The sequence below is a fragment of the Podarcis liolepis genome, assembly GCF_965112155.1.
Source record: "Podarcis liolepis genome assembly, chromosome: 5".
Taxonomy (NCBI): domain Eukaryota; kingdom Metazoa; phylum Chordata; class Lepidosauria; order Squamata; family Lacertidae; genus Podarcis; species Podarcis liolepis.
In genome coordinates this window covers 88,554,390-89,131,105 of record NC_139556.1, presented here as the reverse complement: position 1 = coordinate 89,131,105, position 576,716 = coordinate 88,554,390, and the positions used below count along the sequence as shown (strand labels likewise).

The following is a 576,716-nucleotide window of genomic DNA, read 5'->3' as shown; positions in this document are numbered from 1 at the left end:
AGCCGGTTGTGGTGACATAACAATCAGTTATGCAGTCAACAGTTCCTCCCACCCTTCGCACAGCACAACAGAAGATGATGGTTCTGAAGTCTGCTCCTGACAGATGAGACAGAACTGGAATAAATCAGGGATGTACACAGGATTCAGTTTGGGCCCTGATGGATACAGCCCACATGTGTTTGAGGTGCCCCATTTATTTCAGGGTTCGTGAGAAGTCCACTTACATCATTCCAACCTACTGGGTCATCAAAAAGTGGCTCTCTCTTTTTATTTATTCTTTTGACAGAAGCGACTAAAATCTGCAGAAATGGCTAGCCCTCCAAAGTGGGTAATGCCTTCCTGCACACCTTCTCAAGTTCAATGATGATGATTTTTTTTAAGAGAAACATATATAACTTTTCTATTTTGGGACGGAATTGGGTGGAATTTGCAAGCCAGGTCAGCTGGTCTGTGAGCATAAAGGTAAAGGTAAAGGGACCCCTGACCATTAGGTCCAGTTGTGACTGACTCTGGGGTTGCGGTGCTCATCTAGCTTTATTGGCCGGGGGAGCCAGTGTACAGCTTCCGGGTCATGTAGCCAGCATGACTAAGCTGCTTCTGGCGAACCAGAGCAGCGCACGGAAACACCATTTACCTTCCCGCTGGAGTGGTACCTATTTATCTACTTGCACTTTGACGTGCTTTTGAATTGCTAGGTTGGCAGGAGCAGGGACCGAGCAACGGGAGCTCAGCCCGTCACGGGTATTTGAACCACCGACCTTCTGATTGGCAAGTCCTAGACTCTGTGGTTTAACCCACAGCGCCACCTGCATAAATCTCATCAAATTTGAGATAGATAGTTTTAGCTGCAAGGGCAGTCGTTACTATAACAAACAGAGTGGGTAAAAATGGAATGACTAAGGGTTTATCCACACTTAGGTTTCACCCCGTTATTTCTGGGCACAGGTCCACATTTTCAAGTTCCATGTCCCAACACTCTTTTGCTTTTTTGGCCCCAGAGTTTTCCCCACAAAGACTTGTTCTTTAAAGCTGAAGCACAACAAATGGCATTTTGGGTTTGCCGTGGGTTGCTGTTTGCTCTGAATCAGCTTGAAGAGTGGGGTTGGGTTTTTTGGCAAGGGAAGCTCCAGAGCAAAAAGAAAAAGAAAGAGTGCTCAGACACAGAGCTTTAAGGTGAAGACCTTGCCTGGACGGCATGTTTGCCCTTTGTGTTTTGTTGGTGACGTTTATGTATAAGGGGTTTATGCCTGCAAAGAAAAGGTATGATAAACTGTTAGGTGTGCTGGTTAAATTTGGGCGTGTTTTTCCTGCAGCTGCAACTGATTAAGCATATAAGAGTGAGTCAGCAAGTGTAAAGCAAGTTTGCTCATGGCCAGAGCCTGGTCTATGTTGGAACGCTACAAGGAGACTCTGTGCTGCTGGAAGAAGAAGAAGAGTTTGGATTTGATATCCCACTTTATCACTACCCTAAGGAGTCTCAAAGCGGCCAACAATCTCCTTTCCCTTCCTGCCCCACAACAAACACTCTGTGAGGTGAGTGGGGCTGAGAGACTTCAGAGAAGTGTGACTAGCCCAAGGTCACCCAGCAGCTGCATGTGGAGGAGCGGGGAAGCGAACCCGGTTCCCCAGATTACGAGTCTACCGCTCTTAACCACTAAACCACACTGGCTCTCATGTAACCTATAAGCTGCGGAACTGCTTTATACTGTCAGCAAAGGGACTGACCCTACCTAGAACTGTCTGGTGCTTTTCTGTTCCACTGGCACACTCTGCTGGCATGCTGAATGGGCATTCTGCACATACTCCCCTAGAATAAACATACTACAGCAGCAACCTGATGTGTAGCACTAGCAGCGGGATAACGCAGTTAATCATTCGGGCACAGAATTCCAGCTTTCTCTGACCTTTATCCAAAGGGCTAAGTTGTTTATATAGCCTCTTGCTTCCCTCTTATCAAAGGAAGCAAGCTGAGACATGACTCAGCAACGAAACACCCAGCTGATGCTTCACACGTTCCGCCTATAGGTACCAAAGTGGGTTGCACATGAAAAGCGGTCCACAGCAATCATGTTCTTCCCATACAATGAGAATCCTAAAGCAAGAGATGTGGCGGAATGTGGAAGGGCCAGCCTAAGTGTGAAGCATCATGATGCCATTGCTTCAGGCAGCAGGTTGCAGATGGAGCAATGTTATCTTGCTTCCAGATCCAGCCTTCATCATAAAACTGCAAAGCTGTCTGTTTAGGCTGCAGGCTACCGAGGGAGATAGTTCTTTCCTGCCTTCATTCCCTGTCTCCGTGCTTCAGTTTAAAAACACTGTCCAGAGCAGGAGTAGGGGGGTCACTGCAGGTTCAACTGAGACCAAGTAGTACTCAAAATGGCAAGCGCAAGCTGTTGAACCGGAACTCGGCACATCTTATTTATTTTATTTAGAGAGATTTAAAGGTAAAGGGACCCTTTACCATTAGGTCCAGTTGTGACCAACTCTGGGGTTGTGGCACTCATCTTGCTTTACTGGCTGAGGGAGCCGGCATACCGCTTCCGGGTCATGTAGCCAGCATGACCTAGCCGCTTCTGGAGAACCAGAGCAGTGCACGGAAACACTGTTTACCTTCCCACCAGAGCGGTACCTATTTATCTACTTGCACTCTGATATGCTTTTGAACTGCTAGGTTGGCAGGAGCAGGGTCCAAGCAACGGGAGCTCACCCTGTCACAGGGATTTGAACTGCCGACCTTCTGATCGGCAAGTCCTAGGCTCTGTGGTTTAACCCACAGGCGCCACCCACGTCCCTTAGAGAGATTTAAAGGTAAAGGGACCCCTGACCATTAGATCCAGTCGTGACCGACTCTGGGGTTGCAGCGCTCATCTCGCTTTATTGGCCGAGGGAGCCGGCATACAGCTTCCGGGTCATGTGGCCAGCATGACTAAGCCGCTACTGGCGAACCAGAACAGTGCACAGAAATGCCGTTTACCTTCCCGCCAGAGTGGTACCTATTTATCTACCTTCTGATTGGCAAGTCCTAGGCTCTGCGGTTTAGCCCTCAGCGCCACCCGCGTCCCTTAGAGAGATTTACGCACCGCTTAATCAAAGGGCCCTCAAAGCAGTGCACATGATAAAACTGGGGATAAAACACAGCTAAAATCTACAAAGCTGTTTTTTTTATATAAAAGTATGCATAGAATAACCATCGTTAAATCACAAATAAAATCAGCAAGACTTTTAAAATGAATATAGGAAATAAATTATGTGTCTGGGTTGTTGGCATCCATCTGTCTTGAGAGAGAACGGTGTGTGCCTCTGGGGGTGAAGTCAAACCACTGCATTTGCAGCACTGATGTGACCTCCCCAGCGCACAAGACAGTATGGAGCCCCAGATGGCAAGAATCCCCCTCTTAGCCTCTCTGATGTGGTCCAAAGAAAAGCAGAGCAATACGTTTGCCACCAGCCAGGAAATGCCAGAAGGAAGAGTTGCATAGAAAGCACCATCCAGTCGTCTTAGGGACTCCACTCTGGATTTGTGTAGGGTTTGCTCCTTAACTTTTTCTTCTCCCAAAGGTCTCCCACAAGGCAGTGGAGGTTTGGGATCAGGGTTTTCCTTCTCCTAGATAGGCTACCTTCCCATCTGGGTAGGCTTGTGGAAACAATAACTCCTCAGCTAGCAGCAATCGTCCTTAGCTAGCAAGACCGATGGTCAGGGATGATGGGAATTGTAAGCAGCTGGAGACACAAGTTTGGGCTGGGTGTAATAAATAATAATAATAATAATAATAATAATAATAATAATAATAATAATAATTTATTATTTATACCCTGCCCATCTGGCTGGTTTTCCCCAGCCACTCTGGGCGGCTTCCAACAGAATATTAAAATACAACAATCTATTAAACATTAAAAGCTTCCCTAAACAAGGCTGCCTTCAGATGTCTTCTAAAAGTCTGGTACAGTGGTACCTCAGGCTACAGACACTTCAGGTTACATATGCTTCAGGTTACAGACTCCGCTAACCCAGAAATAGTACCTCAGGTTAAGAACTTTGCTTCAGGATGAGAACAGAAATTGTGCTCCGGCGGTGCACTGGCAGCAGGAGGCCCCATTAGCTAAAGTGGTGCTTCAGGTTAAGAACAGTTTCAGGTTAAGAACGGACCTCCAGAACAAATTAAGTACTTAAACTGAGGTACCACTGTAGTTGTTTTTCTCTTTGACAGCTGGTGGGAGGGCGTTCCACAGGGCAGGTGCCACTACTGAGAAGGCCCTCTGCCTGGTTCCCTGTAACTTGGCTTCTTGTACTACAAAGCACAGCACAGACAAAGCCCCTGGCCACTTTTAATTGGCCCAGGGGCAATGTTGTGCCTTGGGCCTGTGGTCTCAAGTCTTCTGGGTGCGTAGAAATGCACCTGCCTCCAAGGAACATCTTAAGCAAACAGGCTGGTTGAGATGGGCAAAAGCAGTCCTTCAGATACTGGAGTATGATGGAACACCCAAACCTCTGGGAAACGCTGGTGATGATGGAGTTGTTTAAGCCATGCTAGTTTGACAAGGCAGACAGGGCTACATGAAAGCTGTATGTGTATGTGTGCGCAAGTCCTATCCTTATACATAACAGTAAACGGTATTAAAATTGATTCATATATTCAGCCAGTCTGTTGTGACCACACAGAGCGCAGGAGGGAATCCACGCTCCACCAGGTTGATGTCAGAGTGATATATTAATTTTACCTTTTTAAAAAAAGAAAAGGAGCCGAACAATGGGCTTTGCAGTAGGAATTCTGTGCCCATGCATCTCAGAAATGAGGCGATGGGGTAGCTTGGCGTACAATTAATAGCAGACTCCAAGCTATCTTGTGCTCACTCTATTGGGCGATTTGCATTTCTGAGAAAGTGGAGCTGCCTATGAATAAACATGAATGACAACGATTTGCAACTATGTGAGTGTGAGCGTGTATGTGTGGCATTCATATAAGACACCTGGTTGAAGTCCACATCTGCGTATATAGAGATGCTCTTTTGAATTGTTTTAAAAGCTGTTCATGATGCATGAGGTTACAGGGAATGATACGCATTTCAACACTCCACTTATTAATATAATTATTGGTTTGATCTCGATGAAGATGCATGGCATCTGCAAAAATTATCATTTCGTGTCCTTCTTTTCCCCTATTTTTTTTTTCCTTTTCCTTTTTCTTAAACCGAACCCTCTGGTGAATGATATATCTCAGGAAAATGTATTTATTCAGAACTTCATTCTGATTTAATAGAAAAATGGTTCTTGCCATGGCAATGTGGAATGCACATTTTTCTCCCCGCGCTGACTTTCAGCCGGAAGCGCTGGCTTCTTTTCTGTCGGCATTCTCTTTCTTATCAGGAAAACTTGCTCAAGATTAATTTTCCCAGCTTGCCTTCCTTTTAAACTGGCTGTTTTTCAATGCCAGTTAAAAGACAGCGTTTTGATAAATTCCCCATTGCTATGGCGCACAAGCTGAATGAAGGCGCCTGCATCAGTCTATCCCACATGAGGAAAACAACAGAAGGCGCATAAAGGACCCCTACGTATGACTGCATGTAAGCATTATGTGTGAACTTTGTCAGATGAGGCAGGCTATCCCAATTTTCTTAAGAAGGGAGCAGAGGTGGGCAAAAGACAACATTTCACACATAATGCCCCCGGTCTAAAGACACTTGTGGCATGGACCAATGGTACCAAATAGTATGGGAAACAGCCCTACTAGAAAAATTAACCAATAAACTGAAACTGACACGGGGACAAACAGAAGAAGACGCCTTTATGGCTCCCCTTTATCACATACACAGCCCAACAAGACAATGACAAAAATCCACCAACAGCATACAAATCAGTATGGCTGACCTGATCCAAAACACCCACCTACCCCACTGACACACGAAAACAAAGATCACCACAGCCAACCACAAACAAACAACCACACCCTAGGCCAACCCCAACCTCTCTCACCACCAAAGGAACACAAGTGATTAGCAGAGGACCTGCACAAGCAACACTGACACCAAACCCTACATAAAACGTAATAGAAACATCGCCACCAAACCCCACCCCCACCCATCTCCCACCCCCTCCACCCCTTCTTTTTTCTCCCCCTAATGTCTCAACAAATGAAACAGATTTGTAAAAATGTTACATGGAAAAAAATACGAGAGACATTACACATACTTCTGTAAAACAAGAAAATCTTTAATTAAAAAATGAAAGGAAAAAAATAAAGACACTTGTGGCGAGATCCTCCCTTTTAAACCATGCAAGAACTGCACGCACGAGCCAATGCAGACAGACCACCTAGGGTTTTAAAAATAAAGTTGGGTTTATAGTAGCAGAGTTAGAAGAAGATGGAGGTACCCGGTCTCACCACCTGTTCTGTCTCCCACCACCCATCCTGTGACGTTAACTAGCACTGAAAGTTTACATGCATTTACATGGATGGCGTTGGGATTCTAAACCTACATGGTAGAAGCTAGTTTCTCATGGATACGTCATGCAGGAGACAGAGAGGGATGGCTGGAGCTTGGGAGTTTTTCTGGAAAACACAAAATGTATTTTCCCCTGTCTTACCTGTTGGTCACAACCCTGCCCTCTGCTGCCTAGAGGCATGCAAGGTTGCTTACACCCAATAGTCCGAGCCAGCCCTAATTTTTTCCCCAGACCGGTGCCCTCCAGATGTTAATAATAAATAATAATAATAATATTAATAATAATAATTTATACCCTGCCCTCCCCTGCCTGAGCCGGGCTCAGGGCAGCTAACACCAGTAAAATTGCAGTAAAAACATAATGGGGGGCGGGGACAATTTAAAATACAGGTTAAAATGCAATTTAAAATGCAGCCTCATTTTAAAAGTAGCCCATAGATCAAAACCATAAGGGGAGGGAAACATAAGGGTCAGACTGAGTCCAAAGCAAAGGCCAGGTGGAACAGCTCTGTCTTGCAGGCCCTGCGGAAAAATGTCAAGTCCTGCCCTAGTCTCTTGTGACAGAGCGTTCCACCAAGTCGGGGCCAGTACTGAAAAGGCCCTGGCCCTAGTTGAGACCAATCTAACCACCTTGCGACTTGGGACCTCCAAAATGTTGTCATTTATGGACCTTAAGGTCCTCCGCGGGGCATACCAGGAGAGGCTGTCCCATAGGTACGTGGGTTCTAGGCCGCATTGGGCTTTAAAGGTCAAAAGGTAAAGGGACCCCTGACCATTAGGTCCAGTCGTAGCCGACTCTGGGGTTGCGGCGCTCATCTCGCTTTATTGGCCGAGGGAGCCGGCATACAGCTTCCGGGTCATGAGGCCAGCATGACTAAGCCGCTTCTGGCGAACCAGAGCAGAGCACGGAAACGCCGTTTATCTTTCCGCCAGAGCGGTACCTATTTATCTACTTGCACTTTGACATGCTTTCGAACTGCTAGGTTGGCAGGAGCAGGGGCCGGGCAACGGGAGCTCACCCCGTCACAGGGATTCGAACCGCTGACCTTCTGATCGGCAAGTCCTAGACTCTGTGGTTTAACCCACAGTGCCACCTGTGTCCCTTTTAAAGGTCAAAACCAGCACCTTAAACCTGACCCTGTACTCCACTGGGAGCCAGTACAGTTGGTAAAGCACTGGATGAATGTGATCCCGCAGCAAGGACCCCGTAAGGAGCCTTGCCGCAGCATTCTGCACCCACTGGAGCTTCTGGGTCAGCTTCAAGGGCAGCCCCGCGTAGAGCGAGTTACAATAATCAAGCCTGGAGGTGACTGTCGCATGGATCACAGTGGCCAGATCAGGGTGATCAGTTTTAGACTATGAACCACCTGGAGCTAACATGGCCAATGGTCAGCAATAATGGGAGACATAATCCAAAACATCTAAAGGGCAGGCATGTCTACTGTACAGATTTAAACTGGTTCCTAGCATGCCTGTTGCTCGTGGCCTTCTACAAAAGACACTTGGAAAATGTAGTTCTGCAACAGGACTAGGGATCTTTACCTGTGAATTCACTGTCTCCATCACACAATGGTTGCAAGTCCCAAGAATATTTGGAGAAAGCCAATACAGATGATTTCTGTCTTGTTTAAAATTATAATACGGAAGCTGTTGAACATATTCTCTGAACAATACTTCCTATGATTTATTAAACCAGTTTTGATATAATTTTAATGTGTGTTTTAGAGGAATCTTCTGGCTTGGATTTATTTTTGGCTCTTTTGTTAAGTTATTCAGTCCAGAAAGCTAGGTCAGTATAGTTGTCCACATCCTACAAAATGGGAAGAAATTCCCTTAGCCCATCATTTCCATCCTGGGACCCAAAGCAGTTTAGGTGAACACGACACTCCTGTTGTAGATGTGAATGCAAGGAGTTTGGCCATCTGTCTTGACACGGGGGTGCAGTCTCCAAGGACAAGGCCCACAGATAAAGTTTCCAAAGAAAAGTCACATGTACTATTTTCTGTTGTTTGGGCTCACTCTTGTTTTTGCTAAATTAGGCTCCGCAGCTCAGGCACCACTGCCTATCTGTAAAATGGAAATAGCAGAGACCTAGCTCACAGGATGTGCGTGAAATATGCCTTTCAAGGTAGAATTTTACATCTAAATAATAATGCCATCATTTCTGAAGGGAAAGTAATCCATTTAACAAAGAAATGTTGTGTATCTGCAAGCAGGCGGATGCCGCATTGTTTGACAGTCCATATCCTTTTATGTTTGCCTACAGGTTGGAATAATAGAAGACTTCTTATACCAATTAGAAGATAGTTTCTTAAAGACCAAAAAACTCAGAACAGCAAGGCGGCAGAAAATGAAAATGAAGCAGCTTCAAAGCAAACAGCCATGCTAGGCCTACTGGGGGAAGAGGCCCCATCCTGCACCAGAGATGGCAAGAGAGGACATTAATATAGCAGGAGTCTGACAGCTGGGACAACAAAGGCCGGCCTTCAAATTAATGAGGTGTCCTCTCCATAAGGCTCATCTTTTAGCAACAAGCTCCTGCACTTCATTAGTCTCATCTGACAGGAATAAAAACGTTCATGGGATGCTTGACTGGATTCTTATGCAGAATGGGCTTGTTTATCCAAACCTGGTGGGGAATTTGGATTGCTGCAACATCCCCTTGCATTAGGCATATAACGCAACCAGCCAGGTCTTGCGAGAGGTCTTTTGTAATCCAGATTTAAGCAAAGCACGGGAACGTAAGGAGGGGCTTTCCATGTGCGAGGTTTTGGGGGAGGACCTGCAGCTCAGTGGTAGAGGAACTGCTTTCCATTCCAAAGGGCCCAGGTTTAATACCTGGCATCTTCCAGCAGGGCTGGGAGACTGTGGCTGAGCCTATGCCCCGTGCTGCCCAGGGCAGGCACGCTCCCGAGGGGGGAGGGACACGGAGGGTGCCCTCCCAGGTGCGGGATAGCCACTCGGATGCACGGAGCGGAGCGCACGCCCTGCAGCCGGGGGCAGAGCGAGCCGCCCATGGCAGACATTTGGCACGCCGCACGCCCGTGACTCCCAAGCCTCCCCCCAGCTGTCAAAACGAAGGGCAAAGGGTGTGCTGGTCCCGTGGGTTACCCGAGAGGCGAGGTCCAAGTCCAGTCCCTGGTCAAAGGTGCAATGAGGAGGCAGTCCGTAGTAGCTGAAGCTGGGTGCAGGGCAGGGAGTCGGGTGAGGTCAGGAACAGGTTTGCAAAGAGAACTCACAGTTCTTGAACCACAGTTCAAGAAGGACACTGACAAACTGGAACGTGTCCAGAGGAGGGTAACCAAAATGGTCAAAGGCCTGGAAACGATGCCTTATGAGGAACAGCTAAGGGAGCTGGGCATGTTTAGCCTGGAGAAGAGGAGGTTAAGGGGTGATATGATAGCCATGTTCAAATATATAAAAGGATGTCATATAGAGGAGGGAGAAAGGTTGTTTTCTGCTGCTCCAGAGAAGCGGACATGGAGCAATGGATCCAAACTACAAGAAAGAAGATTCCACCTAAACATTAGAAAGAACTTCCTGACAGTAAGAGCTGTTCGACAGTGGAATTTGCTGCCAAGGAGTGTGGTGGAGTCTCCTACTTTGGAGGTCTTTAAGCAGAGGCTTGACAACCATATGTCAGGAGTGCTCTGATGGTGTTTCCTGCTTGGCAGGGGGTTGGACTCGATGGCCCTTGTGGTCTCTTCCAACTCTATGATTCTATGAACTCTCTCCCAAAAGAGAGCCTCAGTTTCCTTTATTTTTTAGGTAAAACTTGAAATTTAGTTGTTGCTGTTTTAAAAGAATATATTTAGAGACCCGCCATAACCCAAAGTGCTATCATTTACATAACTTGTGTGTGAACCCAGCACTTCTTTCAGGCTATTCACGTGTAGCTTCTTTCTTTTGCCATCAACTGCATCCCGATCAAGCTTTGGCTAGCATGGTTGGCTTCCTCCTCCAGATACCTGTGGTTTTGTCACCACCCACCCATGGAATATATTGCCTCCTAAAACCCAGCAAGGTTTTCGTAAGTCCCTAAATCAAAATGCATGCCGAAAAATAAAATAAAAGCCACACGAGCCCACCAGCACGATAACAGCTTGAATTATGCAACTGCGACTCAAAGAGATTGTGTGATGGAATCAAAAATTGATCAACTGTTTTCTGCATAATCCAAGGTGGTATGGACTCTGAGATGGGACACAATGGCGGAACAGGTAATTGTGCGGTGTGTTTTTTTTGGGGGGGGGTTCCTAACAGGCTGACACATGTTCCTTTCTGATGAAGGCATGCGAGGTAAATAGGAAGGCGGATGCCACAAGTGTCATTAAAAATTGCCTTCTAATTTTTTCCAGCTTGCTTAAAGCACCAGGTTCGGAAAAGAAAACTCTCTGGTGCTGGACCTCAAGGGTCTCATGGCACTTCCCTTGTCATGCAGCTGAAGAACAAAGTTGCCCAGGGCTGGCTGGAGACCTTTGGCCACCTGGAGCGCAAAGGGCAAGATGGAGCCCTCCTTCCAAATCTATGTATAAGATCCAACCAGTATTAGAGTCTCACTTAAACCATGGTGATAGGATAGCTTTCTCCACTGCATCCGAGGACAACAGGCTAGATCAGGCCTTATCCTCTAATGCAGAGAAAGCCAACATGGTGGCCTCCATACGTTATTGGACTACAACTCCCATTATCCATCAATGTTTGCCTTCCAAGTTGGACCTGACAGGAGCTGGAGAGCTACCCTTGCCCTAATGCCTTGCTGTTGCTCTCTGGTCCCCAGAATATGCTGCCCAATGCAGCCAGCGCCTCACTCTGTCTAATGGCAGAGCTGGCCCTGAACATCTCTTCCTAGGAATCCATACCCTCCAGCATTCCTCTGAAGAAAATAGGGACATCCTATTCCATACCCCCCAACATTTAGCCAATGAAAATAGAGACGTCCTAAAGAAAAGTGGGACATTCTGGGATCAAACCAGAAACTGGGGCAGCTTCTGTAAAACTGGGGGCTGTCCCTGGAAAATAGGGAGATTTGGAGGGTCTGGAGATCTGTGTGAAATTGCCCCAGTGCTGCCTTCAGGGTTGGCAAAAACATTTTTACCAGTCCCTTTAGCTGAACCAGCTGAAACATCCCAATTTTGATACATGGGATATTGGCAGGTATCCTGTACACTTAACCTAAAAGTAAACCCTATTGCATTCCAATAGGGTTTTTTCTGAGTAGGCCTGCAGAGGATTGTGCTGTTGGCTGATTTATTTGATGTCACCAGTGGAACCCTTTGCAAGACTTGCCTTATATGTATATTGACAACATGCCCAATAAATAGATGGGTGTGTGACCTCTTAAATACTTTGGACTGGTGCTCACTGGAACGTTTGCTTTTTCAAAATAAATAAACCGCACTCCAAAATAGTCCAGTAAGCAAAGGACCTGGCCTGTGCTCCATTCTACAAGTACTCAGGTCCCGTAAAATGTTGTTGTTGTTGTTTAGTCGTTTAGTCGTGTCTGACTCTTCGTGACCCCATGGACCAGAGCACGCCAGGCACTTCTGTCTTCCACCGCCTCCCATAGTTTAGTCAAATTCATGTTCGTAGCTTCAAGAACACTGTCCAACCATCTTGTCCTCTGTCGTCCCCTTCTCCTTGTGCCTTCCATCTTTCCCAACATCAGGGTCTTTTCCAGGGAGTCTTCTCTTCTCATGAGGTGGCCAAAGTATTGGAGCCTCAACTTCACGATCTGTCCTTCCAGTGAGCACTCAGGGCTCATTTCCTTCAGAATGGAGAGGTTTGATCTTCTTGCAGTCCATGGGACTCTCAAGAGTCTCCTCCAGCACCGTAAAATGTAGTGATTCCTAATACGGCTATTGCGGTAAAGTGGTTTCTCTACAGTGGGACACCGACACAATTCCTTGCCAAAGGTGTAAGGGGCCTTAAATATTGCTTCTGTTGGGGTGGAAGCTGACAGCCAGAGCCAATGGGTGCTGGCTGAGGTTGGGGGGAAGAGCCCCATTCACCCTATTGAACCAGCCCCCACTGAGGCCTCCCCAAAGCATGGAACCCGCATTGGGGCCTACTTTGCAACAAATCCTCACACAAACACTCCGAAGCAAAGTAGTGAGGGACCATATCTGGCAAAGATCCCTCTCCAGATACTTTGTAGAGCACCAAAAATAAACCAGAGGACAAAAAATTTTCCCCAAGACAACGGAAACAACTTTTTGAGGGCTTCCTATGGAAAATGCCTGGCCTCCTCGAATGTTGAAGAAACCAAGTGTGCGGCAAGATTAAATTATATAAAGGCAGTGGTGGGAAGGTGGTACCCACTGAGAAGTTAAATGATTTGCCTAAGGGCGACAGCGCGAGGCAGAGAAGGAAAAGAAACCCAGAGGATGAAAATACCACCATGCAGTAATTACAATCAAAGGACAAATTCAGAAATGCGCAGATCTGCCCTTGCTGTTCTTCAAGAATAGCACCTGGCAATCTCCTCTAGGCCATGGCCTTCTTTTAATCTTCTGACCAGCCGAGAATGGTGGGTCTGCATTCTTCCAGGTGCCCCTTTCTTTTTTTTTAAACATTTCTTTCTTTCTTTCTTTCTTTCTTTCTTTCTTTCTTTCTTTCTTTCTTTCTCTCTCTCTCTCTTTGCAACAATTATTGTCACAAAGAGCAGATTTAACAGCAAGCCTTTTTCTTGTTACAATCCATCACGAGGCAATGCCAAATCTGGGACGCCTTTGTGCCGCCTATGAGAGATGATAATAGAATGTATTACCCTGACCTTTTCCGTTTGCTTGGCAATGCTATCGGGGAGCCTTCCCTCTCTCTCTCTCTCCTCCCTTCTTAACCACCTCATTAACCTGGGAGGGGGGGAAAGGAGGAATGGACAGACAATTAGCCTGCAGAATATTAAAAAGGTTAACACTGAATGGCAACCCCCCCCAGTCTGCAAGTGTTGGAAATCTGGTATCGCGTTCTGCTTTCATAAGCCTCACACACCTAACTGAATAAACCTGGCGGGGAGGGAGGGAGGGCTTTGCTTTTGCACATGGCCAAAGATAGAGAGATTGATAAAAATAAAAAATAAGAAGAGTAGGTGGCTATTTCCATTCTAAAAGGTGAACGTTTCTCCCCAAGTCGTGGAGGGGCATGAGAAAGAAAAACGAGGGTCCCTGGATAAAATAGTCTTTGATTCCCGGTGACTAAGCAAAGTGTCTCACAGTTATGATCTACCTGGGCCTGAAATTAGACGTTTCGCATGTGGGAGGAAAAGATGAAAGGAAAAAAACTGTCTGGCACCCAAAGCTAGAAAAGGCTTGTCCTGCTTACGCCTCATTAAAATGAACAGGATCCAAGTTTGGTCGTGACTCACTCACTTTCAAGGGGACAAGAAACGCAACTGGCTTTCTGAGTTTGGGGCATAATTCGTGAGTCTTGAGATAGTCTACAGAGAAGGAGGGGAGGGTTTTCCCATGGCCCTCTAGATGTTGTTGGACTCCGACTCCCATCAGCCCATCGGCATGGCCAATGGTTAGAGACGATGGGATCCATAGTCCTTTCCCTTCCGATTCCTGAATTATAAGACCTGGAACTTGCTGAAACACCCAGGCCCGTCCCTCCCATACCTCTTCTGCTAATGCTGCAATATTGGTTCTCTCTTTTATTCATCACTGTGATACCAGCTCTCATTGATCTATTTACTGGCACATTCCCTGCATTAGTCTCGACACCTGCAGTTCTGGACGCTCACTTGTTCGGTTTGGCCAATCTCAGCGGCAGGCCGAGAGCATGCGGTGACTGGAAATCATTACAAACCTGATGCGGATTCAATCTCTTGACCTAGAAGTCAAGTTCTGAATTTCATTACCCAGTTAATTCTCTCGAGATCCATTTCCTAATTCAATTAGCCATCTCAACAGCACTCCTCCTCCTCCTCCCCCTGTTATCCCTACTGGCCGCCCGTATCTAGTACATGGCAAAACTCATGGACCTAGAACAAGGATGGAAAGTGCGTGAATGGCTGGCTAATGTGTTAGACTTAAGTTGGAAGTCATTATTATTTTATTTATATACTGCAGTGGCTCCCTGCTTGTGGAATGCTCTCCCCAGGGGAAGTTCGCCTGGCACCTTCATTATACAACTTTAGGCGCCAGGCAGAAACGTTCCTCTTTAACCAGGCCTTTGGCTGATTTGCCATCCAGTGCCCTTTTAAAGTGTGTTGCGGGGGGGGGGTGTCATTGGGTTGTCTTTGTTTTTAATATGTATTTTGTGGGGGTTTTTAAATATATTGTGATTTTATTATGTGAACCACCCTGAGATCTACAGGTATAGGGCAGTATACTACTAGTACTACTATTAGGGACACGGGTGACGTTGTGGTCTAAACCACTGAGCCTAGGGCTTGCCGACAGTTCGAATCCCCACGACGGGGTGAGCTCCCGTTGCTCGGTCCCAGCTCCTGCCAACCTAGCAGTTCGAAAGCATGCCAAAATGTGCAAGTAGATAAATAGGTACCACTCCGGCGGGAAGGTAAACAGCATTTCCGTGCACTGCTCTGGTTTTGCCAGAAGTGGCTCAGTCATGCTGGCCACATGCCCTGGAAAAACTGTCTGTGGACAAACATCAGCTCCCTCGGCCAGTAAAGCGAGATGAGCGCTGCAACGCCAGAGTTGTTCGCAACTGGACTTAACTGTCAGGGGTCCTTTACATTTCCTTTTTTATTATTATTACAAATGCCAAAACAGCTTCTAAGAGATCTATAAAAACAATTCACCATTAAAACACACAGTGGCATTAAAGCATCCCTAATTAAGGCAATGAAACAAAGAATCAAAAAGCATAACAATTAAAACCGCTTTCAAAGGTTGAAAGAACAAAACCAAAAGTCCAGTTTAGGGGGATGGTTGCCTAAACAGGTGTGTCTTCAGGAGCCGGCAGCATGCCAATGCTGATGGGGCTTCTCATATTTTGGCAGGGAGAGCCTTTCACAACACTGGTGCCACAATGAGAAAGCCTGCCCCCGAGTTACCATAAGCCGATAATCACCAGTCTGACAATCATACTGCCCTTAGTGACCAGTGAAATTGGTTGAATATGGGGCTTATCTGCACTTACCTTCCACCCGCTCTTTCTAGGCATGGTCCCCAATTTAAACCTCCTTCTATTTTTGCTCTGGAGCTTTCTTCAAGAAAACCCACTCTTTTGAGCTCCTTCAAAGCAAACAGCAATCCATGGAACCCCAAGTTGGTGTTGGCTCCGACTGAGCACTAAAGTGCAGGGTTTTGTGAGGAAATCTCTAAGGCAAGGTGCGGGGCAGGATACTCCGACATTGAGTTTTCTTTTTTTACTATTTATACCATCACAGGGTATAAGGTGAAATATACAGTAGATTTCCAGGCCTTGGCAACTGCTTACAGGCTTCATCAATGCTTTCACAGGCACTCAGGAGGGGAAGCATTATGAAGACCATCTGACATCTGTTTTTCCTCCTAACCACTCACGTATCTGGATCCATCTTGTAGACACTATGCCTTCTGGACATTCCCAAAGACAATTTGTGTCCTGTTCTCCAGGCGTTCCCAATTAAATTTCCACAGATCAGGCCGGCCCCATATTCTTTTGGAAAATTAAGAGATTTCACTTATATCAGAGCACAAGGTAGTCCTAATCAAACCTGAGGCTGCCTTGGGCTTGCCTCCCAAGCATAATGCCCCCTTTTTAATGAGCTCTGGATTTCGTCTGAGCAATGTTTTGAATATCATCACCAGCCATTTCTGTGAAGCGTTCTATCAAACATGGCTTCCCAACTCTTCGCAGGTTCCAGCACAGAGGGTGGGTGCTGACCGCCTCATAAAGAACTCCTACGCTTTCTTTAACAATGGAAAGCTGGAAAAAGTTAAAGTTAAAATATGCCGTTCTTGTTAAGGACCATTCTAGCGCTGGGAATGAATTAAATTGCGGAAATGGCCTCAAATCCTGGCGGGTGAACTGTCCCATTCTGTAGATGAAAGTTCAAGGCTTCATTGTCCTTCATGGGGATGCGGCAGAGATCCATGAGGGGAAATGGCACATGAGGGAACATGCCGAGCCATTGAGGCACCATTAGATACCTTTCTCTATTCTCGCCCACAGCGCTATCATTTCGCTTTAAAAAAAAAGTATGAAAAACCCCAACGCAGAATTTCATATTAGCCACCTAAGCTAAAATGGCCTACAGACATTTTACTTCATGGAGGGATCAGAACATTAGCTTTTCCATCATCAAAGAGAAGGGACACATTTTCAATTATACTAAAACATACAAAGTGATATTTCAAGGAAGGATGAGGAAAACAGGGCTCGATGTCATCCTCACCCAAAGCAATGACGTGGTGACAAGCCTGCTTGCTGTTTTCTTATGTTTTTCATACTTTTCGTTTCTAAAGTTATAAACTGCCTCAAACACCTTCAAACAGGCTTCTACAACAGAGTGCCCTCTGCCCCAGCCAGCATGGCCCAAGGGTCAGGGATGGCTAGAGACATGGTTCAGAATATACGAAGGGCACCATATTAGCGAAGGTAGCTTTAACAGGGGGCATAGGTAAAGGTAAAGGGACCGCTGACTGTTAGGTCCAGTCACAGACGACTCTGGGGTTGTGGCACTCATCTCACTTTACTGGCCGAGGGAGCCGGCATACAGCTTCCAGGTCATGTGGCCAGCATGACTAAGCCGCTTCTGGTGAACCAGAGCAGCACACGGAAACACCGTTTACCTTCCCGCCAGAGTGGTACCTATTTATCTACTTGCACTTTGACGTGCTTTCAAATTGCTAGGTGGGCAGGAGCAGGGACGGAGCAATGGGAGCTCACCCCATAGCGGGGATTCGAACCGCTGACCTTCTGATCGGCAAGCCCTAGGCTCCGTGTTTTAACCCACAGCGCTATAGAAATGCAAGAAACAGAATGTGCCATGGGTTGATTGATTCTCAAAAAAAATACCAGTTAAAATATTAACGATTAAGCTTCTCATCAGTTTGATGGGCAGGATGAGAACAAGATATTTGTTCCCCAAACCCTCGAACCCTATCTATCCTCTGCATTTTCAGCAAACTTGACACCAGATGCAAGGACAGAGCTCCAGCCACAACGTTTGGAACAAAGATGCTCCCTTTCCCCTTATTATCTCCATGCAACCAGCTTAGATGGCTTTATAAAAGGGATTAGGACAAATCCATCACTCATCAGGATGCCTATATGCAACCTCCAGGTGCAGTCAGCAGGATCCTGGGTACCAGTTTCTTGGGAACAGCAGCAGGATAGGACTATTGCCTTTATGTCCTGCTTGGGGGCTTCCTAGAAGCGTCCGATTGGCCACCCAACAGGATCCCAGACGAGATCAGCTTTTGGTCTGCTCCGGCAGGGCTTGTCTTATGTCCTTAATAGGCTGCCAGCCATTGCTCCCATAGCTGTGAACTGTTTTAAGTCCACAGCAGCACCAACAAAAAAATCAAATAATTAGACTGTTACCCATAGAGCTTTGCTAGCGTTCACAGCCTAGCAGAAACTTCTGATCTGAGAAGGTGCGAGCCTCCACTACTTTTTTAATTGGGAGCCTGATTCGTTCGCCGTTCCACTTGTAACACAGTGCAGTGCAGAGGAGAGAGAAAAGTGGGGGACCCAGGACTCTTTTGGAAATCAATTGTGCTCATGTTTACGTTCACCCCAGGCTGAGACGCTGCAGAAGTAACCGAAATATTATCTTTGCCATCGCAGAGCAGCAGAAAGCAATGGAGGCGCTTCCCATCCAATATAGTCAATAAATCACTTCCTCTTTAGGCAAAGAAAGGGAGTTTGCATATTTATAAGGACACTGATGCTGAGAGGTAGTTAGTATCTTCTCTGTCTCTCCCCCTCCCCGTCACTCCGAATGGCAACCAGCAGCAAGCAAGCTCCGTCATTTTGAAAAGGTGCACGAAACAAAACTCCCGAGCCGTATGATTTATATTCCACTCCACTCCAGTCTAGAAGACTCTATAACTAGGTTAATGCTGAGCATGCTATGCTTTCCGGATGAGGAAAAGGACAAGACAAGTGCACACAGCAGCTCGCCAGGACTTATAAGAGAACAAAAAAAAACAACCACCCCACAATATTCTGAAAAAGTAAGCTTTCCTTGGTTCTTCCGACTCAGCTCTGTACTAGGCAGAATAGGGCAATGATGGAGGGGCCTTTTAGCCTTCAATTCCTCAGGTTACGCAGGGAGAGAAATAGGGGCAGAGACGACTGGATTATATTATGGAATTTAGAGTCTTATCTACACCACAAAATTAAAACTTGAACAGGAAGGGAAATAAATTAGTAAAACACCTATACACATCTGTAGCATAGCGTATGCCCTGTTTGGATCAAGTGTAGCTCCGGTGATTTAAATTAAGCTGCTTGGGCTTTGTGTAGCTGGAGTAGCATTTACAATATTTCATACTTGCAGCTCCATATTCCCCTTGGTCTGTTCTCAAGGACAAACATCCTTTAGCTAAAGGGATCTAAGTGAAAGCCACTTCACATGTGATTGGAAGGCGTCAGCGAGGAATATGCTAGCAACTCTGGGGCTTTCTTTTCATGCTTGTGGAGTCTTGGGGAAATTTCATTCTACAACCAAAATAAATTATGGGTGATATCCAATGTTGGTCATTCTCAGCGTACAGCCACTGAAGTCAACAACCTTCTTTCGTCCACTTAAGTGGGTCCGTACCGAGTAAGACTTAGTTGGGTACCACTGTGTGTTGATCGTGCAAAATGAAGGATTATGCAGGCTGCCCAATCTAAACAAATACTTGTTTGACATCCTTTAGTTTTGATGCTTTTGAATTATGGTGCTGGAGGAGACTCTTGAGAGTCCCCTGGACTGAAAGAAGATCAAACCTATCCATTCTGAAGAAAATCAGCCCTGAGTGCTCACTGGAAGGACAGATCCTGAAGCTGAGACTCAATACTTTGGCCACCTCATGAGAAGAGAAGACTCCCTGAAAGACTCCCTGATGATGGGAAAGATGGAGGGCATAAGGAGAAGGGGACGACAGAGGACGAGATGGTTGGACAGTGTTCTCGAAGCTACCAGCATGAGTTTGACCAAACTGTGGGAGGCAGTGGAGGACAGGAGTGCCTGGCGTGCTCTGCTCCATGGGTTCACGAAGAGTTGGACACGACTAAACGACTAAACAACAACAACAAGTTTTGCTAGTTAGGAGTGGGAGGAGGACAATGAAATCTTAAGTGAGTCATCTTGCTAGCTTCCACGATTCCACTCGGCATCGCCCATACCCTTTCAGCCACACAAGCTAGAAACTTGCCTTTTTAAAACATTGAAGTCAAGATTCTCAGAAAGCTGGATTCTGTATCAAATGCTGCTTTTAGTGCTTTCCCCATGCATGTGATCCTGAGCACCAAATTAGTGCCACATGCTTTGTACACTGGGAGGCTTAAGCAGGAGTGAACAGACGAGCAAACTCTGACATTGATGGGAGACCAAAGCACAACAGATCATGCTTTTAGCCATTTTCCATTTCTGCTGGAATAGCGTTTCCAACTCAAGAGCGTCTCTTCCATCACAAGAGGACTCTCATTCATCAGCTTGTCATCGAGGTTCATATACCACTAAGTGTGCCATGTCACAAGAGCACGCATCCATCGCTTAGCACTTACCCCTTTAAAGCACCATGGAAGCAAACAAATATTCAATTTCCATATATTTGTTCAGCATAAACGGCCCTTGCAATGTGTGTTGTGCATGCTAAATTTAAATGAAGTGTTATTAAAGAAGCACATTTTGTTTATAACCACTGATCTCACATTCTCAACAGAGTAGATCAAGCTTGGAGGTCTGCCACCTCCTGCTTTGCAAATTAAGCTTCACCAACTCTGGAAGATTCCTAATACCAGGGTGGATCTACAGGCCTCTCTCACACATACACACAACACAGAGAGCAGAATATCGAGAGCATGCAGCTCTCTCCAGAGGGGAAAGCATGTGATAATTTGGAACAAATAACCTTTGGGCAAAAAAAATAATAATTAAATAGGTCACCCCAAATCACATGCATGTAATAGTCATGCTCAAACCCAGTGGGGCAGTTCTCTTTGAAATACTACCTAAACCTTCACATAAGGAAATACCTTCAATGAGAACCTTATGTTGTATCAGAACTATCTTTCATCGACCAAATGCATCCCTCATGAAAGTAAAAAACCCAGCCAAGAGGCGGCTAACAACCCCCTGCTTTTATAGGGGGAAGAGTTAAGAACAAGAAGTTTTAATTTGTTTTAGTCTGTTCTATTGTGGTTGCCATTTTCTGTACGTTTTAAATTATGGCTGTAAAATTATTTTAGTGATAATTCTATGGTGTGTATGTTTTGGGGGTTTTTTGCAAGCCGCTTTGTTTTCCCTACAATCGAGCGGAATATACATTTTATGAAACAAACAATCCCACCCTTTTCCTCATGAGACCAGAGTGCTCCATATAAGTGCTGCACTTCTCAGTCACAAGAGATTGTTGATTTTGGATCGAAGGAATCAGACCAAAGGTTCTTCCAGACTTATATTTTGTAAAAATAAAAAAAATTCCTTCTAGTAGCACCTTAAAGACCAACTAAGTTAGTTCTTGGTATGAGCTTTCGTGTGCATGCACACTTCTTCAGATACCAGTGTTTTATTTTGTAAACACTCTGTTTTGCGAGCCAGTGTAGAATAAATGTCTGTGATTCCCAGTTACATTTGTGCCTTTGTGAGAGGGAGGGGTAAGGAAAGGAAAGCCAGCTAGTCAATCACATGCAGCCCCCTTAGATAACAGTCTCAGGTATGGAGCTTTTAATTTTCCCACTGTCAGACAAGAGATGTTCAGTTTCTTATATCCACTACAGAGTTTCACTGCTGTAATTTTTGAGCAGGTCCAAAGCTAGTTAGCCTTGTAATCTCCAATGGACAAACCAGCAAGATCTGCAACAAACAGGAAAAGCAAGCACATCCACATATAATAAGCAACAGTCCAAACAAGTAGACCAGGAAAATGGAGTCCAAAAACTTCACAACCCGAAAGCCAATATTAAAAATAATTAATGCTAACAAAAATAAAAGCTATTGCAACAATTGTGCATTAAAACATGTGAAATAAGCCTGCATAGTAATATTATTAGATACTGTTGTTGCACTATATTGTATTTTGCACCAACTATTTCTTAACTTCTTTTCAGCTCCCATGGACTTGGTCTGTGGTTCTTGAGGAATTCTAAAATAACCTATTTAAAAACAGCATGGCTCCGGTGAAAGAATAGTACGCAAGGCAACGATAGGTTAGATAGACTAGCAGTTTTCTAAAGGCAGGAGCTGCCAAAAAGAAGAGGACCATTTGTTTCTTGGCTCCACAAAGTGGCACAAAAGTTTTAACTTCAAGCTTTACATTCTAACAATAGGTTGTGTGGTGCTGGGAGACAAGAAACGAAGTCTTATATAGCAGTAGTTTTTTGTGGGGTTTTTTTAAAAAAGAAACCTGCTAATGATGTGCAAACTGTGGCTTGTCCCACGATGAACAGTCTTCTTAATGCTGAAATAGTTTGCCCACCCACAGTCTGGCAGTGTAACAAATTCTGCTATTAAAATTGTCACCTTTTTAGGGTTAGGAACCCTCCTGATGAAATGGGTGAGATTTGTTGAAGGGTGGAATTAGTTACGACCTTAAAGGCAAACATCTTTCTCCCTATGTCAGCACTGTACTCTACTGTTCCAGTCACTCGGTTCTATTTAAAGTTCCTAGTGCTGTTTGAAGAGGCATATATTCTCACTGCAAGCTATTAAAGCATTTATGGACTATGATGATTAATCTGTGTTCTTTTCTGAACAGAGGTGGTGGAACAGTTGTGAGAGTACCTGTTGCTTATAAGTTATCCCCAGGAGTTAAGAGAGCTGCCCTTTGCTATGCGCTAAAAGGGCTCTTACACTGCAATTTCTTTTTCTTTTTCCTTTTCCTTGTTTATTAAGCATTTCAAGAGCTAAAGACAGAAGCAGAAAACTGAACTGGCTGGAAACGACTGGCTTGCACACCCCTTATGCAGAGGGCCTCCTTGGTAGTGGCACCCTCCCTGTGGAACGCCTTTTCACCAGATGTCAAGGAAATAAACAACTATCTGACTTTTAGAAGACATCAGAAGGCAGCCCTGTTTAGGGAAGTTTTTAATGTTTGATGTTTTACCGCATTATTATTATTATTATTATTATTATTATTATTATTATTATGTTGGGAGCCACCCAGAGTGGCTGGGAAAACCCAGTCAGATGGGTGGGATATAAATAATAATAATAATTTGAGGTGCTTTCAAACTGCTAGGCTGGCAGGATGTCTGGTGGTAGCAAGTACTTAAAAGGATATAATGGTCGGCTGAACAGAGGGGTACACTCTACTAACCAGGAACTGCCGTTCCTCAAACAGCACACGGTCCAAGTGGGCTGGGTGACGGCAATCCCAAGGTCTCACGGACTTTGCTTGTTTCTGTGCACTTTCAAGGCCCTAACCCTTCACATTTGGGCATTTTAGAATTGTGACATAGAAAAGCTTTGGCACTCACAATTACTGGGCAAGCACCCATAATGCCACAAAAGCTTTTCCATTCCCACCCAGTAGATTCTGCGTATTGTCATCTCTGCAGCGCTGTTGTCTCCAGACCCTCAGTCTTCTCTCTCTTTGAAGAAGGAATGGAGTTTAAGGGGCAATTCAACAGGGAGAGGATTTCATTGTTCAAAGTAAGTAGTAATAGACATGTCCTTGGTGAATTTTCCACTCTAAGAAATGCTCAGAAGCAGCTGAATAGGATGCACGTTGTTTGCGTTGCTAGGATATTGCAAAAAATTATTCAATGAACTTGGGAGGGTGGGATCTGCAGGGGTAAACATGAAAAATTAAAGATAAGCGACACAAACCACTCTATTTATTTACACAAGTTTCTGCCAGTATAGAATTGTAAAAGATACAAGTAGTAAAAAAAAAGTGGCACAGGTTACACTTATTAGTAGCAGTCAGTGGTTAAGAGAAAATGGGAAATTAGAAATCCCACCCACTCCAACCCCCATAAATGGACAGCAACAAACCAAGTTTATTGTATGCAGAAACTTAATTTTCAGAGGGAGTTTAGAAGTATAGCCTGAAAACTTGATATTTAAAAAGTTTAAGATGTGAGAAAATACCGTATAAAAAAAAAACCCTACAGAAAACAAGGTGAACATTTTTATATGAAAGCCTTTGAATAATAAAAAATAGCAGCTGTAGATATTGAAATCAGATCTACATTTTCATCTCCATATGAAATCTGTGCACAAAAACTAAGTATATTGAAAAATTGAAGTGTTTCACTTAAGTTTTAGATATAGCTTTTTTATATTAAAAAAAATGGTCCCCATTCAAAAATTATAAATACAATTTAGTTCAGTGATTTTTCTAGGGGCTTCCACTTCAGTAATTTTGCATTTTGTTGGGCAACAGTAAAACCTAGCAGCTAAAGAGCGTCAGACCAACAGACATGTGGGCCAACCATTTGCATATTTCCACTAAACCACCGCCACCGATGCACTTTCATCATGCTTGAAGTATAATTTAGGCTTTAAAAAAACAGATTTATACTTTAAACAGTAAGCAAGTGTTTCACTTTGGATATTGGTCTATGCAATGGTTAATTCAAACCGTCAGCCTCTAAACATACAAACACTATTTTAAAAGCGAAATCCGCAATCCTCAGCCAGTGCGGGCATCAGTGAGCAACTTCTGAATATCCGCAGGCAGGTCCAACATTGGTTTATTCATAACGTCACTGCGCAATGTTTACACTAAGCAGAATATTTCCATTATGCCAATAGGATGATTTGTGCAAAGGAATATGTTCTCTCCAAGCCAAGGTTGAGTTCTTCAGTTTTTTAGTAGGCACATCAGACAACTCTTGGTGATTAATTTAGTGTTATCTAAAACGCTTACTAATTCCCACTAAGTGCTAACTAAGTACCACCGTTCATGTCAGTAAATGGTCACTTCAAAAAGCTAGACCACTTTCCGTCAGTCAAAATTGTTAAGTTGCAACTCCATTTCCTGTCCATGTCATATTAAGTGAGTAGTTGACCGACTTAAAGTATGACTCCTCTTTTCAAACACTGATGGCAGGTTGATCAAGGACGGAGAGTGGATGCCCTGTTCAAAGAAAAGAAGAAATATTAAGTGTATACATCTCCCGTGGAAGAAATACTTCTAATGTGTGCCTGGGAAAGGAGGGGGGATTCAAGGGGATCACAAGGAAGCAGAGATCTTCCCCGCTTTAAAATCCAGGTTTGCAAAGTGTCAGCAAGTTAGGCGGGCATACGTCTTCAGAAACACTATTGAGAGGTTGTGTGTGTGTTGCATTTCTATTAAGCAGCAGCTTCTCCAACTCAGCCTTTCGACATGTAAGGTTTTCTAATGTAGCCAAGCCTCAAGAGAAATAAAGATGAGGCATTGCTTTCTACTTAAACGTATGCAAGAGCAGTTCTGCCCTCGCTGCATTTTCGTGCCTTCAAAGTGGCGTCTAAAAGAAGAGCAAGAAAGATAGAAAAACCCTCTCGGACTATTATAAGATCGCTATACATTTTACAACTCTATCACAATCACAATCATCCACAATCGCTATACAACTCAAAGGTTTTGTTTTTGTATAGGGCAAGCTTCAAGGTCATTTAAAAATACTGACAGCTTGCAGCAGGCAAAGTGTATTGTAATTGGTCCTAGAATATATTTAATAGGAGCTCCTAACCCCCCAAAAATAGTGCCCTGCACGTCACTTTAGCCAAATGACTTATCCGGTTATCTTAGTAATTCTGCTACACACCCATTGCAAGAGATTGAAGGAATGGACAGAACTTCCAAATGTCAAAGCTACCTTTTTCTCAAGTAAACAGCCACATAGTTTTGTTTTCTAAAAAAGCATATGTACCTTAAACTGCCAGAAAACATGGAAAGAAACCCAGAGCAAGATCAGTATCAGTGGTGACCATGCAAACACCATTAATTTGAATGAAGGAATTCAAGCATTTTGGGACAGAAGTGAAAGAGTGCTTAAGAGAGGCCCGGCACCTGGAAAATATTAGACTGTAGGCCTTATTTAAGGCCAGTCTCTTTGCCTCCGAGAAGTGCCCAACAAGGAGGTGGCAGAGCTCACTTTAGGCGGCCCTCTGGTCATCAGTCGCTTCCTCTCTGGTGGTGCTGATGACTGGGCAAGGACTGGGCAGGGAACAGGTCTTTAGGCTGTCAGAGCTGGAAGCAACTCTCCCTTCTACACCGTGGGAAGCAGCTATCAGAGGCCGAGGCCTAGAGCTCGGGGAGTTCCCATCAACGGAGTTGGAACGCTGCACACTAACAATGTGCTTAACTGGTTCACATAAACTGTACGTAGAAGCGCAGCGAGTAATCTAAAAACATTGCGGGAAGAGGGGAACGGAGAGTTAATCCACACATCGCATTCAGTCCAGATCTATCACGATCTCCCATTGTGCTTCTCCCCGTACCATTTTATTTTAGATTAAGGAAGAGCCTGGCCAGGCTGACAAGCCAAGGACAACGTACTAACTGCTTCCTTTGAGTCCTTCAGTCCAAGATGTGCTTGAACTAGATTTACCTTTCAGAGATTACGATGCTCCACCTGTATGACTAATCCCTCTGTTCTGTATTTCAGTAATTCATACCTTCCAAAACAAAAGTCTCTTTCAACCCAAGGACATTCTACTGCTGGGAAATGCCTGTTGTGTTGTAGAGTGGGAGAAGGAGGGGGGCACTAAAGCAATTCTGGCTCTAAGAAGAGATCCGCAGGTGTATGACACCACCTAGTTTAAGCCTTCAGACCGAGTTTATATATCAAAGTACATCCAAATTATAAAGCGCTCACTGTGCTTAAATTGCAAGAGTCGATTTTTTTTAAAATGGCACGATATGGCCTAGATCTCATCTTCAGTGGCTATCTCCATGTTTGCTCATTCATCTTCCATGAAAATACTTAGCAGTACGTGGAGTAAGTTGCATACTTCATTACAGCCATCATTGCAACAATAAATGCCGATATTACAAGTGAAGTGTCTATGAGTGGACCTAAAGCCAATAAAATTGACCAGTTTGGCAAAGGTCATCGGGTGAGCACATTGCAGAGACAAGGACTGAACTGGAGATTACTGGGCTTAAAGGTCAGTCTTAATCGGTCTCTATGCTACCCCTGCGATAGGAGTCATTAAATGATTTGGTCAACATTGCCATTTCAGGGATGACACAGGAACATGTTCAAAACCACCCAGCATATCCATCATGGCTGTATTGAGCCTTATCTCCCAGTTCAGAGACAGGTTCTGCCCAACAAATCGTCTGCACTTTTAGGAAAGAACTAGTTACTCATCTAACAATAGCCCCCTTTTCTTAACATCTACAGACCTAACATCTGCACCCTTTCCTCCACTGGGCAAAAAAAATCTTTTGGAGTCTGCAAAAATTCTATTCAAAGGCTTGCAGAACCCTCTGCTCTAAGAGGCTCACCCAGAATACCAACATCATAATATCAGTAAAAGTGGGTTGGGATCAGGTAAACTAAGTAGAGAACTGTGACATTTTATGGGTTTTGATGCAATGGAGCAGAGAAAAGAAATTTCCAGCTCACAACAGCTGGAGAACTATGTATGTTCTGGGAATGAGGTCTATCTATCCAGTTTAGAATGGTAGAGACTGCCTGGCAGGATGGCAGCACCAAATTGTGTTTTCAAGAGATATTGAGCATTCCCATTTCAAGTGCTGTTACGGTGCAAGGACACCCTCTTAAGGTTATTTCCCTTAAGGCCTTGATGTAGAAAAGGAAAACTTGGCCGTGCTTGTTGTGGTTAGCTGAACAGTTCATCAGAGGAGCAAGCAGCCCTGCCGTGGAGACAAGGCCAGCCACCCTTCATTGGCTTCATTCACCTAGCACCGCTAGACGCCATCACAAAACATTGAACGCAGCTCCTCCAAAGGGACTAACAGTCCAAATGTACATTTGTCTATATGATTCAAGAGCGTCTCTCCATCCCATGCTTTTGATTAATCTTTATAGCTGTAATATTTTTAACTACTCCTTGTCACTTTTCTTTTTTCTTTCTTTCTTCTTTTCTGGGAAGCCCCTTTTTGCCAGAACACATAACCACAAGACATTTAATAAGATCCAAATTCCCCTAAAGGAAGGCCATAGCTCAGTGTTCGAGAATCTGCTCAGGGTGCAGAAGGTTCTACGTTCAGACCCTGGCATCTCCAGATAGGGCTGGGACAGACCACATTTGAAACCCTAAAGAGCTGCTGCCAGCCAGTGTAGGCTATACTGAGCTAGATGGGCTCAATTGCCTGACTCAGTACAAGGCAGTTTCCCATGCACCCTAGCCCACAACCCAACTTTTATCTACCAAAAAGGAATTTCCTGCGCTCAGATTGTTCTCTCTTTCATGGCTGCAGAACCTCTGAGCACCTTCGTAGCTCAGTTTCTGAAACGTTTTGTTTTCTCAAATGTCTTTAATTGGTCACAAGAGAGCAGATTTTCTTCTGTAAGATACATTCCTCACTATCTCCTCCAGGCATGCTCACTTCTGCCTGACATTTAGAGTGGATTTCTCTACTACAATTGAGATCTTTTAATTACATTGACCACACAGGTGTTATGACTTCCGGAGAGAGATTAACAGACATGATTACAATAAGCTTCATTATTGAAATAAGAACAGTGCAGGAGCCAGCCTCCCCACTCGGGGCTTTTATATTATTCAAGACTTCTCTGGGAAAAGTCACTTACAGCTAGAGATGAAGTACTGGCAACGCGTCCTCCTAAGTAATTCTCACTAGCTGGGAAGAAAGTCCTTCCTTCGACGCTGCTGTGCGCCATCAATGCTCTCCGGAGCGCTCTCTTTGGTGTCTTGGAGAATGAGAATGCTCGTGTGACCTGCAGAGTTTTAAGAACCACGTTAAGTAAACTGTAGAAAAGACTACAGTGTTACCCTTATTTAAAATACGGGGAAATCGATTCCACATTTTTCAGTAAGGCTTCTTCTGCTGTTCTACGCGGATACATTTTGTTGCATTTTGCTTACCACTAGCCAAAGCAGCAAGGATTAAATATATTCGATATATTCGATAAGAACATAGCATCCCTGGTGGATCAGACCAGATTCCCATCTAGTCTAGCATCCTCTTTTCACAGTGGCCAGCCAGATGTGTCCAACACATCTGCAGTCCAACAGCGCTCACCCCACTTGTGATTCCCGGGAACTGGTACTCAGAGACATACTGCCCCTGGCAATATAGCCATGGAGGCTAATAATGCAGCCTTACCCTCCATGAATTTGCCTAATGTTCCTTTAAAGCCATCCAACCATCTTGTTCCCATTCATGCCTATTCCAGCCTCACACTTCATATCGCTACAGATTTGCTAGCCAAACAACATTATATTACTTTTTTTCCCCCTAACACAAACCAACCAAGATTCTTAATGCACTTAAAAGACTAACACATTTATTATGGTGTAAGTTTCTGTGGACTAGAGTTCGCTTCCTCAGATGCAGGATCAACATCTATATTGAGAGGAATGAGGGGGGAGGAATCATACATAGAGAAAGAGTCACACCCTAGATATAGAAAGGTGGGGAACTGTAGATAGTGGAATCAAATGCCAAATAGTGGAAGTGACATAAAAGGCCCCCGTTTTCACTGTCAAAAACAAAACCCCAAAACTAACAAGGCCCTACCCCCCTCAGATTTGTCACAATTTGTTTCAACATGAAAAAGTTATGATCTTTTTACTGGTGCCAAACTCTCAAACTCTGTGCTAGAATAGTAACACGTAAAAGACTGAGAGAAGACCACATACATCAGCTAAAAGCTCCTTACACAATTGAGGGCTACTGCACAATATACCTCTGGAAATATTTGTCAGTGGTTTACATTCATTCTCTCCTGATGTGCGGAGCATGTGCAAGTGTCACATTTAGGCTCAAATATTCCAGTGCAATAAAACTTGTCACCGGGAAGGGAACGGAATGGGTTTTGCCCCCAAATGAAAAACCTTGATGCGAGAAGATAGCTTCAGAATAGCATTTGTTTATTAGTTAAACCTTGTACCTTTTTGGATGTTTTTTTAATGGCCCGGGATGCCCTGCTGAGTGTGCTGTCCACATCCTTCGTGCTTACTTCAATGGAATCCGGATCAGTAGAATAAATGAGATCTTCCTGCAAAGGAAAGAAGGCTTGAGAACTTACTCGAAGGCGAAGCCACCGTGATTCACGTTTCAAAAATCAACAGCAGACTTCAAATTCTCAGACACCGTCCTCAGATTCTCACTACCAAAGACAAAACTTTCCAGATAGGAGTTGCAAACCTTCAGAACTCTACTGCTTAGCCAGCAGGTAGGAAAAACAAAGAGCAAAATTAAAGGCTTTACTGCCACCATGTGGAGCATGGAAGTCAGTGTACACATTGCTATGAAAAAGCGAAGTCCCTTTAGTCTGGAAAAGGGAAAGTTTGTGACTTCAACTGACAAGGTGGCAACCATTCCTAAGTCCAGTCTAACCTAGTGATGGGGATCCCTCAGCATTCAGAGTTTATGACAGCAGCTAAAATACACACCACTTCCTTTTTCAACAGCAGCACACTTTCAACCATGAAATGTTCCATGTTTTTTAAGAGGTCTTAAAAGATATAGTGGTACCTTGGTAGTCGAATGGCCTGGCTCCCGAACAAATCGGCTCCCGAATGCCATAAACCCGGAAGTGAGTGTTCGGGTTTGCAAACATTTTTTGGAAGCCAAACGTCTGACGCAGCTTCCAATTGAGTGCAGGAAGCTCCTGCAGCCAATCGGAAGCCGCGCCTTGGTTTTCGAACAGTTTTGGGAGTCAAACGGACTCCCTGAAAAGATTAAGTTTGAGAACCAAGGTACCACTGTATTTAGCTCTGCCAGGAAAAAGCCTATTCAAAGATAGCTCTTTCGTACATTTAGGAGTCAAATCCTAAGTACAGTCAGAAGAATCCGATATAATGGGGCTTTATATACTTGTACACGGTTTCAGCCTGACAACAACTGTGTTTTTCATACATAGGGCAATGCTGTGCTTTTAGCCCCATCCCCAACATCACACCAGGAAATCTGGGTGTCCTGACCACAGAGAACTCTTACACACAAGCAAGAACTTATGCATTGCTCCTTTTCAGACAACTGCAAAAAATGCAGTTGTTAAAGGAATCGGGCAAGGCTAAAAGCACAAACCAGTGAATAAGACATTGCCCTACACCAAAGCAGCAGACACATAGAACACTATATAAAACATGTCTTTCGTTGAATAAATTCCCTTGGAGCACTTGCAACCCTAAATCTGCTCCATTGAAATACAGAATGTTTAGAATTGGGGTGTGTTGTGAGTAATATGCAAACCAAACGGCACCTTATGATAGGTTTGTTCTCTGGAACCACTGAGTGACAGAGTCCCAGTGCCACGTTCTTTTACTTTTCTAAGCATAGACATGCACAACGGACATTAGGCAATCGTCTTTCCCTAGAAGAATGAATCAATCAAGTGATCACCAAAAGCCTAATGGTGCACATGCAGGATCTGCTGGAAATAAAATAATTGTTTAACACACACACATTCTGTCTTCTCCCAACAGACATCAAGGCAACCATCAACAACAAATTAAAAGAATGGTTGCTTTGCTCAAAGCTATTTGATTAAATTATTTTAATGGTACTTTTTATTTTGCTGTTTTAGAGTTTTTATAAAACAATAGAGAGACACAGTTAACGTTCACGGCCCAACAAACTTCCTGGAAAGGATGACTTACTATGCCATTTAATGTATGCTACCTCATACTAAACAGGTGGGCAGGCAAAGCAGATCTTCATATAACACTATTTATTAGGGGTGATTAATGGCAACAAAATTCACCTTGTATTGGCAGCGTCTGCAAGCAACCCAATCTGCTCTGAATTCACACTGAATAATTGGGATTCATTATTTCAGGTTTTCAAATCTGATCTGTTAGATCCCAAGTTCTGTTTCACACCCACTGACTATATGGGGAATCTAAAAACTGTTGTAGCCTTCCAAAAAAAACCCAACCCTTCACATAAGTGGGTGAAATTTGTAGGCAAGGGAGCCCCTTCAGAGTGCATTAAGCCTGCCAAATTTCAGGCAGAGCCATCCAGCGGTTTTTTGCGGAGACCCCTTAAATAAAAAAAATACCGTATTTTTCGCACCATAGGACACACTTTTTTACTCTTAAAAAGTAAGGGGAGATGTCTGTGCGTCCTATGGGGCGAATGTGTGGTCCCTGGAGCCAAATTGCCGGAGTGCAGCACGCTCTTGGACTGCTCTTTGGTGGTGGTGGAGGAGCTGCGCTCCTCTTCTGGCAGCCTCGGCTTCCCCCTGCAGCCCCGGGAAGCTTTGGAGCAACAGAGGGCTGTGCGCCCATCCCCCGTGCTCCTGGGCTGCTGAATGGGGGTTGGGGGTGCTGCTCTGCCAGCAGCCTGCCCTTCCCCTCAAGCTTTGGAGCAGTGGGCAGGCTGTTCGCTGAGAGAGGGGAGGAAGAGGACGGAGAGGTGGGGGACCAAGAAGCTGGGTGAAGGGAGATGAGGTACCATAGGTTGCCGTGAGTGGAGAGTGATGGTAGAGGGCAAAGGAGAGGGAGCAGTGAAGGGGAGAAATGGCAGACGTCACCTGAGGAGTTTGGGTGAAAGGGATGGAGAGGAGGAGGCTGGAAAAGGGGGCTGTGCTGCTTGGGGAGGGGGAGAAAAAAGTGGGGAGAAGGAAAGCCTCCCAAACCCACAGCTGAGAGGCTCTGCTCAGCTGTTTCTTGACTGTAATTCAAGTAAAGGGAATGTTTGCGAGCAGCAGGCTGAGAGAGGGGAGGAAGAGGACTGAGAGGAAAAAATGTGGCATTAGCAATGCTTTGGATGGAAACGAAGATGGTATTTTACATGAAGATAGCGAAGAAAGTGATGTCAGTGATTGTGAGCAACTGAACTTCATAAATTCTGACTCTAGCAGTGATGAGTTCTTGGGGTTCACAGAAGACTAGAAGAGTACTCAAACTTTAAAGTCTCTCTTCATTTGTTAATGACAGTGATGATGGTTCTTAATGCCATTGTTGAGTGCTGTTCACTTTACATGGCTGTAATATGATTCTGATATACCGGTTGTTTATTAAATACAGTAGCTTACACAACATTTGATTCAGAATATTTTTTCCTTGTTTTCCTCCTCTAAAAACTAGGTGTGCCCTATGGTCGGGTGCGTCCTATAGGGCGAAAAATACAGTACCTCTTAAGCTTTATTTTCTGCCAGAATTAGCTGCAAATTGCAGGCATCAATGCCCCTTCTGAGAGCATGAAGCCTGCCAAATCTCAGAAAAAATAGGTGCACAGGAGCAGACTTTCCCATTCTGGAGTGGGAAAATACAAATCATTTTTCTATTTTATTTTCTATTTTATTTTTTGTGGGAAATCAAGTTTGAAAGCTGCAGGGCATGATGAAGCTGCCCCTGGGTGGGAAACCAGAAGAAGTGCAGACAAGCAGGTTACTTGTTATGAAAAAGACTAACTGGGAAAGAAGCAGGCCGACACAATAGCCTAACTCCATATGCCCTGCTATCACAGCCAAAGCTCAGAGAAAGATGACCCACATGGTGAGGTTTATTTACTTCAACATCATTCCCCCCTCCCAATCACTGACTGGAGTGATTCAGAAAAAGAATTCACTTTGATTAAAAGCTTGGCCTGTCTAGCAAAACAAGATATCCCCGCACCCTACCCCACCCTTCCAAAGCTCTGGGCAGCTTGGTTTCATTTCTCAGAAAAGAAAAAAGGGCCCCTGTGCACCTATTTTTCTGAGATTTGTCAGGCTTCATCTTGTGGGGCGGGGGAGAGAAGGCCCGAAGTGAAATCAGCTTCCCTGATCCCCCACAATATAGCTTGTTAACAGCACGACCCAACTTGGAAACATGAAATCATGGGCCAAATCACTCCAGTTCACCTCCTTATTTGGAGTATGCACAGAGCTGCTACACACCCCTATTCAAGTGCAACAGTGCACTCCAAACACAGATGTGCTGCACCTGTTATGGCAATAACTCCAGGCAAGCATACCATGCAAACAAGAGCATTGTTGTTGTTCGTACGGCTTTGATCCTTACCTGGGAGTTAAGTGCCATTTAACTCAAAGGGGTCTTTTCTGAATCCAAACATGCTGAGTTGTGGCTCTGTGGACATCTCCATCAGGCACCTCCTGCCCCTGAACTGTGCCAGGGGGATGTTCTAGGAACAACTGTTTAATAACTGGTGCCCGAGTTTTGATTTTTATTTTCCTCTTCCCTCCCTACCCCTTTCCCCCTTTGTGCTGCATGTTTTTAGATTGTAAGCCTGCAAGTAGGGGCTGCTTTGTTCTGACTGTATGTAACCCACTTCGAGCACCTTTCTTGGCTGAAGAGTAGGGTAAAAATGCTGTAAATAAATTATAAATGCAGGCGACTCCCCATTTATGCAGGAGTTACGTTCTGAGGCTCTGCACATTTAAGCAAAGCCACATTTATTTGAAACACCATTGAAAAAGCCCGCAAACACCCTGTTCCTCTACATCCGGTTTCACACCCTCACTTGGCTCTATGATTGACTTGCATATACTGCTGTGCTCACTCATGCTGCTGACACCATTACTTTGCCCACTATGAGAACAGGATGAGCTTTAAGCTCACTGAGTACAGATAGAGTCTCCAAGAGATTACAGCCTTGATGAACTGGCAGCAAGCTCTTCTGAGAAGCTGTCCCGTCTTGCAGACCTTTGCCACAAGACATGCTACCAGTGGGCCTGTTAGTTCTGGCATAGCCATCTGACATAGATCTCTTAAACCTCTACACATTTAAAACAGATTCAAGGTACAACCCCCTCGTCAGCTCTGATATCAAGAACTTACAGCATCTGCTTTGCATATCGTGTTGGCTACGTGCCGGCACAGCATCTTCAGCCAGTTCTCCTTGGGAGGTTCCTCAGTCGTTATCTGGAAGCTGAACAACAAGTTGCTCTGCTCGGTCGGTGGTCGCACAACTAACGCAAATGCTTTGTGGCACTCTGCAAAAAACAGCAACAGATCAGTCAACAATCTTACCAACTCAGTATTAGAGGAAGAGGGGAGCGTGGACAACTGAGTATTGTCCTAGGTCAGAACAAGAACCGAAGTTTAGAAGCCTGAATATCAAAGAAGCGTGCAGGCCATCTCCACACAGAACTGACCCTTCATACGTTCATCTCAGCAGCGTCTCCCCATTTCAGCTGCCATGTGTGTGGGCTACAGAATGAAGTCTAAAAACACGTCCTGCACATTGCAATGGAGAACCAGTGCACAGGACTTCTAATACTTGAGAAAACACCACATGTTGGACATAAGGTGGGTCAGTTTTCCCGCCCATAGAAAACAAGGGGACGAAGTTCAACAAAGGTCTTTATGCAGTAGTAAAGGTGCAGGATGCTGTATTTAACCATTACAGGTCTGTCGTCACCAAAACAAGGCACAGCATCTTGGGGGACAGTGAAGTCTACAAAGCCGTGTGAGCAGAATAAAGATTCAGAAGATAAATATCCACATTCAGCCACAACAAAGAAGACACTGCACAAAATTTGGAAGCAAGAGGCGAATGGCATTGCCACACCTTCAGTGACAAAGGTCCAAACCTTTCAGCCTCACCATATAACCACAGTAGTGTATGATGCTTTTAAAAGACCCTGCGTTTTGCAGTTATTCCCTGGCTTTTAAGCACTGTTACTGCTCGGGCATGGGAGAATACCTAGTGAAATTATCCTACCTGGTATTGCTTGTATTCAGGATTTATTTCTTTCGACAACTCACGTAACATTTTAAATACAAATTGTTCTAATCTTCCTAAGGACCTTAGAGTGAGGGGAGGGTAAATCAAGGTATTTGAATGGTGTGGTAAACGTAGAACAAAATGAAATTTAGGGATCAGGAAAGAGCCAGAGCCTATTAGAACAACAATCAGCAGAAAAAGGAGGGGTCATTGAGGAGGACTGTGCTTCAAAATATTAAGACTGAGAACAATGTGGAAAAAGCCCCCTGTGTGATTACAGCAATAAGGAATGGTCAAATAAAACAAGATAAAGCTATACCAGTGACTGACTGGTCGAGAGAGGAGATTGTCAATATCAGGATTGGAAAATTGTGAAGTAATTTGTGAAGATAACAGAAAGATGGCCATTTAGCTCTTGAAATCCAAAACACGGGAAGTCCCATTGTAAATAATTAATTCGGATTATATAATTGGCTATATTGTTTTTTGTTTTTGAATGTGGAAATATTTGGTTTGATTTGATGTGATATTAATATGAAGGGTTTTTTAAAAAAAATGAAAATGAATTAAAAATATTTACAAAAAGAAAAAGGAAAAAGGAAAGAGCCATAGGATTTTGTGCATAACTTTCCACCGCCTGTGAACTAGAGTCGCCTCTCCACCTTATTTCCCTCTCCTTCAATCACAGCCAGGTCATGAAGGTTTGGCTTGGAGTGCAAGAGCGAGTGCCTGACCCAAGATCACCCACCAGCCTTCATGGCCTAACAGGGACTTGAACCAAGTTCTTCCTCTCGCTAGGCCAATACGCTCTCTACCAGGTGTGGGGAACTTTTGGCACTCCAAACGTTAAAAGACTACAGCTCCCATGAGTCTCAGCAAGCAGTATCAATCTGCGGGGATGACGGGAGCAGAAGTTCAGGAGAAAGGAGAGCCAGTGATTTCCCATACCTGCTCTATACCATGCTGGCTTTTTTACATGCTAAGTTAAAATGAACCTGGGAATGCTCTTAACCCCACTTTGCAACCCTGATTTAAAACAGCATTGTCGAGATGACGACAACAAGGCTCGTTCTTATCCAGGATGGCAACTGATAAGGTTTCATGTCAAACCCAGGCACAGTGGGTATTTGCAGATAGGGAAAGTGTACATAACCCTTAGCTTCCTCCTTAACTTCAGTTAGCTTTAGCTTTGTACCAGGCAGATCTGACCTTGATGCAGAACACTATTTCTTAAGTTACAGGAAGAGACTCTTTCCAGCACCCTAGAATGATGCTCTGCCACACATCATTGCAGAGTCTGCACATGCAGGAAATTAAGAAGATTACAATGCTATCTGCAGAAGGAAGTCACACTGATTTCAGTGAAACATGCAGGCATATAAATGATGGTCTAGAGAAAGTTACACAAGCCTGCTGAAGGATCTTAAGACAGAACTGTGGGTTTAACTCCTGTCTAAGTTTCAAGTGCCAGTCGTATCAATCTTTGTTCTTAAAGGGTTAATACGCCCACATGCGAAGCTTTATTTTTAGACAAAGCTTTCTGCCAAGGCACATGGAAACACTCGTTGAAGGGCTGTGAGCTCTGAAAGCCTTGAGTGATTTTCTCCAACTCCTGACATTTGACCGTCTTCTCTCACTGCTCCTTTTAATGGTTACTTCCAGCTCCCTGGCCCCCAGGTGAAACCTCTTTGGAAGGTATCTTGTTATTCAGCTGTGCCAAAACATATCAGCGTTTGAAGTCCATCACTCTGCATTATTAGTCTCAAAAATCCACATCCCACTGCCCATGTTCCTACCTTCTGTCTCTCGGATGTCTAGTACTTTCTTGATCTGAGACAGGGGCATGAGGATGATGTGCTTGAGACAGGCTGGGGGCCTGGTATGGCCATGAGGACTCTTGAAGCCACCAATGACTTTGTGCCGCTTCCTTGCAATCTGTTGGGGGGGAAAGAAAAGAAAAGAAGCATGAAAAGAACCAGCTCCTATATCCCCAGAAACATTTAAACTGAAAGTTCGGTGACAGCTTCTGAAAATCCTAAACAATTCCAACATACAGATTCATGCTTCTATTGCAAAACGTTCACTATTTTTCCCTGAGAGACAGTCAGTTTTTATGTTCACTTGAAAAACCACATGCTGAATTCTGCATTCTTCTTTTGTCTTGTACTTGTAAAATGCTCCAGAATTGCATATGGATAGTAAAGGTGTGTTGTACCAGGCACTTGTAAATAAAGGGTACTCGCTTCCACCCACAAGTAGATACATTTTGAATTAAGTCCCCTTAATTGTGAAAGGACCTTGCAAGCAAGTATATATGCTGCTGTGAAGCTATGAGCCCAGTTCAAGCACTGAACTGCACTATTGCACTATATGCTGTAAGCCACCCAGAGTGGCTGGGGAAACCCAGCCAGATGGGTGGAGTATAAATTCATAATAATAATAATAATAATAATAATAATAATAATAATAATAATAATAATGCAACTATGGTTTAATGTAAACAAGTTTATAGACAACAAATGAGGAGAGACCCCAACCGAAACAACTTTTTTGCAACAATTCCTTCCTCCAGGGAGGGAGACTTAATAAGAACAGATCATCAGCCTAAAATACAAAGGAACTGGGAGGAAGCAAAAGGCAACAATGAAGCCAAAAGTAAATGGAACACAAGCAAGCCAGGCAGCTCAAAGAATGTAGACCAGCTTCCAAATTAAGAGCAGCATCATTACATTAGCACATCTAGGCATGCCAAATATACAGTAGATCCAAAACCTGGGGAAATTTAAGGACTGCCTCCGTATGTCATATGTCTTCCTGGGAGGCCCTATTATTGCATCTCACATAGCTGGAGAATAAAGCATTGGCATTCCTGATATAGGCAGCCTGGCTGCAAAACTTTTTATCCTGAGACTATGTCTAGCTCTTTCACTTTTGAGTCCTCCAAGCTCATACTGTCTAGATGTTGGGTGTCTAAACCCCAGCTTTGGGTCCACCAATTTTGGCAACTGGGGGTGGGGAGTAGACATAGCACTGAGGTGGGTAGAGAGATTTAAAGCTCTCCATCAGAGTATTGGGTTAGGATGCAAAACACCCACAACTCAATCAACAGAGCAACCATTTCATGAGTGGGGCAAGGGTGACGGCTCCCATCTGATCTGCACAGCTGTGTGCCGTGTGTGCATACACAAGAGTATGGGGTAGCTACACCCACTAGAGCCATGCTGCCCCCAGAAAGCTGGCCAAAGGTGAATGTGGCTCTTCAGCACCCAAAAAAAGGGGGGTTAATCATCCCCAATACAGACACATACATCTCAGTTGGACACTATCTGTACCTGGCATCTGCTTGCTGATTTGCTAAACTTGTTGCTACTTTGTGTTTTTGAGATTTTATTGATATTGCCTTTTACTATAGTTAGCCTCCGTGAAGCTCCTTCTTAAAAAGCAGAAAAGGGCAAGACAAAAATATTTTTTACATGATAGCATATGGGCTAGACAGGGATTGACAAGACTGATTTTGTTTGACACAAAGGAAAAGCAGATTTAGAAAACTGGATTCTGCAACCAAACAACACAATATACACAGCCCAGCTACAATCTTGACAACTGCAGCTCCATGGGCCACAGTTGAAGTCTTTAAAGCCCTAGACGGCCTCGGCCCAGTATCATTCAGTCCGAACACTGAGGTCCGGCGCCCAGAGCCTTCTGGCGGTTTCCTCACTGCAAGAAGCAAAGTCACAGGGAACCAGGCAGAGGGCCTTCTCAGTAGTGGCTCCCGCCTTGTGGAACACCGTCCCATCAGATGTCAATGAGATAAACAACTATCTGATGTTTAGAAGACATCTGAAACAGCCCTGTTTGGGAAAGTTTTTAAATGACTGATGATTTAATGTATTTTTAATCTCCTGTTGGAAGCCGCCCAGAGTGGCTGGGGAAACACAGCCAGATGGGCGGGGTATAAGTAATAAATTGTTGTTGTTGTTGTTTAAACCCACTGGTCAAGGGCGAGGTTCAAGCTAATTTGTGGCTACTGAAGGCAGATTTTTAAGCAGAGTTCCACATCCCTGGTGCTGCAAATTGTAGAGACTACAATGAACTGTGTACTTTATGGCCTCCCCCATGCTAGACTCAAGCCTCTGAAACTTGATTAGTTTCTTTTCCCCTACCTCAGTATCTTTCCAACAGCAATTACAGGTTATACTGCTTGTGTGGACACTTTACGCACACATTTTGTATAGCTTAAGCAGAAGCAAAACAGACTTACCTGGCACAGCCATGTTATTTATTCACATTAAATATAAATAAGCCCCACGAGAACTTTGTGCGCCGCTGAGCCACTGTCTTGAGAACTTGAAACAAATGCCAGGATTCTAAGTGGCGCCAAGAGACCAACCGATTTTGATGAGCTACCACTAGAGTAACCAAGATGTATCAATCCCAAAGATGTGAAAAGCAATCTTCTTTTGCTTGCATCGCATCAAGTGGACATTAGGGATGGGAAGACAGCAGAGAAGGACGGCAAAAAGAAGGCTGCGAGGGAGATTTAAAGCAGCTCTCTTTTTCAGGTTAACAAGTACTCAGCTACAGAAATGAGACACTGGTTTAATCCAAATACGAAGGTACAAGAAGCCAACACTTGACAAAAGCACCGGCCAACTAGACTGGAGGAAACAATGAACCCAGCAATAGTTTCCTCAGTTGACACAGATTGTAATCTTACGTATGCTTACGTGGGAGTAATGCCCCATTGAACAAAGTGGATTGTATTTCTATGTAAATATGCATGGGATCATGCTGAGTTTTGTAAATAAGATGTCGGAGGTGCTGCTCCTACATGCAAGAGACCAATAAAACTGCCTTGGTTGCAATACTGCAATTTTAAAGAGCTCTGGATTAACTATGAGGGGAAGACCAGTCAGATGAGGTTGTAGTTCAAATCAAAGAATGGTAGAGTTAGAAGGGACCACACAGGTCGTGTAGTCCAACCCTCTGCAATGCAGGAATTTTTTGCCTAAGGTGGTGTTTGGACCCATGACCCTGAGATTAAGAATCTCATGCTCTACAGAGTTATTTCAGAGCTGCTACTACCACCACAAGTAAATGTACAGATGGCAATCAACTGATCAGCAACCTACCCCTGCCCAAATCTTTGATCTAAAAACTGGGGGAGGCTTGTTAACAACTTTCCACCTCCAGCATCTGCCAGAAGGACCCAAAATTGCAAGAGACATCAGCATTCCGAAGCCAGCAGATGCTCCTTAAAAAAGAAAGGGGTGACCAAGTATAGATTCAGGAGCAGAGCTTCAATGTCATGACTTGAGATGCAAGTTTATTCAACTTGTCTAATTTATACAGGTTACAAAATTCAGCCTCTTGCGGAAGAATTTTCTAGGGCACAGCTCTGGTCATAAGTCAATAACCCATACGATGCCTGCGTACTACATTTCTGCAAGAATTCATGTCGTGGGAGGAATTACTCAAAGGCCTCTCTGCTTGCTTCTCAGTGGCAGCATCTCTCCTGCAGCAAATATTTCACTACTAATAGTAAGACATGGCAGCAGAAAGTTGCTCTGTCTTCTCCACTAATCCCTGTATCGAGCTACCAACCATTAAGTCCGCAGAAATAAAGTGTTCCTTGTTGACAGTTTGTGCAGTGGTTCTTACCAACTGACTGAGTGGCACATATAGCGTAAAGCTTTCTGTCAAGACAAAAAAAAAAAGTGTTCCAGACGTCCTTCGTAGGTTGCAAGTATTTGGATTACTATTTATTCCTCTGGGTTGCAAGTCATTCCAGAATGTCACAGCCAAATGAATATCTATAGACTTACCTCCAGGCAGTCGTTAAAAAGGAACAGGGTGACCTGCTCCCCTCTGTCACAGAGGTCGTCACCAAGCGCAACTGTTTCCAGCCGCTGAATTAGACTTCGGTGAGATGACAAGAGATTGGCCTGTGGGGTATAGGAGAAGCTCATTTAAAAAACAGAACAGAATAGTTCAGGAAGGTGCTTTGTCACCAAGAAATAAAATTAAACAGAGCAGACTTTTAACCTAAAAGATCTGTATAACATTCAAAAACCTGCTGGACGGTAATATTTATGCTATTCTGCAGATTAGATTTCACAGCAGGTAACATTGCGGGTGGCGCGGTGGTCTAAACCACTGAGCCTAGGGCTTGCTGATCGGAAGGTCGGCAGTTCGAATCCCCACGACGAGGTGAGCTCCAGTTGCTCGGTCCCAGCTCCTGCCAACCTAGCAGTTCGAAAGCACGTCAAAGTGCAAGTAGATAAATAGGTACCGCTCTGGTGGGAAGGTAAATGGCGTTTCCATGCACTGCTCTGGCTTTGCCAGAAGTGGCTTAGTCATGCTGGCCACATGATCTGGAAAACTGTCTGCGGACAAACGTCGGCTCCCTCAGCCAGTAAAGTGAGATGAGCGCAGCAACCCCAGAGTCATTTGCAACTGGACTTAACTGTCAGGGGTCCTTTACCTTTTTTAACATTGCCTTACTGAACCCTTTCAAAAGCTCACATACAGGAATCCTCTCATTGCCCAACAACAGAATACTTCTCCAGTACATCAGCTTATTGTTTCTGTAACCCCACACATTTTTTTCTACAGCATTATTAGGGTCAGCAGATGCTTTCAAAAACTGTATCTGGAAATAAAGTTAATGATCAATTTCAAAATTACTCCAGTTTAGCATAAAAAATTAGTTGTTAATGGTACCACATTCCAAAAACATAGAACACACTCCTAACCTATTGGGGTATGTTAGGTTTCAGTGTTAACTCATTGGGAGATGTGGAAGCCTTGGAAGAAGGAGACAAGAAAGCAAAACAAAATGCATAGGAGATGTACTGAACTCATAATGGAAGGAATCCAAAGTACCCTGACAACCTAACGGGGTTGGGGAGCTCAACAGAATATTGCAAGCAAGAAATCCATGTTAGAAGTTTGCACTATGAAAACTACAGTTCTTGTACCAATATAAAGCCAGCCTGAAGCAGAATTAACCTCATAGGGTAAAACTTACTCCTAGGGTCCAATAAAGCCTTGCCGTGGTTTTTGAATACATACAGGAGTCTGCTGCAAGTTACAAAAACAGGAAAAATATTCTAGCACTCTTGAAGTGGCAGAACCAAAAAGGGTGGAATTTATGGTACAATCAAAATTCTAAATTAATTTTCTCTACCCTATTTTTAAGATGTTGTCGAGCATATAATCCAGTTCAATTAGGGGTTGGGCAGCTTCATTCTCCCATTCATCTCAATAAAAACCCTGAACATGTAGCAAGTTAAACATACTTTTTTTGAAAACCTGAAGCAGAGAGAGATGAAACAGCACAGGACAGCTGACCTCACAATTGTTGAGAAGCACGCAGAGCATGAAGCAGCTCAGGTTTGCTAGAGAAAAGCTGGACCAATATTTCAAACAAGCACTGGGGCCCACAGCAACCCCACTGGCCTGGGAGTGTTATGTGAGAAGACTCTCCAATTAACATTTATTCTTCTCCTCCTCCCCCTACCAAGAGGTCGTGTCTGTCTAACAAAAGGACTCCACCCCACACATCAGGCTCAGCTTCACTATTAACTTACCGGGCAGCCATCTACTTCATAGACAACATCAAAAATCTGCCTTTGGGCTTCCGTTTTCCTTTTATCTTCATTAATATGCCTGGGGAAAAGAGTAAAAAAAGACTTTTCAGTTGTTAGGGTTTAGGTCCAATACAGACAGGGCATCCAGGTATCTGCTTCATGGCACGTGAAGGTCAGATCCACCACTTTAAGTTATTGACATAAGCTTGTGCTCAGTGACTATTATGGGTGGGGAGTGTGAGTGTGTGCACACACAATCACACACACACACACACACCAAACATGTGTCTATACACACATCTACAGCTGAACAGCCTCTTCATCTGCAGAACGGCCACTTCGTTAAGTCAGCTACCCAGAAACCTAGATTACCACAGGAGAATTATGCTATATGCATACCAACACCATGCTAAAAATACAAAGCTAAACACAAACAAAAACACCACCTTTTATGAGAGTTCCGTTTTTAAAATCTGCCCGCATTAATTTCTCGCACAGACTTGGGAAATGTGAAAAGACTGCAACGAGCAGCCGTGTCAGCAGTTGAAGACTAAAGAGAAGTGTTTTCCACTTGAGGAAGGCCCAAAGGGGGCAGGGGTTCATCGAAACAGATTTGCTGAATTTTCCTCCCTTAAAGTGCTGCAAAGCTATGTACCAGGCAGCTGCTACAGTGCTGACCCTTCGCACTGACAGCAGTCATGGGAGTCTCCTGCAGTACAAGTAATTCCTACAGAATTCCTATCATTGCCATTTGAATTTTCACTGGCTTCGGTAGTAAGGGAAAGTATTCATAATATATCCCATAACCTTAAGGAAAAGTTATTGTAACAAGAAAAAGCACCAATTCCTTTCCACAAAAAGGTTCTGAAAAGTAACAGTTAACTTATTTTTGAAGTAAGACACATCTCATTACAAAGGTAAAGGTAAAGTACCCCTGACAGTTAAGTCCAGTCGCAGACGACTCTGGGGTTGCGGCGCTCATCTCGCTTTACAGGCCGAGGGAGCCGGCATTTGTCTGCAGACAGTTTTTCCGGGTCATGTGGCCAGCATTGCTAAACCGCTTCTGGCACAGCGTAACACCGAAACCAGAGCAGCGCACAGAAACATCATTTACCTTCCCACCGGAGCAGTACCTATTTATCTGCTTGCACTTTTTGGCGTGCTTTCAAACTGTAAGGTTGGCAGGAGCTGAGACCGAGCAACGGGAGCTCACCCCGTCACAGGGATTTGAACTGCCGACCTTCTGATCAGCAAGCCCAAGAGGCTCAGTAATGTAGACCACAGCGCCGCCCGCGTCCCTTTCTCATTACAAAACGATGTATCAAATGGATAGCAGTGCCAAAGCAGGGCCTCCCAGTTTTGAGGAGAATTAAACGCTCATAACTTTTTTTCCAATGAGTACTATTCAATGTGTGGCTTTTGAGATGGAACCCACAGTTCAGCTGGGAACCTAGCTACCTCATCACAACAGCAGCATTCCCACGGCTTTCTGTTTTCTCTTTTCTTTTTTGGCAACTGGAAAATACAGGCCGGCAATATACCACAGGATAAACCATACCATTGTTATATATTTCGCAGATTCATAGAATAGTAGAATTGCAGGAATTTCATTTGCTGATAGCTTCCCATGAGGCATGCCAAACGAATTTACAATATAAGAGCATAGAACAGTTACATATATAGTGGTACCTTGGTTTCTGAGCGTCTCAGAAACCAAACGTTTTGGCTTTCAAACGCCGAAAACCTGAAGTAAATGCTTCCGTTTTTGAATGTGCCTCAGAAGTTGAAGAGCTTCCACTGCGTTTTTTTCCATTTTCTCCATTGAAATCGCAGGCCGCCTCTGCAAGACCCTTTGCGCCTCAGTTTTTGAACGTTTCGGAAGCCAAACAGGCTTCCAGAACGGATTATGTTCGAAAACCAAGGTACCATTTTTATAAATACAACTTTTAAAAACTATATATAATGCATGCTGCCTCTTGAGCAGACAAGTATGGTAGGTAGGTAGGTAGGGAGAGAGAGATATGCAGAATACTTGTCTGCTGAATAGACAGTATGCCTTACTGCCAAGCTAGTCTACCATACTAACATCAGACCCAGAGAATATCTCCTAGTAACGAGTATCACCACTTACGTCATCACTTCCTTTAGCGACTCAATGGCTCTCTCTAGAGTTGCCTTGTCAGGATTGTCTTCTGCCGTATGTTTCTTAATGTCTACAACAGGGAAGTGCAAAAAGGGCAACTTTTTAAAATCATGCCAAGATAATGTTGACAAAGTTTGAGAATTTGGGGGGGGGGGAGGACACACTGGTTTTCAATCACCTTTTCACCCCATACAGCTGGAATTTCTTTTCTGTGGTTGCTGAAACTCTTATTTGCAAAACATGGATTTCTTGTCTTTTCTCACCTAGAAAGACTCTCAAACAGCTGAGCCACACCTATTTCAAGGCCTAATGTAAATTATGCAGGTTAGGCCTGTATGACTATACTTAACAGTAGGTGGCAAACGGATTTAAGAACTGCATATGTTTTAGTGACATAGATAAACTACAGAGTGTTTTTGGGGAATGGGAATTGTCAGTCACTGCCCAATTGCATTCCATTATTCCTCTTAACTGAAAGCATGTTTAAAGATCTCCGTAGTGTTAGAGCCTTAAACAAATTGATTGGAAAGTTTAAAACACAATAATGCTTAAGTATCCACCATCCCTAGAACAGTTCTGTCATGTACATTTGCAGAAAAGGGCATGGAGTCAGATGAAGCCCGTTTCAGTTACAGAGCATTTAGCTCTCCCAATTTGAAGCAACTAAAATAAGGCACCAGCTCACTTGCTCTACAAAAACAAGCGATGCAAAACCAGCCCTCACTTACCATTTAGAAGAAGGGCAACACTAGGCAGCCTCTGAACAGGTCGGATGAGGAGTTCTGCCAAACTCTGTCGACCACACTCTGGTTTAGCTTGATTTATCTATTGAGAGCAAAGTACCGACTCAATCCTTGCCATTGCTGTGAAATTCTTATTTTCTTTGCATGAGGGGTCAATGCCGGCTGTCTTTAAAGAGGTAGCAGTGCAATCGTTCCTCAGTAAACCTGCACCAGACTTAGAGGTTTGTAACAACTACCACCCAGTCACAAACATCCCCTTTCTAAGGAAGGTGTAGTGGCCAGAAGCTCTTGGACAAAATGCTTTATCTGCAGAGGTTTTCAGCTTTTTTGAGTCCACAGCTCCCCTGACCAACTACATTCTTTCTGCGGCTCCCCTGTGGGGAAATGCTCTGAGTCTCAAAAGCCCAGCTATGTTACCCCTTGCCTGCAGAGCCAGCAGCCCCTCGCCCCTTGTTGAACACCTTCCCTTGTGGACTATTCCTTCAGTCCTCTCTTGATTCATTGAGAGTCCTCCAAGCAGCCACCGTCGCCATCCCTGGTCTCTGAGCTGCCCCACCCCACACCCCAAAGAGAGGTGCCTCCTCACGCTGCCCCACAGAAGCCTGGAAAGAAGATGCCCCCACTGCATTCTCTGGATCCATTCCCAACCAAAATTCAGGCCTAGCTTCAGAATTGAGTCAGCCTTGGTTACCCTAACCAATGACCTTTATCAGGACAGGACTAGAGGGAATGTGATCCTGTTGTTTCTCTTTGATCTCTCAGCAGCACTCAGTACCATCGACCATATCAGCTGGATCAACTAAATGGGTTGGCAGTAGGAAATACGGCGATTCTACAGGGGTGTTTTCAGAAAATGACGCTAAGAAACTCAACCTTATAGCAATTGTTCTGTGGTGGTCTGCAGGCTTCCATCTTGCTCCCAAGACTACGGAATATCTCTATGAATCCATTGGGAACCGTGTGGAGTGTCTGACATGCCCTCAGTATGCTGATGACACCCAACTCTACTTTCTCTGTATATCCAAGTCGGAAAGGAAGGTGCAAGCCCTGGTTCTTAGACAAGTGGTGGGCTGGGTGAGGGCCAAGTTGAAGCTCCATCTTAATAAGATGGAGATCCTGTGGATAGTCAGGCCAAAGAATTGGGCAGGTTTTCTACTCTGGATGGAGCTGCCCTCCCTCCAAAACAAACAGATGTGCACTCTGGTGGTGCTCTTAGATCTATCATTGGCTGGAGGCACCAGTCAGATGGGCGGGGTACAAATCATGAATAAATAAGGGGAGGCCCTGCTCACCGTGATGCATTTGGACCAAGCTCACTATGTGGCAATGCCAAGGGCTCTCAATATGGAATTCCCTGCCTCCCTGCCCAGGCCAGGATACAGCTGGTGCCAACTCTGACTTCATTCATCTAGGCTATAGCTTGATAGGAAACTGGAATCTGTTTGATTACTATCTTGTGAACTGTTTGTTAGTGCTACTATTACTCGCTTACTTCGTTTTATAAAATGTAGTAGCACATATGTGACTTTTTAGGCAACCTGCTCTGGGTTTAATTTGGCAATGAAGAGGAGGTAAGCAATATTTTAAATGATTCAGCAAGTAGGAGTGAAAAACCTCTGCCAATCTACAGGTAAGATCCTAATCCACCTTCGGTCCACACCTGTTCTAAAGGCATTGAAGTCAGACGCTGCTAACTTATTACACAGAAGTCAAAAACATACTCCAAGTCAATACACAGATGAAATCCCTTCCATATATCTATATATCTATATATCTATATCTATCTATCTATCTATCTAACACACACACACACACACACACACACACACACAGAGTGGGGGAGCAAGGAAAAGGGGTTGAAAGGTAATTACCTTCAGGAAAGCATGAAACCTTGGCTTCTGTTTTTCGCACTTAGTAATCATTTCCTTGCTCATTTCAAAGAAGTTCACAAAAGGAGGGTATGTTTTCAGTAAGTCTTTTGACTGAAAGAATGCAGAACTTTCATTTACAACAAGCATAAAGCTGAAGTGGAAAAAGGTAATTTTAAAAATTGGTCCTTTACAGCAACCAGCTTAAATATACCATCATGCCCTGAAGTATTTTCAGTCACCACTAAACCAGCTAAGAGGCACTCCACAGCAGCCTTCCCCAACATCTCTGAGATCTACAGGTGTAGGGCAGTATACAAATGCAACAGTACAAGTGTGCAATGCAAAACTTTGCTCGATGTTACTAAAACAAGCTGTGTGTTTTAGCATTGCTTGAGGCTTCCCCCAATTCCTCCAAGACCAGGGGGTTCCTCCCCATGTGCTATGCGAGCACTCATGGTAATGCAGCTAGTGTTGAAGACTTACATATTTGAGTATGACATCACCAATGCTTTCGCTTTCAGTCCAGTTTATCATAAGGTCTTCAAGGTCCTCCTAGAAAATAAATGACATATCGCCTATTAAAAAAAAATTACAGTTTGTAAGATGGAAAGTTATATTAGCATCCTGAACTTGTGCATTTTTTTCTGTTCCCAAATAGCCTTTAATTTAAAGATACGTAATGAAGGTGCTTATATACACTGAGTGTAGATAAGCGACTTCGTTACATATATTTAGGCACCAGGCAAAAACATTTCTCTTCAACCAGGCATTCAGCAGATTAACATTCTATGGCTTTTTAAATGTGTGTGGGGGGGAGTGCTATTGGTTTGTTTTTCTTATGTATTTTTAATTCTCGTTTTGTTTCTTTCTGTTGTGAAGGGTACTATACAATTGTAATTAATGGTAACAATAACAATTTGATACCACATTTAGAAACAAGGGAAAATATAAGCACCCTTATTTTTGGTATTATGCCTGATGTGAGTCAGTTTCAGGGAATCTATTCATGAACTATTAAACTGAAGAGTGTAGAACAAATGCTAAACTTGCAACTTCAAATTCCATTTTCTGTCCTTAGTTGTTCCAGACATTCATGTTTTCCCAGGGTGGCACAAGCAAGTTAAAACTCAGGAGTAAAGCAACACAGATGAAAGATCTGCATTGTACAAGTCTTGAAGACAACCTTTATCTTGGTGTGTACATCAAGGATGTCAGGGATACTGCCAAATATGGTTTTAATTTCCTCTGGTGCAAGGATGGGGCCTCCAAGTTGTCCTTCCTTTTCCAAGGGGACTTGAAAGACCTGGAAAAAATGAAAACAGCAAATACATTTAATACCACAGAGTCATCTTAATTGGAAGGCTGCACTCAAGGCAGATTCATGCTCTTTGGAGTAGATAACAATTTCCCTAAAGCCACCTCTTGGCAATTATGCACCGGGCCAGGTTTACCGTGCCAAGATGCTGCCGCCTAGTAGTCACTCCCCTTACCCCCCTGCCCTAAACAATAAAAATGAAGGCTTTCCTACTACCCATATAAATTGATGTTGGTTCAGCTCTGTCTGCATTACCAACCCCCAAGTGGCACAGTTAGAGCAGTGGTTCTCAAAGGATGTGGCGCACCACAGAGGTGTGACAGGAGCATGGCAAGGGTGGCAGTAAGATTCAAGGACAATCAAAGAAACATTTAAACATTTCAGTATAGTATAGTATAGTATAGTATAGTATAGTATAGTATAGTATAGTATAGTATAGTATAGTATTTCTAAAACATTCTTATTTGCAAAATACAGATCAATATATTTTTCTAAATGAAAGTAAGAGCATCGATGATACCAAGGACAACCTAGTTGCGATCCAGAAACACTGTTCGAACAGAGTGCTGGAGAAGACGCATTTATAATTATATTTTGGAAATGATTCGTGTTCTAATGCAGCTGCATTGTTTCTGACTTTCTGGATTTCCAGTAACTGCATCAGCGCTAACATAACTTCTTGGCAGGCCATGTTCAGGCACAGACCTGTCACTCTTCAGCCCCTTCTCACAATGGCGCTCCAATAAAAACAGCCGCTGACTAGGCATGGTTGTCAGTTTAGACTTTAACATACAGCAGATGAGTGGGCCCAGCAAGCGGCGTAGGAGCACCTGCTGCTGAAGCACTGGTGAAGATGAGCAAGCATGAAACCGATCAGTCATCTGGATGGGAGAACTGAAGGATCCCCATGTAAAAAAAAAAAAGCCTATTTAAACCTCAGTCATATGTGCATGGTAGACATGTGCCAGGAAGCACAGGCAGGCCAAAGCTTCCTGGCGCATGACTGCCTCCACATCACATCCTTTGCAAACACACCTCTCCTTATCTGGCATGAGACACGCACAGCATACAGACAACATGGCTGCCGTGTAAGGTGCCCATCAGCCCTCAGAGGGCAGTTACTGCAATAGTAGTTGTAGCAGAGGCCCCTTATAATGGATCTTTTTGGAAACTGAGGTGCTACTGATTTGTAGCAAGTTTTCATCAGGTACAGGGGGGACCTATCGACTTGCCTGGATTATGGTTGTCAGGATATCAACATAGTTGCTCTCCGTCTGATACAGCTCCTTCGCAACCTGCCATCTCGCAGACTGCTTTGGCAGAAAAGGAGTCGAGTTTTTGGACGGCTTTGCACATGATTTTGGAGTTTCTGTAAAGGATGGAGACACAAGACGTAAAAATGATTTATTTGACTGTTTATTTGGGGGGGGGGTTGGTTTTTACAAGCAGGGAAACTACCATGGATTCTTAACAGGTGATCTATTTAAGACAACTGTTTCCATTAGATGTGTTAATCCATTTTAAATATGAAGATTTGAGTGCTCTTCCAACTTTTTAAACTCGCACAAAATAAAAACTTGCTTGAACAGGAAAAGCCCTTACTTTCTGTGCCACCATGCAAGGTGAAGTTCTATCTACCACTTTCTCTCTGTGCTACTATTATAAAATAGCCAATGCCCATTATTTTAGCAATATTAGGGAATATCCCCAGAACATTTTGATACCAGAAGTTTTTGTTTTTTTTTTTGTATTCTATTGTAGAAAATTGCCAAGGCTTTCAGGTGCAGAATTTATCAGGAATCTGAACAGCACCTCATTTTACCTCTTATGAGCACTGAAGCAGTACAAGCGAAACCAACATCTGAATTAAATTTAGACATTGGTTCAAGTCTTCCTATCCAACTATCACTGTCATTAACCAGTGTTCCATCATAAAAACGACACTCATCTTGTTCCTTGTTGCTTCTCTCACAACTCACTTCCTGCACTTCAGCACTGAAGTTGGTACAGCTGAAGCAACCTTATTTACATCAGTAAGATGTCTCCACCTCTACTCTTGCTGGGACAAATTTGGTTCACCTTGGAAGTCAGGTGCCACAAACGGATCCAATTTGTATTTTGAAATCGCCTTTAGTACACGACTCATGCCCCAAATTAAGTTCTGCATTACCTAAATGGTCACTGCAATCTAAAAAATTTAAGGAAATTTGCTCATCATCACCTTGTGATGTTCTCGGTACCTCTCTAACTGGATGATGTTCGCATAAGACAAGATCTTTCAAAATTGGAATGGAACGGAGGCTTACAGAAGTTTCCTTGCTTTCGACTGGGAAAATAATGAATTTCTGAAGATTCATTTGAGGTGCTTCATTAACTAGGCTTTCAGGTGGCTTACTGCTAGCTGCCTTGATGGTTTGTTGCAGATTTTCTAAGGAGTTTATGCAACATTTACGAGCAACGTTATCCAGAGGAATACATCTGGAAAGCCTGCATGATTTCCTCCTCATCCGACTAAGTCTATAGAAATGAGAGTTGCCCTTCTGTCTACCAATATCCACGTTCCTCAATTCTATCCTGCTCCCTGTATAGTATTGAGAAGGGAAAAATCAGTTACTCGTGTCAGTATTCAGAAGTGTTTTATTTTTGCCACAACTATTAAGTGACACAGAGCTGGTTTTGCCTTACCTCCATTAGTTATGCCCGATTCAGGAGTATTGGAAATATCAAGTAAGGATCCCATCGAAAGGGAATGCTCAGCTGATGGCCGCTTCCGAGGTGGGAAGGGAGACATGTCTGCCTCTCTGGTCAGCTGAGCAAGGGTCTCTCTTAAGCGACGTTTCTTCCGGTTGCTATTTGGAGTACTCAGTGAAAGTTGTGAGACAGACGTTTTCAGTTCAGGACTGTCTAACTGCAATGAAATATAAACATTCAGATAGGTAACTGTACTCCTGCTCTACAGCTCAGAACCACAGGAAGCTGTAAAATCCTGCTACTGAAATGAATTATTGGTTTCACTGTAAAGCTTACTATAGCCCTTCAGGAAGGCCTTGAAAACCCAATTATTTTCACTGGCTGATTCTTTAGTAATTATCTTCTACTATTATTGAATTCCTTTGAGGTGATGGTTTTTCTTGTGGGGAAAAAAGTGTTTTATTTTTTGGCTGGATGCGCATTTACTACTACTCAAATTTTCACAGGAGGCTTTGTATTCTATTCTATTTTGTTGTTAGAAATTGCACTTCAGTCTCTTATTGGTCTAGATCACATGACAGATTAAACCATGGTTTAATATGAACTATGGTTTAATGGGAACAAATAGCATGGTGGTGCACACTGCTCAAATGTTCCAGCACTGCTGCTCCCACAAACTAAACAACCCAGAATCTGGCTCATTACGCTGTCAAAACCTGTGCTTATGGTTTGTTTCTCTCCCAACAAACCATGAGTAGTAGCTAAGCTTTGTTCTTGGTTTACCTCTCATGGTTTGTTTAGGGGAAGGAAGCCACAAACTCTGGTTCAGATGACATGACAAGCACAACTCTGCCTTGTTTCGTCTCTGGCACAGCACCAGGGGAGGAGGAGTGCCACAAGAGCTTCTGAGCTGCGATCTGCTGCTTGTTCACATTAAACCATTGTTTGTATTAAACTATGGTTTGAGTCATTAAACCATTGTTTGTATTAAACTATGGTTTGAGTTGCCTTAATTGAGTTTTGCTCATAAAAGTGTCCATACGTGTTTTACATAAATACAGAAACAAAAAATGCTTTGACACGGTTAATGGAACTGAAGTGTTTAAATATCACCCAAAATTCCATCTTCTATTTCATTAATAAGCTAATACCAAGAATTGCCCAGTTTAAAGATCCCATTCTGGTTCTATAAATTGCTTTCAGTATTCTAGATTTCCTTCTATAGCAGCTCACCTTTTCAAAAAGGTACATGGATTCTCCAGCTTTGGCATCCATCTGAATGCTTCCCCAAAACCACTAGAGGGAGAAAAAACATTTTCTGTGATTTGCTCAAGCATATACAACAATCCATCATTGCCAACGTTAAAAATAGCTACTGAAAAGCAAAAGCCAAGGGGTTTAGGCTTAGGATGCATTTTAAGAATCCAGGATTTTCTATTAAAACTGACCTCTTGCTTTACAACGTAGAGGTTCTGTGATGGCTCAAATGGAAGGTCTTTTACAGTATTTTCTTCAACTACGAGATGAGTACACCTTTCATCACCAACAGGCAGGTATTGTCCACCTGAAGACAAAAGAGGGTTGCCAAGATTAATCTGTTCCTTCCTAAATTCTACACTTAATTTTCATTCCAACACACTACAGTAACACCAAGGGAGGCAGGAATCTTATTTCCCAGGGGAAAATGTGCAAAGTTATTCTCAAAGTATTATGTAAGGCGGGGGAGAGGAGACTTTCCTCTGTCCCTCACATGTAATCTGTCAGGGGACAGAGCTGGGGCACATCTCTTCTTGCCACTTGTCGTCAACATTTTCCCCTCCTTGCCACACACATGAAATTAGGAAGAGGACCACAGGTCCACCAAACCCTTATTTATTCAGAATAAGAGTTTAGAAAGGAAGATATAGAAGAAATCTGAGGCTCAATGCAAGCAGATGCAGATTTTAGAGAATGGAGAAGGGCATCACTAGTTGGTGCTACATACTGGCTAAGAGGATAAACATAAATGTCTCTACTTGAAATCTCACAAGTATGAACTCACTACATGGAACTTGCTTATTTCTTCTGTCTGTACTTTGAGAATAATACTGGCCTTTTTGAATGTTAGCGTAAGGGATATGAAGATATGGAGAGCTCTAAGAACTGTAGAGCACCTACAAACAACGCTAACCATACTTAGAATAGCATATTTAAAGGAGAGAGCACTAATTTCTTTCGCACAGCTTCAGATTTTTGTTATTATGCATGATGCAAAGCTGGCTCTCCACATTTTTACGTTCAGGAAGCTGTACATGAATTAAAGAAAAAGCACAAATCTGCACAAATGCAATTTGAGATACAGCTTAAGCATTTGACATTTCTTCTGTAACAAATTCTCGGCATTTAGACTTGCTTTAGATGGCGACGTCAACCTCTTTTAAGTGCAAATCAGTAGAAAAGCATGATTCCATAGACAGGTATAATAGAGGGGTATACAGTTCATTAAACAAGTCATCAACTACTGTAATACATTTACAAATATGAACACTAACACGTTCTCAGTAAAACAGAGCATCAAAATCTGTAGTATCAGCAATACAATAACATGCTGGCTATTTAATATGTGTGCCCCCCCCCAAAGTATCTTTTTACAGTGATAGTAGTGTTTTTGTCCAGGGCACAAGGAGGTTTAAAGCATTTTATGTACATAGACTCTTTTACTGCAATAGTTTTTTCACATTTACCTTGCATTTCTGTCATTTCTTCCATGCTCTTCTTTTCTTCGTCAGAGAATCCAAGAAAACTCAACATGCAGTCCTGAAATGGGGGAACTTTAAATTCTTTCCTGAATTCCTCAGCAGCAGCACAGAAGTCACTAAGGAGTGGAGGGGAAATGGGATGAGGGATTTAAACTTTGTTGCACCATGTTTTCCTATGCAGAAAATGGTTTCTTCTCACTGTCCTGCACGCAAGTGCAAATACCAATGCCACTTTGAACAATGTATACATACATGTCATTCCTTTTCTCCCAGGCCTTATAAATCCAGTCTGCTTTCATGATGGGTGTGCCTAGACTCACAGCTGCCTGCAAATCAGCAGAGAAAGAGGTTAACAGGTACAGTTCCTATGCAGACTGAAAAAGAGAATGCCCTTGCAAAGGCTTACTTAGTAAAGATCATAGGATTTCACAAAACACAAAAATCTATGCTTGATAAACAGAATGAACATTTGTGGGCTTTTTAATTTTTTTTTTAAATCTGTACTTTAACACTGGATGTTAGTGGAAGTGTGGCAAGCTCACAAAATTGAATCCATGGGTCCCTATTGAAACACAAAGTTCAAAGAACAAAGCAGGTGAAATCTGGCCTTTGGAGTCAAACATTGTAATAGTGAAACATGCACCCACATATTCATATTCCAACACCAAAACATGGTTTGGCAATACTCAGGCTTGCACATTCCTTCCTCCCACCTTTCTTTTGCATGAAGGCATTAGAAATTCCTGACTACTTTGCTTTCGTTTTCTCTCTCTGTTGAAGACACTGACGCAGAACAGTCATGTCTTTCTTTGTTCTGATCAACGCTGAATAAAAGCTTGTAAATAATGCTCTCCTGAGTGCGACTTCTGGCTGTGCATTATCTGCTGATAAGAGTGTGCATGAGCCCTGGAATGTGGCAAGGTATTTCCAGGAAACTCGTGTCGCTAATTGCTCATACTGCATGACTACGGGAGATCGATGGATCGTCCGGCAAACAGCTTGGGGCCATGATGGACTTTATCTCCCTGGCAGTATCCCAACAGTCAGATTCTGCTCCCATGTAATAGAAAAGCTTTATTTAATGGTAAGCTTTAATTACGTAAGTTGATTAGTATACATGCTCCTTCAGGAAATATTAAAACAATTGAATTGCTTCCTTGAGTCAAATAACAGGGGGAATGGAGCAGATCATTGATTCATCTAGCTCAGTATTGTATACACTGATTGGCATAGTCTCCCTAGGATTCTAGACTGGGTACATTCTAGACTGGGTACATAGTCCCACCTGGAGATGCCAGGGACTGAACCTGGGACATTCTTCATGCAAAGCAGATACTCTACCACTGAGCTACAGTCCTTCTGCAGGAGGGGGAAGCCAATGTAAATCAGATTTTCAATCAATGATTTATGTCTATCCACCCCAACATTTTGGAATGGAGACATATTATCCAGCCCTCAATAAATCCATCATATATACGAATATGGACAATTCATTATTTTACTAAGCCATAAACGGAGGATCAACTGTATTTCAAATGATTTAGATAAAATAGATGTTTGCTCATGGAAGACAGCTATGGTATACTTCACTGCATTCCTGTGGGAAACGTAGACACAAGTGAGATTTCATTTTAATATGGCCGGGTGCAACAAAACTGCTGTCCAGTTACAGTATTAAACATCTCCTGCCACTGGGTCGTAAGGTAGCTCCATAAGAAGAACTACTGTACTGCATTCTTAGATCTCCAGCTGACAGCACCAGGCTGCAAGTATAGGCTTTGCAACAGAATACTTATCTATATGAATTGTATCTTCAACTGCTTTGGAGTTGACATTTAAATGAAAAGTTATGCAACTTCAAAATGCCACTCTAATACACCTCCAAGACATCCTTCAAAATACTGAAATGCCTCTTAAAATAAAGATGCAGAATCAAAAACTTTAAATGCAAAATCCATTTACTCCTGCCCACAGCTTAGTGTACATACAGTACTTATCATCCCTTTGCATCATATGCCTGGTATATGCAAAAAAACCATATTCTGCACCCAAACTCTGAATAGAAAGGGAAATGAACATACTCTGAATTTGCCTCCTTGCGTAGAATTAGCCACCAAATGTGTAACTTTTGAATTGAAATCCCGTCGAATAATCCCTCCCATATGATGAGCCAAAGTCACCAGCTTCACCTAAGAACAAAATTGGGCTCCAGTTAGTTTTCTATTTATTTTTTAAACAAAATTCCTATTAGACCAAGGTAATATGCAGTCTGCAATTCAGTGTACAAAGCAACAGTACTTCCAGCCATTCTCCTTTCAGTTTATGTTGCAACATTTGGGTTGTAAAATGGTTACTTCTCTCTTTAAAGGCATTCCTGCACAGGAGGGTCAAGAGTTCGGAGGAAGGTTTGCTTAGGGGTGCTTTGCACAGGAGAGTCAAAAATTCACCCTATGAACCTGGCAATTAAGGGGAAGCAGAAGCAGATGTCCACTCTACTTCCAATTGGCTACAATGTTGTGAGGGTAACTGAAAAAACAGTATACAAGTTGCAACGGTCCGAAGCCTAGTTACTCACCCCATAAATGCCATACTACTCTACCACATGGAAGGAATAGGTTAAAATCCAAAACTTTAAAGGAATGTTTAGCTGCCAGAGGCAGAAAGAGAAGATAACTACTTGCTGACTGCAGTGAGTTAACTCGACTTATCAGCACTCACAGTATTACCCCACAAACATTTGGTACTTTTAACCAACTTGTGTCTCATAATTGTATTCCTGTCTTCCATATGGTGGTGTATATGACATGATGCCCATTCTGTTTATTTCAACTATATACAAAAATTTCCAAGCAGTGTGCATAAAAATCACAGAAAGCACATAACAAATAAAAATCAGCAGGTAAAATCAGAAAAAGCCCTTAAAATGCCTGCAGGAACAGATGCACATCATGTCTTCAAGTTGGACCAGTTGCCATCCCACAGCTGAATATCACTCAGTGCTGAGTGGAAGCTTGAATCCAGATGTCCCCATTTCATGTCCATCATACTATTCCATTTGTGACTTTAAAAAAAGACTTCTTTGCACATTCCTCAAGTGGTGCTGCTATAGCAGTCAGTACCAAGCTCCATGCGGATCTCCCACTACTTGTTCTCCACTCAATATTGCAGCCTCTTTAACTATTATTCCATGTAGGTGAACTATTCTAAGGGGCATGGAAAAAGGACAATCTTACCAATTCTTCTTTCTTTCTGAATCCTGTGAAGCATAACACAAGATTCAGCATACTGGCACAGTACAACGGGCGGCATGAGAAAGGCAGAGGCTGAAATAAAAGTAAACTGGTTAAGGCAGAGGCTGAAATAAAAGTAAACTGGTTAGTTGTCACAGAAGACGTGTGAAAATCATGCACTTGAAGAATAAACTGCCACCCATTCAGGAAACCTACAGCTCTATAGAAGTCACTTCCTGGTTGTTTCTTCCTATACTGTTCTTGTTAACATCTAAATGAAGAAGTCACATTTACAAGACAAAGGACGCTAAAGCTAAAGACTCCCTAGGGAGGAGGAGAGATTTGTGTGGGAAGAAGAAAACACAGTTACAGCAATGTAAGAAAAGGACCACAGACCTGATCAGAACCTCCTGTGTTAACATGTTTTGTTTAGTGTACATTTTCATTATGGATGTATTTTTTATTATGCCCTAATAAACCTGTTAGCCTCTAAGGTACCACAAGACTCTATTTTTTTTTCAAGTATTAGATGCACAATAGAAGTGTGCTTCATTCAAATGTTGCACTACAGATATCATGGTAAGGAGGAAAAATGAGTGAAAACAGATCTGTCAAAGGTTATGACTGTGATATTTAACACAGACATGGATCAAGAATCCAGTGTGTATCCCAAAGGACAAGTGAATAAAATACATTTTTAAACAGGCCCCAGTTTTAGGAGTTACAGGGGAAGCCACGATTGTATCCAAATATATGCGTGTCTAAAACAGAAGCTAGCCACCATTTCAAGATCTCTTACAATGTATATTCTTACCTCGCCTTTTCTGGCACAATGCAGTACTATTGGGGGCCCAAGGACTCTGCAGTCAGCTTTGTGCAAATCATTGAAAATGGGATCTTGAAAGTCTGCTATCACAAAAATGGTCTCAAATTCTGGCGAATCGGAATTCTTATACTCCTCCACTGAATCCGTCTTTATGTAGGGCACTTTAATTTCCTTCGATTGTTTACAAAAAAGTCAAGTATTATTTACAATAGTAAAGCTAACAAAAATGTTTTTCTGCCTATAAGTTGTATAGCAGGATTATTTCAATAAAAATAAGTATGGGTTAGAAACTGCCCATTAAATTTGAAGCTAGCTCAACAGAAACATGACTCCTTTTTTGCAGATAGAAGCAAAGAGTTTTAATAGTTAAATCAAATTTGAGTTCTAATTCATGAGCATGAGATACATCATCGTAACAATCACAGGTGTACATCAATTCAGAACCAATGCCAACACCCCAAAGTGTCAAAGCTTCGATTCAGCTAGCTCCATTGTGCACCATTCACTACTATTGTGCTTTTATATTATCCATATACCAAGTGATGAGATTGTTGATTTTGCCCACTTCTGTCCCAGTAGTGCCAAAGACTGCATGCAGATATGTACACGTAATTGCCCCAACATACCATATGGATAATACTTTTAATAAGTTTTTCTTCCGATTTACCAGAACTAGCTTCCTTTATCTTTATAACGGGAACTTCCATTATCTTAATGGTCTGCAGAAGAGGAGAACTTCAGTATGAGAACGAAATAATCCAAAGCCTCAACTACAAGTTTTCAATAACATGAGGGATCACATACCATTTTGGGATCATGGGCATTTAGAATTTTGAGAGCACCAGAAATCTTCAAGGGCACAAGTTCAGTCATGGGCATCATGTTGGGGGCCTGATAAATCTTACCTCCAAAGCTTTCAGAAGTTCTTCACATTTTGCAGCTTCTTTCGGTAGGACTACCCTAGTTTCAATCTGCGGCATTTCTTCTTTTGGGAGAGGTGAAAAAAGAACAAACAGTATCTAAACATATGATTGCAGAATTAAAGCGACCTATCTTCTCTCTCAACAAGGGAGAGGAAGTAGAAGAAGCTTATATTCCCAATAACATCCTTTTATACATGTAATTCAGCTATACAGGCGGCAACCGTTTAGCACCGGGGTTCTGTTTCTGGCCCCCTGGAGTGCCTTGAATGATGGTCAGGGGTGCTGTGGGCAACACTGGCCTCGGTCCTTCTTTCCTTTCCTTCCTTCCTCTGATGCCCTCTCACGTCTCTTCCTCCCAAAGGTTTGCACACCTGTTGCAGCAGCTCTAGCTACAAGCTCCCCAGGTGAATGGTGGCTCTGGGGCTGGCCAGGGGGTGCTGGTTGCCAGGAGCTGAGGCAGCCTTGGAGTAGGCAAGCAAGTAGGCAAGGGAGTCCAACCAGCCCTTGCTGTTGGGACGGACAGACAAGTGGGAGGCCAGGCAGGCATGCAGGCACCGCTCTGGCCTTTCTTGTACTGGCTGTGTGCAAGGTCTCCCTGGTACCTGAGTGCCCAGAGCTGAAGGGGAGCCTTTCCACCATGCAGGCTCGGCAGTGCCCGCTGCTGTCTCCCAAGGTAAGGTGCTGACCTCACGTTCACCTTTGGCCAGGTTCTGTTGGGCCACTAAGGCAGATAAGAGTCTCCTAGTGTCACTTTCTGAAAACAGCCCTGTAGAATCACCATATTTCCTACTGCTAACTCGCTTAGTTGATCCAGCCAATATGGTTAATGGTACTGTGATGCTGAGAGATCAAAGAGAAGCAACAGGATCACATTCTCTCTATCCCTGTCCTGATAAAGGTCATGGGTCAGGGTAACCAAGGCTGACTCAGTTCTGAAGCTAGGCCTGAATCTTGGTTGGGAATGGATCCAGATAATTCAGTAGGGGCATCCTCTTCCGATGCCCCAGTAGGGCAGTGTGAGGAGGCACTTCTCTTTCGGGCAGGGGGGCAGCTCAGAGACCAGGAGCGGCAGCAGTAGATGCCCAGGGGACTCCCAAGGAGAAGGCCGAGGGAACACTCCACAACAGATGGTGTTTGAAAAAGGGCGAGAGGCTGCCAGCTCGGAAGGTAAGGGGTGACATAACTGAGCTCCTGAGCCCCACAGGGGGGCCGCAGAAAGAATGTAGGGAGCCAGGGACTCACAAAGGTTCAAAACCTCTGGTCTAGAGTAAAGCCAACCACGTCTGGGCTCAGGTTTAATGCTAAGCTAAACCGTTGCTTAGTGCCAGGTAGTGCAGCAGAAGCAAGGCTTGGGGAGAAACACGTTAGTTTGTTCACGCCAAGCCACTGGTTTGGCTTAGCATTATGTGCAAAATGGCCCTTTAGAAATTATGGAACATCTTGCTATCCATTAAAGAATTCCCACAAGCTTATTCATTATATGCCAACAAGAATTTTTTTTTTGTAGGTTTGTGCACTTTTCAATAATATATTCACTATTTAGATCTGTGGTCTTGATATTTACCTATTATAAAGTTGCTATTGCTGCTGCTGTTTGTGTTCTACTTGCTTTTATTATTTTAATGAAGTTGACAGTTGCCTTGGGGATCCATTGTGAAGCCAAAGGCAAAACAGAAATACTTTAATTAGTAAATAAAAACAAAATAAGCCTACAGGAAAGAGTTTGCATTGTGCTTTAGCTAAGTATAACATAAATATTGCTATAAAAGCACACATTTGAATGCTCCCATCTGAAAAAACTAGAGGAATACAAAGAGAAGTATAACTACATTCATAGCTAGATTGCAAGAGTTTTAATAGCAAGTGACTTTTATCCACATTCTGAAATAAGAACCATTCATTCCATTACCTTCACCATCTGAAGCTGATCCCCTGAATAGGTTCTCCTTTGAAGATTCTGTAATTTTGGAGTCAAGAATGGAAGAATCTGCCAAGAGACTCCTCCCTGTATCAGACATGAGCGTACTGTTGTCAGCCATGGTCAAAAGGGTATTTCACTTCTACGGCTGCAAGGGAATCACCCAGTAAGTTATTATTATTTTTAAGGAAACACACCATTTAGGAAACTATTAGCAATCTATGTAAGGTTCCTAACCGTACTCCAAAAGCAACTCTGCAATTTGAATACCCGTACCAGAGCTTGTACCTACATTGTCAAAGCCTCACTTTTCCTCTTGCATTTACCAATTCCTGCTGCTTCCTGTTCTGTTTTGCCATTAAGATCTGCAGGGTCTAAACACTACAGGGAGAAAGGGGGGTTTTCTGGGTGGGTCAGTGGGTGAAGATACCTGGGCTATAAGATCATACTTCAAGATGTTTATGCAAAACATATTTTTCTATAACTATATGCGCTGTCCAAATGTTGCAAAATCTACTGGAGCCAAATGAGCAACTTTCTCAACATGCTGTTTATTTATAGTATTCATTTGTGCTCGTCTCTGTGTTCATGGAATTCTGGTGTCCATGACTCTCTGGTACAGCGGTACCTCAGTTTAAGAACAGTCCTGTTTACAAATGATTCAGTTTACAAACTCCACAAAACCTGAAGTAGTGTCCTGGTTTGCAAACTTTACCTCAGTCTAAAAATGGAATCCAAACAGTGGAAGGGAACTGGCAGCAGGAGGCCTCATTAGGGAAAGCGTGCCTCAGTTCAAGAACAGTTTCAGTTTAAGACCGGACTTCTGGAAGGGATTAAGTTCACTTGTGTGCCATGCTATGTAAAATGCTCATGCAAGTGTTACAAGTATCAGAGCAACTCCTGGCACATCAGCAGGGGAAGCTGACAGGTTACAGGACACTATCAAACCTATAGTTACGCAAATCCAACTAACAATAACACTCACAACGTAACTGGCTGTGTTTAACTATATGAATTCTTTATGCATCATATAAACATACCTCTTTTCACATTATCAAACTAAGTAGAAGCATTTTGAACAGGGAAAAAAATCTGAGGAATAGTAAGCCTCTCATTTTCTCTAAACTGTCAAGTCTCAAGGGAGGAGGCCTGTATTTCAAGCTTGTACCGAGTGTAGAGAAATTATGCTTCATTACATAAGATCTGACCTTTTATTTTGTATGATGAAGCCCAGACAACTGAAAGTCTGTCTTGTATGCCTTCCTGTCTGTCTTACTCCCTTTTAGTAACTTCAGAACAACTGCTGAAACATCTCTGCCCATTACTTAAGAAGACTCTACATAAACTTCAAGGTGTTGCATCTACAGCTTCTTCTGCAGCCACTCCATCAATGCTCATAGCCCTCTTTCTGATTTCTAACCTTTGCTTAACTTTCACCTTTCATATGCTACCTTTTATTATGCAACTGTACGCACAACTTCACAGCTGTTACAGGTGAGGCTGGAATGTGGTTTTTTTAACTACACTGTCATAAGAGAGTGAATGGCAAAACACACAGGAACACACAGCTAAGGCAAAATATGAGCAGATCAGATAAACTATACTCTGTGATAGTAGTGTGATGACAGGTGGAGCAGAAGGCGGAGGTGGAGCCAATTTCCAATGAACCACCTAGCTGGTTGCTGTGATTCTTGTGCAAATACTGGATCTTGATCTGAACCAGCAAGGCACTTTGAATTTGAATGCATACTGAAAACAGCTTAACACAGATTAGAATATTAGATAGGCTTGTAGTGTTCAGAACATTTAACATCTCAATAGACTACAATAAAAGGGGGAATCGACTATGCAAGACAAGTTAAGACCACCCCAGGTTTACAGTTGTCCCTGCATATCCTTTGTTAGCTCCAGAATAATTTCAGCACAGAACAGATGCAATCGTCTACACAAAGTAGGTGCTGCCCTGCCCAACACACCTAATTTTAGATGAGTGCAAATGCTTTGAGCAGTATTGTAATCTACAGTTTTCCTAAACACTGAGTGCTGAGGCAGATATCCAATCAAAGAGGAACAAGTGCACAACCAGCATGAATTGAAAGGTGTTGCATATGCTTTTTATTTCATTTTAAGATATGAGAACAAGAATAAGACAGCTCTTCAAATTATTAGAAATCAAAAAGAAAGCAAGAAGCAAGCACTAGGTGAGCCCAATACATAAGCTGTCCATGAACTTTGGGCTCACGTGGTCATTTCCCACAGTTGGGTCAGCGACCTGCTGCACTTGCAGTGCTGGTACGGGAAGGAATCATGTGAGGAAGCACATGACTGAAGATGCCAAGCATTAGTGTTGCAACATGGAGTCTCAATATGCAATCAATTTCCCCCCAGCAGTTACCAATGACTTATTCACTAGATCAGTGAACAATGGAACAAAGTGAGGCAGTACCCAACATGAAAAACCAGAGCTTCATGGGGATAGATGAAAATGCACACATGCTCCATCTCTGATCACTGATACTTCAGCTCATAAACCCTGCCCACCACATTCCAAAGTTTCAGGTCCTGCAACAACACATTTTATAGAAGATGGAATCAAGAATTTAAGCATGCATCTGAAATAAATCTAATCTGTTGTATCACATACAGACCCATGATTCCCACCCCCCAAATCTGTATTTTAAGTATCATTACTTCATCCTTACTCAAAACACATCTATAAATCAATAGTACTCCAGTGTGATGTTTTTCCATCTGACCTGTTTTATAACACCTATACACACAATAAAGCATGTGTTGACATTAGGTGACAACCATTACTAACAAACTGTAATTGTGGCACAGAGCAGGATTGCCAGATCTCTAAAGCAAAACTCAAAAGCAAGGTTACATTCAATATTACAAAGCAGTGATTTAAGGACTACCTCTTATTTTAGAACACCTTGTAAGAACAGAAGATAATCCCTTCTGAATCAAACCAAAGGCATATCTAGTCCAGCATCCTATTTGCCAGTAACCAACCAAATACTTCTGGAAAGCCTACAAGAAGGACATTAGCACAATAACCCTCTCCCACTGTTGTTCCCCAGTGACTGGCATTCAGAGGCATGGCTGCATTCAGATGTCATAGTAAACGCAGATCACTCTTGCTTCAGCAGGGGCAACAATCCACAGTACATGTCTTGGGATCATGATTCAAACAAAGCACAACAGGTAAGCCAAGAACAGACCTTGGCTTCAGATCCTGGTTTGCTTGGAGCTAAAGAAACTACTAATTCTGTTTCAGCCGCAACACTAAGCCAAGGATCTTGGTTTGTTGCTCCTGCTTGTCAGAAGGGACAGTTGATGCAGGAGTGATCTGCATGTTCACAGTAAATCATAGCTTAGCATGACATGCAAACACACCCACTAATAGCCTTATATAAATTTGTCTGTTCCCCTCTTAAAGTAATCTAATCTAGCTGTCATCACATCTGGTGGAAGCAAATTCTAAAGCTTGGCTGTGCACTGTGGAATACTTCATTTTGTCTGCTCTGCACTTCCCCCCCTTCAACTTCTTTTAATAAGATCAAATTCTGTATTACAAGAGAAAAACTTCCCTCTATCCACTTTCTCCACACGCTGCCTAATTCTATACACCTGTATGTCCCCCTGCCTGCTTTTCTTTTTTCTAAACTAAATAGCCCCAACTTTTCTCACAGGGCTGCTGTTCTGGCCTCTCTCCAATTCCCAGATGCTGGGGATAAATAGGGTACAGATATCACCATTATACCCTGCTGGTGAGTTCCACAAGGGCATATTGGATGTACTGGAAACAGTACTGGATTACACAGACCTTTGGACTGACCTAGCAAAATAATCTACACATTTGGACACCTTAGAAATTTTTAACATGCAACTAAAAATTTTAGATGTGATCAAGCACCTGGGGCAAACCAGAGCTTACCTTTGCCTAAATATTTTTTATTTTTTTATTTAACACCACCTATGAACATGGTCCTTTCCAATGTGCAGATCTGAAAGTTCCTTAGCCAAAATCCTTATAATCCAGAAACAGAAACAAGGGGAATAACAGGAGGAAACGGTGAGGATAGAGGCAGCAGTAAACAAGTGAAGTTTGTGACTGTTTCAGTTCCATGTACTTTGGCTTAGCTACAGCACAGCGTTGGACGTAAGGGTGAAACAGAAGCACAGGTGAAATGGCATTTGCGCTACACCTTACAAAGGGTAGCCAACATGGTGCCCTCTGGGAGTTTTGCACTACACTTCCCATCAACCCCAGTCAACATGGACATTGGTAAGGGACGATGGGAGTTGCTGTCCGCAACATCTAGACGGCACCACAATGCCTAAACCCTGCCTTTCCAGGTAGGTGCCAAGATGAAGTTTTCAAAACAAGAGGCACACACACACCCAAGACTTTCCTATACATATACAAAATAAGCTTCCATTTTCCTTAACAGACCCCTTATTATAATACACACACTAAGGCTCATCCATCTTTTCTTTTTTTCCATTCCCAGAGCTTAGGTCCTGAATGTAAAAAAATAAAATGCAAAAAAGGTGACACCTCTGAGCAAGTACAGAGTGCATTTATTTCACCCAGTCTCCATATGCCTGGGTTTGGAGTGGCGGGGACAGAAATGGAAAAGAGGGACTTCCAGGTAGACTCTAGAACAGATTTGCCTCTTAATTCTTCTTTTTTGGGGGTGGGGGCGTTACTAAAACCAAGCCCCCTTGGCTGCCCTTGCAACTGCGACCACCGCCGCCACTCGAGGCCTTCTTCCCATTTCTCAGCCAGCTCGCTTCCCCATCCCTCTCCACCTGCTACCGTTGCCCAACTCTCCCCTTCACGAGCCACACTCGCCCAACTCCCCCTTCTCAGTCGCCCCCCCCCCCATTCACTAACCCCCGGAGCCCCCGGCCTCCTCCCACAGGCTCCGCCCTCCTCCGCCTCACCCTCCAGGGCGACTCAAGGCCTCTCTCCGCTCAGAGGGAAGACGCCATTCCGGGACCTGCCGCGACGCACACACCAATTCAAAAAAGCGAGCGTCCGCTCCCTGCCCGCTTCCCATTGGCTGCCCTGACGCACCGGGGGGCGGGGTGGGGAGACGCTAAGCTCATGCTCCGGGATGCCGGCCTCCTATTGGCGCGTGGCTCCCTCAGGGGGCGGTGCGGGTGACGTCACAGGGGCTCAGCTCCTCACTTTCTGTTTGCCTCTCGCGCGCGTCTCCATGGTTCACCGGCTTGTTTCCGAACGTTGGGTTGGGCGCCGCCCACCTACAAGGCGGTTTTCTATTGGCCGAGCCGGGTCTCCGTACCCGGTTTACGCCTAAGCCCCGACGTGAAGGGGGGGGTGAGCTCGACTGAGGATTGGCTGATTTGGGGAAGAGTCGTCTCCGCCCCCTCACGCTCGTGCTCACTCTTTCAAACGGTTGTTAAATGGGCGGAGGGGGGCGAGAGCGAAGGGGCGCAGATATTGCCATGTCGCCACTGTTCCCCTAAAAGGTTCCCTTGCAGATAATAATAATAATAATAATAATAATAATAATAATAATAATAATAATAATAATAATAATAATAATGAATAAATATGAAGCGAACGTGTGCACATTTAAAAACAATTATTCTGACCACGCCTACTTTTCCCTCCCACGCGAGGATTCCTGGGAGTTGAAGTCTTAGGAGGAGAGGGGAAAGCAGACGCTAATCGATTCTTCCCTTAGAAATTAGATCCCCTTATTTCCACACACACACACACCTTATCCCTTGGAGAAAGGAAAAAGATCTGTTGCAATGGGAAAAATAATTCAACACAATTATTCAATATATTAATATTTAATATATTTAATATCAATATATTAATATTTAATAAGAATAATAGAATTTGTTGGTCGCTTTAACTTGTCCTGGACAACCCAAAGCACTTAACAATAAACCCCACACAGATGCATAAAAACCAAGAGAAAAGCAAAATGCATTAAACTGATCAAAGCATGATATATATTTTAGGATATATAGGTTCTGAAAGCACACAACAGCATGTTTATATGCTACAGTGGTGGTGCTGTTCTTTGCATTTTTTTTTTAAAAAAAGCTTATGCCAGATATGGACAAAGGCAGGGGAGCAGGGGATACCCAACTAACACATCAGAAGTGTTGGCCTGCTGAGCTTGCGTGCTAAACTGTGAAGAGTTGACAACAACCATACCGCCAGAGCAAAGGAGCTCGCCCTGCACACATACAAATGCCCCTGGTTTTTAAATATCTCTACAGTACTGGGCTCCCAGCACCATAACAAGGCAAGGAAACAAGATAAGGAAGCACCACATTCTGAAATGGCATGAATGGAACAAGGACTCCATAATCCTTCAGATGTGTCATCACATGGGCGGGCTGCGGAGCGATGGCCGACGAGATCAGCAAGCGGGGACACCATCTTTGGGAAGATCATCTGCAAAGAGATCCCCGTGAAGATCCTCTTTGAGTACGAGAAGTGCCTTGTGCTCCACAACATTTCCCCACAAGCTCCAACCCATTTCCTAGCGGTTCCCAAGAAGCCCATTGCTCTTGTTGCAGGAACTTATGTATAGGTTGGGGGTGGTGCCCCTCCAGCAGATTTCATGCACATGCAGCCCACTACCAAAACCAGCACAATCACTTTTGTGACTTTTGTGATTTGTCCCCACAAAACACTTCATCACAGTTTCTTCCTATCTATTCAAAGGGCCTTTGCTGCACGATACCTGTACCAAATGTAAGAATTCACTGATAAATGTATCTATGTACTGGCTCACTGGAAATTCATATAGACATGTGAGCTCAACTACTCAGCAGCCCCTCTGCCTGAGTGATAATCCCTGGCATCCTGATACCTGAGTGCCAGACAGGTAGCAATTCCAGAAATAACAAACCCAGATGAAGACAAAAGGGTGTGATTAACTTGGCTGGGAAACAGGGAAATGTAAAGATCTCTTCTGTTACACTTGATGGGTGTTTGGTGGAGGGTAAGGGGAACCATGGGGCAGGGTCCAGGATGCTCAGATTACTGCCACCAGACCTCCCCTTTCATGATGTAACCATGATGTCTTAGTGATGTAGTTTGGGGGGGGTGTAACATGGGGATTCGCAGCTAATAAAAGTTTGGGGGCTCTTTTGTTTGGGGCTTCCATCTTGTTCCACCTTGTGGCAGGTGGGAGTCCTGTCGCAACAGTCTTCAATAAAGACCAAGCCTACTGGCTGCTGTTTTGCTCTGGTATTCCTGTCCGGTGTCCTTGTTTTTTGTCCAAGGGAGCCCTCAGATTTCTCTGTTAACACTCTGTTATCTCAAGTGCAAGATTCTGATGAAGCTCTTATTGGACACTTAATTACTGTGGGCAAGAAATGTGCAACTGAATTGACGAGGGGATACCAAATGGTGGTGAATGAAAGGCCAGAAGATCGTCAGTCTGTCTACCAGGTGCATCTCCATGTCCTCAGTGGCTGTCAGATGGGTTGGCCTCCAGGTTAAGAAAGTGGGGAAGAAAGGACTCTATATGGGCTCTCAGGTACCCCCATAAGGGAAAAGGAGCAGTACAATAGAAGTTCGTGCAATCATTGTTCAATAAAGTAATAATAATAATAATAATAATAATAATAATAATAATAATAATAATTATTATTTATACCCCGCCCATCTGACTGGGCCTCCCCAGCCACTCTGGGCGGCTTCCATAGAAACCAAAAATACAGTAAAATATCACACGTTAAAAACTTCCCAGATGTCTTCTGAATGTCAGGTAGTTGTTTATGAATGTCAGGTAGTTGTTTATAAGCATGTTGGCTCATTAAAAAAAAGTGCCATCACACACTGTACACCAAGCACCTCTTTAAACTAAAGTGTCAGACCTCACATTATCGGTCTTGCAAAGGATGCCAGGAAGGTGTTATCTAAAATTTTTAATCACAATACTCCAGACAGAAACCCATCTCCAGAATGGAATGCCTGTGAGAACTAGACCTTACTTCTGAGTATACATGCATGTGACCGACTGTATCTCATTGGCATGAGCTTGTGAATCATATACAGGAAGCATGCATAGAAAATTGACTCAGTGTATTTACTCAGTTTCATCATGACCCACCCAAGGAATGTTTGCTCTCAGTGTGAGAGAAGCTCATTTCTTACTGGAAAGCTGCAGTTCCAGCTTTTTCTGCTAAGGTTTTTGATTTAACAGGGTTAGGCTTCTCTTCCACATTGCAGTGTCCACAAGGGGTTGCAACTGGAACATCAGTCTTAATGGCTGAACACCACTTGGAGCTCAACCCCAGGTCAATGGCACCCATTTGCCACTGGTCAGATTAAGACAGCAGGGGGCTATCTTGTAAGCCAACCCTAAATTAAAAATGATATGTTTTATGTTGTTAAAGCCGCAAAATATATCTGATAAGAAAGGAAGTACTGACTGTATTTCAGTTTTCCAAAAATAAATCTTTTTCTTGTTCAGATTTTTTAAATGGTCAAATTTCCCATGAAATTTACATTGCCAGAGCTGGCCCAATTTGGAGATCACCCACCTGGTTGTGCCCTAACCTTTCTGCACAGCAGCAGTCTTTGTGTTTTAACTATTCGTCTATTTGTATTATTTATTATACTGCTTAATATAATAAAAATCTGCAAATGGTTTACATCAAAACAATAGAAATATGACAATATTCAATAGGGTTTCCTAAAAACTAAATGAATTAACACATAGCAGGTAAGCTGCTTCTTCCAGCTTTAAGCCAAGGAGAAAATATGTTTTATACTGACTCAAGATTTACCAAGACAGATGTTGAGGTGAGGAAATCAGGAGATGTGAGGCCTGTATCACTGGAGGTGCAAACTGACCTCTACTCTGGCTGGCTGTATCCTCTCACTCCCCCATCTCAATGGCATCCTAAGGCTTTTAGCTCTGTCTTGTCAGCCACCATCTGTTAACGATCTTACACAATTAGACTCACATGATAGCTTCAAAGATTGCAGAGTCAACTTTATTAGCCCAAGATCAAAAGGTTCTGGGACAAATGCATGAAATTCCAGGATGATTCCATCATGCATTCCTATTCAGTACCTCTTGGGCAGACCACTGTATATTTAAGCAGGGGAGTTGATGCATTCCTCCCATCTCTGAATACCAAAGAGAACAAAACATGAGTGGCAGGTTTATATAAACCAACCATGTTTACATGAAATAAATCCCGCTAAGGCTGTGTACAATGACAAACCCAGACAGCATCTTAAAAAGCAGAGACATCACCTTGCCATCAAAGGTCCGTATAGTTAAAGCTATGGTTTTCCCAGTAGTGATGTATGGAAGTGAGAGCTGGACCGTAAAGAAGGCTGATCGCCGAAGAATTGATGCTTTTGAATTATGGTGCTGGAGGAGACTCTTGAGAGTCCCATGGACTGCAAGAAGATCAAATGATTTCCATTTTGAAGGAAATCAGCCCTGAGTGCTCACTGGAAGGACAGATTGTGAAGCTGAGGCTCCAATACTTTGGCCACCTCATGAGAAGAGAAGACTCCCTGGAAAAGACCCTGATGTTGGGAAAGATGGAGGGCACAAGGAGAAGGGGATGACAGAGGACGAGATGGTTGGACAGTGTTCTCGAAGCTACCAGCATGGGTCTGACCAAACTGTGGGAGGCAGTGAAAGACAGGAGTGCCTGGCGTGCTCTAGTCCATGGGGTCACGAAGAGTCGGACACGACGAAACAACAATAACAACAGGCTGTGTACATGCTATACAATTAAAGCTCACCCTTGCTGTCAGAATCCTGGGAACTGTAGTTTGCTATGAGTGAGGAAAGTTGATAGGAGACCCCCATCAAACTACAGTTCCCTGGATTCTTGGTTGAGACAGGACATGCTTTAAATGTGTGCTGTAAGTGAGGCTGCTTACATACACTACATTTAAGGCACATTTCCCTCCAAACAATCATGTGAACTGTAGTTTGCTAAGGGTTCCTGTGGCTCTGTGAGGGGTAAACTATAGTTCTCATGATTCTTTAGGAAGGGGGGAATGATATTTAAAAGTACGCTGTTTACAGAGCCTGAGCCTCATTTAACTCAGTGGGGATAACGTCTGAGAAAACGAGGATGAAGTAGAGTTCCTTTTACAGGGAAAATTCTCCAGGAAATGGTATCTACCTCTCAAAACACATTGTGCAAATATATCATCCTTCCACAATGAAAGGAAGTCAGCCAAGAGTCCTTGATTTTACCAAGGCAATATTTCATCATTTTAATATTTCATCACACTTACCCTCTTGAACATAAAACTAAGTTGGAAATTTGGGTAAGCTACACTTGACATACTGTGTATAATGACGTACCACTTGCTGCTTTTTGTAAGGGTAAGCTGAGGGGGGCAGCGAGGAGAAGAGAACACATAACCCTTTTTCTGCCAGCTGTTTTCCCACTCCAGAAGCACAAGCTCATAAGCCAGTCTCCCTGAGACCACTGGGTTTACTTTAAGGGAAAGTATGTATGAGATTGAAGCTTGTGACATCTTCATCGCTTCCATCCAGCTCTGAACTTCTTGTTCTGCTCCCGAGCTCCTGAGTCCATGACCCCCAAGCACTGTGTCTGCTGAGCTATTACTTGCCTGAACAAAGGTCTCTTTCTTACTTCCAAGTAAGAGCCTCTGTCTTCATGTCTTGGGCAGCAGCCAGGACAGCAAATGAGGACTGGAGGTCACTGGGGCTTGGACACTGCTATATTGCAGAAAAGCCTTAGACAATTCTTCTTCAGCTACAAAAAATCTTCAGTAGCGTAATATATTATGTGAATTTGCCCTCTGAGCCCATGCCCTTTTCCAGCTGTAAGCCACTGAAGATGGTTTTATAAGTCGAAACGTGTCTGGCATGTTATTTGAAACACACTCCTTGAAAAGCATTTGACAGATGCATTCAAGCAACAGAGCGATATATTTTAGGATACCGTACATCAGAGCTTTCCAAACAGAATGTCATGACATGTTAGTGTGTCACCTGCAGTGTGTGTGTCATGCAAAGGTGCTAAAAAGTACAGTTTTGGTGTGAAGTCAAGCCAAGCCATTCTTGCTTAAGTTAAAGAAACCATATGTCCTCTTTCCCCCCTTCTCTCTCTCTGTGTTTGTGTGAGAGAGGGGGGGAACCACGGCAAAAAAAGCATGATTTTTTTGGAGCCACAAAAATGGTAAATGACAACAATCTTGGAAATGTATGTTATTATCTTACAAATCATATATTTTCAAAAATACAAATATAACGTTTTCATGTGTTATGTTGTGTCCCCATACATTTCGTTATTACAATTCATGTATGTGTGTCCGTATCTCTAGTAAGGTGTTAGTTTAACCTCTGGTTTGCTAGTAAAACTGAATTATGGCGCCACAAAATGCTGCATCTCTAAGAAGTGTGTCACCAACAGGAAAAGTTTGTAAAGCTCTGCTGTGCGTTGATGTGATCTTATACAAAATATCTGCTTTTCAGCTTTGGTCACAAATGATTGCTGGATGTTATTATACACAGTACAGTGCTACCTTGGTTCTCAAACGCCTTGCTACTCAAACGCCATGGTTCCCAAACGCCGAAAACCTGCAAGTAAGTGTTCAGGTTTTCGAACATTTTTTGGAAGCCGAACGTCCAATGCAGTTATCAGCTATTGCTTCCAGGGCGCCTGCACCAATCAGAAGCTGCACCTTGGTTTTCGAACATTTCGGAAGTCAAACAGACTTCCAGAACAGATTAAGTTTGGTGCTTTTGTTTTTGCTATTTATTTTACTTTTTTGTTTTTGAGGCTTTTCCAGTTCATTTGTTTTTGTGACTGTGTGGAACCCAGTTCAGCTACTGATTGATTGATTGATTGATTGATTGATTGTGTGACTGCGGAAATGGATAAAAGCCCCCCATCCAAACAATGACTGTCATCAGTTCAGGTAAGGGAAAAAAATAATTTTTATTTTTATCATCTGCAGTACTGTCTTATGTATTTTATAGTACAGTACAGTGGTACCTCGGGCTACAGACGCTTCAGGTTACAGACTCCGCTAACCCAGAAATAGTACCTCGGGTTAAGAACTTTGCTTCAGGATGAGAACAGAAATCACACAGCAGCAGCGCAGCGGCAGTGGGAGGCCCCATTAGCTAAAGTGGTGCTTCAGGTTAAGAACAGTTTCAGGTTAAGAATGGACCTCCGGAACAAATGTAGTTCTTACCTCGAGGTACCACTGTGCATTGATTATTGCTTTCATTTTATGGATCAATGGTCTCATTATATAGTAAAATACATATTAAATTGCTTTTTTTTAGCGGTTGTTTTTAAAAGACTGGAACGGATTAATCCGTTTTGCATTACTTTCTATGGGAAAGCGCACCTTGGTTTTGGAACGCTTTGGCTTTGGAACAGACTTCCAGAACGGATTACGTTTGAGAACCAAGGTACCACTGTACTCTGTTGGCCATAGACTTAATTCTTTGTAAAGTTTTTAAATCCTTTTGCATTCATGTTATAAATACATGGTGTTCATTTAGTCCCTGGGGTGGTATTCAATGGACTTTTTGCTCAAGGATGAAGTGCAGGCAATTTCCTCTCTCTTCTCCCCAGATCTGGGGAAGAAAGGTAGGAGAGAACATTGAATTGCTACAGTAACAGACCATCCGCCTTAGCGCTGCTTGAACGCAACCCCTTGACTTTATTCCTTTGGCTCAAAAATGCCACCCACTCACACTCAGCACAGGCTCAGGTTGTCATGACCCCTCAGACTGATGAACAAACTCCTCCCTCCCTTCAGCTTCTACATTTCAGCCCTTGTCCATGTTGCATCAGTGTTAAAAGCCAGCAAGGAGCTCCTCCTGCCCAATCTGTCAAGCACCTTTCAATGTCCCTAAAAAGGGGCTTTTCAAAAATGATGATTTGAAAATAATTGCACTGAACACTCAGATAAAGTGCCAAAATAGAAAAACGGAAAATTAACAGGCTTTGCCTGATGTGGGAGGCATCTCTCTGCTTTGTAGATGGGGAAGTGGATTGTGTGGATGATTAACCTTAAAGTAAAATAAGGAGGATATGGGAAGCAGTAAATGAAATGTGAAGGCATAAAATTGACTGAACCTAATGTTTTTCAAATTTATTCGTTTTATTCCTCTTTTACACTCAGACTTTGTGAGTTGGAAAGGACGGTTTTTGCATTTACTGGCTCTTTTTATTGATAAACGCCCAGCAAGTTGTTTTACACTTACAGCATAAACGTAACCCAGGGTCTGGTATAAAAAATGTAGTCTGGGTCCAATTTCTGTTTTATATGCTAAATTATTGGGAGTCATTTCTTCTTATCATTCAGACTTTGGTTTCTGGCCTGTTTAGACTGCAAAACTGGAGCCAGCTGACGCAAAATGTTTTATAGTAGTTTCCAAAATTTCTCCAGTTCCGAGGGCAAATTTTGCTGTAATGCAATAAATCCATGATCAACCGGTCTCTTTCAGAGCTGTTATTATGCATGTATGACATTAGATCTGTTGGCATGTTAATGCTGTGAACCGCTCCATCCTATGCTCAGGTTGTAAAAGGTAAAGGGACCCCTGACCATTGGGTCCAGTCGCGGACGACTCTGGGGTTGCGGCGCTCATCTTGCCTTATTGGCCAAGGGAGCCAGCGTACAGCTTCCGGGTCATGTGGCCAGCATGACTAAGCCGCTTCTGGCGGAACCAGAGCAGCGCACGGAATCGCCATTTACCTTCCCACCGGAGCGGTACCTATTTATCTACTTGCACTTTGACGTGCTTTCGAACTGCTAGGTTGCAGGAGCTGGGACCGAACAACGGGAGCTCACCCCGTCTCGGGGATTCAAAGTGCCAACCTTCTGATTGGCAAGCCCTAGGCTCTGTGGTTTAACCCACAGCGCCACCCGCGTCCCTTCAGCTTGTATATATGTGTAAATAAAACCATATATCCTAAACAGATCCACAGCCTTCATTCCAAGGAAACCAAACACTGGGTTAAGCTCAGGCACCCCTGCAGTCTATCACCTTTCAGAATTTGGGGTACCACACAACAGTACAGTGGTACCTGGGGTTAAGTACTTAATTCGTTCGGAGGTCCGTTCTTAACCTGAAACTGTTCTTAACCTGAAGCACCACTTTAGCTAATGGGGCCTCTTGCTGCTGCTGCGTCGTCGGAGCACAATTTCTGTTCTCATCCTGAAGCAAAGTTCTTAACCTGAGGTACTATTTCTGGGTTAGTGGAGTCTGTAACCTGAAGCGGATGTAACCCGAGGTACCACTGTATCAATTGCTAAGTAGCAAGCAGTTAAGAGTATTAGAGACCCATGCTTAAAGCCGATTCTGCTACTTCTTTATGATTGCTTCACTTCTGCCAGGATTATTTTCCTTGTTTGTCTCATTTATAGCCACCATCTCTTTCAGTCAAGCTGCCTAGAGTCTTTGGTACTCATCTCGTCTGGCTTCTCATTGGCTGGATTACACATTTTCTCATTCACGCTCTGTACACCATCCATCTTCCAAAAGCAGGGATTTACCCCCCCCAAAAAAAATGCTTTTTATGCTGCATGGAGGCTACTGCCAAAGTAACAGGTTTAGCTCTCAGACCCGCTCTGTTTATCTAAGGAGGAATCTCGACATTTCTTTTCAGCAATCCTGACATTTCTTTCGAATGCGCAGTGGTAATTTATGTTCTGCTTACAGGCAGGTTCACACAAATGGTACTTACCAAAGTGGAGGGAAACACCAAATTATTGAAGAAAGCATATAACATTTTGCTATATGGAGAGACTTTAGATGAGATGGTAAAATCGGCAGAAATAAAAATGGGCTCAGGATGTTGGGCATAATATACAGTTGGCGGCATGGGAAAGATTATGGAAAACAAATTGAAAGTTTACAGATTGTATATTATTAAGAGAAAATTATTTGAAATGATATGTAGATGGTATATCACACAGGGGAAAAAATGCAAAAATGTACAAAGCAGGATCTAAGATATGTTGGAGATGCAAAGAGAAAGAGAAAGATGGTACTTTTTTCATGTATGGTGGGAATGAAAGAAGGTTAAAGAATATTGGGAAACGATATATAATGAATTGAAAAAAATGTTGAAAAAAAAGCTTTGTTTAAAAACCAGAATCTTTCCTGCTCAGAATTTTAGATCATGATATAAGAGAAGTAAACTGGAGACTGTTTATGTATGCAACTGCAGCAGCAAGAATTTTATTAGAACAAGTATGGAAAACAGAAAAAAAGCCAACAGAGGAAGAATGGCAAGTTAAGCTTATGGACTACGCGGAACTGGCTAAGCTGACAGAGAGGATACATGAGAGAGACAACATTGATTTCAAAAAGGAGTGGGAACCATTTATAAACTATATAAAAAGACAGTATAAAGATTTGGACTCATTGGCAGGTGTTGACTAAACTTTCACAACTATATAAGGGGTAAAACCAGCAGGATATAGAATTTGTTTAATAAATCAATACGGAAATATGGGGGAAGACAACGAGCGGGGAGGAGAGAAATATTGATATATAAATTGTTCAGTTAAGATTTGTAGAAAAATTGTTGTTATAATTTCAAAATTCTATAAAAAATATTTTTAAAAATAAAAATAAATAAGGCCTCCAACCCTAATCTGCAGGTTGCCATCTGATTAGGTTTTATTCTGATTCTGATTTGATTCTAGGATGTATTTTAATTGATTGCTTGGTTTTATCTTGATGTGTTATATAACTGATGTTAGCCACTCTGAGCACGGTTTTGGCCGGGGCGGGTGGGGTATATATAAATATTATTATTATTATTATTATTATTATTATTATTATTATTATTATTATTATGGAAACAAGTGCCATGAGACATAAGTGGGAAGAGAAAGAATAGTGAGAAGGACAAGTAACTTAAATCAGCTCCATTGGTCACAGTGCGGTGCTGATAATGCCAAGGTTGCAGGTTCAATCCCCATTATGGGACAGCTGCATATTCCTGCATTGCAAGGGGTTAGGCTAGATCCCTTCCAACTCCACAATTCTATAATTCTTTGATTCCTTCCCATGCATAGCTGTCAACTTATAGATTTGAAAATAAGGGACCAGCAGCCTCAAAAATAAGGGATCAGCAGCCCAAATAAGGGATTTTCCCAGCACAGGTATGTTCAACTTCTGAGCCCCTCCAAGCCAAAGGCAGAAAGCCCAGCCAGCAGCCAAACAAAGCCTCAAGCAGTGGTTCCCACAGCGCAGCAACCTGGCAAAGGGGATCTAGCAAGGAAAACCACCATCACCTCTCCGCTGGGAAGCGCTGAGCAAAGGCGAGTCCCCAGGCAACGCGGCCAGGCACAAAGCATGCAAGCTCCACCCCCCAGTCATTCTTAGACTCCTTATTGGGTGAGCAACGCAGCCAAGCAACACAGTTGGAGCCTCCCTCGTCCCTGGCTGGCAAGCAAAGAGGGAGAGCAGCTGCTTCCTTTGAAACCTGGGAAATTTAAGGGACATCATCAATAAGGGACAGCAGCGGGACATAGCGCTGGGATAAGGGACATTCCCGCCAAGTAAGGGACGGTTGACAGCTATGTTCCCATGATCACAGCTGTGCTTTTCAGTGGCAAAAAAGTGCAATATACCTAAAATGTATGTGGACTATGGGGGGGGGGAACCAAGTAGTCTCCATTGAATCTAATAAAATGTTGTGGGCATGTAGCCACGATCAAGCAAATTAGGTATGAAATCCAAAAGAGCAATGAATTAAGCAGTTGCTTCAGGCAACACATAAATTGGAGGTTCACATGAGAGCGCACCTCTCAGCACTGGCTCTCAGCCACCCCTAGGTGTCTCTCTGAGAAAATAAGCCCTACAACAATGAAAGCAATTTGAGACCAAGGGTACCTTGGATCTCAAACTTAATCCAAAACCAAGGCACGCTTTCCCATGGAAAGTAATGCAAAACGGATTAATCCGTTCCAGAATTTTGAAAACAACCCCTTAAAAAGCAATTTAACATGAATTTTACTATCTAACGAGACCATTGATCCATAAAATGAAAGCAATAATCAATGTGCTGTACTATAAAATAAATAAGACCGTATTGTAGAGGATAAAAATTAAAATTATTATTTTTTCTTACCTGCACTGATGATAGTCATTGTTTGTATGGGGGGCTTTTATCCATTTCCAATCAATTAATCAGTAGATGAACTGGGTTCCACACAGTCACAAAAACAAATGAACCCAAAAAGCCTCAAAAACAGAAGCGCAAAATAAATAGCAAAAACAAAAGCGCCAAACTTAATCCATTCTGAAAGTTTGTTTGACTTCCAAAATGTTCAAAAACCAAGGCACAGCTTCTGATTGGTGCAGGTGCCCCGGAAACAATAGCCAACAGCCGCATCAGACGTTCAGCTTTCGAAGAACATTTGAAAGCCGGAACACTTACTTCCAGGTTTTTTGTGTTTGGGAACCAAGGCGTTTGTTTGAGAACCAAGGTGCCACTGTACAGTATACGGAAATGCTGCAATTTTCACACATTTAACTTTATGCATTTGGCAAAAAAATAAATAAAAAGGGGACCGACATCTAGGAAAAAAGATTTGGGCAGTCCCACCCACCATTACACCCAATGAGTTTTGCCTACACACAATTTTGGCTTTAGGCACGATCCCTGGAACATAAGCTCTGCAGAATTTTATTAAATCTTATTAGATTTATATTTACTGTATGTCATGAACTGGCAGGACAATGGGAAGGAGGAAGAGGATCCGGGCAAGGGGTGTAGCTGAGACACGCCAGTGCAAGGTGGGGCTGAGGAAGGAGAGGTTGGTGTAGGAAGTACAGTGGTACCTCGGGTTACAGACGCTTCAGGTTACAGACGCTTCAGGTTACAGACTCCGCTAACCCAGAAATAGTACCTTGGGTTAAGAACTTTGCTTCAGGATGAGAACAGAAATAACGCAGCAGCGGCAGTGGGAGGCCCCATTAGCTAAAGTGGTGCTTCAGGTTAAGAACAGTTTCGGGTTAAGAACAGACCTCCAGAATGAATCAAGTTCTTATCCTGAGGTACTCTACGGGTGGCAGAGGATAGCAAGGGGATTGGGGGTCAGTGTACAGGAACCAGAGCATCACCAGAGGCAAAGGGGCCTCTGTCTCCAGAAACACAGTGGGCTCTGGGGTGTAGGGAGTAGTAGAAGGGGGGTTCTAGGAGGTTGAGGCAGGCAAGGGCCCACAGCCCAGCTCCCTAGCTGGCCAGGTGGGGCTCACCAACTCTGAGAAGAGGTGTGCGATTACTCAGCTGAATTAGGCTCAGAACAGGTGAGGGTCACATGCCTCATCAAGCTGAATGAAATATACTCAGAGTGTATATTTCATGCTCTTTATTCAGCTCATAGTGGTGAGGAGGAATGAATGGAAGTCCCCTCAAAGTATCTGCTTTACAGTATATACATTATTTACACAATGGGCTGCACATGATTGGCTAATTCTGGAATTCTACTGTAAGCCAATCAGGTTGTGGATTCACTTATATCTGGAGCATGATTGGGTGGTTCCTGCCAACCAATCATACTGCTGCATTGTTCTAGGACCAATCAGACTGCTGCATTCTGAATCCTATTGTTCTAGGACCAATCAGACTGCTGCAATTTGGATCCTATTGTTCTAGGACCAATCAGACTGCTACAGTTTGGATCCTATTCAACTCAGTACATAACACTGAAATAAAAAAAATTAAGGTCTTATATATATAATAAATGTTCATAAATGTACCAACCAAGCACATACATAGATATGTGGACCACAAGTCTGGAGCAGCACAGGAAGACCGTCCTGAAACCATTTTGACTCCCAAACTGACCAAATGTTTTCTCTGCAAGGAGGGAGGGGGTGAGGGAACCTCAAAGGAAATGCCAGACTACCAGGAAAGGCAATCAGATAATGCATTATCAGATAACCTGGCAGACAGGATAAACAACAACATTCAAATTTCTGTTGTAGACTGCCTTTTCTGTGATGCAGGTATGATGTTTGTGGGGGGTGGTCTTGGGCTACACCCCTTCTGAGATGTATGTATGATGTATGGAGAGGTGGTCTGGAGCTCCAGGGCAGGGAATTTAAAATGTATATAAGGGCAGGCACACCTTGGTTCTGGATCCTCTTCCTCTCTCCTGTGTGTGAGGGGAGCACCCTGTTGCAACAGTTCAATAAAAACCAGGCTTACTAGCTGCTTTGCTTCTCAATATTCTCTGGTCGGCCTCAGTTGTTTTCTCCTACCGATGGAGAACCTACAAAGGACTCTATAAAGGGCTCTTGTATACCCCATAAGGGAATAAGGGCAGATTTTGTTTATTACAGAGCCCAGGTGCATGCTGGTACAAAAGCCAAGCAGAGCTGAGATGCTGTGTCAGCTCAACTGCACTTGTTGATGGATCTTGACTTGGATATTCCTGGACCTTCACGGGACTGTGCTTTGGGTTTGACTCCACACTGAATCCTGACTGCTGGACTTCAGACTTGGCTATTTGGATTGACCCTGACCCTCATTTCCTGGACTTGGGACTTTGCTTGTGTGGATCACGCTGCCCCCCACTTTGAACTTGGCATACTGACTTGCTGCCAAGTAGGCCAGGGGTTCAGGACACTGTATAAATTTACTAAAGTAAATAAAAATAAATGAACTTCTATGTTCTGTTTTCAGACTGCAGAGCCCCATGATTCCACTGAGCAGGGCAATAAATAAATAAATTTGAAATGAAAAACATTTTGTACTAGCGCATCATGAGTAGAGTGTAGCCATCAGATTTTAATCTTTATCTGGCCTTCAAGCATTTGATCTTAATTCCCCCAACTGCACAACCTTCAGAGCTTGAGTTCTGGAAGTTGTCTTTGTTTGCTGTACACTTTGCTTGATTTCTGCTAGGCTTGCTCTGTCAGATGGAAACAGACTTTTCTCCGAGATTCCGAAAGAGCTGCAGAATTATAAAGCAAAGGAACAGGGAATGTAGAAATAATCCAGAGAATTCCCACATATTGCAACATCTGTGCAATTCAAGTGTCATCCAGGAAAGCTTTACGGTCACTGCCAAATACTTAAACACTCTGACTTACCAAGAGGAATGTTCTGAGACAGTGGTGCCATTGGGAAGGGCTTTGGGGCAGACATCCAAGGACCCAAATTCAGCTGGGCTGCCTGGTCACATATTGAAGTAAGCAAAAGAGGACATGTAAACCCCCACCCTCTGCAAAAAAACATTGCTATTATTATTATTATTTCATATACCACCCTTCATCTGAAAATTTTTGGGGGGTTCACAAGATAAGAATACAGGAAAGAAGCACAAAATAATAGTTAAAACAATAAAATACCCCTGACACATTTAAAAGCCAATAGAATATTAATCAGGAAAAAGCCTGGTTGAAGAGAAAGGTTTTCAGCTGCAATGCGCTCTACGTGGGGCTACCTTTGAAGGTGACCCGGAAACTGCAATTAATCCAGAATGCGGCAGCTAGACTGGTGACTGGGAGCGGCCGTCGAGACCACATAACACCAGTCCTGTGCGATCTGCATTGGCTCCCAGTTCGTTTCTAAGCACAATTCAAAGGGTTGGTGCTGACCTTTAAAGCTCTAAACAGCCTCGGCCCTGTATACCTGAAGGAGCATCTCCACCCCCATCGTTCAGCCCCGGACACTGAGATCCAGCACCGAGGGCCTTCTGGCGGTTCCCTCACTGCGAGAGGCCAAGTTACAGGGAACCAGGCAGAGGGCCTTCTCAGTAGTGGCACCTGCCCTCCCTTCAGATGTGAAGGAAATAAGCAGCTATCTTCTCTTTAAATGACATCTGAAGGCAGCCCTGTTTAGGGAAGTTTTTAATATTTAATGCTGTATTGTTTTTAGCACTCGATTGGAAGCCACCCAGAGTGGCTGGGGAAACTCAGCCAGATGGGCGGGGTATAAATAAATTATTATTATTATTATTATTATTATTATTATTATTATTATTATTATTTTCGCCTGGCACCTAAAGGTGCATAATGAAGGTGCCAGATGAACTTTCCTGGGGAGGGCATTCCACAAACGGGGAGCCTCCGTTCTCATGTTGACACCTTCTGGACCTGTTGTGGCCTCCTTGCCTCTTAGCACCCCTCAGTAATTCCCACCCCCAAAGGGTGCCATCACCCACTTTGGGAACCATCAATCAAGCCTGATGAAGAGCTCCAGAGGCTAGAAGCTTGCCCAATACTTTGTCACTTTGCCACACAGTTCTGAAGAGTTATTGGTAACTGGAGTGCTGGGGAATTCTGGGTGACCTCAGGCCCAGTACTGAACGCAGTTCTGAGAAATTAAAGGCGGCCTCTGGCCCAGAAGCCAAATGCAGGACTTTTGCCTGACTGAAATGTTCCTTGAACTGCGAACATGTTTGGGGGATGGATGGCTGAGTGTTTGTAGAAACTTCTGAATTCTCTGTCATTTCCATTGTGTTTCAGAGTGTTTTCGCCAGCTGTTCACATGAACATGGCTTAATTAGCACCAGAGTCATTTCTGTTTGTGTACATACCAGGGGTGGGAATATTTTTTACCCCATGCAAAGGTGTTCACACTTTGCTTGGAGCCAAGCTAGGAAGGACATCCCAGGGTGTGACGTTTGTTTGAGAAAAGAGCACATCAAATGATAGCATTTCACAACTGAGCATAGGATACATTTGCATTTTGGATGGAAGGTGAATATGCAGTTAAAACCCCCAACAATGCGGTGAATGCCAATCAAAATGACCAAATGGATGGAGTAACTCAGTTCCCACACTGGGAGCTTTCAAGTTTTGAGAAAAGGCGAGTAAGCGGCAGCACGATAAAAGTTTATAAAATTAGTCAGGGCATGAAGAAAGCGGGGAAAAGCTCCCCACCCCACCCCTCTCATAACACTGACCCAAATGAAGCCAAATGCCAGAAGATTCAGGACAGACAAGAGTAAGCATTTATACAAGCTCTGTCACAAGAGACTAGGGCTCTGTGGGACTTGACATCTTTCCGCAGAACCTGCAAGACAGAGCTGTTCCGCCTGGCCTTTGGTTTGGACTCAGTCTGACCCCTATGTTTCCCTCCCCTTATGGTTTTGACTTTTAAAATGAGGCTGCATTTTAAATTGCATTTTAACCAGGTTTTTTTTTCCTTTTCCTTTTTATGTTTTTACTGATTTTTTTTATATTAGCTGGCCTGAGCCTGGCTCTGGCTGGGGAGGGTGGGGTATAAATAAAATTTATTATTATTATTATTATTATTATTATTAAGCACTGCATTGTTGTAACCATGGAACTCCCACCCCATAGGAGCCAATTCCTAGGGGCAGAGGTCCCTTCAGCCCACCAGTAAAACACTTGAGGGGTCCTCTCCCCCCCCCCACCAGTTGATGGGCATTGCCATTCAGATGGTGTGTGTGCTGTGTCATGTGATTTTATTGAATATTTTATTGAGCTGGCACCCCTGTTCCCTCCCCAGGAGGCCGTGCTGTTCACCAACTTGGATGGCTTAAAGCAGTGCTTTTCTTCTAGGGGGGAAATGGTGCTGGTACTGCGTACCCTAGAGTACCCCCAGGAAAAAAAGCACTGACTTTAAGACAGGATTAGACAAATTCATGGAGGGCAAGACGATCAATGGCCAAAAGCCACAATGCTTCCATTCCTGCCAGAGGCATCATCCAGGGTGCAGGCTTCTCACGGGAGAACAGGATGCCGGACTGGAAGGGTAATGAATGGGCCCTGATCTAGCAAGGTTCTTCTTCTTGCTATGTCCTTTGTGCGAGCACAGCCTTCATTGTTTCCCTGGGACCTTAATTCTGGGCGAGTCAGAATGTTGTTGTTTAGTCATTTAGTCGTGCCCGACTCTTCGTGACCCCATGGACCAGAGCACGCCAGGCACTCCTGTCTTCCACTGCCTCCCGCAGTTTGGTCAAACTCATGTTTGTAGCTTCGAGAACACCATCCAACCATCTCGTCCTCTGTCGTCCCCTTCTCCTTGTGCCCTCCATCTTTCCCAACATCAGGGTCTTTTCCAGGGAGTCTTCTCATGAGGTGGCCAAAGCATTGGAGCCTCAGCTTCAGGATCTGTCCTTCCAGTGAGCACTCAGGGCTGATTTCCTTAAGAATGGATAGGCTTGATCTTCTTGCAGTCCATGGGACTCTCAAGAGTCTCCTCCAGCACCAGAATTCAAAAGCATCAATTCTTCGGCGATCAGCCTTCTTGATGGTCCAGCTCTCACTTCCATACATCACTACTGGGAAAACCATAGCTTTAACTATACGGACATTTGTTGGCAAGGTGATGTCTCTGATTTTTGACTTGGGCGACTCAGAATAAAGGATGGTTTTCCTCTCCTTTCCTTGCACCGCTTGCGCTCGGCCCCTAGGTGTCTCTGCGCGCGGCTCGGCGCCAGCAGCGCCCCAAATGAAAACAATCGCAAGGACACGAGGGCTCGCAGGGGACGGAAGAGTCTGGACTTCCTCTGCTGGCTCTCCCCTCTGATTGGCTTGTGAAGGTTATGAAACCCTTGAATGGGCGCTGCGAGCAAACTTTGCCGCAAAAAAGTCACCCCTTGGCGAAAGGAGCCGGAGAGGCGAGGCTGCGCGCTCGAGCATCCCCACCGCCCGTCACCATGAAGTCCGCCGCGGTGCTCTTGGCTGGGCTGCTGGCTCTGACTGCCTATTATGTCTACTTGCCGTTGCCCAGCACCGTCTCGGAGCCTTGGCGGCTGATGCTGCTGGATGCTTCGTTCAGGGTGGCTCAGCAATCGGTAAGGCGGGGGAACCCCCCGGCACCTCCTTTCTTCCCAAGCTAAACCCCTCTGTACCCCTTCCAGATCTCTCTCCCCCACCACCACCTGGGAAGATAACGGCAGGCGCCGCGCGGAGCGCATTGGCGATCGTCCCCGTCGGCTCTCCGCGATCGCTTGAAGCAGAAATATCCGCTTCAGGGTCTAGATAGGCGGGGATCTTCTGCCTCTTTTGGGGGGCGGCTTGAAAGCATCTCTCAAGCGGATGTCGGCGGCGATGCTCAGCTCGCGCCGCGGTGCTGCAGTGAGAGCCGCGGGGCGCGCACCTAGGCGTGTGTTTGCTGTGCGTAATGGAGAAATCGGCGCTTTCCTTCCGTTTCTTTCCTCCTGCGCCGGCGACGTTTCAGCGTATCTCTTTTCTAAAAATGGGGGTGGTGGGCGCTTCCTCCTCCCACCCACCCCCCTTTTGCACCAGGTTAGAGAAAAGGGAACCGCGGGGGACGGCCAGCCTTTAAAATACAGCAAAGCAGCCGTTTCAGCGCTGGGCAAACCGGGCTCTCTCGCCTGACGCAGCAGATCGCGCTTGGTGCGTTCCGCTTTTCCAGCCTTCCCTCTCGCGGTCCCGCCCCAGGCGCCCTTTTCCGATCCACTGCGGCTCATGACTCGTGGGAAGGGCATTGGAGGCGCTGCTCTGAACTGTTAATATTTATTACATTTGTAGACCGCCCTCGCTCCGAAGATTACAGGGCGGTGCGCAGCGTGAAAATACAAAACGTGAACGCAAAATACATAAGGAAACAAACAAAAGAAAAGCATTAACCCGCCCCAGTCTTCTTTCATGTAACCCAGGGCAGCAGAACTTGTGGCCCTCGGGAGAGGAAGGCCTTGAGAGCTTCTAAAGGTCCCGGGTTCAATCCCAGGCAGCTTCTGGTAGGGCTGGGACATACTGCCTGCCTGAAACCCTGGAGAGCAGCTGCCAGTCAGTGCAGACAATATGTGCTTTATTTTTCTTACATTTTTAAAATATCCAGTCTTTCCTTCAAGGGGCTTTAGGTGGTGTAGTTGTTCTCCCCTTCTCCATCTTATCCTCAACAACAACAACCCTGAGAGGTAGGTTAGGCTGAGAGTTGACGCCTGGCCCAAGGTCACCCGGGGAGCTTCACAGTCAAGTGGGAATTTGAATCTTAAGAACATCTGGGGTGGGCAAAGGGGCCCCCATCCTTGCTGTGGTTCCTCTAGGATGGGCATGTTTAGAAATGACCTCCTGATTGATAGGAATGGGGGACCCTTTCTGACATGCATGTGCATTTTCTAAAGGGGATTCAAGGACTCTTGCCTTGCTCAGCTGCAAAAAAAAATAATATTTATTCGTTGTATTCCTGAGTTGCCCCATAGCCTGGAGTCTCTGTGCAAAAAAAACAACCATGTATTAAAAACATTTTAAAAACCCAATGCCCAAATTGCAAAGAGTTCAAAACACCTAATTGGCACTATCATATCGCCCAGCCTTCTCCAATCTGATGCCCTCCAGGTTTTTGAGCTGCAATTCCTATCAGTCCCAGCCAGCATGTTCTTAAAAAATGCAAAAAGCTTGAGATAAGGAAGAGGCATTTGTCTGATGCTGGAAAAGACATTTACGCAAGTGCTATGCAAGCCTCTTTGGGGTGAATATTCTACAATTGCAGGGATAACAGGACAGTGCCAGAAATGCCCCCTCTCTTGTGTCTAGCCTCTACTTCAGCTTCAGGGTGTACGCAGAGTAGGGCTGTCTTACCCATAGGCGCTAGGGGTGCTGGGTGCTGGGCTGTCAGGGGCGCCAGGCCAAGAGTTCAGGGCCCGAGAGTTGAGTCCAGGGAAGAGCCCGCCAGTTGGTCGGATCACCACGGTGGGCTCTTCTGCTGCGGGTAGCTCTGCGCCGCAAGTTCAGGGGCAACCAAGCCAGAGAGACACTGAGGCAGCTGACCGGCTCTGCCCTCCTGCGTGCCTGGGACTGGGCAACTGGGGGGGCGCCGGGGGGGATCTTAGCACTCCGATGCCACATATGCTTAAGACAGCCCTGAAGCAGAGTATACACCTAGGGCAGCGTCTGTAAAGGTAAAGGGACCCCTGACCATTAGGTCCAGTCGTGACCGACTCTGGGGTTGCAGCGCTCATCTCGCCGGCATACAGCTTCTGGGTCATGTGGCCAGCATGACTAAGCCGCTTCTGGCAAACCAGAGCAGCACACAGAAACGCTGTTTACGTTCCCGCCGGAGCAGTACCTATTTATCTACTTGCACTTTAACGTGCTTTCGAACTGCTAGGTTGGCAGGAGCTGGGACCGAGCAACGGGAGCTCACCCTGTCGCGGGGATTTGAACCACCGACCTTCTGATCAGCAAGTCCTAGGCTCTGTGGTTTAACCCACAGTGCCACCAGCGTCCCTAGGGCAGCATCTGTAGATCTTCCTTATCACCTGGTTTCCCTATCTGAAACATATTTTCCTTCCAGACATACTCTAGTAAACTATGTTGGTTTGAGAAGCCTTCCTTCCATATGGCATTGCCATTTATTTGTTTATTTGAAATATTTCCCTGCGCTGCTGCCTAGCCCAAGCTCCCAGGTGACCCACAAACCCAGAAATCCAAGACAAAGCAATGAAACCCTTTGACAGATAACAAACACATTTTGCATCTCGCCTGGTCTGCTTGAAAAAAGGATGTCAGTTGGTGGTGTTCACGTTTAAAATATGTGCCCTTGGAATGCAAATCAACTTTTTGTCTGATACCTTTGTGGTTTTTAAGCTGTGCTCCAGGGAATGCTGGGGGGGGGGGGTCTGGAAGCTGATCAGAGATCCCTTGGTGCAAAGATGAGCAATGGCATAAGAGCTCTGCAACAGATTGCTTTCTCCGCCAGAACTAGACTTCCTGCTCATACGACAGGAAGGGGGAACCTGTGGCCTCACCACTCAAGGCCAACAGCTGTTCTGGCAAGGACTGATGGGAATTGGAGTCTCACAACATGCAGAGGGCCACAAGTGCCCAAGAATAGCATGGTTGTGTGTGTTTTAAAAGGTCACACACTCTGTTTACGTGATGCATTGTCTTGTATGAAATGAATGTATTTTCTAGCAAACTTTCCCCATGGCACAATCAGGCCAAGACTTAACTTCAGGGTTCCACTTAGCAATAGGGCACACACAAGCCCTACAATGCAGCCTTGCCATATTCATTTTATTTATTTAATGGAATTTGTAGATCACTTAATTGTAAAAAAAGTGGTTTACATGAAATTATTGATAAAAACCCAAAGTTAAAACAAGCTGGACCAAAACAAAACACAAAACCAAAATAAAACCAGCAGTTAATAAAATAAGATTTTAAAATACATGTCAACTTTACGTATCTGGGGAGATTTGCCTAAAGAAAAAAGGTCTTTAGCAGGTGCTGAAAATAGTACAGCAAAGGAACTTGTTTAATATCAAAGGAGCTGCCACACTGATGGATAAGTCCCTTGGAACTGCAGAATAAACATTTTGTGGCACTTGTAAAAGTGCCAGTTCTGCAAAGTGAAGTGGTCAATTAGGCATATATGAGGTAAGTTGATCCTTTTAAGTAAACTGGCTTCAAGTACTTAGCAATATGCATTGCCATTGAAACAAGACCTGCAGCCCGTAAGACTATAAAACGCATAGCCTAACATCACAGAACTGCACTACTGGGCTTCCAGAATCCTCTGCTAGACAGAGAGGTTGCTCTCCAGATGTACTGATGCAAAGACAGTTTCATGGAAAAAAATTAAAAATTTGTAAACCATTGAAATAACCAATGTTGAAGGGTGCATTCGACACCTTCCCTTACCCCGTCCCACCCTTAAACATTGTTGCAGGAGCAGAACTGGTTTGTAAACCTGAAAGGCAGAATTGTTTCCTGAAGTGCTTTCATTCCTTTGGTGAGGTGACCCAGGCTGCTTGACTAGCCTTCTCAATGGCTTAAACTAATAGAAAAAAACCATTCATACGGCATGAATAGAGTGTGCCTGCACCATGTGCAATTATTCCCTCCATTTCTGAAGTTATGGGGTGAGTGTGGATCATTATGTAGCCAAAATGGCAACACCCATGCCCAAGGAGGAGATTTCTTCAGGCTTGTGGGGGGCGGGGGGACTGCCAAGGGAGGAAGTGAGCCAGTGTGGTGTAGTGGTTAAGAGTGGTGGACTCGTAATCTGGGGAACCGGGTTCGCGTCTCCGCTCCTCCACATGCAGCTGCTGGGTGACCTTGTGCTAGTCACACTCCTTTGAAGTCTCCCAGCCCCACTCACCTCACAGAGTGTTTGTTGTGGGGGAGGAAGGGAAAGGAGACTGTTAGCTGCTTTGAGACTCCTTAGGGTAGTGATAAAGAGGGATATCAAATCCAAACTCTTCTTCTTCTTCTTCTTCTTCTTCTTCGTATAAATTAAAATGAATAAATATGAATTGGGGAGGGGGGAACCTGAGAGACTTTCCAGTGAGGACTGGCATGCTCAGTCGACATGGAAAACGGTTGAGAGCAGTGTTAGAAACTGAGATGTGAAAGCTAGGAGCTAAATGGCACCTTAAACCTAGGTTATGGGCACAGCAATGGAATGTCAAGGCACAGAGGGGGAGTGGGTGGCTCTGTGGGCTAAACCTCTTGGCTTGCCAATTGGAAGGTTGGTGGTTCGAATCCCCGTGACAGAGTGAGCTCCCGTTGCTCTGTCCCAGCTTCTGCCAACCTAGCAGTCCGAAAGCACACCAGTACAAGTAGATAAATAGGTACCACTGCGGCGGGAAGGTAAATGGCGTTTCTGTGCCCTCTGGCTTCCATCACGGTGCTCTGTTGTGCCAGAAGCGGTTTAGTCATGCTGGCCACATGACCCAGAAACCTGTCTGTGGACAAATGCCAGCTCCCTCAGCTGGAAAAGCGAGATGAACACTGCACTCCATAGTTGCCTTTGACTGGACTTAACCATCCAAGGGTCCTTTACCTAGGTGCAATTTTTTAAAAACAAGGATACAAAGCTGAAAATGAATGAACTGCAGCCAAAATATTATGTTCATTTTTCACCTGGTCTAGTACGTCCCCTGCCCATACCCCTGATATTCTTCAGAGGGTCTCTTCTCCAGTCTTCAAGAGAGGAGTGGGGAAGCAGAAAAAGGCCCTCCTTTCCTTCTACTCTGCAGCTTTAATGTGAAATCTTAGGTGCAGCACTTAGGCACCCAGGGCTCAGAATCTGCTCACGCTAATGAAATCCCCTGTTGCAAAATGTGCCTAGAACAATGAGGGTTTTGAACACTGGTTGGGAAAAAGAAAGGGGGGAATGAAATGGGGTGTCATGAAAAAGAGAGAGTCTGGTTGGCTGAATAGGATCACTCCCAAATGCAATATTTTGTTATAGGCACTGCTTCCATGCATTAATAGCCATTAATAGAGTTATCCTCCCGTGAATTTCTTGAGTCCTCTTATTAGCTACTGTAATCATGCTTTGTTTATCTGGTATGTACACTGTCATTTGCTTACTCTTCTGCGGTAAGAAAGAACTAGGGCAGGGGTGGAGAAAGCGTGGCCTTCCAGGTGTTGCTGAACTATAGTCCCCCTAAGCCCACCAAGCCTAGTCAATCACCAGGGATGATGGGAGTTCTAGTTCAGTAAGATCTGTAGGGCCAAAGGTTCCCTGGACCTAGGGAAAGGGCCATAGCTCAGTGGTAGTGGGAATGCTTTGCATACAATAGATCCCCGGTTCAGTCCACGGTCTCTCCAAGTGGGACTGGAGAGACTTCTGTAGGACTGGAGAGACTGGCTGCTGCCAGCCAGTGTAGAATATACTGAGGTGCATGGGCAAATGCTCTGACTTGGTGGAGGTGCATGCCGTGAACCATGCTTTTGTTGCACTACAAATTACTTAGGTCTGGTCTATAAATATCACAGAATGAGGCAGTAGAATGGACTGCTCCACTTTGGCCTGCAGGGGCAGAAGTCACATTTTAGAATGGACTCCTGGGTTGAAAGCTCGCTGGATACAGAAAACCAGCACAACAGGGCTGTAGCCTTTCTCAACCTTGGGTTCCCATATGTTTTTGGCCTACAACTCCCATCAACCCTAGCTAGCAAGGCCAGAGCTCAGGGATGATGGGAGTTGTAGTCCAACAACATCTGGGGACCCAAGGCTTAGGCCTTTTTTCTTAGGCTTTGCTTATGTTTTCTCTTCCTCTTTCTTTCTTTCTTTCTTTCTTTCTTTCTTTCTTTCTTTCTTTCTTTCTTTTCTATACTACCCTTCATCCAAAGATCACAGAGTGGCTTTCAATATAAAAGCACCAAAATACATATCATAATTCTGTGTTTCTCAAACATGCGTCTCCAGCTTTTGTTGGACTACAACTCCCATCATCTCTAGCTACCAGGACCAGTGGTTGGGCATGATGGGAGTTGTAGTCCCCCACCCCATGCAGGAAGCTCAGAATCAGGGCATGGTTCTGACCTATCCTGGGTCAGAATTTATTGACCTATCCTGACCTCATCTGGCTCGCCTCTTTGGTCCTAGAATTATACGGATCGCAGCATGCAAATTCTTAGCTGCATTGCCTTCCTAGGTCTCTGACAGCACAAGGCAATTGACTGAGACCAACCAGCAAGAGAAGTCTGGCTGAGGACCCCAAAAGTCCTTTTCGCTGCAGCGACTTTGCAAGGGCACCTGAAATTTGTTCTGTACCTGCAACTTAATTCCTTCCTGGGACACCTTGAGCCTGATGAGATCTACAACAATAAGCTGCGTCATCTTTGTTTAGGGAGGTAGCAGCCGTAATCTGCTTTGTTCTGGGATAAGCTGGTGCGGCAGGGGCTTGGGAGCACGTGGATCACCTTGCTTTTGGCTCAGGCGAATTATGTCTTGCATTTGCTATAATGGAGCGTGATGGAAGAGGGGTTAAGTCCATTAGGAGAACATCTGGGGATCGGTGGAAAGAGCGCAAGTCTTGCATGCGAAAGGTTCCAGATTCAACCTTTGCCATTTCCAAGTAGGGCTGGAGAGAAGCTGTCTGAAACCCTGGAGAGTCGCTCCCAGTTGATGTAACTGCCTCACTGAGGGATCGGGATCCAGATACTGTGCTCACGTACTGCTTGCCCTTATTTCCTTTGCTTTCCTCCCTCTGAAGGCTGTTCTACCCATTAGATTAGGGGTGGCAAACCTGTCTCAGCCTGAGCGCCACACTTCCTTCCAGGGCTGCATACCGCTGGTGAACAGGGACAGAGGCAGGTTATTTTGGACAATATATTGATATTATCGCCCAGCCCTATCTTGAATATCTCATTTGGAAGGTTTCCAAACCTCCTCCCCCAAACACCCCAAGATAAGACTTTGCAATTATCACCACTTTTGTTGTTAAAACAGCAAACCCTTAGATTACTGGGTGAAAGGGCAGTTTTATCATATGATATCTTTCTTGCTTTCGGATGAATATAAAAACACACACACAACCTTTTGCATAATTTGTATGGCTAGACAGTCAGCAGAGCTGGGTAATCTCTGCCCTCAGTCGAACCCCAAAGGGAGAAAGTATTGGGACAAAGGGGAGCAGGCTGCAAGCACATTCAGAAATAGGTGAAAGTTCAGTGGCCGCATTTAAAGAAATATAAAACCATCTGGCACTGTCCAAAGGCAAGAGGGAAAGGAGTCGACCTTGGCAGAACTACTATATCAGTTATTAGCAGGTTTTGCCATATGAAAGAGCAACATAATACAACAGGTTTGAAGTCCACATTGTGATATCTGTTTCATAGTTTTTGACCTGGCAATATATCACGAATCATGATGTGTGTTAGGGCTGGGTGATATATCGCCCTAAACCGGTTTCAAGTCCATATCATATTGGTTTCAAAAAAATTTGACCAGGCAATGTATTGTGAATCTCTCTGTGTGTGCTAGGCAAAAATCCCAATGTGGGGGAAACTGTGAAGCCAGCCAGTACCTCTACATAGCTCCATCCTTATTTCAGACATTGTGATATATTGATATACTGTGACATTTAGCTGGCGATATATAGCAATGTTGAAATCCAGATATCACCCAGCCCTAATTCTAGGTTGTTTGGAGTGAGCCCTTGGCATGGTGCAGACATCACACTAAGCAAAAAGAAAGCTCCACAGGTCTGCGAGCACACAGGCTCCCAGAGAGGAGCTCGCAGCTGCTTTCGCTCCTTCCTGATCCTTTTTGCTGCCATGCAAAGCTAAACTATGGTTTTGCATAGTGCAGAGGTGGGCAGCCTGTGGTACTCAGGCTAATAACATGTGGATAGAAAGTAGGGAAAGAAGTGGCAGAAATAACTGTAAAAGAAGTGCCCTGCTGACATCTTCTACCGGTCCACAATAGAAAGTGTCCTTTCATACTGCATCACGGTGTGGTATGCTGGTTTGACATCAGCTGATAGGAAGTGCCTACAGAGGGTGGTGAATACAGCACAAGATATTATAGGCTGTCCCATGAATCCACTGTATGACATTGAGGAAGAATGTTGCCTCAGGAGAGTGAGGATAAATCTCAGGGATGGTTCACACCCTGGCCGGCACTTTCTTGACCTCCTGCCCTCGGGTAGAAGATATTGAAGCATGATTAGTCGCACCAACAGGGTAAAGAACAGCTTCTATCCATGGGCTGTTAGGTTGCTGAATGAAAAGATAACAACAGGGCAACTGACTTTTGGGTTGGGTGGGTGTGCGTCAGTAAACGAGGGGAATTAAGACTAAGAGAGCTGAGTGGGGGGTGCTTGTGTAATCTCTCTGTATACAAGTTGTACAAGTGACAATAAAGTATTTCATTTATTTGGCTCTGGCCTTTGTAGCTCCCAACAGATTGTTGAAAGGGAATGTGATCTTTGGGGTTCCCTCCCCGTGATTTAGTGTTATGTGAATTATCTTTAGGTTCATTAAGTCTCCTCTCCCCCTCGAGTGGCGCCATGAGAAGATTAGAAGGTTTAACTTCCATTTTTACCTAACCATAGTTTAGCACTCTGTCTGAACCCAGATATGCTGTGGTTAGACGTAACTATGATTTGGGCCCTTCAGTTTTAGGGAAACAAGCCCACTTCAGTCTGTGGTTAATGAAGTTGCCTTGCTTTCAACAAACTGCAGTTGAGCTTAACCACAGTTTAGCATTTAGATGGAACGCTAAACTGTGGTTAGTTGAACATGGAAGTGAAAGTTTCCAAGGGGAGGCCCAAGGTTTGTTCATGTAATGCTTAGTCATAGTTTAGTGTTAAATTGGAACCCAACCCATTACCTTATATGAATAATATGGACATTGGACAAAAAATAGGTTTCTTTACTCATATACACAAGTTGCTAGTGCAGATAAATAATTCTAATTTAAATGTTGCACTGCGATCCTGTTCATTTGTATTTTGAAATTAGCCCCACCGTTTTCAGTGAAGCTTCCTTTCAAACTACCTATGCATAGATTGCAGTGTTAATTGATACCATTTTCTATGTCCTATAGAAATCCCTTCCCGGTGTGGCATATTAGGATTTTGCAAATCTGCTGTTGCTTTTTGCTACCAGTGGTGAAGGGATTGCAGTTTTTGTAATGGTGTCTCAAATTCACACTGGGGTTTTAGCAGAGCATTCAGGCAATTGCTTTGCTACATTTCTTTGTTGGTGACCTTGAGAGTGCCAAAGCGTTTGTGTGAATGGGCCCTATGTTAGAAGAGCGGTCATTTGGTTGTTCAGATGGACACCCATCGTGTGCTGCTTTTTGAAAAATGCCGCAGTTAGGCAGCCCTTTCACTTTAATACAACTAGGTTTACCTTATGACCCTTAATAAGACAAAGGTAAAATGGATGCAGGTGGCGCTGAGGTCTAAACCACTGAGCCTCTTGGGCTTGCCAATCAGAAGATTGGCAGTTCAAATCCCCATGATGGGGTGAGCTCCCGTTGCTCTGTCCCAGCTCCTGCCAACCTAGCAGTTCAAAAGCACACCAGGACAAGTAGAAAAATAGGTACCACTGTGGCAGGAAGGTGAACAGTGTTTCCGTGCAGACTGGTTTCCGTCACGGTGTCCTGTTGCTCCAGAAGCAGTTTAGTCATGCTGGCAACATGACCCGGAAAGCTGTCTGTGGACAAACGCCGTCTCCCTCAGCCTGAAAGTGAGGTGTGCGCTGCAACCCCATACTTGCCTTTGACTGGACTTAACCATCCAGGGGCCCTTTGCCTTTTACCTTATGACCCTTAGTTGTGGTTGGAGGAGTACTTTTTTAAAAAAAGTTTTGCAATTGATTCGTCACTGACATGTTACAAAATCTCTGCTAAAGGTTCACTTCTCTGTTCCTTTGACATGCCTACTTTAAAAGTCAACAACAAACCATTCAGGCACTCTGCCATATTTTTGCTCTCAGGCCTTCCTTGTATCGTTTTATTGTTTTAGCACTTTGGGCTGCGGGTTAGCTACCCCTGCTTTAGAGCAGGGATGGGAGGACTCTTTGGCCCTCCAGACATTGATGAAGCCAGCTGGGCTGATAGCAAGAGACTGGGAGTTGTAGTTCAGGGACAGCTGGAAGGTCGCAGGTTCCCTTTCCTGGCTTTACAGGCATTGGTAACCTGATCTCATGCTGAGGCAGGAAACATTAACCATGCAATCCTATACAATCAGCTCACAATTAAGTTTCAATGGGACTTACTCCCAGGAAAGCAAGAATAGGATTGCAGCCTTTGTGTTGATGGAGGAAGCAAATCCGCCAGCCAAAGAGGGTCATTTGAGCTTCTATTACTTTAGCAATCCTACTACTTTAGAACAAGTAGAAGGGTTCACACGTCAAGGCATGTTCTTTGGCAAAGTTAATGCTTACAGGGGTTCTTGCTTCCCTCCTTCTTTCAAACACCATCCCCCCCTTTTTCAGCTTTGTTTCTCGTTCTTCTCCTTCTAGTGCAATCTGGTTCATTTCCTGGGACTTGGCCATCATCTGAGAGCCCTGAACTTCTTGATTGGTGCCTTCGACCAGCTGAATCCACAGTCCTCGGAAGGAGTGAAGATAACAGATACTCAGTTTGACGGCGTGGAGGTCAGAGTGTACGAGCCACTGGCGAAAGGAGGGGCAAAGCTAAGGCGCAGTGTGGTCTACATCCACGGAGGAGGATGGGCCCTGGCAAGTGCAAGTATGTCTTCTGGGCGGCTGCCATGTGCTCTTTCCACTGCATCCTTCCACACACCTGTTTTGTGCTCTCTGGATAAGTTAACAGCAGTTTCCCTCAGGACCACTGAGTGGTTGATGTAAGGTGGAAACAATAGATGCAAAGAGTCCTAAGTTGCAGAGAAAGCAGCCTCGTGGCAATAAATGGCTGCCTTCAGGTGTCTTCTAAAAGTCAAATGGTTGGTTTTTTTCCTTGACATCCAATGGGAGGGCATTCCTCAGGGCGGGTGCCACTACCGAGAAGGCCCTCTGCCTGGTTCCCCGCAACCCCACTTCTCGTAGGGAAGGAACTGCCAGAAGGCCCTTGGAGCTGGACCTCAGTGTCCAGGGAGAACGATGGGGGTGGAGATGCTCCTTCAGATATACTGGGCTGAGGCGGTTTAGGGCTTTACAGGTCAGCACCAACACTTTGACTTGTGCTTGGAAACGTACTGGGAGCCAATGCAGGTCTCTCAGGACCGGTCTTATATGGTCTCGGCGGCCGCTCCCAATCACCAGTCTAGCTGCCGCGTTCTGGATCAGTTGTAATTTCCAGGTCACCTTCAAAGGTAGCCCCACGTAGAGTGTATTGCAGTAGTCCATTATCTCAAGGTTATAAGTGCAAACCGCATTCCTCTCTGACCATTGGTCATGCTGGCTAGAGGTGGGGTTGCCAAGCAACATACAGAAGTCCCTGCTGCTGATTTAAAGGATTCAATCTTGATATATGTGATAGCCCTGTAATTGTCCTAAGTGTTGATTAGTTTTAACACCTTAGGTGTTTAGTATATTCTTAATTTGCAATCTGCCCTATGACCATTGCATAAAGGGTGATTTGGACACGCCTCATGAAATAACTAGTTGTTTCTCTGATTCCAGGAGGAGGTTACTATAACAATCTTTGTTCAATTATGGCTGAATCTCTGGACGCTGTAGTCGTTTCAATCGAGTGAGTACAGCAAGCATGGGATGAGCTAGTACATCTTGGGTTTCTTTTCTTTTTTTAATTTTTTTATTAGGTAATTCAACAAAACATATTATCTTAAAACATATCATCCTTAATTCCCCCCCATTTCCTCTCTCCCATAAAATAACCCTGCCCCCGCCCCCCGACTTCCCTCAGTTCCAGTCTCTGGTTTCTTTATAAATGCTATTCTCTGCATGTTACAGAATTGTATAAGTCCTTAATTCATCTAAGTGATTAAGCTTGTGAGTGTTTATTCAAAGCCTGCCAAGGAGTCCAATTCACTTTGTTGCATCTTTAGATACTTTGTAAAAGGTTCCCATTCCTCTTTAAAGTCACAGTTCTCCTTGTCCCGTCGTTTATGTGTCAGTTTTGCCAGTTCTGCATAGTCCATCAGTTTCTCTTGCCATAATTCTTTAGTCGGGATTTCCTCAGACTTCCATCCTTGTGCTATTAAGACGCTCGCCGCTGTTGTCGCATACATGAAGATATTTTTCAACTTCTTTGGCAGGTCTTTTCCTACAATCCCTAACAGAAATGCTTCAGGGTTTTTTAACAAATGTTAGACGGAACATTTTCTTCAATTCATTGTAGTACATCTTGGGTTTCAATGCAATTTGGATGGGTTGGAAAGGCTTTGTGCTTAAGACTAGCAAGACACAGTAGTTGCTCATGTTGATGATGTTGGCAGGTGGAGAGGAGCAGCTGTTCTAGCTTCCTGGCAGGTGGGTTGCTGTTACTGCCCACCCAAAAATATACCAGCAAAGCCAATCCAGAAATCCTGCCATTGAGTTTTGACTGTGCCACCACTGGCCCCAAGTAAACAACAGCGAAACACCTTTCAGGAAACTACCATATTTTTTGCTCCATAAGACGCACTTTTCCCCTCCTAAAAAGTAAGGGGAAATGTGTGTGCGTCTTATGGAGCAAATGCAGGGGGGAGGCAGGCAGGAAAAGCACCCAAGAGCCGCACACAAGCTCCGGGCAGCTCTTGCGGGCTTTTCCCCAGGAGGGAGAAGGGACTGACGCAGCCAGTCAGTCCCTTCTCCCTCCTCGTAGAAAAGCCCACAGGAGCCGCGCGCCTGTGGGCTTTTGCAGGAGGTGGGGGTATTGGCATAGCTGCATGCAGCCTCTCCTGGCTGGAGAGGTTGTGCGCGGCTAAAGAGGAAGCCAAGACAGCCAGCAGGATCCATTCCGCTCGCTGTCCTGGCTTCTGCCATAGCCACGCGCAGCCCCTCTGGCCGGGAGAGGCTGCACATGGCTGTGGCTTCTTTAGCCCCGCGCAGCCTCTCTCGGCTAAAGAGGAAGCCAAGACAGTGAGCGGGATCCATCCCGCTTGCAGTCTTCTTTGCTCTTTGGGGCTGGGGGGGGAAAGATTTTTTTCCTTGATTTCCCCCACTAAAAACTAGATGTGCCTTATGGTCTGGTGCGCCTTATGGAGCGAAAAATACAGTAGCACAGCCACGTTGCCCTACCTGGGAAGCCACCTCTGCATTTAGGATAACATTGCAATTATACATGCATTCACGCTTATAGTTTTTAGTGAGGAATCCGACGCAGGAACCAGCCTTGCTGTCTCCCGATTTCCAAACACAAATCATTCATCATTGGTGATTACTCATGGCCGAGTCAGATGCTCTTCCAAACACAATATGTTGGCTCTGTGTTATTATGAACGTTTCTACTCAGAAGTTAAGTGCCACTGTGGGGCATACTGCCAATTCAGGTTAAGTGTGTCTGGAATTGCAGGCCGAGTGAAGGACCACATTAATTCACCTGGATCGTCAGTGCTTTACAGGTATAAAAAGCATGTGGTAGAAAATACATGATGTCTGCAAATGGTCCTGTGTTTAATCCCCAGCATAGCATACCTAGAGAAGCAAACATTGGTGTAGTGATCTGATTGTCAATGAAATACAGTGGTGCCCCGCAAGACGAATGCCTCGCAAGACGGAAAACCCGCTAGACGAAAGGGTTTTCCGTTTTGGAGGTGCTTCGCAAAACGAATCTCCTATGGGCTTGCTTCGCAAGATGACAATGTCTTGCGAGTTCCTGCTGGTTTTTTCCCTTCCCCCTCCTTTTCCTAAGCCGCTAAGCCGCTTATCAGCTGATCTGATCAGCAGATAAGCCGCTAATAGCGCTAATCCGCTAATCAGTCAATGGGCTTGCTTTGCAAGATGAAAAAAACGCTAGACGAAGAGAATCACAGAACGGATTCTTTTCGTCTTGCGAGGCACCACTGTAAAGAAAATCATGTATTTGGTTTGCATTTTGAAATATGTATATGTACCGTATTTTTCCATGTATAACATGCCCCCATGTATAAGTTGACCCCTGTTTGGGGGGACTCCAAATTAAGAAAATGGGGGGAGATTGCCCAAAGTTGTTGAGCTTTTTTGGGGGGTTGCTGAAAATCACTCACCCGCCTTACCAACACTGCCAATCACACGCGCCGCCAAAGCCACCAATCGCCCGCCCTATTGCTGCAGCGGCAGCCAATGAACAGCAGGCCTTTCCACAGCCTCCAATCACCCACCTAATTGACGCAGCAGCAGCAGCCAATCAACAGCAGACATGGCTGCAGCCACCAATCAACCGCCCAATCATCGCCAACAATCTCCAGCTCATTGCTGCAGACAGTCGCCCATCCCCCCTCTGCACTATCCATGTATAAGACGACACACAATTTTAAGCATTATTTTATAATACAAAAACATCGTCTTATACACGGAAAAATACGGTATGTATAAGTTGGCTAACGGTGTCTTTTAATGGTGCATCTATGTGCCTTCCGTATGGTAGGGATAGGATGTATATTTCTTTGTCGCGGTGGTTGAAATGACCATGATGGTCACGACAACAATAAACTTTGTTTGTTTATTTTTTAAAGATATTTATTAAAGATTTTACACATTAAATTCACCAAACACATATAAAACCATCACCCAAATCCAACAGACAAAGAAAAACAGAAAAAAGCAAAAAGATTAACATATAATAGAAGACATACAACAAAATCAAATATCCAAGAACCGTATTTTCTTAGCCTTTTGGACTTCCTCACATCTCCCATTCCTGCGTTCCCAATTATAAAATTATAAACAGCAATTTATCACCTTGTTTCAACTCCTATTTTGTAATTTTCAAATATTATGTCTCCGACTCTAAATATTTTTATCAAATACTTAAATGCTTAATTTAGACATAATGTTATTCCAAAATTTATCTTTTTCTCAAATCTCACTTATTCTCATATTTCTTTCAACTAAATTGCTGGTGCCGTGTTGTTTTCAGTCCTGCATCCTTCTTAACACTCATACAATTTACAATGTTTTTGTAGGTAGTCCTTAAACTTTTTCCAGTCCTCTTCCACTGCCTCTTCTCCCAAGTCTCGGATTCTGCCAGTCATTTCTGCCAATTCCATGTAGTCTATCAGTTGCGTCTGCCATTCTTCCACGGTGGGCAAATCTTGGGTCTTCCAATATTTTGCAATGAGTATTCTTGCTGCTGTTGTTGCATACATAAAGAAAGTTCGATCCTTCTTTAACAATAAACTTTGGAAACAGACTCTGGGTAGCAGGGATGAGACGGTGAAGAGCAGCTGCCAAGTCAGAGCAGGCAGGACTGGTCCAGATTGTGATCAAATGACCTTACATCTTCCTAGGTGATAGGGATACAGATACCTCTTCCTTGTTGTGTTGTTGCAACAGTTTCCCCCCGTTCAGGGGCAAGTTCCTCGCATTGTAGCTCAGCCTTCTGACCTGGTGCCCTCCAGCTGTTCCTGAATTCCCCCCATCTCTGCCCTTCGACCATGCTGCCTGGGGCTGGTGAGAGCTGCATTCCCAAACATCTGGAAGGGTCCAGGTCGACAGAGGTTCTGCTGTAGCTTATAGATTCCAAAAAGATGTACACCGGGCCATTGATTGGATGCAGTGCCAGATTTACGTATAAGCTAAACAAGCTATAGCTTAGGGCCCCACTCTCTTGGGGGCCCATCAAAAAAATAAAGGGGAAAAATGATGTACAGTGGTGCCTTGCAAGACTAAAAGAATCTGTTCTGAGAGTCTCTTCGTCTAGCGGTTTTTTTGTCTTGTGAAGCAAGCCCATTGACGGATTAGCGCTATTAGCGGCTATTAGCGGCTTATCGGATCAGCTGATAAGCGGCTTAGCAGCTTAGAAAAGGGGGGGAGGGGAAAAAACCCGCAGGAACTCGCAAGACATTGTCGTCTTGCAAAGCAAGCCCATAGGAGATTCGTTTTGCGAAGCACCTCCAAAACGGAAAACTCTTTCATCTAGCGAGTTTTCCGTCTTGCGAGGCATTCGTCTTGCGGGGCACCACTGTACATTTCCAAAATATAAGATAAAAAAACAAATAAAATAAAGCCTACATACAGCAACCGTGTTTGTGGTGTGTAGGCTCCTGTGATGTAAGTAATGGGCCCCGCCTGCTAGCCTGCTCCCTAAAATATCACTGGTTTGCTCATTTCTATATATAGGGTGCCTACATTCTGCATGGACTGGTTGCATGACAATATGTGCAAATGGCTTTAGATACCTATTAGGTCCACAAATTACCATATAGCATATATTCAACACAAAAAACAGTGACAATTTGTTGTTGACAAAGGACAGCTGGACATATAAAGGGCCCCATTGCCTTCAGTAGCTTAGGGCCTCATCAAATGTAAAATCCGGCCCTGATTGGATGTATTGTTCTACTAAAACCCATTTCCAAGGCATTAAAAGAGGCAGCCCCCATTTAATTGGGCAATACATTGGAAAAGTGTAAGGCCTTACAGAAACCGCAAGTGACATGCAGCGTCTTTGAAGGAGGAGTTTCCTCTTCTTTCACACACACAGAACAGGCTGCCTCTTCAGTGATGGCATCAGTTACAACATGCAAAGGAAGAAGGCCTTTTTTCCAAAACTGTTGCTAGGCAATTGTTTGAAGAACTGATGGCTGTTTACAACGCACTTGATCAATGGACTCGGCTTTAATAATTGGGTGACAATCCTAGTGCATACTTCAAGGAAGTTGCTTTTTTAAATAATAATAATAATAATAATAATAATAATAATAATAATAATAATAATAAAGCCAGGTGCAAATTGTTAGAAGTCCATAGGCAAGAAGCTATTACATTGCAGGGGAATAGGACAGCAATATCCTATCTTCGTGCGTTATCTTCTCAAGTAAAGTTGACAAGCAAGGTGGGAAATGTCGATTGTGTACAACATTGGTAGGCAAACTAAGGCCCAGGGGCCGGATCCGGCCCAATCGCCTTCTAAATCTGGCCCGCGGATGGTCCAGGAATCAGCGTGTTTTTACATGAGTAGAATGTGTGCTTTTATTTAAAATGCATCTCTGGGTTATTTATGGGGCCTGCCTGGTGTTTTTACTTGAGTAGAATGTGTGCTTTTATTTAAAATGCATATCTGGGTTATTGGTGGGGCATAGGAATTCGTTCATTTATTTTTTCAAAATATAGTCCGGCCCCCCACAATGTCTGAGGGATAGTGGACCGGCCCCTGGTGTTCAAGCTCCACCCCCAGTTGACATTCCAAAAACTATTCATGAATTGGAGGGCGATCTTCTGAAGTGGGGAATATCCTATACCTGTGGATGTTCTGTTTGTGCTTTACAATCCTAGAAAAATCAGGTGTCTTAAACTTTGTGGGGGGGGGGTCCTGCACACCTACAGGGTAACAAGAGGTGGGGCTAGTATGCTTATTCCCCTTGTGTGTTTACTTAATGTGGGTCAATAACTCCTAAAGAGGGCTTAAAAGAGATCCTCGGTTCTTTCTCAGTGTCCAGAATGTTATGGGAGGGGGAGCAGAACTGAGAATCAGAGGAAACTGTCATGTAAGCATTATAGCAGAACATAAAAGGTAAAGGTAAAGGTACCCCTGACCATTAGGTCCAGTTGCGGACAGCTCTGGGGTTGCGCGCTCATCTCGCTTTATTGGCCAAGGGAGCCGGCGTACAGCTTCTGGGTCATGTGGCCAGCATGACCAAGCCGCTTCTGGCAAACCAGAGCAGCGCACGGAAATGCCGTTTACTTTCCCACCGGAGCGGTACCTATTTATCTACTTGCACTTTGACGTGATTTCGAGCTGCTAGGTGGGCAGGGGCTGGGACCGAACAACGGGAGCTCAACCCCTCACGGGGATTCGAACTGCCAACCTTCTGATCGGCAAGTCTTTAGAAGCAATTGCAGATGTTGAATTTTAAAGCTCTGGGATAATAGTAAACAGAACAGAGTGCTGAAGTACTAGTGTTAACTTTTTTTAAAATGCCCCTTTTCCCAGTTATTCTTCTTCCCCCCAAAAAAACAACAACCCAGTAACTGATTATGCAAAAACATAAATATTCTAGTAATGGGGTCTCTCCCTCTCTTTTCTAATTTATTCTGTGATGCCATCACTCCCAGTGGAATCCAGTGGCAAAGTAAGAGCTGAACTATAATGATGTGTGATTCTTTCCTTGAAGAAACCCCACAAGGAGAACTAGTTGCCTGATTTGCTCCCTCAAGGATCTTTTGCACTCAGATGGTTCATTCATTATCTCCCCATATTTACTGTTGTTTTCAGACACAATATATAAATACACACATATCGTTAGTTATAAATGTATGTCTGCAAATGGTTGTTTGTTTGTTTTTTGTTTACCCAAACTCTTGATTATTATTATTTTATTTAACAAGGTTTATCGACGGCTTAATTAAAAAAAATCCCTAAGCAGTTTGCATAAAACGTACATAGCACATTCATAAGAAAATACCAATAACTTTTTCAGAATGGAAAGTATTCTGTTTATTTTTATCCAGCTCAGGGCACCAACTGCCCTCTAGTGGCCTTATGTGCAAATGACCAACTTTTTACATAAAGAGCCAACTTTTGTAAGAAAACAAATGACAGCTTTGAGCAAGCTGAAGCTATGTTACATCTGGAATTTTAAGCGTGGCCGCTGGGCTTTTGTTGCTGTCTATAGCTGCCACAGAGTGATATTTGTCAGGGCTGTAGCATGCACCCTCCTCCCATGTTCCTGATGAAAAAATAACACACACATACCAGGTAACACACTCTGGTGTGTTTTGGTTCAAACAAACAGGAGAGCATTTATTGATATAGAAACATGCGTGAATTGGCTCTCATATCACAGACATTAGGAGGCCATTGCAACGTGTGCAAGTGTTAACGAGGGCCAGGCGGGTGAGTGCAATCCTCCATAAAAAACAACTCTGGGCAATCTCCAAGCATTTTCTTATTTTTTATTCCCCCATGTCTTATACATGGGGGCGTCTTATACACAGAAAAGTACGGCATTTTGTGAGAACAGGATTCTGGACTGGCCGGTCCATGGGCCTGATCTTGCAGGGCTGTGTTCTTCTGTTCTTTTCGACCATGACAGATTTCGAATACGGTCCGAAGGTAGGCTGAGGCCTTTGCCTTGCCCAATGTGAGCGCCGAGTCCAGAACACTGCTCCCAACAGAAACTGCTTATTTCGTTGCAGGTACCGGCTCGTGCCAGACTTCCACTTTCCAGTGCAGTTCAATGACGTCCTCCAGGCTACGAAGCACTTTATGCTCCCCGAAGTCCTCGCGCGATATTCCGTGGATCCCAGCAGAGTTGCCATTTCGGGCGACAGCGCAGGAGGAAACCTGGCTGCTGCCGTATGCCAAGAGGTAACACAAGTTCTTTAGTGATCCTAAAATGTGGAGAACATGCTGGGGACCATTACTCAGCATAGAGCCACACTGCAGAATGTCCCAGTGCCAACCCCTGTTTTCTGCAGTTTCATAGATGTCAACTTACAGATTTGAAAATAAGGGACCAGCAGCCTCGAAAATAAGGGATCAGCAACCCAAATAAGGGATTTTCCCAGCACAGGTATGTTCAACTTCTGAGCCCCTCCGAGCCAAAGGCAGAAAGCCCAGCCAGCAGCCAATCGAAGCCTCAAGTGGTGGTTCCCACAGCGCAGCAACCCGGCAAAGGGGATGCAGCAAGGAAAACCACTGTCACTTTTCCGCTGGGAAGCGCTGAGCAAAGGCAAGTCCCCAGGCAACGCAGCCGATTTGATCGGCACAAGGCATGCAAGCTCCACCCCCCAGTCGTTCTTAGACTCCTTATTGGGTGAGCAACGCAGCCAAGCAACACAGTTGGAGCCTCCCTCCTCCCTGGCCGGCAAGCAAAGAGGGAGAGGAGCTGCTTCCTTTGAAACCCGGGAAATTTAAGGGACATCATCAATAAGGGACAGCAGCGGGACACGGCGCTGGGATAAGGGAGTTTCCTGCCAAATAAGGGACGGTTGACAGCTATGTGCAGTTTGCAGCACCAAGTAACCGCAGACTACAGAAAACGGGGATTGGAAGCAGGAGAAGCAAAGCATGGCTCTAACATGAGTTATGGTCCCAGCACGTTTTCCATACTTTATGAAGAACATGGGCAGCCAACTGGCAGCCTCCAGTTGGACCACAGCTCTCATCAGCCCTGACCATTGGTCATTCTATCTAGGGTTGATGGAACCTGCAGACCTATAAGAGCCAGTGTGGTGTAGTGGTTAAGAGCAGTGGACTCGTAATCTGAGGAACTGGGTTCGCGTCTCCGCTCCTCCACATGCAGCTGCTGGGTGACCTTGGGCTAGTCACACTTCTCTGAAGTCTCTCAGCCCCACTCACCTCACAGAGTGTTTGTTGTGGGGGAGAAAGGGACAGGAGATTGTTGACCGCTTTGAGACTCCTTTGGGTAGTGCTAAAGCGGGATATTAAATCTAAACTCTGTAACACCTAGAGTAAGATTACCAGATTTTTTTCAATGAATCCGAGGGCACACTTTTAAACTTCAATGGATTTTGTATGGGGACTGATTTGTAAATCCGGGGTAAATTTGGTAACCTTTGCCTAGAGCACCATATTGACTATCCCTGATTTACAGTTCACAGTGAAATCTTCCACTGCCAACGCCCTTCTTCTTGCCAAAGCAGTAGCCAATTGCGCCCCTGTTTCCAGCAGGAAATCATTGTGTGGGAAGATGGGATATGATGCAAGTTTAAGCAGGCGTCAGTCATTGGTTTGGACTGTAAGCCAACTTCCAGGTTAATAGCTAATGGAATAATTAATGGGAAAGTGGGACATGAATGTGTTTGAAGAGTAGAACTGAGTCTAAATTAAAGCCTTATTTATTAAATTTGTGTACCGACCTTCATCCGTCAATCTCAAGGTGGTTCATAACAGAAAACTACAATATGAAAAACATATTGCGATGGCCATTGGCTATAAACAATAAAACTTCTACGAAAAACACCTGGTGCCTAAAGGTATGTAATGAAGGCGTCAGGCGAGTCTCCCTGGGGAGAGCATGCCACAAATGGGGAACCACTGCAGAGAAGGCCCGTTCTCATGTTGCCACCCTCCAGACTTCTTGAGGAGGAGGCACATGAAGAAGGGCCTCAGAGGATGGTCTCAGGGTCCGGGTAGGTTCATATGGAGAGAGGGAGTCCTTGACATTAGTTCTTGAATGATAAAGTTGCTTAACTTCTGTGCTTCCTTTTGACACAAACAATCTGTAAACTGCAGGACTTCCAACTTCACCCATCTTGAGTGAGGTTAGTTAGTGAAGTTTCTTATACGCTGTTGCTGCTTCCTGTTGACAAGTGTGGGTGTAGGCCTTCTTCTCAAGCACTAAATCAGGGATGGGGGACCTGTAGCCTTCTGGATGTTGCTGAACTCCAACTCCCAGCATCCCTGGCCACTGGCCACTCTGGATGGGGGCTGATGGGAGTTGGAGTCCCATAACTGTATTTTAACCAATTGTTTGATTTTGTGTTTTTAATGTATTATATATTTGGTGTTAGCTGCCCTGAGCCCGGTGTTGGCTGGGGAGGATGACGTATAAATAATAATAATAATAATAATAATAATAATAATAATAATAATTATTATTATTATTATTATTATTATTATTATTATTATAACATTTGGAGGACAGGGCACTAAATGTTCCATTAAATCATTGCAATAGGTGTGATGATGCCACAGCACAAATGTTGCAAGTTTTCAAGTTCTCCAGAGCTCATCAGGGAAAGAGGTTACCAAGGTTGTAGAAAGGCAATAAACAAGTAATTAACCCACACCTTAGGTAGGTTTCTACATGTGGATTGAGTAAGATGCCAAACTCTCCTCACAGGGGCTTTGATAACTGAAATAAGAGGAGGATACTTTGAGCCGAGATCCTGTGAATGTTTTGCCTTGTCTAAGGTGATACTGACTTCAGGGTAAACAAATGCTAGATTGGGTTGCATGACTGTCGAGTCTTAGAGACTTTCCAGATCGCTTACAAGAGGCAATTAAGTCTTATTTGTGCTCCATCTCAGCATACGCACTCTTTTATGGGGGGGGGGTTAACAATATTTGTTTGCTGCAGTGAATAAACGCCCAAGTGTCTGAAAGATTAACACATTTTATTCTGTCATAAGCTTTGGCACCTCACTCTTCTCAGACACATGGACTTTGAGCTTCCATTATCATGTGTGTGTCTACAGTATATACCCATAGGAATAAGAGGAGGAGAGAATGTAAAGGTTGGAGGTAGGGATCTCAAGAGGATTTCAGTCCAGGTCGGATTTTGCCATGAACTGCTCCTCATTTGTTTTATCAAACCACCTCTGCACCAGGTAAAAGCACTTTTAAAAATGGTGCAGGAAGCAGCAATATGTCACTTCCTATGTACAGTGGTACCTCAGGTTACAGACGCTTCAGGTTACAGACACTTCAGGTTACAGACTCCTTTAACCCAGAAATAGTACCTTGGGTTAAGAACTTTACTTCAGAATGAGAACAGAAATTGCGCAGCGGCAGCAGCCGGAGGCCCCATTAGCTAAAGTGGTACCTCAGGTTAAGAACAGTTTCAGGTTAAGAACGGACCTCCAGAAAGAATTAAGTTCTTAACCCGAGGTACCACTGTAATTGGATACACAAAGGGATGCTCTATCTGCGACAAAATGGCCGCCCTTTTGAAGCTGTTCTAAGCAGATTTACAGAATTTAAATGTGGGGTGGGGAGATAGTAACCCCTCTGTTCACCTCGTAAATACTCCACTCATATTTTTTGGTGACTATTCTGATGTCCAGATTGGAGATGTCACCAGAATTATCTTCTAAAAACTGTGCAGGAACCAGATGGGAAATACTTTACTGCATCCAAGTATGGGACCGAGATAGACTGGGGTTGCATTGTCTCATGGGAAGTAAATGGCAACAGAATGGGAAAAGTACAGTCTGGAAGAGTTCAGTTGGAGGATTGTCACAGAGTACAATTTATTCCACAAAAGCTTGCACCACCAAAAACAACAACAACAGTCTTGATGGCTTAATGTTCTGTTCTCTGATGAGAGTGAAATTTACTTTTGAGGGCATCAAAGAAAATAAAGCAACCCATTTCTCATTGTGTTTACATATGTTACGTTGCGATAGTATTGCATGCAACATCTGAATCGTGCCCTGTTTGTCTGCCTTGCTTCCGCAGATGACTCAAGAGGAAAACGTAACCACCAGATTTAAACTGCAGGCTCTAATTTACCCAGTCCTTCAGCCGTTCGATTTCAACACCCCCTCGTACCAGCAGAACGAAGTCACGCCTGTCCTTCCCCGTTTTGTCATGGTGAAGTTCTGGTTAGACTACTTCAACGGAAATTACGACTTTGCCCATTCCATGGTGGTCAACAACCACACCGCCCTCGACGTGAGTGAGGCCAATGCCTTCAGAGAACACCTGGACTGGACTTTCCTCCTACCTTCGAGGTTCAGGAAGAACTACAAACCTGTCGCACACACGACGGGAAAGGCAGAAATAATCCGGGACATACCTGCCTTGCTAGATGTCCGTGCCGCTCCCTTGCTAGCTGAGAAGGAGGTGTTCCGCATCCAGCCAAAGACTTACATCCTGACTTGCGAGATAGATGTTCTGAGAGATGACGCACTCATGTATGCCAAACGGTTAGAGAAAGCAGGTGTGGCGGTGACTATCGACCATTTTGAAGACTGTTTTCACGGCTGCATGATCTTCACCGTTTGGCCTACCAATTTTTCTGCAGGATTCCAAACCAGGGACAGCTACATCAAGTGGCTTAGTCAAAACCTGTGAAGGAAAGTGTCCCCCTTCTTAAAAACTAAAAACTGTAACAGGTCCCCAAGTCACGTGTCCACCTTTGTATGCAATCTTGTGCCATCTGTTTTGAAGACTTCGTTGGAGAGTTTTCCGTTGCAGCAGAGTCGTGTGCCACCAATGACTTGTATGATTTGCTTGGACTGTACACTGCTGGGGGTTTTTTTTTGGGGGGGGGAGTCTTTGGGCAGTCTTGAACCCAGACCCTAAAGGCATTACAAGAGAGCTGGACCCAACCTGTAGCAGAATGTGGTGGTAGGTGAGGCTAACGCTTCAGATTGCAGGAGGAGGAATGCAAATTCTTCCATGTAGAAGCTCTCTTCAAGTGGAACATTGACATTGCAGTGTAACAAATTCTACCCTGGCCCTCTTCCTATTGAGCTTGTTTTCTGCTTGCAAGGAAGGGTTTGTCTGTCAGCTGTAAGGAAGAGCTAAAAAACATGGGTTTTCCCATCTGCAAGTCTAAAATGGTATATAGTCCGTTGCACCATTTATTTCTGCTGCCTATATAGGGTGTGTATCCAGCTAAACAGTTCTGCTAGCAAAAGCATTTTTGGCTGCTCGGCAGAATCTCCTGTCGCTCTTCTCCACCCTGTGTCCCCTAAATCTGCTCTGGAAAGTTGGTGGGGAAACCCCAGAACATATTTAGGGGGCATATTTAGTTAGAAGAGGGAGAGGCTATTCCAGCATGTAGCCTGAAGTGCTTTTACCAGTGGAAATGCTTCGTTGGGTTTCAGCCATAGAGACTAGGTCCAAGTTATGTTCAAATTGCTGGGTAATATCCTTACTTCCCAGCACCCTTAACAAACTACAGTGGCCAAGATTATCTGTGAGTGTTGAAGTGGTATAATAGTGCTTTTAAATGTATGGTGTGAACGTGGCCCAAATCAAAACAGGGATGTTACTCTTAAGCACCACTGTCACTCTCAAAGACTAGGAGAAGCAGCCTATCCATCAGACCTGATTTGTGACCCGGCAAGTGTAAAGCAGCCCACCCCACCCCCATTTATTGTTTCCTGCCAGCCTGCTTTTTGCCATTTTGGAGGCTTGGCAAGCCACCAGAGGCCCATGCTTAGCTTAATGGGTTGCAAGTGTTTCGGACCTGGTGTAAACAGAAGACAGCGAGGCTGGGTCCCATAGCTGCAATCTTATCCTACAACATTTAGATTGGTTGCATCCTGTGCTGGTTGGTGCAGGTAGCTTTGGGGACCAAAAGCTCCGCTTGGGATTTCGAGAGAGCGCCGTGGGCACCAGCTACAAAATGGCGACACAAAATGGCCGCCACATTTAAAAGCACAGGAAAAGAGAAAAGGAACATAGCTTGGAATGGATGAGCATTACCCATACATACACACACAGGCAATGGGGAAAATGGACCTACGTCAGCCGCTGCCATGTTTGCTCACAGAGACAAACTTTTTGCACCTCTCCTCTGTTCAGAGACGATGGGAGCATTGGTGTTCTGTGGAATGTGGGCATGTTTAAAGGGTTAGAAGAGGCCGAGCCAGTGCAGGGAAACAGTCTCTAGTGAATTGTGGATTTTGGAAGGGACATTTCCCAAGACCTTTGGAGGGTACCATAGGTGATATGGGTGGGCAGACACAGTCGTGACCCCTGGTGTGGACAGCACTGACACAGACAAGACTTCAGTACAAGACAGTTTCCTTTGATGATAGTCTTCAAGCCACTTTTTTGTGTGTCCTAACATCAATGCAAGAGGCTCCCTGGTAGGGCTAAGGAGCCTCTCCCAGTAAGCTCTACACTGGCTACGTACAGCTTCCTCCTTTCTGATCAGGTGTTGATCCTGGGGAGATAGGAGCCAACGAATAATGTATCTCGCTCTTCCTCTGTACCACGTCCTTCATCCTGTGTGCTAGTATTTAAATCGTTGATCGTGACTGGAGTGAACTCTTTCTTCATTTGCCTAATCTGCAGGACAAGCAGGCGCAGCTATTCAAGTTCCTCGCTAATGACAAGGGAGCATAAAATGGGCTCCCAAGGACTATATTCAATGCATACCATCAAATGGGCTTTATTCCACAAAAACTTGTGCCACCAAAAAACAGTCTTTAAGGTGCCCCATGGCTTGCCCCTGCAAAAAGCCAGGCAACTTACAGTAATTTTGCAGCTAAGACCGCAATACCTTATGCTCGGCGACCAATACTTATTTTCTTTAAAGAGGTGCCTGGCTATTGTCCATCTGTATTTGATGTACTTTCATCCACTCCTCCCCCCCTCAACCATTCAGAATTTGCCTACTACATGAATGCTAGCCACTCATACCACATAGGATATTACTACCAACTTTGAAAGGAATTACTATGCTGGCTGCTTTCAAAACAAAACACCTGTCACCAGTTTAGGTGCTGACCTTCTGTTGGTCTTTTAAAAAGGTCACATCTGCAGATGATACCTGGAACACACCTGAAATTGTTTCCATACATTGAATGATCAATACTGAATGACACATATTTTGATCTTTTTTTTAATCTGACTATTTCTCAGAGCAGTCTTTGTTCCCGAGTCTCACATCTCTGGTCTACAGGAGAGAAGTTGGGGTGTTTTTCAGAAGGCACTCGAACCCCTCCTGCAAAATAGTTGCTGCCTGGAGTTGCCCTAATGATTCAATCCTATACACACTTTCCTAAGAGTAAGTTCTGTTGAACTCAGTGGAGCTTGCTTCCCACTAGGCATAGTTAGGATTGGAATGTAAGGCATCTCATGCTAAGCTCTTGCAGCCAGTTTTAAATTTATCAACATATGAGTGCCTTTCACTCACTGAAGAGCACAGTACTCCGGCTTCTCTGGGTTGCACTGTTATGTCTGACCCAGTGGGTAATGGCAAAAGAAGCTTATTATTCAAAATGCAGCCTTATCTGCCTCAAAAATAGCTCAGGGAAACTGGTTATTTTTGAACTTTGGATGCAAGTGAAAAGGGAATAGCCTGGAATAAGTCATGCCAGCAGGTGGCGAACTTGAAAATAGCTCCCTGGGCTGCAATTTAATACAAAGTCTTCAGCTCTAGAAATAGATGACAGTTTTCCCTGGAAATACTGAGTTGTGCTCATCCTCAAAATACTTATTTTCCCACTACCACCAGCAGGGCAGCTGATCTAGAAATGTGACTGGTTGATTTTGAAATAGACATTCAAGAGTCAAAACAAAGGTGACACTAGAGATTCATCACCATATCTTCAGATTTTTGTCTTTTAAAATGGCTGAATGCACAGCCAGGAAATCTGCATCTATGAGGGTTAATGGTGCATTTAAACGTACCATATTTTTCACTCTATAAGACGCACCAGACCATAAGACGCACCTAGTTTTTGGAGGAGGAAAACAAGAAAAAAAAAATTCTGAATCTCAGAAGCCAGAACAGCAAGAGGGATTGCTGTGCAGTGAAAGCTGCAATCCCTCTTGCTGTTCTGGCTTCTGGGATAGCTGCGCAGCCTGCATTCGCTCCATAAGATGCACACACATTTCCCCTTACTTTTTAGGAGGGAAACAGTGAGTCTTCTAGAGCAAAAAATACGGTATATGTTGGTGCAGATAACATGCCAAAATGCATTATATATTAGGGGAATTTGCTTTGCCCAAGAAAGGCATATTGGGTAAAATTGCCTACCAGAATGTGTATTCATGAGAAATTTGCACTGAAATGCACTGAATTTTAACCAGGACTTTTTTTTTAGAAAGATACAGTCTGATGTGAAAATGTGGAGAACTGAACTAAAGGTTGGGAAAAAGGGAAACGGAGAAAATCCAAAACTGGCAGGGCTGTGCATGGCCCTCCTGGTTCAATTCAGGGCCTGATTTGGCACTTTGGGGTTTTGCACAGTGTTTATTAGGGCGCAGAAGCGCCCAATCTGCTTGCCTGCATCTCCTCCTCAAGACTGCTCACCCCTTTTGACAGCACCAGGTTGCGCTGGGAGGACCCAATCTGTCCTGAGGCTATTTCTCAATCCACTCCAGCTGAACCCTAGGTCAACCAAAATTGGCCCAATTTGGTTTGGTTTGGGATCCGGTATTTTGGCCCTAGAAATTGAGATTTCACCATCCCTGGTCTTGAACCCACATAACTAAACTGCTGACTTCCCTCAGATCCGGCAAATGACCCTGTCCCATTACCAGTATTGATTTAAGACTCGGCTGCTGGAGAGGAGGCAGTTGAATGGGAATCCTTGGAATAGTGAATTTGTGGTGGTTAGTTGATGTGATGTATATACACCAGGAAAGCACAGCCTGGTTTCTATGTTGTTATTTCTAACATGCTCAAAGTAACAGCAGCCATAACAACATTAGCCACAACAGCAATACATCATTCAAAAACCTAGTCAGAAAATCACAAAACTCAGCAATTGTGTCTTTTCAGAAAGTCAGAGCAGTGTTTCCCAACCTTTTTTGGGCAAAGGCACACTTGTTTCATGAAGAAAATCTCGAGGCACACCACCATTACAGCCCCGTGACGTCAGCGCGCAGCGTCACGCCGGGAGGGACATGAATTGCTAGCAAATTACATAATCACCTCCTTGAGGGCTGGCTCATCTTCTCCGAAGGCAGAACCCCATTAATTAACAGCACAGACTCACACCATAGCCAAGACGAGGGGGGAAAACCTCAGTCATGCACAGTCATGCACATGTGGGGGCTAAATGAGGACGAAGACCAGGCAGAGAGCAGGGTTCAAATCACCCCACCTGGCCAGGACAATCCCTGGGTGCTCCCTTGGGCCACTCGCCTGACCCACCTCGCAGGGCTGTTGTTGCGAGGATAACACGGGGAGAACCACGCGCGCCCCCGGAAGCTCCTTGGAGGAGAAAGCGGGCGATGAATGCAATGCACAAAATATATGAGAGGCGACCAGGTTTTGCAGGTGAGGGGCCCCCGCCAGCCTCCGCTTCCAACACCCGGCGCAACGACGCCAAAGTTTCCCCCCCGGGCTCGGCTCAGGGAGCAGCGCTGCTCCCCCCGGCTCTCTCTGCCGCCCACTGGGGACCCCCCTCACCTGCCATTTCCGGAGCGCCGGTGGAAGTTGCATGCATGCATGCAGGGCGCCGCGTTGCCATTGCATTGCACTGCACTCCATGCAATGCCTGTGGGAATGTTCTGGGGTGCAGGAGAGGATATATTGACTAATTATATCCTTGTCCAACTTGTGCTAACAAGTTCCCAAAATATCAGCAGAGTTTACAAACATTCCCCTTTAAGTTCGCAACGGTAACGTGTGCACAGGTTCGCTAGAAGCTCTATAATAATTACTCTGGTAATTTCCCCTTTGTTCCCTCTTAAAATACAAGACACAACACAGTCTTTATAAAAGTATAAAAGAGTTTACTCACGATCTGTTCACAATATGATCCCAGACGGCAGACAGGCTTAAAAAGTTACATATACTTAGAATCTATCTTGTTGCAAGATAGTCCTTATCTCCTCTCTTGGCTGGAGCCAAGAGAGCATCCTTACATGCTTCCTCATCGAAGGAAAAATGGCAGAGAGAGAGAGATGGCTGCCTGCCCTGTGCTTTTGTCATTACCTGCACAGGTGAGGCCACACCCACCTCTGGTCACATGCGGAGGAAGTCCGTCCCCAGGAAGTTTACCTGCTTGCTGGACAGACATCCCTCCCCATGTTCTAACATGTACACTCTAGGAATGTTGTCATTGACTGCTCCTGTGTTTACATCCCACAATGCCTGCACGCATGCATTGCCTTGCACGCCCGCCAAGGGGTCTCCCCGCGGTCCGATGCGTCCCCTCCAGCGCGGATGCAGCATTGCAAAAATAAAAAAACCCCGACACAGCCCTACCTGGGGGGCAGCCTCCGCCGCTCTGCCTCCGCGGGGATCCCCGGGCTCCATCCTGCCGCCCGATCTCCGCGGGGGCGCAGGCAGGCTGCGCGGGGTCTGCGCGGAAGAGCCCCTGCCCGCCCGGCCGCCGCCGCTGCGCTCATTCCATGGCCAGGGGAAGAGTGCTTCAAACAAAACGCCTGGCCCGCCAGGCCACGCTGGGAAACGTAGTTCGCGCACCCCGTGCGGGCGCGGAGCCCAAGGGCGAGGGGACTACGGATCCCGGCAGCCCCCGCGCCGGGGATGGAGGGGGAGAGGCCGGGTGCAGGGATGGAGGGACGGGTGGACGAGCGAGCGAGTGAGTGGCAGCCGCCAAGCCTTGGCCGAGAGCCAGGAAGGGCCTCCCCGGAGGAGGAGGAGGAGGGAGGCGCAGAGCGGGAGGGAGGGAGGGAACCCCAGGGGTCATCTAGTGACGGCGCCCCAATCGAAAATTTGACTTTAAAAAAAAAAAATCTTTCGAATTTTTAAATTTTTCCCGCGGCACACCAGGCAACATCTCGCGGCACACTAGTGTGCCGCGGAACAGTGGTTGGGAAACACTGAGTTAGAGTACTGTATCCGACTAGGAATTCGGAAACCAGGCTTCAAATCTGCCGCTTGGTCCGGAAACTCATGGTGTGTCTTTGGGCCAGCCAGTCACTGCCTCTCAGCCATGGTTCCCCCCCCCCAAAGAATCATGGGCACAGTAGTATGCTAAGGGTACTGGGAACTGTTAGGAGACCACTATTCCTCTCACAGAACTACAGTTCCCAGAGTTCTCTAGGAGGAAGGATTGGCTGCTAAACCAGTTTAAGTCTGTAGGGCAGTGCTGGCCCACTTATGAGGTGGGGTGAAGCACTCTCCACAGGCAGTGAAAGTGGAAGAGGCGATGTCCTACCCACGCCACCACTTGACAGCCCCAGGTTGTCCAGCACACCCCTGGGGTGGAGAAGATGAGCAGCAAGGGCTTGCAAAATGCCACCCTCTCGCCAAGTATGGCGTGTGGCATCTCCACGATGGCGCAAAGATGTATTCTTAATTGCTTGCATAAACGATGGAAAAGAAAAGTTCTCAGCAGCCATTTAAAAGTTGAAACAGAAGGCGTTTGCTTGAGTTGCAGAAGCTTTGGCAGACATGAAGCTAGGGTTGCCATATTTTAAAAAGTGACAATCCAGACACCAAAGTTGTTGAGCTTTTTCCTTTTTTTGCAAAATCACCCCAAAAAAGAGTTTTGGAGCTTTTTGAAAAGAAATTTGCCCCTCCAAAATGGGTTGCCACACGTCCAGGTTTTCCCAGACACGGGGAATTCCCCCCTGGACGCAATTTGCATGGCCAAATCCTGGACGTATGGCAGCCCCACATGGAGCTGAGCTTTATCCCTTAGCCCAGTGGTTCCCAATTAGCAAATTACTCAGGACCCCCTATTTTTCAAAAACCAAGCCACGGAGCCCCTACTTTCAAAAATATTGGTAACACTGTGGTAGTTACCTGTGCAAAGCAATTGTTGGAAGAAGATGTGGGGTAGGGCCTAATACGCAAAAGATTTTAGGTATACTAAATAAAAGACCAAGAAATTTGTGCTATTACCACACAAAAATGCCAAAGATTTAGTTGGGGGAAGAGAGAAATTTAATTCCCTGTGCAATTAACAAGATAAGTGAGTCCCCTAGCAGGGGATGATGCTGCAGACCCCCTGGGCGCATGCCGCGGACCCCCAGGGGTGTTCCGACCCCTAATTGGGAACCACTGCCTTAGCCAATTGTTCCAGATCAAAAGCACAGCTGCAGTAGGCCAGCCGAAAAGTTGGTAACCTAACTATTTGTTGTTGTTTAGTTGTTTAGTCGTGTCCGACTCTTCGTGACCCCATGGACCAGAGCACGCCAGGCACTCCTGTCTTCCACTGCCTCCTGCAGTTTCGTCAAACTCATGCTGGTAGCTTCGGGAACACTGTCCAACCATCTCGTCCTCTGTCGTCCCCTTCTCCTTATGCCCTCAATCTTTCCCAACATCAGGGTCTTTTCCAGGGAGTCTTCTCTTCTCATGAGGTGGCCAAAGTATTGGAGCCTCAGCTTCACGATCTGTCCTTCCAGTGAGCACTCAGGGCTGATTTCCTTCAGAATGGAGAGGTTTGATCTTCTTGCAGTCCATAGGGCTCTCAAGAGTCTCCTCCAGCACCATAATTCAAAAGCATCAATTCTTTGGCGATCAGCCTTTTTTATGGCCCAGCTCTCCTCATGGATCACTGCCTTGCCGTGGCGAAGGGGCTTGAATAACTCAGAGAAGCTATGAGCTATGCCGTGCAGGGCCACCCAAGATGGACAGGTCATAGTGGAGAGTTTTGACCAAACGTGATCCACCTGGAGCAGGAACCGGCAAGCCACTCCAGTATCCCTGCCAAGAAAACTCCACGGACAAAGACAACCTAACTATAGAGAGGGTGTTTATGCATCTTGACCTGCTTGCAGAAATGGTTTGTACAATGCAAGCAAGGCCTTTCGAAACTTTGTGTTTACAAATGTCTGTAAACAATGACCCTCCACGACTGCCTGAGTCTTGAATAACAAGCTTTGTGGGAAACATTTGTCACATCTGCACTATGTATTTAAAGCGGTATCGTACCACTTTAAGCAGTCTTCATGGCTTCCCTGCAAGAATCCTGGGAACTGCATTTGATTAAAGGTGCTGAGAGTTCTTTGGAGACTCCTATTTCCAGCACCGAGTTACAATTCTCAGGGCTCCACTTCACACAGCGCATAGTCAAACTAGGGAACTGACCCCCCCACCCCCAGAAGGCAATGATGGCCCCCAACTTGGATGGTTTTAAAAAAAAGGTTTAGGCAAATTCATGGAGGAGAGGGTTACCAGAAAACAGGCCATTATTTGTAACAGCCCCCCCCCCCACCAATTCTAAGGTGTCAAATCAATAGAATAAATGTTCAAAATACCTGAGAAATGGGAGCAGCTGGAAGGTGTGGCCAATAACTTTTGCCAGCTTTTTAAATTTTCCTTGGTGGAAGTCCTGTGGCCTTCGACAGCTGTGCAACAAGCAGAACTTCAGCTGCCAAAGTTCTCAGCTGACCTAAATTCTGCTGTTTGAACAAAACTGCTGAGCAAACCCTGCATACGCTGACGATAGGTTTCGATAAGTAAACAATGATGCCTTTGCTCAGAAGTCAAGCCGAGATGTTTTGCTGCCTGAAGGGTTTCTCAAACGATGTTCTCCAATAGGACCGTGACTTGGAATAGAAAAAATAATAATTGCTTCACAGTTCGGACACCAGTTCCTGCCTACCCCAGTCGTCTTGCTGCTGCCTGGAGCCAACCATAGATTTGCTTCATCTGGCTCAACCCTCTGTTCAAGTTCAGGGAATCCAGAGGCAGAGCATTGCCAACAGAGAGCTCTCCCACCCAGTGGTGACTGGTGGCACTGGTAAGGCAGAAAGCAGGGAGCCTGCCAGTAGGTGGCACCAGAGAGAACTAATTCAAGTTTTGTCCCCATTCGTTTCACCAAGGCAACACAAAGTTACAAAAGAAGGTGACAGGCAGTGTCACCTGCTAGAGCAGTGTTTCCCAACCGGGGGCCCAAGGATATTCACAGGGGGCCACAGGTGAAAAAATGGGGGGGGGGCACAGCTCAAGGCTCAGGGGCCACAGAGGGAAGTGAGAAGTGACGGGAGGGAGCAATTTTTAAAAATAAAAAATCCTGATTTGCCGGCTATCCGCTTGGCCAGTACCAAGCGGGTAAGGGGGTGGCCCACCAGGGCCTAACACTCCTTTTTTAAAAATAAAAAATTCAAAACCAAAAAAAATTACAAACATCAAATTCAAAATCATATTCATTTTCTAACATAAGCCTATTACATAGATTACCTAAATTAAAATATATCTAATTGCTCTGGGCTTCCCTTTTCTATATGTAAATACAACACAATTAATAAATTATATTATAAATGATATTATAGGTTCCCATATACCCCCCACTCCCCTTCACCCATGTGTGATCTCAGTATCTTACTTCTTCCATCTTGTTGTGTTGTTATAATTTAATAATTATTCAATTGATTCTATTATTATTTTCTTACTTACCCCTGCACTTTTTACACATTCTCTATTAATATTTCAATTCCGGAACCATATTTTTTCATGTATTCCTTCTCTCCATCCCAGTCTCTAATTATTCTCTGATTTGAGTGGCCTCTAATAATTGCCGTCAATTTTGCCATTTCCACAAACTTGCAGTTTGTTTTGCCGTTGTAATAGTGATGGGATTTTCTCCCCCTTCCAGTTTTTTGAACGCAATATTCTGGCAGCTGCTGTTGTGTAATGGAATACATTTTCCTTGTCTTTGGGGATGTCATTAGATATTAGGCAGGGGCTAACACTCCTTTTTGCTGCCTTTGGAGCACTCTGGTTTCTTTCCAGCAGGAGAAGGTGATGGCTGAGGCTCCTGCTTTGACCAATAGGGCCCACTACCCAGAACCCCCAGGTCAGCTAAGTGCAGGGTTGGGGTGGCAATGGGTAGGGCTGGGCAAGTCAGAGCTGCTTGTTGCTGCCGCCAGTGCTGGGCCTGGTGGCAGCCTGCAAGGCGCAGGGTGCAATCCACCCCAGTGCCTAGTGGGTCAGGGCCTTTGAATGTTGCCAAGGGGCGCAGGGCCCGTCGGCAGCCTTGGCCCTGCTCTGCAAGGCACGGGGTGAGATCCAGCCCAGCGCCTAGCCAAGCGGGGTCGTCTGGTGCTGCTGACTTGCATCTCGTAAATAACTGTCTGCTCAGAAGAAAGCCACACTGAGTTCAGTGGGCCTTACTCCCAGGTAAGGGTGTGTGGGGCTATAGTGTTTTATCTAGGCAGCCAGTGCTCCTCTTGATGACAAGATCTTTTTGCACCAGGTCAGTGAGGACCACTTTTTTTTAAAATTCTCCCCTATATACAGAGCTCACTCTGTGCCTTTTGGACTGCATCTGTAGGTTTTACCCCTCTGTGTCAAATAACTGGGGTCAAATAAGTGTTGTTTACTTTTTATAATACAGTGGTGCCCCGAAAGACGAATGCCTCGCAAGACGGAAAACTCGCTAGACGAAAGAGTTTTCCGTTTTGGAGGTGCTTCGCAAAACGAATCTCCTATGGGCTTGCTTCGCAAGACGAAAATGTCTTGCAAGTTCCTGCAGGTTTTTTTCCCTCCCCCCCCCTTTTTCTAAGCCGCTAAGCCGCTTATCAGCTGATCCGATAAGCTGATAAGCCGCTAAAAGCCGCTAATAGCGCTAATCCTCTAATCCGTCAATGGGCTTGCTTTGCAAGACAAAAAAACCGCTAGACGAAGAGAATCACAGAACGGATTCTTTTCGTCTTGCGAGGCACCACTGTACATGGAAGATGGATCTCCCTCGGGAGGTTCTGGACTCTCCTTCAAGCTTTTGTTGGGGGGGAAGAAACTCGGATTTGTATTGATTTTTACTTATTGGGGGGGGCAGCTGTCCCTCCTTACACCCCTAGGCTATGCCCTGAGGGGGGGCACAGGAAGCAAACAAGGTCAGAAGGGGGCCACAGTCGGAAAAAGGTTGGGAAACACTGTGCTAGAGAGGTTGTAAGTAGCAAAGCAGGCAAGTGGTTGGAGGTACTTTCTGGCTGGTGGGGCAATATTTTAGGACCCACCCTATTCTAGTTGTAAATGGTTTGCATTTGCATTCCTTATGATGAAAGACAGGTAAGAAATATGATACATAACCATAACATTTACTAAGGGGGAAAAGTCCCTCTAAGTTCAATGGGACTGTTTTCCAGATAGCTGTGTGTGTAGAATTGCCATATAAGACATATTATTACGTTAGTCAAAGATTATAACAGGCTTAACAACTCTTCTAACAAGAATGGTAGGTTTTCCCTGCAGACATGCTATTTCCTTAAAGCACCCAACAAATCAGTGGTTGTTTTTTTCTGGTGGCTCTCAAGGGTACACAGTACTGGCACCTTTTTCTGGAAGAAAAGTAATGCACAAAATTACATTTTTTTTAAAAATGCACAACAGCCGACATGTATTTTCTCCTTGGTCAAAGTGCATGGTGTCTACAGCTTGCAAAAAAAAAAAAACAGGAAAAGCAAGGTAAACATATCACTGCCAAATTACCAGCAGATAGCCTTCTGTGCTTTTGTGCCTTTATTTATTTTTTTTATAAAATTTTTATTGGTTTTACAGAGTTTTTTAAAAAACAAACAAACACTTAAAAAGACAAACATACACGTATAGTTTCAAACATATTTTCATAAACCTCTTTTCTTGGACTTCCCCATACCCCCCCTTTCTGCATCCCAATGTCCATAATCTCATAGCAACTCCCAATTGTTACTTTCCAACCTCTGTCATCTTAGTCCTCTTTGTATTCTGACCTTATATCACTGTACCCCTTTGTTTCTGGAAACCACAACATTTTAACATTCATTAAGTTTATAGTAGTCCTTAAGATAACTTTTAAATTTTCTCCATTCTTCTTCCACCGTCTCTTTTCGTTGGTCACGGATTCTGCCTGTCATCTCGGCCAATGTCATATAGTCCATCACTTTCATCTGCCATTCTTCCAGAGTGGGTAAATCTTGTGTCTTCCAATACTTTGCGATGAGTATTCTTGCTGCTGTTGTAGCGTACATAAAAAAAGTTCTATCCTTCTTTGTCACCAGTTGGCCGACAATGCCCAAGAGAAAGGCCTCTGGTTTTTTAGGAAAAGTACATTTAAGTACCTTTTTCATTTCATTATAGATCGTTTCCCAGAAGGCCTTAATCTTCGGGCATGTCCACCAAAGGTGGTAGAAGGTACCTTCAGTCTCTTTACACTTCCAACATTTGTTATCGGGCAAATGATAGATTTTTGCCAGCTTGACTGGGGTCATGTACCACCTATAAACCATTTTCATAATGTTTTCCTTTAAGGCATTACATGCCGTAAATTTAATGCCGGTGTTCCATAACCATTCCCAGTCAGCTGACATAATGTTATGTCCAACATCCTGTGCCCACTTAATCATAGCCGATTTAACCGTTTCATCCTGTGTACTCCATTTCAGCAACAAGTTATACATTCTAGATAAATTCTTAGTATTGGGTTCTAACAGTTCGGTTTCTAGTTTTGATTTTTCCACCTGGAAACCAATTTTCCTGTCCTGTTTGTAAAATTCCATTATTTGACGATATTGAAACCAATTTTGTACTTTATGTTTCAGTTTCTCATGACTTTGTAGTTTGAACTTATCTCCATCCTGTTCTAAAATTTCCCAATACTTCGGCCATCCGACCTCCATATTGAGTTTCTTCACAGCTTTAGCCTCCACTGGTGACACCCATCTAGGGGTTTTGTTTTCCAATAGATCTTTATATCTTATCCAAACATTAAATAATGCTTTTCTGACAATGTGATTTTTAAAGGCACTGTTAACTTTGTCATACCATAGATATGCATGCCAACCAAAAGCATTATTAAAACCTTCCAGATCCAAAATGTCCGTGTTCTCGAGGAGCATCCATTCTTTCAGCCAGCAGAAAGCTGCTGCCTCATAGTACAATTTTAAGTCCGGCAGGGCAAAACCCCCTCTTTCTTTAGCATCTGTCAATATTTTAAATTTAATTCTGGGCTTTTTGCCCTGCCAGACAAATTTCGAAATGTCTTTCTGCCACCTCTTGAAGCATTCCATCTTGTCAAGAATCTGCAAGGTCTGAAACAGAAATAGCATTCTAGGCAGTACATTCATTTTAATCACTGCGATTCGGCCTAACATTGACAATTTCAAATTTGACCATATTTCTAGATCTTTTTTAATTTCTGACCAACATTTTTCATAATTGTCCTTATACAAATTCACATTTTTAGATGTTAAGTAAACCCCTAGGTATTTCACCTTCTTGACCACTGTCAACCCTGTCTCCTCTTGGAATTTCTCCTTTTCCATATCTGTTAAATTTTTCCCTAAAACTTTGGTTTTTTGTTTATTCAACTTAAATCCAGCTACCTGGCCAAACTGTTGTATTATTTCTAAAACCTTTTTCGTACTAGTGTTTGGCTCTTGCAAAGTCAATACTAGGTCATCTGCAAACGCTCTTAACTTGTAATGTTTAGCTCCGACCTGCACTCCTTTAACCTGCTGGTCATTTCTTATCATGTTCAGCAACACCTCCAGAACTGAAATACTGTGCTTTTGTGCCTTTAACATAAGGTGGGCAAAGGCAAAAGAGGACGGGGCTATTGCACCTTTAATTGGTGTGTGGAAGAGCAGAGACTGCTGACATTTCCATTTCTGCACCATTATTAAAAGTTGCAGAGGTCTTGTTCTCTGTTTCTCACCTGCTGCAGCCCAAGTTGCAGAAATGAACAGGTGGAGCTTTTGAGGACATTGACCCAAAAACATGATTGCTGGCTAGTTTCTCCATATACAGAGGTCAGCTGAAGACTTGATAACCGACTATAAAAAGGGTGTTTACATGTCTGGATCTGGTTGCAGAAATGCTTTATGTAATGCAAGCAAGTTCTTTCAAAATGCCATGTTTACAAAGGGCTGTAAACAATGCCCAGGCACGAAGGCTTCAGAAACTGTAATCAAGGAAGCAGAGCGTTTAAAAACAAGCTTCATTGTAAATATAGCTTCATGTTTGGACTAAACTTTCTTAACCCTGGCAGAATTGCTTAGATCACGGGTGCACAGCCTCAGACCCAGAGGCAGGCTTCCAGCTTCTCTATCTGGCCCTAGACTAGAAATTGGGGTCATTATTTCCCCCATCCTGCCCAGGCCAAATTGGGTAGGTGGGGCCACCCAGCTGTCAATCCCCTGGCATCACAATGATGCCAGGTCAGCCTTTTTTGCCGATACGGTTTGAAACCATAACATGCGGGAAAATGTACAGCCCCACAAAGCACTTTTTGAAATACTTCACTTGGCTGATTGTCGGGTACCCTGAAGCCTAGTGCAAAGTGCTTCAGGGGACAGGGGCGTCTTGCCCATAGAGGCAAGTGGCGTGGGGTGCCAGGGTGCCAAGTTCTGGAGGGCGCCAGGGAAGAGGCGGTGGCTGGACGCGGTGCCTCCTGGAATCAGCTCCTCGCCCGCCTCTCTGAAGCAGCGCCGTGCCCAGAGCCTCTGCCTTTTCCCCACCGGAGGAGCCACCCTCCAGCCGCTGCCCGCCTCCTCCAGCCCCGCAAAGCTGCCAGCAGCACCATAAAAAGGTTGACAACTGACAACTCTGGGAAATGGGGGTGGGGGCGCTGGAGGGATTTTTGCAGCACAGCACCGGATATACTTAAGACGGCCCTGTCAGGGGACCCCACAATCAGCTGACAGTCGGGTCTTGCAGAGTGCTAGGAAAAGGGGCTTTGCAAGTCCTGGCAATAAGCTGATTGTGGGGACTTGTGAAGCACTTTGCCCAAGGCACCACTGCAAGTATCACTGATCAGCTGATTGACACCGTCTGCAAACCCTTTTCAACTGAGCCAAGGCTTGCCCCACATATAGGATGCCAGCTGTAGGCATGTGTGGCTTGACCAAAATGGCCAGGAGGTCCAATTGGAGAGGCCTGACAAGCCTATTTAGGTCCCATACCTGACTTAGACTGCACCCCCTGCCTACCCCACAAGCCTCTCTAGTCTTGCTCTGATTCCTCTTGCCTAGCTTGTCCCTGTGATAATGTCTCATGCCAGTCTGGGTGGAGAGATCTGTTCATGTAAATCTATTACTCTGCCCACTTTTCCTTCGGTCCTGTCTGTCACTGCCCTGCAGAAGGTTCTCTAGGAGGGAACGTGGCTCTTACTGCTAACGATTTCCTACCTTCAGCCCAGACCTTTTGAGGTGTCCAGCTTTCAAGTTCCAAAGCACAGGGACACCTTGGACTTGGAACGGTAAGGTTGCATTCTCTTTACGAGGTCAGATAAGGAAACTTGGCAAAGGCACTTTGTTTATAACTAGGCCTTTAGTTTTTGGCCGAGCGGTCAAAGTTGTTTGCTTGCAGAAGTGCTTGGGAAACTCCACCCATCAAGTTAGTGTTTATGTGCTTTCTGGTTCCACCTCTGAGGAACGGCGCACGGCACCAGTTTCTCTGAGAAAATAATACTCCCTTTCCTTCGAAGGCACCTTTTCTTTAAGCCCTCTTTTGTTTCTTTTGAGTCTTGCAGATCAAAACTTGCCTTGCACTGAAGCACATCATTTCCCATCAGTTGGATGTGTGCATATAGAACTAGGTCATCTGTTGATGTGACCTAATTTATTCAAGCTGTGAGTTCTTTGTGATCAGTTGCTGTTAACATCAGCACTTCACTGAGTGTTTATTTTGTAACTTGGGTCCAGACTGTAAGGATACAAAGGGTGGTCTCCTGCTGCTTTTTCACTAGGTGGGTATGAGGACCACTAATGGTGGTCTCCCTAATCCACAAACCACACTGCCCAAGTCTTTATCAACATGGTCTTCTCCAAATGTTGGACTCCATGACCATTGGCCATGCTGGATGGGGCTGGTCCTGCCCTGTGGAACTCCTTGCCTGTAGAGGTTTGGCACGAGCCATCCCTGCTCCCTCAGCTGTCGGGTCGTTAGAAAGACAAGGCCAGAGTTGGGAGTTGAGTTATGTGAGCTAGAAGCTGGACGCAAGACAGCTGGCTGGGCAGCTGAGAGACAGAGCCATGCCTGATTTCTGCTTGAATCCAAGGCTGTGGCTATGGGAGAAGCAAGATCCTTTTGGGGGGCTAATGCTGTGAACCCCTCCATCACAGGCTCAGGTTGTATCTGCATGAAAATAAACCATATATCATAAAGACACCACAGTCCTCAATCCGAGGAAACACAAACTCTGGGTAAGCACCTGGAACCGCTGGAATTTTGCACCTTTCAGAGATTGGCGTGTGTTATAGAAAAATCTAGGTCTTTTATATAGATATAGATATAGATATGTAATAAATGTTTATAAATGTAGCAAGCAAACACAAATATATACATCACATGTCCAAAACCCACAGGAAAAGTCCTAAAGCCATTTTGACTCTTTCAGTCACCTCAAATATTTCTCTACAGGTCGGAAGAAATGCAGAAACCTCCCTGTTGTCTCTGTCTGTCCTCACAAATCCTGCCACATTTAAGGTGTGAATAGGGTGATCCTGTGACCTGGCTCAGGAATTAAGTATTATCATTACAAAAGAATGTCCAGGCTCCCCAGGTAATCCAGTCAAGTGACCATTAACAGGTAACCTGGCAGGCAGGGTAAAAACAACACACTCAGATTTCTGTTGTAGACTGCCTTTTCTGTGACGTAGGTATGATGTATTTGGCGGGTGGTCTTGGACTGCACCCCTTCTGTGATGTATGTATGATGTTTCTGGGGGTAGTCTTGGACTCCAGGGCAGGCAATTTAAAATGTCTATATTAGGGTGGGCACACCTTTGTTCTGGGTCCTCCTCCTCTCTCCTGCGTGTGAGGGAACACCCTGTTGCAACAGTTAATAAAGATCAGGCTTACTAGCTGCTTTGCTTCTCAATATTCTCTGGTTGGTCTCTGTTTTTTTCTCCTACCAATAGAGAACCTACAAAAGAACTCTATATGGGCTCTTGGGTACCCCATAAGGGAAAAGGAGCAGTTTTTTTTACTTATATCAGCATGCAACACCAAATATAAAAAGACCCTCTCTCTGCTTTTATATGTGAAGAGGGTAAGCAAATTAACAAAATGCTTGTTGGCTATTTTCAATTTAGCTCTTTTGCAAGCATTCAGTACTCTCAGTTTTAAAAGTAAATTGCCATCCACAGCAAACAAAGAGGGCGTTGGTTTTTCCACCAATTGTTTCCCTGTGCAGCAAAACAATGCCAGCAGACTTAGGTTTCAGGTTCCCATAATCCTTCCATTAGTTTCACTTTTGCCTTGGCTGCATCGTGAGAGGTTTGGATGCCAAACACAGCTAGGAAAATAGTTAACACCCTTTTTTCTGCCAGTTGCCTTTCAAACTTTAGCTTACAAAGGATTTGAATGCTGCCAATGCTGGTTACCTTTAGCCTGTTTGTTTTGTGTTTTTTAAAATTTAGGGCAGGCAAAAAAAACCAACAACTTGCTGTGAACTTGTTAAGCGATGCTTTTCTGCCTAATTTGCCTAGACATGCCCACACATTTGTGACCATTCAAAGACTTTTCAGTGCAACTTGTTTACAGGGCTTTGAGCATAACCTACATTTTCAAGAACACAAAGGTGGCTGAGCCCAGAAGGACTTTTGGACTCACACAAACTCCCTTCCTGATTCCTTTCTGCCTTCCCCGTTTCCAGGCAAACCATCATTTCCCATTTTTTCCAGAACTCAAAGCTATCATTTGTGCCTGTCATGAAAACCCAGTTTGGAAACCATAGTTTGATCCAGATTTCCAACTGTGGTGAGTTTTTTTGGGGGGGAGGGGCAAAAGCTAACTACTATTTACTGGTTCAGATGAAACAGCAAACTATGGTTTGAATAGCTCAGTTGGTTAGAGCGTTGTGCTGATAACTTGCATATCTAAGTACTGATGCCATTTCCCCTGCACTGATTCCAGTGCAATCCACACACCTACTTTTCCGAGCACAATTCAAAGTGTTGGTGCTGACCTTTAAAGTCCTGAACGGCCTCGATCCAGTATACCTGAAGGAGCGTCTCTACCCCCATCGTTCTGCCCGGATACTGAGGTCCAGCGCCGAGGGCCTTCTGGCGGTTCCCTCGCTGCGAGAAGCAAAGCTACAGGGAACCAGGCAGAGGGCCTTCTCGGTAGTGGCACCCACCCTGTGGAACACCCTCCCACCAGATGTCAAAGAGAAAAACAACTACCAGACTTTTAGAAGACATCTGAAGGCAGCCCTGTTTAGGGAAGCTTTTAATGTTTAACAGACTATTGTATTTTAATATTTTGTTGGAAGCCGCCCAGAGTGGCTGGGGAAACCCAGCCGATGGGCAGGGTATAAATAAATTATTATTATTATTATTATTATTATTATTATTATTATTATTATTACTTTCTGAGGCAACTAGCCCTATCTTTCTTGAGGCACCAGTAGAGCTATGCTGGGTCGTAAAGGTTCAAGTTTAGTGTATTAATTTACAAGGCCCTTAATAATTTGGGTCCAAGATTTGTTGTTGTTTAGTCGTTTAGTCATTTTCGACTCTTCGTGACCCCATGGACCAGAGCACGCAAGGCACTCCTGTCTTCCACTGCCTCCCGCAGTTTGGTCAAACTCGAGAACACTGTCCAACCATCTCGTCCTCTGTCGTCCCCTTCTCCTTGTGCCCTCCATCTTTCCCAACATCAGGGTCTTTTCCAGGGAGTCGTCTCTTCTCATGAGGTGGCCAAAGTATTGTAGCCTCAGCTTCAGGACCTGTCCTTCCAGTGAGCACTCAGGGCTGATTTCCTTCAGAATGGATAGGTTTGATCTTCTTGAAGTCCATGGGACTCTCAAGAGTCTCCTCCAGCACCATAATTCAAAAGCATCAATTCTTCGGCGATCAGCCTTCTTTATGGTCCAGCTCTCTGAGAGCTGGGTCCAGGATACAGTCCCTTATATCCCTTCCTGATAACTAAGGTCATCAGAGGACGGTGTGTGTAGTATTGTGGGTCCAATTATGTGGCACTCCTTTTCTGTTGAGGCTCCATCTCTACTGAAATTCCAGTGCCTACTGAAGCCTTTTAAATATATATATATTGCAGCAGGCATTTTAGGTTTGATTGCATGGTTTTAGCCTCCTTTTATCTTTTTTACTGCATTTCTGCAAACCACTTAAGAGACTTTCATACCTTGAAGTAGATCACAGCGCTTCTTTACATATTAAAAAGCAACAACCCAAAACTCTTACCCCCAGCTTCTTTACACATAAAAAAGCCAAACCTCTACCCCCCAAGAAGGTGGGTTTGCTGAACCAAGCAGAGGCAGACAAAGACTGGCTTGAAGAACACATTCCTTTCTTAGTCAGATTGCTGGCTAATAGCCCTGGATCTTTGGTTGATATTTCAACTGTGAGAGCTAATGATTAGGAGATGGCCTCCTCAAGAATGAGGAAATCTCCCTGTTTTCAAATGAAATACTCCCCTGAGCTTGGAGTAGCACTGACCCAAGATATTTTGCTGCTGAGGAACAGGGCAAGATGGTGTCCTTTCCCCAATTCTGTGTACTGAAGCCAACCGGACTTGCAGATGAATATTACTTCAATGGTGGCAACAGGACAGCCTCCCCTAGGCTAGTTTAGGGGCAGCAGGGCAGGGTGTGTGGTGCCTCCAAAGAAAAGGCATGGTCAAGGGACTCTGGAAGAAGGGACACACATCTTCTGCCCTGAGGCCACCACCTCTCTCTGCATAATGGTAGGGCCAGGATTGACCCTATACCCATCCTTCAGAGGGGAGGGGTCAGATGTGTAATGAGAAACAGCACTGGGCAGTTTTGAAAGCCCAGAGGCAGGAAGAGATGTCAGTCAGCGAAAGGTGACTATTACATCACTTTAACGAGTTGTGCTTCTCCCAGAGGATCCTGGGAGGTGAAAGGTGATATAGAAAAAATAGGGGTGGTTGGCTTTTGCTGCCCAACTCCCCAAGGGACTGAGTCCCCTATGATTGGTCAGAGATGACTGGATGGAGACAGGATGCAGTGAAAACAAGCCAGATCTTTATTTTTCTGTTGCAACAGAGATCCCTCCCCTCCTTGCAAGGAGGCAAGAGAGACCCAGAACCAAGAAGAAACATCTCTTTTAAAGGTTTGCATTTTGGCAGGGAGAAGAAGCACATCCCCTCTATAACAAAGGACCCCTGGGTGGTTAAATCCAGTCAAAGGTGACTATAGAGTGTGGCACTCATTTCGCTTTTCAGGCCGAAGGAGCCAGTGTTTGTCCACAGACAGCTTTCCAGGTCATGTGGCCAACATGACTAAATGGCCATTGATGCACAGAGGATGAGTGCCAGAGTGCACGGAAACGCCGTTTACCTTCCCGCTGCAGCGGTATCTATTTATCTACTTGCGCTGGTGTGCTTTCGAACTGCTAGGTTGGCAGAAGCTGGGACAGAGCAATGGGAGCTCACCCCATCACATGTATTCGAATCGCCGACCTTCTGATCAGTAAGCCGAAGAAGCTCAGTGGTTTAGACCACAGCACCACCTGCGTCCCAGATGCTAGGAACTGTAGTTTGGTAAGGATCCTGAGAGTTGCTAGGAGACGCCAGTTCTCCTCACAGAGCTACAATTTCCAGAGTTCCCAGAGAAGAGGAATAATTGAATGTTAAACCACTCTGTGAGGGGAACAGGAGTCTCCTAACAACATGTCAGCAGCAGAGGCTGGAGCTATGTTACACAAACTCTCCACCCCCTCACAAGTATATAATAATAATAATAATTTATTATTTATACCCCACCCATCTGGCTGGGTTTCCCCAGCCAACCGAATATTAAAAACAATACAGTGTCAGACATTAAAAACTTCCCTAAACAGGGCCGCCTTCAGTTGTCTTTTAAAAGTAAAATAGTTATTTATTTCCTTGACATCTGGTTGGAGGGCGTTCCACAGGGCGGGTGCCACTACCCAGAAGGCCCTCTGCCTGGTTCCTTGTAACCCCACTTCTCGCAGTGAGGGAACCACCAGAAGGCCCTCATAGCTGGACCTCAGTGTCCAGGCAGAACGATAGGGGTGGACTTGTCTAAGGCCATGGAAGGAATCTATGTCAAGGGTAGAATTTGAACCTGGTTCCCCTTTAGACCAACTCAAAAAGCATCCACGCTAACTCTCATTAGAGAAAGACACTTCATATCTCATATTTTATGAGCATTGCCATTTTAAATATGCTGAAGACGCATGTCACACTGTCTTGCCCTGATCTTTGACACCTGAGGGGGTGTGTGGACCCACCCTATTATTGCACCTGTATTTTTGTTTAAAACTGTTATTAATACTGATGTAACCTGCCCAGGGACCTAAGTGTGAAAGGTGGGTAAGAAACAACAACAACATGCAGCAATCTTGAAGTTTCTTATGCATGCTTCTTGCTTCTGATATCAATAAAAATCTCTACAAAAAAGAGCCTCAGATTCTTTAAACAAGGCCCTCAGCCCCCTTTATAGGACCATTACCCTCCCAGGATACTCTGTTAACCGTGGTCATCCTTGAACAAAGGAACTTCAAAAGACAACTTGCCTAACTATAGACTGGTAAAACGATCACAGTTGCCTATTAGTGGTGATTCACGAACCTCAGGATGGCTACAACTCAGAACAACCACTTTATGTCTACAAAAGCTGACGCCATGATAAATTTATTAGTCTTTAAGGTGCCCCAAGACTCTTTGGACGTTTCCAGACTGCCACTGTCTTGGGGTGAGATTCAGTCACGAACGGGCAAATGCACAGTTAAAGTTGATTTGGCACTCTCGCTCAAGAAACCTGCTCCCCGCAATCCCCCCCCCCAAAAAATCCCAGACTTTTTGTAATAAGGGAAGAGGGGAAATGCGTTGGAAAGTGTGGGTTAACAATTGCTTGACCCACAAGCAAAGGATGAGGGGCATAGTTCAGTGGTAGAGCATCTACTTTCCATGCGGAGGATCCTAAATATAATTCCAGTATCTCCAGCTATCCTCAGTCTCTGCAGAGCTGCTGCCTACCAGTGTAAACAATACTGCCCTAGATGGACCAATGTTCTGACTCACTATAAGGCAGCTTTCTACCTTCCTAAATCAGAATGAAGTACGGTAAATAGCCAGTAAATAGCCAACTGGGATCAACCTCCCCACAAACTTTGTGGAAACTGATCAGGATGAATGCTCAATAAACAGGTTGTCCGCAAGCGACCTCTATTACTTTATCTTTTGTTTGTAGCCTCCGGTTTACACAAAGAATTTGTTGAATGTAGCCTCTGTTTGCTTGGGCTCTAAACTCGCAAGGAGGGAAACAAAGTTAAGATTAGAGTCATTCCAGTCTTTGGGGCTGTGGATATAAATAACTGACAATGCACAAGATAGTAAGTGATTCTGATTGCTCAGGACATGTCAACAAACTCATCCTCCACAATTTCAGCATTTGGTATGTTTCTAAACTTACACAAACGGGGTTTTTTGTGTGTGTGAGGTAGGGCATTTCTCCAGCTTTCTAATAGTTGTAGCGCGGGGAATAAGGCGTTTACACCAACTGCTTTCATTTCTTGGGCTTTAAAGCAGTGACTTATTTTTTCCTTCTTCGAAAGAGGTAGTCGAGTTAGTCTGTTGCAGCAAAAACAAATGTGCCTGCCAACTTTAGGATAACAGTTCATGCATCAAGATGAAGGGGAGACTGGTTCATCCAAGCCTGAGCTATGGTAAATCTGTTTGCCTCCTAGATGCCAGTGGAGTCTTTGATGTTCTTTTCTCCAAAGGTGCAAAGTGGACTCAGCAGGGAGCGGGGATGCACACCTCTTCAATTAAATGTCATAAAACATTGTCTACAGCTAATCTCAACCTCACACTTAAATGCGACATGAATGTTGATAAGTTTGTGGGCACATGCGCTAAACCCTGTCTGTGGTGCCTACCCCTTTACCTCAAATAATGAGACAAGAGACCAGAGTATGGGTTCAAATTGGCCACAACTTTATTGAGCTTCAGAAGTGGGAAACTTGGCACAGGCCTTGGCAGGTAACCCTCTCAGCCCACCTGGCTGAGGATATGCAGGCAGATGAGGTCCATTGAGAGGGGACTGTACTGGAAAGAAGAAAACCAAAAGAGGCTTGGACAACAGGGTCAGCCTCTTTTTTGACCTTAGCCCCAACCCCTGGCCAGCCAGCCATTGTCCTCCCTGGCCGAGGCTGGGTCAAAGGCCGGCCCAGGCAGGTGGGTGGCACCCGCACAGGTGAGCCCCGCTCGGTGCCTCAAACCCCGCCCACCTGTGGGGAAGGGAGGGTGGAAATTCCCTTAAACCACGACTCAGAAGCGCAGATTATTCGGTTCCATAAACTCTCTCCAGCATGACGACAACAGAGCTAAAATGGTTCAGATGTAAACCTCTTAGTTCATCAGTACCAGTATCATGGTAGTGAGAGCCAGTGTTGCATAGTGGTTAGAGTGTCAGACTAGGACCCAGGAGACCTGGGTTCAAATCCCCACTCGGCAGTGAAGCTCACTAGGTGACTTTGGCCTAGTCACTGCTTCTCAGCCTAACTCACAGGGTGGTTGTTGGGATTAAATGAGAAAGGGGGGAACCATATACTGTATACAGTGGAACCTTGTGTTACATACCGTCCTCCTTACGAACACTTCGGGTAATGAGCTCCGCTAACCCGGAAGTAGATGCCCCTTGTTGCGAACGTTGCGCCGGGATGCAAGTGGAAGTCGCGTGCCAGCGGTGCGGCAGCAGCGGGAGGTGCCATTAGGGAAAGCGCGCCTCATGTCTTTTGATTATATATATTGTGGTTTTTATGTTGATCTTTTCTAGGAACCGCCCTGAGACCTCCGGGTATAGGGCCGTATATAAATTCAACAAATGATGATGATGATGTTTGCATTTTCTATGTATGTCATATATGTTTTGATGCAACCCATCCTTTATCCTTTATGATCTGTTGCCATTAATGTTACCGTATTTTTTGCTCTATAAGACTCACTTTTTCTCTCCTAAAAAGTAAGGGGAAATGTGTGTGCGTCTTATGGAGTGAATGCAGGCTGCACAGCGATCCCTCTTGTTGTTCTGGCTTCTGAGATTCAGAATATTTTTTTTCTTGTTTTCCTCCTCCAAAAACTAGGTGCATCTTATGGTCTGGTGCGTCTTATAGAGCGAAAAATACGGTATATTTTTCTGTACTGGAAAATTTCTAACCAATATATGGTGTCGTATGCCCATTGGCCATCCAATCCAAAACATCAGAAAGGGGGGGGGGATGAGGTTGGGGAAGGCTGGTTGTGTGTGTTTAATGCATGTATTTAATAAATGTTGTGAGTCACGTAGAAGAAGCCGTTTGTAATCAGCTAAATAAGTAACATATGCTTGCGCTTTTATCCCTTCCTTATTCTAAGGAGCTCAAGGTGGCATGAAATCTTCTCAACACTCAGCAACCCTGTGAGGTAGGGTAAGCAGAGAGAGAGTGTCTGGTCTGAGACACACAGGGAGCTTTGCGGCTGATCTAGGATTTGAACCTCAATCTCTCTTTCTTTTTTATTTTATTTTTACTTTACAAGGTTGTTATTGTCCTTCACCAGATCTTAGCCTATTGCAGTACAGTGGTACCTCAGGTTACAGACGCTTCAGGTTACAGACACTTCAGGTTACAGACTCCGCTAACTCAGAAATAATACCTTGGGTTAAGAACTTCACTTCACGATGAGAACAGAAATTGTGCAGCGGCGCAGCAGCAGGAGGCCCCTTTTGCTAAAGTGGTGCTTCAGGTTAAGAACAGTTTCAGGTTAAGAACAGACCTCCGGAACGAATTAAATACGTAACCAGAGGTACCACTGTATTTGTAATAATGGATTCCAAATGTATCATTCAATATGTCCATAGCAAGTCTGTGTTTATATATGCAAGTCGTTCATATGTTGCAAGTTTGTATACTTGTTCAATCCAATCGTAGAAGGGAACTGCATTTTAATTTTTCCAGTTCATCAGTACAGTATTTGCGTTTTTTGCTGTGGTGAGGGCACGGAAAGTCCACTCCTATTGTCCTTTCGTAAGGTTCCATGTGCTGGGTATATAATTCAAGAGGATATTTTGCTCTGTAAATGTAAGGTTGTTCCGTACAGTTCTGTTGATGGTTTCAGTTACCTTCCGCCAAAAATCTTTCAATACAGGACAACGAAAAAACATATGTTTTAGAGAAGCATTAGCCCTATTGCATCTCCAACAGTTAGATACCTTAGATAGCCCTTTTTAAAACAAACGTAATGGGGTCCTGTATTTTCTAAATAAGCCTCAGTTTAAGATCCAGAGAGACCCTTGTTATAGCAGTTAATGGGTTTGAAGGCAGTTAATGGGTCTAAGGCAGGGATGGGGAACCTACAGCCTTCCAGCTGCTGCTGAACTATAGCATCAGAGCATCATAGAACTGTTGAGTCATCTAGTCCAACCCCCTTGCAATGCAGGAATCTCAACTAAAGCATCCATGACAGACAGCCATCCAACCTCTGCTTAAAAACCTCCAAAGAAGGCTGGACCATTGACTGTGGCGGATGGAGCTGATGGGAGCTGAAGAAGAAGAAGAGTTTGGATTTGATATCCCGCTTTATCACTACCCGAAGGAGTCTCAAAGCGGCTAACATTCTCCTTTCCCTTCCTCCCCCACAACAAACACTCTGAGAGGTGAGTGGGGCTGAGAGACTTCAAAGAAGTGTGACTGGCCCAAGGTCATCCAGCAGCTGCATGTGGAGGAGCGGAGATGCGAACCCGGTTCCCCAGATTACGAGACTACCGCTCTTAACCACTACACCACACTGGCCATAGGATTCCCCACTCCAATCTGAGGCTATACTTCTTAGATAGATCCCAAATATAAGGCTGCTTGATGCCACCCTTAAAAAGGTCTCAAATGGTGGTGTCAACTGGCCATAAATAAAGTACTGGGGCCTGCTCCTCTGCCTTTGAAGGAAGCTTGCTACACAGAAAGAAGCCGGTGAAAGAAAGTTTTTATATCAAGGAGCTGCTTCACATAACCAACCACATACTCCTTGCTGCACTTTTTAATGCCCATTCATGCTGCTGGGGCCAATTTAAAAGTTATCCATCCTAGTTCAAAGGGAGGTCACGGAAGCTCTCTCCCCGTTTTGTTCCATTCTCCCCACCTCTCTCCTCGCCCTTCATACTTCCCTTTTATTTTGCAAATGGGTATAGTCTCCTTAAGATGGCATCTGGAGGATAAAACATAGACATCTTTCAGCTCTAACTGCCTCGGGAAGCTCTGGAATTAGCAGCACGAGGAGGGAAATATTGTCAACACAATGATATTTTGTTTTGTGCATCTGCCACCGTTAGTCCGCTAACTGGCGTTTTCTAATTTAATTCTGGGAGCCAAAGGCTGGAGATAATTGCCCTTCCTTCCGGTGCTTCTTCTGTCTGTAATATAAATCAAAGAAAGTGCATGTTCTAAATTGAGGTCCTGAACCAAGAGATCATTGAGAAGACGTTTCATTTGCTAAGGGCCTTGCCAAAATAAATGGTGTGCAGCTGGACAGAAAGGTAACCCTGGATATTGATGAGAACAAGGGTAATGAAGTCAAATGTGCCACAGACAGACTGTTGGGGGCATCCATCTCTCCCTCTTGCCCCCGCCACAAGCTCAGCATATATTAGAAATATGAAATCGCTTGAAAATGCTTCAGGATCATAAAAACCACAAGCCCACAAGATTAAAGGTTCTTGTCACTGATACTGTGAAGTCCACGTTCATAAACGTTCTTCCTCCACTGGTGGAGGGGGGGGGGAAGTAGCTGTTTAGAAGGATATACAAGCCAACAGTCCAAGATCTGGCTGGTTATTCCAAATAAACACAGGACTTTTCTCTTGTCCTTCCTCTTGGCATTTTCCCAGAAGAAGAAAATTCTCTGTCTGTGTACACATTGCTGTTCCCACCGCTCGGAAACACGCTGGCGTTTGAAGCCATGAGCACATGACGTTAGCCACAATCCATATCTCTCCTGTGGTTTCTTGAGAAATGTTGCCGTTCGATGCATTTTTCCCAGAAACCAACTTCCATCTAATTTGAAAACATAGGTCACATACACCTCTCAGTGAAGCTGAGGTGTGCGCATTTGAAGTCACTGTTGTGCTTGTGCAAGTGACAGCTTCGTGAAGAGTTTATTAGATTTCCACATGTGCCTCCAGCATGCTGGGGGACCATTGGAACAGCCAAAGGAAAAAGGCCTGGAAGATCTGGAAATAGTAGCTGGGCAGGTGCTGCTCCAGAGAAGCGGACACGGAGCAATGGATCCAAACTACAAGAAAGAAGATTCCACCTAAACATTAGGAAGAACTTCCTGACAGTAAGAGCTGTTCGACAGTGGAATTTGCTGCCAAGGAGTGTGGTGGAGTCTCCTACTTTGGAGGTCTTTAAGCAGAGGCTTGACAACCATATGTCAGGAGTGCTCTGATGGTGTTTCCTGCTTGGCAGGGGGTTGGACTCGATGGCCCTTGTGGTCTCTTCCAACTCTATGATTCTATGATTCTCTGATTCTATGAAATGATGTTCCAATAGGAAGGGGCAGCAAAGAAGACCAGACAGACATTTCTAGGGTCAGAAAGAGTAATGGAGAGAAGGTGACTGACATTTGGGGATGGTTTGTGTGCCTTAAACAGCTGCATGACAAGCAGAAATCCAGGCGGTGACACTCTCCATATTGCAGTGTCAAATCACCACCTAGAATCAAAGAATTGTAGAGTTGGAAGGGACCCTAAGAGTCATCTAGTCCAACTCCAGTGCAGGTATCTCAGATAAAGCATCCATGACAGATGGCCATCCAACCACTGCTTAGAAACCTCCAATGAGGCAGAGTACTTCTTCTTTTTCTTCTTTGGCGATCACTCATAGCTGAGTAAGATTGTCTTCCATAAACATGGTCTTCACAGTGAGTCCGTAAGTGACTGTGGAGGCCAATTCTGGATCCACATGTCCTTCCACAGTGGAGATATAGGTTTCCGGGTGGGAGTTGATCATGGTGTGGATTTGCCAAGCGTGCCTTCCTCTTAGCACGTTTCTCCCTTGCTCCCTGAGTTTGAGTGTCTTCAAAGCCCATGACACCTTTGGTAAAAGGCCAGAGGTCAGCATACTTTTTCAGCAGGGGGCCGGTCCACTGTATACCTCAAACCTTGTGGGGGGCCGGACTATATTTTGAAGGGGGGGAAATGAACAAATTCCTATTCCCCACAAATAACCCAGAGATGCATTTTAAATAAAAGCACACATTCTACTCATGTAAAAACACACTGATTCCCGGACCGTCTGCGGGCCGGATTTGGAAGGCGATTGGGTCAGATCCGGCCCCCGGGCCTTAGTTTGCCTACCCATGAAAAGGCTATTCTTCAACCTCCTGAGGGAGTCCGTTCTACTGTCAATGAGCTCTTGCTCACCAGCTTAAATTACATTCAGGAAACTGCTGTAGCAGGTCAACTGGTCAGTCTAGCCCAAAATTTATTACTCCGCTTGGAGTTAATCTCCAGGGTCTCAGGCAGAGGGTCTTTCCCATCCTTTAATGGAATATGCCAGCGACTGAATCTGTGGGCGAAGCAGATGTCCTACCTCTCAGCTACACCTCCTATGGGAGAGGATCATAGTTGTGTGTGATACATCTGCTGTGAATGCAGGAGGTTTCAGGCTTAATCTTCAGGCAGGGCTGAGATTATCACCCTGTCTGAAACCCTGTGTAGCAGGAACCCCCCACCCCAATCATTCAGTTTGTACAAACTTCACACACTCACACTCACAAACTACATACGCCACAATTCTGTTATAAATTCATAGAAAAATCAACCATACATCGGATTTGCACTGTTCCATTTTTATTTTACTTCATATGACAAGGACTATCAAAGGGGGGTGGCTTGGTTCTGGTCAGCCATAATCCCTTCACCATCCCAGCACATCCACAGGAGCCCTGCCCAGTTGCTATGCCAACCCTGATGGTCCTAGACAGAAGACCATCAAGATCACAAAGAACTTGCATATGGGAGTGGATTCAGCATGGACTGAAACAAAGGACAATGATCAGATCTTCCCTCTGGGGGCAGGAAACTGCCAACTCCCCTTTGTCTCCTGGAAGTGACTCATGGGGAGGGGGAAAGGAGGAACCAGCCAGGTGACAGGACACCCAGGTTACCACCACAACTCCTCCCTCAACCCCTCCTTTCTGTAATGTATGCATGATGTCAACCCCTCCTTTCTGTAATGTATGCATGATGTCAACCCCTCCTTTCTGTAATGTATGCATGATGTTTCTGGGGGTGGGCTTGACCTAGAGGATGGGAATTTCAAAAGTTTTTATAAGGTCTTGCACACCATCTTTCTGGGTCTTTCCTCTCTCTTGCAAGTGAGGGGAACACCCTGTTGCAACAGTTCAATAAAGGCCAAGCCTACAGGCTGCTGTTTTGCTCCACGTTATCCTGGTTGGTGTCTTTATTTTGTCCAAGGGAGCCCTCGGATTTTTCCAGTAACACCTGGAAAGCCACTGCCCATCAGTGTCAAAAATACTGTCCTGGACCAGATGGACCCATGATCTGACTCAGAACGAGTGTCAGTTCAAGTCACCGCTTCTTCCTTATCAACATTCAGCACTAGGTGTTGCTGCCTAAGTAGCCAAAAGGCTACTTCCATCACCCACATGGAAAAAGGAAGGCTTAGCAGGCTTGAGGATGCAATGTTTGCAGAAATAATTAAAAAAATAAACGTCAGAAAGAATACGTAAGGGAGGAGAACCCACGATGGTTGCAGTGAGCATGGAATGATGATTCACCTTAGAAGGAATGGGAAACCAAAAAGAATAGGAAATGGAATGGAAGACAGGAGTGCCTGGTGTGCTCTGGTCCATGGGGTCACGAAAAGTTGGACTCGACTAAACGACATAGCTGTCAACTTTCAGATTTGAAAATAAGGGATCAGCAGCCTCGAAAATAAGGGATAAGCAGCCTCACCTGTCCCGGGGACAGTCTACGGGATATCTAACAATCCGGGATAGCAGCAGGAAGCAGTGGGAAATGGCGTTGGAATAAGGGAATTTCCCGCAAGAAAAGGGAAGGTTGACAGCTATGCTAAACAACAACAAATCAACATAGGATATGGCTGGCTGATTAGAAAACTTAACACACTGCATACTGCAACATTTTATTCCCATACTTGTTTGTTTAGCTTAAATTTACCGTATATGACATTTCCCCATATTGGACTAGTTCCTGGTTACGGGGAAGTGTGCAAGCACATTCTGGGAAATACACATTAAAGTCTCCTTCACACTTTGCCCCTCAGGGTGAAAGGTGGGGCCAGCTCCAATTCTTCCTACATGCTTGATAATGCCTGAAGAGAGCTTCTGTTGTTATAAAAAGAGCTTAACTGCTGCCAGAGGCTGGGCAAGCAAGTTCTTGAAAGATCAACAGTGGAGCTCAGACAGATCAAAACACCTATCCAAAGTGTACCTTGATTCCAGTTATAGGGAAATGATGTTATTGCTTCACCAAGTTGTCATTCCAGAGAGGGTTAGTTTTACTGGCCTGTACAAACTTCAGATACTCCTCAACTGCCTTTTTGAGATAATTGCTACCTGCTGCAGTAAAACAATCTCAGTCTTTGATAGCGATCATTACAGGTTAAAGGCCTTCAGCATATCTGAACCCATTAAGTTAACTCAGTTTCCTTGATCAGAAGTTGCAAACCTACCATATTTTTCAGTGTATAAGACGAGGTTATTTTATTTTAAAATTATGCTAAAAATTTGGGGTCATCTTATACCCGGATAGTGGAGAGGTGGGATGGGCGATTGGTGGCTGCCACGAGCAGGAGATTGTCAGTGGCATTTTGAGGGGTGATTGGTGGGTGCGGCAAGGTCCACTGGCTATTGGCTGCTGCGGCAATTGGGTGTGTGTGATTGGTGCTTGCTTTTGTCAAGCGTGCAGACGATTGGTTGCTTCGTCGATGTGCATGCGATTGGCTGTGCCAGTCCTACAGGTGAGCGATTTTCAGCAACCCCCCTGAAAAAGCTCAAGATGTCTGGGCAATCCCCCCCCCATTTTCTCAATTTGGAATCCCAAAAAAGAGAGGGCGTCTTATACACGGGGGCGTGTTATACAGTGGTACCTCTAGTTACGTACTTAATTCATTCTGGAGGTCCATTCTTAACCTGAAACTGTTCTTAACTAGAGGCGTGCTTTCGCTAATGGGGCCTCTTGCTGCCGTTGCAGCGCCAGCATATGATTTCCGTTCTCATCCTGGGGCAAAGTTCTCAACTTGAAGTAACTCTTTCAGGTTAGCGGAGTTTGTAACCTGAAGCGTTTGTAACCTGAGGTGTTTGTAATTCGAGGTACCACTGTACAGTGGTACCTCGGGTTACATACGCTTCAGGTTACATACGCTTCAGGTTACACACTCCGCTAACCCAGAAATAGTGCTTCAGGTTAAGAACTTTGCTTCGGGATAAGAACAGAAATTGTGCTCTGGTGGTGCAGCGGCAGCAGGAGGCCCCATTAGCTAAAGTGGTGCTTCAGGTTAAGAACAGTTTCAGGTTAAGTACAGACCTCCGGAACGAATTAAGTACTTAACCCGAAGTACCACTGTACAGTGGTGCCCCGCAAGACGAATGCCTCGCAAGACGAAAAGCTCACTAGACGAAAGGGTTTTCCGTTTTTGCTAGACGAATTTCCCTATGGGGTTGCTTCGCAAGACGAAAATGTCTTGCGCTTTTTTTAAAAAGCCGCTAGAAGAGGCGCAGTTGCGACGGACCGTGCTTCGCAAGACGAAAAACATCGCAAGACGAAAAGACTCGCGGAACAAATTCTTTTCGTCTTGCGAGGCACCACTGTACACGGAAAAATACGGTAAGTTCACACTTGTCACCTGTGACCATTAGCCCTGCTGGCTGGGGCTGATGGGAGTTCAGCATCTGGAAGGCTACAGGTTTCCTGCTCCTTCCTGCCTTAGAGAGCAAACTAGTCAAGAAGCTAGACAAGAACTTTATTGTTTCCATCAAGAACTGAAGAGTAACAACACTATCCACGCAACACTCACTGCAGGTTTCTTAGAAAGGAACAAGAAGAACCTGCAGGATCAGGCCAATGGCCCATCTAGTCCAGCATCCTGTGCTCACAGTGACCAACCAGATGCCTGCGGGAAACCTGCAAGCAGGACTTGAGCACAACCACACTCTCCCATTCTGTGGTTTCCAGCAACTGATGTTCAGTTGCATTCGTCGCATGCATCGCTGTTTCCATTTCACTGCAGTTCAGCTTCTGCCAAAAACGACGTACTTTAACTTAAAGTCTGCTGTGGTGGAATTAGGTAAATTGCATTACATTATTCCACCCTGTTCATTTAATTGGAAAGGGTGTGTAATGCAAATGGTGGTGGGAGGACACACACAATCGATAGCATATCATTTGTAGGCTAGAGGCAATGGTAGCAAACACCAATTGTATTTGCTGGATTGGTATCAGTTCCAGACAGGGGACAAATTAGTGAACACCAGCAAGTTCCATTTTCGTCAGAATTCTCTGACATCTCTACCTGCAAGAGAAAGTTATAGCCAAACATGTTGTTCACACTTTCGCCCACCCCGCCGCTCTTTACATCTGATCCCGAGGACCATAATTATTTTATGAGAGGTCTGGAAAATAAGGTGCAATGGTCTTGACCTAGTTCACAATGTTTGGTTTTGAAGTAGTAAAATTTGCCTACACCAAGAAGCTCCAAAATCTGATTGCTTTATACGCTAGGGAAAAAGCATGCAGGATTATCTCTGACACAGTAACTACCGTATGTCACAAAAAAATAAGATTTTCAGGCTTAGAGAACCTTGTTTTCGATTTAACATTAAATCTGCAGCAGGAGATTTAGCAACCACCGAATGTCATGTTCTTTCTATGCATCCAGACCTCAAATCCATTGCCACAGCTCCCAGAATTCTTTGGGCGGAAGCCATGATGACGGCTTGAAGTGATAACAGGTAACATCTTGTCCATTTCACGCTGCAAAATGCTTCCCAGCAGCAGGACGGAGCTTGAGAAAATCTTCTGGGTGGAAGAATTGGAGTGTTAGAAATATACAACGGCCCTTATTTTCACCTGCGAAGTGCTGGAGAGTGTAATGTTTGCATGTCTATTCAAAGCCATGCCCATTCGACTCTGGCGGTGAACATGGCTGGCTCACTCAACTCTTAAGGTCCATGGAAGGCTCCAGGTCACACAGCAAGTTGTTGTTTTTGCTCTGCCCCCCGCAAACCACCGATAATTAAGCAGTTGTGTTTGTCATGTCAGATTGCACTCCCACAAGACAGCTTGCTGAATAGGGAAATCCTGTCTGGAACAAGATGAGGACGGGAGGGCTCTGTTTTGAGTTATCACATCCCAAAGCTTGTGTTTGCGGATGCAGAAAGCTTATCGCAAAGTTTAAAGTTTTAAAAAAGCACACAAGAGGAAAACAGCAAAAGAAATGAAAATAAATACAGTGCAACTTCAGCAACAGAAATGTTGGCACCTATTTCCAAACACGCCTCCAGATTATTGCTCAAATATTATGCTAGTTATAGATAAACTGGGCATATCTAGACAGGGAGTGCTATGTTAGTTCAAATTTGTTGATTAAATGTCTCATTCTACAAATGCACCTATTTATTAATTTCAGTCACATCCACGCCGTATATTGAAAGCACATTAAAAATGTAAGGGATCGTGGGCATAGCCAGGGTTTGGGGGGGCAGGCCTTTTGTTTGGGGGGGGGGCGCAGAACCTCAGTTAGCTATGTATTTTTATTTGTATTTTATTTTTTTAGGGGGAGGCACCTGCCCCCCTGCCCCCCCCCCCACAGCTACACTCATGTAAGGGATCCGTTCCCCTTGCTCTCTACTTTTTAACTGAAAAGAACTTCTAACTGCTTTCAAGGACTATCAAGTTTAGAGGACTCTCAGTGAATCTTGCCTTATAACTTTGGGATTCAGGTCTCATCTTGGAAGTACAACAAGGGAAATAGCTAAGCTATGATTAGCACAACAGATCACCCTCTGATGAATCACGATGCCCAGGCATCATGATGTATCAGCATATATCAGTATTTAGCTGCTGAAATATTGCCCAGCCCTAGCACTAAACCTCAGCTGCTGCTTCCCGCCTTATTACTATTACTACTACTAATACTTATTACTACTACCTCTACTACTACTACCTCCTGGCAAATATAAGGGGAAGAAATGGAGGCAGTGAGAGATTTTAATTTCTTGGGCTCCACGATCACTGCAGATGGTGACAGCAGTCACGAAATTAAAAGACACCTGCTTCTTGGGAGAAATGCAATGACAAACTTGTTCCTCACAACTACTAACAGCTGTGACAGGAGAGGAACTGCAGCCAGAACAACTGAAAAGCAGGCATAAATTTTGCCCTTTGCTGCTGCTGTCTGAGCAAGAGAGGAGAGTCACCTTTCCCACTGATATACAACAGCTGGGATTAACAGCGGACTTCTGGGTGGTGCAGGGAGGTTTTTAAAGAAACTGCCAAGGTGACGTGACTTTCGGGTTAGCAATGTCGGTGCTAGGAAGGGTCACTGTCTGAGCTTTTATTTTTCTCTGCAGGTTAGTGGGAGTATAATTCTATTTGATTTGTGTCCCTGTGTTGCCAATGTTGTTATCAATGCCTTTGCTTGTTAATGTTTAACCTGCTTCTGTTTTATAATGTGTTTATGTATATGTTCCTCAGTCTAAGTCCCTTGGGAGACCTTGTAGGTGACCAGTGACTAATAAGATTAATAAATAAATACTCTGTGTGCATACACACATATTGTGCAACGTCTCCACCATCCCCAGTTATCTCAAAGGTCCACACGCAAGTCGCAGCAAGGAACTTAATCTCTGCTTTCCTTATCAGGCATGATGCCTGCAAGGTCTGTTTCTTTTAGATGGCAAGACCTCTCATCTGGGATAAGGCTATCAGCAGATCTCGTGCCGTCAAGGCACCAATACCTTCTTGTTTGCCACAAAGGGCATTTTCCTTCTTAGAGAATAAGGACCTGCGGCTTTGCACGTTACACAAATCCCTCTTGTCTCATGCGCTTCCCCAGCAAAGCAGGCCTGGTCCAACCTTTTGAGGTCCTAGGAGCTGCCTTGTCAAAATGTTTCTGTACATCAGAGATGCTGCAAGGTTAGGATTTCACAGTGAAGAAGAGACAGTCTTCATCAACATAGTATTCAATGCATCAACTGAAGCACTGGTCTTCCAGTGAGCTGTGGCCTGATCCAAGGTGGGTTGTCACAGGACTATGGCCACCATTCAAATACAGGAGCTTCCTGCCACCAATCAGAAGCTGCGATTTGGTTTACAAACGTTTTGGAAGTCGAACGGACTTCTGGAACAGATTCCATTCGACTCCCAAGGTACAACTGCATACAGTCATACCTCTTGTTAGGTTTGCTTCAGGTTAAATCTTTTCAGGTTGCGTCCCGCGGTGACCTGGAAGTACCGGAAAGGGTTACTTCTGGATTTCGCCGCTCACGCATGCGCAGATGCTCAAAATGCCGTCACGCACATGCGCAGAAGCGGCGAATCGCGACCTGTGCACATGCAGACGCGGATTGCATTCTGCTCATGTTGTGAACGGGGCTCCGGAACAGATCCCGTTCGCAACCAGAGGTACCACTGTATGGTGAAGAAGTAAGAGATTTCCCTCACATTGCTACAGTTCTCAGGTTGGTTTTACAATCATTTTTTAATTTTTTGGGTCCCAGGGAACTCTGGGAATTGTGGCTCTGTGAGGGGAATAGCAACTCTCAGCACCCTTAATGAACTACTCTTCCCAATATGCGCGACTCTTAAAGTGGTATGATACTACTTTAAGTAGTCCAGATATGGCCCTGAAGTTTGATAACAGTTCTAATCACCTCGTGTGCTTTTTGTGTGAACTGAGGAAGCTGGAAGTGCTGAAACATATTTTTTTTAAAAAAAATCCTTTAGAAATGGTGTGGGAATCCTCTTTCCTAGGAAAATAATTGACCAATGGGAAAAGCCTATTAGGTGAGCTGAGCCAGAGCCAAAACTGAGCCTGTTTGTTGTACTGCACGATTCTATAGTTCTCATTCTTTCTCCCAATCCCCATTTCTGCAGGCTGCATGAAATTAGGTCGAGGGCACATGTGGTATGCATACCATAGCAATGACCCACATTCTAATGTTCAGAATTAGGCCATTCATTGCTGTTGCATGCATAGCTCTCTGCTCAGCTTAGCAGAGGTTCTTGAGGCAAGTAGCAAAAGCGCCTTGGGATTTTTTAAGGTTAAGAGGCGTGAATTAAAATTATTCCACCAAGATACACAAATGCGGTGAATCACCTGGTTAGACCCAGGTGACTTGCAAAAGCATGTCCAAGATGTGTAAATGAGCAGCTTAGACAGGGGACTTTGAAAGACATTGTATATTCAGTACTGTACTGAGAATTGGGAGTAAGGAGGGAAATGAAAGAAAGGCCTCAAAAAGAGAGCTCTGACCTCAGGCCTAGATTCTAAAACAACTCCATATATACCTTGGGTTGAAGAGCAGGGCAGCTGGATTAAGTTCAGAGGTTAAGATGTACACAGTGTTTGCAACTGCCTGAAATAGTGTGTTGCATACAAACAACGGAAAGTTCTACTTTGCATGCTTTTATTTATTTATTGAACAAAATTTGACATACGGCTGGATTGTGGAGAAAATCTGCGGCAACTCTGCTCTTCCCTCTTTTGGGATGATATAAGTAAAAATACTGCTCCTTTTCCCTTCTGTGGTACCCAAGAGCCCATATTGTTGGTATTAAAGGGTTAAGAAGCTCTAGTCAAGACGCTCTAATCACTGAGCAGCTGGAGGTCGTTAAGCTTCCAGGAATGTGAGTTTGTATAAATAGTCAACTCACTCATGTGTTTGCCCCTCCTTTTTTTCCCCTTTCCCCTTTCTTAAGGGGCGTGTTTGCTGAAATGTGTGATTCTTCACCAGGGTTTTTTGTTTTGTGTAAATAAACCTTTTATTTGAGTTCCAAACCGCTTGCTCCAAGATTCCTTTATTGAAAAGATGCTGACTCTCCAGCCCTTCTTGAGCCGCTGTGCGAAATGCTCTGCTGTAATGGGACATTGTGGCATCGGAAGCGCACTGGACATATGATTAGCATTAAACTAATTAAAGTTTAATGGGACAGGTTATGGTTGTTTGTACGTCAAGAAGGAGATAAGGAGTGCAGTTCAGAGTGATTTATGAAAGGACTGGAGCAAAGACAGAAGCGGTTGCCGACAACGAAAGCCTTCAAAGCAGCTTGAGTCCTGCAACGTGCCTAGAAAAAGTTTTAAAGAGGCACTGCGCAGTTTGTACTCGCTGGAAGACGTCTTATTCCTCGAGGAGCCACCTCAGCAGCTGGGAGACGGTCTACAGGTCTGTGAGTATCGTTCCTAAGCCCCAGGGAGGATGGCAGAGTCCCAGGAAAGTTTTACTGTCCCCTTTACGCGACTCAATGGGAAAAATTGGCAAGATTGGAAGGCTAGAGTAAGGGTTTGGTTGCAAGCAAAAGAGTTGTGGAGTTGTACTGAAGCACCGCCTTTACAGGCAGCTGCAGACGCGTCTGCAGAAGACAAAGCAGCAGTGGCAGCTTCTCAGAAACGCGACAGGAAAGCCCAAGGTCTATTAGTTTTGGCAGTGGGACCAGAGCAAATGCCTTATGTTTCTGAGTTAAAGAACACGCATGAGGTCTGGACGGTTCTGCAGCGGCTAAATTCCAGAAACACTGCGGGGGCCAAGATCCATGCTACAAGATGTTTGTTTGATTTACGTCTCCAACCAAGAGCGTGTGTGAAAGAACATATTGCCAAAATGGTGTCTGCCTTTAATCAACTAAGACAGCTGGGCATTCCTTTCTCTATGGAGCAGCAGTCATACATATTGTTGTCTTCTCTTGATAAAAGCTATGAGACTCTAGCTTTAACTTTAGAAGCTATGCCTTCAACTGAATTAACCCTTGAATACATTTCTTCTCGACTTGCTGATGAACAGGATAAAAGGCAAAGAGAAAGAGGTTTATCTTCAAAGGGGAGTTATGCTGTGCCTAAGAGTGGGGATGCCGAGTTTGAGAACACAGTAAATGCTTTTGCAGCTAGACACTGTTTTCGCTGTGGTTCCTCTTCCCATTTAATCAGGAATTGTACACGTGAACCTGGTCAAGACAGCACCAAGGCCGTTACCCCTAGTTACCAGACAAGGAGTTCCAGGGGACGTCGAAGAAGAGGAGGAGGTCGTGGCTACTCCCACAGCACACAGCACATGGCTTCAGCAATGGCGTTGATGCAAGGGCGTGGCCAAGGCAGCAATCTACGCTGGTTGATCGACAGTGGTGCATCTCACCACCTGGTGGCGCCATCTAGTGTCCGTTTGCAGAATTGCAGACATTTGCAAACCCTTAAAGTTGTGACAATGGCAGATTCAACTAAACGTTCCTTAGAGACTGTAGGCACAGTGTTTTTGAAGTGTTTGCAAACAGAAATTGATGCCTACGTCCTAAAGGGAATGAAGGGGTGTATTTTGTCTGTGTCAGAACTTGATAGAAATGGGTTTAAAACTGTGTTTGAAAATGGGGTTTGCACTATTTCAAAGAATAACGTATCTCTTTTGCAGGTGGAATGCAGAAATGGGTTATATTATTTTGAGACAAGTCCAGATGAAGTTGAACAGGTTCATGCTGGTTGTGTGAACTCACCTACCCATAATTCTTGTGTTCATTTATGGCACCGCCGTTTGGGACATATTAATTTTCAGTATGTTAAAAGACAACCTGAATTATCAGAAGGGTGCAAATTGAACAAATGTGCTAAGTATTTGGATTGTACTGCATGCAAAAGGGCGAAGGTTCATAGATGCAGCTATCCCAGTTCAAATAGGAAATCTGACAAAGTATTCCAACTTGTGCATATGGACCTATGTGGCCCAATGCCTGTTGCTAGCATGGGAGGTTCGAGGTATGCACTGTGTCTTTCAGATGACAAAACAAAGGTTACATGGTTTTTTCCTCTCAAAACAAAAGCAGATACTGCAGAAACAGTTAAAAATTGGGTTCATGCAGTAGAACTTGAATTCGGTACTAGAGTTCTTGCTTTTCAGACAGACAGAGGGTCAGAATTTACCGGGTCTGTGTTGCAGAATTTCTTTAAGAAAAAGGGAATTAAGCATCGTCTGTCTACACCTTATTCCCCCCAAGAAGGAGGCGTGGCCGAACGTAAAAACAGGGTTCTGCAAGAGTTGGCAAACTCTATGTTGTTTGATGCTAAACTTCCTCAAAGTTACTGGGCGGAAGCCTGGAAGACGGCTACTCATGTTCTGAACCGAGTATATAATTCGGTAATTGATACTACGCCATATTTTGCTTTATATGGGAAGAAGCCCAAAGTTAATTACTTTCGGGTGTTTGGATCTCAAGCCTATGTACTTATCCCAAAAGCGTTAAGGAAAAAGGGAGGTCCAAGGACTAGGAAACTCATCTTTTGTGGGTACGAACCACACGCCAAATCTTGGAGGTTCGTGAACCCAGATGGGGATACTACAAGAGTGGTCCTCAGTAGGAGCGCTGAATTTTGTGAGCAATCCGGATGGACTCACTTACATGCTAACCCTGACATTTTGAGAGATGATTTAGGCATTTATGCTGAGAAAGAAAGTCCAGAGGGTGGTGAGCCAGAAGGGGATGGTGCACATGGTTCAGATGCAGATTCTGACCAGGCACAAGGTTCTTCTCCTAAGGTAGAAAAGCCAGAATCTAAGAGTGTTCCAACATCGCCAGTCAGTAGGCCTAGCAGACAGCAAAAGCGAAGCAGGTCGCCTGCAACACCAAGCCCAAGGGAGGTATCTAAACGGAGGTCTTTATCCCTAGAGGCACGTCCAGACATAAAGTCTGAGACAGATTCTGACAGCCAACGGTCAGAGGGGGCACAAGAGGAGCAATTGCGCAGGTCAAAACGTGCCACAAAGGGCAAGCCGCCAGAGCGGTTTAAGGTGACAAGTGTATACGTAAATATGGCACAGTGTGAGCCAGATAGCTATATAGAGGTACAACAGCTTCCAAGCTCAGAAGCCGTAAAGTGGCAGGAAGCAATGGAAAAAGAGATGGCTTCAATGAAGTCTCTCGGTGTGTTTACAAGTACAGAGCTTCCAAAAGGGCAACAAGCTGTAGGTTGTCGATGGGTATATCGTTTAAAGCCCACAACTACTGAAGAGTTGCAATATAAAGCCCGACTAGTTGCAAAAGGGTTTTCGCAGCGCAAAGGAGTTCACTATTCTCAAATTTATGCCCCTACTTCAAGATCGGAGTCATTAAGAATGCTTTTAGCCTCTTCAGCTAAGAAGGGAAATAAGCTGTTTCATTTTGATGTCAATGTGGCTTATTTAAATGCAGACTTACAGGAGGAAGTCTATATGACGCCACCACCAGGTTTTGAAGGAGACAAGCCAAACCAGGTCTGGCGCCTACACAAATCCATTTATGGGTTGAAACAGTCCGCCCGTAATTGGAATTCCTGCTTAAACGATGCTCTAGAGAGCATGGGGTTCAGAAAGAGCGCAGCAGATGCGTGTCTTTATCTAAAAGGCTCGGGATGTGAACAAGAAGCAGTCTTGATATTTGTTGACGATTTATTATACAGTGGAAAGGACGATAAACTTGCACAACAATTTGCCACAAAGCTTGGAGAAAGGTTTCAGATAAAATCACTAGGCAATGTATCTGTTTATCTAGGAGTTAAAATTCAGCAAGATGAAGATGGGAACTATTGGCTCAGCCAAGAAGCTAAGATCCAGCAGTTGCTGGAAAGGTTTAAAATGGACAACTGTGCTGGTGTTAAAACCCCAATGGAGTTAAGTTACACAAAGGATGCTCAAACTGAGCAACAGGCAGAGTTCTGTAATCCCGGGGTTTATCAGTCAGCGATAGGCAGTCTACTCCACATTGCACAGTGGACTCGGCCCGATATAACATATGCTGTCAACATGCTGTGTAGACAAGCTGAAAAACCATCAATGCATGCTTGGCAAGGAGTAAAAAGAGTTTTAAGGTATCTCCAAACTACCAAAAGGTTTCGCTTAAAACTATCAGCAGAGGGCAGCACACAACTTGAATGTTGGGCCGACAGCAGTTGGGCTGATGCTGGACCAGATAGAAAATCAGTGTCAGGAATGGCGATAAAATTTGGAAATGCACTAATTGGTTGGAGATCAAGAAAACAATCACTTATAGCTTTAAGTTCAACTGAATCTGAGTTCAATGCATTATCAGATGTATGTAGAGAACTGGAATTTTATAAGCAACTGGTACAAGAATTGTTTGGAGAATGTTCCCTACCTATCAGAGTGTGGGAAGACAATCAACCTTGTATTAAACTAGCTAAATCAGGTCAATTCAAGGCACACACAAAACATTTGGATATCCGTTATCAAAATGTATGCCAAAGTGTAAAACAAGGTTTAATTGAACTAAAGTATTGTCCAAGCAAAGAAAATCTCGCAGACGGTTTTACAAAAGCTTTGAGTCCGCAATCTCATAAATGTTTCTGTTCAGGTTTAAATTTGAATTAAGGTTGGTACAGCTCAGTGTTACGAGCGAGAGGGGGTGTTGGTATTAAAGGGTTAAGAAGCTCTAGTCAAGACGCTCTAATCACTGAGCAGCTGGAGGTCGTTAAGCTTCCAGGAATGTGAGTTTGTATAAATAGTCAACTCACTCATGTGTTTGCCCCTCCTTTTTTTCCCCTTTCCCCTTTCTTAAGGGGCGTGTTTGCTGAAATGTGTGATTCTTCACCAGGGTTTTTTGTTTTGTGTAAATAAACCTTTTATTTGAGTTCCAAACCGCTTGCTCCAAGATTCCTTTATTGAAAAGATGCTGACTCTCCAGCCCTTCTTGAGCCGCTGTGCGAAATGCTCTGCTGTAATGGGACATTGTGGCATCGGAAGCGCACTGGACATATGATTAGCATTAAACTAATTAAAGTTTAATGGGACACATATAGAGTTCTTTTGTAGGTTCTCTATCAGTAGGAGAAAATAACAGAGACCAACCAGAGAATATTGAGAAGCAAAGCAGCTAGTAAGCTTGATCTTTATTAACTGTTGCAACAGGGTGCTCCCCTCACACGCAGGAGGATGGAGGAGGACCCAGAACAAAGGTGTGCTCGCCCTTATATAGACATTTTAAATTGCCTGCCCTGGAGTCCAAGACCACCCCCAGAAACATCATACATGCATCACAGAAGAGGTGTAGCTCAAGACTACCCCCCCAGATACATCATACCTACATCACAGAAAAGGCGGTCTACAACAGAAATCTGAATGTGTTGTTTTTATCCTGCCTGACAGGTTACCTGTTAATGGTCACTTGACTGGATTACCTTGGGAGCCTGGCCATTCTTTTGTAATGATAATACTTAATTCATGAGCCAGGTCACAGGCTCACCCTATTCACACCTTAAATGTGCCCTTAAGGGAGGATTTGTAAGGACAGAGACAATGGAGGAGGTTTCTCCATTTCCTCCGACCTGGTAGAGAAATATTTGAGGTGACTGAAAGAGTCAAAATGGCTTTAGGACTTTTCCTGTGGGTTTTGGATATGTGGTTTATATATTTATATATGTGTTTGCTTAGTACATTTATGAACATTATATATATATGTATATGTATATGTATATGTATATATATATATGACCTAAAAATTCTTATAACAGGGAAGTTAGTTCCCAACTTGGCTGAAGGTGGTTACATAGGGTTGCCATATGTTGAAGAGCAAAAATAGAGGGCAGCCCAAGCGGCTGCCAGCCTGAGCTGGGAAAAAGAAGTGTGCCTCTTTCTCTGGCTCTCTGGCTCTCTTTCTCTGGCTCGGGCTGGCAGAAGCCACTGTGTGAAGAGCAGCCAGAGCCCCTCCCCCCCCTAAAAAAACCTGGACATTTCCTTTAAAATGTAAAAAATCTGCCTGGATGGGCGTGTTGGCTCACCAAGAGAGGATATGTCTGGGTTTCCCCAGACGTACGACAACCCTGTTGTTGTGTTCAGGGCCGGATTTAGGTTTGATGAGGCCCCAAGCTACTGAAGGTAATGGGGCCCTTTGTATGTCCAGCTGTCCTTTGTCAACAACAAATTGCTGCTGTTTTTTGTGTTGAATATATGTTATATGTCAAAATAAAAAAATTCCTTCCTGTAGCACCTTAAAGACCAACTAAGTTAGTTCTTGGTATAAGCTTTCGTGTGCATGCACACTTCTTCAGATACACGTGTGTATCTGAAGAAGTGTGCATGCACACGAAAGCTTATACCAAGAACTAACTTAGTTGGTCTTTAAGGTGCTACAGGAAGGAATTTTTTTATTTTGACTATGGCAGACCAACACGGCTACCCATCTGTATATGTTATATGGTAATTTATGGACCTAATAGGTCCATACGCAACACAAAACACTATTGCTGTATGTAGGTTTTATTTTATTTGTTTTTTATCTTATATTTTGGAAATGTACATCCAGTTATTTTCCCTTTGCATTTTTTAGGGGCCCTCAAGAGAGTGGGGCCCTAAGCTATAGCTTGTTTAGCTTAGACGTAAATCTGGCACTGGTTGTGTTGCATCTGTGCCTGCTAATGAACCTGGCTGGCTGCCCAGCTGGCAAGAGAGGAAGTGAGTAATGGGAATGCCAGACAGGCAGAATGACTCACTCAGCCAACCCACAATGGGGAGGGGGAGCCCCTTAGCTGGCACCACCAAGCCATTGGTTTCAGTTTGCCATTGTGGATGTTTTAGGCTTCTAGGAGCCATTGAGCATGCAAGCGGCGACATGCGCCAACCACTGAGAGCCAAGTGAGAAGACACTTCTGCGTGGCTCACATGCTCTCCTTTCATTGGCTCTTGGGAGGCTGACATGGGGTCTTGGGGTGGGGCAGGAGGAAAGGTGAGCCATTGACGACTCCCTACAACCTGGGAGGACTATACCATCCACATAGCTCAGGGCAGGATGCTGCTTGTTGCCCCACTAACCTACCACACATTTTGTCCTCCCCTCTGCCATATCTGGCACTGTATTTAAGGTGTAAATAGTACTTTCTTTGAATAACCAAAGTACTTTACACCCATTTGAACTGGAGTCCATTCCAAAGCTTTGGTAAAAGTAGGTCAGTGTGATTTTCTTCACAACTACAGTGGGTTACATACGCTTCAGGTTACGTACACTTCAGGTTACAGACTCCACTAACCCAGAAATAGTACCTCGGGTTAAGAACTTGCTTCAGGATGAGAACAGAAATCGTGCTCCGGCAGCGCGGTGGCAGCGGGAGGCCCCATTAGCTAAAGTGGTGTCTCAGGTTAAGAACAGTTTCAGGTTAAGCACGGACCTCCGGAAAAATTAAGTACTTAACCCGAAGTACCACTGCAGTACTATATGGAAAATAGAGCACTCCCTGTTTCAGGATGCCAGCCATTCTATTTCTTTTCACCTCCAGAGTACAGTGATACCTCGGCTTCAGGTTGAGTGCTTTTGGGTTGCGCTCCGCAGCGATCCAGAAGTAACGGAACGTGTTACTTCCGGGTTTTGCCGCTCGCACATGCACAGATGGTCAAAATGACATCATGCGCGGAAGCGGCAAAACGCGACACGCACAGACACACTGTCGCGTCTTACATTCTATTTGGGATGCGAACTGGGCTCCGGAATGCATCCCGTTCGCATCTTGAGGTACCACTGTACTGGGCATGCTCAGTTCTCATTGGGCTGTTTTGGGTCACCTCCCCCATTCTGAGGTTCTTGGGCCCCCTCTTGAGATTCTTCCTGCTTCTATAAACCTGGGGGTTCCCCTGACTTTTCTGAAACCTCCACCCTGAGCTGTTTGGGCTGGATCTGCAAGCATGAAAAGGCTGTCGCCTTGTCAGGAGACAGCAGACTCAGAATGAGAATGGAGCTGATTGCAGTTGTGAGGTTTTATTTAAGTACTTCCTGATAGTCCACTCACTTAATCAGCATTCTCAGCTAACTGAAAAAGCAGAAGGAAACCTGATGTTTGACCATCCATATAACTACAACATGAGAGCCCCTCCAGTAATAGATAGAAATTAGGTACACACTACAAACGCTGTGAAACCTCACCTGGAGTACTGTGTCCAGTTCTGGGCACCACAATTCAAGAAGGACACTGACAAACTGGAACGTGTCCAGAGGAGGGCAACCAAAATGGTCAAAGGCCTGGAAACGATGCCTTATGAGGAACGGCTAAGGGAGCTGGGCATGTTCAGCCTGGAGAAGAGGAGGTTAAGGGGTGATATGACAGCCATGTTCAAATATATAAAAGGATGTCACATAGAGGAGGGAGAAAGGTTGTTTTCTGCTGCTCCAGAGAAGCGGACACGGAGCAATGGATCCAAACTACAAGAAAGAAGATTCCACCTAAACATTAGGAAGAACTTCCTGACAGTAAGAACTGTTTGACAGTGGAATTTGCTTCCAAGGAGTGTGGTGGAGTCTCCTTCTTTGGAGGTCTTTAAGCAGAGGCTTGACAACCATATGTCAGGAGTGCTCTGATGGTGTTTCCTGCTTGGCAGGGTGTGGGACTCGATGGCCCTTGCGGTCTCTTCCAACTCTATGATTCTATGAAACATCTTTCACGAGCAAGAACAGCAACAGAGACTTTCAAATCATATTTCACTGAATGGTGCAATCCAGGGATTGGGCTACAGTCTTCCTGAAAAACCTAACAGAAGAGTCACATTTTCTTCGAAGGATCCCACCCTCCAAACCATCTGTACAGTTCTTACAAACAGATTTATGCAAGGGTGAGTATAGAGGTTTGAATAACAGTGTTGCAGGCCACCCCAATCTCAGAGAGGTGCAAAGTGCACCTTTATTAAACTACAGCTCCCAGAATTCCACGGGGAAGCCGTGAGTGTTTAAAGTGAGAATGGGTGTTTGGTCTGAATCAATTGGCCTCTTCTGATACCATCAAGCGATCTGTGATTGGATTTCCTGTGTCCCGTGGGTTACTTATGGTGTGGCTGCTGTTAAGCTTCCTCTCTTGAACTCTTCTAGCTCAGTTGATTAAAGTGCAGTGGCTGGTAACGGCAAGGTTGCAGGTTCGATCCCCGTACGGGACAACTGCGTACTCCTCAGGGTCCCTTCCAACTCTAGAATTCTGTTATTCTAAGACAAGACGTTACTCTTCGGGGTCGCCTACCTCCTAACACTTTTGGACCTGACACACCGCCTTGGAGCTTTCTGGAAGCTGCCTTACACCAAGTCTGTCCATTAGGTCCATCTAACGCAGTATTGTCTACACTGACTGGCAGCTGCTCTCCGGCGGTTTAAGGCCAGGGGCATCCCAGTCCTACTTGGAGATACCAGAGATTGAACCTGGGATTTTCAGCCTTCAAAACAGATGCCATGTCGCTAAGCTGCAGCTTTCCCCCAAGAAAACAAAGTTTGCACAATGGTTTTCTTTCTTTCATCTTGTTTACCTAGGTTCCTCAATACTGTTTGCTGGAAAGGTTAGGATAAGCAACAGAGAAGTTGAAATAGCAGAGATAGCTGCAGGATTAAAGCAGATTTGTGTGTGTGTGTGTGTGTGTGTGTGTGTGTGTGTGTGTGTGTGTGTACATGCACACACACACACACACACACACTGTTCAAAATGCAAGAAGAAGAAGAAGAAGAAGAAGAAGAAGAAGAAGAAGAAGAAGAAGAAGAAGAGGAGGAGGAGGAGGAGGAGGAGGAGGAGGAGGAGGAGGAGGAGTTTGGATTTGATATCCCGCCTTTCACTCCCTTTAAGGAGTCTCAAAGCGGCTAACATTCTCCTTTCCCTTCCTCCCCCACAGCAAACACTCTGTGAGGTGAGTGGGGCTGAGAGAGTTCAGAGAGAAGTGTGACTAGCCCAAGGTCACCCAGCAGCTGCATGTGGAGGAGCAGGGACGCGAACCTGGTTCACCAGATTACGAGTCCACTGCTCTTAACCACTACACCACACTGGCTCTCAGTTTGGATTTTGTTTTACTTCGAAATATTAAATCTGGAGTGATCATCTTTGCAAAGCCATGTTTTAAAGTAATAGGTGAAGACACATGTCAGTAAATGGGGCTAGCTCAAAGGCACATGTGTTCTTATTAAGCTGTGTAGGTTTTTTCCTGGTGAGAACAGAGTCCAAGGACTTGATGGGCTTCTTATTGTAGCTAGCAACGGGGAAAGGTAGCTCTTTCTTTCAATAAAGGTTGCCAGTGTCAGACCCTGGGAGAGCTCCTGTACCTTTTACCCCCCCCCCACGCAACCCCACGACGGCAGGTGCTGTATACAAATGTCACAACCGCGCTGGCAAGAGGGGGGCTTTCCCACACAACTCTATTTTTACCAGTTCTCAGAAATAGACCATACTTCCTCTTCTGCAGAATGAGTGGACAGCGAAGGCTCTTAATCTAGTATATGAGGAAGTACAACAAGATATCTTCAGCGTAGTAAGGAGGAGAACAAGGAAGCAGCGTTTCAGCTCTGTTTGCAAACAGTGTTAAAGCCTCACCATTGGTCCATTTCAGCTGAGAAATTATATGTTTTATGAGTCTGCAGTGTGAAACCAACAACCAAGCAATTCAGTGCTGTCACCTGAAGGGGAACCCTTTTTCCTAATGTCCGAATTAGTTTACTAATGCCAGGATGCCTTTGTTTTCACCAACATCTGTTGTTGTTTTTTTGGGAATGAATGACCACAAAAGAGTTACATAAGAATTGCCTGTTTGTTCTTTTCTTGCCCTAAAAAGGTTGAAAAGTCCTGAGGCACCTTAAATGACTAATAGACTCCTTTTGGGGGGAGGGCAACCAACAATAGCTGTGTTGGTGCATAAGAAAAGACCAAACTCTAAAGCCCACAGACTGGGTATTGTAGTAGTAGTAGTAATAATAATAATAATAATAATAATAATAATAGTAATATACAAACCCAAATGTCCTCCAGAGTGGGAAACTTTCATATTGCATAAGCTTTTGTGGAAGGGCACTGAAGCTCATTAAAGGCCATGAAAGTTTGCTAAATTTGTTACAGTGGTACCTCGGGTTAAGTACTTAATTCGTTCCGGGGGTCCGTTCTTAACCTGAAACTGTTCTTAACCTGAAGCACCACTTTAGCTAATGGGGCCTCCTGCTGCTGCCGCGCCTCCAGAGTACGATTTCTGTTCTCATCCTGAAGCAAAGTTCTTAACCTGAAGCACTATTTCTGGGTTAGCGGAGTCTGTAACCTGAAGCGTATGTAACTTGAAGCGTGTGTAACCCGAGGTACCACTGTAGTTGGTGTTGCAAGACTCTGGAGTAATTATTACTGTCTCTCATTTCCCTCTGAACTCACATTTTCCAACGTGGAGGATCTGAGAAGGCAGGCAAGTAGACCTTTGCATGCAAAAAGATCCCAGAGTCAATCCCTGACAAGATCCAGGCTGGACTGACAGAGATCCTGGACAGCTGCTGCCAACCAGTGCCAACAATACTTCATTGGGTGACCCAAAGCCTTTGCAAACCCTGATGCAAGCTCTTGTCAAATATTTGTATAACAACGCATTCTGCTCATGGTTCTTTGGATCCAGCCTCCTCCCTTGTGGTCTTGGACATGTCACTATTTTTCACCAGCTTTAAAAGTCACAATATTTCTCATTAACAATTATTGAGGGCCTGGAAGCTGTCCTGTACCACAGCAGAGACCACTGGTCTATCAAGGCAGGGCTGGCCCTACCATTGGACGTTGTGAGGCCTTTGTGCCAAGCAGCAAAATGCCTCGGGCCAGCCCTGCTTCTGGGTCAGTACTTTGCAAAACGCAAAAAGCACAGCAGCTCGTTCCGGAGCATTAGCAATAAACGCAGCTGCTGCCTTCAGCTTTCTGTTCCTTCCTCCTCTCTCTTTCCATTAAAAAGTCCTTAAAACAGTGGTGTCCAAACTTTTTTTCAAAGAGGGCCAGATTTGATGAAGTGAAGGGCCGTGAGGGCCAAACAAAGGGCCAATCAAAGTTGTTGACCTTTGACCTTTTTTTTTTAGGATTCAAGTTTTTAGCTTATTTATGATTTTACCCCAAAGTTGTTGAGCTCTTTTTAAGATTCAAGTAGTTGAGCTTTTTTTAGGATTGAAGTTGTGGAGGTTTTTTGGGGATTTTACCCCAGGAAATAAACTGCTACAGGGGCCGGATTAAACCAACCAGCAGCAGGCCGGATTAGGCCCCCGAATCGGACTTTGGACATGCCTGGTCTACACTGACTGGTAGCTGCTCTCCAGGGTTGCAAATATAAGTCTTTCCAGGCGTACCTGGAGATGAGGGGACTGAAACAAGGACCTTCTGTGCCCAATGGTTGTGCTCTGCCTCCGAGCTACAGGCTCAACCAGGGCCGTTTTAAGAATATCCAGTGCCATGGTGCAAAGATCCCTCCGGCGCCCCCCCTCGTTTCCCAGAGTTGTCAACCTTTTCCCAAGCCTCTGCGGGGATCGCTGTTCTCCCGCGGAAGCTTGGGAAGGAAGCTGCATGCCTGCCAGCCATATGGTTGAGGGGGCATAGCTGGCGGGTGTGCAGGGAAAGAGGAGGCCGCCGGCAAAGCCACACAGCTCCCCCACTCGCTGGGGTGCCCCTGAGAGGCCAGCGCCCTGGCGCAACGTGCCACTAAGCCCAATAGGAAAGACGGCTGTGGGCCCAGCCATGACCAAACGAAACATTATTGCAGGTGTTTTGATTTTACGAGGTGCACAACAGCTACCTGTCTATTGCCACCCAATATCATGGGTGTTTGAACGTGGGTGGTGCTGTGGTCTAAACCACAGAATGGGGTGAGCTCCCGTTGCTTGGTCCCTGCTCCTGCCAACCTAGCAGTTCGAAAGCACGCCAAAGTTCAAGTAGATAAATAGGTACCACTCCAGCGGGAAGGTAAACGGTGTTTCTGTGCACTGCTCTGGTTCGCCAGAAGCGGCTTAGTCATGATGGCCACATGACCTGGAAAAACTGTCTGCAGACAAAAGGCCAGCTCCCTCGGCCTATAGAGCAGGATGAGTGCCGCAACCCCAGAGCCATCTGCAACTGGACCTAACGGTCAGGGGTCCCTTTAACTTTACCTTTATCATGGGTGTTGGGGTCTCATTTCAGGGTGCTGGGGTGGAGACTTCAGTTCCAAAGAGCATGAAATGTTATCATAGAATTATAGAACTGTAGAGTTGGAAAGGACTCTCAGGATCATCTATTCCAACCCCCTGCATGCAGGAATATGCAGCTGCCCCATACAGGGATTGAACCCGCAGCCTTGGCGTTATCAGCACCACACTCTAATCAAGTTGTGCAAGTTGTGCAAAGGAGGGGTGCTGGTGATAGTGAAAAAGCCCTGGGTTTCTGTTTCTGACTCAACATCTTTGTTTCACTTTTGTTTCCAGTTATCTTGGGCACGCAAAAAGTTTCATTTTTCTAGAAATAGGCTGGGGATTTATAACGTGGTTGGATTAAAAAAAAACCCACACGGAGATGTAAAAGATTTGGATCGTAAAAGCTGCAGGAGGAAATGATTAAGAATAGGACCCACAAAGGAGGGACGTCCCGGAGATTCTTTGGAATCTTGTTTCTATATTGTGTGTTGTTTCTATGTTGTGTGGTGGATATGTGATTGTAAAACTTTGATCTGAAAACCAAATAAACACACACACACAGAGAGAGAGAGAGAGAGAGAGAGAGAGAGAGAGAGAGATTTGTTTATTTGGTTTTCAGATCAAAGTTTTGCAATATATATACTATTATCCTCTGCAGAATTAGAAAGTGGTGCAGAACTCCAGACCAGATGGAGGGGTCTGGAGGGCCACATTCACTCTCCAGGACTGAGGTTCCTCACCGATGCTCTGCAAACTTATCAAGGAGCAAGCCCCTTTGGACTCAACAGGACCTACTTCTGAGTCGGCATGCAAAGGCCTACTCTGAGAACAAATAAATAATATATGGTAGTATTTTGGATTTATTATGTTCTGTGTTGAGTATTTGGTATGTACTGAACATTCTTGTCCCAAGTTTTTTCCATTATTATTATTACTACTACTACTACTACTACTACTACTACTTTGTGATGGCAAACCTACACAATCACAAGGGCCACAGATGCTGGATCAGAATAGGCAAAATACCAAGTACAGTGGTACCTCGGGTTACATATGCTTCAGGTTACAGACTCTGCTTACCCAGAAATAGTACTTCAGGTTAAGAACTTTGCTTCAGGATGAGAACAGAAATCGTGCTCTGGCGGCGGGGCAGCAGCAGGAGGCCCCATTAGCTAAAGTGGTGCTTCAGGTTAAGAACAGTTTCAGGTTAAGAACGGACCTCCAGAACAAATTAAGTTCTTAACCTGAGGTACCACTGTAGCCTTTTCTGAGCTCCATCCTTACAAAACCTGTGTTTCTGTCTTCTTACTGACCTTGGTCTGGAATAACTTCAAGCTGAAAGTAAATGAGCGAAACAAAACAAAAAATTAATTTATTTTTTAAACACCTTTTGAGTGAGTCATGTTCACTACATGAGTAGTGTTCAGTTATCAATTTAAATTTTAAAGCTAAATTTTGATCTAGGAGTTTCACAAGGCTTGCACCAGTGTAGCAGGTGACTTCACATTTACTTTTCCTCTTGCTCCAGGCAACTCTCTCCTTGGGGGATGTTCTTAGGGGTGCTGCAAGATGATAAAGGTAGGACAGCTTTTGCATCTTGCTTATTCATTATGAGTGACTGGGGGGGGGGTGAGGTGAAATCAAGAGCTTGGTGTGGGTGGGCAAAAGAGAGGAACAGAACTCCAACCCCCACAATCTGTGCCATTCCACACACCAAAAAACCCCTGTGTTATTTTAGCTATCAGCTTGTTTTCCTGAATTGAAGGTACTTCCGGTCTTGAACCTCTACTGGGAGGAAAATGGCTTAACACAAGGGGAAGAAGGAAGCTGAAAATCTCTGTTAAGCCAGTCTGAAAGCAACACCTAAGATTACATTGAGGCATCAGGCATAAGCCTGCATTTTATTAATGTTTGATCAGGGCTTGTATATTAAAGAGAGGGCTTAGATTTTCAAATGTTTCATGCCAGGCAGAGAAAACCTTGGCCATTCTCCTAAGACAAGGGGCCCCCCCTTGATTGATAGCAGAAAACAATTCTCAAAGTCGTAAAAGCTGAAAATACAGACTAAGAGCAGGACATTGACCCTACATGTTACAGAAGATAACAAAGGCAGAGATAAATATAATTAGGAATGGGCAAATAGTAAAATGATACCATGGGCCTCTCTTAAACCTTGAGCTGTATTTTCTAAGGCCAGAGGCAAATGGGGAGAAGCATCTAGCTGACAGAAAAAGAGAGCATTTTTAGGAAATCTTCTAAAAACTGTTTCTTTCTTAAACTGAGAGAAAAGGCAACTGGCTTGGCTGGGGAAAAAGAAGCTTCTTCCTATTTTATTTTGAGGCTGGAAAGGAGGGTGAAAGGGGGAGGTGTAAACTAAAGAGCCTTCTTTAAAAACTGTTTTTTTACTGAGTTCCTTCCTTTCTACTTTGAGAAGCTTTATTCTTTTAAAAGGTTACCTATGATAATGTATGAAATATATTAGCTTAAATATATTGGCTTAAATGTAATTATGCAAAGGATTTAACAAATGCTAGAAGAGTTGTATTTATCTTGAAATTAAGTCAGCCACCAGCCCAGCCCTCTTGCCAGACAGGAAGACGCCATCCAAACGGTTCTGATATATTAGCTGTCAGACATTTGTTTAGAAACCTTCAAATGAAGGAGATCTTTCAATGTTGATGTGAAACTCAAGATCCTTGACATATGTTTAAGATAAAAATTTAAGATTAACCATTTGTTTTAGAAGGCAATAGGGCAAGGAGGGCAAGAGGTGAGCTGGTAATTAAGATTCCATGTAAGATATATTACTACTTATTTGTCATTTATAGATGTAACAATATATAGCTCTTTGTGTTCCATATAAGGACAGGAGGATGGGTGTATCTTTTAGGATTGGTTATAGCAATCAGCCAATAGGAAATCCAACCAGGCTGATTGGACAGAGGCAGCCCAAGGAGGAGCAAAGGGGGCTGGATTAAGGGAATATAAGTGCTGGCCATAATGGCAGGAGGCAGGCCAGAGCTTGGTAACCATATACCACTGTGCCTCTCATTTATTTGTCTGACAAATAAATAATTATTTTAATTTCTCTATTGCTGCGTTGAATATTTCATTCCAGCTAAGCGTTAACCACAAGCAGGGTGCTACAACATCTCTTGTGTCACAGCAGTATGCCAACACCTTATCTCCCGAACTCATTGCCTGCTTCCCCCTGCTGCTAACTGCTCACCAACAGAGTTACATTAAACAGTGTGTTCTTATACATGTTTTACTTAGAAGCAAGTCCCGGTGAGTTCCATGGACCTATTCCCAGGTAACTGTCCATAGTAGGGGCAGGGGAACCTTGTGTTGAGGGCCGCATTCACTTGAAGTTAATCTATTAAATTAATCTTGAAGATCCCCTTTTTCTAACCTGAAGGAATCATTTCATTTCACTTTTAACTTGTATACAGTCATACCTCGGGATGAATACGCTTCAGGTTAAGCATTTTCAGGTTGCGCTCCGCAGCGACCAGGAAGTAATGGAGCACGTTACTTCCAGGTTTCGCCGCTCACGCATGCGCAGACGCTCAAAATGATGTCACGCGCATGCGCAGAAGCGGTGAAACACGACCCGCGCACGCGCAGTCATGTAGTCACGTGTTACGTTCGCTTCAGGATGTGAATGGGGCTCCGGAACGGATCCCGTTCGCATCCAGAGGTACCACTGTACTGCCTTTCTATATTACTATACACAAGGCGTTTTACAAGCTGAAGAAACAAACAAAATAGACAGAAGAGCACATACCTAATAACCATCTGCTCCAGTACAAAAAAAAAAGTCAGAATAAAAGCATGACGTTAAAATAAACAACATATCAAATACTTCAGAAAGAACTTTCTGGCAGTGAGAGATGTTTGGCAGTGGAACAGTCTCCCTCAGGAGGTTGCGGACTCGCCTTTCTTGGAGGTTTTTAAGCAGAGGTTGGATGGACATCTCTCGTGTATGATCTAGTTAAGATCCCTGCGAAGAATTCTCATTGCAAAGCACTGGAAGACACAAGATCTACCCACCCTGGAAGAATGGCAAATGCAACTAATAGACTATATGGAAATGGCGGAAATGACTGGCAGAATCCTAGATCAGGGAGAAGAGCTCGTGGAGGAAGAGTGGAGGAAACTTAAAATTTATTTACAGAAGCATTGTAAAATTTTTGAATGCTGATGACGTTGAAATGAATTGATGGGGTTCTAGCAACAAGGTAAAATGTAAGATGGGATTGATATTAGATAAGTTAAATTGGATATGAATTTGCTGAACTACATTTTTTTTAAAAAAGGGATACAAAAAAGGGAGGCGTGAGGAAGTCAGGAAAATAAGTTAACTAAAGAGAAATTTAAAAAGAGGGACTTTTGTTTTCTTTTTTATGTGCTTTTTTCTTTTTTCCTTTTATCTTGTCCTTTTTGTGTTCAATGTTTGTATTTTTGTATTTTGTAACTTTGTATTTTTCTGTGTTTTGTATTTTCTTTGGATCTCCTTATTGATAAAACCTAATAAAATATTATTTAAAAAATAGTTAAGATCCCTGCATTACAGGGGGTTGGACTAGATAACCCTTGGGGTCCCCTTAAACTATTCAAGTCTAGGATTCTAGGGTTCTAATAAAGCAATATTCAACGATCTATTAGAACACAATAGTAAACAGTAAAATTTAATATTACCAGCAAATAATAATTAAACAGTTTACACTTAACAATCACAATAAAAAATTGCTAAACTATAATCAATAGAAATAAAGGCAAGTCACAATGCACAAAATACTGCAAAACCATGTAAAAGGATCAAATAGAGAAACAAAGAGTGGTGGAATTGCAATGTAACGACAAAAAAATTGGGAAATGATATATAACGAAATGGGGGAAAAAATGTTTAAAATAACCTTTGTTAAAATCCAGAAGCCTTTTTATTAGGAATTATAGGTACCGAGATTCCAAAAGACCAGAGGAAACTGTTCAGGTCAGCTACAACGGCCGCTCGGATGTTACTAGCCCAGAGATGGAAGGAAGAGAAAGCCCCGACCAGAGAAGAATGGCAAATCAAGTTGATGGACTATGCTGAAATGGCAAAATTAACTCGAAAGCTCAGGAATCACGAAGACAATAAATTTAAAAAAGAATGGGGAATGTTTATAATGTATATATACAAAATAATTGTAAACAGGTCAAAACATTAGCAGGATTTTAAATACACTTGTAATGTAACAGAATGTATAGATAACTTAGGAAGATGAAAAATTGGGCATATATTGATATGCAGTTGAAAATATAATCAAAAGGATCCATGGAACGGATGGGGGAAAGCCAGGAGATTCAGAGCAATATCGATTTTTGGATTTTGTACTTTTTTATGTCTTTTTATTTTCTTTCTTTCTCTCTTTTTGAAAATCAAATAAAAATATTATAAAAAAGCGAAACAAAGACACAAAATATCCCTGAACTCCTTGAATCATGCTGTCTTCCAGCCAGCTGCAAACTGCCAATTGTTGCAATTGAAACATCTGCTACTTTGGCCATGAAGCACTAAGCACCTCAGAGACCCTTACATTGTTGGAGGACTTAAAGCATGGGTAAGCAAACTAAGGCCTGGGCGCCTTCTAAATCTGGCCCGTGGACAGTCCAGGAATCAGCGTGTTTTTACATGAGTAGAATGTGTGCTTTTATTTACCGTATTTTTCGCCCTATAAGACGCACTTTTTCCCCTCCAAAAATGAAGGGGAAATGTGTGTGCGTCTTATGGGGCGAATGCAGACTCCTTGGCTTCAGCGATAGCAACGCGAAGCCTCCGAAGTCTGCGCTCCGGAGGCTTCGCGTTGCTTCCGCTGAAGCCAGGAGAGTCTGCTCTTTGAGGCTGGCAGTGGGGGAAAGCAGCGCTTCCCCCATCGCCAGCCCCAGAGGATGGGGGGGCAGCGGGAAGGCGCGCGACGCCTTGCCGCTACTCTCCAACCCGGGTTTGAGGCTGGCGGTGGGGAAAGCAGCGCTTTCCCCATCGCCAGCCCCAGAGGATGGGGGGCAGCGGGAAGGCGCGCGACGCCTTGCCGCTACTCTCCAACCCGGGTTTGAGGCTGGCGGTGGGGAAAGCAGCGCTTCGCCCATCGCCAGCCCCAGAGGATGGGGGGCAGTGGGAAGGCGCGTGACGCCTTGCCGCTACTCTCCAACCCGGATTTGAGGCTGGCGGTGGGGAAAGCAGCGCTTCCCCCATCGCCAGCCCCAGGGGATGGGGGGCAGCAGGAAGGTGCGTGACGCCTTCCCGCTACTCTCCAACCCTCCTTTGGGCTTTTGCGGGAGATGGGGCCACTGCTCCCAGAGCTGCGGGGGGGAAATCATATTTTTTCCTTGATTTCCCCCCCTGAAAACTAGGTGCGTCCTATGGGCCGGTGCGTCCTATAGGGCAAAAAATACGGTAAAATGCATCTCTGGGTTATTTGTGGGGCATAGGAATTCATTCATTATCTTTTTCCAAAATATAGTCAGGCCCCCGACAAGGTCTGAGGGACAGTGGACCGGTCCCCTGCTGAAAAAGTTTGCTGACCCCTGAAAAGGTTTCTAAACTACACCCTAAGCCAATGACGTGTCTTTATCTAACTTTTACGGACAACTCTAAATCAGATCTGGAGGAACTTAGGTAGAGCCTTAGTATCCATTTCATATCTGGCAATGGGGGGGGGGATATTGGCCACCGATCTTCGATTGCATTGGATACAACAAAAAACATTTTCAGAGTTTATTGGACCCCACACCTTCTTTTTAGGAAAGCTTTAACTAGCATTGACAAATGTTGGTGTCACAGGAGTTGGTTCTGTGCTAGAGTCACAGTCTTTTGGTCAGAAGTCATCTGCTGGATAAATATTGTTTCTGATACCTGTTTGAGATTTACAGATGTTAATGTTCTACTGGATTATGTACCAATCCTCTGGAAATTGGCAGAGGGACCATTTAACTGGCTTCCAAGGGCACTCATGGTGGCCAAACGTCTAAAACTTCAATCCTAGAAAGAGAAATCTACCCCATCTGATGGTACAATGGACATAGGGATTCAAGATGGCCTCAACAGATAGGAGAATTTAGGGATAACCAACTGCACAAAGGTAGTATGGTAGTATGTGTGGAAAGGATCTAGAGGTCTTAGTAGACCACCAGCTGAACATGAGTCAACAGTGTGACACAGCAGCAAAAATAAAAATAAGCTAATCCTATTCTAGGTTGCATCAACAGAAATCTAGTGTCCAGTTCAAAGAAAGTAAAAGTGCCGCTCTATTCTGCCTTGATCAGACCCTATCTGGAATACTGTGTCCAGTTCTGGGCATCACAATTTAAGAAGGATATTGACAAGCTGGAATGTGTGCAGAGAGGCTGACCAAGATGATCAAGGATCTGGAAACCAAGCCTTATGAGGAATGTTGAAGGAGCTTGGTATATTTAGCCTGGAAAAAAGGAGACCAAGAGGATATATAGTAAAGGTAAAGGGACCCCTGACCGTTAGGTCCAGTCGCAAATGACTCTGGGGTTGCGGCGCTCATCTCGCTTTATTGGCCGAGGGAGCCGGCGTACAGCTTCCGGGTCATGTGGCCAGCATGACGAAGCCGTTTCTGGTGAACCAGAGCAGCGCATGGAAATGCCCTTTACCTTCCCGCCGGAGCGGTACCTATTTATCTACTTGCACTTTGACGTGCTTTCGAACTGCTAGGTGGGCAGGAGCAGGGACTGAGCAACAGGAGCTCATCCCATTGCGGGGATTCGAACCGCTGACCTTCTGATCGGTAAGCCCTAGGTTCTGTGGTTTAACCCACAGCGCCACCCGCGTCCTAGGACATATGATAGCCATCTTCAAATATATAAAAGGCTGTCACATGGAAGAAGGAGCAAGCTTGATTCCTCCTGCACTGCAGGGTAGGACTCGAACCAGTCAATTCAAGTTACAAGAAAGGAATTTCCAACTAAACACCAAGAAAAACCTTCTGACAGTAACAGCTGTTCGGCAGCGGAATGGACTCCCTCAGGAGGTAATGGACTCTCCATCCTTGGAGGTCTTTAAGCAGAGGTTGAGTGGCCATCTGTCCTGGATGATCTTGTTAATATTCCAGCATTGCAGGGGGTTGGACTAGATGTCCCTTATAGAGCCCCTTCCAACTCTATAATTCTACTCTGATTAACATTTTTAGAATCATACTTTATAGTTCCTTAGCCTAGGGATGGGGAACTTTTTCCAGCCTCAGCACCACATTGCCTTGGGGCCAGAAGCAATAGTTGTTGGAACGAGGATGGCCAGTTTTATGTGCACAACCCTATGTTATCTTCCGTCCAGACATGCAAGAGATATTATCAGAGTTCAATAGCACATCCCAGACAGACAAAACCACTCAGGAGTCAATGCAGAGCCAATGAAGGATGTGACCATTGTGTGGTCTGGGAAAAGTTCCTAGGGTCAGGGTCTGATGTTTCTTCTCCATAGGACAGCCCCATTCCTACTTGAAAACAAACTCCAAATATTTGTGGAATTATTCCCTTTAAAACCACACCGCAAACCCACATTAAAGCACCATTTTCAAGGTTTCGTCTGCGTGCACATACAAGTCTGCCTTTTGCAAACGGCTGTATTAAGTCTGTTGGAGCAAAATCAGAAAAGATATGTTTAATGGCATGAGCTTCCTTGAGCTAGAGTCTGCTTAGTCAGATGCAGGAATCCATAAAAACGAAAATGTTTGTTATGGGACAGTGGAGGTGTCAGGGGAGTAGGGGAGAGGAAATGTTTTGAAAGTTCAGATATTCAGGAACCAGAGAGATGAGTTAGAATAGATAAACCGAAGTATCCATTTTCAAACGGTTCTCTATTTCTTCTTTAAAACGTACCTGGGGTTCATTTTTTTAAAGCTATTTTTTAATTAAAGCTTTAGAAAACAAAGAAAAAACAATATACAGAAATCAACACCAAATATCAAGCATTTTTCTTAACATAAAGATGAAAATAAGACTCCAATTCTCCATCTATCAGCATTTAAAAACTCTTCCTCCATAATAAGATCCAACTCTTCTTTCCACAAACCAACCTTCTTTCAATCTTCAAACCCAGCTATCACAAACTCCTTTTCCTTTTGTGTGTGCAAAAAGTCCATAAGGGCTTTGCAATCATTAATAAATGTCAATCACTGATTTAGAGAAAATTAAATTAAACACACATCTGGGGTTCCTCAGTTAGGAGAACTGTAATGGGTGGGACCAGGTTGCCCATAGACCTTGCTATGGGATGGGTATCCCCAGGGAAAAGTTTGGTGTGATCTGCACACTCCCTGGGCACCAGGGAGACCAGGCAATGCAGTGACAGACTCCAGATGTGGGGGACACCTACAGATACAAAGTCCCTTTCCTGTACCCCCAACCTTTGCTTGCCCTCTCCCCACCCGCAAGCCAAACCCTGCCAAGAAAGAGAACCTCAACACCGTACACTCAAAACAGCAAGAATCCTGGAAACTGTAGTTTTGTTACATCTCAGCCAAGTCATATAAGAGGAGGGTGTCAGGTGTCAGATAGGGGAGTCTTCCTCAGAAGAGGACCAGGAGGCTCTCTCCTGGGTCAGGGCTGCATCTGGGGGTTAAGAGCTGGGATCCTGAGACAAAGGATGAGCCCATGAGGAAGGCTACACCTTGAACATCAGGTGGGAACCTGGCCCACTACTGGTGACTACTGGTGAAGGTGCCTCAGGAGGAAAGGTCCTCACAGGAGTAAGACGCTCCTTTCAAGGAGACCTCTGGAAAGAATGATAGGAGTTGATAGGAGCTGAAAGTGAGCTGTGGGGTCCAGTAGCTCCAGCTCAAAACCCCCAGAGCTGGGCTGGGAGAGCTGTTGGAACCTGACTTCAGACTCTTGGCTGTCCTTTTGTTGGGGATCTCTGTTTATTTGCTCGGATTCTGGCCTTGGAAACTGCTTTGGCTGCTGCAGATATGCAGTTCCCTGCTTACTCAGGAGCCTAGTGAAACCAGGGTAAGTTTACCTCTCACAGAACTACAATTCTCAGCACCCTTAAAGTATAATTCCCTGGATTCTTTGGGGGATCATGTGCTTTAAATGTATGGTGTGTGTTGGTGCATGTAGACAGATTCTTGGATGCCAAGATTCAAAATTGGGGCAAGTACTCTTTGGTGAGAGAACCCCCAGAAGAGTTTTAAAGTCACAAAATATGCAGCAAAGTAAACCCTGGAAATCTAGACTATTAGACTTTTAAAATATGCCCTTCCAAGTGTGTTCCAGAATTTCCCTCTTCCCCCAAGATCACACCTTTAGTAAGTTTAAAATATTTACTTACAAACTCTCCAAAGGTCAGATTCATGTGCTTTTCCATACAAGAATGAGATAAGTTGCACAGACTGTAAAACTTAGTTACAAAGTGGTGAAAATTCCTAGATTATTTATATAGGAACTCAAAGAGTGGCTGGTTATAGCCATGTGGCTGAGCTGGAGTAACCAATTCAAACTTCCCCAAACAATGAGTTTTTCGGGTAGACTTGATTACCTCTTTCCTTCCAAGGTAAGGGAGACAGCGTAGCTAACCTGGCAGGACAGCTTACTCTATGGTATTAACCCTTCATGCATTGATTAGACAAGCGTGTTGCTGATACAGTGGTACCTCGGGTTAAGTACTTAATTCGTTCTGGAGGTCTGTTCTTAACCTGAAACTGTTCTTAACCTGAAGCACCACTTTAGCTAATGGGGCCTCCTGCTGCTGGCACACCACCGGAGCATGATTTCTGTTCTCATCCTGAAGCAAAGTTCTTAACCTGAGGTACTATTTCTGGGTTAGCGGAGTCTGTAACCTGAAGCGTATGTAACTTGAAGCGTATGTAACCCGAGGTACCACTGTATTGTGATACTGGTTATCCCACAGTTGTGTGCAGCCCACTGCTCCTGACAGCAGGAGTGGAAGAAATAATGTGGAAACAGCCAGCAAGCAGATTTCAACAGTGGTTTATTTATTCACAATTGCATTTATACCCCCACCTGTCTGAGGCCCAAGGAGGTGACATAACATGGTTTCCCCACCCACTGTTTTCCAGTTTTACAATCAGGACAACCCTGCGAAGTAGGTTAGACTCTGAGAGGTACAGTGAACTACATGACTGAGTGGGGATTTGAAGGGTCCTAGTCCAACGCTCTAACCACTACACTACACTACACTACACTGGTCGCTGCCAGCAGACCACATGGGGGGGGATGACACCTCTTGCCGTGGGAACTCCCTGTCCCTGACCATGTTCCACACTGGCTAGACACCCCACGGTGCCACAGACGCTCCATCTCTGTTTGGACCCCTTCTGTTTATACTTGTCTCTGGCTTTGCACCCTTGAACCCAGCACCACGCTGACGGGGCACCCTTTGTACGCCGAAAGCATGCTTTTGCAAAGGGGTTGCAAAGATTAGCAAAGCACAAAAGAGCGCAGCAGCTCGTTCCGGAGCGTTAGAAATAAATCCGCCTTGCTGCCTGCAGCTTTCTGTTCCTCTCTTCCTCTTCTCTCGTTTCTTTCAAAAGTCCTCAAAACCTCCTATGGCCAGGGAGGCGGCAGGGACAGCAGGGGGAGTAGGAGGAGACATAAAAGAGTTTCAACTGCGGGAAGTGGCTCCACCTTCATTTAAAGAGAGGAGTAGGAGAGGCAGTTGAGCACAGCCGCCGTCCTGTCTGCCTCTGCCCCCAGCCCGCCCCACCGAGAGAGACACGCAAGCGGATGCTCGGGGCGCCGCGCGCTCCCCTTTGTCTCCAGCGAGCATCATGCTGGCTTCCAGCGGCCCCAGCACCGGCCAGACCTGCGGCCTGGTGCTCATCTTCTCGCTGCTCCTGCAGTCCATATGCGTGGCTATTACCTTCCTTTATTTCTCCAACGAGCTGCAACAGGTCAGTGGAGAATTCGCGCGTGGGGGGGATCCGTGTTGGGGGTTTTTTTTCCCTCGGTCGCAGGCAGGCGAATCCTTGCAGCTTCCTCGCAGTGCATGCCTATGTGTATATTTAGATAGATTGCAGAGGTCTCCTCGGGAGTAAATCCCGTTGAGTTCACTGGGGCATAGCTCCCAGGGAGTGCATGCTTTAAAAAAATAAATGCATGGTTTTTTCCTTCTCCATTTTGCAGCGTTGCCTTTATGCTCCCACGCGAGTTGCAACACGTTGGGCTTGTTTCTCCGGATTAAGGGCCGGATCGCTCCCGCGCCCCAACTTGCCTGCCTTTCTTACCCTCCCTTAGTTCTTTGTTCGTAAAGCAAAAGGAAAGTTCTGCCATTAGGCGGAGAGGCGTGGTTAATTCGAGGGATCCCAACGATCCCCACCAGGCTTACTTTGAAGTAAAACTCCTAGGAAGGGAGAGGATAATAAAAACGGGGAAATGCTTCAATTGCGCGTTTGTTTTGACTTCTTCAAACTCATTTAACCATTTGTTTTCTTTGCCGGACAAAGAAACCCGGGGAAGTTTAGCATTCAACGGGTTCCATTTACTTGAAAACAAAAGTTTGGCAGGAGTTAAGCCTATTTGCCTTAAAGTAAGTGCCACTGATTTCGGTGGGGCTTACTTGCAAGTAAAAGTGCATGGGGCGGAGTGCTCGTTTTGCAGCCCTGAGCGCGCGCGCTTATTTCCGAGGAAACGGAAATTGCACGTCTGCAACCCGATGCAACTTAACTCTCAAAGTAATCCTGCATTGAGGCTATAATGCTTCCGGCAGGATCGGGATCCCAGTGCTTTGCGAGTAAGTTCCTCGCGAGCAAGTTTCATTGGTCGCAACGGGACTTGCTTCCGAGGAAACGGGGCAAAAGATTTGAATACGAGGTACAAGAACTCTTCCCCCTCCAAATTAAAAAGTATGTGTGGCGCTCCAACTGGGACTCCTTCCAACTCCAACCAGCTTGGCCAATGGCCAGGGATTTGGGCAACATCTGGAGCGGGAGTGGGTGGGGAACCTGTGGCCTTCCAGATGTTGTTTGACTCCAACCCCCAGCAGTCCTCATGGACCCATGGTCAAAAGGATGATGGGAATTGTAGTCCTGCAAATTATGGATAGCTCAAACCTTCCCCACTCCTGGCAGTAGGTCTTCGGCATAATCAATAACGCCGCATCCCCATCATGCTATCATTCTGTGTCAGTAGTTTGTTGTTCTTTTCATTGTGTGGGTTGGGCGCATTCCGGACACGCAGTTCCCTCCCATAATCCTGGCCGTCGGCCACTTTGGAGCTGCAGGAAAAGTTTTTGCAGTTCGATTCTGCCTGTTGTGAAAACTGACAAAATGGCAAAGGGGGAAAAAAAAACACATTGCTCACTTTTGGGCAAGGGGGGTCCGACAGCTGGAATCTTTGTTCTTGCCAGAATGGATGACCCCCAGATGGCCAAGTGAAAAAGATAAAAGGGGCTCTTCTACCTTAAACCATCAATGGTGAACCAGATGTTTTGGCACTCCAGCCTTTATCATCCCTCACCATTGGTTATGCTGGCTGTAGCTGAAGCCGTACCCCTGCTGTACAGCACAAATGTTCCTTTAAAAAAAAAATTATTAAAAGTTTAAAAATTAAAGAGAGAAGTAAGAAAAAAGGAGAAAAAATGAACAGCACAAATGTTCCTTACCTTCCCAGGTTCTTCCTGCTGTTGAAAATGTGCTTTCAAACACTGCAAGGGGCAAATGGTTTGATGTGTAAGAGACTTAAATGGCTCCATAATCCTCTCATAAAACAGAAAGGCTTCGAAGCTCTTTCCCAAACCTAGAGTGCTTTTGTTTTCAAATAGTGGCTTAACTTAACTGCCGTTCCAAGCTGTGACCAACAAGTCCCCCTGTTTTTGTTTTGCTTCCTTCTGTTAAAAAAAGAAAGAAAAAAATGGTCATAAAAATTTTGAGCTGGCCTAAACAAAAGGCCTCTTGGAAAAGAGAAGTCTTTGATTGCTTAATTCCTCTCCATATCTCGGTTTATCTTTCCAAAGGAGATAAAGGGTTCTGTTTGCAGGATAACCTCTGCATTTGGATCTGGAAATTACAAGTTGTTTTGATGAGCGTTTTTTTCTGAGATAGTCCATGGAATGGCAGCCTGCTTTGTGCATTCCTTATCAAACAGCCCAGGTTGTAACAGTACCTATAACCAGCTTTGGTGGCAAGATCCGTGGAAGTTTGCCTCCTCCCCTTTCCTTAAGGAAGCAAAAATGCCCATAACAAAAAGAGGGTTTTCGATCTGGGTGCAGGACAACAGCGGTATTTCTCTTTGTTTTGTTTTTTCTTCGGAAGTAATTTTCCAACAAACAGACAAACACAAATAACAGCAAACATTAGGCAAGAAATAACTGAGGATCTTCCCAGATTGATAGCACATTCCAAAAATAAGGCTGCACGGTTTCTTACATTCTGAACTGGAGAAGATTTTGCATATATGTGTGTGTCTGTGTCTCATTTTCGTTACATAAAAAACAGTGCAATAAAAATCTCTTTTAGTGGTTGTAATAAAAAGAAATAAAATTGCCAAGCATCTCTCATTCGTAATACGCCTGAGGATTACAAGCTCGTGTTCCAGTTGTAGCAACATGCCACCAAGTTATCTTTCCATCACGGAGATACAGTGAAAGAACCTCTATCTGTTAATGCAAATCCAGCGCAGCTGTCAGGACTCCTGAGCAAAGGTGGATTCTGGTAATACTCACAGAAACTTAACAGTAATCTTGTGTGCAGTTGTGTACAGAAGAGTTATTTAGGAATGAATGAATAAATAAATATCTGGATTACCTGCATTGTCATGGTGCGGGAGACATAGAAGAACTTTGATTTTCACACCTCTTCATACACAAGAGTTCTCATATTGGTACAGAAGAAGATAGAATAACCTCTTGCGACCCCAAAGAGGGGGGCATTCACACGTCCACTTGCATTTTTCTGTTCTCTCCACTTCCGTGAACCGAAGTGCTCTTCTCATTAGGAGGAGTCATTCAGATACATCTTTACTGAATGAATAGCTGGGTAGACTCTTGCAGAGATGATTGTGGGGTGGGGAGAAGCCTGTTTTCCTTCAGCACCGGATAAACTACAACTCCCATCAACCCTGATCAATTACCCTGCTGTCTAGGGAGGGTGGAAGCCTTTGGGAATTTCAACCTGGCCTCCCTGACAGGCTTGTTGTGAAGACAAAAGAGACAAACTAGGGTTTGTCAGCCCTATGCGACTAGATGGAAGTCCCAAGTTACCAATGTGATAAATGCTCTCTCTGTGACTAGCATTGGTGCATAACTTCATTACGATTTCTTGTTTGGACACACAAGTGTTTTGGTCACATGGGCAACTCACGAGCTATTCCTGGAGGGCTTGCAGAGGGGGGGGGGTGCGCCTTACTGCTTTATTTATCTTTACTGTACTTGCACTTTTTATATACTGGGGCTGCATTTCCCACGCTTTCCTTCCTCTGAATGAGGATGATCATGGTCAGCGAAATTGTAGGTCTCAGAATTACCCTGTGCTCCTCTTTCTTGAGAGGACAAACATCTCTTTCTGCCATAGACTTAAGAAAGTTAGATTGACACACACAGCTCAACAAGGTGACTTGGATTGTTCCTGTCCGTGCTTTGCTAGGGGGAGCAGACCCGCATGCGAGTCAGAGGACTATCCTCTTGGCATGCAACCAATTTGAGCTGGGAAGGGAATCTCCAGCCACAATCCTGTTACATTGGGCTTCAGATGCAAACTGGGGTGTATTTGGTGGTGGTGCAAACAAACCCCTGGCAGAAAGAGGCAAGAGGGTCATAAACTTGCATAGTAGCATTATTAAGCTTTGTATAATAACCATGTGGCTTGGATTACTAATGGATTTTCTGAATGTGTGTCTTTGTAGGAAAATGCAGCCTTGTGGGAAAAGGGTGCAAATTATTGCATCTCTGAGGCTCTGCAGAAGGGATTATTTCCATGGTCCAAATTTACATTTCCAGCTGCTTTTCTGCTTGGGTGGTGGGAGAATAGGGGGGCTCCCAAAGGTGGGAAAGAAAGTGCAACTGTTGTAATGTCACCTGCGTTTTCCTTAAGCAAACAACAACAACAACAACAACAACAACAGAAAACTGGACATAACAATGGACTGCACTGAAGGGTTGTTGTCATACTTCTGTGTTTGAATCCCTGCTTTGCAATACAGTCATACCTCGGGTTGCGAACGTGATCCATGCGAGAGGCACATTTGCAACCCGCAGTGCCGTGTCTGCGCATGTGTGTGGTATAATTTTTTTGTTTTTGCGCGAGCGCCAAAACCCAGAAGTAACCCGTTCCGGTACTTCCAGGTTCAGCGCAGTCCGCAACCTGAAAACGCACAACCCACAGTGTTCGCAACCTGAGGTATGACTGTACAGGCTCAAAAATACAGGACTGTGTTGCAGGACTTCTGTGTAAACTCTCTCAGGCTCATGTTCACTTCTAACATACATTGGACTACACTACAGGGGTATTAAAAGCAATATACACTCTTGAGCCTGAACTCCACTCCATCCTGCAATGTGGGCAGAATAGCAGCAGAAACTTTCTATTTTCACTGGAAGAAGGGTTCAAAACCACAAAACGTTGGTTTTTTTTAAATTACTTTTTCACATGAAATAAGATCTGAATTCGAAAAAGGTCTTTGGTTCTACTTTCTTTCTTGAGGGGTGGGGACACATGGCTATGCAATCACAAATACAATCCTGGATTTTCCCATTGTATTGTTTGGGCAGCTGTCACTTATGCTGCAAAGGAGGGGAGAATGCATTTAAAGGAACCAGGAAGTCTTCCAAACAATAGAGTTATTAGCCTAGAGAGAGTTGTTTTTTGTTTGTTTTTACCTCTTGTCTGTTTGACATCCTCCGGGAAAGGTGGGGAAGACTCCTACTCCAGGAAAGTGCATGGGAACAAACAGCTCAGAATAAAAAAGCAGGCACTTACGAAGAAATCACCCAGAATTCTCCTTCAACCTCACTTTAGCTCACTTAAGCAATGAGGACAGATTTGTCAAACTGAAGTCACACACTCATTGCTTCAAGGAGGTCTTTGGGTAGCATGGCTTAGTAGCATGAAACCTCGCATCTTTAATTTATATTTTACGGAGAGTTTTACAGTGAAATCTGGCATCTTGAGAACTTGTAGTGTTCCTTCTGTATGTGCAAAAATACAACCCTTTAGTTAAGTCTACAGCAGGGGTCAGCAACCTTTTTCAGCCATGGGCCAGTCCACTATCCCTCAGACCATGTGGTGGGCCAGAGTATATTTTGGGGAAAAATACGAACAAATTCCTATGCCCCACAAATAACCCAGAGATGCATTTTAAATAAAAGGACACATTCTACTCATGTAAAAACACACTGATTCCCGGACCATCTGCAGGCTGGATTGAGAAGGCGATTGGGCCGCATCCGGCCCCCGGGCCTTAGGTTGCCTACCCCTGGTCTACAGTGTTTGTACAGAAAAGCTTTCAAAACATGTGGTGCAGTTTCAGGGTGAAACGGGCAGAAAAGTGTGCTGTTAATTGTGTTGCTCAGTGGTTCCCAATTAGCTAAGTACTGCAGACCCCCTGTTTTTCCAAGAACATGGACCACCTACTTTTGAAAATTTAGCTAACTCTGTGGTAGTTTCTGTTATGTGAATGCTGCCATGGGCAGCGGACCACCAGTTGGGAACCACTGCTATAGCTCATGAAACTGGTGGTGCAGGTCTCTGCTGAACCTTGATTACACAATCTATTACCCATGTGGTCTTTTATACAGCTTTCTGCCAGGGCTCTTAATACAAGCCTGCAGACGGGCTTTTCTCTTACACCAGGGTTAGCCAACGCGGTGCCCTCCTGGTGTGCTGCTATGCTACAACTCCCATCTCCTTGACTATTAGCCGCGAGACCAGGGTGGATAAAAATTAACTATTTTTTAAAAAATAAAAACAAAAAATCAGATTTTTAAAAATTTAAATCAGATTTTTTAAATTTAAATTGGATTTTTGAAATTGAATTTTTTTGGGGGGGAAATCTTTCTAAAGATAGTTTTCTATTTAAGTTACATTATAGTCCTAAGGCTATTCATCAGGAAATAAGGATTTAAGTTTTTCATGTGTGCTAAAACTCAATCTAAGGTGTGTGTGTTTTTTTAAATAGTTTAACCACATCAGTTAACGAACATGGATACATATGCTATATTGTTACTGTTTTAGTTAAATAAATTGTTTAAATAGTTATTAAGGAAATGATTATTTTTCGCTTTCCAATAAAGTACAGCAGAAAAGTTGTCCAAATATAAACAGTTATCTTCTTAAACCTCACAATAATTTCATAATTATCGGTCAATGTATTGCTAATAGTATAACCAAATCAGTGAGTTTTGATATAACTAAAAACTCCTCTGAGAATGTATTATTCCAAAAATGAAACCTTCATCTTGTTGTAAATACCAGCAAGAATGAGTCTTTCTGTTAAAATAAAAAAAATCCTTCCAGTAGCACCTTAAAGACCAACTAAGTTAGTTCTTGGTATGAGCTTTCGTGTGCATGCACACTTCTTCAGATACACTGAAACAGAAGTTGCCAGATCCTTCTATATAGTGAGAAGGTGGGGAGGGGTATTACTCAGAAGGGTGGTGGGAATGGGTGATTGGCAGATAGCTGAGATGAGCCTGTTGACGACTTTCTGTTAAAAAAATGAATTAAATCAAGTCTTACTGACTAGTGATTTAAATCAAATCCAGCCTGCACAAGACTGATAGTTGTACTCCCAACATCTGGAACCTTTGGCTTTCCAGATGTTCCTGAACTACAGTTCCCATCAGCCCCAGCAAGCATGGCCAAGGATGATGGGAGTTGTAGTTTGACACCATCTGGAGATTCTCCACAGCTGTACTAAGGGAGGAAGTGGTGGAATTTGCTTTGTGCTTGGAGGAGCAATACTAACAGCATAGAGCCAATTCCTTGTGCTTGAGTGCAACACACACAACTGGTCCAAAAGTCTTGTGCTGTTGTCCCTTTTCTAGGTCACTGCCCATTAATTTTTCAAAGCGACTTCCTTGTGCACCTATTTACCTAGACATGTTGCTAGTATTGTCTGCTTTTAGCAGAAGCTAAACCTGACTACATAATTGTTCTAGAAACCGCAATGCCCAGGTGTTTTCTCGCTGTAAACTCTTGCCTGCTTGCTTCTCTGTAAATTTTCCTGCAGTTTATGGTGCACTCCTGTAATCTTGCTGTTTCACAAGAAAACAAACTCATTGTGCCGGATTGTGCAAGTAGTGGGTGGAGGAAGTCCGGGATTGGTTCCTGAACACTCCTGCATTTATCATTTTCAGAAGCAGCTTGGCTGGTCAACACACCGCTTATTCTCTTGCCAGCGCCCCATAACCCTATGTCCAGTTTTACCTCCCAATTCCAATTTTGTTCAAAATCCGGATCTTGGAATTTAGAATGCGTTCTGCAGGTGAGGCAACAAGTTCTAATGCAACCCAAGCCCTAGGCATGATTACTCTGAAATAAATCCCGCAGAATTCAGTGGATATTACTCACAAACTAAGTGAGCATAAAACTAATCTTAGTCTGATTTGGGTTGCACTAGTGCACAACCTACTTTTTCTTTGTTAGTTTTAAATTCCCTGTATTTATGGAAAGGGGAGAATTATCGTTTCACAAAATTCCCGCCCTCTTCTGCTTTTGGAGCAAACACCTTGGGTAAACTAAGTGATGAATAAGAGGAATTGATAGCTAAGGAGCAGATAGCCTTGAACAGAAGAAATGAAACTGTTAGCTATAGACCAAGCTGCATTTGACTTTAACTTGCTATTTCTGCTTCCCCTGACCTCATTCCCTCTATTCCCTCTTCCTTCCTCTTGTTTGCTTTCCTTTTCTATCAAGTTTTCAATTTTTTGTGGGGGGAGGGTTATTGCATTGGTCATAAATAACTTAACTAGACCATGGGGAAAAATTTGGATAGTTTGTTTAAAAAGAAGTTCAAAACCATTCAGGCAGAAGATCTGTTGTGGTTTTCCTGGCTAGATGCTTTTTCGTGGAGTCATCTGAATCTGCCGACTCGGCCACCCGCACAACATTAACCTTAAATAAAGCCCTGGTTGTTGCTGAGAATGAAACTCTCCCATGCAGAGCGTTCTGGCTAATTGCAAGAGTCATCCTCGTGGGCTGAAAACAGCTCTGAAAGCGAAAATTCTGAGACACGGCATAGCTACAGAATGTTGTACTTTCAACAGCGTGTTGCGGGAGTTTCAGGGGAAAGAGAATTGCTAAGCGGGAGAACAGGGGAACTTTTTCTTCAATCTGAAGACTGCATGATGTCTCTGGCCACTTCTCAAGTGGTAGCTGGGCAAAGGGGAAGCGGGTGAAATAATGGAAGTTTCTCTGTCTTGGTGGGTCACACTGCAGCTACAGAGGAGTCCAGAGGTTTCTACACACCCACAAACCTCTTTCTCCATCTAGGCACGCGAAGAGGCATTTCCAGAGTTCCAGGGCACATTCTAGCTACGCAAAAGGAAGCTGTGGAGCAGCACTGGGGAGAAGAGGGGTCTGGAAGAGTCCTGAGGGCCACACACACAGAGCAGTGTTCAAAATTCCCCAGGCGCATTTTGCGATCAATTGAAGGTGTCTTGGCGCAAGGTTTGGCGACTGACATCTCCACAAAAGATGCTGTGCACTGGCCAGCCGGCTGATCTGTGGAAATTTATTGTCACTGGGTTGTTTTATTCAATGTTTTAATGTGTTGTAAATCGCTTTGAGGTTTTTTCCTTTAAAATATAAAGCGGCAGAGAAATGAAATTAACAACAGCGAATTTCACCTATTAGGTTATATATATATATCTGAATTTCTATAAGACTGGCGCTAGGCTTCACGGTTGATATGGAGGATCTCACAGTGGAAGCACAGGGCTGCCCATCCAAGTAGACCACCGTTCAGCCTAGTCTATTGAAATACTTCCCCCTGCCTTCCTGCAACCCATTGAATTTGGCTGCTTTCTGTTGTTGTTCAAGTGCCACGTCATCTCTGGGGCCACATCCTCTGAAGTTGGGGGGTTCTAAGAGCCTTGTTCAAAGGGGGTTTCCTGCAGGATGTGGAACCAGGAAGGGGAACAAAGAAAATGACTCTTGACCACTAGTAGCAGCTTCCTCCTTGCAGGGCTATCAGTGAAGGCAACATATGGAAGGGAAACTCTGTTCTAACATATGAAAATGCTTTCCACAACTTGTTTGCTGTGTGGAAGGATGAAAACGCAGCCATGTGAATCTGCTGAATGGATTGGTTCTTCTGAGATTCCTCTTTTGGGTCCCACCTCCAAGAGGAAAATTGTGGATGAGTAACCCAAGTTGGGTCCTTCTGGAGAACACAAAAACTCTGCATGCTGCTTTTTGGAACATTTTGGCTGGCTGTAGCAGCATTTCCCCCGAATGTGGATTTTGAGATTTTAAGTCTCGCTCCCAAAAGGTTTGCGGAGAAAACAAATGAGCACTTTATTTTTTGGATGCTGCAAGAAAATGAAAAAGGGGAACTCCGCCACAATTGACTTTATTGTGTGTGTGAGTAGATCACATTCCTTGAACGAAATCAAAATCTCGTCAAATTTGATACCAGTCTTGGGATTTGGAAGCCGCAGAAGCAAATGACCCATGTAAGTTTTTGTAGCTGATGGCTTGGAGGATTTGGAATGCGGAGATATCTTTATTATCTGGAGCAAAGGAAGAATGCGAGGCATGCTGTTCTCATTGGAGACGTCCTGTTTTCTCTGCTTTTCCTCCTTCTCCCCCTCCAGGTTCCTCTGGCTTTTACCTTAAGCTGAGGAATGCAGAGATGCTCCAGGGGTAAAATGGTTTTGATGGGTATCCAGAAGGGCGAGCTGGCCTGTGTGCTGATTTTTCACAGCCCTGTATTTTTTCTTGCCTGGGCTTCGTGCAACTTTCTGGCTCATAGTTTGTGAGAAACTAGCCACCGGCAGAAAATGATGCTGAAAATTCCCCCACCCAGTCTGCCCTGGGGTGTGAAGCCAAGTCATAACAAACTGGGTTAGAAGGGAAATGGGCTTGGCTGCTATTACTGGCTTGGTTCCATGACAGAGAAAGAAGTTTGCTAAGCTTGGATAGAGCTTCAGCTGGTTGACAGTGGGGTTTTTTGTTTGTTTGTTTGGCCACCCTGTGGTTTTTAAGGTACCTCCAAAGACCTGAGCTGTGCTTCAAAGCTTGCACAGAGCTCTTCCTGTATGCCTTCAAAACTTGTGCAGAATTCTCCATATAGAATTGTAGAGTTGGAAGGGACCACAAAGATCATTTGGTCCAACCCTTTTCAAGGCAGGAATCTTTTGTCAAGTGTGGGACTCATATCCATGATCCTGAGATTGAGACACACACAGAAAGAGAGATGCAAACCGCTGCAGAGTTTTGCTGGAAAGGAATGCAAAAAAAGGTCTAATTCACTGAAAAAGGAAAGCAGAGGGCGTCGTCGTCCACTGGATGCATGAATGGGTATGTATGTATTGGTGGGAGCCCAACAATGGCAAAGAAAAGAGCCATGATGTGGTGTGATGGCAGTATTTATAGCAGAGACGGGGGAACCTGTGGTATTCCCAGTGTTAGTGGACTGCAACTCCCATCTTCCCCGTCTTACCACAGCTGATGGGAGTTGTAGTACAACAACAACAACGTATAGAAGGCCACAGGCTCCCCACTCCCAGTTTATAACCTGAAGGCGGCTTCCGTTTCTCTTCTCCCTGTGAATTGACAGGTCCTCAAGAGGTTCTGAATCATGCCAAAGGAAGAAGAACCCACCTCCAGCGGCTGGCACACCTACATTGAATGCTTAGGTAGGTTAACTTCTAGGGGATAGTTTGGCTTTGCGTTTGATGAATAGGGAGGGAGGGAGCAGATGCGACTGGAAGAAGGGATTGCTAAATGCTCCACCTTGTTTCCCTTTTAGATGGTGGCCACCAAATGAAAGACGCAACGGCAGGTGGAATGAAGAGTGAGCTGCCTCCAGGAAGACCTCAACTTTCTTCCAACGCTGGATAAGCCCGCCATCATCCAGTCTCCCAAAGGTCCAATATTAAAATCCATCGTACTGCTTAATACCATTTTCAGGGTGGGTGGAAGGTTTTTATTTTGTATTGTCTGGTGGTTCTTCCCTCCGATTAATAAAATGGTCATTTTATTTATTTTTAATGTGTCTGCTTTTGGTTTTTTTGAGTTCCAGAATTTCCAGTGTTTTGCAAACATACTTTCATTTCATTGGGGATTCCCAGGGGCATTCAGTTAGTCACAAGAGTACGCATAATCGGGTGGATCTTCAGCCTGATCCAGTTACAGGGCCCCCTCTTCGTTTCTTCACAGTGGTGTGCGCCTGTGTTGATTCGAATCTGGGTTTCACTCCAGTTCTTCACACCACCTGAGGTCTGCCAAGAGCAACGGAGATTTTGCAGATTTGAGAATCTTCCTTTCAGTGCTGAACATTTGCACAGATCATTTTTACATCTTGCCGCTTCCCCCTAGTCCAGCGGTTCCCAAACTATGCAATTGGAAAGATAAATAAATACGTGCCTTTGGTATAAGGGCGACGAAAGAATGACTGATTTCTCTCCTGAAAAGTCCTCCACGACTCAAAAAAAAGTTTGGGAGCCACTGCCCTAGTCAATAGTTCCTGAAGTCCTCCTAATAGGATTCCTTCAGAGCCCCATGTTGGCTTAAGTTTACAGAGGCAACTTGGGGAGACAATTCTTTATTTATCCATTAGCCTCTTCCACGAGACTTTATTGCTGTTTTAGTCGCCATCCCAAGTTTTGTACACACTTTCCCTTCCAACCCCAGTTGCTCCACTCACAGTCCTCTGATCCGCCTCTTCTCAGCTCCCTTACTGCCTCCAATCTTGTGGTCACATTCCTCCTAAACCTTCCTCTCTCTTTTTGCCGCCGCCTCTGCTTGGCTCTCCTCCTCCATCACACCCCATCGCCTGGGACCTAGTCCGCCTCTTCAGACTGCAGCCAAGCCAGGTCATCTGTGGCACAGCTGTGTTTACATCCAGATGTGTTGTATCCGGTGAGGTGCAGGAGGCAGGGCTGTCCTTGGCTGCCTCTCAGCATAAGGATGCAAAGCTCTGAGGTGCCAGCAACCTCTGTTTACAAGTCCTCCACACCTATGAAATTATCGATTGGGGAAAAAGAGGGGTGGGGAATCCTGTTCCTGAGGCTTTCTAATGAGCCATGCGGTAGAATCGAGCATGGATTCCTAAGGGGAACAGTGAGGGATCCAGTCTTTTAAAAATCCAGTGACTTGTATGTATTATTGAGCAAATTTGCACAATTTATTCCACACTGTTGCTGTGCATCATTTATTCTGGTTATGCTCATCAGATGCAGGTGGGGGGTACATTTGCCCCACATGGTGACGATGGGGAAGAATCTTATTTGATAAGAACTGTAGTAGGTGCTCAGCAGTGCAATCTTCCACATGTCTACTCAGGAGTAAGCGTCATTGAGTTTGTTGAATTGATTGTCCTAAGAAGATTCCGTACACATCGTAACTGAATACAGTGGTACCTTGGGTTACATGCGCTTCAGGTTACAGACTCCGCTAACCCAGAAATAGTACCTTGGGTTAAGAACTTTGCTTCAGGATGAGAACAGAAATCGCACAACAGCAACAGGAGGCCCCATTAGCTAAAGAGGTGCTTCGGGTTAAGAACAGTTTCAGGTTAAGAACGGACCTCCAGAACGAATTAAGTACTTAACCCAAGGTACCACTGTATCTGAACAGTCAGGACTGATGGTCGGTTCTACTACTGTGCTGAACTGTTTCCTGTCTATTTTGAGCACGGCTCGCTCACACTTTGCCTTTGCACCACACTTTCTAGGCACGGGGTTCACGCTTTAAAGATCTGTGTCAGAGTCTCCCCGCATTTATGCAGACCTGAAGGAGCGTCTCCACCCCCATAACTCAGCCCAGACACTGAGGTCCAGCTCCAAAGGCCTTCTGGCGGTTCCCTCATTGCAAGAAGTGAGGTTACAGGGAACCAGGCAGAGGGCCTTCTCAGTAGTGGCGCCCACCCTCTTCAGATACCAAGGAGATGAACAACTACACAACTTTTAGAAGATATCTGAAGGCAGCCCCGTATAGCGAAGTTTTTAATATTTGATATTATTTTATTTGTTTTTTTAAAAAAATGTTGGAAGCTGCCCAGAGGGTGGGGTATAAATATTATTATTATTATTATTATTATTTATATTTTATTTTGCCACACCACTATCCCCAAGGGAACCTGCTCTTTAAAGCTGAATCTGGACAAATGGCAATTCGGTTTTCCCACAGAATAGTTTTCAGTGAGAGTGGGGGTTTTTTTAGGGAAAGCGCTCCGACACAGAGTTTTAAAGTGTCGACCTGTACACAAAAGAGTGTCTGGATGAGGCCTTAGTGGAGGATGGAGAGTAACAGATGTTTGCAAAGAGGCCCAGGAAGGAGAGAATATTATATTATTAGGGTGGGGGGAGAGGGAAAGGGAAGGGAGCTGAAGGGGGCCAAAACATGTTTAAAACACCCTGCGTGTGCACTCTGAAGTGGTGTTGTGCTTTTTACAAATAAAGCTCCCCCCCCCCAGTACTTCCGTCGACACAGACCTAGTCGTTTTTCTGGATTGTTGAGGATCACAACTTACGGCTTTGTGCTTAAAAACATCTGCCGAACTGGCTAAGTGGCCAACGACGCATTGTAGGGTTCCAGAGTTTCTGCGGAAGATTTGTGCCCCAATCCAGCAAGAAAAACTGATGTACTGAAACAGTCCGCCAGTAGCTGAAGCAGATGTGAAAAAAGATGCTTGCCAGGTCCCAGTGAAGTAGCTAGAAAGGGTCTTTCGGTGCCTTTCCATGGAGAAACTGACTGGTTGCGTTCAACAGCTCATCTGCAACTAAAGCTAGATTGAGGGTCCGTAGCAATCAGCTTGCCAACAATTTGATGTGACTTTGTGACTTATTTTCTTGGGACTTTTCTTTGTATTTTACGAGAAACTTTCGGTGTAATTGTAAAATGCTATTTTCATTTCTACGTGAATCAATACACTTGGGTGCAAGAGACTCCCTTTATTTTTCTTCTGCTAAATTTTGGGTATATCCTGCTCCCCCCCCCCCAATAACAAACACAAAAATGTTTTTCAGCTCCACAAATGCTTTAGTAAGCTGCCAGTAATCTGAAGAGTTGATACATACTGGTTTGTTTTCAAAATGGAATTGGCGCAGTTCCAAAAATCCTCCCCCATATTTTATAAACAACCAATAAAAAGTGGTCCATTAAATGCATTCATGCAGCACGATGTGATCTGTGTTGTGCCTACTCAGAAGTAAGCCTTTCATGAGGTTCCATGAGGCTTGCTAACTTAATATCCCATAGACAATTATGTGGGGGAAATCCCCATCGAACTCAATGACGTTTGCATTTGAGCAGACCAATCTAGGATCGCACTGTGAAATCAAATGCTACCCGGGAGCCATATTTCAAGGAAGAAAGTTCCGCAGAATTGTCACAGTGATGATGAATTTTCTGATGATTCTGCCGAAATCCCCTCCCTGTAATAGGGTGAGATGTTTGCATGCAGCGTCAAATTGCTGGCATTTGCAGTTGAGAGGAACAGGAGAGGGGAAGACCCTCAAAATGCTGGAGAGCTGCAGCCAGTCAGAGTCCACGGTACTAATCTGGATGGACAAATAGAGTTATTTAGTGTAAACCAGCTCCCTGGGATAAAATGGTAAAGGGACCCCTGACTGTTAGGTCCAGTCGTGACCGACTCTGGGGTTGCGGCTCTCGTCTCGCTTTATTGGCCGAGGAAATGTGGCCAGCATGACTAAGCCGCTTCTGGCGAACCAGAGCAGCGCACAGAAACGCCGTTTACCTTCCCACCAGAGTGGTACCTATTTATCTACTTGCAGGGACCGAGCAACAGGGATTCGAACTGCCGACCTTCTGATTGGCAAGTCTTAGGATCTGTGGTTTAACCCACAGCACCAACCGCGTCCCTTGCTCCCTGGGATACATCTGCTTTAAAAATAAGACCAACCATTTAGGTCTTTTATAAACGCCTTTTTTTCTTTTCTTTTTTTTTGCAATGCAGCATTAAGAACAGAAAGGGCTTTGCTACTTACCTACAGAAGAAATTTCTGATGTTCACTTAACTGAAATTTTGTGCATCTCCCGATCTCTCTGGAGTTTTGCCCAATTGTCTTACACTTCCTTTTTTCCTTCTTTTTCCAAACACAGCTTCGAGATACTTACTCGAAGAACGGCTATGCTTGCCTTACCAAAGAAAACTTTTTCCTGGAAGACTTGGACGATTCCAGTTACAATGAAGAGGGCGACCCCTGCTGGCAAGTCAAGCTGCAGCTCTTACGGTTAATAAAGAAGGTACGCCTGTAATACCTGTATCAAGTGAAATCAGAAAAAGAACTTTGCTACAAGAATCTTGGCCCCCTTCAGGGCTTGCAGTTTTTGTAGGTCGAGTACCTAAACACCTGGAAGGGTGTAGCTAGATCTAAAGCACTCTTCCCCCAACCAGGAGCCCTCTAACTTGTCCGGACTACAAGTCCCAGCTAGCATGGCCAACAGCCACAGATGATAGAAACAAAATAAATATTATTACTTGCTATGTTTGCGGGCCATAAGTAATTATTAGAGGCCAAAGAGCAGGGGCTGATATAATAAATAGTAATAGTAATAAATGCAACAAAAACTTGGAGACGCTGTGTGTGTTATACAGTGGTGCCCCGCAAGACGGAAAACTCGCTAGACGAAAGAGTTTTCCGTTTTGGAGGTGCTTCGCAAAACGAATTTCCTATGGGCTTGCTTCGCAAGACGACAATGTCTTGCGAGTTCCTGCTGGTTTTTTTCCTCCTCCCCCCCCTTTTTCTAAGCCGCTAAGCTGCTTATCAGCTGATCTGATCAGCAGATAAGCCGCTAAAGGCCGCTAATCCGTCAATGGGCTTGCTTCGCAAGACGAAAAAACCGCTAGACGAAGAGAATCACAGAACGGATTCTTTTCGTCTTGTGAGGCACCACTGTACAGGTAAATTTTCTATGCTGCCACAATGGGCTATGCCTGTGGGGCATACTTTCTGTGGCAAAACTGGTTTTGCCTCCACTTAATGTATGAAATGGCTCTACCATTCCTATCCTATACCTGTATATGTCTACTCTGAAGGCCACACCATTGAGTTGAGATTTACTCCCAAGTAAGTGCATATAGGATTGCAGCCTTGAGCATGATGCCACAGACGGCGCGCAAAGCAAGAGCAGATCCACAAGCGTCTCTCTTATGTCTAAGGCAGCGGTTCTCAACCTGTGGGTTCCCAGATGTTTGATGGACTACAACTCCCATCATCCCTGAGCTCTGGCCTTGCTAGCTAGGGGTGATGGGAGTTGTAGTTCCACAATATCTGGGGACCCACAGGTTGAGAAAGGCTGGTCTAAGGCATACTGAATCTGCTTAAGTAACCCAGAACATGTAGTCTTGCTTAAAAGGGGCTCTGCTCTCCTGTAGAGCAGCCTCGAGTCCCCAGATGGTTGTCGGACTACCAATTCCCCCAATACCTGCTGACTAGGAATGATGGGAGTTGTAGTCCAACATTACCTGGGGACCGAAGCTTGAGAAAAGGCTGCTGTACAAAGAAGACTTTATAGACAGGTTCACAAAGGCATCGAAAAGATGCACAGTTGAAAGGTCATAATGACAGCACAGTTAACATCACTTACAATGTTATTTGTTGCATTGGTACTTTGTGCAAAGAGTTTTGCTTATAGCTTTGTATTCTTGGAACCTTTTGACGAAGGGCAGTTAAGAAATAATTTTAAGCAGATACTAATAATAATAATAATAATTTATTTATTTATTTATATCCCGCCCTCCCCAGCCAAAGCCGGACTCAGAGCAGCTAACAACAGTAAAATAATACAGCATTCTAAAATCAATTCATTATAAAATCAGTTCAAATCAAATTAATGGCAACCATTGGGCTAGAGTTCTGTGAGGATTACCAAAGGAGGGGGTCCGGCTGTGCCCTGGCCAAAGGCCTGGTGGAACAGCTCTGTCTTGCAGGCCCTGTGGAAAGATGTCAAATCCCGCAGGGCCCTAGTCTCATGTGACAGAGCATTCCACCAGATCGGGGCCACGGCCGAAAAAGCCCTGGCTCTGGTTGAGGCCAGCCTAACCTCCCTGTGTGCATTTCTTAAATGAACAATGCCCACTGTGTCCAGCATTATTGACAAGAATCCTAGTTCCCCAAAAGGTACGTAGCAGTCTTCCTTAAGCTAGTGTACCTTAAAGGGGGGGGATCACTGATGACTCACAATCTGCTATCCATCCTTGCTGTGCTGGAGTCACTGCTAGGCAGCTTACAGAATGGAATTCTGCTACTCTTAATTTACCAGGGAGGGAAAAAGCTAACCGATTGTATTTGCACTTGCAGATGATAGCCAGGAACCAAGCAGAAGTGGCAGCCTCCTCGGTCCAAGGTATTGATGCAGGCAGCACATTTACTCACCGTATTGGGCTGGATACGGGGGTGGGTAAATATGCTGGTGTTGCAAATGCCCGATGCCTAAATCCACTGGAAACTTGAATGTGTAGATTGTGGTGAAAGACAAGTTGTGTGTATGTGGGGGGGGGGGGAGTGCATCAGTAGAAAAGGCAAAGAATGTCATTGGGGAAACGCCATAGCTCTGTACTTCGAATGCAGAAGGTGTGTTGCAGGTTCAGTCCTCTAGTTACTACTACTTTAGTAAGTACTACTACTACTTTAAACATTTTCTTGTTGTTGTAAACCACCAACAACAAATTATTTATACCCCGCTTATCTGGCTGGGCTTCCTCAGCCACTTTGGGCGGCTCCCAACAGAATATTAAAAACAAGATAAAACATCAAACATTAAAAACTTCCCTAAAGAGGGTTGCCTTCAGATGTCTTCTAAAAGTCAGATAGCTGTTTATTTCCTTGACATCTGAAGGGAGGGTGTTCCACAGGGCGGGTGCCACTACTGAGAAGGCCCTCTGCCTGGTTCCCTGTAACTTCGTGCAGTGAGGGATCCACCAGAAGGCCCTCAGAGCTGGACCTCAGTGTTTGGGCTGAATGATGGGGGTGGAGACGCTTCTTCAGGTATACAAAAGTACATGCCGCTTTGTTAAAGTTGTACAGCCTTTTCTACAGATCGGTTCCATTTGTTATGAGACATTAGTGTTGAATACAGTTACAAGATCAGGAAGAAGTTTGCGGGGGGAGAGAGGAGGGGTGGCAAAATTTATATTTTTTGCAGTGTACTTGTGGGGTTTTGTGTCAGCGTCAACTAGACGGGTTCACTTTCTATTCGCTTGTTAGGTTTCCTCAGTAGCGAGAGAGGTTGGGGGCCTAGGGTGGTATACACAGAGTTGTATCCAAGTCAAGAGGAGACCCCCTGACAATGACAGACGTGACTAATTTAGGTCCATCCATTTCAGTGGGTCTGCGCTTAGTTGGATACAACCTATAATCTTGGAGGGGGCCTGCACCGTCTAATCCAGTTGCCAGTTCTAATGCAAGGAAGCCAGGACTAAGACACCCCCCAACAGATAATAATAATGATGATGATGATGATGATGATGATGATGCCGGGCTCAGAGCGGCTAACAACGGTAAAATAACAAAGTTTTCAGAGTCAAATTAATGGTAACCATTGGGCTAGAGTTCTATGAGGATTACAGAAGGAGAGAGGGGGTCAGGCTGTGCCCTGGCCAAAGGCCTGGTGGAACAGCTCTGTCTTGCAGGCCCTGTGGAAAGATGTCAAGTCCCGCAGGGCCCTAGTCTCTTGTGACAGAGCGTTCCACCAGATTGGGGCCACAACCAAAAAAGCCCTGGCTCTGGTTGAGGCCAGCCTAACTTCTCTGTGCCCTGGGACCTTCAAGATGTTTTTATTTGAAGACCGTAAGTTTCTCTGTGGGGCATACCAGGAGAGGCGGTCTCGTAGGTACGAGGGTCCTAGGCCGTATAGGGCTTTAAAGGTTAAAACCAGCACCTTAAACCTGATCCTGTACTCTACCAGGAGACAGTGCAGCTGGTGTAGCACCGGGTGAATGTGGAGATGGCTGTCCACCTTTCTGCCTGAAAAGCCCAACTGGTCCATTGTGAGAATGCACTCGCCATTCAGCAGCAGGGATGCTCAGCTGAAAAATCTACTACCTTTCTATAACTTAAGCCTATTAGATCTAGTCCCGCCCTCTGGGGTAGAAAAGACCCAGGTCTTTGACTCCTCCACTGCAACAGCCTTTAAGGTATTTGAAGAGAGCTGTCATGTCCTCTTGACTGACATGTTCTCCAGGCCATTTACGACCAGTTCATTCATTCTTTTCCTCCTTTTCCTCCTTGTTTTCCATTTGGCTGACGATGTTTCATTGCCTTCCTCTGACCCCGTTCCGGTTTCCCTCCATCAGGCCCTAGCCGATGGGAAAGACCTGCTAAAGCTCTTGGAGAACTGCGGCCAGTCAAGAGTAGCCAGCACTGGGCTAATGAACAAAAAGTCTGGAGTAGCAATGCACCTGACATGTGAAACCGTGCCTCAGGTGGAACCACGCGAGTCACCTGTCTAGCCCAGGGGTTGTCAACCTGGTTCCTACTGCCCACTAGTGGGCGTTTCGGGATTCTAGGTGGGCGGTAGGAGGTTCTATGGCACAAGTTGAATCCTCCTTCCATCAAGCACTGGTGGGTGGAAAGGAAATTTTACCATCAAGAAAGATGCATTACTGGGTATAAAAAGGTTGACTATCCCTGATCTATCCCAAGCACCATCCGGCTTTGACTGTTAGCTGTTGTCCAAGATCTGAGGCATAAGTCTTTACCCATCGGCTGCACTTGTCCAGAGGGTTGGGTCCAAAAGTGGCCAGCTCTCCATGGGCTACCTGGGTGGGGCTGGCCACCTGCCGCTCCCCTGACACCACACGACACCAGGCATGCCGTACGACACCAGGTGTTTCAGCTGCAGGCTGCAAAGGGAGAATGAGGACCACTACTCCATATGCAAATCCTGTCTCGCCTGCAGCAACGCTGTGGTTGCAATAGTAATTCAAGATTAAAATCCTGACCTTTCTTCCTCTTTCATCCAAGGCGATGCTTCTACTGTAGATTCTACTGTGAGTCAGAGTGTCGTCCCCAGAACAGCAGCTCACTTGACTGGAAGCAGAATTGGGAAAAGTGTTTGGGCCACACAGAGTAAGTCGCTATGTTATTCCAGCAAGAGTATGTTTATATTTTTACGTCATTATGCACCTGCTAAATTAGGTAATAAAAAAAAGCATTTAGATGTTGCTTTTAATGTGCGATTCTGCTGCTGTGTTAAATATTAGATGGCTATTGTTTTAAATGGTATTTTTTATTTTGCTTAATTGTATTTCTATATTATTATTGCTGCTATTATTATTAATTAGGGACGCGGGTGGCGCTGTGGGTTAAACCACAGAGCCTAGGACTTGCCGATCAGAAGGTCAGGCAGTTTAAATCCACGTGACGGGATGAGCTCCCGTTGCTCGGTCCCTGCTCCTGCCAACCTAGCAGTTCGAAAGCACGTCAAAGTGCAAGTAGATAAATAGGTACCACTCCGGCAGGAAGGTAAACGGTGTTTCCGTGTGCTGCTCTGGTTCGCCAGAAGCAGCTTAGTCATGCTGGCCACATGACCCGGAAGCTATACACCGGCTCCCTCGGCCAATAAAGCAAGATGAGCGCCGCAACCCCAGAGTCGGTCACCACTGGACCTAATGGTCAGGGGTCCCTTTACCTTTACCTTTATTATTATTAATTAAACTTGATGGTTACACAAGAGGTCTCCAAGTGACTTGCACCGTAGCTTAAACATAATTATAAATGCATTACAATGTGACACATTTATACAGAAATACTTGCAATTCATAAAAACACTCAAAAGCAAAACATAAGCCACTCTTGAGTGTTCTCTGAGCAGAACAGATAACCTCTGTCTGGTGTGGGGAGAATCTTTGGCTCTCCAGATGTTCAGCAACTACAGTTCCCTTCATCCGCTGTCATTGCCTATTGCTTGCCGGGGCAGATGGGACTGTCATTCAGCAACAGAGATTCCCCACACCAGTCCTCTATGTTCTTAAGGTTGAACTCAGAATTTTCTGATTGGTTGATCGCTTTATAGTTAAAATGGGCATCATCCACACACAAGAAAAGGGGCATTGTTAGCAAGCTTGGAGAAACTCCCCAGGATTTACAGGAGCAGATATTCAGAAAGAAAACGTAAGTGGTGGGAAAGCCTTAGGGAGAAAAAAACAGCACAATGCGAAGCATGTTCAGTGGCTACAGAGTGCCATGTGTCTTGGTGGGGGATGAAATGGAATATCCTGTGAAAGGGCTGGCTGGAACCTAGAACAGGAGCTCACTGTACATCGCAACACATAGCTGCAGGTCCCACTTGTATATTGCAGCAGCAACAGCAATAAACGACAACATACACCATCAAAATGAATGGTGAGCTCTATGTCTTTAGGAGCATTAGGGTGAGCAAAGAGACTGGGTTGAAATAAAAAGCTGTCAAGAACTTCCAAAAGTACTCAACTTGCAAAAGTACACATTTGCAATTAATTCATCATCGCTATCATTATTACCGTTAGCTGTTTATTTTGTACTTGAAAGGTTTGGGATTTACTCTGGATTATTATTATTTTTTACACACCTAAAATACACGTTTGCCTTCTTTTCCAACCCGCTGCAGATTCCTCGAGCAGAAGTCGTTTTGGAGTCAAAATCGGCACGTGGCAGACAGCCAGCTGGCCTCATTCTTTCCTCCACAACGTAGGCTTGTTGGACGGGGAGCTGATAATACTACAAGCGGGCTACTACTACATTTACTCCCAAACGTATTTCCGGTTCCGTGAAGAGGAGGGTGTCGAGCGCCGTTCCGACCCTGACTCGGACAGCGTCAGGAATCCCAAGCAGATGGTTCAGTACATTTCCAAGCGCGTTGATACTTACCCAGACCCGATTCTGCTGATGAAAAGCGCAAGAACTAGCTGCTGGGTGAAAAGGGCAGAATACGGACTTTACTCGATCTACCAAGGGGGGGTGTTCCAGCTAAAGAGGAACGATCGGATTTTTGTCTCTATCAGTGATATGACGCTCGTGGACATGGATAAAGAAGCAAGTTTCTTTGGAGCCTTCCTGGTCTCTTAAAAAAGAAAAAGAGGGAGACAGACTGAATTAGAAAAGCCTTAAAAGAAACAGACCTGGCTTTGAACTGCACAAAGACAACACTCAATTTTCTGCATGCAGAAATGGAGCCCATGTGCAATCCTGTTGACAGATGAACTGCCAGCGAGAGCCTGAAGTTGCCAAGAAACAAAACAAACATCATCTGTCAATGTCTGTAAAGAAAGACCGGGTGCTAATGACTGCCATGCCATGTATATGGAACTTGTAAGAAACTGTGTCCAATTTCACTTTGGAAGAGGATAGGGCTGTACTAGTCCTGTCCCCTGAGAACAATATAGCCTGCAGAAGCACTACATACAGTTCATTGCGCCTGCATGCTGGGAAACCACATGGAGCAAGGCGTGAGGTTCTTCCTTCACCACCAGATGATGGTTGTCTCTCTTGTGTAGCAGATTGCATTTGGTGGAGTGAGGAGGTGGTCTTTGGCAATGGGAACTTTCAGGATAAACGGTTGGTTGCCTCTCTGGCCAGGTTATTTCCGCTGCAAACCTTTCACAAGCAGGAGGAGCAGAGATTGAGAACTGTCACATGGAAGAGCGCCCCCAAAGCTAGACCACTTCATACTGGGGGGGGGGGGGGAGATAACGCCGGGAGGCTAAACTACTTGACATGTGAACATTGCACATGAATGTTTGGGAGGTGAGGCATTAAAATATGGGGTCTGCTTTACGCTGTCTGAAGAGGAACAGTCCCAGAAGGGCTACACCATGTGACATATTCCATATTTGCTGTTCACCTCTTACCAGTCATCTTATTGGTAAAGTCTATAATAGAGCAGAATTTATGCACGGTGGGCAATCATAATGTGATTATACATAAGATTGGGGAAATGACCCACATCTCAGGCTGCAAACTGTTGCCCACTCGTTGAATATTTCTCTTTAAAACAAGGCTACTCTGCCTTGGTACCCTGATTTTTTTTGTTTTTAAACCTTAAGCCCACTTCAATATTATTATTTTTTAAGTAATTACATGAATAAATAACATACTTACAAAAACAACATAGAAGTGTTCACATGCACAGACCTTCTCAACCCAGTCAAGCCTGAACACTGGAGATAAGGTTGCCTTTAACAGCATTTGAGCTGTGAAGAAATCAGTTCTGATGTAGATGAGCATTATGACTGATGGGGTTGATGCTAATTGCACAAAAACGGCCTAGTAAAAAAAAAGTTGGTAACTCTGAACTGGAAGGTGTCTCCAGTATGTGATGCTGCTCCACAGAAGTGAGTAATCTTGTGTTTTTTCGCAGTGGCGGGGGGGGGGGGGGAGAGACATTTTTTAAGACTTGTGGTTTAGCTTGCATATGAACCAGGGATCCACGTTTAAACCAAACACTTGGAACAGTTTCATAGTAAGTCAACTTCAAACCACGGCTTATGAAGCCTACTCACTGGGACTAGGCAGAGTTTGGTTTGAACCATGGTTTCCTGGTTTTCACATAGCGATATGCCAGGAAATAGGGAGCAGCACACGGCCTTCTTTGTGTTGTTGCACTCCAATCTGGGAGTTGGACTCGCAGCAACACACTCTGGACTGCACATTCTCTGTGCCTGCATTAAGCCAAAATTCTTTTAAAAGAGAAACTCCTGGACATTCAGGAGCAGAAAGGAGCAAGGCTTTGCTAAGTCGTCTTGAGGATTGTCTGCGTAGCACTAAACTGCAGCGGGGGGAACTTGAGGTCCTCTGGAGGCTGTCAGACCCCAACTCCCATCATCGCAGACCACTGACAGGGCTGATGGGAGTTGTGAGTCTGATATTATCCACAAGGCCACAGTTTCCCCATCAGGGCACTAAACTGTGGTTTAGCGTTACATGCACAGCAAGCCCCAGCATCTCTAAAAAGGTGGCAACAATCTGTGGCATTTACCATTCTCAGGGAGATACTGTTAAAAAACAACATATATTTTGAGCCAGAGGGTGCTTTTGAGTAAGATCCAAATACAGGAGTGATGGTATGGAAGATGAGTAACACATTGCCTGCATTTTATCTTTTTCTTTAACAGTGGGCACTCGGGTTGCGAACGTGATCTGTGCGGGATGCATGTTCGCAACCCGCGTCTGCACACACGCGGGTTGCTATTTGGCGCTTCCGCGCATGCGCAAAGCGTGATTTAGTGGTTTGCACATGCGCAACCGCCGAAACCTGGAAGTAACCTGTTCCGGTACTTCGAGGTTTCGGCAGTCCGCAACCTGAAAAAACGCGACCTGAAGCTGCTGTAACCTGAGGTATGACTGTACCGGCAATTGGACCTTGAAATGAGGGCGAGAGGAACAGCCTCCTAGCTCCTCCTATCGGCACACACCTGTTTAGCTTTGGGGTTCCATCCTACGTATTGGTTTCACAGGCGCAGGGAAGTAGATGCCAAAGACTTCTGCCGCAAGCTCATCTCTTGCCCCACTTTACTGGCTGCAGGGGAACGGCGAGTTGGCAAGGAGTTACTGCAGGGTCTGTATTGTGTTAAAATCTGCCGTGTTTTTCCCTAAAGGCCTCTCGTACTCATTTGACTGGGCTACAGTGACCTTGCCATGCATCCCAGAAAAACACAGCTGTTTGCTTTTACAATTTCTCCTCCGTGTTCTCAGAGAGAACTCCAGGATCACGAGGAGTGGGGCCGGGGGGGGTGGGGTGGGTAGTATAACTAGATAGGCCAAAAGCTTTCCTCAGTTACTAAACACAAAACAGAATGCTTGATGAGTGTTTACTCCTAAGTAAGGTTGCACAGTGGTGGAGCCATATGTAAGCCTCTCTATCCCTCAGTCATATATGAGTAAAAGTAGCAAATTTTGTGCCTTGTGTCGGGGGCATGTGGGAGCATCCAGCCTCCATATTGAAAGTACATGTGGGGCCATTGCCTCACACAGTCTCTCCCCCCCCCTTGCACATTCAGGTGCCATCACAAGGGGCTGTGTGAGCAGTGGCGTAGCGTGGGGGGTGCAGGGGGGGCCGGCCGCACCGGGCGCAACATCTGGGGGTTAGGGTTAGGGGGCGCAAATCCACGGGTTAGGGGGGCGCAAATTACTTGCCTTGCCCCGGGTGCTGACAACCCACGCTATGCCACTGTGTATGAGTGTCCTAATGTATGCACGTTGAACTCCATGCAAGGGGCAATCCTGATTGAGCCAGATTTTGCCCTCAGCCTGGAGGAACTTGAGGCCAGCACCTGTGTGCAAATGTATGTGAGCTCCTTCTCAAGGCAGTGGAGTGTGCAGGTGGCTGCTGGAGCGTGGCCACTGCGTGCAACAGGGTGGAGCTAAGCCTGAATGGCCCCCTCATGTATTCTTCCAACATGTTGAGGGGAGGGAGGGGTCTGTCACTGAGCCCCTCCCAAGTATAATTTTGCATTGTAATGTTTCTTTTCATTTAGAATTTTGTATAAAACTTAAATTCATTGTGCAGTTTTCTAAGATGATTGTCAAATTTTGTACATAATTTTTTTATAAAAAAAATTCTTTTCTACAAATGAGTGTGCCTTTTCGTCATCATGCATCTAGGCCTATTATTTATCATTATAATTATAACTAATCTTTTTACCCTTACAGATACTCAAGGCAGCCTACACATAGAAATAAGAACTGCTAAGAACATAGGAAAAACCATCATTAAACATTTTATATCTGTTTAAAAGATGCCGGGGCAGGGAAGTCCTTTAAAGAAAACCAAAACCTATGGTTGCCCTAGAAAAAAATGAATGTATTTTGAACTTTTAAGAAAGAAAGAAGCAAGCAAAGCATTTCATGACATGGAAGTAGTAGACTCCAAGTCGCCTTGTAATGGCCGCAAATCAGATTTTGCTGTTTTGACAGCTGCAGGAAAAGGTTCAAAAAGTAACAGGATGTCTCTTGGAGAATTGCTAAAACAAGACCAATGAGGTGACTGAAAAGGCTGTTGGGAAGAGCTCCCCTTCAAATGTCCATCTGTCAGGCTTCAGGGAACATGATTCCCCCTCCCTCATGGCAGGCTGCCTGTAATGGAAATACACCTGTACCTTGGTTTTTGGAACGGAATCTGTTCCAGAAGTCTGTTCGACTTTCAAAGCGTGGCTTCTGATTGGCTGCAGGAAGCTCCTGCAGCTAATCGGAAGCCCCGTTGGACGTTCAGCTTCAAAAATTACTTCGCAAACCAGAACACTCACTTCTGGGTTTGCGGTGTTCAGGAGCCAAAACGTTTGAGAACTAAGCTGTTCGAAAACCAAGGTATGACTGTACTGCAAGAAGCTCTTACCAAGGTATTCAATATTCTCTAGGATAATGTAGTAGATAGGTAGCCGTGTTGGTCTGCCATAGTCAAAATAAAAAAATTCCTTCCAGTAGCACCTTAAAGACCAACTAAGTTAGTTCTTGGTATGAGCTTTCGTGTGCATGCACACTTCTTCAGATACACACATCTGAAGAAGTGTATCTGAAGAAGTGTGCATGCACACGAAAGCTCATACCAAGAACTAACTTAGTTGGTCTTTAAGGTGCTACTGGAAGGAATTTTTTTATTTTGACTCTAGGATAATGGCATTGTTCCGAGTAATATCTGTCAGCATTGCCCTTGAGCCAGTGCCACAAACTGGACTCATCCACTTCAGCCCCGACTGGGCTAGGCAAGCTGGGTAGCACTTCCAGAGACCACCTTTTGCACAGGAACAGGTCAAAGTGCTGTGGACTCACAGCTTAAAGTTGTGAGTACCTGATTCACTTCCACAAGAAGACAGTCATCGCACAGCAGAGTATAGCAGAGCATAAACGACTTGGAGAGCAGCTCTGTAGAATATCTTCTTTATTCTATCTACAACTATAATACACAACTATATACAGAGCTAAACTGAGTGCAGCTGCTCTTAGCAGCAACATTATCTATACACACGATCTCTCTCTAACACTCAGTCTCGCTCTCTCTCTTTGATGTGAGGCTGAAACGGAATAAGTAGAGAGCAGAAACTGCCCCCTCCTCTCTCGACAATCAGCAGAGAACATCAGCAGATTCCTGGATATGGGAGGGGTGAAATCTCCCCTTCTACTCTCAGTCGTCAGCAGCTCCACCCCTTTTATATATATACACACCCACCCCTTTGTCTCTTTGCTTTCTGCTCTCCCACTTTCACTGCCCTCCTGAGAAGCGGGGTCTGGAATGCTTTCTAATGATAACGTGTCAGCCAGCTGTTCTGGCTCTGCTGCTACCCCCTCCTCCTTACATTATCTAGCAGCTTTGTACTTCTATCTCAGAGTCATGACCTGCAAACCACCATTGTAAATCTATACTGTCGTCCTCCACCATTCCAGTCTTCTGTCCAGTCCTTGACACCGTCCCAGTAAATGTTCCCCCAGAAATCCACAATGCACGACGGTCAATTTGCTGTTTCCCACACAATTTATGTAATCCACAGCGACAAGCTATGTGGCGTGGGTCACTAGTGAATTCTCTTTTTAAAAATTATTATTATTATGTTACTTTTTACACATAGAAAGTTACATTTGTTCCTTGAACAAATTATATTCAACAAAACTAGTGACTTCCCGCTCGCCTCACGTCAACTCAAATTACATACAATCACGTTTTTAATTTTCTGTTTTAATCTAGTATCGTGCTCTCCTTTCTTAATATATTCTGCTGTTTTCAACCGCTAGTGAACACTTGATTTCTAGACATGCCAGGCTTGTTGGAATATAGCACAAAATGGCTGCCACATGTAATGGGGCATGGTGACAAAAAGTGTCCTGTTAATGCTCCTCCATCAATTGGGTGGGAGGGGGGAGACAACCTGCCTTAGCTCACCACTGCGCTTAGTGGGATCTTTGCCCCTCTGTTCAGCAAGGGCAGGCAAGGTGCCCGATCTTGGAACCAAGTGAAATAAGGTTCCAAGATCGGAACAAGATCGAAAAGAAGAGCTGCAAATTCAGTTTCGCAATGGCCAAAACCAGTGAGGGATGTGGTCTGAGGAGAGAATGGTGGCCTAGGGTCCCCAGAGCCAGGGAGAGAAGTCTGGGGGGCAGCATTTATCTCCTCACCCCCCAAGTCTGCGATTTCCCATCTCCTGCCCCCTAAAAGCTTAAGTTGAAATCGGCACAAGGATCTCTGAAAATACAAGAGAAACGGAGAAGTAGCGTAATGATCTTCATGCATTGCAAGGGATCAATAGACTGCCCTCGATAATCCCTTCCAACTCTGCAATTCTCTGATGTCCTTGTTAGCTTCCTAAAAGCCTGGGAAACTGAATGCCAAGATGTAGGTTATCCCTAAACTTTTAGCAGGTATTTGAACGGATGCTCTTAGCGTTTGCAACGCTAGAGCAACTAAACACCACCAGGCAGGCTGCTCAATATTGTCTACAGTTGGGAAGCGGGTGGCGCTGTGGTCTAAACGACTGAGCCTCCTGGGCTTGCTGATCGGAAGGTCTGCGGTTTGAATCCCCCCGACGGAGTGAGCTCCCGCTGCTCTGTCCCAGCTCCTGCCAACCTAGCTGTTCGAAAGCACACCAGTGCAAGTAGATAAATAGGTACCACTGTGGTGTGAACGTAAACGGCGTTTCTGTGCACTCTGCTTTCTGTCAGTGTCCCGTTGCGCCAGAAGTGGTTTAGTTCTGCTGGCCACATGACCTGGAAAACTGTCTGTGGACAAACACCGGCTCCCTCGGCCTGAAAGCGAAACGAACGCCACAATCCCTTTGTCACCTTTGACTGGACTTAACCGTCCAGGGGTCCTTTACCTTTTTTTTATTGTCTGCAGTGACTGGCACAGGCTCTCCGGTTTTGCAGCTCTACATCAATATGCCAAATGTGAGCACACACTGTCCTCCCAAGTGGTGAGGTTATCATAAGCCATTAAAATGTAATCTGCAGAAGTGTACATGATGCACTGTGGCTCTATCAAACGTGGCGCCTTTCAACTAGGCAAAAGTGAGAAACCTGCGACATCCAGTAATCAAATAACACTGCTGTTCCCTTCCACTTTTCCATGAGCTGATGGAAATAATGTCATTTCAAAATATAGGTAGATTTCTCTCTCCCCCCCCCCCCCCCGCCGCTGCCACTCACTCACTCCTGGCTATTTTCTGATGGTTTTTCTTTCCCTCTCCTTTTATCATCCTCCACAGGAAATCGCAATGATTGCACAGAGTTTGAAAATATTTCTATGGCGACAAATTGAGATGCTATGACCTCCTCTTCAACCAGGACTGGATTAAAATGGGGCGGGGAGAGACAGAGGGGGCGGCAGCGAGGGTGGTTTTGCCTCTGCTGCTGATCACCTGCTTTAGCAGGTAGGAATTGATGAAGGAGAGGGAAGAAGAAGATGCTCCTCTGAAATATTGCCTCTTACTTGCACATTGGTAGGCAATTAATGGCCACTCCTATTTATTTTCCTTTTCTGCTAGGAAAGGAACCGGAGGCATTTGGGTTAACATGGTAGCACATATATAATAAATAAATAAACACCATCTCCAACTCCTCGAAAGATTCCATCAATGGTGTCTCCGGAAAATGTTACACATCACTTGGGAAGACAGGTGAACTAATGCCAGTGTACTGGAAGAAGCAAAGATTACCAGTGGGGTTTGTTTGTTTAAACTGCACAGCAACATTTATTGTTCCAGCCTGAAAAAACACCCCGTTTTAAATTTCACACAGCAAAGCAAGTTAAACTTTACTCATCGATAAGTGATAATTTAAAACAAGAACTTGCTAAAGAAATCTTGTCACAACAACCTTAGGGCCTGATCACTTTTAAGTCCATGGGGCCTTTAATGAGTATCATGTGAAGAGAACCTGAGCTTACAGGGTTAAACAGCTCAGAGTGTACGCCCTGCCTACTCTTGGGAGGAGGGAGACTCTCCGTCATTTCCGAGTCTCTCAAGTCTTTGTTCTCTCTACTTTCGCTTTTGAGGAGAGTGGACGTGTTTTCACGATGCTGTTCGACAATGGTTAGTCTGCTGTAAATAAAACTGCTTTTAGCTGCCAAGATCCTGCGTGGACTTTATTTAGCACACTGAAGAAAGCACTTAAGCTTACAGCTTTCTCTAACCGCTGCTGCTGCTTAACTCTGCGTTTTTTGCTCAGAGCATCGGAATGTGGCCTTTGAAGTCCGAGGCCTAGCCGAGGGGGTGCACAGCCGAAGCGGGCCGGACGCCAATCTGAGCAATAAATCAATCACCTTATCTAAGAGGTTATGGACGTCAGTTACTGCAATTAGAGAAAGCTTTGAAGTGCTGTGTGTTGAGAAGCTGCTGTTTTTGCTGCCGGAGGAAAACGTCCTGCTTTGAGGCTCTGCCTGGGAGAAAGCAGGGAGGCTGACTGCAAGCTGTGTGCTGCAAGCTGTGTGCTGCAAAGGGACGCCGGAGGCCTATCCTCGGAGCCGGTTGGTACGCGTGAGTACTCCAAAGCCCCAAGGGGGGACCGGGGGAGGAGATGGCAGAACTCCAGGAGAGTTTCAACGTCCCCTTTGAAAGATTAAATCAGCAAAATTGGGAGGACTGGTCAAGAAGAGCACGGGCGTGGCTCACAGGGAAAGGCCTGTGGAGCTGTGTTCAACGTGAACCTACCCCAGCAGCTGCTGGTGCTGATGAGGCAGCTAGAGTACAGGCAGCTACAGCACAGAGAAGGGACCAGAGGACTTATGGGCTTTTAATCCTTGCCCTGGACTCATCCCAGCTCCCTCATGTTGATGGTTTGACCACTGCGAAAGCCGTCTGGGACGCTTTGGAGCGTGTCCACCAGAGAACGACGGCTGGGGCCAAAATCCACACTACTAGGAGCCTTTTTGAGTTGAAGCTTCAGCCGGGGGGGTCAATGCAGGAGCATATAACCCAAATGCTGGCAGCGTTCAACAGGCTCCGGCAGTTACAGGTCCCTCTCTCTGAGGAGCTCAAAGTGTACATTCTTTTGAGCTCATTGGACAGGAGCTATGAGACGTTGTGTCTGACCTTGGAAGCGATGCCGGCTGACCAATTAAATCTGGATTACGTCGCGGGCCGTCTCTGCGATGAAGAATCACGCAGACAGAGAGCTGGGGGGAAAGCTCCAGGCCCAGGCTGTGCTCCCAGGAGTGGGGGTGCAGGGAATGCAGGAAGGGCCGGAGGGGAGACTGTGAGAGCTTTTGCTACGCGCCGCTGTTATCGCTGTGGCTCCCCCTCCCATCTGGTGAGAGAATGTCCAGTGGAGGCACAGGAACAGCCGAAGGCCGTCTCCCGTAGCAACCAGATAAAGGGCTCTTCTTCAAAGCGTGGGAAAGGCAAGCCGAAGGCAGCTGGCAGAGACACTGAACATAAACATTTGGCAGCGTCTATGGCTACAGTCAAGAGTTGTCAACAGGATGCTGTGCTGACTTTTGTCATAGACAGTGGAGCTTCCCATCATCTCGTGCCATCTGCAGGATTTCTGGAGAACTGCACCTCTATAACTTCTGGGAAGACTGTCTGTTTAGCAGATGGGACTAGACACCCACTCACGCAGACTGGCTCACTGTTTTGTTCTTTCTTACAGGATTCAATCCAGGCTTTTGTTGTTCCAGGACTGTCTTGCGCATTGCTGTCTGTCAGCGCACTTCTTGCTGAGAACTACAGAGTGTGTTTTGAAGATAATAAGTGCTCTATTTCTAAGAATGGACAGCACCTAGTCAGTGTTGAATGTAAAGACAGGTTGTTTGTGTTGAATGCTTCTTTTGCAGGTCCAGGTGACACGAAGGAGGCTCAAGCACAGTGTGCCAACGTTCCAGTTCATGATGCGTGTGCTCACCTCTGGCACAGACGCATGGCACACGTGTCCTGGGGGTCAGTGAAAAAGATCCCAGAGTGTACGCAAGGGTGCAAAATGAAATCATGTGCTAAGTTTCTAGATTGCAGAGCGTGCAAGTCCGCAAAGGTGAAAACGTGCACATACCCAAGGTCTGAGAGGGTGACCACTAGGGCTTTTCAGTTAATTCATGCAGATTTGTGTGGGCCGATGTCTGTGACCAGTATGGGAGGAGCCAAATATGCGCTGGTTCTGATTGATGACCATACGCGCAACTCCTGGACCTTCACGATTGGACACAAAAGTGAAGCTGCACCGCTAATCAAAGACTGGATTGCGGCTGTGGAACTGCAGTTTTCCACACGGGTGCAAAACTTTCAGAGCGATCGCGGTGGGGAGTTCACCGGGTCTGCACTGCAAAGTTTCTTCCGCAAAAAGGGGATTCAACACAGGTTGACTTCTCCGCACAGTCCCCAACAGAACGGGATTGCGGAAAGACGGAACAGGACTCTAGGGGAGATGTCCGCAGCTCTTTTGTTTGATGCCGGGCTCCCACAGCGTTTTTGGGGTGAGGCTTGGCGAACGGCCAACTTTGTTTTGAACAGGTCGTTCAATTCAGTGGTAGGTGACACCCCGTATTTTTTGCTGCATGGAAAGCAACCCAAAGTTCACTATTTTCGCGTTTTTGGTTGTGAAGCGTGGGTTTTGATACCAAAAGCCAAACGCAAGAAAGGTGAACCCAAGTCCCAGAAGATGATTTTTTGTGGGTATGAGCCAGGGACCAAGGGGTGGAGGTTTGCGTATCCGTCAGGGAATCAGTCCAGGATTCTGCTCAGCAACAGTGCTGAATTCTGTGAGCAGAGTGGCTGGGCAAGGATACATGGGAATCCTGACATCCTGTCAGAGGGTCTGCTTGACTCTGCTGATGAAGAAGAGGTAGAGGTTGAACCTGCTACTGAGGCTCAGAGTCCAGACCCAGTGCAGGCAGAGGGGAGAACTTCTCCCAAGACTGTGAAGATTGAGCAACACAGTGCTCCATCTTCCCCCACAGGTTCGGCTGAGAAGTCCAGAAGGCGCAGTAAGTCAGAGGGGGAATTCTCTGATGCCAAGGACGTTCTGGCTGGCCCTAGTGGGTCAGAGGGGGTTCCTGAAGTAGTGCTGCGTCAATCAGCTCGGACGACCAAGGGGAAACCTCCTGATAGGTTTGCCGTCACTAGCGTGTGGGTCGGAATGGCACAGTGTGAACCCGAGAGTTTTGAGGATGTTCAGAAACTGCCTCAGGAAGAAGCCAGAAAATGGCATGAGGCGATGCAGAAGGAAATGAACTCAATGGAGTCGCTAGGTGTGTTCTCCCTCACGAAGTTGCCGGTGGGCAAAAAGGCAGTGGGTAGCCGCTGGGTTTACCGTCTTAAGCCCACAGCGACAGGAGAACCGCAGTATAAGGCCAGATTAGTGGCGAGAGGATTCACGCAGCGCAGGGGGTTGCATTATACGGAAGTTTATGCTCCCACCTGTAGGAGTGAGTCTCTACGTTTGCTCTTGGCCATTGCTGCACAAAGAGGGTTGCTGGTGCATCACTTTGATGTGGATGTTGCTTACTTGAACTCAGACCTCCAGGAGGATCTGTACATGCTTCCTCCTCCAGGGTTTGAGGGCAATGAGCAAGGTACTGTGTGGAAACTTCACAAGTCAATTTACGGCCTGAAGCAGTCGGCCAGGAATTGGAACTTGTGCCTGAATGAAGCTTTGGAGAAGCTAGGTTTCAGGAAGAGTCTTGCTGACAGTTGCCTGTTCCTTAGAGGATCAGGAGACTCACAGGAACTGGTTTTGTTTTATGTTGATGACATCATCCATATTGGAAAGGCAGACAAACAGGTGCAGAAGTTTGCCAAAGAGCTTGGGAAACAGTTTCAGCTCAAAAACCTGGGTGCAGTAAAGATCTACCTAGGTGTCCAGATAGCGAGAACTGAGGATGGTAGCTTCTTGCTCAGTCAGAAAGGCAAGATTGAGCAGTTGCTTGAGAAGTTCAGAATGTCCGATTGTGCAGGAGTTCGGACACCCATGGAGACGAACTTCGTGAAAGAGAGCCAGCAAGCAGAAAGTGCAGAGTTCGAGAATGCTGAGCTCTTTCAGTCAGCTCTAGGTAGTCTGTTGTATCTATCCCAATGGAGCAGACCAGACATTGCCTTTGCTACCAACCTGCTAAGTAGGGAAGCGTCAAAGCCCAGTGTGAGTGCTTGGCATGGTATCAAGCGGGTACTGCGCTACCTGCAGCATACCAAAGACTTCTGTCTTAAGCTGCCAGCTGAAGGTGAGTCGAAGCTCACATGCTATGCGGACAGTGACTGGGCGAATTTGCAGGACCGCAAGTCTGTGTCTGGGTTGGTGGTAAAGTTTGGGAAGTCACTAATCGGGTGGAAGTCCCGGAAGCAAAGTCTCATTGCGCTGTCTTCTACTGAGGCTGAATTCAGTGCACTGTCAGATTTGTGCCGGGAACTAGAGTTCTATAGATGCTTGGTGCGAGAGATCTTTGGGGATTGTAGCTTGCCCATCACGGTTTGGGAAGACAATCAACCTTGTTTGAAATTGGCTGAATCTGCGCAATTTAAGGCCAGAACCAAGCATCTGGACATACGTTTCCAAAATGTGTGTCAGAGTGTTCAGTCAGGTTTGATCCGGTTGAAGTATTGTGCCAGTCACAATAACTTGGCTGATGGCTTTACCAAACCTTTAAGCTTCCAGCGTCATGGGGAGTTTTGTGGTGGTTTGGAGTTGGGGGTAAGTTCTGTACATACTTTCCCCACAGTAGCGCAGGACGAGAGGGGGTGTGAAGAGAACCTGAGCTTACAGGGTTAAACAGCTCAGAGTGTACGCCCTGCCTACTCTTGGGAGGAGGGAGACTCTCCGTCATTTCCGAGTCTCTCAAGTCTTTGTTCTCTCTACTTTCGCTTTTGAGGAGAGTGGACGTGTTTTCACGATGCTGTTCGACAATGGTTAGTCTGCTGTAAATAAAACTGCTTTTAGCTGCCAAGATCCTGCGTGGACTTTATTTAGCACACTGAAGAAAGCACTTAAGCTTACAGCTTTCTCTAACCGCTGCTGCTGCTTAACTCTGCGTTTTTTGCTCAGAGCATCGGAATGTGGCCTTTGAAGTCCGAGGCCTAGCCGAGGGGGTGCACAGCCGAAGCGGGCCGGACGCCAATCTGAGCAATAAATCAATCACCTTATCTAAGATATCAACCTAGTGTAAAGATCACCAATGTTGAAGCAATGATTCTTCAACAGCAACTTCGTTGGACTGGTCATGTTGTGCGGATGCCTGATTATCGTCTTTCCAAAGCAACTACTCTATTCCGAACTTAAAAATGGAAAGTGTAATGCCAGTGGTCAACAAAAGAGGTTTAAAGACTCTCTCAAGGCAGATGTATAAAAAATGTAGTATAAACACCGACAACTGGGAGACATTGGCCTGCGAGCGCTCCAATTGGAGAACAGCCTTTACCAAAGGTGTTGTGGGCTTTGAAGATGCTCGAACTCAGGACAAAAGGGAGAAATGTACTAAGAGGAAGGCATGCTTGGCAAATCCTCACTATGATCAACCCGGAAACCTATGTCCCCACTGTGGAAGGATGTGCGGATCCAGAATTGGCCTCCACAGTCACTTACGGACTCACTGTTAAGACCATATTCATGGAATACTATCTTACTCGGCTATGAGTGATCGCCAAAGACGAAGACGGCATATATAATAAATAATCCAATGGAGAGAGGGGTGGCTAGGCCCAATCTAACTGCTACTGCTGGCAGGTCATAAGAACATAAGAGCTCTGCTGGATCAGGCCAGTGGCCCATCTAGGCCAGCATCCTGCTGTCACGATGGCCACCCAGCTTCCTGTGGTAAACCCTCAAACAGGACCCAATGCACAAAAGCACTCTCCTCTCTGGGTTTCCACCAACTGGTATTCAGAATCATGGCTTCGTCCAACTGTGGAGGCGGAGCTTAGCCATAGGGGCTAGTAGCCTTTGAGAGCCCTCTCCATTAATTTATCCCGTCCTCTTTTAAAGAGTTGGTGGCCATTACTGTCTACCATGCGAGTGAGTTCCATAGTGCAACTATGCGCTGCATGAAGGATAACTTTTGTTTATCTGGCCTGAATATTGAACATTCAGCTTCACTGCATGTCCATGAGGGCCATTTGTGGGAGTTAGGGAGGGAGGGAGAAACAACTCTTCTTGATCCACTTTTTAAACGCCGTGTATAATTTCATAAACTTCTGTCACATCACCTCTCTTCGTCTTTTCTTCACGCTAAAAATTACCAAACTAAACGGCTGGCTAGGGGGTCAGCACTGAGTCCTCTTGAGCCGTTGCAGGGCTTCAGCGTATTATAGTTTCTATAATTTCCAGGTGAACTGAATATGAATCAAGTACCTTCAGCAGTGGAACTTTAGGTTTAAATTTTTTTTTTTTTTTAACACAAATGAAATTTAATGCCATAATTTATGCATATCACACTTAACCCTGTGTTAGATGGTGGCCATTGCATTTTCCATTTTCACCTCTTTGAAAAGTGATGCTCTTGTTGTTGTTGTTGTTGTTGTCCCACCCATCTGGCTGGGTTGCCCCATTCACTCTGGGTGGCTTTCAAAACATATTAAAACATAATAAAATGACAAACATTAAAAACTTCCTGATATAGGGCTGCCTTCAGATTGTCTTCTAAAAGTTGGGTAGTTATTTATCTCCTTGACACATCTGAAGGCATTCCACAGGGAGGTTGAAGCTTAAAGGTCATAATTGTTGGGGGGAATAACTGGAATAATTGCTCACATTACACTTAAGTCTTCTTAAGTATCTTTTATAATTCTGACGGCTGATGGGGAAACTCCAAGGACCATGTGAATTAATTGTGGGTTGAACTGGAAGAGAATTTGTTCCTATCTGGAGGGGTGAACTGAAACTAATTCCTGGCTCCACTCTTCATACATTCAGCCATTGCCTGAAATGGGTTTTCATTTCAGTTTCTTCCTCCATTTTCTGTCCTTCCTTTGCAACTTGCCCCCAGCTAAGGGGCATGTTTGGAAGCACCAATGCCTTTGGCAGAAAATGCAAACACATCTGGGCTCTTAGCTGCTGCACATGCTAGCTTTGCGGGCAAACTTGGAAGGAGCAACTGGAAAGCAATTTCAAGGGCCATCAACTCCTCCTTGAACAATTTGATTGGCTGAGCGTTACGCAGGAAAAACAAGGCACCCTGCGCTCACCTTTATGCTTTTTCAGCTCTGCGCTGTCTAAACTCTATGAACGCAGCAGAATTAAATGATGCAGCCTTGAGGTGTTACAATGGGCTGTGGCTTTAACCAGGCTGGAGTTGGAATGTCACTAAAATAGCAACAACGTGCTACTCTAGGATCCTAAATCCCCCTGCATGCAGAAAACTGCTGTCTTCATTGTTTGTTATAAAGCCTTTTGTATCTGACAAAGACGGTGCAGGGCCTGGTGACCAAATCCTCTAAGGCAGTGTTTCCCAACCTTTTTTGGGCAAAGGCACACTTGTTTCATGAAAAAAATCTCGAGGCACACCACCATTACAGCCCCGTGACGTCAGCGCGCAGCGTCACGCCGGGAGGGACATGAATTGCTAGCAAATTACATAATCACCTCCTTGAGGGCTGGCTCATCTTCTCCGAAGGCAGAACCCCATTAATTAACAGCACAGACTCACACCATAGCCAAGACGAGGGGGGAAAACCTCAGTCATGCACAGTCATGCACATGTGGGGGCTAAATGAGGACGAAGACCGGGCAGAGAGCAGGGTTCAAATCACCCCACCTGGCCAGGACAATCCCTGGGTGCTCCCTTGGGCCACTCACCTGACCCACCTCGCAGGGCTGTTGTTGCGAGGATAACACGGGGAGAACCATGCGCGCCCCCGGGAGCTCCTTGGAGGAGAAAGCGGGCGATGAATGCAATGCATGAAATATATGAGAGGCGACCAGGTTTTGCAGGTGAGGGGCCCCCGCCAGCCTCCGCTTCCAACACCCGGCGCAACGACGCCGAAGTTTCCCCCCGGGCTCGGCTCGGGGAGCAGCGCTGCTCCCCCCCGGCTCCCCTTCGCCCTCCCGGCTCTCTCTGCCGCCCACTGGGGACCCCCCTCACCTGCCAAGTCCGGAGCGCCGGTGGAAGTTGCATGCATGCATGCAGGGCGCCGCGTTGCCATTGCATTGCACTGCACTCCATGCAACGCCTGCACGCATGCATTGCCTTGCACGCCCGCCAAGGGGTCTCCCCGCGGTCCGATGCGTCCCCTCCGGCGCGGATGCAGCATTGCTAAAATAAAAAAACCCCGACGCAGCCCTACCTGGGGGGCAGCCTCCGCCTCCGCCGCTCCGCCTCCGCGGGGATCCCCGGGCTCCATCCTGCCACCCGATCTCCGCGGGGGCGCAGGCAGGCTGTGCGGGGTCTGCGCGGAAGAGCCCCTGCCCGCCCGGCCGGCCGCCGCTGCGCTCATTCCATGGCCGGGAGAAGAGCGCTTCAAACAAAACGCCCGGCCCGCCAGGCCACGCTGGGAAACGTAGTTTGCGCACCCCGCGCGGGCGCGGAGCCCAAGGGCGAGGGGACTACGGATCCCGGCAGCCCCCGCGCCGGGGACGGAGGGGGAGAGGCCGGGTGCAGGGATGGAGGGACGGGTGGGCGAGCGAGTGAGTGAGTGGCAGCCGCCAAGCCTTGGCCAAGAGCCAGGAAGGGCCTCCCCAGAGGAGGAGGAGGAGGAGGGGGGAGGCGCAGAGCGGGAGGGAGGGAGGGAAACCCAGGGGTCATCTAGTGACGGCGCCCCAATTGAAAATTTGACTTTTTTAAAAAAAAAATCTTTCGAATTTTTTAATTTTTCCCGCAGCACACCAGGCAACATCTCGCGGCACACTAGTGTGCCGCGGAACAGTGGTTGGGAAACACTGCTCTAAGGAAAGGTGGAGGAAGTTGGGTATATTTAGGCTGGAGAAGAGATGATGGAGGGGCAATATGGCAGCCGCCTTCAGATACATGAAGGACTGTCACATAGAGGATGGAGCAAATTTCTCCTCTGTTGCTCTAGTGCAACCTTTCTCAGCAGTGAGTCCCCAGATGTTGTTGGCTTACAACTCCCACCACCTTTGGCTAACAGGACCAATGGTCAGGGGTGATGGGAGTTGTAGTCTGACGACATCTGGGGACCCAAGAAGTGTTAGACACTCAGATATATAAGCTAATCACCAAATGGCACCTTAAACCTCAGTTATGGTTGTCACAAAGGAATGCCTAGACACTCTAATACAGGCTTCACTCACCTGGTACCTGTTGGGCTGCAACTCTAATCACCCCAGACCATGTGGAAAGCTGGCTAAGGCATCATCATCATCATAAACTTTATTGCACTAGCCAAAAGCCATGGCATCATTCACAAAAGGAACAAAAAGAAAAGCAACAATAACCATAAAGACATCAGGCACTGCAGATGCAATAAACCACGATCACTGCTCCTAAAAATTATTTGTTGCATACGATAGAATAGTGAGGGGTTCTCAGGTAGAGTGTGCCAGCTGAAATGTCCGAATCACCTTTGCAATTGACCGCTATTTTATCTAGTTCTTTTCTCCTGATCTTCTTAGCGCTAAGGCAGATGGGAGTTGTAGTTCAAAGCACATGGAAGGTACATGAAAGGTAGTGCAGAAGGCTGCACTCACCACTAGATCATGTTGGTTGATCTGTTTGCTCTAAGGTCACCCCTTCTCATCTGCTGCCTGAGGCAGCTGCTCCACACGCTGCTTAATGGTAAGGCTGGCTCTGTTGGAGAAATAAAGGAATTAATGAACAGGGGGTCCAAATGGCCAGGGAATGCAGGGGGTACAGCTTGTGACATTTCTAGCCGAGCCCTGCACAGAGATGTCACAAAGTGTACCTAGAGCATTCTGTACCCTTTTGACCCCGTTGTTTATGCATGTTCGTCTCTGCACTCATGTGCATCTGTAAAACTGCTAAATTAGGACAACACACTGCGCATCTCTGCGCCATGAGAAAACTGCTTTGTCTTTCATTTAAGGTGTCACGAGACACCTTTGCTTGTTTCTGCTGGAAGAAACATAACACAGTGACCTTTCTCCAGCGACGCGGTGTGTGAATCAGGTAATCAGGTGCAGGGAATCGAGTGAAATTATCTTTCTCAGGTTGCTTCAAAGGTGACATGGCAGAAGTCTATAAATTCAGGCATGGCAAGGAGAAAGCAGAGAGAGAGAATAAGTTGTTCTTCCTCCCTCATAACACTTCATTGGGGGCAGCCAATGAAGCCAAATGTTGGAAGATTAAGGGCAGATTAAATAAAGCACTGCTTTAGGGTTGCAAAGGGACGTGGGTGGCGCTGTGGGTTAAACCACAGAGCCTAGGGCTTGCCAATCAGAAGGTCGGCGGTTTGAATCCCCGCGACAGGGTGAGTTCCCGTTGCTCGGTCCCAGCTCCTGCCAACCTAGCAGTTCGAAAGCACATCAAAGTGTAAGTAGATGAATAGGTACCACTCTGGTGGGAAGGTAAACGGTGTTTCCGTGTGCTGCTCTGGTTCGCCTGAAGTGGCTTAGTCATGCTGGCCACATGACCCAAAAACTGTACGCCGGCTCCGTCGGCCAATAAAGCGAGATGAGCGCTGCAACCCCAGAGTCGGTCACGACTTGACCTAATGGTCAGGGGTCCCTTTACCTTTAGGATTGCAAGGAACAGTGTGTTGTAGTCACTATAGCAGGCTGTTGTGTGTGCTTGGTTGCCATAAGCCCATGAGAAATAATTTGATAGCTAAATCAGTAGAGCTATCTCAGGGACATGGATTCGAGCCCCACGCTGGTTGGAAAATGCCTGCAATGCAGGCAGTAGGATGAGATGATTCTTGCGGCCCCTTCTATAATTCTGTTGTTTTTGAACACAGAACATAGGCTGGGTCAGACCGCTGATCCATCTAGCTCAGTATAGCCTACACTGACTGGCAGTGGCTCTCCGAGATTTCAGACAAGGATTCTTCATTGGAGATGCCAGGAATTGAACCTGTGACCTTCTGCATGCCAAGCAGATCCACCACCACAGAGCTACAGTGCTTCCCCAGATCTGATGATTTCCAGGATGATGTACAAGGATACAGATATGTGATAGATGGTAAATGGTAAATGATAGATAGATAGATGATAGATAGATAGATAGAGATAGATGATGTAGATAGATAGATAGATAGATAGATAGATAGATAGATAGATATAGATAGATGATATAGATATAGATAACTGAAAAATTGTCTTGTTGTTGTTTAGTTGTGTCTGACTCTTCGTGACCCCATGGACCAGAGCACGCTAGGCACTTTTGTCTTCTACTGCCTCCCGCAGTTTGGTCAAACTCATGCTGGTAGCTTTGAGAACACCGCCCAACCATCTCGTCCTCTGTCGTCCCCTTCTCCTTATGCCCTCCATCTTTCCCAACATCAGGGTCTTTTCCAGGGAGTCTTCTCTTCTCATGAGGTGGCCAAAATATTGGAGTCTCAGCTTCAGGATCTGTCCTTCCAGTGAGCACTCAAGGGCTGATTTCCTTCAGAATGGAGAGGTTTGATCTTCTTGTAGTCCATGGGACTCTCAAGAGTCTCCTCCAGCACCATAATTCAAAAGCATCAATTCTTTGGCAATCAGCCTTTTTTATGGTCCAGCTCTCACTTCCATACATCACTACTGGGAAAACCATAGCTTTAACTATACAGACCTTTGTTGGCAAGGTGATGCCTCTGCTTTCTGCAGAGAAAATTGTCTTACCCTGGTGCAAAAAAATAAAATAAATGTAGCTTCAACAGGAGTCAAGCCTCCCTGGGAAGGGCATTTTAGAGCTATGGCTCCTCCTCCCTTGTACCAACACAATGTGCTTCAGCAACTGGTGGTACCTGGAGAAATACCTCTCGTTTGAAGATCTTAACAGCGCAGGCAGTCTGGCATGGGAGGGGGCAGCCCCATGTGTAATGGATTACAGTAATCCAGCTCTATGGTTATCAGAGCATGGATGACTTCTGGCCAGGCGAAGTTGGTACAGTGTTACCTTGGGTTACATGGAAATCAGGAAAGAGGTCATTTGCTCATTCTGCTTAGAGGTGCTGGTGTTGCAAGGCAAAAAGAGGGTCCTAGTCTAGGTTAAAATGCAGTTACAGTGGTACCTCGGGTTACATACGCTTCAGGTTACAGACACTTCAGGTTACAGATTCCGCTAACCCAGAAATAGTACCTCGGGTTAAGAACTTTGCTTCAGGGTGAGAACAGAAATTGTGCTCTGGCAGCGCGGCGGCAGCAGCGGGAGGCCTCATTAGCTAAAGTGGTGCTTCAGGTTAAGAATAGTTTCAGGTTAAGAACGGACCTCCGGAATGAATTAAGTACTTAGCCTGAGGTACCACTGTATAGGCATGAAACAAAAGAGGGCAGGTGCTAATTGTGGGCGCACATTTTTTAAGAGGCAGCCCTGGAATCATCCCATTCCCTGCTGCTTTAGTAATTCACAAGTACATGGGTCCACGAATGGCGTAAAATAGCAGTGCTGTTATTCACCCTGTGCCATCGCAAGCCGCTTCTGCGAATGTCTCTGTCTCCCGGTGCTCTGTCTTTCCCCCCAACACTCCCCTCTTTTCTGTTTCGAAATCCCCAGAGCACGCAGTTGCCAAATGGCAACTTCTCTGCTCTTGACAACATCTCCATTAGTGACCCTGTCACAAATATTGTTTAACACTTGATACAAACACCTATACTTTCCTTTCTCATTGGCACACACAATAACTCTCATCGGTTTTGGCGCAGAGGATTTATTTCTCTTTATGCACGTTATCACACAAACCATTTTATTTCAGAAAGGGCTGAAGGCGTCCCCTCTCGTTTAACTGCCTTGCGTTGTGTCCGAGTTTCAATGAATGCTATCTCTCTGTCGCTGGGTTACAACCGAAGATGAGCCGTGCTGGATCAGACCAAAAGACCCTGCATCCTGCATCCTGTTCCCACGGTGGCCAGTCTGGTATGGATTTGTCTAACACCCCCCACCCCCCTTTCTCTAATCTACTTTTGCTACCTGCATTGGCTCCTAAAGACAGAGCGGAAACAGAATAAATGAATGAATGAAGACTGGCGAACACTCAGAACACCGACGGACGACAGGGCACATTCAGAGCACACACGCCCCCTTTCGGACCAGAATCGCCGTTCACACGTTACGTTCAACGGCCGCGGCAACGCGCGTCCACAAACAAACGCTCGCCCCGCGCGAATGCCCGAGAGCGCGCGCCCACCTCTCGCCCCGACACGGGCGCGACGGCGGCGGCGGCGTGTTCCGCGTGACGTGTGAACGCGCTTCTCCGCCAATACCCCACGCCCCCTTTCCTTCATCCATTCATTCATTTCTTCCCGCGCCTCATTCCCCTCCCGGCTCGTCGTCTCGGCGCGCAGCACGCGGCACCCACCGCTTCCTTCGCCAGAGCCGTCGGGGCGGAGGCCGGGGATCCGGAGATCCTTTCGCCGGGGCAGGAGCGGGTTGGCGGGCAGAGTCGCCGGCTCCGGCGAGGGCGGAGAGGGGTTCGCTTCGCGCTGCTTCTCCTCGGAGTGGAGACGTGTCGAGGGCGCGCCGGGCGCCGTTGCTCATCGCGGCTCGGAGGCTTGGGAACAGGAGGCGATTCCGCCCTCGATCCTGCCGCCGGGAGCTGCCTGGACCTCGCCTGTCTTGCAAGCCCGACCCTTCTTCCCTAGCTTGGAGGCGCTCTGCACGTGCTCAGAGGGAGACTCGCCTGCCCAAGGGTTTTTCTGCAGGGAGGTGCAAGGAGCACGCCGGAAGAAGCGGCTGGGATAAAGAAGGAAGGGGCTGCGTAGTTCAGGGGTTTGCATGCAGACGAAGGTCTTGAGTTCGAGTCCTGACAGCTCCAGGTAGGGTTTTTTTGCGTGGAGGACTGCTGCCGGTCAGTGTAGACAGCACTGGCCTAGGGAGACCAAATAGGCTGACTCTGTGTGTTCCTGATATGAGAACTAGAGCGGTTAAAAAGGGGAGGGAGCTTCCTTCTTTAAAAATAATATTCAGGCTAGTGGTCATTTCGGTAACTTGCACGCTAGAATTCATGGTGAGGAGGGGGCATTCTTTAGCCTGTAATGCGCGCTACTATTTTGAATGGTCTCACAGTGTCTGATGATAAGGCTGCATTACCTTGCTTCAAAATGAGGTGCACCTGCTGCGCTGGGGGGCAACCTCCTTCAGCTTTGGGATTCCCAAGCCATTGCCCATTGGGAGGCTGTTGCTCGGAGAGGGAGTAGAAAGGCTCCTGAAAGGATCGATTTGCCTACTGCTTCTTAACTGGCGCTGCTGATCTGGCTGGGATGGAGGCTTAAAAAGTGGCAAAAAGGTTGTCCTGTGATTCCCTACATCAACGCATGCTTAGAAGTTGCCATGGGGTTTTTAAGCCACTTGATTCCCGTGTTGGGCTAGAATAAGGATCCCTTCCGACTATGCTTCTTTGCAGGACATGTAATCTAACTGTACCTGTTGCTCAAATGATTTCGTACATGTGGCTCGACTGTACCCAGGTGGCAAAGGAGTGGCAGAGTCATGGCTTTTCGGTGCAGGACTTGCGCCTTGCATGATTTACACCCCGCCTTTCTTCCTTCAAGGAAACCAGGTTGGCAGACCCCAGGGCTAAACTCTGCAACAAGGGTAGGATAGGGCGAGAGAGAAGAATGATGCAGCCAAAGCCAGCCAGGAATTTGAACTCTCTCGTATCTGTGCTTTTGACCCAGTGCTCTAGCCACCACACACACTGGCTCTTGAAAGCCCATGGAAAACCAGCAATTAGATTTCTTCTGCTGGCAGTGGCTTGCCTTCTCCTGCAGCAGGTAGTGAGGCTTGAATGCCAGAGCTGTGCTCTGGGTTGCATCAATGGATGGTACCATTAGGACAGGACTTTGGGGCAGTTGCCAGGGACGCCACTCAGCAGAATGAGCCGGAGGGTCTCTAAATGCAGCTGGGCTAGCTGACCGCATTTCGAATTAAGTCAAATAATACATGCTGCTATCAAAAGACCATTAGTTTAAAACTTCCGTAGCCCGTGCTCTAAAAGAGACAGAGATTCCCTAAATGGATGGATGGCATTGCCTGCTGGGAAAAAGATGAACTTCGGTTTCCCCAGAGCTTCAATTCTGCAGCCCAGTTCACACACGCACATTGTTGTTTTTATGAAAGTGCAGTTTCTACATACAGTCATACCTTGGGTTACAGATGGTTCAGGTTGTGTTTGTTTTGGGTTACGGACGCGTCGAAACCCGGAAGTACTGGAACGGGTTACTTCCGGCAGTCGTGCATGCGCAGAAGCATTAAATTGCACTTTGCGCATGTGCAGAAGTGCCGAATCACAACCCGTGTGTGTGCAGACGCGGCACTGTGGGTTGTGAATGCTGCGGGCTGCGAACGTGCCTCCTGTACAGATCACGTTCACAACCTGAGCATCCACTGTATTTAGATAAAGGCATAGAAACAAGGTGTACACTTATCGCTTGATTACTGCAGCATCCATCCTGTGGTGGCTTTTGCATGTGAATGGACCACCTCAGGCAGAAAGGTTGTGCCCGTCCAGTCTTGTCCTTATTATGACCACCAATGCTTTCCAAAGGAGTCCATTCTCACTTTCACACAATAGCCATCGCCAGGTGTAGAGCAATCAAGTGAATTAAGGCACATGTGATTCTGACTTTGCCTACCCATCAGGAATCGGGGGCGACTGCTATTCCACATGAGTTGGTTCATCATTTGTGTGGGCTCAATGGAAGGGCACCTGAAGTTTGGAATTTAGCTTTTATCTGAGATTCAGGCTCTCTTCTGATTCCCTGCTCCCACACACCTTCTCATCTGGTTTGGGTTGTTATAGAGGTCTTTGTAGGTCATCCAGTCTAACGCTCTGTTAAGTGTAGGGAAACCAGAGCTTAGAGCATCACGGATGGACGGCTGTCCAGCCTCTGCTCAAAGATCTCAAACAAGGAAAAACCCAACCAGCACACCTGGCGATGACTTCCTTTGCTGAACTCCATCACAAAGCTCTAACCAACACCTTTCCTCCTGGGACTTAAGCCCTTAGATCAGGGGTGAGCAAACTTTTTCAGCGGGGGGCGGGGGCGGTCCATTGTCCCTCAGACCTTGTGGGGGACAGACGGACTATATTTTGAAAAATAATAATGAATCAATTCCTATGTCCCACAAATAACCCAGAGATGCATTTTAAGTAAAAGGACACATTCTACTCATGTAAAAACACACTGATTCCCAGACTGTCTGTGGGCTGGATTTAGAAGGCAATTGGGCTGGATCTGGCCCCCGGGCCTTAGTTTGCCTACCATGCCTTAGATCCAGGCCTCCTCCTAACCAGTTTATTGGTTTGTTTCCATACAGCACCTCCCGTGCCATTTGTCGCTGCCACCACCACGATTCCCTTGTCTCGCTTTTGGCATGAGCAGCAGCTGACGTAGCCTTTTCAGACCGCCCCAGCCCAGCCTGTGCCCCGGCGAGAGCCCCTGGGGATGTACAACGAGAGCAGCCTGCAGGTTGCGATGGATTACGTCGGCGACAACGACACATTGCCCGAGTACCCTCTGCACCTCTTCCCCGCGCCTCTCCTCACCTGCGTCACCATCACCTGCGTGCTCCTCTTTGTGGTCGGGATCCTGGGCAACGTGATGACGATGCTGGTGGTCTCCCGGTTCCGGGACATGCGGACCACCACCAACCTGTACCTGTCGAGCATGGCTTTCTCGGACCTCCTGATCTTTCTCTGCATGCCCCTGGACCTCTTCCGCCTCTGGCAGTACCGGCCCTGGAACCTCGGCGACCTCCTGTGCAAGCTCTTCCAGTTTGTCAGCGAGAGCTGCACGTACTCCACCATCCTCAACATCACGGCCCTGAGCGTGGAGAGGTATTTGGCCGTCTGCTTCCCGCTCTGGGCCAAGGTGGTCGTCACCAAGGGCAAAGTCAAGCTGGTCATCCTGGTGCTGTGGGCTGTATCCTTCGCCAGCGCTGGGCCCATCTTCGTCTTGGTCGGGGTCGAGCACGAGAACGGGACCAACCCGTCGGACACCAACGAGTGCCGGGCCACGGAGTACGCCATCCAGTCGGGGCTGCTGACCATCATGGTGTGGACCTCGAGCGTCTTCTTCTTCCTGCCCGTATTCTGCCTGACCGTCCTCTACAGCCTCATCGTGAGGAAGCTCTGGAGGAGGAAGAAGAAGGACATCGGGCCCAAGACATCCATCCGGGACAAGTACAACCGTCAGACGGTGAAAATGCTAGGTAAGGGTATCTTGGTTCCGTTTCTGACATGGTGTGTCCCTGTAGACCAGTGTGTCCCTGTAGACTTGAGTCTCCAGCTAGGACTACGATTCCATTCACCCCTGGTCCTGCTAGCTAGGGATGATGGGTGTTGTAGTCCTAGCTGGAGACCCAAGTTTGGAAAGCCCTGCTGCTGTAGACCCGAGATGTGAAATTTTGGACCAGCTACAAGGGGTGATATCGAGCATCAGTCACATTCATGGTGACTTAAGTCTGTTGATTTCACTGGGGCCACATTCATGCTGCGCATTTAAAGCACTGTGATCCCACTTTACACAGTCAAAGGGTTTTTTTGGGCGGGGGGATATAGTTTGTTCAGGGTGCTGAGAGTTGTTAGGAAACCCCTGTTTCCCTCCCAGAGCTACAATTCCCAGAGTGGTTTAACAGTCAATCCCTCTTCCCAGGGAACTCTGGGAACTGTAGCTCTGCAAGGGGAATAGGGGGGTCTCCTAACAACTCTCAGCACCCTTAGCAAACTACAGCTCCCAGAATTCTTTGCGGGACAGCCATGACTTTTTAAAGTGGTATCATAGCGCTTTGAACAGATGGTGTGAATGTAGCTTCCATCTACTCTGAGTATGACTTAGTTGGAATTATTGTGTTTATATTTTAATTGCCTTCCACATGCATCTTGAGGCAATGTTTAGAATGCAGCTAAAGCAGATAAAACACTTTAAGACAACGTAGAAAATAGCGGCAGATTGGTATTTTTTAAATGAAAAATCCATTAGACACCCATGGCAGAGACTCGCTCATCCAGCTGGGCAGGCTTGTCAGAACAAAAAACATCATCAATTGTTTCTGGAAAGTGCAAATAGTAGGCATCTGTCGTGTTGCAAAAGGAACAAGGGTCTGCAGAACAGGGGCAGCAACACTAAAAGCCCTGCTCTGGGTCGCATGAACACATATAAAAGGGCTGATTGGGAAGATATCTTTGGCACCCCTTCCATGCGTTCAAGGGGTAGAGTTTGCACAGAACCAGCACATGCATAACTGAGCACACATAGGCTCCTATGTGCATGGTCTGGTCCCTTGGAAAATGGAGCCTTACAGATTGCACATGCAGGAGCCTTCATGTGCACACATGTTCAGGTGTGTGCTTGCAGGCTCGGTGCAAATGGCATAGAATGCATGGACCAGCTCCTCCTGTACGTCAATTTGTACTCAAATGGAAGAGCAAAACTAGGACTGAAGCTCCTGAGTGTATGAAAACGCTATCATTAATTATGGTAATAGCCTCTGAGCCTCTGCAGTGTATATTTCTCTCACTACTCCCAGGCATAACAAGTATGTGAAAGGATCCCTGCTGGATTCTGATCAAAGGTCTATCGGTTTCACAACTGGATGCTTCAGGGAAGTCCAGAAGCGGCACATGTGGGCAATACCAGTGGCGTTGTGGTGAAATTCAAAGTGCATGGCATCCCACAGCATAAAGCAAGCAGAAGTAGCCAGTGTGGAATCCAGATATTTGCTGGACTCCAACTCCCAGCAGCCCCAGCAGCCATGGCCAACGGCGAGAGAAGATGGGAGTTGTAGTCCAACAATATTTGGAGGACACCATGCTGGGCACCTCAGTTGTATTGGCTAGATTGTTGGACTTGAAGAACAAAGGAACCTACAATATACCAAGTCAGACCATTGGGCCGTCTACACTGACTGACACCAGCTCTCTGAGGGTTTAGACAGGAAGTCCCTCCCATCTCTACCTGGAGATGCTGGGTCTTGAACCTTGGACCTTCCATTGCAAAGCAGATGCCCCAGCACTGGGCTGCAGCACCAACGTCTACTTTGCTAGTGAAGACCTGATCAGTCATGGCGTTCTCTGTCACTGTGTGAGCTAAGCCTCCCTCGGATCACGTGCAAGGACAGGTGCAAGCTTACACTGCAGGCACATACTGCTCCAACAGATTAAAGATTCCTCCTCCGTCGCAACACTGGCAATGGCCCGTCCATGCTATGCTTCTCCCGCAACTGGTATTCAGTGGGATCAATGTGTCTTCAGGAGACGGCAGAGTGCCAATACTGATGGGACCTCTTGGGACCAAGTAAGAAGGTCCATATGACTTCCTTTCCTGAAAATCTTTCCTTCCTTCCTTCCTTTCTTCCTTCCGAAGTTAACCACTGGACAGTTCTTATTTGTAGTTTTTACTTCACCTTGGTGTTCAGGGTTATTCTCGGAACCATTTTTATCATTGGAGGCCCAGGTGGCCTCTGTGGCAAGGACTGACAACAACAACAACAACAACATTTAAACCCCGCCCAGCCAGCTGGGCTTCCCCAGCCACTCTGGGTGGCTCCCAACAGAATATTAAAAACACGATAAAACATCAAACATTACAAACGTCCCTATACAGGGCTGCCTTCAGTTGTTTATTTCCTTGACATCTGATGGGAGGCTGTTCTACAGGGCAGGCACCACTACCAAGAAGGCCCTCTGCCTGGTTCCCTGTAACCTCACTTTTCACAGTGAGGGAACCGCCAGAAGGCCCTTGGAGCTGGGCCTCAGTGTCTGGGCAGAACGATGGGGGTGGAGACGCTCCTTCTGGTATACTGGGCTGAGGCCGTTTAGGGCTTTAAAGGTCAGCACCAACCCTTTGAACTGTGCTCGGAAACATACTGGGAGCCAATATAGGACTTTCAGGACCGGTGGTATATGGTCTTGGTGGCCACTCCCAGTCACCAGTCACCTATCATCAGCTTCAGCTGGTTAAGTTGACTACATCTTTTATTTTTTAGTTATTGCATTCATATCCCAATTTTCTCCAAGGAGCTCAAGGTGGTGGTCATGGTCCCCCCCCCCACAACATCCCTGTGAGGTAGGTTAGGTAGAGAAGCAGTGACTGGTCCAAGGTCACTTGTGCATTTCTTGGCCAAGTGGGAATATGAACCCTGGCTTGGTCCAGAAGGCTCTTCCTGTGTCCTTCTGCTCTCTTAGGTTATTGTAATGTATGCATTACAGTGGTGCCCCGCAAGACGAATGCCTCGCAAGACAAAAAACTCGCTAGACGAAAGGTTTTTCTGTTTTCGATTTGCCTCGCAAGACGAATTTCCCTATGGGCTTGCTTCGCAAGACGAAAACGTCTCGCGACTTTGTTTTCTTTGTCTAAAAACAAAGACATGTTTTGTTTATAAAGTTAATTTATTTTCCCTTCAATTTTTGAACTGCTCTTTACAGTATGTGTGACTTTAAAGAGCAGTTAATAAACTGTTGTTGTACCAAATTTGGCTTTGTTTGGACTTTTTTTGACCATAGGAACGCATTAATTGATTTTCAATGCATTCCTATGGGATTTCGTGCTTCGCAAGACGAAAAATTCGCTAGATGACAAAAATTGCGGAACGAATTAATTTCGTCTTGCGGGGCACCACTGTATCAGTTAAATGCCCGGCATGTGGCCCCTTTATGAGAAACGTTCATGACCCTGCAGGCCAGCTCCTAGAGAGAGCTGTCTCTCAGTTGGGTCCTAGCTGGCAAAGTCTATTTCTACAGGCTCCCAGGCTTCATCAAGAATTGAGTCTGTTAAACCATTAACTCGGTTTGTAGTGGATTTCTACTTGAACAGCTGAGGACAGAACAGTTATGAGGACAGAGAGATCTGACTCAGCTTCACATGCCTGATGCACTTATGCATAGAAATTCACTAATGAATGCACACAGAGATCCTCTGAAAGGCCACATATAAATATTTTAAATAAACGTAATACAAAGAACTCTGGACCCAGGCACCCGTAACCAACACAGGAACTACTTATACCAAACTTTATCAATAAGTGTTTATGTTAGGGATATATTTGTGTGGGGCTTCTCGTAATAAAATGCACCCTCTCCAATATTGCCTCCTTTTTTCTGTTCTAAACAAAAACACCCTAAACGTGTAAAGTTACTATTAAAAGTGCTAAATATACATGACCCTTGCTGAATTCAGTCACCTCAGGCAACTGTCATTACAGAATTCATTCCACAAACTGTTGTTTTTAAACTGCGTAATCCCAGGCATATCTAATCAGATCTAACCAGTGTTAGAAACTGAGATATGAAAACTAGGAGCTGAATGGCACCTTAAATTATTATGGGCGCAACAATGGAATGTCTGGGCACACTTTTTTATAACAAGAATTCAAAGCTGAAAATGAATGAACTGCAGGTAAAATATTACGTTCATTTTTCACCTGGTCTAGTCCTTCCTCTGCCCACCCCCTAATATTCTTCAGAGGGTCTCTTCTCCAGTCTTCAGAGAGTAGCTGGAAATTGGGTCCTCCTTTCCTTCCACTCTGCAGTTTTAATCTGAAATCTTAGGTGCAGTACTGCGCCCAGAGCTCAGAAACTAATGAAATCCTGTCGCAAAATGCGCCTAGAACAATGGGAGCTTCGAACATCATTGAGTTCACTGAGACTTTACTCCCAGGGAAGCGTTAGAGGCTGGCAGTCTAGAAAAAAAGCCTAATAATCACTGCAGTCATGCCTGCACACTTGGCAGAGTCATTTGATTCTGCGTAGAGGAAATTAAACTGACACAGGCGATGCAAAGGAAGATTTCTTTTATAATTTCATTTTTATTAATGTCTTCTACTTGCCATAAATTGCTACAGAGTGGCCTATGTTTGTTCTGTTAAATTAAATCTGGGCAAGTAGTTCTGTAACCCTAGACACACTTCTCTGGAACTGTGTGTAAGCCCCACTGACCTGCAAGGGATTTACTTCTGAGTAGACGTGCAGAGATTTGCACTGTGGAAAAACTGTATGATTTATCATCATAAGAACTGGGCAGAGGGGTCTTCAGGATTGCAAGGAGATTACCACACTTTTCTGTGTATAAGACTAGCTTTTTTTTAAAAAAAAACAACTAAAAAAAGAATGTTAAAAAGGGAGGGGGTAGACTTATACACGGGGGCAATCTTCCCCCATTTTCTTAATTTTGAGTCCCCCAAAACAGGGGTCATCGTGATATACACAGAAAAATACAGTAAATACCTTTGATGGAGGGGAGGTTTGTGTGTTATGTTTTGACTCTGGGATTTAAAAGAAAATGTGGACAGAACCCCTTTCTCTAGTAACAACAGTCCCAGTGTCCAAGGTCTTAGTACTGTTCCTAGTTATTTCTTAGCTATAAAGAATTGAACATTGAAGAGAGAAATGAATATACGGCAGAATATTATGCCTGCAATTTAGGTAACATTGCCTAATCCAAAGCTTCTAGGCAAATGCAAGTCCCCATGAATTTTGGCTCCAATTAACAGCATGTGGATGGACTCAGGTGTTCGTCTGGCTGTGTTTAGTGGGTCTTATTTGCGGGGAAGTGTGCATCAGATTGCAGCCCAAACCTTACTTTATGGCAGGGAACCTGTGGCTCCTCAGATGTTGTGGGACCCACCCACCCCTAGCCAGGGGAGCCTGTAGCTGCAGTCCCGAAATCTGGACCGCCACAGCTTCCTCACCCCTGTATAGGGTTTATTTCTATACTACTAAGTCATATAAAGGTAAAAGTAAAGGGACCCCTGACCATTAGGTCCACTCGTGGCTGACTCTGGGGTTGTGGTGCTCATCTCGCTTTATTGGTCGAGGGAGCTGGCATACAGCTTCCGGGTCATGTGGCCAGCATGACTAAGCCACTTCTGGCGAACCAGAGCAGCGCACAGAAACGCCGTTTACCTTCCCGCCGGAGCGGTACCTATTTATCTACTTGCACTTTGACGTGTTTTCGAACTGCTAGGTTGGCAGGAGCAGGGACTGAGCAACGGGAGCTCACACCGTCACGGGGAATCGAACCGCCGACCTTCTGATCGGCAAGCCCTAGGTTCTCTGGTTTAGACCACAGCACCACCCGCGTCCCTTACCAAGTCATATGGATACCATCTAAGTTGTGTAAAGCAAATATAAAATGCAAGGAAAATACAGAAACAGGGAACATCATCATAAAGAGCAGGTCAAACACATAGCATTCATTCAAACAAAAGGGCCTTTTGGCGCAAGAAAATCTTCAAAATGGAGATGGGGCAAAGTTTTCCCAGCAGAAAGCTCCTTGATACAGAATTTCATTCTGAAAAACGCTGCACAGCTTTCACGTGAGCCCTGAGAGCCGAACTCCCCGTGATGTTAAGTGCATCTTTGCATCTAGCAAGCAGAAGAACTGAGCTGCAGATTGCAAAAAAACAGCTGTGGGAGGAGGATCAGGGATCAAGGTAGCGCAGGTGTGGAGAAAGGGGGGGTTTAACCCTTGCCTCTCCTGCTGTGGTGTGAGGAAACTCCCACTGCAGACGCCAGCACTTTGGTTGAGAGGAAATCCTTCATGGGTGCTAGTGAAGCTTCACTTCAGCTTACTGAGGGATTTTTCTCAGCAGGTCAGGGTGTGCATGCAGTAAACTTCCCCACTTCACTCCTGTTCTGCTCTCATCATTTTCAGCCCCCCCCCCCGATGATGATTATAAAATATACAGTACTTCTATAAGTATAGTTATCGCAATTAATAATAACTTATTATTTTGTTTTTCTGGATTTTTAATATTTATATTTTTATTAAAGTGCTTTCAAGTAAAGTAAAGAAATAACGTGATACAGGGGGGGAAAGAAGGAAAAGTGAGAGGGAGAAAAACAACGACAAAGGGTACATGTAAAAGGGGGGGGGGAGCAAAAAAAAGAGGCAATATACGAGAATCCCTTACATTTTTGTATAAATTGGCATAGTATTATTGTCCTAGTGCTTATGTAAACGTTAATAGCCTACCAGATTTTGTGTAAACTCATTCATCCCAAATGTTATCGTATTTATCCATACAGATTCTGCACCTGTAAGCAGTCCATTCATAAATGACAAGGGATGTCCTATATCGTCAGTCCATTGATATCATACCTTTATTTTTCCAATTCCTCAATATCAATCTCTTGGGCACCATTAAAGCACGTGAAATTCATTAATAATAACTTTACATGTTTGGGGTCTTTTTTCTTAGGACAGCAAAAAAAAGGCAAAATTGGAGGGGGTGCGTTTTATGCAAGGCGTCCTCCTTCTGCCCCTCCCCCTTTTCTGTTGCGCAATGGGGTGGTGCAAACTTATGCGCACTTAGCCAACGCTCACTGGGCCAGGAACGTAACCCCTGCACAAATCTGCCATTTGTGCCATTTGTAATGGCCACATCTTTAGGGTCGCTACCTGCTTTTCGAGTTTTATTTTGTTGGCCTGTTGTAGCTGTTGTTTTGAGCTAGGCTCCTCCACCACTATGTGGAGCAAGCACTGAATATTTTTTATCTGCTTGTAGAGAGAGAATTCGTCTTGGCTTATGCTCCAGGGTGGGGGAGCCTGTTGTTATGGGTCGTGCCCCCTCGGGTGCAGTTCTGTAGAAGGGTGTTTGTGGTGTTTCAGGGAAAACTAGCAAGGGAAGATGGATGCCCAGGAAAGTGTGGAAGGGTCAAGCAGCCCCTCCCAGCTGCTGCTTTCCTAAGGCAAACTACACCTTCTCTTCCTGCTTCCCAGCAGATTTCCAACACCAGCTTTCCAGCACCAGATTTGTAGCTGGGCATTTCACTATTAACTTACGCCAGTGAAGCCAGTGTGGTGTAGTGGTTAGGAGCAATGGGCTCGTAATCTGGTGAACCGGGTTCGCTTCCCTGCTCCTCCACATGCAACTGCTGGGTGACCTTGGGCTAGTCACAATTCTCTGAAGTCTCTCAGCCCCACTCACTTCACAGAGTGTTTGTTGTGGGGGAGGAAGGGAAAGGAGAATGTTAGCCACTTTGGGACTCCTTAAAAGTAAAGGTAAAGGTAAAGGGACCCCTGACCATTAGGTCCAGGTTTGACCGACTCTGGGGTTGGCGGCGCTCATCTCGCTTTATTGGCCGAGGGAGCTGGCGTTCAGCTTCCAGGTCATGTGGCCAGCATGACTAAGCTGCTTCTGGCGAACCTGAGCAGCGCACGGAAACGCTGTTTACCTTCCCGCTGGAGCGGTACCTATTTATCTACTTGCACTTTGACCTGCTTTCAAACTGCTAGGTTGGCAGGAGCAGGGACTGAGCAACGGGAGCTCACCCCGTTGCAGGGATTCGAACCGCCGACCTTCTGATTAGCAAGTCCTAGGCTCTGTGGTTTAATCCACAGCGCCACCCGCGTCCCTTTTTTGAGACTCCTTAGGGTAATGATAAAGCGGGATATCAAATCCAAACTCTTTTTCTTCTTCTACGCCACCTATGTAAATCCGCAGGGTGAAAGGAGAACGGCTAGCGAATAATATGGTATCTCCATTTCTCCCTAACATCTTCTCTCTTTTTCTTCTTCCTCCTCTTCTAGCGGTGGTGGTCTTTGCTTTCATCCTTTGCTGGTTGCCTTTCCACCTCGGACGTTACCTGTTTTCCAAATCCTTTGAGGACGGATCCTTGGAAATAGCCGTCATCAGCCAATACTGCAACTTGGTGTCTTTTGTCCTTTTCTACCTAAGTGCCGCCATCAACCCAATCCTGTACAACATCATGTCCAAGAAATACCGGAAGGCGGCTTACAGGCTCTTCGGCATCAAGACACACAGGAAGAAAAGGCTGTCGGGGTTGAAGGAGGGAGGGTCTCGAGTGTGGGCAGAGTCCAGTGTCAGACAAACATGACGCCGCCGACTGGACCTAGCCGTCACCTAAAGCCACAATAGAAGGGGAAATATATTCAGGTTAAAGGAGCTCCCTGGTAGACCATCTACTTTGCATGTAGAAGGTCCCAGATTCAACCCCCTTTATCTCCAGGTAGGGTTGGGAATGTTTCTAGTCTGGAACCCTGGAGAGCTGCTGCCAGCCAGTGTAGACTATATGGAGCTATGTGCAACCGATGACCTGGCTCAGTAGAAGGCAGCTTCCAGTGTCCTTATCTGCAGAGCTTTCTGTGGAGTGGTGAGTGCATTATGAAATAAGTTTTGTGCATAATAAACATCAGCAAAAAGAGAGAGACAAAATTCCTACCTTTTCTGTGATTTTCAGTGATTCTCTGTCACTGGGAAGAAAGGTGGTTTGCCATCCTCAAGATGCAGGACATGAGCTAATAGGGCTGTGTTTTACTGGTAAACAGCTCAGGGTGTGGCAAGCGGCAGGAGCTGGTCAGAGCCAGGATGGGGTGTGGTGCTACAGAGAGCCCAGGAAGGGCAACGAAGGAAATTCTAGAGTGGTGATGCACAGAGCTCATTTCCTGTTCCCATGAATATGTCAGGGCCATGCCCAAGGTAGAGGGACTCTCTTATCTTGCATCTCTTTCAAACAAAACCTATTGATCGTCAATCCACCGATCTGCCAAATGGCAGTGGATGCGCACATGTAACTGGCCAAAGAACAGGGAACACGAACGCAGAATCCTGTGTCTCTGGGGCACCTCCAGAGCTTGGCATGAGTTTGTTTGGATTCACCGAATTTGTTCAAGAATCTCCGAACTGCACATGAAAGTGAGCTCCCATAATTGCTGAGTGAACCAACCATGAATTAAGAACTTTGAACAATTTGTAGCTCATCTTCAAGTCCATCCTCTTACATGTGTTGTTGTTTTTTTACTCTTTAAATTCTCTGGGCGTTTAAAGATCACAATTGATGTGGGGACTTGATTAAATCATTCTCATTCTACTTTGTGTTTTGATGCTTTTGCAGCTGCCTTAAGTATGTTTTATGCATCATCACAGTAGCTTGTAACATTCTGAATGCTGAAAGTGTTTGTTGTTTTTTTTGTTGAGGATCGTTTGGGTGAACATCAATCGAGCTGTGAACTAAGCTAGTTCATTTTGTAAATGGATGAGCCTGAACTGGAATCCCTTTTTGGACATGTTGAAGAAGCTGAACCAGAACTCATTTCCTTTTGAAGTTAGCTTTCCAGGCTCTGGAAACATCTGTATAGAAGGGGGGAGGGATGTGTGGACCTAGAAGTTCGCCTAGTGTTGTGGATTGAGGGGGATGCATATGGACTCTTACAGGTGAGTGGGGCACCTGTGAAAGTGGGTGAGTGAATGTTATCTTGCCAAGAGTTGATAAGCATTGGATAGCCACGATTCAGCAGTAGGAAGGAGAGGAAGTAAACATTAAAGTCTCAGGACAGCCCTGCTCCTATGAATGCTACAGAGATCACTGACAGATCCAAAAAGTGTCTCCATTTAATTCTTAACACAAACACACACACACACACCGAAATGATGCCGCTCCTTTCTATACAATAGCTGACACACTCTACTCTAGAGGGCTGCTGCCTTTCAATATGAGTGAACAGAATGTCAGCAATGAATGTTTAAAAATGGCCAGTGAGAACCTTCGCTCCCTACCCTTTTTTTTTTGTCAAAATAAAAAATTCCTTCCAGTAGCACCTTAAAGACCAACTAAGTTAGTTCTTGGTATGAGCTTTCGTGTGCATGCACACTTCTTCAGATACTGTGTATCTGAAGAAGTGTGCATGCACACGAAAGCTCATACCAAGAACTAACTTAGTTGGTCTTTAAGGTGCTACTGGAAGGAATTTTTTATTTTGACTATGGCAGACCAACACGGCTACCTATCTACTACTTTTTTTTTTGTTTACTATAGGAGTGCCAGGTTTGCAATATTCATCCTAATCATAGCCAAATGCTGCTGCTCAGGAAAAATAAAATAAAAATTACACGGAAATGTTGGTGATCTCCGCTTAGGGCTGACTTGCACAAACAAGTATATCACCTGACAGTTTGTCACAGGATGCTTGCTGGAAAGATGTCAGTGGATGGTCTCAAACCTCGTGTTGTTGAGGCACAACAAGTGCCAGGGACCAGGGGCTGTCCTGAGGTGGGGGGTCAGCCCCAAGTTATTTTGAGCTGGACAGTATCCCTCACACCTCGCCTCCTTTTATTTATTTATATTACCTGTTCAATTCGTAGAGTCCTTTCACGCAGACAAGACCATTCCCATTCTTCTCACAGATTTACCCAGAGGCACAGGGAGCAAGGAAAGTGACCCACAGATCTTTGTCGATCTTATGGAGATATTGGTACTTAATCCAATGAAGAGTCCTCTCTCCCTACGTGCCTCATAATTACAGCTGTTCTGTCAACTCACAGTCCTCCAGAGTGCCAGATTCTCAAATCTAAAATCATGCAACTTAAGCAACCTTTTACATTTATTTCAGTTTTGCCCTCAGCATCTTTCTTAGTCCCAAGTGCCTATTGTTGAATGGTTTCTTTAAATGTAAAGGTTCATCATTGTTCCACTCCATGTGTATGTCTTTAAGGGGCCAGACCAACGGCCAGAGCAAGATAACGAGACCCAGCTTTACAGCTGTGTAACATAGCAGGTGCTGCTGAGTTGTATTTGATTAAGGTGTGTCAGCATCTGGGTAGAGTATATAAGGAGCAGCATCTAGCTCTCCCATTACCCTGGGGGATGGGTTGGTGGTTGGGTCTGGTTTGTTAATATATTTAGTGTTAATGGAGTTTTTGTTTTTCTTATTAAAACCTTCTTTAAGTTATTTTTGAGTCCTTTCTTTTTAATGCATGATCTCCCCAGCAAGCTCTCTGCAGCGTCTCTATACTGCAAAAAGCCAACACCTATAACCTCAACACTTCTGTTCATCATAACCAACTGGCCGTGTAAATGAGATGGTTCAAGTGTAATGGATGGCAGAATCAGGTTTCTTCTCATGATGGTTTGTGGTCTGCATGATGCGTTTTGATGCCTAAGGCCTTGCTATCTATAAAGCATTGAATCCCTCACAGTGGCCATGGGGGAAAACCTTTACAAACGTCAAAAACAGCTTAATATGAACATATGTGCCTTTAACTTGCTAAAAACTTGCCTTCACCTGTTACTTCAAAACTTTTCAAGTATCTCCAAAGGGGAAACAAAATCAAAGCCCCTCAGACATTTGAAACTGTTTGTGTGGGGATGACGAGTCTGCTTTAATCCTGCCACTAATTCTGCTATTTCAACTTCTTTGTTGCTTGCTTGTCCTAACCTTTCCGGTAAATGGTATTGAGGAACCTCAATAAACAAGATGAAAGAAAGAAAACCATTGTGCAAACTTTTATGTTTTTCTGGAGAAGGACCGTAGCTTAGCGATATGGCATCTGTTGGTTGGGTTGAAGGTCCCAGGTCCGACACATGGCATCTTCAGGTCAGATTGGGACTGTCTGTTATTGAAAGCCCAGGAAAGCTTCTGCCACTCAGTGTGAACAATATTGAGTTAGATAGACCAGAGCTGACTCAGTAGACAGCAGCTCCCTGTATTCTTATGGCACCTAACAACTTGGCCATCTCATGGAATAGCCCCCTTCCTCTGAAAACGATGCAACGTTCGTACCTCCCCTCACCCAAGCGATGCATATTCTTTCCCCTTCTCCCGTCCTTCAGAGAAGATGAAGGGATCAAATCACTTTCAGTAAACTGGCTGCAGAAAATCCTGAAGGGGGGGGGATTGATTTGGAATGGGCTTGGTGTGTTTGTGTGTAAATTAACAGAAGAGGAACTTATTTGGGATGTGGTGCAAATTAACCAAATAGCTGGCTGGGTGGTTAATGGGAAGAGCGTTCATTGAAGGGGGATTTGGATGGGAAATTAATTGACTTGCCTTTGAAGAAATGGGCGTTCTGCCGCCGTAGCAAAATGTAGGACCACAGGAGAGGTTTGCAAAGCTGGGTCGAAGGGCACGTGGCTGTCGCGCCCTCCTCATGCCGCCCTCCCTGAGCCACTTTGCAAGGCTGGCAGGCGCAGTGGTCTCCGTTCCCCTGGCAAAACATTAGCCACCATCCGTAACGATCCCATGAATAATGTCACGGTCATTTTCACTTGACAAACTGTGTTTCATATGGCTTGGCCCTGCAACCCCCAAGCCCTTTGGCTCTTCCCTACGACCGACCGTATTTTTCGCTCCATAAGACGCACTTTTTTCCTCTAAAAAGAGGAAACATCTGTGCGTCTTATGGAGTGAATGTGTGGTCCCTGGAGCTGAATTGCTCAGGGGTGAAAAGCAGGTTGTGCCTTTTTTTTTTTTTTTTTAGAAAAAGGGAAGGGGGTGTTGAAACAAAGCCGCTTAGCAGCTGATCGGCAAGCGATGGGGAGGGAGATAAGGGACGCTAGCGATAAAGGAGGCTGCCTGGGAGGGGCGTGGTAAAAGCCCATGGATCCTCAGGATTTTTGCATTGGGTCACCCCAAATTCACCATCCCATCCCATCACATGTCCATGGCTACAGCCTGCACCAAAAAATCACGCATCCACTGTTTCGTGGGGCCGCAATGGCGCAAAAATGTGGTTACAAACCATGGATCCACATGGATTCTCAGGATTTTTGCACTGGGCTACCCCAAACTCACCATCAAATCACATATCATGTCTGTGGCCACAGCATGAACCACAAAAATCATACATCCAGTGTTTCGTTCAGAATTCCCCCCCCCCTTGTTTTCCTCCTCTAAAAACTAGGTGCGTCTTATGGAGCGAAAAATATAGGTATTTATTACACATTCATCCCGATTTGCTTATGGGGAGGTTAGACCATGTCTGGGTCTTTACTGGGTTCTGGTGTGTCTGCAGGGCACTTATACGACAAAGAGCATTCATCCTAATTTGCTTATGGTCTGTTTATACATCTTTCTGTTAATCATCCGTTCAGCCCACACTTTTTGCTACATTTCCCCATCAATTTCCTAAGTACAAGTAAAAACAAAAAACAAAAAAAAGTGGATTTGTTGTACCAGGGCGACAAGAGTTCTTTAATTGCGCCAACCTAAATTTCTGGTCTGCACCTGAATTCCCACCCACAAAACAAGGACAGTCTGGAGGCAACCTTGTAATTGCAGTGCACAGCATCCGAGACGACACTTTGGCTGCCTCCACATTTTGCAGCTGAAGTTCCTACCTTTACAATTGTTCCCCTTGCTGCCAATTTCAGCAAGGTTGCAGGGCTTAATGAGCCAGAGAGAACTTCCCATCACACTGTGGAGGCTTCCATTACTCACTGCAAAGCCTATCAGCGAGGCTGAGGCTGCCCGTGCCTCTTCAGCACAATGCGGGAGCCTGGACTAAATCAGACCACTCTGGGGGAACAACCCTAGGCACAAGAAGCTGGTATAGAGCTGGGGTCTGTAGAGTCAGAATCATATCCAGGCTCCCTTGTGGTCTTGGCAAGGAGATACATTGGGGCCACCTCCATCCTTTCAACAGGGGAGCAGCAGCCCTGGGAGCACGTGGATAGCTCCTAGCCCATTCTGAGCTAGAGTGGAGAGGCACAATTTTTGTGACCCACTCCCAGGCCTGTACCCTTGGTGGAGGCCAGTGGCGTAGCATGGATTGCAAGGACCCGGGGCCGCACAGAGAGGTGGTAGGGAAACAGATGGAGTATGTGTGTACATTCAACTGCCTAGCAGTGTCTGCGTCACCCAGGAGACTGCAGCAAAGCAACAGAAGAGCTGTGTTGAGGCAGCACCGGGTGTTGAAATTTTGTGCCCACTAACCATTTCCCGCCTGGGGCAACCGCCCTGGTGGCCCCCCACGCTACGCCACTGAACCTAGCCAACGTCTAGGTATGCCCCTGCATAGAGTTACACCAGATACGACACTAAATGGTACCACACAAGTCACCCAAACGTAGCTCTGAGAATGGCGTGTTCTCAGAACCTGCTTCTTGAAGGCGACAGTGATGTTCAAAGTGCTAAATTTGATCCTGAAAACAGACATTTGTTTAGAGGGCCTTGATTGCTCATAAGCATTCACTCCCCCCCAAGGTTGTTTCCTTGTGAAAGCTACCTCCCAGGGAGCCAGGCATAAGTAGGATCCATTCCGTTTCTTATCTTTTCAGTCAATTTCCACATTGTTGCCTGCTCTATATTGACATAAAGGATGCAACAGTAGAGTCTACAGCAGCCCCCTACTGTCTTTCGCTACACATGAGAGGAGATTGGAATCAACACTCCGTTGAATCTGTAGAAGATGAGCTCGTTGACAAGTTTTTAACACCTTGACACTTACGCAATGGAAGGGAAGGAGATGGATCAAGTTCTCCACTTAGCAAGATGAACAGGACTGGCCTCAAATGCTGCTGCTGACCATAGCCTCATAGACTGGCCCCTACTCTTTGCCACTGTGACCTACTTATAAGGCTACCAGCCACAGAAAAAGGAATCTTGCTATCAATAAAGAATTAAAACATTTATTGGGCATAAATATATTACATATACACTACAGATACAGATACATACATAGCGTAATATTTGCAAAAATCTATACATTAAAATCGATATGGCAGTTTTAATACAATGCGTATGAAATAGTTAAATTTACAATACAAGAAAACTTATGATTATTTCTCTCAAGAGTTGAAAAGCTTGGAATGTATATGTCCTATTAGTGAGGTAAAAAAACAAACAAACAAAAAAAAACCCCAAAGAAAAACCAACCCTTTTATTATTATCATTTATTTATTTTTTCAATTTAAAGAATTGTGCAAGGATAATGTTCGGAAACATTCAATTTAGGGCACTTTTCCCATGATAACAGTGAATACTGATTTACTGTCGCTGACGAAAACAGGATTAGAAAACTACAACATTTCAAGTTCATAAAGGACAAAGGCAGATAATATAAAAATGTTTCTTTTCCTCTTAAATAGTTTCTTAAAATACTTTCCCCACTTTGTATTTTTTTATTTTTTTTATTTTTACAATTTCTTTTAAAGTCTACAGGATTGGGAATGGGGAACTTGCCTGTACACAGCTGAGACTGATTTTGGGCCGGGACAGACGTACAGTATAAGGAAATATAACAAAGCCATCAGCAGAAACAAGTCTGCTGTTTACGGAGGCAGAATCAGGAATGATTTGGATTTGCAACACTTTTATTCTACATCTGCATCAGAGAGGTTAGTTCTAGTCAATCCCTATGGCGTAAATGGCAGTGTTTGCAAAGAGAACCATACATGTCACCCCACGGTATTTCATGGATCATGGCAGTGTGTGTGGAAGGGGGGAGAGGGCTAAGGAAGAGACATTTGATTTTCGAAACTACAATAAAAATACGTAACAAATTATTTTAAATACTTTCTCGATAATAAAGTGTTACAGACTTCCCTCCTCGTCACATTTATTCAACCTTATGTAAAACTACAATTCCATATCTTTCATTTTTAAACACTCAAAATGTATAAATCTCAATTTCTAGAGCGCCTTTACAAAGTTTACAGTAGTTTGTTTCCCACTCAGTTTTAAAGGTGTTAGGAGATTTTTGCTGTAGTGAACCAGTTTTTTTTTTTTGTGGGGTTGTGGGGGGTGGAGGAGGAAGAGTGGGGGGTGGAGAAGGGACCTCTACAAAATTGTGGCTTTCCCAATGATCAGCTTTCAAAACCAGCTGGCCCCACTCCAGATAAAAGTTAGCTACAGCGAAGACCAAGGCCGATACATTGCTTAGACATTAGAAACCATGGGAGCCCAACATCCCAGGACTCGCTTCTCCCGTTAAGTTCAATGAAATTTATGCACAACTAACTTTTTCTAGAAGGGGCACTTCCCCCTCCCCTTAAGCAGACAAAATTTCACCAAAACAACATGTCCAGAACTTATATTTGTGGTCACCCAAATTTCATACAAGAAATAAATTTAAATTAAAACACACACATATAAACACCACTAGGAACATTTGACAAGCCATTGACTTTGGCCAAAGGAAGTGGGGAAGAGAAAGAGGCAAGTTAAGCTCAATACCATTAGTTTTCTAGGCAAATTTATAAACTAACGATAGTCAATAACAAGATACAGAACCTTTGTACTAGTTTGCTACATCTAGAGAGGCACAAAGAATAATTCGTCAAACCTTAGAATGTCCTTCCAAGAGATGGTCATATTTTTCGTTTCACTTTAGTTTTGGCTACATGTAAACTTTTCGGTCGTTGATCAAGCGTATAATTCGACAAGCTCTGATACTAGACAAAACCCCACAGATAATTCAGTATCAAAGCCATCCCACAGCAAGATGCTTGGCTTATCAGGCCCCATATCAGAGGGGAGGGGTTCGTTCTTTTTGGCAATTAATATACTAAGACACTCCCATTATTTCCCCCCCAAAAAATGCACAAGTAAAATTGTAAGAAGCTTAATAATCCTAGGAATGCTGATGTTGGTAAACCTACACTTATATAAAACAAAAACTGACAATAAAATAAAATTGAAAATATAACATGCTACAAAGGAAGGGGGCGGGGGAAATTTAGTACATAAGTACACTTTTTATTTATTTTATTTTTTTACAATAAATAATAAGATTGCACTGTAATTGGCATTTAAAGTACTGTATGCAGTATATAGTATAAATAAACCTAGATCAAAAATAATGTTGGTTCCCCCATTACTTTGGTTATGGGAATATATGCTACTACAGGGACACTGCGTCGTAGCTAACATAGAGGACAGAAGAGCCAAGCCATACCAAAGACAGCAAAAATATACAAAATGATTATTTCTGTTTGTTTTCTCCTTTTAAAAAGCAGGGATATACAAAGTGTTGGAACTTCTCCGACAGCTGCCCTGCCAGGCCAGGAGTCGCGAGGCAGGTATCTGCCCTGTGCAAGCGCTGCAGAAACGCAACTCGAGTCCGTTGCAACTCAGGGCTGTGTTTACAAGGGAAAAGTTCCTGGCCCTGTGTCTGCTACGCCCTTTTGGAATCCACTCGCCCCTCCTGCCTATCAATATCCCTGAGGCACTTGGACAACATTGATATTGTGTAAATAAGCCAATGATTCATATATCAAGGATTTTGATGGACTGGATAGACATGCCCACCTGGGCCAGCGATGTAAAGACAATGTTCCGAAAGGAAGAAAAGAAAAGAAAACAACACAACCCTGACGTTGGCTCTCGCAATGGGTCACATTTGCTGCGGGAAGAGCACAAGCTTAAGGCTGGACTGAGATATTATGGGATGCAGACTGAAGATAGCGGCCGCCCTGCCTTCTCTTCTTTCGTTTCTCCCTACTTACTGCAACATGGGGGATGCAGTGTGTGTGCCCCGGAACATCGCCCAGGAAGCAGCAGCCTCGAGAAGTGGAGTGGGGCTAGAGGACATCTTGCAATGCGCCGAAGTCACATCCCGCGTTTTGTCAGGGCAGGCGCTTCCTGGGAGAGGAGCAAGGTGTGACGCTCTGCAATGCCTCACATTCAAATTATGCCTCCTCGGAGGCCTCATTCCCAGGTTTCCCCAACACAGATGGGCGTCTTTTTCCTCCCCTCTTAAGTGGCTGACTGAACAATTACTTAACGTCGAAAAGGTAATAATACTTAATATAAATAGCAAAGGCAGCAAGCTCTCTCTCGCCAGTTCTAAACATATAAATCAAGGTGAATATATCTAGTGATTGGATTAAGAGTATATACAAAGGCAAACAAGTTAAAAGCAGCTTCATTTTTTCTTTTTCTTTTTTTAAAAAAAGACCAGCTGGACATGGGAGTAACTATTGCACAATGCCCTCTTAAAATTACCGCTATAAAATAAAATAAAGAAATGGTAGGGACTGTAATGCTTTGTCACTTATAAAGCTATCTGGTTATCGGATCTGTTATGCAGGCAGCTCATAGTGCGCAAACAACTGGAATAAAGAGATTATTATTATTTTTTTAAATGAACTTCATGTTGCAGGATAAATTATTTGGATTGAAATGTGCTAAATATATAGTTGATAATGTAGCGGAGTTTAATTTTTTTTAAAAAAAACAATGTAGAAAGAAGGGGAGGGGGGAAAGAGAGGAAGGGGTGAGGGGAGGAGAAAAATGTAGTGGATATCATTGTATGCAAAGTTGATTAATTACTGTTTTTGTCCAACACTGTGTATCGCCGAACGCCACATTCTAACCGCAATGCTATACTTGGTGATTAAGGCTTGTAGATGCGGAAGAGCGGAAAGCAGTTATTCTAATGTAATAAGACTTGCAACTTAAAAGACTGCAATGATGTTAGCGAAACAAAAACAAAAAACGAAAACAACCCCAAGAAAGTGAAGGCAAATTGGTTACATTTCTGAATCCATTGAAAGCAAAGTAACAAATACAGAATAGATTATTTAAACAAAAATAAAAATAAAAAAGGCAAAAAACAAACCAGGCATACTTGCTTTTGGTATCTGCCCTGGATATTTCTGACCACTTCCTAGTCTTCTGAGTTTCGAAAAGGAACACCCGAACTCCCAGTATTTCCTAAATAGGGCTTTATCCCTATGCCCACCCCATCCCACATTAATCCAGGAAAAATGTATAAAATGTATTGGAAAACACCACTGGGGGGAAAAAAGAGAGAAGGAGAAAATAAAATAAAATAAGAGGAATATCTGAATAAAACATGTGGATAATGCGTAGCATTAGTTAAAATGATACCTTTGTAATGGGACTCTTTACTTCATAAACAAATACTGTAATATAAAGGCAAATAAGATGGAGACGCTGGCAAAGCCGAGGACTAAGAGGGCGGCAAACTGTTCGTCCGAAGGCATCATACTTTTCGTCTTTGCGTCATCTATCCTCCCCATTTCCCCCGTGAGCATCAGCTCCCTCCGCTGGAGCAGAAAGGCAACAGATGGGCTGAAAGGTCCGTTAAGTTCTTGTGAGGTATCCAAGCACCGGCGGCAAACACACACGCGGAATCGGTAGTCTGTGTTCGTCTGAAGGCCTGAGATTTGGAACGTCGTCTCGTCTCCCTTGTACACCTTTGGGGAACAAACGACAAAAAAAAAAGATTGCTCAGGAATCAGGTCCAGACACACACACACACAATGGCTGGTAGCTAGGTATCTTGGAAACTTTCGATTCCCAAATACTGGGGGTGGGGGTGGTAAATGCTGTGAAACAGGAGACAAGGAAAGATGAACAGTTTCTGCTGAAAATTGGAAATAATACTTTATAGAAAGCTGCACAACTTATCCACCTACTATTTATTTATACAATGTCTGCTTTACTTCCTCGAAGAGGCTCCGCAGCAGAAACCCATGTGCATGCCAAAAACATGTGTGCGCACAGGAATTATACTTAAAAAACCACAAAATAACTGAAAGGGCGGTAGCTTATCATTTAATTTTAACGTTTTTTTCATTACGACGGTGTGTTGCACAGATAACTTTGCTGTTGTGAGGCATACGAACAAGCAAACTATATAAAGTCGCACCCTGCATTTTATAAAACTGGGCACAGGGTGGTTGTATCATGGAGCATCATGCCAGGGCTTGTACGCATTTCATCTTGGGCATGTACAAGATATATGCAGTCATACCTCGGGTTACAGCCACTTCAGGTTGCGTTTTTTCGGGTTGCAGACCACCGAAACCTGCAAGTACTGGAATGGGTTACTTCCGGTTTTCGGTGGTTGCGCATGTGCTAAATCACACTTTGCGCATGCACAGAATCGCAACCCGTGCATGCGCAGACGCAGGTTGTGAACCCAGCAGGTTGCGGACGTGCATCTGGCACGGATCGCGTTCGCAACCTGAGTGTCCATTGTATGTCCCAAAAGGCTTCTAGCAGTAAAAGCAATGTTTGGGGCAATCCCTCGTTATCAATACAAGTTGCTTTTCAGTCATTTATCTTACACGCAGCAACCAACAATCAGACCTGACTTTCTGCAGGGACAGTGGAAAACCCCTTATACAAAAGACAGGGCATTTATTACAGTGATTCAATAGATGGGATGCGAGTTGTCAAAAGCTGACTCAGGGTTTTCCTGTCAGATGGAAGGGTGACTGTTGTCCTGTGATGGAACAAAATCTCTGTCCGTTCATGTGCAATGCTGCAATGAGAGCCAGCCACAAGTTATACCAGACAGCATGACCTATGGGGGACTCAAAGCAAGGAAGGTTAAATAATTCCCCCAATCCCTGGTCCCATTCACTGCAGTGTTTATTTGTCAGATAATGTTGCAATGAAATGATCAGTAATCTGCATGTGCAATCCACACATAATTGCCATAATTACAAACAGAGAGTAAATGTGCACTTGACACACACAATACATGTATCATAGCAGGCATTATTCATTTTTAAGATAGCAATTGATGAATTACTCCCTCCATCCAAAGAGTTGCAAGTGAGTAGAGTTGCCCTCCTACGTACACAAGACAGGTAGGAAAACAACGTAAAAAAGTTTCTCGGGTGCACTTACTGATATCATTATTAAGATTGCTACTGAGATTTCACCAATTCAGGCTAATAAAACACAGGGAAGCTATGACTCAGTGAATATGAATCACTAAGTGGGAGAAAATATGAATCTGCATAAATGCCTGGCACGGGGTATTCAGATTTAGGTAGCAGAAAAAGCCAATAGGGATTTCGCAACATCCTTTGTAAATAACAAACCACTTTTCAACAATTTAGGGAGCAAGTAGTCAATATTTTAAATTTTAACAGTCAAGTGCTATGACGTGTCACCTGTTGCTTAAGCCCTGGATTTAATGGCCATCTTCTCTTAACAGCTTCCTTATTTCAACACCGCAGAGATTCAGATTTGCTTCAGTGTAAAGAACTCTCTCTGCTGAACAGGAGATGCAACAGAATGTTGTGGTTCCAAGCTGCTAGGTGCATGTCAATATTCTAACTATATTGAATCTGGCTTGGTAGCAAACAGGCAGCCAGTGATGTTTTTTGAACAAAGGTGTTCCTGGCAGGCTGTACCACACAGCAGCTGTGCCACTGCATTCTGCACCAGCCACCACTTCCACGACAGTCCCAGCTTTGAGGTCATCTGTGAATGGATCACTGTGGCCAGACTCTCAGAGCCCTGGGAGAGAAGATTGTAGCCACCGCTCTTTTCCAGTTGTTCTGCTATTGTGCTAAACCATGGTTTGGCTTAGCCCATCGTTCGAGCCCGGGCTTGTAGTTTCTGGGCTCTCTAGGACAAACTTTTAAAACTCATGGTTAGTCTAGAGAAAGTTAAACCATGAGTCCAGCTTGGGAAAACCAGTGAAACCAGTACAGCTCAGAACAATCAGGGAAGTGCAAAGAGACCCCCTCTTTGGGGGTCGTTGCTCCTCAGGGGCAACACTAACTTGGGGTGTTCATTTCATATTGCCCATGCTTTGATGTTCAGCCAGCCCTGATGGATAAATCGTGTGGGATTTCTGTTGTGCTGACCAGCACAATCGCCATATTACTCATTATGCTAGACCATTTCACACCATTCCTCATGACCTCCACTCCTGTTTTGTTGGAGCTTTGGTAATAGAAAAGGTCACTTGTTGTAACACATGACTCTCTTGCTTGGTTTTCAACTTCCATGTTGGATGATAGGGGAAAAGGCATAGCTGAGAATGGCTACTAGGTTCAGGAAAAGTACAGCACCAAGTTTGTCTTCTTCGTTTGGTTTGTTTACGTCTGAAACCGCGTCTGCCAATTGCACCGCCGCACGCCCCTCACTGTCGCACGCTAAAAGCATGATCATCAGGCAATTACGGCAACAAAACAAACCTTGCAGTGCCATCTGCATGCATGGGAAAGTGCCAAAAGAAGTTCACTTCTACGCAAATTTGCCAACAGAGCTCCCTACCCCTCTACAACCACCGGGGGGGCTTGTTTCTTTTAAAGCTAGTCCTCTTTGTTTTTGTGCCGCAGGTAAGTGCAAAGTGAGAAAGAGGCAGGTTATCGCCCTTCCTCCCCTCACCCATGTTCTATTGCTTTGTGTCATCTCAGGACAACTGCTTTGCAAGTAGCTTGCAATCATTTGGAAAAGCAAACAGGGACAATTTGCTTTGCTCACTCTCTCTCCCCCTTCAATGCACCCTATGTCTGTATTATGCAACAAGTTTGCAATGATTGTGCCTGAAGTTATATAAAATCGAATCCCTATGGAATCCAGGAACAGCACAACTATGGGGGAGAGCTATAGCCCCGTGTCAGAACACCTGCTTTTCATGCACAGGGTCCACGACTCAACCCTGGCATCTCATTAGTACAGGGACAGACTTCTGGCTTAAACCCTGGAGCGACACTACCAGTCAGAGCAGACAATACTGACCTAGATGGACCAATGGTCTGAAAGAAAGCAGCCTTAGAGACTAGAAGCATGCGCCCTCTCTCTCTCTATGTACACACAAGATACTCAGCTCTTCATCCTGAACAAGCCCTGTGCTTGCATGGTGTGACTAAAAGGTAAAGGTAAAGGGACCCCTGACCATTAGGTCCAGTCACGGACGACTCTGGGGTTGCGGCGCTCATCTTGCTTTACTGGCCAAGGGGGCCGGCGTACAGCTTCCGGGTCAAGTGGCCAGCATGACTAAGCCGCTTCTGGCGAACCAGAGCAGCGCATGGAAACGCCGTTTACCTTCCCGCCAGAGCGGTACCTATTAATCTACTTGCACTTTGACGTGCTTTTGAACTGCTAGGTTGGCAGGAGCTGGGACCGAGCAACGGGAGCTCACCCCGTCGTGGGGATTCGAACTGCTGACCTTCTGATCGGTAAGTCCTAGGCTCTGTGGTTTAACCCACAGCGCCACCCGTGTCCATGGTGTGACTACCAACATCTTAATACACCCCCCCAGTCCTAATTTCTACTGCAGAGAAGTGTTACACGACTTATTAACTTAACGCCTTTAAAACTTTGCATATCAACAGCGCTGTATAAAACTAATTGCTCTCATTTCTGACTTCTCCTCAAAGCAGCCAAACAAAGCAGAGGGAGGGACGTTTGCGTTAAAGAGGCAAAAAATACACGACCACCACCAGCAGCAGCAGATCAGAGCTGGGATCAATACTGGCCATCACTCCTGGCGAAAGAATACACGTGGAGCCTACACTCAATACTGAGGCAAAAAACAACACTCATAAAAACTAGAAAGGGGGCACTTATATAACAAAATGGTTCTTGAGGAGGAAGTGTTATTATCTCGCTCAGAGTTGCAGTTGATTGCCAGACAAACACCTATTCAAGAGAGAGATACTAACAAGTGCAGCTCTGATCAATATTCTAAGATAAAAAGATCTTTATCAATGTGCAAGGGCAAGCTGATAACGTAAGCAAGATATGCACGTTCCTCTGCCAAATTCAGACCTACTTTTTTTTTGACAAATAATGCCACTGGTGACATTCCTTGAGGTATCTTGTAGCAAAACAGACAATGGAGCCTCGTGGCTCTTTTTTAACAAACAACAAATTAATTACGGCATGAGCGACAGGAAGCAAGAGCTTCATGCAGTCGGCCTTGGGAATGCTGTAACAGTTCAGTGATGTTAATTGTACTGTTTGCTGTTTATTGTGGTATTACTTCACATTTACGGTGTTGTTGCTGTTTTTATATCCACGTTGCTAAGGCTAACAGCAAAAAAACAACAATACGAGCGATAAATGTGCCTGAGTGTTTTGCAAACAAGGGTGGGGGGCGGTGAAAGCAGGGAGAAGATGCACCTCAAACACGACCCCTCGGTCGCAGCTTCTGCTTAAATAAATAATAAAAGAAGAGTATGTGGCTGCATGCTTCCTACTTATTAAAAAGCGATCTTAGCGCACGCGCCGCTTTCTTACAGCTCGGCCTTGCAGTTGCCTTTACGTTACGCAGTTGCTCTGGGAGGCAGTCAAAAGTTCCGGCCGCTTTAACTGGGAACAAGCGTTTTCACTGTTTGCGTCTATTTTGCAGGAAGGCCTCTTTGCCTCTCTCCATTCACACAAACTCGAGCACCGTTGCTCTGAGCACGGTGGCAAGTGTGCAAAGATGCAAGTCACAGTCATTGAGGTGAAATCATCCGGCCCACGGCCCTGTCACCCACCTACGGGTTGTAAGCAGCGACACGTTCCACCAATTTACCCAGAGTGAGTCTTGGCTGTAAACAGGTTCCCACAAAAAAAAAAAAAAAGCAGCGGCAAATGGAGAACGCAAATGGAAAGCCTTTCCAGTGCTTTTATGAGAAATGTGTGGCTTCTATCCATTTGGCGATATGCAGCCCAAATGTCTTCTCTCAACATTACCTATTGATTGAGGGAATATTACATTTCCCAGCACTAAAAGGAATTATTATTTTGCATGTGGCTTCCTCTTCCTCTTCCATGAGAGCACATACATTACTATGAATATTTCCTTGTGCTACTGGACTGCCCTTATTTGTCAACAGTTTAAGCTGCCAACTTAGGGTGGAATATGAAAAATCCTGAAGAATCCATACCCATGGATCGTGCATTTTTAATGCTCCTTGTGTGTGCACGTTCTCGTGCCCTTGGACACCTCGCTGAATTTCCTTACTCTTTCTGGAAAACAATGTTTGTGTTGAAAAAAAAATGTCCAGTAGCACCTTAGAGACCAGCTAAGTTTGTTCTGGGTATTAACAAACTTAATTGGTCTCTAAGGTGCTACTGGACAATTTTTTAATTTTTTCCCGACTGCATCAGACCAACACGGCTACCTACCTGAATCTAGAATGTTTATGTTGTTTTTCACCAGAACGGCTTTGCTATTTTTCAATATAACACAAGTTTCTAAGATTGCACTTTGGGGAGCTTGGTTCTTGAGGCAACATACAAAGCCTTGAACAACTTGGGTCCAGGACACCCTAAGGACCCCTTGAGTCCTTATATCCCACCCCCTCCTTCTACTGACCTTCCTACATTTTGTGAAATGCCTATGGAATCCCTGCCTAGGCAGGAATGGTATGGGCTGGTTTTCAAACACTCCTAAAAACCTATTTTTAACCTGATTTTTAAAACTACTCCTTCAATGCTTTGCATTTAAACTGCTGTTCTCTTTTATGTCTCAGTTTTCACTTACTAATTTAGTATCTGTAGTGCTTTAAACTTCTGATGGGGTTATACCATGTGAGGCTTTTGTATTTTAGCAAATATTGTGATTTTCACGTTACGTTTGGATGAATTTTATGATTTTAGCTATTCTGTGAACTGCCTTGGGAGGGCGTGTCACGAGAGAGAAATGAATGACTGGGTAGCGATCTCTCTGTAAGCAGTTATGGCAGGAAAATGCCCCTTTTATTTATCTTGTATATAGGACTATGTTCTAATTGCTTTGAATGGCATGTTTTGAATTGCTTTTGACAGGCCGCTCATTCCAACGCGGTACAGGCTTGCACAACAGCAGAGGCTGCCTACCGCTTTAGGCCAGTGCACCTATTTGAAATTTCGAGAAAATGCTGTGGGCGCCGGTCACAATATGGCTGCCATGGGGCTTAGGCATGAACACAAAATGGCCGCCACACCTGAAAGAGCAAAAAAGAGACAGGAATACAAAATGGTATGTGTGTTATGATTCCCTTTGAGTACCCCGATTCAGACCAGGAGTAAGGGGACAACGTTTTCAATGTTGGATGGTTGCTAAAGTGTCTTGAGTCATATAATGAAGAGATGTTGGAAGATTAATGATAAAGGGGTTAAAAATAAATATGAAAATAAGTCTTTATATTAAAGGGTTGTGAGAATCCAAGACGCAAAATGTAATTCTAGCATGTTTGAAAATTTTGAGGGGGGGCATTGCTTACCTACAAGAGATCCACTTAACCCTGACAATATTGCTTTTCTTTTTTTGTAAGCATTTCTCAGCTTTATTGGTCCAACATGGGTATTCTCCTTAGGAATTACATTATCTTAAAAATATACTTATATAGTATAATAATAATAATAATAATAATAATAATAATAATAATAATAATATATTTTAAAGGGTGCTAACAGCAGGATGGCTGTATTCCCAGGTATGCGATGCAATTCACAGATTATCAGAGCTTAGCACTGTACTACTGTAAGAGCAAAGACGTAAGATGCATATTTTAGAAATTTGCTTGATAGAACAGCAATGTACAATGCCATCAGCCCAGAGGACTGCACACATAATGTCTGCAATCCAGGCTTGAGGGACCCAGCTAGCCTGCATATATTATTTGCAACTCTCCCATTTGCATATTGTCGGTGTGAACTTGCTGGAGGCTAGGCCCACAGCTGGTGATCATGCTGTGCTACTTCTGGTAAGACATTTGTATAATTTCCAGGGGGATATTAGGAGAGGCAGCTTGAAGGCGGTCATCAGTGAAAATGAACCTTAGAAAGAATCAGTGGAAACGTTCTCCTTCAAATCTGTTGAGCCTCCCTGTTATCTGAAACTGGCAATGAAAGGGTGAAGGCAAGCAGAAACAACATTTTAAGACTAGTAAAGGAGGGTTAGAATAGTAAAGGAGCGCCTAGACTGCTCTGAAAACAACTTTTCCCCTGTCTTAGAACAATATCTAGGGAAATAATGTTTCTACCAGTAACTTGAGTGGTACCAATTGAATGGTGAAAACCCAGTTAAGGATGGCACACAATTATGGTAACTAGTGCTTCTTTCCACCAACCCTAGAGTGTCATTGCAACTGTTTTTCAAATAGTTTTGACCAGTGCTATTTTTCTAGAAAAAGAGGTGCTGGAATTCACTATGAACGCTTCCCTCTTTCTCTTAGAATGGCAATGGCACCCACCTGAGAGGTGCCGGAAGTGAATTCCAATAAGTTTCCCCTGAAGAAAGCCCTGGTTTGCATTCTCCTGAGTGTGCAGGCATTCAGATTATTCCTTGCACGTTCGCCCTTTGACTTTTTTGTTACTTTTCCCTTGTATGTTTTACAGACTCTTCCCCTCCCCACCCAATCTTTTCTTGCCGCTTTTTCTATTAACTGCTCACAAACAACATTGGGAAGGGCTCGCCTTCGACTCTCATTTTGAGAAATATGTAATACGAGGAAAAAAGGGTAGGCATATATTCAAATACAGTACACTGAAATGCCAGTGGAATCTCAGTTCTTTTGATAGTGTTACAAGCTTGGGGGATCAGGAAAATGCTGTGGATGTAATGTGTATTGATTTCTGTAAGGCTTTTGGTGAAGTCCCCCATGATATTTTTGGGTGAAAGCTGATAAAATGTGGGCTGGATGAGGTAACTGTTAGGTGGATTTGTAGCTGGAACCCAAAGATAGTTCCTAATCTTTCTGGGGAAAAGTTACAAGTGGGGTGTCGGTGGGTTATGTCCTGGGTCTGTTGTTGTTCAACGTTTTTGTAAACGACTTGGATGAAGGAATTGAGGGGATGCTCATTCCATTTTCAGTTGACACCAAAGTGGAAGGGGTAATCAATGCCATAGAAGACAGAACCGGGATTCAAGATGACCTTAATAGATTGGAGAACTGGGCCCAAACTCACAAAATGAAGTTTAATAGAGAGAACTTTAAGGTTCCACAATGAGGCCGGAAAACGTAGCTACACAAATATAAGACAGGGGATTAATATCCTCGTTCACGGGCAGGGTATAATGAATAAAGGTTAAAGGTAAAGGACCCCTGGACAGTTAAGTCCAGTCAAAGGCGACAATGGGGTGTGGCGCTCATCTCGCTTTCAGGCCGAGAGCACCCGCGTTTGTCCGCAGACAGCTTTCCAGGTCATGTGGCCAGCATGACTAAACCACTTCTGGCGTAACGGAACACCGTGATAGAAATCAGAGCGCACGGAAATGCTGTTTACCTTCCCGCTGCAGCGGCACCTATTTATCTACTTGCACTGGCGTGCTTTCGAACTGCTAGGTCAGTAGAAGCTGAGACAGAGCAACGGGAGCTCACCCCGTCTTGGGGATTCGAACCGCCGACCTTCTGATCAGAAAGCCCAGGAGGCCAGCTGGTTTTCTATTCTGAACATGACTTAACTTTTTTCAAAGATCACCCAATACTCCTACACAAGCCAAAGAATTTAGAGTAATGTATGAACTACAAAAGAAACATAAGGAAATCTAGTCTTGTCATATTGACTTTTGGGTAAAAATGCCCTCTTTCCCTACCTGTTTGTACTCCGACTCTCTTCCAACCAGGACCTGCAGAATGTAACTGATAGGGTCTCCCTTCATGGGGGGTACAGCTTCCCAAGCAATTTCACAGGCGTTTCCTTCCAGCTGTCTCACTCTAGGGGCTAAAGACAAGAGATTATAATAATGTTATTCCTTTTCAAGTTTCTAACATCCCGCCCCACCCCAAGAATATAGTAAATACAATTAATTCATCCCACCCATCCGACTTAAAATAAGTGAGAATAGAACATAGATGGTATGGTGAAACAGACAACCAATGGATCTGTATTTGCAATGTTTCTTTCAATTTACGGTAACCCATGCATACCCAATCCTAATCTAAAATATTTTCTTATTAGGAAAGTAGAAAACGAATGGAGGAGATGTATAGAAAGAAAGAGAGAGCCATGTGGAAGAATGTGGCTTTTCTTGTTGAAAAAACCAGATATGGTTAAGCTGGGGTTGCCATACGTCCAGAATTTCCCGGACATATCCAGAATACTGCATTCGTCAGCTGCGTCCGAGTGGAAATTGGAAAAATCCGGACGTATGGCAGCCCATGTCAGCATCCTGTTCTCAGATGTCTGTACCCAGTCTAAGAGCATTCTCCATTCCTGTGATTTCCAGCAACTGACATTCAGATAGCCTTTCCCCACCATTCAAGATTCCAATGGAATGGTTACACTCTCAGATGGGCACAGGGACCCTGCTGTTCTTTTTGTACCAAAGGCAAACACGGCAAAGCTTCTGGAACTTGCCGATTCCAGACTGCCATTCAGATTCACGACATGCATTCTGGGCCCCAGAGGGAAGCATGATTTGTTATCAGCTCCCACCCGCACTGCCCTTAGCACAAGCTGATTGTTACTCTGGGGGGGGGGGGGAGAGAGAAATCCTCTTCCATCAAGGCAAAAGCCATCTCATGTCACTTAGGGCCCCATCAGCTACAGGAATCTGATTTCTCAATAAAGCATAAAGCTTTCAAGCAGCCGACAATTGCGCAGCCATGCATCTGTCCCCATGACGATCGTCTATAACAGGGGTAGGCAACCTAGGGCCCGTGGGCCGGATCCGGCCCAATCGCCTTCTCAATCCAGCCTGCGGACGGTCCGGGAATCAGCATGTTTTTACATGAATAGAATGTGTCCTTTTATTTAAAATGCATCTCTGGGTTATTTGTGGGGCATAGGAATTTGTTCATTCCCCCCCCCCCAAAAAAAAACATAGTCCGGCCCACCACACGGTCTGAGGGACGCTGGACCGGCCCAAGGCTAAAAAAGGTTGCTGACCCCTGGTCTATAACCATCTGCAGCAATGTTCTGGTTATCCGAACTTTTCCACCCCGAGGGGGTGGGGGAATACAAGCCTGGTTTATGGTGACAGGAACAAATGTTTATTTTAAAAGGAATAAAAGGGGGAGGGGAGCGTGTGGTTGCTGAACAAAACACACCAAAAAGGTCAATGGAAAGTAGTAATGGCAGAAGCCTCAACTGCCATCATGGCAAATCCAAGATATCCTAATAATTTATCAGCTGCTCAGGGCTGCATGGTTGGCCTATATCTGCCTTGAGAGACAATGGAGTGTACCTCCAAGGGTGAAGTCAAACCACTGCCAAACTCTGCGACTGCTGTGGCTGCAGAGACCAGTAACGAATAACTGCTGCCTCCTGCCATTGTTTTTGCTGTGTTAGCAGCACCAAAGTGACCTCTCTGCGGCACAAGCCTGGGCTGCCCAGACGACAAGATTCCCCCTCTGATGGGGTCCGAAGGAAAACGGAGCACTACGTTTGGCTGCAGAAGTTGCCATCCAATGGCCTCGGGACTCCAATCCCGATTTGTGTAGGGTTTACTCCTTAGCTGTTTCTTCTCCTGAAGACGTCCCACAAGGCAGTGGGTACAGATTTTCCTTGGGGTTTACCCCTGAAGCCTTCCTCACGAATGGGTGTAGCCACAACCCTCAGTGATGAATGAAGTCAAAACAGGCTAGCTGCAAAGGCTAGGCTCTGACTCCATGGTTTCTCAATACAGTCGTACCTTGGTTGTCAAATGCCTTGGCACTCTGATGTTTTGGCCCCCGGAAGTAAGTGTTCTGGTTTGCGAACGTTTTTCGGAAGAAGAACATCCGACGCTCCTGCAGCCAACCGGAAGCCACGCCTAGGTTTTCGAACCGTTTCGGGAGTCAAACAGACTCCCGGAACGGATTAAGTTTGACAACCAAGGTACGACTCTACTCAAGGCTGTTAACCACTCTAGGGGAGAGTGCTGTTGTACTTGTGGGTTTTCCACAGGTATTTCCACGGTCACTGCAGATGTTAATGAGACCTGGGCAGATATGTTATACTTAAAGGTCTAAAGGAGGATAAGAAAACAACTCATATTGCTGAAGCTCTAGCTGGTGTCAAATCAGGGTAGCTCCAGAACCTCTGTCTTACTTCCCTCTTTTATCAAATGGGGTGAACAATCATGTCCTCTCAACAGTGGACTATCGAGGACAAATGAAATCACAGTGTTTGCTACAAGTACTGTATAGGGTATTAATAATAACTGAAAGCTTCAGGTGGTTGGTTTACTTCCACAGCTGCACAGCCCAAACCAGGAGGTGTGTCTTATTTACCTTTGATGGCGGGGGGAATGGATTTGGTTGTGCTGAAGGTAAATACTTCTGAGAAAGGTCCTTCCCCGGCTTCGTTGACGGCCTGTATTCTGAAAGCGAAGCAGGTGAACTCCATCAGCCGTTGTACCTTGTAGGTGTGACTTGGTCCCCTATAGATTGGAATAAATCTGAAAAACACAAGGGGAGAGAGAAGACCAAGTTAGTTACTATTTACTGCTTCAGAGTTACAGATAGGTAGCCGTGTTGGTCTGCCATAGTCAAAATAAAAAAATTCCTTCCAGTAGCACCTTAAAGACCAACTAAGTTAGTTCTTGGTATGAGCTTTCGTGTGCATGCACACTTCTTCAGATACACTGAAACAGAAGTTGCCAGATCCTTCTATATAGTGAGAAGGTGGGGAGGGGTATTACTCAGAAGGGTGGTGGGGATGGGTGATTGGCAGATAGCTGAAATGAGCATGTTGACGACTCTTAACAACTGCAATAGGTCTTACAGGAAAAGGCAAGGGGTGAGAAGGTGAAAAATGGCTTAGTCATGTATAATGAGATAAGAATCCAATGTCTTTGTTCAGGCCAGGTCTCTCCATGGTTTTAAGTTTGGTAATGAGTTGCAATTCAGCAGCTTCTCTTTCCAGTCTATTTCTGAAATTCCTTTGTAGTAAAACAGCTACTTTGAGATCTTGTATAGAATGTCCTGGGAGATTGAAGTGTTCTCCTACTGGTTTCTCTGTTTTGTGATTCTTGATGTCAGATTTATGTCCGTTTATTCTTTGGCGTAAGGTTTGGCCTGTTTGTCCAATATAGAGAGCTAAAGGACACTGTTGGCATTTGATGGCATACACAATGTTAGACGATGAGCAATTAAATAGTCCCGAGATGGTATGTGTGATTTTGTTGGGGCCAGTAATGGTGTTGTCCGGGTGTATGTGGCAGCAAAGTTGGCATCTGGGTTTATTGCAGGCTCTGGTGCCAGTGTCCGTGTTAAGTCTGGTTGCAGTATTATTGTGGGTTAGGAGTTGTTTAAGATAAGAGTTTCATTAACTCAATGTGCTCTTTACACACAGCTGTGAACTTTGGATTTGGATCTAGCCTTGAATGTCCAGACATACACTGCTTTGATGTTCTGCACTCCTGATTATCAACAGCAGGAGCATAAATTCATGCAGTAGCCGAGTACTAATGTTTCTCGGAAAATATCTGGATTCACAGCATTAAATTGGTTGTAAAAGGGTTGGGCTCAAACATAATACAGCTCAATGGCCAAAAATGTTTCGCAATCAATATGAAACTACTGCAAAGCACACTTACAATGGGGATTGAAAAAAGAGGTTGTAGATAGTCAGATACCCAGTGGGTCTGTTGCAGATGTAAAACTGACTTCCTGCAAATTTTGCAAGTCAGGCTTAGAGCACCCTGCCCCCCAGTTGCAAATCAACCCTTTTTTTACCTCGTTATAGTAAACCATGGTTAAAGGCCAGCATCTGCTATGATGGTGACGCTAAGCAGTTTTCTTCTTAACTGGATTTGCAAACCCACTTCAAGCCCTGGTTTTGAATTCTGGTTAGTTTTCACCTTGGCTAACACCTTGGAAACCCATTCTCAGGCAAACAAAGGGGGAGCTTACACTGGGAGAGACGTGGGAGGCAGAGGGATCACTGATTTCTGAGTTTGGCTCACGATTGGCAAAACCATGGTTTGCAGCAAGTTCTGCCTATGACCATGATGTCACAAACATAGACCTTCTTTAAAAAAACACCAAAAACCTTAAATACCCAGGAAGCACCAACTGCTTACTACTAATTCATTTCCATCAACAAGTGGCTGTGGAAGAAGCTGTTGTGATTTCAAGGTGAATTAACAGAGGAGTATTCAGTCCTAACCCAAGTTTTTACTCCCTTGGTGTAAACTAGCTTGCCCAAAGTCAGTAGCCTAGTGTCATCCTATGTCCCTGAGCATCCCATGTGTCATCGATTAGCAGCGCACACCACTAGGCAGATAAAATATTTATTTTATATTATTTAGAAAATGTATATACTGCTTAACACTTCTGGCACAAAAGAAAACCCAAGCAGTTTACGGAAAATGGAAAGCTTATTGAATTTTCAGGCTGTCCTTGCACAGGTGCCTTGCTAATCTTCTCTGCAGGTCATGTACACAAGAAAGTCAAGGAGAACTACCTAACAACAATGGGCCCGGTTTGCACTACGTCTTTATTTTGGGTTGGATCCAGAGGACAGAGGAGTGGAAAGACACTAATGATATTCCATAAGCACTTCCAGAAGAGCTTGTGCAAGAGTTCATTTAGTGCCATAATAGGACGGCAAGGCGTAGCATCTGTTTCCGTTCTACGAGTTTTTGTCATTATCTCTGGATTTAGCTTTTTCACTTTTCTCACGCAGTGCTCTAGTGTGAAGGGTCACAACGTCCTATAGTGAAAGAGGTATTCTCCATCAGTCCATCCCGAATGCAGAAGGCTGCCTTTGGACCCGGCACATACGTTTTTCAATGTCAGGCTATCAATATAGTTTCCAATATTGCTTTCATTCATTTATCTGTTTCATGCAGACTCATTTATGGTGACAGATACGTATTGTAACTCTTGACCTTCAATACTGTGCCCTGGTTCCAGAGACATCTGGCTGGTCATGGTTGGAAACATGACACTGGACCAGACAAACCTCAGTCTATTCCAGCACCATCCATTCTTATCATCTCCATGCATAATTATCACAGGCCTGATTGAATGTTTTGGAAGCCAAGTTTTAAAACCTGGATGCAATGTCAGTCATATGGCACTAGTCGAGAACAGCTAATCAGCTCCAGTTTTTAAATTTTCTAACCCACATTTATATTCCACCTTACTCCAAGGGGCTTGAGGAACTGTATACAATTATCTTCCCCGTCTCATTTAATCCCTACAACAAATCTGTGAGATAGATTAGCTTGGGATGCAGTGGCTGGCCCAAAGGGATTCAAACTCGGGTCTCCCAGATTCTAGACCAACACAACTAACCACTATACCACACTGGATCTCTAATATGCAAGAGAGCAGCAGTCCAAACAGTCTGAAAGGAAATGGCTTCCCTCAGCGACGAGTTTTAAATAGAGGAAGAACAGCCCCGACGAGTAATCTTGATTATGCCTGGAAAACTCATGCTGTGATTATAAACAGTAACAACAAAAAGTTCCATCTTTGTTATGAACACTGAAGCTTCAAAAGGTAGCCAATCTCTTAGGTATAGCTGTACAATTCAGTTAAGGTCTGAAGCATGCAATTTGCATTCCCTGGCCATTTCTCCTTGTCACATCTCAAAGTAGAAAGGCTGGCTGCTCCCTAGGCAAGGAAAATTAGATATGAGAGAGGGGGGGGACCTAATCAGGTGTGCTGAGTTCCTCCCAACGTTGGGGGGGGGGTCACATGTGCATGATGCCACTGATGCACCTCTTCCATGCCCTTCCCTCAGCCACAGGTGAAGCTGAAACCAGTAGCAGCTTCAGACGCCTTGTGAAGACTTACCTTTCTGCCCAGGCCTTTCCCTGACCCACAAGATTGGGCCCTGTTTTATGTGGATGAACCCCCTGAATCTGTTTTATTTGCTTTTACACCATTTTACGTTGCTTTTTTGGTTTAAATGATCAATAGCTTTATATTGCACGTGGTGCATACCTGTCAGATCTCTTATGCCACCAGGATAGCTGAAGAAGCATCTTCTTTTGCCTGTGTGGCTTGATTTCAAACCACATAGGCAAAGGCTCAGAGTTTTGCAGAATTCTCCAAACCCTGCTCCCCTTTGCCTGGGCAGCTTAAAATCAAACCAGACCAACAGTATCACAGGGGTTGCAACTGGCTGTGACTTCACCTGTCCCGTTATATATGACGCCAGGTGGCCACGGCTTACAGGTGAGGGGCTCTCCGCTACTGGTTTCTATCCTGCCTTCTACCCAGCATATTGCTCAAGGCGGCTAAACGATTAAAAGAAAATCCATCAAAATGCAAACCGAACTGTGCTAGCACCTGAGAGACTTCGTGCCGCAAGGCTTCAGGTTCCAAGTCCCTGACGCCAATTGCACTGGTCACCATCATCTGCTTCTAAATGAAGCCAGGATGCAAACCAACAGCAGCAAAACTTTCAGGTACTTTGCTAAAGCAAGAAAAGGCCATGGGGGGGGGAGCTAAAGGTACCCAAACTTGACTTTGCAGCGGGTTTGTCACCAACTGATGCTACATTTTAATGGGAGCTTAGGTTTGGCTGTGGGTTAAACCACAGAGCCTAGGACTTGACTTGCCGATCAGAAGGTTGGCGGTTCGAAACCCTGCGACGGGGTGAGCTCCCGTTGCTCGGTCCCTGCTCCTGCCCACCTAGCAGTTCAAAAGCACGTCAAAGTGCAAGTAGATAAATAGGTACCGCTCCGGCGGGAAGGTAAACGGTGTTTCCGTGCGCTGCTCTGGTTCGCCAGAAGCGGCTTAGTCATGCTGGCCACATGACCTGGAAGCTGTACACTGGCTCCCTCAACCAATAAAGCGAGATGAGCGCCGCAACCCCAGAGTCGGTCACGACTGGACCTAATGGTCAGGGGTCCCTTTACCTTTACCTAGGTTTTGAAAAGTCTAAATTAGTAAAGCTCAGGGAGCAATGAACTGACGGAGGGGACGGTCCTCAGAAAATTGCCCTCGTATCTTTTCTGCATTAGCAACGAGAACCAGCCCTATTTGCTGGCATTCTAATATCAAATTGAACATTAATGTACACACATACAGAACACGGTGTTCCTAGAAAGAATGCTCAGGAGATGGCAAGCCTGCAATGCGGTTGTCAATATAAATTTATTCTCCGTAAGGATCTTCCAGGAAACTGTTTGCATGCCACTGTATTGAATTTCCTGTTGACGTTTTAAGACACTCCAGTCAAACTTGGGAATTATGAATAAAATCACAAACTCCCGTGCTGTACCCTTGGCTTTTGAACATCTATTCAGGATTCCCCCCTCCCTTTTTATTTTTCTTTATTTCGGAGAGAGATTTTCCTCTTCCCAACAACTTCATTCTAAAAGGAAAGCACCCTAAATCTGCAAGCTTTAAACACCAGGTGAAATCCAGTGGCAAAGATATAAAAAAATGTGATGAGAGATGGATCCACTACCTAGGTGCAAATTCAACCTCTCTCTTTTTGTACTCCAGGTGAAAAGCGACAGAGAAAGGGAAATGTGAAGGAGAGAATTAATATGCTAATGAGCTAACCTGCTGACCTGAGGCTGTTTTCTCTGGAGCAGAAGCAACCAGGGCATTTGAAAGAGAGGTTTACACACCTCACTAAGCAGCAACCGCTAATAGTTAAATGAGATGTAATTCACATCGCAGGGAAGTGCCAGTTTTAAGACAATAAATGCTTCACATCTCCCGCTCTTAAACGAATTTAATGTCAAACCTGCAGCTAATTATGGGATTTTCCCCCACCCCTTCTAATCCATGCTTCAAAACCGCAGCAGATAATTTGCCTATGAACTGAAGAGCACAAAGTTTTGAGAAGTGCTTGAAGCAGGAAAAAGGGGCAAAATCACTAGATGATGTAAAATAGGCAAGCCCAGAGACCTTTTAACGAAGATGGTACACCGGCAAGGAAGTTGCTTTCCAGAGTCTCTCACAGTTTAAGAAAACCAAACCATTTATACGGTGTCAATATTTGACAAGCAGGAGGCGTACAGTGGTACCTCGGGTTAAGAACTTAATTCGTTCTGGAGGTCCGTTCTTAACCTGAAACTGTTCTTAACCCGAGGTACCACTTTAGCTAATGGGGCCTCCTGCTGTCACGCAATTTTTGTTCTCATCCTGAAGCAAAGTTCTTAACCTGAGGTACTATTTCTGGGTTAGCAGAGTCTGTAACCTGAAGCGTCTGTAATGAGGTACCACTGTATATCTATCTCTAGCTATGCTCATCTGGGTTGCAGTATTTGTTTCCTGAGATTTACAGAAGCAACAGAATTATTATTTCCCCACTTTAAAAACACTCCCAGGGGCTTACTTAAAATTACAGAACAAAGTATTTTAAAAAAAAAAAATCCACCAGTACGCAATCTGTGTGTATAACTGGCTAGGTTGCTGCAAGTTATATCCATCCATGTTGGAGCAGATCCATTGAAATTAATAGACCCAACTTAGCCAAGGACACTGGAGTGCGTCTAACTCTTGAGTAGAAATAACTCCAGCTACAACCACATGATGTTAAAATCCGGTTGCTATATAGAACTGAAAAAACAGTTGTCTGCATACAGAATTCTGGGTTGTAAAACGCCATCTGCCTTAGTTAAACCTACAGGACGTTATTGCAACAGCAAGCAAATGGCGGTTTTAGATTACCTGCGGAATTCATTGCCACAAGTTATGTTGTGAGAATTAAGTGTCTCTTTGGGGGCACGTAGAGGAGCTCTGAGCTTTGCTTGCAGCAGCAGCACAGTAACTCAGGTCAGCATTTAGGCCATGGGTAGGCAAACTAAGGCCCACGGGCCGGATCAGGCCCAATTGCCTTCGGGATCCGGCCCGCGGACGGTCCGGGAATCGCTGCATGGATCACCAGCGTGCATGTTCTTTCTCTCTCCCTCACACAGCGGCGACGGCAGTGCCTCCTCCCTCCCTCCTCCTGGCTTCTCTCTGCCCTGCCTAGAGGAGGAAGGAGGCTGGGCTTCGTTGGTGCCAGCAGCAGCAGTGATCGAGCGGCCGCCATTTTAAGCAGCCCCTCTCCGGAGCCCTTTTGTGTGCCGCTCATCGTCCTTCCGCCACAACCACCAGCCCCTGCTGCTCACAAGACACAGGTAAGCAGCCACCGGGGCTTATGGTGCTCTTGCATCTACCTCCAAAAAACATAGTCCGCCCCCACCCCCAAGGTCTGAGGGACAGTGGACTGGCCGCCTGCTGAAAAAGTTTGCTGGTCCCTGATTTAGGCTATGCGCATACCATACATTTAAAGCAACTCCCCCTCCCAAGAACCCTGGGAACTGTAGTTTGCCCCTCACAGAACTACATTTCCCTGCATCCTTAACCAAGTACAGTGGTACCTCGGGTTAAGAACTTAATTTGTTCCGGGGGTCTGTTCTTAACCTGAAACTGTTCTTAACCCGAGGTACCACTTTAGCTAATGGGGCCTCCCACTGCAGCAGCACGATTTCTGTTCTTATCCTGAAGCAAAGTTCTTAACCTGAGGTACTATTAGCGGAGGTACTGTTAGCGGAGGTACTTAACCTGAGGTACTGTTAGCGGAGTCTGTAACCTGAAGGGTCTGTAACCCGAGGTACTACTATACAGCCCCTAGGATACATTAAGTGTATTTTAATTTGTTTAGTCTGATCATTTTCTATAGGCTTTTGTTAGAGTTGAGAATCTCAGCTCAAACCATGGCAGAACAGTCTTTCACAAATCCACCTTGCAGATACACATTTCTCATGTATTAATCAGAGGACACAAAGAATCTCAATTAACAGACACCATTAAGGGCAAGATGAGAACAGAAAAGGAGTGTGTGTATTTACAACATACCCATGGGATAGGTACCACAGGTATATCATAGAATTAATACTTTCGGACAAATAGGGTGTAATCAACTCACTTTTTTTGTCCTTTTGTTTCCTGATGAATTTGGCTATTTCAGAATACTATAGCAACCATATGGCTCTGTCTTAATTGCCAATTTCCTTTCCTTTCTTGCTAGCCAAAGCCTAAAATATGTGCATGCTGATTATTATGAATGAGTATGATAATGCACCTATTTTTGTATTTTTCAGAGAATCTACTTGCTGCGCTCTCGGTGCTGGTCTGAAACCAGGCACTGCTGTTAAAGTGGGTGTTAATGATCTTGATTCAATTAAAAGAGTGTAAACGGGTTCCTAATTAGACTCCTTGAAAACCTGCGGCAGCTGCGTATTAACTGCATTCATCATTGTGCAAAGCAGACTGTGTGCTTTGTGGGGTCTCTTTACAGCTTTATGTACAAACTGCTTATACCCAGAGCATCATGTCAAGGCTAACATACTAGACTAGTTCAGGTGCAGTGCCAATGGCTGGCATTGATGCAACCAAACCATGGACTGGTCTTCATACCAACAAATTTGTATTCCTGCATTTGGGGGGGGGGGGGCTGGAGTAGATAATCCTTGGGGTACCAGTACAATTCTAAGATTCTATTATTTTAAGTGATTCAAACGGCAGTGTGAATGCAGTGAGGTTAATGCAGCTGCCTGATTTGCTGCCGTTAGGATGAAGGCTCCTTCACTCTTCTCCATATAACCAAATACACACTACCAGAAAAGTGGAATATATGAAACGCAGTAAATAAAAACAAATGGAATAATCCCATCTTATTTATTGAGGGGGGGGGGGGAACGATAACCTCAGAAATGCATGGAAATCCTATCAGGATTTTATTCCTAAATGCTTGTTTTACCTTTACTGTGGTTAGCTTTCTCCATTTTTTTTAAAAAAAGGTCACTGAAGTTATTTCTTACGACTTTCAATTAAGAAAATGCCAGCAAATTTAGAAACCAAGTATAAATTATAGTTCATACAACAAAAATCTTTTAAAAATATCAAAAGAGCAGCATAAAACTAAAATGAAACAGACACATTCTGAAACACCATAAAAAAACCCAAAAACATTAAAGTCCCAGGCAAATAAAAATGTTATCTATCTATCTATCTATCTATCTATCTATCTATCTATCTATCTATCTATCTCCCCCCCACTCTTTACAGTGCTCGGGTTGCAAACGTGATCCGTGTGGGATGCATGTTCGCAACTCGCAGTGGCGCGCCTGCGCACGCTGCAATTTGGCGCTTCTGTGCATGTGCAAAGCACGATTTAGCGCTGCCAAAACCTGCAAGTAACCTGTTGCGGTACTTCCGCGTTTCGCTGTTCCGCAACCCGAAAAAACGCAACCTGAAGCATCTGTAATCCAAGGTATGACTGTACGTATATTGTAACACTGATGCTATACTTATGATTTGTCAGCTGGAAATGACATCCTAAATAAACTTGTGACATAATAACATCGACTACGGTTTCAACATAACTGACTCTGAATTAGGAATCTCTTAGTTCTTTCCACAGCAGGCAAATGAACAAAGTGAAGCAATTTTAACAGAAAAAGAAAAAAGCCAGGGCAAACATGTCTGGTCATGACAGCTACATTTTGTGAAATGAATCTGAATCAAAAACTGAGATTACCGACTAAGTCTGAATATTGCCCGCTTCCCAAAGCGAATCAGGAAAAAAAAGTCATTTGAGACAAACACCAGCACCAGAGGTGGGAAGAGGTGAGCAATGGGCATTATATTACAAAACAACTCCAGAGCAGTTGCTCATATGTCATTTACGTGGCATGGGAAGAGCTCAAACAACATTTCTGACCTTTCCTGATGAATGCAACATGTGGCTTGATGAAGCTGGTTCTAATAAGGTCGAATTAAACCCATTAGAACAAATTACTACAATTTGTTCACTCTCCTCCCTCCCCCCCCAATCCTATTCAAACCCAGCTATTTGATGTTTTTCACGTCTGGCTGTATAGTTCTGGTCCAGATCAGGGAGCCCACTGAAGCGAGATACTCTGTCTGCTGTAAGATAATAAGCACATCCTTTTGGGGCTGCTGCGACCTAGTTAACGCTTGGCTAAGGGAAGCACTTAGGCCAATGGGTAACAAGATTTGTTTGCCCCGAGCGTTGCTCATATGGCAATTCAAAACTATGCTATGAATTATTCATTTTCTGCTTCTTAAACCGATCAAGAAAGGACAAATCAAGTCATCTTTCAACGAGCACAATCCAACTGGTGTCTTATATTCGTAAGGGTGACATGATTGCTAGAAATGCGGGGGGCTTATATGGAGCTCAAGGCACTTTTACCACTATGCAGCTTTAGAGGGAAATAATTGCAGTTCACGATACCCACGACAATAAGCATGAAACAGAACCGTTCCTGCCAGTCTCCTTAGAACGGCTAATGGGCTAAAATATGGGACTCAAGGGAACCAGGTGGCAAGCTGATCCCCTCTGAAAATCTAGGAGCATATTCTTGGAAATCGCTTGATTAGACAACATGCAAATAAATCTCGATTCTGCTATAAGAAGATTACTGCTGCAAGCATGGAGAGCAGCAGCATATCTAGCAGCAACTAGAACGCATCAATCTGAATGCAACATGTCCTTTGGGGAAGCACCTATATTCCATTTGCCAGTGGTGAATCCCAGCAACTGTTTTCAGCAAGGGGACTAATAGTTTTTAACCTGTTCCCACCTTCCCACCCTGTCACTCAGGGCCAGATTTGGGTTTGATGAGGCCCTAAGCTACTGAAGGTAATGGGGCCCTTTATATGTCCAGCTGTCCTTTGTCAACAACAAATCGTCACTGTTTTTGTGCTGAATATATGGTAATTTATGGACCTAATAGGTATCTAAAGCCATTTGCACGTAACAAAATATGTATTTTATCAAAGTAATATTTATTTTATCTTTTATTTTGGAAATGTACACCCAGTTTTCCCCCCTTTAAGTTTTTTAGGGGCCCCGAAGAGAGTGGGGCCCTAAGCTATAGCTTGTTTAGCTTATACAGTGGTACCTCGGGTTAAGAACTTAATTCGTTCTGGAGGTCCGTTCTGAACCTGAAACTGTTCTTAACCTGAAGCACTTTAGCTAATGGGACCTCCTGGAAGCACAATTTCTGTTCTCATCCTGAAGCAAAGTTCTTAACCCGAGGTACTATTTCTGGGTTAGCGGAATCTGTAACCTGAAGCGTCTGTAACCTGAAGCGTATGTAACCTGAGGTACCACTGTAGCTGCATTTTAACCTAGACTAGGACCCTCTTTTGGCCTTGCAACACCAGCACCTCTAAGCAGAATGAGCGAAGCACCTCTTTCCTGATTTCCGTGCCTACAGAAAGCTGCAGATCAGAAGGAGCCTCACCCTCTTTCCTCTTCTTACCTCTTGTTCTTGTCCTCAATCTGCAAGATGTACAGCATGTCATCGGCAGTGTGCTGCTTGGAGCTGCTCTCCCCCCACTTCAACTTCAGGCTCTGAGGACCGGCTGCAGTGCACTCTAGCCGAGGAGGTAAAGGGGGCAGAGGCCTGGTCTTGGCTTTAATCGAGTGGCTAAAAGGTCCCGCTCCGATGCCATTTACAGCCTGAACCCGGATCCTATGGTAGGAAAGCAGCAAAGCAAGGGGTACGGGATGGGGAGAGAAAAACGGATCACGTTAAAAGCTGGTTTTGAGCCTATTGGTTTTCTTTCTGCCCCTCGCTTGATGCAGAGGAGGTGAAGTATAATGGCTTTATTGACACTGAAATGAGAATGTCTAAATGTGTATTGGTCAAAAGGGTTAACATGGAGTGTGTCTCTCCCCCCATGGGGCTATATTAAAGTCAAGGAGCTCTTGCCAAGTTGATTAACTAACTAATGATGTATTTTTGCATTAAGTCAGGAAGACAGAAACCGTTCTTTGAAAATATATGAGAGCAGGAGCAGATTTACTGGTGAATAAAACTAGCCAGTTGGCCATGGTGCAGATGGGGTTGGAGCAACAGAAACTTCCATGGTCTGCATCAGGGCTTATCAACCTCTTCCAAATAACAGGGACATTTCAAATTTTGAGGCGCTGCTGTGGGTACCATATATAAAAAGAAATTTATATATATATATAAAATCAAAGATGCTCCTCCCAAAATTAAACGAGTGTCACCAGCATAGATGGCAATCTCTGAATTACGCAATCTCAGATAGAAAATTTTGAGGTACCATTACAGGGGAGTGAACTGTTAATTATTTGATTTGCATGTTTATCATGGGTCAAGCAATTTGGATGATTTTGCCTCAGGTAGGACAACGTTTTGGCTGTCTCTGCGCAAACAATTAATGCCATGATGCCGGAAAGGTCTAACCACTTTGGGGCACAAAATCAAATATTTCATCTTCATCAGACCCATTAACCAGCGGTTAACGTTATTTACGAGAACCCAATTGCCAAACTGCTCAGCCAGAACAAGTACCATCAATTTTCTGGCTGACTGACCTGGCCCAATGCTTTGCAAATTGGGAAATATAAAAACCAAAGTTTGTGGTGTAACTGATTAACTTGCCCAGTTGGACAATTTCCTTCTTTAAATAACACAAGAAGCACCTACTCATACAGAAAAGCTGCATGTCTTTTTGCAATGACAAGGTCATACTGCTTTCCAAATAATTTTAAACAGGCCATTACTTGTGTGGGGCTAACTCAAAAACTATGGACTGAGTTTGCTTCTTTCAGACATGCCCTATTTAAGATTTAGCACCGTTTGTGAGGTTTAACATGACATGAATTGTTGTTGTTGGTTAATTAGAAAAAGGAAGTACAAGCCTCAAACTCATCCTTACAGTCACACTGGAAGAGACAAGAGCCCCTGGAGGTGTGGGGTAGAATGAAACTGTCCTTTTGGGGCAGAATTTTTACGATAAAGATGAGCGTGCTTCCCAAGATGCTATTTTTATTTCAGACTATTCCCATTATCAAGGGGGTAGGGATTTTTAAGGACTGGCAAAGAGTGATTTCAAGGTATACCTGGCAGGGCAAGAAGCCAAGAATAAAATATAAATTATTAACAGATGTGAAAGAAAGAGGAGGCTTCGCCCTGCCAGATATGAAATTATATTATGAAGCAGCATGTCTTTGCTGGTTAAAGGAATGGATTAAATTAGAAAATATGGAACTATTAGACCTTGAAGGTTTTGATAACAGATTTGGTTGGCATGCTTACCTATGGTGTGATAAGAAGAAAGTTCATAAAGGATTTGGGAACCACATTTTCAGGAACTCGTTAATAGAAGTATAGGACAGGTATAAAAGTCTTTTGGAACCAAGGGTTCCACATTGGCTGTCTCCGTTGGAGGTTATGTGCGTAAAGAAAATCAATATGAGAGGTAAATGGGCTACGTACGGAGAATTGGTAACTAAAGAAGGAGGAAAATGAAAATTAAAACCATATGAACAAGTTAAAGATCACGTATATGATTGGTTGCATTATTTCCAGGTAAATGAAATGTTTAAAAAACATATAAAGGAAAGTGGTTATGCAGAAAAAGACTCTAAGTTCCAAACAGATATAATAAATAATGAATATAAAATTTTGTCAAAAATGTATAAGATATTGTTGGAATGGTGTACGAAAGATGAAGAAATCAAATCGGTAATGATACAATGGGCCAAAGATTTTGGATATAATATTCAATTTGAAGATTGGGAAAAATTATGGAACAAAAATTTAAAATTTACTGCATGAAAGGGGTTGAAGGAAAATGTGATGAAAATGTTTTATAGATGGTACATTACACCGGTAAAACTTGCAAAAATGTATAAAACATGTAATAAGTGTTGGAAATGTAAAGAGAAAGAGGGAACGTTTTACCATATGTGGTGGGAATGTAAGAAAGTGAAGAGTTTCTGGGAAGCGATATACAATGAATTGAAAAAGATGTTAAAATATACTTTTGTTAAGAAACCAGAAGTCTTTCTTTTAGGGATCACAGGAAAAGAAATAAGAAGAAAAGACTGTAAATTATTTCAGTATGCAGTTACGGCAGCAAGAACTTTATTGGCCCAGAAATGGAAACAAGAGGAAATACCGACGATTCAAGAATGGAGAATGAAATTGACGGACTATGCGGAACTGGACAAATTGACTGGGAAAATAAGATATGTTCGAAACCAAAAGTTGATCGAAGATTGGGGAAAGTTTGTAGATTATCTGAAAAATGTATGTGATGTGCAAACAACGCTAGTGGGGTTTCAAGAAGCACTGTAAAAGTTTAAGATGTATTGTTAAAAAGAAATAGAAAAGGGAGGGAAGTTAAATGGCAATACAATAAAGGGAATGCGTATTGAAGAGTAATTACGGATGATTACCAGAGAAACTGAAGGAAGTCCAAAAGAGTAATTTGTTAAAATTTGGATAAAATTGTACAATTGTGCTGGAAAATTAATAACAATTTATATGAAAAAAAGGAAGAGACAAAAGCCCAAAGTATGCCTGAATTTGTTCTTGTCATGATAAACCATGGTTTATCACGACATGCAAATATAGCCACCGACTTATTTTTTCCGAACCAGACAAAAACTGCTTTACTTCACGAGCCTTTAAAAGAGCAGTTTAAACCATGATTTGCATTATCAGTGCTGTTTTAGCTTTTTGCATTAAGTTTATATATATATATATATGTAAATCCTACTGTCTTTGTGGTGGTTTTGTGATGTGTCCTGAAGGATGGGACAGAAATTATCAAATAAACAAATGAATTAAAAGCACACTGAGTAAATTATTGTAAAATGGTAAGTGCAGAGCAAATTATGGGCGATATCCAATTATATTCAGAGGAGACTCACTGAGATCGATGGATGGACTTTCAATGAGTCTACTATGAGTATAACTAATCTTGAATTAACCTGGTGCCAAATGTATTGCTCTGATTTCCTCTGGCTCACTTCAATGATGCCAAGAGGGGGGTCTTGTCGCCTGGGCAGCCTGGGCCCTCCATACATTCTGCCTGGGCTTGCACCCCAAAGAGGTCACATTGGTGCCTCAAATGCAGCAAAAACAATGCGGGAAGCAGCAGTTGCAAAGACGCAAGAAAAAAGCATAATGTCGCTTTGAAATATGAAGCAGTATAAAAATTACGTAGGTGATAATAAGAATGATGGAGAAGGAGCGGAAGTTGCTGCTGCGGCTACAAAGAACAATTTTGCAGCAGCCTTTGCTAAATGTTACATTCGCGATTTAAAATGACATCCTCTATGATTTGCAATGGAGCACCCAAGGTTTGGTGTTGAGTCATCATTCCTTGAAGGACACCGGCAGCTCTCTACTGGACTTGCAAACGTAAAGCTGATGGAGAACATTAAAAAGATACAAATGTCCTGTCCTGGGTCATTGCTTCTGTCTGGACAATAATCTCTTACGTTTCTCACCAGACAGATCAAGTGCAGCAGTCTTTTCAATCAGAATGCCTAGTTAATGCTTTTAGGTTTGTTGTTCATTTGATACGAAAGAGACAAGCGGATTCCTTAAAAATAGCAGTGGGTTTTATTTAAGAAGTGTATGTTGCTGTATGAAATCTAGAGGATTTAAGGGGAGGAAAACATTTCAAAGAAAACAATTTTTTTGAAAAAGAAATTGCAGGATGACCTCTTCATAGCAATTCGCCTACAGAATGTAAGTCAGAAAGTTTTAAAGATGAGCATCATGGAAGAGGGCTGTGTATGTACTGCTTGCGCCATTAATCGCCCAAATTCTGGAGCAAGACATGGCCAGCCCAGCATAGTAAGTTTCATGGACTGGCTGGACGCAGAGGAGTGAAGGGAGGCATGAGTTTGGGAAGAAAGGCTCCGAGCCAGGGGACTGGTGGTGGGACGATGATGAGTGGTCAGAGGGAGAAGAGGGAGCAGACTGGGAGAAGGTGGTGTTAAAAGCTGAAGAGGCAACAGGGTTTGGTGAGCAGGAAGAAGCTGTGGCAGAGAGAAGTCCAGAATCAGAGGCAGATGTGGAGGCTGGAGAGGAGGGGGCCCAAGAGGCAGAGCAGAGGCAGGCTGAAGAAGAAGAAGAAGAAGAAGAAGCGTTTGGATTTGATATCCCGCTTTATCACTACCCGAAGGAGTCTCAAAGTGGCTAACATTCTCCTTTCCCTTCCTCCCCCACAACAAACACTCTGTGAGGTGAGTGGGGCTGAGAGACTTCAGAGAAGTGTGACTGGCCCAAGGTCACCCAGCAGCTGCATGTGGAGGAGCAGGGAATCGAACCCGGTTCACCAGATTACGAGTCCACTGCTCTTAACCACTACACCACACTGGCTCTCCAGGGGGTCTGTTCCCTGATGGTCTCCCAGAACCAAAAGAGGCCAGAAGAGGGCGGAGCAGGGACGGACAAGGGACAAAGTCTCAGGCTGCTTGAGAAGGACTCAGGGAAGGAGGAGACTCGGAGATCTTCAGTCCCCACGATCACCTCACAGGGGCAAGAGTTGTTGTGCTCACTAGGCCTGAGCTGTTTTATTTCTTTGAATAAAGAGTTAATTTCACTGGCACCTTGAGAGTTACCGCTGACCCATCTTCAGGAGCGATTTTTTTCATAAGAATATTAAGAGGCTTGCTGGACAAAGGCTCATTTAGTCTAGCATCTCCCCCCCAGATGGACAGATTTCTTTGCACCTTGTAATCTCTGTGATAAATGCTTAACACAACCCTTCTTTTCGGCATACAGCTGCCATTCTCTTGAGTGGGTGTTGTGTAGCAGTAGCCACAGATGGGCAAGGCCCCAAGTCTGGTCCTGTTTGCAGGCTTCCCGTGGGAATCTGGTTGGCTACTGTGAGAACACCATACTGGACTAGATGGGTCATTGGCCCGGTCTTCTTATGTTCTTATGAATGACATTGGGTAAATAATTCCCCTAAGCCTCCGTTCCCAGTTTTATGGGGCTGATACTAATGGTCCACTAATGGTCATGAAGCACCCTGGAAGCACCTAACAGGCAATAACTAATAATAAAATTCAGTGTGCATTTCCCTGTCCCTTGCCATTATTAGAGATAATTTGGATTGAAGAGCCATTAGAAAGAGGCCCGAGGATGGGGTGGCTTTGAGCAATCTTAGAATTAACATTCGCCGTCCGACCTTTTACCGACATTCATTCCTAAATTAAAATAATTTCTCAGAAGTCCACAGGGGGGAAAAAAAAGAAGAATCATCATAATAATTATCAGCTAAGCCACTTATTTATCCACAAAGATACATTAACAGAGCTAATATGCACACTTAATAATCACTGCCCAAAATCTGAAAAATGAGCACACTGCACCGTGAAGCAAAACCTTTAATTGTTTCCCCTATTTAGGATGTACGTTATAATTAGTTCAATCTGTTCTCATTTGCACTGCAATGCTAGAACAGCTATCATAGTTTCCAAACATCTAAAGACCAAAAAAGAAGGTCAAAACCCTGAGTGAATGATGACAGTAAACAGGATTGGCCCAGGGCTCCATGAAGCGCTCCCACAATCTGAAGCATGAGTAGCTACAAGTGAGAGGGCCTTGTAGGCAATGCTACCCCCAGGTAGGAGATGCTCTCCAGGTTGTCTATCCCTGTCCTGTGAGCTCTCTCTGTGTGTCTGTGTGTTGTGTGTTTGTTGTGCCTGTCAATCACTTGACGGGACAATGATTTTGCTATGTTATATTGTTTGGATTGCTTGGTTGTTTTGAGTGTATGTTTGTTGTGTTGCATTAATATGTTGTTCATTGCTCTGGGGGATGTTCAGACCAAAAGGTTTTGCATAAATAAGCAGTGACACAACTCAACACAACACAACACAAGGGGGAAGCAGCAATGAGTGTGCTTTTTTAAAATGTTGTGTTATGCCATGCTCCCATGGCAGCCATCTTGTGTTATCCCATGTCCCCTCTGGAAGCCATTTTGTGACTGGAACCCAACAACAGCACTTTCTCAAAATTCAAAATGCGCCCACCGGACCAAAAAAACGGCTGCAGTTTTAAACTCGCACTTACCGGAATGTGGTTTCTGGAAGCAGGTCGCTAACGACGTAACTTGTGACGTTCCCCACCGGGATAATAACATCGCCGAGGTCGACGTTGTAAGAAATAATCTCAGACCCATTATTGCACGGTTCTTCCCAGTTCAATACAAGGCACACAAAGGGTGAAATTGGAGAGGAATCCAAGTGCTCATCATCGGATACGCAGAGAGTGGTCACAGCATCAGGGACTGACGCTGGGGCTGTACAGGTCACCAGGTCACTGTAAGGTCCTGCTCCTGCCTGGTTTATTGCCTGCGGAGTGAAACATTCATGGCATCACATCACGTGCTCATCACCCCCAAGGCCTCTCGGGGCATGGAGATATCAAAGACTGGAGTTACAAAGTCAAATTCACCCGAGACTGGGAGGTCATAATTGCTCACATGACTGGGAGGTCACAATATTCCCATCTGTAAAATATTGGAAGTGAAGCCTTATGTTGGCTGTGGGGGGGGGGGAATAATATGAAGGCTAGAGTGCTTAACAAAACAAAAGGCGGAACATGGGCTGACAACAGTCTGTTTATAAACAGTTAATTGTTCAATGCAGACCAGCAAACAAATACAAACCCCATGACCTGGAGAGTCGTGACTATGCTATATAATAACGCTCTCGTTTTTAGACATCTATCACAGCAATATAAGCATTGTGTATAGTGAAAAGCAGCATTAATTACTAGCTCCTCTTGATTGCATTTAATGTTGAAAATCATGATATATATTTTTTAGAAGTTTACTTTAACTGTTACTGGGGAAAACAGTTGCATTGTTGTGTTTCTTTTACTATATAATGAATGGATTCATGGCTTGTAAAATGTTGGCTTTTATGAAAAAGCAGCTCTTGCACAGAACATTTCAAACATAAAAATCTGAGAGAATGGAAAAGAGATCTCATGTAAAAGATTGTTGACTTTATGCTACTCTTTAAAAATAATAAATGTGTACAATTGAATGAACTCTTCCATGCTGGGTATAAGTGGCTTTGTATATCTTTTATATTTTCAATAAAGATTACTCCAGTATTCTAAGTTGCATATAATCCCCCCCCCCCCAAAAAAAAAACTATCTTCCCCATTTCAATCTTCGGAGCCAACAGCTTGGATTGCAGGACAAGCCAAATCGTGGCTTAGCAGGACTGAGTAAATGTGTGAGCCTGGGGGGCTTCTGCCGCCTGAGGCAGCAGCCTTACCTTGCCTAATGGCTGGGCCAGCTCTGGTTTCGATGTCCTCACAGACTGCAATTATCCATAGAATTAAAGCTTGTAGTATTTGGAACTAAAATTCCATTTTGATTCTACCAAGATCCTAACTTGTTCGCAAAAAACCCCACATTATTTCACACTCGCGTAAAGAAGAAAGGAGGTACCTCCCGGCAGCAACGTAAAGCAAGCCCTCTTCACGATCTAGCAGTCTTATCCTAAAATTAAGCGTCTCGATTTACCTGTAGCCTACAGAAATAGTGTGCTGCGGCTGATAACTGGCTGATTTCAAAGGAGTTGCCTGTGCCACTGTACACGAGTTCTAAGGACTCTGCGTCTTCTCCCCACTCCAGTCTGTATTCTGAGATGTCAGCACCAAAGCTCTCGGGACTCTGAAACACAAACACAAACCTGTTGGGTCATATCTGAGCCTAAAATGGCCTTACACAGGTTGACAGGAAGGCAAGTGCTAAAAACAACAACAACAACCGAGATCATTTAAATTGTGCCTGGATGTGTGGCTAGAGGAGGGGGTGAGAGTCTCAAGAATGGAGGTCCATCCTGATTTAAAACTATTTTCTTAGCACTGGCGGTCTCCAGCAGTGCTGTTCCAGCTGCGTTTCAGTGCAGATTTCTAAAATCAGGAATGAGCGGAATTCCACTGAGAGGAAATCAGCAGGAAGCCGAGACCTAATCAAGATATGAAATGCTTTGGAACAGAAAGTTAAGCCATCCAGAATTGTTTCCGGGAGTGGGGGGGCGGGCAGGCTAGGTTCTCAGTCTGCTTTGGGTTTCTAAGGGTAAAGGTAAAGGGCCCCCTGACCGTTAGGTCCAGTCGCAAACAACTCTGGGGTTGCGGCGCTCATCTTGCTTTACTAGCCAAGGGGGCCGGCGTACAGCTTCCGCATCATGTGGCCAGTATGGCGAACCAGAGCAGCGCACAGAAACGCCGTTTACCTTCCTGCCAGAGCGGTACCTATTTATCTACTTGCACTTTGACATGCTTTCAAACTGCTAGGTTGGCAGGAGCAGGGACCGAGCAACGGGAGCTCACCCCATCGCGGGGAATCGAACCACAGACCTTCTGATCGGCAAGTCCTAGGCTCTGTGGTTTAACCCACAGCGCCACCCGCATCCCAATTCTAAGGGAAAGGAAAGGTTAAATAGTGATTCTGCAAAAACAAGAACGGCCCTTAGGAGTTGGCTCTTATGGAGGAAGGTGGGCGAGGCAAACCTCAGGCCCCTTTGGCCTCAGCCAAGGAGAAAGGGGTTATTCTTACACATCTGGGTCACATTGCCAGGCAGAGACGCTGAGGACGACGTGATACAAAAAGGGGTTAAGGAGACAGACAAAACTCCAGCCAGGGATTCTACAATCACACATTTAGGCTTTCGGAATAGTGGTTTAAGATTCAGTCTGCTAAATTATTGTTTTCTCGAGGAATGAAAGGCTACGGATTGTGATCATCACACAACCCGCACTCATTTATTTCAAACTTTCAAACTCTAAATACTTCCAATGGAAATGTAGCAGTTGACCTTTTGCAGCCTTACGAGTCGTTTTCGACAGCGTAAAAACCTTCATCGCCCTTTGTACACGGGGGAAAGCCTTGACAATTCACCTGTGACTTTCTGGTAAATCTACAGAGATAACAGAACTCTAGATGCACCTGCCAGATTAAATTGCCTTTAAACAAATGCTATCACTTTGAAGCAGTGGCATTTAAAGCTCATTTAACATTTTCTTCAGTACACACCTGAAATAATAAAGGTGTGTGTGTGTTCCATGACGCCACTTTTTAAAGACTTCTGTGCTAAAATGTACACGGGCTGTGCTCTGGAACGTAAACTATGGTCCACGAGTCAGCATGCTTAAGTGGATAGAGTCAGGTATACACACTATTTTTTTAAAGCACATTTGAAGCAGATTCTCCCCCCATCCTCAAAATGCTCTGGGAACTGTAGTTCACTTCTCACAGAGTTACAACTCCCAACACCCAAACTACAGTGCCCAAAATTATTTGAGGCAGGGAGGGAATTTTCCATAAAGTTAATAGTGTGTTTTCAGCCACAGACTAGGACTCAAATCTCCACTCAGCCATGAAGCTCTTTGAGTGGCCTTGGGCTACTCACTTTTCCTCAGCCTAACCACAGGGTTGGAGTGAGGAGAAAGGGGAAGAAAACCAGGCTGAGCTCCATGGAGGAGATATATACAGATACAGGTGACATGATTGAATCCTGCTGCTTCAGCTAGGCCTTTCTGAGAGAAAATGGAGCCCAATTTAAAAAGCACCAAAATTTGAACGGCAGTTGCAAAAGTGGCACAGAATCCTAAAAAAAAGGCCAGAATGGATGATAGGGGACCACCCCCCTATCTGGGATGGGGCCACAACTCAATGGTAAAAACATAAACTTTGCATGGAATTTCTAGTCAAAAGAATCCGGCAGCAGGTGAAGGGCTGTCTGAGACCCTGGAGCTGCAGGTGGGGGTGTTGAATGGTTTCTTTAAATGTAAAGGTTCATCATTGTTCCACTCGATGTGCATGTCTTTAAGGGGCCAGAGCAAGGGCCAGAGCAAAATACAGTGGTGCCTCGCAAGACGAAAAGAATCCGTTCTGTGATTCTCTTCGTCTAGCGGTTTTTTCGTCTTGCGAAGCAAGCCCATTGAAGGATTAGCGGATTAGCGCTATTAGCGGCTTTTAGCGGCTTATCTGCTGATCGGATCAGCTGATAAGCGGCTTAGCGGCTTAGAAAAAGGGGGGGGGGAGGAAAAAAAACCAGTAGGAACTTGCAAGACATTGTCGTCTTGCGAAGCAAGCCCATAGGAAATTCGTTTTGCGAAGCACCTCCAAAACGGAAAACTCTTTCATCTAGCGAGTTTTCCGTCTTGCGAGGCATTCGTCTTGCGGGGCACCACTGTAACGAGACCCAGCTTTACAGCTGTGAAACATAGCAGGTGCTGCTGAGTTGTACTGATTAAGCTGTGTCAGCAACTGGGTGTAGCTCTCCCATTACCCTGGGGGATGGGTTGGTGGTTGGGTCTGGTTTGTTGATGTATTTAGTGTAAATGGAGTTTTTGTTTTTGTTATTAAAACCTTGTTTTAAGTTATTTTGAGTCGCTTTTTAATGCATGGTCTCCCCAGCAAGCTCTCTGCAGCGCTACCATACTGCAAATAGCCAACAGGGGGATGCTATTTTTGATAGCATCTGTTACATTAAAGTGAATACTCACTGCTGCAATTAAGGAACCAGCAAAGGAGGGAGAAAATTTCTAGCATGGTTCTCTACGTTCTGTGTAAAGTTTTCCATTTGCAGTTTTTATTTTCAATGGCAAGGGAGCATTCAAAACGTTGTTCACCCACCGTGGTGTGATTGATTCTATCGTATCGTGATTCTACCAACTTGTTTTGCTGAAGCAGCAGACCGGGACTCTTGTTTATTTAAGGGCTTATGCACACTTACCTTTCCTCTGCTCTTTCCAGGAACAGTCCATGCTTTAAAGCACTTTGTCTGAGTGGCTCTGTGTTTGTTTGTTTTTTGCTCTGGAGCTTCCCCCCACGAAAACCAGCTCTTTAAAGCTCAATCGGAGCAAACAGCAATCTGCAGAAAACTCGAATTCACGTTTGCTCCGATTGAGCGCTAAAGAGTGGCTTTACATGGGGAAAGCTCAGGGTCAAAAACATCAGCAGCAACAACACCCAAAGAGTGTGGACCTGTGCCTGGAAAGGTTAAGTGTGGATAAGCCCTACGTGGGGGCTGCAAAATGAAAATTACGGCACTTAAAAAGCGCTCCTCTTACCTCCCAGCTAACAAGTACACTTGTATCAGAAATGAAGGCAAGGGAAGGTGGTCTGCACTGCCCGGGGGGCCCAGCAGCGGTTGTGATTATTGTGGCTTCGGAATACGTCCCATACTAAAGGAAGGAAAATAAAACATATATATTATTACACAATATAAACCGCACATACTATTTGTTAGTATGTTTAAATGAAGGATATTGATGGACATTTCTCTTCATTTTCCTCCCTACACTTCAAAAGCCGTATCTGTGCAGCAAACAACCTCTTGGCCCAATAAGAGGATTTCTTCCCCTCCTGGCCAAAGTTAAGTCCCCAGTCCTTCACAGCAAGTGCCTCAGAATTGCTAGCAAACCCTCCTTCTCCACAGATATAATGCTCTTGAACATTCAGTGTAGAATCCCAGAAGCCTAGCCTATGGCCAAGGAAAGAAACTAGCTTGTAGCCTGTTGTGTAAGATATTATGGGTTGTACTCAATCAACCAAGTCACACTCAGGGTAGGCCCACTGAAACTGGCCTTGACTATTGATGCCAATAAGCCTACTCTTGAGTATGGCTTTGTGGTGTACAACCCTACATTCGAACACTGAGGAAAAGTACCAGGGAGACATGGGTCATACCCATACCATCTGTTTAAACGTTCGCCTGGTGCCTAAAGATGTATAATGCAGGCGTTAGACAAATCTCCCTGGGGCGAGTCTTCCACAAACAGGGAACCACTGCAGAAAAGGCCCATTCTCTTATGTATGCCACAACAGCAGCAAGAATACTTATTGCAAAGTATTGGAAGACACAAGATCTACCCACTCTGGAAGAATGGCAGATGAAACTGATGGATTATATGGAATTGGCGGAAATGACTGGCAGAATCCGGGACCAGGGAGAAGAGTCGGTGGAAGAAGATTGGAAGAAATTTAAAGACTATCTACAGAAATATTGCAAAATTAATGAATGTTAGAATGATGTCAGAATGAAGTTAAGTGGTTTAAGCAGCAATGTTATAAAGGAGTATGCAAAAATGGATTGTTAACAGGTGAGAATCCAAAGTTATAATATATTATGTTAAAGGATTAAGATAAAAACAAAGAGGGAAAGAAATTGCTGACCTAACTAACTGAATTGGAATACAAAAAGGGGAGGTGTGAGGAGGTCAGGGAAACAAGGAAATGAATGTAAAGTATGGAAAGACTGATGTATTTTTTAAAGTGTTTTTTATCTTTTTTGTATTTTTTCTTTTATTTTTACTTTTGTCTTTCTTTTTCTACCTTTTTTAAATTCATGTAATTCTTTTCTTTGAAACCTTATTAAATATCATTTTTTAAAAAACAAAAAACAGAAAAGGCCCATTCTCGTGTGTGTGTCCCCCCCTCCAGACGTCTGGTGTAAGAGGCAAACAAAGAAGGGCCTCAGATGGTTATTGCAGGGTCTAGGTCAGAGACTTTGGACTGGTCAGTACCTCTCAGCCTGACCTTCCTCACACAGAGTTGTTGTAAGGATAAAAAAGGGAAGGGCATATTAAGCTCCTTGAAGATAGGCCATGCAATATAATAAAGAAATAGAAATATTGTTGTAAGAATGAAAAGGGAGGGAACACATTAAACTCCTTGAAGATAGGCCATGTAATGTATACCTGAAGGAGCATCTCCACCTCCATCGTTCTGCCCGGACACTGAGGTCCAGCTCCGAGGGCCTTCTGGCAGTTCCCTTGCTACGAGAAGCCAAGTTACAGGGAAGCAGGCAGAGGGCCTTCTCGGTAGTGGCACCCTCCCTGTGGAACGCCCTCCCACCAGGTGTCAAAGAGAAAAATAACCACCAAACTTTTAGAAGACATCTGAAGGCAGCCCTGTTTAGGGAAGCTTTTAATGTTTAATAGGTTATTGTATTTTAGTGTTCTGTTGGAAGCCGCCCAGAGTGGCTGGGGGGACCCAGCCAAGTGGGCGGGGTATAAATAAATTTATTATTATTATTATTATTATTATTATTATTAAATAGGACTATTGTCACAAGGTCCTGATCAGAGCTGCAATTTCAACCCGATGGTTTCCCCAAGGACCCACTCTAACGCTTCGGCTTACCCCTCCGTCATTCAGGGCCCTCACTCTGAAGTGATAGGTTGTCCCAGGCAGGAGATCGCCAACCGTGCACTCGAGACCCAGACCGTGATACACCTCCGATGTTGCCTCTTCGGGGCCAGTCATTTCTACACTGTATGCCGAGATGTGACAACTGCTGTCTGACACAGGAGGAGCATCTGAATAATAATAAAAAAGACATTATAATAATTACTATATTCTTAACATTTATTCATCGCCTGTCCTTCACCCTAAGGTCCCAGGTCACGTCACAACAGTAAAACACAACAAGGAAAACGGTTTAAAACAACGTACAACCATAAAAATAGGGTGGGTCCTAAAATAATAGTGTCAAAAGCCTCAGGGTAAAAAAGGGCATCCTCCAGAAGCTGTATTAAGTTGGTGTTTGTGGGGTGGTTTTTTGGCCAAATAATATTTATTAGTTTTCTAATTTTTAAACAAATCAATGCCAAATTACATCAAATTTAATAACCCCCCCAAAAAAAGTTGACTTCCCACTCTTTGTCCAAGATGCGTCCTTACTTCCCCCATTGCTGCTTGATATAACATATCATTTTTATTTATTTTTTATGCTTTTTTATGCTTTTCCGGAATGAATTAATTACTTAACCTGAGGTACCACTGTACTCAATTCGTTCCAGAGGTCCGTTCTTAACCTGAAACTGTTCTTAACCTGAAGCACCACTTTAGCTAATGGGGCCTCCTGCTGCTGCTGTGCCGCCGGAGCACAATTTCTGTTCTCATCCTGAAGCAAAATTCTTAACCCGAGGTAATATTTCTGAGTTAGCGGAGTCTGTAACTCGAAGCATATGTAACCTGAAGCATATGTAACCTGAGGTACCACTGTACTAAAATCTCCATTTCCTATGGAAACCCATTAGACATCTAACACTAATCATTTACAATATAGTAATCCTATATATTATTATGAGAGATGCGGGTGGCGCTGTGGCCTAAACCACAGAGCCTATAGCTTGCCAATCAGAAGGTCGGCGGTTCGAATCCCTGCGACGGGGTGAGCTCCCGTTGCTCGGTCCTTGCTCCTGCCAACCTAGCAGTTCGAAAGCACGTCAAAGTGCAAGTAGATACATAGGTACCGCTCCGGCGGGAAGGTAAATGGCGTTTCCGTGCACTGCCCTGGTTTGCCAGAAGCGCATTAGTCATACTGGCCACATTACCCAGAAAAACTGTCTGCGGACAAACGCCAGCTCCCTCAGCCAGTAAAGTGAGATGAGCACCGCAACCCCAGAGTCGTCCGCGACTGGACTTAACAGTCAGGGGCCTCTTTACCTTTATATATTATTATATCCGCCCCCCCCCGCCCCGTATGCCACCTCCGGCTGGGAAAAAGCTGCAGTATAAAACCCCAAAGAGGTGCTGCCGGTAGAGTCGACAATACTGAGCTAGATGGACTTTTATTTACTGTAGTTGCAGGTACCTTTTTAACAAACAAAAACGAAACGAAACTGTACTGTTGGCACAGGAGAAAACCAATTACGAAAGCAAGCTCCTCTTTCCAGCTTACCCCATTGCAGCTGCACTTCCTTATGCTTTGGTTTGCCAAGTACTCTGGGTGGCTGACACTGGCCCGGAGCAACGCTTAGTGTACGGACAAGTAAACTTTCGGAACACTGGGAAAAGAAGCAATGGAAGTTAGATTGAAGCCCCATCCGGGCAGTCACTTCACACAGTGGAGGGAGAGGGGGTGGATACCAGCCTGCCATCCGTCTATGGTGCTTGTGTGCACAGGAAATGTCCGTGGGGTGGGTGGAGGAGCCTTTGACACATGGCACAGAGCCCCAAAGCCCTTGCTGATGCTAAGCAGGTCTGAATCTCATCAGTGCCTGGATGAGTCACCACTTGGGGCAGCACAAGCAAAGCTGTCTTGGGTTCCACAATGGAAGAAAGGCAGAACTATATATCCAAATAAATAAATACAGTGGTATCTTGATCCTCAAATGGCTTAGTTGTTGAACAAATCGGCTCCCCAATGCCAAAAACCCAGAAGTGTTCCGGTTTTCAAATGTTCTTTTGGAAGTCGAACGTCCGGCATGGCTTCTGCTTGAGCAGGAAGGTCCTGCAGCTAAACAGAAGCCGTGCCTTGGTTTTCAAATGGTTTTGGGAGTCAAACGGACTTCTGGAATGGATTAAGTTTGAGAACCAAGGTACCATTACCATTGTAATTAAAAAAAATGTGCACAGTGATGCACACTTTCCCAGTGATGTGGAGCACTGCATGCAGAGAAGGCTACACTTTCTCCAGGTGTTCCTCCTCAACAGCCTGTGTGGGCAGGTGAGTGAATCTGGCAGGGACAGGGGCAAGCGAGAACAGCTCCATTCTACCACTCTGTACAATGGTTCCTCACATGAAGCGAATCCCCAGATAGGGCTTTTACTGACTTCGCTAACTTAATTGCCTGCGGATACCTGCCCTTGTTTTTCTTTAGAAAAACCACTTTCCCCACCCAATAGTCTGCGACCCTAAGTGGAGTTTATTAGCTTCCCCAGCTAAAAAGATGATCTCCCTATCGGGTAAACCTGAATCTACAGGGCAAAAGCATAGAGACTGGTGTTTTTTGACCGTAACGTCACATGAATTGCAAATGAAATGGAGAATGTACACAGCTGCAAGCTGTGTGGGGAATCCCTTGATAGCCTTAGGTCTTGAACTCACAATGGCGCATTAAGAAGATGCAACCACACACACACACACACACACACACACACACATTTTGTGCGCACATATAAATAAAGACTGATCTGCCCTTTCCTAACTTGCGAGGCACCTTCCGAACCTTGAATAAAAATATACAAAGCACTAGCCTGATATCTCAACCAGTGCTTAGAACAGGTATGTAGCGGGTGGGGTGAGATGGGGCGAAATAAAAGAGAATCTCCCCCCCCCCCCCACTTCCCCATAATTAAGAACTCAAGGGAAGCTTTTAGGTGAATGGCAGCAGCGCTGGGAGGAGAGGTACTTTTCACTGTTAAGCGATACTTACCTGACTGTGACCACCAGTGCTAATACAGCATGCCCGGAGCTTATACAAAGTCCCTGGTTTCAAGTAAGTGCACGGACATTCTGTAGCCGATCCTCTGTAAGCCACTTCCCATTGATTTGCTGAAAGGTTAATTGGGCTCGCTCAGGTAACTGATAAACAATTACTATAGGGCTAAGGTACTATTTAGATTTCATTAAGCCACAGGCCTTCCAGTAATTAATAGAAACGGTTGCTTTATGGGGAGAAGTGGCCTATAGATTTAAACAAAAAAAACCCCGAACAAGGCTCATTTACCTGCTGAAAAGGCTTCCTTAAAGTGGTTCTCCATTAAAAAGGTACAGGTGGTCATTTTGCTTTGCTGGCTTCATATCTGCCTTGTACAAAAGCCTCCATTCAAAGTTTTGTGACAGGCAGAACAAAAACCCGAAGGTTAAAATACAGGGCTATTCTCTTATAAAAAATAACTATTTATGGCATTATATGAAAAAATAATAGACACAATTTAAAACGTCTTAACGATGGTTTGTTTGTTTTTTAAAGTTAATTTGCCAGGTATCCAATTAGCAATATACAGTGAGAAACCACTAAGTTAAATCAGAAAAAAAAATGCCATTCGCTGTTCACTTCAGAAACAAATTAAATATAAAAATATAATAAATAAAAATGATATCAACAGCAACAACACATCTCATAATTCCTGCTCCTCAGGCAATGGAAAATAAATCCACAATAAAAAAATCCTGTTTGGGTGATAACCCAAATGAAATCGTTTGATGCAATCTAAAAATATTTGATATACAACCTCCTTTGGATAATTATTATAACACTGTTCTCATTCTGTTGACATTCAATGATGTTTTCTTGCAATAGTTCAACTTACCTTCAGAGCTTCCTTCTGAAATTTCTAACAGGTAATTTAGGATTTCTGAACCACCATTATCCTGAGGAGGGTCTGTTAAAAAAGAAAAAAAATCTTGTTACAGAAGCTACAGAAAGAGGGCAGGCACGAATTCTTCACAGGTGACTAGTAGATTCAGAATCTATTCTTTTTGACATGTTGGATCCCCTCTGTACAGTGCAAAGATCACTCACCAGAACCCATCTTAAATACCACCCAGCAGCCAAAGACACTGGAATGAACCCAGCAGGTTATGGGTTGCTACAGGTGAGAAGAATTGATGCTTTTGAATTAAGGTCCTGGAGGAGATTCTTGAGAGTCCCATGGACTGCAAGAAGATCAAACCTCTCCATTCTGAAGGAAATCAGCCCTGAGTGCTCACTGGAAGGACAGATCGTGAAGCTGAGGCTCCAATACTTTGGCCACCTCATGAGAAGAGAAGACTCCCTGGAAAAGACCCTGATGTTGGGAAAGATGGAGGGCACAAGGAGAAGGGGACGACAGAGGACGACATGGTTGGACAGTGTTCTCGAAGCTACCAGCATGAGTCTGACCAAACGGCAGGAGGCAGTGAAAGACAGGAGTGCCTGACGTGCTCTGGTCCATGGGGTCACGAAGAGTTGGACACAACTAAACAACAACAACAACAGCTGAGCAACTGTAGGAACTCCCAGTTGCACTGGCTTATTCTCAGCTGATGCTGACTTGAAGGACATGAAGGACATTTATGTGCAATTCTTTACTATTTCCACTCCCAAACAGGCAGCTCCTGATTCCACAATTTAAGGATGTGAAACGACAACAGCCCAGTATTACGCAAGAGGCACCTTACCCCATTTGACGCTGAAGCCTTGAGATGTGATTGGCCCTTTCACGGTGGGTTTGGTGGGAGGCCCCGGCCGGTCAGGGCTTGTTGTACAGACCAAGACGTCGCTGGGACTGCTCTTCCCTTCTACGTTGGAGGCAATGAGCTGCAAGAAAACGGACGTGGTTATCTCTGTATTCCAAATTATAAGCTGCCTTGTGCAAGAGACCTGAAAGAAATCACTTGAGAAAGTAAAAATATGGGTGGCACCTCAGCTAAGTTTTGCTCAAAGCAAAACCCACTGAAATCCATGAACCTCAATCATTTCAGTGGGTCTACTCAAGTACAACCTAGCCGACTAGTCTACAGATGGATTTTAGAGTCTCAGAGGCCACCCAACTAATAATAATAATAAAAAAATTCACATATTTCTGTATGCAAATACGGCAGCAAGAATGTTGGTAGCCACTCACTGGAAAGGAAATTATATTCCAACAAAGGGGGGATGGTTAAGTAAACTTTGTGAGTACCTGGAGTTAGCAAAAGTGACGGATTTAATTAGGAATAAGTCAAAAAATTTAATTCAGAAACAATGGAAATGTTTAAATGATTATTTATACAAGCAGGGCTCAAATACAAAAATTTGGCTGTGTCTAACCTTGCGAAGAATACAGAGAACATAAAGATTTGATTGATTATGAAAGAATCTAAGGAAGCAAAATGATTGAAGAACAGATGTAAATGTGAGTAAGACAAACTAAGAGAAGTGTGGTGAATGCGGTGGAAGTCTTTTATAATATTTTAACTAAGATTTATATATTGCAGTATTTGAAGCAAGAATTTGGTAATAATTCAGGTTATGAAAAGTATTTTTTCTTTTCTTTTTTCTTTATATCTTCTATTCTTTCTTATCTTTTTTATTAGTATTCATTTGGAAAGTGTGTTTACAGTGTTATGTATTGTTCTTTGTTTTTCTTTGTTTATTACTATTATTATTACTATTATTATTATTATTATTTATACCCCACCCACCTGGCTGGGCTTCCCCACACAGTCTTAGCAGGCATCTCCCATACCAGGATCTGAAAGATGTTGGGCGCAAACCACCCTAAGTTATTTGTACTGGGGCTGTATCAAATGTTAGTCCTACTCAGAGTAGAACCATTAAAAACAATGGCTCTTACTCCACTTACTACAAAGGAATTTCAGAAATAGACTGGAAAGAGAAGCTGCTGAATTGCAACTCATTACCAAACTTAAAACCATGGAGAAACCTGGTCTGAACAGAGACATTGGATTCTTATCTCATTATACATGACTAAGACATTTTTCACCTTCTCACCCCTTACCTTTTCCTGTAAGACCTATTGCAGTCGTTAAGAGTCGTCAACAGGCTCATTCAGCTATCTGCCAATCACCCATCCCACCACCCTTCTGAGTAATACCCCTCCCCACCTTCTCACTATATAGAAGGATCTGGCAACTTCTGTTTCAGTGTATCTGAAGAAGTGTGCATGCACACGAAAGCTCAAGAACTAACTTAGTTGGTCTTTAAGGTGCTACTGGAAGGAATTTTTTTATTTTGACTATGGCAGACCAACACGGCTACCTATCTGTAACTCCACTTATGGTCCATTAATTTCAGTGGGTCCACTCAGAATGTCAGTTAGTTGAATACAACCCAATGAAGCAAACAGAACATTCACTGGAATCAAGTCTGAATGAAATTAGTCATATTTATTTCTGAGTCACTTAATTTCTCTTACTGCAATTTCCGATAAAATTTTGTTTGCTAGAGGTGAAAGTGAAGCAGTCTCCCATTTTAAAAACTGCTTTCAATTCCCGCAAAAATTGTCTGTCTCCCACCTGAAAACAGACACTTAAAATAGTTATCAATAGGAGATACGTTTTCCATTCTGAATATTTCCCGGCATTTTAATTGCTACTTCTTTGAGCCACCGTGTAAGAGCTGACACTGAAGTTCAACAATGGAGCTGCTTTCATACTCTAAGTAACTATTTCTGTACACACAAATTTATTTCAAATCAGAATTCTGACGTGTACACAAAGTATAAACTCTCAAAAAACAAAGTTAGGGCATCACCTAGTGGCCAGATACTAAAATTACAACTAAAATTAAATCCAGATTTTTTTTGTGGATGCAAACTCCAAGTACGATGAGGAGCAGCAAGCAGATGTTAATTAAACAGGAATGAAAGTTTGTAAATAAATCACCCAAAATTTTAATTAATTGGTAGGAACTCAATGTCAATGATAACTTGAGTGAAAGACATAAAAGACATTTAAATGCTATTTTGGACATTAAATGCTATTTTGGACATGTTAGGATAGCAGAGCAAAAAAGGTAATATTTAATATGGCCTTTCCTTCTAACCAGTTTAAAACTGATTTTTGTTTATTAAATTGCTAGCCGTTGTCCACCTGCTCCATGCTTTGAAGTCTTGGTAGTGCAGCAGGGTTGCCATATTTCAAAAAGTAAAAACCCAAGCCTTTTTTTAGGAAGACCCCAAAATCGCTGAGCCTTCCCCCCCACCCCCTTCTTCACAAAAATGCAAAAAACAGATCCAGGCCTTCTGGAAATCCCCCATGCCCCCCGGACTCCAATTCCAGACTTTTGCTTCCACCCCTCTTTCAAAATATTTTCATTGCTGTTTCAGTAACAAGAGAGCATAACAAGATTTCAGAGTGTGAGCAAAAGAAATCGAAGATACATTTCAAATGAAAACAAAATGGGCTGCGATCCTAATCCTGGAGCAACAGGATCTAACAGAGTGGGGAGGCCATCAGCTGGAGCTGGAGCAGACAGCAGGGGGCAGGCTAACTCCCCCAGAATGCCCCATCTTTTAACCCAATAATCCCATTTCTCCAAACATCTAATACGAACCATGTAAATATAACATCACAATATGAAGAGTTAAGTCCGGCAATAGAAAACTGGGGTTGGGGGGGGGGGAGAGATTGATAAAGGAGAGAGAGAGAGAGCGAGAGAGAGAGAGAGAGTGTACCTACCCTGAATTTATATTGTGTGCTTCTTTTAAGATTTTTCACAGTACATGTTCGGTCTTCTCCAGTGTACTTTGGGTGAAACACACTATCCTAAGGCGTAAAGGAGGACATAAGTTAAACAGGAACTACAGAGGCAATTAAGGAACCCTGTCAACCTCATTATGTCACTAAGCAACAAGGCACTGTTGCCCCATGAAGAGAGCTGCTCTTCTCTTTCGCAGAATGTGCCAAATTATAATAACAATAATAACAACAACAACAATATAGTATTATTTATACCCCGCCCATCTGGCTGGGTTTCCCCAGCCACTCTGGGCGGCTTCCAACAAAATATAAAAATACAATAGTCTATTAAACATGAAAAGCTTCCCTAAACAGGGCTGCCTTCAGATGTCTTCTAAAAGTCTGGTAGTTGTTGTTCTCTTTGATATCTGGTGGGAGGGCGTTCCACAGGGCGGGTGCCACTACCGAGAAGGCCCTCTGCCTGGTTCCCTGTAACTTGGCTTCTTGCAGGGAGGGAACCGCCAGAAGGCCCTCGGTGCTGGACCTCAGTGTCTGGGTTGGACGATGGGGGTGGAGACGCTCCTTCAGGTACAGTGGTGCCTCGCAAGACGAAAATAATCCGTTCTGCGAGTCTCTTCGTCTAGCGGTTTTTTCATCTTAGCGGCTTAGCGGCTATTAAAGGCTTAGCGGCTTAGCAGCTAAAAGGCTATTAGCGGCTTAGAAAAAGGGGGGGGAGCGGAAAAAATCGGAACACTCGCAAGACGTTTTCGTCTTGCGAAGCAAGCCCATAGGGAAATTCGTCTTGCGAAGCAGCTCAAAAACGGAAAACCCTTTCGTCTAGCGGGTTTTCCGTCTTGCGAGGCATTCGTCTTGCGGAGCACCACTGTATACTGGACCAAGGCTGTTTAGGGCTTTAAAGGTCAGAACCAACACTTCGAATTGTGCTTGAAAACGTACTGGGAGCCAGTGTAGGTCTTTCAAGACTGGTATTCTGTGGTCTCAGCAGCCGCTCCCAGTCCACATTCTGGATTAATTGTAGTTTCTGGGTCACCTTCAAAGGTAGCCCCACATAGAGCGCATTGCAGTAGTCCAAGCGAGAGATAACTAGGGCCTGCACCACTCTGACGGTGTAGGTAGGGTCTCATCCTGCATACCAGATGGAGCTGATAAAACAGCTGCCCTGGACACTGAATTGACCTGCGCCTCCATGGACAGCTGTGAGCTTTCCTTGCAGGCAAAATCCTCTCCTTTCAGGTTCCTCCCAGGATTATGTAGTTCTGAATTATTATTTTTTAGCTGGTTGCAGAATGTCTGTGGCACATTTGTTCTGGGCTTAAAAAGCAGGGGGTGAGGGAGAGGGAGGGAACATGCTGAGAACTTGGCGCTACCTCTCAGGACTGCCCTCTTATCAAACCTTCCTGGGCTATTGTAGGCCAGTTTGCCTCCTGAAACCACTGCGGCACTCAAACCAAACATCCAAGCAGACGGAGCGCAAACCCAGTGTTGCCCCTTCCAGCCATGTGGGCATCTTCTCACAAGGAGAGGCTCTTTTCACAAGCATGAATCTAAAGCCTCATATATGAGCTTATGTGGCACCAAGCCCCCTACATTTTGAGAGGTGGTCTGCATTCAGCAGCATCCTACCTGCTCGCCAACGCTCTGCTTATAAACTGAGGGTGGACTGCCAAGGTTATCAAACAAGCCAGAACGCTGCGTATGTGTGATAAACCTGGAATAGTTGTAAAATGCTCATATTTGTGGATCGGCTGTATGAGCCTTCCTGAACCTGGTGCCTTCCAGATGTCTTGGACTACAACTCCTATCACGAGGTTGGTGGGATTTGTATTCCAAAACACTGGGCAAGGCTGACTGATACGAGCCATTAATATTTGCAAACATGAGCACGGTGATGATTTAAGGCACCACCGTCCCAGCGCAATATCAAAAGCTGGACAATGGGCCATTGACATAAACAAAACAGAGCTGATGTATGGGCCAAGAGCTTGCTTGGTGGTGGTAGTAGTAGTAGTAATAATACCGTATTTTTTCGTGTATAAGACTAGGTTTTTTCCCTAAAAAATAATGTCAAAAATTAGGGGGCGTCTTATACACGGATAGTATCTCCCCCCATTTTATTTAATCTGAGTCCCCCAAAATAGGGGGTGTCTTATAGACGGAAAAATACGGTAACAACAACAACAATAATAGTGCCCCAGCCACTCTGGGTGGCTTCCAACATATTAAAAACATAATAAAACATTAAACAAACATCTCTATCCGGGGCTGCTTTCAGGTGTCTTCTAAAAGTTGCATGGTTACTTAACTCCTTGACATCCAATGGGAGGGTATTGTACAGGGTGGGCGCCACTACCGAGAAGACCCTGATGCTATTTCACCACCATTAGAGGATGACTCATGGGGGCTACAAAGGAACCACCATGTTGAACTGAGACTGGGTAGGAAAGAAACAACTCAACCTAAGCTTTGTCCTTTCAGCCAATTAAGAATTAACTCCCCCCATGAAAAAAACAGTGTGTGCTTGACATACAGTGGTAAGCAGCAATAAAAGGATTGCCTCTAATTGGACCCCTTTGCTCTTTTGCTTTGCGCAGGGAGCCATTTTGGGTGCAGCACTGCACATGTAACAAGTTCACATGTGTTAAGGTGGCACAGCCTGCAACAGGGGCGAAGAGAAGAGCTGCCCAGAAACAGGGGTGGGGAATTTAAGCAAAGTGCAGTGGAAACTAAGGACACACAGAAAGTACTCAGAAAAAGCTCTCCACCTCCAGCACTCCCTGGTCTGGTTTCACAAAGGATGCATAGATTGTCCCTTGCAGCCAAGGACACCATTATTTCTGGGTCCCTTCAATGTTGTTTCTATGGCACCACATAGTGAATCGTTTTGTGTTGCGAAGGTTTCATAGGAACGCTCAAGTGTAGAGCACTTTAAGCCCAGCACATCTGATGACGAAGGTTCAGGCTCGGATTCAGATATAACTTTTGTTACGTGGGTCATAGGAGATCTTATTAATATAACCCTCTGTTCACAATGGACTCAGAAAACTCAATCGCAAGACCTATACAAATGCTATAAAAGGCCCTTAAGACATTCCAGGGCACTGCGACTTTTCAGCTGAGGCTCTATAAGTAGCAACCACGAAGACAATTCAATACGCAGAAGCCCCCAATTTATTGAGATCGGTGCAGCTGCATGAATTTCTGCCTCTGTGGATATTGATACAGTCTACTGGGACCTGCAACAAAAGTTTGCAGCATGGCGTGCTGCAACACCCATCCACACACCCTTACAGGATTTGTCATTCCAACCACACCAGCCCTGGCTTTCTGCCTCATCATCCCAACAATCAGTGAGTATTCCTTCCCCAATCATTTTCTCCCACTGCCCTCTAGACTCCCCCCACCCCACCACGTTTATTTTTTCCTTCCTGAAAACGGTGGGGTCCCCCCAAGCCTGCTAATATATCCTTCTCCCTGTCTCTCACTCTGTCTGTATGTGGCATTTTGGCCGCATAAAGGATCCACACCGACAGAATGAGCTCGCTATTTAATTTATCAAATGGCATATAACAGATGAAAGTATAAGAATTTCGCTCTGTGGCTTCGTGAGCTCCAAAGTCTACTTGGAGCAAATAAATCCCAGCCAAGACTCTGTGACACATAACTATTTCACTTCTGCCTTTCCCAACTTCTCTACCATGAAGAGACAACATGGGTGGCAGTTATGTGCTGCCAAGCTGAAAGAATGAACCTTTGCTCTCCCCAGAGCCGTGGTTTCCGTCAGGAGTTGGTCAACTTCCATGGGATGTCAACTGACCCAGAGTTATTGCGTTGATGCATCCTGACAGTTCCCAAACTTTTTTCATCGCCAACCTCTTGCAATTTCCTGATGGTCTTGGTGGAACACTTAAATGATTTTTCTGCCTGTTGCGGCAACTCTAGTGCACTTTGGGAGATGCTGTAGACTCTTTAATTGCATTCCTATTTATGTTGCATTACCGTTTGCATCCCACAGAAATCAAACTATAATATACAATAAAATGCAATATGCAAAATGGTAACAGAAGCAATAATACAATTAAAATCAGTACGGATATTTAATGCAAGCATGACATGGACCACCTGAATGATGCTCATGGACCACTAGTGGTCCATGGACCACACCAGGGGTAGGCAACCTAAGCCTGGGGGCCGGATACAGCCCAATCGCCTTCTCAATCCGGCCCGCGGATGGTCCGGGAATCAGCGTGTTTTTACATGAATAGAATGTGTCCATCTCTGGGTTATTTGTGGGGCCTGCCTGGTGTTTTTCCATGAGTAGAATGTGTGCTTTTATTTAAAATGCATCTCTGGGTTATTTGTGGGGCATAGGAGTTCATTCATTATTATTCTTCAAAAAGTCCAGCCCACCACATGGTCTGAGGGACAGTGGACCGGCCCAAGGCTGAAAAAGGTTGCTGACCCCTGGACCACACAGTTTGGGAACCTTCCTCCACAGGATAAAAGCACACCCTGTTTTTAATGCACATCCTTGATGATTTGTGCTCATGATGCTACCAGGGCAGTCATATGCAATACCACTTTCATTACTGTTTGCACCTGCAAAAGTATTGGGGCAGTCACACCCTGTAACATTTTGTACCACCAATGTTCCAATTCCATTTTTGTCCCGCTTTTGTTGCACGTAGCCCCTCTGCGAAGCAATAACGTGGCAGCACTGGGGAAGCCTTGCAGGATAACTAGTACACCATTATCGTGTTAAGAACATGTTGCAGAATACACCTGTGATAAAGCACCAAGAGGAGGGGGTGCCCTGGATTTTCAACCCAGTGCGGGCTTCCCTTTGTATTCAGGTTCATGCCAGACCTTCCTGGATTCGGTTGCATTAACTCAGAACTTACATTATCCTCCTCCTGAATCTCCAGGGTGTAGGTGGTGACTTCCTCTGGTGTGCAGCCTTCTGCTTTGTTCCACTGCAGGGTGACCCAGGTGACTCCAGCACGGACAAGCCTCGGTGCAGAAGGGGTTTGAGGAATATTCCCTGACGTGTAGCATACAACTTCTTGGCTGAAGCCACTAAGGAGCAAAAGAAGAGGGAGAGCGTGGCCCTTCAAACATACTGCAAAGTGCAACGGGACACGCATCCCCCCCCAAAAAAAGAAACCCCTTTCCTGCTTAGTAGTCGCACACTGTTTTGAATTCTAAATTCTACATTGAATCTTAGTGAGCGGGTGCTGGGCAGACACCAGATTTGCTAGTTGCCGTTCGGGATGGAAACTTCCCCTTAGATCAGGCATAGGCAAACTCGGCCGTCCAGATGTTTCTGGCCTACAACTCCCATGATCCCTAGCTAGCAGGACCAGTGGTCAGGGATGACGGGAACTGTAGTCCCAAAACATCTGGAGGGCCAAGTTTGGGGGTGCCTGTCCTTGAGACTCTATGCAGGCCATGCCTCCTCCCCAGTCACCCTTGACGGCTGGTCTCCCTGCCATCCACCCTCCCTGCCCTACATGCTCTACTGGAACAAAATTGGTTGGACAGTGTAGAAAGCAGAATTCTGGACTAGGCAGACCTCTGGTTTGATCCAACAAGGCTGTTCTTATAATTCTTAGCTCTGAGTTCAGTTTGGGAGGCTGGCGAAACACATGGGTGCAGCTGTGATCAGGTGCAACTTACCTCATGCCTATGTCATTCTGAGCTGCTAATCGGAATGTGTAGCCCACAGCCGGACAAAGCTTCGTCAGCTTGTAATGTTTTTGGCTCCCAAAGTAACATTCTCTGAAAACATTGCTTCTTTTTCCCTGAAAGAGAACAACAGCACAAAACTTAATATGGATTCATGAATGTCACATTTTCCAGTCAAAATGGATGATATTTCAATAATTGCTTATCGCCGTTAAAAAAAAATCCTTCTGTGCAATGCCTGTGTGTACCTTATGCTGCACACTCTGATTGATTGATCAGCATCCTCAACAGACTAAAGCCTCGGTTTCGGGTTAAAATTTGTACGTGAATTAGCTGGTGGAGCTGACGGCAAGTCTGGGAGCTCCTGGACAGCTTGCCACTAAGCAGGATACACTGAAGTGCCTGCTTAACGCTCCTTTTGTCCTATTTGTTTGTTTTCTAAGGAAACTTAAAAGGCAGTTTCTCCTTCTGTATCCAAAGCTGGCAGACTTGAGAAGTAACTTGCTGTCTCAAGCACAATACCGTTTTCTTTCAGGAGCTTACAAAGTTCACCTCTGTAGAGTTTTTGAAATAAGTCACATTTGTTTATCTATTCAAATTGTCTTTTTTTGTCTGGTGACAATGTGCGAAAAGGTATTTTCTGTGGTGGCTACCTGACTCTGGAACGCCTCTCCTGAGAGATTTGGATGACTCCTTAATTCAGGAGTTTTTGACCCACCAGTTTATTTTGACGGATGTAAGTTATTTTTTTTGCTGCGGCTTTTTTATATTTTAATGCTCTTCGTATACAGAGGAAGAGCAGGAGAGAAATGGATTTAAAGAAATAAACATGCATACGCTTCCAAAGCTAGGTATGGGTTGGCTGTTATTTCAGATGCCTCCAGTGGATTGTGTTTTGTGTTCCACTGGCAATCACACCAGAGACTGGCTGATATGCTAATGGGTGTTGCAGTCTAAATCTTCTGAATGGCACCAGGTTGGTGACAGCTCATTTAAGACAACAAAAAAATCAAACGTACTTGAAGTCAGCAAATGCAAAAATGTACAATTTGACACTCACTTTTAAGACCTTAATACCAGGGACATAGGCTGTGTACACACCATACATTTAAAGCACATGACATCCCCCCAAGAATCATGGGGGGGTTGTAGTTTATCCCCCGCAAAGCTATTAATTCCCAGCACCCTGCACAAACTACAGCTCCCAGGATTGTTTGGGGGAAGTCAAGTGCTTTAAATGCATGGTCCATATGCAGCCATAATCACCTGCATGGTTTGAACTGTACTGGTGTTTCTGAATTGCATTGTTTACATGTTGTTGAAGATATTTTACAGGGCATTACCACAAAAAAGCTGACTTTACACCTCTAGAATTCTATTCTCCTGCGTTTGAAGGATTTTGTGCTTCTCTATAGAACAGATTTGTGGTAAAACAGAAAGCTTATTGCCGTTTTTCCTGATTGATTATCACTTACCTCATCCCACTCTAAAAGGTAGCTGGTGATTTTTGAACCATTGTCGATAGGGGCCTGCGTATGGGGAGAAAGAACAGAATAGGAAACTGGCAGGAAGCTTACAGGAAAAAAAGACTTTTAGAAATCCCCACAGCAAAAATTTAAACAGATGTTGCACCTGGAAAGAGTAAGTGGGTTCCACTTACACTTTCATGATCATCATTTATACAGAAACACAGAAAGCTACTTTATACTGTGTCAGACCATCCAGGCCAGTCAGACCATCTTGCCTACACTGACCAGCAACAGTTCTCCAGAGTGTCAAACTGGGGTCTAGGAATGCCAGGGGCTGAACCTGGGTTCTTTTGCAAACAAAGCAAGTGTTTTACCACATCAGCTATACAGTGCCTTCATTTGTGCCTCTTCTGGCCATGAGCATTACTCTTAAGAAATTTTGTCCCCCTCTGAAGCAAACCTGAAGATTGCCTCACAAATCACACAAGCTGTGTGGCGACTACTGAGCAGAAAATCCACAAAGTAAGCATGAAACAGCTTGCATGATTGAGCCAGTTTTAACCACATTGCTGAATTTTCCCTTTTCTGAGCCCAAATGTTACAGAAACGTCTTCAACTTCCCACACAAAACGCTACGATACGAGTTCCTCTCAGCAGAAACGGCTTGATGGGTTTAACACCAGAAGTGACGTAACAATATGCCATGGTTTGTTTTAGACGCTTTTTGGTTCAACGAACCATGAATCATCTCAAAGGCGACCAAACAGGCCACGGCTTGGTTTCTCTAAAGCTTGGCTTGTTCTCCAGCTGCTCTTGCCTCACGTTGCTGCTGCTTTGTAAGCCTCCTGGGGTGGTTAGGCAAGGCTGTTGGATTTGGACGCAACATCAGTTAAAACAAGCCATGGTTCATAAGCTGATACCAAATCATGAATTCACACTTTGTGGCTTGCTTCCAACCCCACTCCCCCAAACCATGGTTAGCCAGCTAGGCTGAGCTCAGGCATTCAAGCAAGCCTCACTCTGCCTAAACAAACCATGGCTTATTGTTACAGGTGAACCAGGCCAGTCGCTGATAGCTTGGAGATAGGAAGAAGATCAGGTGGGAACCCTCAGTTGCCTGACAAAAGCAGGAAGATAAAGAGAAGCCCTTCAAAAAATCCCTTAAGAATGTCCATAGGAAGAGGCCCGAGCCTAGCAGAAGTAGTAGTAGTAATACTACTACTACTACTACTACTACTACTACTAATTTATTATTTATACCCCGCCCATCTGGCTGGGTTTCCCCAGCTACTCTGGGCGGCTTCCAACAAAACACTAAAATACAATAACCTATGAAACATTAAAAGCTTCCCTAAACAGGGCTGCCTTCAGATGTCTTCTAAAAGTTTGGTAGTTATTTTTCTCTTTGACATCTGGTGGGAGGGCGTTTCACAGGGCGGGTGCCACTACCGAGAAGGCCCTCTGCCTGGTTCCCTGTAACTTGGCTTCTCGCCGCGAGGGAACCGCCAGAAGGCCCTCGACGCTGGACCTCAGTGTCCCGGCTGAACGATGGGAATGGAGACGCTCCTTCAGGTATACTCCTTCAGAAGGGGAAGGATTTGATGACTCTTGGGTTCCCTTCTAACTCTATAATTCTGTGATGGTGGAAAGTCCCGGCCCACACAGGAAACAGCTTATTGTCGACGCAAATGTACTTCCCCTTGCCTTGCTCATATATGCCAGAAACGGTATACCAATCTGTTTTTTGAAAGGATACAGCACAAAACGGATCTCAGAGCTTTCACACTGCTTACCTTCCACTGTAAAGTTAGGGAATTTTTGGTCCTGTGCGAAGGTTTGGGTGGGAAAGGACATTCCGGGGCACAGCTGTGCGTGGTGAAGCTAACGGGTTCTGAACGGGATCCCTTTACTGAATTGTAGACGGCATATACCCTGAAATAGGGAACAAAGTTTGAAGAGGGGAAATAAATAGGCGTTATTGATCTAGTTGCATCTGAAGGAGGAGTGGCTCCTTGCTCCTTTCGCCAACCTCACTAGAATGTCTCTGTTTTAGCAGGTCGGTCTTGGGTGACCCCAGTGGACAACTTAGCGTTATCTGACGCTGCAGCCTCGCCAAACACCTACTACATGGATTAAGGACACGTGACCTGCTCAGATGCCGTTGGACCACAACTCCCATAGGTCCCAACACCCAGCATGGCCAATGATCTACTGGATTAGTGCCTTGGATGGGAAATGATCGGGAAGCCAATGTAGGAGCAGGATACCACGCAGAAATCTATTTTCTGAAAACAAGTGGATGTTTGATAAGTTGCAGGATCAGTTCTGTTAGTGAATTCCTGTTTTTATAATACTGTTCTACCGATTTTTCTGCTTCGTGTACACTTTTGTGTTACATTTTCGTATACAAATTAAAACAGATTTTTTTTAAAAAAGAAATATCAAGCAGTTTTTAAAGTAGTTAAATAAAAAAATAGATGCTACTGTCTAAGAGGCTCTTTTTACTAGAGTGGACCCAGCAGTCTGAACAGTTCATGTTCAAAGGCACAAGCTCAATATGTAGTCCGAATGCAGGGGAACGAAACCGGAAATGAACCATCTTCAGTCCAGACAAGCCCCCTCTGCCAGCAGAAAGTTCAGCCAAATTTAGGTTATTTATTCACATCAATATGGCCCTAGTAAAGGTAAAAGGACCCCTGACCGTTAGGTCCAGTTGTGGCCGACTCTGGGGTTGTGGCGCACATCTCGCTTTATTGGCCGAGGGAGCCGGCGTACAGCTTCTGGGTCATGTGTCATCATGACTAAGCCGCTTCTGGCGAATCAGAGCAGCGCACAGAAACGCCGTTTACCTTCCTGCCGGAGCGGTACCTATTTATCTACTTGCACTTTTGACATGCTTTCAAACTGGTTGGCAGGAGCAGGGACTGAGCAACGGGAGCTCACCCCGTCGCGGGGATTCAAACCACTGACCTTCTGATCCGCAAGTCCTAGGCTCTGTGGTTTAACCCACAGTGCCACCCGCGTCCCAAATATGGCCCTATCCTGAATCAAAAATGACTAACCCTGCGACTAGGGGGAGACAATGCCAAAGGGCTTTTCCATATTTTGAGTTTCAGTGTTCTCTCTCTTTTTTTTGCAGGCTGATCAGTGAATCAGAACCTGGTGTGAGAGGCAAGAACATTTGTGCCAGCCATTCAGCAAGGCATTCCCATGACTCTACTGAAGTGCTAGAATGGGAAGCTTTGAAAAACTGGCTTGGAGCTCTCAAGGAAGACTAGCACTCCTTGAGAACTGGTATAGGGCATAAGGCGTGAGCTAGTGCAAATCTTGCCTCATCAGCTCGCCTTGGGATATATGGCAATATGTGCACCGTATCTACTACATTGTAAAATGTATGAGTTAACACAAATATTTACGCATTTGTACGTGAATCTTTCGAAAGCAGAGCTCCTTTAAAAGGGATGCAGACAAAACAAAGCAACTAGAAATTGTATCAGAACATTGTGTGGGTTTCTATTTGAGGCTACTAAGCGCTGAACATGACCCACAATGACATCTCCTTGGGAAGAAATAAAGACACCTGCATTCACAAAGGAGTGACATATGAAAGATGCTGGAAAGCCTTATACAGTAGTGTAGGATTCTCATGCATTGCAGCAAAAACCACAGGCATATTCCAGAACAGTTTATCCCTCTGAAAATGTCAACCTCTGGAAAACGCTGCCAAGGTTAAGACACTCTTGACTTCGCTTTTGCTCTCTCTCGTCCAAACTGGGAAACCAAATGAACACGTAAACAGCTTCTCCCGTATAACCGCGGGTGGGCTGCCGTTTTGGATGCAAGTTGGATCCAGCCGTATGTTTCCCCTGTGAATCATTTCTAGGCCGTATCTCTTGAACGCCTTCTTTATTGGTGTGTGAATGTGGGAGACGACACATGGAGCAAGCAAAGGAGACAGCCTCTCTGCCTTTGCCAAAACGTAGCAAGGCAATCCGAAGCAATTCCCTCCCTTAAACCAAAGGGAACTGACGGCTGGACAAGAATGCTTCCCTCACACAGCAAAGTGCCAGAGAAGGGAGTTCTGGTGGTGGCAGAGAAACACAAAGCCCACCCTCAATCTAGCACAGGTCCCCAGGAAGCTGTTTGGGGATTTAACGTTTTTTTCGCTCCATAAGACACATTCCCCCCCCCCTAAAAAGTAAAGGGAAATGTCTGTGCCTCTTATGGAGCGAATGCACTGGACGGCAGAGGGATCCCTCAGCTGCTGCTGCAGTCGTGATCTGAGGGATACCTCCACAGCCGGAGCCATGGCTCCCGTCCGTTGCTCGCTGTAAAGCAAGCAGAGCGAGAGCCACTGACATGCTCTGCGCAGCTCTCGCTTTAAAGGAAGAGCTGCGCAGAGCGTGTCAGCGGCGCTTGCTCTGCTGGCTTCACAGTGAGCTGGGAGGAGGGGCGGAAGGGGCTCCCGTCTGCCCCTCCTTCCGCCTCGCTGTAAAACAAGCAAAGCATCTGTCCTCTTGCTCCGGTGTTGCCTCGGTTTACAGCGAGGCGGGAGGAAGGATGGGCAAGCAAAGTGAGAGCTGCACAAAGCAGGACAAAAGCCATGTAAGCAGCTCTTACTTTTCTTGCTTTAAAGGAAGAAAAGCAAGAGCCGCTTACACACTCTGCGCTGAAGTTTTCCCCCTTGTTTTCCTCCTCTAAAAACTAGGTGCGTCTTATGGGCAGGCGCGTCTTATGGAGTGAAAAATACGGGTATCTTCTTGCACCCTTCTCTGGGGTCTGGTAGTATCTGGGGAGAACTTGGGCAGTAGCCAACTACATCTTACTCAGAGCAGATCCATTAAATTTAATGAACGAGACTAAGTTAGGCGAATTAATTTCAATGGGTCTATTCCAAGAAAAACTTAGGCATTTCCATAACTGCTTGTTTTTGGCATTTTACGTGACTTTTCATATAATGTAAAAGCCATTTTCTGGAAATCAAGTGGAAGCTCAGGGCTCATTTCTGTGTCGTTTCCAGGAAAATACCATTTTGCAACTCCCTTAACTTGGAAAATGGTGGGAGTTTTGTGCTGATAAGGTCTGGGGCAGTATGGCGGCCTGCAGTTCTTTCCCGCCATTTAAAATTTAGCATGGTGGCTTATTAACCAAAAAGCCACATTTCTACAACACAAGGTACTGCTGTGTAAAGGGCGGTTGAAATTGGGACAGAAGTGCTAGTATTATATATACAGTAAAACTAATGCAATAAACTCCATGTCTGAACGCAGCCTTAGTTGACAATCATCCGCGGGTTCCACATTCATTAACTCAAGCATGGAGAAACTCTAGCCCAAAGGCCTAACTGAGCCCACCAAGCCTCTTCATTCGGCTGTGAGGCTGCTTGGGCCTAGCCACGTCCACGTTTGATGTGGGGCAGGTAAAGACTCAGCTGGGCTGAAATGGAGACACTTAACTTTATGGGGGGGGGAGCTTTTTTGCGTTTTGTTTTTAATACTCTGTGCTGGAGTCTCCAGTTGTTGTTGGACTACAAATCCCATCATTCCTAGCTAGCAGGACCAGTTGTAAGGGTGATGGGAATTGTAGTCCCAAAACTGGAGACCCAAGATGGGGAAACCCTGCTCTAACAAGACTGAGACACAATATTTTTTTTATTTTTTATTTGTAGGCAGGAACATCTAGTCTACCTTATTCTTATCACTCAACCATTCTAGAAGCTTTTTAAAGTTTTTCCTTAGAAACGACAATCCAGCAACGGAATGTAAAACAACGAAATAAATCTAAACAGGCAGGGAGAGCTTTGGAGCACACAGCCTGTTTAAACATGTGTGGAAAAGGGGTCTTATCCTTGACCTATGTGGTCAAGAGAAAAACAGAACATTTCCAGTATTTTACGTTTACTCACATTACAGTGACCGTCCAAATATTGACAATCCCAGATAACTTTTGTTAATACCTGTAAACTTAGCGATACACTGAGGAACACCAAGTTGCCAACATTGACTTAGATTATGTCCCAAAAGAGGGGAAAACACGATTCTGTTGTCAAGCACTTACAAAATTAAGCCGGATAATTAAATATCCACATGTAAATGTCAGCAACTATAAAGTTTGGGACAGTCCGCTGCAACATTTATCACCGAATGGATTGAATCTGCAAAATCTTACCAACCAATGTAGCTCACCTGACATGATATTCCGTTGCTGGCCTAAGATCTTTCAGTTTGTATTCCAATTCTTCTCCACTAAAAAAAAGGAAATGAAAAATGGTAACCTTCATACAAAGAGTGCCAATTTACATAAATGTATAGCACACCTTACTTCTAAAGACGTAAGAAAACCAGCCTCTGAAGGAAAAGTAGTAATTTCAAGCAGTGCAAAATGCAATTAAGCACAATTGAGCTAATCCCAGGTTTTATTTTCTATAACAGAGTACACTGTAAATATTTCTTTCATTCTTTTTTAAAGGACAGAGCAACCTCTAATCAATGTCTAACACAGTCCAGGCATGCTCACATTGCTGATTCCAAAAAGAGAAAAATGGTCATCAATGGATCGTGCAGGCTACAGGCCTAAATCAGTCCTACCCCACTCTTCTTTTTGGGTATTCTCGAGTCAATTCTGGCACCGTTTTACAGCTTTTACAAAATATAGATTTTGTATGTGCATGCTCATTGTTTCATTCGTTTTGTAAACCTGTCTTAAAGGTCAGTATATAAATAATACTACTATGTCTCTTGGATACCATGGAGAGTTTTAAAGCAGTGGAATTTCCATTGGTATGGCTGTAAAGATACTGTATAATGGTATCTTGGTTCTCAAGCTTAATCCGTTCCGTTTGACTCCCGAAACGGTTCAAAAACCAAGGCGCAGCTTCCAACTGGCTGCAGGAGCTTGCTGCACTCAATTGGAAGCTGCGGAAGCCGCGCCGGACGTTCAGCTTCTGAAAAACGTTCGCAAACCGGAACACTCACTTCCACATTTGTGGTGTTCAGGAGCCGATTTGTTCAGGAGCCAAGCCATTTGGGAACCAATGTACCACTGTATTTTGGTACAAAATATGGATTGTGTGACACACTCACAACATGCAACCTATGTTACGAAAGCCAACCCATTGTGCCCAGCCACTATGTTCTAAACTCGTTGTAAGTCCAGAGCACTTACAATAGAAAGGCCTCCGCTGCACTACACATTTAAATCAGTGTCAAACCACTTTAAACAGTAGCTGCTTCCCCCAGAGAATCCTGGGAAATGATATATATGATATACGATATCTTTATGGTCACTGTCCCATACAGAACAATGAAACTGAAAATTTACATAAAACATTCAAAACCCCCTAAAAACTCCGAAACCCCATTTTAAAATACAATATACTAGAGAGACTCCTTATGCTGCATTTAGAACCAGAATTGCATTTGCGTAAAAACTGTTTCTCAGGAGGCTAGTCCTGGTCTTTATGACCCTATACCTTCTTCTGGAAGGCAGAAGCTGAAAGAGATAATTTCCGGGGTGCGCACTATCCTGCACTATCTCTGCAGCTTTCTTATGGCACCTGACAGCATAGATTTGATCTAAGGTGGGAAGAGTGCACCCAATTATTCTCTCTGCAGTCTTTACAGCCCTGGACAGCATTGTTTTTTCCCTGGCCATGCAGCTCCCAAACCACACACACAGACCGTAAGTTTATGCACTCTCCAAGGTACAATGGTAAAATGCCATCAACAGGTCCTTTGAAAGGTTGTTTTTTCGGAGGATTCTGAGAAAATATAACCTCTGCTATGCTCTCTTCATCAGGTCTTTGCTGTTTTCTCCCCATGTTAGGTCATCTCTCAACTCCATTCCCAGAAATCGAAACACCGAGACTTGTTCCATGCACTTCCCCTGAATAATAAGTGGCTGAATATTCAATTTATATTTCCTAAAGTCCACAATCATCTCTTTTGTTTTCTTTAAGTTAAGGAGTAAATTGTTTTTCCTGCACCACTCCCCCAACTGCTCAACTTCCTTCCTATAGGCCGCCTCCCCCTCTCCAGCCGTGATTAAACCAACCACCGTTGTATCATCTGCAGACTTAAAGATCTTATTACTGTGGGGCACAGTCAGCTGTATAGAGCGTATATAAAAGCGGGCATAGTTGCTTAAAGGCGCTGAAAGTTGTTAGGAGACCCCTCTCTCTCCAGCAGAGCTACAGTTCCCTCGGAAGAGGGTCTGGCTGTTCAACCAGCCTGGAAATTACAGGTCTGCTGTGGGGGAAGATGGGTTCTTCCAACACGTCTCAGCATCCTTAACAAATTACAGCCGCCAGGATTCTTTGGTGGAAGCTGTGACTATTTAAAGCAATACGATGCTGAACTTATACATAGAAATCCCACACTTCCACAAGCCCTATTGCTTCCCATATTAAAATTCAGTGACATCCAAGCTTATGGAAATGCTCTCAAAGGCAAAAGGTGAATTCGTAAATTTCTTTGCTAAATGGCCTCTTTCTAGATGAACTGTGTGGACTACACAGTAGTCAAGCTGGCATGCCACCAATATTCCGCTCTGGAAGTCATTGGGATACACACACACACTCTCAGCAGACGGCTATTCCAGCTGGTGAACACTATGGAAAAAAACGCTGGGAGGGGAGCTGAAAGGGAGGAGGGAATGGCAAAATGACAACTGTGAAAGTGGAAGGAACATTGTGCTTCACGCTGGAAAAAGAGCGGTGGCAGCTTCTCCTTACCCTTCCAACCCCAACACCTTAGTTGTTGTTGTTTTTTTAAGACCATGTAAAAATTGTAGCACTTGCATATTCTCTACCTGTAAATCATTTTGTACTTTCCATCCCTCCCTTTGTCTGATAAGGCAACTTCGTAAATACAGGTATAAGGCAAACCGTTGCTGTGCCTATCCACACTCAGAAGGTCATTCGGAGGAGACCATGTGAGCAAAACGGTCCTCGCCTGGATATCGGAAACCTAGAGAGACAAAAGAAGATGGCGTTAGTGTCAGTGGCGAGAGGAATCGTGGGCATGTATGCACAGAAGAGGTGAAGACACACAATGGCATCATCAAAGATAGGGTGGTGGTACTCAAACCCCAAATAAACTGCTCCTTGCGCTCTACTAGAAACATTTTGCAGCGGAACCAAGCACTTGCACCCATCCCTAAGCCATGACTGAAGCCTTCTTCAGGTACCCCAATTGCAATATTAAGAGTCACAACCCATCCCCCTTAAAACCAGTGGAAGAAGCTGGGCAGCTATGCTTATCCTACTTCCTCTGTCCCCATCATCCTTAATGACTTAAGCAGGGGACTTTCTGAAGTGGGAAACCTACTCTGGTTGGGTAGGCTTCTAGAATGCACAAGGAGCCTAGAGGAGCGCCAAAGTTTCCTTCACAGTAGGAGCACTGCACACAGTCACCCTCCAAATCTTGGAAGCTAGACACAAATAGCTCAGAACTGCGTTCCCTGAAGGCAGAAGCTCTCCAAGGTTTCAGTCAAGGACTCTCTTCCAGCCTGAAGATGCTGGAACTGAACCTTCTGCTGTTGAGGTATGGCCCTTCACTGATGGGGCAGACCGAGCACACTCAACCCCACTTCCTCCTCTACGGTAAATGAATCCTGTGCACAGACACATGCCTGGAAGACGGTTTAGGCAGCGGTTCTCAACCTGTGGGTCCCCAGATGTCGTTGGACTACAACTCCCACCATCCCTGAGCTCTGGCCTTGCTAGATAGGGCTGATGGGAGTTGTAGTTCAACAACATCTGGGGACCCACAGGTTGAGAAAGGCTGGTTTAGGGAGATCTAAGATTAGGATTTCCCATGTTTTTCCTCTGCTAATCAGCAGCCCCATAGGGAGACATGTAACCTTTTCCTCCCGTGCCCTCTCTGCTGCTATTAACACAAGGAGGAGGCGGCGACAGGTAGAGAAAGTGGGGCTGCCAAAAATCACTGTCGCCCACATCATGTCTGGTTTTGACCCAGACACACCAAGCGTACGTTTCGTGCCAAGCTCAATCTCTGAGCCCTTTCGCTGAGCCAACAAGGCAGCGACACCGGAGAAGTTATTATCCGCAAACGCACTTAATCTTATCCCGCACCAAAACATCTGTAACCCTGAAAAAGGTCTACAAATGACTTTATGATCTTATTTGGAGTCAACTCCTAAAACGAGTTAATAAATCTTGTGGGCCGTGTTTATCAGGCAAAGGAGGAGTTCACGTAGCATTAACATTTTTCTGAGCTTATGTAAAAAAACATAAAAAATAAAAAACCCCACAAAACCACGGTGATTGCTTCAAACACCTGGAATGATTAAAGCTGACATCGAATTAAGCCAGACGTCTGCAGCAAAAGCTCAATGTCTCGAATGAGACGGTGCAATTAAAATGCCTCAGGGATAAAATGGTAGCCAAGAATAAAACATGTTTACAGCTGAAATAAGCCCCTACACAAAATGTTTGATACCAATTAGGCGTTTTATAGGTCAAAATGAGGACAAAAGACAACCAAATTGGATTGGGGGAGGTTTCTATTATTATTATTTTAAAAAGCACAACTGACTAAAAAGAGCACCCCCCACACCATTTTGTTTATTATGGACACATGCTTGCATAACTGTTTTGCATAAATTCAGACAAGGACTTGGAACTTCATGTACCATATCCAGCCAATGTTCTGTTGGAATGCTTTCTTTCCTTTATGATCACTCGCTAGGACACACGTATCCATTTAGAACATATGGCTAAAAACAAAACAAAAAGAACTTTCCTTTTTTTGGTATCCCTTTATAAACTTTAATAATTTGCACAATCCAGAGAGTAAAACAAATAGTGGACGTCCCGGGAAGAAAATCTTGGAAAACAGGGAGGAGGAGGGGAATTTCACACAGTGCTGACTTGCACCCTATAGATCAGGGATGTCCAACCGGTCAACCTCGATCGACAGGTCAATCTCTGGGTGACAGCAGTAGATCGCGGGCTCATTTTCTTCTGCGGAGGAAAAAGAGAATCCTTGGGTGTACTGTCCTAGTCGTTGATTGGCTGTCAGTGCCCTGCTACGCCAGCGTCTCTGAAGCCCCTGCAAGTTCACTCTGGCAAAAGGCTTCGCGGATCTCTGGCCGTGCGATGGTAGACCGTTCCTGGCGGCTGTTCTCTGCTTCCCTGCAACGGCCTGACTGAAGCTGAGCCCCCCTTAGAAAAAGCTCAACTACTCCGGCTCCCCCTCCCCCCCCCAATGGGTAGATCCCTGCCAGTTTTTCATCCCGGGAGTAGATCGCAGTCTCTTGGGAGTTGGACGTCCTTGCTATAGATCACAGAATTGTAGAGTTGGAAGGGACCCTGTGGATGATCAGGTTCAACCTCATGCAGTGCAGGAATATGCAGCTGTCCCATACGGGGATCGAACTTGCAACCTTGGCACCATGCTCTAACCAACTGAGCTGTAAACCAAGAAACCATGGTTCAACCAGTCACTTCAGCCATAGCTTTGGCCTTAGCCCCACCACCTCCATCTTAAGCTCCAGGTTTGGGAGGAAGTCTTCTGCGTTGCCCAACATGGTCCTCCACTCCCCTGCAGGCTTGCCTGGGAGACATGGGTAGATCTAGGAATCCAAATTAGCTTTCTTACAATTCTCCAGAGTGCCCGACAGAGCGATGTTGCAGGGCGCTGCGGAAAACGTAAGATGCCAAAAGAACCACAGTGGTTATTTATTGAATTTCCGCACCGCCCTTCGTCCAAGGATCACAAGGCGGTTTGCAATGTAAAAACACAAAAATACAAACCATGATAACAAACAAAAACAATACCCACCCCCAATTTTAAAAGACTATGGGTTGTTTTAATTATCCAAAGGCCTGGGAGAAGAGGAATGTTTTCACCTGCGGCCCAAAGATATGTACTGTAAGGAAGGTGCCAGGGGAGCCTTCCTGGGGAGAGCATTCCACAAGCAGGGAGCCACCACAGAGAAGGCTCGTTCGTTCTCGTGTTGCTGCCCTCTGGACCTCTTGTGGAAGAGGCACACAAAAATGGGTCTCACACGATGATTGCAGAGTCCAGGTTGGTTCACACGGGAAGAGGCGGTCCTTGAGGTGCTAGGCAGCTTCATTGGTTTAAACGGAGAGTCAAAATAGAGTCCACTGATCCATCTAAGTACCTTGAACTGAGCCAGAAGGTACCAAGCAGTCTATGCTGAATGTAAGTTGACATTTGCTGCCAAACAACCCGTCCATAAGACTTTACTATATGCACACTCCATTGGAAACCTTTCCTGTGAAAGCCCCATCCGGAATGAATGAGAGCTGGACTTATTGCATAGCTTGGATTCATTCCTAATGTAGTTTGTGCCCTAATTAAAATACCACAGGGTCATAAAAGTACTATACACCTAGGTTGAGAGAAATTATTTCTTCTTGCACAGCAAGAACAGAGAATCACAAAAGGCACATTTCTTTGTTTGGGTAATCCAAACTATTCAGTTTGTTATTTCCAAAAAAATTACATTCATTTCCCCCTTTAGCCATACAATAGCTAAGTCGGTATCATAAAGACCCAAGGTTGTCTGTTTGAAACAATAATCCAAATTAAAACACCCACTTTAAGAAGAAATGAAGAAATCAGATTACAGTTTATTGCACTTTTTTGAGGGGGGGGGGAGAACCCTTCACGACAGAGCTTCAATTCCTTTAAGCAATATGTCCAGAACAAGCTTTCTCAGCTGTCACAGAAACATTTTAATTTCGAGATTCTGATACCGATTGTGTGTGTGCACATCGCATCTCCAAATTTCAACCCACAACTCAGACCTTGCAAAAAAAGGTTGCAATTTTCAAGAAGGTGCTCCTATAAGCAATACTTCAACTATGTCTCTGAAATACAGAGACCAGCAGGTAGATCAGTAGGCAACATTCACAGCATTTTCCATCTTACTGGTTCTCTAGTCTACTATTCATTAAACAATCACCTTTTCCTTCCTTTGTAATGGCCCCCCTTAACCGAAAAACATAGCCAATTAAGCAAAAGAGCAACAAGGCTGGTATTACTATTTCTACAGGATTTCAACAGGATTGCTTCTGTATGGGTCTCTCTCTCTCTCTCTCTCTCTCTCTCTCTCTCTCTCTCATTTGGACTCGCACACAGCAAATACGAGATCATGCATGCAACTACTACCGGCAGGAATTCACGTGCTCACATATGTGCTGAAGTCATCAGCGAAGCACGCTAAGGCCATCTCAGACGAAAGCCCGTAAAAACCTTTCTACCAGACTGCCCTGTTACATAATCTCAGCATGCCACACATGTGAAAGGAGAGCTGGGAATGATGCAAGGAATGCAGCTGTAAACATTTTACATGTTTGCGGGGGCTATTTCTGCACATTCGCTTTTTTAAAAAAGCCAGATGACTAACGGTCTGATTGCATGAGCTACAGCAGCAATTACGTGTTTTAAGATTGGCAGGGGGTTGGACTCGATGGCCCTTGTGGTCTCTTCCAACTCTATGATTCTATGATTCTAAGATAAGGAGGCACAGCTGTGCCAAAGCAGCCTCGTGGCTAAGGCAACTGCCGAGATGACCAGAGGGTTGCTTGAAGGACCGAGTGCAATTCAAACTCCGAAGTGGTGTTAAGACTGCAGCTTTAGCTAACTACTGGAATGAGATGCACTTCTCATACTGAAATTCTCTACTTAAATAGGATATCTTCTTTCAAACAATGCAGACCAGTGCAGAAATATGGGTGAAAAATATATGAAAGTAGCACAGGTCAGAAAAGGGACAGATTTGTCCGTCCTTAGACGACTACATCCAAACCTAGACCAGGAGTGTTTTTGCCCTTGTTCAGAGGTCCCTGAGGTCAGTGGCTGGAGCACAGAGCTTCAGCTAGCAAATTAATAATAATAATAATAAATTATTTGTATCCCGCCCATCTAGCTGGGTTTCCCCAGCCACCCTGGAAGGCTTCCGACAAAGATTAAAAATACATTAAAATGTCACACATAAAAAACTTCCCTGAACAGGGCTGCCTTCAGATGTTTTCTAAATGTCAGGTAGTTGTTTATCTCTTTGACATCTGATGGGAGGGCGTTCCACAGGGCGGGCGCCACTACCGAGAAGGCCCTCTGCCTGGTTCCCTACAGCTTTGCTTCTCGCAGTGAGGGAACCGCCAGAAGGCCCTCGGAGCTGGACCTCAGTGTCTGGGCAGAACGATGGGGGTGGAGACGCTCCTTCAGGTATACTGGGCAGATGGTTAAGAAGCTGAAGCAAGCCTGAAGTACAGCAGCTACTGCTAGATTTCTATATACACACATATGTTTATACAGATGCAGGCAATCAAGAGGGTTTGTCCTGCTTGCCAACTGCAAAGGCCAATGGGGCACATCCTCTTGGGCATGGAAAATAATGGTGCCTTCATTCAATTACAGGAAAATATCTATGTATCAATATTGGATGATACCCAATTGTGGCAGCCCTCTTCTGCAGCAGCCACTTTGCCAGCGGGAATCTCATTGTTAGCACAGCACAACAGTGAAATCCAATGGGAGTTGTGAACTTGGATGATGATGATGATGATAAAACCCCTACGCTGTGAAATATAAGCTTGTGTGCTACCAATGACATGAACTCCAAAGCTACTTTGCACGAATGTTACACTAGATCTAATCTCATATCTTCAATTTTGCACTGCTATGTAATTATTATTTTTTGTCAAATGCCAGTGGATCACATACCTGCGGTTTTTCAATTCCAGAAAGGACATCTTGAACCCTTTTTGTTTCTGTGTCGCATTCTGTGCAGGAAGAAAAAAAGAGGACAGAAATTACAACTTTTGCTTCAGCAGCAAGAGCGTCAACCGAATTTTGAATTCATCCACATGCAAGTTCACACAATCAGAGAGATAACACAGAGGCAATGCTTTAACCATGGATCAAGGGGAGGCACTGTGAACTTTCATGCTTGCTCCCTATGCGAATAGTTCCTTCTTCCTCCGGTGCAAACTACAATCACTATTCTAAGGCTCATGCCGAGATCAACTATATTTATTTACCATATTTTTCGCTCTATAAGATGCACCAGACCACAAGACGCACCTAGTTTTTGGAGGAGGAAAACAAGAGGAAAAAAATTCTGAATCTCAGAAGCCAGATCAGCAAGAGGGATCGCTGCGCAGTGAAAGCAGCGATCCCTCTTGCTGTTCTGGCTTCTGGGATAGCTGCACAGCCTGCATTCACTCCATAAGACGCACACACATTTCCCCTTACTTTTTAGGAGGGAAAAAGTGAGTCTTGTAGAGCAAAAAATACGGTACTTATTCCAAACCTCTTTTAACTACGTTTCATTGAGAGAATTCCAAAGTGGTGTGTACAGGAAAAAAATCTATCAACACATCATAGAAATACAATATAAAAACCAATGTATTAGAATAACAATATACAGTAAAAAGCAAGATGCAGATTAGAAATGGCTGTCAGCTTTAGTCATAGTCAAGAGCTGTTGTTGAGGTTATTTTAATTTATTACCTGCCGTTCACCCTAATGTCCTGGGGTGCTTTACAACAATTTAAAATATAACATTGGAAACAGTTTTTTAAAACCTAAAAGTAGAAAAATGATGAAATCACAGAAAATAGGCTGTTTCCTGAAAACATACACCTGAAGTTGTATATACATTATACACCGGAAGCTGTATGATGAAGTTGCCAGACACACCTCTCTAGGGAGGGATTTCCACAACTTAGGGGCTGCCACAGAAAATGCCCTCTTCCTAGGCCACCCCCAACCCGAGTGTCTGAAGGCAGCAGAACTACCAGGAGGGTCCCGTCCGTCAATCTTAACATACAAGGTTTTGAAGTTAACCTCAACCAGGATATGAAGCCAGGGTTGAAAGCTTGGTGCCGGTGGAAGGCTATGGCCAATACCTCTCCTCACCTGTAACCAATAAAGTTTTGGCCTTTTTTAACCCTTAATTATTAAGGTTAATAATAATTGTGTCATGTGTCATTATTTCCACTGGGGGAGGGGGCGGGAACTTGCCACGCAAAGCCACTTCCACCCTTCCACCCACGTGATTGGAGGGATTCCCGGCCATGTCACCCCCTGGCCAGCCAATTGGCTGGCTCTGGGGGCGTGGCCTGCCCCATTTTAAGAAGGACGCAGCCAGGGATCTCCCTCTTTGCCGCTCCTCAGAGTTTGGTTTTCCCCAGCCTATAAGGTTTTCCCTTTGACCTTGCTATGGACCTTGGTTGGTTGCCGTTGAGGGGCCTGGTAGGATTTTTTTCCACTTGGCAAATTGGCACCACCCACTTGGTTTTCGCCTACCTTGTAGCAAATCGTCACAACTTTCTTGATATTGGTAGTTAGGCATTGGAATATTTCTGTAGTTGGAAGAGGGGAGGTAACGCCATCACCTGCCCCGCGTATTGAAGGGTAGTCCGGTAAAGGATTCTGGGGGGCGTGGCCTTGTCCGAAGCATAGGGAGGTGAGGGCCTAAGGCACGCCCCCTATCGGTGACCCCGGGGGAATTCCTAGTTGATGTGCATCAGAAGGACTCTCCCTACTGGTGGTTAACCCTTCCGGACTTCAAGCGGACGGGCTGAAGTCGTATATAGTTGGTTAGGACCAATGCCTAAGCCAATACCGCTCCTCACCTGTAACCAATAAAGTTGTGGCCTTTTTTAGCCCATTAACCTTAACAATTGTGTCATGTGTCATTATTTCCACTTGGGGGAGGGGGGGCGGGAACTTGCCATGCTATCCTATTCCTCTAACCCTAGGTAAGGAGCAGGGGTGAAAGGAGTTTCCTAGGTTCCTCTTAAGAATCAAGAGTATTTCGGCCAAAACCTAATCTAGTATGCACTGGGGCAGGATTTTGGGTCCTCTAGTTGCTGCTCCCATCAACCCCAGCCAGCATGGCCAACAGTCAAGAGTGATGGGAGTTGTAGCCCAGGAGCATTAGAAAGGCCAAAGGTTCTCCACACCCGATCCAGGCCATAGGTAGGCAAAAGAACTGTCTTTGCGACATCTGGAAAACGAACAACTGGGCACAGAAAGCAGGTTTAGTAACTCAGTATCAGGAAAGTCCTCAAAATTCAGCTACGAAAGAAGAATTATGAAGCTGTGCATAGTTTCGCCCACGTAAGATCTGTAGTTGTCGACCGGGCTGAAAATGCCCTGATCCTGCCATTTGTGGAACCGGAATGCTGGCCTGTTTCCTTTTGCATTCGAACAATCTAGCAGACAAGCCACCTTTCCAGGCACATACTGGGGGAAGACAACACACTGAGGGACGGCTGAGCATGGCGACACTGTTTTGCTCAGAGACAGGCAGACTATGCTAAACTGGTCTGCCAGCTTCAGACAATTTCCTTCGAAAGGAAGGAACACAGGATGATTATTCAGCCTCTGGCAAAGACTCCAAATGGCATTTGGAGCACAAACATAACAAGAGTCTTACATATCAATTCTGATTCTGCCTACTTTAGCACAGAAGGAAGCCTATCAGATCTTTATGCTCTTGTTTATGGGAATATTCCATAGTAATAATCCTTTCAATCCTGATTATACTACCTATCTCCCATCCCTTGGATTTGTGCTCCCCATTTTGCTCTCAGCTTGCTCCTTTTCTCTCTCTGCTTGAGTTAACTCAAGCTCAAGGGCAATAAGGCATCACTATTCAACTCATAACAGGAAAGGATATGGTGGTAGCTTGTCCACTTAGTGAATCATTCAGATTACTATTAATCATTCAGATTACTATTCATAACAAGAATAGTTCAGTTTGAAAAAGAAAATAAAGAACCTGACCAAAAGCAGTGGTTCCCAAGAAAATACTCAGTGCAAATTAATCTTCAAGCGGATCACACTTGACATTGCCTGGCTGCCAAAGATCATGACACTAAAACGTGGGCGGAAAGCTACAAATCTCTGAAAACCCCAAAGGCCATTCTGACAGTATTTCAAGAATCCAGATCCAAACTATTTGCATTCTTGCACAAACACATTGCAAGTGAAACATGCATGTGTGAAAAGTGCTCCATATTCTCAAGACTTCAAAACCAATGATGCAGTGCAACTATGAATGCATGGAAACATTTGGAGCTCTGTATTGATACGACCACAACTGACAATTAACTACACAATGGGAAACAGATGAATTCTGAACAAAATGGATTTTCCAGGAAGAAAGAACCATGTCATAAGAATTCATATTCTGCTCTGGCTCAGTAATGGAGACTCTCTTTGTTAGGTAACAATATTCACTTCAAAATTGTCTTAAAGATGTATCTTAACAGTCAAACCACAAGCCACTAAATGTTAAGAAACGCTGAATGTAACTCAACATAAATGATGTCTTGTAATTATATAATCATGTAATTATTTAATTAGTTGGAACTGGTGTGGTTTTTTTTTGTTTTATTATGGGTTGTATTTATTGGTTTTATTTGCATTTGTTAATGATGGGTGAATTTTTGTTTTGTTATCTGGTAATTTTGTTCTGTTATTTTATTGCAACACAGTATGCGAAGCAGATTCTTGAATTTTTGTTTTGTCTGTTTTCAGCCGTATTTCGAATGGCTACAGGATGGCAAAGCGATTTTTTTCAAGTATTTTGTAATTGCTATGGATTGTAAACCAGCTCAAGTACAGTTAATACAGAGAGGCAGTGTGCAAATTTGAAATGATGTGAAATAACTTAAAACTACTGGACCCACTGGAGCTGGCATTTCCTCCTGAAATCTTCAGGGCGGGGGATAATCAAATGCCCCTTTTCTTCCTCACTGCAAAATTCTTTATACTTATTACTTCACCTTAGCTGCCAGAAGCTGAAGCTGAATCATTCTTGACCTTTAATCCTTAACATGTGGACCAGATTTTCTCTCTTTACATTGCTTTATAGCTGGGATTCCTGTCACACTCAGTAATGAGATGAGATAAAAATAAACCCACAAAGCTCAATGAAATTTCATTTCCCTCTCCATGTGGAAAAAGTGACAATTTTCTACAGTAACTAACCCCAGCGTTGACCCTTTTCAAGTCACTGATGACTAGCACACTCCAGCTGAAGCACTGGATAAAAATAGGATACAGGGACTATAAAACAAACATGGCGGTTATTTTAGATATTTAAGGGGTGGGGGAACAGAACTCTAAACATACATTCCCGCGAGGGATGACCGATTCCTGTTATGACTTTGGCAAGGGTCATATTGTTAAGGGCTGAGGCCCAAGAATGGACTACGACGTTGCTGTACCAAGACAGGGGGAAATGGTGGCCAAATATCATTTCTCTGGGAAGGATATAAATGTGTAACATAAGCCTCTTCGTCTTCCTTAGGCCCCTTTCATTGACCTGTTGGCCTTCAGAGGTTGTTTGGACACCCAACTCACACCATCCAACGTAACGTAATAATTGGGGTGATGGGAGTTGTAATCCAACAACATCTGGAGGGCCACAGGTTCCCCATTCCAGCTTAAAGCTCATGGCATGTATTTCTATTAATGATAAAAATAGGTAGAGATAATCACTTCTCGGCCTTTTGGCTAAGATCAAGTGTAGTATAAAAATAGGTAAAGATAAAGGGAGCCCTGACCATTAGGTCCAGTCGTGACCGACTCTGGGGTTGCAGCGCTCATCTCGCTTTATTGGCTGAGGGAGCCGGCGTACAGATGCCGGGTCATGTGGCCAGCATGACTAAGCCGCTTCTGGCGAACCAGAGCAGCGCACGGAAATGCCATTTACCTTCCCGCCGGAGCGGGGACCGAACAATGGGAGCTCACCCTGTCTCTGGGATTCGAACTGCTGACCTTCTGATCAGCAAGTCCTAGGCTCTGTGGTTTAACCCACAGCGCCACCCGCGTACTCACTGGTAAATCAGGCTTTGCTCCTGACCACTGAAATCGAGTGCCAGTTAGGGGGTGGACTTGCCAGCCTAAATTTGGTCCGTAACACTTTCGCACATTTTGAGTGCTAACATCCCGCACAAGTGATGTATAAATGGTATTGTGAAAGGAGGGAAGTGTCGTATCTAAATGGGCATGAGACACAGCGAAGAGTGAAATAATAGCCCTGAGGGTATAGGGCAGTATAATTAATTAATTAATTAATTGTACAGTTCAATAAATAACAAAAAAAAGTTTATTATTTACACACCACCCATCTGGCTGGGTTACTCCAGCCACTCTGAGGCTTCGAACAAATCAAAAGACGGTAAGACATCAAACATTTAAAACTTCCTTATTCAAAGGCTGTACTGGCCCATTTTCGCATGTGGATTAAAACGAACGAAGAAACAAACATATCATCCTTCAAGAAACAAAGCAAAACACTTTGTGTGGTCCGAGGGCTGTACTTTTATTTTTTAATTTTTTAAAGCCTTTTAGTGGGGAATAGCTGCTTGGAATGGCCTGAGGAAACAGCTTTGGCTTCCATGTGTCCAGCTTTCTTTTTCCAATGTCCCCGGGAGGGATGGCAAAACATTAAATGCTCCCTGGGACATTTGCAGACCCCTTTTCAACACCTGTGGCTCTAGCTGCTCCCTGGGGCTGTTAGCTGTTGGAGGCAGATTGCTTGTGGGATTTGTTGGAGTCCTGATCCCAAAGGAGGTCTATGTTCTGAGCAGGATCAGGTGGGTCCATTTCAGAATTCAGATCCACCATTCCTCAAGCATTCCTAGCGCACTGCTCTTCCATGTGCTCTAGAGACCAGAGGCCTAACTCACATTTGTTCTGCAGCCAGGAAGTCCTGTTAGCAGGGTCAAGTCCCAGGTATACATTTATCTGCCTGTTAAAAACTCTATATCCAGCAGAGGTCAGCTGAGAGCTAGGAGGACCCTCTGAAGTGATAACGAAGTGAACCAAGCACCGAAAAGATACTGGAGCAAAGACAAGATTACACATGACTCCACAAAGGCTTAGAGAAACTAGATGCCCATCAAAGAAACACACCCATGATTCTAACCTTCATAGGACCAGTAAGAAAGTTCTGCATTGTTTTCAGATTTGCCCTCGTGACAAAATGGGAGGTGCAACTAAGGAGAAAAGGACAATGTTAGGGATGGGGTAATCTATCAATTCTGGTTCCTTTCAGTGTCTCATTTTCCCCTTTCTTTAGTTTGGCTTTCCAAACTTTTTAATGTTCTTTTATTGACTAGTTTTATGTGCTATTGTTGTAAAATGCTCTGATTTCTCTTTATGAAAGAGCAGAATATAAATATTTTTATGAAGAAATAAAACAAATATCAGTTTGCAATGTTCTAAAAAAGGATACCTGAAAATTCATCAGCATTTCAGTACCAATGTATCCTATTACACACATTTTTGCAAGCCGTTTCCTCTATTATTTTCACTAATATATGATTCCTTATGCACACTTTACCCTAGCACATGCAATTCTACGCAGTGGTACCTCGGTTTGCGAACTTAATCCATTCCGGAAGTCCGTTCTTAAACCAAAACCGTTCTTAAACCAAGTTTGGATTCCGTTCTTAGACCGAGGTAAAGTTCTCAAACCAAGACACTAACTTCCGGTTTTGTGGAGTTTCTAAACCGAATTGTTTGTAAACAGGACTGTTCTTAAACCAAGGTACCACTGTACATATGACTTGACTAGAAGAACTACATTGCAAAATTCGGAGAACTGCAAAATTTGAAGGAAGGCTGCTTTTTTTAGTTTTGCATCACGTGCGAATTAGCTAGGAATGACTTTAAATGCAAACAGCTCAACCGGCCTCCCCATCCTTATCGGCAGCAGATAAACCAGTGTGCCAGTAGTTTACAGGACTGGCACAGTCATCAGATATTAGACATAAGCCACAAGCCACAGGACTGTGTGATGAACATCCTGTGGCCAGCATAACTTTTTTCTTTTTTAAAATCACAAAGAGCAACTCTGGGCAATGCATGGGGAATCACTTACAACCCTTTCAAAAAGTGCTTGCTGCAAGGCACCAGAACTCTTGAACTAAGCCAGGGTTTCCCAAACTTGGGTCTCCAGCTGTTTTTGGACTACGACTCCCATCATCCCTAGCTAGCAGGACCAATGGGAGGGTGGGGGAGGGTGGAAAAATGGGGGGAAAATAAGGATGATATGTTTCTGGATAATATCTTTTGTTTTAATTTTGAATAATAATAATAATAAAAACCAGCTGGAGACCCATGTTTGGGAAACCCTTGCTAACAGCAAGATCCAGGAAGAAATATGAAGCATAGTGGGCTACATTACGCAGAGTCAGACCATTATGTCCTTTCAGCTCAGAATCTATATTATCTGTACTGAGTGGTATCAGCTCTTCAGGCTCCGAGATGCAGATCTTCTTTGGTGTTACCTGTAGAAACCAGGAACTGAATCTGGAGATCTTTCCAGGCATATCATGTGCTCAGGAGTCCCTCCCTTCTGCACTACCATGCTAACTTGCCAAAGGAAGAATAGTGGTCTGCCTGTCTGTGGAGGATTTATTTTTTTGCATTTATAACCCCCCCCCCCCAATTTTCTTCCAAGGAGCTCAAAGTGGTGCGCATGGTTCTCCTCCCACCTGCCTTATCCTCTTCAACCCTATGAAGATGAAGAAGAAAAAGAGGAGAACCCGAAGTCTAGCTAAGCACACCTAAGCTTTTGGGGGGACGCCAAATGGAGTGCTCCGTGTTAAAACTTTGTTAAAGCTGTAGCACATTCCATTATGGGCACCAACGTCCCAATACCAAAAGAATAAATTACATCGAACCCCACATAGGCCATACCTCTAACTGCAAACCATGCAGCTTCTCTGCAAAAGCAACAACAGAATTCTACACAGAGCACATTTAGTTCCTGGAAAGAAAAATTCAAATCCGGTGTTATGTAAATACAGGAACCCTGTGACTCCAACAGGAAGCAAATCTGGGGAGCAAGGAGGATCAAGAAGAATTGCAATAATTTAAGCAGTAACTTTCATTTCTCCGTTCCCTGCTAAGATAAACGTGGCAAAACTGAGTTTAGATGAATGCGTAAGATGAAGGAAGGCACAGGAAAGGTGAACGCTGGTGTCTCTTAGCGGTGTTGGCTCTCAGCAAAGCCTCAAAAATAAACGAAGTCCCCTAGAACCTTGCGCCGATTTGTCATGTTTCTTGGTTTTAAAGCTTCTTTTTACGAACCAGATGGGTTTTTACGAGGCCTATAGGACGCCTACACGCTGGCCTGGATCAACAACAAACAGAAAAGGATTATTACCCAAAGTCCTCCAAGCTGAGTTGCTCCGTTGCAAATAGTTCCTCCTCCTCTCCTCCACCACCCCATCAAATGCCCTGCATTGCAGGCAGGCAGCATCAGGAATGGGGAAAGATCCCACCTGTTGTCTTAACACTCAGAGGGGTAGAAAAGTACAAGAACTTTGGCAAGCCACGCAGACAGGGCCAATTCTCAAAAACACAGCAAACATAAAATGGTTCTCACAATGGCGGCCCCTTGTGCCAATTAAGAGGCAAGAAGGAACTTTCCCTCAATGCCAAGTTGAGTAGGTTTCTAAAAGGCGGGCGGGGATGAGAAGGAAGCAGGATTCGGGTTAATGACTGTGGCATCTGATTTGTCTGCATTTTTACCACCTGTCTAATCTGAAGCGTTCGGGATCTTTCCAGTTTTCCCGTGTAGGCATGGTGAGAAAGGAGAATGCCGGAGCAGCTTCTTGTATCCAGATCTGGGAACTGCAGTGCACAGCGATAATAAATAATAATAATAATAATAATAATAATAATAATAATAATAATAATAGTAGTAGTAGTAGTAGTAGTAGTTGTATATGCTGCCCATCTAACTGGGTTGCCCCAGTCACTCTGGCAGGGTCCCGACAAAAAATAGTAAAAATGCAGTAAATCCCCACTGATTTTATCCGAATTTACTTTCAGCCATGTGCGTTGAGGATCATAGAGGAATCACAGAACTGTAGAGTCGGAAGGGACCACCAGGGTAATTCTAGTCCAACCCTCGTAGCTCAAGAATATGAACCAATGGCTTGAAAACTATGCCATGCTGAGCCCTGGAGATCCTCGGAAGCATACCAGAGGTCTTTCGATGGAGGGTGCAAGGGATGTGATGTAAAAAGCAACAACGCCCCTCCACACGCAGGCACAAAATCTGCGCAGGGATAGCTCAGTTGGTTAGAGCATGGGGCTGATAATGTCAAGGTTTCATTGCTTTTAAGCCAACTGTCCCCAACTCGGCATTTTGGTTTACCGCTTCCACCAGTCCCAGCCTACATTGTCAACTTTCGGGGGTGATGGGAGTTAACAGTCCAAAATGTCCAGATGACGACAGATTAGGGGAGGCTGCTTTAAGGAGTTTCCCCCTATTCACTTCCGGAATCAAGAGCTGAGCGGCTGGTGGTGAATTTCTTAAAGCTGCAAAACATAGCGAAGCCCATCGGGATTTCACTTTTCAGACTCCACCAAACCATGTTGCCTATGTATCTGACAGGGACAGAGACATGCATGACTGCACCGTCACATGCTGTTTGGCTGCAAGGAGATTAGCTAATGACAGATGAAGACTGCCTGCCTATCTGTGCTGATTCTGTCCTGCAGCCATAGCAAAGACGGTAGGAAACGTTTCAGGCATGCCTCTGCCTGAGTGAGAGGAGCGCCTTCAAATAGGCTCCAGAATCTTCTGCAATGTTGTGAAGTTCAGATCTGCAGGAGTTTCTCAACAGACAAATCCATGTGGTGCAGGGACTCTGAGGGTAGAAATCTCGAAAACCTCCAGCATGGGGAATTAACAGTGCCAGAGTCAGGTACACATTGAAAGTAGAGTTTCAGCTACGCAACGTCTCTGTGCTTCTTCGGGGCAGAACATGCATACTGCTTATTGCACCCTCGCAGAAATCCTTTATGAAAGTAAGGATGAGCTTCCATGCAAACAATAAACAGACGGTGGGTAAAGTAAATGTATCACAAACCAAAGTTTCAAGTTCCCACGAGGAGGAACGGTTCTCATGTTTGCTCCGAGAGCAGCTGTGTTATGCAAATTGTTTGAATTGCAAGCCCAAAAGCTAATTAAAATATCTCCACTGTAAACACGGCTTAAGGGCTTCTCTCCGCCTGCCCCCCACCCCACCCCCGACTCCTTCACAGCAAAGACGGGAAAGGTCCAGCGAGACACTTAGCAGCCTGGCGATAGTAAAGTAGTTGCTGTTTCAAGCAGCCCCTCCATTCCAGGCTGGTGACATAAGGACTGGGTCCTTCCATGCCGCATGCCTCACTCCCAAGCGCGGTTCCTCGCTTGCAGATGTGCCAGTCATAACATCATCTGCGCGCTCAGAATTTCTTCCAGGTTTCCAGAGGCCGTGACCACCTCAATTGCTGGCAGAAACCTTTCGCTGGTCACGCAGAGTGTAGCCTCCAATTTGCTAGACAAGAGCGTGTTCCCCCCCCCCAATCGGCCGATTCCTAATAGCCCCCCCACACACTTCCGTGCTCTCATGGCAGCTGCCAGTAGGTTGTCCAAATCCCAGCAGCTTCACACGCCTTCACTCAGCTATCGTGACCTTGGGAGCCAGCAAACCAAAATCACCATAAACTTGCCTGTGCAGCTACGTCCCTTGCCAGGAGGCCAAGGTACCTTCTTTCATTGTTGCTGTCACCATCATGCAACAGGCACGATTCTGTATTTTAACATCTGTTTGGCCAGCTTCACAGTGAGCTTTATGCACCTGTGCTCTAGCTATCACCCCACCTGCTCCATCACCCCAAATAATCCCTAGTATTTAGAGCGGCAAACTGGGCTCTGCAGTGCCAGAGAGGTTGCCTGGTCCATTGCACCATTGTGTTCCATACCAAGTCTAAGACCTAGATAGGATTGTAAGCTCTAGGAAATGGGCATTCAAGGGTGGTAAGCTCTTCTGGAAAACAGGCACTCAAGAATCCAGAATCCTTAAGTATTTGGAGGCAGACCAACTTAATGGGTCTTCTACCCTAGCAGAGGGTTGTTTAAGACCAGACATGCCAGGAAATGGTTTGACCAGGATAATGGAGGAATCACAGCCCCAGACCATCCCACTCAAGGTCTGCAGCAAGGACCAATCTGAAATTATGCTCCACCTTGCCAGTCAGGCCAATGGACCATTTGAGAAAACCACATGGTTCTCATGGTGGCTGAGAAGTCCCAAGCTGACCATTGAGAACTGTCTTGGTGTGAATGTCCAAGTCCCACAGAACAACTAAGGTTCTCCAACACCACCATACTTGAGACCACGATTGGCCAGCTTGTTCACATGGGGATCTAAGATCGATGACAACAGGTATCAGAGGAAGCCTAGATTTCAGAGCATCACTGATTGATATACATCACTGAATATTTTGACGTTTTGGTTACATTCATTTCCGAAAGCAAAGTTGGGTGGAGTTTTAGGTGAAAAAGGAAGTAGGATGCTCAAGAGCATGAAACAGAACTCTGGGTGGCACGAGCATGAAGGTCACAGCTTGGATTTATGATCTTCTTTCCTCTTTTTTTACGATTGCTTAAATACAGCAGCAGCGAACACCCACCCCCTGCAAATATTACTGGCCCAAGATCTGAGCCAGTCCTTGCAATGAACAACATACAGCTGGCCAACTGAAGGCCAAGCAAAGCTTTCTTGGTAAAGTGGTGCTGCCTATGACAATATACGAGGGCGAGCACAGCTGATGCAACATGTGTTTTGCCCCCTTGGAGGAATGCTTTTGCCTTGCAAAGGGGAACGACAGAGACGCAGCATGGAGCACAGCCACGGCTCATCGGCTTTGAAGCAACCGCCAATTAAACAGCAATACAGAAGCTGCATACATGGATAAAAGGCAAGTCCAGTTTGGCGGGTTGAACTTTAGCCTTTCTTCTCAACGTTAACCACCAACTTAGAAGTCTCTTGGTGGCTACAGTGAGAAACAGAACTTTTGTATGGAGTGCTCTGAATGCATCCAGGCTGCGGACAGGCTGGAGGGCTGGTCAGCCTTCTTAGCTTGGGGGTGGTGAGCTTTGAAATCCTTGGCTCAGAAAAGTCTCAGCTTCAGCCCTGGGCCATCCAAAACAACAAGGCAGCGACTCTCACAACAGCCGTGTTGTTAGGTTGGCCCCAGTGGCGTAGCGTGGGGGGTGCAGGGGGGGCCGGCCGCACCGGGCGCAACATCTGGGGGTTAGGGTTAGGGGGCGCAAATCCACGGGTTAGGGGTGCAAATTACTTGCCTTGCCCCGGGTGCTGACAACCCACGCTACGCCACTGGTTGGCCCCTTAATCGTTGGCAAGTAAATGCAGGAAATGCAACAACAAGAAGAAGAGGGCATAGACCTGTATAAAATTTGCACACGCTAATTTCTGCATATGCATGCAAGTTTAAAGAAATAATTACTATAATTTAAAGGGATATACGACTCATCTCGCCATAGTGCGGAATGCTGTGACCGGATGATCTGTGTGCTTGCAGTCCAAGTATTACCTGTTGGCTGGCAAAATCCAAGGCCTCTGCTCTCCTTTCTTATAGTTCTCTGTCTTCAAAACAGGCTTGGGGCAGATAGCCCTTAAAACAGAGGATGATTCCATATGACTTTACAGAGAATGGCTCTGTGAAGCAGGACCCGTGGCCATCCTACGTATTATTTCTCAAAAGAATTGCTCTGCCTTTGCTCAAGAGCTAAAAGTAGTAAACAGACTAAAAAAATAAAAACATAATAAATATAGAAAGTGTGCACTGACAGGCACAGTTCTCCATGGTTTCAGACAGGGAGTCTCTCCCTAACTTACCACCCTTACTATATTGCTTTTAACTTTTTAATCTTATTTTTAAACGTCTCACTTAACCGTTTAATTAAGTGTCTGATGAATGACAGCAGCAGCAGCAATTTGTAAATTAGCATTTATTTCGCAGCAATTGCAAAGGCTGCTGTGCAGTTTGCAAACAAATTGCTCCAAATATCCTCGCAAATGACCTCTTTTTAGGAGAGGATATTTGCTTCCAACTTTCAGAAGCTGTGCTGTGAAAAGAGACATGGGGTAGCAATGTTACTCCCATTATATTTTGCTTATATTTATAGTTATTTTTTTAGGCACATAGCAACACACTCCAGGAATATAGGAGAGAGCAGGTCACGGATTCGAATAACAATAGCATCCAAACTTCGGTTCTGCGGGGACAGCCAAGAAGAAACGTGACGATCTTTTCAGACTTCGTCTTGGAAAGAAAGCAACAATTCACACACAGTGGCCACAATCAGATGAATGAACCTCGACTTAACAAAACAAACCATTGGAATGGAGGAAGATGCCTTAAACTGAGGAAGATCATTGGTCCATTTAGCTCAGTACTGTCTATAAGGACTAGCAGTGGCTTTTCAGGCATGGGTCTCTCTGAAGCCTACCTAGAGATACTGGGGGCAGAATTTGGGACTGGCTGCATGCAAAATAGATGCTCTACCAGTAAGGTATGGCCCTTCATGTGAATGGGGTTTTTCACAGAATTTTCATAAAATCTTATGAGTTGGAAGGAACCATGAGTCGTAGGGGAAAAGTTAGAGCAGGGGTAGGTAACCTACGGCCCATGGGCTGGATGTGGCCCAATCGCCTTCTCAATTCGGCCTGCGGATGGTTCAGGAAACAGCGTGTTTTTACATGAGTAGAATGTGTCCTTTTATTTAAAACGCACCTCTGGGTTATTTGTGGGGCCTGCCTGGTGTTTTTACATGAGTAGAATGTGTGCTTTTATTTCAAATGCACCTCTGGGTTATTTGTGGGGCATAGGAATCCGTTCATATTTCCCCCCCAAAATATAGTCCAGCCCCCCACAAGGTCTGAGGGACGGTGGACCGGCCCACAGCTGAAAAAGGTTGCTGACCCCTTAGTCAGAGCCAGAGGCGGGCGACTGTGGAGGGGACATTGCATGCGCGAGCATCACGCCTCCCTCCCCGTTGGAGCATCGTGCCTCCTACCCTAAGCCAAGAAGATGCTTCCTGGGCTTTTGGAAGATGGTGGGAGGGGTCTTGGACCTACTGGAGCACTGCGCCTCCCTCACTGAGCCAGGCAGAAGCTTCTCCCTGGCTTTGGGAAGGGGGAAGCAGGCTTTAATAGCCTAATTTACCGCAAACATTTAGGGAACTGACCTGGTTCCTCTAGTACACTGACCGCATGCCACTGATCTCTCGCAACCCCATGCAATGCAAGAATCTTCTGCCCAAAGTTGGGTTGAACCCACAACCCTGCGATCCAAGCATCTTACTCCCTTCTCACTCCCTACTGACTGAGCTATCTCCTGCATGCAACCAATTGCACAAGCGAGAAGGACTACCTGCCACCAACATTTCTCGCAAGGCAACCTGGAAGGTGGAATATAAACATTTGTAATAAATAAATAAGACCCCAGTTAAAATAAAATATGGAGCTGTCATATTCTGGGTTGTTTAGAAGTCATTAAACCTAGATTTTCGAGTTTGGAAGTAACGGGAAACGATGGTGACCTCTGTGAGAGAACAAGAGGCTTCTTCGTATCGTGACTTTTTAAGCCAGAATTTGGTCACCTAAACTCTGGGCATTGCTTTCTTAGGTTTACGGCTATTGGTTGCCAATGGCTTAGGAAAATGTCATTCCTCTTACTTCTGTTTCATTAACATTGCCTCATCCTGATCAGTCTTCTAAGAAGGAAATCACACACATGTAAAAGCAAGGTTTCAAGGAGATATAAAAAGCTTGAGAGCATTTGCACTGGACTTGACACAGTTCCCCCTATTCTTCTAAAACACAGAAGCCTGTGAGAAATGACTGAATGACTTGGACCATCAGCCTTAATGCCCTTTAGTGGAAAAGCAGGGGGAGGGATGTAAACGAACATGCTATTTAAAAGACACATCCAAAACTGAGCAATATGTTCCTTTGAACAGTAAATGCAAATTGGCCCGAGAAGTTCAACTGAATTACAAAGGAAACCATACTATGGTCTGGGTTAAGAGGTTTCTAGCCTGAACTAATAAACTAAATTGGCAAAGGATCACACAAAGCCATTTGGTTTAAGACAACAGCATAAATGATGGCAGGGCAAAAGCTAGAAAAAAGCATTAAAAAAAAGCCTGAAAAGCTTTCAAAGAATATCTGGCGCTTGTTCTTTCCCTCATCCATACCCATGCAGTCTAATAAATTGGTATTATCAAGTGATTAATTTGATTTCAACCTAGGCTCCAGGTTACACATCATGCACTGAGAATTACATACATGGAAGTACGAAGTGTGTCTTAGGAGCCCAGTGCAAAAAACTGAAAAATGAAGAAAAAACAACAGCAGTTGCTTTATAGTACAGGTGCTGAGGACCTTTTTCAGTCTGAAGGCTGGAACCAGATCTGGTCTACCCTCAGTGGACTATTGCTGACAGTTTAGTGCCTCACAAGAAGTCAAAATTGTTCCAACAGGCTTTCCCAGTCGGATGAATAGGTCTCTGAAATGGGCATCTATTGTATTGTTGTTTTGCTTGTTTTTGTGTGTGTTGCTTTCTACTGTTTTTATAGTGCATTGCCTTGAGACACTTGCATGGAAGATGATGCGTGGTGATTAATAAAAATTATAGTAACATCAACAATACCAGGGGAGAGTGCCCTTGTCCTCAAATCTTGCTTGCAGGTTCCCTACAGGCCATCTCTGGCTGGCCACTGTAAGAACAAGAGGCTGGGCTGGATAGCTCAGTTGGTGAGAATGTGGTGCTGATCATGCCAAGGTTGCAGGTTCGATCCCCGTACGGGACAGCAGCATATTCCTGCATTGCAGGAAGTTGAACCTGATCGTCCTCAGGGGTTCCTTCTAACTCTACAATTCTGATTCTGACTAGATTGGCCACTGGCCTGATCCAACAGGTTCTTAACAACATAGTGATAATGAACACCGCTCTATATACAGTCATACCTCGGGTTAAATATGCTTCAGGTTGAGCATTTTCAGGTTATGCTCCATGGCGACCCAGAAGAAATGGAACGCGTTACTTCCGGGTTTCGACACTCGCGCATGCGCAGACACTCAAAACGATGTCATCCACATACATGGCAAATCGCGACCCACACACACACAGACGCAGGTTGTATTCGCTTCAGGATGCAAACGGGGCTCCGGAACGGATCCCGTTCGCACCCAGAGGTACCACTGTACAGGTAATAAGCGTCCTAATAAAAGACACAGATTCTTATCACAGCAAATTACATCATCTTTAAAAATTAGTCCAGTACCCCAGTCACTCATACGAAAAATTATCACCAAGGACAGTATCTCCACCCAGGCAGATGAAGCTCTCACCACCCAACTTTGCATCCAGAGATGCACTGTACATCTGGACGTGCATCAGGACACAAGAAGGTGTCTCATCTGCAGACCAGGTTCTCCTGGTACTTGGACAATTTTAAGTTCCACATAATGCTTTGGTGAGACAAACCTGTGCTTCTTAAAAAAAACACAACACAAACCTAAAAAAACCCCACGCCTGTGAAATGTTACCATACGCAATTAGGAATTTTTCCATTCATTGTGTTCGGTTATTCATGATGGCTGCTCAAGCCATGGATAGCTGCTTTCGAATTTAAGAATGGGTTGGGGAATTTCGTGAACCGAGGCCCTCGATCTTGCTGGACATTTCACCAAAACAAGGTTAAAGGAAAGACCTGAGCCTTAAGAAGTCTCTCTCTCTCTCTCTCTCTTGCTGGTGAGAAGGAATTTCGAGTGTCTGCTTTAGAGTCAAGATGAAAGTTTTCATCGCGAGGCAATGAAAAGGAAGCTGAAAAGTCCAGACTAGTCCCCTTTGATTCCTCATTCATCTGTTGCAAGAGGCACTTGGCTTTTGTGGGGAGAGGAACGGGGAAATTCTGCAGCGGACAAGCAGAGCCTAATAGGACAGCCTGAACCAAGTTATTACCCAAGAAACAGAGAAAACAGAGTTTATTAACCATTTCTCTCAATTAATATTTTGACCCCCGGCTCCCTTCCCAAGACCACACTAGGGTGCAGCCGAAGCGATAAAAGGCTCAGTTTGAGAATATTACGTAAAGCCTCAAATTTGAATTGAATTAAGAGGCCCAGGTAGTAAGTAGTAAATGAACTGAGCTACTCGTAATTAAAGGGGGGGGGGAGCTAATAGGTTTTGTGTAAATTTTGGTTTACGGCTGAGTGCGGCTTTGAAATTGCAAGCATTCCATCTGCTCACCAGCTGTGTACTCTAATCCCCTTTAATAACTGCAGCTTGCTCCACACCATGAGAACCCAAGGCCCTTCAAAACTTTTCCTTCGCATTCACTGCCAGAATTGTTTTCTTTTTTTTAATTTTAAAAAAGCACACATCTCTGCAATGAATGCAGCATCCATGTGACTCTGCCCTTGATGGCTGCTCAGAAACTCCATGCTGGTCCAGCGCCTGGCACCTGCCTTTTTAGAGACAGCTCCCAGGGCCAGGCTGGGGGAAAATGGTACCCAAATCTAGACAGGAAGGCAAATGGCAACCTTTCAAAGGTGGGACCAGAGCTATGAGGCCACAGAAGCTGGGGAAATCTTTTTAAAAATGTATTAATTTATAATGGTCCATTCCACTTTCTCCAGGATACCCCAGGAATTATAAGAAGGGTCTGCCAGATCAGGCCAAAGACCCATCAAATCTAGCATCTTGTGATCACTGTGGCCAACTAGATGCCTACAGAAGCTCAAAACAGTTCCTGCACAAAAGAACGCTCTCTGCTCCTGCAGCTTCCAGCAACTGATATCCAGAAGCAACTGATATCCGTGGAGGCAGAGTACAGCTATCATGGTTGGATGCCACTGATAGCTTCATTTTCCATGGATTTGCTTAATCCTCTTCTAAAGCCATCTAAAAGTTGCAGTCTATCACTGCCTCCTGCGGGAGCAACGTCTGGAGTTTCTGCACTCCCAATTCTGCCACATGCAGATCACCTCCCAAATGATAAAGCAGCGTAACATCTGCAAACAGACTTGACGCTACCAGGCTCAAAACCCACAGAACTTGGGCATGAAAATAACCCCAGTCAGCACACTCCAGTTGGTGAAAGTGCAACACTGCGCCATGTTTGGTTCTGAAAAGGAAAGGCCTACAAGGTCACACAAGATCCCCCTGCTTCCTAACTGTGCTTGAGAGGTTGGGAACATAATGTCTGCAGTTGTTGTTGTTGTTGCTTAGTCGTTTAGTCATGTCCGACTCTTCGTGACCCCATGGACCAGAGCACGCCAGGCACTCCTGTCTTCCACTGCCTCCCAAAGTTTGGTCAAACTCGTGTTGGTAGCTTCGAGAACACTAGATTTCGAGATGTAAGACTGGAATTTCTTCTCATGCTGTGGAATAAGTTTAGGGATAAGAACCTGTGGTCCTCCAGGTATTGGTGGACTCCAAATCCCATCAGCAAGTATGGCCAATGGTTCCCCTTCCCATTCGTTTTTAATTAAAGATTAATCCCATGTCTAGTTAATGTGCTGCCCTCTAACTATGGTGATAGGCTATGATCAAATGCCTAAGGTTTGTTTCCATTATCTCCCTGAGACAAAAGAATGGTAGAACAGGCGTAATTAATCATGGAAGTGACAAAAGTCAATTTTCACCCTGCTTTGGGTGCGGAGGAAGAGCTGGAAACTGCAGGACAGGAACTCTGTAGTTTGAAAGCAGGAAATACGGCTGAGGAAGCATTATGAAAAATTAGTCATCCAAGTTCAGTGAGAATTTGGCTTCTCGGCTCTCGCCACACGCAGCAAGTTAACACAGCAAAGGATGCTATTTCATACTAAGAATCTAAGAAAATGCAGTAATATTACGCAAGGAGGACAAGCCCTACCATTTAAGCAAAAAGGCCAGCTCCAACATTTCTGCAGGGCAAAGGGGATTTGCAGGTATCACTTCAGGGTAAGCAGCATGCCAACCGTCTTGTTTATTATTATAATTTTCAGAACCACGGCAGAGGGGCTGTCAAGTGGAATTTGCTGCCTGAGGCAGCAAATGTCTTGGGCCTCCTCTGTATGTAAGTTCAGCTATTTTATCACAGACTAAACTCCTTGGCAAGATTCACAGAAACACACCCCTGGCGAAGCACCAGCTGTCAAGCAGAAGAGACCCTGCCTGAAACGATGATGCATCTTTAAGCTTTTAAAGAAGAGTCCTCCTTGTATACACTAGGCTAGTGATTTATTTACAACAGGGAAATCTCTTCCCTTCTACATACACCTTCAGCCTGCCTGCCCACAGCTCTAAACATCCAATTTTTCCTCAGCCAGCAAATGCATTTTCGCCTCCTCCTCATTTCGTCATCCATGACCCTGGTCAACAATGGACTTTCCTCTGAGAAGGGAGGTGACCTTCCACCAAGAATTACACTTTCCGTGTCTCTTTTGCTTATGGCATGGGTAGGCAAACCAAGGCCCGGGGGCCAGATCCAGTCCAATCTCCTTCTAAATCCGGCCCACAAATCAGCATGTTTTTACATGAGTAGAATGTGTGCTTTTACTTAAAATGCATCTCTGGGTTATTTGTGGGGCATAGGAATTCGTTCATTTTTTCCCTTCAAAATATAGTCCGGCCCGCCACAAGGTCTGAGGGACAGTGGACTGGCCCCCTGTGGAAAAATTTGCTGACCCTTGGCTTATGGATTGGCAATTGGAACTGCAAGAGGCATTCGGGTGGCCAGATGTGGTCCCACTGCGGGCAATCGCTACAACCAGCCTCGAAATCGCTACAACCAGACTCAACATCAGCCCTACTATGTTATTTTACTCCTCAGAGTAAGAACATAAAACCAACAAAAACCTCATCCTCCATTTTATTAACTGCAGCTAGATTATTAATGGCAAAAAAATGGGATGACTTTAAATGCGAATCTTTTTGAAGTCTGAATCTTGCAAGTACAGTGGTACCTTGGGTTAAGAACTAAATTCGTTCTGGAGGTCGGTTCTTAACCTGAAACTGTTCTTAACCTGAGGTACCATTTTAGCTAATGGGACTTCCTGCTGCCGCCTATTCTCATCCTGAAGCAAAGTTCTTAACCTGAGGTACTATTTCGGGGTTAGCGGAGTCCGTAACCTGAAGCGTCTGGAACCCGAGGTACCACTGTATGGGACATGGTGCTTATGTACAAATTAACCATTTCACAAAAGGAATATCGATTGGGGCTGGGGGAAGGCTCACACCTTATATATGGCATGCCATCCTTTTACTGACTTTGTTAAGACAACTGATCGTGCTTTTCACCGTCCATCAACTCAAGGAATCTTATGGAGAGGCATGTTCATTTGATGGCCATTCTTGGAACATCTAAAACTACAACCATCTTTCCTGTACAACCACTAAGCTCTCTTTTCCTTATATGGGTACGTTTTGTTACTTGAAATTCTTGTTGCTGGCATCTGTCTGTCTTGGGAGACAATGGAAGAATGTGCCTTTGGAGGCAAAGTCAAACTGCTGGAAGGATGCAGCGACTGGCCTGCTGTGACAACTTTAAAACAGCAAAAAAGAAAAGAAAAGAGCTAAGTGTTTAGTTTTGCTTTATGATCATGGCTGGCATTTAAGGCTGGGCATCCAAATCTGTTTCCTAAGACTGGATCGGAATAGGAAATAAGAGGTTGCATAAGGAATTGGTCTAACTCCTTAGAGCTAATTGGTACCACCAGCTGCACTGTGTTTTGCAAAGCAGTAGCCAGATTTGTAAGGCAAGCCACAAAATCCTATTTATCCCATTGACTATCCACACCACTCGCGAAATAACTGAGATCTTATCACCAAACTATGGTTTGCTATTATGCCTAAACCAATATCACCCAGGAAACCATGGTTAGAGATGGTCAGCAAACTAGGATTTCAGACCAGAGATTATAGCTAGTTTAGAAAAACTGTGGTTTGACACCACGTCCAAAACTCAATCAACAAAGGTCTAGCACTGTGTCTGGAGATTTGCAGGGAAGGTTGGGGCAGAGGTAAATTGCACAAGCCATAGTTTGCCAGTACATTTTCAAAAGCAAATCATGATTTCAATCACTGCACTTGGTGCAAAAATAATTTAGAGTAATCTCTGAACCAACCCTTCAGCTCACTTCAGACACTCAACCATGTTTAATGAATCATAATTATGGTTGGCCTGACGTTTGAAATGATAAGCTGTATTTGCAACTGGCTGACAAACCTGAATTGGAACTCGTGAACTGAAGGCAGTTTATAGAGACGATAGTCTGTGCTGTCTATGGTTTGGCACAACACATGAACTTACAAGCTACAACCATAGCCATTGCTAGACTCCCAGAGTTGGAAGCACCATGAAGACAGGAGTGAACTTACAAAGCCTAATGGAAGGAGAAAAGCAGATCTAAGCAATGGTTTAATAGATGTGTGCTCCCATATTGGTGAGTCAGAATACACAAAACTGACCACACTCATATCCTGCATGTTTGCATGCTTTGAAAGAGCTCATGAACCTTGCCACAAATGACTGCAACTATCTGGGCCCCTGCTCAGCCTCTAAGTGTGTGTGTGTGTGTGTGTGTGTGTGTGTGTGTGTGTGTGTTAGTCATAAAATGGCTTAGGGTGGGGAAAGAACAACATTACCTATCGACACTGATGTGACAGGGACCTGTAGCTCATTATGCAATGCTGATTATTCCACTAAGCATGTTACCTGGACAAAAATCACATTTGCCCACAGGGAGGGGAAACACATTTGTCTGAGTAGCTAGAAAGTGCAATTTCCCCCCACAACAGGTGCACTAGCTGTGGGGAGAAGATCCTGCAGCAAACAGCTACCGTATTTATTGTGCAGAAAAACAACAACCATGTCGTCCGGAAAAGCCTGCAAAATGTCGCAGTTGCTTTTCAAAACCTCAAAACTCTGTTAAGCAGCCTGCCTATTACAGGGAAACCCTTCCCGCTTCTACTCAGCTCCCTTTCCTACTTTACAGTGCAAGCAGAATCCAGTCCCAGAGAATTTCAGCACCAGTTATGTATAGGGATCCTGAAGCACCATTCCTTAGCAGCTTGTGTGGCAACAAGACTGTTGTTGTTTGACAGCAACACGCCTGCCAAGATCACATCGCAGAAGCTGGCTCTTCAGATTGCTCCAGAGATCCAGAAGGAGGCTGCCAGCTGCCATGTCATACACATGTCAGCTAAACCGTGGACTTCATTTACAAATACCGAATGCTGCTTTGCTTGATTTTTCTCTTTCTCAACAAACCACACATTGCAGCTTTGTGAGAATGTGCATGCAAGAGGCTGCGTTTCGAAGCCTCCTCTAAAACTTATTTTCACCCCCATCGCATTATGAATAGCTTTTAAATTATTTAAAAGGTAAATAATTTTATCAGATATTTTGCCTGACTCGGACTAAACCAGCTGTGAAAAATATTATTTAGTTGCTCCGGGTGCAGCAGGTCTGGGCTTTGTTTTTAAACTTTCGCGACTGTGAGAGCGCACGCTGACCTAAGCGGAGGTGATGCTGGATTTCTGTTAGACATGGGAAACAGATCAGGGTCCAGCTTCAGGACCACTGCAGCCGGGGCTTAAGAAGAGTTTGGATTTGATATCCCGCTTTATCACTACCCTAAGGAGTCTCAAAGCGGCTAACAATCTCCTTTCCCTTCCTCCCTCCCTCACAACAAACACTCTGTGACGTGAGTGAGGCTGAGAGACTTCAGAGAAGTGTGACTAGCCCAAGGTCACCCAGCAGCTGCATGTGGAGGAGCAGGGAAGCGAACCCGGTTCACCAGATTACGAGTCCACTGCTCTTAACCACTACACCACGCTGGCTTAAGAAGGTATGAGAAGCAATGTTGGATCAGGCCAATCAGTGGCCCATCTAATCCAGCATCCTATTCTCACCATGGCCAACCAGATAATAATAATAATAATAATAATAATAATAATAATAATAATAATAATAATAATAATTTATTATTTATACCCCGCCCATCTGGCTGGGTTTCCCCAGCCACTCTGGGCGGCTTCCAAAAGAATATTAAAATACTATGATACATCAAACGTTAAAAGCTTCCCTAAACCAGATACCTGTGGGAAGCCCACAACAGGAAAAGAGAACAGAAGCAGTCTCCCCGCCTATGATTCCCAGCATCTTGCATTCAGAGCCATGCTGACCCTGACAATTATTCCTATTCTTATTTATTAAATTTGCATACTGCCTGTCAGGGGACTGGGGCAGGCAAATACAGAGAGATTCTGATGCTTCTGAGGAGCAGCTCCTCGTCCAGCCGTGGGGAAAGCCACACCTCCAGTGGAGTAGAGGAGGAAGGGGGTAGCCGAGCGAGGGGAGGGCTCAAAGATGCTACTGAGAGCCCAAGCACCTCATCTAGCCCAGCTGGCCAGGAAAGAGACATGCCGTCCAGCTTGCGCAGAGGGGTGAAACGTAAGGAGGGGATGTGGAGATTGAGGGTGCCTAAGCTCTTATGTTGGGGGAGAAGCCGGAAGGGGCCACTCCCGGAATCTGCAAGTGACTAAGGCGGACATGAACTTTGGGGTTCTGCACTGTAAATAGTTTGCACTAAATTAAACCTGTAAAAGACAGGTCGGAGTCCTGCCTGGTTACTCACGAGCAACCACCACCAGCACCTGACACTGCCCTTCATCCATGGATCTCAGGGTGCTTCGCAACATAAAATTACAAAAAACAAACAAAAGCAAGATACATAATAAAAATAAGAACAAAAACAAACCAATAATCCCCACCTTCCACAAATGCACTTGGTTGAAGAGAATGTTTTCGCCTGGCGCCTAAAAGTGTACAATGAAGGCGCCAGGCGGACCTCCCCGGGGAGAGCATTCCACAAACAGGGAGCCGCTGCAGAAAAGGCCCCTTCTCGTGTTTCCACCCTCTTGACCTCTCGTGGAGGAGGCACACAAAGAAGGGCCTCAGAAGATGATCGCAGGATCTGAGTAGGTTCATATGGGGAGAGGCAGTCCTTGAGGTGTTGTGGTTCTGAGCCATTTAAGGCTCTATAGGTCAAAACCAGCACCTTGAATTGGGCCTGGTAACTAATGGGCAGCCAGGGTAGTCTGGCCAGGGTCAGTGTGATATGCTCAAATCATCCTGCCCTGGTGAGCAACCTGGCTGCCAAATTCTGCACCAGCTGAAGTTTCCAAACAATGGAGACAGAACACAGCTATCACTTGAATCCAGACTCTTTAATCCAGCACCCCACCACAAAACACTCTCAGCGCTGCTATGGGAAACGCTTTAAAAAAGAGAGCAGAATTTTCTCGGTGAGGTGCAATTTACTCTAACTCCAAACGTTCTTAAATAAGTAGGTTTGGCTGCTTAACCCAACCCAACCCAAGCGATCTCTTGCCAGCTTCTACGACTCCAGTTGCTGGTGCGACACTGTGTGAACAGCGGACCTGTGACCTTCTGAGGGTCACACAGTTTTGTATTATGTACCTCCCTTTCCCCTCTCTGGGCCATTTGGACAAAATTAGTTTGTGCTTTAATGGGGCTCATCCAAGAACTCCTCCTCGCAACATCCTGCTGAGAAGATTGTCAGGTGCAATGGCAAAACGTCCTAAGTAAATTTAAATAGGAAGACAGCCGACCCACAAGAGGCTTTTTAAACATCCCCGTTCTGGTGCGTTTGGCTCTAAGCCTTACAGGAAGAGCTTCCATGGCTTTGGGAAACGCACGTTCTTTGCCTTCACTGGGAAATTCCTCCCCAATTTTCCACTTCAGAGCTTGCAGGGTATCCAATCTAAGGAGCTGAAGGTATTTCTGAGACTCTTCGACTTGCAGTTTCATTAGGAAGCAAACTTTGCAAAACCAGAATCCGAAAGGCAAGACTGTCTTCTTCCTTTTAAGATTATCTGGAAGGGCAGTAAACAAAGTCAGCCTCCTCTCAGACACACACCAATTTGATTAACGTTTCCTGCATTGTTTTCTGTCCTTTCCTTTGTGCAATTTTAACTAAAAAGCACTCCCTAGCTGACCCAGTGAACGTTCCAGCACTTGACTTCATTCCGTTTTCTTGGCATTTCCCAGCCACGATCATGCTCCACAGCTGTGCAGCCTACAGAACTTCCCAGAAAAATGTAGCTTCAAAATATCTCCTAATCAGAGCCAGGGCAGAAGAAAACAAGTCCACTTCTTTTAGGTGAAGAATGGCAAAGGAGAAGCAACCAACTTCCATGAGGTCTGGCAGCATGATCCAAAGAACTTTTCAAATACGAAATAATAACGTCAGGTTCACCGCCAAAACATACAGTACTTTCACATTTAGATGTTACAAATGTCTTCCTTTTATTTTCACATGTTGTCTTCCTCCCCGCCCCTGAAACACAGCAGTTTTCAATATTTCATAACACATACCCCAAAGTAGCTGGAGGATTTTGATATGGCTTTGGCCTAGCCCCAGAACTGGCATTCGATTAGTATTGAGATTTCCATCTTTGGTCAGAATTACAGCCATGCTGTGTACCCAGAAACACACATGCTGCTCCCTGGTATCGCAATGTAATAAAACACACCCCATTTAACTGATGTGAGCACTTATTCACATGAAAAGCAACACAAATATATCCATCAAACAAGCAGAACTACTCAAAGAAAATGGCAGACGTTTCTGTGCCGTGAGACTGCTAGCGGTATGTTACAGCTTCTTCTGTACCAAATGTCTCCTTTAGAAATTCAGTAAGAGTGCCCGCTTTTCCCTTGCCAAGCACTGGCCTGGTATTTCTCCTGCCAGCTTCCTCCAGATACCGCCCCTCCTCAATTTGCTCTCGGTACCCCACACCGAATTTTGTAGCAAGCCTCGCTCCGAATCAACCATCAGCGCTGCATCTCCCCACCCAACCATTTTTCTTAGCCTCTGATCCAAAAACCAGACTGAACCATTCTTAAGGATAGGACAAGGGCAGGGACAGAAAGGGGTGGGGCAAAGAGTAAAGTGGTTTTTAGGAAAACACAGGAAGTCACTAGAAATTGCTAGACAACTATCATTTGCATGTGTGTCGTGCCTAGGTAAAGGTAAAGGTAAAGGGACCCCTGGCCATTAGGTCCAGTCATGACCGACTCTGGGGTTGCTGCACTCATCTCGTTTTATTGGCCGAGGGAGCCGGCGTACAGCTTCTGGGTCATGTGGCCAGCATGACTAAGCCACTTCTGGTGAACCAGAGCAACACACAGAAATGCCGTTTACCTTCCCGCTGGAGCGGTACCTATTTATTTACTTGCACTTTGATGTGTTTTCGGACTGCTAGGTTGGCAGGAGCAGGGACCCGTTGCGGGGATTCGAACCGCCGACCTTCTGATCGGCAAGTCCTAGGCTCTGTGGTTTAACCCACGTCCACCCGCGTCCTCTCGGTACCCAACACCTCATTTTGTAGCAAGCCCCGCTAAAAACCAACCATCAGCACTACATCTCCCCACCCAACCATTTTTCTTAGGCTGTTCCAAAAACCAGACGAGCAAATGTCACTCATCCTCCTCATCCCTACCCCCACCCCCAAAAAACACAAGAGAGAGCCAAGCCTCCTCTTGCGCTGTATAGCCTCCAGTGCTGCATAGCACTGGCTATACAGAGGTTATACAGTCATACCTCGGGTTACAGCCGCTTCAGGTTGTGTTTTTTCGGGTTACGGACTGCCGAAACCTGGAAGTACCGGAACGGGTTACTTCCAGGTTTTGGCGGCTGCGCATGCACAGAAGCGTTAAATCGCACTTTGCACATGCGCAGAAGCACCAAATCGCAACCTGCGCGTGTGCAGACGTGGGTTGTGAATGCTGTGGGTTGCGAACATGCATCCTGCATGGATCACGTTCACAACCCGAGCGTCCACTGATATACATATATGACGCGGTTACATGTTCATGTTTAAAACAAGGACAGCTGAACTTGCGTGCTCAGGAATATCAGCTCATTTTGAAGCCCCAACAGCTGGTGCCCGATGCAAAAATCCCAGTTGTTCTACAGGAGAGCTAGCTTTGCCCAGGAAAATTAAATTAAATCTACTATTTCCTGCAGCATTAAGTGCCGAGCCAGAATTTGTTGAAAGCAAAAGCGAGATTTGAGAAGCAGAAAAATTCAAGGCAGTGCTTGCCTGTGCCACTTTTGCCATCGGTAAATTTTGAAAGGGATCTTTGCGGAGACCAGTGAGACGGAAGCAAACAAACGCCGAAGCACAATGCCCCTTTGAAAAAAGCGGGGTGGAAGAACAGCTACACTCCCCCCCCCCCTGCCAGCTTGGGAAAACAAACCAAAAGAAAAGAAAAGAAAAGCATTCATTTCCCCCCCCCCCTTGAAACTTCAGCACTAAGAGCTGCATATTGGAGTCAAAGGCAAGGCCAAGCATTCCAACCGGGGAGAGGAAGAAAGGCGAACCTTTGTAGCTCTGACATGCAGACCCCATTGACGTGAGTCATCACTACTGGAAACAAAGGGGAGCATTGTGAACCTGGGCACAGGTGTGCCATTTCATAAATGCCTTGGGGGCCACTAAGTCAGAAGGGGAAGGAGACCTTGGCGATAGCAACTCTCCAAGGGTACCCACCGACTCTGCGTTACATGCAAACACTTGCAGCCTCTATCTCAGATAAAGGTAAAGGTAAAGGTACCCCTGCCCGTACGGGCCAGTCGTGTCCGACTCTAGGGTTGTGCGCCCATCTCACTTAAGAGGCCGGGGAGGCCAGCGCTGTCCGGAGACACTTCCGGGTCACGTGGTCAGCGTGACGAAGCTGCTCTGGCGAGCCGGCACCAGCGCAGCACACGGAAACGCTGTTTACCTTCCCGCTATAAAGCGGTACCTATTTATCCACTTGCACTTAAGGGTGCTTTCGAACTGCTAGGTGGGCAGGAGCTGGGACCGAAAGAGCCATTCATCGCTCACCCCGCCGCGGGGATTCGAACCGCCGACCATATGATCGGCAAGTCCTAGGCACTGAGGTTCTACCCACAGCGCCACCCGCGTCCCTCTATCTCAGATGCACACTCTTAATTATGCAATGTGCGGCTGTAGTATTAGGACAACATGCTTGCAACTCAGAGACATGTCAGGATTTTTGCAAACCAAACAGCTTCTGCTGCTATTTTGCATAGGAAGCTGCCTCAAACCAGGTCAGCCTAATTGTACATGTAATCCAGTATGACTTCCTCTGACTGGGAGCAGCTCTATCTTAACCAATCATATCATCATAGAATCTTAAGAGTTGGAAGGGACCCCAAGGGTCATCTAGTCCAACCCCCTGCAATGCCAGAATCTCAGCTAAAGCATCCATGACACATGGCCACCCAATCTCTGCTTAAAAACCTCTAAGGAAGAAGAGCCCACCACCTTTCGTGGGAGTCTGTTCCACTGCCAAACAGCTCATAACTGTCAGAAAGTTTTTTCGAAAGTTTAGTTGGAATCTCCTTTCTTGTAACCTGAAGTCAATGGTTCGAGTCCTATCTTCCAGAGCAGGAGAAAACAAGCGTGCTCCCTCTTCCATGGGACAGCCCTTGAGATATTTGAAGATGGCTATCCTATCTCCTCTCAGTCTCCTCTTTTCCAGGCTAAACATACCCAGCTCCTCTATGTTGTTATGATATATACCAGGGATGGCCAACTGTTTGACCGTGATCAACAGGGCAATCCTCCGTTGATTGTGGTCGATTGCGGGCTCATTGTACTCCACCGGGGAAAAAGAACATCTGGCCCTGCGCCCTTGCTCTGCCCTTCATTCGCTCACAATTTCAAAAGCGGAAGACTGCACATATGTGAGCGATGAATGGCTCGACCCCCACCCAAAAAAAGCGAACGGAAATTGGGATCTCTCCCTTCAAAAAAGCTCAACAACTTGGGTAGATCACTGCAATTTTCCCCCCTAGGAGTAGATTGCAGTCTTTTGGGAGCTGGACGTCCCTTATATATCATATGATATAATATAGGCTACAGAGGATCTTTTCCCATCAGCTACTGCCTGATCTTTTCAAGTAGAGAAGCCAAGAACACAGGACAAACATAGCACTCCTGGGCATAAGAAATGGTTTGGGTATGAAGCAAATCAATGGGTAGGGCACCTCCTGCATCTGTTACATCCACTCCCTGATGTACGCTTCACTCTGTGGCCTGAGCAACTCATTTGTTGTGTCTGGGAAAAGAGGAAACGACCACAGTTGCCAGATAGCTCCAAGGAATCATCCTTCATCATTCCTGCAAGTGAAGTGGGTGTAGACCTCGCAGGTGGTGAAAGGGGTGTTTACTCGCATTTGTACCCAGAAGAGCTTCATATATTTTATGCTGAAAGAGGGCTGCTGGTTTTGCATAATCATTTAGAATGTGTAGCACCCAGGAAATCTGAAAACATGGCCCAGTGTCCATCAGCTGGAGAGCTGAAAGTCAAAGTGAGCCAAACTGAGCTGGCCCCAAATTATATCCTCCAGAGATTTGTAGACATTCAGCATGTTTCCTGCTTTAATCTCCAGGAGAGGCAGCATAATGTCTTTGGTGGGGGCAGCCATTGTCGCTCACATACAACTCTGTAATGGCTACAAATTTGAGTTGAAACTGATGGGGGTAATATTGCAATGAAGTTAAAAGACTTGCCTTCTACTTCTTATTGGGCAGGGGCTTTTAATGCATATAGAAAAATTAAAAACTATATAAAACTATGCATGGGGCAGAGAAAGTGGACCCAGAAAAGTGCTTCTCCCACTCTTACGACACCGGAACTCAGGGCCATTCCATGAAGCTAAACGTTGGAAAGGCATGTGCAGGCAAAATGGAAGTACTTCTTTACATAGCTAAACTCTGGCATTCAAATCGCAGCTTGGAATTTAACAAAGCCCACAGGTAGCAGTTGCGCATAGTTCCTTGGGAGTAAGTCCCAGTGACCTTAATAGAATTTACCTCCAAGTGAGCATACATGCAGGAAAGCTGTCTAATCTTATGTACTTCTTAAAATACCAAGGGAACCAGCACTTGTATCCAATGCTGCCAACCACTGGAACCGCAGACTTTTGCTTGCCCAATGAAATTTCACCCTCCTCCCCGCACACTCTAGGCTTGGGGGCTTCTTGGAGAAGATTTGCAGGAGGCAGGGGAGAAGGGCAAGAGGAAGTTCCATTACACGAGCAGAACACGGCACGCGAAGCATTAGATACAACCCAGAAGGTATTTTTAATGCTGGTACTAGACAGCATTCAAGGGTTGTTTCCGGGATTCACTATAGGTGGAGTGCCGATGTTTTAACCTAAAAATGTGACCGATGTCTTTGCCAAAAAGGACAAAATACAGGGGACCTCTATCAGGGACCTCCCTTTAGCTACAGCTCCCCGCTGAGTGTACAGTCTACGGGAAAACCCAGGTTTACTGGTGGCTCCACAAAGAGAGAACAGGCAAAGCTCTATCCAACCTCCCCTGTCCCAATCTTTTCCGAAATTCAAAACGAAAGCAACTCGGCTTACTGCTTATGCGTCCGATGCTTCATTGAACGACATTGGTGCCCCTTTAGCTCAGTTCATTGAGAGTATGGCTTATTTGGTTTTTTTAAAAAACCTGAAATATATTACAAAGAAGCACCAGCTAACTTTACCGTGCAGTTCCTGCTCGCTTGACTTTGGGCTGCTTCTTGCTCTGCGTTCGGTTTTTTTCACGACAGGCACGGCTGCTCCTCCTCCTCCTCCTCCCCCGTTCGCGGCTCCGTTGTGAGCCTTGATGGTGCCATTGTAGACTGGGGAACAGTTTCCTAGATGGCTCTTGTAGATGGACGAAGGGGGACTGTTCAAACGGTTTTGGCGATCGATCTGCCGTTCTTTGATTTTTTTGTGCGGTGGTTTGTTGTACTGATCTTCCCTGGTTATGTAACTGGACATTCCATATAGTGGTATAATCTCTGAAATTTACAGAAAAGAAACAGGTTCAGCGTAGACCCAAAGCCAGCTTCGTCAGCACTCATTTACCACCACAATGAAAAACACTGCTTGCGTTCCCACACAAGACTAAACTTATCAGGACCATGAGATTTCTGGAAGAGGAGCTTGCAGCTGCTTTCCTCCTCCCAAGCCCTCTTTCCTGCTGAGTTGAGCTAAGCCAAGACTTGGAATAACAAGTTATCCAATCCAGGAGTGGTGGTGAAGCTCTAGGTCTCACTAACCATGAGCTGTAGCCAAGGATTGTTCTTGGTTAAGGAGACAGCATGACCACAAGTCCCAGCTTAGATGAAATGCAAACCAAACCTTGGCTTGGTTCAACACGGTGCAGCGGTAAAGAAAAGACGGAGGAAGGAACAAAGTGGAATCGCGCTCCATGTTTTTGTTGAAGCTTCAACATGTACTTGTTGTTTGCATGGTAAACAAGTCAGGTTTACCATGCCGTGTGAATCAGATCACCGAATATAGTGGTACCACTGGTTAAGAACTTAATTCGTTCCGGAGGTCCTGAAACTGTTCTTAACCTGAAGACCACTTTAGCTAATGGGGCCTCCCGCTGCCGCCATGCCACCGGAGCACAATTTCTGTTCTCATCTTGAAGCAAAGTTCTTAACCCGAGGTACTATTTCTGGGTTAGCGGAGTCTGTAACCTGAAACGTATGTAACCTGAAGTGTATGTAACCCGAGGTACCAGTGTACTTGCATCCTATTGACACTGTACTCTTCTAAATAAAGTGGTACCTCTGGTTACGTACTTAATTTGTTCTGGGGGTCCGTTCTTAACCTGAAACTGTTCTTAACCTGAAGCACCACTTTAGCTAATGGGGCCTCCTGCTGCTGCGCCGCTGCTGCACGAGTTCTGAAGCAAAGTTCTTAACCCAAGGTAATATTTCTGGGTTAGCGGAGTCTGTAACCTGAAGTGTCTTTAACCTGAAGCGTATGTAACCCGAGGTACCACTGTACATGCAAATGCTTCAGCGTCAAGTCAAGGTGCCTCATAGAGCCAGTAGGCATGTGTCAAACCTAGAATATTTTTTATTTCAGGTTTTCAAACATAATGTCAGCAAGAGCCCTAGAAATGCAGATGCCTGAAATTAACATTTTGCACCACGAGCCAATCCTGATAATCTTGCCCATTCTTGTCTAAAAAAGAAACTGGCCATCCTTTAATTTGAAAATGTCCTCCGAGCAAATGCAGCCAAGAACCGCAGGTGACCACAACAACAGATGTTTTGTTACAGCTTGTACCGTATCTTCACTGAAGAAGCCGAGAGGGAGGGAGGGGGGCTTTCTTCAGTTACTACATTCATACGTGGGCACCTCCTTTGCTAGATCTCGGTCATTCCTTTATATATTTAGCACATTTGCGTCAAATCTGTGAAGGGCACAGAATATGCTCATCGATGCACATCTGCTCAACTGCAAAACGCATCTTCTGTAGTTGCAGAATCTGGGAGATATTGCAGCACAAAATGCTAGAGTTGTGAGCATAGCTTATATAATGATACGTGGACTTTTTCCAAGCTTGCTCCAGACCTAAAAGCATATCCCAAGACCTAAAAGACTTTCAAGCACCGAGGAATGAAATGGAAGACTACTATTCATAACTCTCTGCATGGCAAAGCTATGCCTCTCATGTCCTAATTCTAAACACATGTCAAAGGGCTTTATTTCCATAAATTATAGGTTGGGGCAAGTCAACCTTCACCTAAATTTACTGTGCGGCATCTGAAACTCCATGGGGAGGCAGGAGCCTCTGACCACAGGGTTAAGCTCAGCATCATGGCATTGCCAGTTCCTCTGCAGCCACATGGAAAATGAGCGGTAATGCCAGGCATAGCTGTGGACACTGCACAGCTCATTAAGGGCTACACCGGAGACCCTGCTCACAGTTCTCTCAATGAAAAAGGAGGTAAGAAATGCTATGGGGAAAGTGTGGCTTTTTCAGTACAGTGGTACCTCAGGTTACATACGCTTCAGGTTACAGACTCCGCTAACCCAGAAATAGTACCTCGGGTTAAGAACTTTGCTTCAGGATAAGAACAGAAATCGTGCTCTGGCGGCGTGGCAGCAGGCCCCATTAGCTAAAGTGGTGCTTCAGGTTAAGAACAGTTTCAGGTTAAGTAGGGATCTCCGGAACAAATTAAGTACTTAACCCGAGGTACTACTGTAATGGCCCCAAATATATGCAACAGACTGCTCACGGAACCCCTCTTAGGAAAAATGTGCTTTTGTTGGGGGGAGTTACTTATTTATAGCTTTTATAAATCTTAGGTTTTACGTTGTCTACTGAGTATTTTAGGGTTGAGTATATCGCCATAACGAACTGTTATACTTCCATTGTGTTGTTTCATTCATTCATTTAATAAATGTGTATTCCGCCCCATACCCAAAGATCTCAGGGCAGTTTTATGAAAACAACAATTGATAGTGAAGCATTTTCATCTGCACCAAAGGCTATATAGCTCATGGGACTCCCCCCTAAAGGAAGCAGCAATACCATCAGTGGGGAAAATGAGCTCTGAAAAAATGCGATCGTTCAAAACACCTGGGGCGAAGGGACCCAGCTCAGGGGCAATAGCATCGGCTTTGCAAGTAGAAGGTCACAGATCCAATATCTGGTGTCTCCAAAGCATGGCTAGCAGAGACCCCTGCATGAAACCCTGGTTAGCTGCTGCCAGCCGGTGCAGGAAGTACTGACCTAATGGTCTGATTTGGTATAAGGCAGCATCCTATGTTGAGAAACTCGCTGCAAAATCCCTGCTGCTGTTTTGAATTCTACCATTTGGGTATGACGCAGATTAACCACATCTATCAGAAACAATTCTGCTCTCAATTGCTTTCAGTTGCATGTCTTGCATTCTGATGACATATCTTAAATGGGAAAGGGTCTCCCTTCGCAGCACACATGAAGAAGAGCATCTCTGATGCAGGAATCTGCTCAAATCTCTCACACACAATAAGGATGGCCCTGTTACCCTCAGGGACCATGAGACAGTTTCACAGTGACCCACTGCACATTCATTTCGAGAAGCAGGCAAAAGATTGTTGTTGGGAGTTGTGTGTTTTTTGCAAAATAAATAAATGACACCTCTCGTCTTTTCCATTTTTGAGAAGTCACCAGCATGACTTCACATGACACGAGGGATAAAGGTGCTTTGTCTCTTTTCATTAGCGACCAAACAGGGGACTCGTGTTTGCTTCTTTCTGACAGTGGTCCTTGCCTGCAGGGCAAGGCTTGTCAAATCTAATTTTCTTTGCTAACCTGACTGCAGCTGGCTAAACACAAAGGCACCGGACAAGCACAGCCACCACCCCTCGCCCGGATGGTAGGAAGCCTTGGTCCTGAAGAGTCCCTCAGATGCTTACCCAAGCCTCTTTCTGAAGGCCTCCAAGAAAAGCGATTCCCCATTCAGTGTGAGGAACTGCGATATGAAAGCTAGGAGCTTAATGGCACTTTAAACCTAGGTTATGGGCGCAACAACGGAATGTCTAGGCACACTTTATTATAACAAAAACACAAAGCTGAAAATGAACGAACTGCAGCTAAAATATTATGTTCGTTTTTCACCTGGTCTAGTCCGTCCCCTGCCCACCCCCCTGTTCTTAAGAGGGTCTCTTCTCCAGTCTTCAGAGAGTAGATGGAAGTGGGGAGGCAGAAAAAGGTCCCCTTTCCTTCCACCCTGCAGTTTTAATCTGAAATCTTAGGCGCAGTACTGTGCCCAGAGCTCAGAAACTGCTTGCGCTAATGATATAGTAAAGGTAAAGGGACCCCTGACCATTAGGTCCAGTCGTGGCTGACTCTGGGGTTGCTGCTCTCATCTCATTCTATAGGCCGAGGGAGCCGGCGTACAGCTTCCGGGCCATGTGGCCAGCATGACTAAGCCGCTTCTGGCGAACCACAGCAGCGCACGGAAAGACTGTTTACCTTCCCGCCGGAGCAGTATCTATTTATCTACTTGCACTCTGACGTACTTTGGAACTGCTAGGTTGGCAGGAGCTGGGACCGAGCAATGGGAGCTCACCTCGTCACGGGGATTCGAACCGCTGACCTTCTAATTGGCAAGTCCTAGGCTCTGTGGTTTAACCCACAGCACCACCCACATCTCCGCTAATGATATACTCTGTCGTAAAATGCGCCTAGGACAACAGGCGTTTTGAACGCTGCTCCTCTTATAGCTGAAGGGGCAAACTGCAACATTTCACGGCAGGTCCTGACTTGTACAACTTCAAAGCCTGGTATTGATAATGAAGCAAATACTGCAAACATTTTAAAAAAATAAAATCCCTTCCCTGTAATACACCTGTAACTTCAATCAGCTTTGTATTGTACACATTTTGTTTCTTTTTTAAAAAGAACCGTGCAAAATACGGTCATGCTGGGGGGGGAAACAGCAAAATACACGGAGTCCAGATGGTTGAAGAGGTTGAGTAGGGCAGAGTTGCTATGCTTGATTCCCAAGAGTTAGGTGGCTGTTGCTTATAGGAAGGAGTGGGTGATGTAGAAAGGAGGGCAGCATGGTGGAAACGCATTGGCAGGATGCTGGGCCGACTCTGCCGGTGTGTTTGCAATGTACCCATCTCCCTGTGAGCAACAGCGACCCCCCTGTTGGGAGGCTAGCATAGCACCCAGCGAGCTGCTCCTGCCAGGCTAGAAACCCCACACCAGTTGTCCTCTTACCTTGCTCTCCGTAGATTGTAGGGGGGAGATGATGCTGAGGGAAAAACTGGGGTGGCATGTCTCCAGGCCCAGTCACCGGTGGGTAGAAAGCCGTATGAGAGTTATGAATGAAATGCGGGTGGTGAGTAAGATACGGGGGTAAGTGGTGGGTCGGAGAAATGGCGGAAGGGTAGCTGGGAGGGTAGCACTCCGGAGACTGAGGTGTGACCACCACCCTGCGAACACCCGTGTTGTCTTCTATTACCTGCAGAAAAAGAGGAGGCAGCAAGGTTGGTATAACGGATGCAATCCGCAGGTGAAATAATTTTAAGATCCACAAATTTTATTCCCATTAATAATAAGAAAAAGCTTTTCATGGTTAGGAAGAATAACGTCCATATCCAAGCGCCAGCACTTTTGGTGGTAGCGTCGTTCACGGCAGACACTCAGGCAGCCACACTAATTATAGCAAGGCATTCCGTAATTGCTTTATCAATGGAATTTGAATGGAGATCAAAGGAAAACCGAAATACGTGCACCAGCGGCCCCTTTGATCGGACAAACCTTGCCTTTATTCATGAACACCAAACAGCACAGACAGAGCTAACGGTGAACAATGCATTATTTATTTACAACAAAACAAAAAACCCAAAAGCGTAAGAATCCACCGTTTCCTATAAAGGAGCTATAATGGGCAAATGATAAATTAGGACCGAACACTGCCCATCTGTGGATATCCTACCTGAGAATACCCCTAATCCTGGAGCCAGAGCTGACCCCTACACCTCTTTTTAATTAAATCAGCTCAGTCACCTTCCACATGTCCCTGAAGCACACAAGATGTGCCTGACGTCTACTTTGTACTGCAGAAAACGCCCAGTTCCAAGTTTTAGATGGGGTGTCTTAATAGGGTTCATGTCCCATAATGGGCATCTCCTTGGCCACTGTAAGAATAAAATGTTGGACTAAGTGGGCAACTGGCCTGATTTAGCAGAGATCTTCTTACGTTCGTGCTTAGCTCTCCCCACTGAAATCAATCACCAAGAACTAAGTTTTGGCTAGGCTATGCCTAAAGTTTTTGACAAATAACGGAATATTACATTTGACTCTGAGTATGTTTTTGGGGAAAGTTCTCTATGGGGAGATTTAAAGTTTATAGTCATATTTGTAAAAGGTAAATTGTATTTTCATTGTGACCTTGGGAATTAACAGAGACTCAATACATTTGAACAAATTTACCCAAGACTTCATAAAGAAATCATATCTGCGTTTCCTTCAGGCTTAGATAATGTTCTGTCTGACTTTACAGGTTCACGCAGCCCAGCACTTCGAGTCTATATAAGCTATGAGTTCCTCCCTCTGTCCGTCCCAAGAGAACAAGGTTTTCTGGACTGTGTTTGAAACAGAGCTGGGCCAAAAAAGGAATCACTTTTCATGAAAACTTCAGCCAGCTTTGAAAAGTGTAGTCCCTCACCCCCCAACTTTCAGTGAATGTTGAAGAATAGGTAAAACATAGGCCAACTTATTCATAGCCACTTTTACTTCTGGGCAACCTTATGAAGGCCACATGCTGGTGGGGCCAGAGGCAAAAGTAGGAGGAGCAAAGAATCATAGAATTGGAAGGGACTTCAAGGGTCATCTAGTTCAACCCCCTGCAGGAACCTCAGCTAAAGCATCCATGACTGATGACCATTCAAACTCAAATGTAAAAACTGTCTTTCCACAGTAGGGTAGTTTCTCCATATAAACACACACACACCTTCCTCTTTATGCTCTACCCAGATGAGCAAAAGGCATTACCAGAATTCAAAGGCCCATTTTAGCCAGGTAAAGACAATAGGGGTGCAACAGTGGAACAACAGTGAGGAGGTGTGGTCTGGGGAGATGGGGCATGGCTTAGAGAGAGGCCCAAGGGTCAGAGAGAAGTCTGAGGGCAACATCTGGCCCCGAGGTTCTCCACTGCTACCCTACATAAAGCAATTCAGCAGAGCACTCCAAGGTTGACACCACCTCATATAGTCAAGTAATCAAGCCAAGAGAGGACACCCACACTGTGGCCACACAGCAAGCTGACTTGAGCAAACCAGAACACACACAAAAAACCAGCACCTCAGCAAGCAAGGAAAATACAACAAATAGAAGGGACTCTGTATTGACACCCTGTGATGTATGTTTTTGAACTTCTGGGTTGCAACTTAACAGCGGTATTAAGCATATATATATATATATATATATATATATATATATATATATATACACACACACACACACACACACACACACACACACACACACACAGTGGTACCTCGGTTTTCGAACCTAATCCATTCCGGAAGACTGTTCGAGTTCTGAAAAGTTCGAAAACTGAAAACTCAACAGCTAGGTCTTGCACTCAGCGGAAGCCACGTGGCATGTTTGACTTCTGAGGCATGTTCCAAAACCAAAGCATTTATTTCCAGGTTTACGGCGTTTAAAAGCTGAAATGTTTGTCAATGGAGACGTTCAAAAACCGAGGTACCACTGTATATATATAGCACTATCAAAGTACGTAATGTTTTACGGAATGGGCAGCAAGAAATAGATCATTGGCTGCAAGTAGCTTACAAAACTAAGGCTTCAGCAGTGAGGAGAAACACAGGCAAGGATGGGAAGAGACAGAGGTGGCCTCTCCATTCTTCTTTGTGTTTCAGAAACAGGGGGAGTTGAGGGAAGGGAGATCTTCGAGGAAGAAGCAAAGGATTGGGGAGGATCGCAGAACAGTCTGAAAAGGAGTCCCCATCCCGCAACCCCATAAACATTGTGCCCCTTTCTGCTTTAAACTGGCTCTACAGCTGTTCACAGCAAAGCTACAGGGAACCAGGCAGAGGGCCTTCTCGGTAGTGGCGCCCGCCCTGTGGAACGCCCTCTCATCAGATGTCAAAAAGATAAACAACTACCTGACATTTAGAAGACATCTGACGGCAGCCCTGTTCAGGGAAGTTTTTAATGTGTGACATTTTAATGTATCTTTGTTGGAAGCCGCCCAGAGTGGCTGGGGAAACTCAGCCAGATGGGCAGGGTACAAATAAATTATTATTATTATTATTATTATTATTATTAACCTGCTGATTGTCAACAAAGCCCACCTCGCCCCACACAAGCCAGCTCTTTCTGCATATCGTTTCCCCAGAACCTAGGTGGCTTCAATCCAGAGCTTCAATCAATGGGCAGCAAAGGTTAACGATTGAGGCTAAAACTCCGTAGTCCAAAGGGTTGGTGCAACAAAATGGGGTGGGGTGGGTTTTATAGCTTTCACCTAATAGGCCTTGTTACTTCTCCGCAGGGGTATCTGCTTTCTGCCTGGCTCTCAAGACACAGCCTTCCGAGGGCCGACCAAACCAAAGTCAAAATATGTTTTCGTTCACAAGCTGGAATGTTCTTATTTCCTTTACATCCTTGTCATCCCAGTGCCAAAACAAACAGAAGGCAAATTAAATAATCACTCAATAGTCCTATTAATTACTGACATCGCTGGGCCCAGGCAAGAGCAAATAAGGCGAACACAGCTATTATAACATCAGCACCAACAAACAACAACAGAAAAGCTACACCAAGTGACTACTACGTGCTTCAAGCTGTTACTTGGTATGAAGTCATTTGAAAAAACAGAACATTCGTTTTCCACATGGCGGGAAGTACGTTTCAATTCAACGGGGAGAATGTGGGGCGGGGGGAAGAGAGAGAGACAATATATAGCTTTTCCTATGACTACACGGCCAGCTGCTATATTCAGATGTTAAAGGGCTGATTTCACAAAGCTTACTCTTCGTGGTAATGTAGAGCAGCCCTAGATGCAAGAGGAGGGAGGCGGGATGAAGATCAGATGAGGACGTCCAAATGGATGGTCCAGGGATAGTTGGGAGAGATCTTCCCCTTCTGTCTCTATCTAACCCTAACCCTGCGGAAAGCCATCTAATTAGACTTTAATTTGATTTTGACCTGTTTTTAGGAGGTAATTTAATTATTGTTTGATTTTATACTAATGTTATACAGTGGTACCCCGCAAGACGAATGCCTCGCAAGACGGAAAACTCGCTGGACGAAAGAGTTTTCCGTTTTGGAGGTGCTTCGCAAAACGAATTTCCTATGGGCTTGCTTCGCAAGACGACAATGTCTTGCGAGTTCCTGCGGGTTTTTTTCCCTTTCCCCCCTTTTTCTAAGCCGCTAAGCCACTTATCAGCTGATCCGATCAGCAGATAAGCCGCTAAAAGCCGCTAATAGCGCTAATCCGTCAATGGGCTTGCTTCGCAAGACGAAAAAACCGCTAGACGAAGAGAATCACAGAACGGATTCTTTTCGTCTTGCGAGGCACCACTGTATTTCTGATGTTAGCCGCCCTGAGCCCAACTTCGGCCAGGGAGTGGGGGATATAAATAAAAGTTCTTATTATTATTATTATTATTATTAGTCAGAGAGGAGGAAACAGATCTGCGAACCCTCTTCCCCATTCCTTCTGCAGAGTTCCATGGGAGGGTGGCTTTGACCAGCCAGTGGGAGGGACTCAACAAGAGGCATTTTGAGCTGGAGGCAAAGAGGAAGTACACAATTTTGTCACCAAGAACCCTGCTGGTGCCTTCATAGGTGGGATCAGGTCGCCACCATGAGGGCTAGAAGCTTGCGCACGAAAAGAGAGAGCAGGCGGGATGTTGAATTCCGTGCAAATGTTTGAAATGACACATCCCTGCCGGCACCCAAATTCTTTTGCTGAAAAAAGCATACCTGTGATATATAACCTGGAGGCACATGTATGGGAGGAATAGATCCATTTGGCGACATCATGGGAACCTCTGCGGGTCCTGTGAAGACAGAAAGAGGAAAAACCAAACGATTAAGATATGCTTTATGTTCGTGTGTACTGTGCTGAAAGACTCTAGGACATCTGCAAAACCAGTTTTGATATCGACATGCTGTACAGTGGTACCTCTAGTTATGAACTTAATTTGTTCTGGAGGTCCGTTCTTAACCTGAAACTGTTCTTAACTAGAGGCGTGCTTTCACCAATGGGGCCTCTTACTGCGGCTGCGCCGCCGGCATACAATTTCCATTCTCATCCTGGGGCAAAGTTCTCAACTCAAGGTATCTCTTCCAGGTTAGCGGAGTTTGTAACCTGAAGCATTTGTAACCTTGCTTGTAACTCGAGGTACCACTGTCTCCCCAGAAGCACATAGCTGATACCACCTCAGTTGCTCCTCACACATCACTCCAGGAATGTTTAAGAACTTCCACGCATGCAGTTGGGCTTCCTGGTATATTTACATAACCCATGAGCAACACCAGTCCCCTTGGGAGAGATATAACTTGTTCCACGAGTGCACCTTATAAACATTTAAAGTGAAACAATCTGACTGGAAGGTTTTTTGTTTGTTTATTTGAATATATAAACAGAAAGTGGAAATAATAATATAAATGTGTTTCCAGGCAAAAGTGGGTGAAGCCACATTACTCCAGTTGCATATAACTGGTGTTTTTATTAGAATTTCTGAACCAATTCAATCTACAGTCACTATTCTAGAATTATAATCAGCAGACACCAGTGCCAATTTTGTGAACAACTGATTTATTACATTTGTTTTCCACAAGCAGCTTAGGGTGGCATACTTGAAATCACACTATTTTACCTCCAGGTCAAACCGACACATGTTAATTTCCAAAGGCCAGACAGCGAGTTTCATGGCTGGGCAGCGAATTGAGCAAGTCTCCTCAGCCAAAATGCAACACTATCAACTCTTCTACCATGCCCCTCAAAATCTACACCAGACTCCCACAAGCCACTGCCCTCCAGATGTTTTGGTCTACACCACCCCTTGGCCCCAAACATCTGGATGGCACCAGGCTGGGTGCAACAGAAGGCCTTCAAGAAGGCTGGCACTATATCCCAGAAGTGGTCATGCCCATTATATGGCTTTGCATAGAATTCAATCTTCTGGAGGTCTAAGACCACGACAAGCCGCCCTCAGTAAAGAATAATAATCTAGCAAATATTCTACGATTTATAAATCACTTTAAGAGTCTGTAAAGGGCTTCACATACATAATGCTGCAATCCTTAGAACCCCATGCAGTAGGGGTTGTGGGGGATAAGGCTGAGCGACACTGGCTCACTCAAAGCAACCTAGTGAGATCATAGCACATCATGAGAGAGACAAACCAGAAACTTTCCAAATTTGCACCTTGGTCTCCGTTGTGATACATCAGTTCTTGAAACTGCTTAGTGATCCACACACACTGACTGGCATTCACAAAGGTCTGCAGGCACACATTAACTATCACAACAACACATAGTAAAGGTAAAGGAACCCCTGACCATTAGGTCCAGTCGTGACCGACTCTGGGGTTGCAGCGCTCTTCTTGCTTTACTGGCCAAGGGAGCCGGCGTACAGCTTCCGGGTCATGTGGCCAGCATGACTAAGCCGCTTCTGGCGAACCAGAGCAGCACACGGAAACACCGTTTACCTTCCCGCCGGAGCAGTTCCTATTTAGCTACTTGCACTTTGACGTGCTTTCGAACTGCTAGGTGGGCAGGAGCTGGGACTAAGTAACAGGAGCTCACCCCGTCACGGGGATTCGAACTGCCGACCTTCTGATCAGCAAGTCCTAGGCTCTGTAGTTTAGACCACAGCGCCACCCGCGTCCCTTTCAACAACACCTACAACCACACCAAATCAGATGGATAATACTGGGGGATAGAACCCCACTGAACTTGAAGCATGGGAAGCCCCAACAAAAAATTATAATTTGGCAGAATATTTGGACTATATGATATGTATTTGTACAATTTGGAATACTTAATGTGATTGGATTGGATTGTTAAAATGGAAAATTTAATTATTATTTTTTAATTTTTATAAAAAAGGGTAATACTGGGGGAAGGTCTGAGCCTTATTATCCCTGGGCAAGTGAGCTGGTCGCTGCCCAATTTCAAGCCTACGTGTGGCATCTGCATTGACACCTATTGAGCAAACAGGTACAGTATGGTGAAGGAGCAAAGGGAATAGCCATTCACAAGGATCTCCAGTTTGTAACCCACAGGCCTAGATGAAACTTTCCCTTCCAAAAGTTTCCGATCGCGCTCAGTTTTTACATATGTGAAGAACTATCTCAGGAACATATGAAGACCACAAAACTCATTACCTCAGCAGTTTGGATTAACCAAGGAATGTGGTTATATAAGCAAGAGACTTAAAAGTTTCCACTCAAACCTCCAACCTTGGATGTCGAAAGTTCCTTTCTGAAGTATCAAATGCAAATACAGCAGCTCATGTGCCATAAGCATTAGGGCGCCGAGCTACATAAATCTAGGTAAAATGGAAAATAGGAAACCATACAGGGAATGGTATAAAGACACCATATGTCTTACTTCTGCAATGATTCTAACTGAAATGCCGGAAGACGTCTAAAATTCCAGGTCTGGAAATTTCACCATCAAGAGGCAGGCTTTCCACAAACTTAAATTACAAATTGGTGGCTTTCTGGTTATCATGACAAAAACGCCTTGGTCACAACGTCAGAAATAAAGTCTCTGCTTCTTGCATTCTATCATGAGATCGTCTGTGCCATTGCTCAGTGATAGAAGTATCTGTTTTGCAAGCAGAATGTCTCGGGTTCAATCCTGGTGTGTAGTGCTGTGAATGTCCCCCGTTTCAAATCCTAGAGAAACGCGACCAGCCAGTAGTCAATATTGAGCTTGATGGACCAATGGTATGACTCAATGTAAGGCAGCCTCCTAAGGGACGCGGGTGGCGCTGTGGGTTAAACCACAGAGCCTAGGACTTGCTGATCAGAAGGTGTTTCCGTGCGCTGCTCTGCTTCGCCAGAAGCGGCTTAGTCATGCTGGCCACATGACCCGGAAGCTGTACGCCGGCTCCCCGGCCAATAAAGCGAGATGAGCACCACAACCCCAGAGTCGGTCACGACTGGACCTAATGGTCAGGGGTCCCTTTACCTTTACCTAAGGCAGCCTCCTACGTTTCCCATAGGCCATAACTTTTGCAGATGCATTTATTTACACGGCTTGTCCTAAACTGAGGCAAAGAGGAGTGACACAGATACAGACAAACACATGCTACCTTGAAACTTCCGGTCTCCATCAAGATAAAATTAGCTGTCACTAAGATGTATTAGAAGCAATGGGAATTAAAGTCAGACATGCACCATTACTTTATATGGAATTTAGGCTGCAACCCTGCCCCTCAAGCCTCAATGAATTGAGTCTTACTTCTGAGTAGACATGGTTAGGGCTGCAAGTGTGACTTTCTCTAGCTGGATCAAGAGTGTAGCATTTAAGTGATCAGCTTCTCAAAAGCTGTCCTGGGCTCCATGGGTATTACTTATCGCAATACACATCCACCCCCAATCATGTTTTATCTATCGTTAAAATACGTCCTTATGAGGGCTTTTATTTTCCAGTCAGCACCTCTCAGGTGAGATCCATTGCCATTCTAAAAGAACAAGGGAGGCGTTCATGATGAGTATAGAAATACAGTGGTACCTCAGGTTAAGTACTTAATTCATTCTGGAGCTCCGTTCTTAACCTGAAACTGTTCTTAACCTGAAGCACCACTTTAGCTAATGGGACCTCCTGCTGCTGCTGCACGATTTCTGTTCTCATCCTGAAGCAAAGTTCTTCACCCGAGGTACTATTTCTGGGTTAGCGGAGTCTGTAACCTGAAGCGTCTGTAACCTGAAGCGTATGTAACCCGAGGTAGCACTGTATAGCACTGGTTCTTATTAACAAGTCCCTATCGGATATGTCAAAATCTCCTCAAAATTAACACACATGCCCTGCAATTCGAGAATTACAAAAAATTCTGCACTTTTAAGTTCTCACACCTCAGCAGGCGCTAACTGCTTTGACACTCAAACTGGCCCCCTTATAGAACCTGTCTGAGAAACATCTGTCAATCCGTCTATAAAGCAACAGCCGCCATTCGGGATGAAACCGAACTCTCACATGCAACAGACTCCGCTGTCTGTAAATGCCTGGGATTCAATGTTTTAAAAATTGCATTTTATCGTCAGAAGTGCTCTGCACAAACAGACTCTTAACCTCAGGTGTGACCCTCAGACTGTTAAAGACATTTGGGGAAAGGGCTTTAAAGAATGTTGGACAGGTGAATGATTTACTGCTATATGATGTTTTCTTCGCTGCCTCTATTTCAGGGCCGGGCAAATGACTTTAGCACACATTTCATTTCTCGTCTCCCGTTGCCACTATCAAAACAACTTGGAAGTGGGGACTCTGCGTTAGACCTAGAAACCGTCTCCCGCCTGGGACAACGCAGTGCATCTATTAAAAGACTGGCCTTGGCAACACGACCCACATAAACGAATGCTAAACTCACAGAAAGAAACACTGCAATTTTATATACTGCTGTTTTATCGTGGGTTTTGACCATATAGATATATTTTAATGAATAGCTCCGCTTTGCGTGTGCATATATATATATATATATATATGCAGGTTTTGGTGTCCTCGGGTGTCTTCCCGTGTAAAAGTTGGGGTGTCTAGGCGACGTTTCGACGAGGTCTCACTCGTCATCTTCAGGCTGGTGCTTTCGGCTTCTTGTTACTGGAACAGAGCGGGATCTCAGTGTTTGAGTTCCTATAAATACTGTAGAGGGGTGTGGTGTATTGCCTCAAAAGTTCTGGGCAGAGGGGAAGTTCCCAGGCTAGTGTTCTTTTCTTCTTTTGTTCCTTAATTACTTGAGGGATATCTTGAGTGATTACTTGAGTGATATTCTGAGTACCACTTAGGTGGGTCATTGGGTGTGGATTAGTTGCTAAAGCCTTCGTGTCTTGACCTCTTGAATTTGTGAAGAGTTTTTCTGGGAAGATGGCTGTACTGCACTTAGTTGTGCTTTGGCTTGGCTTCGTGTATAGGGGCGAGCTGTGGTTTTGTGCCCTGTGCCAGCCAGATCTGTGTAGGGATTGCAGGGGGGTGCAGCATCCGGAGGTGCCACTATGGTTTGGTTACTGGATGGTGTCTGTAATTTATCTGTGGAGAGGGTCTGGGTTTGGGTCTGGTGTGGTTGATTGGTGGTGGCGTTCTGTGTGCCTCTGGGTCTGGTGTCGGTTTTTGTGGGGAGGGCTAATTTCCAGATGTCTGGCAGGCGGGACGTGTCGTCACGCTTGTTCATGTTCCTCCCCACAAAAACCGACACCAGACCCAGAGGCACACAGAACGCCACCACCAATCAACCACACCAGACCCAAACCCAGACCCTCTCCACAGATAAATTACAGACACCATCCAGTAACCAAACCATAGTGGCACCTCCGGATGCTGCACCCCCCTGCAATCCCTACACAGATCTGGCTGGCACAGGGCACAAAACCACAGCTCGCCCCTATACACGAAGCCAAGCCAAAGCACAACTAAGTGCAGTACAGCCATCTTCCCAGAAAAACTCTTCACAAATTCAAGAGGTCAAGACACGAAGGCTTTAGCAACTAATCCACACCCAATGACCCACCTAAGTGGTACTCAGAATATCACTCAAGTAATCACTCAAGATATCCCTCAAGTAATTAAGGAACAAAAGAAGAAAAGAACACTAGCCTGGGAACTTCCCCTCTGCCCAGAACTTTTGAGGCAATACACCACACCCCTCTACAGTATTTATAGGAACTCAAACACTGAGATCCCGCTCTGTTCCAGTAACAAGAAGCCGAAAGCACCAGCCTGAAGATGACGAGTGAGACCTCGTCGAAACGTCGCCTAGACACCCCAACTTTTACACGGGAAGACACCCGAGGACACCAAAACCTGCATTCCTGTACCCGTGAAAATCTACGAAAACAAATATATATATATATATATATATATGCATGCCAAATATGGCTTGCAAGAAGACAATAAGAACTTACAAATATCAATGGCGAGAGTCATTTTCTGGATGGATAGAAACAATTTGAAAGGAAGGAACCATTTGTAAATTATTATTATTAATTTATTTGTGCCACACTCATCTGACTAGGTTGCCCCAGCCACTCTGGGCGGCTTTCAACAAATATATATAAATATAATAAAACATATATAAACATAATAAAACATCAAACATTAAGGGCTGCCTTCAGATGTCTTCTAAAAGTTGTATAGTTAATTTTCTCCTTGAGATCTGATGGGAGAGTATTCCACAGGGCAGTCACCACTAATGAGAAGGCCCTCTGCCTGGTTCCCTGTAACTCCACAGAGGAAAGAGGCAATAACTCAGTAGCAGAGCAGAAGAACCCAGGTTCAATCCCTAGTATCTCTAAGGTAGGGCTGGGAGATGTCCATGTTTGGAACCCTGGAAAACTGGTGCCAGTCTGGTATCCCCCCACTCACTCATCCAATTGTCTTGTGCTCCCCAAAGAATTAGATCAGATTTATCCAGTAGGAAGGGATGAAAGCTCCATGCTGATCTTCTCCCCAACTCTGTTGGGGAACTTTGTGCCCATTAAGTCACGTAAATGTTGGCTCATTTCATGGGAAAGGGGGTACAGGCTGGCTATCTCCCTTCTCCCACCTCCCCACCCCAGAGCATTCAGTCCAAGTTCTTACCTCCACAACCACGGAGGAAAGACAAGCCAAGGTGCAGAGATCCTAGAGGACCAAGCCCCATCCTGTTTTGGGGTCAACATGGAATGTGGCCAGAAACCTCAAACCTAGTTACTTTTACTGGATATATAGCACTAAAATTAAATTAGGTTTACAGCATTTCGCCAAAGCCAAGGTGTTCAACACAAACATATTTCCAAATTTAGGATGCAATCCAATACACATTTAGCTGACAATTCGGTTCCATTCATGCATAGGAATACACTTGTTCTTATTTCTGAGCTCTTATTTCTGAGCAAAATTCCATAATATATACAATGCTGGCAGTTATTGGTCTCTGCATCTATTCCCCCCCTTGATTTGGTGGCATCAGAAATGTTCAAGGCATGGCCCCCCAGGTGCATAATTGAGTGCAAGGAGCATAGCCTCAGGGTCTGCAATGTTGCTCATGGCACTTGGGCAGACTTTTCTTGAAAGGGTATACGTTGCCATTTCCCAGTGCTGCTTTCATATGGGCTAATCTCCCGACAAGGGGACGCGGGTGGCGCTGTGGGTTAAACCACAGAGCCTAGGACTTGCCGATCAGAAGGTCGGCGGTTCGAATCCCCGCGACAGGGTGAGCTCCTGTTGCTCAGTCCCTGCTCCTGCCAACCTAGCAGTTCAAAAGCACACCAGTGCAAGTAGATAAATAGGTACCGCTCTGGCGGGAAGGTAAACGGCGTTTCTGTGCGCTGCTCTGGTTCACCAGAAGCGGCTTAGTCATGCTGGCCATATAACCTGGAAGCTGTACGCCGGATCCCTCGGCCAATAAAGCGAGATGAGCGCCGCAAACCCAGAGTCAGCCACGACTGGACCTAATTGTTAGGGGTCCCTTTCCCTTTCCTTTTAATCTCCTGACTGTGGTTTCTTTAAATCAGGGATGGGGAACCCGTGGCTTCCCAGAAGTTGCTGGACTCCAACTCCCATCAACCTCAGTCAATGGCCATGCTGACTGGGGCTGATGGGTGCTTAAGCCCAACATCTGGACCACAAGTTCCCTAACTCTGCTTTAGATGTAAGCAACACAAACCACACTTTAGCAAAGTGATACTTCATTAGGGCTGGGCAACATCCGGCTTTCAACATTGTGATATATCACCAACTAAACATCACAATATATCACAATGTCTGAAACAAGAATGGAGTTGGCATTGGTTGGCTTCACAGTTTCCCCCACATTGTGATTTTTTGCATAGTGTGTGTGTGTGTGTGCGCGCGCGCACACACACCCACACACACACACCCCATGATTCACAATATATTGCCATGTCAAAAATTATGAAACCGCTTTTATGATATGGACTTCAAACCAGTTTTTGGTGATATATCAATATATTGCCTAATGCTGGCTGCTTGCTGTAATAAACATTGACTGACTGACTGACAATATATTGCCCGGCCCTATACTTCATATTGTTGATTGTGCATTTTTAGATGTGATGTTTGTCAAGGAGAGGAGCAATTCTGTCCATTCTTGTCAAGGCAACTTGGAAGTGCCAGAATTCCCTTTTCTACAAAACTACTGAAAGCACATCCTCTACTGTGGACATATGAATTACTGGATCAGTTGGACAATTCTGTTTCAAATAGTGGACATGAAAGGAAAGGTCTTATCATATTCATCCCAAATAGATAATGTATATGTGTGTGTGTGTGTGCATGCATGCATGCTTATACACAGATACCCTATGCATATGGAAAGTCCATTTAGCGGCAATAGGATACAGGCATTGACAGACATAAAACTACTTCCATAAATATGACCAATCTCTCTCTCTCTCTCTCTCTCTCTCTCTCTCTCTCTCTCTCTCTCTCTCTCTCTTTAAAAAAGCCTTCTAAAACAATGGCGATCTCTGTATTTTGCAAGGTACCCAATTTGCATCAGGCCACCCCCAACTCTCTCATGGGATTGCTGTGAGGAAGAATAAGTTAACAGGATTGTGAGGCATTTCACACATTTAAAAGCACTAGAACAACAACGGTAGCAAATATCACATTCTGGCAGTGCCCTTAATAGCACAACACGGTAGTTGCACAGCCTGGCTGAGCGAACGCACAGATGAAATCCAGCCAAGGCGATCACATCCTCAGATTTCCATCATTTTCCAGAAGCAATCTCAATTCTGCAGCAGTGAGAGCGGTCATATCCCCTGCCTATTTTTCTTTTCTCTTCTAGAATGAAGTCATGTCTTGTTTCAGGAAATTCTGTCTAATTAATCACCTTCCCAGCTTTAATCCCCAACTTCTCCTTTTTTTGAAATAATGACTGTAACAAAGGCACATTTTGAGGGCGGGGGCAGGGATCATATAAGTTCCTTGTACACATTAATTAAATCCCTTCTGCTAACTTTCTTTACTACTGCTGCTAGCATTGTGTAGGCATCCTCTATCAAATTCTCCCCCAGCCTTCTGTTATCTGGGTTACTGTACATTGCTATTCTAAGGCTTTCCCAGTTTATTTCCTTCCATAGAAACTTATTTGTAAAAGACAATTCTAATGTCTGCCACTACAGTGTTACAATTCATTTTAAGTTCCACCCTAAAACATACCTAAATTAGCTTAGCAATCAGCATTACGGCTATGCGATACCTGGTTTTCAACATCATTATATATCACTAGCTAAACATCGTAATATACCAATATATCACAATGTCTGAAATAAGGGTGGAGTCATTGGGCTGGCGTCACAGTTTTCCCCTCATTGTGATTTTTGTATCACACACACACACACACACACACACACACACACACACTTGCAATATATCGCCAGGTCAAAAATTATGAAACCAGTATCATGAGATGAACTTCAAACCAGTTTTGGACAATATATAGCCCAGCCCTAACAACACACATCATGATTCGCGATGTATTGCCAGGTCAAAAATTATGAAACCGATTATCACAATATGGACCAGTTTTGGACAATATATTGATGTATCACCCAGTCCTACACAACATAAAATACAATATGGGCAACCTGCACATCCAAAACATGTGGTCTCTTTTACATTTCAATTATCCACATCAGTATGCTTCGGAACATATGGAACAGAAGAGAAGAAGAGTTTTGGATTTGATGTCCCACTTTATCACTACCCTAAAGAGCTAACATCCTCCTTTCCCTTCCTCCCCTACAACAAACACTCTGTGAGGTGAGTGGGGCTGAGAGACTTCAGAGAAGTGTGACTAGCCCAAGGTCACCCAGCAGCTGCATGTGGAGGAGCAGGGAAGCGAACCAGGTTCACCAGATTACGAGACTACCGCTCTTAACCACTACACCACACTGACTCTTGACTACTACACCACACTGGCTCCAAATGTCCTCTGATTCACCCTCCCACAATTGACAAAGCTTTTCCCTTGTCAAAAAGCTGTTCTGTAGAGTAACATTGGGGTGGCTTGGACCGTCACCGCACCATCAACTTAACTTTCACATGGTGCTAAACGTAGAGCCCCAAGAAGCTCAAAAGCCAGCACAACCCAAGCCAGGACGGCTCAAACCCTCCAAAGTTCCCTTTTGCTTCTGTGATTCGTAGTTCATGGGTGGAGTGTCGTAAGAAACTATAAGAACGTTATGCTGCACTAGTTCTCCAACTTCATACCCAGGATCAGCGGAAGAGTATCTGCCGTGTGAAAGCAGCCTGAGAAGATCAGACAGAAATGCTAGTATTGCAATCAGGGAAGCTAGCGCAATATTCCCCGTGTCTGAATGCACCCTTTGTCCATCACTGGGAAAGTTACGTGCAAGACACAACCACAGAACACTGGATGCATTCTAAGTCCACTCACAGGGTGTCCCACAGACGTGCAAACAGTGTGCTATGGAACAAGCCCCAGATATGCAGGAGGTCCTTGTCAACCACAAATGGAAAGGGTTCTGCGGCAGAAGGAAGCCTGGAAGCCACTGGTGTAACTAGCAGAATCAATTAATTGTCTTTGGTGTGTGGTTCAGCAAACTGCACCCAAAAGGATTATGTCATAAGTGCCGCTCTTTCTTCCCCATGACTGGGCACAAACAGCAGGAAGCTGGCCTTCGATAGGGTGAAGTCAGTCTGCCTCTCTTTGCACGCTCCACCAAAACAGATGATCAAAAGTGATGGAACAGGAAGCCAAAGATGGCCTAAGAAAGCAAGGGGAGAGTTTACCTCATGCAGAAAAAGCAATTCTGGGACAGTCAGTCCTCATGTGAAAATTGGAAGGGGGGATGTGGCAGGGACACAAAACTTGGGATCGCAGCCAAGGTCTAGCTGACCTCAAAGGCAAGCTGAAGACTATAAAATGTTCCTTTTGTTTTTGATCAAGAAAATATACATAACTAACTGGTCTATTTGAGCAACTAACTCATCTATTTATCCATTTTCCTGTTTGTCAACCACCCAGAACGGCTGAGGCAACCCAGTCAGATGGGCAGAATACAAATAATAAATAATAATAATAATATTTCAAATATACACTTCTTGCTTGACAGGACACAAGTTATGTCAGTATTCCAAGCACAGGATGCCACTATTGAGAATATGAGATTTTCTTTGTTTCAGGTCACTCCTCAAGAGCACTTATGTATCCAGCCAATGGTTATCACATCAGTGAAAATGCACATAACATTCTCTGGTGGACCTGTATGAAGCCTAGAAATTCCACCAGCCCCAGGAGACCTTATGTTCAGTCTTATAATGAAACCTCTCTCTCCAGTGATGATAAAGCCACAGTCATACAATGAACAAGGAAAGCAGAAGAGCAGGTATCCAACCAGAAAGTCAAAACTTCAGTCTTTATCATAATAATAGAATCGTAGAGTTGGAAGGGACCTAAAGGGCCCAATCCCCTGCAAAGCCAAGAACCTCAGCTAAAGCATCCCTGACACATGGGCATCCAACCTCTCCTTAAAAACCTCCAAGGACAGAGATATTAAAAGCAAATTCATTTTCTAAGTCTGGAGGCTTATCATTGGCAGACTTTAAGATGTCAGTGGTGCCAAACCAGTGGTGTCACCCTGCCCCCAAACCATAGCTGTCAATGCTTCCCTTTTTTAAGGGAAATTCCCTTATTCTGAATAGGATTCCTCGCAAGAAAAGGGAAAAGTTGACAGCTATGCCCCAAACGCACTCTGACCTTAAACAGCTAGAACCCAAGAGAAGGAAGAATCAGGGATACCCTAAAGTTTGTAGAAGTGGAAGGGGAAATATTTTGAACCCCCCCCCCGTTACTGACGTAGAGAAGGCACAACCCAAAAGCAGCCCAACAAAGACCAGCGTTAACAGCCGCAGAAGAAAAATGTGAGAGTTCTGAAATGAAGGATTGTGAAAGACTGAAACGTTCCGTTAAAAGTCTTCATCCAAGAGTGTGCTTATGCACAGAAAGCCAGATGGTTAAGTTTTAGAAGAAAACAAAAGTAAATTTTAAAATGCAAGGCGAGGGGCGGAGCTTAGTGGCAGAATGCACATGTTTCATGCAGAATGTCGCAGATATAACAGCAGGCCAGGGAAGCTTTTTTTAAAAAAAAGGATTTCAGCGAACGCAGTTGGGAGAAGCCATCTGTCTGCGATGCTGAAGAGCTGCAGCAACTGAGAATAGATGGCACTGGGGCTGCATGGACCAGTAGTCTGTCAGGTAACTACGCTGTTGCTTCATATGTTTCCAATCTTAAAGGGCATTTGGAGCTGAACTGACTTTCCTAATCCCGGTGCAGTGCTGATCCAAGCCAGTAAGAAACAAATCCTATATGCATAGCTCCATCCCAGTTTCTGCATCTTGGTCACACACTATGGCATGATGGAATGTTGGGAACTGATTTTTCTGATGGAGATTTGATAGCATAAATATCCTCACCCCCCACCCCCGACCAGGCACCATATTCCCTCTATTTTTTGCAACTGGAAAATAGAACCTGTGTTAACAGCTTTTAAGAATAAAACAAAAGACATCTTCAGCTGCTCCAATAAACCTTTGCTGGCTCAGCCTCCGCTGCTGCAAAAGCACTTGCAAAAGAAGTATTTCACAATAACTCTACGCATCGAAAATAAGGCTGCAGATCCCAGGGCAATTTACCAGCTGGGCTACAGTTTGTAAATCACATCTGTCTAGACTGTAAGTCAAGAGATAAACATCTGTCTAAAATCAGCTAACTAGGACAGCGAACGCTGCTAAAGAAATCAGGTTAACTATTGTAAAAAAAGGGGGGGGAATCCATGGAAGTATATATATTTTTTTAAAAACCAGCTACATCAAATTAATCCACAAACACACACAAGCCAAAACATTTCTCAGTGAATTGAAACTAGCAGCCTGTTGATTATGGGATAAATTTTAGGCTGAAACTGACACTCTGAATTAAGATTTTGGAGTAGTGGTGGTGGTGGGGAGAATTCACATTTAGCAGGAAGTCACATGAGCACTATCACAGTCTTGGAGCACCTATCAAGTATTCATGCATTACATAGCGTCTGCATTTAATGTTTGTATTCCCAACAGATATGCGTGGAATGCACATTCATCCCTAACCTACTGAATGAGCCGGGTTTCCCCCCCTTTTTTATGTCAATTATAGTCACATGCCCGTAAAGACTCTCCAGTGCTTCCCTTCCCCAGACCATGTTGGTTTTGAGCTGCTATAGACTAATCAGCCCGGAGGCAAGGCCTTGTTCTGACCCTGGAAAAAAAAAAGTCTGATGACAAAACCTGCAGAGAAGCGCATTCTGAAAAGTGGTTGCTATCCCAGCCTTGTAAAGAAGATCACAAAAACCTAGTATGCCTGCAGGGGAATTTTCTCTCCTTCTCTCTAAAGCCTGCTGAAAGGCTAGCATCCTTCTGGACGAAAGGTGTTTATTTCGTACTCTTTTGAAACCTCTCTGTTGTTTGTACCATTCTTAAAAAACTATTTTCAGCTCTTCTTATGGTATGTAAATCACCCATAAAAGGCTATTCGTCATCACTGTTAGAATTATTTCCTTGCTGGCATGGGGGGGGGGGGAGAGAGGAATAGCTTCGGTTTAGTGCAAACATAGAGACTCTGGGAGTGATGTTGCAGTCATCCTGCTGCTGTTCTGAGTTAAACGATGGTTTGGCTGAAGCATGTCATCCTAACCCGGGTTTATCTCTCTCCCGTCTAATCACAAGCTGTAAGCAAGGTTTGTGGCATGTGGTTTATCCAGAAAAGCAAAATCCTAAGCTTGGGTTCAGAGGACACACTAAGTCAAACACGGCTCCACTGAGCAGAGCAGCAGCAGAGCAACAAGACTGGAGGAGCAAAATGGCCACAATTGTCTCTCTGACAGACATTGTATTCACACTAAACCATGGTTTGGCTTATTGTGACATGCAAACCAGCCCATTATACCTGCATCCTTCCCCTGGCTCATATAACCTTAAAACGATACCTATTAATATACTTTCTCTTTGCTAAGCTTTTTGGGCAGAGCCAACGTCTTGATTTCCCCGCTCAAGTGGTTTTAAAGCTTCCTTTTTGTTTATGTAGATTTTATTTTGAAATTAAGTTGGGAATACAGGCAACAAGACAGGCAGACCACCAATCAATACAACAAGATCACTAAATAAATGCAATGGGGAAATGAAACTGGTTGGCTTGGCTTGTGGGACAGGGTTAAGACAACCTGAGGTGAGGTTTGCTTAGAGTATGGATGTGTAACTGAATCACAGTCAGGAAAGCGGGGAGATATATGCATCTGTATTTGATTGGACTGCGGTCAAAAGCTTGAAGAAGCTGGAAAATGGAAACCATGGTGCCACGGTGCCTTTTTAAATATTGGAATTCTTTCTTTGTCATTCTTGCTGATTTTGTTCATTATCCTCACGTCTCCCGAGTTTTATCAAGCCGCTGCTGTTTAGAAGGTTGCTTGGGAGATTTCCAGTTATGCGCTAGGTAGGATTTCACCGCTACATAAAACTGTTTAAGGAGGTCTTAATGCCAGATACATTCTTTTTTTAAAAGTAGGCATTTATATTTATCTTCCTTTTCTAGCTGCCAGCCACCAAGAGCTCGCTTAAAATGCATCTTTTGATGAGTAAAGTAATGTTGCCTGTAGATGCCTTCCATTGCATCTAGGGTTAGAATGGGCAGCTGGGTTCCTTTGTTTTCCCTCTTGGGAAAAACAAAACGGTTTGGAGATTTTATAGTAGTCCTTGGGTCACCTACCCACACAGAGCAATCTCATAAAGATATTTTGCCTGCATAGACCAAAATAACCTATTGCCTGCTACAAAAAACAACATTGGAGAGACGATCTAAGAATTTGTGTGTGGCAGTGGATAACGCTGGGGTAGTCAGCATGGCGGCTTCCGATGTTCTGGACAATTCCCATTATCTGTGACCATTGGTTATGCCGGAGGTGATGGGAGCTGCAGTCCAGAACATCTGGACGGCACCCTGTAAACTACCCCTGGGATGAAGTGCTGGGCATGGATCAGGAAGACGCGAGTTCAGATCCCCGTTGTGCCATTAAATTGATGAGGACAGGTCTCAGCCTCTCTTCTCTGCCTCTCTCAATTTAACCCGCCTCCCAGGGCCATTGTGAAAGTAGCACAGCATTGTCTCATTTACACCACCTTAGAATAAAAGGCGAGGTATAAAGGCTGCAAGAACATGAAAATGGATAGGTTATAGATGCACTGAGTGACCATTTTCTCACATCCCCCCAAAACTCTGCACACAGCTTTCAGAAAGGTCACTGCCCATCTTGCATGTTGCAACGCGAAGGCGATTTAAGGCCTGGGGTGGGGTTGAGGCGGGGGGGGGGAGATGAACTATAAAGCCAAGATTCAAAACTGAAACAAACAATTTAGTGTTCTGCAGCCGCAGATGTTATGGCTTCCAAGGCTCCTCCAGCTGCGCTACATATGAATTTCACAATTGTCTCTGCTCAGAAATGCAGGAAGGACTTTCTGCTCCCTCCCTCCCCGCTTCACAACTAGCCATCCAAGTTTTTATCGGCATCGATCCTCCACATTCTCCAGCGGCTGCTTCCAAATGTTTTTACAAACATCCTGCAGGAATATGGACAGCCGTTTGGGTTTGTTATTCTCAGGCACATCTCCATCTAGCAACCTCGATCCTCTGGAGAAAGGAACTGTGATGTGGCAGGATTTAAGAAAGACAAAATTAGACAAAGCCACTTCTGCCCTGCAGAGGAGGTGGGGTTGCAGGCTTCATGCCCCCCCCCCACGTGTGCGGCGGCTGGAGCCCAGCCCTTGCGCGATTGGGGGAATTCCTGGCCGCGTCAACCCCTGGCCAGCCAATCAGCTGGCTCTGGGGGCATGGACCGTCCTATTTAAGGCAGGCGCGGCCGGGGATCTCCCTCTTTTGCTGTCTACCAGCTGTTTCTGTTTCCTACCCTCCCGCCCTTCAAGGGTTTTCGTTCCTTGACCTTGCTATGGACCTTGGTTGGTCGCCGTTAAGGGGCCTGGTAGGAATTTTTCCACTTGGTTTTTGCCTAGCTTGTAGCAAATTGTCACAACTTTCTTGGTATTGGCGGTTAGGCATTGGTATTGTTCTGTTGTTGGAAGAGGGGAGGAAGCGCCATCACCTGCCCCACATATTGAAGGGTAGTCCGATAAAGGATTCCAGGGGGCGTGGCCCTGTCTGAAGCATAGGGAGGTGAGAGCCAAGGCACGCCCCCTATCGGTCACCCTGGGGGAGTTCCTAGTTGATGCGCATCAGCAGGAGTCCCTCTACTTGTGGTTAACCCTTCCCGGACTTCAAGCAGACAGGCTGAAGTTGGATATAGTCGGTTAGGACCAATGCCTAAGCCAATACCACTCATCACCTGTAACCAATAAAGCTGTGGCCTTATTTAGCCCATTAACCTTAATAATTGTGTTGTGTGTCTTTATTTCCATGGGGGGGGGACTCGCCATGCAAGCAAAAGTGCCCTCAACAAGTGTTGGCATGTGGAGTCACCAAGTAGAGTATTGGCAAGCAGTGATCCAGAGTTTCATCAAACAGGAGTTTTGCCCCAGCCCTAAGTGGAGAGGCCATAGACTGAACATGGGACCTTCTGTATGTAAAGGATCAGAGATTCATAGAATCATAGAGTGGAAGGGACCCCAAGGGTCATCTATTTCAACCCCCTGCAATGCAGGAATCTCAGCTAAAGCATCCATGACAGATGGCCACCCAACCTCTGCTGAAAAACCTCCAAGGAAGAAGAGTCCACCATCTCTTTGAGCGAGTCTGTTCCACTGTCGATCAGCTCTTGCCACCAGAAAGTTCTTCCTGATGTTTAATCGGAATCTCCTTTCCTGTAACTTTAATCGATTGGTTCAGGTCCTAGCCTCGGGAGCAGGAGAAAACAAGCTGAGATACCTTCTCTCAGACTCCTCTTACCTAGACGAAACATACCCAATCCCCTCAACTGTTCCTCATCTGGCATCATTTCCGGACCCTTGATCACCTTGGTCACCCTCCTCTGCACACGTTCCACCTTCTCAATATCCTTCTTCAAATGTGGTGCCCATAACTGGACATAGTATTCCAGGTGAGGTCTGACCAAGGCAGAAGGTACCAAGGTACCACAACATCCCCAAGTCCGGTTTGTTTTTGTTACAAATTTATATTAGAAATTAATTTATTATAAAATGGAACTTATTTTTTGGTGTATGAGAGATGGACTTTTTTCTAATTCCTCACTAATGATACGTGAACACACACCTGCATTTAAATGAAATTAAAAAATGCAGTATTTTTAAAATACTGAGTGCAAAATCAAACAACTTCACTGGATTTTATGTCTGAATTCCCAAATCCATCCAATAGACAGGCGTTTTACACTGCATTATGCTAGTAAGTATACCAGTTCCTTTTTATTTTTTTAGTCAGAGATGCTATGGGAACCTTAGAAAATGAATTAAAGTCTGCTACATTTTATAATGCGCTGTGAAATGTCTATAAAATTGTGCGTACAGATGGGACAATCAACTTTTGATGCAAGAAAGGGGGAGGGAGGCATGTGAAATTTCAAGCAAATATTTCAGTGCCTCTCCACTTGACTGTGGATCAGTTTTTCCCTTTTTTAAAAAAAAACAACAACACTTCAGTGTGCTTAACAATGATCTTTTCTCAATCATCTGTTACTATAGAAACAATAGAGTTGTTTGCACAGTGACTTCTTCCAGCAAATACGATGCAACAAGTTAGTCCTTGTTTCCCTTCACTACCATGGGAAGAACTGTAATCCTGGAGACCAGGACAGAGATTCAAGTGTCTGCTAATCCCAGTTTTAAAACCAATTTCCTCCACGGCTTTGGAGGGATTCGCATAACTCCCCCTCACTTCTGTTTTCCCACCTCAGCGGCACATCTGTGAGAATCAGCTTGCACAGAAGGAGAAAAAAGGAAACATGGAAAGCAGGCAAGCAATATTCGCTTGGGGTGGGACGACACACTATTTCTGTAATTCACCTCTATTTACACCTACGTTTACAGGAATGTAATTCTATTTGTGAAGAACTGCACTATTTTTTGAAAGCGGTTGAATAATCCTGCTAGCTAAATATAGTTTGGAGCTCTAGCAAAGCGCTGTGTTAAAAACCCATCCAAGTACCAGTAATATTCCCCAGGAATTTGGGGAGGGGGGGGTCTGAGAATATAAATTGGTTGTGGGGTTTGTCGGGAGCCTGTTGTGATGGACAGTTTACTTCCTGGAGAGGTTTGGCTTGGGAGTGCGGGATCCATCAGGACAGTCTGCCCTCAGAGACTTATGGGGTCTGAGAGATTCCTTAATGTTCTGAGGAGCTTCCCAGATGACACGGCCGACATTCCTGCTGAGATTCTTCTCTTGGGATGGAACTGAGAGATGTCCTCGATGGTAAGTGTGCAGATCATCTTAATACTATAGCGGCCAGCATGCAACGAAACAGGAAGTTCAACAGCTACAGTGCAGTGGCATAAATCCCAATCTGAATTACGATCAAACATGGCTCAAAGAACATTACTGCACCTACCATGAGGTGCTGATGACTGCAAGAAAAGCTTACTTTTTTCACCACCACAGCATCCACAAATAGCACTCTGGCCCAATTCAAAGTGCTGGCTTTGACCTGTTGTTGTTTATTCGTTTAGTCGTGTCCGACTCTTCGTGACCCCATGGACCAGAGCACGCCAGGCACTCATGTCTTCTACTGCCTCCCGCAGTTTGGTCAAACTCATGTTGGTAGTTTCGAGAACTCCGTCCAACCATCTCGTCCTCTGTCGTCCCCTTCTCCTTGTGCCCTCAATCTTTCCCAACATCAGAGTCTTTTCCAGGGAGTCTTCTCTTCTCATGAGGTGGCCAAAGTATTGGAGCCTCAGCTTCAGGATCTGTCCTTCCAGTGAGCACTCAGGGCTGATTTCCTTCAGAATGGATCGTTTGATCTTCTTGTAGTCCATGGGACTCTCAAGAGTCTCCTCCAGCACCATAATTCAAAAGCATAAATTCTTCGGCGATCAGCCTTCTTTATGGTCCAGCTCTCATTTCCATACATCACTACTGGGAAAACCATAGCTTTAACTATACGGACCTTTGTTGGCAAGGTGACGTCTCTACTTTTTAAGATGCTGTCTAGGTTTCTCACTGCTTTTCTCCCAAGAAGCAGGAGTCTTTTAATTTCGTGACAGCTTTGACCTACAAAGCCTTAAAAGGCTCAGGACCACAATACCTCAAGGGCCGTCTCTCCCTGTATGAATCAACCCAGACCCTGCCTTTTCTGCAGTGGCTCCCCGTTTGTGGAATGCTCTCCCCAGGGAGGCTCACCTGGCACCTTCATTACATATCTTTATACACCAGGCGAAAACATTTCTCTTCCACTAGGCCTTTGTCTGATCCTATGACCTTTAAAATGTGCTTGTGAGAGTGGAGTTGTTGCTTTATGATGCATTTTGTGTTCATATTTTGTATTTTTATGTTGTGAACTGCCCTGCGATCTTTGGATGAAGGAGCCCTTGTATTTATTAAATACAAATTTAATAAATAAAACTCTTCCAAGTGGTGAATCGGCTTTTATCATCTAGCCAGCAGGGCGTTGCTCTGACGCTCTGCTATGACAAGTTTGCTAGGCACTTTTGGGATAAAATTGCTCAGGTTGGGAAGGAATGAGACTTCATCCACAGTCAGAACAAATGCTACAGAGGTGAGCAGAGCACTTTCTGGTCCAGTCTGAGGGTGATTCCAAGCCAACCACCTGGGCTCTGAACCCCTACCCATCTTGGCTTATTCGAGCTCATCCAAGTGGCATGACTGACTATATCCAGGGATTAATGCCACATTGCAGGAGTGGGAGATGCTGCCTGCCCTAATGGAGGTGGTGTTCTCCCACCTTAAATGGGCCTTCCCTGTATGCAGAAGCACTCAGCTATTGCCCAGTGGCAAACATGTGCTTTGGGGGCACGGTGCTTGAAACAGTGCTTGCAGCTCAGTTTCGGACACAGTTGGAGGAAACTGGTTATCTCTACCCATTTCAGTCCAGCTTCCTTAGACACTTGTGGGGAGAGTGTGACTTTCCGTGTTCTCCTTGACTTCTTGGTGGCTTTTGATACAGTTGGCCTTTTCCTCCTAGAGCGACTTTAAGGTAGGGTTTGGGCCACGGTCTCACACTGGTTCTACTCCCATCTTCAGGACTATGTCCAGAGAGCAGTCATGGCAGGCTACGGTTCAGAGCTATGAAAGTTAACCTGGGGTATCTTGTCCTCCATGTTATTTGACATCTGTATGAAGCTGTTAGGAGTTGTCCCTCCATATCATTTATCATGAAGCTCATGTGCTGGACTGGCACTTGGAGGTAGTGCTGGGTTGCAAAGGGGCCAATAAATTTAAGTTACAACTGAAGTGTTCCGAGTTCTTGGATCTGAGAAGGAGCAGTGTTGCAGGTTCATGGTATTCCTTGAGAGCCTTGTGTTTTGGAAGCTATGATTTTCTTGTTGAAGCCATGGCTGCTTTGCCAGTTACAACCCCATTTTGAAAACATGGCTTGTCCCCTGTTCTCCATGCTCTGGCAACCTCTAGGTTGGACTACTGCAGTGTGCTTTACATGGAGCTCCACTTGAAGACTGTCCAGAAGCTGTAATTAGCCCGGAATGCAATGTCCAGATTATTGACCAATAACATCTATAACGAACGTATAGCTTGTATTGCAAAGCAGATGCAGTTTATTTCTGAGCCGAATTCCAGCTGCTCACATTGGTGTTTGAAGTCCTACAGCAGGCATAGGCAAACTCGGCCTTCCAGATGTTTTGGGACTACAACTCCCATCATCCCTGACCACTAGGGACAATGGGAGTTGTAGTCCCAAAGCATCTGGAGGGCCGAGTTTGCCTATGCCTGTCCTATAGCAAATAACTGAATGCAGAGAATACAAAACAGCACACAAAACTTTGGAAATTAGAAGAGAAACAAGGGAGGGGGGATGTGGCCAGACTGACCAATTCTCTACCCTTTCATACCAAACAGGTAGATTTTGTAACCTGACTGCAGTATTTTCTCGTGCCCAATCATACTGCCTTTTCCAGAAATTCCTGGAAGCAATGTTCCCTCAAAATAAAAATGAGAATGAAATATAGTATAGTTTCATTTGGGTAAATTTACCACCCAATTAGCTAAGACGTTGGCAAATGCTAATCTACCATTCAGAGGTCTTAAATTCAGGAAGTTGCTAACGGACATGGAAAAACTTACTTTGGAGTATCTCCTTAAAAGGCTGGTAGCATGTTAGCAATCAAGTGAACTGTATCATCATCAGAGCGCATTTGTCAGAGGTTTCTTGCCTGATATTGGCTGAAGAGAGCCACACCACCCTCGACGTTAGGAAGACTCAACCCAGAAGACCAGAGAGAAGCAATCTTTCCATTCTTGTTTGGTGCGTGTGTGTGTGTGTGTGTGTGTGTGTGTGTGTGTGTGTGTATTTTAAGGGTTTAGCAAGACTGTGACTGGCTTAGTAAAGTCTGAAATATTTTAGTCTCAGGCCCTGAGAACAAGAGGAGCCATTCAAGTCATGGTGGAGCGCCTCACAGAAGACAGCAATATGCTCACAGTTCGCAAACACAGATCTGTTTGGACAGTAAGTGCAGCCATCCACTCGGCAAACACCAAGATTCCTGTGAGTCCACAGCAACGAGAACCAGACACTGTGCGCCTCCAGTAACCCACCGGGATGGGCTTCAAGGTAGCACAAAAAAGCCTTTAATCGGAAAGTTACAGTTCAATAAAGCCCACAGCTTTCACTAGGCTCCTTTCTCACTCACGTTTGAAGCACTATGTTTTAGGACGACAAAAACCTAAAAACAGATGGGAAAATACTGTGGAAATCAAGTAGGCTAGCTGGGTGCCTTCGTCACATATCTTTAGGCGCCAGGGTGAAAACCTTCCTCTTCTCCCAGGCCTTTGGCTAATTAAACAATCTATGGCCTTTTAAACTGTGTGTGTGTGTTATTGTTTTTCTTTATTAATATGTTATGGGGGGTTTTGTATTGTATACTGCCCTGTGATCCTTGGACAGTATATAAATTTTAACAACAACAACAACAATAACAACAACAACATGCAAGTAATGTGGTTAAGATTTTCGGATAACAATATACATGAAATCTGAATAGCAGTCTTCAGTCTTTGTTGCAATTTTCACTCTTACTCCAGTGTAGGCCACTGGTTTCCTTCGGATTGGCAGAACAAATAAAAAGCGTCAAATTATTTTTCATGACGTGTAGTATATAAATTTATAAAATAAAATAGTGACCAAAGTTTTATTTTTATCTGATTTTTGATAGTTTGAATTTTGATTCATTGAGACCACGCTGCTCTTAAGAGGCAAGTTGCTTTTCTTGATTTGTGGAATAAGGAGTCATAAGACAAGTAGATAAAACTGCAGCTGGAGTTGGTGGCAAAACCGGCAACAAACAGAATCACGAAGTGGCACAGACACAAAACAGATTTAGGCTACCAGGGGAATTACTATGCTTGAGAATGACTTGCTCTTAAAATAGCTTACCCACTTAATATCAGGTTGGTGGCAGAACAGTTATAAAGACCATATGAAGACTATAGAATGAACCAACACAGCAAAGGAGATGGGGCCAATATATGTGCAAATAACTATTATAATAATACAGTGGTAAGGTAAAGGGGACCCCTGACCATTAGGTCCAGTCGTAACCAACTCTGGGGTTGCGGCGCTCATCTCGCTTTATTGGCCAAGGGAGCCGGCATACAGCTTCTGGGTCATGTGGCCAGCATGACTAAGCCGCTTCTGGCGAACCAGAGCAGCGCACGGAAATGCCGTTTACCTTCCCGCCAGAGCAGTACCTATTTGTCTACTTGCACTTTTTGGTGTGCTTTCAAACTGCTAGGTTGGCAGGAGCAGGGACCGAGCAACATGAGCTCACCCCGTCACAGGGATTCGAACCGCCGATCTTCTGATTGGCAAGTCCTAGGCTCTGTGGTTTAACGCACAGCGCCACCTGCGTCCCCTAATACAGTGATACCTCGGGTTAAGTACTTAATTCGTTCCGGAGGTCCGTTCTTAACCTGAAACTGTTCTTAACCTGAAGCACCACTTTAGCTAATGGGGCCTCCTGCTGCCGCCGTGCCACCGGAGCACGATTTCTGTTCTCATCCTGAAGCAAAGTTATTAACCCGAGGTACTATTTCTGGGTTAGTGGAGTCTGTAACCTGAAGCGTATGTAACCTGACGCATATGTAACCCGAGGCACCACTGTAATATTAATATATTTATACTCCACCCATCTCGCTGGGAAATACTTCCTCTTCCACCGTTATTTGCCATTATGAACAGGCTGTCCACTACAATAAAAACTAAGGGGAGTGGAATTCAATACCCACAAGGTGTGCACAGTGAAAAAGCTTCCTAAAACCTCTCAATGGTTTTTTCCTCTGCACTTACATTGCCCTTACTTACCCTGCTTTCACTTGCCCTCAAGACAACCAAATTGGATTGGCTACGCATTGCTGCAAATCCATTCTGTTAACAATCCCAATCTCTGACTGGGTATCACTCATCTGACTAATTATGGATGGAGAAAGAAACAGCATGCCAGGGAACCAGCAGAAAATGAATGGCAAGAAAAATGCGAAGCTTCACACAATCAATTTGTGGGCCTAACCCAGCAAAATCACTAGCTTCCGCCTGAAATTCTGATGTGGAGAATATTCTCCACAACCCTAGTTAATATATCTTAAGACTGAGTAGAACTTCAATTGTTGTCACTCTTTTTGCTCAATCAGCTCCTGGAAGGGATTTTTTATTTTTTATCAGTGTATATTCCAAGTGTCAAAAAATAGCACCAAAGTAAGCGAAAGAAAGTTTCCATAAAAATGTGGAGTTTTAAGCATATTCTTGGCCAAACGGCAAAATACAAATTTCCACTGGAACCTTGGAATGCTTTTGAAACTCCTCACGTGAATAAAGATGGCAACGTTAGCCAGGTTTTCTTCAGGGTGACTTCAGCACTCTGTTTAAACAAACTGGGCTATACACTGACATCATTTGCACTAGAAAATGACCTTCTGAAAACATGTTAAAACACAAACTATATTAGATTACATAAAAATGTGGCTTTGTAGAACTCTTCATGGGAAGCTTCAAGATTTCACCTGGACTTCGCAATCCGAAAGCAACACACTTCCCCCCCCCCAAAAAAATATCCTGAATGGCAGGATGAAAAGATGTTTCAGGAAAGACAGTGGGAAACATTTCTGTTGTCATTCCTTAGGATAAAACCCCCCAAGAGAGAACAAAACATCCTCATCATTCCCACCAAAAGCTCCCTGCACCCTTTCCCTGCCTTTTTACAACCTTCGTTTTTAAGCAAATATTACCTTAAAAAAATAGGTACACTGAAATCCTATTCAATCGCACTGGAACACTGCTTTATACTAAATATGGACGCCACATGCTACCAGTGGAATGCACAATCAGGTGCCTTAATTCATAAATGCTAGATGGAATCAGCATTACAAGCCATAAGAGAAGCCATGATTTCCTCTCCTGGCATCTCCAGGTAGGGCTAGGATTGTCTGCTGTCTGACCTGCTGTCTGTTGGCATCAACACTACTGAGCTAGCTGGGACAGTGGCCTGAGTATAAGGCAATTTCCTATGTCCCAGACAGGCTCCTGCCCTGTCTCAGAAGCCTTTACAAGTCCTTCCAGATCAGGGGCAGACAATGGCCATCATGAAATTGGCAGAGTCAGTTTGAAGCTTAAGAATCCTTTACCTCCTAGGTAAATCGTTCAAGGCACACAGACCGATAAGTTTCTGGTTCTGCCCATGGCATTCACCAGGCTAAATGGGGCCAACTATTCACACACAGCAATTTCAGAGCTTTGGCGTGATGGAAAGCTTCACACCAATCTTATTCTGCCTTCACCTCCGTTTGCAAGGGACTAATCAGGGTCAGAGACCGTTCATCCTCAATGCAGGTGCTCTAGAGGAAAAGCACTAGATTTCTTCAGCTTCCACCTCCACAAAACAATGGCTAGCACTGGATCAAAATAATTGCTTAAAATTTTTTTTTGTGTGAGAATTCAGCGCAATTTCCTTTATCTCCTTGATCAACAGGGAACCTTACTCTCAACCAATCCAATATCTTTCTTGCCTTTTCAGCCTTCTTATTCTTTTTAATTGTCATTGCATTTTATTTTATTTATTAAATTCATATACCGCCCTTCATCCAAAGGGCAGTTCACAGAAGAAAACACAAGATAAAACACAAGAAAATAATGTTAAAGCACTGAATGCAATTGTTAGAGAAATTGAGTGAGTGAATGGATTATCAGGATTTTGTTTCTAGGTCACACCAGACACAAAAACGCCCTGTTCCTCCCCTTTCATATTTTACTTTATAATTTTATATCTAACAAAACTCAATGAAACAAGTATCAGTTGTGCTGCAGCTACCATATGGAGAGCTCAACATGCAAAGGGATCCGTGGAAAATCTGGAATGCCAACCCACTTATGTAGGTGATAATATTTACAGCACAATCCAAATGCAAGATCTGCCAGTTTAAGAGAGTTTGGATTCAGGGAACTGTGGACTCATCCAGCTGAGCAAGGACTCACTTGAGCCTATCACCATGATGAGCGCCTCATCAACGGTGAGCTGGAAGTACATCATCATTAAGTCCCTCACCCCAGGTCAGCAGAAGTTAAGTCCCCAAAAATGGATGTGCCAGGGATATGGCAGGGATGAGATGAGGCAAGGGAACAGCCTTTGCCAAAGGTGTCGTGGGCTTTGAAGACGCTCAAACTCAGGACAAAATGAGCTAAGAGGAAGACACGCTTGGCAAGCCCTCACCGTGATCAACTCCCGCCCGGAAACCTATGTCCCCACAGTGGAAGGACGTGTGGATCCAGAATTGGCCTCCACATTCACTTACGGACTCACTGTTAAGACTGTGTTCATGGAAGACAATCTTACTCGGCTATGAGTGATCGCTAAAGAAGAAAGAAGAAGAAAATTGTTCCAAGCACCTTTCAGCTTCAGCATGACCTAGCAACCCGGCAGGAAAAAAAGCCAGCAAAAAGGGTGTGTTATAAGTCAAACTGAAGCTGAGGCTCCAATACTTTGGCCACCTCACGAGAAGAGAAGACTCCCTGCAAAAGACCCTGATGTTGGGAAAGATGGAGGGCACAAGGAGAAGGGGACAACATAGGACGAGATGGTTGGACAGTGTTCTCGAAGCTACGAACATGAGTCTGACCAAACTGCGGGAGGCAGTGCAAGACGGGAGTGCCTGGCGTGCTCTGGTCCATGGGGTCACGAAGAGTCGGGACACGACTAAACGACTAAACAACAACAACATAAGTCAAACTCCTCTTGAATGGAGATTTGAATAAGGGGTAACTTGCACTGCCATAAATTCCGCTGGTGTGAACTACATTGGATTTCTAATTAGGATTGCTCCATAATATTTCAATGTGTGAATTGTTTTATTGTGCACCACCCATGATTTATTTATTTTAAAAGAAGTTGGGGGTTTAGATATACTCTTATTAAGAAATAAATCTAGGCAAATGGATTCAGAATAAATGCATGGCCCTCAAGCCGGGACACAGAATGCCAATGGATACCTACAATGTTGGCATATAGAAACCATTTCATGAAAAGGACAATTAAGGAAACTAGATTGTCATTTCTGAAGGAAAGTTAGATATGAAATGAAAAGCCTTTGTGGCTCCCTGGAGATGAGTAATAGATTCTCCATAGTTCTGCAAAGGACGGAGAGCGGCCATTCTTTCGCCATGACAACCCAGCAACATAATGCAAAGTGTTGCTTAGCAACACAACAGAACTCTTTCACTAAAGCTCTAGGATTAACTTGCTTGCTGGTTCGAAGACACTACCGCCCCCCGTCAACCTACGAATCTGAACTCAACCTGGAAATTTTTTTATTCCCTCTACTCTCAATAGGGTAGACTAAATGCTCGAAATACTTCTATGCTTTTTTTTTTTTTAAAAAAAAAGAGCTTTAGCAAAGTCTCAATACTTTAATCCACATTTTAAAACCACTAAATTTCACGATCTGCAGCAGGTTTCGTAATTAACCGTGACCAATGTGTTTGTCCATATGGACAAAGTGGCTTTTGTAATAAACGGAAAAATCTGCAAATGTGGAAGAGATTATAGCATTCTCTATATTAAAGATTACTTAAGATTATACTAAATGGAAGCCAGGTTTCAAGAATTTTATCTCCGGGCCCTTTCTAAGCCCCCCAAAAGAAGAAGAATGTGCAAAGTAATCCCAGTAATTTGATGTTTACAGCGGTATCATACTAACCCACTTTCGAAAACAGGCTTATGTTACATGTGGCTTCAACAGCCCATTTCTAAGGCAATTTGCTATCTGATAATTACTTTTTCTGGCAGCAACTGTTCCATTAGACTCGTGCCAAGTATGAAAGGAATCCAAAGGTTTGGAGCACGTCAGGTGGAAAGCACCTGGAGAGGACTTGCCTTAGACTCAGTGATTCGGACCCCCATCCTACCCTCCAGTTTGGGTCTGCTCTTCCCCAAAATGGAATCGCCACTTATCTTGTGAGCATCAGAACTTGATCTCAAGCTGCTGCGAGCCGCAATGAAATTCCTTTCAGCCTTCTCGTACGGATGTGAAGGCTCTCTAATAATCCAAGACTCCTTCTGAGCGCTTTAAGAACGGGAAAGAGAGAGCCCTCCTAAGTTGACCAGTACCCCCAGTCCTTAATCATTCCAAACAAAAGGAAAAGCAGTCAGACAAGCGGACTAGTGGGGACCCACGGGAATCTGCATTTGTTTTGTGATTTGCAGTTCTGTTTCCGTGTAGAACCTATGCTAAGGGGCACACAGTTCTCGTGCGCACCATTCACCTCTCCGTTGTTCACACACACACTCCTTAAGAGTGCACGGCACATAGAATCGCAGGGTTGGAAGGGCCCACAGTGATCATCTAGTCCAACCCCCTTTAAATGCAGGAACCTTTCATCCGACATGGGGCTCAAGCCCACAGCCCTAAGGTTAAGAACCAGGCAAAGTCACAGGGAACCAGGCAGAGGGCCTTCTCGGTAGTGGCACCCGCCCTGTGGTACACCCTCCCATCAGATGTTAAGGAGATACAGTGGTACCCCGCAAGACGAACGCCTCGCGAGACGAAAAACTCGCAAAACGAAAGGTTTTTTCGTTTTCGAGTTGCCTCGCAAGACGAATTTCCCTATGGGCTTGCTTCGCAAAACGAAGCTTGCCCCGGGGACAGCGGGTCTTCTCTTTTGAAGCAAGGGGCGGCGGGGAGATCGCTTCTCCCCACCGCCCCTTGCTTCAAAAGAGGTCCGGGGGCAGCGGGAAGCGCTTCCGCTGCCCCCGGACCTCTTTTGAAGCAAGCGGCTGCGGGAAGATCGCTTCTCTCCGCAGCCGCTTGCTTCAAAAGAGGTCCCGGACCTCTTTTGAAGCAAGCAGCTGCGGGGAGATCGCTTCTCCCCAACGCCCCTTGCTTCAAAAGAGGTCCAGGGCAGCGGGAAGCGCTGCTGCGAAGCCGGGCGGGGGGGCGGGAACACCTGCCCCAGCCACCCCGCTTCGGAACGCTGCTCCGAAGCGGGGTGGGGGGGCGGGAACACCTGCCCCAGCCGCCGGGCTTCGTAGCACTGCTGCGAAGCCGGGCGGGGGGCGGGAACACCTGCCCCAGCCACCCCGCTTCGGAACGCTGCTCCGAAGCGGGGTGGGGGGGCGGGAACACCTGCCCCAGCCGCCGGGCTTCCTAGCGCTGCTACGAAGCCGGGCGGGGGGGGGAACACCTGCCCCAGCCGCCGGGCTTCGTAGCGCTGCTGCGAAGCCGGGCGGGGGGCGGGAACACCTGCCCCAGCCACCCCGCTTCGGAACGCTGCTCCAAAGCGGGGTGGGGGGGTGGGAACACCTGCCCCAGCCACCGGGCTTCCTAGCGCTGCTGCGAAGCCGGGGGGGGAACACCTGCCCCAGCTGCCGGGCTTCGTAGCGCTGCTGCGAAGCTGGGCGGGGGGCGGGAACACCTGCCCCAGCCACCCCGCTTCGGAACGCTGCTCCGAAGCGGGGTGGGGGGGCGGGAACACCTGCCCCAGCCGCCGGGCTTCGTAGTACTGCTGCGAAGCCAGGCGGGGGGCGGGAACACCTGCCCCAGCCACCCCGCTTCGGAACGCTGCTCCGAAGCGGGGTGGGGGGGGCGGGAACACCTGCCCCAGCCGCCGGGCTTCGTAGCGCTGCTGCGAAGCCGGGCGGGGGGCGGGAACACCTGCCCCAGCCACCCCGCTTCGGAACGCTGCTCCGAAGCGGGGTGGGGGGGGCGGGAACACCTGCCCCAGCCGCCGGGCTTCGTAGCGCTGCTGCGAAGCCGGGCGGGGGGCGGGAACACCTGCCCCAGCCACCCCGCTTCGGAACGCTGCTCCGAAGCGGGGTGGGGGGGCGGGAACACCTGCCCCAGCCGCCGGGCTTCGTAGCGCTGCTGCGAAGCCGGGCGGGGGGGGCGGGAACACCTTCTGAAGGCGGGCAGGGGGCGAAAGTCTTTGTCCCCCCTGCCTGCCTTCCCAGGGGCTTTTAAATCGCCCCGGACAGCGGAGAAGTCCTCCGCTGTCCCGGGGCGATTTTAAAATGCCGCCCGCCAGCATTTTAAGATCGCCCGGACAGCGGAGAAGTCCTCCGCTGTCCCAGGGTTTTTTAAAATGCTGGGGGTGGGAAGAAAAGCCCTTGTCCCCCCCCCCAGCCTTCAGAAGAGGTCCGGGGACAGACCGTCCCCAGACCTGGTCTGAAGGCAGTTTCCCTAGAAACGCATTAATTGATTTTCAATGCATTCCTATGGGAAACCGTGCATCGCAAGACGAAAAAACTGCAAGACGAAGAGACTTGCGGAACGAATTAATTTCGTCTTGCGAGGCACCACTGTAAACAACTATCTGGCTTTTAGAAGACATCTGACGGCAGCCCTGTGTAGTGAAGTTTTTAAATGTTTGCTGTTTTATCGTGTTTTTAATATTCTGTTGGGAGCTGCCCAGAGTGGCTGGGGAAACCCAGCCAGATGGGTGGGGTATAAATAATTTATTAATTATTATTATTATTGTTGTTGTTGAATAGTGGGTAGACATGACAGACGACACAGCGATTTCTCCAAAGCAGCTCTTTATTTTGTAAGCCGGAACAGAACTGAACAGCAAACAGCTCAGCCGGCCTGCTTTTATAGGCAGCTGGCTGTCAACATTGTAGCAACAACAACCCAGGGTTTCCCGCCTAAAATAACTGACGTGGACCTGAGTGAAAACTATCTACAGTATCCCCCTGCTGGCCCAGGGTGAGAACTTCAGGACATAACACCTATCATCATCATCATCATCATTAACTCTTGCTCTACCAACTGAGTATCCCTTGGGGCAATACACATCTTGCTTCAGCCACGCTAGAGTCTATTAAAAAAATGTTCATAAAATAAAAGTAAGTTAGCAGAATCAAATAAACCACCATAAAATGGGTAGCTAAGCATTGTGGGTTGGGAATTCCAACTTCAGTCAAGTCAACTGTCAGAGGAAAGCACTGTATGGCAGGAGTAAACCTGTCCTCCTGTTCTGCACATTGTCCCTGACTCTTACTTCCAGATCTGATAGGGGAAAAGATGGGGTGGGGTTTGTTTTTTTTATGGGGAGGTATTGCACTCCTAGACGTGCAGAACCTTTGAAGACAGAACCACACAACAGTGTCATAATCAACTATATGAACCGGATCATGAGCTCCCTTTCCCCCTCCTCCATTCCAGCACATTTTTCCTTGTGTCTTTTAAAACTATCAGCCCAACAGCTGGGACCATCTTACGACTGGGTTTTGTAAGCCATTATATAGGGGGGCCTTTCTGGCTAAACCCTTTAAATTAAATAAATTTGACAATCTCTAACCCGTCTCCCGTCCCCCCGCCACCGCCCTTTAAATAATATACAGCAAGTTAACTACAACAACAGATCCCCATTTAACTTCTTAGGGGGGAATTATTCCGGGAACAGCTGCTTAGTGACTTTGAAAACAACCATACGCCAGCCATGCCTGGAATATGCATAAAGTGAATCACTTTGCGTAAAGAGAAGGAAAAGAAAAAAAGATACGAGAAAGGGAATGGCAGGAAGAAAGAGCAGCAGCAAGAGGGAGAGGGTAATCGTACCCACCACCCTTGGCTCTGATTTTGCCCATTCCTAACTCCAGCCTCATTTGCCACTAGGCAAGCAGGCAGATACAGTGGTACCTCGGGTTACAAACGCTTCAGGCTACATACGCTTCAGGTTACAGACTCCGCTAACCCAGAAATAGTACCTCAGGTTAAGAACTTTGCTTCAGGATGAGAACAGAAATTGTGCGGCGGCAGCAGGAGGCCCCATTACCTAAAGTGGTACCTCAGGTTAAGAACAGTTTCAGGTTAAGAGCGGACCTCCAGAACGAATTACCGTATTTTTCGCTCTATAAAACGCACCAGACCATAAGACGCACCTAGTTTTTGGAGAAGGAAAACAATCTGAATCCCAGAAGCCAGAACAGCAAGAGGGATCACTGCGCAGTGAAAGCAGCAATCCCTCTTGCTGTTCTGGCTTCTGGGATAGCTGCACAGCCTGCATTCGCTCCATAAGACGCACACACGTCCCCTTACTTTTTAGGAGGGAAAAAGTGAGTCCTATATAGCAAAAAATACGGTAAGTTCTTAACCTGAGGCACCACTGTACCCCTAAGAGATTGCAGCTCTCCATAAGATTTGTGGGATGGGAGAGGATGCCCCCCCAAAAAGGCATTTGCCAGAATTCCTTCAGAGTGAGGTGGCCTTACTGCTATAGATACACCCTTAGTAACAAGCGGGCAAGCACCTCGTAGCATCTTTCCCCTATGAGTTAAGGTTGCATCGTTTGGAGCTTTCCAGTTTAAAGAAAAGGCAAAAGGGGGCACGGCAATCGTTTATAAAAGCAATGCATGGCATACAGAAAGCGGACAGAGAAAAGATTCACTCCCTCTCTCATAGCACGACAATTCATGGACATTGGGGGAAGGTGAATGCTGAAAGAAATCTGGACGGATGAAAGGAAGTACTTCTTCTGAACTGTTTTTTTTAAAAAAAATCTTCTTATCCGTAGGGCTTACATGTTGTGTTATTATGCCTGACATTCCACCACAGAACCACCTAGATCAGGCGTCCCCAAACTAAGGCCTGTAGGCCGGATAAGGCCCGAGGGACTCATTTATCCGACCCACGGTGACCCCCGTCACCCACTGCCGTCGCCTGCTCTTACCAGTGCAGCGCGGCTGCCCACTTCTGAGTCAGAGGAGCACCGGAAATAGCTTAAGCGCATGCGCAAGCGTTATTTCCAGTGCACATCTGGATCGGAGGAGGCCCGTGCACATGCGCACAAGCTATTTTGGTGCTCCTCCGACGCAGAAGTGCGCCGGAAATAGCGTGTGCGCCCTCCGCGCAATCGACGCTGGAGACACCGGCCTGAGGCACGGTAGGTTTGCTGACCCCTGACCTAGATCAGCTAGACCTGGGCCATTTGTTGTCTAATGTGGCCACTTACCTAAACTCCCTATCTCCACCACCATTCTAAAAACCAAAAGGCAATAAAATATTGTTAAAATATGTAACTCACTCCCCAAGGAGGCAGTGATGGCTGTCAACTCAGATGGTTTTGAAAGAAGATTTGAAAGAAGATTCAACATACAGTGGTACCTCGGGTTAAGAACTTAATTCGTTCTGGAGGTCTGTTCTTAACCTGAAACTGTGCTTAACCTGAAGCACCACTTTAGCTAATGGGACCTCCTGCTGCTGCTGCACGATTTCTGTTCTCACCCTGAAGCAAAGTTCTTAACCCGAGGTACTATTTCTGGGTTAGCGGAGTCTGTAACCTGAAGCGTATGTAACCTGAAGTGTATGTAAGCTGAGGTACCACTGTATTTATGAAGGAGAAGCCTGTTGATGTCTACTAGCCATAACAGCTGGGCTCTCCCTCCACAGATGGAGGAAGTAAGCTTCTGAACTGCAGTTGCTGGAAACCACAGAAGTGAGAGAGTGCTTTTGCCCCGCTTACAAGTTTCCCACAGGCAGCTGGTTGGCCACTGTGAGAACAGGATGCTGGACTATATGGGCCATTGGCCTGATCCAGGAGACTCTTCTCATGTTCTTATCTGGAAGACTGCTAGGGAGAGATATATTGAGCATTTGGTGAAGGCTGCTTGCAAACAGGAACGCCCCCCTGGTCCAATATCCAATTAGCATGATCAGAATGAATAAAGTGGTGCCCCGCAAGACGAATGCCTTGCAAGACGCTAGACGAAAGAGTTTTCGGTTTGGAGGTGCTTCGCAAAACGAATTCCCTATGGGCTTGCTTCGCAAGACGACAATGTCTTGCGAGTTCCTGCTGGTTTCCCCCCCCCTTTTTCTAAGCCGCTAAGCCGCTTATCAGCTGATCCGATCAGCAGATAAGCCACTAAAAGCCGCTAATAGTGCTAATCCGCTAATCCGTCAATGGGCTTGCTTCGCAAGACGAAAAAACCACTAGACGAAGAGAATCACAGAACGGATTCTTTTCGTCTTGCGAGGCACCACTGTATATGATCCACAATCAGATCCTGTAAGCTACCTCAGCTATATCCCCTTGCCCTTGCCCCACAGGGCCTTGAGGGCCTTAAACTGCTGCTGCCATATCTACCTTCCCTCTTTCCAAGGGGTTCATTTTTGGGGACCCTCGAGGTTGGAGGAGACAGAGGCAGACCCTCAAGGGCTTTGCACACATTTGTTCCCAATCTCAATATATTTCAAGATGAGCTCAGGGGTTGCCTGTCTATTTCTACAGCTGAGTCAGTGACAAAGCTGACAGACTGGGCGCAGCAAACATCTTGCAGGACTTGGGAGCCTTGAAAGATCTGGTAGCAGTGCGAGGGAGTAAAAGAAGCAGAGATCCAAGGAGGATTTTTAGTTCAGGAAATGAAGGGCTGAGGGGAGAAAAGATCCTTCACAGTCTTGAGTCTAAGCAAAATGACCATCTAGCAGTATTAAAATATGGGGGATTCGAGTAACATTCCTATGGGCTTGGCCAAACACCTTCTCTCTTGGCTTTCAGAACAGAATTCATGAAAATCCCAGTTGCTGACAACCAAATAAGAGATAAATGGCAGCATCCTGCCAACAATCTTATGTTTATTTGCCAGTCTACTTGCTGCAATAGTGTGGGTCCAACTCTATTTAATAAGCATTTATTGGCATGCAACTGTGACTTCTTTTTTAAAAAATTGTAATGAGCTTCCTGCAATGAAAAAATAATCAAAGGTAGTTCAAAAACCACAAGCGTTAACTGAATGTCTGGTATTCAAAGGCCGGTCTACTTGGAATGCATTTTCTCCTGACACAGACCACAATCATTTACATTTTTGGTAATCAATACGTCTTCTGTAAGCATTTCACAGCAGATTCTATACTGCTACTTTATTCTGAGCTAAAATTCATAAGAGAAAGCGAGATTCAATTTGCTTTCCAGGGAAACAAATTGACTTTTCGTTTTTTTTTATATACAAAACTTTTATTGTTATTTTTTAAAAGGAGTGTTCTTTCCGACTGGGGCAGGACTGCACACAATGGCTGCCACCTCCACCTCCCCTCTTCCCAAGCGGTTCATTTTGGGAGACCCTTGAAGTCCCCCAAACGCTGAAGAACATTAAAGACCCAACTTGCTGAGCTCTGACTAAGAAACAGGCCAAGAAAGAAAGGGGAACCAGGGAAGAAAGACTGGAATACTGAAAAGAAAGTCTAAAATGGGAAGGAAGGGAATGGATGTGGGGGGAAAGAAGTGATTTATTTCTAGGACCTGCCACAACCCTGGGTCAATCCTTAGGAGGTACACATCTGTAGGTTCTCATGTGAGCAGCACACATGCCGCTTGTTGCATGAAAGAAAGAACCCATGGCTCTGGTTGAACAGAGATTAAAATGTTGTTTTGCAGAAGAGTTGCCCTTATACCACACAGTATATATCTACACAGTGTTTTTGCTGTTTTTCTGTTCAGAAGACTTCATTTCTACGCTGGTCACCAGATTTGTTTCTATGCAACCCTACGGAGCTAATTCCCTACAGCAATAGTGTCTTACATTTCAATTTTGAAACAGCTGCTTTTAGGACATCAGTTACGAGAATTCTAGCAAAAACAACTGCATGGAGGGCGTTGTTGTTTAATCAAACCAGTTTGCATACTATACTCATTATACATTATCAATATAATGAGTTTTCCCAATTGATTATGCGGAACTGTCAGCTAGTTAAGGAATGAAGGCAGCTGGAGTCAAAGACTGTAAGAGTCTTGATGGATCCAGAACATGGAGGAAGAAGAAGAAGAAGAAAAAGTAGTAGTAGTTTGGATTTGATATCCCACTTTATCACTACCCTAAGGAGTCTCAAAGCGGCTAACAATCTCCTTTCCCCTTCCTCCCCCATAATAAACACTCTGTGAGGTGAGTGAGGCTGAGAGACTTCAGAGAAGTGTGACTAGCCCAAGGTCACCCAGCAGCTGCAGGTGGAGGAGCAGGGAATCGAACCTGGTTCACCAGATTACGAGTCCACTGCTCTTAACCACTACACCACACTGACTGGTACATCCAGGCCAGCATCCTATTCCCCACAGTGACCAGCCTGATGCTTCTGGGAACCTGAAAAGGACTCCACAAAGATGACAACCTTCTCCCCAGCAAATGATATTCAACATCCCATTTAAATGTTATTATCTCACCTATCCTCAACTAAGTTTCAAAACTGGACTGTCATCACTTATTTAGCATCAAAGACTCAGAGACACACAACTTGCATTTAACATGCAAAGTTACCTTGACTGTCTCTTAAGTCTTTATTATGATTGCCAGTGTGATGCAGTGATTGAAGTGATCGATTATGCTCCACCATAAAATGCAAGAATACCAGGTATGAATGCTTTAAGTGTCCCTCCTTTGCTTCCTGCTTATAATCATGTTCCTATGCCTCTTTCCTTCATCTTCTACGCCAGCTACCTCCACCTCTGGCCAGTCCCTAAGACATCATAGACCACCAGTGGTCTGTAAGCTTTGTTCAGGTGTTCCACGGCATGCCTGCATTAAATTCTCATGTTGATTCTTAATTGCATTTTTATTGCTTCCTTTATTTCTTATGCTGCATTTCGTTGCATTTCAATTTTAACTCTACGGAATGCAAATTGTAACATGACAAAACACAATGCTAAGAAGTGAATGAGGCAATGCAATTAAAAGTTATGAAACATCCACAGCACAACACGCTACAATTGCAGAACCAACACGAAGTGGTCTGCCGAGACCATCAGCAATGTTCAAGCGCAACACTTTGGACAGAGGTGTTGTGTGCTGTTGACAGGTTGCCCCGGAGAGGACAAGGCAGCAGCGTTTTGTGCTAGCTGCAGCTTCTGGCACTCTACGAAGTGCTCTGTGTGAAGCGCATAAGAGTAAAACAAGCCTAGAGGTTAGCAATGTGTGGACCACTTTTGCCAAGCTATCTTTGTCCAAAAAGAAGTTGCAATTGCTGATTCTCTAGCCTAAAAGCTCAGCCTCTGGAATGACCCGCAAAGTGTGTTTTCATAGAACCCGGGCTATTACAAAACAACAACGACACAGCAAATGCATTGCTGTGCTCTCATCATTCTTGCGAGGATTTGAATTGGTAGCTATTCTGCCTTGGAAGCACTTAATCCTCCGCTCTTCTCTCCTCCAGAATGTATCTCTGCTGCCTAACTTTATGAGGGACATCCAGTTGTGTGTTGAAAGACACTTCTAAACGTCTCACATTCCCCTTCCCTCTTGGGTTTGGAAGGATAAACAAGGATATACAAAAGGAGAGGCCCTTCCCAAAATGTAGGATATAAAAGTTGAGCAATTGTTTGGCTGGAGACACAGCTGGGAAGCAGATGACCCCAGAAACACTGGGAAAAGAGCTTCAACACATTGAATTTTTTATTTTTTAAATCTACCAGCCTCTAAAAGCTATTTTTTAACAGAATGAACCTATTTTTAAGAAGGTAGGTTTTCAAATGGGACGCGGGCTGCAGCTTTTAAAAATATACGATGCAGAAAACAAAATCCTCGCTAAAGCACCACCAAATGTATTATTTCTTCCCCTTTATCCCATAAAAATGGAGTGCCCATTACCGGTCGTGATGCCAGGTTTCCTACTTGTGGTAGCAAATGGAAATGCTTAACATATCCTCACAAACTACACATTAGAAGTGAAAGGGAAAGGAATAGCCACAATATATATATATATATATATATATATATATATATATATATATATTCACAACAGCCCCTTAACTCCCATTATATACAGTTCTTTCTTAGTCTACTTGTCTCAATACCATCCTCAATTAGCAACCCAAAACTGAGGCATCTTATGGCTAATAACAATGGCATATTCTAAGGCACAGGGCTACCTACATTCCCTCTGAGCCCAATTCAAAGTGTTGGTGCTGATCTTCAAATTCCTAAATGGCCTCGGCCCAGTATACCTAAAGATGCCGAGGTCCAGCTCCAAGGGCCTTCTGGTGGTTCCCTCACCGTGAGGAATGAAGTTACAGGGAACCAGGCAGAGGGCCTTCTCGGTAGGGGCACCCTCCCTGTGGAATGCGCTCCATCAGATGTCAAGATAAGTACAGTGGTGCCCCGCAAGAAGAATGCCTCGCAAGACGGAAAACCCACTAGACGAAAGGGTTTTCCGTTTTTGAGCTGCTTCGCAAGATGAATTTCCCTATGGGCTTGCTTCGCAAGACGAAAACGTCTTGCGAGTGTTCCGATTTTTTCCGCTCCCCCCCTTTTCTAAGCTGCTAAGCCGCTAATAGCCTTTTAGCCGCTAAGCCGCTAAGCCTTTAATAGCCGCTAAACCGCTAATAGCACTAATCCGCTAAGACACTAATAGGGTTGCTTTGCAAGACGAAAAAACCGCTAGACGAAGAGACTCGCGGAACGGATTATTTTCGTCTTGCAAAGCACCACTGTAACTATACAACCTTTAGAAGACACCTGAAGGGCAGCCCTGTATAAGGAAGTTTTAAATGTTTGGTTATGTTTCTGTATATGCTGAAACCTGCCCAGGGTGGCTTGGGCAGCGCAGTCAGATGGGTAGGGTACAAATAATAAAATGATAATTTTAGTAGGTGGGGCAGGGGCAGAAATTCTATATTAATGTTTGGGGATGATAAACGAGTGTCTGCCCAAAATGAACTCTTCAGAAGGAAAAGCTGGTATTCTGCAATAATCACAAACCGTTAAGCCCCACATTCCATTTCCGCAGGGCGTTTTTGATGCATGCCGCAAACCGTAAACAACATTAAATCATTCTTTTACCAGTTGGCAATCGTGACAAATGATTCGGATGTGTCAGAAACAGAATATGGCGCTTGCATTTGCATACGTACAGGCTTGCATTCGCACGCATGCCTTCATATACATAACAAACGAGGAGGCAGTGCCAAGCCAGAAACATTTTCTCTTAAGGTTTTTTCAGCTGACAGATCACACTGAGTCACAGCATAACTATCCCATCAAACCGTTATCATAAATTTATCCTTCTTGACAGCTATACTGCAAACACCACAACCACAATATTCTGAAGAGAATGACACTGCTTGCAGCTGTATCCAGTAAAATAATAATAAATAAATAAACAAAAAAGGGAAGGGGGGGAGATGGAGAGGAAGGGAGAAATGGCAATGCACTGTACACATCTGTTCCTTGTGGGGAGGGAGAGGAAGGTCCAGGCTGGTGTTTTGTCAAAATGCCTCTATTAGTAATGAATACAGCTGTTTTGTTCGGTGTCGCAACGTTTTCGCAAAAAGCAAACCAATCGCAGACAAAGCTATGCCACACCTCTCCTATTCAGCTGCAATGTGCTTTATCAAGGGAGATGCCACAGTGCTTGGGAACATTTCAGTATCGCTCTACTGAATTTTTCCAAAAGAAGAAAAAGAGGGAAAGGAAAAGAATGTTCTCCCTTCCTTCAGTGAAACGCCGAGAAGCATTCTGAATGGAGGGAATCTAGCAGCTCTCTTTGCGCCACCAGGGCAGCCACGGATCCTGAAAGCTGCTAGCCTGGCTCTATGTTGGGCAAGGATTCATGGAATCACAGAGGTGGAAGAGACCCTGAGGATCCCTCCTGCCCAGGCATGGCCAAACTTGGCCCTCCAGCTGTTTTGGGACTACAACTCCCATCATCCCTAGCTAATAGGACCAGTGGTCAGGGATGATGGGAATTGTAGTCCCAAAAATGGCTGGAGGGCCAAGTTTGGCCATGCCTGCTCTAGCCCAACCTTCGGCAAGGCAGGAATACACAGCTGTTCCATACAGGGATCAAACCTGCGACCTTGACAGCATCACGCTCCACGCTTGACAGCACCACGCTCCAAGCAGCTGAGCGAAGGAGGAAGTACTGAAGTTGTCAAGGTAGCCAAGATCGGGCCCTCAAAGCTTCTAGGCAGAGTCAGCTCCCTCAAACTAAACTATCCATCTACCTACTGTCCACCCTTTCTCCCTAAGGTCCCAAGGCAGGTTACAGCATCGAAGCACAAAGTTAAAAGCAATTTAAAACAACTTATAACCCAATAAATAGATGAGGAAGCCTCCAGGTTCAATCCCTGGCATCGCCCGATTAAAATGACCCAATAGCTTCTTACCTGAAAAGCCACCGACAGTCATTTTAATCCTGGAGATCCATTGCCTTAAAAGACAACATTGGGCTGAATGGACCAACCTTTAATGTTAAACAAGTTCTTACGTTTGTAGGGAAACTTTTTATGCCCTGTTCCCCCCCTCAAAAAAAAAAAAATCAAAGCAAAAAAATAACTAAATCAAATTTGATTGGGGGACAACCTTCAAGTAAACCATTTACCATCTTATTTGCTTTAGTGGGGCAAGTTCCAAATAAGTGGTTTCAGGCCAGTGACCATATCCCCTCCCACCCTGCCCTAACTTCCTCCTGTGCCCCTAAAGCAAGAGCTCTTTGTCTCGATTATTTAACGTATAAATGGATATGTTGTGAACTCCCGCCTTTGCATCATGTGTTTAGGAAGTTCCGGAGCAGGAAGAGTGCAGCTAATTTTCATTTTAGTGCGGCTAAAGTGAAACAACGTCGCCATCGTGAATCTTTTTCTGGTCACAGTGATAAAAAGATAAGATAGAAACTTAAAAGAAACTGCATCTGTCATCAGACAGGAGTGGGGGGGAACCCTCTTGTCTATTAACAGGTTTAGGGGAGCTGGGATTAGCCGAAGTGTGGAAATGTCACTCCATTTTTCATTAAAACCTCCCCGAATTCCTACTCAACGTATCCCGCTCCCAAGTCGAAATGTTAATTATGTTTCAACCTTGAACTCGTAGACTTCGGTGGGCAATGCACCCCCTCCGCCCTCCAACATACCTGAACTGCAACCCAAGACAAGACCCATTTCAGAGGACTGTCCCCAACCCACAGCTCAGCTTACACCCTTTGTAGAGCTGTACAAAACCGAGCACAGAAGCCCTTTGTGTCCCCGTTCCAGATGGTTGTCTCTCTGCCGGCAGAGGACTTCGAAAAGCCCCTTTCTTCAGAGACCAAAATGCAACAAGTGGTATCATCTTACGGCAGATATGGTACAATATTATGGGTCACGTGATTGCCGCCGCTAAAACAATACCAGATCTGTGCAAAGCATTCTTGTTTTACGCGACGTGCAAGAAGGCAATGGCCAACTTGAGGTGAGAGCTATTTTTTCTCAAGCGGCCAATAGGACGCAGCTGCGTCGCCAAGGGTATGTCTACAAAATGGCTGCCCATTTCTGCCCTCTTCCCCAGTAATGCCTTTCTGAGTAGTCATCCCGCTCTGTGGGGAATTGAAGGAAACAACCCACAACTGGTTTCCTGAGGATCAAAGGTCACAGGCTCATCACCAAAGAGTTTTATTCTTTTCTTTCATTTATATCCTGCCCTTTTCTCCAGGGAGATAAAGGCAGTGTACATGGTTCACTGTCTCCTACCCATCCACTAGGGCTGGGCGATATCTGGTTTTCAACATCACGATATATCATCAGCTAAACATTGCAATACAGTGGTACCTTGGTTCTCAAACTTCATCCGTTCCAGGAGTCCGTTCGATTCCCGAAACTGTTCGAAAACCAAGGTGTGGCTCCCGATTGGCTGCAGGAGCTTCCTGCACTCAAGTGGAAGCCGTGTCAGACATTTGGCTTTCAAAAAACGTTTGCAAACCGGAACACTTACTTCTGGGTTTCCAGCGTTCAGGAGCCAATTTGTTCGGGAGCCAAGCAGCTCAACTACCAAGGTACCACTGTATACTGATATAACAAAATGTCTGAAATAAGGATGGAGCTATGTAGAGGCATTGGCTGGCCACATGGTTTTTCTCCTATCGTGATTTTTGCGTGCACACATTGTCATTCATCATATACTGCCAGGTCAAAAATTCTGAACTGATTTCACAATATGGACTTCAAACCCATTTTGGACCTAACCACCCACAACCTAGTGATGTTAGGCTGCATATATATGATTGACCCAAGTTAGCTTCGTGGCAGAGTGCGGATATGAACCTTTATCTGACAACACAAACACTAAATCCCACTGATGGGATATGCTCATGATACGCAACCATTATGGCATGGTCTTCTGTTGGTGGGGAGGGAGCCACTGTCAGGCCACAATGGTCTGATCTCAGGTGGGTTGCTGCAGCAGCACTACCACCATGTAAAAATACATGGTAAAGAAAAAGATGGTTCAAAAATGCATGAATGGGTTGAAAGAGGGTCCTGAGTATGAAAAGGTTGAAGACTACTGGCATTACGATACAGGTCCACATTCCTAGACAAATTACATACTCACACCAAGTCCACAAAGAGACTTGGAAAGTCCTATACATACACACACAGTTTTACAATCTGGCAAACGCCCATCACTGAGTGTGCCCACCAGCTGACTTGTCCCATGGTTCCACAGCCTCCCCATCCTTATCCAAAGGAGTCTGGCTCCAAGTCTGGAGAGCCTTGCTTCAGAATGGCCTGCCATTTTAGCAGGGAAGGGAGACAGAGCATCTCTGCTTTGCTAAGATTCCAGGAACTCATTAGGCTTCTTCTTCAACTTTCTAAAAGACTGATGAGATGCAGCAGGGAGAGAGAGAGAGAGAGAGATAAAGAAAGAAAGAAAGAAAGAAAGAAAGAAAGAAAGAAAGAAAGAAAGAAAGAAAGAAAGAAAGAAAATATACTGGGAATGGAAATGTTCAGTGACACCTACGAGTTTTTGTTTCCCATATTGCCGCATATTTCTCTAACCCACTGATTGAACTCTTCTTTTATATTATGTTTAAACAAGAATTTTAAAAGTGGCTTTAAATTCTAAACGTGTTCCATTTCATCTGTTTCATTTATATTGCATCCATTCTCCAAGCTCTTCCATGTGACATACAGATGTTGCTCCCCCACCCGCCCAAATGCTATCCTTCCTCTAAACTAAGGCTTCCCAAACCTGGGTCTCCAACTGTTTTTGGACTACAACTCCCATCAATCCAAGCTGGAAGGACCAGTGATCAGGGATGATGGGAATTGTAGTCCAAAAACAGCTGGGGGCCCAAGTTTGGGAAACCCTGCTCTAAGCAAACCATTATGTTACATAGCACAGAACACAGAGCTATAGAGATGGGATTATTAAGAGTTTCAAAAATAGACACCTCTAGGATCTACACAGTGCTGTTCTTAGAATACAGGTGCCTTGCCAATGGGGCAATATGACACAGTTACTGTCATTCTCGTCTGCACACACTGAAAACAACCACTAAAAGGGAGAGGTAATTTTCAAAGATCAAACCTGAATCAACAACACTGTAGGTTACAAACAGGACTCTTGGCCTGATTCACAAACATGTTTGTCTAAATGTCAGCGATAACGTGAAACGTCCTTCATTTTATCTCACTCTCTCCATGCAAAGGTGACATTTAGGCTTCCATGACTTATCTGCTACCGTGAAATGACGAAGTGCAGGGAAGATAACAAATAAGCATTACTGCTGGAAGGGGAAGGAGGTAACTGAGCCCGTTTCTGCACACGTATACACTGCAGCTTCCTTCCATTTCATTTGTGAACATCGTAAAATGGAACAGGAATGTAGAGACTAGTACGTGTTTTTATTACTGCTCCTACTGCTGCTGCTACTACTAGGGTGCTAATCAGCACGCAGCACCTCTACGAGGCAAGGTGCAAAATAAAATAGGGGCAATACATGTTTAGTACCAACCCCTTGAACTTGGCCCAGTAGCAAACTGACTGCTATTGCAGATCCCACAAGCAAGACGTTTTGTGTTGGCAGTGATGGAGCCCCCACTAAGCCATATTCTGCTGCAGCTGCCAGACCAAACTCAAGAGTTGGCCCACATACAGCGCACTGCAGTAATTCAATCTGGAGGTGACCAATGCATGGGCAGCCGATAGATTGCATGCAATCCAGGAACAGCCATTAGCAGCGTGCGTTAAATTTGGTCCTTGGTTGTTTCCCTTGACCGGGAGTTAGTATCTGCTGCTCATCACTCTGCCAATAGCACTTCCGAGAACTGAAATTGTTGAAAAGTGGGCTGTGAATTTTCCAGTGCATTTGAAAAAATGAAAATGAACAACCTTGAAGATGTTGTTCTCAGACTGTGGTCCTAGGCGCAAGCTCACCTTCCTAGAGGCGTCAGGCTAGCCCTTATGGGATACAGAACAGTCTCTAACCCAGCTGCAATTCCCCATGGATACAGGTCTGCATTCCACTATCCACTGTGGAACAAGATCAAAACATTTAGGGGTGTCTAACACAATGCTATAAATGTGTCTTGGTTTGTGGATACAGCTGGCTATCTAATCATCCCGTTAAACCCACAAAGTTCCCCATTATCAGTTATTTTCATGGCCTTTTCCCTAACGGGAACGTTCTAACAAAATCTAGCCATAACATCTCCAAGATGTGGGTGGCATTAAAAGCATTTTCCCAGAGAAGCATCCTTCTCTTAATTGGCCAGCCCACGGAGTTGTTTCCAATGGTTCTGCCTTGATCAGGAAGCCAGGAAATTCATGACTCATCTTTAGCTTCTTTTTCCAAGTTAGGGGTACAAAAGATGTCACTGAGGTCCCTGCTGCAAATAGAAACAAACACTCTGGGGACCTTTCAGTGTTTTTCGACTTCCGTCTCAATATGAAAGAGGTTCCAAGATTTGGATATTTTTCTCCAGGCAAATGAAGATTGCCAGTACCAAGGGTGATATAACCCCCTCATCTCCCCAGAGCCAGAGCCCCCTCATCTGAATTGCTTCCCCAAGGCTTTTCTGCAAAAGAAAAAATAACCTACAAACTCTCCCATTGCCACCTCCCTTGACTTCTTTCCGTAGGCTCTGAATAGGGTAGGGAAGAGAGATCTTATCAAAGGCTTTTTGAACACCCAGAGACAGAAGAATCAACCGAAACACCTTCCCCATCGCTTCTTGGCATATTCCAAAACACTGTCAAGATTTAAGTAATACCCACCCTCATAAACAAGCCCCACTTCAAGGGATTCCTCTGCTCACTTATAGTTTTCCCTCGGTAAAATAGGGAGGCTTAGTTTTGTGATGGAATGCATTCCTTATAGTTTCCCATCCAAAGAATCTTGGCATGGCATACAAAGTGCATTTTTTCAAGAGGGTGGGGTTGTTATTACTGTTGCTGGTGGGTTCTCCCCCCCACCCCGCCCACCATATGTGCAATGTTCTAATGGTCAACTTCTGCAAAGTGCTGACTTCGTATTAAGTAATTCCTCATACACACAGTTGATCCAATAACCAATTTCTCACAAATGCTGACAGAAAACCCCACCAAAAAAAATCCCACCAACTCAACTGGAAGATCTGTTCTTTTGCTACACAAAAATACCCATAATTTAGGACTGATTTGTACTGTTACAAACTGAAGGCTCTTCTTTTCATCTTCCACAAACTTTTAAATTTTAATCTTCCAGGGCAGAACGCAACATGGTAAATCGATCGTGAGGGCTGGGAAGCCTGAGCTAACTCTTTGCTCAACAGAACATTTTGACCTTAAAAATATTCTGCAAACAGTTGTGATATAAAATACACACAGACCTGCTTCACTTTGTGGATTTCCGCTTCTGGACTGGTTCCATTTTAAAAGGCCTTGGGATAAGATAAACGTTGTCTACAAGCAAGCAACACCCAGCATACTGAGATAGTGATGGCCTTCTCACAAAGCAACGTGAGGTGGCTACCTCAGGCACCAGATTTTGGATATCATGAAGAGGAACAGAATGGGACCCAGAGAGATGTGCTCCACTGGGGCATCATGCATGTTTTGCCCTACTCTCATTTGCTCCTTTCTCTTTCACAAGAGATAAGTCTAAATTAATTACAACCAGCTTAATTATTGAGAGAAATGCTGTGGATTGATCCCTCTGGCACCAATATATCTGGGGCTAACCATCTATGGAAAGGTGGACAATGCTTGGGAGCTTCCAAAGACATTAAGAGAAATTTAGACTTTCAATACAGGAATGCTGAAAATCATTAGGCCTTTGTTCTAGAACCTGTACCACCCAGATGATACTGGAGCCCAACTCCCATCAGCTCAAAGCAGCACAGTCACTGGTCAAGGAAGAAGGGGGCGGTAGTCCAAAAACACCTGGCGTGCCACAAGTTTCTCATCCCTGTTGCAGGTAGAACTCAAATCTTAAATGTGTGTGGCACAGAAGTCTGGCTTGTGTAGAGCCAGCTGGGAGCGCTTAATGGATGGTCCACAACTGATGTTCCTCTTCCAGGTATTTCAAACAACATCTGATCACTCCCGAGGAGCAACTTCATCTCCAGTTATTATGAGTTACATAAAAAGTAACAGGAACAAATACTCTGTATGGGGACAATTTAAACTCCAATATATCCATGAATAAGCCCCTTTGAACCATGTCGTCATGAATCTCCTGAACGCGTATAGCACTGAAATCTGAAACAGCACTCTTGAGATCCAGTACAATTATATTTCGAAATCAATGGTACTTTAAAAGCTGACATTTAACAGGTTCTTCCTGGTATTTTGTAATCACATGGTTCTAAGGAGAAAAAGCCCAGTGCTAATAAAATCCCCACACGCTCCCATCAACACTGAACAATTTGATTCAAGTTTGCACCCTGACCTACAATTCTCCCTGTGTGTTCCCATGTGGGAATATCAGACAATCAAGCTAAAATGTTTATTTAAGTCCCAAAGACAATTGAACTGTTAAGTAGAGATCAAAGCAACAAATTACGTGAATTATCCTCTAATTGCAAGCAATTGTCGTTATTATAGTATGCATATGTACTACTACAACAGGGCTTGCTTCCGTTTTGTTTTTCCCCCACTGAATGAATTGGGCTTATCTCTGTGCATCTAGCTTGTAGCTCAATAAAGCCATTATCTGATAAGTACTCCAGATTCAACAGCAAGCACATCTGAACCCTTTGAACCATGCCTGCAATTAATTTTCTGGAAGTTAATTTTCCTACTAAACACGACAGAGGAACAAACGTCATTAGTTAGTGCTCATTCTGAGACCATTATTCCTGGGAACCAACGGAATAACCTATGGGTCCCTATTCCAAGCGAAATGAAAAAAGTGCTTTAATTATTTTTTAGCATCACTATTCAAGGCATAAGCAAAAGTAAATGAAAACGCAATTGCTTATTTGGCTCAAACGAAGCATGCTTGCCACAGGGAAAATACACTGAAAAAAGGCTAGGAAACAGTGCTGCGCAAAGAGCTGGGACTTTCCGCATCCTCCACAAAATCGGCACATCTGATGCAGCCAAACAAATTATTTCGGGGGGGGGGGGAGGGAGAAATAGAGGAAGAAGTACAGAGAAACCCCTCCGTGTTCAAGCTGTGAGATGACATCAGCGCCTTTCTGTTCTTTGGCTCTCTTGGAACCTACTACCCTTGACCTCATTTGCCAACACGTCTGTTTGACTCCAATTGGCTGTGACGATGCATATGGTTCTGTTTACAGGCATGCACAATGTCATCATGTTAGTAGAAGGCCTTGATAACATCACATGGAGGGGAAGGAGGTCACCACAGCCGAAAGAGATGGCAGGGAGGCCAAGGACAAGGGCAAAGGAGAAGAAAGAAAACATCTCCAAAGAGAACAGCCTGAAAACCCATATTAGTACTTTCTGCAGTGAGAGGGCTGGTAATGAGAAGGAAGGAAGCTGTCTTTGGGGTGGGCTCCCTTTCCCATGGGCCAAGCTGTTTTTATTTGTTTATTCATTCATTCATTTTATTTACTAAATTTCTGTACTGAAAGTAGCACAACACGAGACACGGCAATTCCATCAGACACCTTTCTACTTCCTTAACTTAAGTAATCAGCTATACTGGTTAAACATGAACACTTCAATTAAGTTGTAATTCTTCATTAATTAAATCTAGCTCAGAGTATCTAAAAGAGATTCTATGCTATAATATCTAGGGGGAGAAACTTTCCAAAATAGTCCATTTGGCTCTTTCACCTCCTTGTACTCTTGTTTCTTACTGAATAAGAAACTAATATCCAGCATTTCATTTCCCCAGTGTACTAAGCTTCCCCTGAAACATAGAGGGGGTTGTACATACTGAGGGTCCCAAGGGCTAGTTACATATGGCTGTGGTAGGTGCTAATCTTGACCATTTATGTTTACTTTACTTTCGCTACATACACCCCTGATCTGGAAGGTAGCTGGGTGAGGGCAAAGCCCACAAACTATCCCAGTCACATGGACTTCATGAGCAAGGTTTCATCCCCAAAGGATCTCATTGTGGAAATCCCTTCTTTTTTCTTCTTAATGACAGCCATTATCTTATAGCTTAGGTAGGCAAACTAAGGCCCGGGGGCCGGATACGGCCCAATCGCCTTCTCAATCCGGCCCATGGATGGTCTGGGGATCAGCATGTTTTTACATGAGCAGAATGTGTGCTTTTATTTAAAATGCATCTCTGGGTTATTTGTGGGGCCTGCCTGGTGTTTCTACATGAGTAGAATGTGTGCTTTTATTTAAAATGCATCACTGGATTATTTGTGGGGCATAGGAATTCATTCACCCCCCCAAAAAAAAGTCCGGCCCCCCAAAAGGTCTGAGGGACAGTGGACCGGCCCCCTGCTGAAAAAGTTATAGGAAAGACAATGCAGGGCTGTACGTGGAAAATGTCTGCCCATCACCACCATAACCAACAACACGCATCCTTGGGGGGCATGAAAGATTATACGTGCACCCACCCAGAGATTGAGAGAGGGAGGACACTACACTATGCAAGCTGTCGGTCTACACATATCTCTCACTGCACCCCAACATTAGACCTTTATTTACCTTATTATGGCCCCATTCATGTAAAGGCGACTTCACAAGTACAGAACAGGTCCCTGCCCTGAGAAGATTACAATCTAAAATGTGAAATAGGAAGTGGGGAATTGTAGGCAAGAGTAAACAGTGGATGGATATGCATATATTAAGTTACAATAGGGTATAGGGACTAAAGGGATATGCAAAACAGAAACACCACTTCAGCATCTGCAGAGAAACAGCTGAAACTTTTGGGTTCCGGCTGCGAGCTCAGCACATAACCACAACTCTGCAACATGCATTTATTATTGCAATTCCTTGCCTCTGCAAATATGGCACCTAACAATCATGCAATCCATTCTGCACAGGCGGCGGCAGGGTTTGTTTGTTTATTACCCTCTCTCTCCAAATCGCTCAAAAATTGCTTAACGAAATTACATACAGACAACAAAATAAAAGCACTATTTCAGAAAACAGAGCAAACTAGCAGAGCAGAACAGCTTACAAAATTCAAGAGTTTTAAATATGAGGAGTCAAATGCACCAGAGATACAGACAGAATCACGGCAACGTCTTAAGAGGGTAAATTTGCCGCAGAAAGTTTGCCTGAAACACTCCCAACAGGAAGAATTCAAACCCCTGTCTGTTGTTCCTACAATTAGGCGTATTTGGCCTTTTGAAATCATTTGCACATTTAACTTTCCAGTTATTGCTGTTTAAAGTAAAGCAAAAGTAATTTTGTAGTAAGGTGGCTCTTTCCATATTACCAACAGGAGATGAAATGCAACCAAAATGAACCACCCAAAAAGGATGCAGATACTCTCCCAGTATGCCCCAAGGAGGACCATAAATAGCAACACCCTAGTGGTTGCGGGCCCTAAGGAAGTTAGATTAGCCTCAACCAGAGCCAGGGTCTTTTCAACACTGGCTCCGGCCTGGTGGAACGCTCTGCCTCATGAGACCAGGGCCCTGCGGGATCTTATTTCTTTCCTCAGGGCCTGTAAGACAGAGTTGTTCCGCCTGGCCTTTGCCTTGGAGTCAATTTGATTTCCCCTCTTTCTTTTTTCCTTTCTTCTCCTGTGATGAGGCTGCATCTTAATACGTCAATGTTTTAATGTTGTATTTTAATCTTGTTTTTAAGTTGTATTCATTCAACTTGTTTTTATTATTGCTTGTTAGCCACCCTGAGCCCGGCCTTGGCTGGGGAGGGCGGGGTATAATTTATTATTATTATTATTATTATTATTATTATTATTATTATTATTATTATTATTATATGCACATTGCAACAGGAAATACAATCCTGTCTGCTGCCCAGGTGCTAACTCCTGATGGGCAGGTTCAATGTACCTGGCTTTCCCTACAATATCTTAAAACAGAACTTGGACTGGGCAGCATGCCAACCAAAGGACGCCTTCAAATAGAGAAGTTCCCTCTGTAAATGTCCCATATTTGGGGGGCCCCACATTCCCTACTGCAAAGGAAAGGCATCTCTCAAAAGTTCAGCATGCAGACATTTTACACAAGTGCAAAAAGACAATGCTGGTTGCGGTGGCAGTTCCAGCCCTTTCCCCAGTCAACATCCTTCTGGCCTCCTACGCATAGGCGCCAGAAGTAAACACAGTAATTTTATAATTCTCTAGACCTAAAAGCAGCAGGCACCACCTAACAGGATGGCAAAGTCTGTACACCAGCTATTTTAGGAAGGGGGAGGGGAGGGAGCCAAGAAAATTATATGATATTCTCGTACTTTATACCCCATGCTACTCGATACTCATGCACAAGTAAAGCAACGTTTTAGCTTAACCCAAATAGGTTTCAGGTTCTGCTGCTTTTTCTCTCTCTCTTCCTATTTCATTTCACAATTCTACTAACTAATTAGTCACCAATTAAATATATTCAACTTGGCAGCTGAATGATTCAAACGTTCAACATGTATGTCATTTCATCCCAGGGGAAATAAAAATGCTTCTTGCTACTTATGGATTTTTTAATATCTAGTTTACAAGGGGAGGGGAAGTTGGCAAAATTCAAACGTACGAGTCATCATTCAAAAAAAGATTATGCCAGGTTCACAGCTATGCTGAGTTAGCATCTTTTCGAAGCCGGTGCATTTAAAGTAAACAGCTGTAATCCTGCATTACTTGGGAGTTGAGTCACATTGAACTCACAGAGGGTGAAAATTGCAGAATCACAGTCATAGCTGGAAGGGACTCTAGTCCAGCCTCCTGCAAGGCAGGAATCTCAGCTAAAACATCCATGGCAGGTGGCCATCCAACCTCTGCTTAAAAGCCTCCAAGGAAGGAGTCCACCACCTGCTCTTACTGTCAGAAGGTTCTTCCTGATGTTTGGTCAGAATCTCCTAACTTGAATCCACTGGTTCGGGTCCTAGCCTTCGGAGCAGGAGAAAACAAGCTTCCTCCATCCTCCATGTGACAGCCCTTCAGATGTTTGAAGATGGCTATCCTATCTCCTCTCAGCCCCCTCTTTTCCAGGCGAAACATACCGAACTCCCTCAACTGTTCCTCATAAGGCTTGGTTTCCAGATTGTTGATCATCTCGGTAGCCCTCCTCTGCACACGTTCCAGATTGTCTATATTCTTCGTAAATTCTGGTGCCCAGAACTGGGCACAATACTCCAAGTGTGGTCAGACCAAGGTGGAATAGAGTGGTACTGTTACTTCCCGTGATCTGGACACTAAACTTCTTCTGATGCAGCCTAGAACGGCATTTGGCTGTATCCAACAGAGTCATATTCTAGAGTAGACCCGCAGTAATCTAAGGCCTGATTGAATCAAAAAGGAGCACTGCTACAAAGAGCAGAATACAGTGGTACCTCTGGTTGCGAACGGGATCCGTTCCGGAGGCCCGTTCGCAACATGAAAAGAGCGCAACCCGCAGCGGCGCATCTGCGCACACGCGGCCTGCAATTTGCTGCTTCTGCGCATGACATCATTTTGCACTTCTGCGCATGCGCGAGCAGCGAAAACCGGAAGTAACCCTTTCCAGTACTTCCGGGTCGCCGCGGGACATAACCTGAAAGAACGTAACATGAAGCAAACGTAACATGAGGTATGATTTTACAGAATAGTACAGTTTGTGAGTTCCTAGCCTTCCATACTTTGCCTCATAAACTCCAACAGCTGCTAGATGTAAGAAAACCCCCAAGGCAGAATGTTTTAAAGACATTCCCCTCTGCAGGTAAAAAAAATTGAAAATATGCAAGATGTACAATGCGATAGTCTCAAGATCTGGTTGTACAAACGAAGCAGCAGAAATCACTCTAGTCAGTTATAAATTAACATAGTTTGGTGGCCAAATTTGCACCATTGAATGGGGAAACGAATAAAATAGTACCAGTGGGAAAGTTGATTTAAATCCATTATTTTGTACCAGCCTTGTCTTCCTGCTGATTTAAGCCACCCTGACTTAAATGAACCACAATGGCTGTGCTCTTGTCTCCTGGTCAGAGACAGTGTTCTGCGAAATACCGAAGCATTATTGCACCCAATTTCTTCTATCAGGCTTCCCATAGGCACCTGGGAATCGGATGATGGACGAGAAGGACCACTGGCCTGATCCAGCAACCCCTTACATGTTCTAAACTAAACACCACCAGCAGTTTCTTTTTAAAAGACACACAACTCACTATAATTTTAAAATTTCAGAAAAGCCCACAATATTATATAATATGTGCCTATGAAATATGAAACACTCAGTGACCACATCCAAAATCTGAAGCAAAGGCTTTGGAATCAGAAAAAGAAGCATCCCCCTTAGGCAGAATATTTTAAAACTATTTTTTGGTACAATCGAGTCCATTTCCATATATTCTTTTCTTTTTTTCTTTTTTAAGTGTGCTTTCCGCCTGTATTTTTATGAGCTTCGGTGATAAATCATGTGTGGAATGAATGCGTTTGCTGAACCCAGAAATAGATTTGAGTTTGGCAGAGACAGAAACACCAACATGGAGAGCTCGTTTTAGCTAAAAGCTTTGTGTTCCTACCAGTTTGTGTCGCCCTGCAATCCATTAAACGTGATGAGAAGGGCACCCAGGTTTTCTCCCCCACCCACTTTGTTAGGTGATAATGTGTTGTTTGTGTGTGTCTCACTTCCACAGTGCCTTCATACCACCTTCTTCAGGTATCTTTCCCACGAAATCTTGGCCTAGTCTCTTGTTCTCAGAGGAACTGAAATAAAACCTAAGTGTTCACATGTAAAGCTAAACTTCCCAACAATTCATTGTTGCCTTTGCAGGTAAAGCTAAACTACGGCATTACACACTTTCAGGCTTGCAAACTCACCTCTCCTTATTATGAGGGGCCAGGACACAATCAGAAACTTATACATCCGTCTTTTATTAACTTTGGGTTAGGTACTTAATTCGTTCCGGAGGTCCGTTCTTAACCTGAAACTGTTCTTAACCTGAAGCACCACTTTATCTAATGGGGCCTCCTGCTGCCACCGCGCCGCTGGAGCACAATTTCTGTTCTCATCCTGAAGCAAAGTTCTTAACCCGAGGTAATATTTCTGGGTTAGCGGAGTCTGTAACCTGAAGCTTATGTAACCTGAAGCATATGTAACCCGAGGTACCACTGTATATGAATGCCCTTTACTAAGTAAGACCATCGGTCCATCTCACCCAGTTTTACCTACTTTGGCGGCAGTTTTCCAAGGTTTCAGCTCTTTCACTAACCTGATATACCCAATGTCAGGGGTTGGGTCTGACCTTTCCACATGTAAAAAGCACATTCTACCACTGAGCACAGGACGCGGGTGGCACTGTGGATTAAACCACAGACCTTCTTGGGCTTGCCGATCAGAAGGTCGGCGGTTAGAATCCCCGCGACGGGAAGAGCTCCCGTTGCTCAGTCCCTGCTCCTGCCAACCTAGCAGTTCGAAAGCACGTCAAAGTGCAAGTAGATAAATAGGTACCGCTATGGCAGGAAGGTAAACGGAGCTTTGGTGCACTGCTCTGGTTCGCCAGAAGCGGCTTAGTCATGCTGGCCACATGACCCGGAAGCTGTACGCCGGCTCCCTCGGCCAATAAAGTGAGATAAGCACCGCAACCCCAGAGTCGGCCACAACTGGACCTAATGGTCAGAGGTCCCTTTACCTTTACCTTACCACTGAGCACAGTATTTATCACCATGTGGACTCCTCTAGGCACATCACAAGCAACCAATTCAGGGGGTTATCTCCAAGCAAATCAGGCTAAGCAGCCGCTGCAGCAAGATGAACACAGAATGCCAACTCTCAGGCCATTTAGGCTGATGCACACAGCCATTCTGACTTGCCAATGTCATGATGACACCTATCGTAAGTTGACTGCTTTGGCATGCTGACCGGTTCAATGACTGCTCCATGAACACCGTGCCCTGGCAAAACCCACATGTTTGCACAAACTGATTATAACATTAAAAAAAAAAGATAACCACAAGCGGCTTTCAGTTGCAAAACTCAAGGCCTACAAGTGCAAATGCACCCCCCACTTTCTAGATGCCGAAATCCCAATGGAGCAGAAAAGATTATTTATGTATGCAACCACAGCTGTGTGGATGTTATTGGCCCAGAGATGGAAAGAAGAATGGAAGATTAAGTTGATGGGTTATGCCAAAATGGCAAAAATGACTGGAAGAATCAGAAATCGGGAAGACCAAAATTTTAATAAGGAATGGAGGGAAATTATAATTTATCTTAAAAAATCATTGCAAACAGTTAAAATCGTTAGTAGGATTGGAATAGCACTTGTAGTTTGATGGTGAATTTTGGACATAATGGAGATGTAAAAGATTTGGGTTCTTATAAAAGATGCAGGAGGAAATGATTAACAATGGGACCCACAAAGGGGAGGAAGGAGGTCCAGGAGATACTTTGGAATCTTATTTCTATGTTATATGTTGGATATGGGACTGTAAAATGTTAATCTGAAAAACCAAATAAGTAAATTTACAAGTGCATCCCCCACTAGTCTTGCATTATAACCACCAGGATATAAATTAACCATCCCTGCATACCTGGAAGGGGTGGCAGTGGTGGTTTGGAAGAGGCAGTGGGTTAAGTAGCTAGCAAGATAAGGTGATGGACTACATGGAACTGGCAGAAATGACTGGCAGAATCCGAGATCAGGGAGAAGAGGTGGTGGAAGAAGACTGGAAGAAATTTAAAGACTACTTGCAGAAATACTGTAAAATTAATGAATGTTGAAGGGATGTTGGATTGAAAATAAGTGGTATTGGTAAAAAGATTAACAAGAATATGTAAATACAGATTGATAATGGCTGGAAATATATAGTTATAATAGGTTAAGATAATAAGTAAAGATAAATGATAGAGGGTAAGGATTTGCTGAACTAACTATGTGAACTGGAATACAAAAAAGGGGGGTGTGAGGTCAGGAAATAAGTAAATGAAATATAAGACATGAAAATATTGATTTTTTGTTAACTTTGTTTTCTTTTTTACTCTTTATGTATTTCGTCTTTGTATTTTTGTATTTCTTTGTTTTTTATTATTGTTACGTTTTTCTTATTTCCTATTTTTAATTCTGCAACTTTTTATTGTCTGAAAAATTTTTATAAATATCATTAAAAAAAAATAAGTAGCTAGCAAGATACACGGTGTGGCAGGGTGGGGTCACACAAGTTGTGAAGGCCTAGGTTGAACCCAACTTTCCACCCCAAAATTAACACACAGCTACAGAAGACTAAAACAGCTGCGTGGATTGTTTTATGTGAATGCAAAAATAGGCCCCAAGAAGAGGCACAATGGAAGACATACCAAGTTAATAAAACATGCCTAAGTGAGCAGTTGTTGTTGGGGAGAATATGAGAGTTTGCTTTGACGAGGCAGCTGCCTTCGACCTTTGGTAAAATAATGCAGGAATCCTACCAAAATCCCGACATCACAAGACGACTCCAATGGTTTGCGGAGCTTGCGCAGCCAGGCCTAGAGAGCTTCTCTGCCAAGACGCAGCCCCTTCTCCAGAACGCACCATACAATCCCCATGATAAAAGGCTTCCTGCAATGGAATGTCTAAACTAGAGACTAGGTTAAAACACAAATAGACTACTGACCCAAGCTATTTATTCCATCCTAACTTGAGGTCTTTGCTTACTGTAATTTGATGGTTTCAACTAAATCCGAGTGGACAGCAGGTTCTTTGACAAATAAGCCAGCGCCATATGGCTCAAGCTTTCTAGAGGGGGCCCACCGCAGAGACCGAACTGCCCCCTATGTCTGGCTAAAGATATTCTCTTTTGAGCAAAAGCTGATGTCAGCCCGCTCAGTATTATAATACAAGCTGAGATCAACCTTAATCTAAAGAACAGAAGACTCGAGCACAGCAGGCCTAGCCGATTTACAATCTTCATTTGCTTTTCCAAGGGTCCCATCCTGTAAGGTCCTGGGCACCTTTGGCACTCAACCAGCAAAGCACTTAACCGAGGGTTTCGCCGTAATCCTGTGGATCAACTCGGTTTGGACTATGCATTTGCCTAAAGTGCAGCGCAAACTCAGAAATGCTTGGCTGTGCTCAAAAAGAGTACACAGAGCATCTTAAAACAAAACAAAACACCCAAACCTTAAGTTGAGTCATCCAAGTGGATTCTGACTGTATTTCTGGGTTGTTGGCAAAAGAAGTATTTATTAGGCAGCAGAAATATTTAGACAAAGAGACTGCTCTCCCCAACATGTAATCTGCATACAGTACCTATATGAAGACCAGGAAGATGGAAGAGCGATTGGGGAATGCAGGAATCGATATCTCCCAGAAGATACTGGAACTCATGGCACCACCAACAATTAAATGCTTAGGAGCAAATCAGCCCATGGTTGCTGGCTGCAGATATGTGGGGGCTCCACATGGCCACAACTGGACCCACGCCAGTCGCAAAAATATGCCTGGCTAATTTCTAGGCAAAGGTAAAGGGGCCTCTGACCATTAGGTCCAGTCGTGGCCGACTCTGGGGTTGCGGCGCTCATCTTGCTTTATTGGCTGAGGGAGCCGGCGTACAGCTTCCAGGGTCATGTGGCCAGCATGACTAAGCCACTTCTGGCAAACCAGAGCAGCGCACAGAAACGCCGTTTACCTTCCCGCCAGTGCGGTACCTATTTATCTACTTGCACTTTGACGTGCTTTCGAACTGCTAGGTTAGCAGGAGCAGGGACCAAACAACAGGAGCTTACCCCGTCACGGGGATTCGAACTGCCAACCTTCTGATCGGCAAGTCCTAGGCTCCGTGGTTTAACCCACAGCGCCACCCACGTCCCTTGGCTAATTTCCAGCACTGGTTAATTATCTGCAGAAGAGGTCCTACAGACTATGCCTTCGTGGAATCTGCTAACCTTTCTGTTGGGGGGGGGGACCTGTGCTGCTAGTGTTGCACAGGAAGCTGCCTTTCACTGAGTCAAGACTATTGGGGTCTTGCTAGCTCAATACAGTCTACACTGGCTGGCAGCAGCTGTGCAAGGTTTCAGAGAAGGAGTCTCTCCCTGACCTACCCGGATATGGATTCGCACAGCACAGCGGTGAATAACTGCAGAGCTCAGGCTGGAAGCCCCCTCCCGTTTGCAAGTTGCTCCGATGGGCAGAAGTCTATTTTGGTATGAATCAGTATCCAAATTACTACAATTCCAATAGTACTACTAAAAATAATACTAGTGCAAAGTCAGGAGCCCAGGCTACGCTGCCTGAATCTCTGCGACATCTTGCGACAGGAAGAAGAAAATAACACTAAACTGAGGATGACATAAGGGCTAATGGACCGTATTATCCAAATCGAACAGTAGGGGAAATTCCATTCCAAATTTATCTCCTAATGGCAAGTCACCATAACGACCGAAAAATCATTGGCAGAAGGGAGTGCATTTATTAAGCAAACACCTTATTTTTTCCCCTCCACTTGACTGTGCGCATGTGTGTGTGTGTGTGTGTGTGTGCGGACACACACACGCACACACACAGTGCCCAAACGAAGGAAAAAAAGAAGGTGCCTTCATGTTGACCGGCCTACTAAACCTGGACGGCTAGAAAGTTTGCGGAGTCTTAAATTTATTTCTCATCCTGTGAGTGATTCATCCTTCTGCCCCTCTCCTCTGCAGCAGCGCACTGTAGCTGCTCTGTTCTGCTCCAGTTGTGGGAAGCCACGTCAGCAGGAAATCATGCTGATTGCCAGGTCACATACATGACTGTCTGGAGCAGTCAGTGCGCAGCACATGCAGCGCACAGTCCTGCTCTCCTCCTCCTTCTCCTCCTTTCCACAAATGAAAAAAAGCTGCGAACGTCCTGGAAAGGAGCCCAATGCGATGAATGTGCTGGTCGCTACTAGGTACATACAGAATAATCTATGGTTTCACATAGACTTTATGCTCGAAGTTTCCATATTCCAGAGTTCCAAAAAACATTTCCATTCACACAGAGAATATCCATCCTCCCCCTCCCCAACCCAGTCTTCGAATATGTACTGTACAGCAGCCAAGCAGAGATATTTGGAAAAGATTAATGTAAGCCAAATCAAACTTCGCAGCTTTTATTATTTTTTTAAAGCTAACTAGCACTGGGCAATTGCATCAAGCAACGAGTGTGATTAGTTCGCCAGGCTTAAACTTAAGCCTTGAAAAGGGGGACGGAAGAGAGATAGAGAGACAAAGTAATGTATCCTCATGGCAAGAAAAAGCATCCTTCTGTATGCATCTGTCGCATTAACAAGCTAGCCTATATTTCAAGTTTCATTGTGGAGCGCACTGGCAACTGCTAAGGTGCTACTATTAAAAAAAAACAACAACGCCACAATGCATAAGGAAATGCTGTAATGCTGCCCATCTCGAACTAGACACATGTTGAACATCCATGTTCATCTTCAAAGGAATATTCTTCAACATCTGATAAATAAATAGAACGCCAAAACCAGAATTCAAGCACAATTCAGCCCCACCGGAAAGCAGCTACCCAGCAGATCACCTTGTTCAATCATTAACGCCGTTGCCTAGTCACAAAAGGAGCTGCTCCAACCAGGTTTCACTAATGTGCTTTTAGTAGATAAGAAGAAGAAAAAACCATGACAGTCTTGCAGATTTGTAATTTCGGGTTTACTCGGGTGTGGAAATGCTGGGGAAAATAGGAAAGTGATAGAATGGATTTTGGCAAAAAATCAGATGAACACTACTGGAAAGTCTAACCCTGCAATGTTATGCAATATCTACATAACATAATGTTGTATAAATCTTCTTGCTAATACAGTGGTTGGTCCACCCCAAGCTAAAGTCAATCTGCTCACAAAAATATCTAAACTCAGCAAGAACGATGTATAATTAGTAGTGAGCTGCAACTGTGTGTTTTGTTTTAATAAGGTAGTGTCCTGATGTGATTATTCCAATGAGGCAGACCCAGCTGAAGAAAATTTAGGGATTTTAAAATGCTAGAAAAGATAATTTGCCAAAAAGGAATAAACCACACAAGCCTGGTTAAAAAAAGAAACCCACAAAGAATGATATGGAGTCTGCAAACAGAACAGACATAAATATTTTGGCTAACACAGTATGACCATTTGGATAGGAGCACAGGACAAATACAATCACATGTTGTTTGGTTGGGGCTCCAGATCTCCAAGGTAGCTTTGGAGACCAGGCATCTGATACAGCGTAAATTTTGATCAACAAAAGGATCAAGAAAAAATTAATTGCACTAGCAAATCAGGCAATCACCAAGATGACAAATGATAAACTGGACAGACGTTGCTTTTCCAAGTTTAGCAAATGAGCTGCTTATTTTTGATAAGATGGGAATGCAATCAAAGGCAGAGAGAAAGGGGAAGACTCTTCGCAGTATGCTGCTAATTCAAATTCTCTGATGTTCCAAGGCTATTTAGATAAACAAGATTCCATTTTCTTCAGACTATTACCAATCCCTCCCACTTCTCTCTCTCTCTTTCAAGGTGGAAACCCATAATAAAATTCTACTGAAAAATCAGTGCAAGGCTTATTTTTGCTGTAACAGAATCAATGAGCAGAGCCAAAGAGTCAAGAATGGTTTTTCTGCTAGGTTATTTATGTGTTGAGGCAGCAACAAGACGAAAAATACTTCATGGGGAGAAAGTCTTAGGTAGCTGCGAGGAACTTTTATGTCTGACCATCTGCCTTAAAAAACAACACCATCAGAGTCAGAGCCATGGGGTGAAAGAAAGAAGTGAAAATTTATAAGGAATAATAATGTCCGACTGCTTTAGGACAAGTTTGGTCAATAGTATGTCAGCATATTAAACCAAGATATAAGTGATCCTTTCACCCAGGCACACAGAGGTGCTAAACAGCAGAATAGAGGAGATTTTGCCAGATGCAGCTGAGATCTACCAAAGTTATCTCCTCTCCTCATTTTACAGGCAACCTGTCCCTTCACACATGCTCAGTCAAAGCAGAAAGCAAACAATGCATAAGGGAGAGTGAAAGGGATGACTGTCTCCTGCCAGAATTTAAGCCTTAGGTGGAGTTTGCTGCCTGCATTGGACTACCTCCCCAAGAAGACTTGGTCCCAGTGTAGAAAGGGTCTCTGCTGGGCTCACATCACCCAATGGTTAATGGCTTCAGGGCCTCTTTAACTATCCTGCAAGTATTTGACTGGGGGTGGCCGCCAAGACCACATAACACCAATCCTGAAAGACCTGCATTGGCTCCCAGTACATTTCTGAGCACAATTCAAAGTGTTGGTGCTGACCTTTAAAGCCCTAGACAGCTTCGGCCCAGGATACCTGAAGGAGCGTTTCCACCCCCATTGATCAGCCCAGACGCTGAGGTCCAGCTCCGAGGGCCTTCTGGCAGTTCCCTCACTGTGAGAAGCAAAGCTACAGGGAACCAGGCAAAGGGCCTTCTTGGTAGTGGCCCTGTGGAACGCCCTCCCATCAGATGTCAAGGAAATAAACAACTATCTGACTTTTAGAAGACATCTGAAGGCAGCCCTGTTTAGGGAAGCTTTTAATATCTGAAGGACTATTGTATTTTAATATTTTGTTGGAAGCCGCCCAGAATGGCTGAGGAAACCCAGCCAGATGGGCGAGGTATCAATAATCATCATCATCATCACCATCATCCTTATTGTGCAGGGGAATAGTTCATTATTATTACAGCTGTATACCTGTATTGCCTGCTGCAAGCCTGCGGTGCAGTATTACGTTCTGAAAGAATCTGGCAAAGGTTTTGAATAGGCCAATAACGTGATTTTTATCAGACACTGCCCATCAAATTCGTGAGTATATTAGCCACCAGGAGTCTTTCACTACAGCTACTGCTCTACTGACAGGTACTGACATTGTCCTGAAACCAGCTGGCCATCAGAATATGCCAGGAATGTTGAGGGAGCAGCACACCAATGGCATTTGGTGATGTACCTCAATGCCCCACTGAGCTTCAATAGCATGCACAAGTTGGGGTAGCTGGAATTTAAAGGGGGGGAATAGGAGAGGACTGGTTTGCTAGGTCTAATACACTAGGGAGGGTGTCCTCTGAATCATTCACCAATTGCTTCTTGTTGGGGGGGGGGCGTCAAGAATCTTCCCTCCCTGTCCATCAACTTCTCTTAGAAATTAGCAGGTGAAGCTTCTTATGTTTGGAGAGAAGCAATTTCACCACTAAGGTCCTAGGCCAGCTATAAAGTTGGTAATTCTACCAAAATCGGGAAGCGGGGGGCAGGAGAAATCCTTCTTTGCAGAATGTGGTTACTACTTGAGCTTCTATAATAAAATCAGTATTATCATTGCTAGGCGGCATTGTTCCTTATGCGTTGCAGAGGTACGGGTGATTCATCTTGTCACCATTTGTTCAATACATTTCTTGTTAATATAAGCTATCATCTACTTCATATGTTCTGCTCATTTCTGTCCTGGGATATCAAATTCCTCATTACAACCACAGATCTGATCTCAACCTATAATGCGTGTGCAAAATAATTTGTTGGAACTATTATGAAGCGCCTCAAGCAGAAAAACCCGGCAAGTTGATTAGCGATTGTGTGGCTTTTGGGCCAAACTGGGCTCAGAGAAGTCAGGAAGTTTGGAAGAGTCCAAACTGCAGGGGAGCTTTCCGACGCCTGGGATTCCCCTTCCACGGTGACCAAGATGAGGACAAGAAGATGCCCCACATGCCCTGTCTGCCTCTACCACCACAAACTCGTCCTGCCACACCCTAACAGCCAAAACACACTACTTTTCTTAAGAAGGATGAGTAAAGGCGTCAAATCTTTGGCTTCCCACCAACTCTGTTCCCCTGCTCTCCAATCTATCATCACCCAAAATAATGGCCGGTGCAATGAACTCTGCAATGAAGTTGTGGCTTGTTTGAGGGCACACTGCTTGGGGTGACCATGGAAAGGGGAGGTAAGAGAGGGAGGCATCATCTCATCCCTGTCACCACTGCTAATCCAGAGGTATTGGGGGGTGCATTTGAATACCTGGGAGGAGCAGGGATGGTTATGGGTGGCAGCAGAGGCGCAGGATGACACCTCCTGACTTGAGAATCCTTTTGCATTTACAGTGGTACCTTGGTTGTCGAATTTAATCAGTTCCAGGAGTCTGTTCCTACTCCCAGAACCATTCAAAAACCAAGGTGTGGGTTCCAATTGGCTACAGGGGCTTCCGTCAATCAATCGGAAGCCACGTCGGACGTTCAGCTTCCGAAAAACATTCGCAAACCAGAACACTAACTTTGCGGCATTCAGGAGGTGATTTGTTCAGGAGCTAAGCCGTTCGACGACCAAGGTACCACTGCACTCTTGATTTTGTGGAAGAAACGGGAGGGAAACAAGATCGACGGGCAAAAGCCTCTCCTTAAAAGTTAACGATAAACTGTCCTTGGGGTTTTCAGGGAAGCAAATCCCCTTTCAAAAGATTTGCACTTAAGAAGAAGGAAAAACCCCAGTAAGGCACTAAAAACATATAAGCTTCAGGATTCACTTTCATGTACAGGAAAATGACACATGGCAGATATTTTATGACTTGCTCTTTACTGTACTCCGGAAACTCCGGCTGTGTAATCATTTACGAGGGGTGGAGGAATCCTACTGCATTGTAAAGGGCACCTTTAGCATACTGACAAGATCCTACAAGCCTCACAGAAAGATAGGATCCAAAATAGGAGAGCAGCACACTACCCAATTCTACAACAAGAGATATCATCCTTGGCAAGGGATAAAGAGCTGCTACTCTTTGCTTAGTGTTAACGACCCATAAAGCACAATTATACAGACATCCTGTTTCCACTTTCACGCTGCTAAGTTACTAGGGACAGGTGCAGAGGTAAGGGACTGGAAAGTGATTGATGGTGAACCACCAACCCTAGTTAGTTTTAGCATTGTGCTGACATAAGCCAGAACCATGATTGTGCCTAGCACAGAATGGGATGGAAGTTTTCGCTCAGCACGCATAAGAACCTATAACCCTATATATGCACCACCGTGAGTTTCATGTTAAGGCAGCTAGGCTATAAATGGGACACATGCATTAAACCTTTCATTTATCTCTATCTCCACCAGCCATTTTGTCTGGTTCTAATGCCAGGTTTAAAAATAAAATAAAAATGGCACGCGCTGGGTGGCAGCCAGTCAGGCCGGTCTGCAGCTAGTGAAAAGGCAACCCGTTCTGCCCGTATTTCAACACACCGCTGACTTTCTCCTTGAAGGGAACGAGCGTTTAGAACGGAGGGGAGCACCGAAACTCAAAACGCTAACACAAATGTTTCCCATTAAAATTCAATCAACACTACAGCCAGACTACCAACTGAGACCGGGATCTGACTGATCGGAGAATGTCACCGGCTTTTCAAGACCGAGAACTGAAAAGAATACCGAGAAAGACTCAATAAAAATACTCTATACAGAAATGTCATAATCTTAAACACATGTGCGTAAATGGAATGTGCGCACATGGACGTTTTTATTTAGAGCTACGCACAGGGGGCCAGAGATTGAGGTGGAGAGCTCTGCCATTTGGGTAGGGGCTTGGCCTTCCCTCCCCCCCCCCCCCAATACCTGGACTGCGCTTCCCTTCACCGTTAGGCCTTTAACAACATTTCTGAAATGTTGCTCTGGTTGTCTAAAATGGGCAGCAGCCATGGGAATTTTAAATGCGTTGGATCTGAGCACAGGATAGCAGACAACGGTACAAGCCAGCCTCCCAGTGTTCAGATACCGCACCAGAACCTACTGGTTCAAATTACAAGGAAGGGAATGTTGCTAAGATTTTCCTCACTGTAGAACAAACGGCCTATGGAGGCGGTGGGCTCTCCTTTGTCCAACTGCACTAGCTACCAATTAGTTTTCAGGCCCATCTCAAAGCGCTGGTATTGACCTATAGAATCTTAAAGAGCAATACCTCAAGGACCGCCTCTTTCCATATGAACCTGCCCAGACCCTGAGATCACCTTCTGAGGCCCTTCTTCGTGTGCCTCCTACATGAGAGTTCTGGAGAGTGGCAACACAAAACTGGGCCTTTTCTGCAGTGGCTCCGTTTGTGGAATGCTCTCCCCAGGAAGGCTCGCCTGGCGCCTGCATTATACACCTTTAGACGCCAGGCAAAAACATCCCTCATCTCCCAGACCTTTGGCTGACTGACTTCCAACGCCCTTTTAAAATGTGGTGTGTTTTTCTTGGGGGGGACGGGACACTACTGGGTTGTTTTTGGTTTTAATATTTATTTTGTGATTTTATATATGTTGTGAACCACCTTGAGACCTGGGGGGATAGAGGGCGGTATGCAAATTTAATAAATAATAACAATAACAATAATTGTTAGAGGCTTTTAAGCAAAGGTGACTAATCAAGGCTTCTGCAACAGCAGATCTGCATCTTGTGATGCAGGTAAATTCTCCTATGAAGCCAGACGCAAGTGCCTTAATACTGAAAACTCTGTCAACTTGCAACGGCTGGAGCTACAACTAGGGCCTGGGGCTGTGGATTCTGAACATCGGACATCAATAGGTAAGTCACAAGTCCAAGCCATCTCAATTTGCTGCTTTTCATTTCTACTTAATAGGGAGGGAGGGTGAGGTGGAAAAAAACAACACACACACACACACACACACACACACACACACACTCCACAAATGGAAATCGTTTGATGAGCTTATTCGACTGCAGGTCACGAATGAATTGCTTCTTTCTTAATACTGAGCACAAATGATTAGCTTTCTTGCTTTCATGATCACTGGCTTCAAGCAAGGAGGGGAAAAATAAAGTATAAAACACCATAGCCCCTGGGTGGACTTATTTACCATGAATGACTCACACAGAGTTATGCATGACTGCGAGCACCCACCTTCCCCCAAAACTGGCAATGTTACAGGGAGCATTTTTATTTTAAATGAAAGTGGTGAAGGTGTGAGCTTCACTTGGGAAAGTTTCGCCATTACAGTGAGAAGCACAAATGCGCTTTTCTTCAGCATTAGGCATGAATTATATATTGATCCAACACCTCAGATGTGGCCATAGTGAAGAAAATCTAACCTGACATTTTGCTTACTGGTTTTCCTCGTCTCTCTTTAGGGACAATGGGTGATATTATTAAAGACAGAGGTTTGATAAAACTTGTGATTCCCGACTGTCAAAGCTGGGGGGCATCCACCTAAAGTTGCCACATCAAATGCCCACCTCCTGTATGCTAAACTGGGTAAAAAAGGTAAAGGGACCCCTGACCATTAGGTCCAGTCGTGACCGACTCTGGGGTTGCAGCGCTCATCTTGCTTTATTGGCCGAGGGAGCTGGTTTACAGCTTCCGGGTCATGTGGCCAGCATGACTAAGCCGCTTCTGGCGAACCAGAGCAGCGCACGGAAACGCCGTTTACCTTCCCGCCAAAGCGGTACCTATTTATCTACTTGCACTTTGATGTGCTTTCGAACTGCTAGGTTGGCAGGAGCAGGGACCGAGCAACGGGAGCTCACCCCGTCACGGGGATTCGAACTGCCAACCTTCTGATCGGCAAGTCCTAGGCTCTGTAGTTTAACCCACAGTGCCACCTGCGTCCCTAAAGATGAGGTAAGATGAGGATTTTATTATCCTTTTATCCTACCCTTTATCACAAGATCTTTGGGCGTTTCACAGAATAAAATACAAGATAAAAAAGTAAGTAGCAACAAAGCAATAACCTTCCCCACTTCCCACAGACGCATTTAAAAGACTGAAGAATATGAATCAGCCCAAGGCCTGGTTGAAGAGGAACGTTTTCGCCTGGCGCCTAAAAATTATATAATGAAGGCTCCAGGCATACCTCCCTGGGGAGAACATTCCACAAATGGGGAGCCACTACAGAGAAGGCCCCATTCTAATTTTGCCAACCACCACACCTTATGTGGAGGAGGCACACAAAGAAGAGCCTCGGGTAATGATCACAAGAGTCTGGGATGGCTTTTATGACGAGAGAAGGTCCACATCCACATAATGTATGTGTCTGAACCACCCATGTTACCCTCACAACAAACCAGTGCAGTGAGTCCATTTGGCAGAGAGTGACTGGCACAGCTAAGTTTCATGACGAAGAGGAATTTGAACCCAGGTCTCCCAGGCTAAAGACTTGCACTCTAGCCATTCCACCGCATTACCTCCTTCCTCACCTTCCTCCATGGCAGTTGCTATGGAGTCAAGGAGTTGAGGGTGCCTTTTAGGTCAACCTTCTGCCTGGAAGCCCTCCAAAAGATGGCTGCCCACACTCTGCTCAAAGACCCCCAACTTCTGCCCAAATGGACAAGAACAACGGCTGGGGAACATTTGTCCCTCAAGATGTTCCCATTACTGTTGTTTCGTTTACGAATCTCTTACCACAAGGCACCTCAAAGTGATTTGCGATGCAGAATATATAAAACAGATACATATATAAAAAACAGGTGAACAGCACAAAATCAATTCAAATCCAAGGCAGCTATTGAGTGAGGTACAGATTTTGGAAGACTTGTTGAAGGAGGAATGCATGTAGCAGACTCCAAAAAGACAGCAGAGAAGAAGAAGAAGAAGAAGAAGAAGAAGAAGAAGAAGAAGAAGAAGGGGGGGAGGAGGAGGAGGAGGAGTTTGGATTTGATATCCCGCTTTATCACTACCCTAAGGAGTCTCAAAGCGGCTAACAATCTTCTTTCCCTTCCTCCCCCACAACAAACACTCTGTGAGGTGAGTGGGGCTGAGAGACTTCAGAGAAGTGTGACTGGCCCAAGGTCACCCAGCAGCTGCATGTGGAGGAGCGGGGAATCGAACCCTGTTCACCAGATTACGAGTCCACCGCTCTTAACCACAACTCCACACTGGCTCTCATAGAAGGAGCACATCTGGTATGCAATGGGGAGGGCAGGAGTTCTAAAGGTAGGTTGGTGCGACCCCCAACTAAAGGCTCAAATCTGATGTTGTGCTAAGTAGACTTCCTGATAGGATGGCATCTGCAGGATGCCCTCTCCTGCAAAACACAGTAATTAGTTGGGGACCTAGAGGATGGATGACTTTTTAAGGCATCCTGGTCCCAAGCTGCATAGCCCTTGGAGCACCAGTACCAGCCCAGTAGCTAACTGGTATCCCATGCAATTCTTTCAGCACTGGTGTAATATCATGGGGTTAGTCCATCCCAGTGAGCAGTTGACCCTCCACATCTTGCACCTTCTGCAGCTTCTGGGCTAGCCCCAAGGAAGTCCAGCAGCCCAGCCACCATGCCAAAGGCAACAGGACCTTCTCAAAGTTCATGCACCTGTCTAAGGGACTCTCTTATGGAGCAGTGGTCCAGTTCCAAATAAAATAGTGTCTTCGAGGGCTGCGAAGCTGAACTGCAAGTCATCCACGCTTCCTCTAAAAGTTTGGCAAACTGAAAATATTTAAGGCTGTCAGATGCACCTTCGTGAACAATGCTTTATTTTCGTTGGTGAAAGGACAGAGCGAAAGCAATGGATCCACGGGTGATCAGCCAAGGATATTAATTGGGCAGACATGTGCTTTCCACATAAAAACAGGAATGTTCTCTTAATAAAGGCTTCCTTACCTTGAATGCACTGAAGAGTCCCATCTTCTCCCCTTATTGTAAAAGTTTCACCTGGATTAACTTGGACAAAAATGACCTGCCAAAATAAAGAACCTGGTGTCAGAATCTTATAAAGAAGATATCCATGAATTGTATGCATTCTCTCCAGAACGTAGGCATGAAGGGGGTGGGGACTGGGGGACTTAACTAAATCATCATTTCCCAGCCTGAAACCCTCAATGTGTTGTTGGGACTCCAAATCCCATCAGCCCCAGCCAACATGGCCGATGACCTGGGATGAAGGGAGTTGTAGCCCAAACATTTGGGAGGCCAACAGCTTAGGGAAAGCTAAACTAAAGAAGTCCTGGAATTATTTATTTTTTATTAAATTTCTATATTGCCCTTCATCCGAGGATCACAGGGAGGGTTACAATATAAAAACACAGAAATACATGACATAACAATATTGGATACAAAAGAAAGCCAGCGTGACTAAACAACAGAATAGAAGATGTTAGAATACAAAAGTCTCACCTGAAATAAAAACACACATGTTCCGTCAAGCCAAAATATAAATCTGCAATAAGGCAAGCCAAGACCAAACAGTTGGGGGGGGGGAGGGGGAGAGACTTATTTTTTTAAAACTGATGCTAAGCAGAAAACAAGCCAGGGAAGCAATGGTACTATGGTAATAACAAATAATAGTGTGAAGAAAGACGGGAAATGGAGAGAAATTTTATTAAGGACAAAACCCCAGAAAGGCTATAGAAAGGAAGGTACAGTGGATGCTCAGGTTGCAAACGTGATCCATGCGGGAGGCATATTCGCAACCCGCAGCGTCCGCAACCCACAGTGCAGCGTCTGTGCATGCGTGGGTAGCGATTCGGCGCTTCTGCACATGTGCAAAGTGAGATTTAGTGCTTCTGCGCAAGCGCCAAAACCCGGAAGTAACCTGTTCCGGTACTTCCGGGTTTTGGCGCGTCCGTAACCCGAAAACACGCAACCTGAAGCGTCTGTAACCCGAGGTATGAATGTATACCTAACTAAATAAATGCACAGTCCATCCCTGTTCTGTCTTGCTATCATCATCTTCCTCCCTTCTCCTTCTGCAGTCTCACCTGTGTCCAATTCTAGACTGCCAGCTCTTCAGGGCATGGGACTGCCCTCTTACATTTTGTAGAGAGCAATGCACTTTGATGTCACTATTGCACATACATGCAAAAGTATGCTATCGGGAGTGGGGGGGGGGACTGCTGCAGAATGTATTTTTGCACAGCTATGACTGCTCACTCAAATGGCCTGCTTGCACGAGCGGCGTAACAGAGATCGCACCTCCGCTTCCATCATCGCAAACCACAACCTGCAATTTTGCCTGTTCGTGGAAGGGTGATCTCGTGCAAGCTCATTCCTTTCAGTACCACCCATTAGTAATCTTGTAATTCGATGAACACAAGGGAAGATTGCCAATGGGTGGTGTGCAGGTGCCTGGGAGCACACCCTGACCACACTTAGCACGTCCAGAGTCAATTTTATGCGTCATAAAACACCCCAAATCTTTCTCTCTCTTCCCCCCCCATATACGAGCAATTATTTGCAAGATTTAGCGGGGCGCACTATCTCCTTAACGTGCATTAACCTGTTTCATAACGCTTGGTTATATAGTTCACTACAAGATGTCAGCACACAAAACTGGTGTGTGAAAGAGGCAGCGTGCATGTTGTTGCCCCAGGCCCATTAAACGCAGATTTGGAAAAATGATTAGAATGACTAAAAACATGGAACACTGTTAGTTTTGCTTCAGTGGAATAGAACATGATTATTGCTCTCAGAGACTGCAAACATGATCTCCTCTCGGTTAACCTAGACTGAAAGCTTCCAAAGAAAACACGCTACAGCATTTGTTGAGTTATAGTCATGCTAAGCTAATGCATGCGTAAGTTTTCATTCTCTTTATTTAATCTGATTTTTAAAAAACGTTGTGTGGGGCGGGAATCCATTCCGTGTCCACTGCTTTCTGACATGGCAATGCTAGAGAGGCTTCCCACCACCACCACCCAAGTCACAGCTGTCGCCCTTTTCATTGCACACAAGAACATCTGACATGAAAAGCCGTTTTCAAAAGACGTGGCATCTTCCTGTATTAAGGGCTTCCAAACACAAACAAGGAGGAAAGAGCTATCTATAGCTACTGTTTACATTGCACATCTTAGCAAGCAGCAGTATCCTGAGCGCAGCGTGAGGCTGTCTAGGTTTATTTTAGTCACCAGTGTCTGAAAGGGTCATATCCTAATGGCACAAAAGTTTACAGAGTCCGAAGCAAATGATCCTGCAGAGTCAAAGGGTCCGATAACAGAATATGGGTACTTGAAAAAGGGGGGGTGCATCACAAAATCTGGGGGCGCAATTAGCTTCTGCAAGCCAGTTCAATGTTACCCCATAACACACCCATGTTGGTGAAGCTAACTCTTTACTCAAAGAAACCAAAGCAGCTCAGGCCTAGTGATCACAGCAACTCTTCCCAGTGGGGCTAAGGCTTCATCCCCAGCAACCTGAGGCTCCTTCGTCTTGTCTCTCTTTGCTCCACCCTCTTCATTCCTCTTCGTGTTCTGGGAGACAGGGGGAGGGGAGCTGGTCGCAGCAGGAGGGGGAGACCCCCTGGCTTCTTTAGGCGCCTGCCTCATCTCTCTCGCTTGGGCCCCCTCTGCTACTGCCTCTGATTCTTGACTGCTCTCTGCCCCAGCCTCTTCCTGCTCACTAAACCCTGTTACCTATTCGGCTTCTGACACCTCCTCCTCCTCCCAGTCTGCTCCCTCTTCTCCCTCTTACCACTCATGGCCTTCCTACCATCAATTTCCTGGCTCTGAGCCTTTCCCTTGGGAAGCTGCTTCCCTTCCCAGCTGCTGCCCCCTCCCCACTCCTCTACATCCAGCCAGTCCATGACACAGGCTGAGCTTCTGTCCTGTGGAATCTGCAAAATCTACCTCGTTCCCCTTTTGCAAACCAACATGGTTGCCATTCACTTCTATGGAGGTGTGGGAAGCAAAGCATTAATACTATAGAGAAGTATGCAAAAAGCACCCAGGTTCAGTTCCCTGCGTTTCTAGTTAAAAGATTCATTTGCAGGCAATGGGGACACATTTGCAGTAATGAAGAAATGGGCCATCTGCGCTAAATGGGCAAACCGGACAGCAATCCCACAAGAGTGAGCCAGGTTTCTGCATGAAAAACATGCACACCTCCTGTATCGCCCTCCAGTTGTCCTCGCCATTTTCAAGCCCCCAAGGTGAATTAGTGGCACCTGGGGACAGAGGAAGACTTTTACGTTCTCCTCCCCACAACACAACCCAAAAAACTCTAGGGCACTAGATGACCTTTCTCATTGTTTCCAATTCTACAATTCTATGTAAAAGAAACGTAAAGGGACCCCTGACCATTAGGTCCAGTCGTGACCAACTCTGGGGTTGCGGTGCTCATCTCGCTTTATTGGCCGAGGGAACCGGCGTACAGCTTCCGGGTCATGTGGCCAGCATGACTAAGCTGCTTCTGGCGAACCAGAGCAGCACACGGAAATGCCATTTACCTTCCCGCCGGAGCGGTACCTATTTATCTACTTGCACTTTGATGTGCTTTTGAACTGCTAGGTTGGCAGGAGCAGGGACTGAGCAACGGGAGCTCACCCCGCCGTGGGGATTCGAACCGCCGACCTTCTGATCGGCAAGTCCTAGGCTCTGTGGTTTAACCCACAGCGCCACCCGTGTCCCGTACAATTCTATGTAGCAACCAATTAAAGTGCAGCCGGGGGAACTCCAAACCGGAGTGACATCACGCAGAGCATTTTGTCACTTAGCTGCATGAATGGGTGGTGTGTATGCACAGCCGTTCGCAGCAACATTAGCAGACAGAGAGACCAATGGCACAGGACTGCTGTTCTTGGCAGCAGTCAGGCATCTCCAATAGCCTTTTAGTTCCAGCATCTTCCCAAAAAGGTACAGCGGTTTCCAAGGCCTTGATACAGGAAACCCATCAATGGTTTTGAGCCGCCTCCAGGCCTGATTCCCAGACAGCCCCCGTTTCTGATCTTCAGCTCAAGGCACACAAAATTCTTTCTGCCACGTTGGTTCCACGGTGCTCAAGACTGAGAGAGAGCGCAGCCCCCCCCCCCGTCAAAATTCCTTAAGTCCTTCTGAGACTATGGCATTACTGCAAGGTACCATGCTATGTTTAGCGCTAAGCCTGATGATCTTTCCACTGATAATAAAGGCAAAAGACCCCCTTTCAGAACATCAAGAAGATGTTTGGAAATTAAGAACGGCGCGCACGTTAAGAAATTACAGAATTGCATCTCTAAGCTTTCTTTGTTGGGGGGGGGCAGTGATTTCTGCACGAACCCACCGTCAGTGTTAAAATTATAAGTTCTGGAAAGGAAGGGAGGGAGAGGAAATGGAAACGTGGCCCATGATGCGAGGTTTGCAACGAGCCTTTCTTAAAGACACTGATCAGGGCAGACAGGGACAGCAAAGACACCACAATCAGAGTCCCAGAAGAGATAAAAATAAACCGACAAAAGCCAGGCCAGTCCATCTGTGACCTCGGCTCCATCAGCAGTGAAAGACATCTGCCTCCCAGCCTCCAAATTTCTATGCATTATTCACAAGGGTCATAGCTTCCTCAAAATAAAGCGTACCATTCAAAACAAAGCAAGGGAGCCGAGGAGATCAAAACACATGTCGCTCCTTAAAGACATGCATGTTATTTTTAAGTTGTTTAGCATTTCAGTAACTTTCAAGTCACAGGACTTTTTAGATGTGATGGCCAGGGCTCCGTTCTCCAGAAAGGAAACCTCAACCGCCCAAGACCTTCCCATTCAGCATTCGATGTGGTGGTTCAAACAATGTCACCCAGAAGCGTTTTCCTCCTCCGCCCTTCAATGGTGAAGGAACTGCATTCTGCACATGCTCAGGAGCGTTCTCACCTACTGCCGTCCTTGGAAATCTCAGAAACTGGTCGGGTGCAAATGGAGCAGTCCGAGAAGAAGAAAAAGAAGAAAAGGCCTTCCACGTCCTTTGAAAAGCTGCTTTACTTCTTGTGTGATTCGGGCCTGCTGAGTCACCATGGCAACCAGGCCGTAATTTAGCGAGCCACCTCAAGACCAGCTCCAGCATCCTAATGCTCAATCTCCACTTCTAGCAGTTTCTCACACAAAGGTGTGCACGCACACAAATCATTGTCATCCTTCACAAGTCTCCAGTCATCCCTGCGATTCAATGCCAGCTAGGTTCCATCAAGAAAAGACAGCTTATTTGTTTTACTGAGGTCAGGGAGAAGACCTTTGCTGATTCCATTCCTCCACTGCAATCTAACAGTTGGGGAGGAGAGAGTCTTATGACACTTCCCTGACAACCAGCACTGATGCGACAGTAATGTGTTTTCGCATCAAGCCGTTCCGATGCAAGGAGTCTAAGATGCTGGCGGATTCTATTACACTTAAGCCTTTTCTTAATAGATTATTATTATTACTATTATTATTATTATTATTACTACTACTACTACTACTACTACTACTAGAGAGTGACATGGAATAAAATGTTGCAGTGTGCAGTGCTGGTGTTCAGAATTCCAGTCGCTCCATTTATTTCACCATTGCAGGGAAGAACACTGTTTAAACAGTCTGCCTGTCCTCAGAGCTCAAAACCATCAGGGAGGAATGGACAACTGCTCCAGCTGAGGAGTGTGGCTCAAACAGTTTTATAAAACTAGTTTGGTTGATAACAACAACAACAACAATTTATACCCCACCTATCTGGCTGGGTTTCCCCAGCCACTCTGGGCAGCTTCCAACAGAATATTAAAATACAATAGTCTATTAAACATTAAAAGCTTCCCTAAACAGGGCTGCCTTCAGATGTCTTCTAAAAGTCTGGTAGTTGTTTTTCTCTTTGACATCTAGTGGGAGGGCGTTCCACAGGGCGGGTGCCACTACTGAGAAGGCCCTCTGCCTGGTTCCCTGTAACTTGGCTTCTCGCAGTGAGGGAACCGCCAGAAGGCCCTCGGCACTGGACCTCAGTGTCCGGGCAGAACGATGGTGGAAACGCTCCTTCAGGTATACTGGACCGAGGCTGCAATACCTTCTCCAACCACCTGAAGTGGTGGCACTGAGGAGCCAGGAGCATCGTCCTTGACTGGTGGTTGAAGTACAGTATCTGAAGACAGAGTTGGAACTCGAGATGACCGTAGCAGAGTGGAGAATTGGGGAAAACTAACAAAATAGATTTCAACACAGACAAATGTAAGGTTCTAATACACTTAGGCAGGAAGATCCAGCTGCACAAATATAAGATGAAGGACACTTGGATTACTAGTAGTACATATGAAAAGGATCTAGAGGTCTTAACAGACCACAAGCTTAATAGAAGTCAACAGTGGGATGTGGCATAAAAAAAAAAGCTATGTAGGACTTGGTTGGATACAACCAAATGCCATTCTAGGATGCATAAGTATAGTAACCAGGTCAAGGGAAGTAATAGTACCACTCTATTCTGCCTTGGTCAGACCACACCTGGAATGCTGTGTCCAATCCTGGATTCCATAATTTAAGAAGGATGTTGACAACCTGGAATGTGTGCACAAAAGGAAAACCAAGATGATCAAGGGTCTTGAAACCAAGCCTTATGAGGAACGTTTGAGCGAGTTGGGGTATATTCAACCTGGTAAAGAGGAGACTGAGAGCTTAAGTCCTAATTGGATCATACTACTTCAAACTGTGGGGAAAGAGGACTGAATATTTGAGTAACTTCTCTATTTTAAAAAGAGAGAGAACTCTTTGCTCCTTCAAAGTTAGTATTCTGGGGAAAAGGTTTTGCTAGAATCTTTTCGGACATGCAGCTAGACTGCATATGCAGTGATATCATATGTGTGGCTAATACAGATAAAATATTCAAATATCCTATCCTTCCATCTGTGGCTTGAAACAGTCCATTAACAGACATGTCACTGCTTGTTTATTACAGTAGAATCAAAGTTTCATTTGGCAAAAAAAGAGGATTTTATTTTTTTAAGAGAACCATCCTCACAAAGGTATGATCCCAATATTTTTTCTAACCTAACAGGGGCTGTGCTCCCTCGTTTATTGTGCACAAGGGTGTGAATGTTTTTCGCTCAACAAATCGCATCTAAGCAAGTCAAGACAAAAGCCATTTCATTCCTGCTCCTGTTTACCATAGGATTAAATGCTCATGGATGGGGTTTTTTTCAGATACAGAAGCCTACCAAGAAACTGAGATGCACATCTGCTGCTGTGTTTCTTGTTTGCACAGAACAATCAACAGATTTGCCCCACTGCCAGATAGGGTAACCCAGAGGGACTCTGACGCACCATGGCCCATGCTCACGGAGTATGCTCTAAGCCTATTTGCATCCCCTTTCGCCAAATGGGTTGAACAAATAAATTCAGAATGGATTTCATGGGAATGGGACAAACCTCCAGACAGGGGTGTCAACTTGAATAAACTATAGGGGTAAGGGAACGACGGATGGACAGGTAAGCCTTGCCCCCACATAATCAATCACAAGATGCAGCACACAAACATCATTTGAATGGCAGTGCCCATCAACTTTGTGGGTAGGGCATGGGTACCTTGAATATTTTATTTTGGGGGCCAAAGGGATGTCGGCTCCTACAAATTAGCTCCTAAGCATCCAATTATGAAGGTTGCATGCTATTTCCAACACATCACACAGCAGCTGGGAGATACCAGATGCAAGTTTTTCCAAGCAGCCATTTCCAAAAACCAGGGCAGCTTATGAAGCAAGTTTCTGGCAAAGCTTACCCTCTTTCATTTTTGTGGTGGTGCTGCCACTGAGACAGCCATTCCAATTCCTCACTTTAGAATTGCAACATTCTATTAAACACAAAAGGAGTTCAGAAGCAAAAAAAGAAAAGAAAAAAGATTTATGCCTTCAGATTTCCTTTGGAGGCATTCTCTCCCCCCCCCCCCAATCACTTGAAAACTCTGCTGTTCTGCCATGAAACTGCAGTATTCCCAAAAGCTAAAGCAGCCATTTCTGAACGGAAAAATGGAACGCGATTTTGCTCCAACGCTATAATCAGCCGACCACAGTCCCAACTGTGGGGTTTTTCCACTGCTTCCTGTGAAAGGAAGGCTAGAACACTAATCTGACAAGGAAGAGACCTCACTTAAATCTCTTGCCGTGTATTGCTGACTACAGGTTAACCGGCAAGTCATGCTCTTGAGATGATGAACACCCAAACCATAGCTTTTCAGTTCCCACCAGACTCAAGTTGTGGCTACTGAGTTCTGGTAGTGCAAGCCCCTGGATTCAGCCAGTCACCTCTCTGTATACTGCTGCTCTGATCTGGCGGGCTTAAATTTATCGTTCCCAGACAAAAACACCACTCCCAAAACAAACCTGGAAAAGAGACTGAGAGGAGATAGGATTTTGTTGTTGTTGTTTAGTCATTTAGTCGTGTCTGACTCTTCGTGACCCCATGGACCAGAGCACGCCAGGCACTCCTGTCTTCCACTGCCTCCCGCAGTTTGGTCAAACTCATACTGGTAGCTTCAAGAACACTGTCCAACTATCTTGTCCTCTGTCGTCCCCTTCTCCTTGTGCCCTCAATCTTTCCCAACATCAGGGTCTTTTCCAGGGAATCTTGTCTTCTCATGAGGTGGCCAAAGTCTTGGAGCCTCAGCTTCAGGATCTGTCCTTCCAGTGAGCACTCAGGGCTGATTTCCTTCAGAATGGATAGGTTTGTTCTTCTTGCAGTCCCTGGGACTCTCAAGAGTCTCCTCCAGCGCCATAATTCAAAAGCATCAATTATTTGGCGATCAGCCTTCTTTATGGTCCAGCTCTCACTTCCATAAGGAACAGGAACCGGCAAGCCACTCCAGTAGCCTGTCAATAAAACTCCATGGACAAAGGCAACCGGAGATAGGATAGCCATCCTCAAATATCTCTCATGTGCAGGGAGGAGCAAGCTTGCTTTTTCTCTTGCTCTGGATGGTAGGACTTGAACCAATGGCTTCAAGTTACAAGCAAGGAGACTCCAAGTAAACACCAGGAAGAACTTTCTGACGGTAAGAGCCATTCGACAATGAAACAGACTCCATCGGGAGGTTGTGGACTCTCCTTCCTTGGAGGTTTCTAAGCAGAGGTTGGGTGCCATGTGTCAAGGATGCTTTAGATGAGATTCCCGCATTGCAGGGGTTTGGACTAGATGTTTCTCCTTTCCTCCACCATGTTCCATGACAGCTCCAGGTTTCCCAGTTGCTGCTGCAACACCCGGCCAACACAACTAAGTCCACTGTGGCTTGTTCCCCAGGCAGCTCCAACAAGGATAAGCATCCAGCAGGAAGGTAGGAACGAAGAAAAGCAAACGGGAAACTGCTATGTGACTTTTCTTTTTAACACTTCCTTACTACTTCCAGCTCACACTTGTTAGGTAGAAGAGAAGGAATGTAGCAACAATGCAAAGCTTATGCGCAGGAACCTGGGAGGACATGGCCACATGGCGCAGGGGGAGTTATTAAATCCAGAGCTTCAAAGTCCCCATGTGCCAGGGTTCATACACATAACGTATTTTTCCGTGTATTGATGCCCCCAGGTATAGGAAAACGCCTATTTTTGGGGACTCCAAATTAAGAAAATGGGGGGAGATTGAGCTTAATTGTTGACGAAAATAGCTCACCTGCCGTACCAACGCTGACAGCCGTGCACCTGTAACAAGCCACCTATCAGAGTTGTTGAGCTTTTTTGGGGGGGAGCGCCATTACCCAGGAGGGGCGCAAGGTTTCTATGACGGGAAAGGTGCGGAGGGGTGTTATTACTTCAATCGCCGTGGCCAACTGGAGCGGCAGCGCCGCTCGTGCGTAGCCGGCCACAAACTCCATGTGGCACAAACGGATCACTGGCAGCCTCACCACCAGCTGTAGGGCGGGCTCAGTAGGGGAAGGCAAGCAGGCTAAGGAGGCCCCGAGGGAAAGGCGCGGAGGGGTTAGGTATCTTCAATCGCCACAGCCAACTGGAGCGGTGCGGAACCGATTGCGCGAAGCCACCGCCCAGACTCAGTGCAGCACAAACGGACCGCCTTCAGCCTCCCTCCTGGCTGAGTGGGAGGAGGAATGCAGAATAAGGAGGCCCTGCGACTCACCACTGTGAGGAGCTTCACCTGCCAGAGCGTGTATGGCGGCAAGTACCGTATTTATTTATATATTTAACTGCTCTAAGACGACCCACATTTTTAAACTTAAAAAATTGGGGAGGGGGTGGAGACCTCATCTTATACACGGAAAAATACGGCACTCAAAAAGCTTATAAGTGAAAACAGAGTGAAGTCAAGAAAATAAGGCTGCATACTGCAGGGCCTCAAAGGAGGGCAATGCATATGTGTGCTCTGCATGAGGTAAAATGCAGCCTACACACACACACACACACAAAGTTTCTCTTTCAGCAGAGACTGGGCCATGGACAGGTGGAAGAAGATGTTGCTGCACTGCAACCACATTCCCACAGGATTAACTGGTAGTGACATGCAGGGGAAGGTATGAGGGTCCGGTTCAAGGGCATCGCTGGAATGAGCAACAAACGGCTGCATCAAGTTCCTAGCGATTCCTGCCTCTTGGCTGCCCAGGGATAAAAGATTTGTGTATCTCCCCAACAGTCCATTTTGCTGAGGCCCATAGAACTTGGTGGGCAGGTTCCGCTTCTTGGAAAACACTAGGAAAAGGCAAAGCCAGAACACAGGAACTGTCATGTTTAAACAAGAACAAACATGCCAAAAACAAAAAACCTTCCATATATCATTACAGTTGGCAAGGCCCAACTTGGCATTGTAGGCAGGAAGAATTCTATCCTCCTGTCAAGGTACTCCCATTTAGCAATGTGCCAGTTTCAAGTCTCTGCGACTATTGTCTGGTTCTCAAAAACAGGATTAGGATTCTGTTAGTTTACCTCTCTAAGTTGGCATTTTATAAATCCATGCAGAAGCCATCTTGCCTGGGGCAGCTTAGAATTCCATGGCAAGCGTGGTTCTGTCTTAGACCAGACCTTGTCCAACACAGGTGGCGGGATTTGGCTTCCTGTTCCAATTTTGGGGTGGGGTGAGATGACCTGGTGGGGCAGGGGAGCCTCCTCTCTCCCCATTATTGCAGACATTGATTGCTAACTGGTGAGGTTCTGGGTGCATGCTACCTCCACTCTCTGCCACTGTGGGTGGCCTATTGTGGGTGGTCTACCCTTATCTCGTTTACTTTAATCCCAGCGATGTTGTGTGACCTCATAACCACGGGTTATCATTCAGCTAAAAATAATCAAACAATAAAGAGCACACACATAAGATCAGCCACCCAAATATGGCTCCTCATTGAGGCAATAAACTAAAATATAGACATAAAAAAGGGCTGGAAGTTGAAAGCCAGCTTCCATCCATATTTCAGACGTCGTGATATATCACGGTGCTTTATGGCATGGGTAGGCAAACTAAGGCCCGGGGGCCGGATCCGGCCCAATCGCCTTCTCAATCCGGCCCATGGACGGTCCGGGAATCAGCATGTTTTTACATGAGTAGAATGTGTCCTTTTATTTAAAACACATCTCTGGGTTATTTGTGGGGCCTGCCTGGTGTTTTCACATGAGTAGAATGTGTGCTTTTGTTTAAAACGCATCTCTGGGTTATTTGTGGGGCACAGGAATTCGTTTATTATTTTTTTCAAAATACAGTCCGTCCGCCCCCCCCCCAAGGTCTGAGGGACAGTGGACCTGCTGAAAAAGTTTGCTGACCCCTGCTTTATGGTGATATATCATGAAGCTGAAAACCAGCTTATCACCCAACCCTACTATTTGCCTCTACATAGTTCCGTCCTTATTTCAGACTTTGTGATATGATTGCGATGTTTAGCTGGTGATATATATCACGATGCTGAAAACCAGGTATCGCCCGGTGCTAGTCCATGGGAGCATAAGCAGCACAAGTTGTGTTGCATAAGATTTCTATAACCAGCGGCCTTTGGCTTCTCTCATCTCCGGCAACCTGCAACATGGGACCCACTAATAAACTTTAAACCATACACTGTAAGGATCACCAGGCCTCCTGTGCCTTTAATAGATGGAATATCCGTAGATGCAGCTTGTCAGGAGTGAAAATTCACTCTGCTACCCAACTGCTACAAGTACCTCCTACTATTTCACCTCCAGCCAACTTCTCTTTCAAGGAAAAAAATGGCTCTATACACCAGTCACTTTTGCCCTCGAGCCCTGCTTGGGGGCTTCCCATAGGCACCTGGGAAGCAGCTTCAACTATAAACATGCTCTGCTCAAAGCATCCCAGCAGGTTTCGATCATTATTTAAGAAGTCTTTTCTTTCCGCAGGAAACAGAATGCCGGACTAGACGGGTCACAAAGCGCTTGTTTTCCTAAAAGGGTGGCAATTTCACTGCTTGACCCACCTTGAGTCAAAGCACAGCTCACTTGGGGGAAGGCGGACGACATTGACCCACGGACTGAAAATTAATGCTCAATAAACAGATGTAAGTGGGCCTCAGGATTACAGCACCTGTTCCACTGTTGTGATTTTTAACAGAATCCTGAGGTCCACCAACCAGAACCCAGTGCAAAATGGTAGCTCAAGGGGTGGCTCTTGTTATTTATTTTTATTCATTTATTAAATTTATATACAGTCATACCTGGGGTTGAATGTGCTTCGGGTTGAGTGTGTTCGAGTTGCGCTCCGCAGCAACCCGGAAGTAACAGGGCACGTTACTTCCGGGTTTTGATGCTCGTGTATGCACAGACGTTCAAAATGATGTCACGCGCATGCGCGGAAGCGGCAGAACGCGACCTGCGCATGCGCAGACGCTGGTTACGTTGCGTTCAGGATGCGAACGGGGCTCTCGTTCGCATCCCAAGCTACCACTGTACTGCCCTTTATCTGAGGATCACAGGGCCATTTACAGTATAAAAATACGTAACATAAAAAGCAATACGTAACAAAAGCAATACCTTCCACAGCTTGAAAGGCCATAGATCAGGGGTCGGCAAAGTTTTTGTAGCTTGGGCTAGTTCACGGTCCCCCAGATTCCACAGTGGGCCGGAGTGTGTGTGCGTGCACATGCACAAATGTTATTTCCGGTGCTCCTTCCAGCGCAGAGGAGGCGTGCACAGCTTCCCATTGGCTGCAGGAAGCTCCTGCAGCCAATGGGAAGCCAGCCAGTGGCATGGAAGGCGGTCCCCACTCTGCTCTATACTGGTTTAGCGCGGCACACGGGAGCCGACCGAGTGGGGGGCGGGGGGGGTCCCCATAGTGTACGGCGGGGGTCCATGGGCCGGTTAAACAACCCCCATGGGCCGCTTGTGGCCCATGGGCCTTAGGTTGCCAACCCCTGCCATAGATTGTTTCATTATCCAAAGGCCTTGGAGAAGAGGAATGTGTTTGGCGCCTAAAGATATGTAATGAAGGCGCCAGGCGAGCTTTCCCGAGGAGAGCATTCCACAAATGGGGAGCCACCACAGAGAAGGCCCGTTCTTGCGTTGCTGCCCTCTGGGCCTCTCATGGAGAAGACCCACAAAGAAGGGTCTCAGGTGAGGATTACTGGGTCTGGGTCCGTTCATATGGAGAGGTGGTCCTTGAATTACCTCCTGAACCCCATGATCCTCAAACTAAGATGATTTGCACATCCAAGTACAAATCTGCAAATCTAAGTCAGCAGAGACCAAAGGTTGAGGAAAAAGAAAGCAATTTGCTGTTCCTAGTAACTAGTGGGAGTCAGAAGCTATTGCTGAGCCAATATTTTGAAGTCATTTATTGGGCTGTGGGGTAGGGTGTGTGCTATAAATATTAGCAGCTTGGTCTTCTCCCTGGTCAATAGAGATGGACTTTCGGCTTGCTGCCATTTCAGGCTTCAGCTCAGCTTCAGCCCTCTGAGGGGGCTGTGGGCAAAGTGCCCACTGGTAGGTACCTCACGCAGTCTGGGCAGAACTGGGTAACTGGGTCCAACTACTGCTGGAAATTCCTTCCATTGCCCTGGAATAATCCCAGATTGGGAGCCCTGTCAGAAATTCAAATGGTGGCTGGATCTAGCCTAGCTTGGCGAGAAAATAATTGAAGGGGGATTCCCCCTCCCGAAAGAATGTAGCAGAGCAGTGAATGGTGTCAGGCCACTGGGACCCTGGCCAGGGTCCAAGGATGCCAGCCTTGTTTCAACTTTGTTCAAGCCACCTGGCCTCAGGAATCCAGATCTGGGCAGCAGAGGCTTTGAAGGGAAGAAAACTGTGGCCATTCCAAGAGCGCTGCTGAAGAGGACCCTGTCTGAAAACATGAAGGGCTTGGTCTCTCTTAACCCACCCACAGGCCTGGCCCGGTCTAATACAAGGCTCCTCACATTCTGGAATTCTGGTTTGCTGCACTGTGAAATCCCCACAAAGCTGTGCTCTGAGTAAGACTCTGAAAAAAGCAAGAATGTTTGTATCTTGCTTTAAAAGTTCTGCATTGACAACCCGCTCCTCCCCTCTGCTATTCAAACACATCAACTACCCAGAAAGCCCTTTCTCGGTTCCTCTTAAGCTATATACAGGTACTCAGAGAGGGGAAGAATAAAAACAAAACCAAGAACACCCCACTATTCAATGCTGTTTCTTCCTTGGCATGAGCCCCACATTCCTTACCACCGTCCTTCACAAGAACAGAGAAGGGAGGGGGAAGGAAGGGGGGGAAACCATGAAACAAATTTTCCACCCAACACCCCCTGAGCCTTCCCCTCCCACACCAATCACACAGGAATAAAATGGATGCAATGCACGTCTCTTAACTCCGGAGTTTTGCTGGTACACCATGACATCAGCGCAGGAGAAGGAGCCAAGTTTAGAACTCCATCTGGGACAAATAATGTCGGGGTGTATTGTGCTCCCTTTTGTTTATACACAGCGACCAAGAATGCCTTGGTGGTAAGCAGGCTCACTTGGAAGATTTATTTCCCAAGTCTTCCAAAACAATATTTTGCATCCTGGAACTACTTTGAGGCTCAAAGTTAACTTTCCGAGATAGCGAGCTGAAGCGGTAATTTTGTGTGGGTTTTTTTTGTTGTTGTTGTTCCTTCTCGCTCTTTCTAAAAGGGAATTCATTGTTTCTGAACGTTATAATTAGCCCAAAAAGATGGAGTGTTCACTTAAAAATTAAGGAAAGAATGCTGCGGCAACAGAAGGAAATTAAGGCTTATTGTGTACTGATGCTTATCTTCCTTCCAGCTAGACCTTAAAAGACCTCTGCAGTTTTCCAGTGTGGATGCAATGAACTAGTTGGGAGGATGACGTGGCCATGGGCTCCAGAAACAGACACACACACACCTTCAACCTACACAGATTCACTTGATACTCTGGAAAGAGCTTTCAGGTGTGAGTGCACCATAAATATTCAAGTGTGTTGTATGTGTAAGTTTCCTGTTGCAATTCCTCTGCCAGATACAGTCTCCCAGATCTCCATCTGCATGTCCTGCCCAGGTCCAAATTATTATTATTATTATTATTATTATTATTATTATTATTATTATTGCCCTCCTAGCTGGCTGTGTTCCTCTCTCTTATGCTGCGCTGGGTATTGCATTCCAGTAGTTGCAACCATCAGAGGACAGCCAACCCTTAAGCACCTGATCAGCCATTCAAGTTTGTTAGGCCACAGCAAAGTGATCTGTGCTGATGAAGACAGCCAAACCTAAATGCCAGCTACTGTTAGGCATTGGGCCAATAGAAAACAATGTTTTGATAGCTGTAAAACATGCAAGCTCCGCCTTTATCGTCCCCAGGTGTGCAGGCTGCTCTTCAGATTTTTGCACAATTGGCGTGAAAGTCTGAAGAGGGTTTTTCGAGTGTGCTCGCTTGAACATACTCACCTGAGACATCCCCACAAAGCTGAAAGTCCTCTTCAGACTTCACAACGATTGTGCAAAGATCTTAAAAGTGGCAAAGGATTAAAACAACAACCACTGAATCTTCCCCAAGCCTCAAACCCCGAGGTTTCTTTCTCACAAACAGCGGATGAGTGAGTAAACCAGATTCTGGGCTAAACAACTTTAACCTGCACAGAATGTTACTCCATACCAGCACCCCTCCCCTCAAAAAAAACAAAAAATCACACTGCGTTCAAGAAAGTGAACACGGCAGAGAGAAAAACCACCATGTTGGGCAAAATGCACCTGGTGCCTGGCTAACTGTGAACACTGATTTTGAACATCACACAACCTGTAGTTTCAAAAAACAAACAAACCAAAAACTGTTGCTTTATCTATCTACCAGGGGTCAGCAAACTTTTTCAGCAGGGGGTCGGTCCACTGTCCCTCATACCTTGTGGGGGGCCGGACTATATTTTGAAATAAAAATAATGGCTTAGGAGCCAAGCCATTCAAGTCCCCAGGTACCACTTAATCGTTCTGGAGGTCCTTTCTTAACCTGAAGTACCACTTTAGCTAATGGGGCCTCCTGCCACCGCCGCTGCGCAATCTCTGTTCTCAACCTGAAGCAAAGTTCTTAACCCAAGGTACTATTTCTGGGTTAGCGGAGTCTGTAACCTGAAGCACCTGTAACCTGAAGCATCTGTAACCCAATGTACCACTGTACTGTGTTATAATGGAATTGTACTGAATGTCTGCATTCAACTACATTGGGTTTTTAATCTTGTCCCATATTACCTCTGGTTTGACTCAGTTCTGGGGGACATCTCAAGCACAGCAGCTGAGGCTTGTTAAAATTAGACTTCATCATTGTATTCTCCATTAGAAACAGTCAGTTTGTTCCATTTACAAGACAGGACAGACTGCAGATTAGCACTAATAACGTGTGTGTGTGTGTGTGTGTGAGAGAGAGAGAGAGAGAGAGAGAGAGAGAGAGAGCATGGAAAGATCTTCTTCTCCGCTATCTGCATAACTTAGCTTAAATTTCGGCTATTTCCCCATCTGATGAGCAAGTATTGGGTTGTTTTAATTGGCAAGCCTCTAGATTATGTTTGGAGCAGCATCCATTTAACTAGAAATCAGGAAGTTGCCTTTGTTGAAAAGCCATCTGATGCTAGGAGAAGGGGGGAAAGAGCCCTGGACCATATGCAATGAGCAGCTGCAGAAGGTCAGGAAATGAGCAAAGTGACCGAGACCAGAATGATGGGCCATGACTCAGCGGTGGAGCATGTGCTTTGCATACAAGAAAGTCCCACGTTCGGTTGCTGGCCTCTCTAGTTAAAACAAGTAGCAGAACTGCTAAATGCCCCTGCCTGAGGAGGCCCTACTGGTATGAAAACAGCTTCAGGAAGAACTTTATGATGGTAAGAGTTGTTCCAACAGTGGGATGGACTCCCTCAGAAAGTGATGGACTTCAATTCCTTGGAGGTTTTTAAGCAGAGGTTGGATGGTGCATTAGTTGCGATTCCTGAAGTAAGGTAAAAGGTAAAAGTTAATAGACCCCTGGATGGTTAAGTCCAGTCAAAGGCGACTATGGGGTTGTGGTGCTCATCTCGCTTTCAGGCAGAGGAAGTCAGCGTTTGTCCATAGACAGCCTTCTGGGTCATGTGGCCAGCATGACTAAACCGGGACACCGGGACGGAAACCAGAGTGCAAGGAAACGCTTCCTGCCACAGTGGTACCTATTGATCTGCTTGCACTGGTGTGCTTTTGAATTGCTAAGTTGGCAGAAGCTGGGACAGAGCAACGGGAGCTCACCTCGTCACGGGGATTTGAACCAACAACCTTCTGATCGGCAAGCCCAAGAGGTTCAGTGGTTTAGACCAGTGTTTCCCAACCTTTTTTGGGCAAAGGCACACTTGTTTCATGAAAAAAATCTCGAGGCACACCACCATGCCAGATGGGGAAAGGTCACTTTTTACTTATGTAAAAAAAAATAAAAAAATAGTAACAGCATAGAAGGTAATGGTTATCTCTTTGATGTCTGATGGGAGGGCATTCCACAGGGCGGGCGCCACTACCGAGAAGGCCCTCTGCCTGGTTCCCTGTAACCTCACTTTTCACAGTGAGGGAATTGCCAGAAGGCCCTTGGCACTGGATCTCAGTGTCTGGGCTGAACGATGGTGGCGGAGACGCTACTTCAGGTATACTGGACCGAAACCGCTTAGGGCTTTAAAGGTCAGCACCAACACTTTGAATTGTGCTCGGAAAGGTACTGGGAGCCAATGTAGGTCTTTCAAGACTGTCGTTACGTGGTCTCGGCGGCAGGTAGCAGCGCTCACAGCTTACGGACTGCACCGTGTAACAGGTGTCTGGCCCAGCAGCCTAAGGCGGACAAGCCACTGAAACAGGCATTCAGAATCCATTCATTTCATAAAACCTGCAGGGCTCAATCTCTGTGTTTGTGTATGTGTGTGTTTCTGTTTTGCCCAAGGGTCTGGGGGTGGGAGAGATCTCTTTAGCATGATGCTTTTAAAACAATTAAATTATCAACAAACAAACCTGATGATACGAATAGCAACGTCAGGTGCTACCGGGGGGGGGGAGAAGGGGGCCTACTCGGAAGTAAATACTGCGTCCAGGCGCAATTAGCGCTGATTTAAGGTGCACCAAGACTGCCTAAAAACCTCACCAAAGATATGCAACAAAGCGCTTCGTTGCAGAGGGGAGAGTTTGTGCACCGTGGAGGCTGGAGGGCTTCTATTCTACATGCGGGGGTTGGGGGGCGAGGAAAATGTGCTCCGTGGGGGGGCGGGGAAGGCAAGAAAAGGAGCTGAGCTCTAACTATAGGCTCCCACGCTTGAGCAGTCCCGACTCGGTGGGGCGGACCACCCTCTCTCCTGGAGGAGGAGGAGGAAGAGGAGGAGGAGATTCCCATCCACGGCGTGGCCTCCCGCGCTCCTGAACGGGAAATCTCTGCAGCCCAAGACTCTCCGCGAGGCAGCTCCTCCCTTCCTGCCTTGAGCCGCCGCCAGCCGCGCCCCCCTCCCCAGTTATCTGCTGCCTGCCAAGCCCCGCCCCTCTTCATTGTTCTCCCCTTCTGTTTATTCCCCTTCCTCCATCCCTCGCTTTTTCCCCTCTCTTTCCTTTTTTTAAAAAAATATTTTCTCTTCCCCTTCTTTTTTTCCACCCTTTCTTTTTTCTGTTTCTCCCCCCCCCCTCCCCGCCCTCCTGGGTTAAAGGATTTGAGCAATGGGTCTGGAGGTGGAGCTCGTCGGAGGATTAGCCCGACTCGCCCGCCTCCCTCCCACGGCACACTAGGCAACGTCCGGCGGCACACTAGTGTGCCGCGGAACACCAGTTGGGAAACACTGGTTTAGACCACAGCGCCACCCGCGTCCCTGAAGTGCAGAGGGTTGGCCTAAATGACTTCCCTTCCAATTCTACCATACTGTAATTCTAACCACAGTGGTACCTTGGTTTTAGAACAGCTTAGTTTATGAACAACTTGGAAATAGAACACTGCAAATCCGGAAGTAGGTGTTCCCGATTGTGAACTTTGCCTTGGAAGCGGAACATGTTCCGCTTCCTGCTGAGTGTGTTTCATTTGTAAATAGAGTCTGTCGCTGCTAATCAGAGGCTTCCTGTTGGCTGTTGAGTCCCGAGCACCCACGCAATAAAGATGAGATATTTGGAACTTTTGTATTTGCTTTTTTTGTTTGTTTGTTTGTGTGGCTTTTTCATTTATTTGAATCATAGAATCATAGAGTTGGAATAGACTGTGACTTGTTCTTCGTTCTATGGGACTGACTTGTGACTGTGGCTTGTGACTTTGTTTTTGTGACTATGTGAAACCCAGTTCAGCTACTGATTGATTGATTGATTGATTGATTGATTGATGATTGATTGTGTGACCACAGAAATGGATAAAAGCCCCCATCTAAACAATGACTATCATCAGTGCACTTAAGGGGGAGGGGGAATTAAATTTTTATCATCTACAATACTGTCTTATTTATTTTATAGTACAGTTAAACCACAGAGCCTAGGACTTGCCGATCAGAAGGTTGGCGGTTTGAATCCCTGTGACGGGGTGAGCTCCCGTTGCTCGGTCCCTGCTCCTGCCAACCTAGCAGTTCGAAAGCACGTCAAAGTGCAAGTAGATAAATAGGTACCACTCCGGCGGGAAAGTAAATGGCATTTCCGTGCACTGCTCTGGTTCGCCAGAAGCGGCTTAGTCATGCTGGCCACATGACCCGGAAGCTGTATGCAGGCTCCCTCGGCCAATAAAGCGAGATGAGCGCCGCAACCCCAGAGTCGGTCACGACTGGACCTAATGGTCAGGGGTCCCTTTACCTTTACCTTACAGTGCAATGATTATTCCTTTCATTTTATGGATCAATGGTTTCGTTAGATAGTAAAATTCATATTAAATTGCTGTTTTAGGGGTTGTTTTTAAAAGTCTGGAACGGATGAATCCATTTTGCATTACTTTCTATGGGAAAGCACGCCTTCGTTTTAGAACGCTTTGGTTTTGGAACAGACTTCCAGAATGGATTAAGTTTGGGAAGCAAAGTACCACTGTATAAATATGTTCCTCTCAGTCTACTGCAAGAACATCCCCCACAAACTGATTATTTTATGTTTTCCCCTATGCATTTTAATACCATCTAGTTTCTACACCATCTAGATTTCTTTAAACACATACAGATTACTAGGGTTTTTTTAAGGCCCTGTTTCACTGGTACAGAAGGTTCTGCTGTTCACCCTCCTAATTTATCTTTATGCAGTACAGTTACAAGGTAGTATTCTAGTCAGGGACTATGAAGCAAAGTTTGACGTCAGACAGAATGGGTCCTCTTTGATCATCTCTGAATAATGAGGAATGACCATCTGCCATTGTCTGACTGGCAAACTGCTTGAATAAAGAGAAGCACGCAATGCAGATGTTCCAAAATGAGAATACTGTAATGATCATTTTCTCCCTTCGCCGCCTCTATCCACCCTCATGACTATTTTAACCCTGCTGTGTTTAAGCCTCCCCACCCTCACTCACTCACAAAACTGGCCATTTATACATGTAAATCAGGAAAAATTAAAATGTTCTCTCCTGGTGTGCAACACTAATGTACTTTCTATGGCCTGAAGGTTTGTGATGCAGCAACATGGCTAAAAACAGGTACAGGCTTGGATGGGAACTTGCCCCTCCACACAAAAAAACACACATTACAGTGGTACCTCGGGTTACAGACGCTTCAGGTTACAGACTCCGCTAACCCAGAAATACCTCCGCTAACCCAGTACCTCGGGTTAAGAACTTTGCTTCAGGATGAGAACAGAAATTGCGCGGTGGCGGCAGTGGCAGGCCCCATTAGCTAAAGTGGTACCTCAGGTTAAGAACAGTTTCAGATTAAAAACGGGCCTCCGGAACGAATTAAGTTCGTAACCAGAGGCACCACTGTATGTGAATGGGAAGAACCAGCTGGGGAACCCCCAAGGCAAGAAGGCTCCGAGTCCAGAGAGTGGTGGTCAGACAACAATGAGTGGTCAGCAGGAGAAGACTGGGAAGAGGAGGTGTTGGAAGGTGAAGGGGTAACAGGGCTTAGTCATCTTGGAGAACCTGGGGCAGAGAAAAATCCAGAATCAGAGGCAGAGGCTGAAGCAGGGCAGGAAGGGAGGCCCAAGAGGAAGAAGTGTGTCAGGCTGGTGAAGAGGCAGGGGTGTCTCCCCCTCCTGCCGCGACAAGCTCCCCTTCCCTCTGGCCTCCCAGAACCAGAAGAGGCATGAAAAGGGCGGAGGCGAGGTCGGCTGCACACAGACACAGTCTCCAATTGCTAGGGGGAAACCATGGGGAGGAGGGGACTTTGGGGAGGCAACAGTTGCCTCAGCAACTGCCTCATGCGGGAAAGAACTACTGGAGATGAGTTGTTGCGCTCATTTAGGCCCAACACGCCACCAAGATTTGTGCAAATCATGTATTTGCTAATAAAGAGTTAACTCCAACTCGCACGGTGTGACTTACTGTGGCTCGCTCCCGGCACCACGCTAATGTCTACTTTACATGAAGGGTATTATGAGCATTTGAGTATGTTATCGTCTACATTAGAACAGTCCAAATTCATGACCCAGTTCTGCAGCTGAATGAGAGTCTTGCAAACTGGTTGACTGGGAGACCTGCTCAAAACCACATGCAAGCCATTCTGAGCAATTCCAGGTACAATATAAATTCCAGAGTACAATATAAATTAAAGAACCAAAAACAGTAAGCACATCCGTTATTTGTTATTAGTTCTTAATTCTATATCCCGACTTTCCCCCCAAAGGAGGCCACAGCAGCACAAGGTAATCTTACCCACAAGGTAATCTGGACAATGCAGCATACCTTAAGTGAGTCATATGCTATATTATTTAATTCACAGGCCTCAGAGTTCATGTCTGAGTCTCTTACTAAAACAAGGGCATGTTTTATTTCTTAATATGGGCATGAGCTGCACATAAGACAAAGAGAAAAGTACGTGTGGTGTAGCAGAATCTCTCAAATCTTTGAAGGAAGTCAATTGGCATATTCAAAGTAAGTCAATTGGCTCTTCAACTTGTCACTTTCAGAAGTTACTGACCTGCTGAGTTCCATCTCCATTGACTAAGTGAGGCATCATAGCTACCTCCCCATTCAGCAACGATGGCAACTCCAGTGGGATTTGGTCGGTCATCATCATTGTGACGTACATTCATGGAGAATTTTCCTCAGCGGGCCTCCTAAACGTCAAAGAAAAACACACATGTATAACTCTTGAGTAATAACGTTTGAGAATTCCATTCATACTTCAGTACCAATAAGATTTTGTGACTCATGGCAACTAGCTTCAAGATCTGTGGGCAGATTTTGCTGTTGTTGTTCCTGCATCAGATAATCAACAGGTGAATTTATCATCCCCATCCCGCCCCCCTGATACTACCCAGACTTCTGAATGACCTAAAGCCTAGTCTCAGAGGACCCTTTTAGCCTCTCGGACAAGTACATTATGTAAAACTGCTAGCACATTTGCAAAGCTAAAACAGGTCCGGAATGATTTCAAATTGGATGGGGGAACAGTGTGTTCTGATTCCAGCACTGCATAAGGTGGGACTATATAGCTCTGTTAATCACCCACCATTTTTAAATATATATATATATATATATGGTCCTTTTCAAAGTAGTTTGGGAGAATTTTCAAGTTTCTGATTTTTTTCTAAATTAAAACATACAATTTAAACCGACTTTCAGGAGATTTTGTCAGAGAAACATTCTATATTAATCATTTTTATGCAATTTAACGTATGAGTGGCTATTAAAGATAGTAGCACAATGCCATAAAATGTTGCATGCACCTTATTCCTTAGGTAAAGCTTCTTTGTCGTGTGTGTGTGTGTGTGTGTGTGTGTGTGTGTGTGTGTGTGTAAAAAACACAAGCATATTTAATAATAATAATAATAATAATAATAATAATAATAATAATTCAGTTTGTATCCTAATACAAAACATCTCTAGGCAACTTATACACAAACCACCAAGTTTAACAATAAAATACCACCCCCTCCAACACTCTCACACACAGATGCACTAAACACGATTATCATAATCTCTCAAAAGTCTGGGAGAACAGAGAGATCTTAAGCCAGGACTAAAAATACAGTGGTACCTCAGGTTACAGACGCTTCAGGTTACAGAGGCCGCTAACCCAGAAATAGTACCTCAGGTTAAGAACTTTGCTTCAGGATGAGAACAGAAACCACGCAGCGGCGGCGCAGCAGCAGCGGGAGGCCCCATTAGCTAAAGTGGTACCTCAGGTTAAGAACAGTTTCAGGTTAAGAATGGACCTCCAGAATGAATTAAGTTCTTAACCCGAGGTACCACTGTATGTTACTGTTGATGTCTGGTGGGCTTTGCTGGGGAAAGCATTCCATAGTCAGTATGGGGGGACACCACTGAGAAGGCCCTCTCCCTTGTCGCCAACCTACAACCTCTCTCAGCAGGGATACCTGGAAACTGTCTTCAGATATCAAAGACAAGGTCAGGGTATGGTCAACGTACCTGCTGCCCAACTTTTTATAATTCATATACTTTGAATTCCGACATGGCAGCTTGCCTTGAAAAACATCTGCAAAGCATGCGGGGGAGGGGGTTAGATTTAAAAGTTTGCACCCATACTCCTATCCCGAGGTTTCGGACAGGTTGCAACATTTCAAATGCTCACAATGAAGTACAAACATGATTTTACAAATGTCTCAACCATAATAGAAACAAAATTTAATAAAATGCCAGCTAACCCTCCCAAAGTACAAATTTACCACTGATGATCATTAAATAACAGTTCAAGCAGAGAAGAGTTAGAAAAGCCTCTCTTTTTCAAACTTAGTGCACCCCTAAAAATGGAGGGCGCACAATATAGATTATTTACAGAGCCACAAGGAATGTGGGGAAGGAGAGAACTTTTAAGCATGCTTTGGCAAATATTTCAAATATTTAGAAAGCTAGACTTCCTGGATGACACCAGGCAATGCAGTGTTCTCAGGCTGTAAATGCTGACACCCTCGCCAACACTTCTGGAACTATCAAAGAAAAGTTCTGGCAACTTTTCAAGAACAGGTCTTATAAATTCAATGTTAATTGTGCCTTCACACTGGTTTACAAGGCAATAATCCTGACTCTCTAGCAAATACACCGCAGAACACAAATGAAGTCCTTCCACAGGTTAAGGAAATAGATACTTCGACAAAGAACCAGAAAAGCACTTTATATACTTCCAGCACCTAGTGCCTGAACGTAACGTATTATAACTTTGACATTAAGCCATCTCTGGTCTCTTCTCCTGCAGTGCATGATCCAGTAGAAGTTTCTAGAGATCAAGACCATTTCCCTAGACTACACAATTTATTTCCCCCTTGAATAACAGGCCCATCGTGGTTAAGCTGCCACAATACAAACTACAAGAAAGAAGATTCCACCTAAACATTAGGAAGAACTTCCTGACAGTAAGAGCTGTTTGACAGTGGAATTTGCTGCCAAGGAGTGTGGTGGAGTCTCCTACTTTGGAGGTCTTTAAGCAGAGGCTTGACAACCATATGTCAGGAGTGCTCTGATGGTGTTTCCTGCTTGGCAGGGGGTTGGACTCGATGGCCCTTGTGGTCTCTTCCAACTCTATGATTCTATGATTCTATGATTCTAATACACCACAGTAATCTTTGGACTGGGGTAAAAAGATTGGAACCAGGAAGTCTGTCTTAAGAACAGGTGCTGCATGGAACGAGAAGTTAAGACATGAAACCAATCAAAAGACGACATTTATCCAACATGGAAGCAGTGACTGAATCAATATTGGCAAGATTACAAAATAAAGAATTCTTTGAAGCAGACAGAAATCAGGCGTTTTGAAAGTGGTATTCAAAGTCTACAGAATGGAACTTGCTTTTTTTATTTTTCTTAATCTGAGAGCACCTCATATCTTTCACTGGTTCCTCTCTGCCCCAAAACATAAACAAACATTTCCTTGCTCAAGTGTCAATCACCTTCACTCAACCCATCTATCAAAGCCCCACAAAGAGGCTCCAGTCATTTAATTTTCTATATCCCCCACATCCACAATTTTCCACTTTAAGAGGCACAAAGGACAAGAGAAGTCTATCCTACAGCCTTGCTTTTACAAGTCCCTCTTGCAAAACCACAGATTACACGTGTTAGGCTTTTGTTCTGTTTTTACATTTGTGACTTATTTTTCTTTTGACATGTTAAAATATGGTTTTCCAGGGTTGGTGTGGAAGCGCATGATTCCATTATTTGCCCAACTTTAGAAAAATAAATTAGGCATTCACTAATAACATATTCAAGAACCGCTTGGCATGCTTATGATAGCGCTCTCCTTCGCATGATTGATGGAAGCGTCTGCAAAAAAAAAAAAAAAGGTTTCTCTCTTTCTCTCCTTCTAAAGGTCTGTCAGTCAAAACCACATGAATTTCCAATTTACTTCTGGCTTTCTATAGAAGTTCATTAAGGAGATTCTAGGAGGTTAAAAGGCTGACAAGAGATGGCTACGTTAAATACTTCACCTGTGGGACACTAATCCAGCCATCATTACGCTCTCTGGGCAAAAGCTAAACTAAATCTGCTAACAGCATTGTCAATTACAGGGCAAGTTTGGGAACAACAAAATTAAAAATGCAGGGAAGTAGCTGAGTCTCTAGGGGCAGATTACATTTTCCACTGCATTTTGGGGTAGCAGGGAAACAAAACAAAGCCTGAGCTGCAAAATGCTTACAAAAGACTGAAACAAGTTAAAGCTTTGGTTTCACTTTCAGATTTTATATGCATTCCTTGTGCTTGACTGGAAATGTATAAGAAATACTAATTTTCAATTAATCCTCATATATCTTAACCCACTTAAATCCATGGCATATGGGGGAATTTTCATAATATTGCTAAGCTTAAGCTGTAGACCCAGGAAGTCAAGATATGCTTCCAACTTTTTGAAAGTTGGAACCATCCTAAGCCAATACTCTTGCCATTTGACCCTCACTGTAATCAAACTGTGTGTCAAATTGATAATGCAATATCCTACAGCTCTTTAGTTAAATGATGTGCCTTTTGTGGGGGGAAGACTCTGAAATTAACTCAAGATGTCAACAACCACTAAATATTTATTAGATCCATATGGGGAAAGACAAGTCATCCAACAGACTAGAGCAGCATTTATCTAAGAAATGTCCATCTATGGCCAGTTAACCTGAATGAATGAGTTAAGTGTTAGCTTATGTTAGGAGTTGCAAGGATGTTTCAAGTCCCATAATATACCATACATAAGAATTCAAGTTTCCTAGAAAAACACACGTCTTGACTCTTAATGCATGCCAAAACATGTTCCTCACTTCCATGTCCGAATTTTGACTGGAAAAGCTAATAATAACAATTTATGTAACTCAACATGAATCCAAATTAAATCTCCAAAGGAAGGGAGATATTTGGATTGTGAAAACAGCAGCACAACCTCAATCCGAATTTGAGGAGGGGGCCGTGTACAACTCTGTTTACCCTTTCCACAAAACCTCACGGGTCAGACTCTGGAACTGCTTGCCTTCTAGTTGCTTGTCCTCAGAACAATTTCTTTACAGACTCATCCGACATCAACACACACTGCCTGCTATAAATAAAACAACTGAGCTGAGTTTCCTAGCCCAAGGAGGCTCTTGCCTTTAAATAGCAAGTCTCTTGATTAACATTTCGGTACCCAAAACGCACTATAGATGCATGGAGACTTCCTGACACACCCGAAGTTGCTAGGAATAGATCCCAATAAGACAGACGGAGACAAGAACTGAGTCACATGGCAACGTGACAGAATAAGACCATTCCTCTGTATGAACCACTTCATCCTTCATAAACCACCTACAGGACACAGCTGATTGGGCGGCAAAGAGCTTCCTAAATACAATAAACAGACAATGTGATTCACAGAGGTCAACGGTCACCATTAATTCTTAAGCGACAGGATGTCTGCGCCCAGCCTGTTACATCTCGACAATGGCAGAGATGCTCAGCCTCACAATCAACAGCTAGGCATGTTATTGATCCTATACTAAACAGCGGTAATTTACTCCCTGTTTAGGGAAGCTTTTAATATTTGATGAATTATTGTATTTTAATATTTTGCTGGAAGCCGCCCAGAGTGGCTGGGGAAACCCAGCCAGATGGGCGGGGTATAATTTATTATTATTATTATTATTATTATTATTATTATTATTAATACAGTGGTGCCCCACAAGACGAATGCCTCGCAAGACGAAAAACTCGCTAGACGAAAGGGTTTTCCGTTTTTGCGTTGCTTCGCTAGACGAATTTCCCTATGGGCTTGCTTCGCAAGACGAAAACGTCTTGCACTTTTTTAAAAAAAAAGCCGCTTGAAGAGGCGCAGTTGCGACGGACCGTGCTTCGCAAGACGAAAAACATCGCAAGACGAAAAGACTTGGGGAACAAATTCTTTTCGTCTTGCGAGGCACCACTGTATTATTGAAATTATGGTGCTGCTTCTCACTTGCAGAACTAGGAAATTACTACAGAGAACTGAGGCTAATGATGAAAGACATACGCCAACTAAAACGGGCAGCCAACAGATCTGCAAAACTCGGCCTGTTTTGGATGGAATTCCCAGGACAAAGGACTGGTCAGAAAGTAAGATCTGTATACAGTGATACCTTGGTTTACAAGCATAATCCGTTCCGGAGGTCCAGTTGTAAACCAAAACAGGTTGTAACCCAAGGCGTGTTTTCACCAATGGGGCCTCCCAAAAAATAAAATAAAAAAATGAGTTGTAAATCAAAAAATGGGACACACACTTCAAGGTTTGACATGGTTGTAATCCAAAATGGTTGTAATCCGAAAGGGTTACAAACCAAGGTACCACTGTATTAACAGCTCATAAAATCAAGTTTCCCCATGAATGCAGATACAGGAAGGGGGGTTTTTTTGCCACTTGTTTCACCAAAAATCTAACAAGAGGAAAAGAAAGTCCTAATTTAGCAACAAAGAGCACATCTGCATAGAGGACAGATTCGTGCCACAGCTTGCTGTTTTGAGTGAAGGGAGGAGCGGCGATAACGGTTCATGTAGAAAAAAGCTCTAGATAAGGCATGGGTGACTAGAGGTGTGTACACAGCTGGATGGTCAAGGCACAAAAGAGCCTGGAATTTGTCTTCTTGTCTGATGTGCATTCGTTAGCATAGTTGCATCACATCTACTTCAAAGCCTCCTTAACCCTAGAAGAACTCTTTGTATACCTAATTGCAAGCACGGCAGATTAATTTGAAAGCATCCAAACAAAACCGCTTTATTTGTAACAATCCCACATAAAAGGGTTTATCTTCTGTAAATTGCAGCAATTAGCATAAAGAACATCTTGCTGAAAAGTTACCATTTTTCCTCAGATGACATTGCTTTTTTATATTTAAAAAAACAAACCCCACACAAACACAGACCATAAAACCAGCAACTTCAGACAAATACTGTGTTGCTTTTTAGGAAAAACAAATATCCAGGACTCCATGCAAAAGGTCAACGATATCAAAAGTTTGTGGGTGCTTTTATTCTGCTGAAACTCAAAGGTAATCAGGGAAACTGAAGTGGCAACAAAATATCTATTGATTTATTTGTAAATCACCACCACCCCTGCCCTGGAGGGAGCGTTACAAAGAAACAAAGGATGCATTTCTGCATTATGAATTGTCAATAATAAACATATCAGTCTTCAACAGGAACCCATAGATGACAACATTTAGGAATTATATGCAAACAATGCACAAGGCGGATGATAGTTAAAGGATCGTGCTATTTAATCATATGCTGACGCAGCAAATCTTGAGAGACAAGTTCACGAAAGATATATCTACCAATGGCTGTGAGTCACAACAGTACCTCTAATACTATGGGCAGTATGTCTCTGTATATTATTTGATGGGAATTAAGGTAAAGGTAAAGGGACCCCTGACAATTAAGTCCAGTCGTGAATTGACTCTAGGGCTGCGACGCTCATCTCGCTTTAAAGGCCGAGGGAACCGGCATTTGTCCGCTTCCGCAGACTGTTTTTCTGGGTCATGTGGCCAGCATGACTAAGCCGCTTCTGGAGAACCAGAGCAGCGCACAGAAACACCGTTTACCTTCCCGCCAGAGTGGTACCCATTTATCTACTTGCACTTTGACGTGCTTTCGAACTGCTAGGTTGGCAGGAGCTGGGACCGAGCAACGGGAGCTCACCCTGTCGCAGGGATTCGAACTGCCGACCTTTTGATCAGCAAGTCCAAGCGGCACAGTGGTTTAACCCACAGCGCCACCTGCGTCCCCTTGATGGGTATTATGAGCAAGCAAATACCACTGAGTTAATGTCTGGCTGGCAGGCTTCGCATTGTCATCTATCTGGTTGTGAGAATTGGCTGCTGGGCTACACAGTGTGTTCGCCTGATTAAAGCAGGACTCCCTTTTAGGCCCTTGTGCATTTGACTGCTCTTTTAGCCTGAAAGCTGCCACAAGTTTTAATTTATTTTCTTGTGGTTTTAAAACTTTCTGTGTGTTTCAAATTGGATTTTTAAAAAAGTGATAATATTATTGTTTTATCTTCTGTGTGGACTGCTTTGAGGGGTTTTTTTCCTGCAATCAAGCGATATATAAATTTTATAAAACGAACTAATTAAATATAAGTTTTTTATTTTTTTATTTGATTTTTTAAAAAGCAGGCTTCTTTTCCCCGCCAGTGATGGCAGCAGCATGGTGAGAGCATGAGTTGGCCAAGCTGTGAGAAGGGAACGTTGGGGCAACCTGGGACAGAACAGGTAAGGTGCCAAGGGAGGAGAGTTTGGAAGGGAGTTTTGTGGGTAGGTGGAGTTGGCAAGCAAGACAAGTGGAAGCAGCAGCCCCAAGCAAGCAAGCAAGTAAATAATCCCCTTTTAAAGCCATCTATTTCAATACAGATAAGAAACACCATGGTACATCTACAGCAGCACAACCGGACGCCTCCATCTTCCCTGGCTGCAACGAAACATATCTCTCCCGCATCTTTCTCTACAGCCACGGCAGGCCCTGCAACCTTCCAACAGCTCCCTTCACCCCCAATGGATGCTTCTTCACCCCCAAAGGAGCACCTCCATTGCCTCCCAAGACAGACGGGTACCAACCCACCAAGTGTGCTTGACTCACCTTGAAGAGAGCCAACATCATTCCCCTCTTCCTTCCTACACAGCGGATCGCTAGCAGGTATTCCTGCCACAGCCACCATTCTCAATTATTTTGCCTCTACCAACTGGAGCAAAACACTTGAAGGGGCAGATTGGGTGCTGGGGCTTCCAGCCGCCGATCTCCCATTTTCTCTTATTTGAAAGCAAAGTTTACAGCACCACTTTGGAGCTTTGCCCTGCTCCCTTTTCATTTTGCAGCTGAGCTCCGTTCTGTGTCTGACATTCCCATGAGTTTAGTTCACAAAGGTCAAAGTAATTAGGAGGAAAGCTGACATTCCAATAAATTCTGTCGCTGCTAGAGTAGCTCAGGACATGCAAGGTACAGTTAGCAAGCACACCAGACAAAGGGAATCTCAAGAATGAGGAGATTAGTTTTAAGTGGCATTAAAGAAGAGTGTCCTGTTTCATGAGGCAGACCAAATTAATCAGGGTAGGACACCTCCGACAAGATCCAATAATCAAGACAGCAAGAACTAGTGCTACTTGGGGAATCTTGACTCATTCAGAGAAGGGTTCTCTTCGAACTGGAGTTTCTGTTGCCTATCCACAGAGCAGTAAAAACAAAAAAATTAAAAGCAGCAATAGTTTTCAACAATTGAAGTGGCATATAAACATTTTGATGTGCAGAATGCACAGGAAACACTCCGGACTAATAAATAGTTGAACAACAGGTAAATCTTACCCAGAGAACAGAGGAATAAGCATTTTTAGTATTTCCAAACAGAAGCAAACATCAATCTGGTGGTCAATTCAGACTCACTGGTGGTATTATTATTATTATTATTATTATTATTATTATTATTATTATTATTATTATTATACCCCCCCTTCTGGCTGGGTTACCGCAGCCACAATACTATGTTGGCCCAGTTCACACATAATGCTAAGCCAAACCATGGGTACACAAAGCAAAAATTATGGCTGTTTCACTCCTCTCCTGTTCCTGCTGAGATACGGTTTCCCTTAGCATGACATGTGAAGCCATCCTAATGGTTTGTCTCCCTCAAACAAACCACAAGTGGCAAGCCAAGAACAAACCTTGGCTACACAGCCTGCGTTTGCACGTAATATGAAGCCAAACCATGGCTTAGCTCTGGACAGCACAGTGGGAGCAGAGCAGTTGTGATTTCTGGTCTGTGTATCCGTGTGCTTGCCTATTCGTGCTAAGCCAAAGTTTGGCCTAGAATTTTGTGTGAACCAAGTCAACGTCACACAGGGAACTGAACAGCACACAAGAGAGACAGCAGTATTACATGTAATATGTTCATAGTTCCATGATGCTTTTACAGCCTTTTTGCTTGCACTCCCCAAAACAGTCACTGGGGCTGCAACGGGAGAGTACAGTCGTACCTTGGTTCTCAAACGGAATCCGTTCCGGAAGTCCATTAGACTTCCGGAAATGTTCGAAAACCAAGGTGCGGCTTCTGATTGGCTGCAGGAACTTCCTGCACTCATTCGGAACCCGTGTTGGATGTTCAGCTTCCAAAAAAAGTTCGCAAACCGGAACACTCACTTCCAGGTTTGCAGCATCCGGGACCCAAAACGTTCGACTTGCAAGGTGTTCACGAACCAACGTACGACTGTACTGGAGAAGAAGATTCTGAAACCTTTACCCATAATCTTTTCCTGCTGAATATAGAAACAGCCCCTCACCAACTATTTTTATTTCTCCGAGGAGGAGACACGTTGTACCTGTATCTTATCCCCAGGAAAGGTAAAAACAGCTTTGGAGGAGTAATTTTTGTGTTGGCAAAGAACACAGAGGAGAGTTAATAAGCCTCTCTCTCCTCCCCCTAGGTGCTGGTTCTTCCTTTCAATACTACAGTCTCAGCAGCTGCATTTAAGCAAAAAGAAGAGTGTAAAAAATAATAATGGATTCATGTGGAATGTCTGTTCTGGCACAATATCCTATGCATATTTTCTCTCAATTTGCCTAATATGCAGTGGGGGCCCTGTATTCTCATGATACTGCATTTAAATGAGAATTTTCATTCTAAAGCATACACAGAACACTAAATAAGTCCTGAATATGCTGAGTCGCTTGGGGGAATGTGGTTCCTCTTCCCAACTTGAGCTAGAAACATCCAATTCCAAGCTAATCTACTTCTCGCTTTGGTGGGGGGAGCAGTTATGGCTTCTTGAGCCATGTGCACAAATTATGTACAATCCTACACATGATTATCACACTTTCCAAACCCTGGAAATGCTCTCTGAGCAGGGAACAGGTCAAATTTCAAACAGCTTTTATCGTGCAAATCATCTGTTCGGGCAAACACATAAAAATTGGTTTGTGCTACACGCAGACACAAATCTGAAAGAGCGTATCATTTTGCCGCCCCGCCACCCCCCAACAACAAAAAATATTTAATACCACTTTCAGGATAATGAAGCAACATGTTTTTATTAAAGAAGTAAAATTTACTAAGATCAACAGCACAATTTTTTCCACAGCGCAATTGTTCTTCTCTCAGTGTGCAAAAACTCTTTTACATCGCTCGCTGCTAACCTGACCTATGGCTGTAGTCATATTGACAGTGAGTAGCACATTGTATTATTGTGGGAAAGCACTTCACACAAGTCTCTCATTCAAGCCAGGCGTCCCACAATAGCCATTCACAGAGAGATTTCGGGGCATCCCCTAGAATGGAGCACCTCTGGCTACTAGCTGGAGGAATTCCTCACCCAGTGGAAATGTTGAAGCACTGTAAATGCTGCATTTGTGGGCTCTAATTGCCTGGATTTCGGGCTGAAACATAAACGAAGGCCTTTCAGGGCCGAGAAGAAGGAAAAGAAAGGATGAAAACAGCCCCTTGTGCTGCTTTAGTGTGTTGCAATCAACAAGCAAAGAAGTTTGGTTTTCTCGTGTTGATTTCTGGGACACTGCGCACCAGAAATAACTTCTGATGCAGAGAGATTCAGGAGAGAAGCCAGATAGCAAATGCATCCCTTTTTTTCAGATCTAGCATCCTTCTTTAGCCCCAGCCTAAAATACGGAAGTTGCCAATTTTTTTATTTTTAATAAAATCAACAAAAATGTTAAAAAGGAAAAGCAAGAAACTGTGTTGGTGTGGCCAGCAGTTCTAACACTCCAGCAGATAAAGTAGCCTTAGGCGAGTTAACATCTCCTCTTTAAGCCCCAGCTGAAGGATAGAATTTGCAAGGATAACTCTCACCTTTTAAAAACTGTTATCGGCATGCTTAATTCAAAAGCCCTTTGGCTCAGAGGCTTCCAAGGTGCTGATAATCAGGGCAATGGAGAATCGAGAGGAAGACTGGCTTGTTGCAATAAAATAAAACAAAAAAAACCAATGTGTGTGTAGCTCTGCCTGCAGTGATTAAGGAGCACACCTATCTAATGGGTGACATTTAACTAGAAAACCAACTCCGCCGGAGGTTTAAGGGGGGAGAGGGGTGTTTCCACACACAACCAAGCACTGTTGGGTTAGCTGAAAATCCACCGAGTGGCAAGCAGCCAGAAGAAACAGATGCTCCTCCATCCGTATGCCCACTCGGCCACACTGGGGCTGTATTCCCCCAGTAGTTACTGGTTACCGAACCAATGAATGGTCTCTTTGTGCGTGGAAAAATTGCCCTCAAATTCTGACTTCGGCACTGGGAACTTTCAAGGTGAACAGAAAAGGAATCCATGTTTCTAATGAGGAAACAGTCAAAGGCATTTCAGCAACTCTAGTTGAGAGAGATTGGAAGTTTAGGGTTTTTTATTTTTTTAAAAAAATCTGTTTATCATCTCCCACAGACATAGGATTAACACCTTGTTCACATCCTGACAGTAACATTATTTCTGCGAAAGAGCACAAAGGGTTCACTGTTCCGTGTTTTTCCGCCTCAGAAAAATCCAGGGTATGTAATTAACATCAGGGGACCCGTGGAACATTTGTATAGTAAAGTTTTCGCGCCGGACCCCGAAAGTGCCGATTTTAATTAAGAAGTTAGCACCCAGAACAGCAAACAAGAACTAGTTATATGAGAATGAATTGTCAGAGGACCGAAGGAAGCATGGCTAAAGTTTGCAAGATCAATAGTGAGGGAAGTGAGAAGGGCTGAAGTTCAGGAATCAAAGTCCCAGCTTCAACCCCCAGTATGCCCTCTTTGAAACCCTGGAGAGCTGCTGTCAGTCAGTATAGACAATACTAACCTAGGTGGACTGGAGGAATGACTTGGTATAAGCCAGCTTCTATGTTCCTATGGGGGCGCGGGTGGCGCTGTGGGTTAAACCACAGAGCCTAGGACTTACCGATCAGAAGGTTGGCGGTTCGAGTCCCCGCAACGGGGTGAGCTCCCGTTGCTCGGTCCCTGCTCCTGCCTACCTAGCAGTTAGAAAGCACAAAAGTGCAAGTAGATCAATAGGTACCGCTCCGGTGGGAAGGTAAACGACGTTTCCGTGCGCTGCTCTGGTTCGCCAGAAGAGGCTTAGTCATGCTGGCCACATGACCCGGAAGCTGTACGCCGGCTCCCTTGGCCAATAAAGAAAGATGAGTGCCGCAACCCCAGAGTCGGTCACGACTGGACCTAATGGTCAGGGGTCCCTTTACCTATGTACCTATGAGAGGTCCAACCTGCAAGGAAGACCCAAGACGCCACTCCTCCTTCGAAACCAATAACTGACTGACTGTATCAGGATGACAGGAGAGGACACCTCAAATAAATACATAGAGGGGCACAAAATACAATGTATTGCCCAACACAGAGTTAAGACAACTATTTCATGGTAAGCCAAAACCGTTTCGTCTTCCACATCGTCACAAAATAGTGACTTGGCTTTATCCAATAACTGGTTTTTCTTGGAAGAACTGGAAATGAGAATCACTCTTGCATAAAAGCTTTAATGTGTTTTGCAACGGATATTCCTCTAGAACAGGGTCGGCAACGTTTTTTGAAGCCAGGCCGGTCCACTCCCTGGCAGACCTCTTGGTGGGCTGGAGCGTGCATGCCTATGCGTGGGCTCAAGCTATTTCAGGCGCTCTTCTGACCAGGAAGTCCGTCCCCGCGGCGAGGGAAAAAATGGGGCCACGGGGGGGGGGGTGGAGCACGGAATTCCCACACCGATCAATGGAACGGCCGTGGGCCAGTTCCAGGAAGCTCATGGGCCAGAACAGGCCCATGGGCCTTAGGTTGTCGACCTCTGCTCTAGGAGCATTGAGACCTTCCCATCTCCATTAGTTGACTGCATAGAACCAAGTCTAGTGGTTCAGGTGATCATTAAGAAGATGCTGAAACAGACTATATGGAACTGACTGGGAGACTCCGGGACCAGAGAGAAGAGGCGGTGGAAGAAGATTGGAAGAAGTTTAAAGAATATTTGAAAAAATATGTTAATATTTAAATCTTAGAATAGCTTTGGAAGTGGATATAGGCTGTAGGGTTAGAAGTAGAAGGTAGTGTATTTTAAAATAGTATTAATATGTAAGGGATAAAATGTGAAGATTTTTATGGTAAAAGTAAGTGTGATAAAAAATGGTTAAAAATTATGATATATGTAAACTCCTAAAGATGAGGTAAAATGAAAATCAGATGGGGGGACTTGGGGAAGCTCACCTAACAATGTTTAGAAAAAACAAGGATAAGACAAGAATTTGTTTGTATTGTTTGTTTTTTCTGTTTGTGTTGTTTATTTGTGTTATAAAATGAATTAAAAAAATGGAGGGGGGGAGAAGATGCTGAAACAGGGGATGCAGGAGGGATTTTGTGTGGGGAGATGTGTGGAGCTAGAAACAGTCTCCATGGTCATCTGTTTGTTGAGTGCGTTCCATGCTCTTTTCGAGACAGAATAACACAGACTTAACTTACAGGGTCATGCTAAGGATTCCGACTAGTGAATGCGCGGGAAGTGCTTTGAACACTTGAAAGCACTGTACTAAAGTATCGGTGCTACTTTTACTGTAATCATATTAAGGCAATAATGTTTGCAGAGGGGCTGAAGCCCAGACTGATGCCACTGTCTTCCCCGACCCCCCCCCCCCACTCTGCTTACACTTCCGCAGCAACATTTAGTCCAAAAGCTATGCAGCTGCCTTCAAGTCAAAACCTGTTCGTTGCTTCGGGTGCCAAGTTAAAACACAGGCCCATCCGTGTTAAATACTGAACGGCACACCTGAAATGATTTTACAGCACAAAGGGGGTGGGGGGTGGAATAGAGAGAAGTTCATGTACGGTATTGGTATCCAGTGATTTCTCCTTAACATCAAGCTGTTCTCCCTTGGCACTGAACCAAACACGTCAATGAATCAAAGAAATCTTTACTAGTAAAGGAGACTCGGGAATACGTACAAGTTCATGAGGCTGTGGTGAAGTCATAGAATCACAAGATCTTAAGAGTTGGAAGGGACCCAAGGGTCATCTAGTCCAACCCCCCCCCCCCCGCAATGAAGGAATCTCAGGTAAAGCATCCATGACAGATGGCCATCCAACCTGTGCTTAGAAACCTCCAAGGAAGGAGAGACAACCTCCTCTCGTGGCGGTCTGTTCTACTGCCGACAGAAAGTTCTTTCTGATGTTTAGTCGGAACCTCCTTTCTTGTAACTCGCAGCCACGGGTTCGAATCCTACCCTCCAGAGCAGGAGAAAACCAGCTTGTTCCCTCTTCCATGTGACAGATATTTGAAACCGACCTCCTCTCAGTCTCCTCTTTTCCAGGCTAAACATGCCCAGCTCCTTCAAGCGTTCCTTACAGGGTGGATAAAAATCACTGATTTTTTAATTTTATTTTTTAAAAAAATTAAATCGATTTTTTTTATTTAAATCAATTATTTGGACTTAAATTGGATTTTTAAAACAAAATACTTTTGGAGGAAAAAATATTTCTAAAGACAGTTTTCTATTTAAGCTACATTGTAGTCCAAAGTCTATTCATCAGGAAATAAGGATTTGTTTTAAGTTTTTCACGTGTGCTGAAACTCAGTCTAAGTTGGGTTAAAAAAAAAAAAAGTTTAACCACATCATTTGACAAACATGAATACATTTGCGATAATGTTATTGTTTTAGCTAAATAAATTGTTTAAATTGTTATTCAGGAAATTATTATTTTTCTCCTTCCAATAAAGCACAGCAGAAAAGTTGTCCGGATATAAACAGTTAACTTATTAAACCTCACAATAATTTCACAGTGATCTATCTATGTATTTCTAAATCAGTATAACCAAATCAGTAATTTTTTTGATATTACTGTAAAAACTACTTTTATTTAAATCAAATCCACCCCGGTTCCTTGTAAGGCTGAGTTTGCAGGCCCTTGATCATCTCTGGAGAGGAGGTGTGTCTCCATGGCCATCTGGAAACGTGAAAGCTGACTCAGGGGAAAAAAACTGCATTGTTAACAGCAAGGTTAAGTGGCCCAGCCCTAACTGATGTCACACTAGGGAGTAAGAAGCTGGTGGCTGGTTCTGCTATCTGGGTTGCTTATAAATAAGGAGGGAGGTGTCTGGGGGCAGTACAAAGTTGATGGGGTGGCATCGCTCCTCTGACCCTAATACAGCGACCTCTGCTGCAGCAACACCTGGCAGGTGTTTCCAGGAGGAGAAAAGCACCAGCTGAGCAAGAATAAGAGCGAAGAGCCAGTGTGGTGTAGTGGTTAAGAGCGGTAGTCTCGTAATCTGGGGAACCGGGTTCGCGTCTCCGCTCCTCCACATGCAGCTGCTGGGTGACCTTGGGCCAGTCACACTTCTCTGAAGTCTCTCAGCCCCACTCACCTCACAGAGTGTTTGTTGTGGGGGAGGAAGGGAAAGGAGAATGTTAGCCGCTTTGAGACTCCTTAAAGGGAGTGAAAGGCGGGATATCAAATCCAAACTCCTCCTCTTCTTCTTCTTCTTCTTCTTCTTCTTCTTCTTCGAGCAGGAAGCAAACCAATCATTTAGTACAGTGGTACCTCTAGATACGAACGGGATCCGTTCCGGAGCCCCGTTCGCATCCTGAAGCGAACGCAACCCGCATCTGTAGGTCGTGATTCGCAGCTTCTGCGCATGCCGTCATTTTGACCGTCTGCGCATGCGCAAGAGGCGAAACCCGGAAGTAATGTGTTCCGTTACTTCCAGGTCACCGCGGAGCGCAACCCGAAAACGCTCAACCTGAAACAACTTCAACCCGAGGTATGACTGTACAGGCGTAGGCAAACGAAGGCCCAGAGGCCGGATCCGGCCCAATCGCCTTCTAAATCCAGCCCACAGATGGTCCGGGAATCAGTGTGTTTTTCCATGAGTAGAATGTGTGCTTTTATTTAAAATGCATCTCTGGGTTATTTGTGGGGCATAGGAATTCGTTCATTTCCCCCCAAAAAATATAGTCCGGCCCACCACATGGTCTGAGGGACAGCGGACCGGCCCACGGCTGAAAAATGTTGCTAACCCCTGATTTAGTACCTTTCCTGTTTCCTGGCCTTTGCACGTGGGCACCGACAACGTGCTGAGCTTCGGAGCCCGGAGAGCCCGGATCAAGGCCCAAGCTTTCTCCAATGACCTCAGCGCGCAGCCAGCTCAGAAATGAAGCGGCCGTCGAACGAAATGAAAGGCTGCTATTCTCAAAAGCCCTCAATATCCATTTGTTTCCTCAAACAGATGGGAGTGGGGGGGGGGGAGAGGCTGGCAAATTCTTTCCAGTGAATCCCGGAGTCACCACCAACCAACCCGCCACCCCCAGCCCCGGCCGAAAAAAAGCCTGCTTTTTTTAAAGCCCCGTTGACGGAGTCGCAAGTGCTGCCTCATGTTCCAGGGAAGCCCTCCAGGCCTCTGCAGACAGCTGCGCAGATCCTCTCTCGCTAAGGAAATGCCCTCATGCTGAATGAATTCTGAGCCACTTTTTTCCACTGCCTCGAAGGAGAAAACAGAAAACAAAAACAGGCCTCAGCGCTCAGAATTTCACATCTTAGTATTTCTTACTGAGGCATCAAAGGCTCAAAAGGCACATTATGAGAGCTGCTGGCTGCAGGTTTCATTTATTTTCATATTTTTTTTGGTGGGGGGCACTATTAAAGGTGAAAGGTTACTGCCAACATTAAGATAACTTGGGGAGGGGAGAGAAAAAAGTCTCAGCTAAGATGTTTGAAGACACGGCCGATGTGCTTTTTCTTTCTTCAGTAAGAAAAATGTGCTTTGCATCTACTTCACTTCAACACCGCCCTGACATTCCCATTAATTCATCACGTCACAAAGCTATCTGAAGGCTTCTCCCAATACCAGGCCCAGCTGGAATAGGCAGAGGCATCCATCTGCTCATCCCTCTCCCCAATGATCCAGCTTCCCACCAGTCACCAAAAGTCCCCCCAGACAATTCACTGGTGGTATCGCTTATGGCAGGGGTCAGCAACCTAAGGCCTAAATCAGCGCGGAGCAAAGCAGGGACCGCCTTCTGTGACGCTGGCTGGCTTCCCATTGGCTGCAGGAAGCTCTTGCAGCCAATGGGAAGCTGCGCATGCCTCCTCCGTGCCGGAAATAGTGTTTGAACCGGCCCAAGCCACGAAAACTTTGCCGACCCCTGCCTTATGGTATCGTCCCTCGACTGATCCAAGCCCTCGCCAGCTTCCACTGAGGTCAGGATGGGAAAGGGGACACTGCCCCTCCTCCAACCCAGGTACCCAGAATTCTGCACCCACCACCCTGTTTCTTCCCTCTTTGTCAAGCCTGCCAAGATAAGCCCAAGCCCAACAGCCAAACTCAACATGCCAGCATCACAACTTTGGGTAGCGCCTGGAACAGCGTCAACATTTTCTTCAACGCTGGGTTTCTGTTTCAGCATGTTAACAACTGCATGCCAGTCTCGGAAATGCAACCTCGGCCCCCTCTGCCTCCCCCCGCCACCCACAAAAGGGTACTTCCAACATGTCGGATTCAATTCCTTTGGCTACTGACGAGTGCACATTTTGCTTACATAGGTAAAGGTAAAGGGACCCCTGACCATTAGGGCCAGTCGTGACCGACTCTGGGGTTGCAGCGCTCATCTCGCTTTATTCGCCAAGGGAGCTGGCGTACAGCTTCCGGATCATGTGGCCAGCATGACTAGGCCGCTTCTGGCGAACCAGAGCAGTGCACTGAAATGCCGTTTACCTTCCCGCCGGAGCGGTACCTATTTATCTACTTGCACTGTGATGTGCTTTCGAACTGCTAGGTTGGCAGGAGCAGGGACCGAGCAACGGGAGCTCACCCCCGTCGCAGGGATTCGAACCGCCAACCTTCTGATCAGCAAGTCCTAGGCTCTGTGGTTTAACCCACAGCACCACCTGCGTCCCTATTGCTTACATAATTGGCTGCAATTCATTCTGCACCACTTTAACAGGAGCAAGTGTTTTCACTAAAATGTAGAACAGAGGGACAGACAGACAGTACACATATAAACACCTTGCAGTGTCGGAGCTCTCATAGCTGGCTAGCCCTTCATCAGCCATTTGCAAAGCCAAGAGAATGTGCACCAAGGCAGCCAAGGGAAATATAAGGAAATTGTTACACGCAGCTCCCAAAAAACCGAGCCCCCTGCCTCAGCTTCCTCAAACTCAGCTTGGGCTTCCAGCCATAACAGCAGAAGAGGAGCCTGCAGGATCAGGCCAAAGGTCCATGTAGCCCAGCACCCTGGTTTCGTGGTAGGCAAGCAGGTGCGCCCACAGGAAATCAGCCAGATGCCATGGGCAAGAAGGACCTGAGAGCAGCAGATCTCTGTGGTGTCCGGCCGGCAGCTGGCATTCAGTGGAACTGCAGGCAGCCAGCAACACCTGTGGCTTCTGAAGTTTCACAGCAGCCGTCACCCACTTTCAAACCTTATTATCATTTTCTTTTTTTAAGAAAAGAATAAGTGCAGATTCTCAGGAGTCTACCGATCGCCACCTTTGATGCTCCATTACGCTCCGGCTAAACTACTTACAGAAGAAGAAGAAGAAGAGTTTGGATTTGATATCCCGCCTTTCACTCCCCTTCAGGAGTCTCAAAGCGGCTAACATTCTCCTTTCCCTTCCTCCCCCACAACAAACACTCTGTGAGGTGAGTGGGGCTGAGAGACTTCACAGAAGTGTGACTGGCCCAAGGTCACCCAGCAGCTGCAAGTGGAGGAGCGGAGACGCGAACCCGGTTTCCCAGATTATGTGACTACCGCTCTTAACCACTACACCACACTGCCCTGCTTACAGGCAAAAACGAAGTATCATCGTGCTGCATTCGAAGTAGCTGTGTGTGTGTGTGTGTGTGTGTGTGTGTGTGTGTGTGTGTAATTAATTCAGATGCTGTAGTTCTGGCGTCATGTCTTCCCGTGTGCATGACTCATCAGCTGATCTTGTGAACTCATTAGACGTGCTTTCAATTGAAGCCTTCGCGCTCCTTTGTTGTCCGCTTAAAACTGATGACTTCACAGCTCTCGCCTCTCCCCCCCCCCAGCAGCTACCAGCTCATGTTTCTTAATGAGCAATGGAGTAACCTTAACAAGGTCCATCTGCGTTCAAGGGAATTAAAGGCCTTTATTAAGACATCCTTACCCCCGAAGCAGCTTCCTGTCCTTTATTGCCATGAGAGAAAAGTGCAAAGCAGAGAAATCAATTGAGGAGGTGCCAAAGAAGGCAGATTTGGAAACCTGCCCGATGGGGTGGGAGGGGAGGGGGGGCTATATTCAGGATGCAAACTGCTTAGGAACGGCACAGCCAGTTTAAAACGGTTCCGAATCGTAACCGCAGGGTGATGGGGTGGTTGTTGTTTTTAAGGCAGGCTGCGTAAATGAGCAGCCGTGGTATTAGAAATATTGTTCTCTGCTTTTATGTAGGCTGCTCATCCACAGAGTTGTTAGAGACGGGGGGGAAGCATGCAAGGTTCTCCCCACCCGCAATGTGTGCAAGTACAGCCCACGAACTGATATGAATGGCAAAGTTGGGGAAGCTGGGATTGTTCAGTTGATAGAGCGTGAGGATCTTCATCTCAAGAGTCATGCGTTCGATCCCCACATTGGTCAAAATATTGCATTGCAGGGGGTTGGAATAATGATAATTATTATTATTATTATTATTATTATTATTATTATTATTATTATTATTATTTATACCCTGCCCATCTGGCTGAGTTTCCCTAGCCACTCTGGGCAGCTTCCAACAGAATATTAAAATACAAAAACCTATTTAAGCAGTTGTGCCTTATCCCAAAAAATTCCGGGAGCTGTAGTTTGTTCGTGGTGCTCTGAGAGTTGTTAGGAGGCCCCATTCCTTCCCACAAATCCCTGGGAAGGAGGATTGGTTGTTAAACCACCCTGGGAACTGTGGTTCTGGGCAGTGTTAGAAACTGAGATATGAAAGCTAGGAGCTAAATGGCACCTTAAACCTAGGTTATGGGTGCAACAATGGAATGTCTAGTCCTTCCCCTGCTCACCCCCCTAATATTCTTCAGAGGGTCTCTTCTCCAGTCTTCAAGAGAGTAGCTAGAAGTAGGGAGGCAGAAAAAGCCCCTCCTTTCCTTCTACTCTGCAGCTTTAATCTGAAATCTTAGGCACACAGCTCAGAAACTGCTCGCGCTAATGAAATTCCCTGTTGCAAAATGCAGTGGGAGTTTCGGACACTGGTTCTGGGAGGGAAATAGGGGTGCCCCAACAACTCTCGGTCCCCTTAACAAATTACAGCACCCAGGGCTCTTTGGGGGAAGCTAAGACTGTTTCGAAATGATAGGACACTGCTTTAAAGGGATGGTGCAGATAGGGCTTACGTCAGGGATAGGCAAACTCCGGCACTCCAGATGTTTGGGACTATAATTCCCATCATGCCTAGCTAGCAGGACCAGTGGTCAGCGATGATGGGAATTGTAGTCCCAAACATCTGGAGGGCCGGAATTTGCCTATGCCTGGCTTATGTCAAGACAGAGACGAAACACTCACTGGTCTAACATAGCTTCCCCAAACTGGAGCCCTCCATATGTTTTGGGGGCTCCCAGCTACCTTCAAACCCAGGTTATAGTTCAAAAAACCATGAGCTGTACTTCAAAACACCAATTTACAGATGGCTGGTCTAATGACTCCTGGGAGGGTTGGGTTGGTTTCCTCTGCATTTCGAAACTGAGCAGAAACGCGAAAGATCAGAATCACGGAACACACAGCCCAAGAATGTTACCAGGTGGTAGTCCTTTTGAACCACAATTATAAATAGCAAACCCCTATCCCGGTTCACAGTTTCTTATCTAGCTCAAATGGCTGTCCCATTTGGGAAGCTGTTCATTGACAGATGAAGCACAGCTCCACCTAAGCCCCATCACATGGTTTCTAAAGTCGTAGGGTTATAGTCATTCCCCCCAACACTCCCACCGCTTCATGTTCCAGCAGCTTTGCAGCATCAGTAATGCCAAGGCTGCGATTCATAATCAGATTACTCAAATGCCAACCACCTGAAGTCAGTCACGCTTCACTTGCTTCCTGCGCGAAATACCAATAAAGCTGAAGTTGTGTTTCCCAAGATATTTATACCGCAGATCGGAGTTGCGCATCTAACTACCGTTTCTCATTTTCAAGACTCTAGGAAGAGCAGGTGCTAACTGCTTTGCTCAGATGCAGAATGCGTGCCCACAACCTCTATGGCAGGGGTAGGCAACCTAAGGCCCAGGGGCCGGATCCAGCCCAATCACCTTCTCAAGCCGGCCCACGGACGGTCCAGGAATCAGCGTGTTTTTACATGAGTAGAATGTGTCCTTTTATTTAAAACGCACCTCTGGGTTATTTGTGGGGCCTGCCTGGTGTTTTTACATGAGTAGAATGTGTGATTTTATTTAAAATGCATCTCTGGGTTATTTGTGGGGCATAGGAATTCATTCATTTCCCCCCCAAAAAAATATAGTCCGGCCCACCACATGGTCTGAGGGACGGTGGACCGGCCCACAGCTGAAAAAGGTTGCTGACCCCTGCTCTATGGGAAGATCAAGTATTTAAAAAATGACACCAACCAGGCTGACCGCGCACAACAGTGCTTAGAAAATGCAGCACAAAATGCACAGAAATGGTGCACGTTTTAAAAATGTTTAACATAGGAAACTGCCTTTTACCGAAGTCAGACCATTGGTGTGGTGTTGACAACGGCCAGTAGCTGACGAGGGTCATTCAAACTATTTTACTGAAGTTCCATGTTTTGTACAGTTGTGGTTTTTTAGGCCTGCCCCCCCCCCCCGGTGGTGTTTGTTCAGTGCTGGTTTCCTAGGTTCTAGACAGGAGAACCTGGAGACGCAAGACAAACCTAGAACCTTCTACATGCCTTTACCACTGATCCACACACCCTCCCCAAAACCACTGGCAGGGAGCGCTCCTTGCACCTGCATGTTCTTGCAACCACAATCTCAAGCGGACTTTCTTACAAAAGAAAAACAGGCTGAAACTCAGCTGAACACCAACCCATGGCTTTGCCTGGCATGGGGTGAGGTAAAAAAAGCCCATCATATTACACAAGAGACCTGCAACAAAATGTTGCAGTGGAGACTGCTGCTGCTCAGGGACCCAGCTGTCAACCAGTATACCTGAAGGAGCGTCTCCACCCCCATCGTTCAGACCGGACACTGAGATCCAGCGCCGAGGGCCTTCTGGCGGTTCCCTCATTGCGAGAAGTAAGATTACAGGGAACCAGGCAGAGGGCCTTCTCGGTAGTGGCGCCTGCCCTGTGGAACGCCCTCCCAGCGGATGTCAAAGCAATAAACAACTATTTTACTTTTAAAAGTCATCTGAAGGCAGCCCTCTTTAGGGAAGTTTTAATGTTTAATGTTTGATGCTGTACTGTTTTTAATATTCAGTTGGAAGCCGCCCAGAGTGGCTGGGGAAACGCAGCCAGATGGGCAGGGTATAAATAAATTATTATTGTTGTTGTTATTATTATTATTATTATTATTATTATTATTATTATTAAACCAGTGTTCCACAGCCACATCTTAGGATTTTTCCTAAAGGGTTTCTGGTTTTCTTTGCTTATGCTTCTGTTAAGTCTGCTCATACCACCTCCTTTTGTGTCATTTTGGGCGCACTTTTTAGACACCAAGTCCAACCAAAACAGCTGAGCCCTTTACATTTTTGCCTTGGGGATTATGTCAAAGCCAGAACAACCTGAAGTCAAACACTTCAGCGTTATGCATACAAAACCAGAGCAAGCACTAATTGAAGAAGACCTGCTCAAAATAAATATTCGAATCATAGAATTTAAGAATGAGTTGGATGGGACCCTGGGGTCATTTAGTCCAACCCCCCTGCAATGCAGGGATCTCAGCTGAATAATCCATGACAGGTGGCCATCCATTTTGGAATTTTCAAATATCAAAACACTCTAGGATCACTTTTTCATAAAGGAAGATAAACACTTCCAGCCACTCAGACACAACAAGGCAAATCAACCAAGTCAGAAACCTAGTATCACCGTTTTTTACCTCAAATCACCACTTTCGCCAATCATCTCCGAGTAGCTTTTTTAAAACGCCATCTTCCAGTCACCAAAACATACTGCACAAGCATCTGATAAAAGTATTTAGGAACCTTCACACCCCCCCCCAAAAAAAAATCTTCCAAAGACTGGTCATTGTTCAGAAATAATAGTTTAATTTGGAACTATTTTGATGGCCAGGGAAAGCATATGGTTATACTTTTTGGTCTGTATTTTTTAAATCTTCACCATAACCAGTTTTGCACCCCAAAAGCAGGAGAGGATGTGAATGTAAAAGCCCAAAATGGAAGAAATCTATTTATACCACTGATTCGGAAAGTACCGCCAACAGTATGCAAAGCAGAACTGCTAAGTTCATAAACCAGCAGAGTTATAGAATTTGAGGGACATTCACAAGTGTTTCTAACAAGCCTTGACACTCCTCCTCATAAATCTTTTGAAAAGGTCAGGTTTCCCATTGAAATTATGTGCCCTACAATTGCTCGTGCTAAGGATCTCCTTAATATGACAACAAGGGGAATCCCAGCTGAGCTGCCTCACGTCAGGCCTCCGGGTTACATTTTGGGTGGTATTATCTTCTGACATACTCCAAAGACATATCAGCCAAAATCTTTTGCGCTGTGTGCGTCCATTTGGACATTCAACTGAGGCCAGAGTTAAATCCTTAACTATAAAATTCTGGAGAAATCCAGCATCAAAACATAGAAGCAAGATCCTACATTTCTTAAATAAACTGGTGGGGTGAGGGATAATTTGGATCTGGGGTTTTGTTTTGAGACACAGCATTCAGTGCCCTCTCCCCTCCCAACACTTCCTTGTTAATTTTCTATCTCCTCTCTCCTCCAAGCAGTTCAGAAATTGTAAACATGGCTCTTCCCCATCATGACATCTTATCCTCACAATCAGTGTTCGAAATTAGCCAGGAGCCAGGCGCATTTTACACCTGGCTTTCAACCACTTGCAACTAAGAGGAGTCTCCACCATCTGGTAGATGCCTGGCTGGGGATCCGTGGACTGTTTTTGCACATTAATACTGTAGAATGCTTTTTCTGTGCAGGCTGAGCAGGAGCGGTGAACGTTATTGTTAATCATGTTAATTGTAGCTTGTCTTCTTCACTTGCCCTGCTCACAGTGGTGAAGACTATTCTGGCCAGGGTGGATAAAAATCAATTTTTTTTTAAAATCAATTTTTAAAATTTGAATCAGTTTTTTTAAAATTTAAATTCAATTTTTAAAATAAAATGCTTCTGGAGGAAAAATCTTTCTAAAGATAGTTTTCTGCTTAAGTTACATTATAGTGCAAAGGCTATTCATCAGGAAATAAGGATTTGTTTTAAGTCTTTCATGTGTGCTGAAACTCAGTGTAAGGTTTTTTTCTTATTATTCTTTAACGACATCAGTTAACAAACATGGATACATATGCTGTAATGTTATTGTTTTAGTTAAATAAATTGTTTAAATTGTTATTAAGGAAATGGTTATTTTTCTCCTTCCAATAAAGTGCAGCAGAAAAGTTGTCCAAGTATAAACGGTTAACTTATTAAACCTCACAATAATTTCATAATGACAGTCATACCTCGGAAGTCAAACAGAATCCATTCCAGAAGTCCATACGACTTCCAAAACGTTTGACTTCCAAAGCATGGCTTCCGATTGGCTGCAGGACATTCAGCTTCCAAAAGAACGCTCAAAAACCGGAACACTCACTTCCAATTTTTGATCTTTCGGAAGCCAGAACATTCAACTCCCAAGGCATTCAGGAGCTGAGGTACGACTGTATCTGTCTATGTTATTCCAAAAATGAAACTTTCATCTGGTTGTAAATATTAAGATTACACCAGCAAGAATGAGTCTTTCTGTAAAAAAAAAATGATTTAAATCAAGTCTTAATGACTAGTGACTTAAATCGTGATTTAAATTGACTGATTTAAATCAAATCCACTCCAATTCTGACATTATGAATGGTCTGTGTCCCCATAGATATGAGGACCAACCCTGGATCACGTGACTTTTCCTTTTTAAGTTCTCCAACCTAGCTCAAGGTGGTCATCTGAACTAGCCAGAGGTTTAACTGAGAATCAATCAGAGCCAATCTATGCTTTGAAAAATAAAAATTTAGAGTCGTCTTGCTCCAAAATGGCAAGTAGACCTCCCATTTTGGCGACTGCAACCTTGATTTAAGGAGCCATTTGGCGCCTAGCTTATATACCCTGAGTTTCTAACACTGCTCACAACCACCCTAGAAGATAGGATTAGTGTGAGGGACAGTGACTAGCCTAAGGTGAGCTTCATGGCTTAAATCCACTTCTAGATCAACAACGACCTCTACGCAACATTGGCTGGGGGACTCTATAGCTGGAGCAGAAGGAAGAAATGTTCTCCCTTAGAATGGTCAAATTCCTCCAATTACGTACCCATTTTTATTCTAAAGGACGGCATTAAGTCACCTGCAACCTGAAGCGGTCCACCCTGGTCTCGTCCTTGCACACCTGGTACACCTTGAGCACAAAACAGTTCACAATAGCTCGGTATGATGCCAACATCCTTCCTCCTCCTCCTCCTGCTGATGTAACTTCAAAACTGTTCCTCCCCCTGCATGCACAGGAAATAGCGTGGAGGCCGCTCCAGACTTAGAATGGTTTTTTGGAAATCAGGAAGTTGGTTTTTGTTGTCGAACACAAGTGGAAGTGACAGGGTCACCAAGCTCATTTGTCATTCGGTGGCCCAAGGCAAGGGAAGGGGGCAGGATCTGAGGTCCTCTTTGTATCTGAGAGAAGAAGGGTTGACCAAAAAGACCTTAAATTAAGCAAGTCAGTCAGGGAAAGTGTACAAGAGACGGAAAAATCGTTTTTATTATCCAATCGGTCCCCATCTTAAAATGAAAAGGTGGTACCGGGAGAGAGGGAGGTTTCATGTGCCTCTGGCTTTAATAGCTGAAGGCATCTGCCAAGTTCTGTATGCCTAGTATTTAGGAAATCGTTTCCTTCCTCCGCCACCTTAAATATATTTCTCAAAAGCACACACATTTTAAGAATGGGGGAGAGGAGTTAGGAACACAGGAGGAAGCTGCCTTCCCACTAAGTCAGACTATCGGCCAATCTAGCTCAGTATTGTTTACACAGGCTGGCAGCAGCTCTCCAGGGTCTTGTCAGACACCTTTTCCTCTTCACCACAGACGCCAAAAATTAACCACAGAGCTACAGCAGTTCTCAAGCCTCACGAGAATACTTCCCCGAGTTTGAGCACAGAAAGGCAATCTGCTTTTGGGGGCATTGTCACATCCACAAAACGCTTTATTGCTCCGAATTCAGTCACGGTCTGGCTATCTGGGACATGCCTGAGTCCTGGTATGTCTCCCCCCCCCCCCCCCGCAAAAAAAACCCCCTTCCTGGTCCATGCTAAACATAATTTGTTATCTTATTTAAACTGGGTAATCTATGGCTGAGTAATCTATGGCTGGGTAATCGTCAAGCTGAGGCTCCAATACTTTGGCCACCTCATGAGAAGAGAAGATCCCTGGAAAAGACCCTGATGTTGGGAAAGATGGAGGGCACAAGGAGAAAGGGACAACAGAGGACAAGATGGTTGGACAGTGTTCTCGAAGCTACCAGCATGAGTTTGACCAAACTGCAGGAGGCAGTGGAAGACAGGAGTGCCTGGCGTGCAATGGTCCATGGGGTCACGAAGAGTCGGACACAACTAAACGACTAAACAACAACAACAATCTATGGCTACTACAAATAATGGCCTGCATCCAAAACAGAACTTAGCTGAAGGACCCCTTCTACAGATGGCAGACCTTACAAACTCCTTCTGAAGCTGTTTTTTGGGTGCCACATGGAACAAGGCCCATGTCCCTTTAGGGTGAAAGGATCTTCTCAGTGGTGGCACCCCAACTACAGAATGCTTTCCTGAGAACAGCTCACATAGCCTTTCTATGTTGTAATTTTATGTTGCGAGCCACCTTGAGATTTACAGATGAAGGGCTGTATATATTGATGATGATGATGATGATGATGATGATGCTCTATTGTGAATTAGATGTTGTGTCTTTCAGTTTTCCCAGGCTTCTCCACCTGCTCCAGTCCTAACCTTTTCATCTTTGCTACTTTTCATGCTGCGGTTATGCATTTTTGCTGCTGGCCTGTTTACGTATTTTCAGCTTGCTTCTAACCTTGTTGTAAGCCACCCAAATGCCCAAGGTAAGTAAATAAAAGCCAAACTATGGCTTCCCTGCTGCTGCCTGAGAAGCAAATTATGCAGTAGACTTTGGCAGCTTGATTCGAGAAGCCTGACAGGTCTCAGTCACAGCAAACTCAATCATATCAGCGCCTGCATTCACAGGGCACAAGCGCATCACAAAGCGTTTTGGAAAGCAACAAAAGAAGACAGACAGGCCCGTGCCCCCAAGGGGTTTAACAGCTATATTTTGACAGCAGTGGAGAACACAAATGAGGTAGAGGGAAGAAATGTGACAGGCGCGCATCATAATACTTGGCATTTATATATATATATATATATATATATATATATATATATATATATATGCAGGTTTTGGTGTCTTCGGGTGTCTTCCCGTGTAAGAGTTGGGGTGTCTAGGCGACGTTTCGACGAGGTCTCACTCGTCATCTTCAGGCTGGTGCTTTCGGCTTCTTGTTACTGGAACAGAGCTCTGTTCCAGTAACAAGAAGCCGAAAGCACCAGCCTGAAGATGACGAGTGAGACCTCGTCGAAACGTCGCCTAGACACCCCAACTCTTACACGGGAAGACACCCGAAGACACCAAAACCTGCATTCCTGTACCCGTGAAAATCTACGAAAGCATATATATATATATATATATATATATATATATATATATATATATACACACACACACTCTGCCAACTCTAAAAGCTTTTCACGAGCCACACCTGCACAATGCATTTAAAGCACTATTATAACCACTGTAACGTTCATGGAGAACCCCGGTAGTTGAGGTTTGTTAAGGGTGCTGGGAACTGTAGCTTGGTGGGTCGGCACCCTTCAACAAACTACAATTCCCAAGTCTCTAACAGTGGAATAATGGTGTTTTAAATGCATTGTGTGGATGTGACCGCAGGTGGTGTCAGCTATCACGGCAAACAGCCCTAAACAAGGTTAGTTTTATCCTTACCATACTGCCGGTGGGTGGGTGGGGAAACAGAGAAGAGAGAGCATGTGGCTTTAAATCATGTGATCAGCCCCGTGCTGGACAGGGATGGTGGGAATTGCAGCCCTAATCCCAAACAGCTGGAGGGCACCAGGTCGGCAAACAGTGTAACAGAGCCAAGAAGGAACCTTACTGCTCATTTTCTGCCCGGTTGCAGTGTCACCACACCAATCGCCCCCACCCCAAATGACATATACAGCTATCAAACCCTATGTCCTGGGAAACATATTTCAGATCTGAAAGTAAAGGCCCCTGACCATTAGGTCCAGTCGTGGCCGACTCTGGGGTTGCGGTGCTCATCTCGCTTTATTCGCCAAGGGAGCCGGCGTACAGCTTCCGGGTCATGTGGCCAGCATGACTAAGCCGCTTCTGGCGAACCAGAGCAGCGCACGGAAACGCCGTTTACCTTCCCGCTGGAGCGGTACCTATTTATCTACTTGCACTTTGACGTGCTTTCGAACTGCTAGGTTGGCAGGAGCAGGGACTGAGCAACGGGAGCTCACCCCGTCATGGGGATTTGAACCGCTGACCTTCTGATCAGCAAGTCCTAGGCTCTGTGGTTTAACTCACAGCGCCACCCGCGTCCCTTTCATAAAGTATACAGCCACAAGTAAGCAAACGAACAGGAAGACTTGGGAAGCACAGAGTTTTTAAGAAGTCTTTTGATTCAAGTTCAACGGAAGCATAGGAACCTTGCCCACCTAGGATTTGGGGGCACCTCACAGCAAGACTGCCATATGCCAGGTACAGATCAGCTTTGCGCATGCAGCCGCTCGAGTGCAGGGCAGGTGCAGAGCGGCACAATAAAGCCCAATCTGTGCCAAAGCCTGCATGTGACCTCAACATGCATGCGCACCTCTCTACGGGGCTAACATGCCCGGATGTCAACAGACTCTGAAAACCACAGCTGCTACAGGATGAGGCAGTCATGCGACTCGGGGCTCACTCTGTGTCAGCTAAGGAAGAGAGAGGAAGTGCTCTGCCTTCTTCCAGCGCAGAGTCATTTCTGGATTAAGAAGTACACTGCACTCCACATGGGTTGCCACAAAGCCTGAGCGTAATTCACGCATTTTCTGCTTACCGCCTTGGCATTAAAAACGCTGCTTTTGTTATTCGAGGAATGTTAAAAAGCCTATTAGCCAGACACTTTCACAACACAGATAGGCAGGCATTGTGCAACTGCTGATTCCTAAGAAATATTTCACATCATGAGCTTGAAGGGTGGTGTAAAGGCGGCTTTCAGTGCACTTTGGGCTACAGAAACCCCCAAATTTCCGTTTGTTCTCTTGCTGCGGCGTTGCCTTAAATCTGACACAGCCACGAGGGCTCAAACAGCTTTATATATAGAAGCTAGCATTTTGCAAGTATGGGGTGTGCCCCTGGCTGACACTGGGAACGGTTGTCGTTATTAATGTATTTTTAGATGCATTTTTGCAGCGTTTCTTTCTGAAACTGACACCAGCATATGGCTGGCAGACAATTTGCATGAGAATAGTTCACTGCACTGCCTTTATAGCATGCAGCGACCCGGCAGAAAATGATATTATTTATAGACTTCAGCTCCCTCTTGCACATGCTGAATGTTTGCAAAGCTTTAAAATGATAAATTTTGTAAAAATGCAAACCGGCTGGAGGAAACAGTAGCAGAGTATTGTGGTGGAGATGAATAGGCTGTCACACGAGTCCTTGATTCATCTACTCGGAAGCAGCCGTTTCAGTGGGACTTGCAGGTTTATATATTTATTATTAATTTGCAAAGATCACAGTAGAGGGCGGTCGGCCAAATTACCTTTACGCAAAAGCATCTTGAATTGAAATAAATGGGACAGCTCCTCAGGGCTCCATAAATATGTCTATATTTATTAGTAAGAAAAAAGTGGGTGTACTTTTTCTCCCTCTGACAAGAAAGGTCCACTTCACCACTTTTGCATTAAGGCTAATCTACCTTATAATGCATGGGTAGGCAAACTAAGGCCCGGGGGGCCGGATCCGACCCAATCACCTTCTAAATCCGGCCCACGGATGGTCCAGGAATCAGCGTGTTTTTACATGAGTAGAATGTGTGCTTTTATTTAAAATGTATCTCTGGGTTATTTGTGGGGCATAGGAATCCGTCGTTACCCCCCCCCAAAAAAAATAGTCCGGCCCCCTACAAGATCTGAGGGACAGTGGACTGGCCTCCTGCTGAAAATGTTTGCTGACCCGTGTTAGAATGTATAGTCCATTACAAAGCACGCATATCCCTTTTCCAGCGTTCGAAATTCGCAAAGCACATTATGCACCTGGCTATTGTGTATCTGAAGAAGTGTGCATGCACACGAAAGCTCATACCAATAACAAACTTAGTTGGTCTCTGAGGTGCTACTAGAAGGAATTTCTTTATTCCCTGGGCAAGAGCATTCTACAGACGGGGAGCCGCTGCAGAGAAGGCCCTGTTCTCGCGCTGCCACCCTCCCGACCTCTCAAGGAGGAGGTACACGAAGGAAGGCCTCAGAAGATGATCTCAGGGACCAGGTAGGTTCATATGGAAAGAGGGGGTCCTTAAAGTATCGATGTATTGCGTCTAGCTTATATATCTGAGTTTCTAACACCACCCTTTTCTAAAACAGTAGTGTGCGACTGGACTCTTGAAATGCTCCAACCCATTTGGAAGCAGAACGGGGGGTTGGGAAACTATGTTGGCAGCCAGGCAATTATTTCACATCCTGGATCTAGTGTCATTTGAGGGGCAGGCAATGGCAGTAGAAAAGTTGGGGAATATTCAGATAAAATTATTTGAAAGCGGCCTTCTGGAGGAGGGGCAAGAAAAAAAAACCTCAGAAATTCTCAGCAGGAATTCCTGAAGGTTTGTGAGTACATCTTTTACAAGATTAAGAAAGCACACCTTTAGGAAATAGGAGTGGCACAGATGCATACCACACATATTGGGGGGATGACGACAACGACGACATCATTTGTATTTTCTATCTGCACCCCCAGGTTTCTGGCCACATATACAGGCCCAGCTCTTTCTGCCACTTATATTTATTTACACACACACATTTCATAAAAAAATATTGAAGTGGTGTGCAACAAAACACACACAATAAAAACCACGTAAAAACCAAGACCACAGATCACCCACAAAAAGGGTGTGTTCCCCCCCCCTTCAAACCCCCACCATCCATACTGAGCAGATCTGAGGGGAGTTGGGAGTCCAAATCGTCTGGAGCAGACTTTGTCGACTTTGGATCCCCCAAGAGGTCGTTGGACTACATCTCCCATCATTCCTAGCCTGCGTGGGTTGAGAAAGACTGATCTGGAGAGCATGACGTTGTCCCTCTACACTGGGGTTTAGCCGCTGTTCATGCTAAAGAAACATGGGAAGAAGCACAGAGCATTTGGGATATTCTCCTGTCCGCAAGTAGAAGGTGAATATTAAGCACGGGGAGCAAAACGGCATAATAAATGTAGACAAGGGATTCCTAGAAAGCTGGCATCTCTGCCACTCAGCGACAGCCAGCAGTGGAGCATCAGAAAAGTTAGTACGGGCAGGAATTAAAGACAACTGCTCACTGTTCGGGCCAATTAGTTCAACACAATTGGTTAACATAATATGTTTTTTGTCTTTCGCAGAGATTTCCTCTGTTACACAAAGTGTCATTCTTTATTACAAGCCAGTGGAATAATTGCGTAACATTGTGCCAAATTAACATTTTGGCATGCTCTTTTAGTCAGAAATAATTTTTATCATAACGGTACTCAAGATATCATTTTAGGCATTTGAAATTTGAGTGATTTTTTTGGGGGGGGGCACTGCATTATATTAAGAACAACCAACATCTGAGGTTAATGTTAACCTATGACTGGTCAGAAAAATACATGTTATCAATACATCAGACAGACAACAGTCGTGTATTCAAAGTATTGTTAGAAAGACATGAAAGAGATGTGCTAGGGCTGCAATCCTTTAAAGACTTACTTGGGAGTAAGCTGTGTGCTGAATTCAATGGGACTTCTTTCTGAGTAGAAGTGGACAGAATTGCACTCATTACATCCACACACAGACACTAGTTATCTGCCCTGAAACAAGCTGAACTTTAAACAGTGGATAGTTTTAAAAATGATTTATTCTGATACCAATGTTAGGGCTGTGCCAGAACTTCGAATGTTTTGTTTTTTGACCATTTGAAGGCAGCGGGACGCAGAGCAAAGTCAAAGGAGGTGGAATGTGAAACAAAATTATCTTTCAAATAAAGCAAATTGGTGGCATCAAGCAATACTGATATTCCTACTGAATCCTGCAGTAGTTAATAAAATCATACACAAGCCCCCACTTCGCAGGAACAGTGCAAGGGAAAGATTTAGAGGGGAGGGCAAGTTATGGCTGGGCTCTAGGTTAGGCTTTCAGAGAAAAATATTCTCTTTTTTGGGGAACAAAGTGTTGAGCCTGCACGTTTCCGTCGGGTTCCCATACTCCATCATTAAACTAGCAGAAGGGAAGTTTGCCAGTGAGGAATCAATCCTGAAATAATTATGCAAGGTGCGTTTAATTGCTGCAAAATATGCTGATCCCACTGAAAGGAAACCCACGAGACTTGAAAGCCCGTCTTGTCGATCTCACTGGAGAGCCAAGGAATTTCAGCTCTGTAGGGAAGAAGACAACAGCTGATATTCCACAATTTCTTTTTAATTAGTTCAACACACTTCAGGGAAGTAAGGTTTTTAGCTCTTCTTCTTCACATGGAAGGAAAGAGTCTGTCTGAAGTACATCTCTGGCTGCTGGAAAGTTTCAAACATGAAGGCAAGACAACTAAATCCAGCCTGGTAGTTAAGATCACTGAAATGTTTTCCCAAAGAAACTTTTCCAAGAGTGCATTTCAGACAAAAATATAAATGAACAGCAAAAGAAACTACCACCTTTGCTTTAAATACACACACACACATCACTATGTTTGTTTTTCTCTCCTGATGTAGAAGCATCCCAAACAAACAGGCTCCATATCTTGCCATTACAGTGGTACCTCACGTTACATACGCTTCAGGTTACATACGCTTCAGGTTACAGACTCCACTAACCCAGAAATAGTGCTTCAGGTTTAGAACTTTGCTTCAGGATGAGAACAGAAATCGTGCTCCGGCGGCACGGCAGCAGCAGGAGGCCCCATTAGCTAAAGTGGTGCTTCAGGTTAAGAACAGTTTCAGGTTAAGTACAGACCTCCGTAATGAATTAAGTACTTAACCCGAGGTACCACTGTAATTCAGCCCCATTGCCAATGCCCTGGCTATCTACATGGCACAGAAGGCAGCTCCCTGTGGTCCAGTCTCGCCACATTTGTCACCGTGCGCCACATAAGCAGAGTTTTCTGCACCAGGCCAGTGGTCCATCTGTTCCAGCATCTTCTTCTCACAGCGGCCAACCAGATGCCATTTGGAAATCTCCAAGCAGTACCTGAAGGCAACAGTACTTCCCCACAACCACCACCACCACTTTGTGTGATTCCCAGCAAATTATATTCATAGCCTTACTGTCTCCAACAGTGGAGGAGGAATAGGGGCATCATGCAAATTTCAGAGTCTCCTTGTGTTGTGGTTTCTTTTCCACACATGCCTTTTCTTCGCATCCATCATCGATTCTGCTGCTGCTGTTAACAATCAGCGCAGAAGGCTCCAATTACTTAATCCTGGAGCCTGTCTCCCATGGCATCGTTCTAGGCGCTGCAATTTGGGTTTGCAACAGGATGCTGAACTAAATTGGCCGCTGAACTAAATGAGCAGCTCTTTTTATGTTCTTAAAAAAGTTTGCTGTTGGGTTTAAAACCACACAAGTTGGGAGGCCATCACTGCTTACTGGGGCAGTGAGTTCCACAGTTTAACCACGTGCCTCGTGAAGAACTACCATATTTTTCACTCTATAGGATGCACCCGACCATAGGACACACCTAGTTTCAGAGGGGGAGAACAAAAAAAAATTCTCTCCCTCTCTGCGCAGCGCCCCTTCAGCAAAGCGGCATGAGAAACGGAGCCCCTTCCATTTCTCTTCCCGCTTCACTGAAGGGGCGCTGCGCAGGGAGGGAAAGCTGTGCAGCACCTCTCCAGCGAAGCGAAGCCTCCGGAGCACGGTGGGAGCACCCGCTGTGCTCCAGAGTCTTCGTGTTGCTTTCGCTGAAGCCTGGAGAGCGAGAGGGGTCGGTGCGCACCGACCCCTCTCGCTCTCCAGGCTTCAGGGATAGCCGCCTGAAGCCTCCGGAGCGTGGCAGGAGCTCCCGCTGCGCTTCGGAGGCTTCACATTGCTTTCGCTGAAGCCATGGAGCCTGCATTCGCTCCATAAGACTCACACACATTTCCCCTTAATTTTTGGAGGGGGAAAAGTGTGTCTTATAGAGTGAAAAATACGGTACTTTCTTTTCCGTTCCCTAAATCCTCCAATATTCAGGTTCACAGGATGTACATGAGTTCTAATGTTATGAGGCAGGACTGAGGGGGGCATTGGCGTTCATCCACTTTTCCCATGCCTTGCATTATTTTATAAACTTTGGTCACGTTGCCTCGTACTAGCCTTTTCTCTACACTAAAAAGTCCCAACACAAGGCAAATCTTGAGATGGGTTATGCAGTCCCTGTTGGTGCCTTCCAGGCAGACAGCAGTGCTAGCCTGCTTCTGCAAAAACAGAGTCTTGTACCACCTTAATAGACTAATCAACTTTATTGCAGCACAAGCTTTTGGGGGACTCTGATCCATGAAAGCTTGTGCCACGATAAATGTGCTAATTTTTAAGGTGTTACAAGACTCTGTTGTTATTGCTACATAAAGTGTCCACAAAGCAGACCTGTGGGAAATTAAATTCATGAGTCTGTCTCCTGGTTAACACAGCATTTTATTTTTTTTTAAAAACGAACACTCGGCTCACTGCCACCATTGATAACGGTTTCTTTCAGGACCGCATTCCCCCTATCACATTAGGAGGTAAAAGAAATATATGTTTTTTCCTCGGGTTAAAAACTTCACCGAATACTGTTAAACCCCTCAAATGCGCAAGATTACTACTTTGGCGTATATTCTCCAGTTGTTATATTAATTGCTGACTCTAGTCCTGGCCTTAACACCTTAAACCGTTAGCTAAATTTCTGCGAAAGTTATTTGTCCTTGTCAGTACTGAAACACCCAGAAGCTCTTCCAAACAACCTGCAGAACAGTAAAGATGATAAAAGGGAAGGACAATTAAGAGTCATGATACCTGCTTTGGCCAAGTCAACTTGTTGATGTCTACTGGGGAACCAGATATACTGAAGCAACTTGCCCCAATATTGTTCAAACCACCAGTAATATTTGTAGTGTTGTAAATAGAGACAGCTGGTCCTTAAAACGGGAAGAATAGCGTATGCAAATTGGATGTAAACAGTGAGGGGGGAGAGGAATGATGGATAGCCTGGGAGAATGAAGGAAGAAAAGAGACTCTTCTAGCACTAGGCAGAATACTTTAGCAACAGCTTATGCATTAAACCCTCCCAGACTACTTTGTGTTTCCCATTCTAAATACAGCAACAGAAGCAGCCTAGAAGCTCACTCCAAAGACATATTCAAGCTCCAAGAAGCACTGTAAGAATGAACTATGCTGCATTATTTGAGAGGATATGGTTTGTGGTGCAAAATCTTGCTTTTCTGCCTTTCAAGCAGCTCAGAAGCAAACAGCAGTAAGCGCCCCTCTTGCAGAAAGCAATAAATTTTCCCAAAACAAGAGCCAGTCAAAAATCCCGGACAGCAGCAGATTTTTCGCTTGGGCCTTTTAACGGATATGGAGAAGGACAACTCCCTCTGCAACGCTGGACCCGCTTTTACAAATGGGCATCTCCCATAACCGAGACTTTTGGATGCCCCACTGGTATCTGCTTAAAAGGAAATGCAAGGAAGCTCAAGAGGTGAGAAGATTCTTGGCCGTCACACCCACCCCTGAGTTGGCCTGCAGCCCAAACTGGACGCCTGGAAGTTTCACTAGGCAGTTGGCAAACGGAGACTAAGGAGCAATAAATCAAGACACATTCCCTCCACCCTTTTTGCTGCTCTGCCCCACGTGAAAAGATGGACGGTGGGACATTTCTGCTCTCTGGTGCTGCCTTTCCTGGATAGGGAAGAGGAGAAAGGAGCTTGCAGAACCAATGGCTACAGGAGCAGAGAGTAAGTCGCTTCGAGTTCCTCCTCCAGCCCAAGATGCTGGAGCAGCAACACAGAGGGGCGTTGAGAGAAGCCAGCCGAAGCCAGGCTGTAAACAGAGAGCGTGAGAATATGGGATCCAGGAAGAAAACAAATCACAGTGCATTGCTCTAATCAAAACAGACTGAGGAGGCATCTACTAACACCAGCTTACCTGACTAAAGATGCGCTCTCATGCCTGTGGAGTCCCAGAGCTTTTCAGCCATGAAATCGGCTGGCTTACTGCTTTTGTGTCCCTCTCATGTGGCTCCTTCCTAGCCTTGAAGTCCAAATTGCACCCATATCTGCAATCATGGACAAAACGCGGTCTAGAAATGAGCACCGGAAGATATTCAAGAGCTCCCAATTCATCAGGATGCCTTTATAGCACATCCAGCTTGGTTCAATCTGCTTAATGGTTTCCTATTTCTGAGGCTGAAGAAATCAAGAAATTATTATATCGAGTTTGGCTGTTCGCTAAATAGGCATCGTATAGCAGCCTCTGAAAGCGTCAAAAGTTCTTGGGCGAACTTATCCCATGACTGCAAAGATAGCAGAACCTTTATGGTTGCTATTGTTGTGGTATACAGTGGTGCCTCGCAAGACGAAAAGAATCCGTTCTGTGATTCTCTTCGTCTAGCGGTTTTTTCGTCTTGCGAAGCAAGCCCATTGACAGATTAGCGGATTAGACAGATTAGCTATTAGCGGCTTTTAGCGGCTTATCGGCTGATCGGATCAGCTGATAAGCGGCTTAGTGGCTTAGAAAAAGGGGGGGAGGAAAAAAACTCCGCAGGAACTCGCAAGACACTATAGGAAATTCGTCTAGCGAAGCACCTCCAAAACGGAAAACTCTTTCGTCTAGCGAGTTTTCCGTCTTGCGAGGCATTCGTCTTGCGGGGCACCACTGTAGTAACAATTACAGCATAATAGAGAGACTCCATCAGGCAAGGCCTCCTTCCCACCTGCCTTGCCCCACCCTCTAGTCTCTGCTTCTCAATTTGTATTGTATTATTTTATGTACTGTGGCTTGCCGTTGTTTTACTGACAATAGTTTAGAAATTATTTATTGTAACCGTTGAGTGGATTTCTGTTTAACTTTTATATGTTATTGTTATTTTATACTATTCTAATGATTGTTGAACGTTACTTTTTGATGTAGGTTGCCTATTTTAAAGTTATGTTTTATCATCACATTTTTGTATTGCATTAGATTGTTACAAGATGTACATTTTTTGTTTCTTCAGCTTGTAAACCGCCTTGATAGAAAGACGGTATACAAATTAAAAATGATGAAATGATATTTCAAAAACAGAAATCAGAGGCAGGAATAAGCTGCTTTCACAATGACAAAAGTTCCTATGCCAGTGATCTGGTGCAGGGATGAGAACAATTAAACTTATTCATAAATGAAGGGGGAGTTATGGACCAATTTACTGAGGTTTGTTTCATACTGGGTGAACAGGCCACATGCAGCAAATCACATTTGAAGGGTACAGTGATGCATGCTGGGCCAAAACCTCCTAATTTCATATATGCACACTCATAGAATCATAGAATTTGAGGGCTGGAAGGGACTCCGAGGGTCATGTAGTCCAACCCCCTGCAGTGCAGGAATCTCTACACGGATGGGGTCTGATTAGGCTGCCTCCCGTTTTCAGTGTTTTTCTCTCTGCCCCCCCCCCCACCGAAAAAATACTGTGGGTGTCCATGCTGCCACAAAATTCACATCCAAAGAATATTTTGAGACTGCGGTGGATTGACAGCTCAAAGAAAAGTCAACCCAGTAGCAAGACAACATTTTCTAAATAATAATAAAAAAGCCAACATAATCTCAGTGTTAGGAATCTTTACAGAAGCGATTGATAATTAATAAAAAATAAAAAAATCGCCAAATTGTGATTCTGTCCTATTGGTGACATTGCATTTGTAATACTCCATCTCAAAGTACATATTTGGGGAGGGGGCAATCAAACAGAGAGTTAGAGCATCTTCCCTGCAAATGGAGGATAAAACATTTGGGTTGTTTTAGTCAAGGGTTGGGGGAAGCAACTAAAGGAGAAGCATGATAAAAGGTATATAGAATCATGAATGACAAAAGCGTGGGTGGATATTTTTCTCCCCCTCTTGCTGTAATACTTGTAAGCAGCTTAGACGAACGGGAAAGATTTCACATAAGGACAAACTTAGGCAAATCAGTATCACAAAATGGTGAGAATGACCACCTTAGATGGCCTTCAAAACAAGATGGGCCAGATTAGTTGAGGTTAGGTCTAGCCATGGCTATGAGATCCAATAGCTAATGGGAAAAGGGCAGAACCAATAGTCTGACCAGGTGGTAGCTTTCATCAACCTAATGCTGTCCAGCCTGAGCCAGTAGGTTGGTGAAGGATGTTATAAGGCATCTTCTCCTATCGCCTTCATGGACTCCTAAAACTGTAGTGTTGGAAGGAATCCCAAGGGTCTATAATCCTTCCTGCAGCCATCCCAGGGCGGGTTCGAACCAGCAACCTTCTGGTTAACAGCCATAGGCACTGATCGATTGCGGCACAAGTGGGCATCTGTTTATGTGGTTCCTGGAAGGAGCTGGCTGGATACTGCTGGCAACCGGATACTGGATTAAATGCCTGTCCTGATACAGCCGAGCTCTTAAATTATAACCTGGCGACACACACACAAACACCCAGGCTGGCTGTTATGCATACAGGTCTTTAGTCCTATTTACCAGCCACTTTGCAGAGCGTCAATACAATATTGACTTGTGTGCATTACATAATTCTATTAATATTTGCCCAGAGTATAAGAGCAGGCTCAGATCATGTTGCAGTCCAAAAAGGGGAAATAAATCAAAGGATGTAAGAAGAACCCGAAAACATGGTTTGACGCAATTGAAAACAGAAAAAGAATCAAGCTGAACGAATTAGAAGTGTTGTGAAATACAGTTTTCGGGGAGCGGGGTGGAGGTGGATAAACGGAATGTTGCTCCTTTAACAGCGTGGTTCCCTTCTTCGTGACTCGGTGCCGGACAGACCCATGGCTGCCCCACTGCGCTGCTAGAATTTCATGTGACCTGTTCCTTCCGCACCTCGCTAATTCCATTCAAAGGGAAACAGTGGGGCGCTCAGCACAGCAGGAAGAGAACCAGAGGCTGCATTCGTTACCGCAATTAGCGAGGAGGCGAGAAGCAAGTTTTCTGCAGTGATGACACCCTAGCAGAGCTCCACAGCGAGGTCTACATTCTCCTCAAAACTCCTGCCGGGCTGGTTCTCTCAAACAAGTCAACTATGGCCCCTCTGTGCCACATTCTGCAACCGGCTATGGCGGACCACCTTTTTATACCAGATATTCAGGCCTCTTCCAACAGTGGTTTTGCAGCATGGACACCCCCTCCAGGTCAGTTGCCACCTCTGCCACACACCACTCTAGTAGGCACAGGCAGAAGATATTTGCCAATGGGACCCTCCTACTTTTGCCACCGAGTGCCAGGCCTACCCCTCCAGACCCCACATCTCAGTAGAAAGGAAGCCAATTCCAAATGGCAGAGTTGGGAGTATCGTGTGTGTGTGTGTGTGTGTGTGTGTGTGTGTTGGGGGTGCCCTTGCACATCTCACACCTCAAGCCACTGTGTGCTTGTGTCTCTCTCTCCCTCAAGGACCAACTTGGAGCAAGGGGAAAGGAATGCAATTCGAGTTCCCTCTCTCCGGAGGAAATGAAATCCATTAGAATCTCGTTCCCACCAGGCATGATGGGATATGTAGTCCTGCATGCTCTCCTCAATGGGACTGTGAGGCTCGGCTGAGGAGCATCTTGTCTTTGCTGCATCCCATTTCACAGGTACGTTTGGAGGACCTTTGGGGGGGCGAATGTGGTAGAGGGCAATTTTAAGAGCCCACAAATGTTTTTTGCATTCAATAAATTGAATACTATAGCAGTTTGTAAGAAAAGCAGATCAGACTATGTGCTGCCAAAAACTCCTTTATTAGATACGGAGTTAAGCAGCATAGCAGTACTTTTTTCCACCCTGCAAAGAACCTCTAATTTCAGTCTTCTTGGCTTCCTATTCTCTTTTCCTCAATTTATAAGCTGAAGGAATGCTCACGAAGGGTTACTTCTCCTCCCCACCCACCCCCACCCCCGCTTTCTGAAGGGTAATGACCTTTCTCTTTAAAATCACATGGTAAAAAAACAACAACAGAAGCTCACAAATAAGCTTTAAGGAAGGAAGGACGGATGAATGAAAGAACAGAACAGTCAGCTCAGATAGGCACTGTAAAAACAATAGATTTTGGTCAGCGTCAGAAAAATTGTGCAATGGCACGGTAACTGGAGAAAAACGAAACTCTTACGCAGGAACTTTTACCAGAGCTGAAGTTGCTTCCAGATGACTTGCTTATTGACCAGTCATCCCAATCTGTTTGCACAAACTTTGTGAGAAGTTTATATTGTGTTGCCTATTTGCTGAGCATACATTCAGCACAATTTGTTGACAACATTACAAAGCCGTCTCAAGCAATTGTTATCCCATGCTTTCCGGTGCGGTTTCTCATTACTTTCCTTACTTCAAAAAGTCTTGTGTTTTCCTCTTTAAAAAAAAAAAAAAGCAGATTTGTTGCACAACCTGAATTTGCCAAGATGTGACTGAAACCTATCAGCAAAATAGGACAAGCCCCTTCTGCTACAGACAGAAAATAAGCCTACACCCTATGTAACCTCACGGCGGACTGTGCGTAATTAAGAGAGGTTGTCATTTACGAAGACTATCAGAGGTGACGAGGGAATAATTCATTCCCCTAGAACACCTAGAACAGGGGTCTGCAACCTTTAAGACAAAAAGAGCCACTTGGTTAAAGACACTGGCAGGATTTGATTAACTTCAACAGCGTATGATCAAATAGATAAATGTATAAAATACGTGACATAATGAAAATATATGATACTTACCGAAGGGGAGGAAGGAAGTCCAAAGCTCAACAGAGCTAATGTTATGTATGAGATGTATTAATACAATGAATGTATTGGAATGTATGGTTGATGAAAACTAATAAAAAATTAAGTTGAAAAGAAAAAAAAAGAGCCACTTGGACCCGTTTCTGAAGAAAAAAAAACTGGGAGCCGCAAAACTCGTCATTATAAAAATAACTTTTTTGTCACTTTTTTATTATTTCTTTGTTTGACCCCTCAGAATTACTCCTCCTCATAGAAATAAACGTTAAATTAACAAGTTACCTTTTTTGTGTGTGTGTGTTCTTCACTCCCCTTCAATGCAGTGACCAACGTACATGCCCCTTACAATGTAGCGGGCGGGCAGGCGGGAAGGTGACGTCGGGACGGTGCGTAACTAATGCACGCACCGCCCCCATGCGATGTCACAGCCAGTACAGTGCCCGCCACAGTGGGGAGTGTCGGGGAGCACAATGCGCCTCCTCCCCTCGCTAGTATCCGCCCCGGAGCCGCGGCAAAGGTGTAAAAGAGCCACATGCGGCTCCGGAGCCGCGGGTTGCAGACCCCTGACCTAGAATCTATAGTTAGAAAGAACACCTAAAGCTTTCTTTCAGCATTATCTTCAATATACCCAAGAGCAGGCCTTGCAAATCTTGACACCCGTCTTCTGCACACACAAACTCAAGTTTCTCTCTTGGCTCTCCCACCCAGGGTTGCCTATGATGACATTGTCAGGGGCCAATGCACACTTTCCTGCATGCTGTAAAAAACCTCACCTGCTAACCACAGCAGCGATAGCTACCTGTGGCCATCCAGATGCTGTTTGCGACCACCACCAGCCCTCACTCAGCCAGCATGGCCAATAGTCAAGGGAGTTTTAGGCCAACATCTGGAAGGCTGAAATTAGCCACCCCTGTTCTTATAGACCAAGCAAAGTCACCCCCTGACCCCTGACCATTAGTTCCAGTCGTGGCTGACTCTGGGGTTGCGGTGCTCATCTCGCTTTATTGGCCGAGGGAGCCGGCATACAGCTTCCGGGTCATGTGGCCAGCATGACTAAGCCGCTTCTGGCGAACCAGAGCAGCGCATGGAAACGCCGTTTACCTTCCCGCTGGAGCGGTTCCTATTTATCTACTTGCACTTTGACGTGCTTTCGAACTGCTAGGTTGGCAGGAGCAGGGACCGAGCAACGGGAGCTCACCCCGTCGTGGGGATTCAAACCGCGGTCGGCAAGTCCTAGGCTCTGTGGTTTAACCCACAGCGCTACCCGCGTCAACAAAGTCACAGGAACAGGCAAATCCGATTTCCTGGTTAGTTGTCACCCAATTGCATCCAGAACCAGATCCTGTGTTAATTAACTGTTGTCAATAACCCAGATTTCAGAGCTTTGAAGGCCAGTTAACATTATACAGACTATTTTCCAAAGAAGCCCAGAAGCTAAGCTGAAAAGCCAATTCACAGTTTAGAAGCAGCTGCAATGGTGCAGTGATTTTCAACAACTTCTCTCTCATTTGCACCTCTTAAGGTTATTATTCCGAACCACATTAACTGCTGCTTAAACAATCAGACTCATCCCCTTTGGTTCTGTTACCCATGTGGCTCCCTAGAGCTCTCTCTTTTTTTTCCTAGCAGGGTTGCATAACTTATACAAACAGATCCATTTCCTGTCTGCTGCGCCAAGCAATTTAGCAGACCTAGATGATCCTGCTGAGATCACTTTGGGAGGGGAAAACATGAAACCAAAAAAAGAGGAAAGAAACTTGGCTGTCAGGAGGCCGTGCACTTCAAAGTGCATTTTAAACAAAAATAGGAAATCAGGTTTACCAGACCTTATTTTTTCCCCTCTCCTTTCAAGGCTACATTTCCAGAAAAGTGCATTGCCTTATCAGGAAGACCTGGGCCATTTGCTGTGTCTCTTAGCTCACGGAATCGGTTTGAAGTGAGTCACAAGAAGCATTCTCAGGTTTACTTAACAAGCACAAACAAGGTACTGGAGCTGAAGTCATGAACTGCTGGTTATCACCGTTAGCATTAATAAACAGGTTAAGTCAGCAAAAAGCGAAGCCTACTAAAAACGTTTGTGGCATAGCACATAAGATACCAACTTCATGCTCAACTATATCCAAGCAAGCCAGTAAGTTATGCCAACAGCTTTGCGTGTCGAGGTCCCCAAGCCACCCCCAAATGAATTCACACTTCACACGGGAATTTTGGTTTAAGGTTTTTGGCATAACTTTGGCCACAACTTTATTAAAATACAAAATGTGAGTGGTTGCTTAGGCATTGGTTAGCGACTATCTGTCCCAGCCCAGGGACAGAACTGACACCCGCAAACCTGCGAAGCCAGTAAGGGAAAACATTTTTGGGGAGAAAATGGAGCTGGGTGCCAGACCCTCACCTCTCCCCAAATGCTCCCAGGGGCTCTTGCGTGGCCCTACCCCCTTCACAGGGGTGCGGACAAAAGCATGGTGAGCCCCTGGATTCCTTTAACGGAATTCCCTTGCAGCAGCAGCATTGGAGGGGCAGGCACAGCCAATCCATACCCCTCCACCAACCAATTTTCTAAAAACCAATGCCTAACCGCAACCTTACAAGTTGTGACGATTTGGTACGCAGTAGGCAAAACCCAAATGGTACCAGCCAAGCAGCCAAATGGACAAAATTCCCACCAGGCCCTTGCCCTAAAAGCAGACGAACCCATGACAGGCACAGCAAGGTCAAACGCAAAATCCTTAAAATTATGATCCGATGCACGCAGCGAAAATAGGAAGCTCAACGCTGCGTGCAGAGAATATATAACCTAAGGCTGTCAATCAATAATTGGCAACATCAAACTCTCCCCAACAACAGGAGTCCAATCACAATGGTGGACATCCAAACTAACCCGCCCAGCAACAGTGAGGTATCTTGTTAACCCCACCGCAACCCGTGCTCTCCATGAAGGAGAACACGCTTTGTCATCACCTCTACTATTCCCCTGAGTTTTAGAATGCCTTCTTTTTATTGCAAAAGAAATAGAGCCTATTTATTGCTGCCCATTTCACAACTCTATGGCACAATTTGCGCTCATGATGTATCGCTGTCATACAAGACAATAAATTTGCATGCGTGGTTCTGACTGCAATCACTCACAGAGTTGACAGGCATCGAAATGTTGCAAAAGTCCCTGCTCTTAAAAAAAGAAGAAACATTTAACGCAAAGGTGGCCAGGCAGCTCAGTGTTGATTGTTGAAGGTGAACCATTTGTTTTACCTGCGGGACACTGGGAACCATCTCAGAGCAGAGTTGGGCCTTCCCTTCCTAGCAGCCAGAATTGATCTAGCCTATCTCAGATACAGAATCAAACTCTTCTTACTAAGCTCTTCTGGTTAGATTTAAAATTGATTTAAATCACAATTTAAATCAGTAGGCAGTAAGACTTGATTTAAATCGTTTTTTTACAGAAAGCCTCATTCTTGCTAGTATAATCTTAATATTTACAACCAGGTGAAGGTTTCGTTTTTGGAATAATAAATTTTCAGAGTAGTTTTTACAGTTATATCAAAAATTACTGATTTGACTATACTGTTAGAAATACATAAACAGATAATTATGAAATTATTGTGAGGTTTAATAATGTTTATATTTGGGCAACTTTTCTGTGGTACTTTATTGGAAGGAGAAAAATAATCATTTCCTTAATAACAATTTAAACAATTTATTTAACTAAAACAATAACATTATAGCATATGTATCCATGTTTGTTAACTGATGTAAAAAAAAAAAAGCAGACTGAGTTTTAGGACACATGAAAAACTTAAATCCTTATTTCCTGATGAATAGCCTTTGGACTATAAGGTAACTTAAATAGAAAACTATCTTTAGAAATATTTTTCCTCCAAAAGCATTTTATTTTAAAAACCCGATTTTTATTTTTATTTTAATCACTGATTTTTATCCACCCTGATAAGATTACGTCTTATAATCTCCGAATGGAGAACTACATAGCCCTTAGCCCACGTGACCTTAGAAATTGGATTTTTGATCTGGATGCCAACCAAAACAGAGCATCCATCACTGCTGCCTGCTACTCTACTTGGTACCCCCAAATTAAGACCCATCACTCAAGGCCCCCTTACCTTGAGACACTGACCTTCCCATCACTACGCAGGGCCTTTGTAGAACTAAGATTTCAACAGATGCCCCTGGCATAGTGAGAGGGGAGATACCGGGGAATTGCCCATACGGATCGCAAATGTAGACATGGATGCAATCAGGTAAGAGGACCTCACACACTACCTGCTGATTTCCACCCTGTATGTGATGCCCAGAGGAAAATTTATACAGTGGTACCTCTGGGTACATTCTTAATTCATTCCAGAGGTCCGTTCTTAACTGAAACTGTTCTTAACCTGAAGCACCACTTTAGCTAATGGGGCCTCCTACTGCCGCTGTGCCGCCGCTGCACGATTTCTGTTCTCATCCTGAAGCAAAGTTCTTAACCTGAGGTACTATTTCTGGGTTAGAGGAGTCTGTAACCTGAAGCGTATGTAACCTGAAGCGTCTGTTAACCTGAGGTACCACTGTATTGCCAATTCTTAATTGGCTTCCAGGTCAATTCACACAGGAAGTGACAGTGAAACTCCTAGCAGATGAGCATTTTTATATTACACACCAGGTAGCCAAATTCGCACTGGCAGCCAAGAAGCTCCGTTCCAGCTATGTGAATGCACTTCAGTCTCAAGTCTTAATGTTGTAAATTTCTTTTTTGTGTTGTAAACTGCTAAAGGTTGCGTGTCATGATTTTAGATGAAAGTTTTCTTCTATTCTCCGTCGTCCATTGTAAAGGCCTTTTGGCTATATACAATAAAAATTGATTGATTGATTCCAGCTGTTGAACAGAGTAGACAGCCTGAGAAAAAGGCCCCCCTAAACCTGGCAGTCACCTGCCCTCTGCTGCTCTGGGTGATTCTTCTGGATATACTGTTTAAGTTTTATATTTGCAGGGTTGGAAACTGAACTCACCCTGTTTGTTGCTTTGTCCTTTTTATGATATACCCGCAAAGACCTTATCAGCGGCTGCCCCATTCCAGCGTTCCTTATACAGACAAACTGGTGCGGAAGAGATGAATTTTTGGTGGCAAGGAAAAACAGATGTATCAGCTAGGAATTTCTCTGCTTTTGTAGCAGCAACACATATGCATTTTTAAGTATCTCCTAGAGCATATGGCAAATTGTTTAGCGATAAATGATTATTCATAAGAAATGTTTTTATGTTTAATAATGTAAAGCTACTGCGATTCTGCTTGTATCACAAGCTTGCCACTTTAAGTCGGCTTGGTTCAGGAAAGGCAGCCTATAAATATTTAAAATAAATGTGTTCTACCTGCAAGTTTAAGGTTACATAGGGAATGATTATTTACCTATCATTTCAGATTGCACACATACAAACACACACATACAGTTAAACACGTGATGATGCTTTGCCCAGTTAAGAACAGTGGTGGTGAAATCCTGTGGGGTTTGTTTTGCTGTGGGTCCCTCCCCGACTTTAATAAGAAAGTAAAAGGAACAACATTATTACACTGAGGATTAACCAGCACCCCCCCCCCATACATACCATTAGAAAACTACATAAACCGCTAGACTTTTGTGAATGAAGCCGCAACATATTGAACGCTCACAAAAACAGATTTAACCATGAGCTCCTCTCCTGTTAAAATGATTTAACGCCCTAATGCAATAACAGTTCTGTTCCACTGCTCCACAAACATCTAATAGAATACCTATTAACACAGCATGGTTCAAGCCCCAGAAGGAACATCTGCTGCTATTTGCACAGTAAGCTAAATTGTCCCCAACAGGATTGCACAATACAGCACGGGATGGCATCATAATATCACCTTGGCACTAAATGCATTTTTTATATATCAAATTTCAACCCGCTAAATGCATGTGCACAGCACACAAGCACAGAGACAAGATGACTCAAAGCAGCCTACCGGGAATCTTACAATTCCATGCATTCCCCTCTCTCCAGCTTAAACAGGGCACCCACCCCCAACCAGTGTCCTCTTCCAAACAAGACCGATATGTTTTATTCAGCCACAGTTTACAGCACCTAGCACACACAAGCATGCATGCACAACTTGTGACCCGCCAAGCTGAACCATGTGTTGTTGGCTTCAAAGCCCCCACCCACCCACACTTTCTTTGTTGTTGTTGTTTAGTTGTGTCCGACTCTTCGTGACCCCATGGACCAGAGCACGCCAGGCACTCCTGTCTCCCACTGCCTCCCGCAGTTTGGACAAACTCATGTTCTTAGCTTCGAGAGCACTATCCAACCATCTCGTCCTCTGTCATCCCCTTCTCCTTGTGCCCTCCATCTTTCCCAACATCAGGGTCTTTTCCAGGGAGTCGTCTCTTCTCATGAGGTGGCCAAAGTCTTGGAGCCTCAGCTTCAGGATCCGTCCTTCCAGTGAGCACTCAGGGCTGGAGAGGTTTGGTCTTTCTTGCAGTCCACCATAATTCAAAAGCATCCATTCTTCGGCGATCAGCCTTCTTTATGGTCCAGCTCTCACTTCCATACATCACTACTGGGAAAACCATAGCTTTAACTATACGGACCTTTGTTAGCAAGGTGATGTCTCTGCTTTTTAAGATGCTGTCTAGGTTTGTCATTGTTTTTCTCCCAAGAAGCAGGTGTCTTTTAATTTCGTGGCTGCTGTCACCATCTGCAGTGATCATGGAGCCCAAGAAAGTAAAATCTCTCACTGTCTCCATTTCTTCCCCTTCTGCTTGCCAGGAGCTGATGGGACCAGTGGCCATGATCTTCGTTTTTTTGCTCACAGCATTTGCAAGCAGGAAGAATGAAAGTTATGTTTGGGTTTTTGCTGTCCTCTTAAACTTTTTTTTTTAAGGGCCTGCTGGTGGTGGCCACAGGCTATTGCATTTGGCTCGGCAGGTCACAAGCACCCGCCATATCAACCTGTTGCACGATGATGTTTGTGCCAGGCATGCTTCTTTGGGGCAAGTGTTCCAAAGACAGGAGCCCCTTTTAAAGAGAAGTCGTATTGTCTAGTCACCCCCTCCGGTTTTAAGACCATCAGGATCTCTTCCAATGCTACAATTCCATGATTCTATTAAATAACAGTATCAGGGATGAACAGCGTACATCTTAATGTCGGCTGAGATTCTTAACACAATATATACTCTAGTGCCATTTGAGTCATTTTTCTAAGTGCTCTCCTCCTGGGGATTCTTCACAGATTTGAACTTTCTGGCATTTTAATAGGATTTTCTTTCTTAACAGCAAAGTGGATAGTGCATTGTTTTCATTAACAGTAATCTAATCTGGAAGGAGACCGAGGCAAGCATTGCTGTGGTCATATCTGTCTTTTCCAAGAAGGGCTGCAGCTCAGAACTGCCTTGAGCTATTGCTGCTTCTTCTCCCTATTTTTTACTCTTTCTTTTCTTTTCCTGAGCCAACACCCCGCCCCCTGTTTCTTCCTGCACATCAATATTGGTGTGCAAACGAGCACACACACAAAATCAAATTCTTCTTCTTTTTTACAGCTTGCAGGGCTACGCATCTGATCGGAGGCATCACGAGTCAGGGTCTTCCCCCTCCCCGAGTGTCCATGACTTATAACGTTTTGCAGATTTCAGCAAGTGGGCGGGCCAGAGGGGGTGAGTGGATTGGTAAACAGTTCTGCAGAATTTGCAGCTTGCACAAGGAGCTGGGGACGAAGCTGCGTGGGCAGAGAAGAAAAGCAGCCGGGTGGACAGTGCACTTCAGAAAGCGAATCCCCAAAGTTGCACGCTGCAGTTTGTGCAAAAACAAAAGGGGCTTAACATTTCTGAGCAATAATAATAATAATAATTTATTTATACCCCATCCACTCTGGGCAGCTTCCAACAAAATACTAAAATACCATAATGCATCAAACATTAAAAACTTCCCTGAACAGGGCTGCCTTCAAATGTCTTCTAAAAGTCTGGTAGTTGTTTATCTCTGACATCTGGTGGGAGGGCGTTCCACAGAGCAGGTGCCACTACCGAGAAGGCCCTCTGCCTGGTTCCCTGTAACTTGGCTTCTCGCAGTGAGGGAACCGCCAGAAGGCCCTCAAGGCTGGACCTCAATGTCCGGGCAGAACGATGGGGGTGGAGACGCTCCTTCAGGTATACTGGACCAAGGCCATTTAGGGCTTTAAAGGTCAACACCAACACTTTGAATTGTGCTCGGAAATGTACTGGGAGCCAATGTAGGTCTTTCAAGACCGGTTTTATGTGGTCTCAGCGGCTGCTCCCAGTCACCAGTCTAGCTGCCGCATTCTGGATTAGTTGTAGTTTCCAGGTCACCTTCTAAGGTAACCCCACGTAGACTGCATTGCAGTAGTCCAAGCGGGAGATAACCAGAGCATGCACCACTCTGGCGAGACAGTCCGTGGGCAGGTAGGGTCTTAGCCTGCGTACCTGATGGAGCTGGTAAACAGCTGCCCTGGACACAGCAAGGGGGTACAGTGGTACCTCGCAAGACGAATGCCTCGCAAGATGAAAAATTCGCAAGACGAAAGAGTTTTTGGTTTTTTGAGTTGCTTCGCAAGACGAATTTCCCAATGGGCTTGCTTCGCAAGACGAAAACATCTTGCAAGTTTGTTTCCTTTTTCTTAAAACCGTTAATACCCAGGGTGCATTGCTTCGCAAGACGAAAAATTCGCAAGACGAAAAAACTCGCAGAATGAATTAATTTCGTCTTGCGAGGCACCACTGTATATATCCCTGTTATTAGGAAAAGTGAGGGTGGCCTGCCTTGAGGCAGCACATTTTATGACACAGCAACATACCCCCATTTCCCGTTTGGAAAAACAGGAACGCTTTCAATATCCCAACATTAGAGCATGCAAACACACAACTGCCCTTCACAGGAACTGACTTTGGTTGTAAAGGTTTCACAGCTTCTACCACGATGTTTGCCACTGCACAGAAACTTAAAAGCGTAAGCTATTGTGGTGTAAAGAGATTGTAATCGAGACAGTCTTGGCGCTCAGAAACACAAGCCCCTCCGGCCACATCCGGTCCATGAAGGTTTGGCCTGGCCTGGCTGGCGTTTATCAGGTAAAGCTCCTTTCCTTATCACTTTTTGTCTCTCCACCTCAGGAAACAGGTTGTCTCTGCAGTTATTAGAACAGAAGCAAGGATGGCGCACAAGCGAAGTTGAGGGAGAGGGCGAGGAACCAGTCCACGGAACAGGAGAAAACAGTCCTCAGACGGTGCCCAAGAAATATTTCAGTGGTACCTCGGGTTAGGAACTTAATTTGTTCTGGAGGTCCGTTCTTAACCTGAAACTGTTCTTAACCTGAGACACCACTTTAGCTAATGGAGCCTCCCACTGCCACCGCCGCCGCGCAATTTCTGTTCTCATCCTGAAGCAAAGGTCTTAACCCGAGGTACTATTTCTGGGTTAGTGGAGTCTGTAACCTGAAGCGTCTGTAACCCAAGGTACCACTGTAAATGCTTCCAAAGAGATAACACTGCTAGGGTGCGTACACAATATATGTTTAAAGAATCCGCCTCCCCAAACAATCCGGGGAAAGTGGTTTGGTAAGGGCGCTGGAAGTTGTAGTTCCACGAGAGGCAAACTACAGTTCCCAGGACTCTTGTGGAGAGGTGCTTTAAATGTATGGTGTGTACGCAGCCCTGGCCAGCTGCTCTTGAAAGTTTCTTGAAGGGCCATAAACCCTCCCGGGTTTATTTCTGTGCAGAAGAGACCATCTGATGAAGTGAGCTTGCACCACAACAAATCTTTCAGGGGACTTTTAGATGCCACAAAACTCTGCAGACTTTTAAGGAACAATACAGCTGACTGAGGCCCGGTCCACTGAGTGGATATCTTCCTCAGGGGCAACTTCCTTTCCTAGAAGGAATTGCTCAAGATATAATGATGACACAATCCCTGCTGACCTTTGAGGTTTATTCTCTTGGTCGCTTGTAGCATTCAAATGGAAGAACCCTGCGTGACACACCCACCCACCCCGAAACCTTATGCTTTTCATAGAATCCTAGAGTTGGACGGGACCCAAGGGTCATCTAGTCCAACCCGCTAGAATGCAGGAATCCTGGTTCTTTTGAGGAAGAGGAAAGCAAGCTGCAGGGAGCATAGATAAGGCCTGTTGCTGAATCTGCTCTGTATCATCTACCCCTGATTTAGTCCTGCAAGTGCAGGTACCAACACCTTTACAAAGGTACACAGGAGTGAGAATTCTAATGCCGCGTTAGCCATGAAGCACTATGAAGTTTAAATTCCTCACAATAAACTGACAGATGGAGATCAGCAGTGTTACTACAGTAGTTTTAGGGCTGGGTAGATGGCTGCTTATTATTGCTGTATTTTCTTATACTGCGTTTTATCTAATACCTGGGAGACCCCATTCAATTATCACCTTTAGTAGAAGTATGTTCTGTTTCTAGCAAAGACAGGGCCTTTGTGGTGGTGGCCCTCTGATCTTGGAATTCCGTCCCAAAGAAGGTACAACTGGTGCCAATGTTGCATACTTTTTGGCAACAGATGAAAACCTACCTATTTTTGTATGTTCTATTAATTTCATTTGTTCCAGACAGCTCTTTTGCTTGTTTTTTAGATTCTAATGTGTTTCTGTCTTGCTATATCTTTATTACCGGTAAGTTTATTTTCTGGTTTTTAATTTTTCGATATGCTACGAGCAAATTCCCTTTTATTCACACTTTTGTACACATACAACAAATGCACCCTGGAACCCACTTTGAGAGGGTTTTTTACCCTTAAAAAAGGCGCCTCCCAGAGATTTTGCAATTAAAAAAAATAATAAGGTGGCTGTAACGGCCGATAGGATATTTAAATGATTCTGAACCCATCAATTGCAAGTACAGTACAGTGGTACCTTGGTTTACAATCGTAACCCATTCCGGAGGTCCGTTTGTAAACCAAAACAGGTTGTAACCCAAGGCGCACTTTTGCCAATGGGGCCTCCAAAAAAAATAATAATAATTGTTCGTAATCCCCCTCCAAAATGGGTTGTAATCCAAAAAAAAGGTTGCAAACCGGGACACGCACTTCTGGGTTTGACGTGTTTGTAATCCAAAACGTATGCAAACTAAGACGCTTGCAAACCAAGGCACCACTGTATTGCAAAGCTGGAACCAGCCCTAATTCATATATATACCCAAGGCAGAGAAGGAACAGAAGGGTTGCTTATAGACCTTCTGTGTGCATTGGGCAATGATATTTTAAAACAAGGCATGCTGGCTTGAGAGCAGTACATGTGAAAAGGATCTAGGAGTCTTGGTTGACCCCAAACTTGACATGAGCCAACAGTGTGACGCGGCAGCTAAAAAAGCCAATGCAATTCTGGGCTGCATCAATAGGAGTATAGCATCTAGATCAAGGGAAGTAATAGTGCCACTGTATTCTGCTCTGGTCAGACCTCACCTGGAGTACTGTGTCCTGTTCTGGGCACCACAGTTCAAGAAGGACACTGACAAACTGGAACGTGTCCAGAGGAGGGCAACCAAAATGGTCAAAGGCCTGGAAACAATGCCTTATGAGGAACGGCTAAGGGAGCTGGGCATGTTTAGCCTGGAGAAGAGGAGGTTAAGGGGTGATATGATAGCCATGTTCAAATATATAAAAGGATGTCACATAGAGGAGGGAGAAAAGTTGTTTTCTGCTGCTCCAGAGAAGCGGACACGGAGCAATGGATCCAAAGTACAAGAAAGAAGATTCCACCTAAACATTAGGAAGAACTTCCTGACAGTAAGAGCTGTTTGACAGTGGAATTTGCTGCCAAGGAGTGTGGTGGAGTCTCCTACTTTGGAGGTCTTTAAGCAGAGGCTTGACAACCATATGTCAAGAGTCCTCTGATGGTGTTTCCTGCTTGGCAGGGGGTTGGACTCGATGGCCCTTGTGGTCTATTCCAACTCTATGATTCTATGATTCTATGCCCTGAGCCTACTGGACAGGATAGAAGACAAGTTTAAGAACAGTGAGGCTGCAATCCTATGCATGCTTACCTGGGAAGTAAGTCACTCTGAACACAGTGAGACTCCCTTAGAAATAGACATACTGTACAGTGGTACCTCGGGTTAAGAACTTAATTCGTTCTGAAGGTCCGTCCTTAACCTGAAACTGTTCTTAACCTGAAGCACCACTTAAGCTAATGGGGCCTCCCACTGCCGCCGCGCCGCCGAAGCACGATTTCTGTTCTCATCCTGAAGCAAAGTTCTTAACCCGAGGTACTATTTCTGGGTTAGCGGAGTCTGTAACCTGAAGCGTATGCAACCCGAGGTACCACTGTATACAGAATTGTGCTAGTACTGCAGGCATAAATCTTAGACAAGAAACGGTTGGCAGCAGGTGGAACAAGCCATCATCCCAGAGAGACCTCCTCCTCGTCATTTCACCTTCTCTCAAGGTGGCATTTTAAAAGCAAGGAGCGCCTCTATACGCAACACCTTTATTCTGTGATAACACCTTCCACAGCTACACAACTATAACATGCAAGAGCTTCCTTGCAAGAAGAAGAAGAAGAAGAAGAAGAAGAAGAAGAAGAAGAAGAAGAAGAAGAAGAAGAAGAAGAAGGCTGGCTTTTAAAAACAAAGTATTTCCTAGTCGTCTTGCCAGTGCATGACACCAGTTTGCAAGCACTCCCCTCCTGAACTCTACAGATGACTCAGTGGAAACAAGCATATGAAAATCTTGCCGTCATCTGACCCCCGGCATCGGAACAAACCTCTCACCTTTTTTGCTAAGAGTCGCAAACTGTTGTCCCAACTATGATCAAACAGATGGGTTTTCCAACAGTCTGAATCCACTCTGAATAAAACTGTTTCACTCAGAAAAATCTCCTGAACTAACAGCGCAGGAGAACCCCTTTTTCGCCCCGAGGGCCACCTCCCAGGGAGCATATTCCAGCGGTGGCCGGGCAAGAGGCAAAAAGAAGGCGGAGCAACAACGAATCTGAGCGTTACTTACAATCGTAGAATTGCAAAGTTGAAAGGGTGTCCAAGGGTCATCTAGTCTAACCCCCTGCAATGCGGGAATCCTTTGCCCAATGTGTGGCTTGAACCCATGACCCTGAGATGATGAGTCCAAGCTAGTGTCTACAACCCTCTCTCCATCCATGCAACCCTGAGGCATTATCAGGGTTCCACGGACACAGGGGGTCAGACTAGATGACCCTTGGGCCCTCCCCACCCGACAATTCTAGGATTCCAGCCAGGCCAAAACACGCAGGGAAGACACGAAGCAAGGCGAGTGATTGGTGTGACATTCTTGCTCTATAGCTTTAAAACAACAGAATATAATCCACAGTGGGTCTGCTATTCCCAATCAGAACGTGGGGCGCTTTTCCTGAAACTTCTGCTCGTCTAAAGTGGAGGGTTCAAAAATTTATGTTCAATTCCCCAATAAAGGACTTTTCCTCCACTGCCCATATTCCCTCAAAATATGCAGCTGCAGGGGCCAAGGAAGTCTGCAGAGTACTGTAATTTAACAGCGCTATAATGGGATTTAAGAGACATTCTTCCCGAAGCAGCTTGCAAAATGCACAATGAGTTACCATTTGAGCACGTCTACTTCGGGTGACACTGTGGGTTAAACCACAGAGCCTAGGACTTGCTGATCAGAAGGTCGGCCGTTCGAATCCCCGCGGCGGGGTGAGCTCCCGTTGCTCAGTCCCCGCTCCTGCCAACCTAGCAGTTTGAAAGCACGTCAAAGTGCAAGTAGATAAATAGGTACCACTCCAGCGGGAAGGTAAACGGTTTCCGTGCGCTGCTCTGGTTCGCCAGAAGCAGCTTAGTCATGCTGGCCACATGACCCAGAAGCTGTACGCCAGCTGCCTTGGCCAATAAAGCGAGATGAGCGCTGCAACCCCAAAGTCGGCCACGACTGGACCTAATGGTCAGGGGTCCCTTTACCTTTACCTTGCAAGACTACCAAAAGCCATCACAGGAACAACAACCCACATCATGCCATTTCTGCAGCTTGATTGACCATGAGCCATAGCAGCTGAAGGTCGGGTGGACTTCTGGTGTGTGCAACGTGTCTGTTCTATTAACTGCAGCTAAAGGTCACTGGTCCAAATCTCTCTAGGCCTTGATACCAACAGTACCTTTACCCGATCTAGAAATCTATTTTTATCTGCTTTGTTATACGATGAGCTTCTAGGTCTCTTCCCTTTTTCTCCCCCTGCCATTTTCCCATTCCAACTAAACACCAATCCCACAATGACGACCGCAGAGTCTCACCACCAAACCATGGTTTACTGTTGCATCTTAATTCAGCAACCTTGGCATGTCACTGACCCTCGCTTTTTGTCCCCCCTAGAAGCGAGACTGATCTAATTCACAGTACCACTGAGGGCAACCGCCATTAAGGACTGTAAGCCGCACTTTTCCATTTGCACAGTATTATATAGCTAGAAAGTAGTAAATGTCACTTCGCTGTGACGGTTAAAGTGTATGCACACAAGCACATATACCACACCCCACCCCCAGTTTCTTTGAGATCAGCAGCACTGCCAAAATCAAATTCTTGTCGGTTTTTGTCCAACAGCAGTTCCTAGGCAGTGGGAACGAGCCAGTAAAATCTGCCCAGCTTGCCAAGAAAACAACGACTGCTATACTACAAACAGACTCAGGTAAACATTGGTTCTCTCCAACTCCTGAGGCCCAAAGGAGCTTATAGGACAGAGATCGCCAATATGACATCCATGGGTGCTTGAGTGGCTTTAAAAAGCCTTCCTTGTCCCCTCCCCACAGAAAACAGGCCTGAAAGAAGCATTCCACCGTTCTGGTGTATTCTGGATTTCTGCATTACTATGTTACCGTCATTTATGTCTCATTTCCACACACAGCCTAGCCTGGTACAAGGAATTCTCTCACAGTGGGACCAAGACCCACCTGCTGGGTCCTGAGAGCTCTGGAAGTCGATTGCAAGAACTGAAATTTGAGTGCTGACTAACTTTAAGAGGCTTTCAGAAACACAGAAATGCATCCAGTACCAGAAGAAATTAATAATAATAATAATAATAATAATAATTTATACCCCTCCCATCTGACTGGGTTGCCCCAGCCCCTCTGGGCAGCTTCCAATATAAACTACATAAATTGAAAAGTGGCATTCATTTTAAATTATCATGCGACATTTTCCAATTTATATCATAATGCTGCTACTTGAAGATTAGCCCTATGTCACGAGCGTAGTCCTATTAATCTAATACAGCAAAGACGCATGGATGCTTGTTGCGGCACCCTGTTGGGGCTTAAGCTTTAACGGACAGAGTTTCAGACACCCTATTAGCAAAATCGCAGAACAAACACACTCGGAACAGCCGTTCTAATCTTTAAAAACCTCTGACACTACACAGGTGAGCAATTCATCCTTGCAAATCGTTGCCTTCAGTGCAATGTCCTTAGAAAACTCTGCTTCCCTGAGGAAGGCAGCAAACTGCACGGTTCTTCCCACCGGACTTCACCGACTCCATTTACACACACACTTTGTTTGCTCCGACTGCAATAAACTGTATGTCCCACCAATTCCCATTAAACCTGCATCGCTGATACACACCCGGATCCTATATAAACCAATCACTTAAGCTTTACACCTCCTTGAAGCATTTTGCTGCCTGGAGCAGACATCCCACCAAATTTCTAGGACCAGCATTTAAAAGCCTTGAGCTGCGCCATTCAGACCCCGGTTTGCCAAGGAACAATTTCAGCACCTGGGTGCTTCAGAGGATATTCTAGGACTGAGCACACCTTTCAACGCACGTTGGGCAGCCTCACGCTGGTTCGGCATCAGAATGCGCCAATCTTCCCCTGCAAACTCCATTCTGTCTTTTGCAGGATCTTGTTCGCAAGACCAGCCAGGAATCATAGAATCATAGAGTTGGAAGAGACCACAAGGGCCATCGAGTCCAACCCCCTGCCAAGCAGGAAACACCATCAGAGCACTCCTGACATATGGTTGTCAAGCCTCTGCTTAAAGACCTCCAAAGGAGACTCCACCACACTCCTTGGCAGCAAATTCCACTGTCAAACAGCTCTTACTGTCAGGAAGTTCTTCCTAATGTTTAGGTGGAATCTTCTTTCTTGTAGTTTGGATCCATTGCTCCGTGTCCGCTTCTCTGGAGCAGCAGAAAACAACCTTTCTCCCTCCTCTATGTGACATCCTTTTATATATTTGAACATGGCTATCATATCACCCCTTAACCTCCTCTTCTCCAGGCTAAACATGCCCAGCTCCCTTAGCCGTTCCTCAGAAGGCATCGTTTCCAGGCCTTTGACCATTTTGGTTGCCCTCCTCTGGACACGTTCCAGTTTGTCAGTGTCCTTCTTGAACTGTGGTGCCCAGAACTGGACACAGTACTCCAGGTGAGGTCTGACCAGAGCAGAATACAGTGGCACTATTACTTCCCTTGATCTAGATGCTATACTCCTATTGATGAGGCCCAGAATTGCATTGGCCCCAACTTTCCCCAGAAAAGCTGGAAAGCCATTGCTATCAAAAACAAGCAACCCATCAAGAATATCTCCAGCACCAACCCCCCTTAAAATGAACACAGCTTTCATGGAAGGAAATGCACCCATGCCCAGCTATCTCTCATTCATTTAATGCACATTTAATTCACAAGAAGTTCCTGGGAGGTGGTGCCCAGCACAGAACTCACTGTTTACAGCAGAACTGACTTCTATATAAATGTGCTTTCAGCTGCTGCTTGAATGTTTTCTCCTGGGTGGTGTTACAAATTCAAGAACAAATGCACTTTAAAGCCATCTTTCTTTCTCGCCATCCGGTACTCTGAAGAATTTACTGCTCCCGCACATAAGACACATAGACAGCAGCTTCTTAAAAAGGAAAAGGGGAAAAAAGCCATCCACCAAATTCCGGGGAGTAAGAAAGAGAGAATGTTGAAAGACTTTATCTGTTTTCAAATACAGGGACATTCCTGCCTGTAGATGGCCTGTTATCATTGTATATCTATCAGCTCCTATTTCCCCTTTGTTGTTTGAAAAGCTCCTCTCTTCCCACATACCTTTGGTCTCTAGGGGCAGATCGCACAGTGACACTAAACCTCAGCCATAAACAAGCAAGCTTTTGATACGCTAGACTCCTATTAGAAAGAATTCTATATAGCTGGTACAACGTGAGAGAGAACTTGAAAAAATGAGTGCCAGGATTTCTGTCAAGGTTTTTCACAACCCTGCATTACTGCTGAGATGGAGATGTCCAACACAGCTCATATACCATTTCTGCTCAGTTAGAGAGAGAGGAAATTCCAAGGTAAATTGTGGCTTTTATTCAGTAAGTTCTAGTCCCATACTAAATGAATGGCAAAACTTTTGCAGGCTTTCGTATTTTGGACTCCCCCCCCCCTTTTACCTTCCCTACGGACCTGCCACTTAACTTAAAAATTATGTCTAGTTTAGGCTTTTAACTTTCAAAATGACTTTGGCACACATTAAGAAAAATAAGCATTACACAATACTCGTTTTGCACAATTACGAACAACTGGGTAATGACAATATGGCAAGGCAAATGTTTACAGAGGGAAAGCATTAATCACGTAATAGGTACAATTAAACAACCCATTTGCTCCGTTAAATGTTTAGGTTTCTAATAAGATTTTAATGAGAACTCTCCCCAGCGAAGTCTCCTATCAATACCTTGATAGGCATTTCCTGATGCAAGCGACATCTTTTCAGATGTTACTTTCCACACAGATCACAGCACAACCACCAGTTTTACTGAAATAAATGGATTTCACATCCAAGTCATGAGTTTAGGATCATCGATGCCAAGCTACAATCTACCAGAACAATGACTCATGAATTCCTATGAATTCTGAGTAGGAGTTGCAGTGTTCTGTTACTGCTGTCGTTCCTCAAACCTGGAACATTTCCCCCTTCTACTCCCTTCATCGGAACTTCCCTTCGAAATAACCACAACCCAGTATCCCTCATGGTGCAAAAAGTAATATATCAAAATCTTCAATATCCACAAAATATGCCTTAAACTGAGAACATGCATTTTAACCACTTAATGTTAAAAACAACAGAAACACAGTTCACTCCAACTCTCAAAACTAGCAGGTATAGCCAGTGGTATTTCAGACTTTCTCCTTTCAGCATCAACTCATCTACAGAGACATCTCTGCATGTTGTAGAAGGCATGCATGTTCCCTGTACACATAGCTCTCTGGCGAAGTCTGTTGAGCATCACCAATCCCTTCCATCAGAGATGAGAAAGTTGTAGCTCTTAGGATCTCCCTCCATCCTTGATCTGTGCTGGCCATGCCGACAGTGACTGACAACCGAATTGTCCTTCTCATCCTTTCCTGTTTTTTTGCAAACAGACACAGAACGTTATTGCTTAACTCGCGTGTCATAACTGTGGCTTCCCTTATCAACTGGGAGATGGAAGCGGGCAAATTTCTCAATGAATAGGTAGAATGGGTAGAATACTACCTGAACGTTCTGCCTTGTATCTCTGGATCAAACAGGCCTAGCAACTTTTTTTAAAGGAATATATCCTGAGAATCCTGACCAGATAATGGCATAAATGGGCTACTATGCCAGAATCCATGCACAGCAGAGGAAACAAATCATTTAAATGAATGGTATAACTTATCTCTGGCAAACTGTGCTAGCTTGCAAAACAACTACAAGACGTAAAAGGTTCACTATGGCAACTGATTTTGCAGGGGGGAGGTGCTGTTTTTTTCCACATTTATGAATCAGCAGAACAGAGGAGGAGGTGGCCTGCCACCCACTTATGGCAACCTCTGAAAAGGGCCACTGGATTAATGAAGGATAATGTCTTCAAAGAACAGGCGAGTTATTCATTACGGATGCCTCTTTGCATATAGCTTCTGCCATCTCTGCGTCATGTGATGCTATTTGTTTATTTGCTTCCTTACTCTGACATTTATAAAATACTTGCTCAAAAATATGAACAAGTGGTGCACAAGTCCAACTATATGCAAAACGTGACTGAAATACAAAAAAGCCCCACAATTAAAAATCAAATATGCACAAAAAGCATCATGCAAAACAAAGGTAAAGACTGAATTGTGTGTCTGCACAGGCTTGCTGAAACAAAGAAGTATTCAGCAGGCCTATAAAACAGTACAGTGAGGCAGGGAACTAAGGACAACAGGCAGGGAGTTCCAGAGATCATGTGCTGGCACACTAAAATATTGGCTTCATTGAGTAGATGCTAAAAATACACATTAGAAGAAACTGACCTATCCCAGCTAGATGGCAGCCCTACTACCAAACTCCTTTGCCCTCCTGTAAGATGTGCCAAGAGGAAACCCCAGTTCTAAAATACTAAGAGTAGAGTCTCAAAAAAGAGCAACGGTGTCCCTTAGGCACACCCACAAAACTACCGTATTTACTCGAATGTCATGCACACCTTTTTTGTCCAAATTATGTTGCGGAAATCAGGGTGCAATTCGACGGCGCATTTACATTCACCACCGAATTCTTCCCCCCCCCCTTTTTTTTGGTTTCAAGATTTTGAAAACCGAGGTGCGCATGAGATTCGATGGCACATTACATTCGAGTAAATACAATACTCCGAATTTGACCGAACGCCACCGCTCATCTGGCCTCCATAAAGCAGGACATTTATGCCTGCAGTTCAGCCTATAAACATTTCAGGTATGGGCTTGGAAAATTTTATAAAAGAAATGTCTCATCACTATCCCAGCAATGACCTCAGATCGGTGGATGAGCTCACCCATTTTAAAAATGGCAAGTGATTCAGTTTCCATGAGAGACCAGACATGAGCTATGTTCGAAGCGCAAGCTATCCAACCACACTAGTTATTGGACTGATTATGCATAGAACTTCTGGATTGCTCTCTGTAGCTTTCTGCCAGGAGAGGACTGTGACCAAGAAGACGATGGCGCAGGCAAGAAGGAACATCAACAACACTGCCCAGAAAATACTGTCAGAAACCATCTTGTTCTCTTGGGAGAGGAAAGACTTCCATGATTCCACTATCTTCATCATAATTATTTAGCCAGAAAAACCTAGAAATAATAAGCAAGCAGATACTGTGCTAAAGCAATCCAAATTCAAGTTGAATTCTGTGATGCATGGATTCCTCTTCTGCTTTTAAAAACATAGGAAGTTGCCTCCTGCAGGTCTAGTCACTGATGCGTCAAGAACAAACCTCGGTTTACAGCTCATGGTTCGTCTGGATTGAGACAAACCACAGACTTGGATGACACGCTATGCCAAACCATGGTGTAGAGCATAGCAGTAGCAGCAAAGGTGATGCAAACAATCCACAATCTCCTCTCCAGGAGCCTGCCTACTTGAGCTGAGCCAACTGAGCCAGTGTATTTAAAGCAGGGGTCTGCAAGGTTTACCTCGCCTGGGCCAGTTCACTCCAGCGGAGATCCCTCCATGGGTCGGATCGTGCCCACGATTTCCAGCGTCTGCATCTGCGCAAATGCAATTTCCGGTGCCGCAGAAGCAAGTCCCCACTGTGACGGTTTAGCGCAGCGTGTGGGGACTTGCCAAGCAGGCGGCTCAGAGGCCGGTTAAACGACCCCCCTGGGCCACTTGTGGCACATGGGCCTTAGGTTGCCGACCCCTGATTTAAAGAATGGAAAGCTATTATGCCAAATATCTAATTGCCTCAGGAACACAAGAGTCACACTAGCTACAGGTGCACAAGACAGGCTCTTTTTTTGAAGCAGTCGTCCGATTCCCTTTTATAATCGTGCACTTTATAGCCCAAGACTAGGAAAGCCTGTTTTTAATTGCTAGGGGAGCTGTGGTGTAAAAATTAAATACTCACTTAAAAGCAAATCAAACTAGGGTTCATTATCTTTAGCCATCAATTTCTAATCTGTGCATTGTCCATACGACAATGAGGAAAGGCTGGCTGTTATCTTCTGAAATTAACATGGCTTTCCCACAAACCAGAGTACTGAGAGGGGTTTTGAAATTTGCTGAGTGCAGCAAAACAGTTCTTATTGGCAGTAGCTCAGTGGCTGGACGTCGGCTGTGAATGCAGAAGATCCCGGCTTCAGCCTTCAGGTAGGGGTGGGAATGTCCCTTGGCTAAAATCCCGGTAGGCAACACTAAGATAGATGCACCCGTGGTCTTTCTTTAAAGCTTCATATGGTCAATAAATGACAAAGTAAACCTTCCTTTAAACCAAAACATGAAGGGAAATTGAAATGGAATGCATTCAGTCAAGGAATGATGAGCAAGGTATGGGGAAGAGGTAATTTCTACCCTAGGCACCACATTTTTAGGTGCCTGGATATTTTCCCTAGCCTTTGATTACTACTTCATACGATATAAATACACACTCAAGCCTTGTTAAGCTCTTTGGCCTTGTCTCTGCCCGGTATCATTTCGGCTACTTGTTTACATTGAACCGCCCCCAGGAGAAAAGCAAGGAAGAGGATGAGACCCACAAACCCCATTTCACTTGGCCTTGTTGTTAGCCGCTTTGAGACTCCTTAGGGTAGTGATAAAGTGGGATATCAAATCCAACCTCTTCTTCTTCTTCATCTCAGAAGCTATGTGCATGACAAGGGATGGTATGCCCTTATGGCAAATAAAAAAATGAACTTCCTAATGAATAATTGGAAAAGTTCCCTGAGCTTACAAGCTTTAGTGGAGTGAATTAGACAGCTTTTTCTGCCCCGTGCAAAATAAATTAAACAACAGCACCATTACAGGAATGATTCTGCGAAGCAGCCACCCACAAGTATTATGGGAGAATATTCTAACGATGACAATATGCCACTTTTTATTATTATTATTATTTTAATCAAAACACCACCTGTCTGCCTCCCACAAATATGCTTCCTGGGGTCCACTCAAGAGCTGACTCATCTGCAAGTTCCCACCCCCCAGCCCCAGAATCCACCTTTTTGGAAATAATAATAACAATCCACAGAACAGTCTTCTCCCTGCCCAAGAAAATGAATGTCCATTTCCTACTCCCAATTCTTCCTACGAAGAGGAAAATAGTCATTAGCACTCCCATCATCCCTAGCTAACAGGACCAGTGGTCAGGGATGATGGGAGTTGTAGTCCCAAAAACATCTGGAGGGCCAAGTCTGCCTATGCCTGCCTAAGAACATGGCTGGTAAACTAAGGCCCAGGGGCCAGATGCGGCCCAATTGCCTTCTAAATCTGGCCCGCGGACGGTCCAGGAATCAGCGTGTTTTTACATGAGTAGAATGTGCGCTTTTATTTAAAATGCATCTCTGGGTTATTTGTGGGGCATAGGAATTCGTTCATTTTTTTTTTCAAAATATAGTCCGGCCCCCCACAAGGCCTGAGGGACAGTGGACCGGCCCCCTGCTGAAAAAGTTTGCTGACCCCGCCTAAGAGGAAACGGGGTTGAAAGGGAGAACCTGGTAGAGAATCCGTGTTTCACAGGCCTCAGTCCTTCATATATCTGTAAAACAGGATTTATTTATTTTTCATATGGAAGAACACTCAGTAACACTGCTGCCCCCTCGCCCAGCAACAGTATGAAGACCAAAGCCATAAGAAAAAAGTCAGGCCACAAACATCAACAACTGGTCACAGCTAGACATTTAAATCAGTGTCATTTTATCACGCATAGGTTCCCTCAAAGAATCATGGGAACTGTAGTTGTCTAAGGGCACCGGGACTTAGCTCTGCAAGGAGCAAACTACAGTTCCCAGGAGTATCTGGAGGAAGCTGTGACTGCTAAAGTGATATAAATGTGTTTTAAACAGGTGGTGCCCAGGATCATCTGAGAAAAAACTTTGCCTTTTTGGCTTCATCCTACTTCATCCTAGTGTAATTACACCAGATTCCCTCCATTTCCTGCTTCTTGTTGCAACTGCACTTCCCATACCCCTCTGAAATGAACGGAAGGCTTGAAAAAGATGCTCTGTCTGAAGAAACACGGTCCGTTTAGCAGCGATTTCCCCATTCCTTCTGAGGCAGGCAGATTATCTTATCCCCACAGTCACTCAGCAAAGTCAGGATTTGAATTCACTTCCAGGCCCAACTCTACACCTACGGGGCAACAAATCTTTAAGCGAATCCCCTGGTGCGCAGACGACACTGAGGCTAAACAGTGAGGAACTGCAAAGCGCACTAAGTAGAGGCCTCTCTCTCCGGTAGGAAGGAAATCAGTGGTAAAAATTCCAAACATTCCAAGCTGCACCTAGAATTACCACTTCTACATGAGAGATCAGTGCTGAGCAGACATGATACAAAGGAGATGGTTGGGGAAGCTCTTTAGGATTGGCACAGTGCATACTTTGCATCCAGAAAGATTTGGGTTCAACGCCCCCCCCCAAAAAACCTCCAACCTGCAACCCCAGAAAGATGTAGCAGCCAGCTGGCCTTCCAACTGACAGCCTGATCCCAGGTGAGTCACGACAGCACCGGCACTCCTATACAAAAATATACTGTAAAAAAACGAAAGAAATTGGTCCCCAAAGGCATGTTTGGTTTGTAGGTGGGTCGTAGGTCTGAAAATGCCAAAGACTGCAAAGCTCAATGGTCTGACTCAATACAAGCCAGCCACACACTTCTGCAGCCAGAGTAATCAGTTCCAAACACCATTTCCCCCAGGTTTCAAACAGCCCCCCCTCCACAATTTTTTTTTTTGAGAAGCACATTCTTGACACTTGAGTCTTCTCTTCCTCCTCCACCTCCGCCCCCTCCTTTGCCTTCCTCTTCCATCCCACAGACAAGATCTCAACTGTACAAACGCCAGAAGATAACTGCTGGCGGAAAAGAAAAGAAAAATGAGAGAAAAAAGGGGTGCAATTAAAAGATTCTGCCTTCAGAGAAAGCGCTCCCCCCCCAACTCTTTGGACTCGGTCCGAGCGAATTTCTCTTTGACGGAATGGCAAAGCACATCATCAGAGGAGCAAAAATAAATAAAAGTAAGAGCTAATTAAGTGAAATGTTTTAAAGGATGGGGAGGGAGGGAGGAGCAAGAGTTTTTGCTTCGCAAAGTTTTTCTTCTCCTCCTCCCCTCCTTCTTCCAGCGTTCCATTTCCTGGTAATGTGCCATTTTGTTCGAAGGGGGTGGGTGGCGGTAGGAGAAGAGAGCGTCTGGCACGGGAAATCAAAAGTTTCCAGATATATTTTTTTTTAATTTCCCCCCTCCTTTCTCCGCCCCCCCGCTCCGTTTGCCAGTGGCGTCAGCGAGGAAGGGAGGGGCCTGGTGGGAGGACGGGCTGGAGGAGAGACGTCTGCGTGTGTCTCGGTCTCTTTTCTCCAACGTGCCCCCTGGATCCAGACATTTTGGAAAGGCTTCGGCTCGCCTTCCCAAAGCGCAAAAATTAATAGCAAACACCGTGGGGGGGGGACCGGGTAACCTCTGGCTGCGTTGCAACTACAGGAAGGAGCAGCAGCAGCGCTGACTGGTTTGCCTCCACCTGAAGGGTATCAAAACCTCCTCCCTCCGAGGCATCATCCAGAAGGGGGCTGCGAGGCAATGCGGGACGCTGGCGCGCAGCAGAGGAACCCCGGGCCAAACCTTCGCCTTTGCGCGGGCCGGATTCCATTCCCCCGTCTGGCCCTCCCCGCTTTACTCACGCGCAACACAACCCCCCCCCGTCGTTGGCAGGGAGGGGCACAGTTTGCATTCACGAACGAACATATAAGATCCCATATGGAGACAAGGAAAATCCCATTTTTACGGGGGTTGGGTGTGTTGTTGATTTTTATTTTCTGCACTGAAACCTGCGTTGCTTTGTTGCTTTTAAAAATATATATATATATATATTAAATAATGCGATCCTTTAAGTTTGATGTGGATTGAGGGCAAGCCGGGAGGCCGGAGATGGAAGCCGCTGTTTAAAGCACACGATAGGAAGTGCGCCCAAGCAAAAGGGCGGGCAGCCGGGCAGAAAAGGCAGCGGCGAGGAGCCTGTCTGGATTGCTAGGTTATGATGGTGTGTCTGTCTCCCTCTCTCGCCTTCCCAGTAAAAAAAATAAAAATGCACACACACACACGAAATCGTATTGCAGCTCCAGCACTCAGGCTGGCTCCCTTACAGATGGGCTCCGGCACCAGCAGCAAACCGTTTTCTTCCCTCCTCCATTCCACGCAACCAGACCCACAAAATATATATATCAGGCGCCCGCGTCTCCGCCGCTAACCCTTTGCATCCAAGGCCTCGTTCCCAAGCCAAATTCCAGGAAATGGGCGGGGGGGGGGGAGAGCGAGAGAAGGAATGGACTTCTCCTGCCACTCTGAATTTGCAACGGCGAGAAAATCGGTGCCCAACCAAGAGCACCCGGAGAGAAACGCATTCCCCCCCCCCTCCAAAAGAGTCTACTTCGCATTCTCTTCTTGTTTCCCCCACCCCAGCAAACATTTATCTCCAATCCCCTAAATAAAAAGAACTGAGCAAGCCGTGAGACCCTAGTTGCTCCTTCCAGAGAGTTTGCGTAGGCAAGGACCCGAAAGTACTGGAAAAAATAGTGGTGTAACTTAAACGAGGAGTAATTGGGCAATGAGGCGGCGAGGGAGAGAGGGGCGCACGGATCGGAGAGATCCTAAGGCGCCGGGAAAGGAGCAAACTGGAGAGAGAAAACCCAAAACTTTCCGGAGATCCCTCATTGCCCCTTCTCTCCGGGGAGCCTTTGCCCCCCCCCACTTTACTCCCCACCGCCTTCCCGATCCCGACCCCCAAGGCAAGCCCAGGCTAGACGCATCCTTTTGAGCACACACACCGTTCACACTCGGGGAGTTTCCACTTCGGAAACAAAAGGAATCCGGATTGGGAAGAGGCGTGGGGGGGGGCGTAGCAAAACCCACTCGGAGTAGTAAAAGGCAGAGAGGTGTGGGGGGGGGAGAGAAGCTCCAGTATTTCCGAGTTATATTAAACTCGGCGTCTTAATTTTTTTAATTGCAATCAGAATACAAGCCCCGGAGCGAATCTTTTCTTTGCATTTGCAAACCGGGGCGGGAGGGGAGGGAAATCCGCCTCTCGCTTGGCATTTTCTAGCCTGGGGGGGATTGATACGGGGGGGGGGGTGGGAAGGAGAGAAAGACGCCTAATAAGAGCAGCCTTTTCGCTTACCTTGTGTTGGAAACGGGGGCTCGGGGGTGCTGTCTTGGAGAGAATGGCCCTGCTCGTTCTTCGGAAGAGGGAGGCGGGCGGGCAAGTCCGGTAAATCCCCGGGCTGTGTGGCTGGGCGGGCAGGCGAGCGAGCTGGAATAACTACCAGTAGGGTTTGGTGGGGGATTCCGCCATGTCAATGATGTCGGACCACATGGGGATTTGTGACCAGCCCACATACCATACAGTCTGGATTAGAAGCTACTGTGGGAAAGGAGAGGGGGAGGGGAAAAAAGAAATCAGCTGAGGAGGGAGGCGGGCGCAGAAAAACCAGAGCCTGGAGGAGGAAAAGGAGAGGGGGGGAGAGAGGGGGGGAAGAGGCACTTTGCAAATTTATTAACCGCCTTGCGTTAAAAAATAAAGCACGGAGTGCTCCCTTTATTTCTTTTTTCCCCCTCCAGCAAGACTGAGGAGTTAAAAAAAATTATAGTAAAATGATGATGCTAGGAGCAAGCGGGTCTACCCAGACTGCCATCTCAACACACTTTGCTCAAGAGTAAACCCTACTGGGACACACTTTGCAGAGCCTTACTGAACTTGGGGAAGGGCGCTTGCCTGCAAATGAGCATTCATAGGATGGGGTTGAAATGCTACGCGCCCTTTCCTGGAGAGTCACCTCACCAGCATCGCTGGACTCGCTTGCTCTCGAGTAAGAGCGCGCAGGTCCGAGCTGCATGCCAATGCAATCTTTTTTTTCCTTTTTTGAGGGAGGTTTCTCAGTCTGTACAAGCGTGCATTGGATCAGACTGCGAAGAAGAGGAGGGAGGCTGAAGGGGGCGCCTCTGAACACACGCCCCCCCCGCATTCTCCCAGGATGCGCTAATTCATTCCTCTCCCATTCATCCGCCGCACACCCCACACCCCGTTTGCGGTTTGTTACCCCGCAATAATCCCCCTCGAGGGCACATAAAACAAAATCAATTAATAACAGTTTAGTTATGCTGTGCCTTAACATTAATCTCACCCGCCCATCCATGCTGGAGACAGAACGAGGATACAGAATAATTGCCCCAACAACTGCAAGTTGAAAACCAAATTGGTCATTTCTTCCAAAATAACACAAGAGTTTTGTGTGTGTAGCGCAGCAATCTTAGTTATGCCTGTTCATTCACTATGTTCAAAGAAAAAGTTTATTCTCAACTGGAAGTATGGATTGGGTAGCATATTTTATTTTTAAAAAACCCATAAGTGGGAGTTTTTAACAATGCCATCCTATACACTCAGAAGTAAGTCCTACTGAGTTCAATGTGGCTTACTTCAGTATAAGTGGATACAGAATTCCTGCGTTTTTAAAAAAACCCATGACTCAGTATATATGGAATGTCTGCAATGCTCCTGTTATATAGTTTTTTATTTGAAATTAAAAGAAACTGCAACATAGTGTGTTTGTTCTTAACCATACTCTTTTAAATAATAAATAAAAAAGCTGTCCTGAGACGTCACCCCTCCTGCTCCCAGATGTGTGGGGGTGGGACTGGGACAGTTTCCTGGAAAAGGCACTCTGAACATGCTTAGGAGCAGCCCTCTTATCCCAGCACATCCCAGCTGTGCCTTGGCATTCGGAACAGTGTCCAGGAGGCCTGTAACATCCACCAACAAAATAATATGAAGCAGCTGTTACATTGGTCTGACACAATGGAAGTCTGTCCACACTCTCATCCCATGCAAACAACTGGGAGCCATATGAAAATGGGCATTTCAAAAGGTTTCGAAACCAGTTTGGCTCCCCATGCAAAATACAAACACAGATTGGGGGTGTTTTTGTTTTGTTTTAAGGTTGCCATTTCCACTGCTTGTGAGAAGCCAAATCCACACACTTTCTGAAGGGCATGCGCACTTTGAGTGAGATGAATCTCATGAAGAAGGATACCAGAACCCACAGAAATTCATGCCATAGTAACGCAAAGGTTCACGCCATCTTGTATTTATTAGTACTGCAATATCCTTTGTTGGTTTTTTGCTGCGACCGACTCACATGGCTTGGGTGCCCCTCAGGCAAATTATATAATCACACAGATCTTTATTTTAAATTTGTTGTTTTTTAAATGAGTGTTGTGGAAGGTGTCAGCACGTGAAAGTGAATGCAGGAATATTTTAACTCTGGCCTGAGGAAAAGCCCGCCATGCAAATTTGAAACTTTGCATGCTTTCCCCCCCAACAGAAGATAAGCAATTGCAGTATTTTGTCTCACCTATTGATATGTCCTATCTAGCACCAATGCAGCAAAACCACAGAGCAGCACCTAGATCAAAGGACTGTGTATCCTCCATGTGTCTGTTGTTAGCACACAACTCGACACAGAAATCAAAAGCATTCTCAAAACCTCAACTTCCTCCTCGTTTCATATATCAAATTGTTAACGGAGCAAGTTTTCTGAAGTTTCAAATTAATCAAAGGATAAAGAAATGAGTAAGTTCCTAGCCATCACATAAAAAACTTTTAAGAAGTCTCTGGATGAGATCCCAGAACCCAGACTGGAGGGCGGGGATTATGACCTCCATTACTCAGAGAGCGAGGTCACAGTGACTTGTGCGCAGCTGACTTTCTCTTCCTTTTGCCTGGCAAAAGAAAGAAAAAAATAAGCCACTTACACAACAGGCAGATTTTCCAGCCTTCACCTTTCAATCAGATTACATAATTTACAAAGGAAAGAGATTGAAAATTTGGCTTGGCACAATTTATACATGTGCCCTAAGGGACGTGGGTGGCACTGTGGGTTAAACCACAGAGCCTAGGACTTGCCGATCAGAAGGTTGGCGGTTCGAATCCCCGCGACGGGGTGAGCTCCCGTTGCTTGGTCCCAGCTCCTGCCCACCTAGCAGTTTGACAGCACACCAGTGCAAGTAGGTAGATAAAGAGGTACCGCTTGGGTAGGAAGGTAAACGCCGTTTCCGTGCGCTGCTCTGGTTCGCCAGAAGCTGTATGCCGGCTCCCTCAGCCAATAAAGCGAGATGAGCGCCACAACTCCAGAGTCATCCACGACTGGACCTAATGGTCAGGGGTACCTTTATACATGTGCCCTATTGGCATCAAATTACACTCAGTTTCATCCAGTGCTATTTTTCTAGAAAAAGAGGTGTCAGAACTCACCATGAACGCCACCCTTGTTCTCTTATAATGGCAAGGGCACCCATCTGAGAGGTGCCAGAACTCAGTTCTGGTGAGTTCTGACTGAAAAAAAGCCCTGATGATATCAGAATATTTGATATGGCTGCCCTATCTCTCCCTTTGTTTCTTCCATCCTTCCTCATTATTTCCTCCTTTTTCTTCTGCACCTTTTCTTTTTGTCTGCATGTGGGGTATGACAGAGAAGCAACCTTTAAGGTGGCTGTATACTTTATGAAAGGGACGTGGGTGGCGCTGTGGCTTAAACCACAGAGCCTAGGACTTGCCGATCAGAAGGTTGGCGGTTTGAATCCCCGCAACGGGGTAAGCTTCCATTGCTTGGTCCCTGCTCCTGCCAACCTAGCAGTTCGAAAGCACGTCAAGGTGCAAGTAGATAAATAGGTACCACTCCGGCAGGAAAGTAAACGGCATTTCTGTACACTGCTCTGGTTTGCCAGAAATGGCTTAGTCATGCTGGCCACATGACCCAGAAGCTGTACGCCTGCTCCCTCGGCCAATAAAGCGAGATGAGCTCAGCAACCCCAGAGTCAGTCACAACTGGACCTAATGGTCAGGGGTCCCTTTACCTTTACCTATACTTTATGAAACCCATGCCTAAAACATACTTAAAAATTGGTTGTTGTTAAACATATATTTTAAAAGTTTTAATTTGTTATAAACTTTTTATAATTACACAATTACATGCAGAAGAGCATGTCTGGGTGATCTAGGAATACTGCAGATTAATTTTAGGGGTCCGAGATGGTGAGTTGGGTTTCTTTAAGGTGCAGACCTCAAATCAAAATCAATGCCTCCCCATAAACCTATAAACCCCTATAACCTTTTTACTTGTCTTTTTACATTTCCCTCTACAATTACTAAGAAATTCTTCCTGAAAACCATATTTATAATGTTCCCGATGGTGTATGTGGTTGAATATATTGTTGTTATTAAGTATTAATCACTTGCTACCTAAAAAAAGTTTCCAAGTGACTTATATTTCACCACATAAATGCATTAAACCATAAAAAATGAAGAACGGTCATATAAAACATATTTCTTTTTATAATTCAAGCACACACACTGACAGCACACTAGAGCATTCAATTATCACAATATATCACACACTCCATTTTTAAAAAACACACATTCCTTTACCCACAGTATATTAGTTAATCTTCCAAAATTCACTAACTCCCAACTCTTCAAAATCCAATAATCTAGGGTGGTTCTTACTTTTTCCATTTGAAACAGATGATCACAGGTGCTACTGTTAATAAATGGATTACAATTCATCTATCTTCCAGCAATACTATCTGGCAGATATATCATATATAGTTATACCTTTGGTTTTGTTCATTGTAACTGTCCCAAAAGACTTGGATTTCGGGCAGGACCACAATATACGGGCCATATTGCCAAATGCTCTTCGGCATCTCATAAAAACTACTATAGGTTGTCTGTGCAGGATCAGTCAGAAGGATAACCATGGGACCCTTCCAGGGATGTGATTCTGTATTCTTGGGATTTAGAATCTCAAAGCATCAGATGCTGAACCAGCCAAACCAGTTCCTTTATTTGACTAAAGGCCTTATTAACCGCTCAGCTAAAGACCCTATTGGGACGCGGATGGCACTGTGGTCTAAACCACTCAGCCTAGGGCTTGCTGATCAGAAGGTCGGCGGTTCGAATCCCTGTGACAGGGTGAGCTCCCGTTGCTCGGTCCCTGCTCCTGCCAACCTAGCAGTTTGAAAGCACATCAAAGTGCAAGTAGATAAATAGGTACTGCTCCGTCGGGAAGGCGTTTCTGTGCACTGCTCTGGTTTCGCCAGAAGCGGCTTAGTCATGCTGGCCACATGACCCGGAAAAACTGTCTGAGGACAAACGTCGGCTCCCTCCAACCCCAGAGTTGTTCACGACTGGACTTAACTGTCAGGGGTCCTTTACCTTTTTAAGGACCCTAATTGCACGGTTAAAGGGGTGGGCCATGTGTTGCCATAGCAACAACTAAGTGATGGTGATCTTCAAGAAGGGGGGTGGGCATTTCCCCCACTTTCTCACCTGGCTGGATGTCATGACATCCTAGGATGAGATCAATAGGCCTCTCATCTTCCGTTTTGCTCAATTCATAGTTGTCATAGTTGTGGGGCCCTGCAGTGCCTGCTAGGCTAGGCATTCAGTGGGTCATGCTGCTCTCAATCTGCCTCTGTGGGGATCCCCTGGGATCCTGATGGGAAGGCAGAATTTGTTAAAGAGTGTTAATGTGTGAACGCTTCCATTCTTTGCTCTGGATGGGTATCCCTTTAAACAAAATCATATATCCTAAAGACACCGCCAGGTAAGGACATGAACCCCCATGGTCTCTCACTGCTCAGAGATCAGGGTGCATACAACAAAGCATATTTTTGTTTCTGTGTATACCCAGTTAACCCCTGAAGGTGAAAACATGTTGCCACAGCCATTTCCATACCTCTGGGTCTATTTCCAATACCCAATATCCCACTTGTTCTGGCATGTGTTCCTGGAAGTGCCTATAATTTTGTGTCTGCCTTTTAGAAATTAAGCTTTCAAACCCTATTATCTCTTGTATTGAGCCATGTTTTGTCACTAACCAATTAGGCGCACGTCTCATTTGCAAATATTGAAAGGGTTGTGAGCGATATCCTGCCATTTTACTGCTGATTCCACTATAGGTTTTTAACGAGCCGTGCAGTTCGGACAGCCGGTTATCAAACCATGGTTGAAGATGTCCTAGCAGGGACTTAGCTTTCATTTCCTCATAGTAAGAAACCGTGCTAGATTTCATTGCCTTTTCTATTTGCTTCAAATGTTGTACACATTTTGAACGCTCTTTGTCAAGCTTACTGCAGGACCAGAAACAGCCAGGGCAATGGGAGATAGCTGCACTGCCACCCTCCCACCAGCAGGGTTGCTGTTGCTTACTGGGACAGGGCGGGACAGGAAGGTGGCAAAGTAGGGGATTGCACAGACACACTGGCAAAGCAAATATGGAATGGCTGGCACAATGGGGTGGCCCCACCTTGTTCCCACCTCACCCCACTAAATGGGAGCACATCAGTGCCCCAACCACTCCTGTGCCGTGCCCAAGTGTAGATTTCCGCAGGCAAATTACGTTGGCATTTTTCACGATCACTTCATTCAAGCATCGTTTGGTAATTCATTTGGGCTGCCTTCCTCTTACGAAACGGAACTTTGCCTTCCTCTCCTTTTCAGCCCCCTGTTCTTTCAGAAATCAGCTTCCAAGGGTTCTGTGGGGCTCTAGAGTTTGGGGCAAGGGGTGGCAGCAGACGAAGGAGATGTTGTGTTGTGCAAGCCCCCTGGCTTTGCTGTTTTGTTTTGCTCATTGCCCATCACTCTGCGTAGCAGAGAAATTCCATAACTCACCTTTTTTTCCCTTCACATTTTCGTATTAATTTTGGAGACCCCCCAAAATGTTTTGAAGTAGTTGGGTACTTCCCGGTCCCTCGAATGCTGAGGAGATCCAGTACTGGCTGGCATTCATTCCACCAAATGGAAGATTAAGCTGGATTTTAAAGTAAACTTGAAAATACCTTATCATGAAGTGGGTTTTTCTTTGTATACAAACACAAAAACGTAATGTTCTTCTGCTGGGTCATAAAATGGACAGCAGCTGGGCCTACCACAAGGCCAATAAAGACTTGTAAAGGCACCAGAGGAACAGAAAATAATGATTAAGCCTCTGTACACATTACCCTTTACTCTGGCTGCAGTGAACTCCTACTGGTGTTGTAGCCGTGATGTTAGCCGCAATCTATATCTATCCTGTAGTTTCAGGAGAAAGACTGCCGTTCGAAGCATTTCCCCTCAAAACAGCTTCCACCTGGTTGGAAAGCATAAGCCACATTCCCTTAGCAGTCAAGCTAAGGTGTGTACCTTTGACACAGCAATTGCACATGCACATAGGACATTTTCGTGCATAGTAGTTTGTTGCAGGCGCAGGGAAACTAAATACCGTATTTTGTGCCTCATAGGACGCTCCGGCCCATAGGACGCACCTAGTTTTTTGGGGGGGAAATAAAGAAAAAAAATTATTTCCCCCCCAGGCTGGAAGAACCAGGTCAGGGAACAGTGGGAAGGCACGCTCTGCCTCCCCGCTGTCCCCCGAGCTTGTGGGGCTGGTGATGGAGAGAAGTGCGCTGATCCCGGGACTGCAGGCAGCTCTGCGCCACCATCCGGAGCAGGGCGGGACTTAGCGCCCCGCTCCCAGTGGCCGCACAGAGCTGCGCTGATCCTGGGACTGCAGGAAGCTCTGCGCCGCCATCCGGAGCGGGGCGGGACTTCGCTCCCCGCTCCCGGTGGCCACGCAGAGCTGCACTGATCCCGGGACTGCAGGCAGCTCTGCGCCGCCATCCAGAGCGGGGCGGGACTTCGCGCCCCGCTCCCGGTGGCCGCGCAGAGCTGTGCTGAGCCGGGGACTGCAGGCAGCTCTGCGCAACCCTCGGAGCCGGTCTCCCGAGGGTTGCGCAGAGCTTCCTGAAGCCTGGATTCGCCCCATAGGACGCACCCTGATTTCCCCTTCATTTTTGGAGAGGAAAAAGTGCGTCCTATAGGGCGAAAAATACGGTAGTTAATGGACATCGGGTGAAGACATCCCCATCCTCTCTCTGGTGTGTACAGCAGCATGCAAAATGTGAATTGAAAAGCAGTGGGGTGTTAAAATGACCTCACTGAACTTTAAGCCAGCACTACTGCAGTGTTTCTCAAAACTTTTTTCTCTGGGCCACACTTCCAGAATATAAAAATGCCCACGCCACATTGAATATTTTATTGATAAGAAATAGACTGGGAAACAAAAACAAACAACTCCCAGCAGTGCTTGGTTTAAAACATATAACACAACTACTTTACAATATGATCATGATCATGGGTATATAACCCGTGATCATCCATAAAGTATATAACAGTGCAGCCACATAAGAACGTGAATCATTCCCAAAATATAATTAGGAACAAACCTCTTACATATGTACCTTATGTATTTATACAGACAGACTCAATGAGAGGTGTGAGCTTGCTTTTGCCGGGTAATCTCTTTTATATTAGGTCTAATTTGAGACAAACAAGCTCTCATCTCCTCATTAACACAAAGAAGTCTTTCTCTTTTCTGAACTTTCGTATTTGTCAGAGTTGAAAATCCCTGTTCACAACAATATGATGTGGGGAATTGTAGAAGAATAGCCCATGCTCTTGAAGGCATGGATATTATTTCCGGTTGTGTACGTATGTTGTGTACGTAGATAGATAGATAGATAGATAGATACAGTGGTGCCTCGCAAGACGAAAAGAATCCGTTCTGTAATTCTCTTCGTCTAGTGGTTTTTTCATCTTGCGAAGCAAGCCCATTGACGGATTAGCGGATTAGTGCTATTAGCGCTATTAGCGGCTTATCTGCTGATCGGATCAGCTGATAAGCAGCTTAGCGGCTTAGAAAAGGGGGGGGGAGGAAAAAAACCCAGCAGGAACTCGCAAGACATTGTCGTCTTGCGAAGCAAGCCCATAGGAAATTCGTTTTGTGAAGCACCCAACTGGTGTGCGGTCTTCGGAAAGCGGGGTGCGGGAAGGAAGCCTAGGCTCGGGGTCCACCGACCTCGGCGGAGAAAGGCAACAACCGAAGCCTCCCGACGGTTTCGGGGGAGACGTTCAGAGCTTCCCTGGGAGTTTCTCAGCCTGCCTTTCGGAGGAAGAGGCGGAGGGGGCCTGGGGATGGCGGTGGCCTCGCCCTCCCTCCGTCCCTCTACCTTTGTAGTGGACGCGCAGGTTGTTCTGCGAGAGGCCGATGTAGCTGAATTTGTCCTTCGGGCTCCAGGAGCGCGGCAGCGGCGTCTCCTGCTCGTCCACGGACGGGTAGAGCCGCTTGAGCTCCTCCTCCTGCTCGTTCAGGGCCGGGTCGCCGTCGTGAGGGAAGGGCGCCGGGCGCTGCTGCTGCTGCTGCCGCCGCCGCTCCCGGCAGGCATGGGCCCAGCTGAGGCGGCGGCTGTTGTGGTGGTGGCGGCGATAGCGGGCGGAGGAGGGGGCGGCGGCAGGGCCGAGGTGGCCGGCGGCGGCGGCGGAGGCGGCGGCGGGTGGAGCAGGAGGGCGGCCGAGGCCGGTGAGGGAGTAGGGTTGCCCGGGGCTTGAGGAGCCGTCACCGGGAGTTGCTGCTGCTGTTGTTGCTGCTGCTGCCCGGACATGCCGGCCTCCTCCTCGTCCGCTGTCTCGCGCTCCTCCCTTTTGCGCGCACTGCCCCGCCGCCGCCCCATTGGCCGGGTCCTGTCAGCTGATCCTGTGTTATTTCCTGTGTGTGTGTGTGAGGGGAGAATGGAGAGAGAAACCTCGGCACCACCACCGCGGAGCCGCCCCCGGCTCGACGCGGATCCTCGCCGCCGCCGCCCCGCCTCTCACCGCCCGACTCGCCTGCCTCCCTCCCACGGCACACCAGGCAACGTCTTGCGGCACACTAGTGTGCCGCGGAACACCGGTTGGGAAACACTGGCTTAGATGACTTCAAACAGGATTAGACACTCATGGGCCTTTCTATGGCCAGCCTATCAGCACTATATGGAAGGCATGGGGAGAGGATTTCAACCAGCATAGTCCCAAGGTCTTACTCACTACATCACTGGGGCAAGATGTCAGGAAGAGGGAGCCACTGGCCTGAGATCTGCTGTGCTGCAGTGCCACTCACACAATGGCCAGAGAAGGTATTGCATCTCATTAGTCCACTTCTGGCCCACATATCCCTGATCTGGAGTCCAGAGGAAATAGTTTGCGGCTGGCCATTTTGGAAAACAAGTTTAAAGGCTGGGGGTTATCCTCCCCCTGTGTTTCAGACCTAATGCTTGAGGAGAACCTCTGCACATCTGGACCACTTGCTGGTTCTACCTACTCGGGGGACTCTTCTTATAAACAATTAAGTGGCTTTAGAAACGAGCTGTATGGAAGTAAGAGCTGTATGGAAGTGAGAGCTAGACCATAAAGAAGGCCAATCGCCGAAGAATTGGTGCTTTTGAATTATGGTGCTGGAGGAGACTCTTGAGAGTCCCATGGACTGCAAGAAGATCAAACCTATCCATTCTGAAGGAAATCAGCCCTGAGTGCTCACTGGAAGGACAGATCCTGAAGCTGAGGCTCCAATACTTTGGCCACCTCATGAGAAGAGAAGACCCTGATGGAAAGACCCTGATGTTGGGAAAGATGGAGGGCACAAAGAGAAGGGGACGACAGAGGCCGAGATGGTTGGACAGTGTTCTTGAAGCTACCACAGCATGAGTTTGACCAAACTGTGGGAGGCAGTGGAAGACAGGAGTGCCTGGCGTGCTCTGGTCCATGGGGTCACGAAGAGTCAGACACGACTAAACAACAACAACAACAAGAAACAAGCTGCCGAAATCACACACAATAAAAGCCTTTGTGTATACAAAGAGGAAATCGGCTTTCAACACGCTACAGTGAGCTTTGCTACCATTATCATGAAGGATGTAAAGCAACTGCAACAAGTGCTCTTAAAACAGGTGGTCAACTTCTTTTGCCCTGAGGGCCACAGTGCCTTCTGGGCAATGTTCCAAGGGCCACATGCCAGTGGTGTGTTTGGCCCCGATGCAAGCATGAGCGGGCACACTGGACGTCTAATTCTACCTTTGTATGTTAGACTAGTTTCCACGCAAACCTCTCTAACCCTCTGAGGGGTATTGAAGGGGCAAATGACTGCCCCTTCTGTCCAATTTGTCAGCATAAAAGAAAATTATGTCACCACTGAATGAACACTCTCTACTCTCCCTGTATATCCTTGTCCTGGTTTTCTAGTCCAATTAGGCCGTTAGCACTTAATGCACTTTTGCAAGTAAACTTCCCCTCACATGGTTTCTGATTCACCAAAAGGACGAAGGGAACATTTTAATTAGCTGAGGTGCTGCCTTTTGCTCTCCTTGGATGTGCAGTTTCCAAACTTTAAAAACCAACAACAACAATCTTATGTCACCATGGTGCCAGCATGAACCAAAGCACTGCAAACCTTTAAAGTGCAATTTATTGCAAGTCTGCTTTTGATCAGAAATGGAGGCAGTGAGAGGTTTTACTTTCTTGGGCTCCATGATCACTGCAGATGGTGACAGCAGCCACGAAATTAAAAGACACCTGCTTCTTGGGAGAAAAGCAATGACAAACCTAGACAGCATCTTACAAAGCAGAGACATCACCTTGCCAACAAAGGTCCGTATAGTTAAAGCTATGGTTTTCCCAGTAGTGATGTATGGAAGTGAGAGCTGGACCATAAAGAAGGCTGATCGCCGAAGAATTGATGCTTTTGAATTATGGTGCTGAAGGAGACTCTTGAGAGTCCCATGGACTGCAAGAAGATCAAACCCATCCATTCTGAAGGAAATCAGCCCTGAGTGCTCACTGGAAGGACAGATCCTGAAGCTGAGGCTCCAAGACTTTGGCCACCTCATGAGAAGAGAAGACTCCCTGGAAAAGACCCTGCTGTTGGGAAAGATGGAGGGCACAAGGAGAAGGGGACGACAGAGGACGAGATGGCTGGATAGTGTTATTGAAGCTACCAGCATGAGTTTGACCAAACTGCGGGAGGCAGTGGAAGACAGAAGTGCCTGGCGTGCTCTGGTCCATGGGGTCACGAAGAGTCGGACACGACTAAACAACAACAACAACTTTTCTAGGAAAAAGGAGGTGCCAGAACTCACTGTGAACACCTCTCTTGTTCTCTGACCATGGTAATGGTGCCAACTTGAGAGGTGCTGGAACTGGAGTTCTAGCTGGAAAAAAAGCCCTGGCTTTAATCATATTTACCACAGATAGGTGGAAACCGAACCCCTGTGCAACCGAGAGGAGAATCGACAACTAGGTAGATATCTCAACTCGGCTATGAAGCAAGTTTCCATTGCAAGTTGCATGCAACGCCACAGTGATTATACTGTTGAAACAAAATGAAAAGAAATACCCAAGCTGGATGGGTCTCTGGCATGGAGAGTTATAGAACTCTGGGTGAATCCTTTCGTGATAATGGTAAAGGATCCATAAAAAGCTTTCTGGAGGCAGGAGGTCTGAAAATGCTGTTCAGCAAGGGGCTCCTCTAGAGTTTTGGTCAGGGATGGGGAGCCTGTGGGCCTCTAGGCATTGCTGGACTACAGCTCCCATCATCCCACACCATCAGTAACACTGGCTAGGGCGGATGGGAAATCATAGGAACATGAGAGTCTGCCCTCTACTGAGACAGCCCATTGGTCTATCTAGCTCAGAACTGCCTATACGTGACTGGCAGCGGGGTTTTGAGATAGGAATGGCCCTACCTGGACATGCCAGGAATTGAACCAAGGACCTATGCCTACAAAACAGGGCTAAGACCCTCCCCAGAGCAAGATATGGAGCGCCACAGGTTCCCCAACTTTGCTCCAGGCACTTCAGTAGCAGCAAGAGGATTGCTGTTTACTAATTTTTCTTCTTCTGGGAGCACATTTCCAAGACTGATGGCTAGTTTCATTTATTTAGGAACGGGATGTTGAGACACATCTATTATTTTTCGTGCAATATGGGTACAGTGGTACCTCGGGATGCGAACGGGATCCGTTCCGGAGCCCTGTTCGCATCCCGAACGGAATGTAAGACGCGACAGCGCATCTGTGCATGCGTGGGTCGCACTTCGCCGCTTCCGCGCATGCGCATGGCATCATTTTGACTGTCTGCGCATGCGCGAGCGGCGAAACCTGGAAGTAACACGCTCCGTTACTTCTGGGTCTCCGTGGAGCGCAACCTGAAAATACTTATCCTGAAGCATATTTATCCCGAGGTATGACTGTACTTGTGCCCTTTGCGTCAGATTGTGCCCCTGGTCAATCCTCCGTTTCCCAAATGTCGTGACTGCTGAATTGAGCACTGAGTTGGCAGCTGCAGGTGCACCCAAGGGTTAGACAGCTCGGGTTCACAGCTCAGAGCTGACGACTGAGCATGAAGACGACCATTGCACCTGAGGCAGTGGACAGCACACCCCAGAGGACCTTCCCAGGGCCAGAGACTAGACCTTCATAGACATCTCTCCCCGAAGAAACAGGTGCCTCCCACAACACTTCACAAGCCCCCTGGCGGAGGGAGCATATCAGGCGAGAGACTATAGAACAAAGGAGGAATGCTGTCGTCAGGCCAGAGCTGGCCCTTTAAGGCACAGAAGTTCTCTCAAGGGGGTGGAGCCTGGAGGAGGTGGTCTAGAGACATAAGCTGAAAAGGCATCAGTCTGCTCCCAAACTTTGCCAGAGCAAGTTGCTGACTTGGAGCTGCCTATGAGCTTCCAGCCTTGCGGCTTTATCTGTAGCATCGGACTCCGGACCAGAATACAACACTAAGCATTTTTAAGGCTGCCACAGTAGGAAGCGAGGCCCATGAAACACATGGAAAAGGCCTGCACATATAAAAATATATACAGAATCATCCTAAAAGCACTCTATTACCTTATCGAGTCCATTTCCAATGCATCCCAGCAGTGGTGAAGTTGAGCAAAAGGTAGACGTGACTAGATGGAGTGCACAGACTCCAGATGACGAATATCTTGCAGTGGAATCCAAAATTGTCATGGTGACTAAGCCCTGCAGAGGTAGGACACGGAAAGAACGGTATGAATCAGCCTTGAGCCTTGGCTGGAAAAGGAAAAGACTCATTGGATGGGTAAATGCAACATCTAACTCAACAACACTTCAATATCCAGCAAAAATCAAATAAGCCCTGCAATGAAACTGCCTTCATTCCTGTCATTACTTTTAAAGCACCCCCCCCCCACTCCATTTCTATTTATGCTGGTGGCCAATTACATTTATTAGTTCTCCCTAGCAACACACATCCACAACACACATACACACACACAGAGAGAGAGAACAAATGGTACTAGACAAATAGATAGCAAATAATATACAAGATAGAGGAAGGAATTAGCATCTTATTTAATGAGGTGACTGAAATAGTCATTTTGAGACACCTGTATTTTTTGAATTTATTAGTGAAGGGTTTACAGGTGAAATAACTGCATGCTCTTCCCCTGTTTCCCCCTGCCCCCACTTTCCTCACGCTGAATGTTAAGGTTGCAATCTCTTTGGGGCAGGGACCTCTCTTGCTCGCCTTGCACATCACCACCAGGGGCCATTCCTAGGCCTTAGGTGGGGGCCCTGAAATTTCAAGGTCTGGGATGCTCCCGACCCGGCAACACTAGTCATCGGCGTCAAGGCAAGAGTCAACTGGTCGGCTTCTGTGCCTTGGAATGGAAAGAGCCGCCATGTTGTGTAGCAATTCTGTAACAACCAGCAATTCTGACCAGTCTGTGAACAAGTTAGCATAGCTGGCAATTTTGAAACCTCAGGTTTTCATGCCTAGCAAATCTTTATTTTAATTTTGTTCTGACCACATGCAGGCCACATTCCTTTAGCACTATAGATTTGCTTTTTGCTTCTCTGCACAGAAGACTTCAGTTCAGGCAACCTCCCCCATCAGAAGTATAGGATCTTGGCATAAGAATGCTATGAGCCTTTTTAAGGACAGGAAAGGGCTTCATTTAGAACAGCTTCCACCAGCATAATTTCCACATTCTGTACTGACTCTCTACAGGATCCCATAAGGGACAAAGTAGGAGCGTGCACATCACGTCACAGCAGAAATAAACGACAGTTGCTTGCCTGGTTAAATATAAACGCAGGTTTCCAGAAGTGTGCTCACCACAGCCTAGTCATATTTTTCCCTCCAGCTTTGTTTCCATGAAACAGCTGGAGATTAAAACTATAATACTAATCTTACCCAGTTGCTCCTGGTAATATTGTACATTCAGGAAATTCATAATTAGGCATTTATATCCTCACCGTTTCCCCTCCGGCACTCTGCGACTTTCTCCATTTGCCTTTTCTTTGCCGTTAGAAATTCAGTCGAGAGGGAAGGCGACGAGATGCAAACTACAGAGAAGCTTAACAACCTCTGCTAATTTTAAACAACGGTTCCAATATAATTTTATCCAAACATGTCCCCCTCCAGTTCTGGCCATTTTTAATGCACTCATTCCCCACTTAGGCAAATGTGTCTCCTCTGTCCTGTCTCTTGCTCAAGAATTACTTAAATATATTTATTTCAGCTGTAGTCTTGCGCCTTTCACAGGTATAAGGTATTTATTAGGTCAAGGCTTTTTTTCCTGGTATGAAGATGCTGAATTCTTGCTTGCTGTTAGATCAGAGATGGGGAACCTGAGGTTCAGAGGCCAGGCCTCTCTCTCTGGGCCTCGAAACTCTTCCCAGGGCACCCCCTCACCAGCCCTGATTTGAACCCTCCTAGGGTGTTATTGCCAGGCTAGAACTTGTCCTATGCGATTTCTGATCACACTTCTTAATTTGCCTGGATAGAGGATGGAGAGGAATGACTGAGTGTGAAAAAACAAAGGTAAGATTCACATTATTTGCTCTGCCCACTGTTGATGTGGCCCCTGGAAGATTGCTCAGAAGAGAATGTGGCCCTTGGGGTGGCAATGGTCCTCCACCCTTGTGTTAGGTGCACAGGAGCACTCACCCAGGAAGAAAGATGACCACTCTGCTTGCAGACCCACACCTGACACCCCTCGCAATAGCTGCATAATTCAGATAGAACTTCTAGACCAGGCTTCCTCAACCTTGGCCCTCCAGATGTTTTTGGCCTACAACTCCCATGATCCCCAGATAGCAGTACCAGTGGTCAAAGATGCTGGGAATTGTAGTCTCAAAACATCTGGAGGGCCGAGGTTGAGGAAGCCTGTTCTAGACACTCAGAACAGTCTTACAGTCCCCTACAACAATCACTAAGAAAACTGCCTACTGGAGAGACACGATATCTGGAAGAACAACAAAACAAAAGTGTCTGGGGGATGAGGAGCCCTTTAGATGTGAGACAAGGAATACGCAGTTCAGATCTCATCTCTGTCCTGAACTCACAATGCGACCTCAACTCTTCCATCTGTTAAATGGGGAGAATAAATAATATTGTTTTTCATTATCATAGTGCCATAGAATTGTAGAAATGGAATGGAAGGATTATCTAGTATAACCCCCTGCAATGCAGGAATATGCAGCCATCCCATACAGGGATCGAACCTGCAACCTTGGCGTTTTCAGCACTGTTCTCTAACTAACTGAGCTATGGTGAATCAGCCTATAAGACAGAGGGCGGGGTGGACCTTTCGGGGCCAATGGGCAAGATCTTTCTTTATTTCCCCCCACCCACTTGCTCCAACACTTGACAGGTGGGCAGGAACACCTGTCAATCATTTGTTGTTAGAATTACCTCAGGTGATTGACACATGTAAAAGGCAGCTCACAAGAGTGGGGGGAGATTTTTATTTATTTATTAAATTTGTCTACCATCCTTCATCCATAGATCTCAGAGCACTTCACAACATAAAAATACAATATAAAAACACAGAATACAAAAAAAGAACCCTCACAAACCAACAACACACACACACACACACACACACACACACACACACACCGTTTCCCAAAATATGTGGTAGTCAAAATATGGGGGGGGGGGGAGACAACAAGTCAACCATTCTAAGACCTCATTTTATGGTAGGAGAAAAGTCAAAAAACAGTTGCAAGATAGTCATCTGCAGAATTTCCATGCACAATGTTTTGGCTGCATAGAAAGGTGGAATAAAGAGCCAGCCCTACCATTAGCCAGAGCACAGCAGCTGCCTCAAGCGGCCTATTTTGGATGTCATGAAAAGGCAGCAAATGGTTAGTAAGGTAACTCTATGACCAAACCAGACATATAACTGCACTTTCCTTTAGCTCATCCTTCCGCAACCTGATACTTTCCAGATGTTTCAACTGCACATCCTGTTAGCCAATGGGCAGTAGGGTCCAAAACATCTGCCATGTTGGCTGGGACTGCAAAATATTTGGAAGCCACCAGATTAGGAAAGGCTGCTCTAGCTGGCATGCCTAAATTCTGATGGCAAACTGTTCCTCAGCAATACAGTTCAGGAATCCGGGATTAGTCTGGGATCATAAAGAAGCGGTCCAAAAATACATGTAATAATCACATGCAAATAATCTTCAACAAACGTCACACAAGCCATAAACCACTCCAATAATTTGCACGGCAATTCAGTGCAATTTACAGCGCCGTATCAGTCAAGAAACATAGTAGGGGAACAAATTATTCCTAGTTTGAAGTGTCCTCAGTGAAACTTTATCCCTGTTAGTGGGAAACATCTGTGCTTCATCCAGACATTAAAGGAGGACACTGTTGTTTCCCCCCATCCCTAATAATTTGCCAAGTTCATTTTTGTCTCCTGAGCACAGTTTAAACCTTACAGAGTGAAGATACAAATTGCAATATATCCTAACCTGAATGATATTGCTAACATTGCATTTGTTTAGAGGGTCCTGTAGATCCAGGGCACGTTAGAGCCTGCTCAAGACAACGATGTATAGAAGGTTACATGCACTGAGGGTTTAATGGGTCAGTTCAACATAAGCGTTAAATTAAACCGAATCAACAGCAAACAATAGTTATACTGCAATTTAGGGTGGGGATAGATTTTCGGATATCTACACATCTCCTCCCGTTAACATGTGGAAGGAGGCTCATAGTCATTGAGTCTGCCTGCTCAGGAGAAGGTAGAAGTGCATTCATATCACAGTTACTCTGTTAAGTCTAATAATTTTATTCACTTAAACTGGAAATTCTTGTACTCATTACAGTGGAACCTCGGTTGTTGAACGCTTTGGAAGTCAAATGTTTCGGCTTTCGAACGCTGACAACTCAGTAGTGAATGCTTCCGTTTTCAAACGTACCTCGGAAGTCAAACGGCTTCCAAGGCGCATTTCTCCATTTTTTCAATGGATTTTGCATTGCACCCCGGTTTTCGAACGTTTCAGAAGTCAAACGATCTTCCGCAACAGATTACTTTCGACAACCGAGGTTCCACTGTACAGTGTGTTTAAATTTGATTGGCTGGTAACTGGCAACAAGGAAGGCACATGACAGAGATGTAGAAAGAAAAAGGTTTTCCTCCCTCTCATAATATTGGAATCTGAGAACCTCTAGAATCATAGAAGAATCATAGAATCATAGACTCATAGAGTTGGAAGAGACCACAAGGGCCATCGAGTCCAACCCCCTGCCAAGCTTCTAATGAAGCTGAATATTGGAAGACTCGGAACAAGTGAAAATACTTCTTCACACAGTGCATAATTAAAACTAAGGAAATGCCTTTGAGCCTGAAGGCAGGGACCATTTTAACACTGTTTTTTGTAAGTCATTCTGAAAGGCTTTTTGGCTAATGGCTGAGGAATAAACTCCACAAATAAATAAGATACACAATTCTAATTCAGCCATCCTTCATTATTTCAATATATTTCCCCAGTCACGCTGGGCGGCTCCCAAAAGAATATTAAACAGAATACAACGTCAAACATTAAAAACTTCCCAACCATCAGATTTGGCCTTCTGTCTCTGTAAGAGAACAGATGCGTTTCTTTTCTTTTCTTTTTTCTTTTTTGAAAAAATGCTCTGTTTCTGCCACAACTGGACATATTTGGGGCTTGTGGCCAGTTCCTGAGCCCTGGTGCAGCTGCTCACAGGACACACTAGGAATCAGGTTCCAGAATCCCGGAACAAGAGAGGCACCAGAAGCCTCACACTGCCAGTTGTTGCTTCCCTGCCGCAATGCAAAAGAGTCTGAAAGAACATTGCAAATCAGGGAGAGCTTGAATCAAGGGCTGCTGCTCCATGGAAGAACATCTGCTTTGCATGCAGAAATATTCCAGGTTCAATCTCTGGCACAGTTCAAACTATTATGTGCCTTTTGCTTGCCTGGATGGATGATAGAGAAGGGCGTGCAACTGTTCTGCAGTGTAAAAGAAGGCTGATCGCCGAAGAATTGATGCTTTTGAATTATGGTGCTGGAGGAGACTCTTGAGAGTCCCATGGACTGCAAGAAGATCAAAACTCTCCATTCTTAAGGAAATCAGCCCTGAGTGCTCACTGGAAGGACAGATCCTGAAGCTGAGGCTCCAATTCTTTGGCCACCTCATGAGAAGAGAAGACTCCCTGGAAAAGACCCTGATGCTGGGAAAGATGGAGGGCACAAGGAGAAGGGGATGACAGAGGATGAGATGGTTGGACAGTGTTCCCGAAGCTACCAGCATGAGTTTGACCAAACTGCGGGAGGCAGTGGAAGACAGGAGTGCCTGGCTTGCTCTGGTCCATGGGGTCACGAAGAATCGGACATGACTAAACGACTAAACAGCAACAACAACAAGCATTACAACCAGGAAAACGAACACTATAAACCCCACATCTGAATGCAGCCCACATTTGTGCAAGATTGCAGCCTGAGGCTTCCGCAAGTGAAGGAAGAGTCGGAGACAATGGAAAATGGAGCTCAGTTCCACTAGCCATAGGCAAACTACAATGAGCATGGTCCTTAACATTTCTATGTCTTTGTCTGTGGTGTAAAAGCCCCTTGTTGCGCAAGCTCTCCCTTGAGAGGCCCTCCGGGCCCCACAGTTGTATAACTTCGGCTGCATAGCAAACATCTGCCTTTGAGGATCTGCCTATCTTGAGCATTGATTGAATTTACTGATTTCCCCGACGCTTAAAAAAAAAAGGTTCCTTGTAACATTCTGTGCTTTTTGACCTGTTCTTTAAAAATTCATTCTGAATTTATTTTTCTTTTTTAGCTCTGCTAGTGAAAGAAAGACATGATAAAATAAGTTTGATAAATTATCTACCAGCACTAGCAGTGCAAAGCTTCACTTTGGCTAAAACCACGCAGGACTTTTCAATATCGGAGAGAGAGAGTGTGTGTTATGAAAGATAACAAATGCAAGTTATGTTAACTAATAGCCAAAATTGGCCCAAGCCTATGTACTTACAGGAAACTTAGAGCAGGGACAACAAGCACTTCTCAGGCTCTTTACAACGTGTCCCTCAGCTATGAGATTTAATTCTGATAATCCTCCAAAAAATCAAGGAAGAAGGAAATTAATAGTTCCAGAGAAACTATTATCTTGGCTTCTGCAAACATTGGCTACGAATGTTTGTTAGTGCAACAGCTTTAGCTCAGTGGAGCTGGAAGCCTCCTTCAGTCTTGGTCAGGTTCTTTCAGACAATCCAGTAGTTGAGCAACGCTTTATACCCCAGGGCAGTTTTCCTTCCAAGCATTTCCATCACTACGCAAGGGATTTCTGCAACAAAGCACATGCTTCTTTTTTAAAAAGGCTTCGCTTAATGTCCCGTCCCCCGCGCCCCGCTTGCTGCATGTGTTCTTAAATATTTTTTTTAATGGAACGTTTAAGGAAACAGCTGTCCTGCGCATGCATGAGATCCTGTTAGAATCCACCTGCACAGTGGTCCCCCCTCCCACATCTACTGTAACCCTCCCCCCCCCCAATCTCTCTGTCCCAGGGGATTATTAACTTTCGTCTTGTTTACTCCAGGGAAAGCGCCTTAAGCAAACTGAAAGATGGCCAATCTACTTTCAACTAACATGAAATCTGTCTGCAGGAGACACCTGGACCTGATCCCAGTTGCTACCTGTCTGGACCTGATTTCAGACCTAACAATGACAAGAGATGCCTTCCCCAGTCTTGATTCTGCAAACGCAACTCATACTCTGGCTAGCTCCTGACATTCTCTATATGAACCCAAACCACCCATCTTCCTATATTGGGTATCTTCAACCTTTGTTGTTGTTTAGTCGTTTAGTCGTGTCCAACTCTTCGTGACCCCATGGACCAGAGCACGCCAGGCACTCCTGTCTTCCACTGCCTCCCGCAGTTTGGTCAAACTCATGCTGGTAGCTTCGAGAACACTGTCCAACCATCTCGTCCTCTGTCATCCCTTTCTTCTTGTGCCCTCAATCTTTCCCAACATCAGGGTCTTTTCCAGGGAGTCTTCTCTTCTCATGTGGTGGCCAAAATATTGGAGCCTCAGCTTCAGGATCTGTCCTTCCAGTGAGCACTCAGGGCTGATTTCCTTCAGAATGGAGAGGTTTGATCTTCTTGCAGCCAATGGGACTCTCAAGAATCTCCTCCAGCACCATAATTCAAAAGCATCAATTCCTCAGTGATCAGCCTTCTTTATGGTCCAGCTCACAATTCCATACATCACTATGGGAAAAACCATGGCTTTAACTATACGGACCTTTGTTGGCAAGGTGATGTCTCTACTTTTTAAGATGCTGTCTAGGTTTGTCATTGCTTTTCTCCCAAGAAGCAGGCGTCTTTTAATTTCGTGGCTGCTGTCACCATCCGCAGTGATCATGGAGCCCAAGAAAGTGAAATCTCTCACTGCCTCCATTTCTTCCCCTTCTATTTGCCAGGAGGTGATGGGACCAGTGGCCATCATCTTCATTTTTTTGATGTTGAGCTTCAGACCATATTTTGCACTCTCCTCTTTCACCCTCATTAAAAGGTTCTTTAATTCCTCCTCACTTTCTGCCATCAAGGTTGTGTCATCTGCATATCTGAGGTTGTTGATATTTCTTCCGGCGATCTTAATTCCGGCTTGGGATTCATCCAGCCCAGCCTTTCGCATGATGAATTCTGCATATAAGTTAAATAAGCAGGGGGACAATATACAGCCTTGCCGTACTCCTTTCCCAATTTTGAACCAATCAGTTGTTCCATATCCAGTTCTAACTGTAGCTTCTTGTCCCACATAGAGATTTCTCAGGAGACAGATGGGGTGATCAGGCACTCCCATTTCTTTAAGCACTTGCCATAGGATTCTCCAAATGTTTTGGCCTACAACTTCAATCAACCCAAGCCAGCATGACCCATCCACACAAAGGATGGAGCAGTAGTCCAGAATATTGGAAGAGGCTATCCTAGGCAGGGAAAGGCGAGGGAAACAACAGCAAAATAGGTGTTGGGAGGTGGGGTAAAGCTTATTTTTGCATTAGTCTTCCCAAAAGCTGGTACCCACGATGGGTCTTTTTGGGGATGGTGCCGAGATGATGCAATGCCATCCCTTGGAGATCTGTTGTGCCTCTTTAAACACTGAGATGTCCCTTTAGCATACCAAAAACTGTTTTGTTTCAGCAAGCCTTTGGCTCTTGAGTTTTTATCACACTGCAGCATCTAGTATTTTAATCTGTGCGGCTGTTTTTGTTTTCATAATTATTTTTATAGTGCCATCCTATGCATATCTACTAAGAACTAAGCCCAGTTGAGTTCAATGGGTATCGCGGCTTTAGGACACAACCCTATATACCCTGATGTGGAAATCTTAGTCAACCCAATGGTAAACAGGTACAGAATGTTTAATTGTGTAGGTTGCTTTGTGCATCCAAGAACAGAAAAGCAGGGTGAAATTGACGCATGAGACAGAAACTATTCTTTCTCTGACATTCTATACAGTATTCTTAATTTAGTGAACTGATGGGTATGTGCTCAGACATGACTTTCCTGGTACCACCTATACCAAAGAGGCTTCAGGTGCAAGAAAATACCCACGTCCTCCTTTTCTTTGCTCTCCCTTGCATTCCCAGGTAGGACAGGGACAGACACCCCTCTGAAACTTTCCAGAGCCACTGTCAATCAATGTAGACCAGACGTCACCAACCTGGTGTGAGCCAAGTATCTTGGACTATGACATCCATTGGCTCCAGCCAGTGCAACTGGCATAGACAATAGTGACCCAGATGGACCGCTGGTCTTTTTGGTAGAGACCTTTAAAAGTATGAGAAAGCTTCACCTGAGTTCTGGAAATGTATACATCCATATATAACGGTGAGCTGATTTACTTCATATCAAGAGATCTGAATATAGATGCTAACCTGGTAATTGAAGCTATAAACTATCCAAATTCTCACAGGGGTGCATATTCTCTGCATCGGGGTTGAGGTACATCTGGAGAGTAATTGAATCTTCCACCTGCCATTTAACTGTTCCAAGGTTAAAGACTATTTCAGTCTTCAACAACAAAGGCTGACTAAGTGCCAGTATCCTTTTCTAGAAGGGCAGAGCTTAAGTATATCACTGAATTAACTGTCCGGAGATTATCTTGAAGTCTGACTCACCAAGTATGACACAGAAAAAGCAATTGGAGATGTTCAAAAATATCTTTTCATTGTGCGAGGGTTTTTTTTTAAGCATCTCTGGATTTTTCCATCAACAGTTTTGTCATCTCCTTGAAAAAGGAGTAAAATTACCAGTCTTATAAAAGTGGTGCTGATCTCGTTGGATGATATGATATGTTCAACATTTAGAATTGCGATATGAAATTCAAGGTGGACGTGGAGTGTTCTGATCTGCCAAAACAGCTCTGGCAGTTCTGAGGGAAGGTAAAATTATTTTGATGTCTATGGAAATGTCAAATGTGTGTTTTCAAGACCTGCAGTCAAAACAAGAGGAGAAACCTAGCTTTGAAGAAATGTCAACTTTTGGGTAGTGCCTATTTACCTATTTGCATAAATGACAAATCTAGTTCTTTGGAACATTTTTCTTTCTTTTTTGAAGAATATTGTTGATATTGATATTGCAGTGTGACCCAGAACAAAAGCCTTGGCCTGTACATTTTAATAGAAAGAGCCACAGAGAAGAGGCAAAACCAAAGACATGCACAACTGAAGAACAATTCTTATTTTGAATTTGTTTAATGTGAATACAGTCTTCATTATTATTGTTGCAACTTCCTTTCTAGCAGATATTCAAAATGTGCGCCAGTTGATTTCCTGCTAGTTATGTAGCATAAGAGGGACGCGGGTGGCGCTGTGGGTTAAACCACAGAGCCTAGGACTTGCCGATCAGAAGGTCGGCGGTTCGAATCTCCGTGACAGGGTGAGTTCCCATTGCTTGGTCCCTGCTCCTGCCAACCTAGCAGTTTGAAAGCACATCAAAGTACAAGTAGATAAATAGGTACCACTCCGGCGGGAAGGTAAATGGCGTTTCCATGCGCAGCTCTGGTTCGCCAGAAGCGGCTTAGTCATGCTGGCCACATGACCCGGAAGCTGTACACCAGCTCCCTCAACCAATAAAGCGAGATGAGCACCACAACCCCAGAGTCGGTCACGACTGGACCTAATGTTCAGGGGTCCCTTTACCTTTACCTATGCAACATAAGGAGGCTGCTAAAATTAATTTTTAGGTTCCACCGCAGAAGCTGAAGGAAAAGTGGACTTTAAAAAATGCATCTAACAAAATACCAATTTATTTCTCTAGAGTGAACTGGAACAGGTTTTAAAAATGCTTTCCTAGTCTTCTTGTGGGAGGGATCAGCAACCTGGCAGTCTATAGCCTATATCAGGGTTGCCCCGGAACTGTTGAGTTTTTCTACGCCTGATTTGATTTGGATATAATAAAAAATAGCCTACAATAAAGATTTAGTACGTTATGATTCCTTTTTCTGGTGAAACAAATTGTGCTGCCTTCTTTTTTGTTATTTTATGAAAATCACACAAATAAATACAAAAACAGATCTGGCAGATGTGCGCCTTTAGATCTGTCATACTTTCATCAACAAGCATTATGGCTTCCAGCAACATCTGCAACTTCACTATGTTTTAAAACTTTTGGTGCCAAACCATCTCTTGTTACTTTGCCAAATCTCATAATGTGAAGCACAGGCTGGAATGAGATAAGCATGCATACATTATAAGCACTTGTTTATACAGCTTTAAGACTACAACACCCATGTGAGGTGCGACTGCGAGAGAATACTCCCAAGTTAGAATAACTGTGGGTGGAAGCAGCTATATGGCTGCTAAATCTACAATGCACTACATAATGGAGGAGCAAAAACACATGCATAAAATCTAGCTCATTTGGAAGAGCATGAGTCTCTTAATCTCAGGGCCATGGGCTTTGTTGGGCAAAAGATTCCTGTATTGCAGGTGGCTGGACTAGATGACCCTCACGGTCCCTTCCAACTCTACAATTCTGTGATTCATTGATTCTAATGAATTTATGAAACAAAAAATTTATTGTGAAATGAAGAACTTGAATTAAAGGAAAGAATGAAAGTGCATCATTTGTACATCCATATATATCTTTGCAGTCAGGAAGGCTAGGCTAGAAACACTTTGTCAGTATTCAGAAACACTTAATACCATAATAGTTTACTGGGCACTTTGAAGCTATTTGTCCTATGCAGGTAAACTTTATTTCTTCCAGTGTTTTGCAGTCAATATGCAACCGGTGAGACGCCAGCTGACTGCTAATCTTTGATGTCCTTTTTTTTATATAGATGGTTGAAACAGTCTCAGCAACAACAGGACTTCAGGGTATAAAGTTACAATTTGTCCTTTAGTCTGATTAGTAATGTTTCCAAAAATTTATGGGCTGTATTCACCTAACCTTTTGCACAGGTTCAAAAATTAGCACTAGCACAAGGGGATTTCTCCCCAAAACATGGGGATTGCTCTGCAAAACAACTGCAAATCTTTGGCGCCAGTTTGGAAAGGATCCCAGATTTCAGGGTTTGTAGATAATGAAGCTCAATCTTTGGGCATATTTGAAATTTAGGGAGTGCATTGCAGCGGGAGAAAAGGTTATGTCGTAATTGGTTGGAACATTCAATTAATTAAGACTGCTTTGACTATAACCCTCCGGCTTACATTGCCAGTAGATGTGCTTTAAACCTGCTCTTTGTTCTTTGAATTCCCAATAACATTAATTGGCTAATGCTGTGTTTCCCAACCTTGGGTCTTCAAGTGTTTTCAGACTACAACTCCCATCATCCCTAGTTATAGCAAGACCAGTGGTCAGGAATGATGGGAATTGTAGTCTGAAAACAGCTGGAGACCCAAGGTTGGGAAACACTGGCTAATGTGTGTATTTTAAAATAATTTCAAGGGTTTCATACCTCAAATACATCATCTTAATGAAACTTTCCTTCGACTTTGCATCTGTCAACTGATTTATAGTCACTTTATGAATGTTTGTCCATTATTACAATATGTACCATACATGTTTATTCTTTGTAAGCTGCTTTGAGATCCAGGTAAGGTGAAATGAAGGGTTTACATCTTTAAAAATAAATAAATATATTTTCATATTTCGCTTCTCTTCTGATTTTTTTATATCTATAATCGGGAATCTTTAACTTTAGAATAATCACACAAATTTCTGACAGTGCAACTTCCTGTGATTTTGCTGCTTAACAAAATATTTTCGAAGGTTATTCCTTACATAAAAAAAATTAAACATTTTTTAAAAAAGCTTCTCTATATAGGATTGGCTTCAGATGGCTCAAGGGTTGGAAAACTCCATACCCTCCAACATTTCTCCAATGAAAATAGGGACGTCCTAAGGAAAAGCGCAACATTCTGAGGTCAAATCAGAAATTGGGATGGCAATCCAGGACTGTCCTTGGAAAATAGGGACACTTGGAGGGTCTGTATTCATAAATCCACAGTCCAAATTAGAATGATTTCTGGCAACGTTAAATCATAGTGAAGTGATTCCAGAAACACAAGTTGAAACCTGCATCTTCTCCCCATACTTTCATAATTGCTCTGCATATGACATTATTTAATAATGTTTTCATTTGGTATCTTTTCCCCGCTAGCCAGATCCAAAAGGGCAAAGGGATTTCTATACCAACTCAACAATTATTCCCTGAGCCGCCGAGGGTGCCAGATTTGCGTGTTGAGGTCCCCAAGTCACCCCCCTAAATAAATCACAAATTCACAAATAATTTTTGTTTAAGGTTTTTGGCATAATTTTGGCCACAACTTTATTAAAATACATAATGTGAGTGGTTGCTTAGGCATTGGTTCCGACTATCTGTCCCCGTCCAGGGACAGAACTGACTTCCGGATTCCAGCGAAAGCCAGTAAGGGAAAACAATATTGGGGAGAAAATGGAGCTGGGCACCATACCGTCACCTCTCCCCGCATGCTCCCAGGGGCTTGCGCGGCCCTAGCTCCTTGCCAGGGATACGGACAAAAGCATGGCAAACCCCTGGATTCCTTTAACGGAATTCCCTTGCAGCAGCAGCCTTGGAGGGGCAGGCACAGCCAACCCTTACCCCTCCACCAACCAAATTTTAACCAATGCCTAACCACAACCTTACAAGTTGTGACGATTTGCTACGCAGTAGGCAAAAACCAAATGGCACCAGCCAATCTGCCAAATGGACAAAATTCCTACCAGGCCCCTGCCCCAAAAGCAGACGACCCCATGACAGGCATAGCAAGGTCAAACTCAACAGACCTAAATTAGGGAGGGTTGGCGGGCGATCCGATGCACACAGTGAAAAGAGACTGAAAAAAGCTGTGTGCCAAGAACATAAAACCTTTGGCCCAACGCTCTAAATGGTAACATCAAAGTCTCCCCAACAACCCAAATTGGCCCAATCACAGTCAAGGCCACCCAAATGGTCCCGCCCAGTAACCAAGAGGGGGTGTCCTGTTAGACCCCATGAAGGAGAACACGCTTTGTTGAAATCACAGCAAGGTTGTCATTGCCACAGGCTGCTCTGGACCAGGAAGTGTTATATACTGAGTTGAATAGGATCCAAACTGCAGCAGTCTGATTGGTCCTAGAACAATAGGATTCAGAATGCAGCAGTCTGATTGGTCCTAGAACAATGCAGCAGTATGATTGGTTGGCAGGAACCACCCAATCATGCTCCAGATATAAGTGAATCCACAACCTGATTGGCTTACAATAGAATTCCAGAATTAGCCAATCATGTGCAGCCCATTGTGTAAATAATGTATATAAAGCAGGTACTTTGAGGGGACATTCATTCATTCATTCCTCCTCACCACTATGAGCTGAATAAAGAGCATGAAATCACTTTGCGACTCTGAGTATATTTCAGGAAGTTTTCTTCTTGTCGGTACTCAGAAACCATTCTGCAAATACTAGGCCACTCAGAAGGGAAATGCATACAGACTGAATACTGAGAAGAGGAAAACTTCCTTATCCAGAGCAGCGTGGGGCTCTAAAAGGGACACATCTATCGCGAGACGTGTTATGTCACTGTGGCGTTTAAACACAAAAATACATAAAAGGCAGGTAAGGATGATTAGGTGCCCTTTTTGGAGCAGGAAAAGCCATCACAAATGTGCACTGAATTCTCCCTGCCTAGGGTTGCCAAAGGACGCAGGTGGCGCTGTGGGTTATACCACAGAGCCTAGGATTTGCCGATCAGAAGGCTGGCGGTTCGAATCCCCGCGACGGGGTGAGCTCCCATTGCTTGGTCCCTCCTCCTGCCAACCTAGCAGTTCGAAAGCACGTCAGAGTGCAAGTAGATCAATAGGGAAGGTAAACGGCGTTTCCGTGCGCTGCTCTGGTTCGCCAGAAGCGGCTTAGTCATGCTGGCCACATGACCCGGAAGCTGTACGCCAGCTCCCTCGGCCAATAAAGCAAGATGAGTGCCGCAACCCCAGAGTTGTTCACAACTGGACCTAATGGTCGGGGGTCCCTTTACCTTTCTTAGGGTTGCCAAAATTTAGTTTTGCAAAAAAATAATAATTTTAATATCGTTTTTGAACGATTTTTAAGGAAGCTCAGCAAAATCTAGACTTCTGACTTCTGGATTTTCCAGGACATTCCAGCAATTTCCGCCCAGACACTGCTTCTGACTGGCATTTTCTGGCTATTTCCAGGAATTTCCGGATGTATGGCAACTCTACCCCCTGCCCCAAAGAAAGCTAAAGTGGGTAGGATGGACGTTTGATGCTGGGAAAACGTTAGGTGCTCTCCTTCCCACCCCTTCTCTGTTCTCAGTTGACCTCACTGGCTGCAGCTTTTCCTGCTGTAAAAAGCTATCCTTAGCTACATGCTTACCATTACATGTGTGTTGCACTGCAGCATGTAGTTTGGGGTCCGACGCACGAAGAAGCGCGGGCGAACTCTGTCGGCTCTGCATCTGCCAGCCGTTCTGAGCCTTTAATTTTTCAGGAATGCTTTCAAGTTATATTTAGGGGAGCTAAATTCGGGATAACTAGAGTGCCGAGCACATTGTATATAGGAGCACTTTACCATTCTTGTTTCGCAAAGCGCACGTCCCACACCAAATCCAGTGGGTACACGAGTTTTCGCCGACAGACGAATATCAACCACTATTCTCTGACTTGGCTGGTGGCACTTTGAAGGAAGACCAGACAGGTCTCTGTAACATATTTTCTTGAAAACGATGTTTGGGTTAGAGCAGAATTAGACACTTTCCTTAGTTTAGGCCAAGAAAAGTTTCCTTGCCTTATGAGGGACTGCATTTTTGACAGCTAGTTTCCAGACATCTTGGCCCTGAGATAGTTTGCATTTGGCATTAGCCGCCCTGTTTTTTTTATTTTTTGGTATTGCTTTGGTGTCGAAGGGCCAAATTACACTGCCGTGAAATGTGTTACATCGGCCTATTTTTAAAACAGTGTTAAGCTGTCTGGTCCCCGCCCTTGAGACCAACAGCAAAGAACAAATCAAGCAAAGGCCCAATGGTAAGATTAGCTCTATTTAAAGGGAGAAGAGCTACCAGCAGAAATATTATCATCGTTTATTAATCACTTGCGAAAAAGCTTCGCGAAGCTTGTACAGCGAAACTTCTCTGTCTCTTTTGTTTATTGTTTTTATGTTGCGCACTGCTTATATATATATATTTTTAAAAAATAATCCAGCATTTTATAAATGTTTTGAAATAAATAGTGATGATAAAATAAATATTTATTTATGCTTTAAAATAAATAAATAGCAATGTTGGTAAGCTGCCCAATCTTTCGCTGCAAACCATAGCTTAGAGAAGCATTCTTAGAGTGCATTCTAATTTGCAGAGCAACATCCCTTATCCTAGGCAGAAAGGTGGTTTCTTTGCAAAAGTGTTGTGAAAAGTAGCTTTTTAAAGGATGCCACCGAAATTGCTAAGCTTTTTAAAGCTAAACCCGAAAGTTGTTGAGTTGGTTCCCCCCCCCAAAAAAACCACGATTTTTCGATTGACTTGCTTAAGATCCAGGACAAAGTGCCGGCTTTCGGAAATTCTCCCCAGACATCAATTCCGCCTTTGACATCCCAATAATGTCTGGGGAAACCGGACGTATGGCAGCCCTATGAAAAGGGTTCCTCGGGGTACAATTTTTTAAAAAACACATGCACAAACACACAGAAACAGAAAACAGATAATCAGATCAAACCATTTATCTTATTTAGACTCCTGGGAACTTGTTTGGGTGTCTCGTTTTTGAGGGAAAGCTCAACGTCCAGGAAATCATTAGCAAAGTTTCTCGAGACCTCTCCTTATCACCAGACAAGGAGACACTGGGTTCATAAACTTGGTGTTTAGTTTTTTTAAAAAAGAGAGACTGCTGCTATCGCAAAGTTTATAATGAGAAAAAGGCAGCTGGCATAAAGGCATGCCTTTCAGGGGCCCTTCCTCTCTCCTTCTCCCCAATTATTTCTGGAACATTTGCTCTGCAATCCCACATCGAGGGAGTATTCACACTGAACTCCCGGTCCGCGCTCAGATAAATAGTGCCGAGTGTTTACTGGCCTAGGTTCAACATGACTTAATCCATGCAAAGACACCTTGGGTCGAGTCACAAAGTATTTTTAGAGAGAACATTTGCCTCGTTGGGCTGAACGAATCTTCTCCGCTGATGCCTCTGAGGCTTAAAGTAATAATTAGGGCAAGCCGTTCGCGTCGAAGGCATTAGCACTCTGGACTTCTAAGGGAAAGGCAACTTCTGTGAGCGAGCGCTGGCTGTGCTTGTGTTTGGATGGCAAGCGCAGGTGCTAGGAAGCCAACACACACATTTCAGAGGCCTCCCTCGAAAGATAATGGACCCACAGTGCTGCCTCGATTGGATACTGGCGCTGATGGCAAAGCAAACAGCAAACAGGAAAAGAAAGGTTAAACTAAGATTAAGCATATTGCTGCAGTCAAGGATGTGCAGCTCATCTGAGACTCTAACCTCCCCCCCCCCCCACTTTTGATTTTTGTTGTTGTTGTTGGAAAGCGAGTTGGAAAGCTGGTCTAAAACAAATAACACATAGTCAACTTTTTGTATTCTGCAAGGGGAGTGGGTCAAAATCCTCCTATGCTTGTTGTATTACATTCCTTCTTGCCGATTGCATTTATATAACACCCTTTATAGATGTGCACATAATTATGCCCTTTTCCTCCCTCCTATAAAACCAAAGAAAACAGGATAATAGGAAGAGATCAGGATGTTACTGGACAACAGGACTCACGCTGGATCTATAGCATGTTTCCTGCTTGGCAGGGGGTTGGACTCGATGGCCCTTGTGGTCTCTTCCAACTCTATGATTCTATGTCCTCCCACATGTTCTGGAAGTTCATTTTCTGGAGATGTAAGCAATACTAACTGTTATGTACTGAAGTTCTCACCCTGGGCCAGCAGGGGGATACTGCGGATAGTTATGCAAATAAGGGATTGAAAGTGAGGTTCAGTGATTGGATAGTTTTAGAAAATTGTTACAGTTACGTTGTACTGGAGCTCTATATAAGCAGGCTGACTGAACCCTTCAGTTCAGTTCTGTTCTGGCCTGTGAATAAACAAGAGCGGCTTGAAGAATTGCTGTGTGGTCTGATATGTTCACCCACAACCTAACACTAACATGCTTCAGAAGCTCATGGTGCACCAGTCTCCTAGGTGAAGACCTTGAATTAAACTTCAGCTCTGCACACCTTGCCAATTTTTGCCCTCTCATATCACCTTCTCTAACCTTTCCTTGACTCCCTTTCACCTTTCCATGACTGCCATTCTGACATCACCTCCAGACTGTCAGTATTTTGTGGCAGAGATTGAAGGGCACACCAGAAATTTCGATTTCCACAACTGAAGTGGATTAAGGCACTCTGTTGCCCTGATGCAACAAATCCCGTGACTGGGAAGTACACGGAAAAGTGTGGGATGAACGATTAACAGGAAGACCTATAAACAGTGCACAAGCAAATCAGGATAGACGATCATTGTCATATAAACTCCCCACAAACCAATCAGAATGCTCAGTGAAGACTAGACATAGTCTGACCTCCGGGTAAGCTTTGTGCAAAACAATCAGAATGAATACTTAGTAACATGGAGAAACCATGATACCCTTAAATCCTAACCCCAGATCTGAAACTCAATGAAAGGCAAGGATTTGTCACTCAGTTGCAAACCTCCCTTTCCCCCAGGAGACTGGATTTGTAGGAGGTACAACAGATAAACGGTTTCTGGGTCTCTAGCACGGAGGAACCCTAAACATTTGTTTTTTGAAATGCACTGAAAGACTTTCAAGTAATATTTATTAGTTTCCAGGGAAAAGGTACCAGATCTCCTGAAGGAGAAAAGCAAAGAAACAGACAGAGCAAGGTATTAGATTATGAGGGAGAACTTCAGGTGTTGGACTGACATTCAATGGATCTCATATAGCCCTGCATTCCTTACTTAAATGAAAACATGAAGCATGGTTGTTTCTAGCGATGGAGACCTTTTCTTCAAGAGAACTGGAGTCGGTGGTCACCACTCAAGGCCTCTTAACAGCACATTTAAGAAGCATCTCCACCCCCATAGTTTAGCCTGGACACTGAGGTCCAGCGCTGAGGGCCTTCTGGCGGTTCCCTTACTGCGAGAAGCAAAGTTACAGGGAACCAGGCAGAGGGCCTTCTTGGTAGTGGCCCTGTGGAATGCCCTCCCATCAGATGTCAAGGAAATAAACAACTATCTGACTTTTAGAAGACATCTGAAGGCAGCCATGTTTAGGGAAGTTTTTAATGTTTGAAGTTTTGTTCTGTTTTTAGTGTTCTGTTGGGAGCCGCCCAGAGTGGCTGGGGAAACCCAGCCAGATGGGCAGGGTATAAAGAATAAAATTATTATTATTATTATTTACTCCAAAGAAAGTATTGTTGTGCTTAATGGGACTTGCTGCTTAGTAAGTTATATGCTGGTCTACGCATGTGGCTGTGCAATCATTCCTGCAAAATCTACAGCTGCCTCTATCTATGCAGAAAAATTACATCAAGTAATGCAGAGATGGTAGAGTGGACTGTATCCATTCAGAAAGCAGGTGAGTGATCACATTGTTGAAAAAGTCCCTGCAAGTAGAAAACCAGCACAGTGGGCACTAGGATCTAGTAACTCCCTGATGTACTTGTTTTCTTTTTGCATGGGGATTTTTAGAAGGGGGAGGAAATTCAGAAGTACTACCAGCACCCTGTAGTGCTGTTGTTGTTTCTCACAACCACAATAATGTAAGACCTGCTGAGGTAAGAACCTTCCTGCCAGAGGGAGTTTTGCCAATTGCCTTTCAAATTTGAGAGTCAGCCATGTCTGTATATGACCCTGATGAGTAATATGCACACATAATGATTAAAATGAAGACCATCGTTAGGCATTATCGATCCATAAAGTTTTATTATGACAACTAATAATACAGAAATGTTGTTCTCTGCCCTGTTCCTTGAGCTATAAATGCACCTTTAATGACTGGAGCAAGATTGTGAAATATTATCTCATACAGCATTATCGTAAAGGGGAAACAATCAAATCCTATAAACACGACCACATACCATACCACTTATTTTTCATTAGGACTCATCAGTAGAACATTGCCTTATATTTCCTTGGCCTTATACTGTTACAACCTGCTTCAGGCTGAAATTAACATTTCGTTCCTCAGCAGCATCTTATATTTCAATTTTCAGTGGAAAAACACATTACGTCAATTGCCTCATGGCACGGCAGGTGCCATTCTCATTGTGGAGGTTAGCTGCTAATTACTTGCCGTATTTCAACAACAGGGCCTTGAACCTGCACCATGCACACTCGGCACAATCAACCGTGAACATAAATTAGTAACCATTTGGAATACCCGACTGTACCAAAAATATGGTGATTCGGGTTAAGCCGAGAAGGGAATTACCGCTGGCCAAAGCTTTTCTTAAGCCACAAAAAGCTCACAGGATTGCCCTTTTGGCAATCCTGCTAGGGGCTCAGAAGGTGCTGGAAGAATTGGTGATGCAGTCTCAGAGCCGTGCTACCTGCAGCAGAGACTTTTCGGTGTAGATTCCCTTCCCTAGCACCAGGAGATTGAGCTCAGTGATGTGAGCCTCTCTGCAGCCCCAATCAGATGTTGTTTACGCAATCTCTCCTGGGAGAGTATTCCGCAACATGCGACTGGTGTCACAAAATGCCCAGCTTTATTTATTTATTTATTATTTATTATTATTATTATTATTATTATTATTATTATTATTATTATTATTATTATTATTTTATTTATTTATACCCCGTCCACTCTAGGTGGCTTCCAACACATATAAAAACATAATAAAGCATTACACATTGAAAAGCTTACCTATACAGAGCTGCCTTCAGATGTCTTCTAAAAGTCAGATAGTTGTTTATTTCCTTGACACCTGATGGGAGGGCATTCCACAGGGCGGGTGCCACTACCGAGAAGGCCCTCTGCCTGGTTCCCTGTAACTTCACTTCTTACAGTGAGGGACAGGGTACAAATAATAGGGGTGAGGTACAAATAATAAAAATTTTTATTATACTATTAACATTTCCACAGTTCAAACCATGCTCAGGGCGGCTTACAACATGAAAGAAAAACACAAACCATAAATAAAACATTAAAAATTACACAGCCAAACTGAACCATTTCCACATAAAACACAACAAGATATCAATATTAAATTGCATTGATGAGAAAATACAAGGGAATCTTCATCAGGACAAGAGTGAGGATTTTCCCACCCCACCCCACCCCCAGCCATGCCTCCAATACCCATCCTAAACAGTCAGGCCAGGTCAATGGCATCAAAAGCCACTGAGGGAATAGAGTAACACGGTTACTCTCTCATAATAAAAGTTGTCCATCAGGGCGATCATGGAGGAGTCAGTCCCCAAACCAAGCTAACATCTCATCTAAACTTGCTGTGATGGCCTGGGACTTGGGCTCGGACTTGGAACCAGAGAAGACTCGGTCTGCCCTGGATCCTTTGCCTCAGGCATCATCTGAACCAAGTCTGGGGCCTGATCCTGAAGAGTCCCAGTCTGCACAGGTTCCCCTGCAACAAACACCAGCTGGGCTGAGTCAGGGGCCTGAGCCTGCCCTGGCTCCAGATGCAGGGATTACCTCTGTCGCCTTCAGCTGGGCCATCACTTACAGCTGCTCCACTACCAGTTGGGTCAGGAGAGGCTGAGGCAGCCCCTGGGTCTGGTAACCCACTGACATCTCCCGAGCTGCAGAGACTAAGGTCTGAGAGAAGGAGAGACCTGAGTACTTGCAGGAGAAGTGTTCACCTTCGGGCGAAACAGGGAGGCGAGTTGCCAGGGGATCAGGAGCGGCCGCTACCCCGACAAAGATAAAAGGCTGTCGGACCCTGCCCCAGGTTGCGGGAGCAACATTGCTGTATGCTAGATCCTGTACCTGTCCTTGCCTTGTGTTCTGCCTTGGCCCTGTCGGACTGACTCCTAAAGGAACCCTTGGATTCTGGTCCAGTCCTGGACCGCGTTTCACGGGTTACCCCCGGGCCCAGCACACTTGCAATCCAAGGCACCATTCTGGCTTTGCCAAGGAAGCAAGGCCTCTCTTCTCTGAAACAAGGCTCTTGAATTGGCTGTTTTTTCCAGGGGCTGGGAGGACCTCTTTTTTGGTGACACAGCGCACAGAGCTGGAGTTTCAAAATTCCATCAAGGTGCTTGGATACAGTGCATAGGAATAAAACCTTCAAGGTCTGCCCTATGCCATTTGTCAAGAGGGCATGATTATATACTTAACTCAGGTCACTATCTTTCATTCAGGTCACATTTAAGGTCAGTGGCAAAGTTGAGGTCGCCTGCTTGGGCAATTTGAACTGCACCTGACCTGCGAAAAAACAGGGTGATTTAGTATCTTTTGGAAGGAGTTGCATCAGTCTTCACCTGCACAAATATATGCTCTAGTGAGAGACAAAAATGCTGTTTTTGAAAGAACTAGAAAGAAACGCCGGGTTCATTTGTCTATATTGCAACAGCTGTAGAACCCTGTTTACCCATGCTGGTTCACCAAACAGTTCATAGTAATAAAATCAGACTTATTGTCCTTACAATGCTAGATCGAGAATACGTGGTGTCATCAGGACTGGCCCTGCCATTGGGCAAAGTGTGGTAGCTGCCTCAGGAGATGCTAAGGGGTGGTAATGGTAGCAGTTTCCCTCACCATTCTCCATAGGTCCTCTGCACCTCCTAAGCCAGTCTGCTGGTGGAGGAAGTTGCCCCATTGCCAGAGCTGAAATAAGATTCAACTCCTAGTCTGATTGAATTATGCACATGGACTGAGAGATGCCATCTTGTCCTTTGCCCCAGGCAGCAAAATGTCTTGGGCTGGACCTGAACAGTATTGTTGTTGTTGTTGTTGTTGTTGTTAACACTTTTATGAGAAAGGACTGAAAAAAAGGTGTAAAATTGTAAAATGATACTAAAACAATATAAATTTTAAAATTTGCAAATAAAATAGACCTGTGGGAATATCGGCATCTAAACCTGATAAAATTCAAAGTGAGGGATATAATACCAGAAAATATAAGCACCACACACGTGCAGCACAAGGCTATGTACTCAGAAGTAAGCCACACTGGATCATACCTTCCAACATTTCTCTGATAAAAATAAAGGTAAAGGTACCCCTGCCCGTCAGGGCCAGTCGTGACCGACTCTAGGGTTGCGCGCTCATCTCGCTCAAGAGGCCGGGAGCCGGCGCTGTCCGAAGACACTTCCGGGTCACGTGGCCAGCGTGACGAAGCTGCATCTGGGGAGCCAGCACCAGCGCCGCACACGGAAACGCCGTTTACCTTCCCGCTATAAAGCGGTCCCTATTTATCTACTTGCACTTAGGGGTGCTTTCGAACTGCTAGGTTGGCAGGAGCTGGGACCGAACGACGGGAGCTCACCTTGTCGCGGGGATTTGAACCGCCGACCTTACGATCAGCAAGTCCTAGGCACTGAGGTTTTACCCACAGCGCCACCCGATAAAAATAGGGATGTCCTATTCAATAAAAATAAAAATAAAAATTTTATACCCCACCTATCTTACTGGGTTGCCCCAGTCACCTTCCAACATATTTTAAAATATAACAAAACATTAATTGTTTAATAACTTCCCTATACAGGCTACCTTCAGATGTCTTCTGAAGGTTGTATAGTTTCTTATGTCCTGGTCTTGGGGGTTGCTAAACTCCATACCCTCCAGCATTTCTCCAGTGAAAATAAGCAAAAGCAGGATATTATAGAATCAAATCAGAAACTGGAATGGCTTCTGTAGATCCTGGACTGTTCCTGGAAAATAGGGACACTTGGAGGATCTGCTATATTCAATGGGGCTTGCTGCTTATTTTTAGAGGATGATTGTTATTACCATCAATTCATTCATTGCCTTCTAAACAACAGTCTCAAAGGCAAGGTACACTACCCTGGCAGGAGCTCCTCTGAGGAAGACCAAAGCCTGCAAGTAGAAATTTAGAGTCACTCCAGACGGGTGAGTTATTGCAAGTATATTCTGCAACCTGTTCCTGACCACAATAATGGTCCATTAGTGGTGGGTTTCTTCTGCTTTCGTTTGTTCTGCGATGCTTTCTCAATGGCACCACATCATTGCTGTGTGGAAGGGCTACAGCACAACAAAAGCAGGGCAAAAATAAAACCCGAACATTTGTGGCATAACAAAAGTTGCGGAATTTCAGCAGGAAGTTACAGGATGTGCACTGGCTGGAAGTGAAGCAGCGTGACCACCCCAAAAACTCTTTTAAGTGTAAAAAGTATCAAAAGTGGGATCACATGTGATCATCCCAATATCATCATGAACACAGATGGCCATGAATGTGTAATAAACATAATTTCTTAAGGAAGATATATGTACCCCCCCTTTTTAAAAAAGCACCATCCAAAGGTGTTTTTAAATAACCCTCTAAAAACTAAATGCCGTTTACTGTATCTCCCCACCCAATTCTGCAAGTCCCTCTTTCTGAGCAGCCTCTGGCAACGAATTCAAGTAAGCTGAAAGAGCAGCAGCAGAGTTTTGCCTCCTCTGCGAACATGCTGGCGATGTCTCCTCCAGGCTATAAAGCTCATCCTCTCTCTGCAAAGTGGCAAGTTTGAAAGCTATCAAACAAATGCCACACACCATTGTTTATCTTGTCATGCAACCTCCTAATCACAGACCTCTCCCAAGCGCTGGGCAGATAACAAGGACAGTATCAGCCCTGTCATTATTGTGGGAAGTAATCCGCTACAGATTGAAGAGTTCACATAAACCACGGCGGCAGTGGTTCATGCGCCTCCTTGTAAAAGGGATTGCAGAGGCTTATCTATCCTTAAGGATTAAATTTGATTATGGGCAAGATCTGTGTTTTGGGAGGGCAGCTTTGCTGAGTCGACGGCTCTGTTGGGCTGGGTTCTTCCTACGAGCACCATGTGTTTAAAAGTGGATAGCGCTCATGTGCAGAGCTTGTGCATGTGTTGCATTACCCCGGGACAGGATCCAAGGAGCTTGCATGAGGGAACAGTGGGAGATGCCTTATACCAAGTCAGATTATGAGCCCTTCAACACTTGTTGTTGTTGTTGTTTAGTCATTTAGTCATGTCCGACTCTTCGTGACCCCATAGACCAGAGCATGCCAGGCACTTCTGTCTTCCACTGTCTCCCACAGTTTGGTCAAACTCATGCTGGTAGCTTCGAGAACACTGTCCAACCATCTCGTCCTCTGTCGTCCCCTTCTCCTTGTGCCCTCCATCTTTCCCAACATCAGGGTCTTTTCCAGGGAGTCTTCTCTTCTCATGAGGTGGCCAAAGTATTGGAGCCTCAGCTTCAGGATCTGTCCTTCCAGTGAGCACTCAGGGCTGATTTCCTTCAGAATGGATAGGTTTGATCTTCTTGCAGTCCATGGGACTCTCAAGAGTCTCCTCCAGCACCATAATTCAAAAGCATCAATTCTTCGGCGATCAGCCTTCTTGATGGTCCAAATTAGTCCATTTCAGTTTCTCCCGATTTCTAATTTTTCTAGGCTTATCTTCAGTTCTGCACATTTCCTCACCGGTTTGCATTTTTTTAAAAAAAATGAGGCACACATTTGCATGAAGTTTCTCCTAATGTAAGGTCTTCTTGTATATTATTTTCATGGATATATACATTTTAATGCACACTTTACCCCAGTAAATGCATCTTTGTGTATAGTACTTGGCTAGAGAACTGCACTGCGAAATTTGAAGTGTGAATATCAGAGGATGACGCTGTTTCAGTTCACTTATTGTTTCAGAAAGTGCGATTTACGTAGGCTTACCTTTAAATGCAAACTGAATCCTAATTTCCTATTCCAGCAACTTCATTCAGCATGCTCTAGCTGCTCCTTCATACCCTCCAACATTTCTCCGATGAAAATAGGGCCGTCCTGTTCCACAATGACAATTTTACTATTTATACCCCACACATCTTACTGAGTTGCCCCAGCCACTCCAGGCAACTTCCAATATATATAAAAACATATTGAAACAATAAACATTCAAGAAAACCTTTCCTATACAGAATTGCCTTCAGGCGGCTTAGAGGGGGGGTCAGATAATTCCATACCCTCCAACATTTCTCCAATGAAAATAAAAATGTCCTAGGAATAATGTTGTCAGTTTGTGAAATGTGAGTATTAACTAATGTTCTGAAGGAGCGTCTCCACCCCCATCGTTCTGCCCGGACACTGAGGTCCAGCGCCGAGGTCCTTCTGGCGGTTCCCTCATTGCGAGAAGCAAAGCTACAGGGAAGCAGGCAGAGGCAGTGGCGTAGCGTGGGGGGTGCAGGGGGGCTGGCCGCACCGGGCGCAACATCTGGGGGTTAGGGTTAGGGGGCGCAAATCCACGGGTTAGGGGGCGCAAATTACTTGCCTTGCCCCGGGTGCTGACAACCCATGCTACGCCACTGGGCAGAGGGCCTTCTCGGTAGTGGCGCCCGCCCTGTGGAACGCTCTCCCACCAGATGTCAAAGAGATAAAAAACTGCCTGACATTCAGAAGACATCAAGTACCTGTATTTGCTGCTCTGTCATGAATTTCTTCACCACTTTCGATGTGTGACGGGGGACTAGGTCCTGCTGCAATATCCCAGTACTGTCAGGACACCTCTTTTCCAGCTCTGGAATAACTCTCCTTCGTAGAACCTCAATATATTGTGGCGAGCACATCATTCCTTCTATTGGCTGCAGGCTTCTGACACCCTAATGATCAACTGACTTTTCGCGTTTGTTTTGAGTACAGGATTACAAGTAAGATTGAAAACATGCTTTGTTTCAGTTAATTTGCACAAGGTTGTAAATCAATCTTTCTACCTCCCTAATTTCTTTAAATTAACAAGGCTTTCTCATATTATTTAGAGTTATGTACACGGGTGGCACTGTGGGTTAAACCACACAGCCTGGGCTTGCCGATCAGAAGGTCGGCAGTTCGAATTCCCGCAACGGTGTGAGCTCCCGTTGCTCGATCCCTGCTCCTGCCAACCTAGCAGTTCGAAAGCAGGTCAAAGTGCAAGTAGATAAATAGGTACCGCTCTGGCGGGAAGGTAAACGACGTTTCTGTGTGCTGCTCTGGTTCGCCAGAAGCGGCTTAGTCATTCTGGCCACATGACCTGGAAGCTGTATGCCAGCTCCCTTGGCCAATAAAGCAAGATGAGCGCCGCAACCCCAGAGTCCACGACTGGACCTAATGGTCCCTTTACCTTTACATGGGATTCTTACATGTTTGCCCATTAAAATCCTTGGCACCATAATCCTATGCACACTTACTTCTGGGTAAACATGCCTTGGATAGGCAACATTTTAAGTGGACGGAAGTACCACTTGCTTGTATTTCCTAGTGCCCCATTTGTATAGAATACCTGGAATAGCTGCATGCAGACAAAGCTTTCAACATGTTAGCTCTATATAGAGTGCTTAATTTTCTGCAACTGCTCGTCCGTGGTTGGAATTCCAGCTTGAGAGAAAAAGAAAGAGGAGAGACTAGCTTCATAAGGCTGGAACTGGACCTGAAGATATTACGTTCCAGCTCCCTGTCCTAGGGCAACCAGCACATTCTCTCCTTCCCCTTTCTCATCCATTTAAGTCACATCCTTCGGATTACAGCATGCCACAGGGGGAAAAACCAGAAACGAACAAAGCGGCTCAGGCCTCTGGAGTTCAAAGAGCAAAATGATAGCCATTGTTTTGAAGCTGGGTTATCGGCCACACGTGGTGGCGGCGTTCTTACTTTTTGAAATACACAATCCCACACCACCTCCCCCCCCCCCAAAAAAACCCCTCACAGAGTTTTAGGATTATAAAATGCCAACCGTTGCAGTTGTGTTAGAGGTCAGCGAAGTTGAAGCAGGCTATGCCCACCCCCTCAACCCCAGTGGAAGTGTGAACTTTCCCTGTTGGTTTTAATGAAGTGTTAACTGCAAACTGAGTCATTTGCAACTTCACATTGAGGGCCAATTCACACATGAAGATCCGTTTTGGGATGTTTTAGACACCGCCTTATAAAAATATGAGCTTTAGATTTTTCTTCGTTTTGCTTTCTGCCGCTTTTAATAAATGCGTAATTTATTTATTGCTGTAAGTCAATTTGAGTAACTTTGGTAAAGGGGAAAAAGGGTGACTAATACGTTTAATAAAATAATAATAGTAATAATGCCACTGCTTGGGGGCTTGCAGCGGTGTGTGTGGACTATCTCCATTAAAAAGAATCTAGTGCCTTGAGTAATATCTGGTTATATGATAACTCTGTTAGGGATGTGGGTGGTTGAGAACCAGGAACCTCATCGTCTAGCACAGTCTGGCTCACGTCTAATGTAATATTACTCAGGTCTAGCATAACAGTGTGGACTGTGTACATCCAAGCATTGCTTTTGTGCTGAAAAGAAGACAGTTATGCACCACCGACAATAACTGGCACACAATGTGAGGAATCTTGCTTGGGCAGGCCTACTATAAACGCCAAAAGCTTGTTATCCTGCCTGCTATGCTACAGGCACAAGCTACAGGCACTAACCTCAGGGATCCTGTCTGGAGGCTAGATTGGTCACTGTTACCAATGTGGACAGGGAGGGAACTACGAAACTAGATTTTCTGGAGAAGTTTACACAGGCGAAACCAAGACCCATTGTAGTTCAAGGGTGGATAATATTTTTCAGACTTCTTGCTGGGCAGTCATCCGGAAACCACATGCCAGGGGTGGCTGGGGCCAGAGGCAAAGGGCAAAACAATGGGTATGGCAGACTGGTGTTGCACAAACTCGTGAACCCCTCCCTACCCATCCAGAGAAGCAAATGGCTTTATCAGAGACCAAGAACACATTCCGTCCAGCCAGACAAAAACATTCAGGGAGGTTCTGAATGCAGAGCTAAGGAGGGGTGTGGCCTAAGGAGGGGTGTGGCCTAGGGAGAGTGGGCGGAGCTAGGGAGGGTATTTAGCCTGAGGCAAAACCTGAGGCCCATATTTAGCCTTCAGGTCTGAGGTTCCTCATTTATACTGGGAGTTCATGAAGCATTGGCCACTGGTTGAAGGAAGTTTGTTCACTTGACCTGCAGTGTCTTAATGGTGTCAGATGGATAGATACAACTGATTATTATCCCATGATCTTGTTTGCTACCTTAGGTGAGGAGAGTGTCCACTCCTTGGGGCTATTGACACTATGCAGCAAACAGCAGTGAACCGATCATATTTGGAAGAAAAGGTCTTTCACTTTCTCGCCTTTCCTGTGGGCTCGAAAATCCCACTATTTCTGGGATTCCTTTCCCATTGCTTCACCCTGACCTTGGTTTTTATCAGTTAATTGGAGCCGCTCTGCTGTCGCTTCCTCTTCCTAGACAGCAGCTCATTATTTTCAGGTAATTAGCTATAGCACCTGGTGAAACTGCCCCATCTCTGAAGGAAAACAACATTCCTTTTATGAAATGGCTCCCCTTCATTTACTTATTTTAAAAAACTGACAATGTCTGAAGCTTTCCCCATGCAGACAGGCCCTTCGCTCAAGCAGGCAAACAAAAGTATTTCAGTTTTATATAGCTCCTTGTTTTCTCCAAACAAAGAAAGAACGGTTGACAGCTCCAGAGCAAGCAAGGACATTAAACCATGGTTTGAAATTGGTTTGATATCCTGGTTTCTTCCGAAGAGGTTCAACATAGTTCGGATGCTTAACGGAGGCCTTCTTGGTTAGTTTGCTGGCTGGTGTGAAGGGAGGAACGAAGCGGCTGCATGTGCAAGCAGATCTGTACAAAATGTGGAAACAACATGGAACAATGTAGAATTCCTACTATTCCACCTCAAAAAACCAGTGTCAGACTAGGACATGGGAGACCAGGGTTCAAATCTCCACTCATCCATGGGGCTCAATTGGTGCCTTTGGGGTAGTCACCGCTTCTCGGCCTAACTTCACATGTTAGTTGTGAGAATATGATGGGGAAAAGGGGAACCATGGATGCCATCTTGAGCTCTTTGGAAGAAATAATAATAATAATAATAATAATAATAATAATAATACGCAATCAGAAGAAGAGGAGTTTGGATTTGATATCCCGCCTTTCACTCCCCTTCAGGAGTCTCAAAGCGGCTAACATTCTCCTTTCCCTTCCTCCCCCACAACAAACACTCTGTGAGGTGAGTGGGGCTGAGAGACTTCAGAGAAGTGTGACTGGCCCAAGGTCACCCAGCAGCTGCATGTGGAGGAGCAGAGACGCGAACCCGGTTCCCCAGATTACGAGACTACTGCTCTTAACCACTACACCACACTGGCTCTCAGTAATAAAACAATTCAAAACTCCAAAACCCAGAGATAAATTCAGATAAATGACCATTTTAAAGACTCCTCAACATGTATTGGTTTGTCCACAACCGCTACTAAAGCCAGAAGGTTGGTACAAAGCAACTCTCTGGGCATCCATCCCTAGGGCAGCATTTTAAAAACCACAGGTGTAATCAACACACCTTCAAAAATCCATGTGGGTTGAGGCCACACATTAGTAACATGTAGAAAATAAAGGTTATTGCTATGCCATTTGCTACTTTAGAACGCTGACAGGTTTGCTTTCACCGATGCAAAATGTTCCCACAACTAAGGCCCAGAAGCACAACCACATACCACTGCTGTGGCACAAGGAACAAACACTCAAGTCTCATAAATGCAGCCACAAACTGCCGCAGGTGAGGAAACAGCCAGTCACAAGTATCTCTGTGGCCAAGGGGACTTTAAGACAACTGGCAGGATTCAACAAGTAATTAAATCCAGCAAAAGCACCACGAAGCTTTCTTCGTTGCAGATGTAGAAAGTAACTGCACTGAGTGCATTTACATAACCAACAAGAGAACGAATGCCAGCTTTCTTTATTGCATATTGTAGCTCTTGCTACACCTTCACTGGTGCCTTCCAGCTGTTTCAGCTCTTAGCTCCCATCAGCCACAGCCAGCAGGTAAGCAAAGACTGACTTATTGCTCACCTGAGGCCAGGGCAGTCACCAGAAGAGGACACAAATTTGTGTGAGATAGGCACGTGCTAATTCATATGCACAGATGAAGATTTAGAAGTCATATAATTTAAAGAGGTGTTCGTTCATTCCTTCCCTCTCACCACAGTGGAAAGGACCGTGAACAAGGGACCCTTCCAGGCTGATGTTCTGACAATCGCAGGGGGCTGGTGTGTGCCTGCTTGGCTCTCAGTTTAAAAAACCGAAAACTTCCCAGCTGAACTCTCAAAGCAGTTTACAAGGAGATAATTTAAACCAGCGAACCCTTCTAAAAATACAAAGCCATAACATTCTAAATTGCTAAGCACATTAAAAAGAACAGTCTTTTTATGACTTGTTACTTGGCCTTATTGTGCAAGACAACAAAACAAGCTGTTTGGTGGCATCTGCCTCTCAGTTGCCAATGCCAAAGCATGGTTTCTCTGTGCCCCTTCTCCCCTTCTACATAAACCTTTGCCTATCTTGAGAAACAGGAGGATAGTTTGGTGTCCTTCACTTTCCTTCATAGAAACTACTCCTTACATTTCTGGCTGGCTGATTGGTATTTATTGCTTATCCCCCCCAAAAAGGCAGCACAGAATGCATATATATATAAACTACACACAAGTGACAAATGTCTTTTAAGCACCATTCTCAATCACTGGTCTCGAGTGCTCTTTTTTCCAATACGCTCTGGAGACCAGAGGCTTAATTCATTTATTAGCATATATTATCAGGACGATAAATACTATCTACAGAGCTGACCCACCTTGACCGTGGTCCCCCCCCCCAAAGGCCCTTGCTCCGGCCTCCTACTCCCAGTCAGATATCACAGCTTGTTAGCTCCTAGTGCTTGCGTACAGGAAATGTTAGCAGGAACTAAGGAACCCAGAAACTCATAGTCCCTGGGAAACCATGTTGCACAGGGAGACACTCTGTGTCTCACAAGCCTAGAAGTCAGAATTTCTTGTACCAGCTCTCAATATTGAAAGAAGGCCTAGGCGAGCAGCTCACTGTTCAACGTGTTCCTTGTTTTGTTCCCAGTTTGGATGAACTTTTCAGGGTTTGCTGTGGAACAGAGCAGGAGCTACCAGTCTTCCTCACACCTACCCTCTCTGCGTGGATAATAATAATAATAATAATAATAATAATAATAATAATTTTTATTTATATCCCACCCTCCCCAGCCGAAGCCGGGCTCAGGGCGGCTAACAACAATCAAATAATCAAACAATCAAATAATCCAACATTCTAAAAATATTTCATTATAAAAATTAATTAAAATCAAGTTGATGGCAACCGTTAAGCAAAATTCTGTGCAGGTTGCCAGAGGAGGGAGTCAGGCTGCGCCGGATAAGATGGCTGGGTTTGGCTTCCGCACATAAAATCCAGCTCAGTAGTATGGTTGCACCCCACCCCACCCCCTTAAACATCAGTGATTTGACTGCCTGGTTGAGGTTTATATGTGCCAGATTTTGAATGTGTAGCTCAGGTCTAGATTTGCCACTCAGGCATCTTGCAAGCTCTTACAAGGTCTGGACAGTCTGTATGGATATGGGGGAATAAGTAAACATTGTCAAACACGATGTACAAATTAATATCTTGATTTGTTCTTTTTTTTTTGTAGTGGGCTTACAGCCCAGGCAACCCCCCGCCCAGGACTTGGGCCCTGTCTATTCCTCTCCATGCCTGAAAATGATTCTGAGCACACAGAGTCCTTGAGCAAGTTACTGCATTGCATTCCAGTCTTGGACCGATAAGATTCCTGAATCACACCCTGAATTCCCTGACTGCAGCTTGGATTTCAAGCATATGTGATTTTGCATTTGGGACCTAATAAATATATAGATAGATGCATAGCCAAAGGCTTAGTTCAAGGTACTGACTGTGATCTGCGAAATGCCTAGATGGCTGGTGGCCAATGTTTCCGAGAGAATTTCCTTCCCTGCATTCTGTCACAATGTCTGAAGCAGCCATACGAAGCATAGTAACTTAGAAGCAAATCCCCCGAAATCCATGGGAGTAACGATGGGTGGCAGCGATGGCAGGAGTATTGGCTCTATCCAACCCACACAGTGCTGGTATCCCTGTACAAAATTAGAGTGGGTTCTAGGATCAGGGGCAGGGAGTCTTTTTCAGCCTAAAGATCACATTCCTATATTGCCAATCTTTCAGGGTCCAAAGTGGGTGCGGCCAGAGCCAAAACAGTGAAGCAACAAGTGTGACTCTTGCTTTCCTGCATAGGCCACATTCCAGCCAGGTAAAAGCATACTGTCACGGTCCGGTTCATGGGCGATCGAAGCCCCAGCTGGGGACGGCGGGACCGGGGGCAAGATGGTGGGAGCAGGAACGTTAAGTCCGGAAGCCAGGAGTCAGAAAGCCAAGAGTCCAAGGGTCAGAGAGCAGAGAGTCAAGAAGCCAAGGGACTGAGGGTCACGAAGCAAGGAGTCACAAAGTCAGGGGTCCAAGGATCAAGAAGCAAGGAGTCAAAGGCAGCAAGGCAGGAAGTGTGTTGCGGTGGCAAAGAGCCGAAGGGAAATTCTGACCTTATATCCCTTCCCGGCTCTTGCCACCAGGTGCTGTGAGTTACCAGTCGGCCTCACCTGTGTGGCCTTGCCTCTTCAGAACAAACTTAGGAAGGCCCCAGTCCTGCAAAGTCCTATTGGTCACAGGGCCTGGCTCCTGCACGCACACCTGACACATACCCTCCAAGTGCCCCGATTGTCCAGGGACAGTCCCAGAACCACAAAAGCCACCCCAGCTTCTGATTTGATCCCGGGAATGTCCCTATTTCCCTGCCAGTGCCATCGCTGCCTAGCTCAGGGAGGAGGATGAGTTGACACTTGTCCCAAGCGATGGCCCTTCTTCTGATATGAAATGCTCTGTGGAGGGGGTGGACACAAAATATGGGGGATAGAGAAGGGCGAGTTGGGGGGCGGAGTGAGGAATGTCCCTATTTCCATCTGAGGAATGTTGGAGATAGGGGGTATGACATAGGGAGTGTATCAAATGTGAGACCTAAACACACACACACACACACACACACACCCCCCCTTCATGCTCTATTCTCATATAATACTTTGCCTATTTGGAGTTTGAGGTTCACTCTTGGTTCCAGCCAAGCCAGAAGCACTGTGAAAACAAGATCCAAAGCAAGCCAGGTGGAAGGCTTGTGCTGGGAATTGGAGGGAGAGAAGGAGGGCAACTTTATTGGTTCTTCTGGACATAGCTGTCAACTTTTCCCTTTTCTTGAGAGGAATCCTATTCGGAATAAGGGAATTTCCCTTAAAAAAAAGGGAAACGTTGACAGCTATGCTTCTGGAACTCTCAAGCAGCTTAACCGTGTGTTTTTAGGTCACCGATCCCTGATACAGGAATTTGTACCTCTGGTTACAAACTTAATTCGTTCTGGAGGTCTGTTCTTAACCTGAAACTGTTCTTAACCTGAAGCACCACTTTAGCTAATGGGGTCTCCTGCTGCTGCTGCACCGCCGGAGCACAATTTCTGTTCTCATCCTGAAGCAAAGTTCTTAACCCGAGGTACTATTTCAGGGTTAGCGGAGTCTGTAACCTGAAGCGTATGTAACCTGAAACGTATGTAACCCGAGGTACCACTGTACTTGGCACCGCCTTACAATTCTGGATCCTAATGTTTCCAGCCATTTACATCTCAGCTGGATCTCCTTCAGTTGTCTTCTTCCACCTTATGAGGGCTATGACCTAAATGGAAGCATATACTTCAAACAAAATAAATATGTATGTGCAGTGGGTCTTTCGCTTATGCTATGCTATAGGCATGTATGGGAGATGCTTATCTCAATTTATGCACAATCACGCTACACACATGTACAGTCCTACTTGTTAGGGATAATCACACCATCTAGTCCTTTTGTTTAATTTTACATACACACACACACACACACACACACACACAGACACATAAATGAAGAAATACAGTAAATTTACACAAGGGTTATGTTCCAGGTATCACACCTAAAAACAAAATTGTGTATAGCCCAAACCCATTGGGTTCAATGACGGGTGAGATTGCCCCAACCCCTTTCTGCCCTCTTTTTATTTTATGTTTTTTAATTGCCGCACACATTAAACTGAATACACACAAGTTAAATGTATACAAGTTGTGGGCTTACTGTATTTCCTCTTCCATTAATAATTTTACAAACTGAAATACCGAATTAGAGCCTTAATAAAAGAAAAGCCCTACTCGCTCTCACCCCTCCGAAAATACAGCAACACCCATGGGTGCCACCAACAATGATCCGTAGCGACACATTTCGGACGCGTGGGAGAGAATCTTGAGCAGATAACCAACTTGCAAATTCTATATAGACCCAGTGGAAGGCGGGAGATGGGAGTCCTGTTTCTTGTTAGTTGCTGCCCTGATAACTGCTCAGGAAAAGGCAAGTACGTATTGTAAACAGAAGAGTGTCGCTATAGCAACGCGGCCGTTCAACTTTTAACTCCTCAAAACAGAAGTAATTAGTTCTCTCAGCTTTGTATTTCTGCATTTTCGTACCAGCAAAAGGTTACGCTGCGCACTCCCTCAGCTAGACATGTCCTGGCAGTTAGGATCCAGCTGGGCTCAGATGTCCAGAGAGCATCTGTCATTAAAACACCAGGAAATGCTCACCCAGCCCCTCACGCGCTTCTTTTAAGTACTGGGGAAGGAGGACAAGGCTAATGTCTCATCTTCACTGCTCTTTATAGTCGTTTAAAAACACACTCCCCCTACTGCTTCAAAGGAGAGGGCCTGCCCTAGCGCCTACTGACCTTAGATATTTTAGGTGTGTTGGGTCCTTACGAGGTTCCCACCTGGCTTGTTGTAAATCACCCCAATAAAAGACATGCACACACACACACACACACACACACACACACACACACACACACACATCCTTTGCAGAAAATGTGTGCGTGTGTAGGGCTCATGCTCCATGCTAGCCAATGTGTACTCTTAAACTGGCGTACGTTTAAACGGGACTGACCGTTTTGATCTGTGGCCAAGTCCACCTCAAAGGCTCAGGGCGAAGCACAAACACACATGGATAAAACAAAGCCAACGCAGATAAATATCTAGCAAGCGTTAGAACGACTACACCCACATGCAGGTTCCACAACGGCAACAAAACATTGAATGAGATATTATCAACGTCCGGCATACATTTGGGTAAGTTAACCAAGGTGGTTTTGCAGAATGCGGAAACGGTGTGGCACATTGTGGAATTTGAGGCAGAACGTGAAACCCGAATCATTTCGCTTTTGGTTTTCTAAAGGCAAGATTTCAAAAGTCCTAGCTATGCAGGACGTTCCAGAAGCGAGTGGGCAGTGGAAAATGCATACCCTCCAAGTGCCCTTATTTTCCAGGGACAGTCCCGGAATGATGAAAGCCACCCCAGCTTCTGATTTGATCCCAGAATGTCCCTATTTCCCCTGCCAGTGCGACTGCTGCCAAGGGGGGGGGGGGGAGCCAGGCCTTATCCTGAGTGAAAGCAGCGGTGGCAGAAGGGTGTGTGTGTGGAAATGCTCTGTGGGGTGTTCATGCAAAAATGTGTGTGTGTGTGTGTGTGTGTGTGTGTGTGTGTGAGAGAGAGAGAGAGAGAGAGAGAGAGAGAGAGAGAGAGAGAGGAGGGTCAGTTGGTGGAGGGAGTGAAATGTCCCACTGAGGAATGGATGAACCTATTCATTGTGGCTGTCTCCATCTCTCGTTTTTCCAACCTTAAATTCAGGCACCCACAATTCCGCGCTAATGTGTGGTGTTAAAAAAATATTGACGAAAATCCTAGGCTGTTATGTACTGAGTTGAATAGGATCCAAACTGCAGCAGTCTGATTGGTCCTAGAACAATAGGATCCAAAATGCAGCAGTCTGATTGGTCCTAGAACAATAGGATTCAGAATGCAGCAGTCTGATTGGTCCTAGAACAATGCAGCAGTATGATTGGTTGGCAGGAACCACCCAATCCTGCTCCAGATAGAAGTGAATCCACAACCTGATTGGCTTACAGTAGAATTCCGGAATTAGCCAACCATGTGCAGCCCATTGTGTAAATAATGTATATAAAGCAGATACTGTGAGGGGACATTCATTCATTCCTCCTCACCACTACGAGCTGAATAAAGAGCATGAAATCACTTTGCGACTCTGAGTATATTTCATAGGCTATTTCTCCTGATGAACACATATTTGACGAAGGCACACATTTCTGCAAACAGCACAGTCCTAAAATAACACATAGCACACTCCCCCTAATCTGCGTATTTGTGTAGATATTGATTGGAGAACTGTGCTGCAAAATTTACATAGCTGTGAATTTCGAAGGGTGACTGTGTTCCGGTTCTCATCTTCCTCTGGAAAGCGCAAATCTGGTAGATTCGGCTTTTAGGTGAGAATTGAATCTAACTTCTCCCCCCCAGCCCAACCCCAGAAGGTCACCCTTGTGAGAATATGGCCCGCAGGCATCCAAAGCCGCCCCGCCCCCACCTTTGTGACTGGGGTGGGATGCAGGATATTACACTCAACAAGAAACTTACGAGCGTGGAGATAAGCCAGAAGTTCTCAGCTGAAAGAGAGAAATGGCTCTACAGATGAGAAAGCATGTTCTCTTTCATGGAGAGCACGTGTTGCGGTGGGGTCCAGCAAGTTATCCCTCTGTTGCTGGGTGGGTAAGATTTGATGGCCACGTTTGCGATTGGGCTCCTCTAGGTTGTTGGGGAGATTTTAATGTTGCTATTAATGTTGCTATGGTCCTGCTGGACCATAAAGAAGGCTGATCGCCGAAGAATTGATGCTTTTGAATTATGGTGCTGGAGGAGACTCTTGAGATGAGAGTCCCATGGACTGCAAGAAGATCAAACCTCTCCATTCTTACGGAAATCAGCCCTGAGTGCTTACTGGAAGGACAGATCGTGAAGCTGAGGCTCCAATACTTTGGGCCACCTCATGAGAAGAGAAGACTCCCTGGAAAAGACCCTGATGTTGGGAAAGATGGAGGGCACAAGGAGAAGGGGATGACAGAGGACGAGATGGTTGGACGGCGTTCTCGAAGCTACCAGCATGAGTTTGACCAAACTGCGGGAGGCAGTGGGAGACAGGAGTGCCTGGCATGCTCTGGTCCATGGGGTCATGAAGAGTTGGACACGACAAAATGACTAAACAACAACAACAACATTCCTGATTGACAGCCTATTAGCTTTATATTTCCTGCGCGCAGCGTTGAGATTCCCCTTTTTGTTGTACACATCGGATCACCCACGCACCCTCCCTATATTTAGGGTTGTTCGCATTGACCTTGCTATGCCTGTCATGGGGTCGTCTGCTTTTGGGGCAGGGGCCTGGTAGGAATTTTGTCCATTTGGCTGATTGGCTGGAGCCATTTGGGTTTGCCTACTGTGTAGCAAATCATCACAACTTGTAAGGTTGCGGTTAGGCATTGGTTCATTTTTGGTTGGTGGAGGGGATGTGGTTGGCTGTGCCTGCCCCTCCAATGCTGCTGCTGCAAGGGTAGTCCATTAAAGGAATTCAGGGGCTTGCCATGCTCTTGTCCAAACCCCTGTCAAGGGGCTATGGCCACGCAAGAGCCCCTGGGAGCATTTAGGGAGAGGTGAGGGCCTGCACCCAGCTCCATTTTCTCCCCAAATTGTTTTCCCTTTCTGACTTTCGCGGACATGCGGATGTCAGTCTGTCCCTGGGCAGGGACAGATAGTCGCAACCAATGCCTAAGCAACCACTCACATTTTTTGTATTTTAATAAAGTTGTGGCCAAAATTATGCCAAAAACCTTAAACTAAAATTCTGTGTGAATTGTGTTTTATTTGAGGGTGGCTAGGGGACCTCGACACACAACATCATCTGGGCATAGGATGAGATAAACTGATGTACCTAAGGTTTTCATTCCTTTGAGGGCAACCTTCCAGATCCTGCCTGCCATGGTAGGTGTAGTCACAGGTAAAAGTGGGTTGGACTAGAGAGAAAGTACACAGATCACTGGCCTGTCCTTTGTGCAATGTTCTAGCCATGCAAAGCTTTCAAAACACCCACATCTCTCAATCTAGGCAAACAGCTCCAGAACACCTTCCAGCCAGGCAAAGCAACTCAAGGAGCTCAAATAGCTTTTGCTAATAAAGATTTAACTCCAGCTCGAAGGCTGCGGTTGACTGCCGGCTTGCTCTTTGACACTTGGGTAGCATCAGCTACCAAGTCTACTGCCCCCAAACTACCATGTTCAAATTGGTGCCAAAGCCTTTACAGCTACAATCTGTACTTAGTGTTTTCCAATCTATGCTTATGAAACAGGGATGAGGGGGACCAGTGGCTTTGCAGATGTTGTTGGAGTACAGCTCCCATTGTCCCTGATCATGGCCTGTGCTGGCTGAGTCCTGCAACTTCTTGGGTGGGTGTGGCGATTAGGACACAGATTCCCCATCACTGTCACAAAGCAATTGAAAACTCTGCCTGCTGTTTTCTAAGGTCACTAGTATACGGAGACACACACAATACATGCCACAGGTCACGACAGGAGGAGAAATGGCGGCTGGGAGAGTTGATAGAGGGCGAGAGATGCTGGCAACCCAATACGTTTCTCCTTCTAAGCAAGACCACCAAAGCCAGAATCCGTTCGGAGGAGGCGAAGCCAGGCCGGATAAAGTAAGCATTGACCCCGATTCCTCATACCAACAATCTGAAGCAAATCCAAAGCAAACTTTTCATTTGTGTCCTCAAATATTCCGTCCTGTTATTTTAGTATATTTTGCATAGCTCTGCACTTTCTGGTTTTGGCCTGAACTTTTATTTTCTACGAAAAAGGCCGTATACAAGTGCAGACAGACTAAGAGCAGGAGGCTCTAGTGAAATATGGGCATAGAGCTGAGACACCTTGCCTTCGCACAGAAGTCTCCTTTGAGTGCTTCACGCCAGGCTGTTCTTTCCGGGCTCCTGTACCTGCCTCCTCTCACGTACTTCATCACCGGACTGCAGTGCTGCCGCCGAGATGCCCTTCCCAGTAGTTGTTCCAACTACCATCTTACTACAGCAACCATTGACAACCAGGCACCCTCCAAGCATCTGGGATTACAGTTTCCATCAGTCTCAGCCAGCACAGCCATGTTGGAGAAAAATGATTTACCAAAAAATACACTCTTGACTAGGGAGGAGCATGCAAGGTTCCTATTTATTTTTAATCGAGAGAGAGACTTATATACTGAAATTTCAGCGTTTAGTAATAATTATACACGCACAAACACAAAATGGAAACCACATACCAAATTAAAACCACAGATCATCAGCTAACTTATTCCCAGGAAATGCTTGGTTGTTACTGAATGTCCCTTCTGTTAGGAGAGACACATCAGGAGAGGGCTACCAGCATTTCCACATCTGCTGCTGCAAAACCTCAGTTCTTCCAGTTATCTCCAACATACCACATATACCTGCAGGAATGTTTCCACCTCCATCATTCAGCCCGGACACTGAGGTCCAGCTCCAAGGGCCTTCTGGCAGTTTGCTCACTGCGAGAAGTGAGGTTACAGGGAACCAGGCAGAGGGCCCTCTCAGTAGTGGTGCCCGCCCTGTGGAATACCCTCCCATCAGATGTCAAAGAGATAAACAACTACCTGACATTCAGAAGACATCTGAAGGCAGCCCTGTTCAGGGAAGTTTTTTATGTGTTTTTAATCTTTGGATTGGAAGCCACCCAGAGTGGCTGGGGAAACCCAGCCAGATGGGTGGGGTATAAATAATAAATAATAATAATAATAATAATAATAATAATAATTATTATTATTATTATTATTATTATTATTATTATTATTATTAGGTAAAGGGACCCCTGACCGTCAGGTCCAGTCGCGAACGACTCTGGGGTTGCGGTGCTCATCTCGCTTTACTGGCTAAGGGAGCTGGCATACAGCTTCCGGGTCAGGTGGCCAGCATGACCAAGCCGCTTCTGGCGAACCAGAGCAGCGCACGGAAACGCCGTTTACCTTCCCGCCAGAGCGGTACCTATTTATCTACTTGCAGTTTGACATGCTTTCGAATTGGTAGGTGGGCAGGAGCAGGGACTGAACTACGGGAGCTCACCGCGTCACAGGGATTTGAACCGCTGACCTTCTGATCGGCAAGCCCTAGGCTCAGTGGTTTAGACCACAGTGCCACCCTTGTCCCTCTACTATTATTATTATTATTACTCATCTACCAATGTAGGTTCTCTTTCTGCATTTACAATGATCATACCATGTGGTTAATGAATTGACTGTGTTCACAGACACCTGTTGTCATTCATCTAGAAGGAAAGTGAATGGAAGCTGGGTACAGTGGTACCTCGGGTTACATACGCTTCAGGTTACAGACTCTGCTAACCCAGAAATAGTGCTTCAGGTTAAGAACTTTGTTTCAGGATGAGAACAGAAATCACGTGGTGGTGGCGTGGCGGCAGCAGGAGGCCCCATTAGCTAAAGTGGTGCTTCAGGTTAAGAACAGTTTCAGGTTAAGAACGGACCTCCGGAACGAATTAAGTACTTAACCCGAGGTACCACTGTACAAAATAGGGGAGAGCTGTTCAACAGTGGAACAAACTCCCTTGGGAGGTTGTGGACTCTCCTTCTTTGGAGGTTTTTAAGCAGAGGTTGGGTGGCCATCTGCCATGGATGCTATAGCTGAGGTTCCTGCATCGCATGGGGTTAGACTAGATGGCCCTTGGGTTCCTTCCAACTCTATGAATCTATGATTCTAGGGATCTCTGAGGCCCACTGGCACTATTACTTACTTGCTTGAGTTGTTTAGAAGTTCTGTGAGTGAAGGAACTGAAAGGTGACTTGTCCATCCCACCCAATGCCAAGCTCTCCTCTCTCCCTTTACTTTGCTTCTGCCAAAGCTAGGCTATGCATCTGTGCAGCTTCACCCAATAGAACTACAGCCCTATAGTCCAGAAAAGAGAAACATACTAAGTGGGGGGAACTGCCAAATATTTTCGAGACCCGTCAGAGGCTGGATCAAGAGAGGAAGAGAAATTGCTTAAGAAAAACAAATCTATTCTTGGCCCAGAAACCCAGCACTCAATAAGGAAATTGGCAGTGCCAGTCTTGGCCTCAGGGGCAAGGCCCAGCTGCCTAAAGAAATGGTATCATAGCTTATTTGGCTTCCTGTAACCCAAAACCAAAGCAGAAAAAAGGATCACTCCGTGTCACGTCCTGCACCGTGCAATGATAATTTGTTCTTTCTGAAAGTCTCCATTTCCCTAAGCACAGGCTTCCCATAAATACGTATTTTATCCACATTGCCTAAGTCAGGGCTGCGTACGCACTGTACATCATAAGGCACATTGAAAGTATGTTCCCCCAAAGAATCCTGGGAACTGTAATTTGTTAAGGATACTGGGAACTGTAGCTCTCTGGGAGTAAACTACAGTTCCCATGATTTGGGGGTGGGTTTGGGGAATGTGCCTTAAACGTGTAGTCATGTGCAGTGCTTTTTTTCCTTAAAAAAATGTATAGGGGTACTTTCATTTTGACTCAAGAAAATCACCATTTTATAGTTCAAATTGGGAAAAATAAATACAGTAAATGGCCAAAAGTACAAAGATTCACAAAATGTTTAGGGGTATGCGTCCCCCTGCGTCCCCCCCAGAAAAAAAGCACTGGTCGTGCGTTTGCAGCCCAAGTGTCTCATATTTGAAAGCAGGGGTATTTTATTTCTTTTCTCTGCTTGTTCTAGAACAGATATTTCCTATTAGTAATGGGGTTTCTTTATTCAATAGGATATCATCTCTTCAAGCAGGGAAGTGACCTGCCTTTTACAAACAAAATAGAGCTTCTGTTCTTTTTAAAAGCTACATTCTTGTTGATCTGTCCCAAAATTCCTAGATGATGTATGTATGTAAATATGTCCTAGGTAAAAGTATACTTCAAAATCTTAAAGAAAATAAAGCCAACCTTGTAAAAACAAAACCTCTTTAGTTATGGTGTTAGAAATTTGTTCAGTGTTGACATTTAACAGTCAGTGTTAACATTGTAATAGTCCTAGTGCCAAGGGTCAGAAATCCTTGTATCGCGAAGCTTTGTTTTTGACATGTACACCCGTAGCCCAGTAAATGTCATTTAGCCAGAAATGAGGATGACATTTGGACGTTTATTGGGGGAACTGCTAGCTTTGACGTCTAGTAGTAAATGTCAGAATCGTCTGATATTTCCCTCTGGGTCTATTAAAATCTCACAACCACAAAGTTTGTAATGCAAATACCCCCTTGCAGGTCAACTTCTGAACCATTATTCTGTTCAGCTCCCAGGCATGCCTCATTTGAGACTAGGTTGCACATGAGAATTCATACATCGGACTTCCGAGAAGCATCAGACGGAAGACACTGATCTGTTAATCAGCTGGAATCAATAAAGTGAATTCCCAAGGACTCTCTCAGGATAGCAATAGATGAGGTAACATATTGCTTTTACGATTTCTGATTTATTCCTACTCTAGCGACAACTTACAGCCTGTCTAAGGCTGCAGTGCAAAGCATAATCACCAGGCAGCAAACTCCATTGAACTCAGCAGCTCAATGCAGAGGAAATATATTTAGGGTTTGGGCTATGGTCAGGTTGGGTTTATGGAATTTATGCATCACTTCCCACTAAAAAAAAATCAAAAAATCTGAAAGTGATTTTCAGCTGAGTGAAAGATGCAATAATGAAAACCACACACACCTATTTAAAGCAGATTTAACAATACAATAGAATTATTTTGCTGTTGATTTTAATTGTTTGAAACTGTTTTCACAAAACATAAAAGCCACTACCGGAAAACAAAGGAATATAGGGCATGCTTAGCACTCATTTCCGTGCTATTTGATTCTGGGGGGGGGGGGGGATCCAATTGCAGCCCTCTTAACCTGGAAAATTACAGGAGTAAAGTGATGAAAGTTGAAAACTCTCTGCTTGGCACACCTGTATACAGTTCTTTCCTGCTGTTTTCATGGGGGAACAGAAGCACACATGGGCAGAGAGGGTGGGGGACCAGTGACGTTGTCCACTAACGTTCATGGTTATGCCACACCATCCCCACTGATATGAATGAAATTCCGTGTGACATGCTGGCACAGGGGGCCGGAAAGCCACAGTTCCATAACACGGCAGGAAAGTAACATCAGAGAACAGGACAGAAGCACTAGCATTATAACCAGGAAAATGAATGCAGTACCCCCACGTCTGAATGCACCCCAAGTTTAGATAGCTTTAGTTCAATCTGCTCGATTTTCCTCACAGTTCAAACTTGGGAGAGCACCCTGCAACCCAACTAGCCAATGGACCTTAGCAGATACTGAAAGTACGTTCCATAAATGGTCACATGACTTCTGACTGAAATATACTCGGAGTCGAGAGTGGATTTCATGCTCTTTATTCAGCTCATAGTGATGAGGAGGAATGGAAGTTCCCCCACAATATCTGCTTTATATACATTATTTACACAATGGGCTGCACGTGATTGGCTAATTCCAGGATTCTCCTGTAGGCCAATCAGGTTGTGGATTCACTTCCACCTGGAGCTGGATTGGGTGGCTCCTGCGGACCAATCAGAATGCTGCATTCTGAATCCTATTGTTCTAGGACCAATCAGACTGCTGCATTTTGGATCCTATTCAACTCAGTACATAACACTGACCATAATAAACCATTTGCTCCAATGACATTTCCCCCAACCCATCCCATGCACCAATTGGGGAGTTTCTTTTGGGGGGTAGTTACTTACTGAATGTGGATTTTGTTGTATCCGCCCCCCCCCCCCGAAATTGGTGACCCCTGAACTTTTAGCAACACAGGATTCATTGTTGTCAGAGACTCCTATGAGCCTGGGAGATGGCATCTGAATGGAGACAGTATTAGCATATGGACTGACATCATTTTTAAAAAGCACTCAGGTGAAGCTAGGTCTGCTTTTTGAGATGGAGCAGTACACGTTCCGTTCGCCCTTTATCTCCTCTCCATTTTACCCACCATTGCCCTTTTCCAATTTGCTTTTGCCCTCCCCCAAATCCAGAGGCCCTGGGCTGTCTGTGTGACTGCTTTGACCTTGGTTTGCCTTCCTGCCACGAATTCTCCAGGAAACTGCCATTTTTCGCACAGTGCTGTTATCTGTCCCATTGAAACCAGGAGGGCTTTGTGAAGGAGTGAGAACCAGATAGGCAAACATTTGCATTATGTCTATGTGACTCCCAGGGAGATAAAGCTCGTCTTTTCAATTAAAAATCCCCATGCCCCCTTCTTGGACTCTACGGTGTCTTAGGAACACTGGCACACTTAGCAACAAACACTTGCACTATCTCTCCCTCCTATACCTGGAGTCTGTCACATTGGCTTGACATACTTGAAAGATAAGCGCTAGAAACAACTCTTAAGGAAGGAAATGAAGCCAGGGCAGCAAATATAGCCTCTGAAATACAGCCTCCCAAAAAATATGCAATGGAAGATGTAAATTTGAAAACACTGGGACAGGAGCTCTTTGACATGTGCAGAAGCTCAAGTGTGAACATGGAGTTCGTCCACGTATGAGGGACTCCCTATTCATTGTAATACCAGGAAAGCTTTGCATGAATATACCGTATTGTGTGGTGTTGCTCCACAATGGCAGAGGGCCTTCCCAGCAAAGGCTCTCCCCTCCTTGTGCAACGCCCTCCCATCAAATGTCAAGGAGATAGAGAACTACACAACTTTTAGAAGACATCTGAAGGCAGCCCTGTATAGGGAAGTTTTTAATGTTTGACGTTTTATTATTTTTTATATTTTGCTGGAAGCCGTCCAGGATAGCTGAGGAAACCCTGCCAGATGTACTGAGCTGAATCGACTCCAGGTATCTTTCAGGTGGGGTATAAATAAAATGATGAAGAAGATGATGAATGGGAAAGCTCATGTGCACATTAGAGAGTCATGTGAAGCCATAGTCATAATTTTGAATCTGGTCCCTGCGAAAGGAAGATGATTCTGGTGGGCAAACCAAAGTTAACTTTCTACTTTTGCAAGGTGGAGATACTGCTTGTTCCCTTCAAAAAAATAGGAAAAGACTAGTTTAGAATTAACCACCACTCATTAGGGGTCCTGGGACACAGCTGGCGCTGTGGGTTAAACCACAGAGCCTAGGGCTTGTCGATCAGAAGGTCGGCAGTTCAAATCCCTGCGATGGGGTGAGCGCCAGTTGCTCAGTCCCTGCTCCTGCCAACCTAGCAGTTCGAAAGCACGTCAAAGTGCAAGTAGATAAATAGGTACCGCTCCGGCGGGAAGGTATACGGCGTTTCCGTGCACTGCTCTGGCTCACCAGAAGCGGCTTAGTCATGCTGGCCACATGACCCGGAAGCTGTCTGTGGACAAACGCCGGCTCCCTCGGCCTGTAGAGCGAGATGAGCGCCGCAACCCCAGAGTCATCCGTGACTGGACCTAATGGTCAGGCGTCCCTTTACCTTTACATTTGGGGTCCATTGTTTTTCCTGTTCTTTTGCTGTTGCTTTTGAGCTTCTTTTTTTAAGAAACAAATAAAGCTGTGCCTGCACAGGTAAGCCTATACCTTTGTGGATGCCCACTCAGAGGGAAAACTCTGGGAAGGCCATTCACAGATGAAGAAAAAGAGGACAAGCATGCAGACTGCCAGAATTTTGTGGGAGTGATTCAATCACACAGCATACATTCGTAGTGGATTAAAGTGCTTTGTCGTGTAACAAATCCACTTGGGGGGGGGGATCAAGTCTTGGAAATGAACAGATGATTACCCAGAAGGTGTCTGTACACCCCACAAGCAACCGATGATAAATGCAAGATGAATGCTCGTTATCGTATAACTGCCCTGAAATAAAATGAGAACGAAGGCACAAGGAAGGCCAAACATAGCCTTAACTTTGTGCTGGTGATACAGGATGAGGAAGGGACGCGGCTGGCACTGTGGTCTAAACCACTGAGCCTCTTATGCTTGCTGATCAGAAGGTCGGCGGTTCGAATCCCCGCGACGGGGAGAGCTCCTGTTGCTCTGGCCCAGCTCCTGCCAACCTAGCCGTTCAAAAGCACGTCAAAGTGCAAGTAGATAAATAGGTACTGCTGCGGCAGGAAGGTAAACAGCATTTCCGTGTGCTCTGGCTTCCGTCACAGTATTCCGTTGCGCCAGAAGCGGTTTAGTCATGCTGGCCACATGACCCAGAAAGCTGTCTGTGGACAAACGCCGGCACCCTCAGCCTGAAAGCAAGATGAGCGCCGCAACCCCTTAGTCACCTTTGACTGGACTTAACTGTCCAGGTGCCCTTTACCTTTTTTTTTAAAGGATGAGGGCTTAATAAGTCTGGACTATGGAGAAGCCCCTGTGCAAGATCTGAAGCTGCACAAAGGCGGGTCTTTCATTTTTTTCTTCTTCAAATTTTAAAATTAATTTTCCAAAAACATTAAAACAAACAAACAAACATACATCCTATTTGTAATTAAACCAATCTTGTTAACATTGTTAAGTGACTTCCTCAAATCCCCCTGGTTGAATTTCATTATATATCATTTTAACAGTTTTCCAAAATCTATCTTCTCAAAGAAAAATTATCTTGATCACTTAACATCTTTCATTCCTTCTAATCTGGCTTTAAACATCTTAATTCCTATCCTTACATATTTAAGTCCTAAGCCTATCTCGTATTTGCAAGCTTTTCCAATTAGGTTATCTTAACGTATTTAGCTAAACAGTCTTTAAATTTTATCCATTCTTCCTGGTACTCCTCCTCCTTCTGGTTGTGGACTCTTCTAGTCAGGTCGGCCAGCTCCGAAAAATCCATCATCTTCATCTGCCAATCTTCCACTGTTGGTACTTCTTGTGTTTTCCAATTCTTCGCTAACAAAATTCTTGCTGCAGTTGTGGCATACAAAAATAATTGAACATCTTTCTTGGGCAATTCCAAACCTGTTATTCCAAGAAGAAAGGCCTCTGATTTCTTAATAAATGTATATTTCAACATTTTTTTTTCAATACGTTATAAATCTTCTCCCAGAAGTCTTTCACCTTGGGGCAGGTTCACCACATATGATAAAAGGTACCCTCTTTTTCTTTACATTTCCAACATAGATTATCACTGTTGTGGTATATCTTTGCTAATTTTACAGGAGTCAAATACCATCTATACATCATTTTCATTATATTTTCCTTTAACACCATACATGCAGTGAACTTGATCCCTTTCTTCCACAATCTTTCGCAGTCTTCAAACATTATTTAAGGCGGGTCTTTCAAGCACTTACTTAGTTATGATGCACAGCCCGCCTGCCTGCTTCCTCCCTACGATTAGTAGTCCATGAAACGGACATGGATGTTGCCCTTCAGAATCTACACATGCCTTTTTCGGGCAGTAATCACCCCATTATAATCACGGACAGGAGTGATAAATCTGTCAGCATCTGGGCCTGGCCATCTTTTCCTCCCCCAACCCCTGCACTAGGAGAAGCTAACTTTTGCCGAAGCCTCAAGGCACAAAAAAGAGCTGTTTTCTAAAACTCGGCTTCCTGATCCTGGCAGAATAATAGCAGGCGCACCACCCCGTCCAGAGATCTGTGGGAATGAATCCCAATCAGCCGGCAAAGGTTATTACCGCAAACATGTTGCTGAAATCGAAAACCCAGCTGGTCAGAAGGGCTGTGGGAAGTACCAAATGATCAATCTGCATTGCGTGGGGTGGGGTGGGGGGCAGCTAGTGGGCAATGCAGAGTTTGGGACCCTGAGCTGATTGGGTGGGATTCTGTGAGTGCTCATCTTTCCGTGGGGCCAGCACCAGGCTGCAGGGGGTCCATGGCATGGGGCTGTCAGGAGCTCAGCCCACACTCGAGTAGGACCCTGGCAGAGACACATGCCCGAATGGCATGTTCTCTCCCTCCTGGTCGATCGTTCGGGAGCTTCATAAGTTTTCTTCAGCCCGAACATCACAGCGACCGATGCCACCGGCACACTTAGGGATCCACAGAGTTTGCGCATCATGCGTAACGGACCTCAGCAACTCAGCACTTTGGCTAATCTACTTTATTTACATATAAACACACAGGGAGCACTGCAACATGGCTCCCTCTCTCTCTAGCATCAGGCAGCAAAGAGAAAAAGAAGAAAGCACAATAGTCCCACCTCACGGAACACAGTAACACAAACATCCTGTTTCTGTCACTTCCTACTCTGTGGAGTCAAAACATATACCGTCATGTGATAGTCAAAAATCCCATGACTGCAATCATGGAGCAGGAATTCTAACAGGGGCTGCCAATGCCCGCCCCTCCAGCCAAGTTAAGGTCTGTCTCAGTGGTGGCTGTTATCCATTTGGAGTGGTAGGGTGGAGACAGGGGCAAAAATGACAAGCAGAACCAACTAATTCTAGTTTTTGTCCCTATCCTCCTCCCTGCTGAGTTCTGTAAGGGCAATACTGAGTCGAAGGAGGAGGAAACTGATTCAGTAGAAAAGCTGGCAGGTAGGGACTGGCTGAAGGAAGACTGGGGTTGTGGGGGCGGTGCCCAATTTGCCCAAGTTCTACCTATAGTCTTGTCCCTACTGGGACTGTGCATCTATAAAATCTATTCATTTTATATATCTATGACACTACTGGAACTGTAGAAGTATAAAGGATGTAGATTTTATGGAGCTATCTGGTGGGGTATTGCAGACCCTCCAAGTGTACCTGTTTTCCAGGGTTTCTCATTTGATCCCGGAATATCCCGTTTTTTCTTGGGACGTCCCTATTTTCATTGGAGAAATGTCAGAGGGTATGAAGTTATGTGACACCCCCCCCTGAGCCAAGGAGATAAGTACCACATTTACTCGAGTCTAATGTGCCGTCAAATCTAATGTGCACCCCAATTTTCAGAACCTTGAAACAAACAAAAAAAGGTAGTTGCTGGCGACTGTACATGTGCTATTGAATCTAATGCACACCTTAATTTTCGCAACGTAATTTGGCCAAAAAAGGTGAGCATTAGATTCGAGTAAATATGGTAACTGTACAACTTTTTATCTGAAGGCAGCCCTGTATAGGGAAGCTGTCAGTTTTGTTTTAATGTTTTGTGTTTTCTTATGGAATATGTTGTCCCTATTTTTATCAGAGAAATGTTGGAGGGCATGGCACTGCATTCTGGGTCATTAAACATGGCGGACAGCTACCACAGATGACAGCCAAGCTTGACTCCCATTCAGAAGTGGCAGTGCCGCCATTCCACAACTGAAATAGCTCTGGAGTGAGGTGGTTTGTCCTATTTTGCCGTTTGAGGTGAAACAGGAACATGCCACTCTCCCCATCCACTGCCGCCCCAACCCCCTTGCTGCTGTGCCACTGCCACCCTTCTGTGACCAGCCTGTGGGCACCTATGAATAAGTTCCCAGCAAGATCTCGTCAAAGTTTCACGAGACTTGGCAGAGCAGGGCTACTTCCTGACCTGGCTGAGCTCTGGTGCTGGGCCTGCCTCTCAGCTCATTGTCTCTGTGTGCGCTGAAGGCGAAACAGCAAACATTTCCTATGGGATTGTTGTGCCTTGAACATTGGAGGAGCTTATTAATTGAAAGAAGAAGCATTGTAGCTTTTCCTGTTCACTCACAGCAGAGATTTTACTACTAGTCAGCAACAGAACAATCAAGGAAAGGAAGGAAAAGAGGCTATGACCTGGATACTTAACTTCCCGGCACCTAAACGGACAGCAGCTAAAGTTGACACTTCAGCCCTGAGCCAAATGAGTGGCGCCACTGAAATTCAGTAATATGTGGCCTGAATGTGCAAGGTAGATGAAATATACTCGGAGTTGAGAGTGGATTTCATGCTCTTTATTCAGCTCATAGTGGTGAGGAGGAATGAAAGTTTCCCCAAAGTATCTGCTTTATATACATTATTTACACAGTGGGCTGCACGTGATTGGCTAATTCCGGAATTCTCCTGTAGGCCAATCAGGTTGTGGATTCACTTCCATCTGCAGCTGGATTGGGTGGTTCCTGCAGACCAATCAGAATGCTGCATTCTGAATCCTATTGTTCTAGGACCAATCAGACTGCTGCATTTTAGATCCTATTGCTCTAGGACCAATCAGACTGCTGCACTTTGGATCCTATTCAACTCAGTACATAACAGTAGACTTATAAGCCTCTTGGGGGGTGTTTCCATGTTTTGAATGAATGTAGTGATGCAGTCAGGTTCTGCTGAAGCTGGCGTAGGGAGCCTGTTTGGAAACCAAGAGAAGAAACTCAGAGGAAGAGTTTGGAAACTCAGAGGAAGAGAGGGGCATGAGCCATAAGCAACTTAAATAGCACATGGATCTCTACTGGTATACAGTGGATGCTCGGGTTGCACACGTGATCTGTGCAGGATGCATGTTCGCAACCTGCAGTGTTCACAACCCACAGCAGCGTGTCTGCGCACGCGCGGGTTGAGATTCGGCGCTTCTGCACATGCGCAAAGAGCGGTTTAGCGCTTCTGCGCATGCACGACCCCCAAAACCCGGAAGTAACCCGTTCCAGTATGTTAAGGTTCCAAGGGTTTGCTCAAGAGCAAGCAGGCAAATGCCTCCCTGCTCGGCTGTGAAGCCTTGCTTTTGATGCCAAAATAAACTTTATCTGTCCAGAGCACCACTCTCCCATGGCTGGCTCATTCACTGGCAGAATCCATGAGTGGGCGGTCCTTAAACTTTCCCCAGCAAAGTAATTTCTTGACGCCCAGTCTGTGCCTCCCCTCTCAGCGCGGAAGCTTACTGCGCAAGGAGGGCGTGGGTAACGGAGGAGCACTCTCCTCCCCGCTTTGCCCAGGCAAAGTGTCCTGGCACCGCCTCGCCTCCTCCGAGCCCTGAAGCTCCTCTCCACTGAAGGCGTGGTTACTCTCCTCCGCTGAGGAGGAGCTGCTTTCCACGATCTTTGGGGGCTCTCTGTAATCCATCCGGCTTTTCCCCTCTCCCCCCCTGAGCCGATGGCAGTTCCCTGACACAGTACTTCCGGGTTTGGGTGGGTCTGTAACCCGGAAAAACGCAACCTGAAGCGTCTATAACCCAAGGTATGACTGTATAGCGAATAGGCAGCCATTTTCCTGAATTCCTTTTTTCTCAAACCCCTTCTTATTTCATGCGGTGTAGCAGTTAGAGTGTTGATCCTCGGTGACCTAAGTTCACATCTGCACTCAACCATGAAGAAGAAGAGTTTGGGAAGAAGAGTTTGGATTTGATATCCCACCTTATCACTACCCGAAGGAGTCTCAAAGCGGCTCACAATCTCCTTTCCCTTCCTCCCCCACAACAAACACTCTGTGAGGTGAGTGGGGCTGGGAGACTTCAGAGAAGTGTGACTGGCCCAAGGTCACCCAGCAGCTGCATGTGGAGGAGTGGGGAAGCGAACCCGGTTCACCAGATTACGAGTCTACTGCTCTTAACCACAACACCACACTGGCTCCCTAGGAGACCTTGAGCCACATACTCTCCCTTATCTTAAACTTCCTCACAAGGTTGTTGTTGGGATAAGATCGGGAGGAGGCACAAAGCATGTACGCCACCTTTAGCTCTCCTCAGAGAGAAGTTGGTATATAAGTGTAGCACTAAATAAGGAAAATATACAGAGGATGGGTCTGAGGCCTGCAGCAGCAGGTTAGGAACAGTTAACCCTTGTTAACCCATGAAAGATGCCATTGTCAATCTCTTTTCATCAGGATTATTTTTAAAACAAGAACAGCAACAACTTCCAGGTCTAACACACCCTGAACACTTTCTGATTAAAGCTTGTTTAAATAATACACAAGCAGCATTTTGTTGGTTGCTACTAGGTTTCTGGGTGTTTTGGTTTTTTTTAACGGTAAGCTAAGCTTTAGGAAATAATATTGGTTTTGCCGCTGGCGTCACAAAGCTGCAAAGTTGTGTTTGTTTACTCATGTGTATGTCTGAGCCGGGCTTTCTGATTTAATGCTGCAAATTAGCAGGCCTGAAGTTTGAAGCGTCCCTTTATCCACAAAGCAGGACTGATGTTGAAAGGAACAGCCCCAGCTTTTATGCCCACCCTGGTGCCACAGAAGTGACTCACAGGAAGCAGTCCTGCAGGATGCTAAACCGCCATCAGCTGGTAATATCTCTCGGTCAGCCGTGCTGAATCCCAGGCTGAATCCAAACAAACAGCCCACAGGGTAAGGCACCTTAATTAATTTTCCACAATTAAATCGTTTAAAGACCTTTCCGATGCCTCTTCTGTTTCTCTAACTCACAGCCAACATGCATTGGGGCGGAAGGGCGGGCAATTAATCCTCACTGGGGTTCAATTAATTTGCCGCTTTGAAAACAAAAACATGCTGTAAAGAGGGATGCAGAGGGTAGGATATCTCTCTCTCTCTCTCTCTCTCTCTCTCTCTCTCTCTCTCTCACACACACACACACACACACACACACACACACACACACACACTTTCTACTCTAAGACTTTTGGCAGGGGGACAGCTAACATCTTTTCCATGGTATTGGGATCATAAGGCACACATAAAGCAAAGTAGTGCTCCAGGCCGGCTCAACCATTAGGCAAAGTGAAACAGCTACCTCAGGGAACAGATTTCACCTCCACCTCCTAAGCTAGCCAACTGCCTCTTGGGGCAGTGGAAGCGACTCACTGTCCCCTGCCAGTCCAGCTGGATTCTATACAGTGGTACCTCAGGTTACAGATGCTTCAGGTTACAGACACTTCAGGTTACAGACTCCGCTAACCCAGAAATAGTACCTCGGGTTAAGAACTTTGCTTCAGGATGAGAATAGAAACCGTGCGGCGGCCGCGGGAAGCCCCATTAGCTAAAGTGGTACTTCAGGTTAAGAACAGGTTCAGGTTAAGAACGGACCTCCAGAATGAATTAAGTTCTTAACCCGAGGTAATGTGGAATGAGAGGGGGGCCACCTATCCTTTGTCTCACGCAGCAAAAGTGTGGCATCCAGCAAACTTTTTCGCAGAGGAGCCCCGTTGGAATGAAAAACTTTGACGAAGTTAGGACTGTTAATTTAAATGAGCCTACTCTGCATGATGCTAAGTTGAAGGCTCTGGAAACCAAGCCTTACGAGGAACGGTTGAAGGAACTGGATATGTTTAGTCTGGAAAATGAGGAGACTGAAAGGAGATATGATAGCCATCTTCAAATATCTGAAGGGCTGTCACATGGAAGAGGGAACGCACTTGTTTTCTCCTGCTCTTGTAACCAATGGCTTCAAGTTACAAGAAAGGATTCCGACTCGACATCAGGAAGAACCTTCTGACAGTAAGAGCTTGTTCAACAGTGGAACAGTCTCCCACGAGAGATGGTGGACTCTCCTTCCTTGGAGGTTTTTAAGCAGAGGTTGGATGTCCATCTGTCATGGATGCTTTAGCTGAGATTCCTGCATTGCAAGGGCGTTGGATGAGATGATGTTTGGGTCCCTTGCAACTCTTGAGATTCTATGATTATGACCCAAAATGTCTTTTGGATCTTTTTACTTTCTTGGGCTCCATGATCACTGCAGATGGTGACAGCAGCCACGAAATTAAAAGACGCCTGCTTCTTGGGAGAAAAGCAATGACAAACCTAGACAGCATCTTAAAAAGTAGAGACATCACCTTGCCAATAAAGGTCCGTATAGTAAAAGCTATGGTTTTCCCAGTAGTGATGTATGGAAGTGAGAGCTGGACCATAAAGAAGGCTGATCGCCGAAGAATTGATGCTTTTGAATAATGGTGCTGGAGGAGACTCTTGAGAGTCCCATGGACTGCAAGAAGATCAAACCTCTCCATTCTTAAGGAAATCAGCCCTGAGTGCTCACTGGAAGGACAGATCCTGAAGCTGAGGCTCCAATACTTTGGCCACCTCATGAGAAGAGCAGACTCCCTGGAAAAGACCCTGGTGTTGGGAAAGATGGAGGGCACAAGGAGAAGGGGACGACAGAGGACAAGATGGTTGGACAGTGTTCTTGAAGCTACCTGCATGAGTTTGACCAAACTGAGGGAGGCAGTGGAAGACAGGAGTGCCTGGCGTACTCTGGTCCATGGGGTCATGAAGAGTCGGACACGACTAAATGACTAAACAACAAGGACTACCCTGAAGGAACTCTGTAATGTGACTATCCATTTAAGACATTTTTGGTAACACCCACTAGTATTCCACGCAACCCTCTCCCCTTGTGTGGGGACTGGAGCAACTTTAGCTAAAGGCCTTGCATAGAGACAGTCCCAGGCTCAGGGCACTTCCAGGCTGTTGCTGTTTTTTCAAGTCGGATTCAATCACGTGCTGGAAAATTCAGGTTGCAAAATTACAGTTGATTGAAAGGTCTTGTGCAACGAACCTGCTTCCTGGAAAGATTGGCCTTTTAATATAAGGATAGTGGGGCAGGGGGAATTACACCAGAAAGCGTGGGATAGCATTGTTTGATGCAACAGGGTCTAATCCCTGCCCCCAAACAAATCAAGGCGCTTGCTGAATAGCCAGTTTTGTCTAACCTTCTTGCAATCAGGATGAATGCTTTGATAAACAGGTCACCTGGAAATGTCCTCCCGCCTCTCAGTCCCTGAAAATATCAAGTAGCATAGCGCTGGGGGACCTGCAGCACTCCAATATCCCTGACATTGGCCACACTGATTGGAGTTGAGGGGTTTGGAGATATCTGAAAGGCCACAGGTTTCCCAACACTGAGGGAGGCTTGATAATCATTCCATTGTAGAAATGGGTTTATTTCCTGTTACAGTGGTACCTCCGGTTACGTACTTAATTCGTTCCGGAGGTCCGTTCTTAACCCGAAACTGTTCTTAACCTGAAGCACAACTTTAGCTAATGGGCCCTCCCGTTGCCACCGAACGATTTCTGTTCTCATCCTGAAGCAAAGTTCTTAACCTGAGGTACTATTTCTGGGTTAGCGGAGTCTGTAACCTGAAGCGTATGTAACCCGAGGTACCACTGTAGTTTCATGGGTTTGTAATTGTTTACATTTCTATCTTACTTTTTTATTGCAGACCACTCTGGTAACTTAGGCAGTTTATAAATCTGGAAATATAATAAAAATGGGGAAAGACCCTAGAGAACCACTGCCAGTCCGAGCAGACAACATTAGGCTAGATGCATGACTAGTCTGACCTAGCATAAGGCAGCTCCCATTGTTTCTTCCCATTCCTGTCTTGCAGAGGGTTGGACTGGATGACCCTTGGGGTACCTTCCAGCACCGCAATTCTACGATTCTGTGGCAAAGTTCTGCTACCTGAGCTGCTTAAAACAAACAAACAAACAAACAAACAAACAAACAAACAAACAAACACGGTGCTTCTAGACAGCCTGTTTGCCGAACATTCATCCCAACTGCTTTGCAAAGTTGCCTATTTAGTGAGCATTCACATCTTGATTTGTTTACAGGGAGGTTAGTCAGTGTTGCATCTAGCACGTTCCATCCCATGCTTTTCCAGTGCATTTTCCTGTCGCTGTCCTCATCGCCCCCCCCCCCAAAATCCAGTCTCTTGCAGAAGTTGGGTTTGTTTGTTTGTTGAAGACCTCCTAATCAGCTAACATGCCTGCTTCTTGGGAGAAAAGCAATGACAAACCTAGACAGCATCTTAAAAAGCAGAGACATCACCTTGCTGACAAAAGGTCCGTATACTTAAAGCCATGGTTTTCCCAGTAGTGATGTATGGAAGTGAGAGCTGGACCATAAAGAAGGCTGATCGCCGAAGAATTGATGCTTTTGAATAATGGTGCTGGAGGAGACTCTTGAGAGTCCCATGGACTGCAAGAAGATCAAACCTCTCCATTCTGAAGAAAATCAGCCCTGAGTGCTCACTGGAAGGACAGATTCTGAAGCTGAGGCTCCAATACTTTGGCCCCCTCATGAGAAGAGAAGACTCCCTGGAAAAGACCCTGATGTTGAGAAAGATTGAGGGCACAAGGAGAAGGGGACGACAGAGGACGAGATGGTTGGACAGTGTTCTCGAAGCTACCAGCATGAGTTTGACCAAACTGCGGGAGTCAGTGGAAGACAGGAGTGCCTGGCGTGCTCTGGTCCATGGGGTCACGAAGAGTCAGACACGACTAAACAACAAAAACAAATCAGCTGCCATTGTGCAACCTGAATTTGGAGCGAAGTGATTGAATCCCAGCCAAAAATAGTGATGGCAAAACTGGTATTTTTTCCCTAAGTGTAGTTTAGCGCCTGTGCAACAAGGACAGAGAAATGCCTTTCTCCTTCTCTCATACCACTAGAATTCAATCTAATGAAGCTGAATGTTGGAAGATTTCAGCAGAGCATAGATGAGCAATGGAATTTGCTCCCCTGGGAAACAGTGATGACCACCAACTTTGGATGGCTTTAAGAAAGGTCTAGACAAATTTGAGGAGAGGGCTATCAATGGCTTCCAGCCATGATGGCTATGCTCTGCCTCCACAGTTGGCACCAGCAATGCTTCCGAATAGCTGGAAACCACAGGAGGGAAGAGTGCTCTTGTGCCCATTTTCTGTTCCCTGATTTCCCACAAGCGCCTGGTTGGCTGCTGTGAGAGCAGCATCCTGGACAAGATGGGCCATTGGCATGATCCAGCAAGCTATTCCTATGTTATTAACCAGCGGCAATCTTTAAGACCCCAGAAAGCCAGGCAACAGATTGTGTTGGACGCAAGACCCCAAGAGATATGTCAGCTTTTAATTTGGGTGTTGCAAAGAAGCTGAAATAAAAAAATTAAGGTCTTATATATATATATAATGGGATGCAGGTGGCACTGTGGGTTAAACCACAGAGCCTAGGACTTGCCGATCAGAAGGTCGGCGGTTCGAATCCCCATGACGGGGTGAGCTCCCGTTGCTCGGTCCCTGCTCCTGCCAACCTAGCAGATCGAAAGCACGTCAAAGTGCAAGTAGATAAATAGGTACTGCTCCAGTGGGAAGGTAAACGGCGTTTCCGTGTGCTGCTCTGGTTCGCCAGAAGTGGCTTAGTCATGTTGGCCACATGACCCGGAAGCTGTACACCCACGCCCTCAGCCAATAAAGCGAGATGAGCGCTGCAACCCCAGAGTCGGCCACGACTGGACCTAATGGTCAGGGGTCCCTTTACCTTTATATATATAATAAATGTTCATAAATGTACCAACCAAGCACGTAAGTAGATATGTGGACCACTTGTCAGGAGCAGCACAGGAAGACCGTCCTGAAACCATTTTGACTCCCCAACTGACCAAATGTTTTTTCTGCAAGGAGGGAGGGGGTGAGGGAACCTTCGCATTGTCTCAGGAATTGGGTAATCACCATCTCAAAGGAATGGGCAGACTACCAGGAAAGGCAATCAAGGCATTTTCAGATAACCCGGCAGACAGGAAAAACAGCAACATTCAAATTTCTGTTGTAGACTGCCTTTTCTGTGATGTATGTATGATGTATGGAGGGGTGGTCTTGAGCTACAGGGCAGGGAATTTCAAATGTCTATATAAGGGCAGACACACCTTGGTTCTGGGTCCTCCTCCGTCCTCCTGTGTGTGAGGGCAGCACCCTGTTGCAACAGCTTTAATAAAGATCAGGCTTACTAGCTGTTTTGCTTCTCAATATTCTCTGGTTGGCCTCTGTTCTTTTCTCCTACCGATGGAGAACCTACAAAGGACTCTATAAAGGGCTCTTGTATACCCCATAAGGGAATAAGGGCAGATTTTGCGTACAACAAAGCTAAACTGCACTTAGGGAATAATATTGGTTCTGTTCTTCATTAGCAGGAATTTAAAACTCTGAGTCAGCAAAGCCTGTTTGTAAGCAATGCCCTGACCTAATATAAGGCTGCTTCCTATATTCCTGGATAAACTATCCAAGCACTTTAAAACCTGACACTGCAAACAATAAGAGGGGAGGAGGAATGTAAAGCAGCCGAGAAAAACAGTTCTCTGTCCTATTAAATCATCAACCTTTGACTTGAGGACTGTGCTTAATGCAGCAAAAACTCCCCGTTGAAAGCCCTGGCCTCAGATTCTACACAGAAAGGGCAAGAGAAATTTTCCATCCTGTTGATGTGGCAGACAGTCTAAAGAACATTATATATGATCTCAGAACCGCCCAGTAGTGTCACAATTCTGGCTTTTGTTCATTATCAGCTTGGTTTCCTAAGCCTTGCAATTTATAATGCACTCCAAAGGACTATACTTCAATCCCATAGAATCATAGAGTTGGAAGGGATCCTGAGAGTTATCTAGTCCAGCCCTCTGCAATGCAGGAATTTCAATGAACAGGTCACTACAAATATAGGCTGTGTGCAAGCCTAACTGTGAAAGGGATTAGCCCGCCAAAACTTGACAGGTGAAATTGCTGCTTCCCTAGAGCTTCTTCACACAATATATGAAAACACAGGTTCAAGCTGTCTCTACACACGTACAAGTCTCTGTGTGAAAGACTGAGCACTTTTTGATTTGTACAGCTCATCTGCAGTGTGCTCGGGTGTACCCAAACTCTACACTTATTGAGTAGTGCACCTGAATCATTATGAATGTACAGCTCAATTGATTTGTGTCCATATTGTATACCTGTTAGGGGCAGTACCTCAGGATGGGGACATGTTGTTCTGAGGTAGTCTGTCCACCTTTGGTCCTGCTCCACACTCAGCTCTCACCTGTGGCTCCTAGAAGCTGACAACATGCAACATCAGCCGCACCCAGGAAACAGCTTTGACTGGCCGGCTAAACCAGGTGAGGGCAGCCGATGGGTCTCAAACCCTCAGAGAGTTAGGGATTTCCCCTGCAGGCAAATACAGGCTCTGG

General features: G+C 45.1%; 6 protein-coding genes and 2 long non-coding RNA genes across 18 annotated transcripts in view; 5 read left to right on the top strand and 3 right to left on the bottom strand.

Moving 5' to 3' along the window:
* Nucleotides 1-9,026, top strand: part of SPATA16 (spermatogenesis associated 16) — a 157,039-nt gene extending 148,013 nt beyond the window's left edge. The window contains exon 11 of the mRNA XM_083504227.1: nt 8,708-9,026. Coding sequence (XP_083360353.1) covers nt 8,708-8,830 — 123 coding nt within the window. The 3' untranslated portion in view covers nt 8,831-9,026. The remainder of the gene's footprint in view (nt 1-8,707) is intronic.
* LOC310707497 overlaps nt 1-111,236 on the top strand; it is a 579,039-nt gene extending 467,803 nt beyond the window's left edge. Inside the window, exon 2 of the long non-coding RNA XR_014526514.1 lies at nt 109,864-111,236. This is a non-coding gene — a long non-coding RNA (uncharacterized lncRNA). The remainder of the gene's footprint in view (nt 1-109,863) is intronic.
* Nucleotides 23,367-66,479, bottom strand: ECT2 (epithelial cell transforming 2). 9 transcript variants are annotated; one of them, XM_083503987.1, is made up of 26 exons: nt 66,265-66,417; nt 61,300-61,456; nt 59,373-59,452; nt 59,094-59,186; nt 58,456-58,638; nt 57,645-57,734; nt 56,493-56,600; nt 54,664-54,737; nt 54,397-54,527; nt 53,122-53,237; nt 52,907-52,969; nt 51,668-51,890; nt 50,215-50,351; nt 48,851-48,970; nt 48,151-48,219; nt 47,668-47,778; nt 45,782-45,878; nt 45,042-45,123; nt 42,911-42,989; nt 41,144-41,263; nt 37,115-37,253; nt 34,430-34,584; nt 29,590-29,697; nt 28,267-28,413; nt 25,636-25,885; nt 23,367-24,635 (listed from the first exon to the last, which is right to left on the bottom strand). In XM_083503987.1, exons 2-25 carry the CDS (start codon nt 61,427-61,429, stop codon nt 25,637-25,639), a joined length of 2,904 nt encoding a protein of 967 aa, XP_083360113.1. In that variant the 5' UTR covers nt 61,430-61,456; nt 66,265-66,417; the 3' UTR covers nt 23,367-24,635; nt 25,636. The 9 variants fall into 9 exon arrangements, with proteins under 9 accessions (XP_083360113.1, XP_083360107.1, XP_083360105.1 ...); XM_083503981.1 differs by lacking the exons at nt 25,636-25,885; nt 59,094-59,186 and adding an exon at nt 51,204-51,563 and having other exon boundaries at nt 59,373-59,449; nt 66,265-66,479; XM_083503979.1 differs by lacking the exons at nt 25,636-25,885; nt 59,094-59,186 and adding an exon at nt 51,204-51,563 and having other exon boundaries at nt 66,265-66,473.
* On the top strand, nt 84,677-111,236 carry NCEH1 (neutral cholesterol ester hydrolase 1). Its single transcript, XM_083504446.1, has 5 exons — nt 84,677-85,084; nt 95,970-96,198; nt 97,092-97,161; nt 104,691-104,862; nt 108,700-111,236. Exons 1-5 carry the CDS (start codon nt 84,833-84,835, stop codon nt 109,315-109,317), a joined length of 1,341 nt encoding a protein of 446 aa, XP_083360572.1. The 5' UTR covers nt 84,677-84,832; the 3' UTR covers nt 109,318-111,236.
* A 60,159-nt stretch (nt 111,237-171,395) lies between these two features.
* TNFSF10 (TNF superfamily member 10) lies at nt 171,396-196,664 on the top strand. Its single transcript, XM_083504565.1, has 5 exons — nt 171,396-171,808; nt 187,139-187,282; nt 189,340-189,385; nt 192,004-192,108; nt 193,628-196,664. Exons 1-5 carry the CDS (start codon nt 171,686-171,688, stop codon nt 194,083-194,085), a joined length of 876 nt encoding a protein of 291 aa, XP_083360691.1. The 5' UTR covers nt 171,396-171,685; the 3' UTR covers nt 194,086-196,664.
* On the bottom strand, nt 183,810-185,101 carry LOC310707547. Its single transcript, XR_014526566.1, has 2 exons — nt 184,636-185,101; nt 183,810-184,418 (listed from the first exon to the last, which is right to left on the bottom strand). It is a non-coding gene; the product is annotated as an uncharacterized lncRNA (long non-coding RNA).
* An 18,548-nt stretch (nt 196,665-215,212) lies between the features above and the next one.
* On the top strand, nt 215,213-228,379 carry GHSR (growth hormone secretagogue receptor; the record flags this gene model as incomplete). 2 transcript variants are annotated; one of them, XM_083504515.1, is made up of 2 exons in its annotated part: nt 215,213-215,784; nt 218,288-220,588. In XM_083504515.1, one exon carries the CDS (start codon nt 218,416-218,418, stop codon nt 219,370-219,372), a length of 957 nt encoding a protein of 318 aa, XP_083360641.1. In that variant the 3' UTR covers nt 219,373-220,588. The 2 variants fall into 2 exon arrangements, with proteins under 2 accessions (XP_083360641.1, XP_083360640.1); XM_083504514.1 differs by lacking the exon at nt 215,213-215,784 and adding an exon at nt 227,500-228,379 and having other exon boundaries at nt 218,446-219,181.
* A 5,942-nt stretch (nt 228,380-234,321) lies between these two features.
* FNDC3B (fibronectin type III domain containing 3B) lies at nt 234,322-517,182 on the bottom strand. Of its 2 annotated transcripts, none has more exons than XM_083503926.1 (26): nt 517,048-517,182; nt 435,552-435,690; nt 413,063-413,138; nt 345,374-345,450; nt 340,637-340,880; nt 335,619-335,918; nt 304,856-304,914; nt 298,947-299,104; nt 296,324-296,383; nt 291,932-292,070; nt 290,145-290,198; nt 288,661-288,785; nt 287,886-288,060; nt 282,967-283,053; nt 279,964-280,102; nt 279,114-279,185; nt 278,234-278,352; nt 276,757-276,862; nt 275,214-275,389; nt 273,140-273,253; nt 269,583-269,732; nt 268,115-268,395; nt 261,521-261,733; nt 250,557-250,723; nt 247,937-248,064; nt 234,322-238,868 (listed from the first exon to the last, which is right to left on the bottom strand). In XM_083503926.1, the coding sequence occupies exons 2-26, from the start codon at nt 435,660-435,662 to the stop codon at nt 238,557-238,559; spliced, it is 3,642 nt and encodes a 1,213-aa protein (XP_083360052.1). In that variant the 5' UTR covers nt 435,663-435,690; nt 517,048-517,182; the 3' UTR covers nt 234,322-238,556. The 2 variants fall into 2 exon arrangements, with proteins under 2 accessions (XP_083360052.1, XP_083360053.1); XM_083503927.1 differs by lacking the exon at nt 517,048-517,182 and adding an exon at nt 503,429-503,669.
* Between the last annotated feature and the right edge of the window lie 59,534 nt (nt 517,183-576,716).

Excerpts from the sequence above, each read along its gene's own strand:
- NCEH1 (XM_083504446.1), top strand. The coding sequence starts at position 84,833 with ATGAAACCCTTGAATGGGCGCTGCGAGCAAACTTTGCCGCAAAAAAGT. Across the intron at positions 96,199-97,091 it reads ATGGGCCCTGGCAAGTGCAA|GAGGAGGTTACTATAACAAT; the intron begins GTATGTCTTCTG and ends CTCTGATTCCAG. Across the intron at positions 97,162-104,690 it reads GCTGTAGTCGTTTCAATCGA|GTACCGGCTCGTGCCAGACT; the intron begins GTGAGTACAGCA and ends ATTTCGTTGCAG.
- ECT2 (XM_083503979.1), bottom strand. The coding sequence starts at position 61,429 with ATGGCTGACAACAGTACGCTCATGTCTGATACAGGGAGGAGTCTCTTG. Across the intron at positions 45,124-45,781 it reads TGTTGCCCTTCTTCTAAATG|ACATTAAGAAACATACGGCA; the intron begins GTAAGTGAGGGC and ends TCCCTGTTGTAG. Across the intron at positions 28,414-29,589 it reads TTAAAAAAACATCCAAAAAG|GTCACACGAGCATTCTCATT; the intron begins GTACAAGGTTTA and ends AAAACTCTGCAG.
- TNFSF10 (XM_083504565.1), top strand. The coding sequence starts at position 171,686 with ATGCTGGCTTCCAGCGGCCCCAGCACCGGCCAGACCTGCGGCCTGGTG. Across the intron at positions 187,283-189,339 it reads TCTTACGGTTAATAAAGAAG|ATGATAGCCAGGAACCAAGC; the intron begins GTACGCCTGTAA and ends TTGCACTTGCAG. Across the intron at positions 189,386-192,003 it reads GGCAGCCTCCTCGGTCCAAG|GCGATGCTTCTACTGTAGAT; the intron begins GTATTGATGCAG and ends CTTTCATCCAAG.
- FNDC3B (XM_083503926.1), bottom strand. The coding sequence starts at position 435,662 with ATGTACGTCACAATGATGATGACCGACCAAATCCCACTGGAGTTGCCA. Across the intron at positions 276,863-278,233 it reads GCACTGGTGGTCACAGTCAG|TGTTCCGAAAGTTTACTTGT; the intron begins GTAAGTATCGCT and ends TTCTTTTCCCAG. Across the intron at positions 275,390-276,756 it reads GGAAGTGCAGCTGCAATGGG|ATGCTCCTCCTGTGTCAGAC; the intron begins GTAAGCTGGAAA and ends ATTATTATTCAG.